The 482,036-nt window shown below is 48.2% G+C and overlaps 9 protein-coding genes and 1 pseudogene across 25 annotated transcripts; 2 read left to right on the top strand and 8 right to left on the bottom strand.

Annotated features, from left to right (window-relative positions):
• Positions 1-20,946: 20,946 nt before the first annotated feature.
• LOC149371889 (uncharacterized) lies at positions 20,947-23,221 on the bottom strand. The gene is made up of 3 exons (XM_089585418.1): positions 22,854-23,221; positions 22,570-22,732; positions 20,947-21,494 (listed from the first exon to the last, which is right to left on the bottom strand). Exons 1-3 carry the CDS (start codon positions 23,053-23,055, stop codon positions 21,089-21,091), a joined length of 771 nt encoding a protein of 256 aa, XP_089441544.1. The 5' UTR covers positions 23,056-23,221; the 3' UTR covers positions 20,947-21,088.
• Positions 23,222-23,964: 743 nt separating this feature from the next.
• LOC149371888 (uncharacterized) lies at positions 23,965-33,897 on the bottom strand (annotated as a pseudogene). The gene is made up of 5 exons (XR_016286938.1): positions 33,764-33,897; positions 31,733-32,025; positions 30,892-31,077; positions 27,416-28,163; positions 23,965-24,460 (listed from the first exon to the last, which is right to left on the bottom strand). The product of XR_016286938.1 is annotated as an uncharacterized LOC149371888 (transcript).
• Positions 33,898-37,136: 3,239 nt separating this feature from the next.
• On the top strand, positions 37,137-55,171 carry LOC149371887 (uncharacterized). The gene is made up of 3 exons (XM_089566205.1): positions 37,137-37,184; positions 51,459-51,563; positions 54,438-55,171. Exons 2-3 carry the CDS (start codon positions 51,497-51,499, stop codon positions 54,791-54,793), a joined length of 423 nt encoding a protein of 140 aa, XP_089422331.1. The 5' UTR covers positions 37,137-37,184; positions 51,459-51,496; the 3' UTR covers positions 54,794-55,171.
• Positions 55,172-70,101: 14,930 nt separating this feature from the next.
• On the bottom strand, positions 70,102-82,722 carry LOC149371886 (clathrin light chain-like). The gene is made up of 6 exons (XM_089566204.1): positions 82,425-82,722; positions 81,896-81,930; positions 80,005-80,131; positions 78,791-78,902; positions 72,815-73,045; positions 70,102-70,852 (listed from the first exon to the last, which is right to left on the bottom strand). The coding sequence occupies exons 1-5, from the start codon at positions 82,597-82,599 to the stop codon at positions 72,859-72,861; spliced, it is 636 nt and encodes a 211-aa protein (XP_089422330.1). The 5' UTR covers positions 82,600-82,722; the 3' UTR covers positions 70,102-70,852; positions 72,815-72,858.
• A 15,284-nt stretch (positions 82,723-98,006) lies between these two features.
• Glut4EF (Glucose transporter 4 enhancer factor) lies at positions 98,007-231,722 on the top strand. Its single transcript, XM_089566202.1, has 7 exons — positions 98,007-98,885; positions 125,561-125,685; positions 218,823-219,031; positions 220,549-220,640; positions 221,126-221,351; positions 223,808-223,918; positions 224,840-231,722. The coding sequence occupies exons 1-7, from the start codon at positions 98,368-98,370 to the stop codon at positions 225,023-225,025; spliced, it is 1,467 nt and encodes a 488-aa protein (XP_089422328.1). The 5' UTR covers positions 98,007-98,367; the 3' UTR covers positions 225,026-231,722.
• LOC149371885 (uncharacterized) lies at positions 120,315-184,882 on the bottom strand. Its single transcript, XM_089566203.1, has 3 exons — positions 184,710-184,882; positions 184,559-184,629; positions 120,315-120,554 (listed from the first exon to the last, which is right to left on the bottom strand). Exons 1-3 carry the CDS (start codon positions 184,808-184,810, stop codon positions 120,370-120,372), a joined length of 357 nt encoding a protein of 118 aa, XP_089422329.1. The 5' UTR covers positions 184,811-184,882; the 3' UTR covers positions 120,315-120,369.
• Positions 231,723-232,898: 1,176 nt separating the features above from the next.
• On the bottom strand, positions 232,899-398,883 carry LOC149371883 (protein lap4-like). 13 transcript variants are annotated; one of them, XM_089566189.1, is made up of 43 exons: positions 398,469-398,883; positions 398,235-398,352; positions 333,829-333,907; positions 333,653-333,742; positions 331,913-332,033; positions 330,778-330,852; positions 328,483-328,656; positions 327,209-327,498; positions 325,149-325,215; positions 324,703-324,808; positions 319,723-319,850; positions 319,085-319,198; positions 317,104-317,197; positions 316,069-316,244; positions 314,456-314,602; positions 313,656-313,797; positions 313,002-313,126; positions 312,844-312,921; positions 308,962-309,084; positions 307,666-307,932; positions 307,214-307,306; positions 301,251-301,670; positions 299,655-299,897; positions 296,526-296,798; positions 296,146-296,256; positions 295,912-295,974; positions 294,781-294,897; positions 289,080-289,100; positions 282,016-282,132; positions 281,371-281,433; positions 278,627-278,839; positions 277,598-277,654; positions 271,291-271,395; positions 267,996-268,211; positions 258,789-259,130; positions 255,734-255,911; positions 254,729-254,852; positions 251,964-252,170; positions 251,429-251,601; positions 248,754-248,818; positions 245,863-246,051; positions 244,491-244,563; positions 232,899-237,234 (listed from the first exon to the last, which is right to left on the bottom strand). In XM_089566189.1, exons 1-43 carry the CDS (start codon positions 398,628-398,630, stop codon positions 237,116-237,118), a joined length of 6,258 nt encoding a protein of 2,085 aa, XP_089422315.1. In that variant the 5' UTR covers positions 398,631-398,883; the 3' UTR covers positions 232,899-237,115. The 13 variants fall into 13 exon arrangements, with proteins under 13 accessions (XP_089422315.1, XP_089422318.1, XP_089422317.1 ...); XM_089566192.1 differs by lacking the exons at positions 398,235-398,352; positions 398,469-398,883 and adding exons at positions 239,493-239,558; positions 334,950-335,079; XM_089566191.1 differs by lacking the exon at positions 289,080-289,100 and having other exon boundaries at positions 398,469-398,882.
• Positions 398,884-400,779: 1,896 nt separating this feature from the next.
• Positions 400,780-461,259, bottom strand: LOC149371881 (pumilio homolog 2-like). 4 transcript variants are annotated; one of them, XM_089566182.1, is made up of 18 exons: positions 461,135-461,259; positions 460,627-460,837; positions 452,704-452,778; positions 449,305-449,437; positions 447,588-447,787; positions 444,288-444,412; positions 441,542-441,782; positions 439,006-439,297; positions 426,498-426,743; positions 426,236-426,376; positions 423,699-423,980; positions 421,768-422,055; positions 419,807-419,936; positions 418,725-418,856; positions 414,835-415,093; positions 413,276-413,413; positions 411,989-412,320; positions 400,780-409,220 (listed from the first exon to the last, which is right to left on the bottom strand). In XM_089566182.1, the coding sequence occupies exons 2-18, from the start codon at positions 460,798-460,800 to the stop codon at positions 408,965-408,967; spliced, it is 3,444 nt and encodes a 1,147-aa protein (XP_089422308.1). In that variant the 5' UTR covers positions 460,801-460,837; positions 461,135-461,259; the 3' UTR covers positions 400,780-408,964. The 4 variants fall into 4 exon arrangements, with proteins under 4 accessions (XP_089422308.1, XP_089422309.1, XP_089422310.1 ...); XM_089566183.1 differs by having other exon boundaries at positions 460,627-460,734; positions 461,135-461,219; XM_089566184.1 differs by lacking the exon at positions 461,135-461,259 and adding an exon at positions 456,199-456,256 and having other exon boundaries at positions 449,305-449,525; positions 460,627-460,739.
• LOC149371882 (uncharacterized) lies at positions 426,782-431,619 on the bottom strand. The gene has a single exon (XM_089566186.1). The coding sequence runs from the start codon at positions 429,260-429,262 to the stop codon at positions 427,400-427,402; it is 1,863 nt and encodes a 620-aa protein (XP_089422312.1). The 5' UTR covers positions 429,263-431,619; the 3' UTR covers positions 426,782-427,399.
• Positions 461,260-465,960: 4,701 nt separating the features above from the next.
• gbb (TGF-beta family member glass bottom boat) lies at positions 465,961-479,162 on the bottom strand. The gene is made up of 6 exons (XM_089566181.1): positions 478,714-479,162; positions 477,723-477,915; positions 477,478-477,629; positions 477,096-477,302; positions 476,166-476,242; positions 465,961-472,377 (listed from the first exon to the last, which is right to left on the bottom strand). The coding sequence occupies exons 1-6, from the start codon at positions 479,096-479,098 to the stop codon at positions 472,123-472,125; spliced, it is 1,269 nt and encodes a 422-aa protein (XP_089422307.1). The 5' UTR covers positions 479,099-479,162; the 3' UTR covers positions 465,961-472,122.
• Positions 479,163-482,036: the final 2,874 nt, after the last annotated feature.

The raw sequence follows: 482,036 nt of genomic DNA, 5'->3' as shown, positions 1-482,036 counted from the left end.
AGGTTAGGTTAGGTTAGGATAGGTTAGGTTAGGTTAGGTTAGGTTAGGTTAGGTTAGTATAGGTTAGGTTAGGTTAGGTTAGGTTAGGTTAGGTTAGGATAGGATAGGTTAGGTTAGGTTAGGTTAGGTTAGGTTAGGTTAGGATAGGATAGGTTAGGTTAGGTTAGGTTAGGTTAGGTTAGGTTAGGTTAGGTTAGGATAGGTTAGGTTAGGTTAGGTTAGGTTAGGATAGGTTAGGATAGGTTAGGATAGGATAGGTTAGGTTAGGTTAGGTTAGGTTAGGTTAGGTTAGGATAGGATAGGTTAGGTTAGGTTAGGTTAGGTTAGGTTAGTTTAGGTTAGGTTAGGTTAGGTTAGGTTAGGTTAGGTTAGGTTAGGTTAGGTTAGGTTAGGATAGGTTAGGTTAGGTTAGGTTAGGTTAGGATAGGTTAGGATAGGTTAGGATAGGTTAGGTTAGGTTAGGTTAGGATAGGTTAGGTTAGGTTAGGTTAGGTTAGTTTAGGTTAGGTTAGGTTAGGTTAGGTTAGTTTAGGTTAGGTTAGGTTAGGTTAGGTTAGGTTAGGTTAGGATAGGTTAGGTTAGGTTAGGTTAGGTTAGGTTAGGTTAGGTTAGGTTAGGATAGGTTAGGTTAGGTTAGGTTAGGTTAGGATAGGTTAGGATAGGTTAGGTTAGGTTAGGTTAGGTTAGGATAGGTTAGGTTAGTTTAGGTTAGGTTAGGTTAGGATAGGTTAGGTTAGGTTACGTTAGGTTAGGTTAGGTTAGGTTAGGATAGGTTAGGTTAGGTTAGGTTAGGTTAGGTTAGGATAGGTTAGGTTAGGTTAGGTTAGGTTAGGTTAGGTTAGGATAGGTTAGGTTAGGTTAGGTTAGGTTAGGTTAGGTTAGGTTAGGTTAGGTTAGGTTAGGATAGGTTAGGTTAGGTCAGGTTAGGTTAGGTTAGGTTAGGTTAGGTTAGGTTAGGTTAGGTCAGGTTAGGTTAGGTTAGGTCAGGTCAGGTCAGGTTAGGTTAGGTCAGGTTAGGTTAGGTTAGGTTAGGTTAGGTTAGGTCAGGTCAGGTCAGGTCAGGTTAGGTTAGGTTAGGTCAGGTTAGGTTAGGTTAGGTCAGGTTAGGTTAGGTTAGGTTAGGTTAGGTTAGGTTAGGACAGGTTAGGTTAGGTTACGTTAGGTTAGGTTAGGTTAGGTTAGGTTAGGTTAGGATAGGTTAGGATAGGTTAGGTTAGGTTAGGTTAGGATAGGTTAGGATAGGTTAGGATAGGTTAGGTTAGGTTAGGTTAGGTTAGGATAGGTTAGGTTAGGTTAGGTTAGGTTAGGTTAGGATAGGTTAGGATAGGTTAGGTTAGGTTAGGTTAGGTCAGGTCAGGTCAGGTTAGGTTAGGTCAGGTCAGGTTAGGTTAGGTTAGGTTAGGTTAGGTCAGGTTAGGTTAGGTTAGGTCAGGTCAGGTCAGGTTAGGTCAGGTCAGGTTAGGTTAGGTTAGGTCAGGTCAGGTCAGGTTAGGTCAGGTCAGGTCAGGTCAGGTTAGGTTAGGTTAGGTCAGGTTAGGTCAGGTTAGGTCAGGTTAGGTTAGGTTAGGTTAGGTTAGGTTAGGTTAGGTTAGGTTAGGATAGGTTAGGTTAGGTTAGGTTAGGTTAGGTTAGGTTAGGATAGGTTAGGTTAGGATAGGATAGGTTAGGTTAGGTTAGGTTAGGTTAGGTTAGGTTAGGTTAGGTTAGTTTAGGTTAGGTTAGGTTAGGTTAGGTTAGGTTAGGTTAGGTTAGGATAGGTTAGGTTAGGTTAGGTTAGGTTAGGATAGGTTAGGTTAGGTTAGGTTAGGTTAGGTTAGGTTAGGTTAGGTTAGGTTAGGTTAGGTTAGGATAGGTTAGGTTAGGTTAGGTTAGGTTAGGATAGGTTAGGTTAGGTTAGGTTAGGTTAGGTTAGGTTAGGATAGGTTAGGTTAGGTTAGGTTAGGTTAGGTTAGGATAGGTTAGGTTAGGTTAGGTTAGGCTAGGTTAGGTTAGGTTAGGTTAGGTTAGGTTAGGTTAGGTTAGGATAGGTTAGGTTAGGTTAGGTTAGGTTAGGTTAGGATAGGTTAGGATAGGTTAGGATAGGATAGGTTAGGTTAGGTTAGGTTAGGTTAGGTTAGGTTAGGTTAGTTTAGGTTAGTTTAGGTTAGGTTAGTTTAGGTTAGGTTAGGTTAGGTTAGGTTAGGTTAGGTTAGGTTAGGTTAGGTTAGGTTAGGTTAGGATAGGTTAGGTTAGGTTAGGTTAGGTTAGGTTAGGTTAGGATAGGTTAGGATAGGATAGGTTAGGATAGGATAGGTTAGGATAGGTTAGGTTAGGTTAGGTTAGGTTAGGTTAGTTTAGGTTAGGTTAGTTTAGGTTAGGTTAGGTTAGGTTAGGTTAGGTAAGGTTAGGTTAGGTTAGGTTAGGTTAGGATAGGTTAGGTTAGGTTAGGTTAGGTTAGGTTAGGTTAGGTTAGGATAGGTTAGGTTAGGTTAGGTTAGGTTAGGTTAGGTTAGGTTAGGATAGGTTAGGTTTGGTTAGGTTAGGTTAGGATAGGTTAGGATAGGTTAGGATAGGTTAGGATAGGTTAGGTTAGGTTAGGTTAGGTTAGGATAGGATAGGATAGGTTAGGTTAGGTTAGGTTAGGTTAGTTTAGGTTAGGTTAGGTTAGTTTAGGTTAGGTTAGGTTAGGTTAGGTTAGGTTAGTTTAATTTAGGTTAGGTTAGTTTAGGTTAGGTTAGGTTAGGTTAGGTTAGGTTAGTTTAGGTTAGGTTAGGTTAGGTTAGGTTAGGTTAGGTTAGGTTAGGTTAGGTTAGGTTTGGTTAGGTTAGGTTAGGATAGGTTAGGTTAGGTTAGGTTAGGTTAGGTTAGGTTAGGATAGGTTAGGTTAGGTTAGGTTAGGTTTGGTTAGGTTAGGTTAGGTTAGGTTAGGTTAGGATAGGTTAGGTTAGGTTAGGTTAGGTTAGGTTAGGATAGGTTAGGTTAGGTTAGGTTAGGTTAGGTTAGGTTAGGTTAGGTTAGGATAGGATAGGTTAGGTTAGGTTAGGTTAGGTTAGGTTAGGTTAGGTTAGGTTAGGTTAGGTTAGGTTAGGATAGGTTAGGTTAGGTTAGGTTAGGTTAGGATAGGTTAGGATAGGTTAGGATAGGATAGGTTAGGTTAGGTTAGGTTAGGTTAGGTTAGGTTAGGTTAGGTTAGGTTAGGTTAGGATAGGTTAGGTTAGGTTAGGTTAGGTTAGGTTAGGCTAGGTTAGGTTAGGTTAGGTTAGGTTAGGTTAGGTTAGGTTAGGTTAGGTTAGGTTAGTTTAGGTTAGTTTAGGTTAGGTTAGGTTAGGTTAGGTTAGGTTAGGTTAGGTTAGGTTAGGATAGGTTAGGTTAGGTTAGGTTATATGTTAACCGACACAAGACTAACTTGAGCTCCCTAGAAATTACAAAAAAAAATTAAATTGTGAACTATGTGACTTAACATCCCTCAGTGACACGCGAGCTATTAGGAACACCATAGTGGTGGACACAAGATTAACTTTCACCAGCTGGGGTTCTTTAGGGTGCACGTGCAATGCACAGCAATTGAGGATTTCTGAATTTGTCCTTGACTGAAGTCCTACTGACCTAGCCACATGCCGCGGTAAGGCCACTGACCCAGTGGTTCAAATTGAAGGAGTCGATAGAACAGCAGCAGGAAAAACAATTTTGCGAAAAAAACTCGAGAAAGAAAAAAACTTGCAAAGACAAAGCTAAGAAAATGTGGTACATAGCTTTTCCTTGTTAATATCCGACAGGAATCTGCTCGAGCATTTCGATAAACAGAACCCAAAACTATCTGCACCCAGTTTACACATTCTTCATCAGTGCATATATCCTATGTGCAACCAAGATATGCCATGCACCATTTCCAACTGCAGTTCTCACTCTACCAGACAAGAAATAATGATCTAATTCTAGATGAAGAAGGATAGGGTTTTCACATAGTTCACCTGAACAGGCTTGCAAAAGCGTGTGTTTAGCCTGATTGGCTCATGGTTTTGTTTTGCTGGGTCGGCGGCAAGTCTGGCAAGGAAATTAGACTAGCTTAAGCTCTGATCGAGGCTAAAGTGATCTGATCTATTCGTGCCTGGAAGCTGATGAAGATGACAATATGCAGTGCATAGTGCAAGAGTGTGTTGCAGTTTATCATGAGGCATGATCGGCTGGGCCGATAGCATAGTGTTCTAGAGCACTGGCCATCGAAGCTGATCTGTTTGTTTGAAAAACAAAACTTGGAGATGGAGACTTTTATTCCAGGCCGTACTGCTGGAGAGCTTACTTACAGAAACATGCGCAGAGTGCACTTCGCTTTATGTGTCAGTAACCAATGGAAGACAGACAAACGGTCTGGCTACAGAGCACTTCAGGTCTTTCGTATTTGAAGCTGTCACAGACTTTTCATAACCACCCAAAAAAAAAACGATTTTGAAGGGCGGGCACAGGGAACTTTCTCTGCTTTCAATAGTTTGAAGCATCACAATGGCATCGAGCGCAGTGCGCCATCGAAGCCCGCACTCCATGAAATTGCTATGCACGCCAAATCTGAGATCCTGCATGATAATTCTTTCACCCCTGTGGAACAGTGGAGAGCTGAGTTAGTCGAGACAGCCTGATGATGACTGTGGCCTTGTCCTTTGAATCAGATGGGCACAGCTGGTGTGGTGCCCAGCCAGAGTACACAAACACATGCACATAGCAAACACAACTAGTCACTCCCTACACAGAATGCATGCACATGCATGAACACACACACACACACACACATACAACTGGAACAGCGATGACAGCAGCACATCGTAAGCTTGGTGGCCATTTCAGTGACTGCTGCCACATGACACCTCCAGCCAGTGTTTATAGAGGTGCTCCTAGTATCGTCGGTACACAGCACCCACCATCCAGCAAGGGGCTTCTCGATGGTCTCCACTGGGGCTCGGACATTACGTTTGCTGCTGTGATCGCGATCCAGTTCCTATAGCTGGGTGGGAAATGGAGACCCAAACGCCTGTAGAATTTGTCATCCGTGGTGGACTAGAAAGGCCTTGGCAGCAGAGAGCCAAGTGCTCCAAAGTTTTGTCTGCTTGCCCACACATTCAGCATAGCGCCTGATCAAATCGGCGTCATGGAAGGTAAGGGCAGCCTGTCGGTAGCCTTGTGAAGGCCGTAACGGATTTTCAGCGAACATCTCCACTCCCAGACATGGGAACTATAAACTCTGGGCGAAGGTCTTATTTTCCAAGGTTAATTCTTAATCCGCCGTGTTGATTCCAGCCAAACAGAAAACCACAGTCTTCTTGGAACTGAGCCGCGGGTTCAGACGAGTAACCACATTCTCGCAGTTGTTTAGCAGAAATCGCAAATCCTTGGGGGGTATTCCACAGGCAGTACTAGAGTGTCCGCGGCGGTCGTCATCCATGCCAGCTGAACCAATCTGCGACCTAAGCAGCTCTGGCTCGATGCTCGCCATATAGAATATACGAGTGGCGACGACAGACACCCTTGGCGCAGATCTTTCTTCACTGCGATGGGGCCGATCGAGGACCCGAAGCGCCCGAAGTGCGCGACGACCGTGTTTTCCTCACAGAGACGTAGAATGTCGGCCAGCAGATGCTCCGGAGGCCCCAAGTCCGAGTCCGACAGGGAGGTAAAAACATGGGTAAATAGACGGCATGGGGTACGCTGTCGTACGCTTGCTCGGCATGACGAAATTCATTCTACTGTTCATATGAGCTGCGCGTACTCCGCCTCCAGCCATGGCCACCGCCTCGCCTCAACGCGCAACGCGCATTCTGTACAGCGCAATGATAACCATGCCACCCCGAAGGAAACAGACGAGGCGTTAATGAGTATTCAGCACGATAGCAGTAACGAAGCTTATCAATCGTGTGCAAAGGCGGCCAAGTACCATTTCTTGCTTCGTCTCGCTTGCTTGTAGCAGCTTCATGGTATCTGCATAGGCGAGCCTCACCACTCATCACACACTGTCTACAAAATTCTTGTCCGCAGGCACAGGCCTCTGGCAACATAAACGGCAGTATATTTCTTTTTTTTTTTCGCGCAGTTATCAGAGAAGCCTGACCAGCCGATCACACAGCTGCTAATCAAACCTAAACAGCAGACCCAACTTTGTCTTGTTAACGCGTATTCTTTCCCTGTTAGCGCTAGCGCTGCAACCTCAATGCCTCATGCCTCAAAGCGCATGTTCCATGCCTCAACGCCTCAACTCATGCGCTTTAAAAATATTTCAACTAAATTGAAAAACAAACCTAACAGTTGTATTATTATAAATGAGTATCTAAGCTGTGATTGAATATTCTAAAAGTTTATATCGATTTTATGCGCCCCTTTGTTTAATTATGTTGTCACTTGGTTATGACGTACTTCCGTGCGTGTCACAAACGATATAGCCCCCCCTACCTCGCTATGTTTCGTAAAATTCGTAATATTCGTAATATTCGTAAATTCGTAATGTTTCGTAATATTCGTAAAAGCGCGTCTTTCCGAACACCCGAAAGTGCAGCAGCGGAAGTTCCGGTTACGTCACTCTAAACACTCTAAAACGCACTACGCGCTTATGTTTCTTCGAGTATGTAGTGTAGTGTATAAACTAAAACGCTTCGCTATTAAAATATTTTTCTTCATGAACGCTTACTCCGAGCAATGCACTATATAAATCGCCTGCGTGCGTAGCGCCATCTCTACGCCAGCCGCCGGCACTCCTTGGCTGGGCGCGCTTGTCGAAACCCGGCGGCGCGCACGTCCGGAGTACCCGAAGGCTCGAGATTTCTTCGGCCGAGTATCGCGGCCACAAAACCGGCGTCAACGGTGAGCACAGCTACAGTTTTCTTATAGAGGTGGTACAGAATGTAAGTGAGATCTTAATTTTTTCTTTTGCTTCTCTCTGGCAGGTTGCTGTGCCGTGAAAGCGATGTCACCTTGCTGACTCGAACAAGGTGGCGAGCTGACACAACACTAAGTTTGTTTGTTTGTTTGTTTGTTTGTTTATGGGGTTTAACGTCCCAAAGCGACTAAGGCTATGAGAGACGCCGTAAGTGCAAGTTGAGGCCAAGAAGATGAACAAAAGCACCAAAAAAGAATGACACTTTCGTTTGCTTAGCCTCATTCTCTTTATGCTGTCAAGAGCTGAGGCACCGAGCACGAGCACAATTGCCCAGTTTAAAGCGCTGATGCCCTAGCTGCACACAGCAGTGAAGTGAAGGCACTGTTCTGGGAGTACTACACTCAGTTTTCCACCTCATGAAGCCTGCGTACACAGATGATAGCAGACTGTCTATTGAAAAGCATACTACACGCTCGTGGCGACTCCCTAACAGTCTTGTAAACCCACCAAATAATACCGGATACTACATCTGCAATGTATGGGAACGAAACTCTGCAGCACCATTGTCGGTGTACTGAAAAAACTGCAAGAAGAACTTCCCTAATATTCAGCGCGCAGTTCAAAAGCGAACTGCTTTGACCCCGGTGCCCTCTCATCGACAGGCAGCTCTGACAAGAGCTGTTTATTCACGTACACACACACGCACACACACACAGTATGTGTTTTTTTAATTAAAAATGTCTTAACAGACACATACACTCTAAATGTATGCAGAGCCTGACTGGCATATATTGAAATTATGGGGTGAAACATGCCAGTGTAGAGCAGGCAATGAGGCATGGTGCAGCGCAGCACCTTGGATTCGTGTTAGGCATGTGTGTTTTTGGATTTATGGAGCATTAGAAACTAAGGCTATCCATGTGCCAAGCACAGGGTTGAAAAGTGGTTGCTGCGGTCAGAGACCATTAGCTTTTAATGTGCTGCAGTTTGTTTATGATATTTCCTTCTTTTAGGAACTTTACTCACTGTAAATCTGCTGTGGTAATCTTTGCTAATAGTAAATTAAGATTCAAACAGATATTTTTGTGTAGAAATTGTAAAATGCTTTTTTTTTACTTCTTTGGGCTTTCTGCATAAAAAAATATGTCTTACCGTAACCAATTTTGCATTTAATTCACAAACAGGTTTTCCTTGTTTTATTAGCATGAAGTTATGTGGGTTGTGGTTCGTTTAACATCCCAAAGCGACTCACACTATGAGGGACGCCGTAGTGGAGGTCTCGGGAATAATTTCAACCACCTGGGGTTCTTTAACGTGCACTGACATAGCACAGTACACGGGCCTCTAGAATTTAGCCTCCATCGAAATGCGACCGCTGCGACCAGTATGGGAACTGCGTCTTTCGGGTCAGCAGCCAAGCACCATAGCCACTGAGCCACCACGGTGGCCTGAAGTTATGTGTAAGGCGCATACGTCTGATGTGAGGTGGCACAAGTTCAATAAAGCATTCTTTGGTTTCGACGTGACTTTGATTTGCCCGAGGTTCTGCTTTACCAGGTGTACCTTATTGTTGATTGCATTATCTGAAGTGGTCCGCTATTTCTTTTGTAGCTTACTATCCACCAGCTTAAAGCAATCTATGCGGAATATTTACTTTTTCTAGTTTCTCGTCATATGCTCATGCAGCACTCCCTTCAGCTCTTTTGCTACTGCATATGCTGACTTGGCTCGGGACCCAGCATAATTTTATTGTTTTCCATGTGTTGTGGCTGTTGCTGTATGGTGCTTGGTATCTTCTAATAATAATTTTACTGAATTTTTTGGAGTGGAGTGCTTTCAGCAAGCTTAGAGAGTCAATGCAGTTTATGCTGCTCTCAATGTTCTTACCTGGAGTTGTTCGGTGTGCTTTAAAATTATGTGCAGACTGGGATTTTCATACTTAGTCTGCAAGAGAAATCCGTACCACTATCATAGCCATACCATATTGCTGCCATATTCTGCCCATCACACTTTTGTGCCTGCCGCAATGTTCTATATCTTGTCAATCCCAGTCCCTGATGTAGCACCCTAAAATGGAGTCAAGTCTGTTGTTGTTAAAGTGTAGGAAAATATGTATGCCTGCAGCAGCAATTGCTATATGTGCTATCTTAAGCTATGGCTGGGCTGTGACCAGCGGAAATAAAAGGGATAGGGAATATTTGCCGAAACACAGAGAACAGAGATATCAAAAAAGGATGGGGGCAAAAATGTATGCAAATATGTACGTGAGACCAGGAATCAAACCTATATCCTGGTTCGTGCAACAGAATGGTTTTGCCACTGCTTTACCACACAGGCCCATTCACGTTTAAGGTTTCATTCAATTAGTTAAACGAAGCGGACATGGCAAGGAGACCAATGACAGAGAAGGTGAACACAGAAGAGCAAAAGTAGCTAGGAGAGCATTTGATGTCCATATAGCAATGACTGTATAAAGAAGCTACTTGCACCACTATGAAGTAGTGTGTCATTGCATACTAATGCTGAGCACAAAGCGTGAAACAGTGAAGCACTCTTCATGATGCTGCGTTGATGCATAAAAATCATCGTAATTAGTATTGGTGAGGAATTTCTTCCAAATACCTATACTGCAATTATTCTTATACTTTTAACTGCTTTATGAAAATAATTAAGCGACCTCAATAATTTACTTACAAGTTGCATTGACAAACACTTGAAATCAGAATTATTTTATTTAACATCATGACGATGTTGGGTGTGCCGACAAAAAGCCAATGGAAAAGCTTGATGAGGCCGACACGCCCTACAGAGGCATTGCAGTCGTACATAACATGGCACTTTTGGAAAACAAAAGAAACAGAAATAACAAATCTGGTATTAGGTGTTAATAATTTTGGACTCCTTACTTAAATGCCATGGGAGAGTGCAGCTCAACATTTGACAACCATAATTTGTTGGTATCCTTGGTACATACCATTTTAATGTCACTCACGTAGGGTATTTTTGTTCTCCACATTGCAAGGCTGACAGCTTTAGCGTTGGACAATTAGTTTTATCAACACGGGCTTTATACTGCCGTAGAAGTAAAGTTTCATACAGCTGTGGCAAACGTATAAGTCTAAGTTCATTGAAAATCGGTTCGGAGTGTTCTAGCCGAGGAGCATTCATTACATTTCGAAAAGCTTTCTTTTGAAGGAGATACAAGCGGTTAATATTCGTAAAAGACGTGGCACCCCATACCAAAAAGCAATAATTTACAACAGAAGAAAACAACGCACTGTACAACATTTTCTTAATCTTCGGCATGAAAGATTTCAGTCGACACAAAATACCGACAACATTTGAAAGCTTGTTCACCACCACGTCAACGTGATCATTCCAGTTCAAGTTTTCATTAAAAATAGCACCAAAGCTTTTTACCGCAGGGACTGTTTCTATAAAGTGACTAACCGATCCTTAAATAGAGTGGTGGCATATTTGTCAACTTATTACAAGGCCTGAAAAGCACAGCTTTCGTTTTGGCAGTGTTTATATTTAATAAATTATTTTCAGACAACTCTAGGAGCAACTGCAAACATTTTGTGCCTTGTTTTTCGAGATATGGCAACTGTGCAGCTCTAAAGAATAAAGTGGTGTCGTCAGCATAAATGACAAAAATTGGAAGTCTACTAATACAGACAGTGTCGTTAACATAGAGAATAAACAGCAATGGCCCCAAGATACTACCTTGCAGTACACCTGAAACGATGTGCCTAGTATCAGATAAGTCATTGTTTATTTTTACTTGTTGCAATCGAGAACTCAAGTAAGACTGAATTATGCCAAGAAACTGCCCGCGGAAACCCCAGTGCTTGAGCTTAGCTAGCATTATTTTGTGGTTGATGCGGCCGTGGCCTCGTGGCAGAGCACCCGCCTCGGCTTTGGGAGGTGGTAGGTTCAACCCCTGCTGCCGGCTGGGTACCCACCAGTTTTCTCAAAATGGGTGCAAGTCATGCCCCGGCCTGGTGCTCGGCTTCCTCGGGTTGCATTGCTTGGGAAAGGAGCCTGCGCCTTCAGGTCCCGTCACTGTGGGCTTGAAGACAGGTACAAAGCAAACTTTGTCAAAGGCAGAGAACTTCGTCACATTCATGAGAAAAGGGCCACAAGTGGGGCTTCTGCCACACGAGGCGGATTTAGAGTTGCTTGACGGGGGAACATATCTCTGATCCGTCAAGGCAGCTGTGGCCTAGACCCTTTTTCCACGCATCTCACCCCACGTGCGCTGAGCACGAGGCCAGGGGAAATCTTGTACCCATCAAAGAAACAAGTGGGTACCCGGCGGCACTGGGGATCGAACCCCGCAACTCCCGAATGTGACGCGGATGCTTTACCACAAGGCCACCGCTTCGGTGAAATGGGTGCATTCAGGATTTAACACACGTCATCGTTGCGTTCATGGGCAACCTGCAGTGCCCAGGCAGCACTGCAATCCAGCTGTTTCACATGGCCGCTCTTCGCACGTGCATCTCGCCTCCTTGAGCTGCTTCACAGGTTGGAAACAAACCTTCAGCGGTGCTAGTGCAGTTCATGTTAAAGACAGGCGCAGGCAACAGATAGTGGTTCTTGCCACTTTGCAGGCATAGTTGGCACCTTGTGGAATCAGACCGCACCTGTGTCACCAACGTGCATTTGTTTTCAACAAATTTTTATGGGTGGCAGACGAGTTTTCACGCCCTCCCTGTAAGGTGACACATCTCATGAAAAAGGAAGATTGTTTAAATGTGCATCTAAAGCCTGCTGCTGTCAGCTGCTTTGGCAGCAACCACATTATGAATGATTAGATATGTATGTTTGGCTGAAAACATCCCTTGCCTAGATGCTCTCATCTTAGCGCAGTCAGCTGGCATACATTACGTGTGGGTTCAACAGAGCACACATGCCTATAAAAGCGAGCAGGTGGAATGGAAAAGCACCACAGGTGCAGCTACAAAATGCTTGCCCCTCTCGCTAGGCTGTGTTGCGGCACTGCAATCAACGCAGTAGGCTTCATCACAGGTTGCCTGTTAGGAATTGAAATATAATGCAACTACTTAGCTTCAAAGTGAACTCTGAACACACCCCTCAGCAGACCTTACACTACCTGCAACTCACATCTGGACATGTCAGTCCTCCTGTTATTGCATTTGTCATGAGCTGTTCGTGCTGTTATAAGCCAAAATTTTATTTTGAGCTCGCAATGCGGAAATATTGCAGTTTTGTGTGTTTCCTATAACTTGTGCTGAAAGATGGGATAGCCACAGCTTTTTGGATGACAGCCTGCATGAGTACCCCATATGCCCTTTAACAAGGAAAGTTTTTGCTATCTGTAGTGTTCATAGTTTAGTCACGAAATAATAATACTGTTCATGAAGAATGTGCACTTCACGAGAATCAAGTGTGTGTTTAGTTAACACACTCGATTCTCGTGAAGTGCGCATTCTTGAGGTTGGTACACTAACATTTATTTGGTCGAATGCATAGTGTGCCAGTGTTAGGAAAAACTACAGTGGGAAGGCACATATGCAACACAGACAGGTAACTCATTTCAACTTGTTTACTGAGTGGCAAAGATGTCAAAGCATACACGCTTATAAATTGGCGATAAACAACCAGAAGAGGTTTGTATTGCATACTGCGTGCCCACAGCACAGCAAAAATCCGACCCAGCCAAACAGCACGTTCTTCAGCACAAGGTGACCAAAGCATTTTGCGGTTCTCCAATTTGAAGTCGGTACCAATATCTCACCACAATGCACGTGCTAGGCACTTGAGCATGTCCTGACAATGTAACAACACTAAAATTTAATCCACCTCGACAATGGTCCACTAAACCTTATTTGGCGTCACAGCTTCCACTACGTGCCACCACATCACGACGGTAGTGTTGTGCGGTGGATATCTAATGAGGGATACAGAGAAGAGTAGGTCGTGATGAGAAGTCACCAAATACCAGAAGTAGAGCACACAACAGGTTTGCTACTGGAGGGTAAAAAATAAAGCAATGACAGACCAGCAGCGGCGGACTGTATCGCTGAAATCGCAATGCCTCCAGAAATACACAAAATCTATGCGATGAAGCGCCTGTAGAACGAAAGCATTTGCGGGGGCTGACTTCACACATTAAGAAGAAACGCCTCGTCATATTACAAAGGGAACTGCTAGAAATCGCTGCTGAAAGACTGCGAAGATGCAGCCAAGCAATGTGCCATTGAGCAATATGCATAAAAATTTTTAAGAAATGCATCTTCCACCCTGGAGGCAGCCATCTTCCGCCAACAGGCCAACCAACAAAGCAAGGTCTGCCCAATTTGGCGGAGTAATAACACAAGCAGTTTTGGAACAATTTTTTCAAAAATGCACGCAAAGTAGTGCATCTTATAAAATAAGCATAAAATAAAATAGTTCGCAAAATTGTAGAACAAATAGGTTACGATTAGTGCCAGTTTTCCATCGATCACGAAATTGGCGCGGCAGCAACATCGTGATTGCCATCAAGTCAGACGCCGAGCATACAGCTGACGTGCTTGGGCAACGATTGGGTCGCCGGCTATGTATTTTTTTAGGGTTGGCACCGCTAGGATCGTCCCGCAGCAGACACGGACAGAGCCCCCCCAAGGCCTCAACCGATCATCTCATGGTATCACTGAGGCGGTTGCTGCTCCAGACGCTAGGCGGGACGTATCGTTCAAAGGTGCAGCGACAACAGAAACATCACAAAGGGAGAGGAGGAAAAGACGACGGAGGAGGAAGGGAGTGAGCATTGCTTTTCTAAACCTGCAGGGAGGCAGAACCCAGCGCAAGTGGGAAGAGCTGTTCCAGGCAATACAAGCGGAAGGGTTAGAGTTGTGTGCCGTGGTGGAGACCCATCTGCGTGACGAGGAGGAACCGCCAAGTCATCCCAAACTGTGCTGGGAGGGCTGTAACAGGAGGGCAGGAGAGAGGAAAGGGGGAGGAGTCGGGGTCCTTCTACACCCAGCCCGAGGGTGGACGAGGGCAAAGCTTGAGTGCCAGGAACACATGTGGATCACAGGGATGCTGTGTGGAAAGAGGACAGCAGTGGGCATAGTGTATATGTGGACTGGAAGTTCGAGCAAGGAGAAGAACGAAGACCTATGGCAATGTCTGAGACATGACATTGGTAGTTTTCAACGAGACCACCAGGTACTGATAATGGGAGATTTTAACGGCCACCTGGAGGAATTGGACGGTGCGACGGATGCAAACGGTCGAGAGCTACTCAGCGCTGCCGAAGAATTTGACTTGGTTATAGGAAACCTGCAGTCAAAGTGTGAGGGCCAGACCACCTGGGCTGCAAGGGACCAGAGGTCCTCAATAGACTTCATACTGATGTCGCCGGGCCTGTACGGATGCCTGACGCGAATGGCTATCGACGAGGATGGGGCGTTTAGCTGTGGAAGCGACCATAACAGAATACAGCTGGAGTTTGGTGGGAACGCCCGGACGCTAAGGCCTGTGGAGGAGAGACGGTTTTTCCTGTCTGACCGAGACGCCGAACAGCTGGCGGACGAGTTGGAAACTACACCAGCAGAAGACTATGAAGGATTGGTGGAACGGGTGCAGACAGTGCTTCGTAACAAGCGGCGTAGGGGTGATAAACGTGGCAGGCACACTCCCAAGCGTTGGTGGGACGGTGAGGCTCAAAGGGCAATCAGGGAAAGGAAGGAGGCGTGCCGGAAGCATCGACAGGCACTGAGAACAAAACAGCCTGAGCAAGCAATCCTGCACCTATGGAAGGAATATAGAGAGAAGAAGGGGAAAGCAGCTAGGCTAATACAGCAGAAGATCCGTACATCGGACAGGAAGTTTTTGGATGAAATAAAGAGAAGCGGGCGGAACGCGCCTCGTACATTCTGGCGGCATGTGAGAAAGTTGTACGGCCGTACAACTCCGAAGCAGCAGTTACGCGACCCCCAATCTCTTCAACTGCTCTCACCTGAGGACAGCATGGAGCTGGTGGCAACGCAGGTAACAGCAAAGTTCAGTAGCAGCAGTGGATTACCGGAAGAGGGGCCGGATCCGGAAATTGGACCGGGGCCGGACGTACGAGAATGGTTGGGACAAGTCGGGGATCAGGAGCTGAAGAACGTTATCGGGCGACTTTCAACTGATTCTGCACCTGGCACCGATGACGTCCCAGCGTCGCTTCTCAAGAAGTTAGGCCCGGTTCAGCGACAGGCACTGAAAGAAGCCCTGAGTACCTGCCTGGAGTCCGGAGAAATACCTGCGGGCTGGAAACTGGGAAGAATGTTGTTCCTGTACAAGGGCTCCGGCGACCGCAGTAGCTATGCGGCCTATAGACCGATCACGGTGAATCCTGTTTTATACAGGCTGTTCGCTCAAGTCCTGCGCAGACGGATTCAAGCATGGGCGGAGCGAGAAAAGGTGCTGGGCGAGTTGCAGCAGGGCTTTCGCCAGGGACGGCGGTTGGAGGACAACCTGTTCATCCTGACCCAGTGCATAGAGCTCGCGGCAGGTCAGGGTAGAGAGTTGTGGGCGGCCTTCTTGGATGTGGAAAAGGCCTATGACTGCGTGGACCACGGGATCCTTTGGAATGGGCTACGTCTCAAAGGACTGCCCGAAGAGGTAGTCTCCCGGCTGCGCGCACTCTACACAGACACTAAAGTTGTTGTGGAGTGGCAGGGCCTCCGGTCTCGTCCGATTGAGGTACAGCGGGGCCTTCGTCAAGGATGCCCACTCTCCCCTCTGCTGTTCATGCTGCTGCTGAGCGACCTGGAAGGTGAACTGGAGCGGTGTGGTGCAGGTTTCGACCTAACCTACATGAGCGATGGGCGGGTGGTGCGACAGGTCCTGCCAGGCCTGTTGTACGCTGACGACATCGTGCTGGTGGCGGGCTCGGAACCAGGCCTCCAGAAGCTGCTGGATATCTGCACCGCACATGCAGGGCAGCTGGGTCTCCAATTCAGTGCACGGAAGAGCGCAGTGCTGTGCTGGTCCCGTGCCCCGACGGGCGTGGAGCCGAAGCTGTTGCTACAGGGACGTGAGCTACCGTGGGCGCATTCCTACAGATACCTTGGAATAGAGCTCACGACACAGCGGGCATACCTGGAGCTGTATGAGAGTGGCCTTCGCGCGAAGGCGCTTCGGAACCAGTGTGTCCTGAGAGCCAAGGCGCTATGGTCATTCAACAGACTGGAAATACTGCGCACCATTTGGAAGGCGGTGATGGTGCCGGGACTGACTTATGCGAACGCGGTGCTATATGTCTCATCGGGGACCCGTGAATTTCTGGAGCGACGACAGAGAGAGGTGGGACGGCGGGCTCTGGGTGCCCACCGTACGTCCCCAAACGAGGCCGTGCAGGGAGACGTGGGGTGGTCCACCTTCGAGGCACGGGAGGCGACGGCGAAGCTCAATTTCGAGATGCGCTCGTGGACGCTTGGGGAAGAACGCTGGGCCCATAAAGTACAGCGGTGTCTGCTGTACTCTGGTATGTGCACGCGCTGGAAGAGGAGGGTACGAGCGTTGGGGAGCAAATACGGTGTGCCACTACCTACGATCACCGACACCGAGGGCACCTGCTGGAGAAAAGGGAAGGTGCGGCAACGTGTAGTGGCGACGGAGACAGCGCTGTGGCAAACCAATGCAGAAGCCAAGCCAGCTCTCGGAATGTATTCTGCGCACAAACGGGAGATTGCGCAGGAGCGCTTCTACGACAACTCCCTTGGCAGTGCCCTACTCTTCGAGGCTCGGGCGGGAGTGCTGCGCACTAAGAAGTGGCAAGCCCGGATTGCCGGCCAGGACAATGCAGTCTTCTTGTGCACGATGTGTGGACAGGAAGAGGAGACGATCGAGCATGTGGTGCTGTCATGTCGATCGCTCCACCCCTGCCAACCGAGTGGATGTACCCTTCCGCAGGCGCTAGGTTTTGACACAGGGCAACCGGCAGAGGGCGGTGCGGGCGACAGTGAAATGAACAACCAGGAAGCCATTACCAAGGCCAGGGCGGTCGAAACAACAAAGCGCCGCCTTGAAAATTGGAGTGGACTGAAGCGTTAGGTGGTGGTGATAACACGGCGGGACAGTCTTCGCCGTAGCGTCACAAAGTTGGCTAGGACGTTCGTGTAATGTCCGCCCGTTACAAAGGGATAAGCCCCAAGTCCAATCCAAAATCCAATCCAATGTATTCAATCCAATCCGATCCGATCGTATAATCGTATTGGCGCTCTGCAGCCTCTGCTGTGTCGGTTTAAGTTCGCTGCAAAATTAATTTATTTCCGTCTTTATTGTTTCAAAGTTACACTATGTAAGTTAATGAAACACTTACGCTTACCACGGTTTGACCCTCGGCGACTGCGATCAGCGAGTCGAGCTACGTAGGCTCGATGTGCCCCACACAGCGGACTGCATCCTCCATGCAGCGAAGAGCCCCGCCACAAGAGATGCCCGGAACGAAGCGTAGTTTTTCGCTTCGAACGACATGTGAGCGTCATCGCCGGGATGCCACGACAGCTTCCTCAAACCACAGTTCATGTCCAACTCAAGTGTACGCGTCTGGCGACAAGGCTGCGGTGATAACCAACCAGCGAAAAGGTAACCTGTCAGAAAACCCAACACAGCCGTGTGAAAATCTAAAGCATTAAATTTCCTGCAAACTGGGCAGCGCCCCTTATGGTGTTAAACACTTAAAATATACGGTGCCTCTTCAACAATGGGTGCCGACTAAGTGCGACAGTCAGAACTTGCACGCCACAAATACGATGTTGAAGCACTAGCTGTGGCAGTCGTTTAGTCGCGGATAGGATGGAGACGAAGAAGTGGAAGCACTGGCCTTAAATGAGCTAATTTAAAGGTTGGATGTTGGGAGCTTCGTTCACAGTGGGGCGTACCAGTACCTTCGACTCTGGGCACAAGCGTACGGAAGGGCGCTGTTGCTTGCTACTGTGGATGTGCTTGATGGCTTGATTAATCCGTGATCCAGATATAGCTCGCGCTGCAGGTTGTTTTTGTTGTTTCCCGCTCGTATATATATTGTGTCGTATAGTTTCAGTATAACACGATTCTGCCATGGGCACACTATCACGGATCTCCCCGAGAACGCTCGGGCCGAAAGAATGGACTAAGCGACAGGTGTACCTACACAGACGCACGTTTAATACACTCTACGCGACACAAACCCTAGCACACAAAAGTAACTAACAAAGCTAACACAAAACATAAAGACTACCACTACACATGACCCTGGAACAGCCAGTCTACTAGTGTTTGGCGTATGTGCTCACGGTTCGGTGCATGGGTCCAGTAAGTGGCATCTAGATAGCTGGCGTCGAGGCAGCGTTCTAAAGGCGCGTTTATAGTCCGACGTGTTCAGCGCGCGGGCGAGCGTCGCTCGCAGTCAGTCGCGCTACGCCGGTTTCGCTGCGCCGGCCGGAGCGCCACCCCCTTTATACTTCGATGCGTCCAGACGCCGCGCGCCGCTTCGGAGCATGCGCAGAACGACCGCCGACTCGCGCGCCGATCGTCGACTGGCGGGTAGTTTGAATTCCGTTCGCGCCTTTTTCTGCGTCGCCTCATCCGTTTCGCTCCATTCACGCCATTGCGGCTACTATATGAAATATGGCTAGGGTGTCATCCGCGCGACAGAAACTTGCTCTCGTGTTACTAGTCCACCGCTTGCGGCGAAAGCGCAGGAGCTCAATGTATGTGCGAAAGATTTTCGCACAGCGGAAAACCACAGGCGAGTACCACCAGCTTGTGCAAGAACTACGGCAAACAGACCCAGAATACCATCTCAAGTACTTCAGGTAAGCACACTTCACACGTAATGACTCTTTAACTCGTGTGTAGCTTTTTAGCGCTTTTTTTTTAACTCACTGTGACTGCTCGGCTCGTTTTATTACTATCCACAAATATTTAGCTGCACAGTAACTTGTCACGATGTTCGGGGGTGTTTTAAACACACTTAGTGCATCCTTGAAAATCATGTAAAACGACTTTCTTTGCTGGATGACCAAGGCCTCATTTGATAAACTTTTGAGCCTTCTCCGCGACCGCATCGTCCATTCACCGAACCGCAAGAATCCAATCAGCCCAGGAGAAAGGCTGGCAGTCACTTTACGGTAAATATCCCCCACTTTAGCCACCCTTAATTACACATTCGCTGACATCCGCTTGTCATACGGGATGGAGCCTTGACTCAAAGCTGAAACTGGCCGTATAGCCGCCTGATGAGCTTAGAAACTGTTCTTTCTTTCGTTCTTGTTCTTATTCAGTGTAGTAGCAGGAAAAACAATTCTATATCGTTTTCCCACTTTGTGCGCTGGTTTTCAAACGTCCATTCACTGTGCGAGCATGGAATTCTCTCGCCAAATATATTTTTTGTCCCCATTTCCCAGTTGTGTTCTATTGATTAATTGCCTTCCGTTATTCACATTGATTTCAACACGTCAGACATGACTCGACCCTTGAACATACCTTTATATAGCTATGTTAATCATCCCCCTCCCCTCGCGACTCTGATTGTAATTAACAATCCTCTTCAACCTAGTTGCGCCTCATAACATGATAATTAAATACAGAAAAAAAGCTTCTTTTAACAAACGATGGCGCTGCAATACAATTAATTTGCTACTTCTACTCTTCACAGGTTTCTGGCCACAGGCGGCTCTATGATGGACGTCGCTGTAAGCTCTCGTATGCATGTATCGAGAGTCTCTGGCATTCTGAAAGAGACCCTGCCTGCCATCTGGGACTGCCTTTCCTCACTTGTGCTCAGACAGGCGACTTCCGACGAATGGGAGTTCATCAGACAGGAGTTCGCCACGACGTGGAACTTTCAAAATTGTGTAGGGTGCATAGATGGGAAGCACTTCGCAATTACTTGCCCTACTGACAGTGGTTCAGAGTTTTACAATTATAAGGGTTTCTACTCATTGCTGGTGTTGGCAGTGGCAGATGCAAATTATCGCTTTCTGCTAGTGGATATTGATGCTCATGGCGGACTTTCTGATGGCTCTTTCTTTCGAGAAAGCCCAATCAGAAAGAGCTTCGAGAACAATACCCTTAGCTTGCCTTCAGGTCATAATGGGTGGCCACTGTGCATTGTGGGCGATGCAGCATTTCCCCTGCGGCCCTATTTAATGCGCCCTTACCCCGGAAGACAGCTAAACGACAAAAACGAGTATTTAACTACAGGCTGTCAAGGGCGCTCCGTTGCGTGGAGAACGCTTTCGTAATATTGGTTTCCCGTTGGCGCTGCTTCCTCGGGACAGTGAGTGGCGACGTTGAGTTGCTCACAGCCATGGTAGGTGCGGCGGTTTGCCTGCACAACTTGCTCCTGACTGACAAGGCATATTGCCCACATGATTACGGCAACCGCGTCACTGGCGACAATGTCCAGGAAGGCGGGTGGAGGCAGACCGTAGCAAATGTAAATCCTCAGAGTACTGCCAGCGGCACCCGCTCAGCTTCAGATGCTATGCAAATCCGGGATGCCATAGCAGAGTACTTCATGTCCCCAGGTTGTTGTTTACCATGGCAACTGAAAGTTGTATGGCGGTGTTGATGGCTAGCGTGAAGCTGTTGACTCCATTTTTCGGGCAAAACAAGAACATCCGACGCCAGCTAAAATGTATAAAACTTTATTTTGATATCTGGTGACCACTTCGTAAAGGACTTTCGAGTGGATTGTAATTGAACATATCCCGCGGATGTAAAAAAATACACGAAACATTTTGTACTTCTGCTTTTGTGCAAGCACACCACGCTAAGTTTGTTTTGTTTCCATGTTTGTTGTTTTCATGTGAAATATTTTGTTTGAGCACACAAAGGTGGTGTACAACTATTGCTCAATATGCTTCATGTATAAATTAGCAATAAATTAGCAATGGTGCAAGTTATAATCATGAAATCGCTTGTAAATGTTGAAAAATCACTTGTGAAAGTTGAAAGACGAATTACCATGACAATGCACGCAGCTTGAATTGTGAAACAATGAAGTGGTGAAAGAGGTAGGAGACTATTAACCACATTGAAGCTTACAATTCTAAATGAAACCATTCAACAGTCTAACAACAGATATATCACAGCTTTGTAGTATACTGAAACAATAGGAACACGAACAGAATGATGTTAGGATACTGCACTGCATGGCAGGCAATGCAAAAAAATGAAATGGCAATGCCCTATAAGTTATCAAAAGAAACATAGTGCAGATGATATATTTGCTGTCACCTACACCTCAAAAAGTATATCTTAAAATGCAGCCTCAGACTCGTCATATTCAGCTATTAGCTCCGTTATTCTAACCTTCAAGTGAGAGGCGATTCTCTTTGGCATCCTGTCAAGGCTCGTGCCAACTGATTGCGCGAAAGTCTCATTTTCGGTGTTCTTGACAAGCTGGGAAAGGAGCTGCTGCTCGAAGTGATAGCAACTGGACGCTTTTTTGGACCGTTTCGAGGGTGGCTCCCTCACTGTGGAGTCTTCCTGCCTGGCAGGCTGACCAGGATTAGCTGCTGCGGGCTCCAGCTCTTCATCAACATTGGCGGTGGGTGATGGTGCTGCCGAATCATCACCTTGCATACTGTTGAAAATTTCTTCTGCTGTTGAGGGGATGTCATCACCTCTTGGCAGGGCCCTTAAGCCCACGCTGCAGGTAGTCCTGAAACAAACAGGGTGTACTCTAGTAAGTTCAGTCTTGTCGTTTCACTTTTTTTTTTACTTTACTGCTAACAGAGCACCTGTGCCTTGTCGAGTGTAAGAGCGTTACGCACACGGATGAAGAAAAAGAAAAGGACACGAGCTCTGACTTACACTGATGTTTGAAATTCAGTTGAAATTCAAGGCCCATGCATTTATCATGCCTTCTTATTCATGTCTGTGAGTAGTGCCATTCCAGTAAGCAAAATGCTGAACCAAGTGCTCTAATTATCCACATTAGTGCTAATGTCACAGAGCGAAAATGCTGATGTTGCCGGGAAGTTTCGGTGAGCAAATCTTCTACCTTCCAAAAGCAGGAGCTACATCTCCGACCTATATTCTAGGCAGGGGGCTGCCCACTAACCGTTCCCAACCCTCAGCCTACCCTCAGCACAAACAGTAAAGCCATAAAAAATGACAAAAAACCAACGCACATACTAGCCCAAAACAAAATACACGCGAGTTCTAAGAATGCAGCTCACCCGAACCCATGAGATCACAAACGCTAAAACACATAACACAAATGCACAATCGGAAGCATAAAGACCTACAGAAATTTTTGCTACAGATGTCTGACCACCCGCCAACTTTTTATTGCATGTTTGATATTGCTGTACATTTTGAAGCTGGTAAAAAGTTAATGTCATTTTAATATTTTCATAACCACACAAAAGCCGTGAAACATTTAAAAAAACACGAACAATTTTGTACAGGCTCCTCCAGGGTCTTCTTCTAAAGCCATGCTAACGTGATAAAGCGCGGCAGTTCATAGGCAGTTACATGGGAAAAAAACTAATACTAAATCCTCTCTCACAGAAGGGAAACGTCACGGTAAAATAGCATAAATTAGCGAAGGAGGCTCAGTATGAACAAGGTGTGCCCCCGTACAGAAGGTAAAACGAAGGAGGCTCAGTGAACAACCTGTGCGTGAACGTAGCACCCAATTCATGCCGTGCATTGAACACTTTTCGCGCTCATGACTCCACGTACCTCGATCCGCGAAAACAAATATTCCAAAACAAAGCAAAAGAACTCACTTTCTTGGATGACCACAGTTCTTGTAGAAAGACATTGCTTCGGCAAACTGCCATGACTGCCTCGCAACGTAGGCGCTGCCGCTCCTCGTAGCGAGCTCGATCGCTTTTAGCTCCCGGGTGGAGCGGTCCCGGAGCTTCTTCCATAACTTGTGCCATTCTTCGACTACATTGAAAACGAGGGACAAAAAAAAATCGGCCACACATTACGATACATGCGGCGAGTGGAATGCTTCGGCTGAGAAGGGTACAAGTGAAGCCGAGCACAGCAGTCGGGAACAACTCACCCGTGGAGAGACCGGTGCTTCGCCTTATTTGTTCCCAAGCGTTCTCTTTTCGCTGGTTGTCTCTGAAATCGAGTCGTTTTGTGTCGTATACACAGGGGTGTTGTTTTATGGCTTCAATAAAGCGTTCCACAACGATATCCGGCTCGGTTTCGATGTTTGGGCAGCTCGCTCCACTCACGCCGCTCGCGCTGGCATCCGCCATTTTTCTCCGCGCGATGCATTGTGGGTCGGCGCGGTCGGCGGCGCCGGCGCGCAATTGGAGCAGGAGCCAAATCTGCGCCGGGCCCGTCGGGGCACGCTGGCGGCCGCCGGTTGCGTCGGCCGCTGCAGTGCGTCGAACTATAGACGGAGCTGTTTTCACCAACGCAACGCAGCGTGCGCGCGCGCGCTCGCTTGCGTTACGTCGGACTATATTCGCGCCTTAAGTGCTCAGGCTGGCGTCGCTGGTGGCGGCGTTGGCGTCGTCGTACGAGCTCCTGGTCCAAGTGCTCGTGGAGGCGTTGCTGGCGATGTTGGCATGGAGGGCACCACCAGGATGGGTGGCAACAGTGCTGGAGGCACCCCTGGCCGTAGCAAGTGGTTCCATCAGCCGTTGACCCCAGGAACAGCTTAGGAATGGCAGGTAGTCTACGGTGCGATGCCATAGAAGTCGAGATCACTGGAGCAGTAGACGGTGTTGCTCTCTTCCAGCTAAGGTGTTCCTGACCCGCTGGAGCCTCCACTTCTCTGTTCTTCCCTCCCGTGCCACGTTATCCCTCGCGCTTTTATAGCCTCGTCGTTGGTACACGTCATCCTTGCCTTCGTCGTCATCGTCTTCTCTTCTCCACCAATACCCGCCGCGGTGTCTCAGTGGTTATGGCGCTCGGCTGCTGACCCGAAAGACGCGGTTTCGATCACGGCTGCGGTGGTTGAATCTCGATGGAGGCAAAATTCTAGAGGCCCGTGTGCTGTGCGATGTCAGTGCACGTTAAAGAACCCCAGGTGGTCGAAATTTCCGCAGCCCTTCACTACGGCGTAGCTTGAGTCACTTTGGGACGTTAAACCCCAATAAATCAAATCAAATCTTCTCCACCAATCAACTCTTCCCACCTCACTGAATACTTCTTCTTCATTTTCTTTATTCTGGGATTAATACACGTCATGCTTATCGTCATCCCATTCTTCTTTTCCAGATTTTAGTTCATACTTCTATTTCCAATTTCCTAATATATGTGACACACGCACAGGCACACTCAGACTGACGTAGCAGTCGACAGTCACTTTGCAGCTGGGACATTGTCTGCCACACTGCGACACAGCGAATAACTGCGCTTGGCCTTCTTTGGTGGCCTGCCTGGTGGGACATATTTCGAGCCTTTGTGCAGGCCAGGTCGTCTCCTTGTGATGCTTGTTGGCTGCACACTTATCTTGCCTCGGCACCTTGAAACCCTGCAGACTGCCGCTGACATGTTTATTAGTGCTGTGACAAAGCTCTGCTTGTTTGGAAGGCTTTCCAGTTTTTTCGCAAGTCTGGCTGTGTGCTTCATGCATGTCTGGTTGTTGTTAACTTCAGCCTTTAGGTGCCGAAAGGCGTCTATGAGGGCTTCAAAAGGGTCTTCCTCCAGTTCCTGAAACACGCACAAAATAAACTAACAGTTTTTTGCTTAAAGGCTGCTGTTTGCCTACCTATGGGCTGATTGTTATAATCTGTTGCATGCAAAGAGGAAGCTGAGCTGTGTGATTCTGATACTTGTCAAAGATACTGGCATGACACGGTTCGTTAAGCTTTCTCCCATCGAAAAATGAGCGAAGTTTTGTGATGCATATGTGGTAGAAGTAACATATTATTCATAAACCTTCTTTATGGTGCCAGTAGCAACATAATCATGGTTGCTAAGAGGCAACGTGCCATTCGGCGTGTGTAGGCTGTTGCTGCTGTGGGCAACAGAGAGGCATGTGAGAGGAGGATGATGAGCCATGCAGATGGTGCAAGCACATCGTCTGATCATGGGGTGGCTTCACAAACAGTGGCATCTGGGCCTCTCCACTAAATTTAAATTTACTTCCTCCATGGTCTAAAATATGCATGAACTGTTGTTAGGTCCGCTTGCTTTGGGGGGAAAATTTCATAGTTACGAATTTCTGCAGAATTCTTGTTAGTAACCACAATTTAGTTTTTTGTTATTGCAGACACCAATCGGAGCGAGAGAATGATAAAAACGTGTTTTTTTTTATTTTCCATGAAAGCCAGCCTATTGTTACACAGTTTTGGTGATGCTGTGACATGCTAGACCTCTGCATATACATAAGCAAGTGAACGTGTCGAGCTTGGCGGCTGTAGTGGCAACGTGTTCACAGTCCTGTATAGAAAAAGTCATGATACTGTCATCTTTCGAAAGAAGCATTAATGGTAGTGACAAAAAGTTTCTAGTTTCGAACAATGCTCAGCATCCATTCTTGGGTTTTTATCTTCTGTGGTACCAGGCTTTACATTAAAGGGTCAGTCTACTGAATTTTATCGACCATATTTTCTTTGTGGCAACCGATAGCTCTTTACTCAAATTACCGTTTAGCCAGCTGTGGTGCCAAGGAGTGCGGTAGAACATTTTAAAATAGAATTTATTAATGTGGGAACACATCTGTATGAGATGGTAGTCTCATCTGGCAACCATCTGGATTTCCGCCGCGCGGCGACAAACATGGCGGCGCCCGTCGAAGCCGGACCTCTCGCTTCGGACTGAATTCTCGTTGTTGCTGCCTTTTTCTGTCCGTTCACTGGTCATAAATGGGGCGCCTGTCTTTCGCTTCGTCTCATCTTGCCTATAAGAAAACATATAAGAGATAAATTTGCTTTATTTTAATAATTAGAGTGACGATTCTGCCGCTCCTAGGCTCAAGTGGAGAGTCGGTTTGTTTACAGCAATGGTTCCCGTCCTGACGACCAGATGGCGCGACTATAGGTTGAGTTTATTTTTGCGTCTCTGCTAGCATATGCTGAACTAAAAGTGGGAATGTTCCTGCGTTTTGCGTACATGTAGCTATAAATATTCATGTGATTTACAGAAAAAGCGAGCGGTACGCCTTCTATAGTTTACTAGAACAAAACGTGCGTTTCTCTCACATTGGGGCATACAAATGGTACGTAGTATATTCACTTATGCTTCTACAAAAAAAGACTACCACTTTCTTGAACAAAATGAGCGTTTGGGGTCGCCACCATGCTTTTTTACGCGATTTTAACGCCGAAATAAAATATAAATTCCTGCCTAAACCGGGCGCAGACCCCTCGTCATTGATGTTATAGGGTGCCAACCACCAGAACATGCCATTATTTATACACTCATCTCGGTGAGTAGACTGACCCTTTAATGAGTGAGGGAAGTCCGAGGCCAGACTAATGCATGGCTGTGCCTGGCTGGCATGCATGGCCACAACAGCATGTGTAAGATTGTGCACCATGGCAGACGTAGAGAGATAAATCAGTCACTGGGAGACATTTTGTCAAACAAGCACCATTCTTCAAGTGGAGGGAATACCAAGTATTACCTGATAGTGAACTACAACCAGCACATGCTATTTTACTGAAGGTACATTTGAAGTACAAGGGTTTTTTTAGAAATAAACATGTATTTATTTTGTGTGTTATGTTTCCTGCAAAATGTTGCACATTTTTCTTTATGATTTCACAGAATTTTAAATTCTCCACCACAAAAAATGTACCGTATTTTCCGGTATATAAGATGCGGCTTTTTTTTTCAAAAATCTTGCTGGTGCGTCCTATACAAGGGTGCGTCTTATATGCGAATTTTTCGTTTTTTTCTTCCGAGTTCAGAGATTACTCGGGTTCATGCTCAAGCTTTTTTCACTGAAAAAATATCACTACCAGTAACGCGGTTGTAACACGGTTAATGCTTCAATACCGGAACCGCCTTGCGCAACTTTTTTTAGGTGAATTTTATCATGAAACGGCAGGGATGACGTCTTCGGGAGCACAAACATGCGGCTGTTTCGGAGGCCCCAAGCAAAAGTAATGAGAAATGCCAAAATATGGCGACAGTCGCACTTCTCGCCATTGTCAAGACAAGCCAAGACAAGATGTACTCACGGGGAGCTCATTCGTTTTTTTCTTTCTTTTCTGCTAAAACATGGGCGGGTATGGCGTGAGTGTTGCCTTTTTCAATCACTTAGCGTTGCTTAAGAATTTCTCACAGGTACGGTGCATATCGCGATGGTCACGCAAGCGGGTTTATTAAGCCTCACAGCCTAACTGGGTAAACTGTGAGGCTTAATAAACCCGCTTGCGTGACCATCGCGATATGCGATATGCGATATGCCTTAGTCGCTTTGGGACGTTAAACCCCATAAACCAAACCAAACCTAACTGGGTAAACTGGGGTGCACCTTATACACTGGTGCGTCTTATATACAAACTTTTTCAATGACAGCTTGCATATATGGCGGGTGCGTCTTATACACCAGAAAATACGCTAGTCACTTGTCATCAGTGACTATGGTTTATAATGACCCCGGCTAACATAGAGTTGCCGTAATTTGTCTTGCAAATGTATAGCGCCATAGCAAACCTGGTTCAGTGGTTGAGCACTGGAGGTTTCCCTACTTTCTGGAGGGCTGTACTGGGTAGTTGCAGCTGTTGAGGTGGAGGGAGTGTTCCAAGAACATCGGTGGGAGCCTCGCCGCACACAGCATTTTGCAGCGCTTGTGTCTCCTCATGGAGGCCTTCGAAGAAATCAATGCCGGGGCAGTTGTCTCCGAGCGCAAGCTTTCCAAGGTTGTAGCGACCTTCTCTAGTCAGCAGAGGTACATTTGGGAAGATCCCACCAAACACTTTGTGCACGAGTGTTTACAAAATGCACCCTGCTGTCCAGAGCTGCAGGTGCACAGGCCGATGTCAGAGTACACCGTGTAAAACTTGCTCTCTGGACGACATAATGCCCATCTCCGTCACACCTGATGTTGTTTTCGGTACCTTCTGGCAGTTTCTTCAGAAGCCTCTCATATTGCAGCATGTGCATGGTCAAGTATTCTGTGCAAGAAATACTTTTCCCACACAACTGAGAGGAACTCAGCTAGGGCCACAACATTAAATGCTTTAGTTCTATGCAGGATTATGTCTTTCAGGACCCTAATCGAGGCCTCTGAATAGTTGTTGGTGTTGTGGCCTCGTGTCTTTGCCGACAGTCGGAAGAGCAGCACCCATTCTTTTTCCTTCTCCAGTAGCGCTTCCGTGTGGGTGATGAAGCCCTCGTGCTTTTGGGAGCGAAGGCTTTGTTTGGTGGCCTCCAATGCCTCTCTGCTATCAGCGTGCATGATCTGCAGGGTTGCAAGAAGGAAAAAAAAGGAATAGCGCCAATCAGAAGCACTTAAACACTAGCGTAGTACATAAAAAACTTCATATTTCAGTTATGAACCAAGTTATAAGAAGTGCATTCCAAACATTTACATGCAGTCTAAGAGCTTAGCTTTATTATTAGTCACTGTCAAAAATTTTCATCACTGGTGCTGCCATTTCAAGAGTGGTTGCTGTATTGCAGTCCAGCAGTAGGAGGAAACACTAATATAGCTTCAACGGGATAGTAAAAACTTCACTCAATTATGAACAAGAACAAAATTGCTACAATTATTCAAACGTACGTTGAGTTTGTCAATTTGGGCTACAGATCCCAGGAAGAATGAGCAGGTGCGTTAATTTTGGGCACACATTAGGAAAAGTTTCATGAAGGCCTTGGCAATGATTGAGCAAGTATTCATGCAGGATTGCAAGACCTCTACAAAACGCTGTTACCAAAATTCAACTTCTTGAATTGGTTACAAGCACGGCAGCAGATTTTAACTCTTGTTATGGGTCATTTTATTGCCATATTTGTGATCCAGATTCTGACCACTCTTCAGAACTGGGAGGGAGTGCATTGACACCTGCATGGAGCTACATAGGGTTGTCATAAATGTACAAACTTTTTGTTCCAGGTCACTGCTGGGGCTACCTGGTGTTACACTTATGACCCTGAGAGAAAGCAGCCATCTTCCCTGGGCAGAGTCCATACTTGCCGTGAATGGTGAGACAGGTGTAAAGTCAAGTGCATGTTCAGGCATCGATGGGATTGTGTAAAAAAAAGCTGACACCAGGAGGACTAAGAATCAGTTCCACCTGCTACTGTGCCATTTTGCAGCACCTGGAGACATAACCCTAACAGGCCTACTGAATCATTTCAAGGCTCCCTTTTCCAGATTTGCTGGTTTTTATGGATAATTTGATGCCAGCCATCTGTTCAAGTTTTCCATTAATTCACAAATCATGAATACAATCTAGCCCACTTATAACGACTGCAGTTATAACTAACAGTTATTACAAATGAGGTAGAGCTACCGTCAAAAAATCTATTAGGGCTATGACATTGCATCTTAGATAAAACGAACAACCTTGGCTATATAACTCTGTTATAACTAACAAGGAGGCGGTGTAAGCTCACTCCCACAGCCTCCCCGCTACTGTGATCTCCCAAAGAAAATGTAGCTGTCTCTCCCTCCCCTTCCTCCCCCCAATTAAATAAATAAAAAAAAGTGGATTTGAAACTTAAACTACCGGCCAGGTGTGCTCCAACAGGCTGCAGGGTCAGTCAGTGCTTGCGTGCACGCCTGTTGGGTAAAGCGTTTAAAGTGGAAACAGAAGCATGGTAAGCTCTAGACAGGGGCAGTGTTGGAAGCAAACTGCTGCACATGGCCGGTGCCTAGTCAATGACAGCGATTTGAGTAGCCGCCATTATTTTTTGGTAAGGTGCTATTTCCCATCTAGTTTATAGGCCTATTCGACTGTATTCTGGTGGAAAGATTGCTTCAAGACCCTAGTAGTCACGGCAAGCTGTAACTTTATTTAGAGCTTTATGCGTTACTTGAGAGCTTTACAGAAGGGTCATGTATACTGTACATTATGAGTGCTCATGCGCTGCAGTAGCTTTGTCGCTGCACCCTGACAACGTTATTGAGGATTGAAGACGAGGGCTTTCACCAGTTGCCGTGAGCGCCTCATTCACTAACAGTATTACCACGTCATTGAAACAGCTCGTCTGCTGCTTAGGGCTTGGCCACGAGCACATAACCATTCTGGAGAGCTTAGAAAGCGGTTTGATAGGGTCTGCTTCGAAGAAACAGGCATGCACAGCAGACCTTTTAAAGAAATAACTTTCACTTTTCTCTGGCTGTATTTTTGAGCTGTAATGGGGCAAGTCCACTGACTACAAACTTTGGATTTAACGAACCCAATCCACATGACCGTCAAGTTCATTATAAGTGGGCTCGACTGTATACCGCTGTCTACGATCATGAGGTTATGTAGTGCAGCTCCTTATCTGAACAGTATTATTGTCTCTCGCCACAGTTGCAAATGGTCTTTGTTATGCTTGCTTGTCGCTGATACTTATGCTGCCGCTACTGTGCTGCATAAGTAGCCCCACAATTTTTTTATTGCATCTTTCATATGCTGAATTGAGAGGCAAAAGCTCTGCTGTGTTTGGCTGTACTTTTTGCAATTACTTAGTGTGTGTATGATGCCTACAAACTGAAACACAAGTGGTCAATGCACTGGCTGTGTCGTCATGCACTGGACATGCTATAGCACCCATTCTTCAACCAAATACCATAGGCCTGCACAGCATGCATGCACTATGCGACTTGTGAGACATCGTCCTGTGACTTAGTATCAGTGGCACAGTACCTGGCCTTGCCACCGCTGTGGCTCACCGGTTACAGTGCTTGGCTGCTGACCCAACCATCAGATGTGGGTTCGATCCCGGCCGCGGTGGCCGAATTTAGATGGAGGCGAAATTCCAGAGGCCTGTGTACTGTGCAATGTTAGTGCATGTTAAAGAACCCCAGGTGGCCGAAATTTTCAGAGCCTTTCACTGTGGCGTCCCTTATAGTCTGAGTCACTTTGGGACATTAAACCCCCATAAAACCATAAAACTTTTTCTTCTGAATCATTCACTCACTGCTGTTTCTGTATGCATTCAAATTTTAGATCACTGATTATGAATAAATTCCATACCTTTTGAAAAATGGCCATCAATGACTTCCTTTCACTTGGGCTGACACCATGCGTGGCAAGCGTCAGCCACCGCCACTCAGCCTGTGCCACATGAAAGTGGCATAGGAGCTGCCTGGCTTCTGGCCAGTTGTCAAGAATTGCTGCTTTCTCAGCAGCACTGTTGTCAGTCATGAAAGTCTCTGGTGCCTGCAGACAAGAAACAGCCACGTACTGACAGCTGTGCAACAGCTAAGTCATTCCCATGACAGATATTTGCGGGTGCCGGATAAGTTGATAACCAGATAACCTTGCTACATTACCCTATGTTGCTATGATGATATTTTTCACTTCGGTTTTGATGGCATTACTGAAAGGGTCCTAACTCTGTGCATGCATAATCTATATCCAGCTTGATATTTAAATGTAGCGGTGACATTTACACAGTGTAGTTCACGTGTCAGACACTTCAGCTCTACAGCTTGTTCATTTGTGGCTCAAATTTTAAATGAAATGGACTGCTGCTGACCTGACAGGTTGGGCAAGCAGGAGTTTAGGCAGCATTGGTATGGGCTTGCATTAACTCAGATATTTTGTTTATCAAACAAGATGAAAAGTCCAAGATTTTGAGGTTTGCAGAGTCACACCTCCTCTTGCAGCAAACTGTTGAAGCTTAAAAGTTGTAGGCGTGGCTTGTAGCCAATGCTGATATTGTTAAGAAGTGCCTCTTGGAGCTTGCAGAAAGTACAGGCTGGAGCAGACCCATATTCTGAACCAATGTTGCCTAACTCATGTAATCTGTGATTACCTGGCATTCTTTCAAACAACATGCAGTAAGTATGATTTGCAATTTTCCTGTGCCCACCTCGTAGCCTCCAAAGCTAAAGGGGTAGTTGTGCTTCAGGAGCTCGAAGCCAGCTGAGTAGCCCTCAGTAGTCTGGCTGCTGTGCACAATGACTGCGATGGGTACAGCACCAGCTGGTGTCGCTGTCAGCATAACTGTCACGCTGCTTCTTGTTGAGTCACATGACGCCGTGGAATCAACGAAGATGACTTCAGAGGATTATTCAAGCAGCTGGGCACGCCTCATGATTGGAGTTACCAGGAGAACTGCCCAGCTTCCTGCCCCTCCCTCTGAGTGCACCTTCACATCAACTCCTGCATAAAAAGCGGGTTTTGATGGTTTAGTATGGCATAACATGAAAGCATAGTTTGTGTTGCAAAACAAATTATCACCTTTATGAGACACTGAGAGCAAATTGAAGTTTTCCTGCATCAATGGATTACTGTTATGTGGACGAAGAGCATATTTTCAATGAAAACAAAATATTTTTGTGTGGTAGGAAGGACAATAAAATGAGAGATGGGTATTGTCAGGTGAGATTTTTTGTTCTATAGAACAGAGGGTTAGGTGCCTGAATAATCTAACTTTTTTTGTACCGCTACTAGCTGTCCACTTTCATCTCACCAGGAAAATAAGACAGCTAAATGTGCAAAGTAAAACTAAAAGAACTCTCAACACATTGTCATCAGCACCATTGCAAGTTTTTATCAAAGTGCGCCAAAAATACTCCACTGTTAACTCCTAATTTTTTTTTTTTTTACCAAAAACATGCTTGTACTGTATGTTCTCTAAGTTTGGTGGCCATGCAATATTCCTTTCCAGCGCAAATATTTTTTAAAGTTACCATTTCCGTGGCCTCTGTTCAGGTGATGGCTGTATCACCTATAATCAGGACTGCATTTTTGGCATCAAAAACATTCCTCATGCATTAAAACTTTCTGGCCACTTCACTGACAAAATTTTCATGCTGTATTAGGTCATCCTAGCATTTTATGAAAGGACTCGTTTTCAGTTGGGCCTTCAGCCATGCAAGCCAGATATGCTTGTTCACATATTTATGCTCACTGCCTGCTAGGTGGATGTGCTACATTGTAGATTTCTAATAATTGGCTGAAAAAGTTTAGGGCATATTGCTTTTGTAGTGCACAGAACAAATATTTGTCACTAACTTGTTGTGTTAAAGAAAGCTATCTCCTGACATTACAGGCCTGAATAAATTTTTGGCATTAAATAAATTGCTAAAGGTGCACTATGGTAGGCAACATTTTTGGCATCTTTGTGTAAACAAGGTGAGAGCTGGAAAATTTTTCTCTTCTTTATTAATAGGTGCTTTTAATTCCCAGCTGGGGTATTGCTATGCAGTATCTATGTGTCGCAATCGAGAAAGCGATCATGCTTACTACATTGTTGCTGTTAATTGTCCACCCTGGTCAGTACATTCAGTAGGCTAATGAGACACATATTTGAACTTGCTTCACTTCTTCCAGGGCAGTAATAATGCATTTAGCTTTAAGTATGTGTCTGCTTACAACAACACGACCTGGCAAAAGTGACGACATTCTCTCCTGGTCTCATATGGTCTAATGTGTCCATAATTATTGATTCTCAATTCAGCTCTGCACTTGTGCTGATTGCGCCAGTTTGTGTTGAAGTGGCACAGAATAAGAGACTGCTGGAGGACATCACAACTCAGCCTGCTTTTAGTGATGAGAGACAAGAGGTCCTGCTGTATTGCTAGTTTAGCAGCATTGTGCATGGATGCTCCCGTGCTGTGGTGTGGTCACTGAGCAAAGCAACTAGACTGGAAACTGTTACAAAATCGGTTTAGCCTTCATACTGACATGGCTGCTTGTTAGCCACAGGATGATATACAGAAAGGAACCCTTGTGGAGGGTCAGAAATAAACTTCCCGAAGCAGCAGCATTTTATTCCCACTGGCAAGTGGCATCCAAGGAAAAAAAAAAGGGGGGTTTCCTTTAACATGTTGTACAAAGGTTTGTATCACTCACACTGAGATATCTATTATCAGGACCTCCTCCTGTTTTCGCTTACCTTGTTCAGCATACTCAGGAACCTTCTCCTGCAGCCTCCCCAGTGGTTCAGAAACTGTGCCGTAATGCTCCTGTCGCCAGCTCTTGTACATATGGTAAACAGCCCTTTTGGTTGGGTTAAGTGCACCACTGGCAAGTTTCAGCAGGCTTCCAGTGTCACCTTCAACACACAGAGATGCTTCGTGAAGGCATATCACATCAGCCGGGGTAAGTCCATCGGCGAAGTACTGATGGAAAAGTTGTTTTGTGCCTTCACTGCATCGCAGAAGGCGAAGAGCAGCTGCACTTGCTGTTGCATGATTGTGCAGAGTGTGCAACTTGATCACTGCACACAGCGGGGGGTCTCTTTGCAGATATGCGTCATTCTTCTGCGTGTTATAGTTGACTTTTTTTATCTTTATGTCGATCATTGTCTTGCAGTTTGTTGTTCACTTGGAGGATTTTTTGTTCTTGTTGAGGTGATGGAGGTGGCACCTCCAAACTTTGTGACACACCATTCTGCAAAGGACACATGTTCATTCTATAACACACCACTTTCTTCAATTTTCTAATCTGCACATTGATATACAGTGGACTAAACTAACGTTAGGTGTGCATATTTCGCTAGCATTGTTAAAAACTGCATCGTTTAAGCTATTTTTGTATGTATCCTGCCACACCGCTCTGACAATGCATGTGACTTTCTCCAAACTTAAATTATAGCTCACAAAAACCAGTCAAAAGAATATAACTACAAATCATTAATCATGTTTGAAGTCTAGCCTGCAACAAATTTATGCTAATGGCCACGTTATAATTAACCTGTTTCTGAACAGCACTTTCGTTCCAGATAAGGTAGCTTTCCTGCATCGCATGTCAACCGTGATTTCGTGTCGCGAGAACTTACTTTGAACAAAAAGTACCTTGAAGTTATGGAATGCACCTCTTGAGATGCTATTCGACCAAGATGGGGAAATATTGTGGGAAAGGTAGCTTGTGGTTGTGAACTGCTATTTAGACCATATTTCGTCACTTCAAGCTTGCTTTCCTGTAAAGCTGCAGCTCACCTACAAATGTGCAGTGTGTATACAAACTACCTTGCGGTTCGATGCCCCCCACCACGGGAGGGAGGGGGGGGGGGGGGCAAGGCAGCACATTTAGATTCTAGCTAACTGTTCAGGTTTGGATTGGACAGTTAACGTTGACTAAAATAATTTGCAGAGAGCAATAATTACATTGCCTGGCAGTTTGTTATAGGATTTTCATGAACTACTATAGAGATTTTTTTTAATGCGTTGCCAAACTGCAGAAAGCTTGGTCTCCTTGAGACCGCAGTACTTGTAAATAAATAAATAGACCTACTTTTGACATTTTCCCTCCTTTTGGGCGCTGCAGATGATGCATGATGTGTTCGCAACAGCACTGTAACATTTCACCCACTCCGAGGCCCTTTCTCCGCTGGGAACGTCGCTTCGCAAAACGGCAGTGCCCGTTGTCGAAGCAGAAACATCCCGGAGGCATTGCCAACCGAAGCTAAGGTCTTCATCGGGAGGAGCATGCATTCATTCATTCATTTTGAGCAGCAGGACAGATATTCATTTTTCCGGCCAACCTCTCTGCCTTTCCCGTCAATAAATCCTCCTCCTCCTCTGCCTAAAAAAAAAAAATTCGTTTTGTGCATATGTATAGGAACACAGTGGTTGGCTTATTGCAACGCTAAACACAGCGGTTACTTGTGCTAAATTTCTAGTATGGTTGGAAATTATTTGTCAGGTGGGCTATACCTGAGCGATTATGTGATTACGTTGACACAGAAAAATAATGTTATGGGCGATGCATGAGCCCTGCCTGCACGAGTGCATCGAAAACATGCTACAAGGTACGTACTGCTTTCAGAAATGTTTACAGCGCTCCCGAGTGCACATGAACGTGAAAATATGAAACTTCATTTTCATTGGCATGTATTTTTAAAACAGCGGTACCCGGCAGTCAGCTTTGGCAGGAGGTACCGGGCGGGAGTGCGACGCATTTAAACACAACTTGCAGGGATATTTTTCTCATTTCACACCCTACCTAACAAGGCGCTCGTTCGTTAGCAGTTGGCGAGTGCTTTGGAGAAAAGTTTACAGAGTATGTAACGTCATTTAGAAGCTATCTTTTTTTAAAAACGTCACGATGAATGTGGCGAATGCGGGCATGCTCCCAACAGGCGCCTCCGCCTGCAGGGTGTTGCACAAACTTCTCAAAGACCGACGTGCTGCCAATGCTGCCGCGTATGCCAGATTTACTCGCTAATGTGATCATTCAAATTAGACAACCTACACAGCTGTACACGAAAAGTTCACAAATGGCGCGGTCGAAAGCGAAACGCGTACCGCAGCAGACGAAAGAGTAGACCACGCTGTTCCGTAGGCAACTCTAGAACGCCCCCTATGATGTTTGCAAATACTGCCTGCTGTTCCCATCTTTATTCTGAAAATGCCCTAGGAATAGTAAAAGTACCTTTTTTGTCAACAGAAAGTCCAACCTTGTGAATCACACCACAACGCGCGCGAGTTCCTTGCTGCTTTTCTTTTATTTTTCAACGCAGTAAAGGCGGCGCGACAAACGCAGCCGATGTAGGAAGTCGATTGCTGGGAGCAAGTTTTATGCAGCAAAAACATTTTCTGAACAGAAGATTTTTGGTTTACATATAATTTCAATACGTTTTAATAAACATATAGGATGTAACTTTTGTTTTCTTACTATTTATGTTTGAAGTGACGTAACCGGAACTTCCGCTGCTGCACTTTCGGGCGAACGGAAAAACGCGCGTGGCAGGAACCCTTGCCTTTACTCAAACGCAGTGATAAAAAACGTTCGTAGACGCCATAGAGTACAAGTCTCAAAATCAGCTGTTCACGCGGGTAACGCGGGGAGGAGTCAGCGCAGAAATAGCATCAACTCCTAAACTCCCGAATGCTCCCAAACGTGGTGAACATTATGAAGACGGGTAGGAATCTTGAAAAAAAATAAAACCGGAGTTGCTCATTAACAGAAGTCTGCATTCCGTGACGCGAGAACGAAACAAAATAGGGTGGCCCGAACACGGTGAGCCCGAAGGGCATTCAAGTCGAAGGCGTAGAAGCAGGTTTTTTTGTTTGTTTGTTTGTTTGTTTTTCCACATTTGCGAGGCCAACTCATAGTCGGAATCGAAATCTGTAGCTGAAACAGAGGTTCCTTTGCACTTTTAATGCAGGCGGAATGCAACAGTCAGACCGTTTTTCCAGTGCAACCGCAAGAACATTGGTTGTGGTGGAGCAAAGCCACTGCGCACCGCCGAGAGCGTAAGCAGGCCGAAACCAGCCATAAAAACTGTTCAAGCCGATGCAATCCGATGTCCAAGTCAAGTGGTCAAGTGGGCTCGGCTGGCGCGTCCGCTTGGCGATCACAACTAGCGCGTCGTGAGTTTACGTCCCATGTTACCCACGTATCGTCACCATTTTGTAGTAACGTGACTTTAGCGCAGCATGCAAAACGCTGAACGTGTTAAATGTTGTTGCATTATAATTATGATCAGGGGAGTTGCCGGCGCGAGCTACGTTTGCCAGTTATACCGTTATACTACTTGCGAAAATGTCACTTTGAGTACCGTAGGTCTGCAACAAACTATGCTTTGGCCAACCGTTTAGGAAGAATCGCTGGTCTATTAGCTGTCGAAGGAAAATTTTCCCACCACTTTATTTTCCCACCGTTATTGCAGCGCATGGAAGCGCTCCAATAGGGCAGTTTGAACGCAGTTAAATATGTTCAACTGAAAGCTAGTGCAGGTTTCATTTAAGTGTCTACGAAACAGGTCGAAGACACAACCAATGCAACGCGGGTTTTCATGGATTTGATATATCTTCATTCATCATGCTACAGTTTCAGCTACATTTGCGTACGTCACTGCTTTGTCGCAACTCTGTCAATTTTTTACTCTTAGCAATATCCGATAGTTGGGCATTTCGTGGCTTTTTTGTCGCTTGTCCGGCGGCAAAGGGCGGAGTTATTGCTGAGAGATTTGGGTTCGAAGTTGAAAAGGTTTTCCCCGCACCTGTGATTCAAACTTTGGACTCTGGTGACGTGATCACCGAAAACTGGCCAGCCTTGCAATAGATCCCGTTCCCGATCCCGACAACAAAGGTCTCGCGAACAACTCCGGCCTGCACTTCAGTGGTCTCAGCCTCACAAAGCGTGCGATACTTTTGAGGGCTGTGGCAGCGCCGACGGGTCGGAAGTGTCGGCAGCAAGCGAAGCTACCATTGCGGCAGCTGTCATTACACAGTTACAGCGTAGCTGGACAGCCGTACGGAAAATGCGGTAATGCGTTGCCGCTGCTACCGTTGCCAGGCTTGCCTAGCCATATTTGCCGTGCGATAGTAGTTACCGTAGTTTCCATGTTTACCGTACGGTACCGCTTACAGTGTGAACGGAGCAGCATATAGGGATAGTTTGCAGAGCTTACAGGGTATTCCGAGGCGCACTAAAGAATGAGTTGAGCATCCTCCGCACTTTCGTCCTGAAGACTACTTGCTCAACTCATCCTTTAGTGACTCTTTGCGCTTACAGTGATACTCCAAGCGACCACTGATTTACCTCGGACGGCCGACGGAGGTCCGTTTCGGATGTTCCGGATATCAGCTGAACATCCGTAAACAGCCGGTGGACGTCAGTCGGCCGTCCGATAGGAGTCCAAAGGTATAATTCGTCTCGCCGACAGTCGTCCAGCTGAGGACGTCCGTTGCCGGATCTTTCTCGGATATTCGCATATATAGTTCATGCATGCTTTTTTCACTTCCGCGGGACAATACAATAGAAAAAAAATTACTGTATAGCAGGCATATTTTATTGTGGTTCATGTACCTCAGCACAGGACTGGGTTATGGTGGTAAAATTTCTTAAATCTGGCTTTAGATATGACAAGCTTGGGATGTACATCCATAATCTTCCCAGCCACAGGATTTCTGAAAAGACAAGCTAAGAAACATCAGTATTGTGAAACCCGTGGCAAAATGCGGTAGCCCAAGTAAAAACATCGGAACCAATTAGCAGGAGTGTTCCCGGAGCACTAGTTACATATCAAGTCATCAAGCAAGCATTCCACATCATAATTTATAGATTTTAAATTAATCTAGAAAGAATAAGGATATTAGCAGTCAATTAAAATTAAAACGTGTAGTATATACCTTTCATGTCGTGTAATTTTCTTTTAATTTTTTACCAGATAACACCGAAGGAGGCTGAATGGCACCTCATGTACTTAATTTCGACTTTCAAATCCAGCGTGACTGGGGTACTAATGCATGTTATGTATTCAACACGTCTCTGAGCACAGCCAGTAACAACGTTTCTTCATGTCGCCACGGAAAAACCGAAATTGCACTGGAAGGAGTGAAACAGCGCTCAGTTTTTCAATTCACATAAACCATCACATGAGAAGTAGCAGGTGAGTGAGCTATCCAACAAATTGTGAAACTGATTATGGTGACAAGATTTTGAGCAAAAAGTGCACCTAAATCAAATTATCTAAAGCAATGGTAGAAAGTGAACTGACACACAGAATATCACACGTTTTGTGCGGCAAGAATGTGATGTTCGCGGCTAACAAACGGGGCAAAAAAATCTTCCCATAAGTGATGCGACATAAGAGTACGCTTAGGCGGATTCTTTTTCTTCCATTCATTTGCAAAGGTCCATTTCAAAAGTAAATGCTTTTTTCAGCTTCCAAAAAAGGGAAGCATCAACCAAGACCAGTTTCCAGTGCAGTTCGTGCTGCAAGTATAACGTACAGACGAAGGACTTTAACAAACACCACGTTAAGCGTTAGGTAGTGACAGCTCTCATTTTTCTACAAGATATATGCCAATGTATCGGTACTTTAATCTGGCGGTTTTATATTTACAACCGTCAATTCACGATCAAAACGGACGGACATGCACAGCACAGTATGCGTCTGTGCGCAGAAAGCCGCAAAGCTTCCGTTGCGAACTAGTGCAAACCACGCGTGCTCCCGATATTGTTCCTTCCGCGCATTAGTCATCTTTATTGGAACAAGGAAATTCACATGCGAATATACTATGTCCTGTAACCTCTTAGGGGAGCGAGAATTAGCTCCGCTAATTGAGGGCTCCCGCAGCTGTGAAAACAGCACACTTGTGGAAACATATCTAGTGGAATACAAAGACGCAGGAAAACAAGGACGAGAACATGCAATATGCAAGACGAGCGCGTTGCTGGAGCACCTGTGGAAGCCATCGCCTCGTGCTTTCAACCCCCACTCTCCTGCGAACAAATGGTATGTGATCCTGCTCATTGTCCTAAAAGTAATCTCCAAGCGGTGTACTAAACTCATCTTTGTAGGCAATCGCACTGTAAGCCGCCTTTCATCCAAAATCGGCTCAGTACGGCATTCCAGCGTCCGAGAAAAGGTTCAGGCGCTTCGCAATCTTTCGAATCTGAAGTGAAACAGCACACTCGTCCGCAGGCCAAAGCCACTTAATAAAGAAGCTTTTAACCTTATATTAATTTGGCTCAATGGCGGCTCTTGCACTGCAGGTAGGATTATGAAATCGCACCAATTTACAAATGTCTTCGCATCAAACCCTGTAGCTCATGCAAATAATTTCTTGGAAGCAGATATCCAGTTTGAATTCCAGTTTGAATTTCGAGCCAGCTAGTCCATAAAATTCACAAAATTTATTTCCGGAGTAAGCCTTTCTCGGTTATATAAAAAAAAAAGCTGCAGAGTAATATACACGAAACACGCGAATATTCTGTGAAAACCAAAAGTAGTCCATACTCTTGTCTTGAGTTAAGACGTGTTGGCGGCGGGCTATAGTTGGTTATGAAGCATAATGAAGTGAACAGCGCAATCTGAGACACACTCACACAAAGTGCGACGAAGAATGAGAATACTACTCGATTCATTTCATGTCGATTCATTTCATGATGCATGTCCTGGAAAAATACTCAGCCGTACATCCCTCGGACGTACTCCTCGTCTCTCATGCGAATATGCAAAAGCGGACACTGATCGTACGTCCGGCGTACGTCCAATCTCGGCACTGGATGTTTGGATCTAGCTCGGACGTCCGACGGATATCTGTGGTTGCTTATGCCTTTCACTTTTCGTAGCGTCGTAACATTGAACCAAATTATGTGGTCAGCCGCGGCTCGTCTGACGGCACTGGTACACCAGCCCACCGACAGTGCTGCTGCCCTGCTGTGAATCGGCACGGCTGTTGCGTGCGACGCAGTGGCGGTCCTAAGGGAGGCGAACTGCCCGTTTTTGGGCTCTCATAGGGCGAGATTTAATTTTTGACGTAGAACTGGAAAGCTTTTTTGTCTGTGATGCGCTAGGTAGCTCCCCTACTTTGTACGTTCATCGTGTTAACCACTGTCTTATTTCACACAATTCTTCCTTTAACAGGTTGGGGTTATACGATTACAGTTAGTTGGTAGTTATTGTCGAGGTATAGTGGTGCTACCATGCCCCCACAGTTGCTTTTGCGCTTCATGACTGCCGCTATCATTCAAGTTGTAATATTGCGAGATGAATTATATATGAACATTGCCCACGTAACAGTTAACATTCAAAGCATGAGTTAGGGTATAACATCTATATCGTTCCCAATTTATTTTTTACAACAAAGCGCACAGAAATTGTTGTACAAATAAAGTGTAAATAAAAATCGTTGTTTCTATTTTTGTTTTCTTTTTTGGTATACGGAAGTCCATCCGACCAACCTCTGGGACCGCCACTGCTGCGACGTCATATTGTCCGACCTTTTTCTTTGAAGCAGCCTCCATCTTTGTTGCTATTACCCGCAGAAAGTAGCGCGTGCCCGTTCCGGCGTGGACTCCACAAACGGCACCCATAGACGCCCATGTATGTGCTGGTTGACGATACGAATTCGATTTGTGGTTAATTCAAGTTGCGACTAGCAGTTTTGTGGAAGCTACTACGCTGATTCTAACATAATCAGACGCACACTTGTGCGACAGTTAAGGGGCACATATTCTTTGCGCAAGGAATTGCCTCCCAAGACAGTGCATCATTTTTTGACGACCACTCCAATGTGTGCCTCCTGAAACTGAGGGCTTGCGGGGATGTCTGCCCGATACCGCAGTCACTTATGCGCAGGTGGTTGCTGTGCACGTTCTAAGCGTCACGGCTATCTGTAAACGTAGTCATTGCGCTACAGCCGGCGCTAGGGTGCCCTAGCCGGTGCAAACTAGGCACAAACTTCGCCTGCCCCCGCCGAGGCGCTTCCACAAATGTATGTTTCCCCAAACGTCGTGTTTCCTTTTGAAGAATTTGTTGGCGAGTGTATGTTTGTTATTTCCACCATCTTCCTTTCTTCCCCCTTTTCATTCTCGCCCTAACCTCCTGTCATGACAACACCACCCATTTCAAATTTGGACGAACGCAATTCCCGCCGCCGCACCGCTCCCTCTCGAAGGAACAGCAGGTGGCGTGAGGAAGACTTCAGACCGACTCCTTCCCAAACCCAGATGTGTACTCGCACATATTTACTCGAAATTCTAGAGGCCCGTGTACTGTGCGATGTCAGTGCACGTTAAAGAACCCCAGGTGGTCGAAATTTCCGGAGCCCTCCACTACGGCGTCTCTCATATAGCCTTAGTCGCTTTGGGACATTAAACCCCATAAACCATAAACCTTAAATCTCTAGCCAGAACTGCAGCTTCTGTGCCCAAAAGGCAACTTTAGATCGCATAATCTGGGTCTGTAAAGCCCATCCTCTACCCTCAGATCTCATTACTGCTCCCTTACCTGACTCGGCGCTATCAGTAAAAGCCAGCGACGACCGATCGAGACACTCAAGTCAAGCCGTCGAATGGGCCTATGCAGTCCGAGACCTGCATGATCTGGTCATCAGCTACTGACCACCACTCTACTATTTCGTCCAATAAAGTTTTTACTCACTCACTCGCTCTCTCTTCGTTATCGCCCTGTTTTTGTGCTCTTGGCTTTGCTGTAGTTCTGCGGTTACTAGCACGACGGCGGGAAAACCGCGAGCCGGGCAGTTGGTTTGGAGATATCGGCACGTGCGGACGTGTGTGAGGTCAGCCAGGGAAGTGGTCGGCAAGTGAGCCTAGGCGGGTGCCTGACGTGTAGAGCGCGGCGACGGCGCCCCCGGAGACGCATGGCCCAAGTTCGCCTGTATCCGCAACACCCCATCAGCCCCGCGCGCATCCGCAGCCCGACGCTCCCTGCGACCGGACCTTTCCACCCCGCAGCTAAGCCACCGTTTCTCCCCATTCGCTTTATTAACTCTTTTCTTTGTCCTGTGGCTGTTTCTCGTCCTATTCTTTTGTACATTATTGCTTTAATCTTGTAACTTTGTTGTATAGTCTCGCCCTGGTGTTTTCCTCTTCATGTTAATAGTTTGCGTCCTCATTTTGTGCTTGTTGTTCGTGTCGCGCCTGTGTTTTGCCGCTATTTATCGCTCTTCCCCCTCCAAACTGTCGGAGAGTGCATTGGTGGGCAGGTTGGCCCGATTATAACTTCGGCGCCAACCAACCATCGAGCAGCCCACGATATCATGACAACAACGCAGTGCTGGCCAACAAGTGAATCCTTTATTTAGAAAGAATTAACTGTTTTTTATGGGCTGCAGGTGAAAACAAGCATTAGGAACGAACACTGTCCGAAATTTAAAAAAAAGATGACAATAAAAAGGATTAAACAGATATACCAGCGGTGTACATGCAAATGTTATGCTGATATCTGTTTAAATCTTGTTACTGTCATCTATTCTCTATTGGACGGTTAAAATTAAAGGGGAAAACTTCTTTTATGACAATTTCAAAGGAAGCGCTTTACTGTTCCAGGTTGTGTCTGGGTGTTTGAGGATGAGGTGCTACTGGCAAAAAATCTGGCACCACGGATGACATTTGCTGTTGCTGCATGCAAGACCGAGAAACGATAAAGATTATTTTCATCTAATGAAAGACCCTCCAGCCCTCAGTTCACGAGGTCACTTCCAAGATGCACTGGGGTTTAGGAGCAGCCAGAGCAGGCTCAACTTTCAGAAAGTAGAAGCATGTTAGAGGCGATTAGAGTATTGGAGGAGAAAGGCAAGAAGAGAGTAGTTTAGATATGAAAAGAGAAAAATTGGCATTTGATCCGAAGAAATTTATCGCGCTAGGAATTAATGGTTAAGTGACAAATATCACCACCCCGATATAAAGTGGTTGCAGCTGATTATCCGTTTCCACTCCTGGCTTCCACATGACGCATCCGTGTCTCTCCATACACTGCAATTGCTGCAATGTTGGTTGCCACGTGGAATTTCTGCCCCCTCTCTGTGTACATGCCGTGCTTTCTCCAACGCCCTCTCCACATTTCACGTCTTGCAGCTGCCACCACTCTCTCTCTCTCCACACTCACTGCGCTTGCGCCGACAACACGTTCTCCGCCTGTCGCCTCTCGCACCTGTGCTACGATTGAGACCTGTTGCTGTAAACACTTGCCTTTCTGCATGAAACTGCATGGGTGCGTTTGGGCTCAGGCGTGACACTGACAGTAGCATGAGGGTGGTTGTGCCTTATACGGCCTCATTAGAGTGTCAAGATGTGCCATTAGTAAAACAAGGTAAGAAATCATTAATGTTCATTGTAACTTGACCTTTTGACTTTTTTTTTTCAGCCTTTCTTTGCTGCTTTCTGGACTTGCAGAGCAGCACCAGTCAGTGGTCGATGTTCAGCCACCATCTTGCCATGCAACAGGAGGACGTTCAAGCAGTTTTAAAGGCCACGCACTTGTTTATTCACAGATAGTCACAGTCAAACATCTGAATAGGAAATACACACCACATGTTGAGGCATGTTCCCATTAGGCAAATCAATAGTTGGAAGGTATACACTATAAGCGGTGTCTACAGAATAGCAGTAATTTAATAGCGTTATGTGAAAGCATAGACACTCCGTTAGTTACAGTGTACAATTTTTAGGGGTGTGTGAATATTCAGAAATTTCGAATACCGAATCAATATTCAAATTCAAATTCTTTATTTCTGCCTTGTAAAGATAGACAGCGGAGGCGCAGAAAAAGCTGTGAGAGACAGCTTGACTAAGCCGCAGCCCCCTTTCGCTTGGCAGCAGCTTGAGAGCAAGGCTTTTAATACAGAACACAGTTGCAAAGCGTGATAACAAGTATACAATAATGAGCAGGTACAAGAGAAAACGAAAGAACATTATACAATATTGACACAATATTCACATTGGGTAAACACAGGTAATGGCAGCAAAGAAAATAAAAAGAAAAGAAAGAAAAAAGGCACAAAACAAAAATCCTACATGCTAGCATACAAAGCACGCAAAGACCTGTTTGACGAACTGAAAAGGTCAAAATTATTATGTACATACGCGTTTAGCAGGGAAGAAAGAGTGAACTGCAGGCGTTCTCTACCCGAGTTTAACCGAGTTTAATATCCTTCTATTATTCGAATGAATCAATTATTTTATGTTCAAATTATTCGCAACAAATCAAATAATATGTCCAAGTTTTCGAATACTTTCCGAATAATTAGCGCAAAGTTTGAATAAGGCCTTCGATATTTTTCTTCCACGACTATTTGAAAAACAGTGACTATGCACGCCGCGTAGCATGCTGCTGCGATCGGTATGCGCGGGATGTAGCGGGACGTAGGTCTAAGCTCCGCGGTGCGGCGCATTCCCTTGGCGGTGTTCATAAACCTCATACATGGCATAAGAGATTGGACGATGAGGCAAGGCCCAGACAAGTTCAGCAAACCCGGCCTTTGTGCCTGACCACGGAAGCCGATACGTAGCTCTCGTCCGTCTCATGCACTGAGATGTGATGGTAGTTTGTTATCTTCCGCGATCAACAGTAAAATGTACTTTTCCTATGCGCATAACATGACAGTGATAAAGTTAATGCTCTGACTTTGTGTTGCGACCCGCCCAGAATGGAGATAAGTGTTGCGTTTTTTAGTAGGTACAGTTATAAATGCGATAGCAGTGCTTCGCTGTTTCTCACGATTGCTCATTGAAGATTTGTACAAGTAGCGAATATCTGTAAAAATATTCGATTCGTATTCTATTCGGTTTTTAGCTAAACTAGTCGTATTCGATTCGGTTTGGAAAAAGTACTATTCGCACATGTGCACCCCTATCAATTTTGCATTAAGTTTGAATACCTGCGTTGGTCAGTAGTGAATCGAGATTAAACATTTACAGGAAGGCCAGGACCACAAGAGCCACATTCTTAGCAGTGTGTATCAGCAATAGCCTTTGTAAATACCGTGCTGTTCACCTGACGCGTGCTTTCTGGTTTTACCTTTGATTGCTCATTTCGGAGGAGGCTCCAAATTTTGGCGCTTTCGTGTTCTGTATGTGACTGCCTATTAAAGGACTAGTTGAGCATAACACTCATTCTGTCTTGTGAGATTTATGCAGTTGGTGCTAAACTGTCGTCGCCAAATGCTGCCAGCATGGGCGTCCGGAAGGGGGGTTCCCATCCCTTACGGCGCGGTTCAGGTGTTCGCCGAGATATGTGAGACAGATACTGCGCCATTTTCCTTTCCTCAAAAACCAATTTACCTCTTGGCATGCATGTAGCCTTATCTATTTCAGCATTTGGTATTTTAGTTAATCTGCTATCTTATGTAGCAAGAACTTATACATACTACAAGGTCTGTTAAGTGCTCTTTCTGGAAAATGAATATCATGACTTCAGCCCTTTTATTTTAATCACCTCTTGAAGATTTATAAATTTATTTCTTGATCAAGAACTTCACTGTGATTGATTCCTTTATTGTTGCAGTTGTTTCAAGAACCTGGAAATCAGTGTGTGCATATTGTGCCCAGTGCTTTTATGCGAAGCATATTACTAGAGCTACACTACAGCCCGTCGAGCGCGGCGGTGGAGCTACCATTGACCTTTAGCGTGACCACGTGACACCACGTGACAACATGACGTCACAGCAGAGGAGAGATGGGCTGCCGGCTCGCGCGGTCGGCCGCGGTGGTGGAGGCTCCACATCACAGGCGCGGCGGCTGACCACGTGACAACATGACGTCACAGCAGAGGAGAGATGGGCTGCCGGCTCGCGCGGTCGGCCGCGGCGGTGGAGGATCCACATCAGAGGCGCTGCAGCTGACCACGTGACGCTACAGCAGCGGTATAAAGCTGAGCTTGCCTCGCTCTCCGGGCACTTACGAGGCGGCCAGGTGTTGGGATGCCGCCTAGAAGCAGGGCTGATTTGAACGAGAAGCGAAAGCTTCAGCGTGCCACAGAGACCGATGAAGAGCGGGATGAACGTCAACCAAGGAAAGCCATGTATTACCAAGCCTAGCCATCAATATGCTTCGCATCTGACTAGGCTTAACCTTAGCTAAGCCTCAGCCATTTTTTTTATACACATTTAGAGGCATTACTTTTTTCAGAAAAATGCCTTTAATGCAGGAGCTTGCATTTCCTGCACTCTAACGCATCTTATGATGTTTTTCTTAATATTATAAATGCTCTAATCGAAACTGGATTCACCTGCTTCGCTTGGCCATGCACGTTGGCTTAGCTGACAGCATGGAGATGGACCACTGATTAAACCGGCATACTTTTGTGGAGATGAACAGCAATATTCAGGATATTAACACTTCACATGAGTGCGCATGGAGTCTTGTGTTTTCTCTATTCCTTCATTTTGTGAACGGTTATAGGCTGTTAGGAAGGGCCAAATGTTCTAGTTATGCCCCGTAGTGCAAGTTATACAGTGTATAGCCATAGCAGAGATTCACTTCAGTGGCTCTTTAGGCGCTTTTTACCTGCCGCGGTGGCTCAGCGGTTAAGACGCTCGGCTACTGAGCCGGAGTTCCCGGATTCGAACCCGGCCGCGTTTCGATGGAGGCGAAACGCAAAAAGGTGCCCGTGAGCTGTGCGATGTCAGTGCACGTTAAAGATCCCCAGGTCGCCGAAATTATTTCGGAGCCCTCCACTACAGCACCTCTTTCTCTCTTCCTTTTCACTCCCACCTTTCTCCCTGCCCTCGTGGCGCGGTTCGGGTGTCCACTGAGATGTGAGACAATTACTGTGCCATTTCCTCTCCTAAAAAAAAAAACAATTTTCAAAAAACCAATTTTACCCTCTAGGTACATCCTTTGACGGCAAAAAAAAAGTGCTGTGCCACTTTAATCACACACTACCTTTGTCAACTGTTATGTGCACCATATTGTCAAGACTAAATGAAGTGCAAGAACTTATGTCATGAAATGAAATGAAGTTTCATTGGAGCAGCAAGGGCAATTGGATAAGGCCTGGAAGCGGTACCAGTGTCGGTACTACCATTACAGAACAAATCACCGCGCCTATCTGGCAAAGAACAAACATATGCACAATACCAAGAAGCCCTTCCAGTGCACCGTGTGTAGCAAAAACTTCACCCATAAGAATAGCCAGCGGGCGGACATGAGAGCACACAGCTTACAGAAACCGTTGTGCTGCATCAATGCCCGAACCGCTTTGCCGATTGGAGCTCTGTGGCATGTGACGACACACGTCCACTCAGTGGTTATTGCGCTCGGCTGCTGAACCGAAAGTCGCGGGCTCGATACCGGCCGCGGTGGTCAAATTTCAATGGAGGCGAAATTCTAGAGACCCGTGTACTGTGCGATGTCGGTGCACGTTAAAGAACCCCACGAAATTTCCGGAGCCCTCCACGGCGTCCCTCACAGCCGGAGTTGCTTTGGGACGTTAAACCCCCATAAACCCACATCGAGGAAGATAATGGAGTCCCTCCATGAACAGCGACTTCTGTTATAAGTTTTGTTTGTATGTTTAGCTCGTGCTTCTTTGTATCTGACCACTGTTTCTTTTTAATTACTCATCCCTAAACTTAAAAAGGGTAGTTCTCATTTGGCTGCCCATGTGCCTTAGTGCAAGCATTTATGAGTTGAATGTATTTGAATGACGTTGTGAAGCAAGTGCTGCAATGCCTGCACGCCAGTGTTTTTTTTTTTAGCGATGGTGAGTGACATAGGCGTTACTGACCTCGCAGCAGCAGCTTTCACATTGCAAGCAAATTTAATCCCATGAATGAAGAATTGAATTTTTATGTTTCTGACCTGGTCATCCTTAATATGTTGGATATGTTACGTGTGTAGTGAAAGCGCTTGTACAAATTTGACGAAGTTAACAAAGTTTGTCATGGACTTGGTTAGTTTCTGAAAGTAACCAGAAATGCTACATTTAGCATGTTGAAGTATCCAACTTTTGTGTTTAGTTTTTCTTGTATTGGTGTTATATATTTATGTCCTTTTCTGCATATTCATCCCTTGCTCACGTCCTGTGTGCTTCTCTTAATACTGCAGGATATCAAGGTACCTATTCGTGACCTATGCTCAAGAGTGGCTACAAAGTGTGGGAATAGCTCCTAGCAGCATCCAATTTATGACCCTCCACAGAATGAAGAGAGTAGCAAAGAAGCGTGGTGTGCCTGGGATTTGAGGATCATAAAAAATGGACAGACAATCTTATGATGTGATGTGACAAATCTGCGTTTGCAATAATTGTTGTGCATTTCGCTTTTGAATTATCTGCCTTCCCATTGCATGTTTGAATTTGATTTTGCCGTCACTTGCCGCAGTATGCATTACTTCTTGAGTCGTATCGTGAGTGTAGTTTTATGTTTGGGGTGTTATAATGTGGTACTATTAAGCGAGTCCTGTATATCTAAAACATAAGTGTTAGCTATATTTCAAGTGTTTTGAGTATTTTGTAAATTTTTTTGCATTGCTGGAGGATTTTTGTTTTTGTATATATCAGCCCAAGTGTGTTTAGGCGCACAAAGATGTTGCCTCTTGGTATGTGGCAGTGAAAAGTAATGAGGTTTGGATTTATCTCGTTTTTCACTCAAGGGTCTGATATTAGTCTCCTTTATTGTGAAATAGCAAAATCTAGTTCGTTGTTGAGAATTTTATGGCAAACTGTGTTTTGCTTTATTTAGCCTTAGGTGTTACAAGCCTGCTGTACATTACCTTTGTTCTTCTCTTTAAATGTTACTGCCGAAGTTTTACAATTCGATTACCTTAAATGAATGGAATGCATGAAACTTGCAGGTAAAACATGCGCAGCCCTTTTTGGGCTGCCATTTAAAATGGTGACGTAATCGCTGAATCAAATCGCGACTGCCTTCAAGCTTCTCTGCAGCGAACAGCGCCAAGTGGGGGGCGCGTGATGACGTCATCTACGATACCGGTACGTTTCCAACGCATAAAGTCTTGCTTTGAAGGAAGAAAATCAACGCCATCGAAGACAAAGTCGGCCGAGCGTTCTTTGGCAGGATCCAAAGAGGCACGGCGGGTGTGGTTGACGGCAGCAGAAATAAGAAATATTACTGTCCGTGACGTCATACCGAGCTTCTCCGCATCCTCCGGTACTGTAAGGAGGACTGAAATTTAATTGTCGATTACGTCACCATACTAAATGCTAGCGCCTACACCATAGATAGTACTTTGAGTTCCTTGAACACCGCGAATTATGAAAAAGTGGTGCAGTTGCTGTGCAAGGGCTTGCAACCTTGTTTCTTTTTCCGGGGCTTATTTGCCATGCTTGAATTGTTTATTCTTGTCTATGTACAAATTTATGAGGTTGGCTGAGGTTGTCAGCCATTAGTGAAGGCCATAGCTGCATGAAAAACTGGGTATTAAATATGCTTTAAGGTGCATTTTATCTAGTAACGTGGGCTGTCCTTTTGAATCTTATGATTGAAATCACAACTCCAACATGTGAAGTTTTTCTTATGTCACATACAAAAATAGCATGCTGCGTACTTCAGTTAATTTTTTTACCCATTTGGCTTGATAACATAATCTGAATCGCTCAGCGGACCTAATCCATTGTTTCATTAAAATATTAATACGTGGAAATAGTGTCCAGCCAATCCAAACCACTTAAATTGTCCTACGGAAAGGGATCACATTGCCAATTGCACATTCATTGTGTCCACCAGTAGAAGAGGACACATCATGCATCGTTCCTTGCTTTCACAACTTTGATATGAGGTGCCCATATTGTGTGCAGTGCTTTTTGTGTGAATTTAGATCAATGATCTTTTCAGGAACAGTAGCTTTAATGGGGGGGGGGGGGGGTTGTATTTCTTGTTCTTAAATACAGCTTGTAATGCCCTTTCTAATGTTATAGACACCCTGGCAGAGCTTCAGGCAGTGTTCATTAATATTAGAGACAACTGCTTGGCTTGACTTGGTCATGCACGCTGTCTTAGCTGACAGCATAGAATGCTAATTAAACCCAGATAACCTTGTATAGGCATACCCGGAAATGTAAAACATGTCTCATAGAAATGCTAAAAGGCTCACTTGTGTCAAGGGGTTCAATGTCATTCCTCACAGCCTACTATGCAGAATACTGGTACTGCAGAGATTCATTACTGTAGGCACTGTAGGCACAACCCATTATCTGCAAACAGATGCCGTACCCAATAGCCAGACATCCTGATCTTCTGTACTGCCATGTTGTTCTGGCTAATTGATCCACCAACACAGAGTACTGTGCAGTTGAATTCTTCTACTGCACAGTACAGTAGGGTACCCAAGTGAAGCAGCAGAAATAAAATTCGCTTCATGATTTGGACTCGTAGAAACAGCGTTTTTCTTGACAGTTGTATTGCGGTGTTTGTATTTTTCTGATGCAGGCTCACCTGCCATTAGCACTGTCAGGGACCCAGCCATCATGCCACCGATGGCAAGGCCATTGGAGCCACAGGGGCAACGAGACAAGGGCCGGAAGCTGTACCAGTGTCAGTATTGTCCTTACATAACAGAACACTGCACCCATCTCACAAAGCACGAACGTATACACACAGGCGAGAAACCCTTTTGCTGCACCATGTGTTCCAAAAGCTTCGCCCAGAAGGCTAACATGCAGGCGCACGTGAGGACACACACTGGGGAGAAACCATACTGCTGTACCATGTGCCCGAGACGCTTCACTAATCGAAGCTCTTTGCTGCCACACGTGAAAACACACTACCGTCATGCTCACAGGGGCTCACCATGAACGCCCTCTTGTGCTAGGAGCATTATGTACATGTTTAGCTCGCATCTCTTTGTCCATGATCACTGTTGTTTGTTTTCTATAAATAATGAAACAAATTTGGTTATATTTGGTTTCCATTCATTTCTCACTGCGCGCTGTGTTCACAAGCGAAGACGTGTTGTTTATATTGCCTATCCACAAACATAGGATGGGGTGGTTTTCATTCAGCTGCCATGTGATTTATACCTGTTACCATTCTGCGAACAGGAGCACTTTTAACTGCGCTCAAAGTTCTCTGTCGCAAGTTGTGTTTCAATGGGTGAACAGGAGCAGGAGCTCTGTGATCCAATGGTTGAACAGGAGCAGTTTGGCGACGCTGAGAGCAGTCGAGGGCAGCTGGAGCTGCTCCCGCGCAAGAAGCGGAGTGGGGAGGGAATCACGTGAAGCAAACACGTAATATCCTTTAATTTTGGTTGTGTTTTCTTCGTTTCGGCACCAATGCGGCAGCAAAGCGTCGTCAAATAGCGGATATACTTGCTGAAATGGAGGACCACAGCAATGATAGTTGCTTTCGCTCGAGTTCGAGCAGCTCTAGCAGTGACACCGAGGTGTACGCTGAAATGTTTTTCAACTGTTCTCACCGCCGCAGAAAAGACACAAGGTTGAGGCATACGTCAAGGAAGCTGTCTGCCTCCTCGGATAAAGGGGTGAGGAGTTCATATTCGAAGACTTTCGAGTATCAATCACAGTTTGCTTAAACTGATTTCTGCGCAAATTTGCGCGGTTTCGAGCGTCTGTGGCAGGGATGCTGTCAAGGCACGTCACGCGATACACCTTCGCCTTCGCACTGCTCTCGGAGTGCATGGGACGTTCCAGTGCGGGAGCAAGAAGTCGCACTCTCGCTGCGCTATGCTCTGCTCACCAGTGCTCTTGCTTCTGCTCCTGTTCTGCCAATGGAATTCGGCGTAAACATATATGACTGAGATGGATTTAAACGGCACTGTAATGCAAATGCAATGTCTGCATGATAATGTGTTTCTTGGGATGAGTGATCTAGGTGTTAGCGAGACAAAAAAAATTTAGCTAATTTTGAGGAAACAGCAGATTTCTTTTTGCAGGTAACTTAAATTCCATGAATGGACATATCGTTTGTTTCCAATACCTTTGTCGATGCTGGGAGTTATCTGTGGATTTTCTTAGTTTGTTTGGTTGGTAGAACGTTATTTGAGCCACTTCAGTGGATCAGGTGAGGGTGGGGGAGGGGGAGGGGGATAAGCAGGAATGCGACGGGCCCTCGGGCCGCTCTATGACCGGGCACTGCCGGGCCGCGGCGACCTTCAAGGCCCAGCCGAAGATGCAAAGCTGTAGCTCCGGTTGTAAGCTGCGTAGAGCAGCCTCCCATCCGGAATAATTTCGACCACCTGGGGATCTTTAACGAGCACTGACATCGCACAGCACACGGGCGCCTCTTGCGTTTCGCCTCCATCGAAACGCGGCCGCCACGCCCGGTTTCGAACCCGGGAACTCCGGCTCAGTACCCGAGCACCCTAACAACTGTCGCGTGTAAAAAAAAAATATGAAATAAGGGGGTGCCGTCAGAAAAAATGGCTGGCGGGATCCCTGAGGGCGCAGGCACCCTGAGAAGCGCAGTTGGGGAAGAGTACTATTGGTTACGGTACTTCAGGTCTTTTAACATATATACTACTCAAAAAACATGCCCTTTTACTTTTCGTCTCCGTTGAAACCAGGCCAGTGTGTCCATAAATTAAACCTGTGAAATCGTGTTCATTGTAGTAACACGTTCACAGGAACACGTCATTGCTATGGCTGCAAGGACATTGTAATATTTAACATCGCAGGCCGCAAAAAAAAAAAAAAAATACTGGTGAAACATCTAGAGGTTACGAAAGGCTGTCTATTACGCTTGTATGCAGCCCTTTTCATTTGCTTTGAGAACTTCAGAGTTACTCACAGACGAGATCACTTCGAAAAGCAAAGTGGGCGAACCCACCCCATCCTCTATTTTTTTTTTATGTTTACCAAACCAGTTTCTTCAGCTGTTATTGCAATTTGGGCGCCTCTGCCTGCCGCTTCTTTACTTGTTGTAGGATTCTAATTGCACACAGTGAACAGTTTACCTCCTGCCCCAGGCCGGGCCTCAAGCCAAGCTTTGTGGTCCGTGCTCAGTAGAGTGGTAAATTAGCGGGCTGTGGCTTCGGAATGGGGCCAGTGCAGTACTTGGCGAAGATGCCTTCTGAGCGACAAATGGAAGATAGTTTACAGTCGCCGTTAGCTCGACGCCTTGTAAATGCTTTGGTGCAAACAGGCATAAAAAGGCTTGGAAAGTAGTCTTCTCTAGTCTCCATGTGCACGCCTGCAGTTAAACGTCCAGAAGACGTCAGGAACATGGAAACTTGCGCACGTCTTCAGAAGCTCTAGATGTTGAAGCATCTATATGTTCAAAAATGTCTGCTAAACATTTCGTGTTGAGTCGAACTGATGTGCCAGCACAGCAGATGAAATCAGGGTGTGCCCATATGAAGCACGAGAAATGAAATTCGCTGCATGAACTGTGTTCCCACAAGCGTTGTTTTTGTCTATAACAGTCGCACTGCAATGCATTTCCGTAACGCAGGCATGCCTGCCATGAGTGTTGTCGGGGATCCAGCCACCATCCCGCCAGTGGTGGCTCGACAGGGGCAGGGCAGGAAGCGGTACCAGTGCCGGTACTGCCCTTACACCACTGTGTGCTTTGCCCATGTGACGAAGCATGAGCGTACGCACACGGGTGAGAAACCGTTCCGCTGCACCGTGTGTTCCAAAAGCTTCAGCGAGAAGAGTAACCAGAGGGCGCACATGAGGACACACACTGGAGAGAAGCCATACGGGTGCTGCATGTGCCCGAGGCGCTTCACTAATCGGAGCTCTCTGCTGGCACATATGAAGACACACTACCGCCAGGCTCAAGGGGTCTCATCGTCACTTGTTTAGGTCGAATGTACTTGTGATTTGACCTCACACCCTGTCCGTAGAATGGAAGGTGGCATGGTTTTCATTCGGCCACCAGTGCTGCTTGCGTGTGCACATGTTCGACGATCTAGGACTGTGAATCTGACATTGTACAACAAGTGCAATGCCTGCATGTCGTTGTTGCATGTATTTTCTTGTTATTCCTGGATGTGGTGTCAGTAACCTTTTATGCGTTGATATGTGATCTAAAAAAAGTTTCGTAAAGTTGTGCGACGAAGTAGTTCATATTCCAAACATTTCGTATGCCGTTGACGATTGTTTGTTAATGGAAAGCAATTGAAAAGTGAAAAAAGAAATGTCGATTGGGAACATGAAATAAAGTGCCATTTTTTAATCTCCCTTGCTGGCTTTTTACTTTTTGCTCACGTTTTATACATTCCGCTTTCTTCTCGCGAATGCAAGAATCGAAGGTAACTATCATTTTCAACAATGGAATAACTGCAAACTAAGAAACGCATTTTTAAGCTATCCTTGCCATTTGAGAGGCATCAAGCCAGAAGGCTGCCGATTAATATCTACCATCTGGGTAAGCTAACCCTTTCAGGTGCATATTTCTTTAATAAACTTCTATGCTTATCGTGCACTCATTTTACTTTTTGAAGATACACAAGACTAGAAACTCAGAAACAAAAAATTGGCATTAGTGCTGGAAGCAAAATCTGTCTGCAATAAAATAGACGTGCTGCCACGCTCAGTGTTTTGAGAAATTTTAATTGCTGCGAATTCGCTTGTTGGCGTAAAAAGGAAAAAAAAATGGTAGGGTTTTAACGAAGTTAAACCGAGCCGACGTGCGAAAGCACGTGTTCACTCTTCGCCTCTTCTTTCTGGCATTTGCATGTGCACGCAACCGCGTTTCTCGCTTTTCATCTTCACACCCTCTCTCCATTCGGCGGCAGCTGGCGCGAAGCCCTCCTCCCATTGGCTACCGCTGGCGCGACGCTTCTCCGACATTACCCGAGCTTCCACCCATTGGCTGTAGTACAGTCTACGGTCCTCCGAACTAACCCGAGCTTACCCGAGTTACTCCGAGGATGGCTGGCCTTCCCCCGCTGCTCTCTAAAATTCCTGATGAGCACCATGCCCTTTACGCCGACGACATCACGATATGGATGACGACAGGCTCCGGCCACATCCAAGATAGCCTTCAAGAAGCCGTAGAGGTGACGCAGAACTACGCGACTGAGAGCGGGCTTACGTGCGCACCTGAGAAGTCGGAACTTAGCCTTCTGCTGGGCTAGTTGGTTTTGGTTCATATTTGAACAGGTTTTAGGCGCAAAAAACAGACAGACACATAGGTCCTGTTACCTACCTTATGTGTCTGTCTGCTTTTTGCGCCTAAAACCTATTCAAAGTCGGAACTGCTCGTTATCCGCGCTCACCCAATGACCCAAAGTCGACCCCGATAGCGACCTCCACCTCGAAGGCACTCCCAACCCCAGAGTGGACAGACTGCGGGTGACAGACGCGGGCAGCGGAAAAAGCGCAGTCGTCCGACAACCCTGGGCGATGGGGCGACCAGCAGCCCTGGGGAGGAAGACGAAGAACCAGACGCAAGATGGACGCTGAGCCGTACGCACCCATGTAATCACTCTTAGTTTAACCTTGTTAATAAACCGTTGTTCGAAAAAGTAAAAAGGCATCCTGCCGTTAATTTGCGCCCCAACACGAGAAAAAACTGATAATACGGCAGAAGAGTTGGTGGAAGCCCAACGGACCGGCCAGCTCACGTGTCTTGGAGAGAGTGGGCCGTACCGGAGCCGACCACTCCGTTGCAGCAGAGGTACCACGCCATCCTGCCCAAACTCGCAGCAGTGTCACGCCAGCCCCAAGAGCATGCACCCCGAGCTCCACGCCGGCCGTAGGACAGCCAGTCAAGGCATTTCCGCGCCAATACGGTTCTGACCAAAACAATTATTTCGCCGTCCAGCACAGGCGCTATGGGACTAGCGGTTACAAACGCCACTGGCCCAATTCAGATTACGGGCTTCATTCACGGCATGAACTCGAGCACGACGGCTGAGGAGACCGCCATAGCGGTAGCACTGGCTTCCATACACCACATGGACACAAATGACGAACACCACGCCAAACCGACATACGCAATAACTACAGACTCACAGACTGCGTGCTGCGCCTTCGCGAAGAGTACGCTATCTTTGCAGGCTATATGCGAGCGCTCTCACCAGTCAATCGCGATATATTCCCCACCGTTCGCACCGTTTGGACCGGGCATGCCTCCTTTCCGAGTAGCAGCCTTCAGTTCGCTGTCGACGAAAGCGGAGGAGGAAGCAGACACAGAGGGCGCCCGCGCGGCTTTGCGCACTTACACCCGCATTGCCTTATACAAAGAATAATACCGCCACCACACACAACACTGATCAAGGCCGAAGCTGTGGCATGGCGTCAACTGCAGACTCACACGTGTAACCAGTATCACAATCTCGTTCTTCCCCATCGTACCCAGACAAATGCCTGAGCTGCCAACACCAACCTACACTCTACCATTCCGTTTGGACCTTCACAACACGCCCGGAGCCATCCCATATCGCACTGTCCAGCACGAAGCCGACCGACCAGCGCCGGCGCATCGAGCATGCCGAGAAGATAGCATTGGCCAACGGTGTCATGGACTGAGAGCCCTTCTTCCTGAAACCGCTCCGACCAGCACGAACCCGCAAGACCAGCGACTGATGGCCTGGCCTGGTCTGTAAGAACGCGGCGGCACATGGAGCCGTGGTCTGAAGGCTCCACTCAGGAAAACAAGCACACTATATTTTATTAAAGTTTTTTCTCCTCGTCCTCCTGCTCCTCCTCACACAAGATTCTTGGTTGGGTTTGGCCGTGTTAAGTAGTGCTTTCGCACTGAGTCACCCTGTTTGCTATACTAACCCCCGAACGCAGACATCTAACTTGTATCGCGATTGGACTCGACTACGGTAGAAGCACGAAGTCGACTCCAGAACACACAAGTTTGGTTTCGTGTTTCGGGGTTTAACGTCCCAAAGCGACTCAGGCTATGAGAGACGCCGTATTGAAGGGCTCCGGAAATTTCGACCACCTGGGGTTCTTTAACGTGCACTGCCATCGCATAGTACGTACACGGGCCGCTAGAATTTCGCCTCCATCGAAAACCGACTTCCGCGGCCGGGATCGAACCCGCGTCTTTTGGGACAGCAGCCGAGCACCATAACCACTGAGCCACCGCGGCGATCGACACCTCTGCACCGCACGAGTTGTAATTGACAGTGCCCTGAATTTCATAGCATTCGTCGCCCTCGCCACTCGTGCTTATGGCATCATTCTCGGCTGTGATTTCTTGTCCCTGCATCGTGCCCCGATTGACTGCGCCCGTCGTCAGGTCGAACTCTCTCTGTCCTGTGTCGAGCCGTCCGATGCCCTGCTTGACGAGACTGGTCCTCGTCCTGCACCCAAACTCCGCGTCTTTCAAGACGCCAGAGTCCCACTCATCAGCGCTGTTCTCGTTCAAAGAACTGCGAAGCTTCATAGGCTTCTACTCCTACTTTCGTCGTTTTGTCCGTAATTTCGTGTCATAGCCGACATTGCAAAGCTCGTGAATGGCCCCACTAACATCACCTCTTGGACACCGGCCCGCGTCGACGCATTTATGACACTTCACCATGTTCTGACCTCGCCGCCCATACTTCGTCACTAAAATCCATATAGTTAATATTGCTAAAATCCAACTGTCCCAACGGAACTGCACACCGATGCCAGCGGCGCCGGCTTCGATGCGGACCTCGCCCAGCGCAAACCTGGCTTTTCCGAATATGTTGTCGTCTACGCCAGCCGTGCTCTTACCAGAGCGGAGTCCAATTACTTTATTATCGAAAAGGAGTGTTTAGCAATCGTGTAGGCCATAACAAAGTTTCGCCCTTAATTGTATGGCCACTCCTTTGACGTCGTTGCAGATCACCACGCCCTCTGCTGGCCAGCTTCTCTCAACAGGATGGACACTCAGGCATTCCCAGATTCCTAATATCCCGATGAGTGTTTTTTCCTGGATTAGTGATCATGCAACTCTACCTAAAAGAAATCACCAGCGCATCAATCCGGAACTGTACGGTATAGTCGAGGCCGAAGAGGCAGCCGTGGCTCTATCGGCAGCGGAGGGCTACCGATCCAACAGGTCCTTAACCATACTCACCGACTCAAAAGCTGCATGCCGGAACTACCTAAACGGCAGAATCAGCCACAGCGCGCCCCGCATCCTCTGCTCAAGTGGCAAAACCGAAAAATGGCTGAGGCTTAGCTAAGGTTAAGCCTAGTCAGATGCGAAGCATATTGATGGCTAGGCTTGGTAATACATGGCTTTCCTTTTGTAGAACGTTGTCGCCGAGCCGCATATTGAGCACGCCGCTTAGCCAGACGTTCATCCCGCTCTTCATCGGTCTCTGTGGCACGCTGAAGCTTTCGCTTCTCGTTCAAATCAGCCCTGCTTCTAGGCGGCATCCCAACACCTGGCCGCCTCGTATAAGTGCCCGGAGAGTTGTTGTTGTTGTGACTGAGAGAAGGATGAAGAGGAAATTGCACGGGCCTGCTACTGGTTCGAGCCAAGCCACCACCGCTGCCACGTGCAGATAGAGGAGAGTTACAAGATCAGAGGAAAGACAGAAAAGGGAAAGAAAAGACGCGCGTCGCAGCAACAACTGCGTCCGCCGGAGCGGACGCTGCTCAAAAAGAAGCGGCCGAAGCCGCGCTCGCCGAAGCGAGAACAGATACTCCCTGCCCGGAGTTGTTGTTGTTGTTGTTGTTGTTGTTGTTGTTGTTGTTGTTGTTGTTGTTGTTGTTGTTGTTGTTGTTGTTGTTGTTGTTGTTGTTGTTGTTGTTGTTGTTGTGACTGAGAGAAGGATGAAAAGGAAATTGCACGGGCCTGCTACTGGCTCGAGCCAAGCCACCACCGCTGCCACGTGCAGACAGAGGAGAGTTAAGAGAGCAGAGGAAAGAGAAAAGGGAAAGAAAAGACGCGCGTCGCAGCAACAACTGCGTCCGCCGGTGCGGACGCTGCTGAAAAAATTAGATAAGCGGCAGAAGCCGCGCTCGCCGAAGCGAGGACAGATCCTGCCCGGAGAGCGAGGCAAGCTCAGCTTTATACCGCTGCTGTAGCGTCACGTGGTCAGCTGCAGCGCCTCTGATGTGGAGCCTCCACCGCCACGGCCGACCGCGCGAGCCGGTAGCCCATCTCTCTTCTGCTGTGACGTCATGTTGTCACGTGGTGTCACGCTAAAGGTCAATGGTAGCTCCACCGCCGCGCTCGACGGGCTGTAGTGTAGCTCTAGTAATATGCTTCGCATAAAACAACCAGGCCAAACACACGATAGTTGGGGTGCCGGGACATACCGACATTACGGGAAATCAGGAGGCGGATAGGATAGCTCGAGGGTACGCAACAAACCGATCGAGCATCCAACAATTCCGACTCCGCTGAGGAACGAACTATGGAAAGAAAGCCAGAAATTATTATGTACCTCAGATATTCAATGAACTAAGTGAGATACTGTACGATTTAAAAACACGAGCTGTAATGCTGAGAGAAGTATGGAAATGGTGTTCAACTTTGTCTTGTAATGTGTGATTTTTTTTTGTTGTTGTCAAGTGGGAAACTTGACGGGTTTGTTTTTTTTTTCTTTTTTTTCCCTTTTTATATTTTCTCGTTTTTATATTTTGTTCGCATAGAATTGTATTACATGTATTTACCTTGTATTATTATTTTTTCCCGTTATGTGAATATTATGAATGTATATTGCTTTATGTCGTAGTTTAAGGATGCAACACTGGCTGCCTGGTCTTCAAACAAGCACTATGTGCTTAGATTGACCAGTACTTCTTTTTGTACACTTTGCTATGAAATAAAGACTTCACTTCAAAAAAAAAAGATGCTAAACTACTACAGAGGGATCAGACGAAAATACCCGCCCCCACACAAACAACTAAATAGAGAAGACGCCGTAGCATGGCGACAGCTACAAGCGGGAACATTCCCGTGCCTAAACATGATAAGTAAAATCTACCCCACGCAGTACGAGAGCGAGTGCCCGCGGTGTGGAGACAAACCAACCCTATACCATACCACATGGGCTTGCCAGAAAATAGACGAGCTGGCCATAATAGAAAACACGAGTGCGGAACAGTGGGAAAGGATGCTATCCAGCGACATCCTGAAAGTCCAACAAGGACTAGTAAGGCGTGCACGCAGGGCAACTACCCTCAGCGGAGCCCCGGACTAGGGGAACTGACCCTGAAGAGAAGATGGAAGACTCCATTTGAAGCCGCAAAAACCACTGTAAAATAGAGCAAATAAACGTTTTCCACCACCACCACCAGGCACTCCCCTTGGGTTTCAAGAGTGCAATATCAATGTAGTGTACCGCTGTGGCCGCGAGATCTTTGACGCCGACGCGCTCTCTCGGCCGCCATGCCCTCGTCACTGCTCGAATGGGCCTTCCGAGCAGTGACGGGATCCTTGGCTTTCTTCCCTACTCGGCATTCTCCGCGTCCCTTCTACGGTTCAGCATCCTCAAGTATTCCGCCGCCTATAGCTTACTATTTCTACAACAATGACGGCAGGAAATGGACACTTATCATACCATGCTACCCAAGGGCGTCCGCAGAATTTTTTGCAGGGGGGGGCCCCGTTGGTGCCCGGGGGGGGGGGGGGGGGGGTATGTTCGTAGCAAAAAGGCGCTATTTGCGGAGTAAATTTATTTATTTATATATAAATAAAAATTAAACAAAATGCACACATGAAAGAAAAATTACAAACAGCAAATTAAAGCGCGGCTAGGAGAGGTACATTGGAGTTTATCAACGAAGAAACAACTAAAATTAATAAAAAAATGCAAAAAGATGCTATATCACTTCGTGGAGAAGAGTGCTTAGTCTTCCTGCATACAGGTTCTCGACTCATCTGGATTGATGACCAGCACACAGCACAATATGTTCGCAAACACGCAACTACAGTCACTCAGTCAGTCTTCCTTGAACAGCAACTGTAGGCGCCTCGGATTTTTCTGGGCGAATTGCGTAATTACACGTGTGATAAATTCACTTCTGTGCTTCATTACACGCTCTCGGTGCACACTCATCATACACATTGATTGGAAAAACTGTTGAACGCGTACGTTGAAAACAAAAGATGACTATATGTACAGCGAAAACTTATTTACAAGATAAATGCACGCTCGCAGCTTCATACACCTCGCTCCATCTTGCTTGCGCATCCGCACAGTCGAGCAACCCCACACACACTGCTCGCTGCTCGTCATTTTCTCGTCCGCTGTCTTGGTTGTTCTCAGCTTCGCTGACAACCGGCCACTAAAAACACCCAAGCACAAACACAGAGGCGCGCACACGTGCGAGGGCTTACTTGCCGCAGTATCCCCGAATGCGCACTTTGGGGGTGAAAGGAATGCCGCGCAACTTCCGAGGGGAAGGGACACTCGCCACTCCGGTCGGAAATTTTGTTTTTGTTTTTTTATGGGGTTCAGAGCCCCAAAACGACTCAGGCTATGAGGGATGGAGTAGTACAGAGTTCCGGGTAATGTCGACCACCTGGGTCTCTTTACCATGCACTGACACGCACAGTACATGGGCGCTGTTGTGATTTGAGGCCCAGCCAGAGGTGACAGGCGAGCCAGGCAGGCGCCATCGGGCTGCGTTGACCAAAGGCGCTGGTTTTCGCAGAAGACGCAAAGAACGCTGGTGTGGGGGCGCCTTGGGAGACTGCGTCGCCGTGAACAAAAGCAGCTAATCCCCTTTGCCGGAGATTCTGAAAGCGGCGCTTCTACCGAACTGCGCTACCCGTGGATCGGAGGAGACAGCGAGCGGCGGCGGCGCCAACTCATCGCCCGCTTGCTCCTGAGCAGCCGGACAAAGCGGGGGTGGACACGGCTGATTTGTCCTTCCCTCCTTAAGAATTCATCGGTGACCGGCGTAACGATAGGCGAAAACAAGATGCCCCGTGCACTGTCTGCCTCCGTGTCGCTATCTCTCTAGAGATCAAAGAAACAGACACCCATCTCAAGGCGGCTCGAAACACATGCTCGCCGGTGCCGCTGTATGTCTGGAACAGGTCGCCCTTCAGTAGAGCTAACGATGGCGTGGTTTGAAAACGGCGGAACGACGCACGCCCGGACGCGGCATTTCGCAGATGTGACCATACGGGGCTGCTTTTACCCTTTTGACTGAGCGCACCACCGCCCCTGGCGTGCGGCCATCACTCACGGTTCGAGTGAGTGATTTTCCAGGGGGGTGCAACCGCCCCCCCTTGCCCCCCCCCCCCCCCTCCGGACGCCCATGATGCTACCTTCGTGCCTGTCATCACGCTGACCTGCAAAGCGCTCATACGCTGGCGTCGAAAACGTACGATCACGTTCGTTGGATATCCTACCAGCAAAAGTGCAAAATGTCGTCCGTCGCTGTATACCTTCTCTCGAGCACCGCGTGTCAACAACGGAGGGCACCACCTTGCCGCTCGGCCGGCCCGCGAGAGAGAGGGAAGCTCTTTATTACCGACACCCAGACCAGTACGACAACACGACCTTTACTTACCGACACCCAGACCAGCACGACAATGACAAGCGTGCTCCGATGTTCCCCGCTGACTCTCTCGTTTTGCTTTCGGTTCCTTCCAACAGCAAATTTTCCACCGAATACTACGGCCCTTATCGAGTCGTTCACCGTACGTCTCCTGTCAACTACCTCACAGAGCTATATAGTCACGCCTTCCACGGACCACCGCCACCGTGATCGCTTGGATGCCCACGTTAAGTCCCCAGGATGGCAACTCTTTCCCGACGGGGAAGGTGAGGACTATAGTTCACTATAGTGAGGACCAACGTTTTTAGATGACCACTCGGCGCTGCCGCGCTTCTTCGCCGTCGCTGGTCGCCAGGGTCCAGGTCTTGCGCTGATTCTGTTGCCTCCCGTTGGCTGTACGCCTGCAGCTCGCTGTGCGCGGTAAACGCACACATGCACACGCACACAACATCGTATCTTTATTTGCACACACAATACGGTGACACGAAAACAGCGCAAACTACACAAAGGACGCGGAAAGGGGACACAGACCGCTGTGTCAGCACCCCATCCATAGCCCTTCTGGATAAGGAATTTCGTTTCCTTGCGACAGCTCGGCATTCATGATTCCCTGATCGTTTCCTGCTGCGATTGTCTGTTTCATGTCTTATCCTTCTTGTTGTTTTTGATGATGCCTTGTGTATATTTACCGATGTGTCAGAGCAATAAAATTTTAATTGTTAGTCAGCGCCTGTGTCTCGTCTCCCCTTTCTGCGTCCTTTGTGTAGTTTGCGCTGTTTTCGTGTGATGGAAAACCAACTAGCTCGTGATGTGTTCTTCATAATACGCTAAGCGAGCCCGCCGAGACCCTGTTTCAATCGCGCGATGTGCAGTGCCACGCTGGACAGGTTGCTCACATCTCGGTGGGCAGGCTGTGAAGACGTCACAAGGTCACGTGGTGCTCAATTATTATTAGCGTTTTTTTACAAATAAAATAACAATAGAAATAAAAGATGCAGCTAGCCGCGGCATCTGCCATCGAATCCTGAAGCACCTGACCTGTGGCTAGGATGAATAAGAGGACAGGGAAAGGGGAAAAATTGGAGGGGACGCTTAAGCTCAGCCTGAAAGGTATGGCGCGTTCGGGTTAATTCCCATATATGCAAAAGGTTAAGCGATGCAAAACTGCCCTCCGATGGCAGGTGCTGCCACCGTTGGGCCTTGTGTGACCCAGGTTGCTCTTCCCGAGCGACCAATCATTAAATTAACTGCCACGGCGGGCAGTTCTATCCGTTTCGGGTGGCGGCGGTGTAAATATGCAGGCGGGATTAGCCTTACAGAGGCCTGTCGGCAACTGCCCCGCCGCAAGGACACGTGACCTAGGTGATACACCCGCCACCTAGGTTGCTCTCTGGGGACCATCTGCCAGGGCCATTGCTCGCGATTTTGAAGCGAAAAGCTTCACTAGTCAACACCACGCTTCGCGTGAGCCGGAGCCCAGATTTGCTACTTCTGCGCACGCGCGAAACCGAGTGACATCACGCACGGCTCAGGTGGCCGCAGCCGTCGCCGCCGACTCGTCACTACTTAACTGCGTCGAGGCTGGGAATCGAACCAGGGCCTTCGGCATTTGGAGCGGAGACGCTACCACTCCGCCACGAAGGCGCAAGGTTTGAGCATGAATAAAGGCGCATCTAGTGAATGCATGGGTTTCATAAATTAAAAGGAATGAGAAAGTAAAAATAAGGAAAAAATAAAAAACAATAACAGTAAGCAAAGGAAGATTAAAGAACGATAATAATAAGAAAATAAATATAAAAATAAAATGAAAAATAAAAAGTAAGGACAGAAACGAACATAAAAATTAAATGAAAAATAAAATATGAAAAATAAAATAATAAAAACAATAAAAATAGGAAAAGAAACAAAATAATAAAATGAAGAAAAAAACAATATGAAGATAAAAACAGTGCACCAGCAAACGCTTTTGCCTTGCAGCACTTTAGAGAGCCAAAGTGCACCCTGAATTTCAACCACGCCGATTACTGTCTCCTCCTCCGCGACCGCACAGGCAGTGTGTGGACGCCCGAACGCCTCCACAGTTATCGTGGTGCTCCCAGTGCATTGTGCGCGAACTGCGACAGCCATGACGTCAAAACAAGCATAACTGCAGCTTTTCGCTTGTATATCCAGCCTTAACCAGAGCTAAGCCACTGCCTAATTTTTTTCTCACAACACCGACGCCGGAATTTCTGGTGAATGGGATCTTAACGCTATCGTGTAAAAAATGCAGGAGTGATAGGAAGAGATAGAGCTCTAGACAAATCAGCAACTTTCGTGACAGCTGCATAATGCGAACTCACATGATGTGAAGTATAATGCTGTCGGATTAATGGCTCCCACCTTCAGTACATTTACAGCAGTAATATAAGACCTTTATTCGGCCATAATTTACAGGCCGAGCATGTCGACCGCCTGGGCGACCGACCAACCGACTCTGTTCCTCTTCCAATTCAGTGCCAAGCCAGTCGAGCCGGGTGGTGATGGATAGGGAAGGGGGCGGGGGGGATAAGAACCCGACTGCTGTGCAGCCGGGCAATATAAGACGCAATGGGCTAGGTCCGCATAGGCAGAGGGACAGTTAGAAAAGGAAGGGTCCGATCGATAGCGATAGAGAGGCGGGAGGGGGCGATGACTGCATTCTCTTGATTGAGCCGAAAAGAAGCGAGCCTGGTGAGTGATGAATGTGGGGGAGGGTAAAGGCTTGGTTTTGTTTGTCGGGGTGTAACGCCCCAAAGCGTCTCAGGCTATGAGGAACGCCGTAGTGAAGGGCTCCGGAAATTTCGACCACCTGGGGTTCTTTAATGTGCACTGACATCGCACAGTACACGGGCCATTAGAATTACGCCTCCATCGAAATTCGACCATCGCGGCCGAGATCGAACCCGTGTCGTTCGTGTCAGCAGCCGAGCGCCATAACCACTGAGCCACTGCGGCGGCTAAAGGCATTTGTCAAGGCAGAGCTTGAGACACAGCTATGGAGCAGTGCAAGGAGTCTTCCACCGTCTTCCGAGGGCTTGGGGACAGGGGACCAACAGTGCCCAATTTAGAGCGTCGCGGGCGAGCTGATGGGCCAGCTCATTGCGATCAATCCCTGAATGCCCAGGGACCCAGCGGAGGAAAACGGTGGAAGGCTGTAGCGCCAAGACCGCTAGTTCGACCTCCCGCTGAAGTGACGGGTGCAGGGTATGGTTTTGTATGTGGCGGATTGATATAGCACTCCTCAGTTTTCCACAGATATTAATTCTTCAGCTAGCGCTCCTCTCCAGTTCGAAGTTAATGGCGAGCGGCACTGCTGCTGCTGAGCCTCTCCTCGGGCGGCGCGTTCTATAGCGCCGTACCGTACTACATTCCTCTGCTCTAGCCATACTCTCCCTCCTCGCAGGGTAACCACCCTCCGGGTCCTTCCCGAGGCAACTGCCCTCCAGTTGGGCATTCTTGCGCTCTCGCCATACCATCTTTCTTCCACGGTAACAATCGGGAGGGGTGGTTGCCACACTCTCCTCCCTTTACGGTAACAACCCTCTGTATGGTTGCCATACTCTCCAACCACGCTCCACTTCTGCATTCTTACACTCTCCATACCCCCTCCTCCCCAGGCAACCACTTTCCAGTTAAGCTTTCCTTTGCTCTCTGTACAGCCTCTCGGCCATGGTAATCAGAGGTCACCTAGTTATATTGCTTACATGACAAGAACAACACAAGAGCTTTTCCAGCCACTACTTTCCAGAGATACTTCCTCACCCGCACCCCATTCTTTTTCCCGAACCTAGGACAAGATTCCACCTTTCCAAAGATAAACCTTCAATTATTCACTCATAGTACACAAACCTTTTGTTCTATTCTGGCTTTCCTAAAGTTCCAGCACTAAGATGTTACAGATTTCTACTCTTCATATCAAGGATATGCAGCAGGGCCACCATGGCGAATTTTCTTGACTCACAACAGCTGCAAATACCTCCCCCAAATATCCACCTTACTTTGTTTCCACTTTTATATTTGAATAAATCTGCCTCACGCAATGCAAATGGGTCAGTACTTCATCTGATCCTCTTTACTGTTGGTCTTTGTTGTACCCAACACAGTACAGAACACCTGTGGAAATGGAATGGGACAGTGCTCTCCCGAGCTGTTCACGATCACAACTAAAAACAACTCCTCAGCTTTGTTATGCACTGGTGAATAAAATGCAGCCTTGGGAGGCAGGATTTAATGCCAAATGAGAAAAATTGGAGGAGACATCTAAGCTCCGCCTTAATAGTATGCGGAACTGGTCATTCTCAACTTTACATTTATAGATCTCTGGGAGTCCCCATGCCACTCCTGGCACAGTGGTGCAGCGGTTAAGCGATGCGCCACTGCCCCGTTATGGCAGGTGCTGCCACCTGTGGGGCTTGTGCAACCAACCAATCATTAATTTAACTGTCACCTGCCATGGTAGTCCGTTTGCTCACAACCTCATGGACAGATTGTGATGATGCCACAAGTTCACGTGACCTGGGTGGCCCACCTAAGTTGCTTCTCCAGGAATTTTTCACTGACAATGCCGACGACGCTGGATTTCCTGCAGAATGCTATCAAATTAAATGACATTGCTGCAATTTTGTGTTATGTTGTGTTGTGCTGGGTTTAGTGCTGCATAAACATCTAAGGCTATCAAGTGCCAAGCTCAAGAAACAGAAATGTTACCTGCGGAATTTTATAGAAATGAAAAAACAATGGTGGTGTAGAGGGCCTAAGATACTACCTTGTAATGACAAAAGAAAAATTTTAGAAACGGCTAATAGTGCAAGCTTTTAGGAACATTCGGTAATTTCAGCGACCATCCTTGGCTGGGCAAGGATCTCAAAGCTCCCAATTAGAAAGAGGCTGAGGTGTATCACAAAATCAAGTGGAGCACTGGGTCAGAATTTTGTTGCTCAAAAAAACCTGCTTCTCTTAAAAAGCTAACAACATAAGGCATGTCAAACACTGCATTATCACCTAAGAGCAGCGTCTGGGTGAAAAAAGATGCATTCATTATAGAATTGAGTTAAGTACCTTTTCCTTAAGTTTTTTAGTTTCGCGCATGAGAACAAAATGTAATTTACTGTAAGTTCGTCTCACATTTGTGACAAACAAGTTTGTCTTGTTTTGTCAGAAGGAGTTGTAAGGCAAGTGTCTCAAATGCAGAGACAACATAAAATTACTTCTACAAAATGTTCCTGGTGCCTACAGCTCTTCCACTCACCCAGGACAGGCTCTACAAATTGCAGCTTGTTTAATTTGTTATCCCAAGCTGTGCCATTTAGCCTTCAAATTACGGTGCATTAATTTCATGCAGCCTCTATGGGGATTGTTGACTCTTGATTTCACGACTGCGAGCTTAGTCAACACAAAGGTCGGCTCTCATTTCCATCTATGCCAACACTGCTCAGCATCCAGCAGAATTTTATCATACATCCCTGTGTTGACTTTTTCTATGTTGTGTATTATGCTTCCTACTAAGGGTTTGGCTGCATTGCTCGAATGTAGTGACATCAGCAGGCTAAGCGAATCCTTGTAGATTATGCTGTTTTCAACACTCATTTATTATTCTGCCTACCACTACAGAGACTGCATAACATTCGGCAGTAAAAATGGATGTAGTTTGGCAGTCTTACTATATTTTCCCAGTTTTCTTGCACTGCCGTGCTTCCGACATAATTTGCTGTTTAAAATTCTGTATAGTTCACACATTCTTCTTGTAGTGCTAGATATTCCTGCAATATGTGTTCGTGCAGGTTGCTGCAAGCACACATCCTGGAGCAAACAGCATTATGGCTGTGATTTGCTATTGGCATAACGCTTAGCTTTGAACAATTTGTGGTGCTCAAGTGCTTAAGTGATACAAAGGCAATGAGCGGCATTTCACACTGCAGCTGCTATGAGTATCGCTAAACAAAGTCTTAATTTGGTTGCACTTTTCATAGCAGCACAAAAGACTAAAGCAGCTGGTTTCATGATTAAGGCCTCGTGGCTTCCCACGATTGAACAAAAAAATTATGGTTTTTAACATTTTTCGTGGAATTGTGTGTTAGCAGCTACACACACTATTTTCAATGATATTGTGTTTGCAAACATCAGCATGGATAACAGAATGATGGGAATGAGATCAATTGACTCGTCTAAATTGTTTTGAAACTTGGGACCTGGTAACAAAGTTCTGCGAGTGCCTTCACATGCTTGCTTCCCCATCTGCTCAAGAAAGCTAGGGTGTCAAGCACTGCAGGAACACACCCACCCACAATTCAATACCAGCATCGAAAGCGATATTACCGTATTTGCACAAATATAAGAGTTCTTTTGTCTTTCATTATTCATGTGCTTCAGAAAGCACCATACAATATATTTGGAACCAAACTAGATACAGAGAGATTTTTTTTTTTTGCTGTTCTTAAAGATACCCACAGCGAGCTCAACCACTAGCCTGGTAACTACGAGGAAAAGCCAACTTCTCAACAACCTTGGGCCATTGAGGTGAAGGGCGCGGCTTCTGCGCAAAATGTTGCATGTGTTAACGCGTGGGAGGCTTCCCAAGGAACACTGCAGATTCTTTGTTCTCGCTTCAAGGAATTTAAAATTTTTGAGAGCAGAAAATTAGAGGCATTAATCACGATCATAACCACCCTCTAATAAAGTCATCTCGTAACATGTTTCGCAATATGAAATGTTCTCGTTTATTTAAGAACTGAGTCATAAATAGTACAATCACTCGCAATCACTGCTCACAGCTGCTGCCGCACTAACACCAAATGCACAGTGCAAAGCAAGGACGCACTAAGTGTCTGAAAGACTTACACAGCACAGGGCCCCAGCTGGCTTAATTAACAAGGTGTAAACAAATATACCGTTCCCTCTTGAGGTGATCAGCACAAATAGGTTACAAAACGATGCAACCCTGTGTAACAAAAGGCTGGTTTAAGCAGCCTGTTCCCCCCTTTTTTTTTACAGCAATCAACAGGAGTGACATTTCCAAGATTGCAGTGAAGTTCTCTTGACACACTAATAAAAAATTGCCGATAGGATACGCATAGCATTTACACATAGCAATGCTTCCAGTACTGCGATGACTCTGCTCTGCTGTGGTACACGACTAATAGTTTAGGCATGTCATTGTCAGGGCTATAGTGCAGTCTTTCCTTAGCAATAATGCACAAAAAACTAAAATTCTACTCATAACAAAGTGCACATCATTCATGGTTGAAAAGAAAATCTGCTTGTCAAGGGAAATGGCAAAACACAAAAGTTACAATCTGGTTTCCAGTCTGTTGAATAAAAAAAAGCAAGACAACCATGGGCAAAGAGCATCTCTACAAGAGTCTCCATATGTGGCTATTGCAGGCAGTATCCGAAGTTTTCCCACTGGTCCACCGTGGAGTAGCAGGTTTTCATACAGTTTCACCTCTGAAAAGCAAAAGGCACAAAGAGCGTTCTCTTCAGCTGGTGTGAAAAATTTGAGAACTGCTTGTTGCAACACCTGTAGGCAGTAATATAAACTGTACACAAGTGACAGATTCTGGGATGGTTCATAACTGCAGTAGCACCCGGCAACAAAATTAGCTAAAATATTGCAGTAACAAAAACAAATGCACAGATTTAAGTCAGATTTAAGACAGACAGGCAAGTTAGAAGTGCTGAAATGCATTTTTTGTTTTAGCTTCTCATTTTAATGATGACTAACGGTGAGTTTTTATTTGCCTCTCCTAGAAGGTGCATCAACCTGCTAGCTTCTGCAAAGTGGCCACAGGAAACAACAAGGTCTCAAAGTTTAGTTTTTGATAACTGGTACAATGAGGAAATTCTAATAATTAAAATTGTGCACAAGAAGCACGAACAATAAAAACGATCCCCCAGAAGTTTTTAAGCTGTGTGCACATCCAGTATGATGTACAAGTGAACATGGAATTAGATCACGCAATAACCAACCAAACCTTACGCATATCTTCCTTTGAGTCTCAATTCAATACAATGGCCCGAAGTGTCACAAACTAGTCACTGTATAAAAGCATCTTTGGCCGAGGAAGCACTTTACAGGTCCCTCCAATATGAAAGGGAGCAAAGTCTTAGCTGTCGATTACGGTGACAGTGATTATGTGAGACAATCACATTTTTTCGTGTTTTCTAACTAGTTTTCCTCTTCGAATACAATATCCAAAAGTCATTTTCAACGTCAGTACAAAAATAACCAAAAAAATCCATCTTTTTTGTGCGAAATGCTTGTTCTCTATCATATTAGCTTACCGCTGAACACAGCACTGATAAACGGATTACTTCTTAATAAATTTTGACATATGATACTGACAATGAATACAAGAAGGAGCCTTAAAGGGCAACTCCTGAGGTTTTTTAAAATATTGAGTTGACAATCACATCGCCTTCTTCAGAGTACCCTCTCTCCAGTACAAAATCCATATTTCAAAAGACCCAGTAAAAGTATTTTAAAACAGCAGAAACCAGAAGACAGGAACAGAAATTGGGTTTCAAAGTCACGGATACTGTCCCAAAACTTATTGTATGCGCTTTGATTGGCTGAACTGGAGATTGTAAGCAACAGCACGGGTCACTAATTGCCTGAAGTGACTAAACACAAGTGCAAAACTGTGTTTCAGCAAACTCAAGAGCAAATACCGACCAGCGTGCCAAAATGTGACGTCACACATGCACAGTTGACCATATAAAATCGAATTTCCCCACTTGAGGCCACGAAACCAAAACAAGATGGGTGTCACCCGGCTTGGCACAAATGACCAGAAAACTGCAGAGAAAACTTACCCTTACAGTTTCAGAAAAATCCATTGGGGTAACAAAAAACAGTGGAGTTGCCCTTTAATATTAGTCCTATTTGAGATATCAAAATGACAATGGTTGCTGTTTGAACCATGTTTCTAATTTAAAAACAAAATTAAGGTCTTACAACTTATAGGGACAATTCCACACAATTTTTGTTTTCGCTAAAAACTGCTGGACTCTTGCGGGTACATTGATGTTTGTTAGGCATGTGAAAATTTCGATAATTTTGAATATTCGGTTGAAAAGTAAAGCATTCAATATTCGGTTCAGTCCGAATGTTTGATATTCGAAATCTCGAAGTAGTAATCGTCTTGAGCGAATAACATTTCTGGAACTCTTGCTGCAGGTGGTTTCAATTCTGTCCGTCTCTATTGAGCACCATTTTTAGTAAAAGCACCATTTTTTGTCATCGGAATGTGGTAATCTATAGACAAAGGTCAACTTCAATTTGCCCTCTGTGCTCTTCCCAAACTCAATTTGTTAGAGGGTTTGCATAAGAGCCATTCAGAAAAAAAGTTCTTGCATACATGCCACAGGTTCCCTCATGACATGTAGCAATGGTAAGTACCCACCCACCTTTACAGCTGATGAGGGGGCAGGCTGATGAGGAGCACCACCGCTCAGGGTGACTTGTTGGTTTGCGGTGGGGACTGCTTCAGTTGTAGAATGATGGAGCGCATGCGTGACACATCCTTGCTGTTGCGTGCAGCCTTGGGGTTGAAATCGCACAGCTTCGCAATGGCCTCCCACTCCTGGCCCTTGGGCGCCGGCGAGTCCCTTTCACACACCCACTCTTTCTCGGCATTCCTGCAAGTCCACAGTATTACAAGCCATGAAGCCCAGAGGGCACAGACAAAGACAGGGAAATGCCCATGCTCAGTAAGAGTTCTTCCTCTTGGCCCATGAAGCATGAACAAGAAACAGACAGCAGCGATAACACCTTGAAGCCAACTGCAGACCAGGTGCCAACTTCAATGCCCCCTGAGGATTGGTTCCAATGGTTGCCTATCCTGCAACACACTTCCCCACTTCCGCAGTCTTGGAGGCAACCAGCAGGCAAAAGAGTTGTTATAGCAAGTGCATCTAAGTAGCACGTGCAACGTGTAGCACCCTTGGCACTCTAATGGTGCTCGGTATAATAACTGAACACCAGAACCACTTTCGCCGCTTTACCCAATGATGCCCGCTGCTGGGGACAAATGCATGTGAGGATAGAAGTTGGAATATAAGCAGTTATGCCCTGCCCTGCTGTCTGATAGCTATCTCTATGATCAGCGAGTAGAGTGCCTGCCCTAGCCTGGCAGCAATCCTTTGTTCAATATGACATTCCTGCAAATGCAAAGATTTAAGAAAGTTGTATGGCTATGCTCAAATGAAAATTTATAGCACACATTCCATTTTTACTTGTCTATATTATACCCACAGCGCCCATTTCTGCATTACAAAAGCACTAAATTGTTAAGCATTCTACCCGTTTTACAAGTATGTTTCTGTAGCTATAAACTGATGAAATCCAGAATTACATTACATTAAGTACGACTAAAAAAAGGAAACAAGGCTTTAAAAACCTCAGAACTACCATTGGTCAAATTCTCAAGCATTTATATCTCTTTGTTAGAACAGCTGCCCTTGAAAAGCATGCAGAACCCAATGCATTTGTGCTGCGCTAGTCGCTAAAGAAAAAAAAAATCACCGAGATTCACCATCAAGATTTTTTGTGATGAAAAGGACAGTTATTACCATTTCATGAAAAAAGCTTTCCAAACAAGCTACTACAGTAATCAATACCACTTACTGGTGGTTTGTGCCCAAGAGGCACTCGGGAATCAGGACACCATGCACCGGAGGAATGTCTAAACATGCTTGGACCACACGTGCCCTATCTGTACTTAACAAGCCAACAGCGCAAGACAGCACGCTAACTGTACGACAAATCCCATCGCAAGACTAATTTGAAGATTGAAATACTTCGTGCTGATGTGTCTAGTGAAAAAACGACAGTCGCCAAACGGGCAAGAAGACTGCAAGGAGATAATGCATACAATGAACCAGCTGATTACTAAGATGTGGCTACCTCTAACCTATCATTTTCAATGAAATATGACTCATTCAGTTAGCTCCAATAGGCTTAATAAACAAAGGTTTACAGACAAGCCTGAAGAAAATTTGTGAAGGCCATCCTGTAGCTGCAACTATGCTGACCTTAGTTTTTGAATGCTCCTAGAGGGAAAAATAAAAGGAGGCCAGGCCGCTCGCCAGCTTGTGACGTTCAATGAGTAAATTCCTGTTAATCATAAATATAGCTATGCTGGCATGTCAGTAGCAGCAATGCGCACCTACAGGAACCTGCATATTGTTTCAAGACAACACGTCTTCTGGCCCCAGTGATTTTCCACTGAATATGCCAACAGTGCTGCAGTCATACAAGGGCCTCCTCCTTCGCTGAGCTATTACCTACACCCTGTACAAAGAAAGACCCATAATGTATCACATGCAAAATTATTTAACCCCCAAAATTGATCAAGACCACCTAACATTGAACAGAACACTTTTATGAGAGTCTCAGTTCCCTACAAGTCACTTAAAATTTCATGCTAAACAAAAGAAGTTTGGCCCAGGAAGCCTGATAACAAACTGCACCAACAGGGGAATCCTGAAAGAGTACATTAGAATAACAACTACAATGCTAAGATAATTCTGTGTGACTATTTGAACTGCCTACAACTTCTATACACTACAAATGAAACTTGCAAAATGCCAAGGGCAATAAGAACTTTCCACACTGCTCGCACTATCAGGAAATATAGAACATTCCATTTATAAGCTTAGTGCTTACCTCCCCACAAAATCACCCAGCCAATGTGAGGTTAACCAACCACCATGCCATTGGCAATTTGTACAAGAATAAAAGTTTTGAATTTCAAATATCAGCTATTAAGCATTAACCAGTCACTTGCAACTACAAGGAAGGCCAAAGCACTTGGACACTGCAACCCTGACCTGGATTTAGGAGTGAAAACAAAAGCAATAATTCAAATGCAAATATTCATCTACAGTATGTTAACATCAATGTTACTAATGTTAATATTACGGAAACTAGGTTAGACTGTCTCAGGCTTCCTGAAGGAAATGGTGCAGACAAAAAGCCACAGCAGACAACACACAGTGCAAAGTGCTTTGAGAGAGAGAGAGCCACATAACAGTACTAAGAGTAAAACAGCAAGACATCTCCAGCCAAAACCTTTTTTTAAAAAAGTGCTTGCACACTTACTTGGACACTTCTCTGAACAGCAGGAAAAAAAGAAAAACAGAAAAAAGCACATGAACATGTTTAACAATGAGCACTGCATATCAAAACAGCACCAATGAGAGGTGAGAGGAACAAGAACACCACCAAGACAGACCAAACACGCACTATACACCACTAGAGAGCAGCTACAGCAGCCAGCAACACGGAACACACTAGCAAAGCCTGAGTACCACAGTCCATAGAGGAACTACGACAGCAAATGAAGTGTAAGCCAATTGACCCAGCCATGAGAAAAAATTTTGAAAACTGATCACATTCACTAGAAATAAATAAGTGCCTAAGTCGGAGAAACATATTAGTCCTGATACACACCAAAAATCTAGATGACAAACTGTTTAAAAAAACACAAATGCATTTTATTGCAAATAACTGCACGTTTCCTTTTACCAAGGTCGTCATTTAAATTTTAAGGCATAAACAGAGCAATGGCACCATGTTTGCACCTGACCAACTGCGAAGGGTAAAAGTAACACGTCAAATGACCGTGCTTACAATAGCATAGCTGCCAGCCCGCCAATGTCAAAATTCGAGAAATCATGAGAGAGGGGGGGGGGGGGGGGGGAATGTGAACTGCATGTTTCCAGGGGTTCAACTTGTCGAATTCAAGAGTGACCTTGCCAAACAAGACTTTTCTCACTTCACAAATTTCTCTCAGTAAGTTACCTGAAAAAATTCTTACAAGAGGTGGCTGCAGAATCAACTAATGCCTCTGTGACCTCCAGTGCGTTTTTTTTTTCCAAGCCTCAGGTCATGCAAGGTAAAAACGGCAGCGAGCGTCTAGGGGTAACTGGCAAACAGCCCGAAAACAAGCCACAAAAGCTCATAGAAATGCACTTAACCAAGAGACAATTTAACACTGCGGCTCCCACACCATGGTGTCAGCACCAGAAACATGCTGCTTTTTTCGAAAAACCAAACTTTCAGACTTCCCTGCTCTAAAAAAAATTAGTCGCAAATATGCATTAGCCGCTCGAGAAAGCTGGTGGCTTGTCATTAAAGCACAAATAAGTCTAAATTTTCAAAGTCCAAAAATCTGTCAGCGGGTGTAGCAGCTGCAGTCACATTTGCTTCGGCCAGATAACAAATATGGTTCACCTATAGTCCATAGAGCAAGCTTAATTTTTTTTTTCTTCAGAAAAAATTACCCCGAACAATGTCGATGACAATTTCGGGAAAAAAATAAGCATACCGTATTTTCCGGTGTATAAGACGCGGCTTTTTTTCGAAAATCTTGTTGGCGCGTCCTATACAAGAGTGCGTCTTATATGCAAATTTTTCATCTTTTTTTTGCGAGTTCATCGATTACTCCGGTTCTTGCTCAAGCTTTCTTCACCTAAAAAAAATCAATACCAATAACGCGGTTGTAACACGGTTAATACTTCAATACCGGGACCGCCATGCGCGACATTCTAGGTGATCTTTATCATGAAACGGCGGGGATGACGACTTCCGGGATCACAAACGCGCGGCTGTTTCGGAGTCCCCAAGCAAAAGTAATGAGAAGCGCCAAAAGATGGTGACAATCGCGCTTCTCGCCATTGTCAAGACCAGCCGGCGTTCTTTTTTAGTCACCCTTTGCAACTTTTTTTGCTCCGTGTACGTAGTGCATGTTTCAGCCGAGTTGCTTCCAGAAATGGGTAAACCTTTTGATAGCGCATCTGAAGAAGAAGACTTCGAAGGTTTCAAGTAGAAATAAAATGTTATGGACATATGGGGAGCTGTATCGTTTTTTCTTTCTTTTTTTGCTAAAACGTGGACGGGTATGGCGTGAGTGTTGCCTTTTTCGATCACTTAGCATTGCTTAAGAATTGCTCACAGGTACGGTGCATTTCGCGATAGTCGCGCAAGCGTGTTTAATTAAGCCTCACTAGCCTAACTGGGTAAATTGGGGTGCGTCTTATACACGGGTGCGTCTTATATATGAACTTTTTCAGTGACAGCTTGCATATATGGCAGGTGCGTCTTATACAAGGGTGCGTCTTATACACCGGAAAATACGGTATTCATACAACAGGGAAGTGTTGGTTGAAATTTAGGAATCTCCCGAGCAATTTAGGAGAGTTGGAAATCAGAGGCTTACAACAGAGTGCAATGAAACACTAAAGAAAACAATAAATACAGTAAGGCCCCGCTGCGGTGGCTGAGTGGTTATGGCACTCGGCTGCTAGCCTGAAAGACGCGGGTTCGATCCCGGTTGCGGCGGCCGAATTTTGATTTAGCCGAAATTCTAGAGGCCCGTGTACTGTGCAATGTCAGCGCACGTTAAAGAACCCCAGGTGGTCGAAATTTCCAGAGGCCTTCACTACGATGTCCCTCATAGCCCGAGTCGCTTTGGGACGTTAAAGCCCAATAAACCAAACATACAGTAAGCTATGGTGCCCACTACGGCACAGCAAAAGCTCACTAAATGTACAGTCGGGGACAAAAGTCTCCGGACCACGCGTTCCTCAAACGAAGCTTATAGCTCTACTATCAGACAGCGGCTGGAGACCGCACTAGTGGAAATGGAAGAAAAAAAAATTTAACTTTTACCTCCACAAGTGTGGTCTACAGCCGCCGACTAATAGCAGGGCTATCGGCTTTGTTAGAGGAACACGTGGTCCGGAGACTTTTGTCCCTGACTGTACTCCCCTGATGCAACCTTAACAGTAGGGGTGCATGCGATGCCTCAACACAATTTTATAAACACCTCTTCCAATTTTAATGGAAGCCAGATGAGGCCTTTCAGAAAAACAAGCTTTCGCCCATAAACCTTTTACACTTTCTCCCAACTGCTAACCTTCATGCCTGCTCCAAACATGCAATGCGAGTGAGAAAAGTTCATAACTTGTGCCACATCACTGCAAATCAGCAAATTTTTCCATTCTTTTACTCCTGTGCAAAGCGAAACTTCATACAGGAACTCTAACAAATAGAAATGCCAACCATGCCAGCAAATGCTGCTCCCCGTAAGTGGTTCCAGGCCACGATGAGTAAACTAACAGAGGCACCCCCAAAAGGGTGACACAGCGAGTGTACAGTGAGTGATGTGACTGGCACTGAAATCAGAGCAGAAGTAGTCTGTCATGAATAGGTTTCACTAAGCTGAGGCATGTCCTTCAATTCAAAGACAGGTTTGATAAAAGAGGAAAAGCTGTATAAACAGGTGTTCAATATTTTGCCCCCAGTCAGATGAAACAAACTGGGCAAACTCAAGCACATGCAAATTTCAGAAAAATAAGATCAGATTATTGAGATATTACCTGTTGGCCAGCTTGGATTTTTCAATCTGCTCGTGGTACCGGGCATACCACTCCTCAAGCTCTTTCTTTGCCGTTGCCCGAAGCTCAGCTTTCTTCTCCTCTTCTTCAGCATCTGAAGCAATCAGACCAGTCATCACCCTTTCATAAGTAACACAGAAAAAGTGTAAGGGTTTTAACAAAGTTAAACCGAGAAGAAGTGTGAAAGCACGAGTTTAGCCTGGTTGGCTCATGGTCTTGCTTTTCTGGGTTGTCGGCACGTTTGGCGACGATAGTAGACTCTGGTTAAGCTATGATCAAGGTTAAGCTGATCGGATCTGTTAGCGCCACAGAAGGAAGTTGATGAAGACGATTATGTGCAATGCACAGCGCGAGAGTGTGTTGCAGTTTAACATTAGGATGATAGACTGTGGCGATAGCATAATGCTCTCGCGCAGTGGCCAGCGAAGCAGATCTGTTTGTGCCACCGCTGGTTCACAACCCAGTCGCGGCAACATTTATTTTATTTCTGCACGTATCTGAGAGGCTTCAGAGAGACATTGACTTTTTCGGGATTGCTAGTGAAGTAGTGCTCTCGCACTAAAACACTGCAAACATAATTTTAAAATATTTGGGGGACACTTAAGTTGTGCCTTCAAGGGTAAGACATGACAGAGTTAATGGGTCCCGTCACCGACTCTACTTGGATCTAATTATCATATTACTCAATCACGCGCTCTACAAATGTTACCAGATCACACGACCTGGCAATGTCAAGCGACACAAGCATACGGTCGTTTGTGTACACTCACCCCTCACAGATATGCATTCAGCTACTATCTTAATTGCTTTTCCCTTTAATTTAGTGAACCCCTAATTCCCTTACTTTAGCGCCTCTCTAATCACACACACATACTGATTTGAATACAATCATATGCTACCACATTACAAAAAAAAACTACACAACATATAAAACTCCCCTTAAGCAAACCCTACAAACACGTGTACGTGACGAAGGAGTAGCATGTCCGCCGGACTACCTGCCAGTCAGTCCTCTGTCTCTGTGTGAGCATGTGGTGTGTCTGCATGCGTGACTGCGTGAGTGTACATGCTCAAGCCTCAAGGAACACTTTTTAAGTTCCGATTCCTCTACAGCCCAAACCGTCAGAAAAAGACAACTAAACACTAGCTAGCTAGAAATTTTGCCCAAGAAACACTGAAAGCAAAGCACAGCCAACCTTTCTGTTCGAGCCTTTTGGCCTGCTCTTCACGCCATTTCTTGATCTTCTCCGGCTCCTCACGAACAGGAGTTGGTCGTGGTGACGTATCCGGGACAACAGTTGGTGGCTGGGAGGGCCCATTCATCTGCAACAAATTCAACCAGAATCTGACACTGCAAAAACATGAGACTAATTTAACAGAGCTGGCGCACAAAATGGTGTTGGTGTTCTGCTGTGCACTCAGATAGGTGAGCAGAACCATAACACCACAGGATTTCCTTTCAGTATTGCCCATCAATGGAACGTCTGCCATTATATGCTTGTCTTGCTCTGAAATAATTCTGCAGGTTGAGAATAGCATCAACGGCTACTTGACAAGAAAAATGGGTGCAGCCTGACATGAGCAGTGGAAAAAGGTCGCCTAATACCTCAAAGATTTAATAGCCAAGGCGAATGGTGCCATCAAAGCATGAGACTATTATTTGCACCCAATGGAGTTAATTGAAAAATGCTGCAGTTCCTTGAATGCAGTTAAGATTTATTCAGGCATTACCAGAATTTCTTTCCTCACAATGAGAGTTTTCTTCAATCCATGAGAGCTGCACAATACAGAATTTGTATGGCCACTGAGCAGTGCTTTACTGCTCAATCTATGTTCTATGTAAATCTACGTTCTATGTCCATGTTCACTAACACCCCACTTCTTGTTTCCTTTCTAAACCTCAATGCACAAGTGCACTACAGGGAATACTTGCAGTCACTCGGCCACTTTGAATTCACATCAAACAAATGATTTACAAGATGATAATGATGATGATGTGGCCATATCCTATAAAAGTGTACACCTGATAAGGCAGTGTCTAGCCAAAATGTAACCAAAGAATAAAAGGAAGGGAATAAATCGAAAAGTGATCCCGTGCATCGTGTGTCTCATTAGTAGCTGCACCCTAGGGCCTCCCACTCAGCTAGGTGACACTTGCAGGCTGCTACCGCCTTTGCTCTCACTAGCCTAAAACCATCTTGTCTAAAACCATCTGGTCTAAAACCATCTGGTCTAAAACCATCTGGTCTAAAACCATCTGGTCTAAACCCATCTGGTCTAAACCCATCTGGTCTAAAACCATCTGGTCTAAAACCATCTGGTCTAAACCCATCTGGCCTAAACCCATCTGGCCTAAACCCATCTGGCCTAAACCCATCTGGCCTAAACCCATCTGGCCTAAAACCATCTGGCCTAAAACCATCTGGCCTAAAACCACCATCTGTCAGACAACTTCCAGTGCACTATTTGAGGCAAATGTAATGCTGTTTTTGCTGCACAAATAAATGAAAGTGAATTTAGTGTAAAACCAGCTTGTGTACAGATTGACTACTGCATCTTGGTGGACCATCTGCTGCAACACAATGGCAACTGAAATAAGAGTATACTAAGCTGCACGCAAAGACCACAGGCTTCAATAAAAGAATTCTTTGAAGCATTCTACACTTGGCTGAAGCTACGCTAGACAATCTCAGAATCACCACAAAAATTAGTATTCCATCATGCACTTGCCCAGAAATGCTATATTTATCCCTAATGTCCTGACTTGTAAGGACTAGTTTAGTTTGGAGCAACAGCAGGCACGGCAAATGTAGAACTATGAAGGTGTAGAATTTCCTCTACTAATTAGTGACTCATCAGTGACAGATGCTGAACCTCAGTAATAAAATGTGAAGCCTAAGTTCCTTCTATTACACACCTCACTGCCTTCCAGAACTTGTCTAATTCGTCACCAGGAACTTGCCTCACAAGGGCTGCGCCTGCTGCACAGGAGCTCGTACGCTAACGTCCAAAGCTTTTTTTTTTTACCACGTTATTTCAGCGGCGCTTCTAGTAACTCATCATAAGAGGCTAAAAGGTAAAACTCACCTGCACTTCCGCAGCGACATCGTCCAAGGGGCCGTCTGCGGCAGAAGTGTAATGCACAGAAGGTATATTACTTCAAAAGAAGCGAGAACGGGTATAATCGTCGGTCAATAATTTCTGACCGAAGGAGCTACACAGTCCAATGCACGTGATCTTACACGCCGTCTAGTAGGGCCAAAGACGCGTACCAAGCTAGAGACGTGTAGTACTCGCGGTACTAGGATCTTATCAGCACAACTATTTGTCGACGCTATTGAACCGTTACAGCTTAGTCCCACGAACTGCCCAATTTCGCGGAAAACCCCAACGAAACAAGAACCGCCAGCAAACTGGCGAAATGAACTGCCCCCTACGAGGCCACAAGTAACGCCCCAATCGCTACGCAAGCGATGACACAGCTTTTGAGCGATTCCGACTTTACGGAAAAGTCCAAAGTAAAGCACGAAACACGTCCGCCGGCTTTCTACTATTCGGCAGCATGAAATATGCTCGAAACAAAAAAGCTAGAACAATAATGCCGGAAAAAGCGCACCGAGGGTGGGCTGCTGCTGTGGTGGCTGGGGCTGCTGCACGGGAACACCGTCGAAGTTGTCATCCTCCAAGCCGGCCAGGACATTCTGCTCCCGGGCGAGGAATTCGGCCGCCGGATCCTCTTCCGTCACTGGCGGATTGTCGAAGTTCGCTTCAAACTGATCGAAATCGGCCATGGCTAGAGTTCTGGGCGGAATCTGCGGAGCAGTTCAATCGCACTGCAGTAAGCTCGTAGCGCGATAAAAAACCCACAACTGTTACGTTTTGACGAGAACAAGATGTCGGTCAGCAGCAGCGCCACAGCGGCAACCGGCTACTAGGGGCGCCACAATACGGACGTACTTACGTAGACGTACGGATATCTTTCCGGATAAACAAAAGCTGTGATTTGAGAGCCCAAATCTTTGGCGTTTCAATTACGAAATTACATAATTAGTGTTTCAATGTTCAATATAATATATTGCACAGTGAATTATAATGTCCAGGTTTTGTTCGTTCAAGTGCAGGATGTCGACCTACAACAGTCAGCCGCACGTGTAATGTGCCGAAAAACAGCCTAGTTTGTTTTGCACACTAACGGTAATACTTTGCGTCTTTATAATCTATTACCTAGTAGCTGCAGAAAGAGGCTCGTAACACGATGCAACGATATTCGCTCCATGGCACCCTATGCACAGAGAACTGGCCATTCCATGTGTGACGAATGCCTTTCGTAAGCGACGTAAGCCAGAACAGTTCAATTTAACAAGCACAGAGTGCAAACCGGAAAACAAAATAAAAGATAATCTGACGGTTAGAATTCACAGTGACAAAAAACGGCTGCACTTCACGTCGGAACCGCGTATGTGCGGGAGCGTAGCGGTGAACGGCGGGCCATGGGCAGGCCGAAGTCCGCCTGCCCGAGAAACAGATTGTTGCGCAGCGCGCTGGAGCGCTCGTTAAACACGTTCGTCCGCCGTGAGCGCTCTGGAAGCCACTGCCTCCTTTTCTGAAGCGAAAAGCTTCACTAGGCTCGTGAACACCGCGCGTCGCGTGAGCCACACCTCGGCGCCGCCGCGGCGCGCGCTGTGTCGTCACTTCTCCTCGCCACCGTTTTACCCACGGTGTGTTTTACCCCTCGCCGCTGCCGCGCGGTCGCCGCCGCCGCCGCCGTCGCAAGAGAAGGTTATTTCGCAAGGCGTTGCGAAAACGCGTGAGCGGCGGCGGCGGCCATAAAAGAGGCCGCGCGCTACTTCGCGCGCCAGCTGCTTGCTACTGCTCTGATCACCGGGCCATCTTTATGGCTATACAGAAAGAGCAAGACATTGTGTCCATTGAAAAAGAAAAAATAGAGATTTTAATAGCCTTGTATAACGATTGTACAAGCTTTGTATACCTAAGACAACACGTTTTGGAAAAGCTAGAAGGCTATACCCAAATTGTAACCCTATGTATGAAACCTTAAGCTAAACCACGAGCATCGCCACGATGCTTTTCGCTTCGAGATACCCAGGCTTAACAGTTTAGCTAAGCCTCAGCCCAACTTTTTTAGTGGCTCTTTTTCTCCGCCTCTTCTCGAGTTCTCCGCTTATAGCATGCGCTGAAATAAACGCTCCGTATGTGTGTATAACGACGAAAGGAATTCCTTTCCATTCTCTTTATGAACCACAGTTGAACAGTGACAAGGTCGCAGCCGCACGCCGCTGGGAAAAATTCTGAATTCTAGCGACATTCAAAGCGGGCATGTGCAATTTGTATTTCTAGCAAGAACATGAAAATGCCTCTTCACGTCGGTATTGGAGTACTGTACACGTATATATATCGCACAGCGACGTTAGTTCAAATGCGCATAGTGCCCCCGACGAACCCTTTGATAAAAAGTGTACCTGAAGTTTTCTACAGCGCACCCAAAAACTCAAGAGTGTAATCAACAGAAGTATTGAGACGCGGAGCCTTCAGACAGCCTCGGTACGCAATCCGCCAAAGCTGCAAGACAGGCGCTGTGCTTCTGCGCTACATGGGAGCACGGACGTTCACTAAAAAACACCGCGATCCAAGCTGGTTGGCAGTCTGGTAACTGTGGGGGGCCTATTTCCCATGAGTCAGTGCGCAAAAGGGCCCTCGGCAGACAAGCGTTTGCGGGACGGCAGGCTGGAAACGCTGATTGGTCAAAAAAATGTGACGTCATACGCGTGACGTCATAGGTCACGTGATATTTAATGACGTCATGTCCGGTTGGGGACAGGCATGTTTTCCCTAGATTTTCCCCCGCCACCGCTCGTCAGCGGACGGGGCTGCTCGCGAGGAGCCGAGAGGCGAGGAGGCAGCGTGCACTGCAGCGTTGCCTCCTCGGCGTGTCCCCGTCATGTCTTTCGACCCGCCGCGGTGGCTCAGTGGCTATGGCGCTCGGCCGCTGATCCGAAAGACGCGGGTTCGATCCCGGTCGGGGTGGTCGAATTTCGATGGAGGCTAAATTCTAGAGGCCCGTGTACTGTGCGATGTCAGTGCACGTTAAAGAACCCCAGGTGGTCGAAATTTCCGAACCCCTTTCACTACGGCGTCCCTCATAGCCTGACTCGTTTTGCGACGTTAAAACCCCAATAAACCATAAACCCATGTTCTTCAGTGCGCGCGCGAGATTAAAAAGCGCACCTGTCGCGCTGCGCTGTCACACTGCATGCCTGCTTCCGTGCATTTCTTGCGGACTCCTTTCAGTCATACTTAGCTATACTTTGACCAAAAGGCTTCTTAAACAGTTATTTCAAGTTTTATTGCTATGTATAAAGAATATGTTTGTAGCAGGTGCGTGAGCCCGAACAAAAGAAAACTGTTTTTATTCCCCTTCAGTATTCCTGCTTATCGAGACTTAAGTATTTATATGTTGCAGTACATCTTTTTTCAGGCATCACAACTGATGTTTCGATGTGTTTGGTAATTGACTTCATTGTAGCTTCATACTTGCACCATTTAAACTCTGCACATAGCTCTTTTTTCACAAAAGGAAATGTGATTAGGTTTCTGAATAGTTTGGGATCACAGTTTGGGATCACAGTTGTGGATCACAGATCACAGTTTGGGATTATACACAAGACACAACGCATAAAGGTATAGATTTATCACTCTAAATATGCAAGTTGTTCATTGATGATGGCTTGATCGAAACAAGAGCGGCGCTCTTTCATTACGAATCCTGCGGCGCTGAAATTTTTCTCGCTGCTTGAATTGGTGGCCGCAACGGCTAATACTTCCATAGCAAGAGAAACGCTTGAAGTATGAAGGGGAATGACAGACGTGGTGTCGTAAGCCATGGATGGCGTGCCACAACAGGAAGACTTTTTGACTTGTTAGAGGATAAGCGAGCAAATAAGCGACAGGGCGGCGCTATACTGCGAATGCCGATGTGGCCGCGACGTCCCTGCTTGTACTATTCACGGGAAGGCACGGTGCTGTGTTCACTTTGCTGACAAGCGATTACGGCGAAACGCAGCACTGCGCCAGAATAGTACAAGCTGAGCCGTAGTGGAGGCGCCAGTGACATTCTTCTAATGCCTTTCATGTGGTGCCCCCCCCCCCCCTCCTTCGCTCTCGCCCGCGACTATTGTCCGTCTCCCCGGCCGGAACCTGCCGGGTAGGCGGACAAGAGAGAAGGCTGCCGGCTCTGCGGTGCGCTGCGAGTGGCGAGTGGAAGAATTTAACCTTTTCCCGATGTGCTGCTGCAGCGCTACTCCGTGACCCCGCGACCTCGCGTGCGCCGTACGCAGCCCTGCCTCCGCTTCCCAGAACCATCCTTTCTTCTTACAAGGCGCCCAAAACTGGTTGCTTTGCCCCAACGTTGGTACTTGCTAGAACGAAAAATGCGTTTCTAGCCCCAGCTAGCTTTTTTTTTTTTAGCGTTTGTACTATCCTCCCGTCCTTGTACATGCCCTCCTGGATGGTCTAGACACAAATCACTTCCTGCTGTGCATGCAAGACGCCCAGCGCACCACAGCCATATTCGCTCTTCCACATATATGATACATGCTTTGCCCAACTTAGAGCCTTGGGCGTTTGGTTGTGAGTAACACCGTATGGCGCGTAATGCATTCCCATCAGGCAGAATTAAAATATGAGAAAATTCATCGCAAGATATATTTCCTTGTATTCTCCAAGTAAATTACTTCTATACTAACTCCTCCCTTCTGAAGTGACCAAAAGATAAAACAACTCAGCGTGTAAAAAAGGTGAATGCAAAAATACACTACTTTTGTGCAAAATTCACAGGAAGTGCACTTAAATTGCCACAAGTGCATGGCCAATTAAGGAAAAAAAAACAAGGGCAAAGGACGGAGACGCACAACAGGAACACAGGACGACGCTGTGTTATGTGTTCCTGTATTCTGTGTTCCGAGTTCTGTGTCCCCGTCTTTTGCGCTGGTTTTCTTTCTACAATCGTGAACCAATTAACTCGCCCAGCTCTCCACTCTACTGGACCAATAAGGCATCAAGCTTCACAGTGCATTAGTGTTATATCTTACGCTACATATTTTCGAATTGTTTTTGCTCGGCATACACGTCTTTCATTTGCTTAGGAAGAAAGCAGCGCAGTCAAGAAAGTTACTCCCTCCTGCCAGCGAAAATTAAAAAAATGCGGGTTTTTCAGCGCCAGTATAAAATCTTTGCATGCTGACGGCATGTTGAAATTTTCGTTAATGCACCGTAATAATTATCTCATGAAGCCCCAGCTCTTGTGGCCCAGGACGAAGAGTACGATGATTTATGGCAATATTTGAGGTGCATTTATGAGCCAAGTTCTTATTGCTCTAACGTTCTCCTAAGCAAATAAAACTGAAAATTGTGATAATTTTGATAATGCTTTATGGAGCTAACACTACCAGGACGTGGTAAATAAACAAAAAATAAATTCTTTGATAAAGGCCTGTACGCTGCACTTGTGCTGCTCATTTATTTCATGCTGTCCATTTTCTCAGTGCAGTGTCTTCTTTGATATGCATATTTCTGGCTCATTACATACTTTGCTTCGGTTCACAATTCTTCTTTTAGCTATATTTCATCCACTTTCCTGCCATAATCTCTATTCAAACGTAATTTGTGTAATTTTGCTTTGTCCGGGCTCCTGCAATGTTCTAGTATATATGAATGATGTGAAGACCTGTTTCAAGCTGTTGCACTATAATTCAGTCTAACCTCCTCGATCACGATCACCTAAGCCTTTCCTTATCTGTTGCCATACTTTTTTATGGAAACACTTAAAAACAAAGCACCATGATCTATTTCAGTATTGTTTTATTTGCCGATCTAATTTTTTCGAAGATAACATGGGATACCAACTCCCCTTTAATGTCCCCGTTCTCGTCTCGAAGTCGCGAATTTTTAGATGTGCGCTCAGTATTCTTGTTAGTGCATTTGTGCTCACAAGGGACTATAACAGCCAACGCGGCTAATACGCTAGATTTAATCCTGACAAATCGATCTGACATAGTCTCACCTATTAGATACCTGCCAGGCATCAGCGACCACTTGCTAATGCACTATGACATTAATCTAGCCACTCCGAACACTAACAAAAAGAAAAAAAATAATAATACGAGACTACAATGGAGCAAATTTTCAGGCGATAAATAATGAACTATTTTTTTTTTATCGATGCTTTCCCATAGCTTTGGTGTCCGCAGCATTCAAACCAACTGGAGCATGTTCACAGCTATAATCACCCAACTCACAGAACAATACACTCCTGAACGCACTGCTACCACCCACTCAATAGCTCCCTAGTGTAATAATCACATTAAACGTTTATCTAACAAAAAGAAAGCCTCTACCGCATCGCAAAGTTCTCGCCAACTAGTGAGCGATCGGACTTCGTATTCAGCGGCTTCCAACATGTATGTTCAGGCGCTCAAAAGCGCTAAAAGCACTTCCACTCACATGTAACCACCAATGTCAAAAATTCTGGCGGGTCATTAATCCTTCCACCGACGATAGTTTTGCGTTATCTGACCCGTTAGGCGACCTCATCCCTTCCGACGTTCGCGTCACGATTCTTAACCGCGTAATCACTGACAACTTTACACCCATATCTGATGTATACATATGCCTACAACTCACCACTTCAACTATGTTTTCATGCCACCTATAACTGTTGCTCCTACTGGTGTGAATAAGCTTATTGATGGACTCAGTGTTCATTCCGCTCCGGGTTATGACTGCGTTACTTAAAAAGCACTGCAGCTTATTCGCCCATTATACTAACCAAACTTTTCCAGCATTGACCAGTCAACGCTGCTACTGAGTGGAAGATCGGAAAGGTGGTTACAGTCTACAAATCCGGCAGCAAAGCATCCCCTATTAATTATCGTCCCATATCCCTTACCAATACTTGACCCAAAATGTTCAAACATATAATATTCACCAACCTTGTTAACTTCCTTTCATTGAACAACTTTTTATGTCAGCGCAACATTGTTTTCGAAAACTTTACTCTTGCGAAACACAGTTAATATAGTTTACACATGCATTGCACTGTATTCTAGACCTATCATCACTAACTGGCTGTATATTTCTGAATTTTTCAAAGGCTTTCGACGATGTATGTCACAACCTTTTGGCTCACAAACTAAAACATCTTAATATTGACTGTAACTTATTGAAATGGATTGAATGTCTACTTAATCGCTCACAATTAGTTATTGCTTACGGTTATAACACCTGTTTTACAGAGGTGTCTTCCGGAGTTCCACAAGGTTCAGTTCTTGGACCCTAGCTACTGTTCCTGATCTAACATTAATGATCCCCGCTCTCTTATGGATTCTCATATTCACCTATTCGCTGATGTTTGCGTCATTTTTAGAGAAATAACCAACACTAACAACCTTACATTACTTCAGTCAGTGGCGGTCACAGAGAGTGGTTTTAGGGGGAGCGGACAGACTGCTGTATATAAAAAAAAGAAAAAATAGAAACAACGATTTTTCATTTTATTTGCACAAAATTTTTTTTGCGCTTTGTTATTGAAAAATAAATGGCGAAAGGTATAGACGTTATACCATTACTCAATCTTTGAATGTTAACGTTTACGCGAGCAATATTCATTTCGATACCAGGGGAAACGAGTCGACGTCTGAGATAATTGCCACGACATGTCCACTAAGGTCAAAGCACCTGCCCGGACATTTCACCAGTGGGGTTAGCGGCCTTCATTTATCAGTTCTGGGAAGTGGCTTAATTTGTTCTGCCCTCAGTCCCCAAGGCGGCTGGTCGGCGCTCCTTGTCAAGCCAGAAAGGGATGGTCCCCTCGCTTGCGTCGCTGTGTCCCTGGTGGGATAAAGACATGAATGGGTGGCTCCCCCCCCCCCCCCCCCCCTCCCGCCGACGAGGTTGTTGGCCACCGCAACCGCAGGTAAATGGCACCGCCGTCGCCGCCGCGCCGGCGGCATGGCAAGACAACGGTGGCGGGAACTTGATTACTTTTGTATTTTGTAAATAGTGTACAAAGCTCTCCCCTGTCCTTTCTTGCTGTCGCTCCCCTCTATACTTCTCCTTACTATCCTCTCCCTTTCCCTGTCGTTTCCGCCGGCTGCAGCTCGGGTGCTTAAGATATTAGATAGCAATTGCCGCAGCCGGCAACACTCTTTTGCTTCCTTTTTTTTTTAAAAAATAAACCACTACCGCCAAGGCAGGAACACGATACCTATCAACGTGTAGAACGTGGAATTGTGTGAAATAAGACAGCCGCTAACAAGGTGAACGTACAAAGCAGGGGACTACTTGACGAGACCGCCACTGACTTCAGTGCGAAGAATGGTGAATGCAGCTATATATGAACAAATGCAAAGTCATGCGTGTATCTAGAAAAACTTCCGTCCCACCTCACTACTACATCGATAACATTTCGTTGGAATCAGCCTCATCATATAAGTGCATCGGCGTCCACATTACTTATTATCTTAACTGGTCTCTTCATACCGAGAACATAATTGAAAATGCTAATCGCATGCTTTGCTACTTACGTCGCAACTTCTTTAACGTTCCTTCCAATTTGAAACTACTGCTTTATCAAACACTAATACGATAAAAACTCGAGCATGCAACACGTGTATGGCACCCTGCTCATGACTTCATTAATGATCTTGAGCTGGTGCAAAATAACTCTGTGCGTTTAATCCTTGTTAACTACAACCGCACAGCTATGAAGTCTAATATCTGCCTCCCATAACTGACATCGCGTAGAAAAGTGTTTCGTATCACCCTGTTCCACAAGCTGTACCATCATCCCGCTCTTCGTGATCACCTCATCCCCCGTACAATTTCTGTATCCCGCCGCATTGATCATGATCACAAAGTTGGAAGTATGTCATGCAACAGAAAATGCTGCTCGCAGTCATTCCTGCCGCGAACCTCATGCGACTGGAACCACCTTACCGCAGAAGTTGCCGGCACTGAAAATTACGAGCAGTTCCGCGTAGCACTAGCTAACATTGTATATTCAGGCGCTGTTTAATGTTCATGTAATCAACTGTATTTTTCTCTCAGTTTTAGTATATTTACCATTCCCCCTGTGTGATGCCACTAGCCCGTTGTGCTCTAAGCGGTGCGGGCCGGGCTCTATTATTTTACTTTCCTTTTAGACAAGCCCACCCTAACATCTGTGTAATGCCACTGGCCTTGAGGGGTAAATAAATAAATAAACAGAGTAATATGCAAGCCTCTCACACAACATTCACTAATATTTCTTTCTTTCTGTAATAACAATTTGTAGACAGCCTAAAGGCTCATATTTCACTGACGTGAAGGTTCATTTTTCAGTCACAGTTCCATACTGTAGAGCGCAGGATAGCGCTTGTGCTGCATAGTTATTCTTCTGTGTGTGTCATTGTAGGCGCTATTGTTTGTTTTCTCAAGTACTATGCACCGTGTATCCCAAACTGAAGTTCTTCTAAATCTTCTTTGATATTAGCAGTTGCAAATTCAAGCCTTCTGCAGGATTTGAAGGAGGCCCAAGGAGACGAGGACTAATTTTATGCATATGCAAATGTAAACAGCTAATCTATCTGTACTATTGTAACTTGCATTCTTTTTTGCTTTATGTGCTGTTCTTATATTTCGTGCCATAATGCTGAATGTCGTGATTTTTGTATGTATTATAGTGTAAATTGATACTGTATGTCTGCTGTCAAAGTGTTTTCTTTTTCTTTACTGTAATGCGCGATTGTAATGTTTATCTCTTATATTGTTTGGTGTACTTTCCATGTTCTTTTAAAGTACCAACTTGTTTTTCCTACGTTCAAAACTGTCATCTAATGGTCCCCTGGGCCTTGTCAAGCTGCGTGCACAGCTTTTAGCCCAGGGTGACCAGCGAGATTTTTCTGGTAAATAAAGTGCATTGACTGATTTATTAATTCATTGATATGCAACTTACAAATGATTGGAAATGAGGGGAACATGTGCACAGGGCGGAAAGCGCGTGGTCTGCCAGGAAACACTGAGGTGGCCCCGAGAAGGGCCTTTAGTAAGGACGACATCCGTTTTGTGCCTCTTCACTAAGCAGCGACGACACGGCGTGCGCAGTCCTCGTTTTGCACGAGCTGTCGAAGCAATCCTTGGTAAAAAAAAACACGAGGGAACAAAGTCGTGCTGTGTATGCAGATGCGATCGCCTCGTGGTTCCATTCACGGCGAACAACCATCCGGCAAGCCTGGCTCTTTCGACGGATTCAGGAAACGACTGAAAAGAACAAAAGTAAGGAGCGAAGAAAGGTGCACTGCTTACAGGTTAGAACACAAAAACAAAGCTAGGCGCTGCACTCGGTTAACCCATTCAACGAGGCGTGGCGTGAGCTTTAAATCCGATTTCGACAAGGCGTGAGAAGTCGCTAAAGAAGCAAAGGCACACTGCACTGAATGAATGATATAGATAGACTAAGCGCAAGTCATAACTTCTCTAAAGCCACACTGCACTCGTTTAACCCTGCAACGAGGCCTAGCGCGGGTTCTGATGTCTGGCGCCGATTTCGACAAAGAGAGGGAACACGGCCGCGAGATTGATGCCCGCAATCTTCCAGGAAGCAATGAAGCGGCCCTGAAAAGGGCCGTTTGGAGCAGCTCTTCAACGTCAACCTACAGCGGCGTGGCGGCGAGCAGTAGGCCCAGCGTCCGCGGCGAACAATGACATCGGCATCCGAGAAGCATATCCAGGGAACGACGCTGCAAAAAAAAAAAAAAAAGTTTCGTTACAAGCACCGCAATTTGGTGAGTCCTCAATGCACGAGAAAACTTGCGACAATGTAGTTCAGTCCTTACCTCAGGGTTGAGAATGCGCACCCCCGACAAGCGCGTCAGCGTAGCTGTCAAACGGCGGTCCTCAAAGCGCGCCTGATGCGGATCCTTGTAGTGCCGCGGCAAAAACTTTAAATACGAGCACGACACTAGCCACGTGCTCCTGGGGAAACGGCGAAAGCCGCAAGCAAAAACTGCACAGAAATTTCAGCTGGCTGTCGCCGCCGAGCGCACCACGCACGAACGCCATAGCTGCACACGCCTCGAAACGAGCGCGCCGAGGATCACGAAACGAATGCGGCATGCACGCGCGGCGCGGCGGGTGCACCTAGCGATTCCCCAGGCGCTCTAGGGAGAGGTCGAGAAAGGCGCGCTGACGCCACGTCCGGTTGAGAACGAGGGCGAAGTCAAAAAACGTCACGGAGAAGCGCATCCCATCGACCAATCAGCGTTTCCAGCCTGCCGTCCCGCAAACGCTTCTCTCGGCAGCGGCGTCAGAGGAGGATGGCTTGCAGAGGCTGAGCGCGTGACGTCATGCTCCCTCCTAGTTTTTTTTCCCTCCATGGTTAAGCCCCAGAACCAACCATATATCAAAGTTCTTGCTTGCAGGCATGCCTATCGTGGACGCCGCTGGAACTAACGGCGCTGCAGTAGCGCTTTTCTACACATCTCGCGCGTCGTCCGCTACGCACTCATAAAGAGGGGCGGCGCCTTGCCCATACCTGAGGTAAATTATTTTTTTCCGGCGTGAGCAAACAAGAATACGGCATAAATGGTGTTGGTACATGGCGAAAAGCTGTTCCGCTTGGAAGGCACAAGGGTACAACCACTGGGGTTTGGGCGAGCAATATCTGAACGAGGCACTGCACGAGGCGCGCTGCCGTTCTCTTCGTCGCTCGAACCTGTCTTCGCAAACGCAAGCAACGCGCACAGATTAGCTGCTTCGAAAAAAAAAAAAGCAGCAGTGTTTGTGAACACCTTCCGACTTCGTCGGCTGTTCATCAATATTTTGTATTTAGTCCTGCACAGATATTTATAGGCCATCTGTTTCTAGCAGAAGGTTTTCAAGGTCAGTGACAGAAGCTACAGTTTTGAACAGCTGCTTGTGCAGCTTGGTGTAGCCGTTCACGAAGCAGCTACCATCTTCTTCCACAACAACAGCCCTGGGAATCACTAAACGGCTTCCCGCTAGCTTTTTGCAGTAGAAAACTGCACACACGCTCCCAGTTATTTCGTCCTGTATAGATTTATGTTGCCACTCCGTAGATAGTAGAGTCGCAGTCGCCAGGTCACCAATCATGAGTGCAGTTACCTTCGCGTTTATCTGACTTCTAATCTTTCTTGGGCGGAACATATTCAATACATAACTGCCAAAGCATCGCGCACGCTTGGCTACATGAAAAGAAATCTTCTGTTTCTACCCGCAAGCTAGCATACTTAACATTTGTCCGTCCCCAACTAGAATATGCATCAGCTATCTGGTCACCACATCAGGCTTACTTAATTCATTCCCTCGAAGCAATTCAGAACCGTGCAGCGCGTTTTATTTCTCACGACTACAACCGTCATTGCAGCGTAACAAGCATCAAGTTATCTTTATCGCTAACAAGTTTACAGACACGTAGGGATATCGCACTTCTTTGCTTACTACAGAAACTGATATACAGTCGTCACGCGTCCACACTGCCATGACACGCCCAATGCACACTTCACGTCGCCTACATAATAATCTTAGCTTCCAACGCCTATTCGGCCGAGCACTCGCGTTTAATTCTTCTGCTTTGCCACGTGCTATCAAGTGTTGGAATGGCCTTCCGGATTGCACTGCTACCATACGTGACCCATTAATGTTCTAAAACGAATTGACCACCTTCATGCATCCATGATATTGTACATAAATTGTGTTCGTATGTGTAGTCAAATCCATGCAGTGCCGCTATTTGTTTGCTGTTTTTTTCCTCTGTGTCAATATATTACGATTTTCTTCAAGTACGGTGTAATAATCGTTTGCAGTCCAATGTATTTAATATTGTTTACTTTTGTTCTTTCCACTTTGTGCCATCTTTTGTCTGCTAAATATTGTAACCCCTCCCCTCACACAATGTTCCAAGTGTGGAACCTGTGAGGTATTTGTATAAATAAATAAATAAATAAATAAATAAATAAATAAATAAATAAATAAATAAATAAATAAATAAATAAATAAAAGACAACATAGTACTGGTTTCCGCCGAGCGGGGAAGAGGCATCAGCTCATTCGGGCTGACTGTCTCTACGCAAGCCTCGCCTGACTGTCGCAAGGATCTTCACACTTATCAGTCTGCATGACAGCACACGTTTTGGGGGACTTTAGCCTGCATTTCATAATTTTTAGCTTTTAGAATCGATCTGGAATGCTAAAGAGTCGAGGGCCGGCACCGGGCACTAGCGCCCAGTTCCCGCGGGGAATTCGGACCTATTGCCCGTTCACATCGTGTTTGTACTCCGTGATAATATCTTCATGCTCAAAATGACGCTCACATTAGACATGTGAGAGAGCCGTCTGTCCTTGTGATGCAACATCTGCTCACATCTCTTAAATTCGCTTTCATCGCGAGGCGGTTTAAAAAAATGATCGGTGGCATCGTTTCTGTAGCCACTTGTGCAGCCGGGCGCAAATAAGGATGGCATGTGTACCCCTCGCTTGAAGTCACCAAGTGCACATATTTCACCACAAACACGTTTTCACAACAGCGCCATCACACGAAAAACCAGATTGAAAATCTGACTAGCCTGTCGTAACTGCAGCGAGCGAAACTCCCGGGACCATAGAGTTTCTTACTACTACCTAGAGGGAAAGCTGGCGGCGCTGCACTTCAGCCAACATGGACGCTCAAAGCATCATGGGGCGGTGAGCTACTTGTTGCGGCACAGTCGTAGTTTTTCGGGAACACAGAGTGGCAGTACTAAGGCGTTTCATTCCGAAAACGTAGTGAACGTAGTTGGTGTGTGCGCAGACGACTTTCGCGCGAACGCAGTGTGCAAAAGCCATAGTAGTGAAGACGCGACGACACACGACGCCAATAAAAGGTTTTACTCTTCCGAAATGCCATTAAAAAACCTCTTAAAGTATCTAAACAACAACATTTTTTTTGAAAACATATTTACTTTTAAAAGTGCGCTTGTTAATTACGAAATATTAGTTCTTATAGTGTTCATTACTTGGCCAATAGGAGAGCGAGTCGTCTCTTATTTTGGGCAAATTTTGCACTTAAATGCTTTTCTGCTCGTTTGTTGCAATCATTAGACAAGATTTTCAATGTCAGGACGTTTGTAGCTATCAAAGAGCTTTATTTCTTGATTATTTTTTGGCCAAAAGTTGCAGTTCCGCAACAAGTAGCTCACCGCCCCATGATGCTTTGAGCGCCCATGGTGGCTGAGGTGGTCACGTGGGGTCTCCATGCAAACTCCCATAGACGGCTAGCCAGCTTTCCCTCTAGGTAATAGTAAGAAACTCTATGCCCGGGACAGCAGACGATGTAGAAAAGCTCGACTGCAGCGCCACTAGTTCCCGCGACCGCCACTTTAGCCACCTCTAGAGAGAAGCTGCGAAACTGAAACTGCCTAAGAACGTTGTATATATACATGGAGAGAGAGAGAGAAAGGCCACGTCAAAGAACATGCTAAAAGAGTATATATGGTATATTTTAGATATTTTAGACACTATTGAAGGAAGCCGAGGAGAGGCGGCGCCTAGGCAGCGCCCTCGTTCAAGGAAAACAGAAAGCTCGCATGAAAATTGTATTTTGCAATCGCCCGAAGGTGCCGCCACATGTGCCACGTTACTCACAAAGCTGACAGGGCATTTGATCAATTTTGGTTTTTGTAATGGAACGGCAAATAGCTCCTACGACGTACATGGACTTTCTTCCTCAGTCAAATACTCAGCCTGTATTATGCATAATCTCAGCCAATGTAAATATTTTTTCTTTATTCTTAGCGCACTGATCGGTTGGTTGGTTAGGAGGCGCATGTGCTGTCTTAATGGCCAATTAATGCTCACAACGTCCATCAATATTTTAAAACAAGTAAATATCGTACGATATAACGTGATACGCGATCTGTACAAGCTATCACAACACGTCATGAATACGAGAAATATTTCAGTTTGCTGCATTCAATGATGCCGGTGCGCGCAGAGAAAATCGATCCCGCGCCAAACGCTACAAACGTATGGACGATTTCGCTGAGCCGACTTTCGACAAAGTCAATTATGCAGAAATGTTTAATGTCCCCCACGTGTCAAACATCAGGCATAGGTGACATATAACTCATGGATGCACTGTGTGCTCGGCAAGTATGCATTTTATATTTATTTTTTTCTTAGCATTAAATTTGTTATTGCATTTAATCCAGCACAGTGCTTCAGTTGAACTCAGAACTACGAGATCAGATGCTGTCTGCACGATTTGTTTGATCCCCAGTCCGCTCTTTGTATCCAGGGCACTGTGAAGGTAAACAGTTCGGCCTTTATATGCGTTGAAAGCGAAATGCGCAACATAAGCGAAGCAAACGATAAAAACGTATCATTCTTTCTTTCGCGGCTCGTTGTTTGCAAAGCACGCGGCCAGCTGCACCGGTACAGCGACCTTGGACGTGTTCCCGTCCCACATCGCCTTCGCACAGAGAATCTCCATGCCGGCTGGCTTTGACAGTGGGGTTGGAGCAAGTTCGCGCTACAGCGGAGCGAACGACCGCGCGATGGCGAAGCCCGCGGTTCGCGGAAATTTCCTTCCGCGCTTGTTTTGACGAATCAGCTGTAAGCTATCAGTGTTTCCCGCTAGTATCGATTTTCCACCGAAGCCATTCAGCGGGGCTTGGCAACACTGACCATTCTGCGTGAGTAGTGGGGGTGAGCAGCCACTGACTGGAACAGCCGAGCACCGCAGCAAAACTTCGCCCGTAGTACAATATTCATGCAAAGACAGTTGATAAGATTCGTCACATCGAGTTCCCAACGACATCCGGGAAGGCTCAGCTACACTGTTTCACAGCATTATCGCGAATATCACAGTGCGGCGGCGACGCCGCAACCTAAGGTTTTTCGGGGGTTGCCGGCGGCCAGCAGCACCGTTGTAAACATGTTTACATTTTGGCCAGCTGGGCGGGGCCACGCGCACCGCTAGAAGCGGCTGTCGCCGACGAAGTCAGCATTGTTATGTTTCTAGTGACACCGGAATGGCGTACTGAAGGCATAATAATTAAAACTCAGATGTTTTTCGTTGCCCATCGGGCTTTTTTCTCGGACTAGCGGCCGGCACCGCATCGCGCGTAGCCCAACATCCGGGACCTTGGTGAGAACGCCATGGCCGCCTGACAACGGCGTCGGCCAATGAGGAAATAGGTCAGAGGCTGAGCGTCCAATGGGAGCGCCGCCAAAATCACATGGCTTTGTTGTCGAGCGCGGCAGCGGCAGGCGAGCCGGCCCGTAGTGTGGGGAAGGACAAGATCGGCCAGCTGTGCGCAAGATAGCGAACGGTCGTTCCCTCCACGCACCGGTGCGGACTTCTCGGTGTTTGTCGCCGTGTTTTCCTTCGGGCTAGCATGTCAGTGCGCCGGCTCCGGCGCGAGCAGGCGGTGAAATCGTGAGTGTGCGCGTGAAACGGAGGATAGTGAGAGAGCAAGCAGCAGCTACGCGCGTGCGGAGAGAGCGACATGTCGACAGGCAAGCGGCTGGCCAAGCGCTCGATCCTGGGCACGCGAGTGTGCGCCCCGACGCCAGACGGCCTCCACACGCCGGGCGTGATCCAGGCGACCAAGACGGACGCGGACGAAGAGAACATCTACACTGTCACGTTCGCCGACAAGACGACGGGCGAGTACCGTGGCGAAGAGCTCATCGGACCGGGCTTCCAGACCATAGCGGGACTCACTCTTAAGAGCGGCCAGCGGGTGTACGTAACGTTCAACGGCCGCGAGGTGTCCGGAGTCGTACTGGAGCACGACGAGGCTCGCGATGACGTGCTGATCAGCGTCCAGCCATCGCAACATAACCACCACATCACGCAGACTGTGCAGCTGCATAAGCGTTTGGAGGAGGTGCGACTCCTGGAGAGCCGCAAGTCGGCTCGTCTACAGGACTTGGACACCGACTACTCGCGACTCGCCGAAGGTCAGGGCGAGCTGCGACGGCGAGCCGCCTCCCTCAGCATCGACGTGCCACCCTCCATAAAGTGAGTCTTTGCTGCTATAGTTGCACAGTCGTGCCGCCGCGTTGATAAACCAGAATTGATTTTTTTTTTATTCTTGCTATTTACGTTAGCCGGCCGGCCGCGACATGGCCGCTCGCTGTGAGGCCTCAGCTGATCGTGGGTACAGCTGGTTTTCGGATCGGACCGGGTTGTCAGCCTTCGCTGCGTCTCGAAGGAGAATTTTACTGTTTTTTTTTTATTCCCTCTCCGACCTGCCCCGACAAGATTCGCCAAGTCGAAACGAGCCCGGCCGAAGCGGGCAGGCGCGCGCGCGGTCTCCGCCGCGCGATCAGCTGTGTGCCCGCCACCTCCGCAACGAAAGCCGGCCGGCGAGCGAGCCCTCACTTGCTGCGTACACACAAACATGGAGGCGCGCCTCGCCCCTCGCGAACCGGCGCACGCGCACCGACGTCAACCTGACGTCACGGCCTGTTTTGCTCCTTCCTTCCCGGGAAAGCCTCGCAGCAGCAGCGAGCGTCGGCATACCCCCCTTGTGCGTGTGTGTCGCAACTCCGCAGAACACCGCCCTCGCCCCTCTGCCCCTTCTTGCCGTGCTGCTTCGATCCACGGAACGCTGCCTGCCGCAGCGAGGCCTGTTTGTGCGTGTTTGACTTGCTCGGGGTCCGAGCACAGCACGCTGCTGCCTCTCTCCGACGCCCTTCCCTGCGTCCCACAGGCGTTTCGGGACACTGCGGCAGGTTGTGCGTGTTTGTTTCTCCTCTTGCCGTTCCCTCTGTGCCGGGCGAAGCCGGCTTTGCGGGCGCGGCGGCGATGGGGGTTTTCTCGCTTTTTGTTTCTCGCGCGTTCCCTTCCTCGCCGTTTCTCTTCTTCCTCCTCCTCGCGCGCGCGGCCTCATGATCTCTTCCGGGGTCGAAGCGAAGCGGCGCTAGGGGAACCACTACGTTCCTCGGCCGCCTCCTGCTCGCGAAAATCGCTCAGGGACGCTCTCGTTTCTGGTGGCACTGCTATGTGCCTGCCGCCGCCTCTTCTGTATGCGTGTCGTCGTCGCAGACTCGCAGTAGTTTCGAGAGGATGCTGGAGAGCGGAGGGAAGGTACAGTAGAGAGAGAAAAAAAAGGGCAAGGGAATGGTGGCGCACTGGCCCTGTGCGGAGGCCATTTTCTTTCGCGGTCGTTCGTTGGCCGGCGAGTTGGATGCGCTGATTGGGTTTCTAAAGCCAGGGCACTCAGTGGCTTACGCAATGCTGCCTGTCGCGACCTGACATTGCGGCCGTCACTCCGAGTCGAATGAGCTTTGTTGCGAATACTATCTCCCGGCCACTCTGCAGTTACGTCGGCTCGGCTCATTTTCTAACTTCCACGAAACAGTCGCGAAAGCAGCGGCAAGGCGCAACCGCAGCTGAAGTACCTGCTAATAAACGGCTGTTGCATACTAGAGTTCTTGCTGCTGATTGTCGTGCTCATGCCGGCTCATTGTTTCCATGAATTTTTTTACTTCTTTTTACTTTCCTTTTGACGCATTCTTATCTGCAGCCTTTATCAGCGCCGTCTTGAACGTTTCTCCTCCGAATTAGAAATCAGCTGGCGAGGACGACAATAGGCGGTGGTATATTTGGCACGTTCAGTGGCCTTCTCGCCGAGACGGAGTAGACGAGAACAAATGCGTACTACGCCTTGCTCAACGGCGCGCATTGCGCCATTATAACCTGTCTCGAGAACGAAGAGAGATGTGTTCACTTGCCAGCTGGCATGCTCGGCTCACTTGGCTGCACTGGCACTTATTTTTCGTTGCTTTATTTTTTGTGCGCGTAACAATCGTTGTCCATTCGCACTGTCCGGCCAACGCGGATGACTACCTTTGGCTGAAAACCTTTTGGCACCTTTGTCCTTTGGAACGTATGGCGCACTATGATGTCCCTCCCCCTTCAGTTTCATGAAGAGATAATAGCCAGTGACACAACATTCTCCATACTCTGCAGGCTTTTGTTCTTTCGTCAAAAACTTGTCGAATATGACAAATCTAATACCAGTGGCTGTTCGCTGCTCGAACGCCGCGAAATAAATCGAGTGAGCCAAACGAGCAGCAAACAAACCTGAAGGGCTGGACAGTTACACATGCTTCCTTTCCGGGAGGGTGGTCCGATCATGAGATAAGCCATTGCCATCAATTATAAGCTGACCTCAGGATGCTGTCTCTTCTCTGGCTTCTTTTTATTACATGTGTCCGCTCATTTAATGTAGCTGCTTCTGGTTTTCGTTGTATCTCAGTTCTGAGCCTAAGGCGTTTCCAGGACATCAGGCTACGCTGAATTCGTTTTTTTTTTTCTCGTCAACTGCTGTCTGCTGCTCTGCTGTTGTGTGTTTCGTCTGCTCAGTTTGGCTATCTGAAAAATGTGGGTTAGCACCACCGCTTGTGGCACACAACCTCCCGGGTGTGCCGTCCGAAAATGACGAGCAAATGATGCTTTCAGTCGAAGTTCACTTTGCGCGAACGCTCATGGCACAAATTGCAGAGTGAAACGCTGTTTGGCTGACGCTGCCCTCTTCTAATTAGGAGGCAGCTATAGTTTCGAAGTCGTATGCAGTGGGAATCGAGTTTCAAACTTTGCAGTCAGTGCTGCAGAAATTTTTGCACGTTGATGCAAATAAACTTGCGTGCAAAGGCGACAACTATACAGTCTTTTTTGCAAAGGCGGGATTGAAAACAATGGACGCGTTGCACATATATTCCGTTCTTTTCTTTTCTTTGCTGTTTTTTTTTTTTGTAAAGAGCCAGTGGAACACCCCACTCTGCCGTTCTTTTCTTGTAGCACGTTCCCTTTGTTCGTTGTGAGAAAAGGCGCCGCTCAAATGGAGCATTCGAATGGCCGTTTTGCGGCGAAAAATATGAGAAGCTCGCTAGACAAATAAACTTGGCCTGGCGCGCTGGTCAGCCACGTTCGCACTCTTGTTGCTCTGAAGATGATAACGGGCCGTTGCCGAACTTTGTTCCAGCCGTATACATATAGACTCTCGCGTTCGGCTGCGGCACCGTAGAAAAGGTAGAATGAACTGTGAAGTTTTATTGAATGAATGAATGAATGAATGAATGAATGAATGAATGAATGAATGAATGAATGAATGAATGAATTTATTGGGGGGATGAGTGTCTTGAGAAAGTGCATGGTCGACACTCCTTGGCCCAGGAGTCCGTTGGCCTTCGGTTCAGCCCTGGCCCGCTCCACCAGACGAAGCTTTGCCTGCCGCACCGTTGAAGGAACGGCTAATACAGAGGAAAACGAAATGAGAGACCACGCTGTGTGTGTGTGTGTGTGTGTGTGTGTGTGTGTGTGTGTGTGTGTGTGTGTGTGTGTGTGTGTGTGTGTGTGTGTGTGTGTGTGTGTGTGTGTGTGTGTGTGTGTGTGTGTGTGTGTGTAGACGAAGATATTGAATTTGTTAGCGATCACATCCGACCTCGGCACAGTCCTCTAAAACCACGGCCATGGTTCTCGCTCCATCTATGACATTTTCACAGAGCACCGCACGTCGCACGCGCCAGATGATGCATTCAAATTGCGGCGCAGGTGCGATGGCCGGCAAACCTGCGCCATCGGCATCAACAGAGAGAACAGACGGCAGAGGAGAGGCTTGAAAACGATCTCACTGAGCGCAAGGATAAGCGAACGAAAGTAGAAACGAAATTGCGCTGGTCAGGAAGCACAGTGCAAAGAATGCACCTGAGCAGTCCACGAGCGACGTGAGCGAAACTGGGCAAGCGCCGGCCGGCGAAAAGGGGAAGGTCGCTGGACCACCTCCTCCGCGGCCTCTCGCTTTCCCTGCAGGCAGCGGCCACGGTGTTTGTTCACTCCTCCAAAGTGGGTCGTCGCCGTTGTCGTTTCTCGAGCGCGACAAAGCGCTGCCGCCGGTGCCCGCTGGCCTTGTTTTGCACCTTCGTGCTCCGGCACCACACAGTGTATGGATCTCCGCAGAGCGAACCCAGAAATTATAAATTTTGCCCCGAATCGGTAAACTCAATTGCCCAAATCAGGAAAAGAAAACGTCTCCCTGCCTTGGCACCTGTGCGGCTGAGTTTCGCGACAACTTTGACGGGCCAGCTGGTTTTAGTCAGACAAGCACTATACAACTACACAAATACTAGAGAGAGAGAGAGAAACAGATGAATGTAAAGGCAGGGAGGTTAAAAAATGGATTTTTTTTTTTTAGGAAAGGAAAGGCGTAGTAACTGTCTCAGTTCTTTGTGAATACCTCTATCCCGCCGTAAGGGAACGGAGGAAGGTGGGAATGAGAGACAGAAAGAGGTGCCGTAGTGGAGGCCTCCGGAATAATTTCGACCAGCACACGGGCGCCTTTTGCGTTCCGCCTCCATCGAAACGCGGCCGCCGCGGTCGGGTTCAAACACGGGTATACGCGACGCCCAGTATGCTACCCTACACGGGGCAAAGAAACAAAGGAAGAGAAGGAAACGGAAGATAGGAACAGGAACACCTGTTATCCAGGGTGCTTTTCCCGCTGATTTTTTTCTTTTAAACAGCGAGACTGAAAATCAGCGGGACAAGCACCACGGATATATGAAGTCTCTCATAACACGCTTGCCTGAGAAAGGCGAGCAGCTTTGCCCGACAAGCGTCGCCGCTACACACGTTGGGTGAAATGAGAATAGGCAGGCGGGGGGGAATGGAGCGGAGCGGTTTTCCACCGGTTGTTGTCGCAGCCTGTTTGACCAGAGCACGCATGCAAGACGTGGAAGGGAGGCCGTCCGAGCCGCGCTGCGTGCCGCAACGCGCGGGGAAGCGAGCCAGCGCTGCCGACACGCAACGCTGGTCATCTCGGGCAGCTCTCCGCTGCCTCGCGCGCGCATTAGCGCTGCGGGCGGGTGGCGGTACCACGCCTCTCCGACGCGCCCTTGCGCATGCATGCAGGGGGCCCGAGCGGCCGCATTACACACTTCGCGCGCGCTCGCCTGCAGGCTTCGAAAGAGGAGGTGCGCGAGGGAGGGGGAGAGGAGGGTGGTGAGGGCCATACCCTTTCGTGAGGGGTGCCCTTGGAAGATCATCACCGTCATCATCACCATCATCATTCCATCCACGTCCACTGCAGGACGAATAAACACCACTGACCTCCAATTGACCCGGTCCCTCGCCAGCTGCGGCCTTGCAAACTCTACCGCCCCATGTTATGTGTACTTCTCTTGAAAGCCGTTCCGTTAGCCCTAGGAACTATTGGTTGCCTTCTCTTCGCGTCACATGTTCTGCCCCTGCACGTTTCTTATTTCAGCTGGGACGTCATTAAACCTTGTTCCCGGGCTCGCTCTTGTTCTTTCCCTGTATCTCAACGTTACACCAACCGTAGGGGATAGTTTTGAAGAATGAAGATGATGGAGTAGGGGTGAGGTCGATGACATGAATTGAATCCGGTTGAATGGGAAGAGGCTCTACTACCTGTTCATGCTCGTGAATTGCTTAAACGCGGAACTGGCGCCGCGTTTTAATTCCTGAAGTAGAGACTATATTTTCCCGCAGTTGCCGTGGTGGCGCTTCTGCCCTTTTTTTTTCTTTCTCTCAATCCTCCTGTGGGGAGGGCAGCTCGCCTCTTTTAGTCCCTAGCTAGGCGGCGCGAATGTTGCGTTGTGGCCTGGCTATTACAGCGAGCGACCTCAACGACGCTTGCTGTGACCGCCGGCGACGAGTGGTGAAGTGCTCCCTCCAGGGGGTGTCGTGAGCTCAGCGGGTGTAAAGTATATACGTGTGGTGGTCCGTTCGTCGCAGTCCATTGCGAAGCCGGTATGGTGAGTGAGAAAGAGAGAGAGGAGGATATGGTAGAAAGGGTGTTCGGCCCTCCAACGCTCCGTCTTTCTCGCCGTTAGCGCCTCTTAGCACGTCCATGCTCTGCTGCGCTTGGTCGCGGTGCTTGGACGCGCGTTAGAGATTGGTACCGGGTGAGGAGAAAAAAAAAAATAGACGAGAATTGTTTCGCGGGAAAAAAGAAAAGGACAGAACATGTAGCGAACAGGGCCGGAATGCACCGCTTCTTTTTTCTTTTTTAACGGTTTTACGGCACCCCCAACTGGGAGCGATGGAGGAAAAGCTCACCTGCGTCCGCGCTAATGCTATCTCTTGTGCTAATTTCTTTCTTTCTTTCTTTCTTTCTTTCTTTCTTTCTTTCTTTCTTTCTTTCTTTCTTTCTTTCTTTCTTTCTTTCTTTCTTTCTTTCTTTCTTTCTTTCTTTCTTTCTTTCTTTCTTTCCTTCCACACTACCTTTGGGAGTGTTGAGGAGCTTTTAGTATGGTTGTAAGGGCGTGATTTGTACAAGTAGTTTACCCGGGCCGTGCGACAGGAATAATTTTGTGGAAACTCCCGTCGTGGCATGGGCACCAAAGAGCGGAAGCAATGAGAGAAAAAGAATACAAATACAAAGAACTGTGTCGGACAACACGTATATGCAAGCACACGAGCAAAGCTCGGAGGAGGCAGTGTGCATGGGTGAGGGGGAAGGATGGTGAGCGTGTGGACACCCCGGAAAGGAGAGCTGGAGCGAAAATTGGCGCGGTAATTATAACAAGAGCTGCGGATGAACAATTAGGGCCTCGGCCAAGGAGCTGCTCGCGTGCAGCAGCCCAGTATATGTATACGCGCACAGTATATTATTACGTACGGCGACTTCCGGACCGAGGAAGCCGTTACAAAGTGTATATATACGTACAGCGCTCGTCTACAGTGGGGAGACCACCGAGGTAAACCCTCGGAGGAGCTCGAGATTGCCGGCAGGAAAGGGACTGTGTATATAAATGGTGGCCCTAATAGAGGCGATAAAACCGCGAAATTGGTCCGAGTTTATGAATGGCGCGCCCTTATTAACTCATAACGCCATAAGCGCGTACTATTACACGTTCCCCGTGGAAGACATCCCGGAGCCGTTCGCAGGTGACTTCCGTTTCTTGGGAAAAAATTTTCGTAATTAATCACAGAAAAGTGGGCGAAAAAAAAAGAAAAAGAGAACGAAAGGGCGGTACATAAATGTCATAGTTAAAATGGCAAAAGCGTATGCTCACTGTTTTTTTTTTCTTCTTTTTTTTTTGCTGGATCTGGATCGTGCATCGAAAAAGAGAAAATTTGTTCGAGCGCATGTGGATCGGGGCGTACATATGAGGCCTGTCCACTCGTTCATGCCGCCTTATGACTCGCCGTGGCCTTTACTATGTATTCATGGCGTCCTGGCACGAGGTCGTGAGTTCGATTGGCAGCGTCGGCAGAATCGATGGGAGAGATGCAAATAACCGCCCATGCGGTGAGATCGGGGCATGTCGACGAATTCAAGGAGGTCTAAATCAATGCAGAGGAGCTTCCCACTAAACGGCGACCTATGTAACCCAAGAACTGCTGGGGAAAAAAACAAAACAAAAACTTCAACCTTTTGTTTACGATGGTACGCGCCAGGCAGGTGCTGTTTCCTGAATGTTCAGTGACCGCGGCATGCAAAGCAGCCCTTCTCGCTAATTGTGTTCGTTTGGAGGGAGACATCTGATTGCTTGCAGACGCACGCGTAGACCCGTACGGTTTCGGTGATCCCACCATCAGCCCGCACGGATGTTCCCGTGCGGAGTATGAATCCGTCACGGAATATGGAGCTTTGGCGAGGCTTTCCTTGCGTGCTGGCGGGGAGCCTATTTTGCTTATCGCAGAACCAGGGCGTGAGGTGGACGCACTGACTAAGTATAGATACCAAGTATCACATCTCGCCGCTCGCAAAAAGCGTCCGTAAAGCGCGGGCGTGGCCTGCTTGAGAGACACGTGCAAGCGCGCAGGGTGTGTGCGGGAGTCATCGCTTCGCCGGTTATTCACCGGTCCAAACACACAAAGCACGTACTACGCTCACGCAGCTCCGTAATGTGTTGCCTCTTAGCCCGCCGCCAGTGAGGCAGTCTTGCGATGACGTGTTTGAGGACAGAATTTAGAGAACGTGAGGGATTCGCCGCGCAAGAACACTGCTATGATGTGAATATGATACGAAACAAATGATGTGATATTATGCGTGGAGTTTAACATCCTGAAACTGCACCTTGGTTGTGGCTTTAGATGTGTAAAGACAATTCGTTATCAGGTTTAATTTCCCGGAATTCGGAGGGTAAAAATCGGCCGATATACTGTGGGGACGCCTTCGTCCCCTGCGTTCGCTTTCCCTCAACGCACCCCACTGTTGTTAGCTGCCCGCCCCGAAAAGCACTCCTCTCGGTTCGGTTACTGTAACTAACAAGGGAGGGCGCTCGCGTCGCAGCGACACCAGCGCCACGGATGGCGTTTTGTTGCGCGCTCGCGGGGAGCGACGGGGTCTCTTCTCCCTCGGCACCGGGAAGCAAGCGGACGTTTCGCTCGCGGCTTCGCTCTTCGTCGACGGGCGCCTCTTGGCCGGAACTTACTCCCGCCAAGCCCGTCCCGCTCGACCTCGAAGTTTATCCCTTTGCCCTACCGTGGGCGGACGTTCGCTCGTAGCCGTGCTGGTGAGTCGGACATCCTAGATTCCTCAGTGTATTTTGTTGCTAGCTGGCGTTATTGTTGCTATAGCAATAAATGCCTTGTTTGTGTCAGCCAGTGTGTCGTTCCTTTGTTCCCGCAGAGCACGGCCCGCCGTGGTCGGCGTGCGCTCAGTAGCGTACGCGACCACGGGGTGGGGTCAGCGCGGTTTTGAACTGGCTCAGCCGCGCTTAAACGGGGAATACGTGTTTATTTCCCCCATTTCAACCCCACATCTGGCGCCCAACGTGGGGCCTGCTCTTGGAACATTGGACGACAGTCCGTTCGGTTCGAGGAACGCTCTTTGTCCGGACTTGACAAGTGCTAGGCCTAGAGTGAATTTTGATCGCTAGGACCTGCGGCATGCTTTCTTGAGTGCGAGGTGTATTGCGCTGCAGCATGTTTGAACTTTTCGACATGCTCAGCATGTTTTTTTTGTGAAGTTTTCTTCCTGGAGTTTCTTCAAGAACCACTTGGTCCGCATCGAGGGAGCGCGAGGCCTAGCGCCCGCGGAGTTGCCGAGCCCGAAGCGAGTGAGTACGGAAGCCGCGTGGGTGGTCCGAGTTTTCTGTATATATTTTCTCGCTGTCTCTTTTTCGACTCTGGGAGTCGCGGCTCTGGGAGCCGGGTGGCCTGGGGCCACGGGTGCAGTTACGAGCTCGCTGGTATTGCAGCTCGGCACCGGGCGTTCCGACACCGTCCGATACGGTGGGCGCCGATCACTCAGCAGCTGCTTCGTGCAGTGAGCGGGGAGGACCACCCCACAACGCTGATGTCTCCTCGCGGCTGCGCGCACGAAACCCGTTCCGGGTCCTCCTTTTGTTGGGGGTCGTCGACCTTCACAGTGGTAGTGAGGCCTAAGGCTATTCATAGCTGCCTGCGCCATGTCAAAAGTGACACGACCACCGGACCGTGGTGTTGAGAGGGGGCGCACTTTGCTGGCCGCCTGTTTTTTTTTTAACCTCGCATGAACCGAGCATTCTCGTTCAACTCAAGAAAGGGCTTTGTTCACTCGAACTTTGCGTTGCACAGCCGCCCGACACATTTTGCTAGCGAGTTGAGCATTGAGCCACCAGGCCCTTGTGTACACCGTTTCCCCTCCCGTGACCTACGTTAAAGGCATGCGGAGTGTGTTTCGTAAATTTTACAGATCTGGAGCCACTGCGGCTTGCTGTCCTGTGCACATCGTCTCGCCGCCGCCTGCTGCGACGGAGCGGCCTGTATCCTGTTCGCCGCATCCATCCGGGGCAGCCGTGGCGAGACCAGACAGCAGCCACCTCCGGCTGCTGCTGCCCTGGCGACTACTGCGGAATCTTGGCCTGCAGTGGTCAACCGGCCCTCCTCTTCGCGGGCCTGCGGGCACATAGCCCGCGGGCCATGCGAGTCGTCCCAGCGGAGACCTTCACGCCGCCTTCGGAATACCGCGGAAGACTGCGTGCACCCTGTCGGCGTGACCTCCGCTGCACGACCTGCCTCAAGTGCATGAAGACCAGGAGACTCCTCCATAGCATGTAACTTGCAGGCGCGTGGGTCTATTTAAGGTTGGGGGGATGTGGGGACGCTTTCGTCCCCTGCGTTCGCTTTCCCTCAACGCGCTAGTTCCCTGTGGTTAGCTCCTCCGCAAAGCACTCCTCTCGGTTCGGTGACTTTCCACTAACAGGGGAGGGCGCTCGCGTCGCAGCGACACCAGCGCCACGGATGGCGTTTTGCTGCGCGCTCGCGGGGAGCTACGGGGCCTCTTCTCCCTCGGCAACGGGAAGCGAACGGACGTTTCGCTCGCAGCTTCGCTCTTCGTCGACGGGCGCCTCTTGGCCGGAACTTACTCCCGCCGAGCCCGACCCGCTCGACCTCGGAGTTTATCCCTTTGCCCTACCGTGGGCGGACGTTCGCTCGTAGCCGTGCTGGTGAGTCGGACATCCTAGATTCCTCAGTGTATTTTGTTGCTAGCTGGCGTTATTGTTGCTATAGCAATAAATGCCTTGTTTGTGTCAGCCAGTGTGTCGTTCCTTTGTTCCCGCAGAGCAAGGCCCGCCGTGGTCGGCGTGCGCTCAGTAGCGTACGCGACCACGGGGTGGGGTCCGCACGGTTTTGAACTGAGTCAGCCGCGCTTAAGCGGGGAGAACGGATTTATCTCCCCCGATTTCAACCCCACAATACTTACAGAATATATGCTTATTAAGCAAAAAGTTCCGTAATTCGCATTTTTTTTTTTTTGGGGGGGGGGACATTTTTTTTTTTTTGCAGCGCAAGACGATTTACAATAAGCGCGGTGCATAAAATATCCTGTATCTTTTGCGCATTATTTCGAAAACAACATAAAATGGCAGGTTGAATTGAAAAACTCTTTACCAAATGAGATTTTTCTCGTCTCGTACATAACAGCTAATTCGTTGTGTATATTACCAATCCCCTAGCACCTCTGTGACCTTTGCACGCTGGGAATGCGTTCATTCAACACCGCATCGGCCATTTTAAAGGCGAAAAAAACTTTGGATCAGGGCAGCACTTGATATGCTGATGCCAATAAGTCGTCTGCTCAGTACCCGTGTTTTGGCTTCCCACTCTTAAACCTTGTCGAACGTATCCAAAAAAAAAAGGCCGTGTCGTCTGTGACAAGCGTTAAAAGAGATGCAGGATCAACCAAAAACGCACCTCTGGAATGCGCGCAACAAATTCGCTAAGTTCTGCGCAATGTCTTCACCTTTGTGCACGAATAAACGTATGTTCGTGCGAAGGCGAACTTTCGGGTAGAAATCTGGGTGAACCCGGTTTCTCGAGGAATCGGGGGTACAAGAATGAGTGAAATCGGGTTTTACCCGAAAACAAAGGGCTCCGGCCTCAAGGTATACGCTGTAGTGGAGGGCTTTGGATTCGTTTCCACCTACCCGATGTTTTTTAACGTGCACGGACATATCTCGGAGCGTTTTTGCATTTCGCCTCCTTTGAAATGCATCCGGGATTCGATCCATCAACCTTGGGCTGAACGCCAAAGCATTTGGAAGAGCGAACCTCATGTATTCCGCCCCGTACGGACCGGCTGCCTCGCGTACCATGGAGGACGTCGAAAGCCGGGCCCTCTCCTCCTTTAATCCCAAGCCAAAGTTATTCCTCCGTTATGTAGACGACTGCTTTTGTGTGGTGAAAACCTCAGAGATAGAAAACCTCCAGAGTCATCTAAATTCAGTTGAACCGGCCATACAATTTACTGTTGAACATGAACAGCAGGGCAGCCTGCCTTTTCTGGATGTCCTACTTACAAGGCACGACAAAGGCCTGCAGTCCTCGGTGCACAGGAAGCCAACCCACACAGGACGGTACCTACATTTCGATTCGAACCATCCCATCCCGCACAAAGCATCTGTCGTGACGTCATTACTGAAGAGAGCCGACTCCATATGTTCCTCAAGTGAAGATAAAAGGAAGGAGAAGAACCGAGTCATTTCTGACCTCCAAAAGAACGGCTACCCAAGCTCATTCATCCGGCGCATTATCAGGAAGCAAGAAAGGCAAAACAAAATCCGGTCTATTATTTCCTCAGACGCATGCCAGAAGCGGAAACGTGTTTGCATCCCCTACGTGAGAGGCGTGAGCGAGACGCTCGGTCGCATTCTCGGAAAAGAAGGGGTGCTGACAACGCACAAACCGACCAGCACTATCGGTCGCCTTCTCCCCCGCCCAAAAAACCGGCAGCCCAGAGAAAAGGCCCAGGGCGTCGTGTACAAAATTCCGTGTTCCGTCTGCCCGGCGTCGTACATAGGGGAAACGAAGAACTTCGCGGAAAGGATGAACCAACACAAAGCGGACGTCCGTCACATGAATCGTCAACGCAGCGCCGTGGCCGAACACTGTGAAGGGTGTGACCACCCAATTGACTTCGACAGCACCATTGTATTGGAAACGGAAGCTAACCCACGCAGGAGGCTTCTACTCGAGTCGTGGCACATACAGCAAACACGAGAGAATGTTAATCGTTCCCTGGGGACTCTCCCCTCATCCTACGTCCATGGGCTGCGGCCATTGACCCGCAGGTCCTCCACACAGGGGCTTAAAAAGCCAAGCTGCGCTCGCCCGTAGTCACACCGTGAAGAAGGGGCCGAGCCGGTCCCGAAACGTCGTGTTTTTCCTGTATTTTACTTGGTTGGCGTCACTTACCTTCTCCTAACAGAGGGAGGGAAGTTGGGGAAGTCGGGGAAGAGCCCGGGTCGTCGTTGTGTCGGAAGCCGCGAAACTCCGCGGCTAGTGACCTGCAGATGCTGCGCGGTGTACACCGATACGAACCGCTCACGTGTCAGCGCACTCAGCCCTTTTGCGCGTTTCAAGCGCAGGCAGCTGACCCGAGCCGCGGCGTCAACGCTCCCGCGGCCGAGCATTGCACTCCCCGAGGCACGCTCGCCCCTGCATTGCACGGATGCTGTCAGTGCTTCCGGTGCTTTTTGAGCCGGCGTGCACGGCACAGGCAACTTTCGTCTCTCTCCGCGTGTTTCTCGCTGTAAAGGCGGGTTCACGCTGGCGAGTCGCAAACGTCGCGCGACCGATTTCGGGCTGTTTAGTTACGGTTTCTGAAGCGCTAGGAAAACGGGGAGGGTAAAGCTGTCGCGCGCCCTCCGCGACTCGCCAGTGTGAATTCGCCTTAATTCCGATGCCGTGTTCGGGTTATAACGACGCGCGTTACCTGTAATGTATTTAGTGGCTGCAGTCGCATACAGTGGTAGTAAAGTTTCACAAGTTCTTTATCTTCCTTCCTTGCACCAGAGGTGCCCCGCCGGAGACGGTTTGTTTAACTGGAAGACTGAAGCTTTTCTTCGCACCAGGGATGCCCCGTCAGAGACGGTCTTGCGATGAGTTACGATGCAGGGATAAAGCGAATACTTGAAGTTTATGTACAGATATTTACATCACATAAACAATTAGGCACTGGAGAAACATTAAACAGCAAAAAGAGAAAACAACAAAAAGGCGGAACTGGCTAACACTAGGGGAGGCCCCTACTCGGCATAGCCGAAGATGCATAGCACCTGACCTTGGCTCAGAACCCTTTTTCCGGCTCCGGGGCCCGGTTTTAAAGCCCGTGAGGCCCGGCCCACATTTGGTAGCTTCCAATCATGCTACACTCTTTCTACGATTGGCTCATCGAGAGCATGGCCAGCCCTCTAGCCTCCGTAGGGCAAAACACCCTCTCCATTGCAAAATAAAAATAAAAACAAACGCACTCGTGCGAGCACGTGCCGTCCGTTTCCCCAATGACCCCCCGACCTTGGCGTCGTCTCGGAATTAGGGATTATCGGGCTTAAGCGGGCAGTTACCGCTGGAACTGCCACTGCGAGCTTGGACCTGCGTTCCAAGGCGACAACCCAAGGCTGTTTAGTTGGCGCCTCACCGACTCCCGGTCAGTGGCGTCACCCAACCCAGGTCTTTGCCGCTCCCGGCTAGCCGCGCTGTCGCCGGCTATTCCTCATCTCTTTTGCCTCCGTCGTCAACGGCGCCCTGACGCCGTTCCGTCCGGCAGTGCTTAATCCTCTCAGGAATCCTGCAGACTTTTCGAACGAGACGTTCGTCGCGAGTCTGCGCCTCGGCTGGTGTCCGTTAAGACGAGGGGATTAAGACAAGGGGGGGGTGTCGTCGTGTGGCGGCGCTTCAGTCCCAAGCTGCCACCGCTCTCCTGCCCAGCCGACGCGAATCAGCCCCAAAGGGCGATGGACGCCCGAGCGGCCCGGCGCCTGCGCGCGCGCGCGCTTCGTTCCAAGAAATGTCATTCTTCCCTTCGAGCGCACCCCACCGTCCCGTCCCGTCGAGGGGGGGGGGGGGGGGGGGGTCAGGGAGGAATGAAGGCGGCCATCTTTCTCACTTCACCTGTGCCCCAAATCGCGTTAGGCTGGGGACAGAGCACGGGCGCCACGAATGCAAAGCACTGTATGCAGTTGCATGGTTTATGGGTGTTTAACGTCCCAAAGCGACTCAGGCTATGAGGGACGCCGTAGGGAAGGGCTCCGGAAATTTCGACCACCTGGGGTTCTTTAACGTGCTCTGACATCGCACAGTACACGGGCCTCCAGAATTTCGCCTGCATCGTAATTCAACCGCCGTAGCCGAGATCGAACCCGCATCTTTCGGGTCAGCAGCCGAGCGCCGTAACCACTGAGCCACCGCGACAGCGGACGCAGTTACATGTGGCGCTGCTACGACGAGTGTCTGTGGCTGCGTTAGACTGCAGCGCATGCGACAGCTTATTTATTACTGAGCACAGCCTATGTGGCAGCAGCAGCAACCGCGCCGGAAGGCGTCTGCGTGTCTATCGCTGCTTTTTTGAAAGGCAAGGGGAAAACACGGAAGGATGGGAAAGGCTCGCGGCTTGAGCGACCTCGAAAAGGTCGGCGCCCGACCTCGGAGTTAACGGCCCGGGTCACTGACGGTCGCATCTGATCTGTGAATTACAAGCTCAGCCTTTATTATTCTTTCTCGGCAAACAAATTTAAACGAACAAAACGAAATTTAACTCGAAAAGTCAGTGCTACGTTCGATTCCAAAGGTCGGGCGATAACCCCAACTTGGGAGCAGTGAATGTGTCACTCACGCGTATACCTATACAACGTCGGAATCTGACTCGAACGCGCACTACATCAGCACCTTGTTCGGTCGCGTAGGGGGATCAACCTCATTATTTTGCCCTGCAAAGGGTCATTATACCCTCCGCTGTCATATTTATTACTGTCGGTATCCTTGCCGTTTGATAGCGATAAGCAAAAAAAAAGAAATGATGCAGAAATCCGCGCTCCATTTCTCGATAGGGACACAGACATTCGGTGCATCGGAAATTCTAGTTTTTTTTTTTTTTTCTTTGGAACGAATGGAACCGAGATGTGCCGAGATGTTCGGCTCATAGAGGGCTCGACAGAAGAGAAAACCTTTGAGTTAGCGAAAGCTTTCACTTTGTCCGGTGAGGGACATTTGCTATGACTTTTCGGCGAGTTTGTGGATTCTGCTTTCGGCCACGGCATGGGAGCGAAAATTCGAGAACACTCATGCCTCGCGAGACTTCGGAATGCGTTAATGAACTTCAACCTGGGCGGTCGACGTTAATCCCAAGCTTTCCACTGCATCGTGCATCGTGGCTTAAGACCCGCTAGTTATTAAAATTATTATTACGCTTCTGAGCACACAGCGAAGGTACAAACAATAAGCGAGGAAAAGAGGCAGACCACATGTGGATGCAGTACTGCTTTCCCTGGCATAAACAAATATGTAGTGTTCACTGCGAAGTAATAGAGAATTATATAAAGAATACGTTGCCGAAAAAAACATACAGTTTGCAAGCATGCTTAAGGTAGAGGGTTCCATCTGGGAGGCTTTACAGGAAACGAAGCACACGTATACATCGACAGACTACAGCTGTCGGCAATCGTTCTAACCGAGGTGAATTGGAAGCTGCAGCGATGAATCTTGTTTAGGAAACAGCCGAGGACATTGAACTGGACCGCGACGCGTCACTGCTCTCCGTCAACAGCGCTCCATTATGGCCAGCTATTTGGAATGATTTTGCATGTGGCTTGCATCCTGTTGTTGTGCGTCATCTGCACCTCCGATAATGCCGCGCTTGTATGGCTCGGTTCGGTTACTGTACGAGGTTCAACATCCCGGAGCAGCGCGCGGGCTGTGAGGGGGCTTCGGATTAATTTCGAATGCCTGGGGTTCTTTCGCGTGCGCTGACGTGTTTACATTTCGCCTCTATCGAAATGCAACCGCGGGATCCGATCCTGCAAACTTGGGCTGAGCAGCCCAGGAATTTCTTTTCACCGCTGTAGTTGCTGCGTTTGTTGTAGTAGGAAAGCCAGCCCTGACGTCACAGGTAACCACCTGTGGCAACGTGCAAACTCAGGGATTACAAAAATAACCGGGACAAGGGTCGTTTCGCATGAAGCAACGTCCCCCTTGCGTCCGGCTTCGCACTAGTCGATGCCATGCTGTTTGCCTTGTGAACCGAGCCGGTATAGTGTAAATATTCTTTCCCTTTTCATTCTGTTGCTCTCGTGTCGTTCCCTGCGCAGATCCCGTCGTTATACAACTGGGGCATGGCGTTGGTTGAGACAATAACAATGGGCAAAAAAAAAAAAAAGGAACATCTTTGGGGTATAGGACCGTTATATTAAACCGCCTTCCTGGACTTCTTTTTGCAACACCTTGTAGAAGGAACAGTAGTAGTACCTTGTGGCGCGCTTCCGTTTCCCGCACGCACTTTCAAACCGGACGTCGTCGCCACGACTTTATTTCGATGACGAACAGTAGCAGCGCTTCCCACACGAAGAAGCTGTGCTGGCCAGCGGACCTATGTTTTCAACACCGCAACGCAAGTATAGTTGCCTGCACGGGTGTGGGAAATCATGAATGCATGCCATTCTTGACCGGCTGCTGCTCTCCTGCGCAGCACCAGAGGTCTTGGCGCGTGCGTTTGCATACGTGCTACGTGCGCGGACGCGCACAAGCGGTGCATTCTTGTCCGAGAGTCGTCGTGCATGGCAAGACTGATCACCGCGCGAATTGGGAAAGATGGAGTGCTGCTGCCCGGAAGAAGAAATTGAGCACCGCCGCATAACCCTCGCAGCCCGCGGCGGCATGCGCATGAATGCCACGGAGCGCGGTTCATCGTCGCGCTCCGGCGTCGGGTATACACGGTTGCATGGGCCCGGCCCCTTTTCCGACACGCCTCCGATTTCGACCGTCATTGCATTGAATAGAGTTAATCGAAATGTATTGAAATCTCGAGGCTTGAAATTAAGATGGGGACGGCACAGGGAGCCAGGGAAAGGAAGATTACGGGGGGAAATGATACGAGACAGGATGAGGGCAGAGTAGGGAACAAAATGCGAATTATTGATGTTCTAGCTGAAATCAGGAAGAAATAGCCGAGGACAGGGCATGTAATGCGAAGGCAAGACACCGAAGGTCGCTTATTAGGGTAACGGAGTGGATTTCCAAGCGAAGGCAAACTCGTAGTAAGGGGCGGCAAGGAGAGTTAGGTAGGCGGATAAGATTAGGAAGTTTGGCGTTGGGAGGGGGGGGGGGGGGATAACATGGCCGCAGCTGGCACAAGACAATAATTGGCGAACGGTCATAATCCAGTGCGTACGCCACCACGTTTCGCTTCTCCGGTTGTCTACAGAACGCCCTTCTTTCTCGCTGGTTCCACCGAGCGGTTTGGACATCGTCCCTAATGCGTCTCCTCCGCGGCGCGCGTCGAACATACGCGGAAATGACCGGAGGCACAAAGGCCCCCCTTCAGCAGCTCCCTCTCGAGAGGAGAGAGCGTAAACAGAGGAACGGAGAAAGTAGCGCGCCAGCTTGAAAGCGAGGAGGGGACGAAGGAAGAAAAAAAGAAAGGAAACGAAGAAAATGACCCAGGAATTTCTTTTCACCGCTGTCGTCGCTTAGGAAGGGGCAAAAAGTCTGGGGAAGCGGGCCGAAGTGAAGAAAGGAAATCAGCTGTTGTGCAACGGGACCTGCTTTTCTCGGACCACTAGGAGATTATGCATCGCTCTGCGACGCCGTGCATTTCCTTTGTGTGCAAAATAAAAAAAATAAAACGATTTGAAAGTGGTGGAAGGTTGTTCCCCACCCCCACCTACTTCCCGACCCTCAGCCGCATTGCTTTTTTTTTTCTTTTTCACCGTCGCGTGGGAGCCCTCCTTTTCAAGCTCTACCGGCATACTTAGGGAGAACCGGTGCTATTGTGAGCCCTTGGGCCGCTTCATCGCCCGGCGGGGCGATGTTTGAGGCCCGAGTGCTCGCGGCCTGGAGCTCGAGCCAGTTTTACAGTTTTACGAGTGACCCGAGCCTCCAGTGGAAGAAGGAAAAGAAGAAAAAAAGTAAGCGTGCCGAAAGAGAGGGAGAGTGGCGGGCAGAGCGGAGGAACACACACACAAGGAGCGGTTACGCGTCTTGCGACATCGCCGGCTCTTTTGGAAAGGTCCCAAACGGCGACGACGCCGACGCGAGTTCTCCGGGCATGACTCACGCTCGCCATAGAGGCAGCGCCTCCCCCTCTGCCTGCCCGGAGAATAATACTTTTCACGTACCTTTATGTCGATCCCCACCAGGTTACTTTAAATACTTTGTTGGCCAATTTCTTATCTAGCCTTTGGAGCATGTTCTGTTGGCGGTGGTTCCCTCCCTCTCGGAATTTACATTCCCCTCATTCTTCCTATTATTCCGCCTCCTCCACCGTAGGAAAAATAAATGTCATCCCGACTTCCTTTGATCCCCTGTGTTAGGCGTGTGTGAGGTTTTCTCTTTTTGGCGGTCGTCGTGGTTCGCCCTTGGAGATTCCTCCGGGGCCCAGCGGTGCGGGCTGCGTGCCCCTATATCGAACGGGCCGTCGCCGAATTCCTTTCCCAGCGCCCCCCACGCCCATATCCTTTCGATATCGGCAATAGTGCTTCCCATCGCTTCCTCTACTTGCGTTTTGTTGTCATCGTTATCCCTTTCTCTCTCTCTTATTTCTTTCTTCTCTAGACGGGGAGAATTAGCGAGAAAAGCGCAGCCAGCGTGGGTGCCCACATGTGGCTGCGGCCGCTTGCTTGCTTTCTCCTTCTTTTTTCTTTTCTCTCTCTCTCATTCCGCTCACTCCCAAAGAACTTTGCACGCTTGTTTCTTCGCGCATCTCGTCGCTGCTTTCGCTCTCCGCTTCCTCTTTCGTCGTTCGCTTCGTCTGCCCTATATCTATATATCTTTCTTTTTAGTCCCGCATCACGTTCTGTAGTCGGCCCGTTCGTCTCTCGTCATTCTTCCTGGCTTTTTATGCTTCGAAAAATTTATTTCGCAACGTTTTTGTTTTTTTTTGAAGTTTTCCCTCGTCTTTAATCGCAATCTTCTTCAAGCATCCGTCTTAGCAGCGTCTCCTCTTTGACCGTTCTCTGAGGCGCTCCGCGCCCTCGCCTCCAGCTGAAGTGGTTGATGAGTCTTCTGCCTCTTCCTCATTCCCCTGTTACCCTCTCCCCGCCGCTATTTTCGCCCTCGCTTGTTTTCATCGTCGTCGCCGCTGCTGGCACCCCTTCGTCCGAGCGAGCTACCCTCTCGCTGCTACAATGGGGAAACCTTGAGCGCGGCGGCGGTTGCCGGAACGACGCAGGGCGGAGTGCGAAGTGCAGCGCTTTCGCGGCCGGCGCTTGTAGCGTTGTCGTCGCGTGCAGTCCTATGTACAGCGCCGGTCATTGGGGTTGATACGCGTGGGCACGTGGTGGTCAATTACGCGCATCTATGCGCTGCGGAAAGGAGGAGGCGTCATTGGCGCCGCAATGGTTTTTTTGTTGTTGTTCCATACAGATCCCGCGTAAACATGCTTTCTTCTCTCACCCAAAACTCCTCCAGATTGGCCATGGACTCATCCCTTTCCGACCGTAAAGGTTAATTTCTTCCTGTTGGTGTTCCGCCGCTAATGTGGGATGCCGTAACGTGAACACGTCTCACTCATTGCTGCGTGGGTGCATAGGTACAGCCTTTGTCAAAAGTTTGGAGCCCAGGGGGTTTGCTTCTGAGCCACACTGCGTGTTTCGTAATGCATCTCCAGCGCTCCAAATTTCCTGAGGGTAAAAATATTTCTGGTCCTGTCTTCTCCAATGGGTAGGACTGCCACGAATGCTTCAGGAGTCCCACTACAAGGCTAAGAAGTAAACCCCCTGGGCTATAAACTTTTGACAAAGACTGTACCTTAGTTCGAGCAACCGCCGCCAGAGGTGAGGTGTCCGAACCGTTACTGAGCCATGTGGATGGGTGTTTGTTTCAGGACGCATGCAGAGACTGCGTCCTCATTAACTAGGAACGCGCGCGTACGTGGCGACGTTTCGCTGCGTGCTGCGTATACCTGGTCATATATATTTATCGTGCTCTCTCCGTCCGCTGGAAGCTTCTTGCAGTGTAGCGTAGATTTATCTCTACTTGTCCAGCCGTGAGCAGTGGTTTTTTAAGTATGATCCAAACCGATGCAAGCTGCTTCCTGAGAACATTTTTTTTTTAGAACACGATATTTATTCAGAACGGATATCTATACTTCTCTTCATGGGTGCAGGCGTTTCAAAAAGATACGGCCAGCCAACGACATGTCTGCACGGTGGTTCTACTACTCCATTATTAATTATTTCTCATCGAACTCTACTGCGCATCAGTTAAAATGAGTGCCATTAGGCTAAAATGTCGGCGTGTGTCTCTTCAGTGCCCTCTGACGAGAGGCGATGGGGAAAATGTGCAGCGGTGGAGGCGGGAGCAGCGAGTGCGGAGAAAGGGAAAGCGATGCCGAAAGCGAGCGTGTATCATCGGTTGATCCAGCGCGGAGCGCCAAGCAGGGCGACATGTATATAAAGTTTAAAAAAAAAAAAGTCTTGTGCTGGTTGGTAATAGTGTTGGTACATAATGCAGCAAATTTAAAAGCATAAAAACTACACGTGACCTTGTGATGTCTCTCAACCTGCCCACGGGATTGTGAGAAAACTGTCCAATATGGCAGGTGGCAGTTAAATTAATGATTGGTCGAGAGAGGTCACGTGACCTTGTGACGTCATCCCAACCTGGCCACCATGGCAGTGGCAACCTGCTCACTGGGTTGCAAGGTACCCGACCCCCGTGGCACGTGCGTGGAAGCGAAATTAATTCAAATAAATTCAATTTTATTGCAGCTATAGCTGCCCGCCGTGGCGCTGCGAATTTACTGGGAGCTCGTAAGGAGCAACCTGAGTCTTGTAAGTCCCACCGGTGACTGTGTTCGAAACAGCCACCTGCCAGGGCAGTGGCGCATCGCTTAACCGCTGCATCACTGCGCCAGTGGTGCAGCCAGTGGAACCGGTTCCAACCGGAGTTTTGGAGGGAACATCGCAAGGAGAACGCCGTAGCAGGCATCCTAAATGCCATCGCATTTTCCTCTGTAACGGTGTAACGGTTAAGAAGGCACTCGAGGGTGTTTATTATCGTTATTATTGTTCGAACTGACTGGGAAGGTCGACCTGGATGTACGCCGGTATTACAGACTCGTTTCGGGTGTTCCGTTGTTCCGGTTCGTGACTCTTCCGAGAGCCATGTGGTTCTGTGCGCTGGCCGTTTTGCAGAGCTCGCCGAGAGTCCTCCCTGCTCCGCGGAAGCTGCCGGTAAACCACTTGGCCGCGGCCCAATAAAGCAGGCGGTCGGCTGCCGGAGAACCAGTCGAGCCTGCGTAAGCACAACCCGATCACGACACAAGCCGGCTTCGAGAGCGAGATCATGTTGCCCAACACGGCGGACGCGCACGGAAACAGAAGAGTACAAAGAAAAGAGCAGGTTCACTTTCACTCCCGACGCTCTCTCAAGGAGGCCCCAATATCAGCCGCCGCACAATAACAACGCCGCCTATCGCAGCGTGGAGTATAGAACAGAGAAAGAGAAAAAACCGGCAGAGATAGGCGGCGGAGATCCGCTTGGCGGGTCCTGTTTGCGGTCTGCTGCGATGGGGAGTCTCGGAAGAGAGGCAGCGCCGATAACCGGGCGTCCTTATCTCTTCGCCGCCGCAAACGCGCTGATGCGGTCAGTGGCTACGGTAAGCAGGAAGGTCCCGCGCGGACAGATAGCGCCTCCTTACCACATCACACCGACGCGTATTTCATCTACGGATATCCTACATGCGGGTGTTCCACTGATGATCGCTATCATCATCATCATCATCACCCGGATAGAGGCGCTATGCTGCTCTCCAAATATTCCTGTCTCGTGCCAGCCTCGGTCGTCTATACTTGTATAGCAAAATTTCATAATCACCTGCTGCGTTTGTGGTCCCTTGGAATCCAAGGAAATCCATTTGAAGATAAGTTTGCAAGCAGTAACTGCATAGCGTTAAGATCAGTGGGCCGGCTTTCAATTGGCATCGATAACGAGGCGCCGCCAGGTAACGATCAGTAAGGTGTACAGTCTTTGTCAAAAGTAACCAGGATCCATGGTTTGCTTCTCATTCGTATAACAGAGCCCTCAGGGCTTCCCTAAAGATCAAAAAGTTTTTTTGAAGGTGAGAACTTCTTACCTTACAGAGATTTAGAGCTTGAGGGCTGGCATAAAAACTTTAATATACAACTAAGAAGAAAAACGTGCAGCCTGGTTACTTTTGACAAAGACTGTACGTATACACTGCATTCGCCACTGCACGTTTCAAGATAGAAAGCGGTCGATATAATGCTGTACCTTTACCAACGGCCGAATTCAGGACGCAACCTGAACGGATAACCTAATGCTCTCAGGTGGCAACTGTGTTATTTTCGCCAAGAGCAAAGCAGCAAAACTTTGGTGGTCAAAAAATTAGATTATAAATGAATGACGGGCAGCGGCGCCACTCTTGCAATCCCGAATTATAGGTTCCTTTTATGACGTATAAATGCGCTGCCGGCCACGACATGGCCGAGGCTGCTGTTCTGTCGGCTTCGCTTGGGCTTTCTCTAGAGCGCCACAGCAACAGGGCGAAGGAGCGAGGTGTTACCACTTCATGATCAGGAAGAAGAAACCTTTATCGCGGGATTACTTAATGGTTGCCGCAATGTCATGTCTGATGTTCTGCCTCTCAAATTTGACAGGCAGTCAGAAGTACTGCGACTCCTACTCTGGCGCCTGTGATTATTCGCCGAGGGCGATAAAGGATAATACATCGCTAAAATGGCTCAACTCAGCCTCATTGCGCAGAAAAATCAATAGGGGCAGTGGAATTTGTGATTTCATCTGCGATTTCTATAGCTTCTGAAAGCTAATCCATGCTTTAGGTCGTTTAACTCCACACTATGTGCCCTTCGCCGAGATCTGTTCACGCACCTGTCCAGAGTGCCGCGTTCAGCGGTTCGCATTTCACCGAGTACAGCCGTCGCAAGTGGGAGCGAAGTAGACACCGACGCCGCCGAGAAAACAAAGGTTCGGCTCTGCTCTCCGCGTTGCTCAATAACCGCGCGGAGCGACGAAGCCGAGCAGAGGAGGACACACTGCAGTACGTGAGAATGTCTCCTGATGCGGGCAGTTCCCGCAGGCCATTCGCTGAGGCTACCAGGAAGCTGAGGATCGGCTGTGTTTTTGAAATGGGACGGCTGTGCGGAGCATTCATTATTTTCCGATAAAGATTGCTCATCCGTTTCCGCGGGGCCGAGGTACAGCAGTGTATACCCAGCAACTGTACACAGACGCAGACGACGGCGTGGGCTCAACATCACCGCGAACAGCGGTCATCGCTCAGCCTGGTTGGGACTGTTGAGTTTGAAGCGATGCGGTGTGCGGCGCAGGCTCGGAGAGATAGCAAACGACACTCGCTCTGCTTTCAAGGATGTCATCTTTCAGGCCCGTCGTCCATTGTTGCCGTTGCGTTCGTCTACTGTAATGATGAGTGCGCTCTTCACATGTACGTATACTCAATTCGGTGTTGTGTATAGGAATCGGGAGGATTCAGATAAACAGCGATCCCTGTCTTCTCCGTTGTGAAACCGGAAGCGGAGACCAGAGATAGCGCTACGCGTTAAAAGGGACAGACTGCGTGCAGAGGTGCATTTAATTAAAAGGCTGACCGGTATGTGTATCTCCCAAGATCGTTCCGATTGATTTCTTTGAAATTAATTTTTCCTCCCTCCCATTACAAGTTATCGGCTCCAACGTGTATCTCCAGGCCTGCGAATTCATTTTTGCTTCCCTGGGGTGACACCAAAATTGGTTGACTGGCTCATAGGTACGATAGTTATCGCGCTTCTGCTAATGATATGATCGGTATCTTTCCCACAGTGGCGCCGCCTATCTCAGTAGCACCAGCTATTTAAAAAAAAACGCAGCAGAAGAGGAAAATTTCTCTCTCCTTCGCTTTTGTGTTCCTTCTTTTTATGTAAGCAAATTTCGGTGCTGCTAGTGGAAGAAAATCCGCCGCTTCCTTGATGGCGTGGCAAGTGTTTGTCGGTTCCCCGCGGCGAGCTGTTGCTTCCCTGCGCGCACACGCACACGACATGGGGGGGGAGCGCGCTCTCGGTGACCGCGGGAAGAGAGCGCCTGCGCATAATTAACGAGGGGCCCAGTCGGGGAGGCGCGCCCTCGTTTCATCGCGTGTCGCGGCGGAGTCTGGCCAACGATGAGTAATCGTGCCACGCTCAGCACTCACGCTCTTCTGCCTGTATGTGTGGTACAACCTAGTACAACCGAACGCGCTTCGGCGAAGGAAAAAGAAACGAAGAACGGCATCTCCTGCTTTCGTGGATTATGCACGAGTCACAGACGCATGCACAAACTCGCATTGATCGCTTCGGCGGTATCCACGCGATCGCTGCCTGCGGGCGCCGCCGGTCGACCGATGTTGCACAGGATGGGATTGTGGTCTTGGTGTGTGTGTGTGTGTGTGTGTGTGTGTGTGTGTGTGTGTGTGTGTGTGTGTGTGTGTGTGTGTGTGTGTGTGTGTGTGTGTGTGTGTGTGTGTGTGTGTGAGAGAGAGAGAGAGAGAGAGAGAGAGAGAGAGAGAGAGAGAGGGGGGGGATGCCTTAAAGGTAACACTCTGGCAGAGTGAATATACAGAAATTCTCTGAACTTCCAGTCGGCTAATTTTTTTCACGCGAGAAGTCCAAATTTGCAGTTCTCGCCACGGCAGTCTACCGAGTGCGCTCCCAACTCGTCCAAATCATTCGAGCCGGCCCGACCGTACCGCACTGCAACAATCCATCAGCTCTGACAGCATAAAGAAGTTTGATTTCGGCTTTTCGCGAACAGAGATGTTACAACGCGCACTGCACAAAAGACAGATGAAATCCGTCTGTCTCATTTGTGTGCTTCACTTGTGGTCGTCTTTTGGGCCGCTCTACGAGTACATCTCTGCTGGTTGTATATTGAAGGACCCTTATTAGCAGTCTGTACGGCCTTTGCCAGTAGGGTGGTTTCGTGTGCAAATCCTATAACGTTGACATATTCGCCTCACCGGCGGCTGGTCGCAGGTGGCTTTCTCGCCACGTGCTAACCTTCACGAGGTACAGGTTTCGTAACTGTATACCGAGATAGAACGGATCTGGCGAACGTTACGACAACAGTTAGGAAAGCTCTCGGCTTCCCGGACACGCGGGCGCGGTTTGTGCCCCTGCTTAGGCCGATTCACACGGCGGACCGTTCGCCCGCGGCCCGCGCACTACGTATTCATGCGTCAGCACATTGAGAGGCGCGCTGCCGGCCGCGGCCTATCACGGCCGGCAGCGCGCCTCTCAAAGTGCTGACGCATGAATACGTAGTGCGCGGGCCGCGGGCAAACGGTCCGTCGTGTGAATAGGCCTAACCGTCTCGACAGTTCGCGATTTCGCTCCGGAGCGTGTTTGTGAAAAGCAAGTACCTGGCGTCGAACTTTCGCGACGCTATAAGGAACGGAAGGGTAGAGCGTTTTGTTGTCTGGCGCGCTGGCTGTGCATAAATTCCTCTCGGGAGGCTATCCAAATTTCTGGCTGCGGTAGCGGCTTGGGCTTGTGAAACGGAGTATAAATAATAAGGGATACATGGCCCTGGGTGCCGATTGCCATTTTCTCGCCATTTGAAGAGGCCTCGCGATAATTCCCGCGTTCCTTCGCATGACCACTCGTTTCTGAGGAGTGCCTAACCAACATGAATGGGTAAAAGGGTGCAGTCAGCGGTTACTTCCGAAGTATATGTGGGAAGCATACATTTTGTTTTATGTTTCCAAGTGGTTTCCCTGACACGGTCCCTTTAATGCATTTTCAGGTTCGACGAAACTATTGTAAAGTTAAATTTATGTCCTGAGTGGGAACTGTGTTCTCGCCTGTGCATGTGCCTCCGTTGTCAGCATCTGGAATGCTCGTAAAGCAAAGTGGGGACACAACATAAAGCATTAAAGAGATATCTTAGATTGAGGACAGCGTGGAGTGCAGTGTCTTGGAAGAAAAATGGAAGGCAGTGTGGAGTGGAGAACAAACGAACGGAAACCCAGAGGAGGAAATGAATACGTGATGTCGGTGATGATGATGGCGTACACACATGTAAAAGCCTGCTGTATATGGAAACTGAACTTTCGGGACTCTGGTTGTATTTTTCCTGCCGTGCCTTTGGTTGATAGCGGATGTAACCCAACTCATGCGATCACCCTCGCTCTTCTGAGCGGTCTAGACGTCTGTGCATACCATACTTATGTGGTGCCTGTTGTTGTTCTGTTGCCTGACCGTATGTTTCTATCCTCCTCTTGTACGCAGCGGTCGCAAGCGGCGTCCCAGCGCCAGCGAGGACGCGGACACCATGGACGACTGCATGGCCGCCATGGTGCTCATGCGCCTCTCGTGCAGCCCAAAGTCGCCCAGGGTGCCCTCGGACGCACCCGGTGAGTACCGTCTCTTCTCTCTCATTGCCCCGCGTCGCAGCGAAGAAGCGCTCTTCCCCCCTGCACGCAGCTACATGACCCGAAGACGGTCACCACCTTGGACAAGCAGTGAGGAGAGAGATTGAGAGAGGTATAGCGTCCGCAGAAAAGTTTGAATCGGGACGCCTTGACCTTACTTTTTCACGGGATGTCAAACTTAGCGGAGGTGCCGTCTGCCACTCGTCTGCTACAGACTTTGCCGCTCAGTGGTTGTATCGCGCAACCCTTTCTGCCGTCCTTTTCGTCATCTCCTTTATTTCTTTCTTTTTTTTTTTTCAGCCGTTATTTTTCGTCTGCTTCCAACCTCGCGTGCGCGACCCGTCCCTTGTGCTGCACAAGCTCTTGTTCGTTCGTTCGCCTGTGAGGCGCAGCAGCAAGTTTATCTGCTGGGGTGAGGGGGAGAGAAGGGTGGTGGGGACATGGTGAACGGGGCCTTAAAGGCCACGCGGTGTGCGCGATTAGCATGCGCGGCGCGTTCACGGACGGAGATTGGCGCAAACAAGCTCGCGGGACTGAACGCTTTGCGCGAATGAAACATAAGCACCAGAGAGAGAGAGAGAATACGTTGCCAGAAGAAAACCAGGCCTTTTTATTTTATTTTTTTTTGCCAGCGCGCAGGCAGTGCAGACTTGGACGAGAACGGGACGAAGGAGCACGCGCAGTGTCAAGCGCTTTAACGGCACAGCGGGTCGTGCAACGATCTGTGCACCGATCACTCGCGTGTGCGGAACGCGCATCGACAGTCGCGACCCCGTACCACTACACGCCGTCTCAGCACGTGGTATAAACAGTTTTCTGCAGGCCTCTAAGGCTCTGAAACGGGCACACTTCGTCTTTGCATCAGCAGCGACGATGCGCACCGAAGATGAACTTTCTCGTTATAAGCGGGTTCGCTGCATTTATTGCTTTGCTCTCTAGCGGTGTAATAATTGAGGCACGCTGTTAACCCCTTGCACGAACTGAAGCTCATTAGTCGTCTCCATCGGAAGCCGCGAGCCGACGTCAAGAAGACCGAATGAACGAGGTGTAGTGATGAACGCATTTTCAGCACCTGCCCAACAGCGCTGCATGCAACTGTCAGTGCGGAGTGGGAGATGTGTGCAGCCGTGATTCAGTGCGTGCGTCTTAGACGCGCGTACATGTATAGGCGTGGGTCCTTGCCGCGACCTGTACTCGCAAGTTTTTCGGACGTCGGCCCCTCTATCTGTAGCTTCGGGGAGGAGCGCATAGATAAGCGGATTACACGGTGGGCTGCGATCGGGGTTGTGCAGAGACAAATGGAGTGCGCCAGGCTCTCCGAACGACATACACATTTATACGCACTTCTTGCTCTTGGAGCCGGCTCGCCAGCGAGTCCTTAATTATGCACTGGCAGGGAAAGAAGGAAGTGCTTCCAACGCGGTTGTCTCTCTGTACCGTATTTACTCGCGTAACATTCGCGTTATGCACGTGCCCTCGGCCAATATGAGAAAAGTTTACTGGCAGTGTAAATTTTACACATGTAATAACAGCATTTCTTAAATTATAGTACCAGCTTATCATTTTTCTTTTTTACAAGGAGAGAGTTTGTGATATGTCAGTAAATATGGTATCTATTGGCAGCCCAGATAACCGCCCGCCTCTCAGTGGCTGGAATAGCGGCAACGTGCGTTTTATCATCTCGCCTTTTTTTTTTTTTCCTGCGCGATTTGTATGAACTAAAAGAAATTCATGAGATTCACTTCACTCTCTCGGGATCGCAGGTATATTAGCGCCGGCCCGGACGGGATTCCTGTGCATCGCGAACTCCCCCCCGGATTCGAAAGTCAACACGGAAAGGTAGACAAAAGTAAGAACACCGAAAAAGATAGTTAGAAAGCAATGAGCGCCAGCGCGATCCTGCGAGTGCCGAAGGCGCTGTTTAAATTAGGGCCTCTGGGAGCAATCATTCAACGCGGTTGTTCCGCTTCATTTTTTTTTTTTACTTATTCCGCTCTCTCTGCTTCAGTCCTCGCCTTTGCCGTGAGGAATAACAAAAAAAAAAAGGGCGACTTGGAGATGCAGAGAGCACCATCAGATCTTTGAATGCGTACCTGACGGCGACTATGCACAGCTGCTGCATTGAAGCGGCGCGCGCACGCGCGTAAGGAAGAAGGGAAATCAAACGAAAACGAATCACTCGCGTCGGCAGTAATCGTCTCGGTATCTGGCTATCTGACGTGACCCCGATAGCTTGACTCGTTTCGACGACGACGTCGCGTTGTGCCTTCTCCTTTCGCGTCGCGGACGAGACACAACTGTCGACCTCTCCGCTGAGGCGGCCTCGGGCGCACACGCGCGCTTTGCTATCACCCTGGCCGCAGATATACGCCGATCCTCCGTTGCGAGCGTGCAGTGGATTTATTGTACGCTCTGTATATACTCGAAAGTGCCACCTTGTAATATATAATACAGCCTGTTCGCGCGTCCTTACTTACGGCTTGGCACATTTGCACGCTTCTGTGCTCAGCCACCGCGCGCAGTACGTGATACGCACCGCGGAGTGCCCCGCCTTGTTTCTCCATCCCCACTATATTTTTTTCTTTCTCCAAGCAGTCGCGAGGGTCTTTTGGCGACGAGCCACCGTTTCCGACCCTCTTAAAGATTGAAGGAGTCTGTTTGTCTTTTGCCGGGTCGTTATTATGTGATTCGAGACGGAAAGCAAGCAACGCGACGCGCACGGAATGCGATGTTTGAGATGTAATGCGAGCAAGGCAATCCTCATAGCTGCGCGGTGTTGCAAGGACGAGGGTTAGCTTTGACTGTTTATCGCGGCTGCGTTTTTTTTTTTTCGCACATAATCGGCATTGTGCATCGATTTGCTAGCATAACATGGCAGAGTGGGCGAGAATTGACACTGCATCTTGAAAAAAGAGAGGGGGAGATAGGTCGGGAAAAGCCAGGTTTCAACTGTCAGGGAAACGATAAGAAAACTGCTCGAATATCTGCGGAGCAAGATCAGGGCACAATGCTTTTCCACTCCTGCGGCGACTGCGCCGCCAAACTAGATTTGTTGCGCCATCCTGACAGCAATGATTAAATTGCGCCAAAGTTTGCCGAAATGAATGTTTTGGGCAATGGTAATGCCAGGCATTGAAGAGGGGCCTGAGAGGGAATTCGCCTGGCGCGGCTTTTCGCATTCGTGAAGTCTAACGGACCGCTAAATATTCACATTTAAACGGCCCGTTGGTTCCTGCGAAAAGAAAGTAAAACGGCAAAAGCAAGTGGGAAACTTTCTCACAACCGTTCGCCCAAATTTCTGTTAGACATGTATTGTATACTGCGGCCCTACCCCTAGCCTTCCTTATACTATCGCTCCCCCTATTCTTTCCTTCTCCCTGTCCTCTCATATATCCGCTAGCCGCAGCTCAGGTTTTGATGGCAGATGCCGCGACTAGCAACATCTTTTCATTCCATTGTTATTTATTTTATAAATAAATGAATAGCCACTAACAACTACAAGTTAACGTGACACGTCCGTGCTTGTCCTTTGATGTACCGTCTTTGTCAAAACTAACCAGGCTGCATGGTTTGCTTCTAGCTTGTATGTGGAGCCCTTATGGCTTTCCTAAAGATCAAAAGGTGTTAGAAGCTGAGAAGACCCCTAGTCCTTACCTTTAACTACCATTTCAGCTTCAGGGAAGCTGTAAGGGCTCCACTGTGCGAGCTAGATGCAAATCATGCAGCCTGGTTACTTTTGACAAAGACTGTATGTATTACGCAGTGAAGGTAACCATCGTCGAAGCAAGCAGGTAACGATCACCCTTAATTTAGCTCGCCGCCGTCCGCGTAACGCCTCGTGGAACATCGAATTGTTCAATGAAGAATGTGCTAGCAGAAGCAGTGTGCTTGGTTTTAGCTCTGGATTAAGTCAAATTTGTGTGCTTTGCCGTTTTGTGCACATTTTCGGGCCTCGGCACGAATGATCCGGCAACTCTTGCAGAGTAAATTTTGGGACCGCCGAAAGTATATACGAGTTGCTTTGCAATGAGCAGCGGCGCTGATCTTCGCAGTGTTCACCGGTAGATTTGGAGGCATCGCGTCCTTAGAGACCACAACCAAAGTCGGCGAATTATCTGGTCAGCAACGCACTAGCCGCGTGAATTATCCGGTAGCACTGCAAATTTTAGTTTATGGTTTATGGGGATTTAACGTCCTAAAAGGACTTAGGCTATGAGGGATGCCGCCGTGTAGGGCTCCGGAAATTTTTGGATGTCAAAAATGTTCGAATGAAATGGGATTTTCTATAGACTGGGATTCCGATTTTGAAATTTTGAGGTTTTTTTATTGTATGTGGGGCCATCTGTAAACGGGGAACGTAGTAGCCGAAGGCATTAAAAGCGAAGCGGCAGGCGGGGAGTGGAATCGCAGTGCATTAGAAAGTCGTGCGCCGTTGTCTGCCGCTTCCTTTTTTCTTCATCGCCTGCAAACAGAACGCACTTCTGTACAATTTTCAAGTCCTTGTGGCCCTCTTGATCTGCGTGCTCAAGCTCACGCAATGTCTCTTTTTTCCGCCGGAACAGCTGCCGACAGAAAGGAGCGAAGCGCGTGCGCTCTTACAGGGGACTATAAAGCGGACGACAAGAACAATAGTCCTGGAGACAGCCCGCACAACAGCATCTCGTACAGAGCCGCTACGGTGCCTCATTGGTTGTGGTGCTCAGCTGCCGACATGGGTTCGATCCCGACCGCGGCGGTTGCTTTTCAGTGGAGGCGAATACTAAAGGCCTGTGTACTCGAAATTATTTGGAGCCCTCCACTACGGCGTCCCTCATAGCCTGAGTCGGTTTGGCACGTTGAACCCCACAAACCAAACCTCGTTTCGGGATTTCTCTCTCTCATATTGTGAACTGCAAATTGGGTGACCCTCAACATCGTGCCCCGGCCGTGACAAGGAATAGGGCTGATTGTTTTGCGCAAGGCGTGAACGAAAGCTTGCTGGTGTTAAAGGATGTCATCAAAGCACCTCGCCTTTTCTTCCCACAGCAAATCAGGGAATCGAACCCCGCTCTACGCGACGCTCCCGGTGCAACAGTTCGGCCACTGCCCCACAGCGAGTCGTCGTCCCACTGCCACGGGGGCGCATTGCGAGGCGCTCACCGTGGTGTCAGTCTGGGCGTGTGCGCAGCTACACAATGCATCCGACCGCTGCGGCGTCGATGGCCGTCCGGCCACCCCGTGATTTTATTTAAATTCCGTTTCCCCTCGCTGTTCGCGCCGGCGGCGGTCGACGCTGCTGCCGCGCTCGACCCCCCCCCCCCCCCCCTTTCCCCTTGCGCTTCTCCGACCGGCGGGCAGGCCTGGACGTGATGCCGCCGGTTGCTGCCCGGGCGGGAGGCACCGCGACGGGGACTGCTGACTGACGGCGTAAAACCGTTTCGGGGGACGCGCGGGCAGAGAGAAGGCACCACGCCAGCAACCGAGCTATATTCCTTCCTTGAGCCTCGTACGTGCAGCTGCGATCGGAACTGCACACAAGTACTCACACATAATCAAGCAGAAAAAAGTAGATGACTAAAAGAGGGAAGACGTTGAGAGGGGACAGCGAACGGTCCGGACCGCGAGCTGGCTGGCAGAGAGGGGCCTCTTGTTTATGGCCCGCGCTGGAAAAGACCCGGCGCCCGTGACCCCTGGCGGCGAGGAGTGCTCCCCCTCCGGGATCTTGTTATTACTGCGTCCTTCTCTCTCCTTCGGCTTTCGTTGCGTGGAAAAGGAAGACCGGAGCCCCGCAACAGAGTCTCCTGGTGGGGATCGCAGCCTCCAGCGCGTTGTGTGCGCGTGCTACAGCAGCCCCACCTACCTCCGCGGCTTTTCTCTCCTCCCTCCCTCCTCGGGGTCAAAGGCACCACCGAGCGCGTGTTACGTTCGCGGCTGCGACTAATGGCGACAAGCTGCGCCGTGCACTCCTGCCTGACGTGTATAATGCAATACATATCCGCAGCCGCGAAGCTCTCCGGTTGAAACTGCCTCTTCACGTGCCCACACGCCGATTGTGGAGCAGCCGCGGCGGCTGGATAAAGGGCCGTTTCTCGGAAAAGAGACGAGGAGGGTCTGTAGTCGCCCGAGAGGGCTGCGCGGATTGGTGGAAGTGCGGGGGAGTGCTCGTTTTTCCGAGAAATCCGCGCTTCCGCTTCGGATAGCGCCGATAGCGGCCAGGAAAGGGCGCGCGGTCTTGGTGGGAAGTTATATTCTTGCTTTCGAATACATCATCACTCCAGTAGCGGCCGTCACACTTACTGCAGTGTGACGTCGGTAAACGTTGGGAGAATTTAAGCGGTGATTCTTAGCTGACTCGCGTGCAGCGTGTATATGTACTTGATATCTGTGATCATAACAGAGTGTGTTTATCCCAGTGCAGGACCGTTAGAACGAAACCAAATTTAGCGAAAAAACAAAACAAAACACGAACAATGATGCAATGAGTACATGTAATTGCTCGGTGCGCGAGGAAGCTTAATGGGACATATATTCAGTGAAGTACAGTCGGGGTCAAAAGTCTCTAACCCCCCCCCCCCCTCTCGTTTAGCGCTCGCATGCAGCGGCGCACGGTTCCAAACTTGGAGGGGGAGGTCAGAAACTTCTGACCCCGACTGTACCTTACGCACAAACGCACTATGTCAAAGGACGGTTACAATTCATCGCTTGGGTTGGCTACTTTTCTCTTTTCCCGATGGGGAACTTGTCTTGCTCTTGTTATTGGTAATAAATCTCAAAGTAAACAGCTTTTTTTGTCTTCAAAGTACTTATTGTTGCTAGCTGCGAGGCTAAATCGTCGTAACCACTACCGCAATAACCTTTAAGTGTGTGAGTTTTCCACCTGCTTCGTTGAATGAACCTCAACTGGTCCCAGCCTGCTCAGAGTCCACCCGTTGAGTCCGTGTTCATACCGACGTCCTCCGCCCGCCGTCGTGTTTATTTGGGGACGTTGTAGTGCGAGCATACACACACACGCAGCGCAGAAGGGGACACGCCACACGCTGTAATCGCAGAGAGTAAGTCGGAAGCCGTCGTCGCCCTGAAGTTCAGGCAAACAGCGCTGACGCGACGCTCGAGGACACCTGACGTCGCGCCCTGCGGACCCGATAAGCGGCCGCCCTTGCCCAGGGCAGTGCTCGGCCGTCCTATCGCCCTTAATCTCGCCGGGGTATCGCCGGCCTGCTCGGACTTGCTCTGGCCGCGGGGATTGTTTACTCACTCTCGGCGCGCAGTGCGGAGACCAAAAAAAGCAGCGTCGTTGCTCGGGGCTGCGCGATGAAGAAAAAGAAAAGGGGGGGGGGGGGGGGGGGGGGGGGGAGAGAGACTGACCCTGGAGACTGTACAAAAAAGCCTCAGGCACCATACACGGCAAAGAAAAAGGGAAACTCTGAATAGAGAGGGTGTTCATTAGGAGCACATTCCGGCGCTTATTGGCTTTTCGTTTTCCTTTTATTACTTTCTTTTTCCATAAGGCGCACCCAGTTATAACCTCCAGCCATATCAATTTATGTACAGGAAAAGCTCGGAATCGCAGAGCTGAACTCGATGTGGGTAGGTCCGGGTAAAAAAGTGATCGCAGATCACTTGACGGACCCCCGACCCCCCTTTGCATGACATGCAGCAGCAAACATCGGAAGATCGGTCCAACGCTATAGACAAAACTTTTTACACAGACACAGTTATACATACAAATTATTTTATACATCATAAAGAAAATACACTTAACGTTCGCGCAAGCTGCTTTTCAAAATATCGACATTCATGGACTGTACTTGGTTTAATAAGTGTGGCATATTGAAACTTAACATCTAATTCCCGTAGTTGGTGCGGCAAAAAGGAATAAACCATTTGTCTATATTGCGCAGGGTATAAGCCGGTACAGCCGGTAACTCAGAACGCCGCGCAAAGTGCGTGCCTGAGGAATTCCTTTGGGAATTCCTATCGAGATAGGCAGCAGCTGAAGTGGCAATAGCTAAAGCGCCGCTCTGTGGCCGGACACCGAGAGCACACCTCGGAAACTGAGCCGTCCACTGCGGAGTATCTGTCTTTATAACTTCCTCTCCTCCCACACGGCGCGGTTGAGGTTCCCACAAAGAGTGGTACAGTTACTGCGCCTTTTCTTTCCTAAAACTCAGAACGATTTATTTAATCATGAGAAACGACGCAGAAAGCGGCCCATTACATGATATGAAACTGACATGCGGCACGGAGTCCCCGTGGACGTTTCCTTTCTTCTTGAAATGGAGGTCTCCTTGGTTTCTGCGAACCGGAGCTTACCCGGGTTACTCCAAGGCTTCATACAAGATGGTTGGGACCGTGTTAAGTAGTGCTGCGAACACTAAAATCGACAGAACTGTAATGCGAGACACAGCGACAGCTGTTAAAGTATTCATATTTTACGATACGCTGAGACAGAATGTGAGAGCGACTCCATATCCGCATAGTTCTAGAGTGCAGTTCTTAGTTTTGCACACATGCTGGTCTTTCGACTAAATCTCCTCTCCTGTCTCCGTGATTCTGGCGCACGGCCCGTTTTGCAGCAGCTCCCACAGATGGACCGTTCTACATTCCTGCGCTCTCGCCATATATCCTCTTTACTCTTTCCACGGCAACCACACACACACTCCTTCCACGGTAACCCCCCCCCCCCCCCCCCCCCCCCCCCCCCCCCCCCCCCCCCCCACACACACACACACACAAAGAGAGAGAGGAGAGGACGAATATGTGTACGGAACGGAAGATGTACCGTGTTCCCAGTGGGGAAAATCTGAGCAGCGGCAATACAAGGACGACGAACGAGGCAGCAAATGGAAACAAGCGCAGAATTAAAAAGAAAAGTGCGGTATGCTCTGTGAGCGCGTGCAAACGTAATCTCCGGCCGTTGTTGGGCTTGTAGAACAAAACTTGGCGCGTTTCCGCGATGAGTTCACGCATTGGCCTTCGCAGAGCGGCGCGCTTATGACACATATGCTTCCTGACGCATTTGAGCGCTTGGAGCACACAATAGCAAAAAAATAGATGAATAGATGTGCAGTTAGTTATATATAGTGCTAGCGAGGGCCTGTTGTTGGGTGAGCGCCACGTTCGAGCTGAAACAGATGGGAAAAAAGCCGAAGGTACTTGGTGGCGTACCGACTCGAATGCACGCCACGGATCATTTTACACTGCAGGTGACATAGAGTCGGGACTTACGATTGTGCGCGTGCTGTCTTGGTCAGGAAAGCCTCACTCTCACTCGTCCAAGTAGTGGTGGTGGTGAAAACGTTTATTGCAATGATGTGAATGGGGGGGGGGGGGGGGGGGGGGGCGAAGCCCCTTACATGGCACTAGGATGCCCCCTCAGTGTGAGGAGGCACCCTTACAATGCGAAGGATAGCCCCTGGAGCGCAATCCTTCTGCGAGCGCTGGAGATGATCCTGCGCTGGTCTTGAGACAGGTGGTGGTGGTGAAAACGTTTATTGCTGTTGGAGTTGAGGGTTCAGGACAGGAGTGCCGCTGAGCGAAGAGGTTCGTAGATGGCGAAAGGAGAATAGGTTTATTTACATTTTTACATTGGTGGTTAGAAGTGAGACTGAAGTGAAGTTGAAGTGAGGCTCCTCTGCCGCAATCGTTGTCGACTTTTTTATACGGTTCTCGTTCCCTAAATTCCCTAGGTTGAGGACGCCCACGCCGGGGTGGGAGGGGCCTAGAGCACGAACTTGTGCGCACAAACACACCACTGCACTCATGGTCACGCCCCCTTCACATGTGGAGTCTGAGGGAAAGAAGGTTGTCATCGAGGTAGCGTCGACTGCGGTAGGTGATGGCCTCTGGCCAGCCGAAGGTTTCTGCGGGTCACCGACATCTGTTGATCATCAAATGACACCCGCCGCTCGAGGCCGGAACGCGAGGTCACGAAAAGGCCGAAAGTGGTTCCCCGTGCTTGGAGATGTTCGCGAGGGTCGGAGATGATGGCCGCCAGCTTGTCGCCGTGCTTGACACGCCAAAGAGCTACAGGAAACAAGGCCCTTTGTTCCCTGGCACGGTCACGGCAAATGGGGAAGATTACGTTCGTCTCCCCGAGGCGACGGCGTTCTACACGTGCAGACCTTTCGGAAAGGGGGTCCGTTTTGGTCCTGCACTCCAACCGGGCAAACTCCGTAATTGAAGTCAGCTGGCACCTGGGTCCTCTCCGTGCGTGCGGTCCATGGCGGCAGGCCCGAGAGTAATCCCACTCAAGTTGCTCGCAGCCATACACAGTAGAAACAGGTGCGCTGGCTGGTTCCAAACGAGACCCGCTGACGTCGATCTTAATAGCTCAATGATGTAAGTAGTGGGGTTTTGACAAGTACCTCGATCGACGATACACTGTGGCTCCAGTTTTGTACCGAACAAGGCAGGGATGCGTTTCGTCCGACCTGCTGCAAAAGTATTTTCATGAGCACATGTGGGCTAAGCACCATTCCCCCTCTTGTTTGCAGGGTAGTAGAACAAAGTAGTCTTCGGCTTTTTTTACTTCCCCGAAGATTAACCGATTGAAGTGATAGTGATGAATTCTTCCCAGGCACATCGATCTTCCAAGGTTATATTGGAGGAAATAATTAGGGCTTGAGAGGCCGGTTCACTCAGACATTTATGTTTTCCGGGTGGTGCCGCATTCGGTAGCAGTCTCCTCCCAAAAACAAAAAAAAAGAAAACTAGGCGCACCTGTACTTAGCATTGATTGTCTGGAACAAAAATTGAAAATTGGTTTTTGAGGGAAGGAAATGGTTTTTGGGGAAAGAAATTGCCTCACATATCTCGGTGGACACTTGAACCGCGCCGTAAGGGGAGGGATAAAGGAGGGAGCGAAAGAAGAAAGGAAGGAAGAGATGCCGTAGTGGAGGTCTCCGGAATAATTTCGACTACGTGGGGATCTTTAACGTGCACTGATATCGCACAGCACACGGGTGCCTTTTGTTCTAGAATAAAGGGTAATCACAGAGAACGGACCGAGCAGGAAGGGAAAGCTGCTGTTAGGCGGGTTGTTCTTGGGTGGGGGAGGGCGTATGTCGAGCAGTAAACGCTTCCCTGATATTTCCCTAAATTGATTGGCCGCTTTGAGCAAACGAAGTTAAATACCCCAACTGACCGGACACTGTTTCCTCCGCCCCACTGCGTTAAAGTCTGCGTCATTCGTGGACGCAATCTGTACGCGCAGTCAAACTTCCGACCACGCCAGTGGAAGAAAAGCGAAACAAAGAACGCGAGATGAGGATCCTGCTGATTGCGACACGAAAGGGAATGGTTGGAGGGGGGTGTCGTCACTACTGTCTCCGAGCACGGGAGGAAGAACTCCATCCTCGTCGTCGTGATGCAGGCAGCGTGGCGTGCCCGTCTGCCCACCGACGGAGAAGCAGCTGCCACTCGCATTGGACGAGCACAACTCCATCCTACCCGAGTAGCGTCCGCGAGGCGGCGACGGGTCGATGGGCGATGGAGAAGGGGGGAGGGGTGCGGAGAGGAGGTATAAAGGGAGGAGGAAAAGGAAGGCTCTCGGGATATGCACCCCTGGCCGGTGATGGAAGAGACGGGTGTGGGGCGGTGGTGGATCTGTCGCGCCCGCATGTTTATGACGGCGGAAGAAAGGATCGGTGCACTGCGGTTCGCAGAGGCTGACGACGAGATCAGAGCAGAAGAAAAACACCTCCCTCGTTCCATCCTCGTCGTTTCTTTCCGCCGCTCCGTTCTTTGTTTCGTTTCCGCTCGACGCGGTTGGCTTTTCCGTTCCGGTGTGCGTGTAGGGTGCTGAGAAAACGCTTTTATCTGGCAGTTGTTTCGCCAAAGTTTGTCACTAGATGACGTCATGAAGAGCTGAAAGGGAAGACCCGCCTCCTAGTTTGAGGCGATGTTGGAGCCTGACTCTCCGACAGGAATTAAGAACACTGTCGTCCAGTTGTCTTGTTTCTGGCATTTCCTTGCTGGGTGTGGTACGGTGGTAGTTGCAGTAAGACCAACTTTCGCCAAGTACCCACTGCTGTTACGTTCTAAACTCGTTCCGTCAAAAGCCGTGACGAACATCGATGATTTGTTTTCGATGGCTTCGAATCGCACGACGGCGACTAAGCAGCCGTTTGCTACATGCACGTGCTGCCCTGAGCACATGACCCAAAGTGTGATGTCCATGCAGGTAGTACCTGTTGTGACTAGCCAACCGACGAAACCTGTCTTGTCGCATAGAGACAAGGCAGCCAGGACAAAAAACGAAGAAAAAAATCACAGGGTCACTAGCTAATTTCATTATGCGTTGGCAGCTGTTGATGCCTTTACCGGAAGTAACGTTACGTCTGGTCTGGTGACGTCACTTCCATCCAGCCAATCAGCGAATTTAGCTTCCCACTGCACATTTTCTTCCCGACGAGGCTTTCTTTGCTCTCGCATTAAAAACACCGCCGGCGTTCCAGAAGCGCGGTTACTAACGTCGCGTGACCGAGCCGTCACGCTTCATTTTCTTTTACATCTTCAATTGCGCGAAATATTCAGCCACGTTGTGTTAGCCTGTTTTCCGCAAGGCGAAGCAAGCTCGGAGTGCTGCGCAAGTTCCAGTTTAGATGACGCCGTAATCGCAGTGTCAGTGCACGTTCTCCACACAGAAGCGGCGGCAGGGCACACTGACGCCGGCTTGCGTCCTCGGCAGGTCGCTCCCACCTACGTCACGGGATGTACGAACGAAGGAAGAGTGGGGTTAGAGAAGGACTGTGACCGGGAGGTGAAAGCAAGCGAACTCGCCGAGCACTCGTCGTCGGCGTGTACGCACAATGTGCGCAGTTTCTTCCCGCCTCCTCGGCTGTCATGCGGGGCGGTTATCGGCCTTCGCCGCAGCGCCTTACCGCGGAGCGGGGATCAGCGGTCGCTGTATCGGTCGTTGGCTGCTGCTGCTGCGCCGGTGCCTTCTTCCGTTCGGGTAAACAAAGGCGAACGAGGGCGAGAGTGCGGACAGGCGCGGCTCTGGGAAGGCATTGTATGCGTTACGCGTTCAACACCGCCAAGAGGCGCACTGTTACGTAATCCGCCAAATAGTGCACAGCCCGAGGACGACAAAGCACTAGAATGAACTGAAAATGCGTTTGTAACAGAAACGGCACCGTTTGTCACTCATTGCCGAGACGTTCCAGCAGCGTCTACGGATCGTCCTTCTTGAATGTATACGACTGAATCTCTATGCACTGACACCGAGAGATTTCGTTCGCTGACACCACTCGCGTGCGCGCTGATCAGTTCCCTCATAACGTCGGCGAACGCCGTGACGTTGTTCGCAGGTCTGCCTCAGTCGGAGCGTTCCATCTTCCGACGTACGCAGACAACGACGAGGAAAACAACACGACAGATTGCATCTCATCATTGCAGGCGACCACGATGCCTTTCGCAACAAGCGAAGACGTGAAACGTGGCGCGGTCGTGATAGGAACACAGGTTTGGACGAAAGCGCTTGAAAAAGAGGACGCGGCGGCGGCGCGGCTGTGTTCATTGTCATGTCACACAGCGCGTGTTTTCTCCTTCGCGATAGATTGCCGAGGTAAGTCTGACGATCGTGCAGTGTTTTCGCGCGATGGACGACGCTCTTCCACAACACATCGGCGCGGAATATGTTATGTACGCGAACGTGCGTATGTGCCTCAAAAAGTCAATTAGCCCTCTTCCAACGTTCAGCTTTTGCGTTTCTAGTGCGTCATTTTCAGATTTGCCTTTCTAGTTGAAACCTTCTCACATGCGGGAGTACTGTTAAGCAGTGTACTGGAGCATCGGTAAGTGGAACGCAGGTGCAATGTAGCATTGTATGCATTGTTGCGATGTACAGGTGTACCGCCGAGTGGCATACACAGGTGCACTGTGTGCGTCACACGCGCTGAAATGAAACGCCTTTCGCTAGAACAGGACGCGTACCTCTCAAAGTTGCAACGAACTTGTAAATTCTGGCGACGAGACAAGATCCACAGCGCACGATCGCAGCAGGGGCATTTCGTTGTTCTCGCTGAAGCCGAAAAGAACTGGGGACCTTTTTCGACAAGTCGCGCGCCCTTTGGGTCAGCGCGGAGGCGGGTTGCTGCGCCTCGACGAGCACGACCGAGGCGCAACGCTCATCCCCTGCCGATAAAACGAGAACGTTTAGAAAAAACAAAACAAAAGAAGACCGGGGCACTATTATTGATATCCAAGAGCGAGACGCACAGCGCGCGCGACATGCAAGTCGTCGTGCACCTATCGGTGCGAATCGCCGATTGTGAACACCGACCGTCTCGGCGAACGAAGCCGGTGGTCTTTGAGGCGAGCGTTGCTGCACTCGATTCGCGTACCCCTCTTCGCTTCGATTTTGTATTCTTATTTTATTTTCCACCCCTTTTTCCAGGTCAAACGCCAAGCGGTGGTACAGCGAGCATGTGTGGCTCCCTTCCTTCATTTCGGCGCACTTTAGCGGGTGATCCGTACCACACTTGCTGCATGGGCCTCTCTCTCTTTGGGCGCGTGTGTATGCAGGCGCAAGTAAAGGCCTCGTGTCGTGCGTGCAATATCGTGGCCCGTGTGTGATCTCGTTAAACGACGCGATCGGCTGCCTACGTCGCCTCCTGAAACGATCCTCTGTGTGCGTGTCAATCGAGCTCCGCCGGGCTCCATCCCTGAAGGATGATGGGCGAGTGTGTGTGCGCACCCAACGCGGATCCGCGAGGATCGAGCGGCCATCGTGCCGGTTACCCCGCCGCGGCGTGCTTCTCGACGCCCGTCTTTTATTCCTCCTGGTACTTTGCGGGAACCACTCGAACAAATCGCAGGAGAAAGCGCGGCGTTTTCGCCGCGCTTTTTTTTTTTTTTCGTACGGAGTGCATGTGTCGGTGGATACTGATCGGGCTAACAAAGGCCAACACGCAGGTGCAAGTGGCATGCGCGTATACTGTGGTCCGTTTCTCCATTGCGGCCCTTGCATGTAACGCTGAACGACCGTATTGTGGGTGCTTATGTGACATTACTAAATAAGTGCAGAGCTGTACTCTGGAAGCAAGGAGGCGGACAAGGAATAAATGAGGGAAAAAGGAGGCAAGAATACTTACAAAAAAAAAAAAAACAAAGAAAGGCACAAGGCAGCGTACATAGCAGGTGTGGGCAGGTTCTTCGTCTTTTTTTTTTTTTTAATTCAAGTAATATATTAAACGAGCTCTGCTACACGTTCTGAGGAGAGTACAAAAACTTGTTCAATACCTGCATTTTGTTGTCATGGTGCTAAATAATGCACTTCTACGCGCCGCAGAGGGCCGCGCGCGAAAGTCGGTGAGCCTTTCTCCGGCGACTTTTTCACACGCAGTCTCCTCCGTTTCACGCTCCTGCGTATCTCTGTTTAGAGATGGCTATTGGTTACATTTTTTCAGACGTCACACGACTGCTGTGCCCGCGGCCAGTCAGCCGTGTCGCTCCCGCGTGTCAAAAATATTTAAAAAAAATAATGGACAGTGCAACCCGTTGAACATGGAACTCTTCCATCCGTTCATCCAAGCCTAGTGGTGGGGCCTAGAGTCACTGGTGAGGCCGACGGAAGAGCGCCGACCTTTGAGCGTGCAAAAAATGACGAGAGGAGAAGGAAAGCCGCGAAGACACTGAAATTCACATTTTGACTACAGATGACACAGCTGCTACGAAAGGCATTAAAAAAAATTAATGCTGAAGGATATCCGTGAAGCGGCGTCCTTTAACCTCCAAGGCCCTTCGATATAGTGTGCCCTATCAGTGGCCTTGCAATTTATAGGTCCCTTTACACTACCGGTATAAGAGCATTGACGGAAGTGGCATGCTTGGAGTCTCATCTCTTATCGGGGGCTGTGATATGCGCCGCTTAGTGCATGCCTTATCGGTGCTCAGTGTGCCGCGGGCATGGATGAGCGGCGCAATATGTGACGCACCGTTGAAAGGCTTTTGTCTCCCCGTCTGCCCTTTTGAAGAAGTGGCAGTGTCGCTTGTAATATCGTATGTGCACGCGTATATGCACTCGCTTTGCTGTTTATCGCAACAATTTCATCCACTACCTCAGCGATCGACCTTGTGTGCACAAAGGTAATTTCTGACTGCATGCCGTTGTTATCTCTGCAATATAATCGAAAACAAGTGAGAGGAAATAAAGTACACCCTGACATCACAGACCGGATTGGCATCTCTAGGAGAACTATTGGGGCGGACTGAAGATAATTACATATCCAGCAAACTTTCTTCTTTGTGCCTGAGTCCTCTTTGCCAACGAGCCTGCTTTGAGCAAAAATGTTTTCATTTTTTTTCCCCATTTCTTTCTTTCTTGGCTTTGAGTGAGCGGCTGCCCGTCCCAAACCGCCCAAACCTAAAGAACCAGGTGTGTGTACACCTGTTTCAAACCGGTAGAAAGAATACGCCACTCGGTCTGTCGCATAGGCAGCTTATTGAGCTCCAACGCTGGTTCGGAGCTTGTGACGGTCACGTGACACTTTGCTGGCACCCCCTCCACCACTCTGTTCCTTTCCTCCCATTCCGTCCGCATCCTGAATCGTATCGCGGGAGGGCGGGCGCGTGTACTTCGGAACACCTCGTCGCTGTGTGCACACCGCCACCGGAAGAGGAGCCAAACAAAGCGCTTCCCGTTACACAACGCGCGGAGCGCAGAAAAAGAAAGCCCAGCGATCGGATCGTCAAATCTGGCCCGCATCCGCCCCCCCCCCCCCCCCCCCTTTTTTTTTATTAGCTGCGTCCTTTGACTCGTTTCTGCGCGCAGTGGTGGAGCTTCGCTCTCACAGTTGGGGGGGGGGGGGGGGCAACTACTATGTGGACCGACCACCGGGGTGAAAAGTACACCAAGGCACGCAAGCAGCAAATACACACTCACCAACGCCACATTCACGCTCTTGTTAGTGGGACACGAGAGACATGTAGTTGGGTGCTCCCTACCATAACCATAATTTCCCTCTCTCTGCCGGCACATAGAACGAACTTCCCAGACAAGGTAACAGGTAAAATACAAAGGTTTAATTACATGAAGAAAGTAAGACAAGAAGGTAAAGTAGGGAGACAAGGTTACAAGATTGATGAAAAAGCCCCTGTTCCCATGCCGAACAGCGGCTTAAATAGGGTGTCCTGTCCCCAGGTCCCTAGTTGGGGAAATTGGTTAATCAAAAATGTGTCCAATCACTGTGAACTGGGTCACGTGTCCATTCGTAGTGGTCCGCCCACAAGGACGTCCCCCAGTTCACCCTCGCCACTTCTTCGAAGATGCTGTCCGGCCGATCCCTCGCGGCAACGATGACAAGCCGTTGAGTTCGAGCCATTCGTCAGCCGAAACACGAGTCCAACGCCTGCACTTCACAGCGAGCCGCGGGGACGGAGGGCCGGCGTCGCACTTGCGCCGAAAGGTTCCAGGAAGACCGGAAGCCGTTACCGAAGCGCGAGCACGCCAGCACCCGCGCTGGCCACAAACAACACAGACAGCCGCCGACACACCATGAAGTTGCGTTTCGTTTTGGTTTGACACCGCTAATGGGAGTTGAGTCGAAGACCGTTCCCGTGCAGCGGATGTCCCCCCATAAACCACCAGGGGGTCCCCTTGTTGACGCCGCTCCCTGCTTTCGGGGTGCCGGGGCCGCCACGCCGACGCCTCTCCGAAGTCCTGTCTATTGACAGTTTCCAGATGTCCGGAGATTCTTTGTAGACCGGCGTTACGCGTCTTTAACACATACGGCACCAAGGGGCCGTCCCGATGCTCGGCGCTTTAGCGGAAGGAGTCGAGCGTAACACCTCCGCACCAACTGTGTTGCATGGTTTTCCTAGCGTGCAACACAACACACCAGAATAGCTCGACAAGCCCGAGCCCCGGCGGCCGGGAGTTCCCGATGGCCTCCCGCGCCGCGTGCAAAGTCAAAGCCTTCTCCCACTTATCTCCCCATACCGCAAAAGAAAAGAGAGAGAGACAGAGAGAGAGAAAGAAAAAAAAACTACTTGACCCCTCCCCCGCACACACAGAGATCCCGCTGGAGATTAGCCGGCACCCACAAGCCTTGACATGGCGTCGGCGTTGGCATTTTGGACCCCCTTTTTGTGCTCTATTGTGAGGTTGTACTTTTGCAGAGCCAACGACCGTCGAGTGAGCTTAGCACCATGTGGACTGCAAAGGGTGAGGTAGTGAAGGGGGTTATGGTCGGTGATGCTCGCACCTTAGTGCCGAACACCCACTCCTCGAGTTTATCTAGTGCCCAAATGATGGCATAAGCCTCCCTTTCAACGGTGGCCCAACGGGCCTGGGCCGGACTCAGTTTCCTGCTCAGGAAGGACACGGGGCACTCCCTACCCTCCTCGTCGAGTTGCGCTAGACACGCGCCGACGGCGAAGTCGGACGCGTCTGTGGCGAGAACATATTCTCGCGTGGGATCTGGCGCGCGTAGCGCTGTCGCGGACTTTAGCCTAGCCTTGACCTCGTCGAATGCCCTTTGGGCCTAGCTTTGCAAGGAGCTCCTGAGTCAACTTAGCTGTGAAATTTGTGCCCTGATCGCAGCAGATCGTCTCTGGGACACCTAGTCGCGCAAATATCTGAAGCAACCCGTCGCAAGTAGCCCTCGCAGTCAAGGCCTTCAAACATATTACTTCTGGCCACCTTGAATGGACGTCCACTACACATAAAGCATAACGGTGTCCTCTAGCGGAAGCCGGCTCGAGCGGGCCTACACAGTCCCTGTTTACCACCTGGAATGCGACGCCCGGTCTAGCTAAAGGTGAGATCGGCACGCGGTCCTGTGTTCGCATAGGGGCTCTCATCTGACAATCATGGCACGTGCGGCAGTGCTGCTTCACATCGCGGGCTACCCCTGGCCAGTAGAATGACGCCTTAATGCGCTGTAGAGTTTTCCGCTCGCCAAGGTGTCCAGCCCATGCGGAATCATGGGCCATTTCTAGGACTTCCTTGCGGCGCTCTGATGGCAGAACGAGCTGGCAGCACTCGTGCCCGGCGACGTGCTCTCGGTGATAAAGCAGCTCGTCGCGCACGAGCATGCCGTGCGTGCCCTCCTTCGCCTGTGCCCATGCTTCTCTCAGCGTTTCGTCCATCCGTTGCGCCTCGCGGAACGTCTGCCGTGTCGTTTGCGCTGCCTCTTGCGAGGTGATCTCGACGGTCACCTCGCATGCGCGCACTACTTCCTGGCTCTCGTTCTCGCACGATTCCTGCCCTGGGTCTAAGTTCTCATCTTCGCCTTCAAGCTCGCAGATAGGTGGTACTGCCACTCTGTCCTCCAAGAGCTGCTCGTAATCATTAGGGGTTATCAGCGCGTCTATGCCCTTTGCCAACTTGTCGGTGATTGCGCACAGTATGCCCTTCTCCGAGGGGTAAAATGAGATACCTGGAGCGCCCTCCGTAGTCGACATCGGCACGTATGCTAGCTCGGCAACTACTTGCTCCCCAAACGCGCCTGTCAGTTTGATAGTCGACCCTGCGCTGTCGTACCTTGGGCATAGTGATTTGCGAATGACGGTCAAGTCCGCCCCAGAGTCTATTCGCGCGTCGAAAGTTTGACCTGCGCTCTTTAGCGTAACCGTGCTGGCCCCGCCGACTTCTGTTACTCGCACTGGCGCGTCCCCCGCCTCAAGTGGCGCGGCTACCCGAGCAACGACCTCTCTGTTCTCACTACGATTTTTCTTTGTCGCCTCCCTCGCTGATAATGCGCCCTGCGGGCATTCCTTTGCTACGTGCCCGTAGCTGTAGCAATTAAAACATTGTTTCCTGCGCCGCGAATGGGGGCTAGCGTTTTCTGAAGGCCGCGCTGTCGGTGTCCCTTCAGCTTTCTGTTTTTCGTTCGCACTTGATGTCCTTCCCGCTGTTACTCTGCACCTGACACTCTCCTCGAATGCCTGTGCTATCGTAGCAACATCTTCGGGTTTAAGGAATCCTCGCTTTTGGCTTTGATTTAGCACAATGTGTGCTCTTGCGTCTGCGCTGAGACAATCCTTCAGACGGTCTGAGACTACTAGCTGTTTAATTTTCTCCAACGAGTTTGCTTCACTGCTTTCGACATAGTACTCCCAATAATTCTCTAATCTGACCGCGAATTGCTCCCACGACTCTTCCGGTCTCCTGCTGGATGATTGGAAAAGGCGTTTGTACTCCGCAGCTGATAATCTGAGTCCCTGCAAAATTTTGCTTTTTAGAATGGCGTACTCTCGCCTTTCATCTGAAGACAGACGTGCAAGGAGTCCCCGCGCCCTCTCGCTGAGTCGCGGCAACACAAGTCCGGCCCACCACTCCGTTGGTACATCGTAGGATTCCAAGGTTGCCTCGATGTCTTCAAACCAACCCGGCACTAGTGCTTCTTGAGTAGGCATTGTCGCGAGTACCCCCTTCAACAGGCTAGCAAATTTTAGTTTCCGGTCCTCCTCCGACCGCGTATCCGCACCTGAGCAGCTGCTCCCCTCGACGGACGCGACTCCACTTTGCGATTGCAAACGTACTGTTTCTAGGACCCTTTCAGCAATTTTCAATTGTAACTCCAGCAGCCTTTCTTGCTGCTCCGACGCCGTCTGTGGCGAGGCGTTACTACGGCCTTCTACCATTTCGCTTGTTAGTGCCGGCACCTCTCCCCCTTCCCCATCTACACCCGGGTTCTCCATTACTGTTTCTTTAGCGATGTCACTCCTCAAAACCCAAGGCTTTGACATTACACGCAAACACAAGAAACCAAACGGGTACTCGCCTAGCTACCGAAGCGTCGCTGTCGGTGCCCCGGCTGGGTCAGATGAGCCTGGAGGTCTGGTGGGTCTCCTTGGTAGCTCGGTCGCTCCCTCCGCCACTCTCGTCGTCGTTGTCGCTTGTCCCCGGTGAAGTTCTTCCGCTCAGCCTAAGCAGATCCTGTCGACTGCGCCAGTTGGGTGCTCCCTACCATAACCATAATTTCCCTCTCTCTGCCGGCACATAGAACGAACTTCCCAGACAAGGTAACAGGTAAAATACAAAGGTTTAATTACATGAAGAAAGTAAGACAAGAAGGTAAAGTAGGGAGACAAGGTTACAAGATTGATGAAAAAGCCCCTGTTCCCATGCCGAACAGCGGCTTAAATAGGGTGTCCTGTCCCCAGGTCCCTAGTTGGGGAAATTGGTTAATCAAAAATGTGTCCAATCACTGTGAACTGGGTCACGTGTCCATTCGTAGTGGTCCGCCCACAAGGACGTCCCCCAGTTCACCCTCGCCACTTCTTCGAAGATGCTGTCCGGCCGATCCCTCGCGGCAACGATGACAAGCCGTTGAGTTCGAGCCATTCGTCAGCCGAAACACGAGTCCAACGCCTGCACTTCACAGCGAGCCGCGGGGACGGAGGGCCGGCGTCGCACTTGCGCCGAAAGGTTCCAGGAAGACCGGAAGCCGTTACCGAAGCGCGAGCACGCCAGCACCCGCGCTGGCCACAAACAACACAGACAGCCGCCGACACACCATGAAGTTGCGTTTCGTTTTGGTTTGACACCGCTAATGGGAGTTGAGTCGAAGACCGTTCCCGTGCAGCGGATGTCCCCCCATAAACCACCAGGGGGTCCCCTTGTTGACGCCGCTCCCTGCTTTCGGGGTGCCGGGGCCGCCACGCCGACGCCTCTCCGAAGTCCTGTCTATTGACAGTTTCCAGATGTCCGGAGATTCTTTGTAGACCGGCGTTACGCGTCTTTAACACATACGGCACCAAGGGGCCGTCCCGATGCTCGGCGCTTTAGCGGAAGGAGTCGAGCGTAACACATGTGTTAAAGCATTGCAGGTTTCAATCCCACACGACCGCGCCTGCCTTGCTTGTTCACCTGCTATACGGTGCGCTCGCAGGCTGAGAGCGCAGGGAGCTGCGAATCGGCACATGCGCGTCGACTCCGCCCTTGCCAAAGCCGCGTATACCGGGTCGAGCCGAGTCGCAAGGACGGGCGAGCGGAGAATGCAGCAGAGACAAATGCGTCGGCATTTTGTAATCCTCCGCTCGTGTGTCTCCCGAGCACCCCGCGGTTAACAAACAACACTGGCGAGGAGCGCGGCCGGTGTTGGCCGCGCAAACGGCCAACAGCCCTCCTCCTCCTCTGTCGACACATGCAGCGCACGCGTGAGCAGAACTCGTTCACTGCGTGCTGCATGCGCTCACCTTTTTCGCTTCTTTTTCTTTCGTTCGCTCCCCTTTGCTGCAACCCTGCCTCTTTCCTTTTGTTTTGTCCGCGCCGTCGCGGCACTTATATGCATCTTGGCAACAGCGCACACGGCAGCCGGCTGGCTGGCTGGCCGCGCGGCGAGACGAGCCAGCCGCGGTTTTCGAGCATACGCGCGCTCATGTCACAGCTGTTTTCTGCGGCGGCGCCGTTATTATTATGTGCCGCTACCTACGCCGTCGTCGTGTCGGCTCAAGTGCTGTCGTCACGCCGAGCCACCGTGGAGAATTAAACCCACTATTAAAAAGAGAGCAAAAGCGGAGGGGGAAAAAATGAGCGATGTCGGGAAAAGGAGAGGAAGGGAGATAGAAAAGAATAGATAGCGCAGCGAGCCGAGAGGAGAGAGAGAGGGGTGTGGCAACAACCTTTTCTTTACTTGGCTCCAGTTTATTCTTTTTTAGATTGTTTTTTGGGCCTTGACAGGTGCTAGCAGCAGCTGAGGCGGCTAGCTGCAGCAGACAGCGGGGCGCTGCATGTGCCGCTTATAGCTGCGGGCGCGAATGTGTAGTACGTGTGCACAGCTCCATTATGTGCCTGCTCAGCTGCTTCTGTCGTCTGCGTACTCCTGGTAGACCTCTGGCATTTCGTTTCGCGCGCGGTTCTGTACAGCGCGTGACGTTTGCACTTCTAGCGAACGCTATGTTCGGAGCGGGCGGCCTTTGTCGAATGGCTTGACCCTGTAACGCCTGGCTTGTCGCGTACGATGCAGGCTCTAAAAACGGAAATGTTTTGCGCAAGTTATATCAATCCCTCACATTACTGCAGAAGAGGCATTTCCCAACGTATGAGAGCAAGATCACCAAGCCAGCCACCAGAGATGAGGAAGCCGGCCTGCTGAAAGATGCTAATTCACTACAAAGCCTAAACCTACAGTGAAAAGCGCCACTGGCAGGGAATGGAGTAGTTTTGCATTCTGGTATTCGTTTATTGTGTGCACCTGAGTCTTTGAGCGCGGCTTTATCAGATTATCAGTAAACAGTTGACTTGGCTCGTGTACCATGCATCTACCTTTTTGTGATCTGCGCTGTGTTGCGCTGTAAAGCAATCCGCCTGATCATGCGCCAATTAGCGCCAAAGCAAAATCTTCTTGATCGGATTCATAGATCAATGCAGTTCTCCCATTTCTTTTGTGCTGTAATTATGCTTTTCTTGATAAACGCAGCAGCTTTTTTTTTTTTTTTACGCTTCCATCCGCAATGCAGGAACCACTTCGGACCAAATGAATGCTGGAAGGTCGTGATCTTTAATCCGATGTTTTCGTCACATATATATTTTCCCAGTTGGGAGATGGATATATTGATGTCAGCGAGTACTCATGCAGCAGCGCTGGTGCAGTCGTTTCTTTTTTTACTTGTCCACGCTTTATGAGCGAAATCTTCCCGGAGATATTAGTGCAAACTCTGAAAATTTTTGCATCATTTCAGCTGCGACGAGCTTTGTGCTATGGGAAGAGTTACTGTACTGTTCTCGCCCCATACGAACGCTCAGCACATCGCTCTTTTGGATACCGTGGGCGGCGCTCTGAGCGCTGCCTTATATAATCCTTCCGCGCAGTGGACGGTACGGAGCTGTGATGTAACCTACATTGACTCCATAAGAGCGGATGGGTTCCCTGCAGTCAAAGTGCACGCTGGAAATATGAAAAAAAAAAGGAAGACACTCGGCTAATATGCTCTTCCAGAATAACGTAAGTGATTAGGTATTTATTGATAGCTAACATGCTAATTGTAACAACTATAGCATATTTAGTTTTCGGAACAACGGCAGCGACAACAAAAAAGAGCTCCAGACTGCAGTGAATGGGGAAGACGCCTTACGGTGCATGATTATATATCGAACAGGTTGGGGAATGACATATTCCGCTTGGTGTCTGTCAACTTCCATCAGTGGTTATACGGGTGTTGTTGTCTTTCGCTGATATCGAAGTTCGGACTCCGAGCACCGTTTTTGGGGAGCGAACCCGTGACCTAGACAGCGGTCTTTGCGGCATTCCATCGCTCGAATGGATCCGCGTGTGCCAACCGGCTGCGTCAACATTGGCGTCCTTCTTGGAGCTATGTGCTGTCCGATATAAATACAGACATGGCGCACTCTGACCACAGAGCTTTGTAGAAGAAAGGAACAGAGACACACTGTTCTTGTTTAGTAAAAAAAAAAAAATAATAATAAAAGATGAGGGGAGGAGTTAGTAACACGAAGCAAAGGAGCAAGCGAGGCTGTGTTTATAGTCGGACGAACGGCCTCCGATAAATTAAAAGGCCAGAAAAGAAAAGCCAGCCAAGGCGGAGAGATGTTTGGGTAGCGCGACGTTGTCCGCCGCGTCTTTCGTTGACAGTTGGTGCCAACCAGAGCGCGCTGTGTCACGGAGTGAGAAGCCACGCATGAGAGCCCTACGGGGGAGAGGACGAAGTCCGCGTTCGACGCGGATTGCATACTCCCGGAGTGCCGTGCGTGTGCGCGACGACAGGCTGGGCGTGTACGTTGTTAAGAGTGGACAACGTGGTCCTGAGAGCCGGGTGTGTCTCATCGCAAAGCAAGGGATATGACGAGGCCTGGCGCCGGCGGCAGAAGCATAGACGACGACGGCCGGGGCTGTTGCACTCCAAATCACCGAACCTCCGACCCGATCGAAGGACGCTGTCTCCCACGGACCTGGGATAAATTACTGTCAGACGAGTGTCGTCGTTAGGCAAAGATGCGGCGACAGCTTGCGACAGCAGCGGCAACGATGAAAGCAGAGATGCACAGCAGCACGGCGGAAACACCGGTATACGTTGGCCGAGTCGACCTTCGGGTCACCGGACTGGATGATGCTACGCAAGGTCACGCTGAGCGAGGCTGCTAATTGAAAGACGCTGTGTCGAATGGGTCTCGTGCTTCGGCCACACGGCGGGGGAGTTCGAGAAGGTTCAACCACCTGCGAGGAGGCTGCGGGATTCTGCTTTCCCACGGAGGCAACGTACAGAAAACTTGCGGCAGTGGTCAAGGTGACGCATCTGTGTTTGATGACTGTCTTCCCCTTCTCATCCCCCAAGCTGTGAGAGAGCGAGAGCTTCAGCACCGCCCCGTGCCGTGGGTGGTACCGCCAGCGTCATCAATGGCCCATCCGATTGGACAACGTTATTCGACCTAAGTTCCCTAGTCAGGGATTTGGGGAACGCGAACCGTATTTAACGGGATGTTGTGTGATCGGAGGATTCGCCTAGCATTGCATTCGATTCTCATCTGTAAATATGTAGAATAAACCCTTCTGTACAGTTTCCTCGATAACGCAGTCCGACATCGTCATTCGGAGCCGGTACCTGCGAGGCTAAACGAGTTAGTCATCTCCAGGACCCCTCCGTCTTCAACTCTGGTTCCAGCGGTGGGATAGAAGCCCCATCTTTAACACTGGTTCCAGCAGGTGGTCATGTGTGGCCCGTTCCTAACACTGGTTCCAGCGGTGGGATAGAGGCCCCACTCCCAACACTGGTTGGCAGCAGCTGGGATGGACCGTGCGACATCGTACTTTCTCCACGGGTGAGCGTTTTGGCTTTTGCTAAGGGATTCACCAGGCTGTAAGATTCAGAGAATAATCTTGACTGGGAATCAGGGCTTTGTCGTTTGAGAGGGGTTATTCTCAAGGCATTGTGGAGTTAGCAGAGCCAGAGCGGAGAAGGCGTTGTCATGGAACTGATGGAATTGTATAAGTCGGACTTGCTGTTGATATGCGAGGAACTGTCGGTTGAGGTGCCTAGCAAACTAACCAAAATTGAATTGGGCGAATTCATTCTTAAACAAGTCAAGCATAACGATCAGTTGCTGGTAGATACGTGGAATTTGGTACAAGGGGAAAAAGCCCGCAAAGTAAAATCCGACCAGGAGGCTAGAGAGAAAGCCGACCAGGAGGCTAAAGAGAAAGCCGATCGGGAGAAACAAAAAGCACGTAAGGAGGAAGCTGATCGGGAGTGGGAAAAAGAGAAAGAAAGGAAAAAATGGGAAGCTGAAAACGCTGAAAGGGATCTAAAGCTTAGACAGCTTGAAAACGAACTGCGAAGAAAAGGCGGTATTGTGAGAGCCGGAACTCCTGAAAGAGCAAGCGATGCTTATGAAATAGGTCCGCAGACAAGACCCGCAAAGTCTGTGACCGTAGCCGAGTTGGTAAATCGCGACACCACGAGGGAAGTGGCAGAGAACGTGTGCAACCGGTACGGTAGTCCAAGGAAAGCCGCAGAATCCGAGACCGTGTCCAGTGTAGTTGGACGTAATGCTAAGAGAGAGCATTCCGAGATAGCGTCTCAACGACACGAGTGCGAGGATTCTCCTCCAAGTGAGGTAGGAGTGGCAACGGACAACTTTGTCGGGACAGTTGCGAGCGCGACACTTTCAGTAGAGTCGATACAGGCGTCAAACCGGCAGAACCGCGAAAAGGGAGATTTTCCTAGCGAGAAAGGTTTCGAAGTTGAAACAGCGGAAACCCCTTTTGAGAGTAACAACCGCGGTAAGAGCGAGTTGGGATGTCACAGTGGCTTCAGTGACAAAGGCTCCGGAGAGGCTACCTTGGTAATACTGGCACAAGAAGAGTGCGAGGCTGCCGAGGAAAAGGATAGCCATAAGAGCCAGGCGGGCTCAGTTGTAGCTGAGCACTGCAGTTCAGGGAATGGCGCGCAGAGCGACAGCCAGGCGGGCTCAGTTGTAGCTGAGCACTGCAGAGTAGAGAATGGCGCGCAGAGCGACAGCCAGGCGGGCTCAGTTGTAGCTGAGCACTGCAATATAGACAAAGACGCACAGAGCGACAGCCAGGCGGGCTCAGTTGTAGCTGAGCGCAGCAATGCAGAGAATGGCGCGCAGAGCGACAGGCAAGCTGGAGAGGACAACCCCCAAAGGAATGAGCTAGGGATCTCAGGGGTAGTTTCAGGTCCGTCTGTCAGCTGCGTGGAACTGGCACTCTGCTGCAAAGCCGGAAAGGCCAGTTTGGAATCTGAGGAAAATTTCCAAAGTGCGACGGGAAAACTAGAGATAGCTAGTTATGATCAGGAGATGCACGCGGTAGAGTCTAGGCGCAGAAAAAGAAAAAGGGCAAGAACCAAGAGAAAACGAATCAAATTCAAAGCCCTAAATTCGGTTGCGCGCACAGGTGCGAAAGAAAGAAATGCGGTGGAAGGAAAGGCGAAGCCTTCCCGCGTTGCGCCTCATAGACTTGCAACTGCAGTTAATGATCTGGCGACATGTGCAGCTCGTTCGAGGGTTGACTGCAGCAACGGAAAAGGAAGTGCGCGTTTTCCAAGCAAAACAGGCGCGAAGTGCATCAAGGGGCATCGGCCTGCAGGAAAACCTAGACCGCGTCGTCCTGACAAAGGGCCCGTAAGAGAAAGGGCAAGGCGGCCCGACAAAACAGGAGGCGCCAGGTTGCACGGTACTCAGCGCATGCAAACGCAGGCGTCGAACAACCGAGACGACGCAGGCAGGCGGGTTCGGCGGGCGCACTTGAGGGGGATTCGTCCTTCACTTTTGGCACCCCATTCTAGGAATCGCGCAGGACGAAAGGGTGGCCGAGCTTCGTGCTTGTGGCGAGAACAGGGAGCAGTTTCTCGCGCTGGTCACTGCTTGTCGTCCAGAGTCGGTCATCGACATTGCATGCACTGCCAAGGCTTTCCGAGCACGTCGAGGGGGCGCGGATGCGAAAGCGGAAGTCAGGGACGTTTTTTTTCTGCAGCCTTTTGTCACGAGTTGACCGCAGTACAATCAGTCAAAGCGCGACCCCGGCGGGCGCGTCTGAAAGACTAATCCTTTCAACTCGGCGGCGGGGAGTCAGTTTTCCCCCCCCGCGTGGCGATTTGAAGTAGCTGTTTTTTTTATTCCTCTTTTTTTTTCTGTGTGTGTTTATGGAATCAGGCAGGGAAAGGCTACTTTTGAGTTAAAACAAGTTGATCGGAAGTTACTGTTTTTTTTTCATTACCTTAGAAAGGATAGGGCGTCACTAAGTTAGAAATCACAGGTGTCGATTTCACATGCTACCAAGAGATAAGGGCACTCACAGGAGCGCAGCTCGAGTAGAACTACGCTTAACGTCGCGTAGACGGAGCGTAGATCCCTTGATTGACTGACACCTTACGAAAGGGAGCCTCACTGATGTACACTGAAATGACCGAAGAGAAAACTCTTGAAGGAGCCGAAAGGATGCGCGCGTGTCCCGACCTTTGCTTCGGACCGCTGCCTATGGTAAAGAGCTTAAGTTCAGTGTGACGCCAGTGATAGAGGACTGGGTGCTATTTTAAGTCAAGTTGGCGACGGCCACGAAGAGCACCATGTTCTGTACGTCAGCCGCAGACTGACATGTAGAGAAGCGTTAAGCGCTTTAGACAAAGAGCGCGCGTTTGGTTTAGGCGGCACAGATGTTGTCGGGTTACCAAAGTCACTTGAACGGCGCAAGGTTCATATTTGAGACTGATCATCGTCTGAAATATGCTTATGACAGTTTTGTCCCCCCAAAAATGGTCGCTTGCTTAGACGGAGTCCTGCTCTCCAAAAACAGAATTTCTCGATGCGTTTCAGGAAGGGAAAACCGCACGGAAATGCTGATGGATTCAGCCGATTGTTGTAGACAGGACTTAGTAGGACAACCTACTGTGTGTTCTTTTTTTTTTTTGGTCCAAGCAGTCCGTCTTTGGCGATTTCATAGGGGAGATTTCGCGCTTTCTCGGCACCAAAATTACGCCAAAATTCAGTCATGTTTTAGTAAACATTTGTTGTCAATGTGGGAAGCCTGGTGGGTCTTGGGCAAATTCCGAGCGCTTGCTTGTGGGTCAGTGCCCTGTCTCGTGGAACAGTCCACTGATGCCATTCTTTGTTGAATGTTCGAGCTTGGGTGCCATTTCTGGAAACCAGCCCTTCCACCCGACTCCGGCCTCATCTCTTCCTGCCCAGCGGTCGTGAACGCTGGCCATTCGAGATTTTTCGGGCCGCGGACGAGCTGTTAAGAGTGGACAACGTGGTCCTGAGAGCCGGGTGTGTCTCATCGCAAAGCAAGGGATATGACGAGGCCTGGCGCCGGCGGCAGAAGCATAGACGACGACGGCCGGGGCTGTTGCACTCCAAATCACCGAACCTCCGACCCGATCGAAGGACGCTGTCTCCCACGGACCTGGGATAAATTACTGTCAGACGAGTGTCGTCGTTAGGCAAAGATGCGGCGACAGCTTGCGACAGCAGCGGCAACGATGAAAGCAGAGATGCACAGCAGCACGGCGGAAACACCGGTATACGTTGGCCGAGTCGACCTTCGGGTCACCGGACTGGATGATGCTACGCAAGGTCACGCTGAGCGAGGCTGCTAATTGAAAGACGCTGTGTCGAATGGGTCTCGTGCTTCGGCCACACGGCGGGGGAGTTCGAGAAGGTTCAACCACCTGCGAGGAGGCTGCGGGATTCTGCTTTCCCACGGAGGCAACGTACAGAAAACTTGCGGCAGTGGTCAAGGTGACGCATCTGTGTTTGATGACTGTCTTCCCCTTCTCATCCCCCAAGCTGTGAGAGAGCGAGAGCTTCAGCACCGCCCCGTGCCGTGGGTGGTACCGCCAGCGTCATCAATGGCCCATCCGATTGGACAACGTTATTCGACCTAAGTTCCCTAGTCAGGGATTTGGGGAACGCGAACCGTATTTAACGGGATGTTGTGTGATCGGAGGATTCGCCTAGCATTGCATTCGATTCTCATCTGTAAATATGTAGAATAAACCCTTCTGTACAGTTTCCTCGATATCGCAGTCCGACATCGTCATTCGGAGCCGGTACCTGCGAGGCTAAACGAGTTAGTCATCCCCAGGACCCCTCCGTCTTCAACTCTGGTTCCAGCGGTGGGATAGAAGCCCCATCTCTAACACTGGTTCCAGCGGTGGGCTGTAGGCCCCGTTCCCAACAACGTGTACACTATAGAGTCACTGCAAGGTACACTACGCTTAAATATAAAAGCACACGGATCACCGTGCTCGCTCGTTCGTGTGCCCGTCGTCTCGGTAGCTTCGACGCGAGTGCATTGTCTCCTCCCTGTCTTTCTCGCGGTGCACATATCCGCCCCCTCCTGAGGTGCATTCTCCGTCCTCTTTCTTTTTTCCCTCCTATATCGCATTATGTGCCGGGGCGGCGGCAAAACAATGACGCACGGAGCGGCTGCTGCAGCAGTCATGCGATGGCGACGACGAAACCAAAGAACTCTGGTCGTTTCACGGTGAAGGACGAACGAGGACGAAGACGGGGGAAACGAGGGGGAAAATGTAGAAAAAAAAAAAAAGAGTGCGGAGCAAGGAACGCGTCCTACGCGACCTGACTGCTTCTGCTGTGAAAGCGGAGATTTTAATTCTCGACCAGCCTTTGTCGTCCGCTGTACACGCTCGCCGCATTACACCGGGATCATCTGTATTTCGCGCGCTTCTCCGCCGTCGTTGTCGGGTGCGGTGGACTTTAACGGTAACGCGAGGTTGCTGTGCGCGAGTTAGGACATTGTACCCTGTCGTCATTGGATAACCGATAGTCTCTTAGCGCAACGGAATGGACTCCAAGCGGAGGCAAACGAGGCGACAGCGGGTCAGGTGTACGGATGAGGCTAAGAATTTTGCGGGGACGAGGTGGCCGCGGCTAGCACAGGACACGGACAATTGGAAATCAGTGGCAGAGGCCTTTTTCCTGCAGTGGGCGTGGTGAGGATGTGATGATGATGACTACGACGACCTTGTTGTAATGACAAGTTATGTGGAATGCATGGGCGACTCTGCCAATATATGCTTTACTTTTAGTGTTCATCTCACAGTCAAGAACGATACATCGCAGTCGAGATATTGCGTATGCTTGTTGACCGCAAGTTACAACTCCTTCTCAAAATAAATGCCGCAGAACACTTACCAGATGATCATAGCAGTATTTGTTTAACCCTTGAAGGCGATGCGTTTAGCTTATTCGTTTCTGCCACCGCTGTAATGAAACAAAGCCTTCGCCTGCACCAGTATCGTACACCGTCTTACTGGTCGAGAGAGGTTCGAACCGGCGGCCTTGAAGCGACACGAGCTCTTGCCGTTCAAAGAAGCAACAGCTATAGCAGACAGTCTGCGCGGGGCACAACATCCCGTCTCGCGTAATTGGCTGCGCGCTGTAGCACAATCACAGCTGCGGAATGGATGCTGCTTCCTTTTTCCTCGCGCTAGCTGCTGTACGGGCGGTCGCCTGCCTGGTTCAGTCACCGTAGTTTCGACACCTCGTAACTGCAGTCACGGTGGTTTGCACAACGAGGCAAGTGTGTTATATATGAGGGCTGGGAAACCGAATCAGTCGTGCGTGTTCCACGAATTGCGAGAACCGATCCCGTCTATACGCACTAAATATGTTTCTTTCCCCCTGGTGGCGACCTTGTAAAGTGGCAACGGCTTGCCAGTACGTTTGCCGCCGCGTCCTCACCGGCTAGGCATCCCGCGGCGTTTTTAATAGTTAGCGGCGTCCTTTTCTTGTTGGTTTGGCTGGTCTCGAGCCAACAGCGGGCGTAGAGGCCAGACAGGATTCCTGTAGCTTTTTTGTTTTGTCTTGAAATTCTCTCAGCATTTCTTTCTGCCCTCACTCTATCTCGTAGTCCGAGGCTGCTTTTCACAACGCGTTACGCAACTGTAACTAGCAAGGTCGCGATGTTGACGAAAGCTGCTTACAGCTGCGGCTGCTAGTCGACACGTTATTTATTCATTTATTTTTATTTTCCTGCTGTAGTAAACACACACCATGCAGCCCCAGCGATGGGAGCGCGGTTGTGTCTATGCGCTGTTACGGCTCGAGGTAGCGTGGCCGGGAGGAGGAACGTCTGACTTCAGATGGTTGGGGAATACGAAAACAAGCAGGTTTAATGGCAAGAAACTAAGACACTTATTTACAAAAATTTACAAAGAGAAGAGCAAGGAAACAAAAGTTAAGAGTTCATAGCGTCGAGCGTCTGGATGAACCTATTACCGAAGGTCCAGAGCGTCTGTGCTCACTTTGGTCGCAGTTTATATAGCCCAAGGCTCCGCCCTTTCACCAGGCGACAATCCATCGCGACACAAAAGATCGGCACTAGCACAGCCATCGAAGACCTGTTGAGCCCTTTCACTAGGCGGCAATTCATCGTGGCACAAAAGATCGCCACCACACGTCACTGCCAGCCAAGCCACCTGTTGAGAGCCCGCACGTGGGAACTGGCGAGGAAGATGCTAAGTCCGCATTCCTATAGCATTGTGTCAGCCGCTCGCGTCCATCGAACAAAGGTGTGGCCTGTTGACGTCACAGCCGCAGCTGCGCAGGCTTCCTCTGATTCGTTCCGGGTATTTTGTTTAAGACGAGGGACACCCTTTTTTTCCCCCTGTCGTCGGTTGCTTCTCGAAGGGGAGGTCGTTTTCGCCGAGCCGAGTGTGGGAAGAGCCTCATCGGCCACTTCCCAGAAAGTCACCCTTTTCTGTGAGGTCATCGTGGGGTCAAGTTGAAGTCAAACGACCCGTCAAAATTGCCGCTACGTTGAATCTCCCTCCGTTTCATCTCGGGTCTCAAGATGGGTCGTAACAGCGCCGATCTCAGGCGAGCCACGCGGATTATGCTCGCGACTGCCGTGAGCGACGCCTTGTCGCACGAATGATGTGGCACACGTTCGAATGAAGTAATAACTGGGCGCTCTTGAAGGCTGAGCGTCAGTTTGATTTTTAATGGGCACATAATGCCAACAATCTGCGTTGTTGTTGAGAGGCAGCGAGCATATCTTTTTTTTTTTTTTTATCTGGGCATGCATCTCTGCGTCTGCTCGCCGTCTCTGTTAGAACTTGTGCTGTAAAGGTCACGCGCGTCGTTATGCGTCACCCGCCTCCGTGTCCGACTTATTAAACGGCGCGCGAATGAGACGTAGAACCGTGTCTCAAAAAGCGGGTCTACGGATCTCGCTTGCGTCGCGTGCGATCGGTGTACTACAACCTTCGCATTGAAGACTGCCACGGAAAAACGGTGGCAGTCGGGGCAGGCGGGTAGGGGTGGAGCCCTTCCTCTTCTACCATGTGTTCCGCTACTCTGACGGACGATGGAGCTTGAATGGAGCGCTTATCAGGTATCCTGAATCGGTGGCGAGTCTTTTATATTCCGCATCTGTCTCAAGGACTAAAGAAAGAGTCGTCCGCGCGATTAGAGGAATAAATTAAAGGAGAGCTGCGTGTGCTGCATGACCGACATATACACGGCGACAGCTTGGCTTGTAGGCAGCCTTTCCCGCCTTCCTCCTGCTTTAACTCGTTTCCAAACCTCCACGTATAATCCCTTAAATTTTCTTGTTACAAAGGTTATCCGGTGGCTGGGGCGATACTCGAGACGTGCTGGCTGGGGAAGCAATCGCACCGTGATTGTGATCGGGAAAATACGGTACACTGCTAGTCAGAACCGTGCGCCGTGTATGCAACAAAAGGCGCGTTGCAGACGGTACGGAAGACGTCAAGGGAAGAATACGGACGCTTATTTGCTAATCGCCTATCTTATCAAAATTGAAGGTAGTAAGGAGAGAGAGAGGGGTCAAACTCTTTAAAAACCGCGCAATTGAATATAGTCCATTATGTTCGGAGAAATCCCCCATGGGGAAAATAAGTTGGTAATAACTACCTTGTTGCAATTTACTACACCTTGGGGATGCCAGTGAAAACATTGGACTAACACTGTTCACTGTTCCAGCTTCGAACAGTTATCAGTTCTCGATTTCAGTCCGCAGAGCATTAGCGGAACTATGCCACAAAAGCGGACCTTTGTACTAAGCGTGGACGAGGAGCCTTGGAAAAAAACAAGACAGAAAAAGCACACGACACTGCCGCGTCGCGTATTGCAGCGTACTGGGCACGTAAGCCGAATCACCCTTACAAGACTGTCTGATAAGCTTCTCATTTAAAATCAATGACATTAGACATCACACTCATTACGAATTACTGATTACTCCTGAGTTTGTGATGCATCAGTTGATGGTGAAAATTGGCTGCCGATATATTTATAGTCCTCGCCGAATTCGTTTGTCGCACATTTATAACAAACCGAGAGTTCGAATTAAGCAAGCTCGGATTCACGACAGTCCACGATGTACCGCAATTTCCGGCATACAGTTTGTACCCGACCCGGTGTGTATAGTCCGCCGGGCACAATTCTGGCTGAAAATTTTCTTTTACCAGGTTGTCCGCTCCCTGAATCCCTGTACAAAGTCTGTACCCAGCACGGACAATCGCGTGAAGCATTTCATACCACAATGGTCGATATTAAAAAAAAAAAAATACATGTGTTTGGTTTGGTTTATTGGGGTTTAACGTCCCAAAGCGACTGAGGCTGAGGGACGCCGTAGTGAAGGGCTCCGGAAATTTCGACCACCTGGGGTTCTTTAACGTGCACTGCCATCGCACAGTACATGGGCCTCTAGAATTTCGTCTCCATCGAAATTCAGCCGCCGCGGCCGGGATCGAACCCGCGTCTTTCGGGACAGCAGCCGAGCGCCGAAAAAAATACATGTGTATATATATGAAGACCGCAAATTCCGGAATTTAAAATTTTAAAAACATGTAGCCCGCCGACTGTATGCCGGAATTTTCCGAGTATCTTTACCGCATGGACTTCGACGCATACCAACTGAAGGGTTCCGAGCATCACGATCTCAAAATGTGTATATACTCCCCCTGCCCGAGGCCGTAGCAGCTTGCTTCCTCTCAATGCCATCTCTGTCCCCACTCGAGTGACACCGACAAACTTTCGAATCCACCGTATTCTTGCCAATATGGTGCATCGAGGCAGGGCCTTCAAATAAGAACTGCACAGCGCACATAATGGTGTCGGTAATGATGACACTGATTACAGGGCTGCCCTCAGCTGCCATAGGCTCGACGTTTAAATTAGCGGCCCCACCTGTATAGCGAAACGCGCCTGCTGGCAAACTGCCTCGACTGAAGACTCGCTGAACGGGCGCGTCGGCCGGCGTCACCACCCCCGTTTTTACTTCATTCTTTTTCTTACGTTGTGCACCCGGAATTATTTTGGCGCCGTTCTACTTTTGCTCAGTGTGTAGTTGCTGTGCCTTTGCGGCGGCCGAGGAGCATGGGTCTCCCTTAGTGCAATAAAGGCTTTATGGCCGTACTAGTTGAGTTAGGTGGGGCGACATGCAGTGAGTGCATATGCACCGAGAGCGAAGACGACAGCGGCGGGAGGGGAAGTAGGCGGCCTTGTTCGAGGCGTGAGTGCGTGCAGCTGCGCGATGCAATTCGCGACAGCGCAGCGCCTGCCTGCAGGCCCCAGTGCCCTCTCTCAGCAGCTGTTCTCTGCACCCCGGCCGTGCGTGTACCTCTCTCTTTCCGTTGATCACGAAACGCGCGTGTGCTTCAGTAACTGCTTCCTCGCGCCTACGCTGTGAAGCCGGGAAGCGTTCGTGCCTGTGTGTGGGCGTCTGGTGGGTGCAGTATTCACTGTCAAGGTGCGAGCTGTCGAGCGGCGCCGCGATATATATAGTAGATCACCGTGGTGTCATGCGGTGACGAAGATATTTACTTCTCAACAGTCCAATATGGCGCAGATGGAAAAGACGGATCAAAGCGCATTCGTTGTGTGCTCTTGTGTGTGTGTGTGTGGGTGTGGGGGGGGGGGGGGGGGGGGGAGAGAGAAATAGACATCTGTTGCCATAAAATTAATCTCGCCCCGCCGCGGTGGCTCAGTGGTTACGGCGCTCGGCTACTGACCCGAAAGACGCGGGTTCGATCCCGGTCGTGGCGGCCGAATTTCGATGGAGGCGAAATTATAGAGGCCCGTGTGCTGCGCGATGTCAATGCACGTTAAAGAACCCCGGGTGGTCGAAATTTCCGGAGCCCTCCTCTACGGCGTCCCCATAGCCCGAGTCGCTTTGGGACATAAAACCCCAATAAAAGAAAAGTAAAAGATAAAAATTAATCTACAAACATACACGCCTGTGTGTGTGTAGGTTCACTTTTCGGCGACATTTGGACGGTCTACGAGTATTGTTCTCGTTGTTGACAACGGGGACGCATTATCCAATCATACGGGAACCGATGCGAAGAGGCGTAGTAAGCCGCGTAGTTAAGAAAGGTTCTCTGCTGGCAGAACGGTGGTCGTAAATATATTACTCTCTAGTAACCTAATGTAATTGTACGGTGCAAGTTCCATTACCGGTGCGTTTACTTATTCCGGCGTTTGTTTATTTCATGGAAAAAAAGAGAAAGGCGAAGAAAACAGACGTCATTGTACTTACTAGTGCGTTGTACTACTAACGCACGCACAAGATATGTTATCTTGTACACTCACAGGCCAGGCTGCGCATGTGAGCGGCACGAAGTACAGTTGCGAACAATAATGCCTGTCATTGCGAGCTTCTTTTTTTCTTTTTAAATATCTTTTAAGCTTTTGACGCCCTCCTAACGGGATTGCATGCGCTGGGAAACTTCGTCGCTGAGCGGCAACAGAAGTAGCAATTGATTGAACGAGACGGCTGCGCGCAGGCTTGCTTTGGCTTGGAGGGAACAGAAAAGAAAACAAATAAAAATGTTGGTGGTTGGGGGGGGGGGAGGGTTGCAAGAGCAGAATCTTCTAATCAGCGGCGCGAAAAGGAGGAAAGAGGGAGAGGGGTAAACCGCTCACGCCGAAGAAAAAAAGAGGGGAGAGTACGCGTGGAAGAAAACGCCGCTCCCATTAACCTGATTGCAAACGCAGCCGGTGCAAATGAGAGGCGGCGGCTGTAAAGCGTTTGTGTACGTGTATAGCATATAGAGCTGCACACAGCGTAAATACTGCGTGTACAGAAGCGGGGCTGTTCGAACACCGTGCGCCCCATATATCGAAGAGGTGTATGCCACTCGATCGCTGCAACCTGGTTTGTGTCGCCGGGCGGCTAGGTTGCGAAGCAGAAAAACGACCAGTGGAGGATCAAGAAGCGTTGCGCTGTGTGTGTTATCTTTATTTAAGCGTCCGTTACGGAGGTGCTGATATTATTATTTATAGCCGCGGCTACTCCTTTAGCTGTCGTTATGTGGTCGAGTCAGAACACGGAGAAATAAAACATAAAATACGGCACTGTCATGCCCGTTCTTTCTAATTTGGCTCGTGTCACAGATACTCGAATTGTAACGAGGTATATGGCTATAGATTCTCGTTTTCACTTTAATGAACTTGAGGTGGAGGTTTTTATTTTTTAAGAGGTGTGCTGCCGAAAACTTTCTTCTCTGTGTGTGTGCTGCTGCAAACTGCTCTTGTTTGTGTGCGTGTGTTAAGATCTTCAAATTGAAAAGCGTCACAAGATGACGATAAGAGTCATAAGCATAACAAGCAGATTATGCATAAAACTTAGTCCGGAGTCAGCTAGAAAAAAAAAATTCCGGTTGACATGCCGGCGCACGTCAAAGCTCCGATTCGCTCCGTCGCCCTCAGACACTTCGGCGCGGAGCAGCTATGCGTATCAGTCAAAAACAAAGGCTTAAAAATTTCGTGTCGCTCAGATTTCTGATTTTTTAATTATTCGGTATATTTCTCTTTAAATAGTGCAAGGAAAAGCATAAGTGTTTTTTTTAATCTGCCGGGACGCTTGCTTTTACGCGCAAATTCCAAATTCTTCCCAAGCCATGCATATGTCTTAGCGTTCTGTCCTGGGGTACCCTGTCCTACAAGAGCTGTTTTTGAGCGAAAGCTCTACTTCACGACCAAAGCTGCAAAAGCATATTCATCGCTGAAGCCTTGACCTTGACTTTGAACAAATAAAAAAATATTGCCGCGACTGAATTCCAATCCCGCGGCGGCGCGAGAAGATACGCTTCGCCGGCCAGCGCAGTGAGAGCACTGTGCTATTGCCGCAGCCGATCACGCCTCGTGTTAAACTGAAACGCACTCTCGCGTTGATGATGATGATGTCCTCAGGCTGAATGGCGCGAATAGATCAGGTCAGCTTAACCTCGATCAGAGCTTCCTGTGTCTAATATCGTCGCCAGACGTGCCGACAACCCAGAAAAGCAAAACTATGAGCCAACCAGGCTGAACACATGCTTTCGTACATCTAATCGTTAAAGTACATTAAAAACTACCATTTTTTCCCCATTTCTGTATCAATTCTCTTCTACTAGTCCGACCAGACAAGTTGCTATTATGTTGAGAAAAATGGCGCTGCAATGGCACTTGCTCGTGGGCACCTTCCGGCAGATTGGGCACAGCTCCGCGCATTTGCAGTGATCCTTGGGTACGTGTTGAAATGTATTAGGACAGGCACTCCATTACAGCGCCCCTGGGGCACCCGACCGGGCTACCGTGCTTATATATACAAGCGAGACGGCAGCATGTTCCGGGGGCGACAAAGTTTGTAATTGCGCAGATGCTATCGCTGCGTGTAATGAAGCCCGGCCGGGTAGCTATCTCGCGCATTGCCACGCAGTGCAAAGCGCGCGCCTCTTTGGTACGCGTCCACCCTTGGCCCTCGATTTGCGTGCTCTTATACGTGCACCTGACATTGCCGTGGCACACCGACGCTGTTTTTGTGCAATGCCGGCTGTTATCGTAAGCCGGAAATATGCGAGAAAGCCGAACCTTTACTGTCAGTGGCACATATATACAGCTCAGGTTTGTGTTTTGGCATCGGAGCTCACATATAAGGGCAGCGCTCGAAACAAAGCTGTCCATAACCAGGGAACCCCGAATTATTGTCCAGCTGCGAAGATTGGAGAATGCATAGTTTCGCTTGCCCCCCCCCCCCCCCCCCCCTTCCCCCCTTCGGTTTCAGTGCAGCGTGTGCGGAAACTTTAGCAACCACCTCTGTTCATTTCGCACTCTTGAATACTTTTGTTACAAAAGCGCGGTCAATGTGACCCATATTCGAAGCATGAAGACATTCCTCGCTCGTCGCAACCTCGATGTTTGTGTCTATTTGTTATTCGGTCGTTCGACCCCTCATCATAAACTCTGCGCTGGAAGAATATGCAGAGCTCCGGAATAATTTGGTATCCGCTTACAAGCTGAACAAAGGCACGATCGATGACTCGGATTGCCGCATGTAAAACGTTAGTCATCGCGTAAACAGCTCCAGAAATGCGAAACCGCGATGTTCGTTGCCTACAAGACTTTATCATACGCCTTCTTGTGGCTTAATTTGCAATTCTCGCTCATGCAACCCTCTACTGTAAGCCGCTGCTGAAACTCTTGTAGCGAACCGGGATTTCCCCTCCGCAAAAGGGGAAAGCTGCGCGCTGCTTCTTTCATTCGCAGCTGCGGCAACCGCATTTTTGGGAAGACGTAATGAGGCCAATGCGTAATGGCCAGAAAATGACGCGCGCAGTGATAAATTATCGGCGAGGAATCAAGCGCTGCATGCAAGAACACCGCAGGGGGCTCGACACATAGCACACGCGCACACATACCGAAAGCCAATCACATTTATTACACGCGGCGTATGTCACGGACTTCTGCGATGCTTTGCCTGCGTGGGACGTATTATACACGCAGCGCATATTTCATGTTCCTTTCATTCCTTCTTCCTTTCTTTCTATGCGTTTTGTCTTTTGGTGTTGCTTGCCGCTTTCATCGGAATTTCCTTTCGTTCGTGCCGCCTTCGACGTGATCGCGCCGCAGAGCACGGAAACTCTCGGGAGGCGGTAAAGTGTGTACACGCATACCGTCAGCGCTGCAACGCTTTTGAGGACACTTCCGTCAGTTCGACGCTGCTTCATCTGGCCCGCCATTCGTGCCTCGCGCATATATCTTATACACCTCGCGCGCCTGAAAGAGATCCCATCGCGTATCACCCGCACGAGGCCACAGGCTGAAGCAACGCTGCGGTGAAGATGAAGACGCTAAGCAAACAGCGCGAGTCCTCCAACCTTCTTCTCTCACCTCCACTGTCCTGTCTTCCTCTCTTTCTCCTTATGTCGTGTTTCCTCTGCGCGTACAAAATGTGTTCTGATGGCTTCGTTCTCTATGACGCTAAGGGACCCGGCCGAAGAATTCACTGGTGCAGCGAAAACCGATAAAATACGAATATGCGGTCTCCTCTCGATAAGTCCGAGTCGAAATGCGAGGCCGGAAGTTTGCTGTAGTTATGCTGAGTTGGCATTAAGGCTCTTTCTCTCTTTCTTCTTTCACTCCTACCTTCCTCCCTTCCCTTACGGCGCGGTTCAGGTGTCCGCCGATATATGCGAGACAGATACTGCGCCATTTCCTTTCCTCAAAAACCAATTTACCAATTTTATTTATCCTTTTTAATACAGTTTAGACGGAGATGGAATAAGAATGCCAATTCGAAAAAACGGAAGTTCGAATTAAACGAGTTCCAATTCACGACAGTCGTCTGCCATTGCAAAGAGAGGCAAAATAAAACAATGTGATCGAGTCCTAAGGGCACAAAAAAAAAAGAAAAGAATGCGCAAGATTATTCTTCCTCTCCTTCCATAAAGAAGAAACAGTGCCAGTGCTACTTTTTTTTTATCGTTATTCTTAATGTTTTGTCTCTGTCCCACTGCGCACACCTGTGGAACGTCTCCGTCGTTTAATCGGCGTGCCCCGTTGACCCGTCTCCCTGTGCGCCGCCGAACGACTCGCACGTCGTCATCTGTCTCGGCTTGTTTGCACGACCGCCGAAGCGGCGGTGCGGGATTACGTGCGGCTCTGTCTCTCTCTCCCTCTCTCCACACACAGAATGGGGGGACGCCGCGCTGTAAACGCTGGGCGATACCTGTTCTCTTCTGTGTGAACACTGGCGACCCAGTTATTCGCCCGTGGAAAAGCCCCCCAAAGAGGGGATCAGACTCGCTTCGGGCCAGTATCGACGGCAGTCTTTCTCTCTGTGTTTGTATATACGGCGGTTGTTCACCTTGTTTTACCTCCCCCCCTCCCCTCGCGTGTGGATAATGTCACGTATCGCCTTCCATGAGGCCGCACATGCGTGTGGGGGGCTACATTGGATTTATCTCTCCACCGCTTGAGAGAGAATACAGTGATGCTGTATGTCGACGATTCGAGACGATGCTGCAGCTCACATATAGTAAATGAATGCATATGCTTCAGGAGCCGCGGTGCGGATACAGCTGCCGAACGCAGAGATACTGGCCGCTTGTATGCATTCGCGATGTGATGTAGCGCGGAAGCGTACAGACTTGGTCAAAACTTTTCAGGCCATACGATTTGCATTCGAGCCATACAATGGAACCTGATGGCAACACTCGCTGTAAGGTGATATGAACGCTCTTTCTCGTCTTCACGGGTGCCGTCATGGCTCCACTATGCGGCTTGGAAGCAAGCCGTCTGGCCTGCAAACTTTTGACCAAGGCTGTATACATACACGGCACCACCGAACTAGATACGTTGTAATACTGTTGTTATTAGCACCATCCCGCTGTGTCCCCCTCGGCGCTGAAAAGTTCCTGGCGGTCGTGAACAGCGGCATTTATAACTGTGGCAGTGTACTTGAATTCGGGTAGGTTATTTTATCAGAAAGGTTGCACTTTGGCCTGCGTCTGGGGAAAGGGTCAGTTAGGCCAGCGGGGCATGCCAATGGGTCACACCGACGCGTCGCAGACACCGAAACTACGCGTGGGCAAGAAATTAGCCCGAGCCCCGCGACCCACAGCCCTCCCTCGCACGGGTTTCCAAGAGACGCCTACATGGCGGGTGCATAAACCTCGCATAGCGGCAGTGGCTTCCTGGGGGTCTAGAGTGACGTAAAAAACTTTCTGGTCAAACCGAAGGGACAACCAAGTGCCGACACGATTGGGGCCTGGCGAATCATATAGCCGTAGCACGCTTTTTCCGCATCTTAGTGGCTGAGATCTGACGACGGTGTCAACTCATACAGGTGCTCCGCAACAGTGAGACGAAGAAGTTGTGGAGTCGGCCGCCTCTGTAGTAGCACTGTTCTTTTTTTCTTTTTTTCCATTCTCGCTTGCAGTTTTCACTGGAACCGATAACAACTTCTCATCTCTCACATCGCTTAATAGACCGCGGTTCGTTTGTGCTTTCCTTGGCCCATTTCGCTTAACTCGTGTGGAAGTGAGCTTCAAGTCTTTTTGCGTTTTATATGTTCTGCAGCTGTTTAGCGATTCTCTTTTACTCCTCTATCGGCGCCCGCGTGACGCATAGTAGGTACTACTGCTAAAGACCTCCTAGCTTGGGCTTTCTTTGTGTGTGTGTGCGTGCCTGTTTAGACGAGTAACGAAATGAGCATGCAGCAGCAGAGCTTGAAAAAGGCGGGAACCGGTCGTGGAACTAAATCAGGACCGCGCCAGCCGAGCCGTACATGCTAATCGCGGGCCGTTAATCATCGTGCTGGTTCGCTGTAAAACCGAGGGCTGGAGAACAGACTCGTTTGCTTAAATGCGTTTGCTCAGGGCCTGTAAGCCGTCGACGATAAAGTCACAGCGACAGCAGCGAGCTGCGCGCGCTGTCTCTTCCAAACTGATAGCCTATCAAGGCGACCCTGTACAGTTCGCGCAGCGAACGAACCTAACCACGGCTGCAGCTGACGCGAACGGCCTGTCTGCATTTGCATGCGAAGCTTTAATTCGATGCGCCACTCAAGGATATCGGGAAGCGAATTTCCTTGCGTGGACTGACAACAGCGCGGATAAAAAACGAAGAAGCAAGAGAAGAGTAACTCGAAGACGAGAAAGTCGCGTGAAAGACGATAGCAACTTTAATTCGGCACTTGCAGAAGCCATGTTTCCGGCGTTCAGTTCCAAACTAAAGAACTTTGGCCGTAAAAAGTAAATCTGCACTTGTACGCTAAGCTCTTCGACGCGTGATTGGTATGGAGATGATTTAGTAGCCTTTTCCTATTTTCGAAACCGCTTCAGGAATGCAGGAACGCTTTTTTTTCTATAGCATTGCTCAGCTTGCTTCTTCTCTTCCCGTCTGTTTTCAGAGTTTCGTAAACCAAATAATAACAATAATCTAAGTATGCATAAAAGTATTCGGTGCAGAAGTTCTCGCTGTTTCAGCGATGTTTGGCGTAGCATTCGGCGCGGACCGCTGGCACTTTTTTTTCTCATATTTAGACTGTTTGCGGCTATCAGCGGTGGTCATTTTAAATGCGGTTATCCAAGGCCGCCGTTTTCCATTCACTAAATATTTATGACCATCCCATTCGGAGGGAATGAAAACGGCCAGAAGAATCACACGATGCGCCGCTTCACGATCGCGGCGTGTGTATAATATTGGCGGCCCACGCTGTATACGTGCTGCCTTATAATAAGCTGGCCGCGCTAGAATTTGCCGTGTGGTAACTTCCTTTCCTACTTCCTGCTTTGTATGTATACATCGGGCCAGATGCGAGCGTGCACATATTGCGACGCCGGCCGAGGCTTTCCGTATGCGGACCCAGAGCACTTCTACGAGAAATCTATCACGAGCTCGCGAATTGAAAGTTTCGCTCAAGATCGCCAGAAAAAAAAAAAAAAAAAAAGAGGGGATGAGGAAAAGAATGAAAATGAAGGATAGCGAGAGTCTTGTATAATTATACGGGAGGAAATGCGTCCACCGCTGACGTGCGTGCATGCGTACACTATGTACGTATAAGGGGGGGGGGGGGGGGGGGGCACGTCGGCTCGTGCGAGTGTGTACAGGGGACTCAACACATGTGCGAAGGACAGTGCGCCCAGCGAAGGACGCTGCTGTCCTTCCGCCCGTATGTACTATGCGCTAGCGTAGTTCGAAAAAAAAAGAGAGTAAAAGACAGCCGAGGCCTCACCGCACCAAGCGGTGTTATAGCGGTGCAGGCAGATACGCGAGAAATATCGGTGCGAAGGAAAGAAAAGGAAGAAAAAAAAAGAGCACACCTTCCATTGCCGTTGTAGATAGAGCACGACAATGCACGCACGCCATTGCGGCCATTCCGGTGTAGCCGGGTGGTATTTTGTGCAGAGTCGCAAGGCTAGGAACTAGGGGTGTGCGAATATCAAATTTTTCGAATACGAATTGAATACGAATACTTGATTCCGAATATCGAATCGAATATCGAAAAATCAAGGACAGACGCATTTAACCACTACCAAACATTTATTTGAGCACCCAAGAGCATCACAGTTCAACTATCGATGATTAAATGGACATAAAAGGTGTGTGTGGCTGCACAAAAAGTATCAAAGTCTCGAACGTTATTCTCAGAAGAGTGGAAATATCAAATATCAGAGAGGATGGCTAGTACACAGCATTGATTAAGGCTAGCTTGCCATCAGCACAAAAGCACGTTGCTGGGATGAACATAAAAGGTTGTCGTGAAGAAAAACCAGCTGCTCCACATGGTCAAGCAGAAGTAGTTCCCTTCTAGCTGAAACGACTCCTCCAGCCACAGAAAATGCCCTCTCACTTGGCACTGAACTGGCACGTATTGCGAGGTACTTCGTGCACAGCTCTGACTATAGCAGCTTCGCAGGTATAGCCGCAAAAAAGCTCACCAGCGCAGTCAGCTACGGTATGGCCTTTGGAGGAATGAAAAAATTTCGTTCCTCGAAAGAAAAAATGGAAGGAAAATTTTTTATTCATCCATGCGCATTGCTCTGGGCGCCGCCATGCTGTTATGTCTCTGTCTATAAGGCTTCCTGACCGAAATGAACGCCGGTGCTCACAATAAATATTCGGCTAGATACGAATATTCGCCTCGGGTCGAATATTCGAAAGAACACGAATACTAGGATTTCGAATCGAATACGAATACTAAAAATATAATATCCGAAATATATTCGAAAATTTCGAATATTCGCACACCCCTACTAGGAACATTTAGGCACTTTGGCAGCAGCACGGCAGTGCTATGCAGTGCGGCTGTCATGACCTGCGCTGCTTCTTGCCACGCGTTTGGCTTAGTTTTCTTACCATATCATCATGCACTGCAGTCATCATCATCGTCTCCAAATTCCCGCCATCGTGGCAGCAATCATCATCACGAGTCAGGTTACGTCCACTGCCAGACGAAGGCCTCTCCCACCGAACTCGACTTAGCCCTGTACTGTGTCACCCTATCGCTTCCCTCTTATTCAAGCCACCTTATCCTTGCTCGGATAAGGTGGCTTGAATAAGACGGAAGCGTAGATTGTCAGGTCCATTGCGTCCAGCAGCAGACGCCATCTAGGTCGGCGACTAGTTCTTTCTTGGGCGCTACGCGCAGTAGGGCATAGACGCGTCAATCCTCGATACTTCAGGGGAGTGGTGCACGGACGTCGTTGTGAAAAACGCTTTCCTAAATATGTTTCACCAGTCTTATGTAATCGTCCAGTAAGTAAGTTATTTCTTAAAAGCAGTGTCTCCGAGTTGGAATGCTTTAATCTGGAGAAAAAACTAGGCGTGTCCACTGGCATGTACGTGCGTGCTAAGATTTAATATTACAAATTAACGTATAATGTACACTTGCGAGAGATGGGAGAAACATATTACCACGACGCACAGCTTTGAGTCTTTCCACGGTTCTAGATGGACGCGGGCGCCCGGTTTTCCGTCATAATTAGAGCTTGCGGATAATGCTTACCCACACGCGCCGAACAGGGATTGGCACTTAGCTCAGTGTTTTCGGTCCCTGTCGGGAGTCCCGACAGAGCTTTGTTGGATATATACGCCGCCATATACAAACGTCGCTCGAGTCTGCCTCGCATGCTTCGGCCGCTATCAGCCTTTTTATCCCGCAGAGAGCGCAGTGATCGACGACCCTCTGCGTGCCAGCACCCAAATGGTGATAAGAATAAAAGAACAGGACGCAACAACACGATCGTCAGGTGAGGGACAGTGCAGCGAAACAAATGGGGTCATTCGCTCGCCAGACAAACAGCTGCGACGACCTTGGGGTGCGGCGGCACGAAAGACAGAAGATTAATCAAAGAAGAAAGAAGAGTCGCCCAGTTTCTGGCAGCCACGCCACGGGTCGCGGCTCCCCCACGGGACGCCACTGTGCAAACAGCGGCGCACAATGCGGCGCGGTGCTGTCGTCGTCCCGCCGAGCGACCTTGCCTTCATTGTCGCTTTTGGCCGCCGCTGCTGCGGCATGCGTGCCAGCGTATACACAACGGGAGTCCCGAGGCGCGAATGTCGTTGCCACCCGGAGCCTTAAATCAAGTCTACGAAGGCACGCACCGCTTTGAAAAGAGACAAAAAAGAATAAGTGACAATGCAATATTGCTTCGGCATCACGTGCACATTTTACTCCGAAAATGTCACTTCGAGGTCATTTGGCGTGATTTCTAATGTACAGGCGCGATCAATATAAAAGGGAACACGATGTTCCCTCTTACATTCCTCAAAACCCAAGTATATTTTTACTTCTGAATCGAACTTTAAAAAAGCGGTGAAAGGATCATGCGTCCAGAAGAACGCTATGTCAGGAAAAAAAAAAAAAACTACAGAGGGTCATGCTCAGTTATGCCTGGGGAGTATTCACTGACGAATAATGGTGTCCCCTCCCGCTCCCTCCTGTATTGCTTCGATGTGTGTGACCATGTATTGCGTCAACTCCGTTGTCTTTGTAAGCAACGCTCTCAACAATTCACCCCGACAAAGACGTCTTCACAACGATGTGAATGCATCCCACGTAGCGACCTTCATTTACTTTGCAGGCCTATGTGTACAGCAGTCAGGTGTCGTCGTTTCTTGTCCGATTCGCCTTCGTGGCCTTGTCGGTTGTTATCCGTTTTCGTTTCTTTCTTACATTCTCGAATTAGAGAATAGCGTGTATACTATTGTGCCTGCGAATGTTTTCCGGTTCGCTTCCAGAAGGACGATGTCAGTTTATTCGTTATTCCGTGCAGCCGCTTTTCAAGAGCATGTTCGTTCGTTGTGAGCTTCCTTCCTGAAGCAACACGGCGGCAATGACAACTCAAGCAAGGAGAGTAAACGCGTTCGGCCTCATCCTTTCCCGGCAACTCCGCTGTGTGAGACGGACTGCCGCGTCCAGGAGCCGCCTGTTCCTTCCAGGAACCGCGTCCCAGACACGCCGCGACATATCCGTCGCAAAACGTCGCCGAAGCCCGGCGTCGCGCCGGCGGCGGGCGAGGAGGGCATCGCGCGCTGTTCGGAGGAGCCGGCGGCGCGAGCGCTACCAGACCGCACTGTGTGACACATGCTGTGCAATCAGCGTCTGTGCTGTACTACGTGCCTCGGAGCACGTGCTGGTGAGACGAGGGAAGAAGGCGAGCCGCCGAAGAAGCGGGTCGCTCTCCTCGAAGCCGCCGGCCGGCGTCTCGCGGGTACGACGACCCACATCGTCCCTCCTCCCGGCAGCGGCAACACCGACGGGGAAATGCGCGCTCGCTCGGGTTCTTCTTTTTCTTTGTCGCCGTCTTCGCTCTCGGCTGACTCTTCCCGACCCAGATTCCGCACTGCTCGCCTCGCTGGACCCCGCCGTGTGTCTCGCGATGCTGCGCAGCGGCCCCTTCTGTCGAAACAGCTAGCTATACGGTAGTTTTCCGCGCGCGCTGTCTGGAAGCACGTCATTATCGGAGCATTTCACTCTTTTTGAGGCATTGTATCGTTGTGGGTGACTTCGGCCGGGTTTAAGCCACACTTCCGCTCATTGTCTCGTAATGTCTTGCTCAGGAAAACAAAAAGTCCTTTATCGGCCATCAAATATAGTTATCTGATGTGAGAAATCTTTCTCTGGCGAGTATCCAGTTCAAAATTTGCCGCAAGCGAAGGTTGTGGAGAACGTGCAGTCGCAGATCCACGGTCTTTCCTCACTATCCTTTTTTGCACAAGGGTGAATGTGCTGATTCAGGTGGACAAGAATGGGAGAGAACGGGCGACGAAGCGGTCGCGAAAGGGGCTCACGGCGCCATTCTGGCGTCAGAGTCCTCTTGTGTTTGTACTTTTCCTTCCTTCTTTCCCTTTGCGCAGAATTGTCATATTTTTCAAAGGGGGGTGTGGGGTAAGCCATTCTCAGTACAGCTGCGCCTTCCACGTAAACAGCAGAAGATGGCGTGTGCTGGTAGCAGCATCCTGCTGCACTTTTCGAAGGCTGCGCATTTCCGTTTCCTATACCTTCTGGAACGAGCGAAAGAAAAGAAATAATGGAAAGGAAAGGAAGGCTCGTGTGTCCATATTCGATTCCGTATTGTGCTCGAATCCCTGTCGAATGCGTTGCCCGATTTCCTACACCAGCCGCTGCTACAACATGACTGTCGCGCACAATGCCATGCTGCGCAGAACGTTCTGGTCTCATCAGTGCCTGCTTTTAGATAGTTCTGATTTACGCGCCTTACTAGGCGGAAAGAGAGAAAACCTTTAGGCTGTTCTCACTTGTGCAGGAGGATATGGGAGCCATAACGTTCCTATTGTCCAGTGATGAATGCCGGACTTTTCCGTTACAGTGCCGGCGCCGTTTTTTCGAGAGAAAGCCTCGACATGCTGCAGCTGCGCCTTTAGGATCGAAAACCGCGAGGAGCGAGGAAGCCATTGTTTCCTTAAACGGTAGCCACGGAAGGCATGCATTCCGGCGTCCCTCCGTCCGACAGGTGTAGCCCGCTCCCGATGTGTTCGATAGGCCCCGTCACCTTGTCAGTACAGGAACTGCATACGAGACAGCGTGGCTGTATCGCCTCCGAGCTCGGGCCTTGTCGCATTTCGCAGCGTGGTCAACCAAAGGGTGGCGATAGCACTACTGTATTCCCTCCTGCACCGTCGTTCCACTTCCTGGAGATACGCGGCTGCTGCGCAGTGCAGCACCGCAGGATGAGACGCCGAGGAAGGGAGGCAAAGGAAGCAGGCCTTACGGAAGTGGGCTTTCCGTACCGGCAAGCGCACCCGTTTCTGTTTTTTTTTTCTCTTTTTTACGTAGGCAGACACGTCACGACTTGCGCCAATCTCGATGCAAAATTGCCCGGCGAACACACGTGTACGCCGCGCTGATCTGCCGCTATAGAGCGACCGGATTTTCACGAAGCGCCAGAGGCGGTTTCTCGCTCGAGGTGGCCGGCTTTCGAGCAGGGGTGGCTTCTGGGTTGCTTGGAAGAAGGAGGGTTGATAGAGAGGTTGGAGGAGGCGAAATGATGGCTGCATGCATACGCCGAGTTTCTTGGTTTCTCGTGCCCGTTAACGAAATCCGTTTGCAGTCCGCGCACCAACCGCCCTGACGTCTCTCGAAGCCTGCGCAATCCCCGGTGCACGCGCAAGAAAAATCCGTTTTTTTTTTATCTTTCTCTGCGATCTCAGTCCAACCGGCTTGCACGTCTACTAAGCGAAACTGCTGACTATCTCCAGTGCGTGTGTAAAGTACACCGATCGTCCTTCAACTGGGCCTTACTGATGGCCTCAAAGTTTTTTTTTTCCCCTCCTTCGCAGAGCTCAGGCTGATCATTCAGGGAAGACAGTTACCGACGCAAGCGATGCGAGTACACAAGAACTGTGGGCGGGAAAACGCTGTAGTAAAGCGGTCACAAGGCGTCGTACACATGAATATGACAGAAGTCGACTCCGGTCCACATTTTGAGGGAAAGTGCGAAAACGTCGAGCAAGAGAGTAAAGAACGAGTCACGCCTTTCCTTCTCAAAACCTGCTCTTTGTCTCGGAAAATCGACTCAATATGCATTCTGTCGCATTCATGTAAACGTGGCTACACAGTATAGGGTTGACATTTACAAATGCAGGAAAAAATTTTAAGAAACGCAAGCACGAAGGTACGTGTATAGAGTGTCTGCGCTAAACTTGAGCCGAAAGACGGCTTGGTTTCCACGGTACGTGTTGCACATGCCCGCTCGGCTTTTTTCGTTTCACCTCTGCAGCTGAGACAGCTCCTACTTTTTCCGGGGCAGCAGATAAGCAACCTTTTGTTAACCACTTGCAGCATGCGATGCACATCGGGCCGCTGGGTCAGAAATGCATACACGGCTTTCATTCCTTCAAACGCGCTCGAAATTCCAGTTGATTCATAACAGCCTTTGGTTTTGTTTCCTCATGCTTGCTTCACAGCCGCTTGAGAGACTGCAAGGAACATATATATCTCATATAGCTGGCAAACAATCATTTGAGGCGATCGGTACTTCCTACAACAGTCGAACTAAGAGCGCCGACTTCTCCCCCTCTCGAAGAGGCATCGTTGGTCAGCATCCATCTATGTGAAGCAAGTGTTCTTATTTCGTAAGGGCAGCCACGTGGCTTTCTCAAACTGGACCGTTTACACACAAGGAATCAGTTCATACTATTCTTATCCATTGGCACTATCCGCCGCGCCGACTGAAACATAAAACCGTCAGGAGGCGCTCGAACCGCTGACGGATTGCGAAAAGAATGGATTGAAACAGCTGAAATCGACTCGTAATGTTGTAACGGGCCCCGGGGAAGTTTGGGAGGGGGATGCGGGGGAGAGGAGGCACTCACCCTTCGCCGCTGCAGCCTCGCGATGCAGGAAAGCCACCCCACCGCTTCCGCAAATACGTTTCCTTCACCGCTTTCCTCGTGCTTTCGCCCGAGATGCGCTAACCTTACGCAAATACGCGCAAAGCGGCAACCGATTAGGCGAAAGCACATGGGCAGCGCTGGTTGCTCGGCCAGAGAAAACGAGGCAGGAGAATCAGAAAAGACGGAGGCTCGTTTGCTCGGTAACGGTCGGCGCGTAACGAGCCGTTTCCGGATTTGCGCGTACGGGGCAGTGGCACTTGAGCGCGAATGCACGGTGCCGGCTCTCGCGGGCTGCGATGCCAGCAGGCGCGTCACAGCGCGTGCCACGCGCGAACGCCCGCGCGATGGAAGAACGGGTGGCCGAGCGAGGAAACGAAAGATTTAAAGAAAAAAAAAAAAAAACTAAAAGGACGCCGCGCACTGCTTGCCGTCCCTGTGTGCGTGCTGCCCGCGGAAGCCGAAGCAGGGGTGGTAGGAGAAAGAAAGAAAGAAAGAAAGAAAGAAAGAAAGAAAGAAAGAAAGAAAGAAAGAAAGAAAGAAAGAAAGAAAGAAAGAAAGAAAGAAAGAAAGAAAGAAAGTTAAACAGAGGAGCCACCGAGGAAACGGGAACACGAAGCGAAGGGGACCTGGTTGTTTGCCGATTCCTGTCCGTTCCGCCGGCGCGCCGAGCGTTATTCTTTGTTTCTTTTTTGTTTTTTCCTATTCTATCCCTTTTTCTTTCTCTCTGTAAAATTCAGCACGCGTGGGTCGACGCGTGGACCGGCTGGAAAATATCAACAGCGAAATTACTGGAGACTCACTCGTGCAGACTTTCGAGAGCCCAATACACAACACTGCGTTCGTATTTAACGTGTCCGTCCCCGTGAATTTATATCTCCGTTTCTCAGTCTTCTTCGTCTGCTTCTTGCCGTTTCTTCTTTTCACCTTCTGCTACATCAACGTGCAATGGCCACCGAACGCCGCGAGTAAAATCTCCCAGTACTTGCGAATCCAGGGGAGGGAAGGGACGCTTCGCATTAGAGGGCGCTCCGTTCGCGGTCGGCTTCTCGCTCTGCTGTCAATGAAGGAGGCTGGACAGAAAAGGGAAGGGAGAAATCGAACGGCTCTAAGGTGAACGCTGGGAGCGATAGAATAAAGGGAATAGAGGACTGGCGCAGTGCGCTTCCTCGAAGCGGCGGAGGGGCGCACTTTTAGATGAGGAAGTCCTGCGCACTTGTGGAGGGTGCGCACACAGAGCTGTCTTCGAGAACGAGTGGTCGCACGGCGGACGGACGTGGCGAGCGCGGCTGCTTATGCGAAGAGCTAATTACGCTGCCCGCCGACTGGCGTCGCTCGGCAGCAGTTCGCTCGAACGCCTCGTGCACGTGCAGAAAATAAAGACTGCGAGGCGCCTCTGCGCGGACGGGCCGAACAAAAATAAGGAAATGGGCGCCGGCATCCTATTTCCGGCGCCGCTCTTTTGTGCCGCTGCTGCTACTGCTGCGCGCACCGAAGGAAGCGTTGCCCGCGCTGTGCATCGAGGAGGAAAGCTGAAGAGATTGCGCGCTCTCTGCGCTCGGCGAAAGGATGTCCGCAGTCAATTAAACCCCGAGCGACTCCTTCTCCGCTGCGCGATGCGGTGCCCGGCCCACGGCTTCCTCTTTCTCTGTTTTTCCCAGGAGCCAGTCGGGATGACGAAATTCGAAGCTGAAGGGAGTTCCACCTAATCGCACCCTCTTTGGATGTCACTGAAGAAACGCCGTAATTCCCAGCTCGGAGAATTTCAGCATAGCTGCGCTTTCGGATTAGCCGGTATTCGAGCCTCCTTGGCTGAGTGGAAGTGTCGCATGGATAGATTTTATCGAGCCAGTGAGCGCGCAGTGGCCCGCTGGTTCCTTCGTGCCTAAGTATGTATTATAACCGCGTCGATCGTATAAATCGGTTGTGATGAAGTCATAATGGCCGCCATGTTTGAGACTAGGAGCTCTGCGAAAAGCTGCGTGTTTATCACATCCGCTTACCACAGCCTGTTTCTGCTTGAACTGTGGAAGCTATGCGTGGGCCTCTATCGCATGACGTCACGTGGAGCATTGTATTCAAGCGGGTCTCGATGTGCAGCAAGTGCATTAGTCCATTACCAAGTATAGTAGCATGTGCATCAGCACATTAGGAGGCGCATTTCATGCATTAGTATCAACTAATGGCATATGGAAACGCGCATCTCAGAAAGACTGCTGATGTCCACTCCTTGGACAGACTTGCGTGCCTTCGCGTGTGTAGAGGCGCCTCGCGGTCGAAAACAAGGCTTTCCTGATCGTTGCTCTTGAATTTGCGCATGCAGCCACAGAAGTAAGGACTAAAAAGGTCAACCCTCTACTAATCCTCCTGCCCACATTGAACTCTGCCTATGCACCCCGCCGCGCTGTCGGAGCGCGTTTAACGCTCCGGGACACGGATGGCGCCTCCAGTATGTGCGCGCCGTTTACAGCCGCTCAAATAGGAACAAAAGCAAAGAAAGCGCACAAAAGGAGGTTGAAGAGCAGAGTTCGGCAACCTCTCCGTACAAGGGGATTCCCCCTGCGCGGTCTGCGACTCGCCGGGACCAAAACAGGACTGGTCCTGCTCCCCTCTTCTGTACATTTGCTTTTTCATTTTTTTTATTTCAATCCATTGCTTTTAGCAGCATCGCACCCTTCTTCCGCTACGAAAAAGACGCCCCGAAAGAAACTGCGAAGACAGAGACAAAATGAGAGAGAGAGGGGGGAGACACACAGCGAAATGCTAAAGCGCGGCCGGGATAGATGACTCACGAGGTGAGCAGGGCTTTTTGTTTCTCTTCGTTCTTGCGTATTTTATTGTTCGTTTTGGGCGAAAGATCAGGCGCGCTGTTGGCGGGCGCGTCCACAATCGGCGCTTCCCTCGTTGTAACTCGCTGAGAGAACCAGTTTCCCAGAGAAATGCCCTCGGTGTGTGTGGATCGCCCTGAGAAAGAGATTGAGGGGGGGGGGTTGCGAAAGGGTCGGATACAGGCCACGGAGATGAGGTGTTCGCAACTCCGTCTCCGGTGGCAGCTCGGGGAGAAGGGTCGCCAAGCGTGGAGAGGGTGGACTGTTTATGAGCCTTCTTGTGTTGTTTTCCGGCCCCCTGTTTTGGTGCCCGTGTTATGGCGTTGCGTTCGCTTCCTGTTTCAACACGGATGGGGGGGCCTTGGTGCGCGCGGGTGCACGGCGACAGGATGTTCCCGTTTCTTTTGCGTCTTTGTGCGCTTGTTTGTTAATGGTCCCCTTCGCCTCTTCCCCTCATCATCCCTCGCCCTTACAGCTCTCATTCAGCGATCGTTGCGACGTCTTCCGTCGCTCACTGCTTGCCACACTGGCTTCTTCGCTTTCGGGGAAATCCCCACACTTAGATAAGGGTCGAACGAAGGAATGACGAAACGGTTTGTCAGTCGACTGAAACTCGCCCTGACTGGCGCTAAACGTTCTGGTCAGTTATCTTTATACAACGACGGCCCTATCCCGGCGATGGTCCTGGTTTCGAGCTCTGGACGGGGACCTATCTCGCTTCAGCGAAGAAATTTACAGGATGCCGCGTATCTTTCGCAGCCGTTCGGCTACGCGCTGCACATCAGCGATAATTCTCTTTCGTTCGGCTGCACTTAACGCTACTGGCGCATTTCCGTCTTCCGTGCACGACAATGCGTGATACGCTGGACACTTGTGTTGCGCAATGCGGCGCCTCCTTCCGGTGTTGCGGAGCCCCCTCTCCTAATTACGGAGGAACGGTCGCCTCCAGCAAGGTTGTCAGACTAGTTCCTCCTCTGTCACCCTGGATCCGCGCACAGAAGAGGCAGCGCCACCTTGCTGCTCGCATTCAGTAGACTGACCGCTGGAACACACTTGGGCCACGAGATACGGGTGAAAGGGAGAGGGAAACGGAGAGGGCAAAAGAAAAGGAAAACAATGCTTCCCGGGAGCAGCCAGGAAGTCCGATAATTATGGGGAGGGAATGACGGCCGCGCTTTTCCGGTGGCCGAGCCCTCCTCCTTTTCACTCTCCTGTGCGGGCACTCGCTCAGACCTATATAGCTACCTAGCTGCTTTACGCATATAGATGCACGCGGCAAACATCCATAGCAGCGCTCTTAGAAAGCAAGGAAAGAGAATAATGGATAGCTGGCACCTTTAATGCGCGTTCTGTGCCGTTTGGCTTGCCGCGTGCTGCTTGCAACCGCCGCACGCCCTGCTTATGTGTGCGCGATATGTGTGTTTTTTCTTGGGCTGGGCTGCCTTCGTACGTGTGTGAGAGTCCAGTTGGTGCGCCTAGCTTCTTTTGTGTGTCCCGTAGTTCTTGGCGCAACTCGCGCGCGCGTCCTCGCACGCTCGGTTTTGGCCTCGATGCAGCCCAACCGCGGCACGCGCGCAGTAATGTAGGCGCTCGCTTGCGCGTCCCAAGCGGGCTCCTCGGTGGGAGCCGAATTAGGAATAGAATGTGGAGAGACGCCGCGTGGCGTTCGGGTGGCCGCACGCTCGAGAAGCCTTGGGAATCTCCCGCGGCTATATCGGTCAGAAGAACGCATCGCTAATGTAAACAGCGAAGTCGAGAGCGGAAAACAGTTTACGAGACTATCCGCTTGGTGCCGAATGCACTAAGTCCCCTGTCGTGCCCTCATTGGCCCTCCCATCCTTTTTTTTTTCGTCTCTTTGTTGCTCCGAATTGCTGTTGCCGTTCAGCGTGCAAAAATATTGCGCGTCAGCCGTGAAGGAGGTCATTTGAAGACAATCTTTATTACAGGTACAGTATTTACTCCTGCACCGCTTTCGACACCCCGGGTTACACGAACCAGTGCGGGTTCTACCGCGGACATGAACGAGGTCGTACAGGGTCATCCACTCTAAGTTAGAACCCGCTAGCGCATGCCCGCACTCTTCAGAGGGCCACCGCGTGTGACACAGTCGCTCATCGCAGCAAAGTGGCGCTGGAGAAGGTGTACCTGGACGTGGTGCTTCGCGTCATATGCCACTTCGCTTCGATGCGCAGCCGTTTCGGACGCGGTGACCCTCCAAAGAGCACGGCCATGCGCTAGCGCATTTTAACTAAGAGTGGACGACCCTGTACATGCACGATAACGCCCAGCCAGGCTGTAGTGGCTGGTTGTTAGCTGTTGATGGTGGTAAGCGGATAATGTAAACGTTACTTGTTTCCATGGTGTTATTCGTTCTCTTTTATATATCTCTTCCCTGTTTTTGTTCACCTCGTACCAGTTTGATAGGAGTCCTGTGTCTCGGACGAGGACCTCGTATATTCCTTGGCACCTTGTGTCTGTATGCATATGTACTACATAATTATCGATACGTCCGTTAGTGGCTTCACCTTTATGCCATGTTTCGGCCTACCTGTTCCCTTGAGAAGAAATGCAGGATTCGGCGTGTCGCTGTTTCTTGTGTCCTCTGCTTTATTCTCTACTATTACTGTTACTTGCTGAGCGAAAAATAGAGCAAAATCCTGCCTGCCAAAGTCGCACAGGTTCCCCTAGCGGTCGTGCGGCTCTTCGCTTTTTCACTTCTGCTCGCTGACAATTCTTATGGCAACCCGTAAAACGCCCTGCTCTGCTCTCCAGGATGCTGTTGTAATTATCCACTTCTTATTCTTTCTTTCTGAGATCGCCTGGCGGCTTTTGAGAAGACGTCGAGACAAACGGTAGCCGGCGGTAAGTTGAAAGAGCCGGGGTCGTCGACCCCTTCGTGGCCGAAGGCTCATCTGCGGAGCAAGCGAAAGCCGCCGCTGCGTTATGTGTAGCCCGTGCGGCAATAATAAACACCGCCGGCTCAGATCATGGCCTGTTCATGGAAACTGCAGAAAGAAAATATTTGTCCCGTTACACAAACACTTTGCTTCGTTGTTATTGTTGTCATTACTGCACATGTATACGGAGTCTGTAAGGAGATCCTGTAGGTGTCGTGACGGGCACTTGGGTGGTCTCACGCGCAGTTTGGAACGACTGGGTACCGCAGCGAGTACGAAGCGTTCTTATCCGAGGTCAGCTAGTCCTAGCCAATGGTATCCGGAACGATTCTCAGACAGATGTCGTTTATGTCACGACAGGGCAGATACCTTACACATTGTATGGACCTGTCATAAAACATACTCCATACACAAACAAATTAGGACCGAGGATCTTTGGGAGACTAATGCATAGCTCTGACTTTAAGACCCAGCTGAAAGTCGTCCGACTGGCAGAAAACGCCGCCCGGATTCAAGGACTCCAGGCCGTTGTCTAGGCGGATGGGCTGAAGCCAGTTCTGTATCTGTAGGAAAGTAAAGTTACCTGCTTCTACTACTGCTCAGAGAAAAAGCCCTTCCTCACGTATACGCCTAGGCTCGCCGCCAGCTTCTTTGTTGGCTGAGTAATGTATAGCGTGGGGTTGACTTCTCAGGTGAGGAAAAGTTAGAAACAACGTTCGCTGAGAGATAAGGTAAGAGGAAATTTTCTGGCACGTGGCACAGGACGGAGCTAATTGGGGATCGGTTGGGGAGAACTAGTAGACCTTTAGTGAACTGACTGATGATGATGATGATGACTGTCATGGTGGAGAGCTTGCGTCTAGCTTACTCCGCCAAGCGTTCCTAACCACGTCACACGGCGGCGCTGTAGTATGCATACAGGAACACTAGCAGCGCCGGTTGGAGCCACAGCACCCGGCTCGCACCACGCTCGGATGCGCGCGCACCGTGAGGTGGTGCGCCACAAATTGGCCGAGGTGTGGACGGGTGAAAGCACGACGCATGCTAATGGCAGCAGGCGGAGGTGGTGGTGATGGTGACGGATGGACGGCGCCAAGAGAAAGCGAAGGGAACGACGAAAACGCGCGGAGGCGCTGGCGCGCGCAAAATTTCAGCGAGGAGGGGGAGGAAATGCAGCGCGCGCTTTTTGTTGGCTGTTCGCGCGGCACAGTGCAAGACCGACGGAGGCGCACAGCTTCCCGCCCACGGTGCGTGCGACCGCGGCGGCAATTATGCGCGTGCGGTTACGCAATTTGGTCCTTTGCTAACGCGCGTCCCTGCGATGTGGCCGCGTGTGTCTAGCTACGCAGAGAGAAAGAGTGAAAAAAAAAACAAAAAAAAACGGCCCGGCCGAAGAGAGAACGGGAAAACTGTATAGCGTCTTTGGCTCGTATATACACGTATGCAGCTTGAGCAAAAAAGGGAAAAAGAAACGTTTTTCTCTATTTGTAATTCCTGCCGCGGTTATATTCCTCTCACCAGTGCGAAACGCAGTTTGTGTACGCATACGAGCGGAGAAAAAAAAATCGGAGCGACAGCGTCATATGCATGCCCGGCTGCGCCCGCATAATGATGATAATCACTGCCGAGAGACAGGCAGAGAGATTGCCTTTTCCACGAAGATTTTCGGTCCCCCCTTCGCCTGCGGGAATAATAGTCGCCCCGCTGCCTCCTTTCCCTGGTTTATGATTTCTTTTCTCCTTGTTGCTGGCTACACTGCACGCTCGTTTCGCGGTCGGCCTCGCGTACGAACGCGACGAGAAGGCGCGCGGTAACGATTACGGGGCTTGTGTGTTACTAACGAGGTTAGAGAGCTGATTTCGGGGAAGCGGGCGATTGGAGGTTGCTCCGGCTAGCGGAAACTTTTATTCGCCGGTCGCGCGCTGCCCGGTGTTTCTCCGGAATGCGTATACGTAGCGCGCGGAGGCTCGACTTCACACCAGTCCACTCCAGCGGTTGTGCGTATCAGCCCGATTTCTTCGTAACGGTGCCTCATCTCTGGCTGTTCTAAATGGGCGTTTCGGAGAACGCCTGTAGCTGTTATATACTCGACTAACTTATATACGGCGCCCGAGGCAGTGCGCTGAGCAGCGAAGCGGCACTATATGCACGGGTGCCGAAAGAAAGACGTCCGACGTTGCAGTCGAGTCGGAGGCAGTTCGTAGAAACTGGAGCTTTGCACCGTGGTTGCATTATTCTTTATAGCGAGGCCAGATACAACGGTAAAGGCTGACAGAATGTGTCGTGTTGGGTTAAAGTCTACATATAATCAATGCAATGACAGCGTCTCTAAAAGGCGATTGTGCAACCTTCCGTCCTTTCTTGCCGGTAAGCAAGAAAAATGGCCTTAAAAAAGGAGAACTGACGTTACTCGTGCGATTAGTCTCTGTAAATGAAATGCGTCGACAGCCTGTGTAGGCACGCTGTAAGGAACAGAGGACTGCGCCGTGCAGTGGAACGCGCGGTTTACGAGGAAGCCTGATCATAGCGCCTCGCTGTTCGCGAAATGTCGCTTCGTCCGTTGTACCTCGAACATCGCGGCGAATAAATAAGCGGAAGACAGACACACCGGCCAGCACAGATGCGACGGGGTGTGCGCTGTTTGTACGCGGCCGAAATGGCATCTCTTCTTCTCGGCAGCTGCGTGGGACGAGGAAAGAGGTCATGTTCGCGGCGCACGTGTCAGTTTATCCCGTTCCCTTTTCGTTTAATACACTCACCTGCGGCGGACGTTGGGGGTTACGGACGCCGATTCATTTCGCGGTGACGCTCTCAGCAGGTGGCAGTGTTTTGTGGCCCGTCGGCACGTGGCCTTAGGCATCACGTGCGCCGCTGGCCTGACGCCGAAACGTGGCGCGCTGTTCGCGAGTAAACACCCTCGGCAAGCGACGCCACCAACTGTTGTTGTTGTGGTTAGGAAGCGTGGTGTTCCCGCTTGCGCAGCGACTTATTGCGCAGCCACTGATCGCACGCCTCTCATTTGGCATATTTGTGTGACGAGTGACACATTTAATTAGAACGAACATAAGTGTCCAGTTGGAGAAACGCCGTGCAAGTTTTAAGACGTATTGTGAGGCGTTTATTGAGCTGTTTTTTTTTTTCGCTCGCGCCGCGAGAGATGTGCACGGCTATGCGGGTAAGGCCAGCACACCTGAAGGCCGTTCATCTTCTAGAACGTCACCCTATATATATGTTACAAACTGATAAATGGTTAAAGGATTTTTGCGTGCTTAAGCAACGTTGTGAGGTTCGCCGGAGTCCATTAATTGTTTCTGAGGGAAGGGAATGGCGAAGTAGCTTTTTTACTTCACGGAGGACATCTCAACCGCGCTCTGATGGCAGGGAGAAAGGTGGGGGTGAAAGAAGAAGGAGAGAAAGAGATGCCATAGTGGGGAGATCCGTAATAATATCGGGCACCTGGGAATCTCTAACGTGCCCTGACATCGTACAGCACACGGGCGCCTTTTGCGTTTCGCGTCCATCGAAACGCGGCCGCCGCGGTCGGGTTAGTTCATGGGAGTATACTGCAGGGGCGGATTTCAGAGGGGGGTGCTTCCCCCATCTCAACCAAGAAATATTCCAGGAAATACACGTTTCCTTCAACCGCCCCCTCCTAAATCCGCCCCTGGTCTCGTGGTTAAGTTCAATCACTTTGGGTTCATGGTCACCTCGTGGGATCTCCTGTATTGTGCCTCCATCGAAATGCAGCCGCCGCGGCCGGAACCGAATCAGCGAAATCGTGCTGCCATGGCACCACGGCGGCGGGCATTGGCTACACTGTGCTTCTGATACTATAATACATAATGCGTGCACGAGAAGGTCAGTGATTGGGCTATTCTTTGACATATTTTATTCTTGCGTTTTCCGCGTGTGCAGCAAGATCACATGGTGCCGAAGGCGAGTCACGCAACCGCGGCTTGTTCCTGCGTGGCGCGGCGACGGCGGACCATTTGTTCAGAGCCACGTGAGCATCACGTGCGTGCCGAGCCGCTCTCCTGCGGAGCTCGTGACCGGTTGCGTGTACGAGCAGTTCCTCGTGTGCACAGCCGAGAGGCGCACCGGACGCTTATGGCCGATGCTACATACGCATTTACTGAATTGAGGGAAAAGAAACAAAAGCGCATGCAGGCATAAGCGGGTCATTCAGCGCGGACTTCCAGGCCTGTTGCGCGTTTTCCGACTGCTGGCGAAATGCAAACGCTGAAACTTTCAGTATGTGGCCTTGGGACAGAGTGCCTAAGAACGCCGCGCTTGGATTTGTGTATCGTTAACGCTGTTAACGTACATTTCAGCTATGCGCGTGCTCGCGATGGGTTTTGGGTACCGTGCGACTAGGTTCCGCTCTGTTGCTCAGAAATGTGTTACACACACTCAGTGAAAAGACCTGGAGGTGCGCGAAATTAGTGTGATACCGCATAGAGAAACAAGAAAGTGGGCATCACAGTGTAGCGGGGGTGTGGCGGCTCCTTCGCCGACCCCTTTTCAAACTTGTGGCGAGTCGGCCAGCGTAGCGTTGCGGCCCTGGGCGGGCAGTCGGTCGTGTCGCTTCCTTCCACTCGGGCTGGCAACAGGTAGCTGGCAACAGCGCACCGGCGTCACGACCAACACAGAGCCGGGCTAGCGGCTCTCGCAAAAGCTGCATGCAGGAGCGGCGTCGCAGTCGCCGGGTCTTCCGTCAAGGCCCCCGCGTCACGGCGCTTGTGCGCTGCGCGCACATGGCGCATGGCGTCACAATTGCGTGACGTCACGCCCGGCGCAGTCGTCGTCATCGGGCATCCCCCGTCTGCGCGACCGACACAAAGGCGGCCCGCTGCCTCGCACAGGCACGGCGACATGCACTTGGGAAGGCCTTCGGCGCGGTGTGCAACCATGCGCCGAGATACGTCCTCTCCCCCGCACTCCCCTCCACCGCCACACGTACGACCTGCGTCTGCTGGCTTCCCGATGGCATGATGCGCGCTGTGGCCTCCATTTGTCAATACAGATGAGCGCCGTCTCTGCTGCGTATTATTCGTTCGCGCATGTGCGCAGGGGGCGGAAATGACGAGGAAAGAAAAAAAAATAAGAAACGAGGGCGAGGAGAAACGACTGCTGATTTGATTCGTTTCGGCACGTGAGTACAGCAGGGAAGAGATGAACCACTCGCTAAAGTAAGCGCTGTCGAAAAGGGAGAGAGAAAAATGAACGAGTAAAGGAATCTTCGCTGGTCATGAAACAGAAGCGATAAGGTTTAAATCTATACGAATAGAACGAGAACTGATTGAAGTAGGAGGGCCAGGTTTTCTTCGAATAGCATCTGCGGTCGTCTTCGATCGTTAGCTCTACGTTTGATAAAAAAAAAAAATAGATGCATAGGAAAAAAAATACGCAAGAAGCTTACGTAAGGCGAGGTGTGAAGGCCAAGTTGCTTCGCGCTTTAACGGATTCCACCTGCGCCTTTCAGCCTTCGTCCTCGGTCGGAAGCTTCGGCGCTCGCAACTCCAACACCCTGCGGGCTGCCAAGGCTGGAAGAGTCAAGAAGGTCTCACTGATCAGAAGCGTGTCGCTTCACGCGAAGACGGAGCACATCGGAAGGATCATTGGTGAAGCCACGCGCGAGCCTGTTTTCTTTTCTTTTTTCGTTCGTTTCGCTCTTAAAATTGTGGCAATACCGTTCGAAACGAGACCCAGCGAGTACATTCACTAAAGCTTTCGTTTCTTCATGGTCATTCGGTGTTGTGTTACTGAAATGCGCTTCAGCGCCGTGCTTTCACGGAGCGGAAAACTTACCTAGCGTACACAGAGCAGCCCCCCCCCCCCCCCCCTCCCTCTGACGCAGTTGGCGCAGAGTTCGTTTGAATATACCACTCTAACGAACACGTCCGTCCTCTGGGCCGCCTTTATGGTGCGTTTGCCCAAAACTCATTCGTAATCCTGGGTCCGTGTTGGCGACGGACTAGGAGAAGTAGCAAACATTATCGCTTATGCAGAATCGAGCTCAGTCAACGCTTGCTATCGTACACGGGCCGTTTGGCACAGAATGAATGAATTTGAGAGTTTATTGGTACCACGGGCGATAAAAAGTGCAAAAGGTGCCAGAACTGAGGCGTTATATGTTGGACGCCAGTGCGGCTAAAAACGAATATGCTGAATATTTTAGCGCGTTAAAATCGCTGTCATGAAACTGCTAACGGGACGAGACATCAAAAGTGTACCCCCGGAGCCGCTCTGTACTTCTGAGAGAGAAGGACATGGCGTTCAATTTACTTTACGCCATATCGATCAGCGAGAAGGCGTTATAACTGCTTGCATTTTTTTCTGTCTGTCGTCTTAAACGGTGGGCTGCGGTACTAATTCTACTTCAAGATTCCGTTACGCGTGGCCTTTATAGGACACGAAAGGCTGTTCGCCGTATGAAAGACGAGGTGAAGCAGTGTCAGCTTTTACCTTCCTGTTTCTATCCCCTCTCCTCTTTCATTTCTAACCCTTTCTTTTCATTCATTAAAAGTGCTTCATAGAATTACTTTACCGTCTGGCAAAATTCAACTTGCGATTTAATAAATTCTTTCCAAGTTCTTAAATTTCATTATTGGAGGACCTTTTGAGAATGAGGACGTCGCCACTCTTTCCTGGCCAACCTCGCACCTATATATGCCATTTCCCATTTCACGGAAGCAAAACTCTGTTGAGTGCCGCCCTCTATGCTGTTGATGGACATGTGGTCACTGCATTGATTGCTCTTAGTGCACGTCTCCCCAACGTGGGCGGCGTAGCTGTACAGCGTCCAGTCAACTACGCCCAGAGCTCGCGCGCGCCAGTCGGCCCGGATCTCGGCCCCAGACTACTCCGGGGTCGCCCACGCGCCCAGCTGCAGTTCCCAAAAAACAAGGTGGGGAGGGGGAGCAGGAAGGGGAGGAGGGAGAGTGGAACACCTGTGCCCGCGGCTCTCTCCGTGACTGCCCGCATCGTGCGCTTGATGCGTCGTTGGTGCCGACGTCGCCGATTGCGCGGGGGTGGCGTCACTCTGTCGGTGCTGCGAGAACACGTTGCCGTTAAGGGCATGCAGCAGGAATTCTAGGAAGGCGAAAAAAAGCAGCCGTCGCCGAACCCGTTGATCGACTCCTGTTGCTGCTGCTCCGTTATTCAGATCGCGCTGTGTGTGTGTGGGTGGAATTCGGAACTTTCCGACCCCTTCTAGTGCGCACACAGTGCTGACCAGCTTTGCTCCATCCTCGCTGGGAAGTTCTGGAAAAAAGTTCCGCTTGGCGTGAGCACAATAGAGCACGAAACAGCAGTTTCTCTTTGCAGCTTCTTGAGGAGTCCTGACCGTCATGATTGCGACATAGGGTCAAGCAAACGAGCGTAAATTAAAGAAAAAAAAAAGAAATGAGAAAGGGAGTCTATTCACTCGGCGAAATAACAGCCTGTGACACACATATGCGCGTCTTTCCGGTGCTTATAATCCTGTAATCCGCCGCGATGGCGCAGTGGTTAGAGCGCTGGCTACTGCGCTGTGGGACCCGGGTTCAATGAAGGCCGTGGCGGCCGCGTTTCGACGGAGGCGAAAAACGGAAAAGACGCCCTTGTGCTGCGCGATGTGAGTGCACGACCCCAGGTGGTCGAAATTCCCAGAGTCCTCCACTATGGCATCCCCCAAATAGCCCATGTGTCGCTTTGGGACTTTAAACCCCGTATACCATATGACTTGTCATACCATGTACCATACCAAACGAAGTTCGTGCTACACGGGCGGATTATATGGGTCGCTCTTCGAAGGGGCGGCCACATTTGAACCATGTATTTTATTCGACTTTTTCCGACGGAAAAATTTGGCTCAGCATTGTTTTATGTAAAGTTCCTCTCTTTTCTTTTCGCAACGTAGGGGTCGTCACCCCCCCCGTAAATCCGCCCATGTCGTGCTATATAATCTTATCAGGCGGCTCGTTCATCTCGTTTGTTTTACACCAAAACGCTATACCAGCTATTTGAGTTTCTTCGAACCGGCTGCTGCGTGCATGAGCGAGTTACACATCTTAATTGCCGACCTAGTCGTATGCTACAAGCCGTGCGCGAGTCCTCGAACTTTTCCTTCAGCTGCGAGTTTTCGCCTCCTCTGCTTTTGCTCCGCCTAATGAACTCGTCGCGGGTGACGGCTGCGAGGTGGCGATCAACCTCGCCAGGGGTCATTTGCGTCGCGGCCTCATCAACGTCCCGCGCCGTACTAATGTCAAGGCCAGGCGCCACTGATTGCCCCCCCCCCCCCTGCATGCGCAGCGCAATCGCGCTCTGGGCGCCCTGTCCCAGCACCGTCGCAAGCTCTGCTCCCTCGCACACCGCGGAGTGAGTCACGAAAGCCGCACCGGTCACGCAATGAGCCACGCTCGAGGGTGCGACCCACAAAGCTGTGCTGGCAAGTTTTATCGCACCCTGTGCCGGGTTCGAGCTGAGCGAGAGAAGACAAAACGTGCAGCCCCGGGGCGATCAATTCTATTGTTGCGAGTCGCGCGGCTGGTAATAACGACGTGGTGATGGCGGGTGCTGGATGCGGGGAGCGAGAGCTGAGGCGGATTTCGAGGAAGAGAAAAAGGCGCCCTCGCGAGAAGGCCAGCCCGGTCTTCGAGCTGTTCTTTACAGGTGTGCCTAGCTGTTGCTGAAGTCAGTGCGGAAAGTAGCGGTGGAGGGGGTTGCAAGGGTGCTAGCCAGGCAACGAGGGCTGCTGCTACCGCTCTGTGCGACGGCGCAAGGCAAGGCAGCAGCGGCGGAATTCCAGGGTCGGGAGCTTGCACGAAGGTCGTCGTCGAATGGCAGCGCCGAAGCCGTCGCTCGTGTGCTGCCTCTGCGGCAAGGGCGTCACCTTGCCGGACGGCTTATTAACTCGAACCCCCTCCCCCCTTGTTCTTCGCCCGCCTAACCTTTATCCCCCCTTCGGCGTCGCTCAGCGGCGGTTCAGTCGGCCAACCTTGCCGTCTCGTGGAAACCGCCGGCAGGCTCGAATCGGGGTCGAACCAGCTTCAGCGCGCGCGGCCGTTTTTTCTTCTTTGCGCCTCGGGTTGTCTTCTTGTCGGCAGGCAACCCTTTCCGGCCGACCCCCCCCCCCCCCCCCCCCCCCCCCGCGCCTATTTCTTTTTATGAGGTAACTGTTCTTGTTTTGCGCGGGGCTATTCCGGACGCCGCTCCCGGGCAGACGCAGGAAGCCGTGAGCGCGGTCGTTGTCTCTGCCGCGATCTATCTGTGCGCGCGCCCAGTTACGAAGTTCGAACGACCGCGAAGCGTTTTGGCGCCGCCTCTCGTAATCTGTCAGAGTAGAAGGCGAGCTCGGGAGTCCTTGCGGCGCGGCCGTTATAATACGGAGTCGATAGGCTGATGAACGGAGGCAGTTTCTTTGGCAACGGAGCGAGGCGGCACGTCGTGAAGAATTTGAGATGTAGGCCGTCCAACGCACGCTTGTAGTGCGTGCTGCCAGTCAAGTGCTGTCAGTGTCGTGAAGTACGCTTGGAGACGCGAATGACGCTCCTTCGATGCACGCAAACATTGTGCGCATATGAACTGACAACGCGGCGGCCATGTCGCCGCTGATGCAGCCCGAGGTGTAGCTCCTTTCACCTGCGCGTTTGTCCAGTATGACGGGCGCAGCGTCTTCACCGATCAACTGCATACCGACCATGTGTGTGACGTCTGTGAAGTGATAGAAAAGACAGCCGGAAATCAGGAAGTGCAGCCCCCTGTCCGAATTAGGACCTGGATATCAGAATTACAATCATGTGCACTAAAACGTCACGCAGAGCGCCGTGTGTAAGTTGCTGGCCACTCTGCGGCTTTTGGGAGACCGCGGATTAACCAAACGAATAAGCGCAGGCTTTCCTTCGGCAGCCATTGTTTTCCGTTCTTCTCCGCGCCTCTTTCTTTCTTTCTTTCTTTCTTTCTTTCTTTCTTTCTTTCTTTCTTTCTTTCTTTCTTTCTTTCTTTCTTTCTTTTTACTCAGTAGGACATACAAGGCAGCTTCTGAAGCGATCTTCGCGCCATTGTTTCGCGAAAGCGATACCGATTACCGCTCACCGCAGCCGGCGACGCCGCAGGTACATCGGCAGCAGGTGACGAAAAAAAAAAAGGGAGGGAGGGGGGAGGGGAAGGAGTGCACGAATCGAGAGAGTGAACGGAACACGAGGAAAGGCTCCGCAGCGGATAGATCGTATACCCATGCAGCGGTATATAGGTAAGGAAAGAAATTATAAAAAAAAAGGAAAACACGAAGAGGTATAGAGAAAGCGGCGCTACAGCTCCGCATAGCGCGTTATGGCAAATCCGAAGCGCCTCGACCGCCATCGACGCGGCGGAACGATTATACGGACGACCCCGATCGCGGAGAGAAACGGATCAGCTGCGAAGCGGGCAGGCGATAGTGATCTTGCATCCGAGGAAAGGCGCGCGCTACCAGCAGCGGCGACGCCGGGAGGAAGGCAGCTCCGGCACAACGAGCGTAGTACATAACCGGCTCGACGCACAAGGACGATGGCCCGGGGCCTGTCAGCAGCCGCGCGCGGCGAGAGAGCGGGGCTCCGGCTGCCGGACAGCCGCGGGCGACGCTGCGAATCGGCAACGGAAGCCCGCGCGCGTATGTGTGCATATCCGGCTCGACGCGATTCCGCACGCACCGGCTTTGTGTGTCGCAACAGTCGGCACGGCGGTGAATGAGATTAGGCGGCAGTTAATGGGTTTATATAGACAGGGTGTTTCACCCGAGACTTTACACACTTTTTAAAAATCGGCTTTCTGAGTTAGAAGAAAGCTTTTTTTCGCCATAGCATTGTCAGCGGTGACTATCGGGGACAAAAGTGGTATACTCCATGTGGTGGGAGCCGGAGCAACGGAAAACTAGAGTTCCTTTGGTAGCATATACAGTAACTCTACGGAAAACTGCGTCGCAACGCCATCTACAGGCGGCATCTGGGATCGAGACAGCCAATGCGTGACCTTTATTGTCAGCGGGCATGTCGCTTGGCTCGTTTTCATGTTTCGTGCTTTAGCTCGCCAAAATGCCGCAGTTTTCCGTTTCTCCGGCTCCCGCCGCGTGGAGTATGCCACCTTTGTCCCCGATAGTTCGTCAGAATACTGCTAAGAAGTGCGTACTAGCAGGCTGGTTAACTAATATTGAATAGTTAACTTTTTAACTATTACTGTTAGACTCCTTAATTATTGAGAAGCATGTAGGCCGTTGTGAGCAGTATCCATGTCAGTTTCTAGAATTTAGAAAACGCTGTTACCCTCAGCGCTGTGGCCAAACAAATTTCGGCTCTTTCGACAAGTTACGTGCACTAGACAGGTTACTTTGCCTGCAAGTTTCTTGAAAGCGCATGTAGTTTGGCGCGATGCAGCCAGAAATTGTTGAGCTACAGCGCCGAGGGCAACCGCGTTTTCGAAATTCTGAACACTGATATGGATATTACTTACGATGGGCTACACGCTTCTCAATAATTAAGGAGCCTAACAGTAATAGCTAAAAAGTGAACTACTCAATATTTGTTAACTAGCCTGCTAGTTAGCACTTCTTAGCTGTAATATGATGTTGTACATCGCTAGCAATGCGATGCCGAAAAAAGCGCACTTCTAACTCAAAAAGCCTATTTTTAAAAATTGTCTGAAGTCTTATAGGTGAAACACCCTGTATACACGCCAAGGCAACACTAGCCGCAGAGACATGAATGCGACAGAAGTCGACTGCAGTCCACTTTTTGAGGGAATATGCCAAAGCATCGAGGAAGAGAGTAGTGGACGAGTCACGCCATTCCTTCTCAAAACCTGCTGTTTACCTCGAAAGAGGGACTGGAGTCGACTTCTGTCGCATTCATGTAAACCCGGCTACTGTGTGGTCATGAGTCAAGACGTAGCGGATGGCTGCGCTGACATAGCATTGCACCCGGGCATCTTTCCATCTCGCTTCAACAAAAATGCCGCTTTCGTGTCCGGGATTGAGCCTGCCCACTGGCAGATTTGTTTATTCACGAGACTGCTGTTGTTCATGTTCACTAAAAGTTTTTCACGTTTTCTTGCTATCCTGAAATGATTTCCTTCTCCCATAACCTTCGTTCCCGTCAAACCAAGCGCAGTTAAACACAGAGGTGTCCCAGCGTCTTCACGTTCCCTAGGGAACGTTCCCTAGGGAACGTGAAGACGAGGGGACAGCTGGACAGCTCTCGTTATACCATTGGCCACTGACGAGTTCGTCAAGCCTGGTGGTGCGTTGGCTTTCGAACTTCCTTCCTGCAGCAAGTTGAAGTTGGCCTGTGTCGACAGATTACCGTGCACTGACGACAAAGACGCTACATTCCGTGAAAATGGAGCTTTCATAATCTAGAAAAGTTGTGTCGGCACAGAACCTTTTGCGGATCCCAGAGGCTATAGGCTACACCACCATTCACTTCTAATAAGCGGGGATCACGGAGTCCCTTCACGAGTTTGGATTGAGAGGGTAGAAAAATTCTAACTGCCATTTTCTCACAAATAAATGCGTCTTTTGCTTCCGGACAAACGTAAGCATACCCAGAAAGAGCCGTAAAATCGATTTTACCAAGAAAAACGACTAACTGAAGCTCTCCTTGACGTTGTTATTCGGCTGTGTGCTTCTGAACAGAACAGCTCCGTGTACACGAGTCCAGCACTGCTTACTCAACATGTCGTACCTCGACTCAGTATGTGCCGACCCAATCGACTCCACATGCAACAGTTTGCGGGAAAATCGAAAACAGCGACACTCAAGTTCTCTGCATTGCTAAGGAGGAGTGGCGATATGCGCCAGAGGCGACGAGAATAAGCGGTACGCAGCGAAGAAATGGTCAAACACGAAGCAGGTAGATCTATCTCGACACTTGGATAAGCAGGCGTATTCTTTTCCGGGTAAGGTGAGAAGCACCAGAAACTGTTTCCCGCCGAGGAGATTACACATTCCGCATGCCTAATCGACTGAGACGGAAAGTGCCGGCGATCTTTCCTCTTTTGCTTGCTGGTGTTTTGCTTTCTATCCGACAACGGCGACAACGGTGAACGAGCAAGCTGCATAGCATAAGCGGAGAAAATGACTGACGTCGCGGGCGGAGCACTAATTCGCACCTTCGCTGGCGCGCACTGAGACTGCGCCCAGGAAGCCGGCCGGTGGCATGGGGCGTCGCCGCAGCCGGGGTGACGTAGTCGTCATGCGTTCTACGCCGCTTTTCCCGCATAGCAGCCGGCGAAGATCTGCCCAGACTTCTTGTCGCCTTCGCTCGCTGGAGGGGATGGAGGGGGATGTGGAGGGACAAGCGAGGTTGCACCGCGCGCTCGTGCCTTCCGCAAGCGCCGGTCCGGCTCTTGCAACACGCCGTCGTCACGGCTTCGCCAAGGACGGACGCAGCTGCTGTCGTCTCCCCCTTTCCCCCCCCTCTCTCCCCGCATTCGGTCCGTACATATGCGGCCCCAGTCTCGCCGCATCTCTCACCCGTCGACCCTCGCCCGTCTCTTGGCGATATGCGCGAAGAGCTCGTTTTAATAAGCGCCCGACGAGCCTCGCTCGAAAAACAGCCCCCACGAGAGAGGGGGATCATCCTTTGCAGCAGCGACGACGGCTGCAGCCCACCGCCGGGTGAGGTCTTCTCTCTTACGTGTGTTTTCCTTCCGCGTACATTTCCACCGCGGATCGTAGTATCTGCGCTGCTGTCTCTCTCTCCACACTGGCGATAAAAGCGCGAGGGAGAACCTTCGAAGCTAACGCAGTTACGATTGCCGTAAGCAAGAGCTTCGATGATGATGAAGAGGGAAGCAGTTCACGTTGAACACTGACGAGTGAGGAACTGCTTCGGAATTGAGTGCGCGACGAGGGAGAGCGGTAGTAATGGGGGCAAAGCGGGTACTGTGCCCTGGCCCATGCAACGCAGGAGGGAAAGAGAGAGAGAGAAAAAAAAGAAGAATATTCCCCTTTCTCTTCTAATCGAATTCCTCGTTCCAGTGACGGGCATCGGGTGAGGCAGGGGCTGCGGAGCAGTTATCGGCACGTGGCTGGCCCCAAGATCCCATCTCTGTCGAAATAAGCACTCACTTTCGACAACACCGAGACGCGCATGTCGCAAGGGAGGGAGTACGCGCACAGCGCGTTACTACGTGACGGCGAAAAAGAAAACCGCGTTCCAGTCGCGCTCGCTTCTTTCCCGCTTCGCAGCCCCCGTAACCTTCGCACCCGGTCGCCGCAGGTATACGTCGGCGTTGTAGTAGACGACACGCACCGCGGATGGAATAAATAGCTGGCGCTCAGCATCGGGAGATGTTCAGTTCCGCGTACGCTCCTTCCTCCCTGCTGCTGCTGCTGTATGGATGTACGCGCCCTCGCAGATTGGAGCGACACACACTGCCATCACGGCCGTACACTGTTGCTACCGTCGCTTCATACGCGCGCAAGCGCACCTGCGAGCTCGGGCTGGAGAGCCGAAGACCGAGCCTATATTACGCCACTGCGAGCCTTGCCCGCGCAGGTTGCAACACTTTTCCTCCTTCCTCGCATAGCTTTCGTAGCACGCGCAAGCTCGCTTCCTCGCGTGTCGACGTTGCTATGCGGAGCAGCCCTCACGACCGGCAAAGTGTGATCGAGCAGGCCCGCGCCGCTACAGTGCTTGTAGTCGGCGGCGGTTTGGCCCTTATCGAGAGTCACCGCCAGAGCGAGGCGACGACTATGCCAACCGCGCCTCAAATCGAGGGGTCTTGGTTTTCGAACTTGCATCTGGCTATATGCTCAGTCGATTCTGAGAATCGATCGCAGTCAGCCGTCGAGTCGCAGCTTCGCTTCGAAGCGAGTTCTCGCGTCTTATCGATTTACTCCGTTCTCTGAATCTCCAGGAAACGTTTCTAGCTCATTCGCGATTTATTTACCCGGCGACCTTGGGGTCAGTTCCGAAAAAATCATGTACTCGCACTACGTCGTAACTCGCACCTGGCAGGCACACAGGGGCAAAAGTGTTCGCATCTCTTCCAATTAGCAGCCGAATCATGCGCGCCCGTTAGCCGCCGCTTCCTCCTCTCTTGATAACAGCGCGCTGTTTCCGGCAGACGTGTGTACGCTGCCAAGTCCTTCCGCCCCCCCAACCGCGAGTGAAAGTGATGCTGCGAAGAGGAGGATCGAGTGGTTGTTTGGAAGCATGCCGTATACGGGGGAGAGGGTCAGAGGAAAACGTGGAAGGAAGACCACGCGAAGTCGCTGACAAACAACACCGCTACGCGTTCGATGTATACGCGTAGTGTACAAGACGTGCGTGCGTCTGTGCGCGCGCTGTAGGAGGAAGCGAACGCGAAGCCACGACCGACTGGTTCTTCGCGTCACGATTATATTTTCCGCAGCGGCGGCAGTTGTTGCGACAACGCGCTCCGCTGCTGCACCTGCTCGCGCTGTGCGCTTCGAAAACGGGCTGCTGCGGCAGCAGCCGGTCGCTTTTGTCTCTCTTCCGCGGCTGCCGGCGGCGTGAGTGAGAGAACGAGCGCGCATGTTACCGCACACTGCGCAGCGGCTGTAGTTTACACGTCCCCGGAGCCGGTTGTGCCGGCTGTACCAACGAAGGAGGTGGAATCCTATAGCGATAAGATGCCACCATATCTGCAGCCGCTAAAAGCTTCAGGGCGGGCGTGGCTTATTAACCCGGCGCCTAGCTATAGCTGCTTACTGGTCGTCGGCTGTCACCGTCATGCGCATCGATTCGTTGGTGCCATAGCTGTGCGCCTTTCATAGTGCTCACAAAAACCAAATGCCACATGTCCGTAGCGCGGAAAGGACGCCGAAATGCGCTGGAATGTCTTTCACCACTCATTGTTTGCGCGGGAGACACTTGGACTGTTAGGGCTACACTGTAGCCCCCTCATAGCCGGTATGTAAAACCCACACATGCCATGTACAGACTGTGCTTTGTGCCGGTGCGCTGCACTGTTTAGTTTGCTATAGAAAAGCCTGCTATGTACCCTTTACCCTATGTAAGCTCTATGTAAGCCCTATAATTACCCCATGTAAGCCGAGTACACCTCAATGCTGCATGCCGTATGCTAATGGCGAAACAGCAGTTTTTTTTTTTTTTTTTAAGAATATCTGCCGATAGTTTGTTGGTTGGTTTATGGGGTTTAACGTCCCAAAGCGACTGAGGCTATGAGAGACGCCGTAGTGCAGGGCTTCGGAAATTTCGACCACCTGGGGTTCTTTAACGTGCACTGATATCGCACAGTACACGGGCCTCTAGAATTTCGCCTCCATCGAAATTCGACCGCCGAGGCCGGGATCGAATCCGCGTATTTCAGGTCAGCAGCCGAGCGCAATAACTACTGAGCCACCGCGGCGGCGCCTCTAGTTATAGGAATATATGAACGCGACAACATTATGCGCGCTTGCGAAGCAGTAACGTACGAATTTAGCACATTATCCTCGTTTTACTGATGACCCGTGGGGCCATTATTACGTAGAAAAGTCAACTTAACGAATTGTGAAAGGGGTCTAAGGTAAGCGTCGCACAGAGCACCTACTACCGAGCATCAACTTCGCGAACAAAGATAGAGCGGCCGGCCCAGTCGCACATTCAGTGTGCGGAATAGATTGACCGGCCAAGCAAGCCTCGCAGCCGGCGTGAGCATAACGCATGCCTCCCGGCAACAACAGCCTGCTTCCAAGCGGGGATGGAGGAAGGTGACGCGAGAGCCGCTGCTTGGCGGGGCACGAATGGGTGAACCGGGAATCGATAAAACCAGGAAAAAAGAAAGGATCTGGGCCGTTTTCGTCGCGCACTCCTAGTGGCGGACACGCGATGCCGACGGGCTGGTACGGGACGAGGCGACCGGCGAAACAAAGGGCTCGCCTATACTGACGTCTGTACCCTTCCTCCCTCCCGCGTCGCACAAAGGGTGCGGTGCGAGGGTCGTGTGCTGCACTGCAACGCTGTAATGACGGTGGAGGAGGAGGGTCGGTAATTGGCGGGGAGAGAAGGACAGGGCTCAAGAAAGAGAAGGGAAAGTGCAAAGGAGTGCCCCCGGCTGGCAGCGGCGCAACTAATAGCTCGCTGGCGAAATCTGTGCTTCCTGCGCGCAGGGTTGCGCAGCGCCCGCCGATCGGCGTTGGTGGCCAAGGTCGTCTTTGCACGGGCGGTCGCGCTGCCTTCTGGCTGCCGCCCACTCGTTGATTCGTCTCTGAAGTGCAAGCCTCAGTGTCGTCATTCGCTATAACGCGGGGACTCCTTCTTAGCGTTGAGCCCAGATTTGGAGTGCAAAGTGCCTGTCAGTTCCCTACCTCGTGCCTGTGAGGCGGTGGCGCTTACTCTAAATAGGGGGCGCAGTTGGTTGGAAAGTGAACCATAGTTATCTGGTAAATCTGGTGATAGCAAATGAAGCCAGCTCAGGCTAGAAAACGCCTTGCTCCCATTTCGCAGGCACTGTGCGTTTTTTATATGTAGCATTTATCTGGGCTGTGTAGCACAAGCGTTGTAATGTTAACTGCGCGTGTATCATTTCCGCTTGCGGCCGCGGCAGTTGTCTTCATTTGTTTTTTGCTCCTTGTCAATTTGAAGCGAAGATTTAGCTCATTTACAAGGTGTTGTGGAGGTCGGCGCGCACAAAGACACCGTTTCTGGTTCTTCTTCTGCCATATTATTGGATTTATGTGAACTGCATCGTCACTACTATACGGGTCATAAAAACACCAAAGCTCAGTGTTATATGCTTAGAAGTTGACACGAAGGTAACGTAAGGCTCAGAAAAGGCGACAATAGGGAATCACAACTGTATTTTAGAAGTACAGGGTAAATACGTTTAATAACAGTGTATACCACCAAAGTACCCCCCGCCGCGATGGCTCAGTGGTTATGGTGCTCGGCTGCTGACCCAAAAGACGCGGGTTCGATCCCGGCCGCGGCGGCTGAATTTCTTTGGAGGGGAAATTCTAGAGGCCCGTGTACTGTGCGATGTCAGTGCACGTTAAAGAACCCCTGGTGGTCGAAATTTCCGGAGCCCTTCACTACGGCGTCTCTCATAGCCTGAGTCGCTTTGGGACATTAAACCCCATAAACCAAACCAAACCAAACCAACGTGTCATGCTTGGGATATTGTATCCTTGACCTCACCTCGCGTTGACCAAGCACGTTGGCCACGATACCGCAGCGGTGGCCTGTGGTCTGAGCATCCGCCTCGCATGTGGGAGGTGCGGGCTTCGATCCCCACTGTCGCCAGCTACCAACCGGTGTTACAATGGTACAAGCTTTTGCTTTGCCTGGTGCTCGGCTGATCTGGAGTGAAATAATTGGAAATAGTTCTTTGACCCCACCTTGTGCAATGAAACTACCTTGTGCCCTGGCGCTCTTTGATAGCTGCGTCCTTACGCCATTAAAATTCACTGTCACCATCATCGTATTAGCCTCGGCGCTTATTGGTTAAGCTGCTCGTGCGCCATTACAACCAGATCAGTGTTATCATTAAAAGGGCATCGAATAATGTCGCGTCCGTCATTTTTCCGCTCTGCTGTCTCTCGTAGTAAATTCACGATGCCATGCTGAAAGCAGCGTCTGAGCAATTAGCCCTGCTCGATGCCCCGATCGAGTAGCGCTCATCGAAGTCACGACCCATCATGAACATCACTATGCTGGGCCCTCCGCGTGTGCTCACTACACACGCTGTCGATTTAGTACAAGCCCCTTCTTTTTCTCAGCAGAAGCATAAGTGAATAAGACCACGAAACGTGTCTCCCGCCCGCCCGCGCACGCAAAGACAACGACGACGATGCGATGTTCAGGCGACCGCAAGGCGTATACATTCGCGATAAGCCTCGACGACCGTCGCGCGGTGGGTCGATCGACCGCGCGCGAGACACGCGAGCGAATTCGCTGCGCATCGATGACCTTCGAGGAATGGGAAAAAGTATAACCAGCATAGAAGAGAGACAGCGGAGATTGTGTAGCGCGACTGTATGCGACGGTGCTGGGGCAGTCGATTCGACGATCTCACGCACGGGGTGTCGTTCGAATACTGGATGGCGGCTGCAGCAATAAGATTTGCCCACGCGCTTGCCGTTATCGACCCCGCGGCGCACCGTTGTGGGCGGCCGCTCGGTGTCGGGCCGTGACCCAGTAGCCGGCGTGCCGTTGTAGCATGCAGTGCGGGCGGTTTCGATTCACCACTGGAACGGTGCAGCATTCGGGGAGCTACAGTGTACCGTCTTTGCCGAAAGTAACGAGGCAGCAGTACGGTTTGCGTCTCGGTCGCATTGTGGAGCACTTAAACCACTCCCCATGCTCTAAATCTCTGTAACGTAAGGGGAAAAGCCTTGACCTTAACTTTGAAGGCCTCTTTAGGGCATGCACTGCATACGAGTGAGCGGCAAACCATGTTGCCTGGTTACTTTTGGTGAAGACTGCGCGAATCGCGCTGCCCCCAACCATGTAGGCGTGCAGCACAGGTCGACGACTTCGCGAAATACCAGACTTGGCTGCAGTGTGATTACTGTGATTCGATGTTCTCAGCAATTGCTGTACGCAGCTGTGAGGTGATTAGTGAATGAGTCAGTGAGCGCCATGACTACCGCGTTGTAGAGCTGCGCGAAGTGGGATCAAGGACCCGATTTCTTCAAGCCGAGCACCAGGCCGTTGTAAAAGCGGAGGGCACCCAGCGGCTCCGGGGATCGAACCACGCATCTCTCGCATACGAGACGGGTGCTCAAGGCGGTTGCAAATTTTCCTAAACAGGAATGGGCAAGAGCGTTTCGGGCACCCACTTGGACGCGCAGTTGCTTTTGAGCTGTAACGACCCGCCGTTCACACGGGTATGCTTGCACTGAAACTAAACTGCGAGAGAGAGAGAAAAAAGAAGAGTCTAAGTTCCAATTTCTGCGCTTCCTGAAGCGAAGAATTATAGAAAGCGCGCACTTGCAACGTGTACGGTTGCTCTTAGCGCTCGCGGCATAGTGATGAAATTTAAATCCGTATCGAGGAAAGCCAATTTTGCCTCGCCTCCACAGCGGTGCACGGTTTTATAGCGCGCGACTCAGCAGCGGGCGGCGGCAGGTGTGCAAGCGAACTGTTCTGCGATCGATTTCGGCAGCGCGACCTTGCCAGTGCGGCGAGACACACGCGGGGTCAGCGAAACGCGGGCAACGAAGAAGAGTTCAGGGAACTTCGATTGCGTCGAAGGGGGCCGCGGTGACCTTGGCGAGAGCCGCCGCAGCTCTGGAAGCTGTTTCTACGCAAAAGTCGCCTGCTGTGTAGGTTGCAGATAAAAGGACAAAGGCGGATGGATGAAGAAGAAGGTGTACTTTTATTGAACAATGGAGGCGTTATGAGTGATATCTAAAGCACGGTATGGTATGGCATAGATACGTGAGCCTTAACGCTCCGAAGCTGCCCATGGGTTGTGAGCGTTGGACTCGTTAGTGGAGGACTACGGACTAATTTCGACTAGCTGGAAAGGTGCACTGCATGGTACACAGTGTGTTTCAGTTGGATTAACTGGCCTGCTGACCTTGTGGCTGTACACGGAAAGCCACGATGGTCCCAAGGCAGGGAGAAATTTGCTGTTGCCGATTCAGGCGATAAACTCCTTGGGTGCTGGGCGATTCCTGAGACCATGTGGAATAAAAGCTTTAATACACTCCGGCTTGAGCCTTCGCGATCAAGACTGCCGTTTTTACCTCTCAAATGTACGCCCAGTTACAGACAGATTGTAGATAAGGTCACCAGCGTCAAGATCTTAGCGCAGAGAAGAGCAGTCAAAAATGCGGGTGAAAATGAACGAGTAAGTCCATTATAGACTTGAGACGCACGTGAGCGTGTTACATATGCGGCACCTTTCAGCTCCCTTTAAAGCGAAATCACCTGTTCAAGGACGGGATTTTTCTCCCGTCATTCAAACAGGGGGCAGTGGTTTCGCAGAAGTCTTGCCTGGCTCGCTCCGCAGTACCGTTTCGCTGAGGAAACTAACTGCATTCGTTTTAAAATATAAGCGAGTGAGCGAATCATTTGTGCAAATTGAACTCTCCGGCACAAAACCTTTACTATTATGAAAGAGAAAGCAACGCCTGTGGAACTACAGCGCGTTATTCGCTCACCATGCAGTGCAACAGCTTGAATGATCATCGAGCTTCCCCTCAACGAGTTTCTCCCGTATACGCCGGCTCGACCGCTTCGGCGGTGCTCTTGACGACCACGAGGTCGCGATATCGATACCCGGAGAAAATGAGAGCGCCCCTTTAGTCAGCTTTGAGAGTGCACCAAAGAACTGCGCAGGTGTTCGACGCTAACGCGGAGCCCTCTTCTACGGAGCTATTGTTTATCCACGGCGTAAAGGTCCACTGAGAAAGAAGGCGCTTCGAGCTTCGCCGCGTGGCAGGCGCCCACAGTGGTGGCGAGAACAGAATCGATATCAGCCTTGAAGGGCAACTGCAGGGGTTTTAGAATTCGACGAGCCTAAATGGGTCGAATGTGTGAAATCTGCAGGTAAAGCATGCGAAGTCCGTTTGAGCTAGCCTGTGAAATGGTGACGTAATCGCCGATTAAAATCGCTGCGTCCTTCAGCTTCTCCGCAGCGCAAAGCGCCATTTGGAGGGGCTCGTGATGACGTCATCTAAGGCACCGGTACATTTCCGATGCATAAACGCTTGCTTTGAAGGAAGAAAACCAACGCAACCGTCCGTGACGTCGTACCGAGCTTCTCCGCACTCCTGCAGTGCTGTGAGGAGAAGCCTGATATTGAATCGTCGATTATGTCATTATTTTAAAGGCTAACGCAAAAGAAAACTAGGCAAATGCTTTACCTACAGCTTATACAGATTTTAATCCTTGAATATCGCGGAAGTTTCGAGAAGTTGTGCAGTTTTCCTTTAACGCAAGGCTAAGCCCTTACGGAAGCCTGTGCAGCCTTGTGAAAATCGCGTCCTTCCGCGCGCCCCAATATTTACTGAGTTAATATTGGTTTAAGCCAACTACCCCTGTAGTCGTACCGTGTCCAACATTCTTAGGCAAAAAATTTGAGTATTGCAAAACTGTAAGGTAGTGGTATAGAAATACTGCAGGTAATGGTCCATTCTTCCGATATTTAGCAAAATCTTTTTTTTTTTGTAGTGTTTGCATAATATTGGAAAACTGTAAGGTACTGGTATAGAAATATTGAACGTAATGGTCCATTCTTGCGATATGTAGCACAATCGAGCAGTTAAGACTGCCATGGAAAACCAGTGGGGTATACGCTTTTGACGATAGCAAAAACGTTGCTAGCAAAGAAATCCAAGCCTGCCGACGGGAAATCTAGGTATATTGATTGTTATAGTGAAATCTTACGGTATGTGAAAAAATTTTCCTCATAAACTCTTTCCCTTTAAAATATTGCTTTTGTACAGAATTGTTGGGTGTGGGGCGTCGAATTTTATTTGGTATTCCTTTACTTCTAGAGGGATGGTGGGGTATCTTAACATAGTGTTTGTCCTGCGCCGCGCGATTTCGCACAGTCTCAGCCCTCCCACCTAACGTTGAGCGCGAAAGGGAAACAAAAAAAAAAAAAACTTCGCTTAGTGCAGGTGGCCCCGAAGAAGAGCGAGAAGAAAGCGCAGCTGCAGCGCTAGCGTTGAGGAGGAAGAGAGACGGGACACGCGTCACCGCGACGTCGACGGCGCAGCGAAAAATACGCGGCGAACCCCGGCGTTCTAGCGGCGCCGTTTCTCGCCCTGGACTAGCCTAAAGTCCCTTTATGAGCTTTTCTAAAAAAAGCTGATCTAGGGACTTTAGACTAGCCTGGACTCTGGTTTCGCGCCGACGCGATAGATCACACCGCGCGCCCTCTCTCGTCGAGAGCGTGCTACACGTAGTATACTGATGCGCGCCAGTGTGCAATCGCGTGCGCTGTAGGACGTTGACTGGAGCCCCCCTCCACCTTTACTGAAGAGCGAAGCCTATAGGCAATCAATCAATCGCCGCACCACGGTTGTTGGCCCGAGGGGCCAGATCAGGGCGACGTGTGTTCGCGTGCGTCCGGCTTCGCATCGTTCCGGCGCACATCACGATCGCACTTTGTGCGGAAAGTGGACAGAAGGAAGAGCGACGCTTTTCAGCTTATAGGGCTCGCAAACGCCGCCGAGCATTTTGCGTTCATGCGACGGATAGCATCGGCGCAGAGCTATGGACCCCTTTCATGACTGTTAGGCCGGCTTCTCCTCAATGCTGTAAAAGCAGATTTGTTTAAAACAGACTGTTTAGCTGCGTGTTTTGCGAAGCAGAATATGTCAACCGGGCACGCATCCAGGATTTTTGTTCGCGAGGGACCCAAGGTAATTTCTCATATGCCGGGGCGTGCCCTTGGATACGTGCCCGATGGATGTCAACGCTGTTCCCGTGACACGCTGACGACACTTGGCAGCAGTAACATAAAAGTTCAGCACTCTGTCCTCCTTTTACTGATGGCTAGTGACGCCGTTATCAGGTCAACGTGGGAAAGCCCACTTAACGAATTTTTGAAATGGGTTCAGTCTGTAGTGGCAGTGCTGCTTCTCGGTCTTCACGTCGTACGCGTGTGAATGGGAAATGTGGGACTGCCGCACCTGCTCTTGAGCCGAACAAAAGAAAAAAAAAGCTGAAAACAGTACAATTTTTTTTACTAGCAGCCACGACGAAACACTGCGCAAGGGGACCAACGCAGACTAGAAGGCACACATTTCCACGCAAAAATGCGTGCGAGCGTTCGCGCGTGTGTGCATGCGTGTGAGCGCCTTCTTACGCTGTCAACCTTTCGTCTTCGTCGTTCAAAGCCCATTCGCCCAACTAAGTATCTTGCAGCCGTTTATTGGGCGAATATTAGAACGGCTGGGAGCGAAAGCTTCGGCTCGTATTACGCGCTGGCGGTATCGAATGTGTGGCGGCTGAAAGCGGCGGTTTCAAATTCAGCAGCTGTTGTGGCGCTGCATTTGCGCGAGCCTTATCTTGAGCCGTCACCCTACACTGACACGTCCGGGAGGCTGGGACGAGACGAAAGCCACCTGGCCTCGTGCCATACCGCGAAACACTGGCACAACAGCTGCCCTCCGACCTTTCATGCTGCGACGTTGCTGTGTACCTGCGCGAGCCACAGCGGATTATAGAATGCCGCATTCCCGCAGTTCTCGAACACACAAGAAATCGTAGTCGTACTGGCTAACTCGAAATCACTTGCACGCGCGAAGGGAAAGGCTCTCTCAGAGAACCTCTCCGGATGTCGCAATGCATCTTCGGCCCTACCCATAAGTCCGTGAATAAGTTCGCAGTACTGGCGCTGCCGACCTGACACCGAGCCGGCGATGCGACACCTGGAAATCTCCGGTTTTGCGAAACCGCTTGACCGGAGAAAGCTGCGTTGCACGCGCAGCGAGGCACGCATCGACGCGTTTCCTTTTGTTTGGAAGGGGACGGAGAGATGCGGAGGAAGACGAAATGTGTCAGAGCGGCGACTGGTAAAACAGGAAGCGTGGGGCGGGGGTGAGTGAAGCTCGCCGCGCGGCAAGCAGCCCGCGGAGCCTGCCGCTGTGTGGTTGCGAAACGCAACGGCAGCACCCCCCCCCCCCCCCCCCCCCCCCATCCGATGGCCTTGCTTGCCTCGCTTGCCGTATCGGCCGCACTGCAAGCCGTGAGGCCAGCGGCGAGTGGCTCCCCGATAGGCCTCCCGACTTGGCTCGCGGTCAGGGCCGAACACCGCCGCGTACAACAGCCGCAGCGAAGTAAAGCTACTCACCCTCCTCTCACGCCTCCCTCCTCTGGCGTGATTAGTAAAAGGCGAACAAGGACGCCGTGTGTGTACGTTTGCGTGCGCGTAGTTCGCGCGCTGAATGCTAAGTCCAGGACGAAACTTCGTCGCCCCAAAGACCTGAAAGCAAGTCGGACACTCTGCAAGTCATTGTCTGTACAACAAGAACGTTGTTCATGGTGCGAAAACGCGGCTCAAAACTACAGCCAGGCGACCTCTGGCTCGAAGAACGAGGCCAGCACAACACACGCGGACATATTTGTTTCTTTTTAGTTTTTATTCGAATATCGGTCTCTGCGCGAATTTATTTTGCTAAACTATTCCAGAGCAATACGTCAAAGCTTTGTGTTCTGAGCGGGTAATCTTGTGGAATACGAAACTGGATCGATCTTTTGGCCGTGAGACAAGAAATAAGTGATACGTGGAGTAAAGAGTTAGAGCAGGAAAACAACAAACACTGGCGCTATGGCGCGCGCGCTCGCGAGGAGTGTTAGCTTTTCAGAGAAAGGAAGCCTCGTTGCCTGATTGCCAGACACCGTCGATGCTCCTTGAAAGAAACGAGCGCGCAAGGGGAAAACGAGGTGTCGGGAAGGAAGCAAAAAGGAGAGGGCGTCTGAGGAAGAAAACGCGCACTTCCATCGAACGAGGCGGCGTCGTCACGCTCGACGTAGAACGTCGCGAGCGCGGCGCGATACGCAAACAACACCGTTGCGTGCGGCTCTGCTTTTCCTCTTCTTCCCGCTCCGCCGGCACGGGTGCGGCAGCCGCCGCCGCGGTGCCGGCAGCCCTGTTTTATGCAGCAGGTTTTATGCTTTCGACTCGATCCTCTCCCCCTGTTGTCGTTGGCCATGGGGACGCCCGCATTTTCGCCCGCGGAAGCCAAGATGAGAGCGGTGCAGGAGTAAACGCAGCAGCACCGTTTGCCGTTCGCCAGCTTCGCCGGTCCGGCGGCAGCAGCAAAAGCGACGCTAGCGACGCTCTGCGGGCGCCGGCTGCGAAAGCGTCGCCGGCCGGCGAGCGAGCCAGGCTCGTTGCCAGCAAGCCGAATGTAGGTCGGGGCCATCGGCGCCAGCGTCAACCCTTCGCTTGCCAGACCGGGCGGCGTTCCCGAACGCCGGCGCTAAAGAGGGCGAGGGGGAGACGTCGTGCAAGGGGGTTAGAGAACGAGATGATGGCGCAGCGGCATCCCGAACGAGGGCGAGAGACCGGCCGGCGAAAAAGCGCGTGCCTGCGTGTGCCTGCCAGCCAGCACGCCGCTGATGATGATTGGGGGGGGGCTCCGCCTCGTCAACAACAGCCGAGGCTGCTGCGTGCGGTTGTTAAATGGTCGGCACGGACGCGTGGCGCAATCGCCGCGCAACCCACGGCCGCTGCCGCCACCTTCGCTCAGTAAAGCACGCCGGGTGGAAAAGTCCTTGGCCGGCGAGCCTGCGAGGCCTTTTCGCCGCAGTGAAATCATGTCGCGCAGCGTAGCTGCTGCCGCCGGCTTTTTGAAAGCGTGAACAGCACCGCGGCATTGTGCGCGCCTGCTGTGACGCGATGTTGTCCTTGCAGCGACGGCCTCTGTCCGGCTTTGAGAGAGAGCCGCTTGCGCAATACCGTCCTGTTCTGCACGCATGGCAGCCGCCCGAGAGACGAACCACGCTGCCACCGTGCGCGCGGGCGTGCTATGTTACCAGTGGATGTATCTTCGCTTTCTGGCGAAATTGGAGAGGAAAATAAAATAGAAGTGGACGAAGGTACTGGTAATCCTTCGGATGAAGCCGACCCATTGTTCATTCGTACGGATTTCGATCATCTATCGTAATTCAGACCTGTCACCAGGACATGGAGCTCGGTCACGGAGGTTTCAATAAACTTTTGTTCACTGCCGCATTCCATTCTTTTTCTTCTCGTCACGGGCAGATATATGAGGTGAGGAAAGCGTGAAATAACCGAGGACATGTGTCAGCAGCCGGCGCGCCCTCAGGGCCCTCCCCTTCACCTCCGTTCCATCCTCACTCGAAGAAAGGTGATTAGAAACTTCCTTATTCTCTAAAACGGAGGTATTCCGAGGAAGCGAAGCATGTCAGATATCTTCGGTTGGTGTCTGTAATGTATCAGAGGCTAACAAAAGTGTATTCTCTATTTGCTTGCGAAACAAAAAAAAAGTTATTTCACGAAATTTCACTTGAGCATCGACCTGGCGCAACACTAATGAAGCCCGCCATCGGAGTTGGACTCTAAATGCTGAAGGAACAAGAATAAATACAAAGGCGGGAGGGGGATAGGTGTCTTGCGATGGTGACGTGCAGCACGTCCTCCGATCGGTCAAGGGGAAGGGGGGGTGGGGGGATCAGTCAACGGTCAACGCCATTGGCTGGAGGGTCTCCTTTGGGGGAAATTTCCGCTTCGTTCTTGTGTTGTATCAGAGTACAGTTTATATTTAAGAATAAAAGCTGAACAAATAATGGTAAATTCAGTCAAAAACTTTCAATTGCCCCCACGCTGCCAGCAACTACTACGGGGGAGAGCGGTCCGGGTCTTGCGTAGCGCGCTCGAATAATAATATTTGGCCGCGTTCTACGCGAACAGCAAGCGTACGGTGCCAAGAACGTGGTGGTATGTTCTAAACGGTCCATGTTGACGCCGCCCGCTACGGAGATATATGTAGGATATACAAAAAGAGGAGAAAAAAAAACCAGCAGGCACGGAGAAAACAGAGAAAGGAGCGGGCACGGCTTCTGCGTGTCATCGAGCAGCTTTTCTCACAACCGGAAGGAAACGGGACCCCGAGAAAAACAACCCGCCGCGGCTTTTTTTTTTTTTTTTCCTTCTGTCCTTTCTGTGCGCTGGTTGCTCTGCCCACTTTCCGGCTTCGGCTATCCTCGCTGCCTGCCTGCCGGAGTTCGCGGGGGGCAGGCAGAGCTGCCTCGGCGCTGTTTCGTGAAGAAGATGCGCCGAACTCAGAGGAGCCAATCGCGTCCTGTGAATGGGAGGTGATTGCCTTGTAGTGAACGTGACCTGGGGTTTGAAGATTAAAAGCCACCGTTTTAAGGGGCACTCGAAAGCAGTGATTTCCCTACGCAACCCCCCCCCCCCCCCCCCTCAACCTGTAGGGGGGGGGGTGTTGTTCACACACTTGCTTTTCTAAATGCACCCCCTTAATTTATAACCTTTTTTTTCTTTACAAACTACAGGAATTAGACATTTTTTTACATGTGTTGGAGTCATAAACGATGCTAGTCGTACGAGGCACATCAACGAAGAAAAAGATCGCTCTGTCCCTCCATCCCTAGTTTTAATTCCTGGGGAAACCCCAGCTCGAAAGACAACCCCACCCAATTATTGTTCTCAGCTAAGTCGATTCTACGGCAGCAAAAGATGTTTTCCGGCAGCAAAAGAAACATATGTTGCTGAGAAAATCGCATTTTAAAGTTTTCCCGCAATTCCCATTCGACTCGCGTCGTCCACAACGAAAAGGACTCCGTGATCACCGTATTGAAGTGAATGGCAGTGTCGCGTAGCCTCTGCATGGGATCTGGATAAAAAAAGCACAAACTATGTCGACGCACGTAGTTTAGTTACGAAATCGGCTGGTGATATGGCGATGTCTGTATTTCATTTTTAGCTTATGAAAGCTCCGTCTACATTGCAAGTAGTGTCTTTGTCGTTAGAATGCGGCAGTCTGTTGATACAGGCCAATTTGAATTTGTCCGCAGTGTCTTTTTAATATACAGCCTTTATCAAAAGTTTGGAGCCCAGTCAGTTTGCTTCTGAACCACGCTTTGCGGCTCGTTATGCATTGCCTCCGTTTGAAATCTGCTGAAGGCGAGAGGTAGCTATGCTCGCACCGTTCCGATATTTAAGAGTTCCACAGATGCTACAGGAGCTTCACCACGCGGCTTAGAAGCAAAACCTTTGGGCTCCATAATTTTAACAAAGGCTGCAGAGTAGGGTAGCAAACCGATTCTTCTTCCGGTTGATGATGATGATGTCCTCGGGCTGAATAACCTCCCTGCCTTTCCTCTTCTACCTCCTCCTCCTCCTCCTGCAGAGCTTGCCTTGAAGCCAGTGGGTGCTGCGGCATTTGTATTCCGCGCCCCGCTGTAATGAATTTACGGCACACGAAAAGAAAACAAAAAGAAAAAAAGGACTTTATTTCCACCCATATTTGTGATCGTTCCCAGTGCAGAAAAAAGAAAGAAAGAAAATAGAACGAAATAAAAGAAGACTATCGGTTCATCTTTACTTTTTCGAGATGTTGAATGAACTATATCGAAACACGCCTACTCGGGGAAATCTCGCCGAAGCGCCTTAAATACATGTATGTTGTTTTCATTTTCTTCAGTATTTTTCTCGTGCCTATCTCTCACGTCCCTCTGCTCACACACGCACGCACAGACGCATCCGCGGGCGGCACGCCTCTATCCCTCGCTCGCACACTTGACCCGGCATTGTTTCCCGGACCCTCCCTTCCGCCCTCAGTGGCGTGGGCGCGTCGGTGCTGTCGACCAAGGTCGGCGCGCGCTCGAGCGCTTCTTCGTCGCTCCCTGTACGCGATGCTGGCGCTGAAGCTACCACCACAGCCGGGACAAACACGCGCGGAGAGACGCAGATAGATAGGCGCAACCCACGCGCGGCCACGAAGCTGCCGCTGCTGCTCCCATTCGCCCGACGACTGCGTCCTCTGTAGGCGAAAGCCTCGAAGCTTGCGCGCAGTGGGCTTCTTCTGCACTTCGCCAACTTCGGCGGCCATAAACAACAACAGCGCCGCCGCCTCTCTGCCTCGGAGGAGGCGTTCTTACGCCACCTGTGTGGATAACGAGCCAGCAATGCGCCGGCCGGCCGGCGAATGCATTCCCCCGCAGCGTACGCGAAGGTCGTGCAGAGCCTCTCCCAATCCCTCCTGTTTCTCGTGGATGCCGGAGCACCATCGATCATGCTCGCCCGTCCTTTGCCCTCTTTTCGCTTAGCCTAAACCTAAACGGTAGGGGTGTGCGAATATTCGAAGTTTTCGAATATAATTCGAATATGATATCTTTAGTATTCGTATTCTATTCGAAACGCAAATATTCGTGTTGATCCGAATATTCGACCCGACGCGAATATTCGTATCTAGCTGAATATCCTATTGCGAGCACCGGCGTTCATTTCGGTGCGCAGATCCTATCGACAGAGACATAACAACATCGCGGCGCCCAGAGCAAGGCGTAACGTTGGGCCATGCAGTAGCTAACTGCGCTGGTGAGCTTTTTTGTGGCTCTACCTGCGAAGCTGATATAGTCAGAGCTGTGCACGAAATACCCCGCAATACGTGCTAGTTCAGTGCCAAGTGGGCGGTCATTTTCTGTGGCTGGAGAAGTCGTTTCAGCTAGAAGGGAACTACTTCTGCCTGACCATGCCGAGCAGCCGGTTTTCCTTCACGACCACATTTTATGTTCATCCCAGCAACGCGCTTTTGTGCTTATGGCAAGCTAGCCTTAATCAATGCTGTGTACTAGCCATCTTCTCTGATATTTCCACTCTTCTAAGAATAATGTTCAAGACTTTAATACTTTTTGTGCAGCCAGACACACCTTTTGTGTTCATTTCATCACTGATAGTTGAACTGTTATGTTCTTGGGTGCCCAAATAACGTTTTGTAGTGGTTCAATGCATCTGTCCTTGATTATTCGATATTCGATTCGATATTCGGAACCAAGTATTCGTATTCGATTCGTATTCGAAAAATTTGGTATTCGCACACCCCTACTAAACGGTGCACAGTGGCTTTTTGGTTTGTCTTTCTCTCTCTCACACACACATTCGCAGCAGGGCAAGCAGTGAAACAGAATAGGTCACGTGAGCAGCCTGCGGCGTAAGATGCGGCACCGTGCAGGCGACGCGCAGCCAGTGTCGCGTGACAGAGGCGCTCCTGCCTATGCTGCTGCACTGAGCACAGATGTGTCGCGGAAACGCGTCACGCTGGATCGACTCTCATGCATGCTCGACCGGTCGTGGAAGTCAACACCTGCGGAGCGTCAACACGGACCAGCGCTGATCGAGATGTGGCGAAGGGCCGGAAAGAAGGGCCTGCGTATTCCGTGTACTTTGCAAGCGGTCGAAGAATCGTGTCACCAGTCAGCTTCAGCTTCGGCATATTTCTGCGGCTGAATCGAGAACTCTGAAGACCAGGCTGACCTGCAGGCGTCAGTGTCTTGGTGCGCCGGTATTGGCGGAGCTCGAGGAAAAGTCGTGGCACGAGTATAGTTCGCGCATGCGGAATGTGGCGCAGTAGGCTTCTCCAGATAGCACTGCTGCGCGGAAGCTTGATTCCTACGAGAATTTCCTTCACAAAAATGTTTGCGCTGAAATTACGAGGTCATGGCATCGCGTGGCGCGTGTGCCGTGCGATCGCCGCCTTCCGAATGATAAAAAGACGCGAAGGTTGACTGATGCTTTGGCAGTTTGCGAGAAAGCTAGCACGGCTGTAGGACTTTTGTTCCAGAAAATGGGCAGTGGAGTGATTCTATTTCTTTAGATACTTATTCGTAGGATGCTCTTAAATGGAAGGGCCCTGCACTATCTCAGTGGACACGGCGGCAGGGCCACGCGAGGAGATGTAGGTATATGCCATGGTTAAGGGGTTCAATGGGGGAAAGAAACGAGGGAAAGAATTTAGATGTACGCCCGGATCTAGGACGTGGGTGCAACCACGGGTGGACCCGACCCACGCCTCCTGGGGCGTGTGGTGCCGCTGCTACACATCAATTAAATTCCTGCAGAACGCAGGCGCTCTTGTGGGGCCCCTTCCGTAGTGGAAAATGATCGAAACCTGAAGCTGCGAAGACAGGTCGCAGGGGTCGTGGGGCACGGACTCCGGAAAGTCTTTTTTTTTTTTTTAGTGGGAAGGGAAGGGAGGGATTTCGAGTTTTTTATTTATTCAAGAATTAATTCACTGTTTTGCATTGAAATATTTCATTTTTATTTTAAAATATTTCTTATTCTTTATTGTTCAAAGGCGTGTATTTGGTTAACGCTTTTAAAACTTATATTGAGATGGGAGCTTTATAAAGGTGTACGGACGAGCAGTGATCGACTGCATTAAAAAAAAGTTTGCGCATAGTCTGTTTCATTTATGCCAATCGTGCTGATGAACAAGAAAGAGTCAGTCAATCAGCAATTTCATTTGGAACGTGATTGGTTTAGGTTACTCAAACGAAAACCTGACCGACTAAATGAAGCCAGCTAACTCAGTCACGTTGTGTTTTACATTATTATCGTCCTAGAATTGGTTTCTCAGAAATCTGATCTGAGTGCATGCAGCAAGAGACGGGGGGAACTCGATCTTTTTGGGTGTCCCTGTTCCGGAGCCCCTGAAAAGGGGTAATTGAGCCTGTCTCGCTTCTGCGCGGGCCTTCCACACCGTGATTATATGAAGCCGTTCGAGGCCGCAGACCGAACCGCCCCACGAGCCCTCGTTTCTCGACGCTGCATCGTTCGCGCGAGGAGCGCCACCGGTGCTGTTCGCGACGCGTGGTTTGTCGCAGCGAAAGGCGTTTCTTTCCCAGGGAGCACCACCACCTCGCACCGCGCGGCGTCGTGGTGGCACGCGCGTCCGGCGCCCGGGGCGCTGTATATCGACCGGGGCGCGCAGCTGTTGGGCAGCCGCTTCCGTGGCCAGAACGAGAAAGCGAACGACCTTGCGGCTGCCCTCTCAATGGGCGAATAGAACCCTGCCCTGACCGCCGCGTCGGCCTCTTCGTCTTCGGACGCCCGGCAACAACAAGGACCCCCCACCCCACCCCCCGGCCCCGGTCATCCCCGCTATCTGCCTCTCCCGCTCCGTGCAGCAGAACTTCCCACATTTGCGGAGCAGGATACGGACAGAGACGGTTGCATGATTGCACCCTGTCATACGTTTTATAGCAACGCGAATCGGGTCAGATTCTCTCCGGAGAAGAGGATTGGACTCCTGGAACAGGCACGAGAGGGACTCCGGAAGTCAGTTTTAATGGGGTGGGCGTAGCTACGGGAATTTACGAAGTAGGAGGGCAGGGGGGGGGGGGGGGGGTGTAATATATTGAGCCGTGCTAAGCTTAGCGCATTATTCAGAGAGAGCTGTTAAATTGCGCGCTGCGCTGCCCAGGTGGGTCGTTGAAGGCTCAGGTACGGTACGGCCAAGGAGGTTATATATATATAAAAACTTCTTAAAAGTCTTTCTGTGTAACCTCCTTGGGTACGGCCAAGGCCGCCTCATCTCGCTGACGCTTAAGCCGCTCGCGTTCTGTGCAACCGGCGATGCTCGGTCTGGACCCGGCGTCAAATGGCTCCGCATTCGGCGCACACGGCATGCGATCTTGTTTGCGGCAACAATGGTCTTCACGACGCTGAACCCGGTGGCGGGCGAGATTTGCTTCCTCCTCGACTCTGATGCCACGTGCGCTTGTCCGAAAATTCTAGATGGCGCTGGATTGTCTTAGGTTGCCGCACATTGGCGGTTTCCGCGCTCTCGTTGTTGCCGTTCTATTTTTTGTTGTCCTGTGGCAACCACCTGTATTGTCAACCCACTCTGAAGCTCCGTTCGGCTCGGGGAGCGCAATTCGGCGTCGGAGTTGTCACGAGCATGGCTCTGGCAGGTGGTCCCCGGAGGGCAACCTAGGGGGCAGGTGGGCCACCTAGGTCACGTGAGCTTCCAGCGTTATCGCAACCTGCCCACCGGATAGTGATCAAACTGTCCACCACGGCAGGTGGCAGTTAAATTGATAATTGGTCTCCCGGGAAGAGCAACGTGGGCCACACGAGGCCCACCACTGGAAGCACCTGCCATCGCAGGGCAGTGGCGCACGCCAGGCGGGGTACGGTATGAGGACTCCCGGGGATCTATGAATGTAAAATAGAGAATGACCTTCAGCATATATGGGAATTAACCCATTACGTTATCGCGTCATGTACCCTGACGGCGGAGCTTGTAAGTGTCCCCTCCAATTTTTTTTTTTTGCGATTCTTGATCCAACCCTTTCTTGATCCCCCACCTTCTCCGCAGAGCAGAATTTCTGGCTGCTGTTGCTGTGAAGTCTCGTGTAGCTGTTGTGAAGCTCAGGCTGAACTTTGAATACGTTTTGTTCCTCAACGAGTAACAGTGACCTGAGAGGTGCGGCCTGATGATCGAGGCAGCAGCAAAAAGGAGCATAGGAAGAGCAGCGGGCTACGCAGTGTTGTTTGAAAACACCAGGTAACAGCATATAGGTAGTCCCACTGGCAGTTCGCATCATTGAATGACCTTTGAAGGAAACCGCGGCAGCTCTTCAAGGCTTCAGTTAGGCAGAAATCGTACCGTGCATGCTGTGTTTGGCGTTCAAACAACATGCTGTTTTCTAGCTTTGTGTTAAGCGAGCTCTCGACTGTGCTTTCATTGAAGCACTGGCTGAAGTGACGCTTGGTGGTGGCTACAGCGTTTTGCGCCTTGACCGGCAAAAATGTGTACGGATCCGGTTGTGGCTGATCACGTTAAGCGGGCCCTTTGTTTTTACGTCTCGCGCGCGAACGGCACGTCGCCTTCGGACTCGCACATACGGTGCGGAATTATCGCTTAATTCTGACGTCATCAATGACGCCATTTGATGTGATGCTGCTCCAGATGTGTAATTTTGATAGGAGTTTTATGCGAAGCATACTAGCCGCACAACCGAGCTCTTCCTTGCTGCGCCGCGCGCGGCCGCGTAGCATACCACTTGACCTACATCGGCGCACCACGTGATATATGACGTCACAACAGCTGTGAAAGCTGGGGCTCAACTCGTGCGCTCGCTTGCGGACGCGCAGCCTCCACCGGCGGCCTAACTCCCGCTCCTTCCGCTAGGGGCGCTGACGTCACAACAGCTGTGAAAGCTGGGGCTCAACTCGTGCGCTCGCTTGCGGACGCGCAGCCTCCGCCGGCGGTATGCTTCGCATCCTAGGCTTAACCATAAGCTAAGCCAGGCCATTTTTTTCTCCCCGCTTTTAGCCGTATACTTATTTGCCAACAAAAACAGAAGAGTATAGAGACGAGCTGCCTTTCTTAGTTTCCTTTCTTCATTTGTCGATCCCTGCAATCAGTGGTTATGGTGCTCGGCTCCTGACCCAAAAGACGCGGATTCGATCCCGGCCGCGGCGGTCGAATTTCGTTGGAGGCGAAATTCCAGAGCCCCGTGTACTGTGCGATGTCAAAGTGTTAAAGTGGTCGGAATTTCCGGAGCCCTTCACTATGTGTTCCTCATAGCCTGAGTCGCTTTGGGATAAACCATAAATCAATCTTTACTATTGTAAGACGCCCCTTGTATTGTATTGTACCTCCCTCCCCCTATCCTTTCTGCCTGTCCCCTCACCTCTTTCATTTCATTTCTCCAGACTGTATGCGATCCATTTTTGTCCGCTGCCCCAGCTTAGGTGGTTCCCGCAGCGATGGCAGAGGCCGGGGTTAGCAAAAATCTTTTCCCTCCTTAGCAAGAAAAAAAAAAAAGCGCCGCGCGGACGGCTCTCGCCGGCGCGCGTCGTAAAACGGGGAAAAAGGGAGGAACTACTGGAGAGCGACTGGCCTTGTGTGTGTGGTTGCCCCATCTCCCACGCTCGCCGACGCCGCGCGCGGGGGGATTGCCGTCGATTGTTCTATAGTCGGATACAACCTATCCTTTCTGCCTGTCCCCTCACCTCTTTCATTTAATTTCTCCAGACTGTATGCGATCCATTTTTGTCCGCTGCCCCAGCTTAGGTGCTTCCCGCAGCGATGGCAGAGGCCGGGGTTAGCAAAAATCTTTTCCCTCCTTAGCAAGAAAAAAAAAACAGCGCAGAGCGGACGGCTCTCGCCGGCGCGCGTCGTAAAACGGGGAAAAAGGAAGGAACAACTGGAGAGCGACTAGACTTGTGTGTGTGGCTGCCCCATCTCCCACCGCTCGCCGACGCCGCGCGGCGCGCGGGGGGATTGCCGTCGATTGTTCTATAGTCGGATACAACTTAAAAAGGCAGCGGCTTTTCCCTGTCAAAGGACAGGGTACCTTCCTTTGGTACCTTCATTTTCCGCGTCAAAGGACGGGGAAAAGCCAATGGCAGTGACCCTGCTAGGGTGACAATACAAAGAGCGGTGGCACAATGGAGAGAGGGGTCTATCCCCGACTATGGATGGGGGGGGGGGGGGGACTATCCCCTTTCATCTGCCACTCCCTGCATTGTCACGCTAGCAGGACAATGAGAATCGGCCGACGCCATTGGCTGGAGATGCCCTCCACCTCTTCACTCGCGCGACGGCGCCACGGCAGAAAGTTCCAGATGCCCCTCGAAGCCACTCCCGGCCTGTGACCAATGAGGACGCGCGCCCAGCGCGAGAAGGAGACTGCACAGCTGACACTATGTGTGTGTGCACGCCTGCCTTGGTGCGAAGAACAGACAGACGTGGAGCGAGCCTATATAAGAAGGGCGTTGACCGCCCGAGCCGCCGTTTAATCTTCAGTGAACAAATTGTGTTTTGTTTGTTTGCCTCTCTCTCTTTTGGTAGTGCAGTTTAAGTGCAATAATTCTTTTGTATTGTAATCTCTGTAAAGTGTAACTTTACTGTTAGTGGAGTGTTTCTTGAAGAAGGAATATGTCTGAAAAATAAAAAGCTGCCTGTAATTGTACATTCATGTCTTGCTCACATTCTTTGCCTCAATCTATCGAAAAGCTGCAACAGCTGATGAGCTGCGCTCAAATTTCGCATTAGGAAATAACGTAATCGTCGGCAATTTTTTTTTATTATTTCTAAATAAACCACTACTACCCGTACTACTAAGCGTCTCGACACGCGTACGCGGGCCTGGCATCATAGTAGAAAGGCACTCAGAGTTGCGAGCAGCCAAGCTATTCCGACGCCATTTCAAAGGAGCGCTCGAAAATATCCTACAACGAACAGGAGTCAGCATCTACACTGCTCAAAGGCCCTCCGAAAGGAGTCATGGATTTGCGAGGGTTACATATGTCTGTGCTGGGGGGATATATCAGGCCGTGCGGTCGTTTTTTTCTTTTTCTTGGGGAAGGGGGTGGGGAGAGGGGAGGCTGCTGGAAGCGTTTCGTACATATTTTAACTTGCTTCACATCGGGAAAACTTGTAGCTGACTGCGGCGTTGTCGCGCTGTTTACTGCCTACGCAGGAACGCCATCATGGACAAGCTCGAGTTCGGGAGCTTCGAGCTGGGACAGCGGCCGATCGCCCCCGCGGACCGGGACGCCGTCCCCACCAGGAGGGCTGGCCGCTGCAGATGCGCGGACCTTCTGGCGCATGTCGCCCACTCAGGACGAGGGCGTCGACTTCTCCGAGAGCCTCGGCTTCTCCGCCGAGCCCGGTTGCCCCAAGAGGAAGGTTCGTATCGTGCGCACTGTTATCATTGCGAGCAGCAGCAGCAGGGGCGAAATTAAGGGTGGGTGGCCCCTCTCCAAGCGAGAAATTTTATACAGTAAAACCATGCTGAAACCCATTTCTTCGGTGAAAAAAAAAGTCCAAGCAACACATGGTTACAATGGGACCGCCTCCTCCAAGAGTGACCCACAAATCCGCCTGTGAGCTGCAGAGTCCTTTGATTATAAATTATGGTTATATAGAACTCGTGTATCAAAATCTGGCACTCTGGCCCAAAATTTGAAGGTTAATTAGCAGACTGTCACGCCACTTGTGGCATTCAGACAAACTGCTATAAACTCCGCGAACGGAGCAGTGTTTCGAAACGAAGTTTCGCAATTGATCAAAAAGCTCTGGTTTTAATGAGGACACAACCAAAGAGTCGTTCGTAACACACTGACAAAGAAGTGTAGCATGGAACGAGGTGAAGGAAAGATGAATAAAATGTCAGTTATTGTGCTCCGACAATCATTACTTCCTCTGTGCTGTGTTTCTGCACTAGGCCTTTTTCTTATAAAATACATGTATGGAAGGCTGCTGGCTTGCTTGTAGTGTGTATTCTGCTCGGAGCTGATCAAGCATGAGCAGCTAGGCCTAGCTAGGCTTAAGTTGGCATGCAAAAGTGTGTGCCTCTCTACAGCGTGTTCCACAATTAAACATGCACTGTAGAATAGTTCTCTTAGTAAAACTGCATGGTGAATTGTTCGAGCTCAAATTTCTCACAGAAATGGCATTTGGTTGGCAGAATTATTTTATGGAAAATTTTTTGGGGTACTTGCCTGAATCGAACAAATTCGTCACCGCAGACGATGTGAATATCTGACTTTTTTTTATTGATTCAGGCAAGTACCCTAAACAAATGTAGCACAAAATAATTCTGCTGGCCAAATGCCATTTCTGTGCGGAACTTGAGCGAAAACAATTCACCGGTTTAGCTAAACGAAGAATTTTACGGTGCGCGCTTAATTGCGGAACTGTTTGCATGTGCAAGGTCATGTTGAGAACTTTAGTGTATCTGGAGCTTGTTAAGACAAGCAGCATCAATTAAATGAAAGGTGGTGTAGATATGACCGCAGCAACTTCACTTTGCTAGTATGTGTTTCAAAAAATAATGCAGCATTGTAAAATCAATTATATCACTCCATTATCCTGATCAAATGATTTTCGTAATTCAGACTTAGTTGTATAGGTAGAGGAACATCAGTATTCTAGGCCAGTTAACCTCTCCATATTTCATGCCCCTGGCCTGGTTTTATTGCTATGAAAAGTGTGCTAACAAAACTGGAAATGACAAATGCTGGACACTAGCTGGCTATGAATAAAGCTTTGAATTACATGTATATCATGCAAAGTGATTTAATAAAAACACTCCGCAGCTCACCACTGCCTGAGAGGCACTAGAAAATTTAAGTAAAGTTAAAAAAAATATTAAGGCACTCCCTGCATATTCCTCTGACAAGATTTATGTTCCTTTTCTCTAGCGGGTGCTCTACAAGTGCATGTGGAAAGAGTGCGGTGAAAGGTTCTCCACTTGCAAGGATGTCGAAAGGCACGTCCGGGTGAAACACCTTGGGTGAGTTTTTGTCTGATGGACTTTAAAACCTCTGCAGAACAGTAAAAGAGCCTATATACAACAGCCTTATGAAATTTTCTTGCATTTATTGTAACCGAATGGTTGACAGACATGTATTATTGTCACACGCACATAATCATTGCAAAGAATGCCAGTAGCTTTACCAGGAGGATAAGAGAAATACAAACTTAATGATACCAAAACCTTGACTGCTCAGGATCAATGATGAGGTAGTGTTATCTGCTTTGACACGGAAATCAGTTTTGCAGTACATCTTGAGCAAATGTTGTTTGCATGGGACCCAGTAAGTAAATAACTTATGCGAAATGTCATTTATAAAAAATTGCGTGTGCAATATGGCAAGTCAAGCTGCTGGTTTAACTTTGGTTAGAGTACATTAACCTTCATATCGTGTACATTTTTTTGCTAGGAGTGGCTGAGACTTTTATGGGCCTTCTTGCTTACGTCATTCATCTTGTTCATAGGCGTGGTGATGAGAGCGAAGACTCTGCATCAAGTGACCACGAGGAAGAGTTCTACTACACGGAAAGTGAGGAGGAAGGTGACCTTGAGAGTGACTCGGGGAGTACCCTTCTTGGAGAGCACGGTGAATGTGCGCACAGCATCTACACCTCATCCGCGCCAACCCTCAGCCACCTAGACATGGCCAGGCCACCGCATGAAGACCCTCAGTACCAGATGCTTGCACGGGTATGTGCATGCTCTGTATTCTCCTGGCTCCTGCCAGCTCCAAAGCAAGCCATACTCTTTGCAGGCTACAGCAGACAAGCACTTCTCTCAGCCTGCCCTTTGCCTAGTTTTTCTTTTTGCTCAATTATGATTAAGGGCTCATTCACACTTGCGAGTCGCAAAGGGCGTGCGACTCGCAGTCGCTTGCGACCAAGCAGCAGCTCGACAACACCGTTGTTCACACTTGCAAGCGCGACCAGCGGGTCGCCTTCTCGTTAGATTCTCGTTTGAAGCGAAAACTCTCGGGAATGACGTTGTTCGCGCGCTTTCGAGAGTTTCGCCCGTTTTGGCCGCGCCTCCTGTACTCGCGCTCGATAGTCTAAACTGCTATTCGCAATGTAATACAACTACCCGAGCGAAGATTAGGTTGTCGTGACGGTTTTGATGTGCACCGAGGTCGTACAAGCATCACGATGACAGAGGCGCGCTTCTCTATAGGGCCGGCCTACCAGCCTGCAGTACGCCGGCCGCCGCGGCGTCACAAAAATGCGCAAATATTGCTTGTTCGCGTTCATACCAAGCCCTTGGGTACAGGAATGTAAAAAATGAATCATTTTTGAAGATCGCTGGCCAGTACCGAGTTGCTGGTAGAAGGGATAACAGCGACAAAAGCAAATTTCTTCCCAGAGCCGCTTTGCTGCTGCTGCTCCATGCGGCTCGACTGTTGTCTGCTAGCTCCGCTGCTGAAGGCGTCGCGGAAGTCGAGCATGTCTTGATATTATTATGATACAAGGTCCACAATAAAGTGGTAACGAAAGCAGCATTTAATTACTAGCGCTGGCCAGGATCCGAAGCGCCCTCAGTTGCGACATCGATATGAAACCGGCTAGGCTTAGCGACGACTACGGCAGCCCGCTGGGAGCAGCGCAGGTCGTCGCCCGGCGCGCCCGCGAGCGGTGTCGTTGCCGGAAGCTTGGCTCGCTCGCTGATTGGTTCAGAGGTTTGCGACTCGCAGTCGCGAGGCTGAAAAATCGAGCACCGAGCGACTGGCCCGCGACTGTCGCTTTTCGACCAGGGCGACCGTTTGCGACTGTCGCTTTTCGACCAAAACAGTCGCGCGACCTCTGCGACTCGCAAGTGTGAACGGGCCTTAACTGTACCTATGCTACATGCTGTCCACGTTGGCTTATGATGTTGCACATGGAGGAAGGAAAACTAAGGAGAGGCCCTTCGTATTCCCAATGCATTGGCAAGAATGTGGCGGAAGTGACGTCAAAATTTAGGCTTAAAAAGTCGGGCCACTAGCAATGTTGTCGTTGTTGCTAAGAAAACTCGGGCCACTAGCAACGGCATACGGCGTCGTTAGCGTCGTCGTTGCTAGGGGCCCGAGTGTTTCTCGGTGGCGGTGGACGGGCTTTCGGCACGGTGTGTTCGGCCTTGCGTGTTAAAGTCTACATGCCTGGCGTCGTGGCATTACGCACGCATCTAAGATTGCTTTTAAATGCAGCAAATAAACGCTCATTTGATATTTTGTTCATCAAACTTGGTGTCGTTACGCGGAGCGATCGATGCATTGAAATGAATCTCGCGAAAAGGTGGCACTCCGGAACCGCACTTCGACACGCGAAGAAGCGTTGATTGTTTTGATCAGCGAACTTTCGCACCTCACCAAACAGCACAGAAACATGAAGCCGCTCTCGGCGATGCTGAGCTGCGTTTCGAAGGCCAAACGCGTAGCCCGAGGAGGATGGTGAGCTGAGCAATGTCGTCTTTCTTCGCCTGGCGCCGGAAAAGGTTCACCGCACCTGTGCGCCGGTCTGTGTCTAGGTGCGTGTTTGCGGGGAGGGAGGTGTAGGAGTGTAGCGGCGAGTGGCGTGGTTTTTTTGATAGCTTTCTTTTACGAAGTGCTTGCAAGCTGTGCGCGATCCCCGCTCCGTAGCTCGGTGGAGAAAGAAGATAGTGAGGAGAGCGGAGCCAACTTCCGGTTGCGGCGCGGCTTCACAAAAAGTGACGTCAGGGCCTCTCCTTAGTTTTTTCCTTCCTCCATGATGTTGTATAAGTGAACAGTGGCAGAAGCAAGACAGAGAACAAATTATCGACGTGAACAACAATAACGAGAAGCTGCATGTTCATTCTGTTTATGTCACTCTATATATATGTCACTCTATTTAGACATGCCCCCACATATCTGGCTATGATCAGAGGAATTTCTGCAGCTTGTCCTCTGTTATCCGTGAAGAAACCTGAAAGTCCGTGAGGCTGGCAGCCTGCCTGCTGCACTAATCATTACTTTAAGTAGGCACAAGCTGTGTTTTTCTGTGACATTGGTAGCTACAGTGGCTGTCACAGCGCGAAAGCTCACCCTTCGTGATAACTGCATACCTGCAAAAGGACAAAGAAATTGCTTTGAATAAATTAGTAAATTTTGTTGCTGGGATGTTGCTGTTGTGTAGAACTCTATGCTATTTTGTTCTCAGAGTGCTGTTCCTGCATCACCACCCAGCCTGACACAAGCATCCCCCATCAACATTCCCACTGTGCAGCGGTCTTATTCATGGCAGGCACATGCCAGTGCACCGACAGCTATGGTGGGTCTGATGGCTATTCTATTTTCTTCTATAAAGCTGTTTTGCAGCCAGCAATGTTGTTGGTTAACCTCCTTGAGGAGAACTGGCACAGAATGGGTTGAGAGGTATCTATGTTGATTGGAGCTCTTTAGCTCTTCAATGTTGCTCTTGGCACACATTTAGCCATGTAAAGCAATTAGAGACTTACTGACCAGTCCCAACCAACACAAGAGAAAAAGTTTTATTCAGGACCATTCACAAAACTTGTGTCAAAACTCGCTGTTTGCAGCCCCTGTTGGGGCCAGCAGAACTGTGTGCTCTTTGTTGGTAATTTCATAATGCAGTGGCCACCTCAAAAGAGCAATTCCACCAAGCAAGCAAAAAAAAGAAAGACAAGAAAGTATAAAAAAAGCGGTCCATCTGAATGCATGCATGAGACAAGCACGTGCACTAGGAGCTGGGCTATGCCACAATAAAGCAGTATAATTTTGCCCTTCTCGGAAGATCATTATAGTCGGATGCAAGTCAGGAATTAAGTGGAGAATACTGCTCAGAGGAGGCCCTCTAGCCAGTGGCGTCGACTGGTTGATGGGATGTCGTGGTTAATCCACTTAAACCATGATTAATCCCATTGCACCTGAAAACCCCTGCTATGTCACTTCACGACAGTCAGTCGGCGCCATTGGCTGGAGGGCCTTCTTTTAGAAAGCACTTGCTGCTTTGTTTTAGAGCTGTATACGATGGCAATAATTTATTACATACTTACGGACCTATAGATAGCATATTTCCCAATGTGTGTTACCTGGTGTTACTGCCATCATTTGGTTACAGATTTTGAGTTCAACCACAGACAGCTGCATAGCTTCAAAATTTTCTCAACTACACTAGCAGTTAAGTTACTTGCTGGCCCTTCCCATGAACATGCATTCTTACCTTGCACAGGTGTCACCACAGAAGTTCATGCGCCTGAGCCCCAAGACCCTGTCAGCTTCGCCAAAAAGCTCACCACTGCATCGGCGGGTGCGCTCAGAGAGCCGCAAGTGTCGCAAGATCCACGGCATGGAGAACAAGGACATGTGGTGCACGCAGTGCAAGTGGAAAAAGGCCTGCAGCCGATACGTTGACTGAGTGCCCTCCTTTCTTTCCCTTTTGTTTCTACCACTACTCACAAATTGTGTGTAACTGTTGTCATAATCATGGTGCATCCAACTCAGTTCATTTCATACAGTTTATGTGTCGCATCGCACCTTGTGGATACACTGCAGGCTGCCTATTGGCAAGCTTTGCTCTAAAAATAATGCCCAGAAGACAATGCCTCATGTTGCTTCGGGCAATGCAATGTGCAGGCTGCTGTTTTAAGAGATTCTACAGACTTGCTTGAAAGAAAGTTGCTAAAGCAAATGTGCTAAACATTGATAAGTTATAATTGTCACGACCTTGAAATTGTTATGCCTGTAGTGTTATTTTTAAAGAAATCACTATTCTGTTGCTTTTCGAGGACCTGAGATTGCTTAACATGTGGTGGAAGCAAGCTTAATAACAGCAGTGAAAGCTTGTACTTGAGTGATTCGACATAAAAAAGGGCGAAACTTGTCAAGTTATGCTCGGTGAGCGAAACTCGGTATTTACAAAAAAGATGGGTGCTGTTTGGTTAACTCTGCAGCGCTATTATTGGCTTATGACTTGCAAGGAAAACTTGCAATGAGTACATAGCCTGCATTTCTGTAAATAGTGTTTTACTTCTTTACATGTTGACTATGTGGCCATGATCATGTACACATACTCCTGTTTGTTATTGTCCCCCACTATTTCATCACTATTTCAGCATTGCCACTGGGTGAACGCTTTGCAGCTAACATCTAAAGCCTGCTATAAGAGAGTTTCAGGGTCGGTTACCTTGATGGCAGAAATGTGTCAGTTGATGGCCACAGTTCATCCGATGTTGCCACTGGTTCTTTAACGTTGAAAAGAAAAGTTTCAGATAAGCTGCCTATTTAACTCTTCAGACGCAGCTTCAGCAGAGAATTGAGCATGTCCCTCTAATGTGAAGCGAGATGAAAAGCAGCCAGTCACTGGTGACTGAACTCTTGTAGCTACAGGCGTGCTGCAGTTCATAATGCCTGTTTCCAGGTGTCGGGCAGCATAAAAGTGAATGGGTGCAGAACTGCTCTGTTGACAGCTTTTGTTGACGAGGAAGCACATAAGAGTGTGGGTTTGCAGGAATGCAGCTTGGAGCTCATGCACATTTTCTTGCTTGCAATTTGTCTCACCTGTGCCTTGCATTATGAAACGGTCTCAAGCTGGGGATGATTGAGTATATGCTTATGCAAAGCACGGGCACTTGTGAAGCAAAGTGGGTGGAAAAAGAGTGGCAGAATCTACACTGACCACTCAGTTGCAGCAGAAGATTCTACATTATTGGAAATTTGACATCTTTGCATACTGCTATTGATGTTTAAGCTGAGAAGCCGGTCTGTTTTGTTGCCAGATTCAAAAACAGATTGTGCATCGAGTTCATGACCCAAGCCAATTAGTAGCAAATGTAGTTGAGAAATTTCATTTTTTTGGCATATCTTGCTAGCTTGCAATGTGTGAAAGAGCCCTGTGCACTATACCCAAGCATGCGTTCAAGTGAAAGTGCACTGAGGCATCCCGGTAGCAATTAACCAACATCATCTTGTGCCACAAGAAACAACTTTTTACTGTTTTTCATTTTTCATGCCACTCAGAATCCTCATCACACAGCAGAATCCAAAAAAAGCATGCCAGCTGCCTCACGACGCAAATAAAAATCTAAGGTGAAATGCAGTAAACTCAAATAGGAGGCAGCACCAAGCAAGCGTGCCAATAGCGTCTGATCGGAGGTACTGCGAAAGCCTTGAGCCCATTTGCTGTCTTGAGGAGCTGGCAAGACTCTATGAGCTGGCTTGAACAGGGCTCATGCGGCTTGATCTTACTAAAGGGCAGCAGTGGCATCGGTAAGACCCTTTTGGGACAGTACATGGCACACCTGTGCAAGTTCCATGACCACTGCCCCTAATAAAATTTACATGTGCAACGAACGAAACAGGTGTGGTTGTGAAGTGCATTCTCACTGCAAGCCCTGTTCTGGCCAGCCCTAGCTGCTGCCGTGTGCCGTAGAGCTGTAGCAACATGGCAGGGTCACTGGGACTGAAGTGTGCCTTGCCTGGATGCCAAACAGCCAACAGCAAACGTAACCCCAGATATAATCGCTGTGGGTTGACAAAAAAAAAATACACTTGGAATCTCGGGTGCACGCCACTCCACTCAGCAGAGCAGAGTGTACAATGCCCCGTCATACAGTTCATTCGAGTGACATCTGCTATGCCACTTAACATGTTGCCTCATTATATCAAAAATTTTTTATGAAATGTGCATATCTATCTATCCTCGAAAACGGTTGTAACTGGTGTAATAATTGTTCGTGCATGCATACTGCAATATTTATTCTCGTACTGAATGCATTATGCACAAATTTTGCCCAGAAAATTTGAGGGGTGCATTCATTACATGAGGGGTAATCAGTGTAAGCAAAAAAATTTTGACAACAAAAATACTGGGTGCATTCATAATGTGAGTGAATGCAGTATGCAGTCAAAGCAGCTAATGTCATGTCTTGAAGGGTGCAGCTAAGTGCGTGTGGTCATTGTCTTCTTTGGTGACAATTACTGTTCGTAGGCCACAGCAAGGCAGAAGTCAATATGCAAGAATTACTCATTTTCCTTAGGCTAGCAACTATTTCAGCAGCAATACCTTGCAGTGGCTTTGGAGCATATGCTGATACCTTTCCAATTAGTGCTCTATGGTGGTGCACACTTCATGCATGAGCAAGAGCCAAAACAGGTTTTTTTTTCCCTATTAATCCCAATAGTAAGTTCATAAGACCGCCATTATGTCAGCGTCTGATGCAATGAAGTAGAATTTTGATGAGAAAGTTTTCTTCTCCTCTTGAATGTGCCCTTCACGACATGTAATCCAAGCATGTAATCCAAGTATGGCAGATGTCATCCTGACATGGCAGGTGTCATTCCAGTGCACTATGACCTCATGCCGAATGGTCTCACAGAATGGTGTCCTTGTGTGTGTGTGTGTCTGTCCTGTGCCTCAGTGTGTACACACAAGGAAGAACAGCTATTGAAATGGATGAAACTAACCGGTGCCAGATTAGTCAGGTTGGTCCTTTAGTATAGATGGGCAGTCGAATGGATCCAATCAATCATTTGCTGTGTAGGTGCAGAATCATGCAGCAGTGTCTGATGCACGCAGCAAGACTAGACGAGCTGACAGTTAGCCACGGATGTACAGTGTTTTCTGAACAACCTCCGGCGCGCCAAGTGTAGGACTGTTGACTCATGTTAGGTGCACAATTTATTATGAAAAGATGGTAAAATGCGGGCAATAAATGTTTTGCCACATGAAATTACCACCGCAAAATCTAATCAGAAAATTAAGGTCTAGTACGCATAATGGGGTATCTGCTTCTTACATGTCTTTCCATTTGGCATAACTCATGAGTTCCACATGAAAAATTTACTGTATACAGCAAGTCACATCAGCAATACAATGGTGTGTCCTCCAAGCATTTTGAAGCACTCAATCTTATGCATCATTGCATCGAGTGCATGAGAAGTCAGTGTAGAAGCCCTGATCCCCTGTGACGGCTGGTAGTTTTCTTCAGTCAGTGATTGCCATGAGTCACAGAGACTTGCTCCTAAGAGCTGCTCACAGCGTAACCGTTGGATGCATGCAATACACGGTCTTTGCAATATCTCGTGGCCTCTGTCACGTTAAATGTTTGGAGATCGCACAGAGGTTTTCATTTCTTTTGTTAAAGTGGACCAGTAACTCATGAATCCAGCCTACTTGGTTCTTGGTTTCAATGACACGTTGCGTAGGAATTTGTTCTTGTTAGTCTTGTCACTTTACAGGTAACTGTTAGTAGTGAACTGTAGTGTGGTCTGTTCAGACAGCCAGCCGTGGTGTGTCAGACAAACGTTGCATGACAGCAGATGCGAATTATGTTGGTTGCCACGATAAGAGACAAGTCATAAGTGGCTTCAACACTCAAGAGGAGCAAAAGACATGGTGCCTTGAAAAGGTTAAAGATGAAAAAAGATTTGTTAAGGAAATGGCACTGCGTTACACTTGTGTACATAGCTGCAATATTGATGTTGTTGAGGTGCATATTTTATGACAAAGTGTATACATGAATGTTTTTGTCTTAACAGCTGGCAGTACAGATGTTTCCTTTTATATACACATATATGTTTGCTGGATGTCCAAAAAGCAAAATGAAAAAAAGCATCTTTTGTATCTCTGCATAAGATATATCTGTATACAAAGGAATGTTCATAATGTACATAGCACTGTTCTGTGTAGTGTTCACACTACTGTGAAGAAAAAAAAAAGGTTGCTTGTAAATTATGTAAAAAGGATCAAAAGATAAATTATTAATGGATAAAATGGAACCCAACCAAAAGTACACGAGAAACCAGTGGTACTTTGAGTAAAATCCAGTCAGAGAATTATGTACTTATAAACTGTACATACTATGTGTACTCAAGCCAATGTCCTGCCTTGTACATATACTTTCAGAGAATATATATGCAGGTGCATAGAGGAATGTGGTTGGCACAGCAATTCAGATCTCCAGGAGTCAAATAATGTAGAGAGGGTTAATGTACTGATGCGTGCCACATATGCAATTTTTTCAGAGTTTTGAGTGCTCAAAGTGATGGGTACACTTGCCAGGCAGCAATTTTAAGTTTCCTGGACTCCCAGTCACTTTTTATTTGTGCCTAATGTCCACATTCCTTCTCGAGATGACACTGTAATAATGTAGAGCATGCAAGCAGTCAGCAAGTATGTGCTTGACAATAGCAGCATTGACAGTAGCAGCATTCATGTTAACATTCACTTACCAAGTGATCTAAAGTACTATCATATTTCGTTGTGCTGCTTCCTCAGTCACAATAGAAAACGTCAGCATGTCGTTCACAGTATAGCTAGCAGGTGAAGCCATCAAGCTACATCCACATCAAAACCATAATTTCCATCCAAGAACAACCAGATTCTTGCTACCTGTTAACATTTAACAATTTGGTTGCCACACCCAGCACTTTTCAAACTGTGCAGCAAGCAGGCGTCAATAACTTTTGTAGTCGTTGCATAATTTAACGGGCTTGTAATTACAGTGCCTGGATGGGAAGGCTTATACCAGGTAGTGATGTAGTCTTTCATAAAAGTTAAACTTCACGACTCTTTTGCATGTTCGCTTGCAACTTTAAAGCATTTCCCTCCTCTCTGCTCAAGCCTTTTCCATAAAAAAAAGTAAATTTCATTGTGTCACACCGCTCACATCCACACTACCTATGACAGGATCACTAAGAAAATGTTTTCCGTTAGGGCTTGTTCTGGTATAGACGACTGAAAATCTGACAGAGCGGAAGTGAGAAAACAAGATGCATGGTTATGGTTCAAAATCGTACGGGAGCTTGTGTTGTGGTTCTCCCCACAGTCCTCAGAGCTAAAGCTCGCCATTCTTGTTCATATTCATGTCTGCCATGACAGTGCTGACCTTTACAAGTGAACAAAAGCATGACAAGGAAAGCTACCATTCCGGCGAAAAAAGTTCATGATTCCATATGAATCCTTCATGTCTGGGTGTAAGACTTTTCATCCAGCACTTCGAAGAAATAGCATATAAAAAAAAAAAGAAGGCACCACAGACCTACTGTGCGATAAGATTACTATCATAGAATACAGCCTTTATCATGCCCATGGGCTCTAAAAAAGCTTCAAGATTAGTACTGAATTCACAAGACAGACACACAACGAATTGTTCAATGGTAACAGGTGGTTGCATGCAATTTCTGCTCTGTTCCTTTCTAATTCACAGAACAATGAGCTTGGAAGAAACTTTGCATGAACATGCATACAGGCACACAAAAAAAAGTTAGGTAAACCTGAAGATTATCAGCAACATGCATGCTATTGCAGTGTCAGCTCTGAAGGAACATCTGTGCAGGCAGGAAGTGTATTAGAGCAGTTTGGGCTGCTTATAGCTGCCATAAAGGTGGATTCACACGAAGGATGCAGTCATGAACCAATCCGTGATGTCATGTCAAGTCAGGGAAGTGCCCCTGCTGAAAGCATTCGGATGAAACGGCGAAGAAAGTGCCCTCCTTTTAATGTAATGCACGTCATCTGGTTCATCCTGAAGATCTGTGATTTGGTCCATTGAGTGAATCCACCTTAAGCTTTAAGCAACCCGGCATTGAAGAAAGAGGAAAAGTCTGTGGAATTCCTTTGGCTGGTACATGGCCGCAACATTGGTCAAGCGTTGTCGTGCGAGGTAGGAGCCTGAGCTCAATGAACAGATTGGACAGCCCTGATGCAACACCCATGTTTGTGTTCTTTCAGTGTGCCACCTTGATGACCCCGCCCCACCTACATGTCTGAGTTGATAAATGCTAGCATTGTGTTGTCACTGTGCACTTCAGCCGCAGGTTAGACTTAGCCTGCTTGCTTTGTCTCATGCTATACCAAGACAGTGCTTGTGTAGCTGCAATACCTGGTCTAGTACTAAGATGCCCCTTTGAATATCTGTATGTGCACTGTGTGTCATACTCTCTGCATGTCATTGAATCCATGTTTATGTGCAAGAAAAACTGTACATACAACAAACACTATCACTTGTTTCCCTCTTCTTCTCTTTTGATTGTATAAGATATAAAAAGATGTGTTTCAACCTAAACTTTTGCTCTCAAAGTTTAAATAAATGTCTTCTTAAGTATACTGACAACTGCAATGTGGCCTTTTTCAATCTTGATGGGTTAGATCATTTCTGTAACTGGTGACCAGCTATAAACAGCACTATAAACAGCACAGCCTCTCCATCTGTTCCCACATGGCTAAGGTAGTTTTTTCTCGAGGTAAGGGGGTGGGGTGGGGGGGCTTCTCAACCTCTTTTGTCCACAACTCATGCGCTTAAATTAATCCTTGCCATGCTTCATGCTGTTTGCTCTTTGTAGCATCACAGAAGCGGTACGTTGTCACTAGCTGGTTTTTCTCTGCACCAGAATTCGATAAGGCAAGACTAGCCATATGTTGAGTGCACTGCATGCACTGAACCCTTGGTGTTAAATGAGACTACACTGCACATACCTCAATGCCTACAACGCCAACAGACAAAGCTGCACGCCCCTCCCAGGCAAAAAGAAGGCTTCACTAGGGGTGGTTTAGAGGCAATTTAGACTTGCAAAAAGAAGGAAATGAAGATTAATAAAGACATTTCAAATTTACAATGCAGGCATACAGCACAAGCTGCTTGCACATGCTGATACCAGAAGAAAACAATTTTATGATGAATTAAGGCTTTTTAATAAGGATTATTCAGTGTCTTTGCAGTGGGTACATCATTAGCATTGAAATCTTGAGGAAAACAGTGCAGGAACAGGGACAAGAGAAAAGAAGACGACGGGACCTGTTCCTGCGCTGTTTTCCTCAAGATGTACCAACTCGCTCAACTCGCTGTTTTACGAAGTAGCATTGAAATATGTGCGAAACAAAGCCGATACACTGCATGCCCAGTACCATCATCACATTTAAACCATTAGCAGTACTTAGGCAGTGGAAAGGGCACAAAGTGGAGTTTTGCCGACAATATTCCATGATAAGGAAAAGCTAGGAGGGCTGTCTGCAAATTTAACATGGCTTAGCTCTTGAATTCAGTTCACTGTGTACAATGCAGCATCTACTGTATTTATTATCATCATCCATTAAACTGCCATTAGCAATGATGATCGCATACAAAACAGCATGTATTCAGACTGGTAGCAGGTGAAAGGTTGCTAGGAAAAGATGGTTCCTAATTAGTAACTTGGTCAAGCAAGTCTTGTTAAGGAAACTTGCTAAACAAGCTCAACTACCGGCATCCTTGATGCTAAGGAAGGTACACATGAATGACAAACATGCAAGGTTCTTTTGTACAATGCCTTTAATAAAACTGGTATGATACAGTACAGCTACCTTTATCTCTATACCCTCTTCTATGTACAGAGAATAAAAAAAAAATACTTCCATATGAAGTGTTAGACACAAGCCTAAGAATGAAATCCGGTTGGCTGATACAAAGAGTGCCAGGTTCCTGCACCACTACCACCGCATTACTTGATGCACAGTGTTGTCTTCGAGGCACACAAGGCCAGTCTTTCTCCGTTTCCACGACCACCACCACATGATGCATGACAAAGCCAAAACACCATGTGGATTTTTTGCCACATGTGAATGCTGCAGTTTGGTGTTTGTCTTGGCACATAACAGAAGACATCATTCAGGAATCTCAGTGCAGAAACAAGTTTCCAAAAGTGCTTACATCTCTGCCAGAGATGCCATGCCCTAGCAAAACACACCTCTAAGTAGACGATGACCAAACCTCGCCAGGAAGACTCTTTTTTTGTGCTGCCCACACCATTCAAAAACAGGCTAACAATAAAATGTAGTCTACAACAAGCACCAAAGATAGGGTCATGTGGTGGCAGTTGGGAAATATAGGGGCGACTGGTACATGGGTAAAAGAGAGCAATATCACTGTGGTTTGACAAGCTCAAAATGTCTGACAACATGAAAGTTAAAGCAGGAGCAGCAGATAAATTACTTTAAAGCAGGGCCTGAAGTCTGGCAACAGGTCAAACTGAACTTATGTGTTGACACATTTTTTTTCCCTCTTCAGGAGTGAAATGGCTTTTGAAAGGAATGTTTCAAGAGCACTGTCTGAATTAACGTAGTGCCCAGACATGATCAACACCAGATAAAAGTGCGCTGCAGTTGCTAAAAAATGCATCTGTCCATGTTCTTAAACACAGATGCTCAATCAAAAACAGCACAAAAGGTAAAGAGTTAACAGTAAGAATGTTTTGACAGCCCCAAACATGAGAGCTTCTAGACCTTCTAGAAGACCGCCAATCACAACAGGAAACAAACGTTTGCCATTGGCAAGTTCTGTTAGAGACAAGGGGCTGCTGTTTTTCACTGCCTGCAGTGTAGTAGTAGTACAAGGTCACGTGAAGTCCAGCACGTGGCTATCTCCAATTTCATAACAAGTAGGTAAAACACTTCCTTCTGCTCTTTGAACATCTATCCATGCTCATTATCTCAAGCCTTGTGGGAGGAATGAGAGAGAGAGAGAGAGAGAGAGAGAGAGAGAGAGAGAGAGAGAGAGAGAGAAAAAGGAAACAGTGTTGTGGTTCCCAACCACTTAAAATGAAAACATGGAATAAAACATTGCATCTTGGAATAAAACTGCACACAATGCGAACTACAGAGCATATGTGGTCATTAATAATAATAAAAGAAACCTTTGCTTGGCATACAAATCTTATCTGAGGCACTCTTTGCTGCTTGTAGGTGCCAAGAAAGCCTATGCTACAGCTCAGCAGATAAATTAGAGGAGGCCAAGAAAAGCAAGTCATGACCACAGAGAAATTCAATGATGAATAAATAGTCACACTGTGAAGATTAAAATAAAGATGTTACGCACTTTGCAATAGCATGCCCTTTGCCAAGTGAAGGAAACAACAGTTGCTTTTAAGCTGAGTGAATATGGGGCAACAAGTGCGGCACAAGCTGGTGCAGTCAGGCCAATGGGTTCCGGGCACAGCTTGCACGACCCATGAAAGAAAGCATAACTGCATTGTGTGCAACAGTCACAAAGCTTTCGGTCAACTCAACCATAGTGCAAAATAGAAATCGTTGCCCAGCACTGATATTTCATTGAAAAGCAGCAACAACAATACGGTGGCATTACTGCACAACACACAAAACAATGCAGTAACAATGGTAAAGATGCAGCCAGAACAACATAACTGCTTGCACCTGTCTGCACAACAAAATGCTTAAAATTTGGCTCGGGTGTGCTTCACTGCACCCCCTGCATAGGCTCATGGTGTGCTGCAGTGCAGTCCTCAATTCTTCTGGTGGAACACCCCACACCATAGCTCTTGACAGCTGCCAAGGACTGACTGGTGCTGCCACACTGCAGAGAGCTTCCACAGCCCCACACCAGCGGTACCACCTCATGAAGTCGTGCAGCTGTGGGTGCAGATGCGGTGCCTTGAAGATGTTGCTCAATGAAGACAAGGTTCTTGACAGGAGGAGCTGATTTTAGCAAAATTTTTTAGGAAAAGTCCTGGCCCATCCTGTCCACACAGACAAACAGCACAACCTTCCAAATTCAAGCAAATGACCAGTGCATATCTGTGTTTTCAAATTCAGCTAGTCAATACGCATGACTAGTGTGTTGAATTCGCCTGCTGTAATAAGGCCCAACAATTGCACACTGGTAAATGTTCAGCTGTTTACAAAACTCTTCTACAAAATGGAAAAGAATGACAGATTGAAAACTTTGCCAGCTTCAAAAACAATGCCACCCCTGATAAGTTTCGCTATGGCAGACGAGGTCTGTATCTCGATGCTCGACTGAACAGTGCATGTGCTGCACTGTGCTCTGCACTGTCCTGCCTGAGCTGCACCAGCACAACCCAAAATTTTAGCGCCAAAGGAATAAACAACGTGGGAATAAAATAAAGCTAATACAACGTATGATTTGAACAAGAAGGCACAACCTCATGTCGCCAATACAAGGAACCTTAGAAGTACGATATTTCAGACCTGGTGCCTGCTCTTGCTGCTAGTTCCAGAAGTTGGATGAGGCTTGCCTTCCCTGCACTGCAGTTCCAAATTCTGTTAGTAGTACTATCCAAGAAGTCATCTTTGAAACAGCAAAAATGATGACAGATTCAGTAGCGCCAGCTAAACCTAAGCTAACCAAGACATTTAATGCCAATGTAAAAAGAGAGCCAGTTAAAATTGCAGTTCACAAGGTTCGGGAGCAGTCACAAGTAAACCAAGAAAATGAAAACCAGTGTAGAAAACAATCTATGAAATTAGTAAGATAGTGGATGGGGTTGCCACAGGCAATCGTCCCGAGGCATCCAATTTGATAGAGATCACACTGGCAGTGTGCCTCCATCCCGAGGTCAATGTCCTCACTCTCCTCTGTCTGCCAACAACACTTTGCCTCAGACCTCTGCAAAGTGTAGGACAGGACAGGTTCGTTCTGAAGGGTAGCTCCCGTCTACAACGCCACGATACGGCGCTACGGGGAGAGCATGGCGCACTGCTGGCAAGCAGAGAAAGTAAAAATAAAAGACAAACATGCACAAAAAAGAAAAATTTTTTTGGGAAAATGCAGTGAAGATTTAAAAAACGAAGGCAACAAACTTGCTTTATCAAGAATAGTTGGCAATGGGCACTAGCCTGAAAACAAATCGAAGCTGCTGGTAGAGCTGAATTTACCTGACACACCTGCCATCTCTGGAAGAGGGTTGCATCGAGTTGCCACATTTTCCCATAACAAGTACACATTAGTAAAAGTTGCATGTTATAAAATCCACAGCACAAATTTCAACAAAAGCGTCACACATGAAATGAGATGGCTTAACTCCTGCTCCCAAAGTAACCTCAATTTACTGTTTTATAATATTTCATGGTAATTTACACCTGCTCCAATCATGAAAAATGACTGCAGTGTGAAGCTTGGTGCAGCTTTCCAAGTCTAAAGAGCAACCAATCCTAGCTCGTTGAGTTAACACATGATATGATGCAAATAATCAGCAGCACTTATTACACTGTGAATATCAATAGGCATGTGAAAAGCGCTGCAAATAATGAACAGTGGGGCACCACTTCAATCATCTCAGCAAAAAGTGATAATGGCTGAATAAAATTGACAGGCTCTCGGAAACAAAAAAATGCTCAAGGGGGAAAAAACTAGCCACAATGAAGCAGCGGAACAAAGTCAGTAAAAGGCTGAGTCAGGTTCGTGAGCATGGCCTACTTGTCTCAGGTCTACCGCAATGCATGTGCATGCAAGTGAGACAGCCTTGGGCAGGGCTGCCTCGTCACAGTAATGCGCATCACTCGTGCGCTCAATGAAAGCGTCACAGCGCAGAAAAGAAATGTGTGAGGACGGAACTGATGCAAACATGTCTTGTTTCAGTGGTGAGAAAGATGAGAGATGGGGTTTGGATGGGTGAAGGGGGAAGGTAAGCAGCAAACTGTCTTGGGTGATCCAACACTCCCTCTCTGACTGGCAGCAGCAGCAACAGCAGATGCCTTTTTGGTGCACTGGCAGTTTCATCTGCGCTTAGACCGCCTCCGCTTCTTCTTCTTGGCTAGTGCTGGGCCCGACCCTTGGTCGGAGGTAGGTGAAGGAAGGTCTCCTTCATCGCCTCCGGCCTCCTCCTCGCAGTTCCCTGTGAACCACACACGGACATCAACCAGTGGCCACAAGACAACCAGCTAATAACAGTCACCTGCAATACAAACAGGGCAAGGACCCAAGATTTTCACAGCTAGAAAGCTAGCACTACCAAAACTCCCAAAGGCTGGCCTATGTGAAATGGGGAGCCTTGATTCCCACAACAATAAAATTTTTAGAGCATTACAAGAACAGTGAATGAGAAAACAATGATGAGTGCTGTTAAGGCTGTTTACAAGCACCACTGGTGGTGCCTGTGCAGGAGCTCAATTCGTGCATGATTAGCATATGCCAGAGATTAAGAAGGCTGTGTGATCAAAGAACATTGCGAAACACTCCATCAAATTGTTACTCCGAGCAAAAATAGATTCTATGGCTCTCTCTGGTCAAGTTGACGTTCGTCCGGCAGCAAAAGGCCAATTTTTTCTGTGGAGAAAACTGGGTTTAAAAATTTTCCTGCTGCTTAATTCAAGCCAGTAATTTCAAGACTGAAAAAAAAAAAAAAAAAAACTCCAACATCACTATTTAGGGTTGAACAGTGGTGTAGCCTATACTCAGGAGTCTGCACAAAAAACTGTCTTGACGCACCGCAGTTTGCTTGCGAGAATGGCCTGTGGCTACGACACCCGTATTTCATCTTTCACATTTTCCCTTGTAAAAGCTCCCTTTTCCATTAAAGTAGCATGCTTGACATTGGAACATGGCAATCTATCAATAAAGGTCAATTTCAATTTGTCCTCGGCGTCCCTTTAAGACATGCCACCTTAACAGTTGTTTCAGTACCTTGTGCCCTCCTCACCAGCTTAAGGTGTAGATAAAGCGCTTTTAATGTGATAAAAAAACAAAATAAAAAAACTCCAGTAAAGCCAAAACATAAATGATTATATGCTCATAAACAATGGCACAAATTAGCCATATTTTCTCACAAAAATATACAAAGCTGCTTTATAGCACACTGAAGCTCTCTTGCTTCCCCTACCCTAGTCTGCAAGCAGAGGCTCATCAGAATATATCCAAATTAAATTCTCTGCAATAAAATTGAAGCTGATGCACTCAATAGCATATTCAGTTATCGAAATTAGCTACCTTAGTTACACTGAAGATTGCCCATTATGCAGGGTCCACTTTTGACCCATTTCAAAGACAATAATGTTGGTATGCACAAGAAGCTACCAACTGAGTGGCACCAACAGATTCTATTATCAAATGATAAATGTGAACTATGGTCACGTCTCATTAATATGGATACCTTGGATTCCAAGAAAAACTGTCCATAAAGCGAGTCATTTTGTAATCATGAATCGCAAAGAGCAAAAATTCTGAGAGAAAAAAAAAAATTGTGAGAAAACAATGAGCTATCAACAGTGTCCACTTCTGTGCATTGTGATGGTCAGTGAAGCTGAAATTAGACACAGTTTTGGGAGTTCCAAGTGCATATTATTCAGGTCGCCACTATGCAAGAAATAATATGCAGCTTTATGAGTCTTCTTATCTATGTATGGTATGCTTAATGGCGTCTCAGAGCCAGATGACGAAGCTCCTCCTATGACTGTCCACATCTCAGGACCCCAGGGGCATTGATTTGGCAATCTTTTGCTTTAAAGCACAAAACCAGAAAAGGAAAGAGCCATCAGTTGGCCATTTTCACTTCTCCACTGCGTTCCCCTGGTGTTCTGCGCTCAAAACACCGAAAATTATTTTGTTTAAATCATCATCCACATTGACACAAAAAAAACTGAATGGGTCCCAATAGGCTCCGTGCATTTTCCCCCTGTCCACTGTCCGGACAGTGAGTTTCCATATTAATGAGGAACAAAATCCATTAAAGAAGTTTCGTCCCCAGAAAAATTGCTCTATGAGTCATCCATATTAACGGGGGTTGTATTAACGAGGAACGACTCTACATGCAAATCATGATATCTAACAAATCTGAGGTAATATGGAGCCCGCACACAATTTAATTTCAGCTTACACTCAAAGTTCATAGGATGCCACGGGTCCAGACACACAATAGTAAGAAGTGCTACTGAACATAGAAGTGTAAACCCTCCTCCCTTGCTTCATCAGTTGGCCAAAGCAGAAATGCAGACTGATAGTAAAAGTCGGTGCCATGACAAGGCATCGAAAGGGCTCCTTTCTCCAGTGTACTCTGTTTCACACAAGATGCAGCCCACGTTACTAAAAATCCCTTAGTCAAGTTGTTGAAGAAAAGCCAAGGATCTACTTGAAACAGCCACAGCCCAGCAAACTCACCTTGTCAGCAGTAAGGGTGCGTGTCAGAGATGCTCCGGACACCCTGGGTGCTAGTCGGCCACCGTGCTGGACAGAGTCAAAACCCCACCACCAATAGCAAAGAAGTCCCAATCCAAGTTGAGAGCAAGGGAACAGGCGGCATGCAACCAGGCAAGTTAATCACAAAGCAACCCCCAACTAGTGGCATGCCATTCAATGACAACCTAGCACATTCCCGACAAAGGAATGCCATGTGAACATCTCATGGTGCAATCCCTTGGTTTCTCAAGAAAAGTAAGCAGCCAATTGCATTTGGCTGTCAACAGGAGGAGTAACCATTAAAATGATTGCAATGAGTAGCTCTTGTCATTTGGTAATCTGTGAGTAAATTCAGCCATGTCGCATCTCTTCAACAGACTCCTGCTAGAGCTCCTGCAAATATGCCGCTCTGTGGCCCGACCACCTAACGTGCCAAGCTTTCCACTTTGCATGTACTAGTAAAACATGCATATTTTGGATTTTATTAAACTAAGTTCAGTGTCACCAGCTTCAGTCAAACTACAATTGGCTAAATTAAAACCTGAGGTGCAAGTTGGTTGTGATGCCACAAAAGTACACATGTGACAAAAAGCATAATTGCATAGCTGTCATGTAACAAGATTGGAGACAAGCAAACCTGGCAGCAATCTAACAACTCACCAAGACAGGCCATAATTGTTCATGGGCACATCTCTGCTCATGCCAGAAATGCTACTATGAAAATACCATTAAACCTGGATGTAACAAACCTCTATATAGCGAATTCCTCAATGTAACAAAGTTTTTTTCATTCCCCAATGCCACCCCATTGAAGTGCGTGTATTTGAAACCTCCATGTAACGAGCGTGTAGCGGCAGTTGACCTGATATAATGAACGCTCTAAGCCGACTAATTTGTTAGCTTGTGCTTAGTTGCAAAATTTGACAGGAAAGTTTTACCACGATAAGGCATGAACTGACATGAGAGGAATGTCAAAGATCGCAACGAGCGAACGCAGTCGAGACCACAAACTGTGCTCCAGTGCAGTCGGCGCATCTCCGTTGCTTCTGCTCTTGGAGTGTCATACCATGTGGCACTACAACATTTCACGCACAAAAGCAGCAAAAAACAACAGGGCATAGCAATAACGAAATGGCACGCGCAGTGTGCGCCCATCATCGTCGCGCGGTTTCTCGCAAGATTCCAGTGCTAACAGCTCTCGCTCATCAGGAGCGGGTACAGCGGAGAACGCCAGTGACCCTAGGCGAAGAGTCCGTTTCCTGGGGCAACAGCAGCGGGCAGACCAAGAGAGGGAACGCTCAGGAAGAGGCATGTCCCTCTGCGGCCAGTCTACAGCAGCGGCACGATCGCACGCGTTCCCCTCTAGCTTGGTTGCGGTGCCTCTATGTCCCTTTCCTCTCCGACTCCCACCACCACACTCGTTGCGTGAGCCGCGGCAGCCGTGCTATCAGTGCGATCGCGGAACTTTTCTCCGTGTTTATGACTTCGAGCAATAGTGTTTTCTGCAAACATTTTCAAGGTGATTTCATCTACATTTAATTCTTACTACAGTTTCCGTTCTGCACTGTCCTTTCAGATCTTCTCGCGGGAACTGCATGCAACGAAAACCAGGATGTAATGAAAAATACCATACTTTTTTCAACTTCGTTATATTCAGGTTTAACAGTGCAAGGATTCAGACAGAGAACCTCAAGCTCTCTTCATCAGAGAACACTTCTCAGGCTTCCTACTCATGCATCTATCTGCTACGTTTCATGAAATACTTGTTAACGCTGCTTATTTCTCACTACATAGCGTTAAAACCAAGAAAATGTGGGAGCGCCTTGCACTCTTGGGCGATTTGACACACTACAAAAAGCTGCTGTTGCTTTCAATTATGCAGCAGTGCATGCGCTTACCTGTATTACAAATATACCTCCGAATATATCTTACAGGCAACTCTGACTACAACTGCCAATCTCAATTTCCAGCCATAGCAAGAACCCGGGAATGACGGCATGAGCCGGTCGAACTTTTGTTAAGATGATGAGCAACAAACACCGAGACCGGAATTGTTGCCGAAATTCAAAAGCTGGGATGGTGGGGATTAACACTGCACCAACAATCTGCGCACTGTTTCCCAATACTTTTCTATTCTCGAGATTAAAAGTTCAGAGGGTGCAGGCCAGACAGACAGTTCAGACGATGCAAGGCAAAATGTAGGGGAAGTGCTGAACACCTTCACCAAAAATGACACCTGTGATGCATTTCAGAAAGAGCAGACATGACAGTCACAAGAGCCAATAAGCACAAGTCGCAGTCTGTACGATGGCAGTAGGAGGAAAGAAGCTTGTTGGGCAGGTTTATTGTTCACAAGCACTATAAGAGTGCAGTACGCCCTCTCTTGTCCCATCACAGTTCTGCGCTGCTTTAGCAGTTATGGCAGCTGTGGCCACCAACTCCAATATAACTGTAATAGTACTACAAAATCAAGTCCCCTAGGCTTCTGAAATTCAAAGAAATTATTGCTAATGTAAGCATTTTTCACTGAATTGTGTCTCAGCAGCCACACTCTCTTTTTTGATGTTATTGTTGGTATGGACATCAAAAGGAACTTATCTGCATGAATATGACGCATGCGGGAGAACTTAACGCATGAATATAATGCATGCTCAGGAGAATATTAAAATAAGGTTTGGTCTGGTTTATAGGGTTTAACGTCCCAAAGCAACTCAGGCTATGAGAGACGCCGTAGTGAAGGGCTCCGGAAATTTCGACCACCTGGGGTTCTTTAATGTGCACTGACATCGCACAGTAAACGGGCCTCTAGAATTTCTCTTCCAAAGAAATTCTAGTATTATTATGATTATATAATGCAACTTCAAATTTTCAGGTCAAACGTAGCTGAGACCCCCTCCCTCCAAAAAACAAAAACAAAAAATATAGAAGCAGCGAATGTGCTGATGTTGTTCAGGAGCAAGGGCGTCCGCAGAACTTTTTCCAGGGGGGGGGGCACCCGATGTCCGGGGATGGGGGAGGCGGTACGTTTGTAGTTGTTTTCTACCAGGGCATAAACAATATCCGTAATTCCAGGGGGGAGCTGCCACCCCCCTTGCCCCCCCTTCCGGACGCCCATGTTTAGGAGGCAATGCTTCATAGCCGTGTGCCACTATACTGAGCAGAGCCAAGCCTGTGGTACTTCAATGCACACAGCCTCAACAGAAATGGTGGCACTGCCTTGCCACTGCTACTTGGTGTTTTGAGCTGCCCAGTCCTGTAACTGTTCCTTTGCTTTTCCCTACTTCGCTCAACTTTTTCGGTGCCTTCTCTTTCTCAATGATCTCCATCGCAAACCTTCTGTATCCATAGCCACCCTCTCATCTGCACTTGCAAGACTTTTAACACGAGGTCATTAAAAACCTGGCTTCTCCTAACAACTCTCAAGCCCCGTGGCGAAGGTCACTTTAGCTATCTTGAAAAGCTCAGGAAAAAAAAAAAAAGAATTCACGTTATATTCTCATCACTTTATTCTGAATATAATGCGAGTGCATTCTGAAGAATTATTTTAGATCTCCTGCAGAATTTTGCGGATTATTTCCTCTCAATTTGCGGAATTTAAAATTTTTTGTAGCAGAAAGTTAGGAGCCTTAACTATAATACAGTTGACGACCAATTTTTCGGACACTCTAGGGATCGCGAAAATGGCAGAAAAATCAAATTTCACCAAAAAAATCACGAACTTATTACAAATATGCCGGAGGAAGCGACCAGTTGTATTACACACATTCTAAAGCTCCTTGCGACTATATTTCGCCGCATGACATGCGCACAGACGACAGGTGGTGACCGCTTTCACGAGCTTGGCCTAGCTGTACTGCCCTCGGCATGTCGCCGATGAACGCACAGGTTGGGACAGTCTAAACGGGAAAGCGAACACACGCCGCTGCGGGAACTGTGCTGCGCCTGCAGTACGATGGGCCCGGAATGAGAACGCGAAGATGGCGAAATAATAAGAACCGAGAAACGACCGAAGCAAGTGCTCCGTCAGCTTTCGCCATTAGGCCTAGCGACTAGAGCCAAAATCGGCGTCGTATCCGGCGATACGCACTCTGCGGTGGCTTGTGTAAAATGAGGCGTCTTGCCCGTCATCGAAACGCCAGTTGTTTACGGTTTCACAATAGAAGAGTCCGGTTGCGGTGCATTTCGCCGCGGGTACGCTGACCTTGCTCTGAAATGCACCACTGTTTCCTCCCGTGCTCGTCGTCACCGTGAGGCCGTACGCCTCCCATGCGCTTCGCTGGTACCTCTTTCCGTATTCGGGATGAAAGACTCGGCACAGATGAGTTCCGCGAACTGAGACTATGGTTCAAGTTCGTGCGGCGCAAGACATTCAAGAACAATACGAATTCAAAACCACGCAGGCGCAATGTGCCGACTCTCGCAGAATTTCAGCATCACAATTCAAAAAGACCCCTTTAAGCTTGAATTTCGTTTTGTTTGATCAAGTTTTCAATCTCTCCTGCAGTTTGAATTAATGAGGTTCCACTGTACACGTTATATGGCGGCTTGGGTATTGGCGGCTAGCGCGAACGAGGTCCAAAAAAATCGAGCAGGCAGTTGCGGTGCGTCCGAAATTTGAGGCGCTCTTATACATTGGCTTTATGGGCCATGTCGCGGTGCCGCGAAAAAGTCCAAATAATCAAGCATGTCCGAAAAATCAGGCGTCCGAATTTCCGGTCGTCGACAGTAGTTGAGAGCTGGCTGATCCAAGCCAAGGAATGTGCACAAGATGGCTCCCAGCAGTTTAACGACATATGTTACAGTGCGTTTTTTTTTGTGGTATAAATGAGGGAAATAAGCAGCATGCAACGTGCAGGGGGGGCCTTACAGCAGCATAAACAGCATGCACACCAACTGAAGTAACAAAAAAAGAGGCCAGGCAACTAAAGTCATGAAAGGTGTGTCATTACTACTATAGTGCTCATACTGAAAGGCACTTACCATTATCGTTGGTGCCATCTTCATGCCTTCCATGTAGTTCCAGAGAGAGGATCTTCTCAGTTGTTGTCTCAATCTGAAAATGCACAAGACTTGGTCAAGAAATGTGTGCAAAATCTACTGCTACAAGCCTAGGACAACACAATAGGAGTTACTTAAAGTGCGAAAATGAGCATTATACAAAGCTAAGAGGGAACTTGGTACATCTGCCCAAGCAAGCAACAGTAACAGCCACAGTGAAACTGTTAATCAACAATGCATTCCAAAAGATTAGTTGAAGGAAAGCACATGTTCCAGCAGAGGCAAGGAGGTCTTAGGATGTCAGGTAACACATGTTAACAACAAGTTACAGAGTTTGGGGAAGAGAACACTGAAGTTAGTGATGTTATGCTTTCAACTATGAGACAAAGTGTTCTTGATATACATGGGAGGCAATGCCTGAAGCATCTGGCGTTTCAGTGCATAGATATAAATGAAACTGTCATTACTGCTTTCCTTTCAAGAGGCAGTTACACAAGCAACAACGCTGGTGAAATAGAAACAACCTTGTCAACTGGTTGTGCTATTGCGACTATGAGCATGCTATCATTGAAACAACCTTCAAATGAAGGCCTAACCTATGCTTTGGTGCAATTATCGAGTGTATGGATGCACATCACAGATGCACAGAATGAGGACACACATTTGCTTTTGGCCACGAGTGCCAAACATCAACAGAATCAAGATGCACACAAAAGACAAAAGGACAGAAGGAGGAAGAAAACTCAAAGAAAACTGTTGAACAGTGTTCCAAATGCCAGGAATGTCCATGCTCCTTTTGCGCACATGCAAGCCAACTACATGAATGTGTGCTTCCCTATGTGTCTAATGTGCTTTCAAATTTAAGAAATACTATGTGCCTGGATACTATGTGCCCACCTACATCATTCCAGACGCAGCTCAGCAATATGAAAATATGAGCAGGCACAGCTCATTCAATTTCGCAGTGCAGCACTGCAGCCACAGAAAAAAAAAAAAAAAATGCTCTCTCCACACCAAGAACGGCGCCAATATGGGAGAGCTGGAAATCAAGCCTGCCCCAAAACCTGGCACGTGCAATGAAGAAGAAGCGGTAAAAAAAAAAGTAAAGGAAAGTCTGCAAAAAGAGCCAAGTTGGGCGAGAATTGCACCTGAGAACAGCGGCATTCTCTCGCTCCCACCGCTACAGCGACTGAGGTGCCACCAACAACCAGAGGCCGTGAACAACAAAGCAGCTAAGTGCCACTACACTGTGGGATGCAGAGACTTGGAAGGCGTGTGTGGGCATGGAAGAAGAGCCCAGCGTGCCCAGTGGCAAGGTCCGAGGGACCCGTTTCCTGCTCCTCCTCAGGGTTACCTCTTTCTCGACCACTTTCTCAACAAACTCGAGTGTGCGCAGGCGGGCCTCCCCCGTCTGGGGGTCGATGACTCGCTCAATGCGGCGGGACACCGTCTCGTCCACGACGTGCTCCCGCTCCACCGTGCATGTCTGCCCATCGCGCAGTGTCAGCACCAGCCGAGGCAGCTCTTCGTCGCCGAGCAGCGCCTTTGCAGCAGGGCAAGTCAGACAAACCCCTCTCCAACCGAGGCCCCTTTTACCCTGGACGGCATGGTTACTACGAGGCACAAGCTCCCAAGATTTATGAACTAATGATTAAACATCTGAAAGCTTATCCCTTTTTCTTCCAAGCATGGCTGACACATGACAGAACCTTACTAATCTTTCTTGTGCTTCAGCAACAATGGTCTCAAAAGCAGCGATGATAATACGAATGGCAGCTACACATGCAAATCATGTCGGCAAATGGTAAACGGCCTCAGACTGGAACTACCAAGTTAACATAATAAAACTTTAAAAGGAGAAATTAACGAAGCGATCCCTCTTCTGTCCACTACTGAGAAGTGACAGGGCTGTGGTGTATTTGCTGGTGATGAAATCTGTGTTGGCCACCAGCTTCTCAGTCTTTTTGTGATGTTGGTAAGTAGTATGAAATTAGCAAAAGTTGAGACAGAAGCAGAATTTGCATCTTATATGAAATCTGCCATGCATGCACATTTTGCTGCTCTACCATTTCTTTAATGACAATAGACCAGGCCAAGAACAGAATTAAATTCTGAGCTACTCATCTCAAAATACCAATACTGCAATGTCTGAGTGCATGATCATGTGGTTTTTGTGCATATTTCTAGGTTTTCTTTTCAGAGCAAATAATTCTAGTCCAAAATACCGCAACATCACTGTTGAATAAGACTTTTTACAGTCAGACCTCATTCATTCGACCCCCATTAATCCAGAAATAAGGATAATTTGGACTGCCGGCGCAGTCCCATTAAACGTTCATGTATCTCTATGGCGTCAGATGATTACTAATTCGGATGCAGCTTGGCTTACACCAGTTAATTCGGACGAGCTCAAGGAGAACGACTGTGTCAAGGCATGACCAGCACAGCAAGCAATTGTCCAAATATTTCTCTTCAAGCCTGAAATGCATGGTGCACTCCTGCCTGTGCACCTTCTGACATGTACGCTCAACATTTGCTATGACGACGACTGGAAGGCCAAAATGTAGGCCAAGTGGCATGGCTGTGTAGTTTCATTTTCCAAGCTTTGAGCCCAGCTAACGGTAGCGTTGTTGGCTATCAGCTGCGCATCAGCTGCATGCCATTTCGGATGCAGATCGGCGCGTCTTGCCGTCCCGGCATCAAAACTCATCTCTCTCGCTTCCGTCCACATTGTTCATCTGGTGTGAAGACTGCGCGACCATCACACACAATGCTGCCACACACGAGGAGGCAACAACACTACCATGTCTCACTGTGACGGAGGCTGTGAAGGCCCTTACAAGTATGGAGCTGTTCTTCTTTGCCCTTGCCGACAGTGTGCATAGACAGGGTAAAACATTTGACAGGACTCTGAAAAATGCTGTAGCCCATTAATGAAAGAGACACTTTACTTGTTTGCCCACTTTTTCACAAATAAATCTACTATGATGAGAACTGTTCTTGAAAGTTTATGGATGTCATTTTAAAATCTGACCTTTGGACAATTTGGAAACTTTTTCCGGTCCCTTGAAGTCTGATTTAACACGTTTTATTGTACAGTATAGGATGACCAATGACATTCCAATTGGAAGTTTTACACTGAGTTCAAAACCTGAAGTGCACTCCTGTAGTGCACCAGTAGTTTTTAAACCTTTGATAAATATAGATTGCACAACCTACTATTTCCATGAGATTCTCCTTCACAAAGAAAGGCAAGCTGAAAGCACAATGCAACATATGCAGCCTCTCATCATTCACCACATTTAGTACACAAGAAGCACACATGGGGTTACTTTTATCTCGGTAAAGAAATTAGGAAGACCGCAGGAAATATTATTTACCAGAGGCCTTTATATGCGCACTTAACACAAGCAATACAAGTGACATGAAAACACAAACCACAGGGAAAGGCAGGAAACGTGCAATGGCAAACACAGACTGCTGTTACAGTCACCACAATACATGCAAATTATCAGCACATAACACAGCACACTGGACAAGGCAGCAGACACAAGGAAAAAATAGACACAAATGACAGGGCTCCAGATAAAATGTAGTAATCAAACGAATTCACACAAGCTGTTCTTAGAGTACATATTTTAGCAATAAAGTTAGGGTAACACAGTAGAACCCACCTAAAGTTGCAAGGACCAGCAAAAACTTTTATCATATAGGTTGCTAGTGATGGCATGACTCTGACAATGCTGTCTGGTAATTTGACTACTTACTAAGAATATAGTGTTGGCTCAGAAAACAAACACTGAAAGGTTTTCATCCTACCCTTATGTGTATGTGTAGGCTTATATTTGGAGCCAACTTTTTTTTGGTCAGCGAGGGGTGCAAGTTGCGAGGTCGGATTATATGCGGCGATATACTGTATGCACTGTGCGTTATGACCTTTGTAGAGTTTTTTAGCACGTGCTCATGATATCTTTGTGTAATTTGTGCACCCCCTTTTTGAAGCCTTAATTTTAGGGGGAAAAAAAGTGTGCGCAAATGAGGGGAGTAAATACGGTACTCATTTTATTTATACTGTGAAACAAGTGGAAAAATTTTTGGCAGATGGCTCAATACCAAACTTGTGTTTGTGACGGGGTGGGGGGCACATGAGAACCAGGTGCTAACACAAACATGAAAAAAAAAAAAACTATATTCTTTCTACTTATACCTGTATGTGAACACGAAAAATTGTAACCCCAAGCTCACCTTGTGCCCTAAGCTCTGCTCCCTGTCAGAGTACACTTCTGGATGCTCCAGGTTGTTGCTGTTTTCTGCAAGTGCACAGGGGAATGATTGATATCCACTCAGAGAAGAAGAGACCCCTCCAAAGAGGGTCTCGTCGAACAATACACCCGCATTTATAAAATAAACTCACAGAACACAAAGGAGACGTATTAGCGAAACATAAAAACACACTGGATGGCTTGTTTGATAGTTAAAAAATATTCCGCATGCAAAAACATGAGACGTAGGTGCATCGTTTTTTGTTTGCCAGCCCTGGAAGCAAGTGAGGCATGCGTCCCTCCGCTGCTAAAGGGTTAGGGTACATAGACTGCCAACTTAAAAATAATAACTGATTCAGGCCGTATGGAGCCAACAACCACGCTAGCTATAAAATGCCAAGGCCATGCATTTTTTGCACGGGTGACGACACAGACTACATCAAACTAGATCTGCTACCATCTGACAATGAGTCATCACTCTTCAGAGCTAACTTCACAATATCCATAACTGCCGACTACATGCTCATTATTGCAAGGACAGCAGAGAGCTTTTTACAAAGCACAAAGAGACAGCATGCAATGCACACAGACTGTGCACGACCACATCCTTTTCCTCTCGTTGCAGCATTGACGAATTAGGAGTGACAGCTAGGAGGATATTTTGAGAGTGGCTCTTGATGCTGGGTGCTTCTCGCCAGAACAAAGGATATGGCCTGCATCACCACGGAGGCTCTGGGGCAGAATGCAGAGCTCTTTCAGGATTTAATGAATTTTTTGAAAGTCAAAGCAACACTGCGGGGACATGGGGAAAGTTCTGGATTAATTTTGACCACCTATGCTTCTTTACTGCGTACAAAAATCTCAACACAGAGGCATTCTTGTATCTTATTTCCAAAGTGCGGCAGCTGCAGCCGGCATTGACCTTGAGCTCTCATGTCAAGCAGCAGCAAGGTCTCATAGCCACTGAGTTAGTGCAGGCACAGCTGATACAAAAGCTTCACAGTACGTCTACATTTTCCCATTTCCTGCTTTAAAATTCCATGAAAGATATAAAAATTTCATACCGTATAAACGCGTGTATGGGCCACACCCAGTTTTTTCGAAGGAATTGTTTAAGAAAAAAATTAATCCGTGTAAGGCCTCACCTGAGCTTTCCATGACCCGGGCAGGAATAGAATTCTAAATGCATGCGCCGTGGCCTCTGCGATTAGCTCCGGCTGCGAGCAACGGTGCGCTTGATCGTGGAGCGCTCCATCGCGGAGGCCACGTGCACGCACAGGAGCTTCCAAGTGCCGTCCATAGATGGCGCCCGAGGCCGTGATCATCAATATCAACAACTTTTTTTTTCACCGCGACCTCCCGCTATCCACATCGGCATCAGTATCGCCAGCTCCAGCCTTTTGTGGCGTGTTAGCGCGTTCACCGTAATAGTTGTTGTGGCATTCAGATGCTGCCGCCGAGCGTCGCAGTCTTAGCACGATGGGCAAGCACTTTAACAGCTACACGGCTGGGAGTTAGCTCTCGAACACGGTAAACGTGCGGTGGGCAGGAAATTCGACGTGGCCGAGGAGTGCGTCCGATGATGATGCAACCAAAAGGATGCATTGAGAAACACAAGCTGCAAAAAGCGCGCTTTCCGAGGCAAGCCATGTGAGTTTCCCGAACTGGAAGAAGAGCTTCTGTGCTATGTGATGGAAGTGCGGAACAACGGCTACGCGTTGACAGCGGACATGCTGCGCGGCTTTCTTTTGGGATGAGCATGCACCAGAACACAGCACCAGCTCATGAGTCGAAATACTCCGTGAGTGACGATTGAACGTAGAATAAATGTCGCTCATTCCCTGGTTGGTGTGTTTTTACTAAAAAAAATTTTTTTTTTCACACATCGCGTGTATGGGCCGCACCCAGAAAACTGGCCCTCGAATCTAGAAAAAAAGAGCGGCCCTTACACGCGTTTATACGGTATTTACTGCACACGTTTTTTCTTTCTCATTTATTCAGAACTACCCTGACTCAGCACATAACCTCTGAACAAAGAATCTTTATACAGAAGGCCGGGCCAATGATGACGATGATTTTGCTTTTTTGAAGAGCCTGAAGCAAAAGAATCCTCTTGGTACATTCCAGACTGGTTGCGCTTCACAATTAGCAGCCACCTGAAAGCGACCTTCGGCAGTGAGGTACACAACTGAGCATGGGCCTAGTTCACTCTGCTGAAGACAAGCCTGCACCCAGTTTTTCTATGATGGAACATCAGCAGCATTTTGACATCAGCATTTTTGACAACTTAATGTTCTTAAAGGCACTGCCATTGTTAACCTCATGCAAGCTGCCAACTACACACCATTTTAGTCTATTCACCCAGCTTGATTATGTAGCAGAAGGTTACTCCAACTTCTAGACAAGGCTAGTAGTAGCAGACATAAGGAATTGACTGCATTACAAGTTGCTACAACAGGGCTAATATTTAATATTTTAAATCCATGTTTCCAGACAAGACACAAAGACAAAATTTTAGGATTAGATGTGACAAACAGTCCATGATCAAAAATTGAGTGTCATGGCCACTTCAACCTTTTTTTTTTCTTCCTCCATATCTCTAAGGAAGCCTAAGAGAACCAACGGTGAGACAACAGACTTGATTGACAAAGTCCTCACCATCATCGTAGACGTCCCTCCTCTGTTCCCTAGACACCTGCTGTTCCATCGCTTCATCAATGTTGATGTTGACAGCCTTGAAGATGGGTGACACAGGCCTGGCTTCTACACCCTCTGTCATGTGAGCCAGCATGGCCTGGGCTTGCACAGCATCTTCTTCGAGAGACTTCATCCTGGATGAGCGCAAGACATTATACAAGACATCTTTAATCAATAGAAGCAGGAAAGGTCATCGTTAACCTCTGACTTATGATCTATTTGAGTAGTGCTGTGCCTTCTCGATCACTCCACGTTCAAAAACAAGAACCTGAAAAGTAATGACGTCCTTTGCAAAACAGACAGGCACCAGGGCCCAAATATAAACTCAATCTGGGACAGGGCGACTGCACAAGATGCAATGGAGTCCATTCTCAGTGGCAATAAATTTTTTGGGTTGTTTTAATCTAACTTCCTGGTATCCAATAGCTCCGAAGAAGTGCTCCGAAGAAGACAAACGCAGTCTTGCTCTATGCCTGCAGATGGTGTTTCACGATACCTAGCCTGTCGCCACGCTGCTCTCTTTTCGGCCTCCAGCGCCCTCTGCTCGGCATCTGTGAGGCTGCCAGGGTGTGCCTTGTGCTCTTCGTCAAGCTGCTGCTGACGCTCTTGCAAGCGCCGCTCTGCCTTCAGAGTGCGCACTGCAGGAACGGGGGGAACCTGCCGCATGGGCCCTGTCTCCATCGACAGGGGACTGTCCACCTCACTGCAGGGCAGAGAGACAAGGAAGTCAGTCGGACAACAGTCAGTGCTAACTTGCAACAGCCTGCATAGCTAAAGAAGCTGCAAAAATTAACAGAAGCAAAAGAAGATGCAAGCAAAAAGAGAAGTTTACAGGACAACGGTGGCACAGTCTAGTCAACTCCTTGTTGAACTGTACTCTAAAATCCAGGTAATTATTAGATGGTATTACTTTGGTGCACGGTCCTGGCAAATGTATGCCTTGTTCAATGCCATGAAGTGCTTGTTAACCCAGAAGCATTTAGCCACACACTAGTTATTTCAAACAATCCCTAAAAGGCTTACTGCAGCAAACTGTTAGAGGCAATGGTCACAACAGCTGACTGAATGCTGTGGAGGCATAAACAGAGCGCACGAAATGCCATGATGATGAAAGTGAACCAGCGAGTGCCAGTAATGGTGCTAGTACACAAATGGAATGAAACGGCAAAGCATGTATCATCATGGCCATCAGGTGGGAAAGGACAAGATGGGTCATGCTGTTGTTAGTGCCATGTCATTACCTCCCCCCATACGGTTCGAGCAGCTGCTCTTTTTGTTCATTTCACTTTTCCATCTTTCACTAGGCTTAAGAGCATTATTGTAGTCTGCTGTGGCGGTGACCTGAATCCCAAGAAATGACCAAAGCGCCAACCAAGAAAATTATCAGGATATGAAGGTTGTGGGGACGCCTTCGTCCCCTACGTTCACTTTCCCGCATTGCACCCCACTGTTGTTAGCTGCCCCCGAAAAGCACTCCTCTCGGTTCGGTTACTTTTAACTAACAGGGGAGGGCGCTCGCGTCGCAGCGACACCAGCACCACAGATGACGTTTTGCTGCGCGCGCGCGGGGGATAGCTGGCTCTCTTCTCCCTGGGACCGGGAAGCTCGCGGACGTTTCGCTGGCGGCTCCGCTCTTTGTCGACGGGCGCCTCTCGGTCGGAACTTACTCCCGCCAAGCCCGTCCCGTCCGACATCGGAGTTTTCCCCCTGCCCTACCGTGGGCGAACGTTCGCTCGTAACCGTGCTGGTGAGTCGGACTTCCTCGATTCCTCAGTGTATTTTGTTGCTAGCTGGCGTTATTGTTGTTATAGCAATAAATGCCTTGTTTGTGTCAGCCAGTGTGTCGTTCCTTTGTTCCCGCAGAGCAAGGCCCGCCATGGTCGGTGTGCGCTCGGTAGCGTACGCGACCACGGGGTGGGGTCCGCGCGGCTTTGAACTCTGTCAGCCGCGCTTAACCAGGGGAGAACGTGTTTATCTCCCCCATTTCAACCCCACAAGGTCAAGGTACTAAACATACCGAAGAGACGGATCCCCCAGTAAAAAAGTATGGCACTTAGAAGAGTATGCTAAGCAACCACAAGAAAAATTAAAACTTTTCAAGGAACTTGACAGGATGTTCACATGAAAAAGAAAAAGGCTGAGGACAGTAGCATGTTGAAAACAGGAGGCGCTGCTGCGATGAACTGCAGATAATATGCAATCACTCAGCATTTTAAAGCAGTCCCCGTTTAACTGCAAGAAAGTTGAAAAATATGCACCACAGATATGAACACTGCTCCTTGCAGCGCACTGGAAGGCCATTTCACCCATTTTAAAGAGGAGTATAAACTAATTTTTCAAAATATGCAGGGAAGAAAGGTACAGCACTATGTTAACATATATGCCTGGAAGAAATTGACCCCCCCCCCTTTTCTTCCTTCTTTTCCCCACTAGGCCCCCGTCTTGGTGAGCTATGCAGAAGACGCCGCCGCTACGCCCAGCATTATTACTGGCTGCGCCATCAGCGAAAAACCCCAGTAGTCCTTGTGAAAGCTCGTGACATCCGGCACATTTTCTTCCATGTTTTCACTCAACATGACACCGCCTGCGATGTGAAGCTACGGTGCAAAATTGAACTTGCATTCCATTGAATATGCGCTGGAGAATGGGAACAGCGCAGCAGGGAGTAAGTCTGATGTGAGAAAAAAATTATCCGGGACTATCCACCTCTTTTTGATTGGGCAACGAAGCGAATCCCAAAATCAACACCCACTCAGAACTTCACGGTAGTGTTCCCTTTCCCCACTTTGGCCGAGCAAAGACATGTAAGTGAACAATGATGCTGTTTGTGAATGTTGTGCATTTCCGGTGTGCCCTCCATACCACGTGATCACAAGAGTTAATCCCCGGTGTGCTGCAGGCCTATTTCGCTTCTCTGTTTTCATTACACGGGGCAACGACGTGCCCAGCCAGCAAGATGCTCGCCTGCATATACTACATACTAAGGACTGACTGAAGGATTCGAGAAAAAAAGATGTTTTCCGCTAAAGCTACCTAACATAGAGGCCAGAGAGCACGCGGCATCTGAGAATTTTGACACAGATTACTCGTAATTTATCGTAATGTAGCAGCATGTAACAAACAGGCTTTGCCTTTTGGCGCAGTCTGGCGCAACTGGCGCAGCAATCACACCACTGATCAAAGGTAAAGAAGCACTTCTCGGTCAAATGCGACATGCATAAAAGTGCTTATTGCTCCTAGTTATTGAGAAAGTTTTCTCACGTCTCAGCTGCATGGTGAGCAGCAGCAGGAGGCATCTCAACATCTTCATCGCATTCTGTCTTCTCATCATCCTCTTCCTCCTCGCCACTGTCATCCTGGTGCAACCACCGTCCATCACGCTTGCCTGCATGGTCACGCACAGGTGGTAAAGCTGGACTGTCGGTGAAGCATAAACATACACCTTCCTCATCATATGCAGAGCCCTAGATGAACTCTGCCAGTAAGAAGGCACAAGAAGGCCATACATGCCCCCAGTTGGCTTGCAGCTACCAGCATGCTGGTGCCATCTAGGGGTCACGAAGATCTCTGTGCCCCAGAATTAGCAGCTTTCTTTTTTAAAGGCACTAGTTTTTTACTATGAGGCAATTAGTGCATTAAGGCATGTGCAAAGTCTTTAAAAGGTGCCTACTGGTATTATCTGGCTATAGTTCTCTGAACAAAGCATAGCACAGGAAGCTTGTATGCATTTCATGCCGCATTCATAAGTATCCCCCCCCCCTCCCCATCCTAACACCCTCCCCACTTCACACCCTCCTCCTCCTCACTGGGTCTTCCTTCTTGGAGTAAAGGCACCGTTTAAATCCTGCCAATAATGAACACTTTGCACAGGGGAAGCCCTCTAGTCGAAACGTTGGAAGCCACCCTGAAGCTTTCCCTTCCTTTGTTTACTTTGTGTACATATTGCACGTTGGATATGGTTATGCTGTCTAATAAAGTTGTATACATTTCTCTGCACATTATGTTGTTTTGTACAGTGATAAGGCGGTCTAGTTTTGTTTATTTCAGTTGCAAACACCATAGACTATTTTGGAAAAAAATAAGGGCAACAACATTTGCTTGTTCATCATTTTCTGAAATATTTTTTTTTTCTGTACTGAACAGATATCTGATATTAGATTTGATATTCGAAGCCATTTTTTCTTTATATTCGTATTTAATTTGTATTAAAAAATTTCAATATTTGCACACCCCTAGTGACAACAGGAGAAAAAGGACAGCACTCACTCTCCTGTTCCTCTCGCATCTTCTGCAGCTCGCTTTCAGACAGGAAGCTAAAGCGCTTTGCCTCTGGGGCACCAGGGAGGAGAGGGCCCTGCTGGTGCTGCTGCTGCATGCTCTCAAAGTGGTGCTTCTTCTCAATGAAGGTCAGGGACTCCGGCTCAGCCACAAAGCCCCCCTGCAGCTGCGTCCAAGGATAAACACACAGAGAGAGACGGGCAAAGTGGGAAAGTGCTGGTGCAGTAGTCACAGACAAGCTTTCCCCAACAACTACAGCCTCATCAACAAGGCGCCACCTTGATAAGCACACATACCGCTATTCCCAGCATAATACTACCATGTTTACACACAACCGATGCACTTGTGTAATGAATGCACCGCAATTTTGGGGTTCAAAAGGAAAATTCCAGTTAACACACCTCACCCAATTTGCTTACTGACAACAATAAGACGAATCAAATGCCACAATGCCTTGGTTGTTTGTAGATACGACATGGCAGAATGCCACCACTCTTATCTGCCCAAAAGAGTAATATGTCTTGCCAGTAGCCGAGTATCTCATGACCGGCTGTGGTGCCTAGCCCCACAGCTGCTCAGAGCACGTAGATAACCAACCCTTTGGTTAAACACATCCTCCAGCAAACAACATGGTAGCCTTGATTTTTAATATGCAGCAATATCACTGACCAGTGCCGCATTCCATGCACCAGTGCCATACTGCCCAATTGTCCTTTGCATTGATAATGCATTCATTATTGTTATTATAGCCCAACGGTACTGATGCATTGCCGTCAATGCATGGCACATACCACAACACAAAAACAAATGATGGCCATGAAACTATTTTGCTTTCTTGCTTTCAGTTTCACTGAAATTACTTTGTATGCTTTCTTATTCCCTGCACATCAACTAACTGCTCCCCAAGTAGGTTGCTTATTCTTTTAAAGTGCGTTCTTCACATATCTGAAAACTGCAGCTGAAAATTAGTCCATGTGAAACAGCCATAGGTGAACAGAGCACCTCAATCAAGATTACTCCAAAGTGCTTGAGGATAACATGTGCAGCCCAGGGTGGCGATGAACAAAACTAAGATTTTTGGCTGAGACCACCTCAAGAAAGACATTTCTCGACAAGCAGGAAAACTAATGCAAACAACAGTGATAGGATTTGTGACGAAAGAAAAGCAAAAATATCCAGCAGAAGAAGAGCAAAACACTCATATTTTTGGCAATGAAAACTGCAATGAAAGAAAACCAAGGACCCGCATCGACAAAAATGAATGCTCAGTATGCCATAAATCTCAGATTGCAAAAATTTGCAATGTTGCTGCTGTCACTTGAGAAATTTTGCAGAGAGAAAAAAAGAAAAAAAAAATACCACTCTGAAGAGGGCATTGTTTTGCACTTTCAAATAGCAGAACCCCTCCATAGTAAAGTTGCCTGGACCAGCGAAAATCTTTACTACATCAGTGTCTCTACTATTTCAGTTGGTGATGGCATGGCTCTCAGGATGCTGTCCGGTCATATGGCTACTTACTTACTAAACACATAGTGTTTAGAAATATCATCCCTCCTGCTCTAATCATAACATCATGTGCTAATGAATTTTATCAGTTATCACATTTTATGTTACCCCGTTTTCTATTCCGAAGCCTCGGGGAAGTAGTTTACTTGCACAAATATAACACGGCTACGAACATAAAGCCTTGTGTAGGGTTTAGGGACGTATGAGCACCTAAGGCTATCGTGCGGCAAGCTCATGAACATAACGAGAGGGGGCAGTTTGAGGCCATATGAAAATGAAAGCTTTGCATGAACATGGTGTTGTCTTCCACGGTCTCAGTGTTATTTAATAGTTAAGAAACAAACACGTGTGACACAATCAAGTGAGGTGGAACCTTCTCATGCAGTGCCGCCACGCCTCTGCTTCTTGCAGCCACTGCTTTGTGCTCCGCGCTGTGCAGTGCTGCAACCGTTTGTCCCTTTCTTTCCCCTTCGCACTTCCCACTACTATTCACTGCCTTCCGTCTCTCACCAGCTCGTGCCACCTTCTTTCCATGTTCACACCCAGACTTTTTTTTCCAGTGCACGCCGCACGCTTTGCATCCAGGACCCAAGACCTTCAAAAAGTTTGCTTCTCCGCACAGCTCACGAGCCTGCTGGCTAAGCCATTTCAAAAAGCGCCATTTTATCCTCTTTACCTATCTGCCACTGAATGTTCTCTTTACAATCATGCCATTACGTGTCTGCAGCTCTGAGATTTCTTAGACAGCACGTGTGCTGTGATATCAGTCCACAGGTATGTCCTCACGGATGAACGCTCTTTACTAGAACCATCACTTCATCAAAAGTGTCTTTACGAGAAATGAAAAAAAAATCATCACCTACGGAAGGCCAAATGGGACTGCAGGTTCAATTTACTATACCCAGGTTTTTACTATATGAGAGTTTACTAGAGCAGGGTTCAACTGTAACCTACCTTACAAGCAGTAGCACCACCCGTAAACACTACAGGTTACAGGCAAAACCTTGTAATTAAATATGACCATGCAGACTGATTACTGAGAAGAGAAAGAGAACAAAGTTTTTGAGTTCTTTCGATACATAAGTTGTCATCAGGATGTACCAGTACGTCTAGGCTGCGCTACATTGAAAGCTACAGGGAGGAAAAAAAAATTAAGAAAAAGAAGAAAATGCGTACACACTTCCCAAAAAGAAAAACCTACAGGATGTTGTTTTTTTCTACATGCATCTACGTTTTAAATATGAACAGCATTTTTTGGGGAGTGATTTCGACATGACTGGCAAAGCAAGAACCAAAGTGCATGCTTGTGTACAACCATGTGGCCCATGAGCGTGGACGGCATGGGCAATCTACCCTCTCTAGACTGCAATGGATACACAATTGATCTGGTGATTTCTAGGGCCAATAAGAATGAGGCTTCACAGAGCTACACTGGCGTGCCCTATAAATGCCAGTCACATTCATTCAAAAGGCAGTGGAAGAGGAGCCCACAGAAGAAGAAGAAGAAGAAGAAGGCCAAAGAAGAGGGGCCGCCTACCTTTCTGGGCTTGGGAGGGGGAACAGGCTTAGGACCCAGGCAAAGTTTGGAAGGTTTGCTGGGCCTAGAGGGCTCCGGCGGGAGAGAAGAGGAGTGCGAAGAGTGTGTCATCCCATTCTCCACGGGGCTGCCTCCACCACCAATGCGATCGTCCCGAGGGGGGTGAGAGGGAGGAGCGACAGGAGGAGGGGGAAGGAAGACATCGTCACCCGACTGAGGCGACTTGGGAGGTGAGTGGTGACGGCTCTGGTGTCGGAGGGTTGAGGGTGCGGAGGAAGTGGTGGACAGGGGGGGAGGAGGAGGAGGTGGCGGTGACACCGTTGGCCGGTCGCCCCTGACGAGCTGCCCTCGCAATCACCACCACAGGAGGGATGAGTCAGGAAGCAAAAAAAAAAAAAAACAAAGAAAAAAAAAGAGGAGAGGGTGACGGGGTAAAACCGGGATGGGAAAGAACAAAAACGAAAGAGATGCTTTTCGTGTGCAGTCCGTTACTTACAGGGTACCCCCAAAACAGAAAAACCTTGAAAGTGCGAGCAAGAAAGGAAAAACGGTGAGAACTAAACAACTGCCATTTAAAAAAAAGAAAGCAAACAAGCCAAGTAGTTAATGTGGTGCGAAGGAGATGCAATGTGCATGCAGGTAAGAGGAGAAGCGTTGCACTCAAACAGCACCATAGCCAACAGCATGCATCCAAGTGCAAACAATGCATGAGGGTGTTAGATGCAATAAGCAAAACATTTCTGAATAATCACATATGTGTTTTTGTACTGCCACTAGCACACTGCCTTAGAAATGGCAGTTTTCTCTCCATTGCCCTTGCTGCCTTCACTATGTGCAGAGATGTATGAACCAAGACATTTACTATTTTGCATTACAGTATGCATAAATCAAGAAAAAATATCTAAAATTGAAATAATTTCATTATGATGCTCAAACTGTGGGTTCACAGACAGAAAAACACAAAATGCCTCTTCACTACAGCAAAAGTTCCCATAAAACAAAGGATATTATTTATAACTTCTCATAACATTATACAAGATGTGCCAAAAATTTTTTTTTTAATTTGCAATCATTTCAGCAGCTTTCACATAAGCTTTTGCAATCTGAATCAAGGTACCCATTCTGTAAAGGGTTCATTACGTAATACCAGAGCTTTAAGTTAGATCAACTTTCTCTCGAAGGATAGTCTGTATCTTTCCTGCCTGCTAGAAAGGAAACTCTCAGTCACACAGCTGAGTTATGCTAAATGAGGATTAGAAATATGAAAATATGAAAGTTTAAAGAATGACAGTTAAGAGAAAAGTGGCCACCAACTATGCAAAATCAGTTTCCGTCCTAAAAGCCCTAAAATATCAGCCACTGCACTTCCCAACAAATGAGCAGTCCATTCAGACAACTGAAATGGTTTTAATTGTAGAATATCCATCTAAGAATGGCACACAACAAAACTACACAATTAACTGCCCGTTCACAACATCACAAATTCAACAACACTACCACACTACCTCACGAAAATGGATGGACATGCAATAATTCCTTGTTGAGAGTTCTCGGAGGGAGTTAGGCACAATGCTGAACTCTCACACAGTACAACATGAACAATGAATAGCCAGGCATGAAGATAGGAGGAGAAAAACAGCACCGCAGCAGTGGCAGATGCAAGAAAAAAAAAAACAGAGGCAAATAACACTCAGACACCACACTGGAGGGACGAGGCTGCGAGAAGCGCACCACAAAGCGCAAACACGAGCCCTGCACTTGCTTTTGTGCTTTGCGAGTGAGGACATAAGGACGAACCCTCTTTACCCATCAACTGTGCCATATGAATCCTCTCTAGGCAAATACAAGCGCGAAAAAAATCAGGGACACTATCCTGTATGGAACACAACCACCAGCAGAGATGAAGAAAGAAAATGGCGGCAACTGCAGGGACACATAGCGAAAACAAGATAGTCTAGAATCAGCAATTTAAATGTCCCTCCAGAAAACCCTCACAAATCATTTCACTAATCGGAGAGTTTTTCTGTGAAAGTGGCGCGATCATTCAGGTACACCATTCAGTACGTAACTTCAATAACCCTATGCAGAGAACACTTCCAGGTTCAGCAATTCAGTAACATACACATAGAATAAGCCAACAAGCTAGTATGCCATTTACAGTCTAGAAACACTAAGAAATAAGTATTGCAGTCTGCGAAAGAATACTGCGCTCGGTATCACCGCTCGACAGACCTCCATAGATATTTGTTTCAAATATACACCTCTGTTTACATGCAACGGTACTGCTTAACGTAACTTTTTCGTTGCTGTTTTCACCTTACAGGCTACCAGAGAAAGCTGCCCTCAGTACTGGTACAAGGACTGCCATTGCATATTATCAAGTGCCTTTTCAGCTCGGACCAACAACCAAAGGAATGAACACGCATAAAGGACAACCAGCAAACAGACAGAATTGAGAGAGAAAGAGAGATAAGTGATATTTTACAACCGTGTTTCTAAGTAGCTACACCCTCATTTCGTAAAGTCTCCACTTCGCATAAAGGCACTGAGGTTGCTGTGGCACCAGACGCAGCCGAGTTGGACACAGATGATGCAGAACCACGCACACTACGTACACACACAGGTAGACACACACACACACGCACACACAACATACGAGCCTTCTTTCCTGACACACGGAGTAGGAGAGGAAGGAAATGGATGCCCAGCAAGCTTATGTGCAGCCCAAGTGTGCATTATGTCCGTCTTTTCCTCATCTCTCATCATAGCCGTTCCTTGGCTAAGAATCCAGTGTTACGAGCACAGCACAGGTAGAAGATACAGCACAAGAGAGAAGAACAAGCACTTCAGAGTGGCAGAAAAGCAAACAAATGGTGCAATCACTGGACGAAACAAAAGTTAAAACCGAAGTACAGAAGCAGAAAGTGTGGGTGATGATGGTTTTGGGAAGGAAAGGGTAGAATAAGGACCAGACAGACAAGAGAGGTTTGCTCAATGCTGTGTTCTCATCAACGACAAAAGATGGAAAAGTAGGTTGTAATGCACTGCACCCTATGAAATAGCAGCATATATGTTTTCAATGCTTTATCTAAAAGAAGGTGACTAAGATAAAGGCAGAATGTCCCTCAGTTTTCTAGTCATGTTAAAAACAATACACGCTGCGTTCAAACACTGCAAAACCTGATGAATTGCCATTTTGCTACAAAAAGAAAAAGCTCCTTCATTGTTTCATCGGTTTGCGGTAAAATCCGGGTCGGACATTTTCGCACAGCAATCAAGATTTTAGAATTAATCAGCCTGGTGCACGCCGCTGCTTCGAATTATGCGGTCCAATTATCCGGGATCTCGAATTAGCAGAGTTCGAAGTATCGTGGTTTTACTCTATCTATATTTTACAAAACAGTTAACAGTCATAGGTTCAGTTACGGCTAACAGCTTTCATGTTAGAGTTGAGAGAAAAACAAGCGGAGCAACACAATGAGCAAAGCAAAATTTTGCGTAACTCTGCACCTTTGCATACAGCCATAGCCAAAGTTCTGACAGAAAAAAACGAAAACAAAAAAAAGCAGTGCAATGTAATAATAAAACAATACTGATACTAAAACAACTCAGCACCTTTTCATACAGCCAAAAAACAAAAGCAAGCTAAACCAGGTCAAGACAGTAGAAAGGCCCCGAGCCACCCCTCGAGCATGGTGGGTAAACACACCTGACAGGTGGAGCCTCTCACTGTGATCATCTGGGCAAAGTTACACGGTCTACGTGGCCTGCAGTGCTCACAAATAGAGTGCAACTCTCCTTCTTATATTTTACAATGACGTTTCTATGTGCTTTACATCGCCATAGAGGGATCACTTCTCAGCAAAAGCTGAACATTACACAATTAAATTCTCTGTTCTGTTTCTTGTTCAGGAAAAATTAATTTGGCCCAACATCACTGAAAAGCCGCCAATCTATTTCAAGATGTTTCACATATTCAACACAGCAGTGTTTCAGGGCCCCTTCAAATATCCTCTGCCATGACTGGTGCTATCATTAGCTTGGAGACAATTAGTGATAGCACTGAAAAAGGCATTGTGCACAACTACAACTTTTACGAGAACTGCAAAAAGCAACGCGAAAAACAACTTCCTCTGCACACAAGAGGCACCCAGAGCAAGAATTCGATTCAACTGTTGTAGATGTATACACTGCATGGTACTTTGCGAATTAATGTGCTGTCACATGCTTTAGAGAAAAAGCACATTAGGCCTATACTGTCTGTCATGTCCTGCACTATTTGAGAATGTAAAGAAAGGATGCACATTGAATAAAAAAATATTAAGAGATACTAAATCTCATACTATTGCATGGCTAACAACCATCAATCCAGTCAATGTCTTAAAAAATTTTAGAACACAGGATATCAAGAAAATTCGACACAAAACAGATGCCCACACAAAAAATTCTGGACACCAAGATGTTCTTAATTACTCAGAACTAGAGATGCTTCCAGGCACCACTAACAATGATTCCTACAGCATCTGAACTATAGATAACACTCGTATAGTGACCGAAAAAAAAAAAAAAAAAGGAAACTGTGTGAAGAGGCAGTGTAGAGTAGAAAATATATATAAAAAATTTACAGTTGCTACTTACAGCTGAGCACCATGCAACTAGTCTAGCCTTTGATAAGCTCATGCAGGCAAAGCGCAAAACAAGGAAAGCCCAACAGGTGACTAAGCCTAGAGAAATGCACAAAAAACAGCCGCTAATCATATGCTGACATGCAAATGAGCCAATATTAGTTGGCATACCTCACATGCTCAAGGCATCAGAACTACTTCCTTTGCATGAAAATAAGGCGACCATAACTACTCTTGCAGTCTATGAATACTAAATAAAATTGCTGCACAGAAGCATGTACACAAGAGCTCTTTCTACTGACACCTGACAAAATGTTCAAGCTAGCACACAACTAAGTAAGACAACTTGCTGACTGAGCAATGAGAGCAACTTCCTGACAAAATTAAAAAGCCAATGCTGCAATCAGAACAGAATGAGCCTACAGGAAGTGACCCTGAAGGAAACCTCAGAACTGATAGCTCAACACTGCAATTCATCAAAGCTCCAACAATGGTCCTGTCAGACACACTGTGCAGGAGTCCTGTGATTTCCTCTTAACAGGTCATATGGAAATATGAGCACCCCGACTTACAATGCGCATTGTTCGCTAAACTGAACAATGACAGCCCTCTTTGGTTTATCTGCACATTTAGACCATGTGCATTTCGGTCAACTAAAAAAATTCTTGAGCTTTATGGCACATCATCACACAAGCTTACTTTTCATGCCCATCTAGACATTAACTGAAATGTAGAGCACAAAAAAATATTGCTGACCTCCAAAACCACAGTCGTGAAGGTCGCTTGAAAATGAGATGTTTTTTAAAGCAATATGGCCAGCAAAAAAACTTTTTTTCACTTTGATAGGCTCAAAACAAACTTTCTGCTCTAAAAAAGTGTGGCAGGATTTAAAACAACGCACCAAGTGGCCAAACATTCAACAGTTCTATGATACATCAAAGCCCAGACATTTAGCACTTCTCTGATGAAGCTAGTACATGCACATCTTTTTCATGCTACATGAGTATTTGTTGTCAGTGTGGTGCTTATGGCTTTGCTGTTAGGCATCAACTTAGTTGAAGAAGGTCAATGCTAATAAAAAGTAAACAGATGAAAAATAAACAAAGAAACAACAAATCACTGTATGTCAAATCACAGCGCTCAGTACGACACAAATTACAAACACTTGTGATCGAACAATTGTTGTTTGCTGAATTTAGCTTAAAAAAATCAACTTGGCTCAACAATATGCATTCCAGTACGCACTCTCTACTTTGTAAGCAAGTTTCAGATAACATCTGGGTGTAGGAACATCCACAAAATGGGATGCAGACAAGGGAGACAAACACGGTGCCTATCAACGCTGATTGTTTAATTTTGCATGAGGCTCCTGCATGCTCCCACACGAGAAAAAGTTCCATAAAAAGAGTATGCACTTCAGAAAACCCACTGACACAAATTCATCTTTTTTATACTATAGGTAGAGGTTGAAGTTTTTGGTTTCTATTTTTTTAAATCGACAGACTTCATTTTTGGTTTTATTTTAGAACACAGTTTTAATTTTTGTTGTAAATATTATTTTCTATGGGCAAATTACTTTTTCTTTTCAATGATGGACCTCTTTGTCAGCATGATTCGTGAGTGATTCTCACCAATGGTAATACTTAGAACTGTGCTCGTAGAATGAAGTGCTAGTGGCAATAAAAAAAAATTAACAAAAGTAAAATAAAGAGTTATTAAATAAAAACGCAATTGCGAGTTTCGTGTTAGCATTCCGACGTTGCCCTGGGTTGAGAGAGAGGGTAGGGCATCACGTGGTCTGTGCATTACTGCCAGTGATCAAACTGCCAGTTGCAGCACCAGAACATGACACCTTTTCATGATGCTAGTACAAGTTATCACGTTGGTGCCCTTACTTCCAATAGCAGCTAAGCAACTGCCCTCAGTGGGTGATATCAGCTAACAAACAGCACTTCGCTAGCAGACAGCGAGGACGGTGAGCCCCCCAGTCTGCAGAAACGTGTAAGGTAGCGAAGAAATGCCTCAAAATGCAAAACTGCATTAATACAACAGTACCAACGTCTTACCACGGTCTGTCTTCTGTACATGTTAATTTTCTACTTTGACTACCACAGCCCTGTCTTTGGTACTTTGTTAATTTTTGACTTAGCAACTCCTACTCAACAGCAAGCCAGCTACAGCCTGCATGTCAAGGATACTAGCCTTTTTTTGGTTAAAAACAAATTTCGAAAACTGACTTTAGTGTACTTTTATCACATTTATTTTTTTTTGTTGAAACCTAAAAGTCCAACCCCTAGGCAAACCTCGACAAAAGGGACATGGATATTACGAATTAATGGCTATATCGAACTATTCCTAAATATTTTTATCAGACACATGCAATTCTTATTCCATATATCGAACGTGGTTTGCCATAGAATGGATATATCGAATTGCCGATATCGTTCCTACTGTTTTCTAATTGCTATTGTAAAAATCACGAAAAAAGTTGATTTTTGAAAAGTACACTTTTTGGCATCTCCAACACTGTTTCTATGTTGTACTGAAATATTACACCCAAAAATAAACTTTAAGCGCTCCAAATAAATATATTTGTCGGCATCTACACATAGACAGTGCATGCTAGCTTAGAACTTTCAGGCTTGTTTTCTCGGAAGTTTGTTTGGAGCTTAATACCTTGTTCGTGGAAAGCATAGCACAGCAATAGGTGCATGGATTTTTACCCCGTTTGTTTTGTTGTGATCACTGGAATGTGGTCTGCATCAAGACAGTCTCAGATTTACCATTTAGGCTCACATGTTTTTATTACAAGATAATTAGAGCATGATACATTCTAAACATAAAAGAAGGTGCATATTGTGTCCTTTATAAAAAAGAGCAGAGAGATTTAAAAAAAAATTAAGAGAGTCTTGATTTACACCACACTTCTTAGTAAATATTAAAAGGATTTACAGACCTGTAGCTTGTTTTTTTGTCATGCTAGGCTTTCCACAAGCAAGCAACATGGGGACAACATATAAACAATGATAAAAGGTAAACTACTAAAGCTGTCAGTGTGAAATTTTATATCTGTTTGTTTGATGCTGTTTTAAGCCAGTCTGCAAAATTTCATCACTCTAAGTCGAAAAACAGAAAAGTTGCCTTCGATCCCCTCATCCCCCCTTAACCCTTTGAAGGTTTTTGCCGTTTTAAGCCAGTCTGCAAAATTTCATCACTCTAAGTCGAAAAACAGAAAAGTTGCCTTCGATCCCCTCATCCCCCCTTAACCCTTTGAAGGTTTTTGCCGTATATGTACGGCGGCGGTTTTCTGTCCCGCAAATCGATCTTCCGTTTGAAATTTTGCGCCAAAAGAACAATGCGTGCTCACTGGGGGGTGCTGCCACCTCTTAGGACTTACAAGAAGTGTTTGAATTTTGTGCTGCCTTCTTACGGAGATAAGCAGAACTCATGTCTAGCTTTAGCGCGGCGGCACCAAGGAGGATTGGCGGCACAGACTGCGGCAACACCCCTTTTGTAGTTTTGGTTTCGCCGCGTGATCGCAACGGAGTCGCGCGAAATTTGAGTTTTCTTTTTGTCAGCACTATCTTGCAGGGGCTGCCGAAGTTGATTTCTATCTTTATTGGCGCTGCTCTTAGCTTGCATATCACCGTTGCTCGCGAGGTATTCTCGCCCTCTGTGGCAACGCGCCTACACGGTTTAGATTCCGCCGCGGGATCGCAACAGAGTCGCGCGAAACGTGTTTTCTCTTTGTGGGCACTGTTTTGCAGAGGCGGCGAAAGTTGATTTCTATCTTTATTGGTGCTGCTCTTAGCTTGCTTATCACCGTTGCTATTCTATTATATTGAACATTTTCCAGTTGTGAGTGATGATGTCACCAAAGTACTGTTCCTAATTTTTTTTTTTACTATTTATTCTCGATTATATACATTTTGCAGATTCAAGATCCGCAATAAAGTAATTTGACCACTTGGGAAAGTTTTCTTCAAAATAATTCGACCCTCAAAGGGCATACACCAATGTTTCACCACCATTACACATTCCTGCCATCTGTGTAGAATTTCTATTGGCAATACAGCCACACATGTAAGCGAATGCACCATGTGTGGGAAGCCCATGACACAAGCAAGCTGCCTTCAGGCAGCTTCGGTGAGTATGCTCCAGGCATTGGGCATCTACTTGCGCTTACGAGGAGAAAGGCGCAATGGGTGCCAGCAGCCCGTGAACAGAGAAAGCATGAGCGGCACACAAACAAGGTCAGTCAAAGCGCCGTGCTGCCTTTGTGCCCAATCAATGCCTTAGAATTCCACTGCTGGGGGAGGAACATGGTGCTGCCGTCGCGCAGCTATACTCCCTACACTACATAGCACAGAAGGTACAATAAAACTGTGGTCGCTAGTTGACAGTCACACTGCTCGTCCCTTTCTTTGCATTCCATCTCGCATACTGTTCCTTCACCAAGATGCCACCACAGAACTTGATTTGCTAACTGCTTTGGAGTTCAACACCCTTGCTTTCCTTGAAGTCAGAAATGTGCACTACAGAGTGTGCCAAATCAAAGTGGTCTCCTCTCTTAGGATCTTACCGTGGCTGCCGCTGAAGCCGGTGGGTGGCTGACTGACTTCTTGGTCATGATGACAGTTGTAGTCTTCTGCTCACCGACAGGCACGGCGGTTGGAGGAGCTACTGATGTCGCAGCTGCAGCCAGGGCAGGACTCACAAGCTGCTCGGCAGCCCGAACCACTTCCATGACGCGCTGCTCCACCGATTTGCTGTCCGCAGGCACTGCAACTGCCTTTCCCTGCCACCCAAAATGCCCCAGAGAGATTGTAAGATTTAGATTAATCTCTCTCAGGTGTTCCACTCCATGAGCAGACAGACGTAGGGGAACCTTTCCTACTCAGACGCAGCTACGGTTTCAATACCCCACAAAGAGCTTTTTGGTTGTGGCTGTATGAATCACAACGAAAAAGAAAAAGACAGCATTCAAAATGAAGCAAGGCCCGTGCCTGATTCATACCTGGTGTGACACTAGCATATGTGCCTCGACGTATCTGGTGCCCAACGGTGTTGCAAACCAACTACACGTCCCACTAAAATCCCTTTCTCTGCTCATTTGCTCGTTTGCTCATTTGCTCGCTGTGAGTTACTGCATTGCGATCAATGGAAAGATCCAGTCCATACGCCCATGAGGAAAGAAAAGCTATTTCTGGCTGGGCAACAATGTCCTGGAATTTTTCGTGCCTTTTTTTATCATGCAAATTTTTACCATTAGATATTTAACTAATATTTTCTGAATGCATGACTGCACCCTGAAATATGCCCACAAGGTCCTTCTACTATTACTTCCTTAGCAATGCACAGTGAGAGAAGCTTGTGTACCATCAGTGAATGTGTCTTCACTACCGCCTTCCACATGATGTGACCTGGCCATTCGCTCACACTAGCACAAAAGGGACTTTCACACCTGTATATTCCTTCTGCATGGTCCAATCTTGCTTGTTCTAAGCATGCTGGGAGCAACCAATTACCCACAGCATAAAATATTGCATGAAGGGTCAAGTGAATACTCTCATAGCTTGGAAATGAAGGCAATTCAATTGACTTTCCCCTAACCTTCTCTCCAACCTTGAGTGGTTCCCACACTGGATAGGGAGTGCACCCACCCTGGCAGGTGGCATTTAATGGTTGATCCTGAGAGTTCATCCAATGAAAGCTGCACTGCTGCGGCCTATTCCAGCAGTGCTGAAGCCCACATCTCTCTCTCATTACACCACCTATGTTTTTGTCCCCAACCCATGTTTTTGTCCCCAACCCATGTTTTTGTCCACTGTTACCACTGAGGTGTCCACGGTTCCCAGAGGGCAGTTATGCGCCTTTCCTTTGCTTTCAAAGCTCCGGCTCCATTGGTTTGCTCCATTGGTTTGCTCAAATGGTTTCATAACTTAAAGCGCAACTAAGGTGTCCACTGTCCCAGGGGGCCAGTTATGCTCCTTTCCTTTGCTTTCGAAGCTCAAGGTCATTTGAAGGTGAAAACTAGGCACACAGGGATCCAAGCACGAGGTCTGGTAGTGAAGTGTGAAGCTCTCTCTTCAAAAATATTTTATCTTTTTATTTTAACTTGCACACTGGCGGCATTGGGTCATCAAAAAGACAAGCCTACCCATGTGCTTGCCATTTTTTTTTTTCACTGTCAATTCTCGTCACCAGAAACTACATAGCAGCCTCCCTTAAAGATGAACTTAATTCAGCCTCATGAATATGATTAGCTTTTCAGGAGTTATGCTGAACAGAAGTATTCAACACATCCAGTTTTGCAAGACCACATACGTACTATTAGTGACCCAGGACTGAAACCAAAATAAACAAGAGTTTGCACGGATACATTTACCAGCCACTGCGAAAAACAAGAAAAGAAAATGTACGTCTTGAAAATTAATACGGTACATGCGATCATGCAAAAGAAGTATGCATAATTTTTGCTGCTGGTTGCTAATAAAATAACCCCATGCTTCTAAAAGCTTCTACAGTGAAAAGAAAATAGAATGTGCAGAATGTGAAGGAAAAGACAGAACGTTACTACTTTTCCTGCTGGGTGCACAGGAAGGTAATCTGAATGCAGAAGCCCACTAAGCTATGCTTCGAGCTTTCTTTAATGCCGTTGCTGTTTGTATAGCACTCTCTTATTTATTATAAATGCAAGAGAGTGAAACAACTTTGTGCACGAAAACCTCATTAATTCGACGCGATTAACGTGGAAATCCAGATGATTCAAGCAGTTAGCATGAATCTGGCCTACCCTCCTATCAGTTCAAGTCATCGAAGACTCGTCAATTCGGATGCAGTTCAGCTCAAACCATATGAATTCATCAACGGACGCAGCCAGTGATCATCCAAATAGCCCTCCTCAAGCCTGAACTGGATGGTGCAGTGCTGGTCATGAACCTCTCGCGTTAGCGCAACAGCAGTTGCAACGACAGCCGAGGTGCCCCATTGCAAAAAAAAAAAAAAAAAAAAATTCAGCTGCATGGTTTGGGTTTTTATTTTCTGAGCTTCGTGCCAGCCTGTGGTGATGGCGGCTATCGGCCGCACATCAGCCAGTCAACCAGCCAGCCGAGCACAGCTGTGCCTTTTCTGAGGCTGACTAGTGCACCGCTTCTCTATCTTTTTAGATGGTGTCTCATCGTTATAGCGCAAAAGAGCTTACCTCGCTTCCGTCTGTGTAGTTTTCCTATTCAACTGCAGCAAAAATGGGCATTAGTCACACACTACTAGCAGTTATGTGCAGTGGAGACTCATATGCAACAATGCTACTTGTGAGGTGGCTCCACTGCTACTCCATCACACCGTTAAGGAAGCCACGAGGCCTTTGCCACTTAAGAGCGATTATGCCTCGACATCCACGCAGGCTGCACGCAGCAACACATTTGAAGGAACTACGAAAATTCGCCGTAGCTGCGCAGTTTCCACCTCAGAAGCAGAAGACTATGGCCCAGGTTTTTACCAAATAAATTTTATTTGATGCGAATGTCTTTTGGCAGTTTCTTGAAGGCCATTCGGTAATCTGAACATTTTTTTTTCCAGTTTCTAGAAGTCCGAATTAATATGCTTTTACTGCATTTTGGAATGCTGGTTGATGTACCATTGCAAAAGTTAATGCTAACAAACGATTAACCAGCTTTCTTTTCTTTTTTTTTATAACACTAATTAGAAACTAATACGGCTCACACTTCTTGAGCTCAGCACAGAAGTCACCCGAAAGGGAGCACATACAGGTTTTTAAAAGTGTCCCCAACAGTGTGTGTGTTATTGCGCATGTCACGAAGCACAATACTGCGCCTCTCATGCACCATTGTGTGTGATGACAAGCGGGTACCTACGTCGGTGGGCAGGGTGGCCAGTGCTTTGCCCGAGTGCTGTGAGGAGACAGAGGTGAAGCTGTGCAAGCTGTGAGAGTCTGCGTCTCTCTCCTTCTTCATCTTCTCCTAGATTTTGCAGGGAAGGTGAGGGCGTGGGGTGAGTGTGCACAGTTTTGAGAGACTGCCACGATTACACATGCTGTGTGCACCTCTGTGCAAAGTAAGTAGCCACAACTCTAGCTTGACTACAGAAGGCTGGTGTGGATGCACTACTGTGCTGGAACAGTGGTGATCAGTTTTGGCATGAACACCCAGAAGGCAGCAGTCATGTTTCAACCGTTCTATCGACGAAAGATGGCTAACGTGCATCAATTGAGGGGCCTATGAAATTCAGCCTAGCTAGTAGTTCAAAGTGGGCCATAATCAGCAATGCCGCAACAATAAGGTCTTCAAGCTCAACGATCACCACTGTCTGTGGAACACTGTATCCAGCAGGCGCCAACACTACAAAGTGCTATTATGCGAAACTTACTTAAAGGGACAATAAAGATCATTTTAAGCACTGAGCGTTTTCTAAGAATATTTGAATTTAAGTTTCTCTGGGCCATTTCCAGTGCATTTTGCACAAGTTTTGGTGCGCTTTTTTGCCCTGGAAAAGTATTTTCACGCAAACAGTTTGCATTTCCTGCACTCCTAGAACAGTCAAACAAACCTGCACTTCATATCGAGAATTAAAACCAAAGCTGCTATACCAACGTGACTCCATGAATCATTTTTTATCAACAAAAAAACTCCCTGGAGAGTGAGGTAGGCATAAAAATAGCATGTTGATATATATAAAAAAAAAGAAACTGAAAAACAACCATACTGGTGTCAAGTGCAACAAGTTTCTCAGAGTGCCAAATAAGGCCATAATGCCTGGTTTGGGAGAGCTATGTTTCTGCGTCCTTTAAGTAAATAAAGGCTCCATAACTCAAGTTAAAGGCCTGATTGTGGCTTAAGGTGTTTATACTCTATTCACTTTAGAGTCCCTTTAAGCAGCTGCTTGAGATTTAATCAGGCTTAATAAGAATTTAATTAGAATCATGCACACAAAAACACGCAAATAAAAAAAGAGGTGCACAAGCAGTGATGGATATGTACACCAGCTCTCCAGCACCTAACTGCAAGCTCAGGCTGCCCAACAAAGTAAAGCAGAACAAATTACTGAAGGTAATGGAAATATATGTGAAAATAACAGCAGAGAAAGAGTTCTGGTAAACTGACTACATGTATCTACCAGCACCAGGATCACAACTGAATGAATTCACAGAATTTCATGACCTTGTAAGGCAGGGGTTCTCAAACTTTTTTGCCTCAAGGAACCCCGACAATTCTTAAAAGGAACCTCCCCACTTAACGATTCATGTCTGTGTTCACACAGGCAAAGTGTAACAATCCGTCAGCATTGCTATGAATAGACCCTTTTTGCTTTTTACAGTTTGATTCACTTTTGTAAACATTTCTTTTCTTGTTTTCAGTGATCAGTTTTTTATTAAATGCCCATCTCTCACTCAGTCTCATGAGAATGCAGAAAACTACAGTAACAAGACAAACATTCTGCCGCATTCATACTCTAGAATGGCTGGGCTGCACATAGAATCCCATGGTGACTTGCCTGGCATTCACTGGCTATCTGCCGCTTCCCACTTCAGCGGCAGCATGGCGTAGGTCTTATATTTCTTATATTTCAGCAGATACTAGCCTTTCAGTGCAAATGAGCTTGCCAGCAACAAAACTTCGTCCAGCACCACTGATGTCATTGAATCCCCGGAGCAAAGCCCCATGCAAGCTTCGGCAGATACACACATACTTTATTCTTTTTTGTTTGGCTTGGCTCGGCTAGTCCGACAGTATGGCCCACACCTTCAGTCACCATCAATGTTTTGTCAGCGTTGACAAGGAACAGAAGTGCAAATGCAGGCTGATAATGATGAGAGTGAGCTTGACAGCAAAACGATGTCAGGTGCAATGCCCCCGCTGCTGACAATTGGTCCTACTCTGCTCGCGTGTTTTTAGTGTTTTAAAGTTGACGAATAGTAAAAAACAGCATGATTAAGAGTGTTTAACACGAATACTTGAGTGTTAGCTGTGGTGTGCGATGCTCGAATGCATGCACTTAAACACATGACTGCAGCATGCCCCCTTAAGCCTGTTTCACATGCGAGCGAAAACACTAGCGACTCCTGGCGCTGCAGCGCAAAACCTGTCTTTAATCATCGTGGTGATGAACAGTGAGGTTTCAAAATTTTCCCGGCGACGTGCCGCTCAATCGCTCATTCACTTGCATGTGGACCAGCCTTTACACATCATCCCACTGGCATGAAGCTGAGTCTTGGCACACTGTTAGGTACCGTATTTACTCGCATATAACCCGCACCAAAAATTGAAAAAATGTGTTTAAAAAGTAGGGGTGCGGGTAATACGCGAATATTCCGGAGAAGGGGGGCTCGGCGGGTCGGCTTCACGGCAACGCGCGGCCTGCCGTGCAGAGTCCGCATCCCCATCGACATCAACGTGTGTTGCAGTGCATATTAATATTGCACCAACCTTTTGACCACCGAAGGCCAGTATGGACTGAAAGAAGACCACGTGGAAGCTGAGACCATGGAGCATATCGTTTTGCGGTGCAGAACACTTCGTCCGGACATTGCCGAAGACGCGGCGATAGATATAGAGGGTGCCCTGGGATTTGCAGGGGAGGACGGACGTGTGGATGAGAGAAGGGTAGTGGTGACAAAGAGTAGGTTGGAAGATTGGTGCAAAAGGGGCTAGGGACGAGTGAGTCTATAAAAGAGGGACAAATTACAGTTCACAATACGAACAAAATTACGGGGGAAAAAAAAGGGGGGAATCCTAGGCTAGGGGGCGCAAGCCACCACCGTTACAAAGGGCTAAGCCACTATGATCCATCCATCCAGCCAACAAGAGGCCAACGCAGGTCACAGCCAGATCCACATCCATAGTCTGTTTAGTCCCACGCCAGCCACGCGTTTCGCATGCTTTGCATACGCTTTGTTCAGACGTTGATGGGCCTTGAGTAAGGTGCCGTTTCTTGTACGCCCAGTTTGCACAGTTCGCCAGCCTTGTCTAGGCATCATGAGTGTGTCTCGGCGGCAATCATTCACGGCGAAGGAGAAACTCAGGATCGTCGCCGCTGCTGAACAAATCGGCAACAGAGCTGCTGCGAGAAAGAACGATGTCGACGAATCTTGCATTCGCGACTGGCGGAAGAAAAAAGACTCTCTCGAAGCTGCGAACAAGGACAGGCGAGCGTTTCGCGGCCCGAAGACTGGCGCGTACCCTCACCTCGAGACGCAGCTTGCAAAATTCATCGAGGAGCAGAGGAGTCGTGGCCACGCTGTGTCTACAGAGATGGCGCAGATGCAAGCCCTGAAGCTGGCCCGGGAAATGCACATTCCACGCGAGTTTCATGCGAGCCGCGGATGGCTGCAGCGCTTTATGGCCAGGCATGGATTTTCGATGCGGCGGCGAACTACCATGTGCCAGCGGCTTCCCGACGCTTACGAGGAGAAGCTGCTCAACTTTCAACGTTACGTCATCGGACTGAGGAAAGAGCGCAACTACTTGCTATCTCAGCTGGGAAATGCTGACCAAACGCCAGTATATTTCGAGATGCCTATGGACACGACCCTGGAAAAAAAGGGCGCAAAATCTGTTAGTGTGCTGACTGGCAGCAACACCAAGCTGCGCTGCACAGTGATGTTGTGTGCTTTGGCCGACGGCACCAAACTGCGCCCGTATGTAATATTCAAGCGCAAGACTCTACCGAGTACACCACTTCCCCCAGGAATTGTTGTGCGAGTGGAAGATAACTCGTGGATGAACAGTGACCTCGTCATTGACTGGATTCAAGCAATCTGGGAAAAAAGACCAGGTGCCTTGTTGGCACGCCGTTCGATGCTGGTGCTGGATTCGTTCCGAGGCCACTGCACTGACGCGGTGAAAGCTCGCCTCGCTGACAACGGCACAGACCTTGTCGTAATACCTGGCGGCATGACTTCCATGCTCCAACCACTCGACGTGTGCATCAATAAGCCTTTCAAGGCTCACGTGAAGCGGCTATATGCCCAGTGGATGGCCGATGGCCTTTACGCCCTTACGCCGACGGGACGCGTGCGAAGGCCAGATATTGCACTGCTGTGCCAGTGGATCGTAGATGCATGGGGGATGATCCCGGCCGACATGGTACGCAAGAGTTTCAAGAAGTGTGCCATAAGCAACAGCCTAGATGGTACCGAAGATGATTACGTCTTTGAGAGCGGCGATGAAGCCTCAGACGGCAGCAGTGAGAGTGGCGACGATTGACAATTGAACGACAGCACTGACAACGTTGCGGCAGTCGTTTTCAAATATATTTGTTTTGAAAACTAAAATGGTGACTGTTTGCTCAGTTGTAACTTCCTAGTCCTCATTTTTTCAGGTAAGTGTGCGGGTTATACGCGAGGATATTTTTTTTTATTTCATGGGGTTCAAAGTTAGGGGTGCGGGTTATATGCAAGGGCGGGTTATACGCGAGTAAATACGGTATGCTATACAAGCTGCACTCTCGTCAAAACATAAGCATCTTGATGTGCTGCCAAGGCCTGTGCTGCAGATGACACCAACAGCATGAAACTGAGGGATGGGCCAAGAAGAGCTAATGCTCCAAAATGAATCTTAACAAACCAGGTGTGTGTATCAGAAAGGGGGGACCGGACAGTGTGGTTGTTTGTGGAACCCCAGTTTGAGAACCCCTGTTCTAGGGGTTTAGGGCAGTGACCCCACATAAAAAAAAAAACAGATGGGCAGTCCAATAAGGAATGAAAAGTTACTCTACATGTTCGAACATATCACTCAATCTTATGTATTAAAGATAGATTCCAATATTTTTTAACGGCAAAGGTGTATGCATATATACCTATTGGCAAGTTTTATAAATGTTTGTAGCGTTCTAAGCATGTGCAGTCTTTGTCAAAAGTAACCAGGCTCCATGGTTTGCTTCTCATTCGGATAACAGAGCCCGCACGTCTTCCCTAAAGATCAAAAAGTTCTTTGAAGGTGAGGGCAGGGGTTCTTCTTACCAAAGAGAGGTTCACAGCTTGAGGGCTGGCATAATAGCTTTATATACGACTGAGAAGAAAAAAATGTGCAACCTGGTCACTTTTGACAAAGAAGGTACAATCAGTGTCAGATAAGAGTGTGCTTGAGCAACTCAACATTATGCTACGAATAAGCTTGTAAATATGAGTGCATGCAGACAGAATAAGAGGTTAGATAGGCAACAACCTATCTATAAAAGGCAATGTTGAGCTGCTCCTTGTCTATGCATTTACAGAATACAACTCTGCGAAGAACATGTCAGTTGCCAGCAGATGAACAATGTTTAAATGCACATGCACGCTAAGCCAGCTACCAGTAAAATGTTAAGATTGCATGCATTAACCTTATTTTTCAATGGTAAAACGGCCAACATAAAGCATACCTTTAAGCGAGCGAATAAATAAATGCCTAGAATTGTCTCTTTGACACTACCCAATTGCAGCATCACTTTCAGAGACACCTACAAATGCTTCTTCATACTTAGCCAGTAGCCAGGCAGAGGTTAAATTTGACATAGAGGGGTCAGATGGTCAGTTTTGCTTAATGTGTATGACTATACTACCTGAAGCATCATCAAATCAATATCACTCAATTTTACAACTCATATGTGCCACCTCTACTGCTCAAGTGCCAAAATGACAGCTGGAACAAGAGAACCAAGACAATGACTTCTGTGGAAGGCACTTTACCTTCCAAGCAACAGGTCGTGACACTGATGAGTTGCCAATATGTATGTTCCCTTCTGCTTAGGCATCACTACAGATTGCAACATCTTCTAGCTGATTTTTTTCAGTTAGTTATATTGATTTTAATGGCGCAAAAGCAACTGAGGCTATGATGCGTCAAGATTTTTTTCAGAAGAGGTAAATACCACAACAATATGATCTAATAGACTGATCATCAATCTCACCTGTGTGTCAAATATGATCTTGCTGGTTTAACTAAGCGATGCCCTTATATGTGCCAATAAAAGTAATCCAAAAGTAAAAAAAAAAAAAAAATTCAGTCAAGGTGTTCCTAACAAAGAAATACATCTTTCCAGACAAAATTATAAACAGGACAACTAAAACTAAAAACTTGATTTCAATATGAGAGGAGATTAACACTTGTAAAATTCTGGAAGCATGCCATGAAATAAGAGAGAGAAAAAGGAAAAAAAGTATGCAGGTGTGCATGCTAAACTCACTATGATATCGCGGTCCTCTTTTTCCCACTGGGCTGTCTCTCTGAGTGCACTCTGCTCCTGGTAGCAGTTATGAAGCAGCAACAAAAGGAGGCAAAAACCAACAGAGCCCGTGTTAGAGATATGGAGCTAAGGTAGGGTGCACAGCTTTATGCAACTACAAAGCGCAACAGTGGGCCGCTGCCTTCACCAATAGCACTGAATCTCATGACAAAGAAGAAAAAAAAATACAGCATGCTGCAGACTAGCGCACTTTGCAAAAAAAAAAAAAAAACGATAGGAAAAGAAACACATGCACAATCATTTGCCTCAGGCAACAACACAAGCTAGGCAAAAAAGGACGTGCTGCAAGCTTCTCACACAGGAGCTTGCTGATTTACTACACTACATGAGTGGCAATTCAACCAAGCAGGTTAGGTTTTCAATTAACACATTGCCTTATGCAACGTTCATATTTCTGGACAGTATTTACTACCTTTCCTGCTGCATTACAGCTAAGCTAATTATTTTGGCTGGGCTACCAGTGCGACCACTTCAAAAGTAGGATGGCATGTTATCAAGACCATAGTTTCCTGTTAGCTGGGCTGCACTGTTCAGGCTATCACAGGAGCTGTGAACAGTTTGAACTTACACAGCTCAGGTTTAAGAAATAAAAACTTTCGTCTAGTTGCTTCACTTCAAAATGAGTAAGTGAACAGTCCTAGTATTGCAATTGCACATCAGCACTGAAAGCAGGACTATATTAGGTTCAAAAGACCCCCCCACCCCCCCACCCCCTCCAAAAAAAAAAGACACTTAAAACGTCAGACAAGCTGCGTAAACGATACAGCACTGATCCTCCAAAATGATGCAGCATTACAAAGAAATCATTCCATGCCTCCTGACAACCAAAGTAGGGTTGCAGAACATGTTTGCATGCATTATCTGCATCTATGCCTCAGTCAAAAGCTTCCCACAAAAGCACCACTCTCAACTCAATTTCTCACTCCTAGAAGAGTCAAGAAAAGCTCCCGGGACCCCCACGGTGCTCACCTCCCTCAGTGCAACTGTCACCTCATCCTCATGGTCAATGGATGACACAGACGCAGCCGTCTTCAGCGAGCTTTCCTGCGGAGACTCCCCCTCACCCAATGCGGCGGCTGCATTGTAGCCGTCGCAAACCACGAGCCGAATAGTGTCGCCCGCTGTCCTTAGAATGTTAACAGCTTCCTGGTGGGTGGCTCCCAGCAGAGACAGGCCGTTCACCTGGACAGTTCACAGCCCGCATTCACTGTCCCATTCTTATGTACCTCTAGTAACGCTGCTGTGAATGATGCTCGCCAGGGGTGTCCACAAGGTACCATCAGCAACAAACGAAATTCGAACAAGACAAGTGAAATGAGAACAACGAGACGAGAAGATATTAGATTCAGCAGACTGAGTATACCACTAGAGCATTAGATTTTCACTTCAATGGCGCGAGGACCGCATCATGGAAATGTTAATGCACCCGACCTGTATTTCCTCCCCAGCAGCTAACATTTTTGTATACTTGTACTTGCTCTAGAAGCCTCCTGTTCATGTTTCATTTGTTGCTGATAGTACATCTCCCCCTAGAAAATGAAACTTACGAAAGAAGTACCAGCTGCTAAAAAAAAATAAATACCCCCTGTCACCAGCATGAACTGCACATGCACCCTAGGACTGTTTTTAACCAGTGGAGCTCGGGAGAGGGCAGAGCAGGAGAGGCGAGCATGCGCACAGTGACCAAGGCATATTATCTTTTCAACTAGCAATTTTCCCTTTAACCGGCAATTAGAACTAGACGAACTGTTTCTATTTCCATTGTAGCCGTTAGCTGTAGGCCTGCTTAGGTGTGATCCTGTCTACAAGCGAGTCCATACATGTGAAGGGGACCAGTCTGACCTAGTATTTCAACCACAACAAAAAGCTTTTCGCAGATCTGAATGTCAGTGCATAATCAGACATAAATTTCCATTTGGCTGGATGCAGCTGGCGAGCAGTGAAAAAAAGTATTTTTCCAATTTTAGCACAGCACTGCCGAAAACTACAGCTTGAGATAACACATACATTACCTACGCCATAACTAGCACATGCTAAAGTACTGCCAGATTATTCTCTTTCCCACAGTGGTGCTACCTTTCAAGTTATGCTACTGCACTTAAGTGCTAATCGTTGCATAAGCCTTAAAGGACTATAGACACCAAATTTTTGTTTTTGTGTTTTCTTCCACACGATGCACGGGACATTGGTACACTTGGAGCACTCCGTGGTATACCGCTCCTTCGTAAGACTGCTGAATAATTTACAATTGAATTTCTTCTTGACGCTGTTACGGTTTTGGTTTCATCAAGTGAACGATATGTAGTTGAACTTTAGGGCATGTGACGCACAAAAAAAAATGAAAAAAGGTAATCAACAGTTGATGCATCATTTGTTGTAACTCTAGCTCTTGAAGCAGGCTCATTTAAAGTGCTGTAGTGAGTAAAACTACGTATCAGCATTTATATTGTAGTTTTTTCGTGCCTCACGTGACCTAAAGTTCAACTGCATGTCACAGCCATTGTTCGGCTGATGAAATTGAAACCGAAACAGCATGAGAGAAGAAATTCAATTATAGATTATTTAGAGGCCACAGGCGAATATCATGTGGTGATTCATATATCTGAATGTCTAATGCATTATTTTAAAGAACCCCAGATGGTTGAAATTTCCAGAGTCCTTCACTACAGCGTCCCCATAGCCTGAGTCGCTTTGGGACGTTAAACCCCATAAACCATAATACATTATTTTGAAGAAGATAACAAACAATAATGTTAGGTGTCTAGTGTCCTTTCAGACTAACATTTCAAAGCCCTGCTCCTATTCGCTGTTGAGTGGATAAACGGCTTCGCAAGTATGCTTTCAGCAACGGATTTGCACATGCGCAACAATGACTGCACATGTATGCCGTGCGGCACATTTAGCGCCACAAATAAATAAACAATAAGAACGACTGCAGAACCAAACAGGAGGATTTTCACAATGGTCATTTGTTTATGCGTTCTGATGGTAGGCAATGGCTGTGGTGGCTCAGCGGTTATGGCGCTCGGCTGCTGATCCGAAAGACGCGGGTTCAATCTCGGATGCGGCAGTCGAATTTCGTTGGAGGCGAAATTCTAGAGGCCCGTGCACTGTGCAATGTCAGTGCACGTTAAAGAACCGCAGGTGGTCAAAATTATCCGTAACCATCCACTACGGCGTCCCTCATAGCCTGAGTCGCTTTGGGACATCAAAAACCCCCATAAACCTAAACCTAACCCTAAACAATTTTAGATTTACTCACAGGGCAAAGCAATATAGAAAATATAGTCTGTTAGCATTGGTGCATGTTATTACCATGCTGAGCTGGGACCAGATGTGCTCATGCAGACCAAACAAATCTGAAAAAATGTGTGCTGTTTGCAGATTGGCCCCAACTGTGCACAGCAAGAACGGCATGTAGAAGCAGAAATCTGGCAGGCTGCAATGCCTGACCTGGATCGGCATGCATTAACAGTCACATGACCAGCTACTAAGCAGTAAACGACAAAACAAGTTTTAGTCTCCAGAAATGCTATACTAGCGACCAGAACGAACAGGGTTGAAGATTCTTGCATAGGTCGTGGAAAGGTTGGGTGCAGCCCTTACAAGGGTCTTTCTTTAATACTTTCTTTGGGAAAACAGGGTGCGACCTGCACACATGTGCATACAGTATCTTTGGAATATTTCGGAAGTGGCCTCCTTCCTGCACTTACCTCAACAATTCGCATCCCTGGCTTAAGCCTGCCATCTCTCAGCGCGGCTCCATTCGTGTTAATCTGCAAAAAGACGCCAAAAATGTTTACTGCGCCGGATGTTGAGCACTTACTAAGGTGCATAGCTGTGCCTTCTCTGTTGGCTTGCGAGCACTCAGTGCACAGCGGGCATTATAGCAGGAAAAAAAATCAATTCACGGCAGCTTTCTTCAGCTTTGTAGCATATTATACAATGCTGACAAATAACATCAAAGCGTAAATTACTGCTCTTGAATACACAAGCCTCTAACTGACTGGAAGCAGCGAAACCCGTATACAGTTCAACCTGGATATAAAAAAGATATGAAGAATCCCGGATTTTTCGTTTCAAGCACTTTTCGCGTAAAGGCTCTAAAGGACAATGCAGAATGGAGAAAAAGAAAAATGTAGATGAAATTGCCAGCTAACGTTAACAGTAATTTGCCGTTACTCGAAGTCACAAACATGGAGATGCATTTCGTGAGTGTGCTGAGAACAGGACTGTGGCAGCGTCATCACCACAGTCTTGTTTCTCGTTTTTGAGGCATTTGGCGCAAGTTACACCACGTCACCTGTCTGCAAAAGCATGAAAGAAAACTAAAAGTAAAAAGAAACTGTAATAACCACCTTAGAGATGAAGATGCTCTCATCTGATGGATCGGCGGGGTTCCCTGAATGGCCCTGAACACCCCCTTTGATGTTCATTCCCAGCTTTTCACCTGGCTCTCGCTGGATCACCAGTTCCTGCACAGAGCAAGCAAGCTGTTTAGCTCATGGAGATCGAAAACAGGAAAGGGTTCATGCAACAGGCATCATGCAACGCACACACGCACAGCCAAAATACAAAAAAACTAGAGGTGCACTAAGCTACACGCAAAGGAGTGGACAGAATTCTTTGATGCAACACAGCTCCTTCCACGTGTTTCACTCAAATACAGCATGCACACATAAAACAAAAATCGGCACGCAAAAACCCACACAGAGATTCAGTGCACTGCAGCACTGACGTGTGTGAACAACAAGGGGCTTCGTTTTTGACATTACAGGGAGCAAGAAACTGAGCATGGTAAATTATATTGTTAAGCCAAGTCCAAAAGGATGCAGAATATTTTATCATGCAAGTGTCAGCACCCTTGGTTTAACAACAAAAAGTTAGTGCAGGTACAATAGTATCTCAAGTTTAGGAATCAAGAGTTGCTTGACCCAGGTAGGACCGCACTTTAACCCTTTGACTGTTTTTGCCGTACGGGTACTGCGCTGAGCACTCTTTTGAAATTTCGCGCCTTTCCGAAAAGATGCGTGCTCTGGGATGTGCTGCCATCTTCTGAGAACTACAAGAACTGCCAAGATACAGCTTACGTTACCATCTTCCGGCAAAAAAAGCAAACTGCGTGTGGCTATCGGTGTTGGCCGTGGATTGCAACGGCGCGACCACACGCCGTGGGCGCGGCTTCGTGGTTTCGGTTTCTCTTTTCGCGATCGCAACAGAAGCACGAAATTTGACTTTTGTGTTTGCTGGGACTTTAGTTCTTTCTCGGAGGTGCTGCTGCCACCTTCAGCAACTTATAAAAAAATGTTACAAAATTGCTTATGCTACAATCTTATGGAAGAAAAAATTCTTATTGTGACCTCAGCTCGCCCGCGCACTTTCGGATGCTCTGTGAGATCGCACCGGAAACGCCAAAGCTGATTTCTATCTTTGCCGAAACCCTTCCGGAGGCCCGCAGACCTGATGTTTATCTTTGTTGAGACTCTCTCGGTTTATCAACCCTCACGGAGTGTCATTGCTCTCTAGTTTAGTTAGAGCTTGTGGCGGTTTGGGTGCCCAGTAGCACTGCGTTATGGCTGCACAGGCTGCATTCCCTTTGGAATGCAGCCTGCCATTTTGCCATTTTTTGTTTGCCACTTTGCCATTTTTGTTTGTTTTTCCAGGATCCTATGTAGTATTGAAAATTTTCATCGTTTTTATTGATGCTGTAATTGTAATCATCTCTCTATACATTTTTCGCCTATTTATTCTAACTTTGTGAGTTTTATTTGTTTGAAATCGCCAATAAAAAAATTTGACACTGAGGGCGAATTTTTTTCGAGAGTATTCGACAGTCAAAGCCCATCAAATGTATTTTGCTGGAGATATCATACCTTTGCACTTGGTGCCTCTTTTTATCTCTAGTGTGCTGAAAGGTACAGTGGTAAGCCAAATGTAGCATGGATAAGTGCCCCTTGTGGTCAGCTAACCACCTGCCCCCACAAATTTTATCTTCCTTTCTGATAGTGCACTAATAGCGCAACCTTTCTTTCAAGCATAGGCACTGACCAATGATGCAATTTAGCTTCAACTAACACAACTAAGGCCGCCATGGAACAGAAGAAGGCTGGAAAACACGAGGGCTGGCAAACACCCATTTTTAAAGAGTCTTGTTTCAGAATAACAGCACCTTTCTGAATCATGGTTTTCAGCATTTTACAATCATACTGTCAAACCTCGATATAGCGGACATGGATATTGGAATTATTGGCTTTATCGAACTCTTCGTAAATATTTTTGACAAATGCATGTAATTTCCACTTTACATGTCAAACACGGCTGACCATCAAATGGGTATACTGAATTCCCCAGCACCAAAAGATGCCCGTTCAGATGGCAAGCAGCAGGCTTTGCCACACTACACAAGTGACTGGTGATGATGCGGCAAGTGCTCATGCTAAGGTTCGAGCTTTTATCTCGCACTCGCCAACAGTGGTGCGTAGGGTTGTAGTCCAGCAGTCAGCACGCATTCACGCCTCTGGCATCCGTCGACAACACCCTGGAAGCAGCAGCGCAGGCAGTGAAAATGGCTATAACTTATGCGCTTTCCACATGACATGGTTGTGATGCGGGGAAGCCACCGTAGCTGGCACTTAATGGTGCATTGAAGAGGGATCTGAACTTTTACTTTTGCCGCTGGAACACAATCTACACGTTCCGAGCGTTCTTGGCAACTTCGAATTATTGCCCTGTGCGGCTGATTTCCCTATTTTAAATCGGATTAACATCGGGCTCCCGCCATTTTTTTTCAATTCCCCGCAAATGGCGGGAGCAGCCGACCAACCTTACGCCCAGCCCCGTGGCGGCTTGCCGCTCTGCCATCGGCGGAGTGATACGTAGTGATCGGCAAAAGCAAAGAGTCCACGTACACTTTTATTTTCGTGGGCCTAATTTGCAGCTATGTAGTCCCTGACTAGACCTATTTACCGTATATACTCGCGTAATGAACCCACTCGCATAATGAACACCCCCCCCCCCCCCCTCCTATCGCATAATGAACACCCCCCCCCCCCTCCTACTTTTCGCGTCGAAAAATGAATTTTTTTTCTCTCATGTAAAAGCAGAGTGCCGATCTTCAGGGCCATATTGGAGCGTACTCGCGTTATTTCGGTGCGATTGGCCGGCACTGCTGATGATAACAAAGTCGACAGATCGCGATGTGATGCAGCCAGCTTCTTTTAATGCGAGATACGCCGGCGGGGTAGTTCAGTATTCTGGAGCCCTTCACTACGGCTCTTCTTCCTTTTGCTCACAGTGCAGCTCGGGTGACCTCCTAGTGAGAGTGGCAATTGCCGCATCTTTCCTTTACCATAACCGCATGATTATTATTGTCTAATGCGAGAGAAACGCCGGAGACACGAGCGCAGGTGACGCGGAAACGAAACTTGGCAACCGCACGCTTCTGCCGAGGATGATGATGATCTTTAAGGATCTGGTTGCTTAGCGCCATCTGTCAAACGCAAAACAAAACCTTGCTCATAGCGTCGTTTGTGCGCAGCGGCAGTAAAACAAAGTAAAGACAATGCATTTGGACGTCAGCCACCCGCCATATTGCTGGAGCTGAGCGAGCTGCGAACAGACATCACCGTAATTCCGGGTGGCCTAACCTCAGTGCTGCAGCCACTTGACGTCTCTGTCAACAAACCATTTAAGGACAACGTGCGGCGGCTGTACGCTGAGTGGATGGCAGCGGGCAACCACGACCTGACACCGACTGGCAAGATACGAAGGACAACCATCGACATGCTTTGCCGATGGATTTTGGAAGTGTGGAATTTAATTACCCCCGAGGTGATCATCCGCAGCTTCAAGAAAACTGGAATCTCAAACTGCTTGGACGGCACGGAAGACGACGCATTGAGGGACAATGACGACGATGACGACGAAGTTGCGAGCGACGCGAGTGAAAGCCTAGACTCTGAGAGCGAGGCCGAGAGATAATGCGAGACCGAGCCAAGCAGTGTGTGAAATAAATTTTTCACGTCGCATCCGTGGTTTTTCTATAGAGATAAGGTTGTGATTGCATTTTTTATCAATGTTGTGATATGAAATTTAATCGCGTGAAAAATTTAGAAAAAAAATCTTTCCCACATAATGAACCCCCCCCCCCCCCAACTTGAAGTCAATTTTTAGGGAAAAAAAAGTGGGTTCATTACGCGAGTATATATGGTATTCATGAAAACCTAAAAGAAACAAAATAAAAGCGAAAGCAAAGTCGCCATGGGACTGCCTTAAAGGCACTACATGCGTTGAAAAAAAGGCGGGTGCCGGACGTTAACTCAACTTAATCAGGGAAATCGGCTGCACAGGGCAATAAATCGAAGTTTCTAAGGATGCTGGGAACGTGTAGATCAAGTTCCCGCGGCAAAATATGAGTTCAGATTCCACTAAAGTGCACCTTTAACCTCTGATTGCGGTGTTGTGTGGAGAAGACAACTTAACATGCACTCTCTCTCATGACCTCCTGAATAGCCATGAGTGCCTTCGAAACGCCACTAAAATCTGGGAAAAAATCTCAGTTTTTCCAGTAAGGATCGCCTGAATTGCTGTCCCTTCACTGACTGAATTGCACTGCCACTGCATGCATTCCTGACAAAATTTTGTTACGAATTTCGGCTATATAGAACTATTACAATTTTTAAGGCGGAAGCCTTTAATGCCTCATCGTTGTAAGCAGCAGTTGTCGACAGAAATGTCATGCTTTTCAGCTGGTCGAAATGGTCGTGACGTCACAGTGCGCGAATTTCAAACGCGGCCAATTGTACATTCGCTAGTAACCATGCAACCAATTAAAGGGATCGTATAGTGATGCTCCAAGTAAGAGGAAATGAGTTTAGTTAATTGCTTAATCACGTAATTAGCCTAATTAACCTGTCTAATCAGGCCAGATAAATAAATAAACCCGAGTCGGAAATTGGTCGAGTTCGGGAATCGAACCCCGGTCTCCGGAGTGCGAGACGAGCGTGCTAACCACTCCGCCATGCCTGCTCGATGGTTTGGAATGAACAAAGGCGCGTCTAGTGAATACTGTCTCTTCGTTCACTCCTAACTTCCTCCCTTCCCGTTACTGCGGGGTTCAGGTGTCCACCGAGGTATGAGACATACATTTCCTTTCCTCAAAAACCAATTCACCGACAAGCAAGGCATAAAACCGAACGGGCGATGGCGTTCTGGGAACTCCCTGGCAGCGTTGCAAGACGCTGTCGCGTTTCACTCTTAGAGGCGAAGCTTAACATCGTGACAACACATCAGTGGCGCAAGCAGTAACATCGCGCTTAAGGCTTTCGTCTCACCGCACTTTAGGTCAACAAAGTGCCCTCCAGAATTTACCAGTTCGCTATAACGAGGTTTTGCTCTATATCCTATCATTTGTGTTGACAGGTTGCACCACCACAAAATGAAAACAGCATTCCTCCTTGCAAGGGAGACACAAAACTCAAAAACATTAGTTGTATCTTCAATCAGAAGACAGACCCCTCTTTTTATCTGTGAAAGATTTTCTTTTGAAAAACACAACGACCATCCCCAATTATTTCTAAACATGGTTAGACAGATGCATGGTGAACACCCCTATGAAGTTTGGTCCTACGTAGGCCAGGAACAACCAGAACACAGGGCAGTTTGAGATGACAAACATCCAATGATAAAATATGCTTGCGACTGCACTCCATACACAACAGAAACTGCATTAATATTTGAGTTGCTTCATTCATTCAGGCGCTCACAAACACAGGCTAGAAAGGACCACAGAATGAAGGCTATGAATGAGCAGAAAACAAATTAAGGCTAACAGTAAAAGGAAACAAAAAAAAAAAGGATTAAGTGAGATAAACAAGGAAACCACGGCTGGTGAACAAAAGGAAGCATAAGGACTTGTAAAACAGATCATATGGAGATAGAGAGACAACTAATGATGCTCTGAAGCTTTGTTAGAATAATGCAAGACCTGCTTTCAGATGTGTTAAGACAAAACTTGCTAACATATTCACCGATCTAAGCCCAGCCTTTAATTTCAGAACGTTGCTTTGCCATTCAGTGTGGATAAAAATTTGACTACATTTTGCCAGAGTTTCAAGTGAGGACATAACGTACAGCTACATAAACCAACATTTACAGCAGCAGCAGAGCTCAGCCACACAGAGAAAGCCTGAACCAGCTTCCTCATGCCACCATTCACAATCTAAGCACTGCGGTGAACATGACACGTGGCAAGAAGGCATGCAGTGGCTCACCAAAGATTCCATTCACAACCCTCACACGAAGGTGACTGCTAGATGTGCGAACCAGGTCTGCTGAGCCACGTCCTATGTGTGTCGTTCATACATTAATGACTATCATATTATGGCAACTGCAAAACATGACTACAAAGCACACTGTCAATTGCCTTGACTGCAGTCAATGATAATGAGAGAAATGCAAATCTCTGATACAAGGCTTAAACGTACAGTGACCTCACAAAGCAGGTACAAAGCTCATGCTTCCTTTTGCATCACAAGAAAACACAAAGTAACTGAACACACCGTGCTACATGGTTGATCTCACCCATACTGTTACCACATGAAAGCTTGCAGGCTGGTTGATATATTATTTACCTCACAGGCTGCAGATAATGAAGCATCACAGTTGGCCTGCATCGATAAGATTACCACGTTTTAACGATACAGATGCTACTTCAACTGAAAACGGAGCTTTTGTAAGCTAATAGGCCAAGTACTGAAATACAGGTGTTGCCATCAGTGGCTGATTTCGCAAGTAAGCTGCGATGCGTCGACAGTTTTTTTTTTTTTTTTTGGCACGGATCCCAGAGGCTAGGTTACGCCACTATTCACTTCCAAACAGTGACTGCAGACCTGTTGTTTATGTAGATGTCAAGAGCTTAAATTGAGTGACTGCCTTTTGCTGCTGGACAACCATCATTGCCAGAAAGAGTGACAGATGCAATCTCATGCTTTTCGAAAATTCGATACTTTGAGCAAGTTCATGTGACTTGTCAGAAAAAGGCCGAAAATTCCACTGTATTTAAAATCTATTGTCATGCTTAAGGGCTTCTGTATGCATGATTTACAACATCTGAATACTAAATGCTATGCATAATTAAAGTATGTAACACACACCCATGCAGCCTTAAAAGAAACCACATATTTCTTATGGTCTGGCTGGCAGTGCAAAGATGTGAGCAGGGTAGCCCTACTGAAGGAGAAAGAAAGCTTTTGAAGCAGTCCTTATGTAAACTGTGGTGCTCAGTTTGAAAACAATGCCGAATGGCATGATGCAAACAGAACATAACGTAGTGCATTTACTTCACTTTGGAAGGTGGAACCAAGTTGTAGTAAGACACCGTGCTTTGGGAAAAGAGATGCATTCATTCACTCTGAGTACTTACAGTTACAGCTAGCGGTTCAGCCTTTTAGAGTACCAGCAGTGAAAAAGAAAAAGAAGTTCAATATAAGAAGACCATTCGGTGTTTGAGGGACAGTAAACTCATCAGCAAATGAAGCAAACCTAAGTGCAATTATACAGTACGACCAGATGAGCTCAACACTTACGATTCCCTAATTATGCTCAATGCCGTTCACCTAACTTACCAGCATTTGCTACTACAGTCGATCCCGGATATGTTGAACTCAAAGAGGACTGTGAAACTGTTTGCTACATCAATCATCTGATATATATAAAATGGTAATAGATAACCTTATCTGTAACCAAGAAACAATACATTGCACCGACGCCAGTGACTGGCTTCTTGTAGCCCGAAATGAGTGAAACACACCAAGCTAGGGCCACCGTTAGGCTTCGGTCAGTTAGAATGGCTTCACCGCATGACAAGCTGTGCACCAAATGGTTCCTTTCCCACATGACAGACGTGTTGCATGGAAAGTGAGCACAAGACTGAAGGTTGCCCTCAAGCCCTCCCTATGGTCACCATGTCATGCGATTTACAGCACTAGCACTGCTATTAGGTGCCCAGTTCCGCGCAGCTGACCAGTTTGAAACGTGCATGAAACTTGATTGCAGGAGCATCCGTAGGAGAAGTGCTACTTGCAAAGCTGCGGTGCACCATTCAATTGATCGAATTTTATAGTAAGTGGGAGTTTGATAAACAAGAACAATAGTTCTATTATTTGCATGAAATTTTCTAAGGTGTTCCGACTATTTGATATAAATAATAATTCAATATATCCTGAACCGACTGTATTTGCAAAAAGTGAAGCGAAAAATTTCATTCAGAGGAACAAGAGCAAAGCAAATTTTCCCACGCATGCAACCTGTTACATAAATGAGTTTTTCCTAAAATACACAAGTATCCTTCCTGTAAAGATACAAAAAAAAAAAAATCCTAACAGGCTGCGCCACCGTATAAAACTGCACCGCAACAAGCAGAAAACAAATCATAAATGTACACCAAATAGACTTGGAATTCAAAAAGTAGGGCGAACTCAACAGCACTGCCTTCTCAAGTGCATTTTCATAAAATGCGACAGCAACACCATATATCACACACTACAACGCTATTCCCAGCCAACACTATGGCTCTGTTGCACTGCAGAGAAATTTATGCAAAACTGACCGAAGCACTAAGAAGTATGACGTCGACTAATCAAAACTTCCTTCAATTCAGACCAATGTTTATGTGTATAAGCACAAACTACCTGGCAAGCACAAATGCAAGGTTTACAAGATCGAGAGCACAAATATTTTTTTTCTTCCCCGAGAAATGCTCATATTACTTTCAGCACTAGCATCAGTCCCATACAAAGCAGCCTTCCCTCATTTTGTGCTTTTTTTCCACAGTAACATGCCCACACTACACAATACACAATTTATAGCTGCTAAGCTAATCACCATGCAATTTGGAGGTAAGAATTCAACTCGTTAAAAAAACCTACCAGGTGTATCCTGTTAAAATATCTTTTATTTTTCAGTTCATGCCTCAGGACATATGGCAAAACTCAAAAAAAAAAAAAAGCAAAACAACTTGCTTACAGGTCATTACTACAATAAAAATTACACACAGCTAGTAACAATTGCGTTGGTATAACAAGAGCCTTGATGCAAACATTTAGAAAATACAGTGTGCACAACTGCCAGCGTTGCAAATTAGAGTCCTGAAGCTGTAGAAAATGCAAGGTTTCATCAGTGTCAACCTTGCAACACATATCAGACAACACAGGGGGTGTCTGTACAACTTAAACTCCACTCTCTGAAGCGGGCAAATGAAGGCTTTGGTGAACAGCACTCTTTCTCAGTGGTAACGCAGCAAAAGAAGAGAATTGTCAGCATACAATTATTCTGTGTGGAGCACAAACTGAGCTCGCATACAGCATTAGCTACTTTGAGAAGCGTCCCGTTTCACCAGAGTACGACACTGTGGGTGTGGTAAAGTAAAACCATTCTGGCTACCTATGCATCAAGTATAACCATATTTGGTATACAAACATGCACACAACCATGCTGGTATCAAAAACAAAAGTTGTCTAAAGAATTCTCGCAAATTCAGATCTTTTAGTGCAATAAATGACAGATTATGTATAAGGGTTTTGATAGACTCCTTTTTATATTTAACAGATGCCCTGTGTAGATAGAATGGCAGCTGCTGCAGAAAAAAACTAAAACCCACAAATGACTATTGCTGATCTATAGAACTTCTCAAGGTATTTCCCACATAACTTAATCAACGACTTCTTCGTGGTTGTCTCAGTCTTAATTTACTGTTGGCATCTACATGCTCCTGAGCTAAGATTTTTGGCATTACTGCAAGCTCAGCAGATTTACAAGGTCCCATGAGTAAAATAAAAAATTCAAATGCATAAAAAAAAATATTCTTTTCCACTAGCCATTTGTCCCCGTAAAAAAGCAATACTGAGCTGCCTAGCAGCAGTGCCCGGTCACAAGCTTGGGTGAAGCACCGTGATGTGCAGCTGCTGCTGGCATTCAAGGTTAAAAGGCAAGGCAGTATAGTCAAGCTGGCTGCACAAAGCAATGTTGCGTCATGAAAATCGTCTTATTAAAAGTGTCTGCTCAAAAATAACGATAACAAAATAAACAACACAAATAAATAAAGCTGTGAGGCACATAGGTATCTTGAAGGCCTGCACAAGGCAATTCGCAAAAGAAAGTTGCTTTGTGAGCAGCAAATAAACAAAGCAAACTTCGTGGCTTAGGTATAAAAACATGACACAATCAGGTGAGAAAGCAAGTGATGAGTCAGTGCAATCCTGAATACGACTCTTCTCTGCCAGTGAAATGAGCACAGTGAGTAAAATATGCAATGCTCAAGACAGAACACTTCCAGAAATAACACCTGACCTACGTTGCATCAGCCACCAACCTCGATTAAAGCTGACAACCTTTTGCTCAACAGTACTAAAACGTTATTTGCTTCCTTAGACACAGAATCAAGAAAAGAAAAATAACGACAACACATTATGAGTACAAAAAAAAATGAATGCCTAAGGAATCTCTGTCAGCACAATGGATGAAGTCAGTGTGAAGTCAATGTGAGGCTCTCAGTTACGACACACAATTCCAGCTCAAGTAAATGTGTTCTTTTATGAAGCTTCCTGATGCCTTGGTCGTGCAGACCTGTCTCGATGCATGCAACATTCTTACACAAACTCCAAATACAGAGAAATTTCCTTCAATCAGACACAGTGGTGCCCTTCCCGCATGTAGACGAAACATAGCTGCTGCTATGTACAGTCTTCTCAACAACAACAAGTGCCACAACAAAGGAGACGATGCATCACAGCAGTGCAACAGAAAAACACATGCCATAATTACTTGACTCCAATGTGCATCTGTACTTTAAATGATATATTAAACAATGTTTGCAAATGGCTCTCTTAGTGGCCTGATCAGAGCGATGTGAGGTGATTGACGATTGTGCAAATGCTGAAGACTGCCCAGTCCTTGTTACTCCCTCCCATGGCCATGCGTCTGCCTTACCTAATAAAGGACTTTCAACTCAACTCACTTCAACCAAGCCTGTGTTGGTACCCCTGCTGCACTGTTCCCATTAACAGGCCTGGCACTTGATTTTATGAAGTCACTCTGAGCAGAAAGGCAGCAATGTCAATGAAGGCTCACTCATCATAGAATGCGCTTGCTACAAGAACATGGGGTTGTCAAGATATCATGCTAATAAAATTGCACAGCAGATGTTAAACATAGCTGTCATTACCTGCACACCTTGCCATGGAGATTGGTGGCAACATTACTGCTCCATGTGCTTTTGGTGTGCAAGAAAGCCATATCCTTTGCTTACTGAGCAGTATTTCACAAGCAAATAATCCCTCAATCCACGCCTGGTTTATTGGGGAACAAGCTAGATGCCGAGGATGGCAAGATTTTGCCACATTCAACACCAAAAAGACTCAGAAAAGCATTTAAATCCAGAGTAACTGCACGAGTAATACAGTCAAACCAAACTATATCGAACCCATTTACATCGAATTACCTCGTATATCGATCAATTTATGAATGCCATAATGTTACAGTATGGATATATTGAACAAAAACAGCAGCTGTGCTCGATATATCGAACTTCAAGCAGCGCAAAACCGCCCCAGAAGTTGGCTTTCCCATGTGGCGGCCAGGTGAGCTTTCGTGCTCAACAGACCAGACTCCAAAGGCGGCTCAGGTTGGCAGCAACGTTGTAAAAAGCATCACGGCATTACCGGCAGTGCTGTCACCGGTGAAAGCCGCGCGGTGGACGCCGGCAGCGTGCACAAGTGGACCGAAGAAAACTAGAGCGACATTACGACAAGGTACCGTCCCCGTGATATATTTAACGCCAATGAGACTGCTTTGTTCTGGCAAATGCTTCCAAACAAAATGCCGAGACGACGACCTAGTAAGCCAAGGCTTACTCGTAAAGGCTTACTCGTAGATTGCTCTGCTTACCACTGAAATGTCATCGTCAGCAACATCGAGCTTCATTTCCTTCTGTGGAACACAACATTGGTGCTGCAGCCTTTAGACCAATGTGTAATTCGTGCACTGAAGGCAGACTACAGAAAACACGTTGCGCAACGGCTATTGCTAAACCTTCGCACTGGCTGAGAGTTGAAAAGTGACCTCATGGCACAATAATAATGTTGAATGGCATGAAAAAAGAAAATTCTGAATTGCTTCCCTCTTTGTGGACTCGGCATTTCCGGTGAGGCTGGTGCGAGCTGATCTGAAAATTGCAATGAACCCCTCGATAGCGAGGAACCGCTCGAGGAAATTGATTTGAAAAACCAGCTGTCTGAGTTCCAGAGTGCCACTTGTGATGGGACTGCAGCAACAGACTTCGACTCCACCGACAACCATGTTGAGACGACCGGAGAGCTCGCTGACGAAGACATTGTTACTGATCTGGCTAGGGATCTCACTGGCGACACTAACTGCGAGGGCCCGAGTTCCGATCCACCATCGTGTTCCAATGCACTTCATGCGCTCAGCGTTGTTCACAACCCCTGTGCGTCCGTAAAGGCTGTGGGCTCAGCTGTCCTCAGTCACTTGACAACGTTGAAAAGTGCATGCTTAATAATGCTTTCAAAGTGAAAAAGCAGAAGATTGGTGGCTACTTCTTGCACCAATACTCCCGCAGTACCTGTATTTAGCAAATGAACACTTTTTAACGGGGTGTGGTTTGTGCATTGTCACATTTTTCAAACACTCTATACTGAATTAGACAATATATCTAACTAATTCCTGTTTTTTTGCGAGTTCGATACATGCGGGTTTGACTGTATGCCACTAGGCCGTCTATCAACACGTATGGCTGCTTCACACAAAGATTTTGCGCTTTTCTTGCACTTTATCCTTTCCCTGTTTGGAAAAATATAACAGCCCACGTTAAAGAGCCTGGACACACATCTGAGCCGAGTAACTATGGCAAGCTTCACAACTCTCAGCCTTCAAAGGAAAGAAACTAAGGCACAGTTGATATGGGAGCGAAAGTGGCGATGAGGTTCAGGCGATCACCTTGCTCATCTGACACAACCACCACAGCAGCGCCACCGCAAACGGAGGAACAGCGGCACACCAGTCATCGATCGCCACCCTCAAATCACCACTGAGTCGTCGGCAAGGCCTACCTGCCAGCCCGACGGGAGAGGGTCGTGGCGAACACTGAGCACCACTTCATAGGACGGGTCCAGCAAGGCCATCACTGCTTCCTGATGCGTGCACTTTGTCACGTCCATGCCGTTCACCTGTGCAAGCAAGACGGCATGTCACCGACAGAGTAGTCCTCACATAACCCTATCAACCCTGCAGTTATAGCACTAAACGTTAATATTACACTGGGATCTGGCATAGAGGTGCTCGTTACTACATACACGACGGAAGCCAACAGTCATCGAAACCAAGGAGCATGGATCCTCTAATTTGTGGTTTTTGTCAATTTAATATTAATAATAAAAGCAGAAGAAAAGACAACCACATGCAGACGGTGGTATCCAAACTCATGACCTCCGTATTTCACATCTGGTGCTCTACCAACTGAACTAACTGCGGCAACGGCTATCCAGTCTTCTGTTGACTGTTGGCTCCCGTCACGTATGTCTTTAAGGAATGGTAACACATAGGCTCTCGGAGTAATTTTTTACAAAGCAATGAGAGCGCTGTAATAGCGGCGCATCCGGGCGCACGGAGCGCGCTGTCACGTGGTATTTTTAAAACTTCGCGAGCCTTCGTTTTTCCCGAATAAAAACGGCCACGCTAAGTCTATCTCGATGGAAGTGCCTGCGTTGGACAATATTTGTGGAGCTCCACAACATTCTTATTGACGCCTGAACGTTTCAAGCTATATTTAAAAAGTTAAATTATTCATCTCGACTAATTATTCAAATAGGAGGAGCAAAAAAATGGCACTGTAACTTTAGATAAACCCTAACAACATCCACGCGATTTCAGTTCTGAAGAACGCTCAGTATAGTTTTTCTATAAATCTTGGTCCAAGTTAGCTGGGACACCCTGTATATATATATATATATATATATATATATATATATATATATATATATATATATATATATATATATATATATATATATATATATATATATATATATAAATGTCTTCGGGTAGCACCTCCCATATCAACGAATTCATATATTTGGGTTTTAACATTGATATGTAATCACTGTAGCCTACAACAATCCCTATGACGAAAGTGACCAGTTGCAAGCAGCAACTCAAACCAACGTATTCACTACTCAACTCACCTTCAGTAAACGGTCACCTACTCGGAGCCGAGCGCACTTTGAGGCTGCCCCGTCTGGTACAATCTGTAGCACAAGCAAAGAAGCAACAAAATGCACACATGACAAGTTTTTCAAGACAAAAATGAGCAGCTGGAAATGTTTCCGGCAGTGCAACTAAAGAATATTTTGGCTTACATGAGAGGTGTGAAGGGATACGCCATAAGCATGCCTGAGGGCAGCAAGAACGCTCCTCACCTTAGAAACGAAGATACCCGGCTCATCAGCACCAAATGGATGGCAAGGGTGGTCCGTGCCACCAATTATGCTCAAGCCCAAGGGGCCACCAGCTTTCACAAGTGTGACATCCTGCAGAAAGAAAGCGATGGCCACGGGAGCATGAGATCAGTGCAATGCAAACTCAGAAAAAAAATGCACTACAATTAAAGCTGGACGCAATCAGACTCCATGTAGGCAATTCCTTGATGTTACGAAGTTTCTCAATTTCCCAAGTCTACTGCATATCGCAGAGGAAATTTCTTACTGTTAAAAAAATAAATCAGATCAGCAATAAAAGGACATGAACCTATACAAATAGGAACTGATGATGAGCACTGCACCAGAACAAGGGGCCTCACCTCTTCAGAGCCAGGTGTTAGCGAGAGGATGTTGTTGGTGACCCTTGTGGTGGTCGTCTCAGTGAGGGTCGTTCGTGTGATCACCTCGGTGGTACGTCCCAAGGTCTTTGGTGCCGGGGGAAACTCAGCGGCCAGAGGCGCGTAGGGATCTGGTTGCTGAATTGTCACGGTCACCAGGGGTCCCTTCAACCGCTGGGACGACGGTGAAGAAGATGGGTTCGAAGTGGCCGCTTGCACACCGCCTGCCGCCGGTGGGAAGCCATTTCCAATGGCCTGGAAAGATACACCACATTGGTCACGGTGGTGGGTACACACACGTCTAGCAACTCCAAATGCCAGTGCACCACCTCAGCAACTCATGTGCCTGAAAGCGATGAAAGCAATGAGCTGGCGACCCACTCCTCAAGCCAGCCTGCGGCATTAGGAGTTATCCACCTGCCTTACTGCCTTAGCCACTGGAGTTACCTCCTATAAACCTCGACCGAAAATGTCTCGGATTAGAATTCAAAGGAAGTCACACATGACCAGCCTACTGTGCATAGGTCATCTGTAGCCATACTGCTTGTCAGAAGCGCAAAATAATTGAGATCCTCGACAGTAGATGACCATGTTGAAGGCACTAAGCAGCAGAGCCTAAGCAGTAAGCACTAAGCAGTAGCTACATGTGTGATCGTGTGAAGGGAACTGCAGCAATCAATGCTCCGCCTTTTGGGAGACAAAAGATATGCCAATGAGCTTCATAATGCTATAATGTTCCTTACGGAGGAGCTGTGGTAGTAATGCATATGGGCATATGATATACAGTAGAATCTCGATGATACGATCACAAACCAGAATTATTTTGGGATGATAAAAATCTGTGAAACTCAATGGCCATAGTGCACTGTGTACTATGTGCTGTATTTTAGATGTTCCAAAAACTCTCCTGTGTCACTACGGATGACAAAAATGCGCAAGCCGTGACCGCATCCTCCAGCAAGCACTACAGCGCACTACAGAGCGTTTCCTTACCAGTGTATACATAATTTCCAGTGCAAGTGCTTCCGCCATTCTCAGGCAAACCGAAGTGTAAAAAAAAAAAAACCTAAATCAGGAGATTTACTTTGAAACCTGTACTGCAGCCTCAACGGTGGCCTGCTTCCTGCAGTGCGGCAACGGCACAGCCAGTATCGATGTTGGCAGGCAACCGCAGCGGCCAAGTCGCGTCGCTAAACTAATCTCGAAAAGCTCTTGCCCTATGGAACAGTTAAGCTGAAAGAGAAAGTCTAAAAACTTAACAGAAAGCTGACGGGCCAGCGCCCTCACCAACCACGCTGCAATAGCTCTTCCGCTCCATCCTACTATGGGATTACTCATTTTAAAAGCACATGGCACTGAGTATCAGATTTAGGCGTGCCCCTGGGTAGCACAGGTTCCTTATATACATCAAAGTGATTGACAGAGCATGCTGTAGTGGCAATGACGAAATGCAACACAGTGCAACACAAACAAAAAATTTGATGGGACAATTACCACTGTGTGAAGCGAGATTCAGTGACAGCTGTTAAGACAATTGTATTTCACAATATGTTGAGGTGGAGAATACGAACCCTTTAGACGGTTCCCACTGAAGCCACCCTCTGGTTACGCATTCATACGCACTCGCTATATCCTCCTCCTTCAACAGCAACCACCTTCCGGTTACGCCTTCCTACGCTCTCATCATACCCTCCTCCTTCCACGGTAATCCTCCTCTTCTTTCCAGGATAACTACAATCCTGGTGGATCCTACCAGGATCCTACCAACTACCCACCGGTTGTGCCTTCTTCCGCTCTCGCCATACCCTCCACCTTCCAAGTTAACCATCCTCAGGATGGGAAATCCTCCGCTCTAATGATACCTTCCTCCTTCCACGGCAACAACCTTCCGGATGGTTCTGGTGGTAACCAACCACCTGTTACGCATTCTTTTGTTTACGTCATACCGTCCCCCTTCCATGATAACCACCCTCCGAGTGGTTCTCATGGCAATGCACTCACCGGTTATACTGATGACTGCGACATCATACTACTACTACTACTACTACTACTACTACTACTACCACCTTAACAGCCGGAATACAGGTCAGACCAGAATATAGGTCGACCCCCCCACTAACTAATACTAAAAATTTAAAAAAAAATCTTTTTCAATGGCAAAAGTATCGTGACACACCCTTACCTTGAAACAAATGCGACTCAACCGGTTGCACAATGGTGACAGTATTGATTTTCATTTAGATGCTCCTCGTATGTACACCCGGCCAATTTTTTAACACCATCGCGCGACCATCGACCCGCGTGCTGGTCAGCACCTTATTAACGGCGCTGAGCAGCGAAACAAACGAGATATGCACATGTGTACACATGCGCTTACTCTCGCTTCTTTCGCCACTCTGTGCCGTGATAAAGTGCTGACAAACATGCGAGGCGATGGCCGCGCGATAGTGTTAAAAAATTGACCGGGTGCACAGTACAGAGAAGGGCACGAAGTGCGCAAGCACTACTCCCGAGTCATCAGAGCCGTTTGAACTCGAGTCGGATGACGATTGCTTCTCATTGCACACGTCCCATAGAGCATCATCCTCTGTGCCGTCTAGTGTGCTGCTTATGCTGCATTTTCTAAAAGACTTGCACACCATCTCTGCGGGGAAAGATTTCCACGCCGACGACACCCAGCCAAAAACCAAAATAGCTTTGTGACAACTGAAACGTGAAAAGGCGGTGCCACAACGTTCCCACACCGCGCTGCTGCTGATGGCGATGGAGGCTGTTGACTTCAGCCGCCCATTGTTGCAAGACTTCCGTAGTTTTTCCGCCAATGACCGGTATATAAGACGAGGGTAGATTTTTTGCCATGGTTTTTTGAGAAAAAGTTCTACCTATAGTATTCTGGTCTTGACGGTACTACTGCTACTACTACAATGCGAAACCCAGGAACGGGTACCTTACAACTGTCACATTAAAACAGCTCACATACAGAAGCTGACAAACAAACACTATGTCACCTTGTCTGTATGAGTCTTTTTTCTGTATTGCGCTGAATTTCTTTGTCATGGATCATCAAATAGCCGACACCCTTTACCCTAGTAGTGGTAAGCTGGGACTCACATGGGTGCCGTGAGGCATGACACGAGCAGGGCGAAATGATGACAGTGATGTGCCAAGGTCTCCACTGTTGGCATAGATGGGCTCCGAGGGGTGTGCTGCAGGCAGTGGAGGATCTCGCTGGGCACTGGGGAATGAGTACGGCTGGTGCGGGAGTCCAGGGTGTGACGTCGGCTGCCCACTGCCTGCCAAGGTGGTCGTGTCATTGCGCAACCCCGGGAGCTTGGTGTAGATTGAATACGTGGTCTGCACAGGGTGGAACAAATGCTTCACTGGAGAGATGCTCGCCTATGTGGTGTTCCGATTTCTTGCCGTCACAAACAGGAGACAAAACAACAAGCGCCCTAAATGCATACCTGCCTCTTCCTCTGACCTGAAAGGCACCCTCGTCCAAAAGGTGGTGTTACAGTGAAACTCCGCAACAACAAAATTTCCACAGAGAATGGAGTATTTCTGATTCCTCATCAACGAACCACACAAGACAATGCAATTATCCCCCCCACTCTGAACAATTTTCAGAGTGAGGTCCCACTTAAACGAATTTGTTTCAAGTACACAGCTGATATTTTTTTTTTCTCCACATCCACATTTTGCATCCACATATGCCCATACCTTGTTAGGTTTCATCAAAAACAGCCTCGAAATCAGTTTGCACTTTCAGTAACACAGCTCACACTCTCTGTGGAACCGGAATAATGTGCAGACATGTGCACATGAAGATGTGATGCACTGCGATGGTTTTGCCGACAGCTCGGACTCTGCGCTTGCGAACCATGGCCATTGGTGAAAGACAGCTTTCAGCCTTTTAGCTCGCTTCGTTGAAGAAGGCATAACGGAAATTAGTTCTGCATTCATTTCAGTAAGAAGTTATCGTGTTAAACATTGCTAAAATGTTAAACATTTTATGCATGGTAAGCAGTGGCTAATTCCAGAGCACTTTCTCTGAAGCTTCTTTGTGGAGCACGTTAGGCCTAGCGACACAGAGCAAAAGATGCGAAACGATCCGCTGTTGGCCGCCGTGCTGGCGGGCGGCCCGGCATTTCAAGCCTGATGTAGGCTAGGATGCAATCTAGTTTCGCATTCAAGGTACAGGCAAGCACACTGATAACGTTTTATTCTTTTTTTTCCTTTCTGGTCAACCTGGACACTGACCTAGTACAGGCATTGCTCAGTAAATGGCGGTGTGATAATGGTTATAGGCGCAGTTTTAACTGAACAACACTCCACCAGTATGTTTGGATTGCAAAACATCTTCAAAAAATCAGAGCAACCGCATTTCTGGTAGTCGTCTCAAGCATCAATTTCGAGGTGCACATGACCCCAATCTTAAGCGCAGTGACACAGTGAAGCACCTAGTCCACCCTGATATGCCTTTCAGCAGCATGGTCTTAGTATAGAGTCTAACAGGATGAAAGCTGGGGTGCTTCTGTAACACATGTGGAAAAAAAAATATGCATTTTGACAGCAAATGTAGCGGGTGCACTTAGTGAGACAGACAGAATTGAGACAGTTACTACGCTTTTCCTTTCACCTCAACTAATCTTCGTTTTCACGCATGCAAGTGCGCACACGCACAAACAAGGAGCAGTTACTACTTACTTTTGTGTTTGCAGGTTGCTTGTCTCCTGCAACTGTCTCATCGGCACCACCGGCGGCACCCACATTGCCAATGGGTCCCGGCCTCTTGTATCCGCCCAGATACGAGGGCCGGTTGGCCATGTATGACGAAGAGGAGTACAGGCTCCCACCATACGGTCTGCTTGTGGTCGTCGCGGATGTCCCCAGAGTCGTGGCAGTGGGCAGTGACGGCTGCGGTCGGTTGGGGTCCCTGAGCACCAGCTCTTCTCTTTGCACAACGAGCCGCACAAAACGCTCTAGCCCCGTGAGCATGGCCACAGCCTGGTCATGCCGCACCCCGTCCATGTCAATGCCGTTGATGGACAGAACGCGGTCACCAACACGCAGCTTGCCATCACGAGCTGCAGCTCCTCCTTCTGCTATGCGCGAGATGAAGATGCCCTGCAAGTGGGTAGAACTCAGCTGCAGGCAGGGTCACAATGCATGCCATGTGTGACAGTTGTGATGCGCACACACCTTCCAACAAAGTTTCTTTTTGTCTTCACTTGTCTCATGATAACGCGGCAAAAGGGAACTAAAAGTAACTGATGGTATGCCAGATTTCTTGCCATGCTGATTTTACTTTCTAATAATTTTTTACTTACCAATTTTCTTTCCATTTGGCTGAACACACAAAACGATGCAGTAAAATGGCAAAGTACTGAGCAGACAAAAGTAGGAAACTGAGGGACTCGTTATGATATACTTATGGAGAAAGCCAACAGTCAACAAAACTAAGGAAAGCATAGGGGAATGTGTTCTTTTTTTTATATAATTTGCAATGTTTATCAATGGGAAATTGATTAGTGTAATTACTTTACAATGATGATGACTCTATGGCTGAAAGATAACCGACTAGAAAGAAGAGAAAAAGAATTGATGACTGATAAAACTGACAAATGGCATGCGGCATTGTTGTATGTCAGCAGGCTCTTTTGCACAAACTGCAAATACAGTAACACCGGATTAATACATACCCGCTTACCAAGTAGTTACAGTTAAAACTTAGTTGTGAGAATTCTCTGGCTTAGCCAACGAAATGCCTATTGGTTAAAACGTACTTTCTGCCACAGTTCGGCTGACGCTGTGCCGTGATGCAAAATGCAAAACCCATTACAATAAAACCTCATTAATACGTACCCGCTTACCAAGTAGTTGCGGTTAAAATGTAGTTGTGTGAATTCCCCGGCGTAGCCACCATTGAAACCAATGTATTGGCTGACCGCTTAAAACGTAGTAGCCCATGAACTGCCTACCGCTTAATGCGTACTTGCCGTCGCGGTTTGGCTGGCGCCATGCTATTACGCAAAACGTTTTCCGCCTTTCCAAAGAGCATTGTCAACGTGCAAACCGCTGGCGATTCAACACTGCGGCCATTTCGGCCATGTCCCGACGAGCGCGGCGATGTCCATGTCAATGGGGAGCCCGAGAAGCGTCGGCCGCTTCTGCGTTCTTGCGCGCGAATGCATCGTCGCCAGCCCTATTGCAGTAACCATCACCGTCACCCCCCCACTCTACCCATGTCATGTGATCTCGCTACACCTCGAGGAAACCTCGCTGCGCGCGTGACGTGTTGTGGATGTGTTGCAGTTAGGCGAAGCGCGTCTTTGTTCCGTGTGCACGCGAACGGTGGGCACCATGCCGAAGCCTACGCGACCGAAGTATCGCGTGCTAACAGTTAAGGAGAAGTTGGACATTATTCGTTCAATTGAAAACGGAACTACGAAAAGTGCACAAGCGCGTGCGTGGGACTTGCCGTTAACAACGGTCTGCGGCATTTGGAATGCTCGGGAGAAGTTGAAAAGCAGGGCCCTATCGAATATGAAGAGGTGCCGCTTGAGGGGATCAGCTTTTCCGGAAGTGGAAGAAGCTTTAGTGCTGTGGTTGAAAAAAGCAAGGTCAGAAAACCTGCCTGTCACCGGACCTCTCCTCGCTGAAAAAGCGGAAGTGTTTGCGGCCCAGCTCAACTGCAAAGACTTTTCGTGCAGTAACGGTTGGTTGGCTCGTTTTAAAGCACGCTACAGCATAAGTTCGAGGGTGGTCTGCGGAGAGGCAGCACACGCGGACAAAGAGGGTGCCGAAGAATGGCAGAATGGGTTACTTCAACAAGAGCTGACCAGCTACGCCGCAGAAGACGTTTTCAACTTGGACGAGTCGGCGCTTTTTTACCGACTTCTGCCCAACAGGACGCTGGCGTTCAAGGGGGAACACTGCACCGGTGGCAAGCTTTCAAAAGAAAGAGTATCAGTTGCTTTTGCGGTCAACATGACCGGGAGCCAGAAGCTGCCACTCCTCGTCATTGGAAGATACACCAATCCAAGGTGCTTCAAAGGCGGTCGATTGCCCTCGGGCGTTATTTACAGGAGCAACCAGAAAGCCTGGATGACTGCCAAGCTTTTTGAAGAGTACATCCGGCTTTTGGATCGGCGTTTCATGGCAGAAAAAAGAAAAATCCTGCTCGTGCTTGACAACGCGTCCTGCCATTCGGAGTTAACAAACTTGGGCGCAATCAAGCTTTTCTTCTTGCCACCCAACACCACGGCACTTGCGCAGCCTCTCGACCAAGGCATCATTCGTTCGGCCAAACACCACTACAGGAAGAACCTCCTACGCAGAATGCTCCTGGCGATGGAAAGCGGGAAGACGTACTTAATTGATCTGCTAGGTGCGGTGCACCTCCTAGCGTTCTCGTGGCAGCAGGTTGATCCTGTAACAATACAGAACTGCTTCACGCGCGCAAAATTCATAGTAAGCGCAAGCGATTCCGAAGTCTGCGATCCCGCCGATGACTGCGACACCCTACTAACGGAGTTGTTGGAACGACAGGGTGGTGCGGAGGCTGTGAACTTCGAAATGTTCTGTGAGGTCGACAGCGACGTTGCAACCACTCCAGGCTGGTCGGACAGCGAGATTGTCGCCGCAGTTGCACCACCCCAAGGTGGTGAGGAAGACGCTGAGAATGAGGACAGCGGCAACGAATTGCCAACCGAAGATTTTAGCCCCACTGTAGCGGAAGCTTCGCAAGCATTGGCGGTAATGAGGGCGTTCGCTGAGAAGAGGGGCCTCATGGAAAAGCTTGCCCCCAGTCTCTCCAATTTTGAGACTGCTGTTGTCGCCGCACGGCCGCCACGGCGGCAACTGAAGATGACCGATTTCTGGTCGGCGGCACAAGAATAAAGTGCACGTACGTACGTGTATTTGTTGGATATTTACTGTGCCTGATTTTCTTCTCTTCTGGGGCGTGAATAATGGCAAAATTTTTATTAGTTGGTTAAGGTGTACTACCGGATAGTGCGTACTATTCCCGCGTTCCCGCCAACTACGTATTAACGGGGTTTTACTGTATCAACATGTGGACTGCCGGCGATAAAACACTACGCCCATTTCAGCTATGTTCCGATGAGTGCGTCGATGTATGTGTCAACAGGGAGCCCAGGAAGAGTCGCCCACTTCTGTGTTTGTGCAGAAACACACTGCCGAGTACTACAGTATAATCTCGTTACTACGAACCTCACATTAACGAATTTTTCATATTTACGAACTTTTTCAAAATCCCCGCCAAAATATCTATATTTTTAATGTAAAAATATTTCACTACTACGAATTTCAAAATACCGAACATTTCAGAATAACGAGCATAATTTATTTGCCCACCTATTATAAATGCACCTCATTATTACGAACTTACCCCGGAGAAGTGAGCCGACTCCCCGAGAGGCACACGCATGGGCACACGCTAACTCTGCTAATCGCCAAGGGCAGGCATCTGATGCAATCCAGTCCAATCCGAAGCCGCCTCGCAACCGGAAGTTGGCTCGTCTCTCCTCCTCCGTTTTTTTTCCCCACGGTGTGCCACGGCCGGTCTCGACGCGTGCGCTCTCTCCTCTCTCCTTAAGAGAGAGCGAGAGAGCGCGCGCGTCGAGACCGGCCGTGGGTGTGCATGTGACTAGACTACCTCCGCGCTTTTCTTTTTTTGTGTGCGGCCGCCGCGAACGCGAGGCCTAGTCGTTTCTCGCCGCTGCGTGTTGACTGTGCTGACGATGAATTCTGCGGGCGCCAGCGTCAAGATGAAGCGACGGCAGTTCACGCTTAATGAAACACATCGTTTCGGAAGCGCCTAGTGCAGCGCTGTTAAACCTTCGGCTCGGACTCCTGACAGCCATAAATGTCCGCCAGGCTGCCGAAATGGTAACTGGGGTGTGGTGGAACGTAAAGGCCTCGACCATCAACAACTGCTGGAGGAAAGCTGGCCTGGTGAAATCGCCGCTTCACACAGAAGACTGCGATGACGCTGATAGCACGGATGACGACGGCGCAAAAGAGGTGCGGACTGAAGTCACTGCGAAACTCTCTGTAGACTCTTCTGTAACTTTTGCCGACTACGCCGAGTCGGAAAATGCTGCCCCCGACTGTAGAAGACATCGTGAGCAGCGTTTGCGAGTATGGAGAGCGCGGCGAAGAAAATGAACTGGACGACGATGCCGACTCGCCGCCTGCAGACCAAGCGGCCGAACCTGTGTCTAGTGCGGAGGTTCTTGCATCCATAGGCAAACTTTGCACATTCATCGGACGTTGTAGCGATGTGCCTGATTCTGTGCTCCAAAAAGTTGACGTTGAAGAGTTCGTCCTGGGGCGCCTGTGTCGCACCCGCCAGAATCACGGATTTCTTCAAATAAACGAGCGCTGAACCTCTCGTTTGCGTTCCTGTTTGAAAATTACATAGCTTGTCATGTGCCCTTCCTGAAGGTACAGTATTTTCATTGTCCAGTAATACTACTACCTTTTTTCGCGAGTCTTTCGTTATTACGATATTTCAAAATAACGAACGATTATTCGCGACCCCGCGAAGTTCGTTGTATCGAGATTTCACTGTAATACTGTTGCCAGCCCCATCAGAGCAACCATCACTGTCACCCCACCCAGCCCGTGTGACCTCGCACTGCGCATGTAATTGCGGTGCGGTGCTGCAGCCTTGTGTTCGGCGGTGCAAAGCACAACGAAGTTGGGCCTCACGAACAAGCCTGCTCCCGGTCTCGCTGATTTCGAGACTGCTGTTGTCACTGCACGACCGCCAAGGCGGCAATGGAAAATGACAGAGTTCTGGTCGGCAGGACGTGACTAAAATGCACTCACATGCATCCATGGGAAATTTATTGTGCCTCAATTTTTCTGCAGTCTCAGAGGGTGAAGAATGGCAAATTTGTAGTAGTTAAGGTGTATTACCGTACAGTGCATACATTTCCTGCATCCCCGCCAACTGTGCATTAACGGGGTTTTACTGTACTAACGCAAGGCGATTCCTCGATTAAAGCCAATATTGTAATCACATCGCATGGCCAAAATGAGAAAAATGACGGACAATTCAGCATGGTTAGGCCAAATGTGAATTAGGTGAGCTAACACATCGGTTTTCACTTCCGTTTCAGTTTCAGTTTGAGTCTCCGTTTTCAAGGTTCTCTACATTACTTTCATAGATCGCTGGGAGTCCACACAACACTCCTGGAGCAGTGGAGCAGCGGGTAAGTGATACGCCACTGCCCTGCGATAGCAGGTGCTGCCATGGATGGGCTTGAGAGACCCAGATTGGTCTTCCCGAGCAACCTCTGACAACAAATCATTACCTGAACTGCCAGTTGCCATGCTGGGCAGTTTGCTCACTATCCGACATAACAAGGTTGTGATGACAGCACAAGGTCCTCTGACTTAGGTGGCCCACCTAGGTTGTTTCAAGGTCAAGCAGGCTTCAGACAAAGTTTGCCAAAATCGCTTGCGGACTCAAGTGCTAACGCATTTTGCATAGTTGGCCATAAAGCCTGCTGGCACGTTGCCCACTGTGGCAGGTGGGCCACCTACCAGAGGCTCTAGACAGACAACGGAAAAAGTGGTGAGTGTGGGCTTAAGTGCTAACACACTAAAAAAAAGTAACAAAGGCAGAGAACACTCACCTGGCTGCCGTCCTTGTATGGTGTGCCTCCTTTGCCCCCAGCTATGCTAAACCCTAAGCCGTTGTGGTCCCTTATCAGTGTCGTATAGATGATCTGGAGAAAAGCACACAGTATGCACAACACTGAAATGATTTTGAAAAAATACTTGCGACTGCAGAGAGAGATGCAACACTGCAGGGTTCAAATGTACGGACATGAAATTACCATAATAAGACAACTCTCAGCATCAAAGAACAGAAAGATCTTCACGGCCAAGTAAGAAGCACAAAAAAACAGTCATAATAAGACACATCAGACTAGACCTGTCCCAATCATCTAGGGCCAAATTTCTTAACTGCTCCATATGTCAAAGCAAGCAGCAAAGGGCATTCATTCATAGTCGATAACAAGCAAGTCATGCTTTTAACAGCTCTTTCATCAGCATGCGACAATGTCATCCACACAATGAATACCTCTCGCTTGGTCTCGAAGTCTGGCTCGGGTGTGCGTGGCTCAGGTGTGGTGGGGAGCGACCGTTGGTCACCATCTCCAGGGTGCAGTGGGGCCAGCAGGCTCTGGGCTCCTCCAGTGGCGGGTGGTCGTGCCCTCTGCTGGGGCACTGATGATGCAGCAACTGACAGGGGAAGAGGCTCTTCCTCCTCCGGGGGACGCAGGGGCTCGGAACGAGTCTGCTGCAGCGGTGCCTTGGGTGGTGCAGCAGCCACAGTCACTGGCTCCCTCTGATAGGCACAAGTGAGAGGCACAACCTGTGGTCAGTTCTTCTCTCTCTGTACTATTGGTGCCACAAACTAGAGCAGGAGCTGTGCAATTATTTTTTATTTTTCAGAAGTTCGCCAATACACCCATTTTTGCACTTTTCTACGAGTCTTTAATACCCCTGTCAAACTAGCAAATTTAGCCTGTTACACTAGCAAATTTAATGTCATTCGAATCGAATGACATTAGCACCTAATGTCATTAAGCGACTGCTACACGGGAACATGTAATGTCATTAGGTTCGAATGACATTCGCCATCGAATGAGTTAGGGGAACTCATTCGCATTCGATCTCGAACCGAATGCGTACTCTGGACACCAGATACACAGCAGGAACAAGCGACGCGAAAAAATAATGTGCACACTGCTAAGCTTAGAAAGTGCATTTATTTAGTTTTGATAAAAAAAGTTAGTTTGTGTGAATCTCTTCACACTAGAGGCTGTTGTGGATAGCTGTTACTCTCGGTCTCAGCAGCCTACCGCAGCGGCCGAGCGTGAAGCAGCGTCTTTCCCGCGACCGTTGGTCATTTTGGGATGCGTGATTCTTGGCGGTTGGCACGCAACGTTCGTTAAGCTCGAAGGTACTTAAAGACGTAACTGAGCAGTTTACCTTTTGGAAGCCATTTCCAAGACACGCGTGTGCGCGCGCCGCCATGTCAGCCATTTTGTTTGTTTACATTTATCGGATTTGTGGTTGACTTTGTAGTACTTGGCTTGGCTTTGGTGGCTAAAGTGGTGCAGAATGGCCGCAAATAATATTTTAAGCTTATAATACGGCACACAAATGTTCTCACCCGCTTTTGAAACATTGCACAACAATTTCAAACATCTTTTATGCGTACTGATGTCGTTCAGTTGGACTATTTTTTTTCGTGTAGCACCGTAAGAGACCGAATGACATTCGATGCATTGAATGCCATTAGGTTCGAATGACAATAAATTTGTTAGTGTGACAGGGGTATAAGACATCAGTCACAATGCCGTCTTCTTACCGCCAAAGACGAAGTGGGCCGCTGAGCTTCTCGTGCAATGAGCAAGGAAATCCTGTTGCCAGCTGCCTTGAGTGTATTCACTGCCTCATAATGGTCTATGTCCACTACAGACATATTATTGACCTGCAGAAGAAAAAATATCACTGACAGTCAAAGATGTCACCCTACGCACATATAGACGAAAAAAAAGAACAATCTCATAGTGTTATTGATAAGCAAAGGCCCACACCAAACCATTGGATAACGTGCAAACTTTATGATGTGTCCGATGTGTACTGTGATGCATGCAGGTCGCACAGGGGGCAAGGGTGTAAGGCACTACCAGGTCACCACGTTTCTCAATGCTTCCATCAGGACTGCGATAGCTCCTCACAAAGAGGAGGAGGAGAATGAGACCCACTCCAGTAATTCTTTTTTTTTTTTTTTTGTGAAACGAGCTTATCCTCCTTTAATACCCCGGAAGGTCTTACATAGTAAGATAATGGGCTGGCTTGTGAAAGAGCTTTTATTTTCTTTTGTTTTTTTTTTGTCTTGGATTTACCTAGACCGAGCATTCTCATAAATTTTTCAAAGACCACTTTCTACCGACTGCTGCTGCTTAAGTCGATACTGCACTGAGGAAAATATGTGCTTTGGTCATCAACAGCCAGACAATGACTACATATTAGCAGCATATTTTGCAATGTCAAAATGAGCACTCGCCTCAAACACATTGGGACAGCAGCACATCCAATACAAATAAAGACAGGTCAATATTCACCATCAAATTAGAAAGTAAACACATATACCTACTTGCCATATCTACACGACTGTAGGTCGACCTATCTTTTAAAATTTGAAAATCCGAGGTTTGAGGGTCGACTTGAAATCTAAACCAAAGGATGGCACCATAAATAAAGGCGATGCGAATGAGACATCAGGGGTGCAAATACAGTCGAACCTCGATGTAACGAACCTCAATGTAACGAAATTCGCGATGTAACGCATTTTTTTCATTTCCCAATCACTTCCCCATTGAAAACCATGTATTTTTTTTCGCGATTTAATGAAGTAATTTTGCTCCGCACTTTCGATGTAACGAAGTCCTTGCGCATCGCATGCATGTGCCAGGAGCTACCTTGACAATCGAATGAGAGCTAAAAGTTTAGCCGAGACGAAACGCAGTTTGTATTTGCCCTTTTACGCGCCAATTTTGCCGGCAGTGTGGGAATCTGCGAGAACGTACCGCCGCGCCATCTGTCGTGCGCATACAAAGCCCGCGGCATGGAAGTTTCAAGACGCGCCATGACGCCACTGGCGAGCTGTAGACTCTGAACGTGAAAGCGCAAACCGGAATTTTCTTGCAGCGTCCGTTCGTTTTTTTTTTGCGTGCGATGTCCTCGTAGAGAACAACAAAAAAAAGTCTTCAGTGTTGACAAACTCGTGGAGCTAGTGTGGTCGTACCTTTAAAACGGGTGAGCGGCGAAAAAAAAAAAAAAACGTGCCCTGGCAGAGGAGGCGAGTGGCGAAGGGGGTAGAGGGGAGGCATGGCGTGGGAGGCGCGCGCGGTGCATTCTGGGTGGGCGGCTTCGGCGCGCTCTCGGCGCGGCCCGCGCGAAATGCAGCCGGCTGCATTCCGCGCCGGGCGCCGTCAGACATGGAGGAAAAAAAACTGAGGAGGGAGCGTCCGGCGATAACCTTGAAGCCTCGTCTTAACAAGTAAAGATATAGCAAAAAAAAAAAGAGAGTGTGTCCCCCCGTGATCGCACCACGTGATAGCGTGCGGTAAAGTCTAGCCCCGCTGCGCGCGCGCATGCGCCGATTAGCGCGGCAGACTAACTGTAGATCAACTTCCTTGCTGTAGACGCCCGCGCCGCTGGTCGCGCATACGCGCGCACTAAAACATACCGGAATCAAAACATAAAGGACCGGCTCGGAGAGCGAAAAACTGAGGGATAAAACGACTTCAAAACACTCGGCTTGCGAACGCTGGCCGCGTGACGTCATGCTCCCTCCTTAGTTTTTTTTCCTCCATGCCGTCAGAGCGCGCCGGTAGCCGCCGAACACGCTGGCGATCGGGCGCCACTGTTTCGCGGACGTGACGTCGCCGTGCCGCGCGCGCACGCGCGCTCGCGCTACGTCGGAGTAGAACCGCGCCGCGAGCACAATCCCACCGCGCCGGCGTGAGCGATGCGAACATTTTTCTTTATTTTTCTCTGATGCGTCCCCGGCTGCAAATGTTCAATGCTGATGATGATGATACCAGTAGCGACATCTTGTGGCGGCTTTCAGTACTAGGCGCTGCGCTCGTTCTTTTGCTATGCGCACAGGGAGAAAAATGATGCCGTCGCGGTGTTTGCTATCACTCATTATGCTCCTGATGTAGAAAAAAACATCCGATGCCCTTGTTAGCGATACTATTACTCGATTTTCTTGCGTATTTCCTCAATAAGTGATTTACAAGTTCCCATCAACAAGCAGTGTTCCTGAACCAGTTATACTTTATTTTGACAGCTGAAACATGGGAACCTCGACGTAACGAAATTCGCGATGTAACGAAATTTTCGGCTGCAAGTAGGACTTCATTATATCGAGGTTCAACTGTACGTGGTTGCATTTTCGCTGCAGGGGTCCATCGCAACCCTCTTGGTGCTGGCCTTGAGCAGCTGCTCGTTAACGTGCAGAACCGGCACCCCTTAACCGTGCACGGTGGCCAATGGCAGCTACCCGAGAACGTTATCGCGTTCAGCTCCTAAAGCCAAAGCTTAAGCGTTCTCCAAGCATTTTTAAAAATTTCAACTGCACACTTGGTGCTCGAGGGAGTGTCGATATATGGTGGAAGGGCCGCTGTTCTAATCGCGGTGACACTGCCACTCAGAACGACAGCAGTGCCAGGTTGTCGGTAGCTGACGGAATAACTGACGCCACTCACGCGTTGTTTCTTTGACGCATTTGACAACTGCCTGCCATGTTTTACCAGTTTTTAATGTAGTGCTTCTTCAATCGTCATATGTGTTCCAAGTCCGGTAAGCGTCCGGTGCTCATTCATGGCTACATTCAAGATGCCTGTTATTCTTCATGCCGAAAGAACAAACTGCGTGCCGGGCCGCAAGTCCATCTCAGTACGGATGATACAGGTGTGGCAGCTGCAGCGAGGCAAAATTTCCAGTTGTTCCACGCGATTTTGTGCTGCGGCTGTTTGCGAAGTGCGAGAATCTGCTGAACGACGACGTGTAACGATGTGCTGTGGACTGCAGCAGTGATCACGACGACAGCGCTAATGAGGACAATGGCTCAAGTGTGGATGGGTAGTTCGGTGACTGAAGCATTTTAGTCTTGGAATGTGCTCATGGGCACACTTGCGCGCAGCAGCCGATAGCAGCTGAGGATAAGCGGCAGCGGCCTCAAGGATCTTATTTTTCTTACATGCAATATGGGGGGGTGTCGACTTACATTTCAGTCCACTTACAATCGTGTAACGATGGTAGGCAAAGCACAAAATGTTCTCTACGCTCGTGCAGCCCTCTAAAGTCATATTATCAAAGCTTCTCCTTTCAAAAGCCAACACATATGAATTCCAAAATTGTAAATTGTGGGTTTTAACATCCCAAAGCGACACGTGGACTATGAAGGATGCTGAAGAGCAGGGCTACAAATTAATTTAGACCACTGGAGGTTTTTTTTAATGTACGCTGGCATTACACAGCACATGGGCATTTTTGTATTTCGCCTCCATCAAAATATGGCCGCCATGGCTGGGATCAAACCCGCGACCTTGGGACCAGCAGTCAAATGACAAAGCCACTGCAACGAGTCATATGAATTCAGGTATTTTTTTTTTGTTTTCCAAATTCTACAAAGCTCCAGAGCCCTGATGTGCACCGCATTCAATTCTAGACTCACAGAGAGAATCTTGTCACCGACTCTTAGGCCCGCCCGTTCAGCTGGTCCTCCCTCGGTGATCTTAGAGATAAATATACCCTGAAAAGCAGGACCACATTTTCAAGTGTCATGTGTGGAACAGAAGTGGACAGGGACAAGCAGTGAGTTGTGGCACTGACCTCATCTTCCCCTTTGAACGGTGTTGAGTTCTTCCCACCAGCCACACTCAGCCCAAGGCCGGAAGCATTCCTCTCCACGTAGATTCGCATGTGCTCCTCCACTACAGCAGCAGGCGCAGCACCACCTGCAAGAACATACACACTGGATATTACGATAGGCTATAAACTACCATTCCACAAGCATATTATTCAATGCAGTCATAACCCTGCATACTACAAGCAAAATAATGCAGCAGAAGCTAATGCCCATTAAGAGTGTGGACATTATGCTTCTAAAGATGCTGACGGGGACAAACGATGGGTGTTGATGCCTACTTGCTCCTTTGTTTGTGATATGACACAGATGCATCAGCAGCTGTTTCACGTGCACTACGCTTGTTAAGAAGCTAGACACCGAAACTTGAATCACATCCAGCACCTGTTGTTCACACAGGTTAAAGCAGTAACATGCACGCGTGCGTTTCACTTGATCCACACCACTGGCATAAATTCAATTCTGACAGTACAGATTCTAATTCACACACTTATGCAGTAATCCAGCATACCCGCACCCTATGAGTTATCAGTGGTCATTCAAGAGTGCCCCCTATGTGCCATATGCTTATTCGCTAGCAGTAACAAGAATGGCTGGGAAGCTTTCCACAAAGCCCTCACCGTCCCCAAATGATGTGTTTGCTGCATCTAGTTCAGATTCAGAGTCCATCCTCTGGCGCTCCTGCGGAGGTGAGGGTGGCGGAGGTGGCAGGGGTTCCTCCTCTTCTGGCCGACGGAGAGCCTGCATCAATATGGATGCAACCTGGAAGGAAGAGGTCCAGTAAGGTCCATAAACGCACAACGATCAATCGCAAACCAAGCAGTGGGAGGCAAAGCAGATAAAGGGCAATAAAATGGCACCCTCGCGTGCGGCCCGGCAGAATAGCAGCAAGCCTAACAGCAAACGGTTTGGTAATTTCGAATTTGGGCATGCACGCAACTGTTCGTCCTGGATAGCAAACCGTAAGCATGCACTAGCGAGTGGGGTGAATGGAGCAGAATTCGTGCCCTCGCCACTCGCACCTTTCGCAACTGCATACGGTGCCTTGGCAGCGCCCGTCTTCCTAAGCCTGCCTTGTGCGCACCCAAACATGCTGGTGGTCTAGCGTAGCAGAGTATGTGAAATATGTGAGTAAAAAGAAGTTTTGTTTTTTTTAAATCCATGTAAAAAGTTGGGGGTGTGCAAATTACACGAGGGAAGCCAGTAATTGACCTCCACAAAAAACAACATGCGTTTTTGGAATCTGCACCAAAAATTGCGCAAGCATGCAAAGTTTTTATTAATTTCGGTTGGAAAACAAGGAAAATGGTTTTAAGACCAGCGCCCCCCTCGAAAACTAGAGTCGACTGCATCATGCTTGCCAGCTTTCTACTCAGTGGCCACTGAGGGCCAATATATAGCACTCGTGCACGGAATTCACCTTCTCCTGATCTTCACGAGTGCTGCCCATATGAATCCTTTTGTTCTTCAGATGGTGAGGAGTATCACGGCGATGCAGGCGGTTCTTCTGCTGTTCCGTTGGTTCCTCAGGCCCCTCATGCGTGAACGCCACATGCCGGTCACTTTCCTGGGCAAAGAAGAATAAAAAAACAAAATCATTTGCATCTTCACTCAAATGTGGCGATGCACAAGGTAGGCTACAGAAACCTAACACACAGTTCACCAGCAATGAAAAAACAGAGGACATTTTAGAAGTGTGTCACCAACAAATAACCAGCGACTTTGTCTTGCTGTGACATTTACTACAGATGAAGCAAAGGCAGTGTTTGATTGTACGAGAAGATAGAATTACAAAGGTAAACAGTCACTGAAATCAGGTGTGAATTTATGATTTCTATGTTGTAATCAGGCTGGAAGAAAGCAGAAGAGAAGACAGCATGCTACAGACCCAAATCTTATTTCCGCATTGAATTCGAGAAGCATGGCTTGTTGGGCAAGTAAGTTGGTGCATACAGTTAAACCTGGATACAATGAAGCTGAAAAAAAGTCTGGAACTTTTCGCTGCATCCAGGCGTTCATTACATGCAGTTTTTGCAAGAACACTCAAAAGGACAACTGCACTAGCATGGACGTGGCAGGGGCCTCGACCACCTCCGCCGCAGCTTGAGCAACGATGATGAGTGGGGTGGGGAGAGTAGGGGAGGTGGGGGCACTGTGGCCGAGCTAGAGGAAAGAGCACATGGTCACGCCACTGCCGGTAGACCAGCCGCTGAGGCACCTGTTTCTTCCCTCATGTTCCTTCTCTGTCCACCCGCCGCTGCTGCTCCATGCAACGGGCTCTTCGACTTGCGTCCCCGCTCCCAACATGCGAGAGCTATTGGCGCCAGTATCCTGCGAGCAACCCTGCTGCGGCAGTTGTCTTGCGTTGCTCATGCCATGTCTTTTTTGCTATGTCCTATTATTTTTCACTGCTTTTGAGCATGCACTGTTGTATTGTCATGTGGTATGACATTCCAAAAGCGAAGGCAGCGGAGATGCGCCGACAGTGATGGAGCATGCCACCTTCTGTCAACGGCAGTTGCTCCCTGCGACGTGGACTTTTCTCTAATGTCAGTTCCTGCTTCATCGTCGCCAAACTTTTCCACCAAATTTCATGACTCAGCAGAAGCCAACAGATAGTCGGCATAGTGAGTTCGTTATATCAATGTTAACCGCTGCAACACCTTTGCTACATGGAGGTCTCAAATACACGCGCTTCAAATGGAAGCGTTGGAGAACTCAGAAACCTCGCAGTATAGAGAAATTAGCTATATGGAGGTTCGCTACAGCTAGGTTTAACTGTAGTTCATAGGGTAAAAAAAAAAGCAAAAAGAATGCATGCACGACCCCCAGCATCATCCATGAATGAAATTCATTTCCATTCATCAATAAGCCTCTTATGTCCTATGTGTTTTGGAACTCTCGAGTAAGAATCCCACTTCCTAACAGTATTTTAGATCTGGTTCACCAGTTCTAATGGCTTTCCTGACAGCCCGAAAAGCCTGCCAATCTGTGTAAACTGGCAAGTTCATTGTTCTATCCCATACAACTCACTCGCTTGTCGTCCTCGTCACCCGAAGACTCTGGGCTGCCGCCCACCTGGGCCACCGTGGCTACTCCGTTCTGTGCAACCCTTGCAGCATGATGAGATTCCTCCTCGGCTACTGACACTGGCCGCCCATCGGGTTCCTGGTCGCTGCCACTGCCAGGTCGGCCACCTGGATCTCCATCTGCTCCCAGGGGTGACACACAGGGGTGCCAGCCAAGGTCACGGCCGTTAGGACACCATTAGATGCGGATCGGTTTCATCATGAATGGCTTGTCACACTCAAGAGACAGAATGAACATGCAGGACCCAAATATAAAGATGTGCTAGTCTACCATTTTACAAAAGAGAGAAAGTAAGCAAAGAATATTCCCAGTGGGTACAGAAGCACCACCAAGCGTTACACAAAAAGACTTGTCTGTGGCATATCTGGTGTCATTCCTACACTTCTGCTAGTGCACTATGCAGATACAATCTTCTGCTGCTCATTTATCTAGCTGAACAAGCTTCTACAATGCAGGCTACCAGGTGGGCATGAGGACTGTAAGTCTTTCTTTGAAGACCTTTCCAAGTTTTGCTGCGCAGTTTATATATATTTCATTAACCTTGGTTGCCAAAACCTGCTGAATGTTGCTTTTAAGCTTTAAATGCTAAAAAAAGAAAAGAGGAAAGAAAAGAAGCAAACAACAAGCAACAAAGCTGTCATTCAAGAATTTCATTCATGCAAGGAATGGATCCACTACCACTGCAAGAGCAAACAGACAGTAACGCACACACAGGAGAGAGACTGCTCAACAGCTGCTGCAAGCCACAATGGCCACAGTGGTGAAACTGCCAAAAACGAATTTTGTGACACTCAAGATCCTGTAACATGTGTAAATGGCCAAGTAGTAATTCACTTTCATTTTCTGCAGCACCAAAATGCAGCTGCTGCTCTACCACAGCCAGCGGTGCAAAAGCAAAGGTAGCCCACACTACAGCAAAAACATTCCAAACAACAAAGCACAGCACAGAAAAGCACATGGCAGGAGCAAGCAAATCACCTCGTGACTGGCAGGGCGCCGTCTCAACTGATGATGTGGACTGCATGGACCCAGTGCTGGCTCGATGTGGCCGGTACACACCCACCTCGCCATCCTGGGGACAAAGCAAAACAAGATGGGAGCTTAGCTCTAAGGTTGTGCGAATATTTGAACATTTCAAATAATGAAGTGAATGACGCAGTATTCAATTAAGGATTCGAAGTGGATAGCAATACATGGAAAACTCAAATATTTTAGAAGTATTTTGAAGTTTAAGAATGTGACAAAATATGCTGGTAATTAGGAAAAAAAAACTACCAGGAAATACAATTGGTTGCCGAATATTCGTATTCTATGAGTATAATCTCAGTAAATCGGCTTCAGCCAGAAAACATGTTTCGACTCCAAATTTCCAAGTTGCTGGAAGAAGCAGTCGATTTCCTGAGCTCTAACACCTCTTCACAATCACTGATGATGCAAGGTGGCAGCATCCAGAAACATCCTGCAACGTCTGCACTCCTTGACAAGTCACCGATGAGTGCACGTGATGCGGCAATGCCCAGATGCGAAAGCAAATGTGCCGCTGCATGAGCTGTGCTGCATTTCCAGTAAGGAAGGCCCAGAATGGAAGATGAAGACAAAGATAATTCAGAGCTACCAACATGCCCACGGCAAGAGCTGCATCAGCGTTGGCTTTGAACCCAATGATGCATCATTCTCTTCAATGAACCAAACTACATGAGAGGTGAAATGCCACTTATTAAAGACTCCACGATAAGAGTGTCAGAACTGCGAAGCGCTTTGCCACTACTTTCACTTTCAATGTTCACTTGCGCTCAAAGGCCATGGAAAAGATGGCATCTCCTAAAAGTTTGCGAGTCTGGTGACAAAGCTCGCTATAAGTAACTTCAGCGAGATCAAAAAAAATCTCCTGTTATATTCACACCTTGGTTCCGACTATAACACAAAATGCGGACTGAAACCAATGAACCGAGGAAAATACGATATTTTGACATATGCTACTGAACTTTATTGAATTTACTTTTTTTCTTTCAAATATTATAACAGCTGCAAACTGTTCGCTCCGCTTCGAAGTTATTCCAACAAAATAACTTTTCGCTTCGAGCTGGGAATTCGAAACACTAGCAATTTTGCACATTATATACAAAATGCACTTTGGCCAGGAAATTTTCTGAACTCGTATCATCGTGAAATTTGTATTTGTATCAGCCAGGTAGGTTCATGTAACAGAGATTCTACTGTATGATACTTTAGTGAGAGTAAGCTCCACACACATCTATAACATCAAATATGAAATGCCAGTTAGCAAGAATGCATAAATGGAGTCCCACTGAGGTCCACAAAAAATCCCCTGGAAGACAGTCAAGTGGTTATGGTTTATGGGGTTTAACGTCCTAAAGCGACTGAGGCTATGAGAGACGCCGTAGTGAAGGGCTCCGGAAATTTCGACCACCTGGGGTTCTTTAACGTGCACTGACATCGCACAGTACACGGGCCTCTAGAATTTCTCCTCCAAAGAAATTCCAGCCGCCGCGGCCGGGATCGAACCCGCGTCTTTCGGGTCAGCAGCCGAGCACCATAGCCACTGAGCCACCGAGGTGGCGGAAGACAGTCAAGTGTTCAGGAAAGTAAAAACAGCGCTAAATTCTACACAAAACACACAGAAAGATGGACAGGACGGGCGCTGTCCGTCTTTCTGTATGTTTTGTGTAGAATTTAGCGCTGTTTTTACTTTCCTGAACCCAATGTCGCACCAACTAGCCCAGCAAAAGGTACAGTCAAGCCATACTTCAACTTGATGCCACGACAGTCACACACTAACGTTCCACTTCCATTCCTTCACAAGTTCACAGCAAACACCACCGCTCCTCTAAAAAAAACAAATCACGGAAAAACAGTGCATTTAAAGAAAAAATGCACCAGCGCACGGAGCTTTCTATCTCCCCTGAAGTTGAACCTGATGACTGAAGGCTCCTCTCACCTCGTCTGAGTGTGACATCACATGACCGTCGATGTTTTTGGTCTTCTGCACAAACTTCTGGTGCCGCGCCTTCAGCTCCCTTGGGTGAGGAGTATCATGACGAACAAATTGAGTCTGAAAGAACAGAAGAAATATGAAGAGTGCATGGCATGGCACAGTTCAAAGGATACTGTAAAAACGACTATAAACGAACTTCAGTTTAGTCACGAGTTAGCAATGCAAGTCTAACGACCTTCATGGTTTCCCCTAGATTTCAGATAACGTTAACTGTTACAGCTGCATAGTCTTTTCGCAGATCAGCACTGCTGCAAGATGGGCAAACAGTTTTAACACACTGAATGTGTACAGTCGATCCTGGATATATAATGCACAAGAAGGAGGTTGAAAAATAGTTTGATATATCAATAACTCAATATATCAAACATGGCAAAAGATTAGCTTAGCTATAACCCAGAAGGATGAATATGGTGCACCCATGCCAGCAGTGTACTTCCTGCAGCAATGTGCAATAATTTGATATGTCCGGCTTTGACCATACTACGTTAGGAGAGATGACAGTGTGGGCACACAGGTTACTGCAGCAATGCCTCTGAGAGTGAGTGAAGAGGAGGAAAGAACGACAGCTAGTGAGCACTTGCCTCCAGGTCCCTGTCTGGCTTCTCCTCCACAGCTTCCTCAACGAACTTCACGGCCGACGACCGATTCTCGGCCTTTTGGTCCCAGCTGAGCCGGCTGTCCTGTTCTGTGCTGTCTCGGAGCAGGTTTTCTGCGGGAAGAAAAAAAGCCACACAGTCATGCCAGTGTTCCCACTTAAAAAAAAAAAAAATAATGGACGACACTTAAAGTACCCTCAGGAGCCCAATCGATAGCATCAGCAATCCCTCCTGCGCAGGTACTCCTCCTTCGTGCTGGTTATGCCTACATGCCCATATACTAGGTGTTTCAGGGAAGCCCGCCACTAATTTTTAAGAATAGGCATTTTCAGATACAGTAGAATCTCGATAAACGGAAATCGGTTAAACGGAACTACCGCTTAAACGGAACAAACGCCTCGCGATTGGTTGGTTTTGTATTAAGCCAATGTAAAAAAAATCTCGTTAATCGGAACTCAAATTTTGCGACCACCGCGTTAACGGAACCGAAAAACTCGAAACCGCAACTAGTTGGACAAGCGCAGTGCCATTGCGGTACGCATCAATGCTCCCCTCCTCCTCCTCCCCGCGTCACCTCTCCGGTTTCCGTCTCCGGCGGTTTCCGGTTTGCTCGTACACTGCCCTCCGCATCGCTCGCTCGCGTTCACGGCGATTGTGTTCAGTTAGGCCTAAGCCCTAGAGCTTTTGTTCGGTCCGATGGCAGCGCAAAAACGACCGCACAATGCACTTGCGTTGGAAAGGAAGATGGAGATCATCAACGACTCCGAGAGTGGTCACTTCACGAAAACGGCGCTAGCGACGAAGTACGCCGTCCCCAAAAGCAGCCTAACAAGAATTCTTCAGGACAAGGACAAGCTGCGGGAGGCGTTCGAGACGTCACGCTTTGGTCCTCAAAGAAAACGACTGCAAGCGGCTGACCACGAAGTCTTGGAGAAATGCCTGGTGCTTTGGCTGCGCAGAGCCCGCAGTGAAAACATCCCAATCAGCGGGCCACTAATTCGTGCAAAAGCGGAAGAATTTGTTCTTCACCTCGGCATCGAGGGTTTCTCGTGCAGCGAGGGGTGGCTGACCCGGTTTAAAGAGCGCAATGGACTGGTGTTTCGTGCTGTTTCAGGGGAAGCTGCCGCTGCTGACGCGACGGCATGCGGAGACTGGCGAGAAAGACGGCTGCCCGAGATTCTGGAGGAATACGATCCAGAGAACATCTACAATGTAGATGAGACTGCACTCTTTTACAAGTTGCTCCCCTCAAAATCGCTATCATTTAGAGGAGAGAAATGCACCGGAGGGAAACTGAGCAAGGACAGGCTGACCGTCCTTATCGGTGCCAACATGACGGGCAGCGATAAGTTGAAGCCGCTAGTGATCGGCAAATCGAAGCATCCTCGTTGCTTCAAAAACGTCGCAACCTTGCCCGTTTCATACCAGGCCAATGGCAAGGTGTGGATGACGCAAGCCATTTTTAGTGAGTGGATTTATCGCGAGGATGCGCGCTTCTCTCGCAACAAGCGGAAAGTTTTGTTCCTGGTGGATAACTGCCCTGGACACGGAACTGTGCCAGGTTTGAAGTCCATACAGCTGGAATTCCTGCCAGCGAACACCACAGCACTGCTGCAGCCTATGGATCAGGGTGTGATTCAAGCGCTCAAGTCGCGCTTCCGCAAAAATCTTCTTAGGAGGATGCTCTTATGCATGGACCAGGGGAAAGAGTACAAGGTAGATGTACTGCGTGCCGTTTACCTCCTGGATGATGCTTGGCGGCAGGTTAGTGCAACCACCATTGCCAGCTGCTTCAGGCATGCGGGGTTTGCCGCAACCACAGAAAAACCCAGCACACAGAGTGAGCCTGATGATGTTCACGACGCAGCCGAGGAAGATTTGCTACTAGAGAATTGTGCTGCGATGGGCATTCAACTTGATGAATATGTCCAGATCGACAGCGATGTGGCAACGTGCCCAGAATATACCGTGCACAGCATTATAGCTGATGTCTGCCCCCCTGATGAAAGTGAAGACGAGGAGGAAGAGCTTGAAAACGAGACCGCTGACTCTGATCCTGTGGTGACACCTGCGCAGGCGGAATCGGCAGTCCAAATGCTGAAGAGTTTCTTCCAACGAGAAGAAGGTTCGGAAGTGTTTCTGCACAGCCTGTCAAGTATGGGTGATGCCATTAACAAAAAACGGCTGCGAGAGCTCAAACAAGCAAATATAAAATCCTTTTTCACTAGCCAATAAGTGGTAATTCCCACTCTTTTGACATTTTTTTTTTTAAATTTCAGTACTAGTACTACTGGAAAAAAAATTCACTGCTTATTTTTCTCTAATAAAGTTTGTTCTCATAGTGTACCGTTCTCCTTATTACCTAGATTTCGCAAATTGAGATCCGCTGAGACTGCCAACGCGGCTGGCGCTGAGAGCGCCAGCCGCGTAGGGATCAAGCAGAAGCGGATTGCGCAATGCTGAACCTATTCTCTCTCTAAACGAAACTCCTGATAAACGGAACATATTTTCCCGGTCCCTTGAGGTTCCGTTTAACGAGAGTCCACTGTAAAGAGAAGTTTTTTGCAGCATAGCAATGCCAGTGTTGGCGGATGTCAGAAAACAGGAGAATCGTGTTAATTAGTAAAGGGAGTAACTAAATTCTAACAGTTAACTTTTCAACTACTGCCGATATGCACCTGATGGCAATTAGAGGTTTGTAGCCAGCCACCAGTAGTAGCCATATCAGTTTTTAGAATTTCAAAAACGTGAGTGCCCTTCCCGCTGTGGCTCAAGAAATGCGGACCATTTCTTGCATCATTCGAATACTGTGTGACCATGGGAAGCGTAAAGTATGTTGCATGTACCATGTATCATGCATGTACCATGCATGGTACATGCATGTCACATGGTTGCATGTCACATGGTTGCATGTCACATGGTTGCATGTACCATGTGACATGCTCTGCCTCATCTGCGCGACAGCAGCGAAGTGGCGAGGAGCCGGGAGCACCGCAGCGTGAGTGGGACAGGGAATGTCACATGGCAGATGCAACATGGAGTGGGGGTGGGGCAGATAGCATGGCCCGCCACAAGGCCACCGCCAACGGGCACGAGGTCGCAGCGGTGGCAGCGGCGGAAAGCGTCGTCGTGTTGGTGGTGTGCTTAGGGGCACTTACGAGAGGATGACGATGACAGCAAAAGCAAAACTCAAGAAAAGTGCGTCTCCCCGTCACCCATGAGGTGGTTAGCACAGCTCCCATGCTCCTGACATAAGCTAGACACATGCAACGCCGTTAACGCTGGTGAAGAAAAGGCTTTTCCCGTCAGTTATCCGAAGTGCATTTCTGGCGAATTCTTAGCACGCTAGGAGACAAATTTCGACATAGCGAAATCTTCGTATTACAAAACAAACTGCCGATTTTAATTACTTTTTTAAACCAAGGTTTAACTGTCCTAACGCATATCAAACCCTATTATGAGACATAATGCACTGTGTTGTGTCTCCCTGGTTTTTTCATAAAAGAGAGAAACAGACTGTTCAAAACGATGCTATTGTAGCTCTCCAAGAAGTACAAATTCAAGTTTTAGCTGATAAATCGGATGATTCAAACTCAAATACTTACATCTCATAGCTGAAAAAAAGTTCAACGAAAAGAAAGGAAGCAAATCTTAGCTCGCATTACTTCATATCAAACAAGCCGTGCGAGCATCTACCAAGCAACAATTTGCTCATGAAGCATGCGCTCAAACCTTGAGAAAGAAACCGTGAGTGCTTTATAATTGATTTTTGAATTATGCAATTTTTGTCTGGAAAAGATTTTCCACACCATTAAAGAAAAAAACATTCAGCGTGCATGTATTTCGGCATGCAGCAAGGGGAACTTGCTTACTGTATTTAAACGATTTTAAGTCAACCCATTTTTAAAATTTTGTAAATCGGAAGTGGGGGGTCGACTTACAATTGAAACCAAAGCATGACACCAACTTTTAACAAAGATGAGACACGAGATATCACGGACACTACGGCATAGTTGCAATTTTATGTTTGCTCCACGATTCTATCCAATAGTATGTGGCTATTCTGTGTGCTTGTTCAAAAGAACTTTCAATTCCTTTTTTTTTTGCTTTTAGGTGCTCATAGGAGTGCCGATAGTTGATGGAAGATCCGCTGTTCCAATCGCAGCAGCACTGCCACTTGGAACGGCAGTGCTTCTGGGGAGTGCTGGCAGCTGATGGAAGAGCTGACGCCACTCCCGCATAGTTTTTCACTGGCTCTGTTTGACATATCTGACTTCATGCCGGCCACGTTTTACCAGTTTTTACTGTATTGCTTAGTCAATTGTCATTAGTGCTCCGGATCCAGTAAGTGTTCGGAGCTCATTCATGGCTACATTCAAGAAGGCTGCCATTCTTTGCGGTGAAGAAATGAACTGCACGCTGGGTCGCAAGTTCGACGTTTCAGGATGGATGATGCAGGTAAGGCAGCTGACACGAGGCAAAATTTTTAGCGTTCCACGCACGCGCTGCTGTGAAGCAGTTGTTTGCGAAGTGCGGGATTTCGTGGGGCGATGACTTGCTGTGGTTGCTAACGAAGTGCTGCAGGACCACAGCGGCGATGATGATAGCAGCACTAGTGAGGACAATGGCGCAAGTGTGGACGACCAGACCAGTGACAAATACATTTTCCTTGTAGAATACGCCAACGAGAACGCCCCCCTTTTTTTTCTTGACATGCAATAGGGGGGTCAACTTACAATCGTGTAAATACCGTACGTCAGGTATATGCTACTGGGAAAAGTCCCAGTGCATCAACACTAATGCAGGCAGGGTGTAGGTATGCAGGTTGGGAGATGGGATGCACTTCAAAGCTACAACTGTTACTCGAATTACTGGGGTTATGCCATATCTGAAGACAGGCATTACAACCAGTTTGAGATGGAAGGCAGACAGGAAGAAGAGAGCCCACAAGCACGCAATGCTCACCCATGCTCTCTGTGTGGTCATCCTGCTGTGGCAATAGGAAGCATGTGAGCACCTTGTCCCCGGTTGCTTCATCCAAGTCTGTCTGGAACTTGAGCATGGGTTGGGACTGGTGAAGAAAATAAATAGCAAATTTCAGGGCCTTTACAAAAAACCAAAACATCCCCTCTCACCACTGAACAAAGAAGACACAAGAAGACAAACACTTTAAAAGAGGCAAGCTGGACCTTCAAGACTAGAAGTTAACTTAACCCTTTATAAGGCGCAACCTGTGCGTATGTCTCCGACATCGCAGGGCACATGGGCCTCCAGCATTTTGCCTCCATCGAAATGTGAAGGCTGAGGCCGGGATTGAATACGAGTCGTTCAGGTTAGAAGCCAAGCACCATAACCACTAAGCCACTGAGGTGGCTTTTTATTTAAGCAAAAAAAATTTGTGTCACTCCTACCTGGTTTTTGGCCAGCCATAATGCCTTCAGGTTCAAAGCAGTCACCGTCAAAGGCAGATTCTGAAGCCTAATGTAAAGAAAGAAAAGAAGGAGGGGATAATAAGTTCCGCACTTAAAAAAGTTAGCTTGCCACTACATTAAACGCAATAAAATAAAACCCAACATACGGTTTTAGCTCTTTTACATCACCGAAGAAAACTACAATGGTCCATCATATGCAGTCGAGTCCAGATATATCGAACTCGAATAGAATCGCGAAAGAGTTCAATATATAAAAACTGGCTATAGTTAAGCGTATCTGTAACCTAGAAGCAACAATACATTGCGTCCAAGCTAGTCACGTGCTTCTTGCAGCGCCATGCCACTAACTGGCATGCTGGTAGTGCACCGCTCGCAAGGTGCTGTGAGTTCTAACTTGCTTCATAGTGAAGCCACTGCATACAGTGCCTTGGAACCAGCCACTGCCTATCACGAGATGTCTAATCATTAGGGATGTGCGAATATTCGAAATTTTCGAATATAATTCGAATATTAAATTTTTGCTATTCGTATTCGATTCGAAATCTAAGTATTCGTGTTGTTTCGATTATTCGATCCCATGCGAATATTCGTACTTAGCCGAATATTTTATTGCGAGCACCGGCGTACATTTCGGTGGGCAAGTCCAATCGACATAGACATAACAACACGGCGACGTCCAGAGCCATGCGCTCCATGGCCATGCGTAATGTTGGGCCATGCCGTAGCTGACTGTGCTTGTGAGCTTCTTTGTGGCTGTACCTGCGAAGCTGGTATAGTCAAAGCTGTGCACGAAGTACCTCGCAATACCTGCCACTTAGTGCCAAGTTCGAGGGAATTACCTGTATCTGGAGAAGTCGTTTCAGCTAGAAGGGAATGCTCCTGCCTGACCATGTGGAGCAGGTGGTTTTCCTTCACAACAACCTTTAATGTTCATTCCAGCAACGCGCTTTTGCACTGATGGCATGCTAGATTCAATTAGTGCTGTGTGCTAGCCATTTTCTGTGAAAATTCCACTCTTCTAAGAATAATGTTCTGAACATCGATACTTTCTGTGCAGCCACACACACCTTTTGTGTTCATTTACTTATTGATAGTTGAGCTGTGATGTTCTTGGATGCTCAAATAAATGTTTTGCAGTGGTTAAATGCGTCTTTCCTTGATTATTCGATATTCGATTCGATATTCGGAACTAAGTATTCGTATTCGATTCGTATTTGAAAAATTTGATATTCGCACACCCCTACTAATCATGTTACCAGTACGCTCTAAACATTATTGTAGCTCATTAAAATTAAGGTAAAGTTGATTTCCTCAACACCTTTGGCAGCGAAGCCCACCAGGTGATGAAAGGGCAGCTGTGAGGCTTCAGTTAGACTGGCTTCACTGCATAGCAGCAATGTGAGGTGAAAAGCAAGTACAAGCAACCTCAAGCCAGCCCTATGTTCACCTCGTCATACGGTTTCACAGCACAAGAGCTGCCAGCAGGTGCCCAAGGCCGTGCAGCCGACCTGTCTACATGCGCGGAAAGTGAGCGCTGCTAGCAGGAGGGCGTCAGCATGCAGTTCGATGCATCGAACATCCAGCAAAATTGCAGTTCAATATACAGTGAGACTTTCCTATACTTTTGCCCAGGATTTTAAAGGGGATAATCTGTGTACTCAATATAGCCAATAATTTGAAATAGCCAGGTTCCATATATCTGGGCTTGACTATACAGTCATTAGATATGGTCAACCATAAAAAATTTTTCTTTAAATAACCAACACCTTCACCTGCAGACGGACTAAATAACTGTGACTGACTGTGGTCTTCCACAATTTTTTCTCTTGTACTGTGACAATGCCAACATTTCTTTTAATAAAAAAAAAGTACATCATACATTTTTCATTACCACGCTTGAATACCAGCCTTCACACGGGCATTTTGACTGGTGTCCACAGAAAAAAAAAAAGATACAGAAACACCAAGGCAAGTCTAATCAGACACTCCTCAGATGTCTCCACAGCTGTGTGCATGCCACCATACAGAGACTACCCCACCTGTTCCCAGACACGTCCAACACGTGCAGACGTCGCAGCGTGCCAGTCTCGGGGGGCAGCCGCTGAAGGCAGTTCTCCCGCAGGGAGAGCACTCCCAGCCGCACCAGCTGACCAATCTCAGCTGGAAGCTCCGACAACTGGTTACAATCGGCATTCAGGTTGTTCAGGTTAACCAGGCGCCCTATCGATGTGGGCAGCTCCGTCAGCAGGTTGTCGGTCAGGATCAGCTCTTGCAGGCTCACACAATCCCCAATGGACTCTGGCAGACTTCCCAGCCTGTTCTGGTCAACCTGGCAAAGGCCGCCGGCAGAAAGAAGGAAGAATTGTAGCATACATTTGGTGCACAGTGCACAGATACATGAGATTTAGGAAGACACCGAAGATGATAAGTTCAAGGCCTCGCATGTAGAAATTTGTATTCTCTGCACACCAACAAGTTGTAACATCATACACAGTTCTAACAAAAAACATTTATGGGTGGTATTCCTGGCATTTAGAATGGTATTCATGATAATAGAGCCGATGGACTTAGGTCAGCCTGAACACGGGGGCTTAGCTAAGAACAAATGCCACAGAATAAGCCAGCACATTCAAACAAACATGCCTGGAAATGGCATGAAAGATATGTATTAATAGAGTAGTCAATCTATACACTATTGCTGCTGCCAGAGGTTTTGATCTACCATAGAATTTCATGAAAGGAGCACAGGCACCCACGTTTTCTTCTTTCAAATGATGCATTAGATGTTTGTATACTTGTATCACCCCTGACAGTAACCTACAACCGCTAAACAATTTATAACTGAATTTCTTCTTGATGCTGCTTCGGTTTCGACAGAGTCCTTCAATGCTTTCTGATCATGAAACTTCTCTGTAATGCTATGGGGGAACTTCATATGCTTCTCACGGCTGCCACACAGAGGAGCCACCATCTGTAGAAGTGCATAGTCCGAGGAACTCAGCGCTTTAGCGACCAGGTTGTAATTACACTACAAGGCAGGTTGTAATGACGCTACAAGGTCACATGACCCAGATGGCCCACCTAGGTTGCTTCTCTGGAGATTTTTCATTCACAACGCTACTACTGACACCAGATTTTACGCAGAATGGGACCCTCGACGCTATCGCGCTAAAAACAAATATTTAACACAAGAAAAGCTCAGCTTGTGTTGCACGCACGCACAAACAACACAGCGTCACATTCCCCTTTTGCTGCACTACTCTAAAATGACGAATAGATAAGACAAAAATGGCTCTCCCATCAAGGTGTGTACCTTAAAGATGGTGAGTTTCCTTAGGCGGCCAATGTCCTCAGGCAGAGCTTCCAGGTAGTTCTGGGAGAGATGCAGGTCTGTCAGGGACTCCAGCTCACACAGCTCATCTGGCAGGTGGCTCAGCTTGTTCTCAGACACGTCCAGACACATGAGCCGCCTCAGCTGCCCGATTTCCTGCAGGAGACAAGTGCCGAGGCTATGAGTTCGACAGCAGCGCTCGACCTTACTGAAGATTAACAATGTGACACTCTGGAAAATGGTTGGCTGGGTTTATGGGGTGTAACGTCCCGAAGCGACTCAGGCTATGAGAGATGCCGCAGTGAAGGCCTCCGGAAATTTCGACCACCTGAGGCTCTTTAACGTCACTGACATCACACAATACACGAGCCTCTAAGGTTCCACCCCCATCGAAAGAGAATGGTAAATTCCGCATAAATAGGCATTAACCTTGGAAATTTTGAGTTTCATCTTTGATATGTTAACGAACAAATAATGACCAAGTTAAAATCACACAAAGCCTCGAATGCACCATTGTGCTGGGAATGACAAATTATACAGTCACTATGACCAGTTTCAGTTTTTATTGTGAAGAGCACCATAACTTGGGGATGTCACAAGGTGTCTGGGCAAACGTAGCCACCGACCACAGAGGTTCCCAAACCTCTGATGCTTGTCCTCCCCCTATGAACTAGCCTCGCAGACAAGACACCAGAACCAGACCAATATCTAAGATTACACTGCCTGCTATATCTCACCAGTCACAGATGTCAATCAATCACATTTTGTCATGCTAATGGCCATGCTGCCGGAGTGGAAAACTCTCAATATGGTCACCTACACAACCGTTTTAACTGAACAGAGTTGGGGACTATGTGTTAAGTAAACAGTAATGGGTACAAACAAGTAAAACCATAAAAGCTCAACCTCAAAGTGATGTTGGTCCTTTCACGGCACCGGAAAAGCCCAGTTAGTTTTCAGCCAATAGCCTTATTTTAAGTTTTGACAATCCTACCTTGTCAAAAATACTCCAGTGCTGTTTACAGGGCTTCTGATGAACCGAGAGCGTTGAAAAGATTTTGGCAAGTGCATATTCCTGTGCAACTAAGGAATATGGAGGAAGCAGTGGGAAGTGAGCTTTGAAATGGCAGGAAGACTGCTTCATCTCGAGACTGTGGGGACCTGCCCCGTGTTCCCCTGTGGTTGGCTTCCCTACGATGCACCCCCACAAGCTTAGTTAACTAACAAGGAAGGGCGCCTGCCCTCCTTGTTGGAGGAGCTCCACAGATGGCGAAATTGTTGAGCGCGCGCAGGGGAGACAGCCCTCTTGGCTCCTAAACTTGGACACGCGCTGACGTTTGGCGCGAGGATCCGCTCTTCGCCGGTGGGCGAAGTCTTGTGGGGAGGAACGTTCTCCCGCACCTCGCCCCATCCAGCCGCAGAGTACCCTTTCTCCTAGCGTGGGCGAACATTCACTCATAACCTTGCTGGTGAGTCGAAACTCCTTGATTCCTTCGCATATTTCGTGGCGAGCTGGCGTTATTGTTGTAGTAATAAATGCCCGTTTGTGTGAGCCAGAGTGTCGTTCCTTTGTTCCCTCAGAGTGAGGCCCGCCACGGTCGGCATGCGCTTGGTAGGATAGGTGATCACGTGGTGGGGTTCGGGCGGTTTTGAACTGTGTCAGCCACGCTTAACCGGGGAGAACGTATTTATCTCCCCTTATTAAAACCCCCCCTACGACTTAGTCCCAACTCTCTCAGGACGCTGCCGAAGACAGTTTTTAGTGATGTGGCGTTTCATTCTTAAAGCAATTATGACAGTGACTGTGCGGAATAAAGCAATTCTAATGACAACAACGATTTAGTACCACTGAACAAATGAACAATGAAGTAGAAGGCTTGAGTTCAATAAAGGTTGTTGGCATTGGAGACCGCATGTTTGGAGCTGTATGAGTGTGTCACCGCTGAAGCGTGAGACTATATTAGCCCATCAAGAATTTCTGCCATAGTTATCTGAATAACACACAAGTAGGGGTAAACGGAAGGCTGAAAAATCTTCTGATCAATCTCTTCTTAGACATGAAATAATTACACTATTTATTTTCGAGCGACGAACACTACAAATTTAAGAAGAAAAAAATTCCCCTATGTGTTCCTTGGTTTCGATAACTGTTGGCTTCCTTTAAGTGCATGTCATATTGATCCCCTCATTTGCCTATCTTTGTCTGCTCAATGGCCTCTTTGGAAATTTGTGCCTACATAGCATTTTAAGCACAATAAGGAGTCCAGTGGGGCTCACCTTAGGCAGAGTAGAAAGCTCATTAGAGTCAAGCCACAGCTCCTGGAGGCTGGATAGTTGTCCCACAACAACGGGCTGCAGGAGAACAGACACAAAGTGTTGCCTGAATGCTTTTCGAATGCTTCTTGAAAAACTTCCGCAACAGTTCACAATCACTAGTTTTTCAAGTAAGTTCAAGTAATAGAAGCATATCACTTTGGCAACAGAAACAAGGCAGCAACTTAAGCAATTATTCATTATGTATAAAAGTGCGACAACCGAAATTAAGCACTCATTAGGAGGTAGAGGCCTGCTGATACTGCAGTTTACAAAAGCCATTATTATTTCTGAACAAAACCATAAAATCAACACCACCACAGAAATTACCTGCACAAATTCAGTTACAGCACCACAAAGCCAACACTTTTCTTGCTTTGAGTTTATGATCGATTAGGCCTCACCCTGACATCTGTTAGTTGTCCTGGTTAGCTTAATTGGTAGAGTGACTGCCTCGTATAAGTTGTGGTCCTGGGTTCTATCACCAGACTGGGACAAGTTTTTCCTAACTAAGAAGTTTCTGTGACAGTTATACCAGGTGTTTCTGGAAAGACTAAGTAATTCTCAAATGGCTTTTTCAGCCTAGTATTACCAGTGTTGGTGGGATACACTTACGAGCCCTGGCAGCATGCTTTTCGAAAGCGCATGTATTGTAGCACGATGTAGCTAAATTTTGTCGAGCCACAACACCAAGGATAATAGTGTTTCCAAAATTCTAATAACAGATATGGCAATTACTAATGGCCGGCTACAAATCTTTAATTGCAACCAGTTTCCTATCTGTGCTAGTTAAAAAGGCAATTATCAGAAATTAGTTAACCAGCTTAATGATTAAGACAATTCACCTCAAGACACCATGACAAGCAATCACACCTAGGGATTTCAAGAATGCACTATTCATTATGAAACACTGCACACAACAAAACTACACACACATGGAAGCATAAAAGGTGCTACACACAATACACAAATGAGACTTCTGTACCCCTCAATGTAATGCAGTGTTCATTAAAGAGAAAAACATGCATGTCTGACACAGGGAGACAAGCGACACAGAGCTGACAACATGCAAATATGAGAGGCAGGAATGGAGCCTCACCAGCTCTTCGAAGTCATTGCTGCCGAGATCTAACCGCTCAAGTTTGACCAGGAATGCAAACGAGAGCGGCAACCCTTTCAAGTAGTTTTCTCGCAGTTCCAAAGACACAAGATTCGATAAACTGCAAAAAGCCAGTTGTAAGTTATTCAGCAACAAAAACAGAACTTTAAAAACACAAAGAAAGTAACTACAGATGCCACAATTCTGCAGATTGAAAATACTGTCGAAGCTAGCACTTTCCAATGGCTACCTTAGTCGGCATTCTATAATGCCTGCTAAGTATGTGTACAACCAGAAGTACACGAACACGCTTTTACTACCATATGTGAATATGTGACTTGTAAAAATAACAGCGGGTTACTGAAAAAATTTTGCAAAGCTTGCACTTTGACCTCATTCAAGATTAATTATAATGTTATTGCTAGCCCACTGTGCCCTAAACACAGACTAAAATACCTCAATTCCCACAGCACTTCCAGTGAATTCAAACCTTTTGCACCTTAGTCCACAGGAGTAGCAAAAAAATTGGGCCTCCAGGATAGCTCATTTAAACAGAGCCACTCACAGAATGCAAATTAATCAAGATATGGTCACATTTAATGTTCATGAATAAAGAAAATTTTAAAAATGCGAAACAGAAAGCAACTCAAACAATATGTTGAAGACGATCAAATTCTATTCGTGATTTTGCAAAACTACAAATCGCAGCCGTGTTACTAAATCCAATACGACAGTCAACATTTTTATGAAATCCAACTACGCCCCCCAGGAAAGGAGAATATGCTCTATAAAGCATAAACTGGCAGTCACACAAAGTCGAAAAACATAGCGCGAAACACAAGACACAGGTAAGGTGAAGACAGGACACGAGCGCTGTGTCTTGTGTTTCGCGCTACGTTTTTCGAAGATGCAATTGCTCCGACTAGCCCAGTTTAGCTTACTTGTACACAAAGTCGAATTACATGTGAAGAGGGGCACAGCAGTTATAAATATTATTTGCCAAACTAATATTATTAATAGCTCTGAGGGCTTGAAATTAATCTTTTAAGGGCTCAGTATGTTCTCTGTGACCTGTTTAAACGATGGCTCATAATGTTGTCCTGAACTGCAATACATTTACTTTTGGACAATCGGTACCTTGAAAAATTGAAAAAAAAAAAAAAAATGAAAAGCTGCTTGGATTTTGAACTAATGCACAAGAACTATACAAAAGACATAAAACAAGGCATATGCTGTCAAACACAAATGTAACAAAAACCAAAGCATAGGGCTTTGAATACGTTTGTCGGAAGCTACCGAGTTAACAGCGAGAAAATATGTACTCTAGACGATAAAATATGGAACCACTTAATTGTAAAAACGACAGCAAAAAAAAATATTACAAAAAAAATTCAATCTTACTGCGTTTTCCGCAGTTACTACCAGTCTGCAAGTTACCAATGAACTGAATCAACTCAGCCATTCTGCTAACATGTAGGTGAACACTTCAAAAAGCAGATGAAGATGAAATGTATAATATCCTTTGTGAACATAAGCACACTTCTTTTTACAAGTTTTGCATAAAGGGCAAGTTCTCATTTTAGTCCTTAATACAAAAAGCAACAATGCTAAAGAAAACTTAGGCACTTCCAATTTTTTCCTCCTGTTCAAGCACCCAGTCGCTTGTGCCAAAAATATGAACTGGTTTAATTTAAGTAAGGTATCTACATATAAAAGAGTGGGTTTAGACAGTTTGCTCACCTGCCAAAGTCATGGGGCAGCTGTGTTAACGACACATCATTAAGGCCCAATACTGTTAAGCTTCGAAGCTGTACAAAACCAGCAGGGAGTCTAAGGAAGCAAAACAGAATCAATCAGAAATCAACTACTTCATTATTAAATGCACACTTCCATGATAATATTTGAAAGTAACTTGCTTGGAGAGAGGATTACTGCTGAAATCTGCACTCTGGAGGGACTTGAGGTACTTTATGTTCTCCGGTATTTCTTGAATATCTGTAAAATAGGAGGAATGCTTGCAATTAACACTATGTAGCGTACGACAAACTGAACAAAAAGGTTGCAATTTCGCTCAGTGTCAAATTCAACATGCTAAGCACTTCGACGATACATTAAAGTCTCTCCAAACATCTAAAATTTCTATGGAGGCGAAATTCTAGAGGCCTGTGTACTGTGCGATGTCAGTGCGCATTAAAGAACCCCAGGTGGTCGAATTTCCGGAGCCCTTCACTACGGTGTCCCTCATAGCCCGAATCGCTTTGGGACGTTAAACCCCCATAAACCATAATTTCAAAGGCGTTATAAAGAAATAAGATAATCCACCATCCATGAACATGCTAGAAATTTTGCGGAAGCCAATATATGCACTAAGAATTTAGGTGATGCTTATTGAGTATACATCAAAGAATGTGCCTTTCTGTAAGCATCAAGAAAGCAAATCCGTCCTATTCCAGCCACAGTAAACACTCGTTCAGGCAATACAGAGGCATCAACACGACCACATCTATTCACTATCGTTTTTCCTAAACCACAAACTGGGACCAAAGAGTGGTCACCAAATGTTATCAGTAAGACAATCCAGGCAAGCATGGTAACAAAAACATTAGGTCACGATGCCAGCACAGTGATCATGTACTTTGGTGGTGAAGCGCTTAGGAACACAGAATAAACAAATTCAGGCAAATAAAAAGGTGCACACACTGCTCATCAGATCCATTAAGCATGGTGCTTATTGACATCAATTCGGCACAAAGATGAAAGTGAGCAAAGCCAAAACAGGCATGTTTGAATTCCTGCAAATCAAAAGCACACAGAAAGGGATGCCGAAGTAATCCTCAACACTCTATACTAGAAGATAGCCCATTAATAAGGAAGCATCCCACAAGCCGCCTATGTGGTCTAAAAAAAGCCCGAACAATGCAAGAAATCTCACAGCCAGAGACTTGTGGATTCTGGCCTTTCGAAAACACTTAAGGGCGTTGCCCACAAGCACATGACCACACCCTAGCTAACTATGCAAAAAGTAAGACATACACACCCGGTTCAACAGATCGGCGAGCAGTGCGCACCTCACAAGTGCAGCGTCTGCGTCTACAATGCTCGCAACGCATTTCTGCGAGTGCTAAACAATCGAAATGCTGCCGAGCATCGAAACATGTGACCGAATAGAGAGAGAGAGAGACAGCAGCGAGAGGATAAAGGGAATCGGGGAGTGAAACTGCGCGACAATGCCACAAGCTTGACGGGTGCCAAAGGCAATACCAAAGAAAGAAAAGAGACAAGAGTAGAGGAGGAGAGAGAGACAGATCACACGCAAAGGTGGGCATGTGTGCAGCTGTGGCTGCTGCTGCCACAGCGTGCCCTTATAAGCCGCCATTCTTTTCTTTCTGCTGCTAGTGTGGTCTGATTTCAGCCTGCCTAGACTAGAGCATGGGCTGCAGGACCTTGTCCTATTAAATAGGGTCTGCCAGAAGTGGCAGGTGTCACGGCGCTTTCATTGTGTACACTACGCTGGATGGTTCAATAAGGAAAGTCAGCCATGCGTGCGGCATCAGTGCCTGACATGCTGCCATTAAAACGAGGATCAGCCTTCTGCCTTTTATTTTTTGCGGTTTCAGCATAGCTACAAACCACACCTAAAAGAAAAGGGAAAGAAATATGCGCCAGATGTACTGGTGGCCAAAGTAGTGCGTTGCCAAAAAGAAAAAGTTCAAGCATACCTGTCAAATGCCTGTAACTTTCCCTAGTTAGACAACTATGTGCAAATTACCCAAAGACGAGAAATGAAATCAAATCCATCTTTCAACTCGCAGAACATAGACTTCTATTTTCTATTACTGATTCTAAGCAAAAAGGACAACTTTGCAAATTGTACAAAGGCATGCTTGTATAAATGCATGTATAAATTAAATGCACTGTGAAAGCAATGCTGACAGCTAAACTATTTACTCCAGATAGAAACCCTTAAACAGCTACCTACGTTACACAAATCAACAAATGCCTGCAAAAAATTCCCCACTGTCTGCATTACCTTCGGAAAGAACGAGCGTTACAAATACAACCAACACAGCAAATCTGACTAGCAGAAAAAATTGAAAGTGCTGGTTCTTATGCACCCTTGGGGTGCAACATAACAGCCTATGATCGACACACCAGGATGTCAACAGCTTCAACTCTTTTTCGACGAGACAAAGGCCCAATTTTACAATCCAAAAGCAGCCCTGAAGTCCACTTCGATGCAAAGCTTATTATTTCATCTTTACCAAGCAAAGCACTCACATTTTAGCAAGTCAGCATATTGTAGTCAGTGTCAGCACGCATAGCAAAATAATTACATTGTCAATACATGGTGGTACGTACTGACCACACAGTTTCAAGAAGCCATTACCAGAATACGTGAGCCTTTACGATACACTGGATCCTCTGGTATGCATTCTGTATGGTGCTGCACATCCTGTCCATGTTTCCACAATGAGCTAGTCTAAGTTAATAACTAGCAAATCTGCATGTAAAGCTGAGGCATTTTTGTTCACTTCCTACATTTCAAAGACAGACAGCATGTACCCCTTTATCTTGTGCGCTCAATGTCTGCACACCTTATGTTAGCTCATAATGAAACAGACCAAGTACTAGTAATTTTAATTATTAAAAACCACTAAACCTTCTCAGTCCCCTTGGCACACATGAGTGTCCAGCCTACAGGGTTCACAGACGAGCCGTGCAGTGAGACACCTACAGCGACCCTGAAGCTCCCAAGCTCTGCATGCTGAGAATCCGCAACAGGGAGTTCGCACTGCAGGCGGGGTGCCATAAGTACCCTGCTACATGGCTCACCAGCAGACCCCATGGTACGGACACCTTTGACAAAGTCTGTGCTTGCATTAGTGCATAAAACAGGAGGCACAGAATAAGCCCTAAGTTCAGGAGTCTGCCATTCATGCAACAGGGAGACAAAAGCACTTGTTCCTTCTTTTCTGCGATAACCCCAGAAGCGGTGCTCATGAACGTGCCACATACGAATGCTAAATGTAACTCATCAACAGGAAACGTAATGAGCCTTTGAGATCCTCATTCTGCTCCAATCCACAAGTGTGTCTTGTATGACAACTCTTATCTGCGAAAAAGTGCTGTCTTGTTGACAATGCTGATTAACTTAGTTGCCATAGTAAGGCACACGCTCAAAAACTGCTGCTAGTGTTAGCACAGGAGCAAATCTAAATGGTAAATTACTGGCCAGCAGCAAATGGTGAATCATGCACCCTTCTGAAACCTGTTTGCACCGGACTGCTCAGTAGAGCACCATCATCACCAATCATTCAGGGGTTTCCATGTGTATCGAGTAAGCATAACTGAGACTTTTCCGAATTGCTCACCATAAACAGACAGAAAATAATAAATGCAATGCAAAAATGCAAGCGCTACTAATAAGAAGGCAGGTGTGCATGTGGATCCATTGCAACTATTTTTAAATACCTGCTTCCAAAAGATGCCTACAATAAAACAACTCGTCTATGCTCCTTGGTTTCTTCCCGCATCTACAATACACATATAAATACAATTCGTCCGCCACGGCCGGGTTCGATCTTGGCCGCAGCGGATGAATTTCGATGGAGGCAAAATTCTAGAGGCCCGGGTACTGTGTGATGTCAGTGCATGTTAAAGAACCCCAGGTGGCCGAAATTTCTGGAGCCCTTCACTACGGCGTCTCTCATAGCTTAAGTTGCTTTAGGACGTTAAACCCCATAAACCAAACCGAACATATAAAGAGTTCCAAATAAATATCACCCTAGCATTAAATCATTTGTGTTTGCTATAATTTTTTTGCATAAAAATTGAGCACCTAAAAATGCTAGTCTAACAATCAAAACAATATGCTTCTCCAGAGAAATTGAAAGGCTAGAAATCCCTGATTGCACAGCTCAGCTTAACCAAGCAATGGCAGTACAGATCTGCTCTCACACACTTTTTTTATGCACATGCATGCTCGTTTACCTGGATAAATGACTAACTAAACATTGCACAGGCATTGGCTCTCTCTCTCATCATGGTACGACTAGAGATGTGAAGGCCTGAAAAAAACACTGCAATTTTAGAAAAAAAACGTTTTTTTTTTCGTTTTTTTCAGACGAGGAAAAATGGAAAGAAACATCGAAAATTTCACATTGCAATTTCAAGGTTTTATGATTGCTTGCTTTTAGTTTAGGTTTTTGTTTCTGCTTTGAAAACCATTACAGCGTGCATCGTTGAATGATTCGAGAGCAGTCGTCATCGCTGGTGCCACGTAGTGCTTTTAAAACGTTCGAACTGCGAGTACGCGGGTTGAAGGCCGGGTCACATATAAGATCCAGGCTTGACTTAAAAACACTAATACTTGAGCTCACGGCAGAAGTAGAACAAAATGGCTGCAAATTCTACAGCGCTACACAAATGGCATAAATAACACAGGCTGCTGTGCACGTAAGCGGTTTTAGCCAAATACAAGCCTAGCTTCTCGATTTCCAACGTAGCAGAGTACAGGACAACCGCAGGAATTTGGTCCATGACAGGCGTCTTCAGCGAAGCACGTGGCCCCATCTACCTGGTGGCAAGGCCTTTGCACTAACCAGCCGCTAACTCCTCTGCCTTGCCGACTGCTGCAAATACCACCATTATACGCCAGCTGCAAACGAAACTGGTCACATTTCGGAAACCTCCATACAAGGATTCGCAGCAGGCTTTCAGGGGAACGTGTTCGAAAGCTTGTTTCTGTGCAGTCCAACATATCTGTGGACACAGCTTCAATCCATGCTGCTGCGCGTAGTGCCGCATCTAGCGACACTGACTCTGAGTCCGATATGGAGTGACTTATAGATCAGTTTTCATGTTCCCTTTCTCGGTGCAATAGAACAAAAAGTTCCTTCCACAAATATGATATTTATATCTCCATATTCGCCTCAAGTGCAAATCATTATTTATCTTCTCTGTGCAATAGAACAAGAAGTTCGTTTCACAATATGACATCTATAACTGCATATTCGACTGAACTTCGAAGCATTATTATTGATCGTTGTGCTGTTGCAACTAAATCTGTTTTTGTCATGTTTTGCAAAATTTACAATTTTTCATGAAAAAAACCCTGAAAAAAAAACGGTTTTTTTCATGCCATCCAAAATTTCTTGAAATTTTACATCTCTAGGTACAACCCATGGAGGGAAGAAGGGAAGGTTTAGAAGCAATGACCTGTTTTTTCGCTTCTGGCTTTCACCAAAGAGTGGGGCCTTTCGCACCGCCTGTAACCCACTCCTTCCTTTCTCCTCTCTTTAGGCCTAATAGCCACCCCCTCTAAATAAACACACTTGGTGTTAAGCATCCCCTGGAAACAAGCTCGATAGCTTCCGACGGCTTTTGTGCCCATTTCATCAGGCGCTCAGGCGTGCATGCAAATCCGTCAAGGAGGCAGGTCTCCCCGTGCTGGCCACTACCCTCCTGGACGCGCAACACACGCGAGAGGGGGCGGCAAGGAAAGGGCGACGGCAGGCCAGCCGCATCGCGAGTCACGCCCATGACGACGAACAAGGGGGAGGAAGACGGAGGGGGAAGATGGGGACCCGCGCCGCGTGCACGATTGTTTCCGGGTCACCCGTACGCGTCAGGTCCTGAGCACGCTGTTGCCGATAAGGAACTACGCGCGGACCGAGCGCCGCCGCAAGGTTAGCCTGACGGTCCGTTCCTCGCTGCTGCCGAATGCTACCGCTCGAGCGTGAAGTGACCGCCACCGGCGTAGAACAGACAGCACTCGACGAGTGGCTGCTACGGCGGCGATGTCTCTTGAGAGACGACGTCGACCTGCCCATCTCGAGCGCCAGCCACGTGAGAATGGGCATAGAGTTGAACCGCATTACTGAGAAGTCGAAGGGGCCCCAATATTTCTTCGTTACAGCCGTAAGAGGCGGCTAAAGTCTTCCGCATGCCAACGGGCTTGCCTACCCCTGATGTGTGCTCGCGTTGTTGTGGCCAAACCGGGCACTCCATCCACGGAATATCTGCCGCGTGTCCGCTATTGCCGGTGTCCATGTCGGCTTCGGCGCTTAGAACACGGGGCCAAAACTACGAAAGACGCCTTTTCCTGTCTACATTATTCCTCTAAGGGAGCCTATCACACCCGCACCGAGCGCCTCCGATGCGGACGAATGTGGGTGCGCCAACAAAATACGGCCGCCTCGTCATGGCACATCCGCTTATTCTGCTGCGTTCATTGACTTCAGCGCCTAGAAAACGGGTCTTGGAGGAATAACGGCCCGGAGGACAGGAAAACATCTACCCTGAGCTCCGTTTTCTTGACGCTGATGTCGATAGGGGCTGCGGTAAAAGCAGGTGAGCAGCAGCAACTATCTCGAGTACCCCCCCCCCCCCCCCCCCCCCCTTTTTATTGGCTGGGTTCCCCGCACGAGCAGCGCTGTGGCTTGTCACGCCAGCTCCATTACACAGCGCACCGCATGAGAGCAGCGCATTGTGGCGGCGAATAGATAGAAGTCAGACCGAAGACAATCAGTGCTTCGATCATGGCCGCCTTGTGGTGAACGAAAATCGTCTCGCCCTTTGGTTTTCCACCGCTGACTCATTTTCGCCTCGTGAAACCAGCGGGACCTTGATACAGTCAGGCACACCAAATGCACTGCCAAACGGTCGCACCCCGCCGTGAAAACAGAAACGCGAACGGAACCTGAGAAGCGCGGGTTGTGTGCAGCGAGGAGGATGGAAAAAACCGAGAAACTTCAATGACCTTGGACACTCCGTCGAGGCGCAGCGGGCCTTGCGCACCGCGTTTTGTCACTTCATTCAGCGTTCCGCGCACACGACTTTCGGCGAAGATGAGCGCGCCGGTACCTACATGTCACGACGGAGCCGTCGCATACTGCGGAGAAATGCTTCACGCGGGCCCCGCTTGAGGCAGGAATAGTTTTGCGTTTCTTTTACGGGGTGCGAGACAGAGCCGGCCATGCGCTGCATTGTTTCGAATCTATATACCTGGCGCGAAATCGCAAGTGAAGTTCACTAGTGGTTCGTTACAAAAATCAATTTGCCGAAAAAAACTGACTTCGTTAAAACGGTATATCAAATGCATGGTCTTCCACGGCAGCTTGCAAAGGGAGCAGGTATTCGCTATATCCCTTATTTCGTTATAAACCGTTTAGTTAGAGCGGGGTCTGGCTGTATAAAGAAATCCCAGGAAATACGAATTTGCTAATAACAGAGAGAACAAACTTTCACCACAAAACTACGAATTCTGTTATTTCTCCGCTAAACTTGAGAATGACTTTCAGATATTATACACCAAGACGAAACCAATTTACAGAAAAAAAGAAAAAATCAGTTTGTCACACATAATTATGGAGTAATCAATAAATGAACGCTCAAACTTTGTTCCTTTCCATATTGCTCACTACAGTACATTAAAAAGGCTCCTCCTCATTCGAACAAGCGTCCACCCAACCCCAGAGTTTTTTTTTTAAGCGATGTTGATTGCTTCAGAGCATAACACGGTATGTAATGATAGATGTAATTATGTAATGTATGATGGTAGATACCCCCAGAGTTTGAGTAATCGAGAGTCAAGTGTACCACACTAGCGAAGTGCAGTTCGCGCGCTGCGAAAGCGACAGCGGCATAACAGCGGGGTACCACAAGGGGGGGGAGTCATTGTTAGCAGCAGACCGGAAACGGAAAAAGAGCTGAGTAGGACGGGAAAGAGACAGGCGGGGAGGGAGGGAGGGGGGGGGGGGGGGGGGGTCGTGCGTTTATGCATACGATAGACGCTCTCCGCAAGTATCGCGGCAGGATCGTCGAGGCGCTTGCCGGAAGAGACCACGCCGGCAGAACCTGGCAGGGCCTATCGGCAAGGTGATGGATCGCACCGCCGCCTAGAGCACACCTGGCCCTCCCGACGAAAACGCCGCGTAAACGCGAAAACCAACCAACGCGCATCGAATCTATCTATCTACGCCTATTCAACAGCAACGCCTGGTGGGCTCGCATCGCATTTCGGGGCTGGCTCTGACGTTCGGCGACAGAGGAGCGATCTGACGGCGCATACGAGATTATTCGAGCGCAAGACAACACTGCCGAAACCACACGCACGCACACTGGCGTTCACAGCGCGAAAAGGGGGGGGGGGGGGGGGGGGGGGGGGGGGATGAAGGCAGCGTCACAGCAAAGCGGAGAACAAAAAAAAAGCAAAAAAAAAAGAACACGACAAGATGGGCCGCCTCGGCTGGACATCCTCGCGAGGTATAAATATGCAAACACCCACTCGGCAAGCAAGCACGCGTGCTAGCGCCACTACGAGGAAATGCATCCCCCCTCCGCCCAATCTCGACACCCGCAACTCATCTTTTCGAGTTGAAGAGCGTATGACTGGGTCCTCGGGAGTAGTGCGATAACCGCGACTGCTGCATCGACTTGCTAATGCACGCCGGGCGTCCCGAAACTTCAGCCCCGGCAACAGCACAGAGGGGGGGGGGGCTCCGAACCAGGACAGGCGCGCATATAAAGTCTGCGTCAAAAGTCCGACACGAATAAAGGCGGCGGCCTGTTTAGGACAGACTTGCGAGGTGATTGCTGCAGCCGCTCGAGCGGCATGCAGTCCATGGAGTCATCACATTGGGCATGGGTCAATCAAGCGCGACGCGCGGGTCAGGCGCCGGTGCCAAGTTAATGCCTCCCCCAAAACGGTGGGTTCAGCAGACATATGGCCGCAAAGACTGGCACGAGGAATGCTAATGCCTCAGAGGAGCGAATAAAAAAAAAAAAACGTAAGGGAGAGAGAGGGAAAGATGATGGCGATATTATTGAGCGTGGGTGTCCAGACATGGCCTGCCCCTTGGCCATAATAAATGTCCATCGCTGAAGTGGAGGTGCCTCTGCGGAGGGCAAAAGGTCAATACCCATGACACCCATTACATGGAGACTTTCCAGCACTACTGCCTCGACACACATTACTCAGCCTGGTGCCGCGGAAACCGCCCAAAACAGCTGGCGAATGCCTCGCCCATCGCTATAGATGGCCTCGCCCATCGTGGTCCTTGACATCTAATTAGAGCCCTTCGATTTCGGGTAAAACCCGATTTTACCCGATTCTTGAACCACCACCACGCACACATTTTAAAATAATCTCTGTGATGTTTAACGACTGTTTCGCAGTGTACAAGGCAGGTCTTAGCATGCACGCGAAGTTCTGCGTAGGAGATTGACAGTTTACGCGAAGAAATAATTGTAATAGATGAGAAAACATCCAATTTGGTGAACAGTAGTTTTCTGCGCAACCTGCCATTTCCGTGTGAAATAATGAGCAATAAATAGGACACTCTGTGTCCCGCACAAGAGCGAGTGCTTATAAGTTGCCTTTGCTACAGAAAAGGCGCCCGATAAGACCAGAATTATAGGAAACTTAAGAATAACCCGATTGGTACCCGAATTGGGACGAAAAAATATATTCACCCACCGAATTCCGAAAAAAAGAAAACTTCAGGGTCATTTAATGTTATGAAGCTATAGCGTAATGGGTTATGCCCCCTATATGCAAGAGGTCACTCTCTATACCCCTCCTGGCGCAGTGGTGCAGCGGTTAAGCGATACGCCACTGCCCTGCGATGACAGATGCTCCCAGCGGTAGGCATTGTGCGACCAATCATTAATTTAACCGCCTCCTGCCACGGTGGGCAGTTTGATCATTATCCGGTTGACAGCTTGGGACGAAGGCTCAAGGTCACGTGACCTAAGTGGCCCACCTGCCTCCTGGTTGCTCTCTAGGAACAACTACCTGCCAGAGCCACATGCCTGTGACTTTTCGCTCACAACGCCGACACCCGATTTTCTGGTCAACGGGTCATTTAATTAAAAACAAAACCCGAAAACGGAGGGCCCGACAATCACATTGAGTTGAGAGCGACGCCCTCTCATGCAAGGCTCTCGCTGCGAACACACGACCACACGTGAAGGCACGCGCCGGTGGACGCACACGGAGAGAAAGGAAGTAGGAAGGACAACACGTGTGAAGTACGCCATATCTCCGTCCATCTAATCTGCAGATTTAAACATGCAGCTGGCCGAGTGCGTCCACAGTTTATCCGCAAGGACAGTGTGGCAGCACGAGCCAGAGGCGCATCGAACAATGACGGCGAGCTATCGCATTCGATAAACAGCGCCAGTGTCCGAGAACACAGCTAGGACTCCCTGTGCTCGCTCAGCCGCGTCCTGTCCTTTTCACCGTTTTCAGAGCGTCGTTTTGTCTTCATCGCCGATTCGGCCGACATTCCACCTCGACCGTCACGCCACAAGAAACGCCGATCCACGCGTCACGCAGCGTGGCACCAGCGGCCTTTCTCTAGGCTGCCGATCAGAGTGAGCGCACAAGTCAAAGCTGGTAGAAGGCAAGCTCAGCCGCATTCTCCTGGCGGACTGCCACACAGAGACCGAATACATATAATCGAACCTCGATACAGTCGACCCTGCTGCAGTCTCATCTCGATAAATTCAATTCAAAGGCTAATCATATTCGAACTACGCACAGTTCGGACCAAGGAGCAACCGAAGAGACGATTCAGCTGATGATAACACGAAGCGCGTCACCGAGGTGCGCGTCACCGAGGTGCAGCTTCGCAGTGCGTGCATTCAGTCGATGGCAAAGCAGAGGGCCTTGTGTAACGCTTCCTTCCTTCCCAGCCGCCGCTGCGTTCCGTTTCGCAGCAATCCGGGCGCGCCGACACCATCACTCGGGCGTGGAGAGTGGTAAGATGGAGAGAACGTGCACATTGGAGCGTCGGCCAGAGAAGGGGAGCAGAAGGAGAGAGAGCTCCCCCTTATGTTGGCCAGATTCGATTGGCCACGTTTCGATGAGGGCGAGACGCGCGTGTGATGTGCGATGTCAAAGCAAGTTAAAGATCCCCAGGTTGTGGAAATTATTCCGCAACACTTTCTTCTTCCACTCCCATCTTCCTCCTTTCCCACATGGAGGGGATCAGGTGAGACAGTTACTGCGCCACTTTCTTTCCTTAAAACCAATTTTCAGATTCGATTGTACTATCGTTAAAGGCGCGTGAAATGGGGCTACAATAGACACAGCCCTTTGCTGCGCCCCGCATCTTGCAAAGGAAGTGCCTCGTCGATTAGGAGACCCAACAAGAAGGCTCCTCTGCATAACACGCCCAAGGGTGTGTTCGCAGCCACCATAGCGCGCGTGCCGTCTGGCCAGTTCACACCCTCGACAAGCAGCCTTTCTCGGGCGATAGATTTCCGAACACCTCCCAGCCGCTTCCTGGCCAGCGTTCGTTGCATCGATCCGACAGGGCTCAGCACTCTGGCCCGCGGTGTCTACACCAAAACAGAATAGAAGAGAAAGAAAAGCCACCACATGTGATGACAGTGCCGCTGTCACGCTTCTGTACAGCCTTCGAGTACCGTCCGAGGAGTGCTGTCTACGGTGCGTAATTCTAGCGCCGTGTCGAAAAATGTGTGTCCCTGCCACAGCATGGTAGAAAGCGACAAGTTGGCAACGTTCACAGCACCGGATGCCGCGACCTTACCGCAATGGCGCCACCAGCGAGCACGGCGCTCTATCAGTGCACTACCCCCTAGCCGTCGTTCGGCCTAGTGTGTTTCGCATCGAAGCTACAGCGCTTTGCAATTGGCCAGAGCTATAATAAATATTCTACTCGTGGCAACATAAATATGTGGCTGATTTCAGCGACGCCTTAGCATCGGAACTAGCGCGCAGACAGGCCAGTTGAGCCGCGCCGGCAGCAGCTGCTATGCGGCTGTGAGCGCGTACTTGCTTGAACAGAAGTTCTCACTGCTATCAGCAACTTGATACGTGCCAGCGATCCTCAAGGAGGATTCATTTTTTACATCCCTTTAACCCAGGCTTAAAAGAACAAAAAATATTAGCTCGCTTTCCGCCTAGAGGTGTTGGCTTGGCGCGAACGGCTTGCGAGAGGCGCAGCGGTGAACGGCAGTTGAGACACTATCGGCTTATTGTTTGCTCCCACAGAGATAATGTTTTACGACAAGGGCGCAACGCGCTCGCTTTCCTTCGGCCGCGTACAGTGGGGACCGTAACTGCAGTGCGAGAATTCCGGGAAGACGACAGGCTGGACGGACACGAAGTAATACGCGTGAAACGTTATTTGAGGCCGTCCATGACGGCACACTGCAGAATTAAAAACAGAAGGCAAAGAAGACAAACAGCAGTCTGAATTCGGGTCGTGGCCTTGGCACAGAGGGAGTTGTGCGAGAACGCCGGCGGTATTCGATGTTGGTGCCACTTTTGCAGCTGGCAGAAATTTATGGTTTATGGTTGGTTGACGGGGTTTAACGTCCCAAAGCGACTAAGGCTATGAGGGACGCCGTAGTGAAGGGCTCCGGAAATTTCGACCGCCTGGGGTTCTTTAACGTGCACTGACATCGCACAGCACACGGGCCTCTAGAATTTCGCCTCCATCGAAATTCAACCGCCGCGGCCGGGATCGAACCCGCGTCTTTCGGGTTAGTAGCCGAGCACCATAACCACTGAGCCACCGCGGCGGCTTCTGCACGAATTTGCCTTTCATCAACTCCGTACAGGGTTCAGTGTCAAGTGTCAGAGACAGAGAGAAGCTGTAAAAAAAAAAAAAAATGAATCTAGACGAGACCAGCGCTTGGCAAGACAGCGCTTGGTCGTTTGCCCCCTCATCCTTTTGCGGCGGTTTTTGCTGATTATTTACGCTTGGTTACACATATCGGCACAGAAAGGAGCTTTCCTGATATAGGCGTGCCCGCGCGGAACCTACAACGTCAAAGACACGACCAGGGCTGGGCAAGATACTTCAAAATAGTATCTTCGATACGATACTCGATACCTTTGAAAATTGTATCTCCGATACCGATACAAGATACAGAACCGAACTCGATTATCGATACAGATACTCGATACTGTATCGTCGATACTTCGATACATCACTAAAATATCAAGTATAATACAGGTTATATTACGACTAACGAAGTTTACATAGGGGCATATACACTGACATACTTAGATACGTATAATTTTATCTACGAATTGGAACGCCGCCTACAGATAGAAAGCGGATAGGAGATAATGGTGGCTGGTCAGCAGGGGCGTATAAGATATTGGAGCAGTACCTCAAAACTCGCAGCTGCGCCTTATCCAACAGACACCGTCGTATTATGCCCCGTGCGTCCTTGCTCAGTTAACTTTGAACTTTAATCCCGCGCCAGGCTTGTTTACGTGATAGTCAGCTTTGACTCAAGTGCAACTCGTACTTAACTGCCAGCAAGTTGTATCTGCATGAAAAGAATAGCGACCTCATCAGGCTAAAACAAAATTTCAAACAACGTAATTTGACGTAATTTTATCGTTTCTTTTTTCGCTTAGCCGAAATGTCCAGCGCCTAGTTTCATCCCGTAAGTGACAGTTAAAATCTGAAATATTAATGCGTTAAAAACAGTAAAGCTATGAAAATTTACGTACTTTAAGGTGAAGCTTTAAATTCGAAGTCGAGGAGTAGGCACCGCTGATTGTGGTTTTACAAAATGAGCAGATGGCCTTGACTTTGTCCTGATCAGATGACGTGACAGTGAAATATTTTCCATCCAAGATGGCACACCAAAGTTCGTCAGCCATAGCTGCTGCTTATCCGCGCGTAACGCGGCGAGGGCTACTGGCGTATACCGCAAACTAGGAAATGGGATGGCGGACAGTCGGACGGCGCAGAAACGCCGATACAGAAGTGGTAGCTTGGGAGTTGGCTAAAAAGCAGCGAAGGGGTTGCCGCCCGTCTTGTACTACCGCCTGAGCGAGGGCTTTTGCAGATTTTTTTTGTATCGAGTATCGTAAAATACACGATACACTAAAAATGTATTTTCGATACCGATACTCCGATACTCTAGTTTTCAGTACGCGATACCTAATACCGATACACAAAATGTATCGAAAGATAGTATCGAAGATACATGTATCTTCGATACTGCCCATGACTGGACACGACGAAGATACGTGGTCCGAAACAACCACACAACAGCCTGGGCAGATCACATCAGGAGGCAGATTTCTGCATGAGAAAGCACATGCCGCCCGCGATAAACTCTTCACGAAAAACTCTTCCCCATTTTGATGCACCAGCATGAGCAAAATGAAACGGAATGCCTGGTCAGCATTCAATCAAGGTTTCTACTTAAGTACAAGATACGCACTTTAGTATGACTCCATCCGCAAGAAGTGGCCACGAGGAAATACTACCGAGGACAGAAGTCTCCACAACTCGGAAACGGCGGTCCAGGCGCAGATGTGCGATGTCTGCCGACAACTGCGTGATTTCGCTGTCAGGTGTATTAAAGCACATCAAACTTACTTTTAGATGCGTGGCCTTGAGCGACTGGCTTATGATAACTGAGCTTTCGCTGCCGCTCTCGCGACCTGGAGAGTCCCCGACAGTATGTCACTGACCGCGGTCCTTCTCTGACGTCCCAGAAAACCATCAAACCAGGTCGCATTGACAACACAGATCGCGATGACAACACAGGATCGCCAGGCAACGGTGTCCTCTCGAACAGTGAGACCACAGTTTCCTGAGACACGACGCGAGCTTCAGCCGGTAAGGTCGTGACCCCGCATTGTCTGTGACCTTTGGCTGGTGGAGAAGGGAGTAGGCATGCGTAGCCAGCGACAGAAGCGCCTCCATTAGAAGAACGACCAAGCCAAGTGCACTCTGTGCTTTTTTTTTCTTTTTCCAGGAGGCGTCATGCGCACATTGCCTCCGAGTCAGTAGCAGTTCTGTCCGCTCTGGTCCTTGTCAGCGGCCGCACACCCTTCTATACTTCGCTGCTCATTTATCGAAACCTACGTATATATCTAATCCACATTACACAGCGCGTGACGACCTACCGGCCTAAACTACGTCCAATACTGCGCGTGACGTTTTCCAAACACGCGAGAAGCCCTCGCGACGAGTAGCGAGCAGCGAAGAAGGCGGACACCGCGTCCCCTCCGCCGTCGCGCACCGATTCGAAGCGGAGACTCGGCCACTCACTCTGCTGCAGGCTCGTGCGAGACGAGGACGAGCTGGACGCCGAGGAGCGGAAAAAGGCATCGCACAGGCGACGCCACAGCTCTTCCTGGCGGCGCCGGTCGCCGCGCCTGCGACGCCTGCCCGGACGACGCCGGCGACACCCCACGTCCGCGTCTTCGTCGTCGCCGTCCGCGTCGTCTTCGGCGCCGCCGCAGCCATCGCGCATGCCTGCCGGCGCTGCTCCTCTACGCGCACACGCAAGCGGCTACGCAGTGTGCGTACTACGAGGGCCTTTCGGTGTGGCAGGTGCCGCAGAGGGCCCCTCCGCGTCCTCCAAGGGACGGACGCGGGGCGGTTGCGAAATACGCCGCGCACGGCCAGCGCTTAGCGGAATACGCACACCCATGAACGCATACAAAACAACACAAGCACGCCCCTCGAAGCACGCGGGAGCCGAGGGTGCTGCTCGCCTCGGCGCGCGCTCACGCTCGGAGCGGTAGCCATGACCGCAAGACCAGCCTCCCCTCTCCCTTTCGCATGCCCGCGAACACAATAACCATTCCTAGCTTGACTGCGGCCTCCCAGAGGTGGGTACGCAAGCTGAGGCGAGGAAGAACATCTTCGCATGCGCCACAGGTCGGTCCCTCCCCGACGATAACCACTCCAACGCAGCTACTCTGACTGCAAACTGCACGGCTGCACGGAACAGCCTAGACCGCCCACCACTAGGACGTCTCCCGAAGGGAAGGGAAACCTGGCGGGCATTTGAATCGTCGCCTCCCGGTCCCAGCTGCTTCCTGATTTGTGTGCCAAGGCGCACTGCTCCCGCGCTGGCCACGAGAGGGGGCTCCAAGGTCAGGTCACTGGCCAAGCCCGTCGTGCAGGGGTTAGAAAACTCGTTGCTCACAAAGGGTTACCTCTTCCTAATCGCCGCAAAGCTGCCGCCGGATTCTTGATGACCAGCCGATGTCGTGCACGAAAATCGACGTTCATATCTATACCGGTTCTGAACTTGGGCGAAAGATGGTACAGCCCTCGACATTTTCACCAGTTCACCGGGAAATATCTCTCGGCTAGGATGTCCGCTCCGATTCCATTGAGGCACCCTGCTTTCGGCTTCCTTGCAGCGCCGCGACTGCATTTCGCGACTGCACTGTCGACTGTTGGGTGTCTGAGCGGAAATCAAGCAAGCTGGGCGCGCATCGAAGGGGGCACGATACTATCCCTGTTTCGTACGAGAAGGCTGTGTGCGTGGAAAATTGGCCTTCCCGTACACGTATCAACGCCTGGTCAATTGTTTGGGAAGCTTGCGGCCCATTGCGGCAGGGTGTCAAAGACTGCTCAATGACAGCGTACTCACCTATGCGCAAGAACGGGGCGCCCGTCATTACTTAGCTTTCAAACTCACGTCGCTGTACACACTTTCTTTAGTTAGTTTTGGGCGTAACACCAGTCAGGTGCCTGGGGCCGAATCGCACTCCCCCTCCCACTAGAAACGAACGAGGGGCTCAACTCAAGGCCGCCGACGTTGCACCTCGTCGCGGAGGAAAACGGGGCGCAAGAATGGAGCACGTTATCACAGCGAGGTGCGCACGACGAGCTTCCGCATTCGGCCTCTGCCACGAGGCGACAGGTGCAGGAGCAACCCTGCAACAACGCTACCTTGCGATGCTACGCCGTGCTAGGTGCTGTCATCTGTATGGAACGCGGGACATTTCCCCGCCCGTCGGAGCCGGGGCAGTTACACTCGGCGTGGCTCGGGATGGATGCGAAACGAGGCAGGCAGAATGCAGAGGACGACCCGCGATTCTTTCCCGTCGCTGCCACCGCGCAAAAAGTAACGCGAAGAAGCGGTTCGCGAAGGCCGCACGCCCGTGTGACCATCGTTCCAGACATCGCGACGCGGCGTTATGCGCAACATTCGCCGAGCTCACACAAGAGGCGCGGGTCCGCGGCGAGTAGTACATGGCCCAAGCAAAAGCAGCACGGCCCTCCTCCCCTCGGATCAGCAAATCCAATTTTCCGCCCGGTCGACAAATTAATGCGCGAGACGAGGGGAGGAAATGATAATGCCGCACGCCGGTGCACATTGGCGGCGCCCCGAGGAACCCCGCACTTGCGTTTTATTTTGTTTTCCCGCGGGAACGAACAGCGCGACGGCCGCGTCGTCGTAAACACCGAGCGCGCGCGTAAAAGCTTCCCCACCTCCGACGAGGCGGTTGTAATACAAGAAAGCCGGCTCCATCAAATCTGCGCGGCCGCCGCGAGTTTATATGGCCCGGAGAAGGTGCCGCGATTTATAGCGCCGCGCGCGCTATCGGAGTGTAGTGCACGCGCGAGCCTCGTGCGGAGTAACGCCGACGACAAGAGCCGCTGCGGAGGAGAGCGGGGCCGATGGGAAGATAAAAGGCCGGAGGATCCATACAACAGGTGCCGTGCCACCACCGGAAGAATAACGCGAAAAAACAAAGTATCCGTACAGAGGCGAACTAAAAGGGAAAACTGCAGCGCATCCGCGTGCTGCGTTCAACGAAATAAGCTGCTGCTGGTACACCTCCAAAGGCGTGATGTGTGCGCGACTCCGACTTCTACACGCAGCGTCGCGTAGCGTATACACTACCGGGGCAAAAGTGAGCATGAGCTGCAACTGAAACAGACAGCTCCGTTATGAGACAGCCTAGCGTGCAGCAAGCAACTTATCCCCGCAGAGAGCGTCCGGAAAACGTTAAATGCGATTCACTTTACCCGGAGGCGAAAAAACCTTATAAAATAATCGCAATTTCCTAGACATCCGTGTACTGTGCGATGTCAGTGCACGTTAAAGAACCCCAGGTGGTGGAAATTTCCGGAGCCCTCCACTACGGCGTCTCTCATAGCCTGAGTCGCTTTGGGACGTTAAACCCCATAAACCAACCAATCAACCAGCAATTTCCGCTAATTTGCCAAAATATTAGACATCAGAGACTTTTAGAGCAAATTAATACAGTAACGCTTATTTCCGCCAGTAAAGTCACCAAGCAATGCCTCGGCGATTAAAATTGTGCGAAATAAACGTAAACACAGTGACGCCATCTAGTTAAGGAAATGCTAGGTACAACTGCTCAAGCAAGATATAATTTCCATCACATAACATGTAATGGTCAATATAGTTTCGTAAACGTAATATAATGTGCCGTGTTAAATTACTGCAATACATAACTGTCGCAAAGGCGGAAACCTATTTCTGTCACGTTCCGAGCCGTTTCAGAAGTGTTGCAGCGCCGCTGGAGGCCCCACTAGGTTCAGGAACGCCGGTATCGAGAGTGTTATATAAAAAAAAAAAACACAACTGGCCTGAATTACAGCTTGCACTCTGTCGTCGAAGCAAAGTCAGTCATAGTGACAGGCAACAGCATTACAGGGAAACATGTCGACCAGCACCGCAACGACCGCTTGTCCGGCTCAAGCGAGCGGCTCTCGCTTGGAAAGGCGCCGCCATGTTTTCACGCACAAAGCGCTCCAAAGCCGCAACGCCTAATTATGAAACTACGTGCGTACGCTAACACTAGAAACTTTTAGAATAGAGCGGAACCTTATCGATTAGGAGGATAGGGGAAAAGCGGAGCACCATTCAAAGCGCATGTGCAAGACCCGAGGGGCGTTTACTATCCTGTGCCTGCGTTCTGGCGCCTCGATATTCCCCTGTCCCCCTAATCGATAGGGTCCCCCTATTCTATAAGTCCCTACTATTTCCCTGTTAGCGTTTTTCGCGCACGCACTCCAGATCCGCTGTTCCGTGAAGCACGCAATCGCGCAAAACCCGCTATACCAAAACTCGCATTATCTGGTGGCTCGAGAGACTACATTAGTGGCGGTGAATACGACACACATAACGGGCGTGTTGTTGACAGCTCATGCTGTTTCGTTACACTGTTAATGACTGCACCGTCTCCCCCCCCCCCCCCCCCCCCCCCACTACCCACTTCCCCTCGCGCGAGTGCAACAGGACCTGTACAGAGCAGAACCACATGACCACAGATAGATGGCATGGCCCTCTAAAGACCGTCAATTAGAGCGCAATACACAGAGGGCAAAAAAAGTTGGAGGCTTATCAAGGTTAAGCCCAGTGAATGCGAAGCAGCCTTCGTTTTGCATTCTTATTAACGTCCTTAGCGTTTGGAGGCATCTTGACCGCATACACGCCCGGCGAAAAGACGCTGGCGCGGTTGCGGGCACAGAGACTGACGCGACGGCGGGCGCGCGCCGCTTCATCCCTGGCGTGACGTCACATATCACGTGATGCAGCGATGGTGGCGCCGCCGCCGCGCCGCGCGCGACGGCGCGATATGAGGCCCCATCTGCAGCCGGTGTGACGTCATCACGTGACGTCACATCATGTGATCTCACTTCAAGGTCAATGGTGGCCACCGCCGGGCGTCGCGCGAAGGCCCGAAACCTACGTTAATATTGATATATTTGTCGATGTTAGAAGCGTGTCCCACCAGGCATCGGGTCCAGGATCACCGCCGCATTGCCGAAGGAGGAAGGAAACGTGGGCCGGAGACGGGGAGTAGGGGAAGTGAAGGAAAAAACTGTATTTACAAGGTTACATGATTAAATACATTATTTACAAGAGCGAGACTGAGAATGGCTCTCAGTGGAAGGGCAACGTCTTCGTCAACCGTAGTCGACTGGAGCTAGCAGGCTTCTCTCGGCCACACTCACGGCCGAGTTAAATATCGTCCGGTTTCCCCAGATCCCTGGCTGGGGAAAAATGGTCGACGAGCACTGTCCAATCGGATGGACCGAAGGGGACCTCCTTGTTACCGCCCACGGCTGGGCAGGTGCGAGCTTGTCCACTCTGTCGCAGCTGGGTCGAAGAGAGGGGAAGATTGCTGACTCATCCAGCCCCGCGGGGAAAGGAATCTCCTGAAGTCTTTCAGCAGGGGAATGAACTTGCCTCCCCGCCGATTGCCCAGAACGCGAGTCGGGGACACAGAATTCTTCAATTATCCGCCAGCGTGACGGCGCCGCCAGGTCGCCTCCGCATTCACGGTGGTTGCTCGGACAATAGCTCCTGGGCCTCGCCTGCCTTCGTCGCCGCTGCACTCCGTTCAAGGAATTTCGCTGGGGTTTTGGCTGACAATGGCCTTTGACATCCCTGCCACACTAATCCGCTGAGGCTCGGAGGGGCATTCCAAGCTTCTCACTTCCCATGGTCGTCGCGAGGTTGTCGACCTTGGCGATTGTTCACGGTAGCGGCTTGATCGGGCCCACGTGGTCCGAAGTGGACACAGGTGTGACGGGAACACACAAAGAGAACCGTCATTTTTCATTTCTTGACTTGGTCAGTGACCCAATTTTCCTTTGTGAATAAATAACACAAAGGGAGTTAAAGGGGGGGGGGGGGGGTAGAAACACAACAGCACGTCCGCCGCCCGAAGAGGTCTCGTAGTGGTTGCAGCCAACGCTGCTGCGCGCAGAGACCTGGAGTTGTGTCCGTTCGGCCTTTGGTCACAGCTGGGCCCAAAGGTTCTTCTTGCTTCGTTGACAGCTGTAACGAGCTCAACCAGCAAAGTCCAAAGCCCAACAAGCAGAAAGCGCCAAACTGACTTCAAGAACTGCCAAGCTGTTTTCGGTCAACAAAATCTCTTTAGAGAAAATGAGCTGTAGCGTGAAATTTACGTCCTCCTCCGAAAGTTGACATGTTTGACCAAACCAGAATACACAGAGCTTGTTTAGCCAAAAGGGAGGAAAATTTTCTAAAATTTTGGGGGGGTGCCGTAGCACGGTGTATGTCACAGAAAGCCACCGCCCGTGAGAGCACAAAGGGAAGGTGGAGCTGCTGAACACACATACAAAACAGACAAAAATGATTCCCTCTAAAGCAAAAAAAACAAAATACAAATTTGCATAGCGGAATAACGTCTGGGGAGTCAGGAAAGGGCATTACACGGGAAAGCTTCGGCAGAGGCCATCAGCGTTGCCATTATCTCGTACGTTTCTGCAACGCATGTGAACCGAGTCCCGCAATGCCAAGCTCCGAAATTTCGCTCTCACTTCGCATAGGAGAGTGTAAAGAACAAAAGACAAAAAACAAGCATTAAACTCAATATGAGATTATGCGTCATATCCGCCCCTTGCGCGGCCGTGGTCCGACAGCTGCTTTAGCAGATGAGACATTGCATAATGCTAGGAATTCTAGCTTGCATTTCTGTACAGAGAGTTAAATGAACAAAAAGAAACAAAAGACGGGATTATTCCTCGAATCCGTCTGCAAACGGCGTTGCGATCAGAGGAATTTACTGCTTCCTATTCTTCAGCCGCCCCCTGCGCGGCCGCGGTCCGATAGCTACTCTAGCAGGTGCAAAATTACACAAGGCTAGGAACTTCAGCTTGGGACCCTGCACTGTTCTTCGTCCAAGTCTCGCGGTTCTGAAGTTTAGCTTACGCTCAGAAAGCAGAATGCGAGAAGGGAGCGCACGAGTGCGAATGCCGTGCCAGCGAATCTGCCTCTCTCGGATTGGGTTCGCGCGTCGCGTCCCCTTAGCTTGTGTTCTCTTCAAGCGGCGCGTGCGAACTCTGGAGCGCTGAGGTGCCAAATTGGGGCGGGTAACCGGTTGTCCGGTTTTCTGTGCAGCAGTCAACATGAGGCGCACTTTCCCCTTAAGTAACTCTTCCCGTTTGGCCACCTCTTTACGCTGCCGCTCCGTGGAAACCCTCGCTGTTGGTTTGCGGGGCGCGTCACTAGCCATCGCGGAACCGTCGCAGGTTAAGTCGTCGGCGTTCGCCTCATTGTCAGTTTGTGATCCAGCCTGCTCTGGCTCACTACCGTTAGAGTTTATAAGGCTTACAGGGCCACGTTTGCCCTCTTCACCCGCGTGCTCTGCTGGCTCTGCGAATTCTGGAGCCTTCGAACTGGTGAGGACCTGCGCAGCGTTATCTCCAAAACTAAGGCCCTTTTCTTTCGGCAGCATATCCAAGCGGTTTGATAAAATCGAGGGATACTGCATAGGCAGGTTTTGGGAGACGGCTGCCTCGGTCAGACGCAGCTCGAGCGGGCTCTCGATCGCGACGCGGGCCGTAAGTTGGTCGTTTTGGATACCCTTCCTATCCTTATACTGGCGGTACAGCAGGCCAGAACGGAGCTGGAAAGGTATTTTCTCCCGTGACACACCTATGTCACTTTGGGGACTCAACTTGCTTAGAGATTGGTCTTTCTCTTGCTCAGCGGTGAACGTTTCTCTGTCCACACGAAGGAGTTCGAGAAAGCCATCCGAGTGGGGTAACACAAGATTGGAATTCAATTCCTCACCTAGCTCCAGGTCATCACTTGCGCCTGATTCGGAAGACTCACTATCGCCTGCACTACTATCGGTACTCTTTACCCCTGTGCTAGTAGTGAGTAAGTCCTGGGCTGGCTCGTCATTAGGTAGCGCGGAGCCGTCACGGGTAAAGTCGCCGGCGTTCGCCTCATCGACAGTTTGAAATAAAGCCTGCTCTAGCTCATCACCGTGAGAATTTACAGGGTTCGGGCTTACAGGTTGAGGTTTGCCCTGTTCAACCACGTGCTCTGCTGGCGCCGCGACCTCACGAGCCCTCGAAATGGTAAGGACCCGCGCAGCACTATCTCCAAAACAAAGGCCTTTTCCTTTGGGCAGCATATCCAAGCGATTTGAGAAAATCGAGGGATGCTGCTTAGGCAGGTTTTGGGAGACGGCTGCCTCGGTCAGACGCACCCCGAGCGGGCTCTCGATCGCGACGCGGGCAATAGGCAAAGACACACTGGTTTCATTGGAGCATAACTCAATTTCGAGTTTTCGGTCGCGAGCGGCTGGCGTTCCGTTATCGTTGAACTGATCATGGTTTCGAGGAAGCGCTGAGACGCATTCCTCGCTTACAATAGAACTTGCAGTTGTCACTTTCAGCGCGCGACTGCTTTCTGGAGGACTACCTTTTTGCGCTGCGCCTACGCCTATCTGGGTTGCAAGGACAATCTGTGCGGCATCGCGCTTTTCAGCTAACGCCGCGCTCTGGCTTGGAGCTCCACAGTCGCTGTAAGGTTTGCCCTCTTCAACTACGTGCTCTGCTGGCGCTGCGAATTCACGAGCCTTCGAAGTGGTAAGGACCTGCGCAGCGTTATCTCCAAAACAAAGGCCCTTTTCTTTGGGCAGCATATCCGAGCGATTTGAGGAAATCGAGTGATGCTGCTTAGGCAGGTTTTGGGAGATGGCTGCCTCGGTCAGACGCACCCCGAGCGGGCTCTCGTTTGCGACGCGGGCAATGGGCAAAGACACGCAGTTTTCATTCACGATTTTAATTTCACTTCGCGCCGAAACCTCCTGATTTATTGTCGAATTCCTCTCGGCGCGCTTCGCCAGTAAAGTTTGCAACTCCAAACGCATTAAAGCAAGTTGCCTTTCATCGGCTTCCTTGAGACGAAGGCGTTCTTTTTCTATCCTGTCAGCCTCCTCCTTAGCGGCTTCCTTGCGGTAAAGGCGCTCTTTTTCTATCCTGTCAGCCTCCTTTTTAGCGGCTTCCCTGCGGTAAAGGCGTTCTTTTTCAACCCTGACGGCCTTCTCCTTGCGTTCATTTTCAACCCTGTCGGCCTCCTCCTTAGCGTTCCTGATTCCCTCCTGAATGACCTCCCAGGTCTCCAAAATTTTGTCTCCCTCCTCCTTAGCACCACATTCCTTAATAGCCTCAATCAGCTGCGGCTTTCTGTGACTCTTCCTGGCCTCAATACCCAGCTTTTCACACAGCAACATCAACTCTGGCTTCTTTAGCTTGCTCAAATCCATGGCAACTTCCGAACGAGGACTTTCAATACAAGCTGCTACGTGAAATGCTTAAGCGAGCACGTGCAGAAAAACAATCTACAGGTAGTGATAAATTTCCAGAGTTATCAAGCCTGGCAGATTCTTAAGGAAAGTCAAGCGCTCACCACTGCCGAAGCCAGGACCAAGCGTGGAAGATCCCGCCGCTGCCAACCAGTTGATATATTTGTCGATGCTAGAAGCGTATCCCACCAGGCATCGGGTCCAGGAGCACCGCCGCAGTGCCGAAGGAGGAAGGAAACGTGGGCCGGAGACGGGGAGTAGGGGAAGTGAAGGAAAAACCTGTATTCACATAATTACATTATTTACATAGAGCGGGACTGAGAATGGCTCTCAGTGGAAGGGCAACGTCTTCGTCAACCGTAGTCGACTGGAGCTAGCAGGCTTCTCTCGGCCACACTCACGGCCGAGTTAAATATCGTCCGGTTTCCCCAGATCCCTGGCTGGGGAAAAATGGTCGACGAGCACTGTCCAATCGGATGGACCGAAGGGGACCTCCTTGTTACCGCCCACGGCTGGGCAGGTGCGAGCTTGTCCACTCTGTCGCAGCTGGGTCGAAGAGAGGGGAAGATTGCTGACTCATCCAGCCCCGCGGGGAAAGGAATCTCCTGAAGTCTTTCAGCAGGGGAATGAACTTGCCTCCCCGCCGATTGCCCAGAACGCGAGTCGGGGACACAGAATTCTTCAATTATCCGCCAGCGTGACGGCGCCGCCAGGTCGCCTCCGCATTCACGGTGGTTGCTCGGACAATAGCTCCTGGGCCTCGCCTGCCTTCGTCGCCGCTGCACTCCGTTCAAGGAATTTCGCTGGGGTTTTGGCTGACAATGGCCTTTGACATCCCTGCCACACTAATCCGCTGAGGCTCGGAGGGGCATTCCAAGCTTCTCACTTCCCATGGTCGTCGCGAGGTTGTCGACCTTGGCGATTGTTCACGGTAGCGGCTTGATCGGGCCCACGTGGACCGAAGTGGACACAGGTGTGACGGGAACACACAAAGAGAACCGTCATTTTTCATTTCTTGACTTGGTCAGTGACCCAATTTTCCTTTGTGAATAAATAACACAAAGGGAGTTAAAGGGGGGGGGGGGGGGGGGGGGGTAGAAACACAACAATATGCTTCGCATAAAAAGAAGAAAGAAAACGCGTCGATGCAGCCGTAAATACAAGTGCATAGCTGTCTCACTAAGGTTTAATCGGCATAATTATTTTTTTTTCTTCGCAAAAGGGCATCCATATGCCGTCCAGTGTGCTTGAGAGATTCTGTGCGGAGCTGGAACTTGTCCTGCCCGTCGCGAATTTCCGCTCCGAAATCTTCAGAAAAAAGTACAAACATGCCAGCGTGCCCAGGAGGTGGAAATTAATCTGCAGCCCTCCAACGCGGTGTTCCTTCGAACCCAATGTTTATCACTTCGTCGCGCGAGTTCGTCCCAACTACAGGATTAGCCTTTACTGTACAGCTGTGGACAAGATAATACGGAGCACGCATCAGCATTATGAACTGCCCTCACGATTTCCTTTGCGGAAACATAATGCAAATCTGTCGAGGTTGAATTAAACGTGGGCGCACCATCGGCATATGCTAGCATATGTATCAAATACCTTCTCATTTTCACTACGTGAGAGGACTATGACAGTATTGCTATGGCCACATACATGACGGCACTACGGAAGGCGCACTGCTGCTCTTAGCCAAGGATGCCAGGAAACGTTGGAGGGAAGGGAACAAAAAAAGAGGAAGGGGTGGAGGGCACGGTGAAATTTAGGAGCAGTCTACAAAGCAGTAGAAGGGGGGGGGGGGGGGGGGGGGAGCGGAGTACAGTAATGCGTAAATGCCCGCCCATATCACCACCACGGACCGGCGCGCCGCTACCCCTAGCAGCTCACAATTTCCTGCGAAAGTCATGAAGCCCCGTGCATACACTGCGGTCAACACGTGCCCCCTGCAGACAAATCGATTAGGGACCGCGGCGGCAGTTAAAAGAAAAAAAATGTAGTTCGAAAGCCTGCGGCGAATTATAGCAGTCCGCTACCAACCGTAAATGGGATTTTCCAAACGCGCCGACGCAGAAAGGCGGAGAGATCCCCCCCCCCCCCCCCCCCTTTTTTTTTTGTCGTAAGAGATCGGCAGCAGGTTGCACTATCTGGTGTTTTTTTTTCTTTTTTTTTTATTCGAAATTTTTTACGCAGTCGGCGGATGACACTAGACGCAACTGACCATCTGCGCGACCCCGCCGTGCCCACTGCGCATTTCTGCGCTCATTTCTGCGCTCATTTCTGCAGACGGTCCCCGCAGATGAGTTCTTTATCCGCACAGCTGTCGCGAAACTGCATATCAAAATAAACTGCTCGGGAATGAGAACGGTGTCTCCATGACAGCGTCGCTGTTGGATGCGGTGACCGCCTTCTGCGCCACACTGCGGCAGAGACTCAATGTTGCACCGTCGCAATTTAGTAAACGTCGCCAAATGAAGCACTTTGGGCTCCTTGGGACACGACATCACGGAATACTGTCCTGTCGGCCAGCTTAGGAATTCAGAAGCTCTGTGCCAATACAAACGGTCTGCCCAAGCACTCTTTGTGACACTGTCGAACGGCGACCTGGCATAAAATGTACTGGCGGTTCCGTGCAGCAATTATTTGCTCAACCGTAACGACGTTTCAAGCACATCCCACAGCGTTTCGCCTGAATGTCTAGAGCGGCGCGACGATCTGCCACCTCGCCCACGGGTTCCGATACGAGGGAATTTCGGAGCCGTATCAAAGCACAGCTCGGATTTACGACAGCCGCGCGGCGAGTGCACAGTCTAGACGCATCGGGGCATTGCATCGACGGTAGGTAAGCTGTTCGAACGGTCTGACTGCTCGCGAACGCCTTCATTAACGGCTGATTCGGGGAAGAAGCAATATTCCGGACAAAATTTCACCAACAAAAATTTTTCCCGCCTCTCGATTCAAGACCGAGAAGGAGTGGCGGTATAGCTCAGACTCTAGGATACGCGCCGAAAAATCGGTGTCGACACAGGCAGTTTGCCTGTGGCCGGCGATGGCGATAGCCGCGTTTCCGTTTCGTCTTTTCTGTTCCTGTCGAGATCCCAGTCGTTAGAATGCCGCCGTCTATCGACACAGGCCAACTTTAGTTTGGGCTCAGTGTCCGTTTAACAACACACGCCAAGACGGGATTCATTCCTCGGTGACAGTTCGCGGTCAGCGTTTGACCGCGTGCGTCAAGGCCTGCACGCAGCTAAATGCGAGGGCACTGACTGCTGTCCCAACCAAAATAGGGCAACCCAACCGCGGGCGGCCCAGTAAGCCAAAGTAACGTTACACGGTGACGCTCACCGCGTTAGGCTGCAGGTTGAGTGCGTGAGTTAACGTTGCTCACGCGTTTATCGCAACCCTGGCCATACAGCGCTCTCAATAGCTGAACAGTGCTTCCACCTTGCGGAAGCAGCCACGTCGGCAATTCAACGACAACGAGGCTGTTCGCTAGCAGGCGGGATACCGAATGTGGTACCTAGCGGGAATGAAGAGAGTTTAATAAGGATACGCTGCTATTTGCAGGCTCTGGTCACGTGGAGCTAATACAGTACACACATACACAGGCAAGTAGGAGACAATCCGGTAAACCAAAACTGAAAACAACACCGAACAACGAGGCGAGCAACGAAGCGAGCAAACAGGTGTGCGGCTGGGACAGCCCAGTGGGAAATAATCAGCGGAGGCGCATTCCTGCTCCTCTGCCGCCTCTGTTCCTCGAGAAGGAACACACTCTGAACAGCGACAACAATGTCCGCCCTCGTGTATACACACGCCGCATCTTCGCGCACCACACGTCCATTCGCGGCGCTCTCTCGGAAGAGGAGGAACAAGGGAGGACGAACGCGCACAAAGCGCCGTTCGAGGAGCCTTTACAACGCGAGCCGCTCGTAGGAACGACACCGCAGTGCAAAAAAAGACCCCCAGCGGACTGGCCCTAACTCGGCGCAACCAGACCAGGCGAAAGATAGCAGCGAACCGGGCCAGGGGCGGAAGAGGAGGGGAACAAAAAAAACAAAAAAAAAAAACAAGCATCAGCAGAGAGGACCACCATCGCTTCCTGTCCGGGCGCCGTGTCCAGCGCCGCCTCGCCCGAGCGGTCAACGCCACGGCACGAAATGCCATCGGAAGGTGGAGCTACAGTGCTCTAGAACCTGGAGCGGCCGAGGAGCCTGCGGCGCACCATCGAGTTAAGGGAAAAAAAAGTGAATAAATTAACACGCATGAACAACAGCAGCAGCAGCAGAACGCCGAGAGTGGTGGACACCGTGGTGGTGGACTGAAAAACAACAAAAAGAGGAGAAAAAAAAAAGGGGGAGGGGGGGGGGGGGCATAGCTCCAAAAACTCCCAGCCACGAGACAACCTCCTGTTGCCCAGGGGAGTTCCGAGCAGAACAGAGCGCTGGATAAAATGCAAGAAGAGCCTGGATGGTGTTGGAGGAAAGCATACGCACGGCCGCTAAAGGAGAGAGAGAGAGAGAGAGAGAGAGATTCTACGAGCAACGGGGTCTGCGATCATGAAAAGCAGAGCGCACTGCGCTGCCGCTCGAGACCCGGAGAGGCTGCACGCGCTCTCCTGCCGCTGGCTCAGACAAAGGTCACAGTTCAGCGCACGGCGCTCTCGCAAAAATGCGACGACGTCGCCTCGTGGTTAACGTCCCCATCGCAACGACCGCGTCTAGCATTCCTTTTTCGCCGCTCTTTTCGGCGGTCGGCCGCCGACGCAGACCGCCCTCCAAACTTCTCTGTCCCGCAACGACATAAAAGAAAGTGCGGTGTGGTGCGTGCGTGAGAAAGCACGCGGCAAACGTACACTAGCGCTACAAAGTTTCGGTATGCGAATCTCCACTAGCACAGACGTGCAGCGCTGAGAAAGCTACACAGAGCAGCTGACAGACAGTTGGGTCGCCTAGCTGGCCCACGATAAGCGATGAGTTCCTACGCAAAGAGTGCCTACGAGCGCAGTGGCCCTCACGCGAATGGTGCTGGGTTCGAAAACCTAAAACTAGCCGGTTCATCGCACAATGCAAAGCATCCCCCGGCCAGCTACTCGGTTTTCTCAGGGGGCCAAAAACACTTGACAAAAGGTGCTACCCAGTTCAAATAGTGCTGCTGAAACTTTTGAAATGTGTTTCACTACGCGCCCCAGTAACTGCCTCAGCGCGCCTGTTACAACCTCGACAACGCCGATGGCGCGCCATGTGGATACGGAGCGCACGCGCAAACCGCGCAAAAATCATTCCGAGAAAAGAAGCACCGAGGGGCGCGGACACGTACACCCATGTCACTGCAACCACAGCTCTCCGATCACCCCGCTTCGTAACCCGGCTACTCTCTGTGGCCACTCAGCAGACGGAGGCGTCACGAAAGGGGCTGGGCAGCCTGCAGCTACCGGTGGTGCCCTGCCATTTCTGCTTCTCCACTAGGTTCGTGTTTCTCAGCAGCGCTGGGAGGTTCGTCTGAACGGCGCAGGTTCCAGCCTTGTTCCATCCAGCCTTCGATGGGGCCCGAATTGTTGCCTAATCAAACATCTATAGCTTTTGATACACCGGTCCTAAGGCTGGTTTTGCAACTACTGGCATAATAAAAGAACTCGGGCTGCAGCCCCGCGTGTAACGAATACGTCTCGAATATTTGCAGCCTGCGCTGACGTGGAGTCCTCGGTGCGCTCCCGGCACTGGGAGAGCCGAAACGAACGCACACCTATGCAGTTTTTGTTTTGTTTTGTTTTTCTGTGCCAAAGCCCAGAACGAGAACGCTTTCACCATCAAACGGTCGGCGCGGAGCTCGTGCCGCGGAGCAAGCAAGCCTGACGATGAGGGAGGGCACTTCTGAGAACCGCGTCGTCCTCCGGTCTGGCACGGTAACCCTACAGCTCACCGGTTCCTCTGCCAAGTAAAAACGGCGTCACAACGACCTTTGTCCACTCCCGTTGGAACGCATTGAACACACGCGGACCGCGGTCAAAACCAGAGAGAAAATCGGCAAGGGACCAAAACGAGGTCCGCGACAGTCCGGTAAAAAGCACGGCCCGCGGCAAGGAAAACAGGAGGAGGAGGAGGTAGGAGACCGGCCGTGCCCGTCACGGTCAGCCGGAGCAGGACGGAAGCCAGCGACCGCACGCGACCGACCGACGGCAGCGCGCACGCACGCACACCTCGCCGCACCGCCACCACCGGCCGCGGGGGGACCTGGCCTCCCAGGCAGCAGCAGCACCGTTATGAGACGCGCAGGAGGCGCGCCGGCGGCCGTGATACGAAGCAGGAAACAAAGAGAAGCAGCGGGTCGCGACCGCTCCTCGTCCTCCCTGCCCGTCCGCCCAACAACCGGCCAGCACAGTGAACGGGCCTCCTCCCAACCTCGCTCCGGACACGCGCACGCTATGGGACGACGACGCCACGGGAGCCCACGGAGTTTCTTCCTCCACTCTCCAGGCAGTGCACTTCTCAATGCACCGCAGGAGATGAGAGGCAGTGCACGCAGCAGCGATGCATCACACGAAGAAAACCCGTTCGGCCAGACGACCTGCCCCCGAATCGCCGCCCTACATACGATGCGCGCTGTGTACTCGCAGAGCGAGGGCAGAACGAGACAGGGCTTGCGCACAAAGCACCACTAGTGGAAACGCGCATCGCCTGGCCGCGCACAGCCCAGAACGCTGTTCGAATGTCACACGGCCGCGGCTCGAGCGATGAATGATGCAGGGGCCGCGTATCTCGGGATTTCTTCCTTTAGCCGCGATACACTAGTCCCGGCACGATGACTGTCCACAAGGGCGCACGCTTTCCGCACACCGCGGGAAGCCCCAGATGCAGCTGCACCGCCTCTGAACTAGTTTAGTACAGAACGCGTTCTGCGCCGTCCCCTCTCTGCACGCCACTACTGCTCGCAAACCCAACTTGAGGCTGCACGGCGCATGTTGAAACGAAATGGTTTAGTCTGGTTTACGTGCACTGACATCGCACAGTACACGGCACGATGTACTGTATCGGAACCGAAACTACAATCGGGGTCGTTCCTATGGATCCGACCGGGCAAGTTGCCGATTGCGCACGCTGGAGACATTAGGGCATACGCGCGAGAACGTCCACCAAGAAGTTCAGCCACTTGTAGTGTTCTCAACGCAACTGGCAACTCCGCGGTGTGTCCGGTGGCTTAGGGCGCTCAGCACGATCCCGACCAGCAGGCGGCGGCCGCAAATGGGCGGGAAGCGTGCGTGCGCGCACTTGCGCCCAGATGTCGCGTTCACAAAGGCACTCCGGGCGGCCGACATAAATTCAGAACCATCAATGACGGAATGCGCCTCACAGCCCCCGGAGTTGCTTTTACGACCATTCGTCGGTTTGCCCTCGCATAAATATAATCATCACAGTGTCCTCGTCTGTCGTTGAAGAGAACTGTACCACGGCTGACGTGTACGGCGAAAATATTCAAAAATGGGCCGGTGAGCGGACAGCGCTGGACGCTGGCAGCGGCAAGGGGCGGCTGAGCGGCGTACGAGTACCCCCGCGTCTCCCCGTACAGACGGAGCCAGCCAACGAAAACACGTCAGACGGGCCCCTGGAACGGATGACGCAAAGCATATACCTGACCAGCTAGCACAACTGGCAAAGGCGGTATCGGTCGGGTATATTAATCGCGAATAATGGCCGCCAAAAATGCTTTCATGAACACAGACTGTATTTACAAGACAAAATAATGTCGCCACTAATACAACCGTATAAGACGTCGCTGAGGTAGCTGTTAAATAGAAGAGAACTGTTAGCTAAGCTTTGGGCGTGAAAGCATACACAAGACCAGACGTATGTACGGGATGGCATGGTAATTAAGGCAAGCCAGGCTTTCTAAACGCCAGGGATGTTTCGAGAAAGCACGGTATAAGTCCCCGTGACGAATAGTCGGTCCGTGAAAATGACAGACCTATTACCACTGTGGAGTTAGTGCCCAAGGGAGTAACGACTGAACTCTGCGGGACTGCGGTAATTTCACGGGGCACACATCGGAGCGGATAGATGTGGAGAGGAGGTGCGCGACGTTACCTATCCGCCAAAGTCCGCCCCTGCTCTTGGATTCGTAATGCACACGGGCAGCGGGGAGCCGCCGAGTGGGACGAGCAAAGCGGCCGTGCTGCGGAGGCAGAGGGCCGAAAACGAAGGGAGGGGCCGAAACAATACCCTCTCGCGGGGCTGTGCTGCTGTCAGGACAGGGGGGAAAAAAACGAACGGGGGGGGGGGGGGGGGACAGAATAGATGCGCGAATGGAAGAGAGATAGGAGAGAAAATAAACCTAGAGGGCACAGACAAACACAGAAAGACGGCAGCGGGCTTCACCCCAGGCATTCCATCGAAGGCGAAGTGCCGCCACATCTCCCTGAGAGACGGAAGGCCTGACGCGCGCGCAGTCGCTTGAAAGGGGGGGGGGGGGGGGGGGGGGGGATTCCTCACTCGTGTGGATACCGCTTAACCTTTTCGTCTTGCCTGGGTTCGTCCGGTACAGTTTCGTCCGCGCAGACGTGTCGCCTCTTTGCTAGGAGCACTGGCAATAGCGGCAAAAAACGTACGACCGATCTATATATATATATAGTGATCGCTTTCAGGAGAGAGTACGACCTACATTCGCAGTCCACACGCATCTCACGCTGCGGTACCTGTACTGGAACGCAGTGCCGATGCGGCGCGCTCGTCCATCACGCAGGCGACGCGGCATGTTCGACGTGGCGAGCTTTCACCCGACATCCGCTGCATCCCAGAGGCCGGCTGCATGGAGGGTGCCAGTGCCCGGGGTAGCTGACATACGCGCGTATACACGGAAGGCTGCAGCACACAAACGAGCCCCGCGCGTCCATGTCTACGGGATAGCATCGCATTTGTTTGCGCAGCTGCAATGGAACAGGCGCACTGCTGGAGCACCCGATCCAGAGTTTGCAATCTTAAAATGTTTCTCTACCCCCTTTCTCTCGTTCAGTGCCCTGTGCGCGGGTTGATTCCGTCGAGAGTGGAACGCTCCTCTTCTGATTACACAGCGGTTCGTTTGCGTCCAATAATTATAACATCCACACTCGGGCTCGTTTCCTCACAGCCTCCTGCAATTATATCGTCCTCATAGCCCGGGGTGAATTTATAGGGAGGGGGGGGGGGGGGTTCAATTCAAACATGTATTTCATCGTCTGTGTTTAGACGAGAAAAAAAAAGGGGGGGGGGGGAGCGGTGGGATTCAGCATGACTGTCTTATGATTTCTTCTCGCTTGCGGGAGGTCCCACAAATCCGTTCCTGCGCGCCCTTTTAGACGGGCGCATAAATGTACAGGGACCATAGAGTTAAGTATATTGCATCGCGAGTGCACTCCCTCCCACCGGATAATTGGCAATTAAGCCAGTTTTAAATTCGGCTAAAATCGGATCCGCTGTGAAGCGGCCAAGTAACGAAGCACATACACGCGGCGCCCACACCAGATCCCGCCTAGCGGGTACTATAGCAGTCGCTACAACTCAAGAATGGAGGGCATCCACTCCAGCCAATGGCTCCGACCGGTTCTCACGACGTCGCGCTTAATACCTGTGAGGAATCGCGGATGAATGGCAGGTGCCTCCGTGAAATGAGATTAACACTACGTCACTGGCTGCTTTCAGCGCGGTATCTGCCGCTGCATCTTCGAGTTTTATCCCACTGTAGTGGGATGTAGGGGCACTTTTATTTTTCTTTCTATTTAAAGCCCTTTCTAACATAAGTTTTCATTTCTTTTTACCTTGCCCAATCTAGCCAATGTAGCCGGAGGTCCACAGGTATTTCATGCCGAGTTGCGAGGGCCAAATTCTGGATCCACGGAATCCAAATTCTGGATCCACGGAATACCCGCTTGTTTTCATCTCCAGACGTGCAGTGCAGGAGATCCGTTCAGGTTCGCACTAAACTGCAAGCAATCGCGGCAAGAACCACTGTAGCATGGACGTGCACGCAGATGTCCGCAATACCGGCGCGAATATTTTTAACAAATCAACAGGGAGGGGATAAGAAAATTCAAAATTCAAACAACTACATGACGGCCTCTACTGCGCAATGCGACCGTAGCGGTGGCCTGACGGCTGGAGCATCGGCCCCGTATGCGGGAGGCGCGGGATTCGATTCTCACCGCTGCTCCAATAAGTTTTCCCACGGCCCTGGAGCTCGGATTCACTTGTGAAACGGGTCTTTGACCGCACCTCGTGTAGCCCAAAACCCGTCAGCAAAACCCGTCAGCGCCCTTCGGCCAAGCTGCCCATTGAAATCAAAATCATCATCAACATGCTGCACAAAGTGTTAGAGACATGTAACAGGCCAATTCTTTGTTACTCACAAAATGCTTGCTGGCAAACGGCTTCACTGTACTCTCGAAATTTTTCCGAGTCACGCAACACGCAATGGACAAAGTGTGGTGCTGTGAATTGCTTGTCTGACTGTCTCAACGCTAACGTCACGCCGTAACTATGCCGAAATGATGGGGATGATTTAACGTCCCAAAGCGACTCAGGCTAGGAGGGATGCTGTAGTGAAGGGCTCCGGAAATTCCGGCCACCTGGAGTTCTTTGATGTGCACTGACACCGCACTGTACGCGGGCCTCTAGAATTTCGCCTCCATCGAAATTCGTCCGCCGCGGCCGGGATCGAACTCGCGTCTTTCGGGTCAGCAGCCGAGTGCCATAACCAGTGAGCCACCGCGGCAGATGCTTTGTGAGAAATGCATGCCCGAACAGCGATGCAGCATGGTATATCTTTGCTGTTTTAATTTTGCTGCAGGTCCCAAAATATCGGCATTAAAAAAAAAAGTTTTCAGAATTCTTAAGGACGTTATTAACCGGATGTGTAGGAACACCAGACATATCCATAACGTCCAACAAAGGACGTGCACCGGCAGGAAGCATAGCTCGGACGATTGAATTTCGACTTTTAATGGGAACCGTACGTGACACGAACACGCAAGATGCCTTTCTCGCTGTTTTTGACTTGACTAAAAAGCGAGAATGCAATAACACCGTCTACATAAATCGAAATAAAAAAAAAATGCCGCCGACGATCCCCCTCATTGACAGACCATTTGCGAGTGCAAACCGCAGAGTCTCAATACATGGGAGTGACTCTGCACACAGACCTGCTGAGCGCAAAAACGCCACGTCGCAACGGTTGGTGAGATTATCTAATAACGCGCAGAGGAAGCGACCCCAGCACAAAACAGGAAGGAAGACGCACGACGCTCGTCCGCACCGTGTGCACCACTCCAGCAACGCCCAAATGACCAACATCGTGGCAAGGTCACCTCGTTGTCGTCTCCCTCCGACCGCCTCGAAGTAGCTCGGAGAAAGAGAGAGCAGCTCTCGTAAACGACACCGCCCCGGGGCGGATACGCTGGCCCCGCGTGTGAGAGCCAAGGTTACGAAGAAGAGCGTAAACCTTGAAAGCATTAGGGGGCCGGGCTCTCCCAAACGCCGACTCAAGTGCACCCAGCGGACATGCGCTATACGACTCGCAAACTGGCACCGCCAACAAGCGAATGCCGCTCGCTCGAGCCTTCTTTCGAAAGGGAGAAAAGGGGGGGGGGGGGGGGGGGGGGGGGGATAGCGACGCGCGTATACTACGACCAATGACGCCGGCAAACGGCGCAAGCGAGAAAAACCCGACATGTCCCCCACACGAGCCATTTGCGTACATCGCCGCTAATTCGTAGAAATGAAACAATGAGGCGGTCTATTCTCTCGATGTCCTGGCATGCTCGCGCGTCGCGGGCTCCGTGGTTCAAAACCACCCTGTTGACGCGGCATCGGTACGAGGCGCATGTATTTACAAGGCGAAAGCAAAAATGTTAAGAAGGGAGGAGGGGGCCCCAAACAAGGCGCGCTGACACGACTTGTCTAAGTGGAACTAAAGCTGGACGCACACACTCGAAAAATCCGCTAACGGCCTGACAACAAATAAACGCACCACAGCTGAAAGTACCGCCTGATGTCATCTAGTGCAATATTGCTCCTCGAATGTAGCTCGGATGCGTGAAATGTTCGGTTACACAGGGTGAGAGTAACTTCTCCGCAAACCAAGCAAGAGGAAGGGGGCAACCCCCACAGCGACGAGACGCAGCTTACATCAGTCGTCGACATACCACCGTGTCTACCCTCCCGGTGAGGGTCCTGACCGAGATACAGCGGTTCCCAGCGGGCAGCACAGCACACCGGCAGCTACTTCGGCCCGGCAACCAGCTCGCTACACCGCTCTCCCTTTCCCCTCGGGGCCCTTTAAAAAAAGAACGGGTGAGGGGGGGAGACCTACACAGGCTCCCCGCCGGCAGTGCAGGAGCGACGCTAGGCACAAGGTGCTGTCCGTGACAAGCAAGCTTCCTGCGTGAGCAGACAAACCGAGCAAAAATTGTACAAACACCGGTCGAGACAAACAGAAAAGAGCGAAGGTGAGGTGAGGAGGAGGAGGCGGACGCCCCTACCGCTGCGCACAACAGGCGTGCAGCGAGCGGGGCGGAATGCACGCGACCCCCCCCCCCCCGCCGGTATCGCATGGCGGACCTTGTCCCTCCCCCTCCTCCTGCCGCTATGGTGCAACGCCGCGCGGGTGGGTACGCAGCGAGCGGCGTGAGCCGTCGCACCTGGCGTTCGCAGAGCCCCCTCTTCGGCGGCTCAACCCCCCGCCGCCTGCTTCCTCATACCTGCGGCGACGGACCACCTGGCGACGGGGGAGGACCCCCACCTGCCCGACCCCAAAAGGCACGGCGCAGCACTTCCTCCCCTTCTCTCCGATCTTCCATCCCGCTCTCTGACGCTCTTCCCGTTTAGCGCATCACCACAACGTCGTCCCCTCCTCCTCACACACTCGCACCAGAGCCCACAAAAAAAGAAAAAGAGAGAGGTAGAAAACCAGTGCGAATCACTTTCACCGCGCCCCGCGGAACGCGAGGGCGATGCGGCGGCATAGAGAGCGGAACAATGCCGCCGCATCATCATCGCCGCGTGCGCCTATGCACACAGACGCTGGATGGGGTCCGTGGCCGCGGAGTGCGACGACTGTGCACGCCGTACACTACAAGCACATGCGCCCAGCACAACGGAACAAACGCCGTCGTCGCCCAGGCATCCCAGGCACGCAGCGGCGGTGTCCACGAGAGAGGGCAGCGCCGAGATAACGCTTCGCGGGACAGGAAAGTGCTTTCGTTGCGGCCGGAACGCGCAGCCCGCCGCACACAAGCGGCGCCGTAGGCAAACGACGCGAAGTTGCGGGTGCTTGCGGCCAACAACGCATTTCTAAGCGGGTATCGCTAACATCCCCTCTCCCCGTCCTTTACTCCAAAGCGGATGGACACACAAAAACAAAGCGGCCGACGATACGCCTGACTGGAAACGAGTGTGACAGACGCGCGACAGAGTGGCACGCGTTTTGCTTCAAGCCAAGCGCGGCGAAGAGCGAACAACGTAACTATGAAGCAGAGATGACACGTCAGGCCAGTGAAGAGCGCCGGCTGACCTGCGATAGCTAATTTCACGATTTTTTTCTTCATCGTTTTTTAACCGTCAAAACACTATCTTATGGTTGGGGGGGGGGGGGGGGGGGGGGGGGGTTAACGTTCCAAAGCGACTTAGGCTATGAGGGGCTCCGGAAATTTCGACGACCTGGAGTTCTTTAACGCGCACTGACATCGCACAGTACACGGGCCTCTAGAATTTCGCCTGCAAAACACTATTACAGTGACCTCAAGAACAATGCAGCAGTGCATTGTTCAAAGGAGTGCATTGCAGCAGTGCATTGCTCAAAGGAGGCCCTTCAGCCGAAGGCATCGGCCGCCAAGTTGATACAGCGCGTACCGCAAGCCACCGCTGCGCATGCGCAGATCGCCCTGGGGGCGACAGATGGCGCCACATTCCCATCAACAGAGGGGGGCCTGCCGCGTCGGAAACAAATCAGCGCATGCGCAATTTCGGGCGCGGTACGCATCAGTCGGTATCCACTGTCATGACGTCGCGGTCAACCGCCTTGCACCTGCTAGCACCAACACCATGAGTTGGTCGACCTCCTCAGGGGTACATCTGCCGCTTCGTTCACGAGTTGCATCCGATCAATTGCAAACAACCCCTGCCGCGTGGTCGTTTTCAGCATGTACCTGCGTACAGGAAGTACATTTGTGTGCTTGTACACATTCAGTGTGCGCGCACTGATTTGATTGGTCCAACCAAATGGGGCCGCAAAACGAAGCAGCACGCTAGTGCGCGCACTTGTCGAGGTCAGTGTGTATACAACGTCGGTTTCTTTTATTTTTCAGTTTTGTTGTTATGCAGCAGCGCACAGTCACAAAGCTCTTCCCGATGCTATCCGCACTTCGTAAGCATTCCATGTGGGAAAGAACGCGTCACGCCACCACATAGTTCATTACTCCCACTGCATGCGAGTCCACTGCGAAGTACAGAAAAAAAAACTTGGAGGACGTTTAAGCTTAAAGTTACAAAGTAACACCAAGAGAACCGTCATGTCTCAAGAACCTAACGTCATTTCCCTCTGTGATGCTACCGGAAATCCCGTTACTGACTCTTTATGTCCCGGGTGTGCCCAGCTCTGCATTTTCTTCTGTCTTCACCAATGAGCCGGCCGATAACCTTCCTGATATCCCATTTAATGTCCGGTTATGGAAATCATTTTATTTCAATTCCATGGCCCTGCTAAAATTACCGAGTCATAAGCCATTACTTCGTCCTCGTACTGGCATCAATGCAAAAGTGCTCAAGAATACTAAAACTATCAGCAGCGTCATTTTTCCACTGATCGTCCAGCAATCGCTTACAACAGGATCATTACCACGTGAATGGCGGATAGATAAACGTTTGGTTTAGTTCACAGGGTTCAGTCCCACAGAGACTCATGCAACGACACAACAGGTCGTCATAATGGGGGGCTACGGATAATTTCAACCACCTGGTGTTCTTTACGTGCACGCGCGGTTGCGAAAACCCATCTTTCAACATGGCATTAAACTCGCACGAGCACAGGAGCAGCGAATCAAATCAACAGAGCAGCTCACAAATCGCTGGTGGAGACTACCTAAGTTGAAGCGGCGGCAGCAGCAAGTGACGATGAGCTGTACCTTTTATTTATTTATTTATTTTTATTAACAGAAACCAGAGTTCTCCAATGCTTTCTGGTCATGTAACTTTTCCGCACCGCTATGGGAGAGCTTCATCTGCTGCTAGCGGCTCCCGCGTTACGGCGCCACCGTCTGCATAAATGCGTCTTCCGAGACGATCGGCGCTGTCGCGACCGAGCAGGAAGCCCCGCCGCTGTTAAGGCCCGTTCACACTTGCGAGTCGCAGAGGTCGCGCGACTGTTTTGGTCGAAAAGCGACAGTCGCAAACGGTCGCCCTGGTCGAAAAGCGACAGTCGCGGGCCAGTCGCTCGCTGCTCGATTTTTCAGCCTTGCGACTGCGAGTCGCAAACCGCTGAACCAATCAGCGAGCGAGCCAAGCTTCCGGCAACGACATCGCTCGCGGGCGCGCCGGGCGACGACCTGCGCTGCTCCCAGAGGGCTGCCCTAGTCGTCGCTAAGCCTAGCCGGTTTAGTATCGATGCCGCAGCTGAGGGCGCTTCGGATCCTGGCCAGCGCTAGTAATTAAGATGCAGCTTTCGTCACCGCTTTATTGTGGACCTCGTATCATAATAATATCAAGACATGCTCGACTTCCGCGACGCCTTCAGCAGCGGGGCTAGCAGACAACAGTCGAGCCGCATGAAGCAGCAAAGGGGCTATGGGAAGAAATTTGCTTGTGTCGCAGTTATCCCTTCTACCAGCAACCCGGTAGTGGCCAGCGATCTTCAAAAATGATTCATTTTTTACATTCCTGTACCCAAGGGCTCGGTATGAACGCGAACAAGCAATATTGACGCATTTTTCTGACGCCGGCGGCCGGCATACTTCAGGCTGGTAGGACGGCCCTGCAGAGAAGCGCGCCCCTGTCATCATGACGCTTGTACGACCGCGGTGCACATCAAAACCGTCACGACAACCTAATCTTCGCTTGGGTAGTTGTAGTACATTGCGAATAGCAGTTTAGACGACCGAGCGCGAGTACAGGAGGCGCGGTCAAAACAGACGAAACTCTCGAAAGCGCGCGGAGAACGTCATTCCCGAGAGTTCTCGCTTCAAACGAGAATCTAACGAGAAGGCGACCCGCTGGTCGCGCTTGCAAGTGTGAACAACGGTGCTGTCGAGCTGCTGCTTGGTCGCAAGCGACTGCGAGTCGCACGCCCTTTGCGACTCGCAAGTGTGAATGAGCCCTAAGTCTGACGGTGAAATGCAATGTTCACTGCGCCTTTTTGCGTTCAGGTAATGCAATCTGTGTGCGTGTGATCATGTCGAGCGCTTACTACGTGTAGGAATGCGGCTCCGGCAACAGAGGCGCGACCAATTATGTCGCGTTGGCTCCCTGCCCCGCTGACCCGGAGCTAAATAGGAAAACGAAGCGGGCAGCAGCGGCAAGAACCTCCGCATCGAAATATATGCGTGCTTCTGAAAAGCATTTCATATTCTCTTCAGAAAGGAAGCGGGCGGGGTGTGAAGTTCGGTGGGAGAAGTCCAGAAAGTCGAATTCCAACCGGCCGACCTTTTCAATTCAGCACTCACCGCCCACCGCGGCAGGTGGACAAAAAGAGGGTTGCGAATAAAAAACGAAAAAAAAACGCTCCTGTTTAGCGCGCGAGCCGGACCAATGCGGCAGCGAGGCTTTTGCAACCGCGTTGTTGCAAAATGTACGTACCTCTGCGTCATGCGCCGGGACTAAAAACAAACATACGCCCCGGCGGCGATTCGCCGTGCTTCCGCTGCTTTTTGAAACCGAAAGACATTTCGAAGGGGCCGGGCCTCCGATAGTCCACTTCCTCGTTGTATACCTATCAAAGCATGGATGCGGGAATCCAGAGATCAAATAACTGGACGGAGAAGAGCGCACCTTCACTATTCCAAGCGATAAGCCACATCAGACAACACACCTTGGAACTGTCCGGAGAAACCGCCTCCTCCGGACCTAGGTTACCTCCTTAAGGCCGGAATACATGGAGCGTTTTTACCGCGGCGAGTCGTCGATTTTCGCCCGACGGCGCAGTTTTGACGCCCGGCGTCGAGAAAAACGCCCGCCGCCGCCGATCAGGACCGGCTAGATTTTGACGCGCGGCGTCCGGTGAGACCGGAAGCGGCGGCTGAAGCGAGCCAATAGCAGCGCAGAAAGCCCGCTCTTCCGGTCCTCTGCCAGCCGCCGCCAACATGGCCGCCATGTCCGCCGAGCTGCGCAGTGTTTTGGCACGGAAATGTTATTGTCGTAAAAATAAACGCTGCATCAGACTTGAAATGTCGCCTTTTCTGGAGTACACGCCGAATCTTGGATCGGAATGCCTGCGCTCCCTCCCTGAAGCGAATGTGTCGAACAAAACCGCAGCCGATGGTGTCCGCGGCAGAGCGGGCGTCCAAAGGTACGCGACGGCATGCATTCGAGCACGCAAATCTTTATAGATACTTAAGCGCGCGTGCTAAAATTTGTACAATGGTGTCGAAGTGACTTTCCTGATTTTAACAGAATGGTCAGCGTCGCTGTTCTCACAGACCTTCTTGCACAGTGGTGTTTGCCACTTGTTGATCCCATTTGCTTTCGAGTCGAGGGATATGCGGCGGCGCGCCGCCGCTTCAACGCTCCATGTATCTCCAGCCTGGCGTCGCGCCGCCGCGACGTTTTCTGCCGCGCGAATATCGTCGAAAAAAACGTCGCATGTATCCCGACCTTTACTTCGGAGCGGTGGAAAGCCGTGCTTCCCACCGGGCATCCAGGCAGTCGCATCTCCCAGTTTCGACCAACAACTCGCCATCGCCCAATCCTTGCGAATTAATAAAGTTTTTCGTCCTCCTCCGCGCCCAGTATCGGCGCTATGGGGTCGCGAGGTCGCCACTTTCACAAACTACAGGGGGCGCCACTGAAAACCCAATATGTCTGCCCATGAGATGATCCGGCAGGCGAGCTAGCCTCGTGCGAGAGTGCTGTCTTGGGCGAAGAAGCTCTCAATGCTGGTCATCTTCTGTACAGGCATCACAAGCGCCACGGAAACAACACGCCGCAGATGTGGCTGGTCCGGTATGCCCAATATTCGACTGCTGATGGCGCGTTGCGGGAGGTGCGACGCGTACCGAAGCAGCTCTAATCGCGCCAAATAAAGGCGGCTGGGAAACGCTGGACACATGCGCGGGGAGCAAACATTTCTACTCTTGTACGACTAACTGGTACTCGCGGACTCCGGCATTTCACGATGTCGCAGTGTGCATTCAACATAGTGCAAATATGCTGAGCCCGCATACAGTCTGACCAAGAAAGCAAGAACTCAAAGTAGCAACGACGGTCTGCAGAGCACATTTCAGCACCGCTCATTTCTTTCGATCGCCACCAATAGGCAACGATTTTGTACAAACGTAAACACCTCTCGGTTGTGGAGCGGAGATGTTCACGGCGGTGCCGGAGTCGGATCCCTACGGGCGCTTTTCGTTCTTTCATCTCAAGTCTACAGCCTCATCACGTTCCGTTTTGGTTTTTAGGTTGTTCACACGTGCAGATTAGACGCGCGCATGCTCAGCGAGGAGTTTTTTTCCGATTTCGATACCTATGAACACACAAGACGCTCTCATTTTCTCCATTATGCAACGGACAACGCCGTGAACATCGCCCAAAGACGACTTCAATGCGCGGTTAACTTTGTCACCGTCATAGTAGCCGCTGGCGCGTTGCACAGTTCAGCGCACGCGCCGCGAGCGTTGTTCGAAGGCAGCCTCTTGCCATGTAAAAGTTCTGAGGGGCATGGAAACACTGTGACGATCTCACAGCCAGCGGACTGTAGTTAGGCCGCGCGGTTCGGGCGGACGGCTAATGGAAACAAAACACAAGATCCCGCGAGAACAGGATACCGGGAGAAAGAGCAACATCACGCAGGTGACAGCGTACGACAACGTAAGAGACCTAGGCGCGACGCTGCTGACCCGAGGTGCACCTACAGAGGCAGGTGTTGCCCTCACATTTTTTCCCTTCACTTCGAAGTTGTCAACCCTCACCGCAAAGCGCGTGACACTGCGGGAAATTAAGGGCGGACAGATATTAATGAAACTCCGGAGAGAGAGAGAGCCCGATGGCACGCGCGCGAAATCATTTCTCCTCGAAAACTGGGAAAACGTTGAGAATAAAAAAAAAAAACGAAAGAGAGCGAACTAGCGCTCTCGGAAACAAACGAATAAAAAAGGGATGAGCAGCAGCTGCACCGCCCACTGCTTCCCGCAATACCGCGCTCGTCCGCATTGCTATACAGGCTGGGAGGTGGCGGCTAAGTTTAGTCTGGAGCTGGCCGCCCATGCTTGCTTGCTTGCTTGCTGCTGCTGCCGCCGGTGCAAGCGAGAGCGCGCACTTGTACGGTTACGCCGACCCCGCCGTCCTCCACTGCATGCAAGAGAGAGGCCCAACTGTGTGTGCACGCGGGAGGGGGCGTGTGTTTGTTATGCGGCGGAAGCCACCGTTTTTCCCCCGCTCCCGCATTGGAACGCCCGGCTGTTCTTGCTTCTCTCATTCTCCAATTGGACCGCAGACAGTGCCATGGGAATAAAACAAAACCGGGCGAAACGCACCACACGAGCAACAATAACATATCAATACTCGCCGGCGGCGAACGCAGCAGCGCCGGCGACCGTGGCCCCGCGAGAGTTGTACCACTGCAGCGTGACCAGCTTTAATACTGCGCCGGGGGGCGATCGTATCGGACCGTTGCCCGGCTAATCGGCGCACGGCCCCTCCGCCCCCTTCGAACAAGCGCTCGTGGCTTAACGCGATTACAGAGGAATAAAGCGCGCACGAATCGACCCAGGTGGGATACGCCAGCTCGCGCGGCTCCGTTTTTTTGTTTTTCTTCTTCGTTTCCCACCGCGATCCCTTCTTCCAAGGCCCCTTCTCCTACAGAGCCGAGGCCATGACTGGGCGCCGCAGCGATATGCAAGCAAGCAAGCGCCGCGAATGCTCGCAGCCGGCCACCTCCGCTAAGCTCTCGCTTTCTGAGCCGGCAGAGCGGAACGGACAAAAAAAAAAAGGGGGGGGGGGGGGGGGTTGCTGAGGAGAGTGTTTGCATAAGAGGCGGAAGGAGGAGTAGTATAAGAGAGAAAGAAAAAAAGAACAAAAAAAAACATTTTCGCACTCTTCCCCCTTTGTGCTTTGTGTCGTGCGCGTGTGTTTGTATACTGCGATCTTCCAGACCTTCACGCGCGTGCGACCTGTATGTATATATGTTTATATTTACCATGTAAATATGTAAATAGATTTATTGACAGTGTACCCCTTCCCCTGTCCTTTCTACTATCCTCTCACCCCTTTTCTTTCACTCCTACACACTGCCTGCTATCCTTTATTTCGCTGCCCCAGCTCAGGTGGCTTCCAGCTGCGATAGCAGATGCCGGGGCAGCGAACATTCTTTTACCTTCCATATTAAATGTACCAATAAATAACCACTACTACTACTACTACTCTTCCCCCAGCCCGGCCCCATCTATAACCTTCCTCGTTGACCAGCGCGCGAAAGGATGGAGTTTTCGGATAATACATGTTACGAAGACGGCGACGTAATAAGACCGAAGTAAGTACTGCCACAAGTAAAATAAAATCGAACGCCGTTATTAACGCGCCTCGAAACGTCGCTTACAAGGGCAGCGCACACGCACGCCATGCACACTTCTAAACGCTGGGCCAGATGGATCGCCCGAAGCCGAACACATTCCTCATCCTTCCAGCAGTGAAATTTTCCGCAGAGTGGAACGCGGAACTCTACGAGCTCGGTTTGTGGTTGCACCGATTATGACGGTGGTGGTGGTAGTGGGTTTTAACAGCGCTAGGGCAGCTCTGGTCAAAGAGCGGCGTGGCATAAGGTATCTTCGTCGACTCAAGATGAGGTCAGAGACCCAATTCTGTGAATACAATCGCAGCAGTAAGGGAATGGGTTAAAATTAAACATGCTCTCGGCCTGGACAGGTCCACGGTTGCATCGACACTGCAGGATTTTGAGAAATGACTCAATTGCATTGCAGAGCAAACCACCCTATGATAGCACATTGCAAAAAAAAAAACAAAAACAACGCATAAACCATGGTAATGCGGTTTCGTAATGTGCATGAATATGGTCCTGTCGCAACCACATGACTATCTGAACAGATAAGTGACCCAAGAAACCTATAGCTGATCATCATGAAAGGTGGAAACAAGTGTTTAATTAAGTTACAGCCAACAAATTTAGGCATGCGGCAAATGCAAGGATGACTAAGGAAATCTCTGAAGCAAGCATCCTACATTGGCGACAAATACAATGTTCTCATAGGCCCACCATCGCCATCACCTAGCAATCAAATAATCAAAGTGACTGAATGCAGTCGCAGGTAAATGAAAGTAGCAGATGCACATGTGCACTGATGACATGCTTCTGAAGGCTTAGAAAATGATTCGAACAAACTGTTGCAGATTACACACCTAGCGTTGCTTAAAAACTGCTCGACACCGACAAAGCCGAGTTGTCGAGCAGCTGGGCGACAATAGTTTTGTGAAAGCAACAACAAATATTGGATTAGACACCGATTCAACGAGTACAGTTTCGCAGTTAAGCGTTAGATAAGAGCAAAGCTTCAATCACGACCCTACTTGACCAGACTTTTGTCGGGCTGATGTAAACTCTCAGGCTGTCAAAACTTAGGGGTATTTTACACTGGGCGTTTACATGAGCCCGACAAAAGTCGGGTCGAGCAGGCTGTCGGGCTCGTGGGCATACGGTTCAGGGCGGTTATAGAGAACCTGCGCTGCCCAGGTGGCACTGTAGTTATTCCACTAGGTGCCTAAAAACTGCGGCCGTCAGTCGCTTGGGCCGCTACAAACGCGAGAGCACATTCTGAACGATTAGAAGCCCGCGCTTGATTGATAGCACTATTTGCCTCGCTTCTGTAGACATAACCCAGATAGCTGACAGGCACCACGTGTGGCTTCGACAGAGCGCAGAAGCTCATGCCAATAAGCTCAGGAAGGTGGCGTGGAATAGCACCACGAGCGCCCTCAAAACTGCTTGCTCCTCTCGCTATGCTGTGTGCTACGGCGCTGCAATCGACACGGCAAACTTCAGCGTGGGTTCCCAATAACATGCAGGAGGAGGACGTTGAGATGAATTTTACAGAGCAGTCTAATTGGATAAAGAAGGATGTAATTATTTACGCCTTGCTGTGTTAGCGTTTTAACTGCTCCGCATGCATTCCACTTGTCCACGGCGGCCCCTTCCCTTCCCTACAGGATGGTTTTCAGCGCACAGCGAAGCAAGGTCGAGACCGAGACTCTACAGCACGCGTGCTTCACGGCGAAAAATAGTGTCACCCTGGATCGTCCAGTCGACCCTACCCCCCTTCCCCCAGGCTTTGCTTCCCCCCGTCCCGCCACGGTCTCGCTCTGAACGGTGGGAACGGAGAAAGCACGCGCCGATCATTTCCCCCCGCCGACAGCGCGCGTCAATCCGGTCTGGGCCAGCCCCGCACTTTTGCGGTGACGCCCTGGAAGGCACCGAAAGAGCAGGTAATATTCAAGCGCTCCGCGGCGACGATTAGCAAGTCAAGTTCGCCTGCCTCCGCGCATTGAGCAAACGCGCACGTGCCAGCCGACTGCACGCAGCTAAAGCCCCACCTCGATGGACACTTCCGAGGCGTACGGGGGGAGCGCCTACGCGCACGGGCGTACGCTGGAGCCTGTCTGCGCATGCGCGAGGCGCGACGCGCGAGCAGGCGCGAGCGGGGCGCAGATATCTGTGCATGTCAGATATCGGCGCCTGCGTACGGGCGCTAGCGCACGCGTCAGAAGCGGGGTCCGGTTGACAACAATCGGAGGACCGTGGGGCTCTCGAGGACTCTTTTCTTCATAGCTTCGTGTTCCCCGAACTTTTCTTCGCGGTTTAATTCGTCCTTTCAGCGCCCCCCAACCATCTTTTGTTCACGGCTTGACATTCTTTCACTCGGCTCGGGAGGGGGAGCGAGCCAGCACCAGGAGCATGTAGGCGAATGCCACTTTTCGACGCCCGTCGCGGCGCGTGCTGGGCGCGCAGGCGCTTCGCGTGTATGCCTGGGAAGTGTCCATCGAGGTGGGGCTTAAAGGGTCCCTGAAACGGTGTCCATGTAGGCAAGGAGAAGTCGAAGTATTGATAGACATTGAACGATCCATCATCCTACCGCAAAAATTTTTGATCTACCTTGTGCGGAACCAGAGATAATGGCTATTAAAAATGACCACCAGCCTTTTCCCTCTCAACTCGTACACCGGAGCAAACCATAAAAAAATAAAGATTACAGGCCGGGACCATGCTCCGCCCACAAATACGTCATCGACGAGATCGGTTTGTTTACTTCCGGTTGACGCGCTCTTTCGCTCGATCGCTCGCTCGCTCGCTTTCCCGCTGTCTGCTATGTTCACCTGTGTCTCGCAACCCTCGCTGCGGCTTCTCTCGTACAACGATCGTCAGAAATTATGCATTTTTGACATGCATCTATCCAAGGGCTTGCTATGGACGAGAACAAACAATACTAGCGCGTTTTTCAGTCGCCGGTGGCCGGCATCAAGGCTGGCAGGCCGGTCCGGCGTGGCTCGGCCCCGAGCGCCCTGAGCAGCGCGCTGTACGGCATCATGACGCTGCCGCTCTCCGCACTCGTATTGGCTCCCGCTTCCCGTCGTTGCGTTTTCCGCGCGCGGCTTGTCGTAGACATCCAGCAGGTTGGACGCAGGCGACGAGCTGCGATCGGTTGTTACGACGTCGTTCACAACGGCGCGCCGCAGCGAATCGCACACACTTTTCGCACATGTGTCCCCGCCTTAAGGCTGAAATCCCATTTCGGCACTCATCCGCAAAAGTCGTTCCTTCAGCTCAGGCAACTTCCGAAGCGCCGTCAGCTGCGGTTTCAATGCGAAACCAGATAGGCCTAGCGACGACTAGGGCAGCCTGGGACCAGCGCGCAGTTCGTCGCGCGGCGTTGCCGCAGGCGGTGTCGTTGCCGAAAGATCCACTTTTGCACTGACATATTTTCGTTGCTCGAATCTAGGAAGCATCCTCGCTGGTTTCATGGCTGTTTTGCATTTTCTTGTGCGAACGTGATGTACGCCGAGCATGCCGGCCGGCCGGCCAGCCTGGATCCCGTCTGCCGGCGACATAAAAACGAGCTAAAGTGTGTTCTTGACGTAAATAATAAACCCTGGGATAAGAAATGTGAAAAATGTGTCATTTTTGAGGATCGCTGACCAATACTGAGCTGCTGGTAAAGATAACGACTGTGATACGAGCAAATTTCTTGCCACAACCGTCTCGCAGCTGCCGCTGGCCCGACGTGGGCTCCGACTCGCCTGGCGCCCGCTCGCTTCGCTGCAGAAGGAGTCGCGGAAAGTGACCATACTATTATTTTATTGTGAGATGATGCTGTTGACTGAAAAGCGATGTGTAGAGTAAGCCTTGTATTATAGCTCAGGCGACTTCCGAAGCGCCGGCCGCTGCAGCTTCGATGCCGAAGAGGCAATAGGCCTAGCGACGACCACGGCAGCCAGGCAGCAGCAGAGCTCGTCGCCCTGAGCGCCCGCGAGCGGTGCCGTTGCCGAAAGCTCGCAACATAAGCAGGCGTGCTTTGTCGCTGCTCGAGAAGTATTTCTGATAACAAGGCGATCTTGCCTTGTGATATTTGTACACCATCCCAAGCAGCGCTCAGGCATTGCTGCACGGCGGCGAAGTGCGACACCGGTTGTGAGCGGAGCTTGGGTAGGGCGGCGCAGCGATGCTCACCGCCCCGTGTCTCCCTGCTTGTAGTGGGGCGGCAGTTCGCAAGCGACGATCGGTGCAGCGCGTCGGCCAAGCTTTTAAGGACACGCCGTTCAGAAATCGAGCGCTGAATCCTGACGACGACGACGGCTCGCTCACTTCCATCTTTCGGCAGACAGTACCGAAGGGCAACATCTTGCCGAACCCTGGCTTTGCAACCAACGACACAGCACGGCCGGTCCATTTTGATTGCGCATGCGACGGAGGTCGCGACAGAAATCAGTAGTGCGGTGACTCCAAATCGCACCTCGATTCTCGATTCGGTTCGACGTCGGCGCCGGCGGAGTGACACAAGCGGCACGAGCAGACGAAAACATTGTAAACCGGAAGTGCAGTACTAATTTCTGACACCGAACACACAATAACTGCGTAAACATGCATATAAACGACAACTCTGCTTGCTGAAATGCGAAATGTTTCCGAAAAGAGTGTGAAGTATCTAGAGCTTCTAGTTTGTTAAATGCGTGATTTCACGTTGGCACCGCGAACCAATCATAGCCCAGCACTTGTGACGTAAAGAGTACAAACTGACGTAATGAGTACGGATTCGGGCGGAAGTTCACCGCCGCTGGTCGCCGCGAGGCTCGGGAGAGGTAGTTTTTGAAAATGTATTGTAAATTATCTACTCGCCTTTGATGTATTGTACGTGGCATGAACGTTCAGTGGCCTACGCTCTACATAATGCAAGTATTTGTTTGCCAACCTCAGACACCCCTTTCAGGGACCCTTTAACGCCTCGTGCAAAGCGATGGGAGAGCGCCCACACTCCGACAGAGCCGCCTGGTCAGCTGCGAAATCGGCCGCCAGACAAGCTCGTTCGTAGAAAAGTTCGTAGCGTGCCGGCTTTGAGAAACACGCGGGGCATACGCAGCGAGCTTTGCAAGCGGAGCGACGAAGTGACGTCACTGTCATAAATCTGTGGTCTGTCCACAGGGCTGTGGTAAGCACTTACGGTAGCATTTTGGCGATGGATGGATGAATGGATAGGAGCGCCCCCTTTGAAACGGGGTGGTGCAATTGCCACCACGCTCAGCTTTTTTTCTTTATTTTTGTTCAACTGTGCTGTTAATTTTCGCGAAATCGACGCCACACAGCGGCGGCGCCGGGAACTAGTCCAAGAAAGATCGGCGCGCGCAAAACCATCGTTTCGCAGGAACCACATCGTTTGCGCCGTTGCCCGAGCGTTTCGCCAGCACATTCAGATGTGGCTTTCGCAGTTTTTACACAAAAATATACCTTGGGAGCCCTGTTATATATGCTTGCTCTCTAAGGTCACAGAAGAGCACCCAAGTGTCATAGCCTGAATTATCAGTTGTCAACAATAGAGAGAGCAAGGGAACAGGAAGTCACAGTGCTGCAGTGGAACGCTTGCAGGACCGTGACAGCGCAGCTCTTTAACAGGCACAAAGCCTATAATTAAATAAAGAAAATTATCTGCGGAGACAGCCTATGTAAATGCGGGTCGCTGTTCATTAACACAGCTGAACGCACATGACTAACGGGCACATTTCCAGCGCGAAGAGTGGATTGCCTCAGTAACAACAGGTCTTGCTAAGACGTCGGTGTGCGGCGATGTGGTGCGTCGTTGTGCAAGAAAAAAAAAGTGGGAGGTGGAGGGGTATGCGGTGATACGATGGCTTGATTCTAATTCTCGTATTTCATTGTAACTATTTCTGGACTTCGTTACTGCCCCATGCCCTCACTGTATGAGCTTATGTTCATACTTTATGCAGCACATGGTTAAAAAAATTTATATCCCCCCAACCCCACCCACTCCCCCAAAGAGGGCAAAAGGGCACAGCTCTACCAGTTGGAACTCAAGTGGCAGTGACTGCCAAACTTTTCTAGCCGCTTTTCAGCGCAAATAAACTAAGTGGACAATCGCTAGGTCTCTCTTACCTGGAGTGCTAGATGCAAAGAATTACGCTTTTAAGTTTGTCATTTTTCACGGTCTATGTCACTGCTCTTAAATTCGCTCCAAAGCGCACGTCGATCACCTATCGCTTCGCTTTCATGTGAACAGAGATTATCTCTCGTTTATTCCATTACACTTTTGAGAAACGAAAGACTGGCTCACACGAGGTTGCCACCGTCGACAAACAAGCGCGAATACAGGTAAACCTAGGCTGCCATAGACGGGGTTCTCCGTAACACCCCATACTGTATTTCTTAAGGCCTCTCTTCCAGGTCGTAAAATAGCCAATACTGAAGAGTTTTGGCACTGCGGTACGGCTAGTTTGGCCACTACGGTAAGCGTAGCCGTAGATATCATTGCTGCGTTTTGCCTAGCCGCATTCGCCGTAGTTCGCGTGTTTACCGCACGACGGCGCTAAAACTCTACCAACAAGTAACGGGTGCATGTAGTCAGTACCGCTAATAAGCCTTCGAACGGCTGCACCAACAGCACGCATTGAAAAACGCGCGTTCCTTTGTTTAGCCTCAATTCGGAGCAAAAAACTTTGGCTCGACGGCGGCACACGCGCTGCCAGTCGTCCGTCTATGAGCCAGCATCCGTCGCCAGACCCCCATCAAAAACCGGAGCGCGACGATTCCGCGCACGCTACGCACGAAAGGCGTCCGTGACCCACCGTCGCCGGAATTTCAGCGGCAAAATTTCCGCTCCCACACAGCCGCCAGCGGCGGAAATGCTCCACGAGTGATTGAGTCATCGCCGCTGCGGTAATACCGGTGACAGCAGGGGGAAGGGCCCACACGCACGTTAACAAGCGCGGCCGATGTTACCGTCTCGGTTAGGCGATGTACGAAAAGGTCACTCGCGCTGCTACTACCTGATGCCGAAGCCATTAAAAGGGCGTGAAAGGCTTCGTTAATGAGCGGGCGATGCGGATAGGGGGGGCCTTCTCGATCGACGGGCGCGTTAGGAGTCGGCTCGTGTAGGCCTACGCCCCCGCGGCACAGGCGACGATGTCGAAAACCATTAAACTTTCAACGCAAGCCCGTGTCGTGTCGGCAAAGGAAAGGGGGAGGAGGTGCAGCGATCAATCGCTGCGGTGAGCAAACAAGGAGCGCGACCTCTCGCGCACTCGATCATTAGCGACGGCATTGCCAGCCTTTCATCTTTAATGCGGCGCGAGGGCCCGCGACCCATTTAACGCGCCTCGGAAGCGCGTCCACACGACGCTGTGGCTTAACGGAACGCGGGAAAGGGAGTGGCTCACAGCCTTATTTAACGAAGGCGACGGCAAGCACTAATGGCACAGAATGGGTACAGAGTTTAACCAAGCATGCAAATGATTTCATTCGACGAGAAAATTTCGAAGAGAAACTGCACGCTGTAGCGGGGGAGGGGGACTCCAGACTAATCTCGTTAGACGCGCGCGCCAATACCTCCAGCACATGGCGGCCGTCTTCGCCTCCGTCGAAATGCGACCGGTTACGAACCCGCGACCTCGGTATCGATAGCAGAACTGAGCCACGGCTAAGGGTGGTGCTAAAACTGTGTGAAAAAAAAAAAAATACACTTCCGTTTCGTCCGACAAAGCGAAACTACACAGTGCTACGTTCAAAATACGGCTTCGTACTGGTAAGTTGTTAGCCGGTCAGCCGACACGCTCTGTTTTTGTTTTTCACTATAGAGCGGAGTCTGCATTTTCAAATTCTAATCTGCACAGCACGCGTACGCCACTTGTATCGAGCGACATGCGATCCATTGAGGGAAAGTGCAAAAACGTCCAGGAAGAGAGTAGAGGACGAATCACGCCTTTCCTACTCAAAACCTGCTCTTTCCCTCAAAAAAGTTGACTGGAGTCGACTTCTGTGGCATTCATATAACCGAGGCTTTAGTGGAAGAACACACAATGCGGAGAAAACGGCACCAAAGGCGAGGAGGAATGGCGAAGGGGGGGGGGGGGCAAGGCCAAGTGCTCTACCGCTGATGACGCAAAGCGGAGAGGGGAAAGACGTACCCCACGCACACTGCGAGAAGGGGGCAGACAAAATAAAACTACAAAGAACGTAGGAGGCAAGCCAGGGAAAACAACAATTACGTGGAAGGTTCAACGACTACACACACGCACGTCTACCGGCGACGCCCAACTTAGTTACGCTGCACAATTAACTCCTACGAGAAAACAAACGGAGGGCGTTCATCGGAGGGGGCGGGAAGGCTGTTTCGCGCTTTCCGTTCGCACAACCTGCGTTTGGACGCCTCGTACCAGCCATACAGACGAACTTTTAAACAAACCCACGACCGATTTTCAACGGCATAATTTTTTTGACGTCACGGAAAGCTTGGCGACTTTAATGCGCCCGACAAAGCAACCCTTGCGCTACAGAAACGCCGTTAAAACATTTTCCAGTCATCCCGATGTTGGAAACAACGACAAGCGAGCGCCTCGTGTGAGACCTCAGAAACAGGAGACAAACGTGAAAGTCTCGGCACACTTCTTTAGCACTGTTGCGTTACGTCCACAGTAATATGCACACGCCTGTACGCTCCTTTTTGCTTTTGCGCCCATGCAAAAGCATCCACACGCCGCCATTGTATTACGGGAGCTGCCGTTGGTCCAGAGCGTCTTCTCCTCCTTGGGGCAATTTTTAAAAATCCCGCGATCCTCCAGACCCCAGGTCACGTGACGTACTCGGTAACGCACGAACAGACGGCTTTTTCCAGGCGCGTCGCACGCAGACTACCGGCCGCAAAACGCATGAAGAAAAAAAAAAACGAAAGAAAGGGGATCCGGGCAGCGGGCGCTCTGGGTTCGCAAAAATAAACCCTCGAACAACAAGCAGAGCGCAGAAATAGCGATGCCAAGCGGCGAAATGAACGCTGCAGGAAGAAAAAAATACATATAAAGAAAGGAAATGTGCAATTTCTATCATGCCGCGCCCAGCAGCCAAGCACCTTGCGCCCTTCCATTCTTTTTCGGCGGTATAGCACGAAGGAAAGAAGATCAAACAACAAGTGATCGATGGACCACCGTCGCAAGAAGAGCGAAAGCGGAGAAATTACGGGCGGCCCGATAGAACACGTCTGGCATATTTTCCGTTTTTTTTTTTTTTTTTGCGCTTACATACACGCAACAACACACGGTGCGAGCCACAAGTGCACGTAGCGACGGCAGACGGCACTACTTCGCGCAGCGCCGAAGCGACGCTCACGAACGGTAGAAACAAAACACGCAAACGTAACGCACCCACACAGCGATACAGGAAAAAAGCCTTCGCAATCTAGCAAATATTATAAAAACCGAGCTTACCGCAAAACCCCGTCTACGATATGCGGTCTCATAAGATTGCCGAGAACATAGTTTCACAACTACGTAATATCAACCGCCATGGCGGCTCTTGCCCCACACGCGCGACCGTGACGCGGAGGGAAGAAATGCACTTTGGAGTGAAAGCCGCTGTGGCCCCGCGACCGACGGAACAACCCACGAACGCGGCGATGGGGATGAGCGGATTTTTCTTATTTCTTCTTTCATCCCTGAAGGGTTTCTTGATCAAAATAAATTTTCTCCTCAAAATAAAGTTGAACGTCCCGTCAACAGCTAACAGAGTGGGTGGGATTACACAGGAACACCATTTACAAGAGGCGGTGTTGTAACCTACTCGGAGCGCGCGCGAGTTCGGTAGGGGATTAGCTAATACTTTCTCAAACGAGGCGGTGTTGGTAATAACAGTCCCCGTCAGGCCAACGGCCCAGTGCGCACCGAGAAAGCTGTCACTCGCAGAACGACGAGTGGAGAAGGAAAGAAAGAGAGAGAGAAAAAAAAACAAAAAACGGCGCTTCGCTTAACACTGTTCTCAACACGCTCGGCCAGTAAAAGAAAAATACTATAACAAGAGATGTGCAGAGAAAGTGCGACAGTGTCACCCGTGCGCGCACGCTGATCTGACAGAAGAATAAAAATTCGGCAACTAGCAGAGGAGCTCGTCTAATGCGACTCATGAATTAGTCATAATGCAGCCATAATTTAAAACCAATATGAAAAGGGAGGGAAAAGGTTCTCGTTGGCGTCATGCAGTCAACTCCTAAGTGTGCTGGGCAAGGCACGCGAAATGCTTGCATTCCGGAACAATTTTTTTTTTTTTTCTGGGGACAGAGGTTTGGTAATGCACAACTGATTTTGCATCCTCATTATACTGAAATTAGCAGCAGCCAAAGGCGACTTCTCGCACTGGATTTCAGGCAAACCAGAAGCTGCCTGAAAGGCAGTTTATGATGAAACATGCAACTGCAGCTCAAAGTAAGTAACCATGGATTTTGAAAAATATCGAAATGTAGAGCATCCAGCTTAAGGTACTATTCTACTGTTCCGAAATTTTTTTTATAGCGGATAAAAACAAAATAAGCTGCCTGTCTTATGAAGGACATTGTTTTATATTAATCAAAACGTCAAAACAGAACAAATAGAAATTTTTTTTTTAATTATTTGACAGAGATAAAGAGGTAGGGATGGAAAATGTACTTAATATACACCTGACGCCAGCAGTCATGACTTTTAGTTCCTCACAAGTCAAATTGCTTTTGTTTACACATAAAGACTAGAGCTGTGTAATGAAAAACGATAAATGTGATACCATCGGTTGCCATTCAGTAGTAGTTAAATAACCAAAAAGAAAGGGTTTTGTACAGGCATATTGAGAAAAAATGCAGCAGTAATAAAACAAACTGCACAATTTTATTTTTTGTGGTTCATTGCACAGATAGATGTATAAGAAATAAGTGTACTAAGATTCAATGAAAAATTTCATACAGGGATAAAGCTAGGATTGCTCGCATAAGGAGGAATCGCAAAAAAGTGTTTCGAGAAAAACGAAAGATTTGGTATAGCTACAAATGCCAGAAACCAATGTCCCGAAGGTTTAAAAGCTATCACATCTGTACCTCGGCCCTTCCTTGCTTTTCCTTGATTTTGATCGTGTGGCGGCTTACTTTTTTGTGTGTGTGTGTGTGTGTGTGTGTGCATGTGTTTTTTGCAGCAGCAGTACTTCAAAAGAGATTTCCAGATACACTGCTGGTCGCCTGTCAGAAAAGCTTTCTGTGTTAGGGACCAGGTTTGATCCTAATGTGCTTCAAAACATCTTGTATACCTCTGTTATCATTTTTGAAATGACAAATATCATCATACAAACCAAACTTCAGTGTTGGTATCCTGATATAACTATTCAGTGTAATCCAAATGACTTGCGTTGCTCTTGTGAGTGCTTTAATTACAAATACAAACAAAAATACGCATAGATGGTAGCAAACAGTAATTATAAAATTAAACTGAAAAACGAACAATAAAAACTAATGATGCAAAAATTAGGTGTTTATGTGGCTAGAAAAGATTTAATTTCAGCTTCAGAAAACATGCTGGGGGTTACAACTTTCAGAATCAGAATTTTCTTCATTAATCAATCATTTGATCAATATAAATTGATATGCAGGAGGAGGTCCCATAGTCGATGACTGAAAAGGGACCTCCTTTGGCTGTATTTATGTAACGGTGTTAATTAGAAGCATCGTTTTCGTTGCAGTTCATTCAAGAATGAATCGGCATTTTTGTGAAACAAAATTTGGAAAACTGACTTTTATAAAAATATTGAATTTTAAAGTGGCCTCATACCTTGACAGATTTCACTGCAATATGCTGCGCACGTTGTGAGATTGTAATGACTGTTCACAAGGCGCCGAGTTTCTTGGCAGATTAGCTGCGAAAGATTATTATATACTTAAGTGTAACTAACTCCAATTCAGTTAAACAATCTCTGGTACCCCCTCTGTCTTGGCAGAGCACTTGCCAAATTTGCAGAATTCCACACAGTAGCGAAAGTTTTCTTTCGAAACGGCCTGCTGCCGCACTGCTCCCAATGCAGCCAAACGGGAAAGTGGGACCCAACATGCCGCCGTCGAGAGCAGTGCCCTCATCCTGAAAGCGGTGCTAGACATCGAGGCACCCTACATAAGGCATACATGGGATTAACCGCGACATCATGATAACCAGTCGACGCCATTGGCTGGAGGCCCTCTATTGAAGTGAATTCACCACTTCAAGCTCCATCATTACCACTCTAACAAGAGGAAATTCCATGCCACACCAGTGTTTGCCACAGAGTTCAGACTCTACGACTGGTTGCAACTTGTTTTCAGTCCCCCCCCCCCCCCCCCACAAAAAAAAGAAACTAATTACAGTAATAAGGTAATTGGATTAATGAGAATGTCACACCTTATGGGTCGCAAAGGAAGAGAGACGATCTCTCACTTTACATACATCATTCTACACCTACCCCAGATGTCATCTGCGCACAAGAGCCTTCAAAAGCATGCGAGCTTCTAGACTATCAGGCTATACCCTCCCATTCTACTTCCCCGTGGGTTACCACATATATCCAGAGAAATATCGTGTATATAGCTCACAATCTCTCGGACCTCTACTCCGACTGCACTCTTATTGAGCTTCTCCCACATCATACAGGACAAGTCACATATTTTATTTTAAATATCTATTCTCATCCTAGAGATAACCACATTGCTGTATTCGAAGCAATTGACAGGGCCATCCAAATAGCAGGCTCCATTCCTATTGTGGTAATGGGTGATTTAAATGCACCACACGTAGACTGGGGATATAATAGAAACACTCGCAAGGGCACCAGCCTCTCTCGATACATTCAGCAAAACAAGTGCACCATAGTCACTGACTGCACGCCAGCCACACGCATTGGCAACAGTGTGAGCAGAAATACCAGCCCAGACCTTACTTTCACTAAGAACGTCCGTCATGTTAACTGTACTCGCGCGGGTTGCTTTCCTCGGCAGTGATCACTACATTTTATCACTTACGCTACTGTGTGCCAGTTTATGGCCACAGTTCCACCTGAAAACCTATAGTAGACTGGGACAAGTTCCACGAAATTAGAGACCAAAACCCAGGAAAAGAAACTGAGGACGACATAGACTGGGCTTCTAAGCTTCAATGGGACGTAGCTCTTAGCAAAAAAATTTGCCCTGGAAGAACACATTGGTGACCCAGTAGAGCCCAGTAGACAGCAGGCTACTCCACCTCTGGGAGGCCAATCAGAATTTGAAGAAACGATGGCTCGGACAAGAGTATAATCTCAAATTAAAATGGAAAATGGCACAACCACTTCAGCTCATCACTGAATACGCAGCTGAGCTTTCGTCACAGCAATGGAATCACTTATGCAACTGACTAGATGGCACTCTACACATGAACTCGTGGTCCCTCCTCCGCCATATGTTAAACCCGTGTTCCTCTCGGTCGGAAAATAATATACACATCACCAATCTCCTGCATGAGGTGGAGAACCAAGGGCAAGACCTTGAACTGCTCTTAAAGCCGCACACTTCCCCAACCTAAACCAGGAGCCATTACTGACCTATAAATGAACCCCCCATTCAGTCTTGGACGCTCCCATAACAGAGGCGGAGGTATGGGCTGCCTCGGGGCGGCTTCACACCACCTCCGCCCCAGGTTTCAGATTTGCACTGTGCCCACCGACACGCCTCTCTGCCCACAAGCTTCAGATAAGGGTGTTGCGACTAAGAAAATTAGCAATTTTTAAATACAGGGGTGGTTGAGTTAAGAGCGCCCTTTTTCAGCACAACACTGTCAGCGATAGAGTTCATCAAAATACAGCTAAGACGCGCTAACTAGTAGGCTGGTTAACTAACATTGAATCAACTTTTTTTATCTATTAGTGCTAGGCTTCTTATTTACTGAGAGGCATGCAGCCCACCGCAAGCAATATCCACATCAGTTTTTATATTTTTGAAAACGCGATTACCCTTCCTGCCGCGGCTCAATAAATTTGTGCCATTTTGGAGAGCGAACAGCGACATCCACCGAATCACGTCACTCCGTGGCGAACGTGCCACATTACAATCTCTACCCCAACTGTGCTGAAACACCAAAGCAGCAAGGAGCGGTGACGTGATTTGATGGACGTCGCTGTTCGCTTTCCGCAGGCGTGCTAACTGGTCTTGCAGCTGATCCGAGAGAAGCCAGGCATTCCTCAAAGGAGGGAGTAGGCAGGGGAGGTTAAGAGAAACGGACATGGGGCATTCCAGAAGGTAATGCACCAAATTGGCGCATGTTTCACGGTAGTTACAACATGCAGGAGACGCATGTATTAGGAAGAAAGCCTGTGCAGGTGTGAGAAGGACATTGAGTTGAATTTGACGAATGAGCCTAGTGGACGAAGTGGATAGCGAAGGGTGTTAAGTGGGAATTCTTGCCGGTTCTCACGTAGGTTGTCATGTCATAATATGAAGACATATCTCTCCTGTACTGGCTGGCCTACATTCTTGATGGAGCAAATAAGCAGGGCAATGAAGGGGCCTGGTTTATTTATCGCAGGTTAGCCGGTTTAACAGCTCATTGCCTGCTATCCCAGTAATCGCTGCAATCCATTGCAGCAGATGGTATGTGCCCATCTTCATCCTGAGAGCAATGAGCCCAGAGAAAGCTGGAGGAGCAATCCTGCTGAACCCAGACGTTATCGAAAAGTTGACCCACTCAACCATAGTGTGGTGTTTTACTTCATCTCTGGAGCTTTTGTGGCCAGGAAATATTGAACAGGAGAAGGCATTTTTGGTCTTAACGGATAGGAGGTCCTACAAGAGAAAGGCAAAAAGGGACTGATGCTTCTGTGCTAGAAGATCGTTCACGCAATGTATCGCGTCACAGAATCAGTCCGCATTTCTTTTCCCGAATGGATATATTAGTGTGCAGGCGAAACCTATGTTCCTTACATCTCCATCAAGAATTTCAGCCTTCCGCGCCACAGCACCTGACATTCCTTTGCTGCCACAGCCTGTTTTCACTCCGTACGAAACGTGAATGAACGCAGCATTATACTATCCACAATGTTTTCAAGCTGTCAAATCTTTCCATTAGGAAATCAAATGTGACTACCTGTGTGACCAAAGCAAAATACACGTTCAAACAAGTGAGCATGGAAAGAGACCTGGCATAATACATCAATTCAAATTTCTCTACAGTTATGAAAACGACCACAAAGCTCAAAAAGGCTGCCATCTTCATAGACGAATCACTGCAGGCAGTTGAAGAAGCACAAGCTTCAGTTCCGAGACTGAAGGGAAAGGGCGCTACTGCTTCTATGAAGATGGAACCACGGATGGAAAAAAACACAGACCTGGACACCGTTTTCTAAAACAAGAGATGTACTACATAGACACAATTAAACCAAATCACCTGCAGGCCTGAGGCCCCATAAACTCCCATGTTTTATGTGTGTACCACAAACCACAAGTGAAGTTTAAAGAAAACTTTTCAAAGTACAAAGCTATGCTTACTGAAAAACAGAAGGAGCTTCATTATAACTTTAGAATGTCATTTAAAGAGCTTTTCAAGGACTGCAAACGCTGCATGGCTTGACTAACCGGCTGTACACTGTTCTTTTGAACTAACAGGTTTAAAAAGTCGACCTCAGCCATTTTTTTTTTCAACAATGCCATTTCAGTTTAATGGCAGAAAGCATTCAAGATGTGTAGTTTTTGTTTGCTGTTAATAAAAGAAGAGTATTACTCAAGGTACCCATTTTCTGGTTTATAAGTGTCTATTGTCATACGTTTTAAGGCCTAAATGCATGCCTGTTTTGAAGTTCTCTAGTGCCTACATTTCCGGACCGTAATAATAACACACTGTGGCAGTGAAAACAGCCCAGAGGTAGCCAACGGAACCTTGGTGAGCTGGCTTGGAAAAGTAGCACGCTGGAGATCCTCTATGATAAAGAGACTCAAAGCTTTATCAAAACTATTCACAAGAAGTATGCACAGGTATCGACAGGAGCGATAATACTCAGCCAGCCTAGCCAAGCAACTCACTTTGAAGCCAGGGACACCATGTCCCAACCATTAAGCCTGGAGCACCTTGGGCCAGCCCTCAGCAAAGAAATCCCCACACCTGACCAAACTAAACGCGTGACAGCTAAAAACAAGCCAGCCTCACAAGCTGCGTGGAGCTCAAATAGCTTTGCCATCCTCTCAGGAAAACAAAAAAAAAACTACAAAACAGAACGCTACCTCTGAAAAACCAACCCCGAGATAGTCGGCACATTAGCTTTTGAGGAGCAAACGCGCACATGGCATGTGAGTGTGCAGACTAACCGGGAGCACCCAGACACTGAGGCAAGCCCTTGGCCACTGTTCATCCACATGTCATCCTTACAATGGCACAAAAGTCAGCAACTGCTACCTACTGCTCCTCAAGTGCTCACAGAAGAAGTTGCTAATATAAGCAGGAAAAAGTAGTTCGACAATTCTGGCAACGACAAAGATGCAGTTCTCATAACATAATGGGAAAACATTTATACATATTTTGATGCCACTCTGAGTCGTTTCTGCACAACCTGTGAACTTCCCGAGCCCTCTCTACCTTCACGGATATTATCAAGTGGCACTGTGCTCACAGCTCTCCTGTCTTCACATCCAATCACTTCGCCATCAGGGTGAGCTCATGGTTTGGTTTATGGTGTTTAACATCCCAAAGCAACGCAGGCTGTGAGGGACACTGTAGTGGAGGACTTCAGATAATTTCAACCACCTCAGGTTCTCCAACGTGCACTGACATTGCACAGTACACAGGCCTCTAGCATTTCACCTTCATCGAAATGAGACTGCTGCGGCTGGGATAAAACCAGTGTTTTTCGCACCACCTTACCACTTCTGCAAGGTCACTGATATGGACCATTTCCAACATTCACAAAGCTTTCTAATTCATGAGAGTGAATAGGCTCAATACCTGAAGTTGTAAGAGGCCTATGATATGTGGCACCAGAAGGGAGACCAAAAGAGAGTTGAGAATGCTAACAATGAAAAACTAACACTAACTTGTTGTTTCGTTGCGAATGTTATCATTCAATCACATTTACAGCTCGTCACAGAAATGATGACACTATGGACAGCTGATTGAAGGCAGGGTTGTTTGCAGCAGCCTGGCCAGGGCTGGCAACCTTATGTATCCCCATTTCATAACTATGGTCTAAGAGGGAATAAATATATAATGTGCAGAATGTCAGTAAAAGGGACGTGCTGTATGCCATTCTGGTGAAGCTGCATAACAATGGCTCCCTATACTTAGCCTACACACCTTCCATTTTCATAAAACTAATAAATTAGGCAAATTTTTGCCATAAATGCAAGCAGTGTTCAAGCTTCCATTAGCTCTCGTCTCAAGTTCCCAGTGCAAGCTTGCTACACCATGCCTTGCAACTACAGCTGCAAAATGATTTGTTCTCATTTGCATCCTTACACATCTCAACTGCTGGCATTTACTGCTGCAATTTTATGAGCAGATCAAAGCGGTTGGAAAGCACATATACAAGCAACTGTCTAGTTCTCTTTAAAGCAAGTTCCACAGCTGTCCACGCCATTCTGCCTGATGTCTTTAAGTGCTGTAATCAAAAGTTCTGAGCGTGTTGTTTGAACAAGTCATTGAAGAGGGACCAATTTTCTTGTGTGCGTTATAAAATCTTCTGTGCTATACTGTGCAGCATTAGTTTCACAGAGAACTCATGGTGCAATCAATGTTACAACAGATAACCTTGGAATCATTGCTGTTACCCAAGCGCAAATACACCACTCAGCTGAGTGGAGTGCACAACATGTGCAAGCTGGATGCAAGTATAAAGGATGCATGCATGCTTTTAAAAAAGCATGCGTGCTCTTTAATGGGCTGCCTGCCAGCTGCACCATGAAACCAGGATGCATGTTTTAGCATTGCTTTCAAAGGTTTTATGGGTTATAAGAAAACCGCACTACAACCACTTCAGGCCCAACTTATTATCCAGAGAGAAAATAAGTTAAAAGCTTTAGATTTTTTCAAGGAGTATGCCATGGTTGCACACAAAAATTCCCATTCTCCAAGATGCTCAACTGAGGACTTTCTGCCTAGACTTGTGCTGATCTATGTATTCTAATGTCTTATGCATCACTACAGCGAAGAAAGCAAGCAACCAAAATTAGGTGTCAACAATCCTTTAAATGAAGCCAAGATGCAGCACCAACTGTGCAAAGGAAATCATCAACATCATCAGCCTGACTACGCCCACTGCAGGGCAAAGGCCTCTCCCATGTCTTTCCAAATAACCCTGTCCTTTGCCAGCTGTGGCCACCGTATGTGTTAGCCTAATGCACCACACCTCAATAAATGCCGGGGAAAAAAACAAAGGCAACTGATGCAAAATGGCCCGAATAAAAAATAACCGCACAAGCTATGAATATTAAACGGGATTCCACGAGACCCTCCACAGTGGGTCCTCTGTGAAGCTCCAATTTTGTATGACATAAAGCACAGCTTGGAAAGCAGGTGCATATCTGTCACATGGAAACAGTGAATTACTGAGGTAATAATGTGTTGCCTGAACTAGGAGAGTTGCAATATCCTTTAACACAGAAGTTAGGCTATCCTCAAAGGAAATTTTTTTTCTGGGTAAGCCCTAATTCAACAAAAAAGCAGCTGCCTGTACAGTATGAAACATTATTTGAAAACACTACGCACTTATGCTCTGGCAGTCTAGCCGAGTTTAATTTTATTCATGTCACTGGACACCTACAAAACTCAAAGCAAAAAACTCAATTTTACAAAAGCTCTCGGCATTAAAAAATGCTAACCGATCGCCTTACTCTCAGTACAGGTTATTGTTCCCAGAAACCACAAATAGGGTGTGAATCTGTGAATCGCTTAGAACTTTACGGGCTCAGCAACCCCTTCGAGCATCTAAACTGGAAGAGAAAATAACCTTCACGTTAACAAGCACGGAGAAACTCAACGAAACGCTCCCTATGAAAGCAATATTCTGCGTGGAGAAATCCCGGCATGAGCGTAACGATACAAGTGTAATCCAGAAATCCAGGAGGCATGACTGAGTTCTTGCGTAACCGCGAGATATAAAGGTATACCACGCACAAGTTGCGCGTACGAGTACGCAGCCTCGCCCCCACCGCCCGGTGACTACTGCCTCTGAGCAAACGATTACCCTGGCGTCGAATGGAAAAAGCGTTCAACACGGGATAAACCTAGTTCGAACAGCGAGGCGATACCATACGACTCTACAAGACAAATGGGATCGGTGAACGTCATGCTACTTTCTCAGGGCGGGGCCGAAAGCAGGTCGGCACAGCCGGCTTTGATTTCGTTTCAAAGCGAACAGCGGCTTCTGCCAACCTCAAAGGGTCCTACTGCAGCACAAACAACGGCGTTCAAAGCCCTGCCAGGTCTGCAACTCAGTAGCGTACGTGTTCCGCCGCACTTCCGTTGGAAACCTCTCAAAGCAGCGAGCATGGAATTCCTGCGATTCCGTCTGTCACGGCGCAGCTTTACAAGCAGCTCGGCTGACACCACGTGACTACGTTTTCGGCTTTCCTCGGCCTCCGTCTGCTCTTGGCAGTGCTGGGAAGTTGCAGCACATCGAAAACTCGCAGCCGCTCAGCGCCGCTCACTTCTCCTGAGAAGCTCCTCCGCCGTTTATTTACGCACAGAATAACGCATCGCTTTTTCATGGCAGATATATTCACACTACGCTCTAGCAATGATGTCTGCTTACCGTTCTTGCTCACATCCAAATCGACCAGACTCATCAAGTTGGCAATGTCCGAAGGGAGCTGGGAGATTTCATTGTCGTTGACACTTAACCTCCGCAACTTCGTGAGTCGAAAAAGACCCTGCAAAAGCAAGCGTTTGCTTTTAAAATAGCGACGTAAGCCTAGTCGGCCGGTTAGGCTTAGCGAGCGTTAGCTGTCGTACAACTCCTCAAGCAAGCAAGATGCGCGATACTTACTCTCGGCAGGTCGCGAATGTGATTGGCATCTAGAAGCAGTTCTTCTAACGTCCTCGCGTACCTCAGCACATCGTCCGGTATACTGAATAAATTGCTGTGTCTCTTGTCGATGTATTCAACTTGTCGGTTGCACCCACGGAACAGTGGAATACAGCGGAACATTGCTCCTCAGGAGACGGCACACCCCGGCATGGCACACGCGCGCACACAAGCACGCGATGCACACAGGCAAGCACACACACCCGTTCCCACACGGAGATCACGAGCCCGACACAGGCTACAGCACCGGTGTGCACATCACATTCTACGGGACCGAACAAAACACAACAGATACAGCCCGACGAACCACGACCATGACGTCAACAGCCGACGATCCCCGGCTTCGCCTTCCCAGACCCGTCACGGCCAGCTGAACAGCGCAAACGCGAGGAAACGGGTGTTACTAGCGGTGTCCACAGGAGGTCCAGTGGCGCTGCATGACAATGCTTCTCTTGTTCGTCGTTAGTAGCGGTGCTTACAACACTAATTCAAGAAGCATTTAGGATGGATATGTCTAGAACTAAAATCGAAAGCGAAACAAGCGACAGTGCTCATACAGCGCTTTATGTATTTATAGGTCCAAGTTGCAAAAAATTTTACTGCTAAAACTACTAAACTGTTTGGACACAAGCACCAACTACAATGTAGCTTGTGACGGTCTACGTTTTTTGATAAATCATTTAACAATGGAACTTGCCTGGATTGCCCACAATTCAGTCAGCTGAAGCAAAATTTTATTCGAGGGAAGCGGAGCACTCCCCGGTGAGCACCTATCTTTCTCTATGACCCGTCCATGTGTATCTTCCCGTTTGTCCTCGTCGAATACGCGCTGTTCGTCACAAATATCGTATACCAAACCCCCAACACTCTCAAGCATTTGTTCCAACCTTCCTCCATGGTTCCAACGATTCGAGAGGGGGCGCCATCTAGGTACTGTGAGACCCACCTTTGCTCCGAGCAAAGTCGTTGGTTGCCTCGTAGTTCGCCAGGTAGCACAGCCTCTCAAATCAGCTGCGCTCCATGGCTGCGCCGCTCGCAGGTCGTTCGCCTTGAGCACGCCGTGGTGCCCCAGTGGTTATGGTGCTCGACTGTTGACTAGGAAGGCTCGGGTTCGAACCCGGCCGCGGCGCTCAAATTTCCAAGGAGGTGAAATATACCCGTGTACTCGCATCTGGAGAACCCGAGGTGGTCGAAATTATCCGTGGCCCTCCACTAAGGAATCCCTCATAAACCCGTAAACCATTTTCCCTAACATAGCTCGCTGCGTTGTCGTGTTGAACCCTTTTCGTTACACTCCACGTTTCTGCCCCATAGGCGAGTACTGGTAAGATACAGCTTACTTTTCAGCATTACCCGAAAAAGCAGTTGTCAAACAGCGCATGAGAGAGAACCATGCACTGTAACAGACTGCGCCGCAGACGATACGCACTGGCGGACGCTGGCACCGATGGATAACAACTCGACTGCATGGAAAAGGCTGAACCCTATAATCGGGCGGCTCACGCCACCGAGCCACGACTCGCAAAATTTCACTCGTTATTAGCCACCTGTCGGATAACCTTCGCTTCGTTATTTCTACCCGTCCAATCTATTTTCACCACTGCCCTTGAACCCCCAACGCTTTGAATAAATCTGCCATGTTGCTTATAACTGTGGCGAAGCTCGAGAGCCTTAAGAAAAGTATTGTGTTCAGCAGTTTCCTCCTCTTCACACGCATAGCATAATGTGGTACTTGGTACCTCAGGAAGGTGGTTGTGCGTGCTAGTTGGTGTTCCATGAAGAATTGCAGCGCAACACAGCAAAAAGCGAGAACAGAGAAGCTGTCAACTTGTCTCTGTTCTCGCTTTTTGCCATGTTGCGCTGCACTCCTCAGTACTTCGTTCACAAGTCTTAGTTCGAAATACTCTCATCCTTGACTTGAAAAACAAAAAAACTTCCCCTAGACTCATATTTTCTTCGGCAATTTCCTGCTAAATGTTAAGTATGTTCCCAGAGCCGATTTCATGTGCACCGGTTTTCCACAGACGCCTGCCAGTTCCGTACTAATGCTGAGGAAGTGGTTGTCCGCATGCAAATGATATGTTCTCTATCATGCAGCTTACATCATAGATTGTCCCCCCGCCACCCACTGCTGTCCAAATATGCACTACATGTTAATATTCTTGCAGTTCGGGGAGTCACAATAAATTGGTCCTACATTGGCATAAACTAAACCGAAGAAAAAAAACGTGTTTTGCTCATATATGAACAAAGGACGATGTCAGAGATGATCTTCTTTTACTCCAAAGGCATTTATTTTTCTACAGTATCCAAACACAAACGTGTACAAGATCAGTATGGTACAACGACGTACACAATATGCTAACATCAGACGCGAAATGGATTATACAACACAAGCCCCAGATGACGAGAAAGAAGACTGCAATGTGAAGAACCACCGGACCACTACGGCCACCGCTGTTCCAGCGCGGTTTGTTGTGACTGTCCCAGCAGCAAAATGACAAGGCACAGTGTTTCCCTCAGTGCAGCACACCCTCACCTGCTGAGCAGCAGATAAATGTTGTGCACCACCTTCTTGACGCCAGCAAAAAAAGTTAATGCACCTACTAATAAATTTGCCTGCGATTAAGATACAACAATGCCAGCATAATGATACGATTCCGAAATCGGTGCCACCCGATTTTTGAATTTCCTGCCTTTTGCCATTGGCTGAAGCAGCGCCAAACCCTATACTGGCTCAAGCCAAGGGCAAGGCACTGCTTGAGCCAACTACAAAAGGCACGAAATTGAAAAATGAAATTGGGAAGGGTACATCATATAACACCAACCCACATTTCCCTAGTCTTAGATGAACATGGAAAAGCACTACAAAGTTCATGGTGATCTGCCAGCAAGTTTGCTGAAGCAATGTAACACGGATCTTAGCAAGTCAGCAGCTGGTACGAGCAAGTGAGCGCAAATGCCATGACAGGCAACAGGGACAGCTAATCTTCATTTCAGTAAGAGCTTGTTACGAAGCCAATACGGAGTGGCAACCTCTAAAGCTGCCACCTAATCATTCACACAAGACTCCATTTTATTAACTTGATACATCTAGCTACACTAATGCATAATTAGAAAACTGAACTGAAAGCTCAACAAATAGCACTTTGAAGCAAACTAGCAATTTCACGGTTGCTGCACTATTGGCTGGCACAGAGCAGGCACACAAAAAAACCAATCCAAAGGTGTTCTCAAAAAGTCCTGTTGAACACAACACTAGCTCAACAACCTAACCCAGAATCAACGACAGAAATGCCACCATCACGATGTGCACATAGCTGCATGCTCAGGAGGGGAGGTGCCACACTAGAGATACACATGGTTCGCAAAGATTTGTTCAAAACAATCGGAGGCCTACAACTTTATCTCTCTCCTGGACACTGTGTACCAAATAATGATCAGGATACACTGGGAGCTAAAGCTAAAGACAATGAAAAAAAAAAAAAAAGTGGTGGAAATATGGCCAGAAAGGTTAGAAAAAAAAAAATCGCTTTGTTCAAGAACAGAGGTGTCCCGAAAATATATAAGTTAAATCACATGTGCGATTAAAAAAACCGAGAACAACAAACAGTCTGCCATCCGCAAATGGATCACTCACTGCCAGGAAGAAAGGCAACAAGAGGGATGTACATCATTTCACTTGGACTAGCTAGGCACTAATAAGTGGTCAAGAGAAGAAAAAACTGCCCAACATTCAACAAGGGCACACATTTGTTCCAAGATTTAAAAGTAGCAAAACATCAATTTAAGTGCAGAATGTTTACTATTCAAGCTAATAAATATCTTTAAAAGGTGGGTGCAGCAGTTTTTTAACTGAAAAGAATTAAGTTCTCAACCAATGTAGCTTCCAAGCGATAAAAAAAAAAGATATGGCCATGCCTCCACAACGCACGCACACATTTTAGGTCACATAATGGCAGGTTAAATCCACACCCAGCAAGTTGCCCATTTGAGGTAGGCATTCTGTTTGCTCTCAGTAATGTCCTCCAAAATGAAAAGTAACATGTCATTAGTTGTTAAAAAACCGCTTTCCTTAATGTTACAGTGTATGAGACTGACAATTGACGCGTCTGGGCCTGTGAATGGTAAACCGTTTCCTATGGACAGGTGATTTAATGACCATTTACAATGGATATATCCAGGATCCAATTTGAAGAAACGATGTATCAAAATTGCAAGTTCATGCAGCGCTGCCATTGACATTCTATCTTACAGACTTGAAATTTACTCCCATCCTATGTTTACAAAAAACTGCCTTACAAAGAAAAAAAAAAATCAGCCAAGGCATCATGAAAATGCATTAAAACTGTACACTAACAAAACAGGGGCGAGTAAACCTAGAATTTCAAACCAATAGGATGCAAGCTGGCTAGATGACCCACAGTAGATGTAGTATTGTGCTGCAATGCACTCTACTCAAGCAAAACCAACTTTAAAGCACTTAAGGCTACAATGATCCTTGACAGGATAGCACACAGCCTTCAAAACAACCCTACAAGCGAATCCCAGATTTGAAACAAACTGCAGGTGTCAGCAAATAATACACCTCTTGGGGCCTTCTAACAAGCTTGTACCAAGAAGCCAATACAAAACAATGACGTGGCTTGACTTTTCTTCTTTTTATTGCCCCAAGAATTCTGCGTTTTCCTTGGTTAACCTTTTCTTTTATATACACACTAACAGAAAAATGTTCCACACCCAAGTTCTTAAATGCCTATCTATCTACAGTTTGCTCCCAGGGTTTTTAAAGAAACAAAAAGAAACTTAAAAAAAAAAGGTTAAGGAGCACACACACAAGAAAAAAAAAATTTGAAACTGGCAACTGAACAGAGGCACGTTGGGCCAGAAAACCAAGGGTTCCTTGAGATGCCTGTGACGACGAGCGCCCAAGCAAGCTCTGTACATACATTTACAAAGAGTTACCTCATCATTCATAAATAGTTTTTCTTATGATACAACAGGTTAAGCTCGTCGACATCTCATCTTTCCCTGGGTCACGTGCAAACTTTACAGGCCACAAGAGAGACTGAAGGACGACTGCCAATTCAAGAGAATGCTTTCCCCCCCCAAGATGAATGCAAAAGATGCAAAAGAAATGGTCTGAACAGCCCTGGAGGGGCAGACACTGTGAAGCGGTATACACAGGATCCTAAGAAACGACAGGTCAGCTGCAAGTGGTCCGAGCCAAGGCACACAAATGGCGGCATGCATGGGGCGGAAGCCAAGTCTGAACAGAGGCAAGTTTTATGCCACACAGAGCACCAGGTGGAAGAGTAATTGTGCCAGAAGATTGAGAACACACGTCTTGTGCAACAGACTTTGCACTAAAGCAGGCTGTGCAGCTTTTCATGTTAACCATGTGGGTGTTGGTTTACATTTTAAAAGCACTGCAATGGCAAAACGAAAAGGCTAATGATGCCATCAAATTCATCTTTTCACAAAACAAGGCTAATCTACCAGTCTTACGATGTGCTGGCTATCATTACCTCAGCTTCACAGCCAGATTTCATGTCTGCAAAATGATAAACTGGTTGCCACAATAGGCTGTGACAATGAAGTGGAATAAGACATCATTTACAGTTCAACGTGCTGGTACACGCATGACTGACACCAATAGAAGACTCTCTCAAACAAACAAAAAATATGTACTGCAAGGCATCTTCCTAGCATTCTTTTCTCCTTTTGCTGTGCCATATCGATGCCAATCATACTGAGAAGTCTACTCAGACTCTGTGCCCAGCAGCCGTTGTTTAGCTGTTTTCATAGCTTCTTTCTGAATGAAGACCACACCACCCATCATGATTTTTGTCGCTTCTCTGCCCTGCCAGGAGTCTGTGAGCACTAATGCGCAACTCCCTATCCCCCCAAGACCATGCCAACCAAATATTCAGCCTGTCTAGTGCCACGTGTGAACCAATCAAATTCAAAGCAGGCCTGCTTCCAACCGCGACAGTTTCTTCACAGCTGACAGTAGTGCCCCACACATGCAACCCCATGTGTGCCGGCTACGCGACACCACACAGCTGCCTGCGCAACTGTGGTTCTGTTTCAACTGCTCCCCTGTGGTGGGGACGCAATGATCACTGTTGGCGAGTCCTACTGTATTTTGCACTGCAAAAAGTGTTGGTGATAAAAATTATACAATTTACATTTGTACAATTTGCTAAAAGAATGGTATAGAGAAAGAAATACTGGGGACACATCTGTCTGCTGCAGTGGTGGTTGTTGCTGCTGAAATGTATGTATATATTTATATATATATAAATGTATATATATATGTTACACAGTGTTGAATGTGGCTTACATACACAAACAGTCTAGAAGTGGGAGTAGTGAGTGTCTACAGTTAAAACTATTTTTCTTTTGTTGTTGAAACTGTCTCCCCACATTTTACAACAGTGAGAGAGGCACAAGAACAAAGATAGAAATACTGACACACACACACACACCACACACACAAAAGAAAAAAGACAGCCTTCAAAGGTGCCAAATTTAGCTTTCCCTAGCCTCTAAAGAAAAAAAATAAAAACACATAATTAAGGGCAACACACTGTATTCTGTAATTACAATAACAATACATCAAGCCTAACTCCCGCTTTCACCAGTACAACAGGCACGTAAGAAAAGGGGGAAGGTGGAAGCAGTGTGCCTGCTGTCAGCTTTACACATTACCTACAAAGTAGAGGCGAGGGCACGTTATGCATTGTGCATATTTATACAAATATATGTATAAGACAGAAGCAAATGTGTGAGGGCAGAAGTAGGGGGAGTGAGGGCATGAATGGGGCAAGACACCTGAGTGGCTGAAAACCTACAAAGGTATTCTGCAAACAGGGTATAAGGTATGCACACATCCAAGGGCATTGCTACATGCATAATACACACACACAAATATATATATATATGTATATGGCCACGCAAAGAGAAGGTGGGGAGGGGGATTTCACATGCACGTCACAAGTCAACCACACACCAAAACTGCCTGCGTGGCACACCACATGAGGCCAAAAAAGCTGACACCAAAAAAACAAAGAATGCGGCTGTTTGTGCAAGTGTGCGACCATCGGTAACACCCACGGTAGCAACCCAGTCTTATATGAGAGAGAAAAATATGCAACACTATTTTAAGAGGACAAATGGCATGGAGTAACACATAAATTAGCATAGAAAAAAATAAAACCAGTAAGTCTATCCATACACATGCCCATCAAATCTGAAAACAGCTCAACATTTTCTCAAACCGAATGGTCACAATCTGCTTTGCCCACAAATGTGAATCAGCCATGGCAATTTTCTTCTTTTCAAAGGTAAATGTGCCCCATGCGCCGAATAGATTGCTTACTACAACAAGCTCACCCGTCGGCAAGAACTGGCACAATGCCGAAGTTCACTTCTAGTACCCTAGTTCACTTAGTACCCAAACAACTCGATTTTGCTCGACTAAGAAGCAAACCAGCAACTCTTTGCTTAGCCCGTGACTAATCTTCTCTTTGAAACCTTACGTTTAGAAGTAGCAAAAACACTTCCGTGACCTAAGAAATGCACAATAACTTCAAAAATTTCTGTAAATTGAGTGCAAAGGAAACGGGGGAAAGAACTAGCACACATTACAAAAAACCGTACACTGCTTAAACTGGAAGGTGTTTCAGCGCTAATTGCCAAGCATGGTTCTAAACTCATTCTGCATGTGCAATATACACACACATCCAAATCTGCTAGTATGCTGCTTGCAAAGAGCTACTTAGTCAGGCAGAAGGTAACTAGGTCATTTGAACTACAAACTTTATGAAATGTCCTGAACATATGAGAGGTACAAAAGATAACTGACCACAATGAGTAGCAGCCAGGCAAAGCCTAGGCAGTTTTGAAGAGTGCATGAACCAATAAAGATATTACACGAGGCCAGTGAGGTGGCCGAAGTGCACCTAGTCTTCTGTTTTACATAACGTCCGGCCACAATGTTAATGAGCACACAAGTGATGCTAAGCAAGCGGGATGAAAAATTTACAGCCACCGAGTACACAACCCATTGACCAGACAGAAAAAAAAAAAATATTGCTAGTAAAGCAGGTGTAATAGTTAAAAAAAAAAAAAAGACAGAGAGAGGATTTAAATGATGCATTCTCTGAAGGCATACATGGACGGGAACATTATTCAGTGCTGGATATGCAAAAATCTATGACTAATTACTTTGGCCTATCACCTACAACAGAAAGAAAAAAAGAATAATACAAATGTGCACAAATCCGCATGCAATTTCAAGCAGTGTGTATACCAAACTGAGTTCATACAAGCCTATCTGACTTGAGATGGAGTAGTGACTGCAAGGTATAATTAACTGTGGTGCTTCTACTACCATTTGGCTATGCACATTCTAAAAACAAAAGGACAGAGATATACATATGTTCAGATATATGACACTCTTTACATATATATGCAGAAGGAAATAAATAAGCTTCTCACACTTGAGATCGCAACTAAAGTGGAAAAAAAAAAAAAAAAACTGTCTTCTAAACAAAGAGCTGATCCACCCTAGAGCTTTAATAATTTGCTGGTGAATTAATAATAATAAAAAAAATCCAAACCTTTGCACCCCATGAATAAGCACTCCCGTGTGCTTATTGACGCTATACTTACACATCCACATATCTACAACCCAAACAATGGCGATAAAAACAGTCAGAGGGTTAGTGAAAGAGAGCAAAAGAGCAGCAATGAAGAAAAATTCAGGCAGACAGACAGGTTGGCAAGTATAGTAACATTGTTAATCTTCCTCTTAATTTACAAGCAATATACATAATGGACAAGTTTTGTAGGCAAATGCCTCGTCACAATTCCTTTTTACAGTGTCCTAAAAACAGTCGCCTAGTGGGAGGGAGAATGAGTGTCACAATTGTGTTTCTTCCTCTAAAAACCTTGCCAGCATGATGTGAAGGCTCTAATGCAATAATGTTGTGCAATTACCACATGCTTGTTAAAAAAAAAAAAGAGAAAGAGAAAGAAAGCTGGCGCTGTGCTTTACAGTGTGTGCAATGATGTGCGCCTTGTCTGTCCCAACTTCCCACAATGACAATTTACAGGCGCAGAAATGCTGCGAAGAAGACTCGTCGCCCAACGCTCTTCCAACAGAATGATGCGGTCCGCAGGCTACAATGTGTCTCTCACAGCTCCAAATTTCCACAGGCTGTACAAAACACACAATGCACAGGCTGTACAAAAAAACACACATGCACACACGCAGCAAGGAGCTGCCTTATCAACAAAGCCAGCACACCCTCTTGAGACACAAAGAGAAAGGGGAAAGAAATAATGGCAGAAGCCTTAAAAGGAGCACGGCTTTGTCACAACATTACTCAGCAATGAGAAAGGGTAAAAGGGCAGAAGCAAGAGGAGAGAAAAAAAAAGGAGTGCAGAAAGAGTGATGAGAGGGTGGGATGATGGAGCTGCGGAGTCTGTACAAACTATTCGAGAGATGCTGTACAAAAAAGGAACAAGAAGCGAAAGAAGTGAAGCTGCACGTGAGAGACTGGTCAACAAACTAGACCTTCCCTTGCACAGCAAATACAGTCCTGAGGAAACAGAACAAACTGCCCGGGGCAAGTGGGAACTGCTGAGCGTGCCTCAAAGCATAGCAGAGAGTGCACAACAAGCACCTGAACACTGGACAGCAAAAGAGAGCAGCAGGCATGCACCAGATTGCCACTTGCCTTACTTTTAAGAGGACTGGGTTCTCAGTTCATCAACCAAGGCTATGAACGAGCCAGACAAAGGAAATTGCACAAATGCTTCCAACAGCTCCCCTTGCTGAAGAAATAGGAAGAGAACAAAAGCTAACTGCACGTTCATGAAGAAGGATCAAGAAGGGGAAGGTAAGATGCTGCAAGAGAGCAAACGAATGCACAGGCAGAAAAAAGCGTGTACACATGCACACACATAATGTGCAGCACCTGCCAGTTTATCCCCCTGCTCAGCGCGTGCCGAGGAAAGAAGAACCTAGCACATGAAAGCTGCAGTCATTCCTTGTCAGGTGCTCACGAGTTGGTGTCAAATGGAATATGAGCACAATGCTGGAAGCAGAGCAAAATGAATACCCCTGAGGGCAAAGGAGAGAAATATGAGATGAAGCTAAAGAGAATGCCTTCTGGCCAGACAGCTTTCGCAGCGCAACTTGTTGGCCCCATGAACAAAGAAGTGAGGCATCCCAACAACAAGTGCACCTCATTGAAGAGGTGCAGCAAAACAAGGAGCAGTAGACAGAGCTGCGTACGAGTGGGTGCATGAGTGGAAGCCATGACACCCTTGCCCACTGCTTCTCCAGGGTGCATGGATGTTCAAGAGGGTTCGCGTGTGACGCGGCGCTGTTGTCGCTGTGGTGGTGGCAGCGCAGAGGAGGCGAGAGGGGTCGAGGCACCAGCTCAAAGGGCCCCGTTGGAGGGCCCGCCCTGTCCTCCCCCAGAGGAGGAGAGGATCTGATCGCCGCTCTTGAGCAGGTGCTTCTCCAGCTTGGCTAAGATGTGCTTGCCGTAGGTGTACTTTCGCAGTGAGGGCACATGCGGACGGATCTTGTGGAGCAGCAGCTTGCGCTGAGGCGGCTCGGCCACCTCTATCATCTTCTGCACCACGTAGTTGGCGTACTGGTCCTTCATCATGGTGTATAAGGCACTGTGCGGCCTGCATAACACAACGGGGCAAGCTCTTCAACACCTGCCAGCACACACTGCTCAGTAAGTGGCAACACATAAAAGTGATGCTCATTGCCAAGTTACTAGACAACAAGCAGCTGCGAGCAAAACCAGAATTTCACATTCAAATCAAAAAATCTAATTTTGACTTTCAATTGCCACTTTGGAACTGGCAACTCAAACTGCGAATACAGTGAAAGCTCGTAAATTCGAACCTCGATAATTTGAATTTTCGGATACTTAAACTACACCACTCGTTACGGCCAAGCTACGCGCCGCCACGTCTGGGAGGCTTGGCACACAGCACGCAGCCAAAAAAAAAAGAAGCACCTCTGCATAGTTAGAGGCTGCACACGTCCTAAACGGGGACAGAAGATGGAACCAGATAAAACCGTGGAAGAGTGGTTAAAGCCTAAATGGCGCTATCACCGGCGCGGTGGCCGGCGGCACCGGAGGGTAGGGATGGCAGCCGCGGTGGCGGCTGCCTACTCCCTTTTCCGCGCAACCTCCGAAACTCAAAATACTCGTTAGTTCCAGCCCTGTTAATTCGGAAATACGAATAAGTATTGTCGGCGCGGTCCCAGCCAACGCCATGAGAGGCAATGACTTTGGACGGGCGCTACAAATTACATGCGAAAAACTTTTTTTTTTTCTTGGCAAGTGTCGTCCATCCTTCCGCCCATCAGTCGCCAACAAAAGCACGCGGTCAACCACGATCATGACGCCGGCTTGTAGCATCGTTCACTGCAAAAGGCGTTTGCTGCTGTCGTGCGTTCCAATGATTGAGTGGCAGTATAGACAGCATCCGCCCCAATCGCCCATGGCACGATAAGGCGAACGAACGTACTGAAAACGAGGCTTGCACAACAAGCGCTGGCACTCTACCATGTTCGCTTCCTCCCTTGCTAGAGCTAACCTCAAAAGGTAAACACACCGTGATGCTATCGCTACGCAGCATCTTGGCGTACTGTCAAGAAATGCATTGTGGTGACGGTGGGAAATGAAGGGAAGTGTTCACGACTGTCACTTTTTTTTTTTTTTTGATTCTTAGGCAAAAATCAGGGAGGGGGGTTCATTATGCGAGTGGGTTCGTTAGGCGAGTAAATACAGTACATATACATAATGCAAATGGTTCTTGCCAGTTTTTTCGAGGCCATTCATAATTCGAACATCTTATAATTCAAACTTTTTTCCAGGTTCCGTGAAGTCCGAATTAACGAGCTTTTACTGCAGGTATCTGTACCATCGCCACAGGAAAATATTAGCTGAATTGCAAATATCCCAGGTTGTGGCTGTGCTGAAATCACCATTTTTACAATAACGGATAGACTTGCACAGTGAGCACATCAGTTATTTTGGTTGTCAAAACTGAAGTTTTTGCTAACATACCGCAAAAACCAGCGCATGATACAAGGAGTAATTTGGGTATAGCAAAAAAAAAAAAAGTTTGCCTGTAAGAAAAGCTGGCAGAGGATGGCAGAAGAGGTCTGTCTCGGCCGTTGGCAACAGAACTGCAGGCTCTCCCTGCCTCATCCAGTCCATGTAGCAATGCTTGACCAGGTGAGGAGGCTTTTGCAGCCACAATTACTTTCTTTAACTGATTTGCTACCACGCCACAGGTAACTGGTCATATATGCCTCATGTTTTGAACCTGCCGCCAAAAATACAAGTCTGCGATCCTGGACAAGCTGTACCATTTGGTTTGCTTTTATAACACTCTCTTTGGTTTTTTTTTTTTCATGCTAAAAAGCAATGTGAAAAATGAAACTTAGGGGGGAAAAAAAAGAAGAAGAAGAAGCCCTCAAAGGCGAAAGGCTACACAGAGTACTTCAGTCTGTTCTGATCGCATCTTTTTTTTAACAGCATCAGTGGCGAGTTGGACAATGAATGATACAGAACGATAGGGTTTCAGTCCCGATATAGAGAATTCGATCTCAGATGCCTGTGGCGTGCTCACACGTTTCGTTTTGATGTTCACATTGCATTTTATGTAATGCGCTTGATTTGTAAATAATGAGAGTGGCTATATTTAGTGCTTTAGGGTGTTCGCAATATAGTACAAGGTACTTTACCAGATGTGGCAGCAAAATTTCGATTATGATGATGTCAAGGAATTGGCCACGGCTCCTTTCCACCCATAAAACTCATTCCCTACCCAACCGGAAGGGGGGTGGGGACATGGAGAAAAGAAGGAATTGCCAGCTCTGCTATAAAAACATGAACAGAACACAGAATAAGGGTAATGTGCGAAATATTCCAGATCTATCTCCACTTCACATTCTCATGTGATTGCCTATTAAAACAGCAGTCACATTCCCTAGCCTGAAAGGCCATGGAAAGTGCGGTGTATTATGTACACAGCTGCTTACCCCCGTTTACACCCACTTGCCAAGTAGAAGGCGCAAGAATTCACAAACCAAACAAGACCAAGATGGCAGTGGCACAGGAACAGAGCTCGCATGAAAATGGGGTGCTTTCGGTGCTTGCTCGCGGCTTGTCATACATTTCATCTGAAGTAGTTTCGCGATGAATTAGGCCCTGATACTTACAGAAAACATAGTTTATAACACATACTGCTGAAATAAGTACTTTCCCAAAAAATCGGCTTTTTCGTGGATTTCTCGCCCACGACTAGCGACGCTGATGACAGCATTGGCTTTTCTGTGACACAAGACAGGGCCTTCATGTCACATTAAAATGATGGTCTTAAGAGAAGCAAGGGGTGTTCCACAAATCGGCCACTGCAGTCGCACTCACCCATCAACGTAGGCGCACACCTCCTCAATGAGCAGGGCACGCTCCGAGCGTGACGCGTGCGTGACGCACTTCTCCACCACGTTGCTGGCAAACTTGTGCTGGGAGAGGGGCAGCACCCGGCCGCGGACGGCGGCCACAATGCGGCCCTTGTCGTCGGGGCGGCCGTGCTCGAGCACGTGCTGCACCACGTAGTTGCCGTACTGGTCCTGCACCAGCTGCTCTGTGTGCTGGTGCAGCTCCTCCAGCACAGGGCCCGTCTGCTCCCCCGTGCAGTGCTCCAAGATGCGCTGGATCACCCGGCACCCATACGGGTGCGTCGACAGGGCAAACACCTGCACAACATGCCACCACAGTCCACCACCTGTGGTCTCCACCGAGCTTCACACCACTGAAACTGATTTTTACGAGACAAAGGTACACTATGACGTCCTTAATTCAAACTGCACGTGGCAACCAAAACAGGCCGAATTAATGAAACCGAACAGAAAATGCAGTGTATTCAAAGTGCGAAGCGGTCCGGTCGCAATATCCGCATTTTATTGGTATAAAAATTCGTGATGCAGAATTCAGTGAAACCGCCTATGAGCATAGTTGCAAGGCTACTCCATTTCATACGTAAGTATGGAAGTACTCCATTTCATACATCAGGTGCAACACTATGAAAGGTATGGAAGTAGTCCGCATGAAAAAATGAAGGGAAGCATGTTCAAAGCACAAGAATGACAGCGTGCTGTCACCAATAAGAACGCTTTCAATCAAGCTCATGACAAAACGTATCGTGTATGAGCCTGCAGGTAAACCACTGATTTTTTTGCTGAACACAAGGAACACACTATTTTTTGGTTGCAAATGTAGGCAGCGCAAACAAGAGCACTAGCTTTGACAGTGTTGCACCTGATGTATGTATGAAACGAAGTATAGCAGCGTGCCACTGTCCTGCTACTACGGCTTTCCAACCAAAACGGTCATACAACCTCCATGGCTTGAAAACCGATACCTGAAAGTCGCGGAGGTAGCGGGAGAGTCTACAAGCAAAAGGCACAGGATGGTCACATCCTGCATGATTTTCCATCTTTGCCAGACTATGCTAACAAGTCTTCTTACCTATCTGCATGTAAACTCAGCCTTTCCTCACATAAGGTTACCAACGGGGCACTGCTCTTTTTCTCCTGCACAACCTTCATTATTGCCACATGAATATGACGGTAATGCCACATGATTCAGGTGCATGACAAAGTTGCATGAAAGGAAGCACCCCATTTCTTCCATGATGAAACCATTCCTCACCTGTCCCTGAAAGGCATTGATCACAAACTGCAGTGCCGAAGGATCCACGCACTCAATGCACTTCTGCACCACGTGGTTGCCATTCTGGTCTTTGACGCACTTCAACACATGGCCATCCAGCTCTTTCACAACCTCCTTCTGCACAGAACAAACCAGAGACCAACATGAAAAAAACGCTTCCTCTGTCGGCAGCTTTGCCCAGGATTAATACGCTCAGGCTAATGCTTTCGCCAGTGCCAATTAGTGTTTGCAAAACGAGTACTACGTGCTGGTGTTTTTCTCATTGAGTTGAGCACTGTGCCCGGCATTCACTTCACTATGCACTGCTGAAGGGTGGTCAAGGCATGCTTGAAGCCCAGTGCCTTTAGACCGAGGGTGGCCAGAGGGCCAAGGGTAAGACCCGTCGTTTCCTGTGGCTCCCAAAGGGGGGTCTAAAAACTCTGCCTACTACATGGTGCATTGCATCCTATGCACCTCTTAGATGTGCATAATGGCAGGCACGAAATGAGTGGTCAGCCCTTGCCGCTAGGACAAATTGCATGGCCCCATAGTTTCAATTTCCGAGCTTCACTGCCAGCCCGCAGAGACGGCAGCTATCGGCTGCAAGCAGCTTTCGGACGGTCATCAGTCATACTAGGCAGGTCATCGATTGTGGGTTTGGTACTTTTGTGGCCTGTTCTATGCCTGCATGAGTCTAATTCGTCGGCGGTATTAATTTGGCACTGCATGCACAAGGGGTCGCCGCCACGGCGGCAATTCCTACGCATGGCGGCGGCGATGCTTCCGCTTGCCACTTCGCTCTAAGCGGGTCAAGCTCTTCGTGCGCTTCGAGTAATGCGGCTTAAAATGCATGTGCTTGGGTCGGGACCGGAAGAAATTTCGAACAAAGCGATATTTCGAGTAAAGCGATTTCGTTATAGCGAGGGATTACTGTATTCGCACACACCTACAACATGATGAAACACGGAACCTTGTTCATAAAAGACTTCTCATATATGAGATGAACTGCTCCCCGGAACATGTCTGTTATACAGGGATTCAACTGTACTTTTATGCATTTTTGAGAATTCCTGCACAGGAGAACACATTCATTTGACAACTTCTTGAAAAGTACGTACTTCTCAGTGTGCAAACTTATGCAAACGTATGCGGGCCACGACCTCATGAATTTGAATGTGACTGAATTCAGAAATCCATTTTTTTTTTTTTTTTAGATTTTTCAGCTCGCAAGAGTCAAGTTCTCCCTTGATTCAGATGATATGAAAAACAAATGCTGTACAAGCGGGCTTGACGGTGATAGCAGCGAGCCACAAGGACACTTCAACATGTACAATTAAACACCCCTGGAAACAAGCAGCGCATGTGATAGCCTTACATGGAGAGCCAGGGTCTAGGTATCTCGACGTCCACCTATCAGACTGACCAATATCTGAATACGACCAGACAGCAAAACGAGCACGGTGATATGCTTGGAATGCAGCAGCTCGTGACCTCATCCATGAAAGTGCATGACTTGTGTGATTTTTAAAATAAAAGTAGAACGAGAGAGGCAAGCCCACCTGCTGCTCAGTCGAGATGGACTCGAGAGCCTTCTGGATGACGCGGCAGCCGTACATCTGCAGGGCCAGGGGTAGCACATGCCCCTTGACCTTCAGCGCCAGCGCCTGCTTCTGCTCGGGTGTGCCAAACTCAAAGAACTTCTGGATCACATAGTTGCCAAACACGTCCGTCATCAGGTTGTACGCAGCTCCCAGTATCTCGGAGAACACCAGCTGCTTCTCAGCTAGCGTCGCTCTTTCAAGCTTCTGCTGGATAAACCTGCGAAAACGACAGCGAAGAAGCTTGTAGTGCTGGCACCGTCAGATAGCTTCCCAGTACACCTAGAGCTGTGATCCAGGGGCACCATTCTTGCTTCAAATGTACAGGAAGACATGCACAGTAAATGCTGCTTTCTTCAAACACATTAGCGCCCAGCGTACTTTTAAAAGTACACTTAATTTTTTTATAATTTCACCACCAAAGACTGCAATTTTCTTTTCAAGTAGGGCATGCTTTTGTCTACAGGGGATTGGCCAACCACCCTTAACTAATTTGGCGCACTTCCTCTGCTCAGTATGTTAGCTTTCCGTGGTGAAACATCAGGATGTTTGTTTCCCACGAAGTACACCGGTAGTTGCTTGCTTACAATTTTCTCACGGCCGCATTCATGTACATATTACGCTAATTTCAAGTGTAGAGCAGCACGAAAGACGAAAGTAAACAACGGATGCTTTGAATGTCCCGCACCTTTGGCATTTTTTGCTCTGTGATGATTTATATACTGCTGTACTTTCTATAGTACACTGGGTCTTCCTGTGTGCAGAACAGCGCCTATTTATTCCAGTTCATAGATCTTATAGTTACTTCCAATTTTTCGGAAAAAATCACTTTGTCTGCTCAGCAAGGCCTCGGAGGCTGCTGTACTTGCAGCTAGCGGTCTTGAGTTTGATGATGGTATGATTTTAATTGGTTGTAATAAAGTTTGGTTATAAGAACTGAAGGTTCTGCCGAGCAGACAGTTACTGTTATGCCATTCACACCGTCTACGCAAAGTACTTGAGTTCAGAAACGAAACTTTTGGAAGCGCGTGTTGTCCTGTCGTCACCTGAGGTGATTTAAACCCTTAGTGACCATTTCATCTTTTTTTTTAATTTTTTTACCTCTCAAGACATTCTTGTAACGCTCCACTGGGAGGAATTTAGGGCTAGAGGAACCGTTCACCAAAACAGGTTTAGGAAGTGTCCACTCGGGCCAAAGAAAGTGATGAAATAGAAGCAGCCATGAAACATCGATTTTTGCTTCAGTAGTATAGCGTTACAAGATTGTCTTGAGAGGTAAACCAATTACAAAAAAAAGATGAAATGGTCACTAAGCGTTGAAATCACCTCAGGTGACGACAGGACAACACGCGCTTCCAAAAGTTTCATTTATGAACTCAAGTAGTTTCCGCAGATGGTGTGAATGGCATAAGAGTAACTGTCTGCTCTGCAGAACCTTCAGTTCTTATAACCAAACTTTATTACAACCAATTAAAATCATACCATCATCATACTCAAGACCGCTAGCGGCAAGTACAGCAGCCTCCGAGGCCTTGCTGAGCAGACAAAGTGATTTTTTCCGAAAAATTGGAAGGAACCATAAGATCTATGAACTGGAATAAATAGGCGCCGTTCTGCACGCAGGAAGACCCAGTGTACTATAGAAAGTACAGCAGTATATAAATCATCACAGAGCAAAAAACGCCAAAGGTGCGGGACATTCAAAGTATTAGTTGTTTACTTTTGTCTTTCGTGCTGCTCTATACTTGAAACTAGCGTAATATGTACATAAATGCGGCCATGAGAAAATTATAAGCAAGCAACTACCGGTGCAGTTCGTGGGAAACAAACATCCTGAAGTTTCACCGCGGAAAGCTGACATACTGAGCAGAGGAAGTGCGCCAAATTAGTTAAGGGTGGTTGGCCAATCCCCTGTGGACAAAAGCATGCCCTACTTGAAAAGAAAATTCCAGTCTTTGGTGGTGAAACTATAAAAAAATTAACTGTACTTTTAAAAGTACGCTGGGCGCTAATGGGTTAAGCGGAAGACCCTCCCGAAAGGAAGGCTCCCCCCTGGTATGCACGTGCGCGTCCAAGAAAAGGGGTGGATGACCGCGGACCTTATGGTGGACTGGGTGAAGACTGTGTGGGGGCGGCGACCGGGAGCGCTTCTTTTTCCGTCGCTCCTCGTGGTAGATAGCTTTCGGGGCCATCTTCAAGAGTCGGTTCGGGCGAAATTGAGGGAACTGCGCACAGACCTGGCTGTCATACCCGGCGGCCTCACACCAATGCTACAGCCTCTTGATGTATCTTTGAACAAGCCATTTAAAGATAACGTCCGGAGACCGTCCTTGGAGCTGCTGTGCAGCTGGGTATCAGAGGCATGGGCGATGATTGATGTAGACATGGTGGCCAGAAGTTTCAAAAAAACAGGAATTTCGAACGCCTTGGATGCGACTGAGGACCACCAGGTGTGGGACGACGAAGAAGCATCGGAAGATGAAGAAACCGATGCCGCAGAAGCCAACGATTCCAGTGTCGACACGGACTCTGATCAAGAGTAGAATTGCCTGATAGACGTACGCAACGCGAGTAGTGACGGGAGGTTGCGCGCGGCAAATAAAGTGCTTTAGCAGCTTGATCTTACGTTCACCTTGTACTTTCATAACGAAGGTAAGTTCCGCTTGAAAGTAAGTTTTCGTTATATTTACAATAGCGGACCTGACAATCCCGATCTCGCACCCATTCATCTTTTCATTTAACACTCCGAAACACTTGCTTGAAAATTTTCCCCGCATAATTATCGCACCCCCAAACTTCGCGTTGATTTTCAGGGAAAAAAAGTGCGAGGATTACGCGAGTAAATACGGTACTCATGTAACTTAAGACCTAGTGGGAACAGCTCCATGAAACTTGGTAGTTCTTTAAATGCGTGTGCTACAAGCTTACCCAGATATCTCAATAAATAAAAAAGTTGATGCTCAAGGGTAGCCTATATTGCAACCTCGAAATTGCATTTTTAAGCTGCAGGTGACAGGGAAAATGCGACTGAGGCAAACATGCCTCGCGGCCAACCGTGGAACTGCATACGATTTCAGCATTTCATTGATAACTGACAAGTGTCGCCTCCGCTACCGGTTTAGCAGCTTGGTGAACTAACTGCGAGACATTTCCCAGGGCAACGGGGGACAAACCTATGGAGAGAACACAAGAAAAGACACACCCCCTTTAAGCTCCCAATCCCCCTCCTCACCAGATAGTGGTAGCTGCGAACGCCTTATCAATGCTACTGCACACCCAGAGCAGGGACACTCTTCGTCACTGGCTGTGTTTCATGTGCTATTGCGCCACTACACAGGGTTTATTTTGTTATAACTAAGTGCCTGGTTTGTGTAAGAAAGTCTCCTTTGCAAAATAGCGCTAGGGAGAAGGCTAAAATGTTCAGAATTGATGACCAATAAGACTAATTTTAGGTACTTCGTTTATCGTAACAAAATTCAACGAAAACTGCTCTGCTTTTCAGACTTCCGTTACCAAGGGCTAACTGTACTCTTCTGCAGCAAAACGACAGAAGAAAACTTCGCAGCATATGTGGAGCCAAGGTGCATTGGAAGTCATGTGAACTGCTCTCAAGAACACTTGTGAAAGTCTATTACTGGGCGGACACATCGATAGAAGCACATTTGTAAAAAATGAAGACATGGAAACCTGCTTATAAGAGACCTTTCACGTAAGAGACAAAAACTGCTCTCTGGTACGTATCTACTGTAAAGGGATCCAACTGCATTTGCCCTACTACACTCTGCCACAGAAATGCTGGTGCAAGAAGGCACCACAAGGCACAGCAAGCTCTGCTTTCGTAAGAGCCATACCTGGAGCCATGCTGATCTTGGGAGAACTCAACTATGTGGTTGGCCAGATCCCTGAGCTGGAGGTTGGGGTAGCGGTTATTTCGGAAGTCCTCTAAGAGTCGGCTGCGACCAGGGGGCTTCTCCAGGCTCGAGCTGGTGAGGGGGAAGAAGAAAAAAACACACACAAAACAATGCAGTTGTACAGATAGCATAGCCCGGCCATGTCAGCACTGTGTAGGCACTCTTAGCATCTCCAAGAACCGTGTGGGGTAAAATCGTTATGGTCCAAGCCAGCTAGGCAACGAATGAGAATGAATTCTTCTGTTCAAAGTGTTTAAAAAAAAAAAAACGAAGGCATAATGATGCCTTCAAAATCTTGAAAATAAGTACACTTTTAGGGGGGATACACTGGTCTCAAAACCATTTTCTTTGCTTTCCAATCTATAAGCATGCACAGTTTTATTAACTATGCATGCTTGTGCAGCTTTTTGCTAGTTGAGAATTCTCCATTATTAGAAAATTTCCAAATATTCGGCAGCGATCGAATACTGCACTGACTTTTATAAATCTGACTATGGCAAAACCACATAATCTGGGCAAGTTATCCTAACACATAGAGAAACAGTACAAAGACCTTTTTGTTTCTTTCATCACTGTTTAATTAATGCATGGTCTGAACAAATTGGAACGCTACTAGTATTGGGCCTCTCCAGTCTTCAGGCAAAATCAGTAGTGCAGCAGCTGCACTGGGCATGAAACAATGTCCTGCTACAGGTGGAATTCGAAAACCTTGACAAAATAAACTTGCTTGTGAATTTTCCGTGGTGCAAGACAAGTAAAGGGCACGTATTACCAGTTAAGGACTAACTGCAATCACAGCGTCATCGTGAGATGATCCTTGCATGCCACAACTTCAACTCTGAGGAGGTCGCACTGCAAAGGCACTTGTCTCGGGCACTACCCTTGAGATCATGAAATTCGTTCAACGGAAATTGCCTTGTTGGAAGACAGAAACCAGTCGCTACTCGATCGGCGAGTTCTAGTGCTACTAAATATGCCAAAACCTTAAAAAGGTGTGAGGTAGCACAAAGTGAAGCACTCACTTCCTCTGGAGTGTGCGGCCGGGCACCATAGCATTAGAAGAACCCAGGACACTGCTAAGGGGCCCGTTCCGCACCAGGTACTTGGCCTCAGCCCCAGGAGCAGCCGACATCATCCGGCTCCCAAATGTGCCTGCACCATGCGTCACAAGATGATGGCACAAGTGAAGAAGCCCTGCTTCAATGCCCGCCAACCACTATTACAAATGCTGCAATCAACCACCACTGGGGGCAGGTCAAACAGGCACAATGAACGACACACATCAAAGTTAAACATGTGCAATGTCAAGAAAGGACACAATGCACTAAAGATAATGACTCTGCCAGATGCAGCTGCTGTTTGACACTCCATTTGGGGAAAGGGTTGGGAAAGCGGGGGTACTGCACAAACCCTGAACAAGAACTTAATTCTAAGGCAATTCCCATCAGTGTGCTTTGTTTTCAAGGCTTAGACCCGTCAAACAATTTTATACACTGCCAGTGTTGCTTCTAGAATGAAGCACATTAAGTTGAGCTCCAAGAGCATAAAAAGATCTGTTGTAAAGAAAGATGAATTAAGGCGAGGCGTGGGGATCGGAGGTGAAATCTTCATTTTTAGGCATCGAGCAGTAAAATTTGGATGCTGTTTTGAGAACTACACTAAATGATTAAATACAAAATTTCACTGACATATCTTCAGTATTCTCGACATATTAAATTATGTGCTTGATTGCTACACCAAACGTGCAAAAAGCCTGACATGACAACAAAACATAGTGGAGAACTGCAGCCCCTCTTAAATTTTAACCAAAGAAATGGCTCAGCCAATCCAAAACATTTGTGAAATGTGCCACAGCCCTCTGCCAAATTTCACTGAAGGGGTGGATGCGTCTACATTGGAGAGAAAAGCCGCTATGTTAATGACTACACAAGGGAGCATGCGCCATCAATAAAAAATTAAGGAGCGCACCTGCCCGCTCACTGCATTGAATGCAGAGGTTGCAAGCTACGACTTATGATTCTCAAACAGGAGCACATATCAGGATTCTCAAGTAGGAGCACAAGCAGGAGCACAAATGCACGAGAGCTGTTGCAGGCATACACGAAGAGAATTGGCGATGCTTGCGTCAGTGAAACGCAGGTATATCTTTGTATAATTTCGAAAGAAAATTTTTGTACTGCTTCTCGTGAAATGCGCACAAGGCTCGCCTTGCAATCCCTTTCTTCATGGCACTTTCTATAATTGCCTGCACAAGCTATTACCTTAAAGGTGCACTGAAGAGGAATCTGAACTCGTCTTTTTGCCGCGGAAACTCAATCTACACGTTCCAAGCATTCTTAGAAACTGCGGCTTATTGTCATGTGTGGCCGATTTCCCTAATTAAATCGAATTAACGTCCAGCTCCCGCCTTTTTTTTCGAATTCTGCCTCGTACGGTGGACGGAGTCGACCGACGCGGGGAGTGCCTTTCACCCAGTCCCGTGGCGGCTTGCCGCTCTGCCATCGGCGGAGTAATACGTAGTAGTCCGTAGAAGCAAATAGACCGCGCATATTTTTATTTCTGCGGGCTTATTTTGCGGTTATGTTATCTGCAAATGAAATTATTTATTCACAGAAACCTAACAAACAAAATGAAGCGAAAGCAAAGCCTCCACGGAGCTGGCTGAAAGGCACTCCACGCGTTGGTCGACTCCGCCCACTGTACGAGGCAGAATTCGAAAAAAAAAAGGCGGGAGCCGGACGTTAATTCATTTAATTAGGGAAATCGGCCACACATGGCAATAAGTCGCAGTTTCTAAGAATGCTAGGAACGTGTAGATTGAGTTCCCGCGGCAAAAAGACGAGTTCAGATTCCTCTTCAGTGTACCTTTAAATAAAACCAGTTTAGAGTTTGCACTCATACTGTCAAGCTCATCTCCTTGTTGTGTTTTCCATTTTGTTTTTAATATAAATTAGGCACGGGGCAAGAATCAAGCAGTCCTCACCTAAACTGAGGTTGGAGGAGGACCCGTTGAGGGAGGGTGGAGGGGGTGTCAGGCTCTGGGGCAGCATGCCCACGGGCCCTGGGGACGCAGCCACTGTGCCCAGTGCCCCGTAGAACTGGCTCCCCTTAGCGCCCAGGGGTCCACCCGCTGCAGCTGACGCAGCTGCAGAGTAGGCCGACTCGAGGGCCGCAAAGGGCCCACTGCCCCGACCACCGCTCAGCATGGTTGCCCCACCATCACGCCGCTCCAGCGAGTCTCTCCTCGGGGACTCCGTGCTTCCACCCAGGCCTGTGCACATCCAGAAGAGGTTTGTTGGTAGCTCATGAGGAGGAGAAAAAACAAGTGCAGTACACAAGGACGAGAGCAGAGCAGTGGAGAGTGCACACATGGATTTTAAGAGTGAAACATCTGCAAAAATATCGATTTTTAAGTTGAGGTTGTTTTCCACCGACAAGTGATGGGAGCAAAGGACTCGAAGAAGATTTTATGAGAAACTGTCCAATAAACACGCCACCACAGCGCAGGAAGTCTAGAGGATGCACAAAATGCGCTTGTTTTCTACGTCTAAGGCAGTGAACCAGCTGGAAGAAGCAAGATGAAAAACTGCCCCCCCCCCCCCCCTCTACTCCACCAGTAATATGCTCTTCTCTGCTTAAGGGGAGACGCGGGTCTTGAAATGATAAAAATATGAAAATTTCAATTTTACAAAAATGGCACAATCAGGCTCAATAAACTCTGAAGTTCCTGCCTAATAAGTTCAAAGATCTAAATTTGACCCCAAACAACTTAAGTATCCTGCCTATGAAAAACGGAAATGGCAATTTCGAAGCAGCAGGACCTCTAGTCCGCCACTTCCCATGACCACGACCCCTGATGGTCACCATCTTGGTTTTGCTTGAAAGCTGCGCCCCCTTCCCCGCTACCTGGCATTACTCGCTACTGTCAGATATTTTTAGAATGTCCGCATTGCACTGCTTTTGAGGCCTCTACAACGGCTTTCAAATAGCTGGCGCACGCACTTCAAATGCTATTTTCACTGCTTCGTGTTTTTTGCCAACATGACTAACCTTGCGAAAGTTTTGTGTTATGTTTTTATGGTGCAATTTCAATTAATCTTATACAGTTGAATTCAGAAAGCACTAAACTGAGGAGCTATGATGTTTTTGTTCGGCTGGGTCAAACATTTAAAGCCCCACTATACTTCATAATTAGGATGCTTGGACAAAATTAAACATTTTTATGTGATGTACTTCGACAATAATATAATTAGCATAGCTCCATACGGCAGGTCTTAGGCTACAATACTATTTCAATCGAAAACAAAAAAAAAGTATGGAAAAAGGGTCTTATCGACCCGAAAAAAATTCATTAGGCCTTAGTTATTTTCCTGTAAAATGGTAACTAACTAGATAAACTGAAACTAATTAATTTTTGAAAACAGAAAGAAGAAACACATACACACACCTAATTTCAATGCAATATATAATATTAAAAATGTTAATATAAAAACCCGTGTCTTCTTAAATAAGTAGCTAACATTGCTTGCAAGAAAAACATGGCAAGCACTGAAATTCGACATATTTCAAGCCAGTTTTTCTCGGCTAAGTAAATTTTTTTTTTTTTTTGCAGTTCACCAAATTTCTGGACAGTTCAATTATTCGGACTATTTTTCAGGTCCCGTTGTGTCATAAAAATCGATCGGCCACTCTACATCCCACACAAAAAAAGCATGCTCCCAGATTCCATTATCGTGATTTCCGTAACAAAAAGACAGGTCCAAAACTCTCTCTTTATACGGTTGACATTGACAGGTCCAACCATCCGTTCAAATAAACTGGCATTTCGAACTGAGTCTGACATAATGAGAATGCAGATGCGCCCAAAGGCCATGAAACCAACTTGAATGAGTGCCCTGAGGAGTGCCTCCTCACCTATGCCGACGGGACCAGCTGGCGAAGTTCCGATGGGGCCCAGGGAGGAAGATCCGCCGTAGCCTACACCCAGTCCAGAAGCAAATCCCCCCGAAAAGGCCGACGCACCGGCTGCACCCGGGTTGTAGCCCCCTGAGCCAGCAGCCCCAAACGGATGGCTCGATCCGCCCGTGGCTGCTGAGAAAAGGCCCGACCCCTGGGGGCCCTGGGGCGGGCCGCTGCCAGCAGTGGCCCCTGCACTGCCAGAGCCCAGCAGGCGGAGGCTGCCACCGTTCAGGGACCCTGCGCCACATCAACAAGGTTCCTCCACTTCAGAATCGGGGCATCTCTTCTGATTGCAGTTTTCAACGGTTGGCACATCAGGCACCTTCTGTGCGTCACTGTGCCGCAGAATCATGCCGCATTGCCAAATGTGCCCCCAATTTTGCCATTGCTGGAGATTACTGGAAAATGACCGGCAGTATAAAAAAGAGGGTAAACAGCATGCAATTTATACTTTTCGCAGCCGCACACGGTGAGCGGCCACGCAGATCTCCCCAAGCCAGTCTTACATGCTGGTGGTCTGGAGCAGCAGGGAGCGCAAATATGTGAGTAATAGGCTTTACACACACGCACACACGCACACACACACACAGATAGTAAACTAGGGGTGCACAAAATTAGGCGAGTAAATATGGTACACCAAAAGATCGTTAGTTCATACTTCAAGAGTTCAAGAGAACGGAAAAAAACAAGTCCAATTACTCGAAAGTGCGAATTATAAGTGGTCCCAGAAAAACTAACAAGAACTGCTTGCATCGCGGTGAGTTTATTTTGTGGTCAAATTGGAAAATGGTTGCTTTGAGAACAGTGCAAAATGATTAATTTTAGGGTGGAGCTCCATTGTTACTGCGTCGCACACCTCAATTGCGGCAGCGGTGCGTGTGAAGAGACTTCAAAGCACAAACTGCAAATGACATGCGACGAGCGCGCAGTTTCAGCACACTGGAAGGATAGAAGAAACACGTGAACAAAAATGCTCACAAGAAAAAAATGGAAACAGAAAAGGCTAGCAGATGTGCCAATCAGCACCCAAAACAGCGTGCAGCTGTACTGAGTTGGCTCGCTGATGCCGATGGCATGAAGCTCAGAAAAGCGAAAAGGAAGCCCCAACAATCTACCGTATTTACTCGCATAATAGGCGCACTTTTTTTCCTGAAAATCCGGCTCAAAGTTCGGGGTGCGCCTATTACGCGGGGTAAAATTTCCGGAAATTTTTCGACTCGCAAAATTGAACACACCGCATAAACGCACTCGTGTACGGGCCGCACCCCGTTTTCGCGAAGAAAATGTTAAAAAAAAAAAGATTCGTGTAAGGGCCGCACCGAAACTTTCCACGACACACGCGGGAATAGCCTTTGGAATGCACGCGCCGAGGCCTCCGCGATCGGCTCCGGCTGCGCGCAACTGGCGCTTGATCGCGGAGGCCACACACGTGCACAGGAGCTTCCAGACGCCGCCCACGGAGAGCGCCCAAGGCCAAGCTCATCATCATCATCATCGTTTTCCTCCGCCACGAGCTTTCGCTATCTCTATCGCCATCAGCATCTCCAGCTCGTTTTTTTTTTATTGTTGTTGCTGTTGCTGTCAAGTGCCGGGATTTGCGGTAGCGCGATAGTTATCGTGGTTTATGGCTTTGCCGCGGAGTGTTGCTGTTTTAGCTCGACGGGCAAGCACCTTAACAGCTACACGGCTGGGTGTTTGCTCTCGAACACGGCAAGCGTGCGGCAGGTCGGAAAATACGACGTGGCCGAGAAGTGCGGCAGTTGCGACTGCGGCGTCCCTAAATTTTCATACGCGACTCCAAGCGCCGAGGTTTTCGTGGGCCTAAGTCGGGAACGTTTCCGGCTGGAGATGAAGCTTTCCAAACAGACGTTTAAAGTGAGCATCACTGAAAACTGAGTGCGGCTGTTCTACGCGATGTCGTTGTACGTGCTGTGGGTCCGCAGCAGCTGCGACGGCAGCAGCACTAGTAGGGACTAGTAGTCAGTTCAGCAAAAACTTTGTTAAAATAAAGATTGGGAAGCGGGGGGTGGCGAGGCGTCGCCTTGCAATCGTGTAAATACAGTATTGATCACAGTGCCAAGTTCGGGGTGCGCCTATTATGCGCGGAAATAAAAAAATCTGATTTTTCGCGCCCTAACTAGGGGTGCGCCTATTATGCGAGTGCGCCTATTACGCGAGTAAATACGGTACATATGGCAGACCATGTTCGAGCGCTTTATACGCCAAATGCTATGGTGGCATGAGGCGCTCAAACTGCTCGATATTTACTTTGGCAGACCTCAGGAATGGTAGCAGCAACAATCATACTGTACCAGCTGTATATCTGCCTCAGCACGTTCACAGATACGGATTATATGCAAGATCGCCAAGACAAAAAGAACCTCTCCCAATTAGGCTAATGTTTAGCACAGACTTAACAACAATCCCAAGCTGGCAGGCTCTGACTGGCACCCAGTGGTTATCTTCAGGGGTGAATTCATCTACCCACTCACCAGGTTGGCTGGGAGCGCTGGTTCCAGGGCCCCCTGGATTTACCAGCACTGGAGGCATCAGGCGGACTGCTCGTGTGTTGCCCATCATTATTGAGCCATTCTGGTCATAGTAGGGAGGCGCCAACATCTGATACTGGCCTCCTGCGAGTGAATATAGACAGATCATGAAGGTCACCCATGGTGTCTCTACCAGTGTCATGATCCAACACTACAGGTGAAACTATCCAAGCTTCAGGCAGAAAGGAGACAGCGACCCACTGACCTCCAGGTGGTGCTTGTGAAAGGGGCTCGCTGCCACCCTGTGGTGTCATGGGCCTGGCCCCACTGCCCCTGAGCATCTGCTGCTGCACCTGCTGCTGCATCTGCTGCTGCATCTGTTGCTGCACCTGTTGTGGCACCTGCTGCGGAGGCCCCCCCTGGCCCCCCTGGCCCTGGAGGAGCCCTGCAGCAGGCGTAGGGAACATGCCCCAGGGAGGCATCCCGTAGTACTGGGGCATCATAGCTGGGCCTGCACACACCAGAGAAGGTGATGACGTGTGGTTAAGGGGAGAGGCTCCTCGAAACAACTTTTTTTTTATTATTTGTACCAGAGACTTCAAAATTCAGCCAACTAGACAGTTTTTTATGCAGATTTCAAATATGCAATTAGTTTTTATGTAGCTGCTACAGTTCTGAAGTTATATTATACTTTAATGACAAATTATAACGATTTTATGGGCACTTTTTTATGCCCTAAACTTTCACAAAAGGTATTGTGCTATAGCTTATTTAGCTCTTTGTAGATCACAGAGTGCCGATATCTAGTCAAAAAACGTGTTCAGTTATTGGAAGTTAGACAAAAAAAATTGACACTTCAACCATTGCTTTCTTCAGTTCCCTGAAACATAGCTTCGTTATATTGTAATTACTGACGACCGATAATGAAATTTCAAGTAGATATCGGCATTCTACATACCTTCAAGAATATGTATGCCAAATTTCGTTAGTATACACCAATTCTAAGAGTACAAAAGGCTTCCCGGAAGACATGAAAATATAAAAAAATTTCAAAATGAGAAAAACAGGTTTGAAAGTTTCAAAACATTCTATTCTTCAAAATGCGATTGTTTTCCGATGAATCTTGGTCACACCCAAGAGCAGCTTTACAGAAAGCACACACAGTTCCTAGAAGGCTCCTGCGCTGTAGCTTGGCCCTTCCCGGCTCCTACGGTTGGTCTCCTCGGTGCGAGCCCTTTTCACTGCGCTCCGACGGTGCGCCCTTGCTTCTGCGGTTTGCTTCAAGTTCATCTTCTTTATGCGCATGTAATCAGAATGGTCGCTGCGTGCAACCAACTCTTCTGGGGGAAGTACCCCAATCTCTTGAAGGACTTCTTCAAAGCCGGCATGGCCTTTGTTGTACCACAGCACGGCAATAGCCGTGGCTGTCTCCACAGATGTCCGAGAAGCAAATTTTGTTTTTGGACACAGCAGCCATATTTTACTATTGAGCGACTCCGCTGCGTTTTGCGTCTTGCCATGAAGGCACCGAGCCAGGAGCTTCTCATCAGTAAGGCGCTTGTATATAGGCATAATTGCCAAGCCCTGAGCTTTTGTCAACAAAGGGGTATGGCGTGGTGTAGGCTCCCCCAGTGCTTCAGCACGCCTATGTTTGCACCAGGAATCTGGTTCAGCAGGGCAAAATTTGTGGCTGCTGGCCCCATCACTGGAGCAACTATGAAAATAGGAGGCCCATATAGCAGTGTGCATGCTGCGCACGCTGCATTTGTTATTTGTTATGGCTATTTGATAATATGTCTGCAGTTTCTGGATGGCTGTGACAGATAGCTTTTGACCTCGTGGCAGTGGCGTTGTCATTTTTCGCAGAGCAGTGCCTAGGCGTTTTGCCACGTGGTTAGTGCACTCTTCTTTTTCGATGACAGAATCACCGTACACCTCAGCCCCACAGACAGCAGTATAGGCCTTGCTATCACCGTCGCTCAAGAAAGTTGTGAACCGCAGTGGGGTCCCATATGACAAAGTCCTCTGCCATATGCGCACTGCTGCCTCAGGTTCCATAGCATGAGATGAACAATCAGTGTTCTTTTCGCATACAGGGCGATGAAAGGCTTGCCATACCTCATCATCATCACCCATGGGCTTGTGGATACTGCAAGCAAGACAGTAATTAGAAAGGACTTCAAAGTCCAAGCAAAGGCCTGTGTCCAGGGACACAGCTGTGCCCACTCCGTTGTGGCTTTTATGGCCCCTTTTTTGCCACGTGCCGTCAAACATGACCGGCACATCGCCGCCGCCAACGGCGTCCTTTGTCACCTTTCGTGCCTGTTCCAAGTTTTGGTGAACAGCTTCCATTGCAGCACCATGGAGCTTCTTGGAAATAGCATGGAATGTCTTGTGATGCAGTGGTTTTCGAAGGCCGATGATTGCGCAAAATCGCGAAAGCTGGTCATATCCAGCACCTATAGCACGCGCTGCCAAAACAGCCTTCACGTTTACGGCGAAGCCGTCGCGCGAGCTCCCGCTGTCGTAGCGAGTGTTCGCCCCGGGGTCACCGCACTCACCGGCCGAAATGATCCGCTTCGACGTGTGCGTGAATGAAAGCACAGACTCTGGGCAGTCGGGATTTTCGCAGCGTAGCTCTAAGTACGACGAAAGCCCTTTGCGCTTCTCAGCTGCTTCTCGGACGGCGAGTTTCCGTTCGCGACAAGTAGGGCATGCCGATCCTGCCACCAGTGCCGTCAATGCGCCGATCTCGCACAACACCGTGCTAGCAGCAGGGGCACCGACCGACCTTGAGTCACTTTTGAAGAATTCCATCTTTTTCTGAGATGCACTGACGAAATCCATAGCAGCGTCGATTTCACCACTGTCGCGGTGACCGTTGTCGGCGGTAGGCCTAACCGACGCCGGAGCGTCGCGGGCGTCATTCCCGGCTGTCGTTTTTTTAACAGTCTTACGCCGTTTCCCTCGGTACTTGTGCCGAGTTCGATACTTCCGGGCGTCGGAACTGCACTTTTTCGGGCTAGTCATCACGAAAACGCGGAAAGAACACGGGAAACTGTGCGGCTTTCGAGAACACGCAGCAGCGGTGGTTCGGCTTTACTGCACAAAAGGAGCACCGCCGTCCAATGGCGGCGCCGCGCTGCATGGCGCGCAATTCAAAACACGCGACAGTCTCGTCTTCTTTCTCGTTTTTCTTTTATTCTCCGTGAACATACGAGACTGACGGCCATTGAACCTTGGAGGAAAGGGCTGACGCTGCACGCCCCGATGATTGCAAATGGCGGGCGGTGAGGCTGGATTGCGTGAGAACGATGCAAACGGCGCGGACTTTCTAAACTTTCGGTGGATTATAGAGTCACCGCCGCTCACTCAGGCGCATTTTTTGGTAACTTCTCGTGCGAATTTCGGCTTGATATTTACAGAAATAAAAGCTTATACACCAAAGATGACAATGCAGCTTAAAACGAAAAAGTGATTTTTTTTTAGAAAACCGCGACTTTTCGACCCGCGTCTCCCCTTAACCCTCATCTTCAACCACACTTACCATTTCTAACTTACACAGATGAAATTCTCTCGTCTAGTGTATTTCTGCATCCTAAAAATAAGCACACAACTGTTGCTCCATTTATCACAGATTTCAAGATTTAATTATTTTGTGACTAACTACTGTGCCCAAGTTTTTTGCAATTTCTACATCAAAGATTGGCAAAACTAAGTGTTGTGCAGTAACCAAAGATTGCAGCCAGTCACTACAGGGGGGACATGATTCTTAAAGCTATGTATTTTTTTTTTTTTTGACCAAACGGTGAAATCTGCTATTTCTTAGTCAGTTTCTTTTACTGATTTCAACTATCCAATTTTTAATAGGCCAATTAGTTACAAAAATAAATAAAATTAATGATTCATAATTTGCAGGAACAATGGAAAAACAACTGCACTACAGAGATTTATATTAACAAATGGCTAGGTACTACAGTAGAATATCGGTGATACGAACTCGGCTGATACGAATTTCGGTGTGATATGAATTCATAAAATTCCCCGGCCGAATTGCATTGCGTTCAATGGGCAAAAAATCGGATGTTCCGAACACTTTTTCTCTTCGCGACGGGTGATATGAACTTCGGTATCACGACCGTCGAGGCCCGCACACACGCACAGCGAGAAAAGCGTGCGCAGCAGAGCAACACGGATTAAGCACACACGCGCAAAAGAAAAAAAAAAACAGCGTGGTGGGGGAACCGGCTCGGGAACCCGCGGCAGCAGAGAAGTTGGCAAAGGAGCGCTTCCCTTCTCCCTCAGTCTCACTCTCCCCCCTCTCCGCCACATTTTTTTTATTTCGTTGTTGCTCCCTGCAGACGAGCCAACCAGCCCGGCGGTGTTGTACGCACAGCCCTGTTGCGGTCCTCTCCACATTTCTCCGTCGCCCCTCAGGCCCCATTCTTGCACTTTCCGGAGTCTCTGCTGCAGCGGCCAGCATGCATTTCGTTTACTCGTTTGTTGGGGCAGACAACGTGTTGACAGTGTCGTTTTGTGATCGTCGATCTCGGCAACGCGAAAGGATACTGCAATGTCATGGAAGCGGAAGGCGCTGACCCTTAAGGACAAATTGGAAATTTTAAATAAGGTGGACAAAGAGCCCAAAAAAAAGGCGCACTGCCTGCCACTGTCAAAGTTCGTTGGTCAGCGCGACCAAATAATGCAAAATGTGCAGCGCTTCGCGATAAATTCCAAAGAAGCGAAAACTGCCCACCATGTGAAGTTGGAAGAGGTTCTCCTAACGTGGTTCAGAGAGGTCACGGCGGCCGGCGTCAACATTGACGGAAAAGTGCTTCGCTAGAAGGCAGCGGACATCGCACTCAAGCTGGGCATTGATAACTTTCAGGCCTCCGGTGGGTGGATTCACCGGTTCAAGGTACGGCATAACCTTTCGTACAAGACATTATGCGGCAAAGGAACGAAAGTCGACGCCTCCGCTGTGGAAGACTGGATGGCAACCACGCTGCCGTCTTACATAGCGGGATATGAGGCACGTGATGTTTTTAATGTAGACAAAGCAGGGATGTTCTACAATCTCCAGCCCGAAAAAAGTTAGTGTTTTAAAGGCGATGCCTGCCAGGGCGGACAAAAAAGCAAACAGTGTGTAACAGTTTTGTTTTGTTACAACGCAGACGAATCAGAAAAGATGCCGCTGGCCGTCATTGGCAAGTATCAAAAGCCTCGGTGCTTTAAGGCAGCCGGCCGATTGCCCTGCGTCTACAAGGCGAACAAAAAGGCGTGGATGACGTCTTCTCTGTTCATGGAATTTGTCACGTACCTTGACCGCAAAATGTCTTGCCGAAACAAAAAAATTGTTTTGTTGCTGGACCAGTGTACCGCCCACCCGAAACAAATGACGCTACAGAGTGTTAAAGGTGCACTGAAGAGGAATCTGAACTCGTCTTTTTGCCACGGGAACTCAATCTACACGTTACTAGCATTCTTAGAAACTGCGACTTATTGCCCTGTGTGGCAGATTTCCCTAATTAAATCGAATTAACACCCGGCTCCCGCCTTTTTTTTTTAATTCTGCCTCGTATGGTGGGCGGAGTCGACCAACGCGGGGAGTGCCTTTCAGCCAGCTCCGTGGAGGCTTGGCTTTCACTTCATTTTGTTTTTTAGGTTTCCGTGAATAAATAGTTTCATTTGCAGATAATATAACCGCAAAATAAGCCCGCAGAAATAAAAATATGTGCGGACTATTTGCTTCTACGGACTACTACGTATTACTCCGTCGATGGTAGAGCGGCAAGCCGCCACGGGACTGGGTGAAAGGCGCTCCCCGCGTTGGTCGACTCCGCCCACCGTACGAGGCAGAATTAAAAAAAAAAGGCGGGAGCCGGAAGTTAATTCGATTTAATTAGGAAAATCGGTCACACAGGGCAGTAAATTGAAGTTTCTAAGAAAGCTCGGAACATGTAGGTCGAGTTCCCGCGGCAAAAAGACGAGTTCAGATTCCTCTTCAGTGCACCTTTAAGGTGATGTTCCTGCCCCCGAACGCAACGAGTCATTTATAACCACTGGATGCTGGAATTATCAGAAATGTCAAGCAACATTTCAAGGGTTTGTTGGTGCGCCGCCTCCTCGCGAAGATTCAATGGAAGGACGCTAATCTCCAGATTAGTCTTCTGGATGCTATGCACTTTGTCGCAATGGCCTGGGATAGGGTCACTCCTGCGACTGTCGCCAATTGTTTCGCGAAGTGCGGGATTTTCAAATCCGCCGTGGCTACCGCCTCGCAAGTGCCAGACCCGATTCCGACCGACGTCTGGAACCAACTTGGAGTCGACTGTCCCGCCAACGATTTTGTCACCGCGGACAACGATCTCGCCACCTGTGGTCTCCGCACAGTTGAAGACATCGCGGAGGAAGCGTCATCACAGCCTGACATCCCAAGCAGTGACGAAGACGACCAAAGCAGTGATGACCCACCGCCGACGGCATCAGAAACGATGCACGTCCTCGATATTCTGCGGAGCTGGTATTCTGTCGATACAAGCCAACTTCAATTTCTCCTCAGAGTCCATTTAAGAAAACACTTTTGCATAGAATTCAACTCACAGTGATGTTATAAATTGATCCTGTGGCCAAAATACTAATTCACAAGATGGGAAACCTGGAGACTTAAGGAATATTTGCTATAGATTACGAAAATGTAATATTCAAACAAGATTTTTTTTTGGCGATTTTTCTTCTCAAAGAGCCATGTACCCCCTTAAATTTTAACAGCACCTGTGCAAAAGTTATAACCTTTTCTAATCCGCTAAAAAATTAGATGCAAAATTTTCCTAAGTTAAAGGGCTAAATTGACAATTTCTAAAAAAAAACTTGTGGCTTTTCATCTTGTTGCATAGAGGAAGTATATGCACAAAATTACTCAAATCGGACACCTCTGAGCCACCCTCTCCTTCGCACTTTAAACTCACGGAGAGAAAGAGAGAGAGAGGGCGTCTTGCACAAAGCAAATAAAACAGTCGCATTCCCAGTCTAATCTTATTCGCAGTGTAAAACCTCTCTCGGTTTTGAGAAAAGGAAAGGAACACCGATGCGTTGGTGGTGAGCTTGAGGTGCCCACTGATAAAGTGAACTAGCTATGCACTTTCGTTTTCTCAAAACCCAGCCTAATCTTATTCGCAGTGTAAAACCTCTTATGGATTTGAGGAAAGGAAAGATGCATAGCTAGTGCATTTCGTCGAAGCACGCCTAAAGCACACCAAGAACGACTACTAAAACACTGAGTTACCAAGCTTGTAGTCGGTGTTCCTGGTGCACTTGAGGTGACCACCGACTAAGTGAACTACCTATGCGCCTTTGCTTTTCTCAAAACAGAGAGGTGCACAGTGGACCAGGCTTTGGACTCCCATCGGCGAAATCTGTGATTGCGGCTATAAGTGCTACGCACTCAAACACGGTCAAGTCTCAAAGAAACCTGTCCCACTGTCGAACAAAAACACTGAGAAAGACGCATTCAAAGCTTAGCATCACATACATTTGTCCAGAAGGAACCCCAGGATTGCAGTTCTCGGGCTGTTTGCCCTCTGAACTAGTGCGTTTTTAACTACTTCTTCCCGTGCACAGCATACTTTCCGCTGCCTGACACAGAGAATGTTCTCCAAGTTGTAGGCCAAGAGCTGAGCAAAGCTATACCAAGCAAATGACTGAATGCCGACTCTCCACAGCATTCAGAGTCCTCTTTCTTTCATATTTTCCAAGAAGCTGTGGATGAGACCATGGCGGCATTGTTCGAGCGCTTTATACGCCAAATGCTATGGTGGCATTAGGCGCTCAAACTGCTCAATATTTACTTTGGCAGACCTCAGGAGTGGTAGCAGCAACAGTCATACTGCACCAGCTGGATATCTGCCTCAACGCATACACAGATATGGGTTTTATGCAAGTTTGCTAAGACAGAAGGAACCTCTCCCAGTTATTTACACTAATGCTTAATAACGCTTATGCACACACAATGCAGCTGTGACATGGTATGAAGGTGGCAGCTTCTGCAGCTCATCAGCCAACAGACATGCGATGAACGGCTGCCATTACTGCTCTTTGCATGTCTCCAACTTCGTGTTTTTTGCTGAGCCAAACCACAATACAGTATAGTAAAACCCTGCTAAACTCTGATATAGTAAAGTGAAACTACTGTCCCATTTCACCTTCCATAGGCAACTGTACATTTTTTTTTTTGTATAGTCAACACATAAGAAACAGTGATAGTAAAGAGCATCTGGAAGTAAGTAGCGGCGTACTTCCCGCTGAATGACGGCATCGCGGCACACACACAGTCTAGGACTGCGAGGCCAACATTCAGAGGCAAACGGTTTGAAACGGCGCTTTTCTAGGCTAGTGAGCTGTGAGGAAAGACCAACTTCCGAAGGACTCCGGGGGGCCGTGAGGCAAAGCGCATGCGTGGTGTGCGCACGGGGGAAAAAAAAAAAATAATGAAGTTGGCTATGAACGTAGAAAGAAGCAGTGCAGGCCAATAAGGAAGGAAAGCCGGAGGAGTGAGCAACAAGGAACACAAGAATAATGCAAACGTTCGCAGCACTGGGCAGCCCAAAGCACGAGGAAGAGGCGACAAGAAGTGGAGGTGCAGCAGCACTGGGTAGACGTTTTGCTATGTTTGATCATGTCGCGCGCGTTTCTTTACTGCCTCTCAAGGGGCGATGCTGGACGAAAAACGAAGATTTTCACTTTAAACATCCCATTTGTGATTTTGATTGTTTCAGTAACCTTGATTCTCTTTAACATACAAAAAAAAATCGCAGCCAGAAACGTCAGGAAATTATTAAACTCAGACTCATTTTCAAGCACGTGATATGTCAAATAACAGCGTCAAAAGCAATCAGGCTTATGCAAGCCGACAGGACTACGCTTTTAGAGTGAAAGCTTACTTCACAACCAAAGCTGCAAAAACAGCGCCACCGCTGAAACCTTGACCTTTACCTTGAACTAATAAATAAATAAAATGAACAATAAATAAAATAAACATTGCCATGACTGGGATTCGAACTCATAGCTGTGCGAACATATCAGCTTCCCTGGCCACCGCACAAGAGCACTATGCTATAGCCGCACCCAATCACGTCTCGTGCTAAACTGCAACACACTTGCCCTGTGCATTCCACATCTTCATCAGATCAGCGTAACCTTGATCAGAGCTTTAACCCGAGTCTAATATTGTTCCTAGATGTGCCGACAGCCCAGCAAAGTAAACCATGAGCCAATCAGGCTAAACACATGCTTTCGAACGTCTACTGGGTTTAACTATGTTAAAACCCTAGAATCTATCTTCCCAAAGCCGGCTTCGCTGCTTCTAATTTGTAAGAAGCAATAATAAAAAGCACATTTTCATCACCAGAACGGAGCGCTTCCATATCGAACCTTTAAATTACATAGTGCGATTTTGGCCACACCACCGGCTACTACCGTATAAACCGGAATATAAGTCGAGATTTTTTCTTAAAAATAGCAAGCTAAAGTCACCCCTCGTCTTATATAGCGGCCTTTAGCAGAACGTGAGTCGCAGTCTGGCAACATGCGGCGTAGCTGCTCGCGAACGGACAGCCGAAGCCGTATCGACATCAAACGTCTTCGCTTGCATTTCCTTTCTCCTTCGCTGGCCGTTAGTTTTCGCGTGCGGTGTTTTGTTAGCCCTCGCTTGAAATTCCATTTCAACAATGAATAGCGGCACGCGGAGGCAGTATACGGCGGCATTCAAGAAAAAAGTAATCGAGTTCGCTGAAGCGAACGGCAACATGGCCGCTCAGCGCATGTTCGGCGTCTCGGAAAAGAGCGTGCGCTATTGGCGAGGGCAAAAGGACAAGTTGCTCGCATGCAAGCCCAGCAAAATGTCCTTTCGTGGGCGTAGTGCAGTGCACCCACAACTGGAGGACACACTTGCGGACTTTGTGCGGCATCATCGTGCGCGCTCACTACCCGTGACGGCGCATCTGATTCAGTGCAAAGCCCTGGAGCTTGCGCGTGAAGCCGGACTAAGCCGAGAAGAATTTAGCGCACCGAAGGCATGGGTGCGCCGTTTCATGAAGCGCAAGGGATTTTCCCTCCGTAGGCGCACATCGATCTGCCAAAAGCTGCCGGAGGAGTACGCTGATAAGCTCGTCAGCTTCCAGCGGTTCGTGATCCGCCTCCGAGAGGAGCATAACTACATGCTGGGGCAAATTGGAAACGCTGACGAGACCCCTGTGTGGTTTGACATGCCTTCGTCTACCACCGTCAGCGAACGCGGCGCCAAAGAGGTGAAGCTGCTGTCGACAGGCAGTGAGCACTCGCGGTTCACTGTCATGCTCGCGTGTACAGCTGATGGCAGAAAGCTGCCACCTTTTGTAATTTTTAAAAGAAAAACAATACCGAAGGAAGCCTTCCCTTCAGGTGTCATCGTGCGAGTAAATGAGAAGGGCTACATGGACGAGGCTATGATGATTGAGTGGATCCGCGTGGTATGGAATCGCCGGCCCGGTGCACTGCTGCGCCCTCGGAGCATGCTGGTGTTGGACGCATTTCGTGGCCACCTTACGGAAGCCGTGAAGCGTGCCCTAAGCGAGGCTAGGACGGACCTCGTCGTCATTCCTGGTGGAATGACGTCCACCCTTCAGCCACTCGATGTCGTATTGAACAAGCCTTTTAAGGACAGAGTGCGGCATGAGTACAACGAGTGGATGTCCGGGGACAACCCTAAGACGCCAACGGGCCGCCTGCAAAGGCCTCCGCTTGCGACCGTCTGCAGCTGGGTGTTGTCGGCCTGGCGTTCTTTGCCAGACGCCATGGTCGAGAACTCATTCAAAAAGTGCTGCATAAGCAACATGCTTGACGGCACTGAGGACGACGCACTTTGGGAGGCGGCGAGCGACAAAGAATCGTCGTCTGACGACGCTGATGACAGCTCGGAGTGAGGTCGCCGCTCCGGTGCTCCACGGACGCAGCCGACGCCGCAAATAAATGCATTTCGGCAATATTTGCTTCTTTTCATTTTTTTCAATTATTTTCACTTCAAGGTAAGGGGGTCGACCTATATGCGGTTTATACGGTAGCACGCAAAGCAGCCATAGCTCATCTACTGTTTCTACAACACTGAGATCTTAGTATGCATTCCACACGCTACCGCAAACCTTTCTACTTTTCGTTTCGATGGATGCCGAAAAGAAACAAGACTTTTCAAAACGAAAGTTTCAGATGAAGCCCGAATTTAGGGCACGAATTCAAAGCAGCTAAGCCTAACTTGAGAGTAGGCAATGCTTTGGAGCCGGCCGGACGTTCTAGATTCATTGAAAGTATTGATGCACATCAACGCATCAGAAAAGCAGATAAAGATCTAAGCAGATAAGGATCATCGGAAATGAAGGTAGGAATGGTGACGAGTCGCTGAGCATTTCAATCACCTAGATCGGCAAAGTGAACATTCTTGGTCGCGGTGAGGCATGGGGACGGTGCGAACCCTGTACCCACGAGTTAGCCACGAAGCTGAAAAGAATCGTGCTGTTTCTGGAGCTCTGCTGCGAAAGTGATGCATGTCACACATCTGCTGTCTCATCGACATATACTCCAACGCCGTTAATTCAAAAAATCAAATAATTTGGCCTCCTTCCTCCCTCCTATCAAAAAAGCACATAAATCAATGCAAGAACACAATCGTTAATTCAGACAAAACGCAGCACACCAGTGCCGGGCTGGAAATTATTCTCCATACCTAAACCAAAAACATACAAGGGGCAGCGCTACTACATTTAAACCTCGGAAATTCGGACTGCCGCCGTAGTTCTCACAAACACCCATGCAAGTCTATTGTGTCGGAGCTCGTTTATTTGGATGCTGCAGGTCTTACATCAGTTAATCCGGACGGGCCATCAAGGGGTGCCGTATCGAGATATGACACGCTTGACAGGCGATTGTCCAGATATTCGTCCACAGGTCTGAATTGCATGTTACATTTTCTCCCATGCCCCTCCGATGTGCGTGAAAAGGCAGACGTGTTGACAGTTCGCAGGTTCCCCCTAAAGGCCAAGCGAGAGTCCAGCCACGGAGTTTTGTCTACAGGCTTTACCACCCGCCCGCAACGATGATGGCTATTGGCTGTGCATATCAGCGAGGCAGCCAAGAGCGCACCATTTGGCACAACGAGCGCCTTGTTGCTGACCTTTTCTTCATTAGTATTTCGAAGATATTTCCCAAGTTTCTTTTAAAAACCAACATTCAGTGTTTAGCAAGTAGCCAATCAACAAATGACACAGTGAATACACTGGTATAGTACAGATTTTTGTTTTAGCGACTTGACTATAAAGGGGTGCTATATTAGAAGCACGCTGTTATGTTCCTTGGTGCTGCTTTACCCGGCTACAATGTTTTTACCCGCCAGTGCTGCTCTAGCTCCTACAGAAACCTATGCAATACAAGCTCAAACAATACAAGCTAACTGTTACGTCGCAATTATCTGCCTGATACAGTGTGTGCTTCACTATGGTATCCCTCATAGCCTAAGTTGCTTTGGGACGTCAAACCCCAATAAACCAATAAACCGATACAGTGTGTGCTTCACATTTCTGACTTCATGCTGAAGAAACAAATTACTCCTCTGTTTTCAATAGGTCGCTGAGACACTGCATTCATAAACTAGGCAGGAGTCCAAAATTCACACTTTCAGAAAATGAGAAACGCAAACCAAAGCCCCTTTTCACAAGCCCTACTTCGCTAAGGGAAGTGGGGGGACCCACCTGTGACAATACCCAGAGGATGGGGTGGTGCTCCGTAGGGGTCCTGGTTGAGCAGGTAAGGCGTGGAGGGGGGCGCAAAGGGCGAAGGGGTGGGCGCCCCGGGAGGCGGCACCCCCAGTGCACCACCCTGCTGCTGCCCCTGGCCCAAGGAGTACTGGGCACCTGGTACCAATGCCATGGGGCCTCCGTGCTGCCCTCGCTGAGCATGCTGCTGCTGCTGTTGCTGCTGCTGCTGTTGGTGCTGCGTTTGATGCTGCTGTTGCTGTTGCTGCTGCTGGTGTTGTTGGTACAACTGCAACAGGGGGCGAGAAAGAAGAAAAGGGCAAAGGTCTTCATTTTGGTCACTCACAAGCACATTTCACTAGCGTATAATGTATACATTACACCTCATTAATGTATACAAAAAAAAAAGGTTAAGAAAACGTACCTCTTTGTGACAAAAAAATTACGGAGAGCACTTAAGACCATTTACATGCTTCGAATGTGAAAGCATTGCCATTTTATTTTTACGTTTCCCTTTCCTTTCCAATGACACACCAACCCATTTACAAACAGTCGTAAGGCAGCGCATATACAGTAGAACCCCGCTGTTACGTTCTTCACTGCTGAATTTTCCCAGCTGTTACGTCGTTTTCTTCAGGTCCCAGCATAGCTTCCATAGTATCCAATGTATTGGGAACCCCGCTGTTACGCTGTAGCCAAGGAAACGTTCCCACATGATACATTGCAACCGGGCACCCCAAACCAGCCCGGGCTCGCCCGGGCAATGCGCTCCAACCGCCATTTTGATTTTTGATGAGTCTTGGCCAGGCTTGGCTATGGAGCTGGCTGCTAGAAGCCACACGCGAGTTGGAGAGGCCACCACTAGATGGCTATCCGCCTCAGGAACGTCGCACTTGTAAACCATGTTGTAAACCCCTACGACCATTTCAGTGCTTAACGCTGTGCACTACGTTGCTTTAGCGTGGACTGCAGTGAGCGTGTCAACTGCGCAGCACTGCTGCGCGCGGTGTAGCTTTCACACGGAAGTGGAAACTGCCATGGAAAATGAAGAGTAGTAAGCAGCCTCTTGTGATCAAGAGCTAACTGAGGCTATGAATTGCTCTAGGTGCCATGGGAATCACATGCGGTGACTACGTCGCCGTGGATGCTGCCATCGTGACGTCGGAGTGCCAAAGCACCGCCGAGATCGTTGTGAACCCGGTTGTGAGTGAAGCTGCTGACTGCGATGACGATGACCACGGAGTTGGCAGGTCCGATTTTTGGAGAAGCCGTCGTGGCTCCGGACCTCCTCCGAAGGTATGTGCGTCGCACCGCACAGTGATGCTGACAGCAATGCGGCCTTCCAGGCTATAGAGAAACGCGCGGTTCTTTCCAGCGAGCGAAAGAAACTGCAATCCACCATTCTCGATTTTTTAAAGCCCTAAGGGCACTTTGCGGAAATAAATTTTTTCAAGTCAAAGCTGCACTGTTTTCATTAATTTTTGGTGCTTTCCTCACTGCTGCGTTTTCCCGGCTGTTACGATTTTGTTTCCTGGTGCAGTGAAAAACATATGAATGGGGTTCTACTGTACGAGGCTCACTGCTGTTCATTAATAAGCAAAAGGTTTTGTAGTACAGCTTGCGTGCTCACCTGAAGTCCTGGTTTCAATCCCTCTGCACCTTTGGAAGAAATTTTATTTCTCTGCCTGGTCATCCGGGTTTTCGGACGCCCCTTTTTATGGACATCGGTTCTTGTTGCTGATGAGCCATATAATGCTTTCACATTAAAACTGGACCAGCCCCCAAAAACAACTTTCGCTACTGCCATAGGCCATTGGTCATACATGACCGACATTCTACAACCTGCCGCCAAAAATTCAAGTCGGCGCTCGTTACCGCATGTTAGAAATGAGGGTGAGGGAGCTAGCTGGCTGCCTGCCCCACTTTCCACACTAAGTTTCTGGCTTGGCTTCCATGTGGTCACTCTCCTGGTCGCTTCTCGGCGGCGCACACTCATTCTGTGTGAAACACACTGCACGATCTAGTTTGCTTGTATAACACCATCTCTTTGGTTTAAGTTTTGTTTTTTCATTATCTAACGCGAGGGGGAGATGCGAAAAATTTAACTACACATCGTCCACTGGTCGGCGATCATGGCATCCGCTACACAGAGCACTTTAGTCGGTTCTGATGCCACCTTTTCTGTAACAGCAGCAGTGGTGAGTTAGGCAACGGTTCATGGTTTAGTTTATGGTGGTTTAACGTCCCAAGGCGGCTCAAGGGACGCCGCAGTGAAGGGCTCCGGAAATTTCGACCACCTGGGGCTCTTTACCGCGCACTGACATCACACAGCGCACGGGCATCTAGAATTTCGCCTCCGTTGAAATTTGACCGCTGCGGCCGGGACTGAACCTGCATCTTTCAGGTCAGCAGCCGAGCACCATAACCACTGGGCCACCGCAGCGGCAAAGCGCTGCCTCCTGAAAACCCCCAGATACCCTCCCGTTACTTTCTGGGAAAAGGAAGTGCATTGAAATGAATTGAACCGGCGCACCTGTGAGGCATAGTCGAGCATCCCAGGAGACTCCATGGAGGTGGGCAGCAGCCCATGTGGTGCATAATCAAAGGCGCCCAGGGGGTCCATGGGGTGGTGTTCAAAGTGTGCCTCCAGGGGCGGGCCTGCACCCCCGGGCCCCATCACCAGGGCCTCCAGGGGCGCCTTGGACAGCTTGTCTGCCTTGTCCTCACTGGGGGACGCCTGCCGACTGCCCCCTCCGCCCCTGTACACCACGGGGCTGGGCAGACAGAAACACACGTGCTAATGACCGACAGTGAACAGTTATGGCACTTTTCCTGATCACTCAAAAACCATACTCCCGAAAGATGTGCAAGTTCGGCTACAATTGATTCTATATTTTTTTTTTGCGCCACAACAATTGCAGCCAACTGTGCCATAAGGCTAACTCTAATTAGGAACCACTTTCCAAGTAAATCATTTGCATGAGATGGCAAGACAGGCTTTCTACCCGAAATATTTGGCAAGCTCCAACTTTGCTTCGAATCAGCATATAATTTTCATTTATGATTAAGCGCACACTTTATAAACATCTCCAATCCCGTGTGAGCCAATTTCTGCCGCAATATTTACAGTTCAGTGGCCAAGCTTTCTCCAAACACAGGCCTGCTTTCCTAAAATAGAGTAGGGTGACACATGGATATATTGAAATTGAGAAAAGCCCACAATTTTCTGCCACATTCAGGTTTTTGTTTCATACATCTTTCGCATGGACTCTAAAAGGACAATGCACAACAGAAACCAAAATTAAAAATATATTTAGGCGAGATCACCATGAGAATGTTCTTGCTCATAACGCTATTGCGGCAGAGCTGCTCAATACCTCCGCTGTGGCTCACGCAATGCTGGTGTGAGTGGGGTGGAAAGAGTAAGGAAGGCAAGAGTGTCGGACGGCCAGGCTAAAGCTAGGACAGTGCACGAAGTCGCACTACCGCCGCTAGACCGCCCAGGCACCTCCCTATTCCCACATGTTCCCACCCTCGGTCTGCCCATCAGGGGAGCCTACAGGTACCGTGGTCCGCTTTTGTGGATTCCGTGAGCACCCACACACTGGCATGTCCTCACTGTTGGGGCTCCTTGACGCAAGAAGTTTGAGAACCCCTGCCCTAGAAAACGGGACCTTTATTATGCCTTGTGTCACCAGTGCTCTCTACAATCCCCGTTCCTGATCTGCAACAGCTATCGGCACTGGAATCATGAGGACGACCGAATGGAGGCAATGGGCACGCACTGCTCGCCCCGTGTCTTTTTTTACTATGTCCTATTGTTCTTCGCTGCTTTTGTTATGGCGCCACATGGTATGAGGTTACAAAAGCAGTTTCTATTTTATCCTATGAAACTTTCACTTGATTCGGCCAAATTGCAACCAAATCGGCACCATCTAATGAACAGTCGGCACACGGAGCTCGATATATCAAGATCAACAACTGCAACACGTTCATGACATGGAGTTCACAAATACAGTCTAGCCTGGTTATACCGAAGCCACTTACAGCGAAATAGCGGTTATAACGAAGAAATTTCAAATATGCGTCCCCATTTTTGCATTTTCAATGTAATTTTGGTCTGGCTTTAACTAAGTTTGTGCATACAATTTTTTCCTCTTGCACACGTTGGATCGCAAAGAAATTTGTATAATCAGTCTCATCTTTATTAGTTTCATAACAAAAAAACTTGCACAGAAATGAAAATAACACATTACTTATTTTTTTTTCTCTCGAAAAAAAACTGCGATAATATTACCGTATTTACTCGAATGTAACGCGAGTTTTTTCCAAGATTTATTCCGCTTAAAGTCTACCCTCGCGTTATAGTCGAATACTGCACTTCGAATGGCCTAAAGCAGTGCCGCGGTGCAGCCATTTCGAAGCTATCAGCTCGGTTTCGGTTTCCGCAGTTTTGCTATCTCATGTTGGCAACATGGGTACCAGGGAAGCCAAATTAGGCCAAATCCCTATCCATCCAAAGCCAAAGCGTTCTTTGTGTTCGTTGCAATCTTGCGCTCAACGCGTGGTGTTCTTGTGGCGTCTTTCGCGGTGTTGATTCAGTCAATTCAGTGCACACGATGGCAACGCGTCGTGCTCAGTACTGCATATCCAATAACCTCGATGGCACAGAGGATGACATCGTCTGGGAGGTCGACAGCGAAAAGGAGGACTCTGTTTCCGAGAACTCCGAGTCCGAAAGCGAGGAAGATGAATAAACATGTTGGCCACAATGTTCATTAAAGGTACTTTGTTTTGCGTCTGTAAGCCTCGCGTTATATTCGTGGTTTTATTTTTTTCCCACTGGGCAGCATGTAGTCACCCCTCGCGTTACATTCGCGGTCGCGTTACATTCGAGTAAATACGGTACTTCACCTAGATTTGAACATTCTGCGGTTATAGTGAACCGCCCAGGAAAATATTTCAATGCCCAGTCATAATAATTACTAAGAAATATTGTGTGCAGAAGAAAAGTATTCATTACAGATTTCTTAGAGTATAAAAATTCAATCACATCAGCTATCAAAAAAACTCATTACATATACATTAGAGAAGCTCTATATATACATATACATTAGAGAAGCTCTATTTATACCAGCTGTGTAGATTTCAGCTCCCTAACTTCTTTATTACAAAAAAAGTTTTCTCGAAGAGCGTATCCGCTCAAAGCAGCAGTGCTGACCATGACATGCAAGAATAACCTGCCACAAATGTGCCACTAACTACTGTGCCCTACTTACTTGTAGACCTTGTCATCGTCAATGCCATTATGCATGATGCCGTTGGCTTGCATCACTGCAGTTCGTCCGTCTGCATCTTTTAGCTTGCCCTCTTTGCCCTTCTTGACTTTTTCAGGATCGCTTGTCTGCAGAAGCAAGGAGCAGAGGCATTAGTAAGTTTTAACACAGAGCACAGCTGGTGCAGCTGTACAAGAGTTCCAGAAGTTCATTAATGCAGATACCATATACATTCATGTAAGGGCCACGCCTTTTACTGGCGGACCTTACGGAATGCGGTGCTTACACAAAGCAGCATTTTACGTAAAATTTTTCAGACTACAATGAAGCCCCGAATATGCATCTCATTTTTATTTATTTATTTATTTACAAAATACTGCAGCCCGAGGGCCAAGCAGAGTGGGCAATATAACAGCCAAAGATCACACCAAACTTAAAAAAAAAAATAGAGAAAACAGACAAACACTACAAAACACCTGTATGACCAACATAAAGGCAGTCAGAAGTAAAAGGTTGCTGTATGAACAACATTGTCAAAAAGAAAAAACAGGAAGAAATAATATAAAACACCAGACGTAGGATTCCAAACAGAACTCAGATGAGAGGGAACTAGCATTCTTCAAAATCCTGAACATCACGCGCGGAAAAGACGAGAGCTGGCAAGCTGTTCCACCGAGCGATAGTGCGAACAAAAAAAAGAGTTTTTAACGAGGTTTGTACGGGCAAAGTATGGCGTAAGGCTGTGGTCATGAACGTTCCTAGTATGCCGGGTTAAGCGTGGGTGCAGGTAGTCCTTGGAAGAGAAATTAAACTGTTGGTGATAAAGTGAAAAAAGAAATTTTAACCTAGCGAGTGCTCTTCTTTTTTCCAAGGATGGAATATTATTTACAGACATGATGGCGGACAGTGAAGCATTCCTATGATAACTGTTCAAAATGAACCGGATTGCTTTTCTTTGTATCATCTCTAGTGAATGTATACCTTTTTTGAGAAATGGATCCCATGACACACTAGCATATTCAAGTTTAGGTCGAATATATGTGTTGTATGCCAATAGCTTCACGGACTGTGGGGAAGACTTTAATTTGTGGTGGAGAAAGCCAACTTTCCTTGCAGCAGCAGCACAAATTTTGTCGACGCGATTAGTCCAACTAAGGTGCTTATTTAATGTTACGCCAAGGTACTTGTAGTTGTCCACTTGCAGTAGGTTTTCGTGGTTCAGTGTGTATGTAAACTGGAAGGGATTCTTCATTTTCGTGACCCGTAGGAGAACAGTTTTATCTGTATTTACTTCCATTAACCATTCCGCGCACCAATCTGCAACTGCATTAAGGTTTATCTGTAAGCGTGCTTGATCCTGGTTACTATTAATAGACTTAAAGAGAATGCAGTCATCTGCGAATAACCTAAAACTTATAGCTGCAGTGTCAATGGCCGAAACGACATCATTGATGTAGATGAGAAAGAGAATCGGGCCAAGGACGCTACCCTGGGGCACTCCAGAGGACACCGGTAGAATGTGAGAGGAGCAGCCCTTTACCTGAACAAACTGCTGTCAGTTGGAAAGATAAGAACGAATCCAATTAACAAGGTTATCGGGAAGGCCAATGTTTCGAAGCTTAAATATCAGTTTACTATGACAAACGCGGTCGAACGCTTCACTAAAATCCATGAAAATTGCGTCAATCTGTTCGCCCTTATCTAGTGATGAAGCAAATTCATGAAGAGTGGTCACGAGCTGCGTGGTAGTTGATAAGCCTCTTCTGAAACCGTGTTGTGTGTGTCCTGACACACACTTTTATGACAAATGAGCAGTCCGAGCAAATCTTTCAAATTCACTGAAAGTAAATATGATAAGACACACACCTGACGACCAGGGCAAATGAACTGTGTAAAATAGAACAAGTAGCTAGATTAGTTTCCTGAAAAACGCCCTGTGACTCCAAGTTAAAGGGACACTGAGGAGAAATTGAAGTTGACTTCCATCGACAGAATACCAGCTCCTGATTACAAAAACACCATTCATACTGACAACAAAGCTCCTGTAACATAGAAAAGAGCAAGAACCAAAATACAGGTATCGCCGCCACAGGCCAAACTCGCAAGTACAAGCTTCATGGCGTCATAGCACAAAACAGTGTTGCTAGAACCAATAGTTCTAGCAACACTAGAACACGAGAAGCTACGAATCACTGAGGCGCAGCAAATGCATGCGCAAATCTCCTTGACGTCGCCAGATGGCGCCACGCACCCGATAGCTACGCGCGCTCCTGCAGCGCCGGGACCAATCAGCGCTTGCTCTCAGCGGTATGGGGGCTCCCGGTATTCCGCTAACGGTAACAAGGTACACGTACGGTATGCTAAAGGCGTCTATTTGCGAGAACTTCGTTGACAACTTCGAGAACGGGATCCATTGTAACGCTGGCAAAACGCCGGTGCAAATGTAAACGAAGCGACGGCCGCAATAGCCGATAGATGCCTTCAACGTGCGGCCGGCGGTAGCTTTCTTTTCGGCTGCTGCTGGGCCGCACTGCTGGCCGCCAGAAATCACGGAGTCTGCGTTACGTCATGTGAATGTCATGTTTCACGTCACTTAGTTCTGTGTCGTCATAGCAGAACCCGAAGTTTGAATCAGAGCGGCGCGAAAAACTATTTCAACTTCGAATCCAAATTTCTTAGAAATAAATGCATCTTTCGCTGCCGGCCAAGTGGCAACAAAGCCATGAAATGCCGAACTATCAGATTTTGCTATAAAAAAAATATTAATAGTGCTCTCCTCAGTGTCCCTTTAAGAGCCCTCTTAAAAGAAACCACTCTCGCCAAAAGCGAAGCTTTCATAAGCTAGAAAAGAGCAAAAATTGTAATACACGTGTTGCTGTCACCAGCCGATTTGAAAGTAAAATGTGTACATAGGCACAGACAATTTTACGCGGATCACAGAGGCTACACTACAATGCCATTCAATTAAAATGGTAGCAACCTGTCCTTTTCGGTAAGGACGTCGCAAGTTTGAATTTATGGCGGGAAGATCCTAAAATTCAATTTTCTCCTGACAAATGCATCTTTTCCTGCCGTACAAATGGCAACATTGCCAGACAGAGCCAAAGAATCAATTTTTACCAGGAACAATAAGTAAAAGGAGTTGTCCTGAGCGTGCCTTTAAACGAGATTATGCAATGATAACAAGGAAGGCGGCACTGCCAACTGTGCCCTTTCATCACTTACATCAGTGGCTAAAAACTGCTACTTGACCTCACAAGCACTTGACGAGCAAGATGACGCGTACAGAAGAGGAACACTCACCGGAGGCCCCACATGCATGCGGCTAACCATGCGTGAGTCCAGATCCTTGATGGTGGGTGAGCTCCCCAACACGTACTCGACCATTTTGACGCCCAGGCCCGAGGTTTCAGAGGAGCGTGGTGACAGCATGGAGGCCCCCTCACTGCCAGGGTAGGACCCACTGCGTCGCTGGACCATGATTGGCTGTGACACGGCGTGCTCTGCGAATGCATCAGAGGAGGATTACAGGCATGCCATCGCATCACGCAGCTGGCAATGTGCACTAGAGGTCCAGGCTGCCCAGACAGGTCGAACCTATATATATACTGTACCCTAATATTTCGAATCACTATATATATATACATATATAAAATGGACAGATTATCCTTTTGAAAATCCTACGTAAAAGCAGGAAAGTCGCGCAATATATTGAACTCCAATTTCACCTTGCTTCCAATAAGCATGCCAGCTTTGTGTGAAACATGAAGCAGTACTCAATGACACTCAAAAGGGTTCAAGGGGCCCTTTAACACCTTTCAAACGTAGTGCCGCGTATACAATAGACTCCAGTTAAAACGAACTCGGTCAAGATGAATTCTCCAATAAGACGAACAGTGCGAGATCATTGGTTGGTTTCCCATTGGACTCAATGTCCTCCGTATTGCTGCTACTGCCACACCATGATTTGAAGCAATTTTTGGAGCACCAAAAAAAACCTGCTTCAGAGCAGCTGTGCCATGTTTTTAGAAGTGCGCTGTCTATGAAGCAGCAAATATTAAAGCATAATTATATTGTGAAGGAATCAAATTATGGCTAACATCCTGGGCTGAACTCTTTGACCATTACCTGAAGCTGTTCTGCTTGCAGAAGCATTACTGCATTATTTACATGAGCGATTCTAAGTATTCATCCAGACAAAAATGTAACGAGCCACTGTATATACCATGATGCACTTTATTAGGCGAAGCATGTGGAGCGCATTAAGCCTAAAAGTGGCGGGAGTGTCCCATGCAGTGCACTGCGCACTCTCTCAGGACGAGCCAGACCAGTAGTGCAACAGCTTTCCGGTTGTCAGACAGAGAGCGAACGTCATCAAACATCATGCCGGCTGCAAGAGAGACCCTATTATGTGCTCTCAAGTTAGTGTGCAACTGGCCTCTGGAGTGTCGAGATATGTGATGGAGCCAAAGCCAGGCCCTTCGTGGAAAAAGAGCGGTGGAGAAGCGCGCTGCAGCTGTTGAGCTGAAGCGCCAATCTCGCCACAACGCTGGCTATTGCAACTGCTAAGCAGAGGCCCGAGTGGAGTGAGGACAGTGAATTAGAAGAACACCTAGCACTTGCAACAGAAGCTCAAGGCGGACTAAGAACTGCCACAGTGTGAAACGTGCCAAGCGTGAGGCGAAAAAGCACAGCGCAAGGCACAGTTTCAGACACCAATGAACATCTTACAGTGGGCAAACCATGCAGCAAATCACACAAAATAGCGAGATTTGAACAACAAATTAAATTATAATTGGTGTGCTTCATTTGCTACCGCATTTTGTGGTAGACCTGCTGCTCAGCGTCTCGCACAACATAAAACCTAGCTATAGAGGGTGAAACTTGCCTGAACTTTCTACTTCCTAAGCGTCAATACAGCTATTTCGCATCTTCGAGGAGCGACCACTTTCGTGATTACAACAAATCTTGAAAAACAGCGATGCAGCCCACACAGAGTGCCAAAGAGTGTGGAGCCTACCAGAGGTGCTGGCATGTCCCCCGGTGCTCCACGTGGGGTCCCTCCACTGGTCCCCCAGGAAGAGGCCCTTGCTGTCCTCGGGCTTGGGGCCCGTCTCCTCCAGGGACCACAGCTTCTTGGTTGAGGCGGGGATCTGCACGCCACACGAGGAGGAGGCTACAGTGTCACCAAGCGACACCTCCATTTCCCCACTCTCTCTCTCACAGTGCAGCTGCCGGTAGCTGCGTCACAGAGCAAGGCGCAAGCCACACACACCTGCCGTCAACTTCATCCCGGGCCCCAGCAACCAAGTATGCACAAGACCCTTCCCAGTATGCGTGACTCAAACCGATAGGCACCAGTAACCAGAACCGGCATCGCAAGCTATAAGTGCAACCACCCTTAGCTTCCATTTATACAACTCTGCCTTAAAAAAAAACTGATTCTGGACTTTCCCCACCATGTTTGATCCTTTAAGTTTCAATCGACGCGTATTGCTGCCTTCCCTGTCACAATGCATCATTTGGTTGCTAGTCAGCGCATGTGCCTGTGTTCTTCTCTTCCGTCCCGTCTGCTAGTGCTGCTCAGTTGTTTCCATCAATTACTCAGATCGCTTAATCAGATTCAGTCACCTCCACATCCTTGAGAGCCAAGCGAGTCTTGGACAGTTGAGCTTGCTGAAGCATCGTCAACAACAAGTCTGCCTGGAGTGCACACAAGGCCTGTACTAACCCTGAGCGATGTATAGTGCTTTTTTTTTTATATACAAATGATGGAGCACCAGGGTCACCGTATTACACAACTAAAACGAATGGCAAAGCACAAAAATAGCAACTCATAACAGTTGTGCCCATTTATAACGAGCGCTGGCGTAGTACGAATGAGGTCGAGGCAACAGTTGAAATGTACATTACAGCTTTGACAATGAAAACTAAACATGTCGACAGAATCTCAGATTGAACAAATTTCCCCAAGCGAAATGCTCCGTTGCAACGCAAATGCAGGCACCAAGAAGCCCGCATTGGGAACGCGCTACACCGCATCAAATAAATAAATAAAAATTTTCACACATTATTTAATAGCATTTACATAACTAGAGCTAGAATGAATAGCCTAGGTGCGTTTGTATTTTTCTGACTAAAAAAAAATTCATATGTGGCGCTATTATTGCATCAACAAAGATTAATTTTTTTTTTGGAAGCGCATAATTTTCGTTCCACTTGCGCAAAGCGTTGGTTGCTACTTTCACACTAAATTGCAACACTTTGAGGATAGTAGATTTTCAGAAAAAGGTACATTAGTAGAAAAAATGCAAGCTGCGTCTGCGTCTATCTTTAAGATTCCTTGCAAATTGTACAGCCATAGCTTTTGTTACAACTGGTGTACAGCCAACTTTTGAAACCCATTTTCAAAGTCTCACCCCAGCTTCCTCACTGCAAGGCTATCCATATTAGGTGCAAATCTCGCGGAACAAATACAGAGTGAAGCAACACTAGTGCATTGTCGTCAGAACTTCTTGCCCTTTCCTGTCCCCCCACCTTGAAACAGAGAAATATCTGTTCTATTTCACGACATATTTACTGAACCACGGGAAGTGACAATATCATTCTGAGTTTGAGCGCATCGGTCAGTATCACTAGATATCACGTGGGCTGCATGCAGCTATCCAAAATTTCATCATTCAGATGAAGATACGCGGAAATCGCGATATCTGTGACTGTGAATTATACCGCCAAACGATATTTGCATCACAGTTAACTGCAAACCTTCCATCGTATGACTCACGGCCAGTCGGAATAAGGTAGACGAAAGATAAATTCCAGACATGCAAGCCTGAGGACGTCAATTAGCCTCCACCCAGACGCGCAAGCTGCTTGCGCTTTGAAAGAGAGAAAAGGGGCAGTGGCTCGCAAACGCATGGCAAAATCTCACCGGCCGAAGATGGCTGCGCATATAGCATGAAAAGTACACCATGGAAGACCGCGTTACATCATTTTTACAAGTTCATTTGCTGCAAACTTCAAGAAATAAGGAACTAATGATGCAAGACAGCAGCGTTCGTTTTAAGTGGGCTTCAACAGAACTTTAACATTTTGAAACGGCAGCGACAACTCGGAAAGCTTTTGAATGAGAACAGATAGCCTCTTGTTTGTGCCAAGGTATATCACAGCTGGAGGTGCCCATGCCCAACAATTGCTCTTTATGAAGGCAAATTTCTTTTTTTACAGTGACCCATGCCCATTGAGAGCAAGGCTGAAGTCTCTGAAAATGGTTTGGTCTGGATTGATGGGTTTTATGGCAGAGTAGCGGCTGATGCTATTGCATGCCAAACACGGGGTTATAAATGCCTATTGTGCTGAAGAACCACAAGATTTTTAAAAAGTTACAACTACAGTTACAACTACAGGCCAACAACTACAAACTGCATGGTCTCCTAAAAGTAAGCTGGGATAACAGGGAAATGCGTTGGATGGATGTAAAACACCGTGAAATGCTATTTTCTTAGTTTCCAAAGTTCTGCATATAAAAAAAAAAAAACTAGTTCAGTGTAAGCTCATCCTGCCTGCTTTGACCTCAGGCTTGGTTCTGTTTAGAGAGTATGCTGCAGTTAATATTGCTCCCAATGCTTACAGCAATGCATTCAGCAGCAAGTACTAATGAGACTACAAATAACAAACAGGAGGTCAAATGTGAAAAACATGCTAAATAAAGTAATGATTCCATCCACAGTTAGAGGTAATATCTATTGTACAGCTCTGATACTTCAATACTTCACACGAATTAAAGTTAGAACATAATTACACTTCTGAGTAATACGATTTTTCAGTGCCGTAGCTGCGGTACTCGAACCGTAGGCGATCACATATGGAATATGCAGTGCTGAATGGAGGCGTTTCTGCATTTCGACTTGAGCAGTGTGCACAGCGTTCTGTCTCCAAGGAGCCTCGCCTCAAGCCAAAGACTGCTGCTGCTGCTGTTCCCTCTTTCTTCGCTTTGCTCCTCGCACTGTCTTCACTCCATAATTGCCAACCGTCCCATAGAGGTGCCATCTCTGGCAAGCGATGCGTACCTAACAGGTGACATCATCGGCGAGCAAAAGACGACGGCGAGCTGCTCTACTCTGCTCTTCACAAGGCCACCACAAGGCCACCGTTCCCTTTTTCTCCGCTTTCCTCCTTGCACTCTTTGCTATCACAGACTTTCGTCCTCCTCTGCATTAGCCCTCTTTTATCCTCTGATGCGCTTGTTCGCTCGATTATGCAGACACCAACGCCTAGGTATGTCGCACAACGCCCTTGTGCTGTCAATGCTGCAAGGCATAAAACGAAACGAATTTTGCCTTCAGGAAGGTGGTAGTGCCCAAAAGAGGTCTCAGGGGGAAGGCAACCCACAGGATAGAAAAAATATAGGAAAGCCCACCTCTAGTTGGTGACTAGTTTCTAGGGCCAAGGCCTGAAATTCAGTCTCCAGTTCTGGTGCTTCTGTGCCACGAGCCTGCAGAAAAGAAAAAAGGCAGATACAGCAGTCAGGACAGAACTGGTCAAGTCACGACAGGGCAAAAGACAAAAACATCAGGCTCACAGAAACCATCACCATGGCACTTTGGCATCACAGGGCTCCTTCTCACTCTCGGCACTGGGCACACGCATGTGCCATGCAAGCAGCACTCATTGCAGACAAAGAAGCTTTTAACAACCCAAGTAGTATCGCCACATGACTATTCAATGCACAAGTGTGGAGGCACAGTCCCTGCTGAAGCAGACAATTTTGTGGAGGCGGAGTGCAAAAACACCCACGTAGTGTGGGATTTCGGCGCATGTTATAAAATTTCAAACAGTTCTGATTAAACCAGGAGTCTTCTACTACAGCATGTCTCATAACCCCTGATGGTTGATGGTGCGGTGGCACATAAAAATCCACTGAAAACTCAACTGTCCAGTAAGCTTCACCACTGCCATGTCACCTGCAATGAGTCCTGTATACACATTACATACAGGAGCTTAACCGCCAAGAAGCGCTACAGTGCACCAAGCAGCAATCAAGGCATTGCAGGGCTGGGCATGAATTACTCACCCCTCACAAGCCTCGAATGGGCCCATCAATTTATCTGAGAAAACGCAACCACCATTTCCCTCTTCTCTATATGCTGAACCTGCTGGCTAAGATAGCAATCAGGCACAAACAATTAGTGCGAATATCAAAAACAGCACAGATGGCGCTGCTGCTAGAAAGCAACAGCCCATTCAGGTCATGCTGCCTGCAATCACAACAACCCCATGTCACAGCATGGAATTCTATGTCACCTGGTATGACAAGCATGCAGACATACATGACCAGGCGTGAAGCCCATATGCAGCCAGTTTAAAGGTAAAAAAAAAAAAGAAACATCATGTACGAGTTTTGTTGACAGCACATGCTGTGCACGCACGCACTGCTCAAATGGACTCGGTTCATTTTGCAGAGCTCAGGAATGGTGGCAGCGAAAAAGTGACGCTGTCTCCGCTGGCCTCTGCTGTCTGGAGTTCGAAATGGCTGCTTTCCTAGCTAAGCACTTCTACAATATTCATGCCTTGAATTTCTATATTAGAACTACAAGCCCCTACAGACTTTCTAAATCAGTTTTTGCAAGAAGATGAATAAACTTTTGCTCTGAAAACGTTTCTCAGTGAGAGCAGTGTAGGATACTCCGGACTTCTAATCCAGGGCTCCCACGGAGACAGAGGTAATCGTTGTTCTCCCACAGAGTGGCCAGAAATTGGTACAGCTAAATAAAGTTCGCTCTCTCCTTCTTCGTAAAAGCCCCGTCAAACTGCCCCTTACAAGTTTTTTAGCCAGTAATATATTTGCTTATCTCAAAAAAAAACCTGCAAACTACTCAAACACTGCAACATGTGCATTAAACACATGCACCTGAAATGTATTACTGCAAGGAGCCATGACCACTGCAAAGTGCTTACCCAAATATTAGGAGCGCTACTCTAAGCAGCCATTAAAAAAATGGCTTAGTCTGCATATGCAATGCTCACTCTCTTAACGGCTGAACCTGGTGAAGTATTATTTACTTACATATGATAGTTCATGCCTGTGCAGCCATTCCCTTATCTGAAACTCAATTCTTGTGAACAACCGAAAATGGCTCGTGGGATGGCTAGTACCCCCCTCAAACATCTTTTGCCTGTTCTTTGGTTTCCAATGAAATTCAAACCATGCTTTTGCGAACATAATGCCGTGAACGTGACTTGAATTTGCAATACTTTTTATTTTTGTGTATTCAACGCACAATGTATCACACAATTCCAGCCCTAGTACCCAATTATCCAATCAGAAAAAGAAAAGAAGCCTAAAATCTTGCTGCAAATATGCAAGCACATTTTATTGAAATTACAACAAAACTCTTTACTCTGCCAAATCTGGAAGTGTGCATTTCTCCAACGCATAGCTTTTGGGTGAGCTACCGCAAGTTAACTTAGGTGTGTCTCCATAATGAAAACTACAATCCAATACTGGAATAATGCATTAGAATATCTGGTGCCATGTGGTTCAAGTTCACATTTTGAACAGTACTTCAGCAAAATAAAAGAAAATAAGACCTTTACATTTCAGTACCTTACAAAACATCACAGTTCACTTTTCTTCGTTCAATACAGCCAATGCAAGCTAGAGTTGCACTAAGTGAAACCAACGCATTCAAAACCACTGAGAGTATTTTAAATTTCATAAACCAGACACTAGGCACTAAATCCACAACAAAACAGCATCATAGTTTTACATTCTGTGCGAAAGAACAGTACATGCGAACAAGGGACTGCATGCATATTTATGTCACAGTTACAATAAGAGTAGAGAGAGCAATCCTTTAGTGGCCAGAGCAATATCGTCAGTAAAGCATTAATACTTTTGGATTCTAAGTACTCCTAGTAATATGACAGCTTTTCATTTGGGAGAGGAAAAACCGAAGGGGTGGGGCATGAAGATGTGCCAATTCAAGCCCACTGACATATAAAATACATTTGCTGAAAACTTTACAGCCATCTTGTTAAATAAAATGATGAACAGGACATCTGCACAACAGTTAAGCAAGATGCGTTCAAAAGGAGTAAAAACACGAAATTTGAAATAGAACATAATTGGTTTGAATGATATGCTGTATTACACAGCCATACACTCAGGCTTTGTAACCACCACTTGCAGCAATCTGATGGGAGCATTAACAGCCAAGCTACAATATACTTTTCTGTTGCTTTTTGGTTTATGAGGGTTTAACGTCCCAAGGCGACTCAGGCTATCAGGGACACCGTAGTGAAGGGCTCCGGAAATTTGGACCACCTGGGGTTCTTTAACGTGCACTGACATTGCACAGTACACATGCCTCTAGCATTTTTCCTCCATCGAAAGCGACCGCCGTGGCCGGGATCGAACCCGTGTCTTTCAGGTCAGCAGCCGAGTGCCATAACCACTGAGCCACCGCGGCGGCATAAAGGACAAAATGAAATGACATGAAAAACAAACTTCGTGTAAAAGAGAGAAAGACATTTTGTGGGGCCGTAAACATAATTTCAGCACTTTAAATGATACTGTCTGCAAAAAAAGACCCGCAAACAGCGCCTGTTTTGATCAGTTTCTTTTAAAGTACATGAAATTAGAGGAAAGAGGACACAAATGACGTTCTCGATCACCTCCTTGTTACATGACAAAAGCATTGCGCCTGTTGAAACTTGTTTGACCTACTTCAGACATTACACTTTTCTTTTGTCCAAAAAAAGTTTAAAAGACCCCAGAGAAACTATTACCAAGACTGCAGAGAGATAGAGCAGACTGCCACAAAAAACATTTGAGGACACAAACTGCGACAAGAGACAGAAGAATCACACAAAGAACATTCGAGAGCACACACTATGGGAGCACGAAACAGACCTGTGCATCAGCTATGCAGAAGTTGATTCAGGAGACAACGCCTGCAGTCATTTTAAATCTGCAACAGAAACATTACAAGGGAAGCCCCTGTCTTCTCAAAAACCCTTAGTACCTTTCAATTTTGTTGCAGTTTCTGACATCTTTTCAAGCAGTGCTCATGCTTTTAAAAGGTAAACGACCACCACAAAATGTTTTGAATGCTACTACAGCTATGGCATGATGCTGCATACTGTCTACATAACTAGCTCCATGTGGTAATGAAACCTTCTCATAAGTGTACAACAGTAAATCAAGGCAACTAGTCTAGTGCTGCACATTAGTTGGCCTGAATGATTTCAATGCTTGCCCTCACAGAAGGCACCATGGGTTCTGTATTCACAAAACACTGACAACACATTTTTTTTTTATTTCATTAGTTCCCCCCCTTTTCCACTTCATTACAGCATGCTGGTCATGGCTGAAAGCCAGCCTTTAAAAAAAAACGCAGTATCAGGGAAAGACTGCCACTAAAGCAGACCCAACAGAAGGCCTGGCTGCAAAGGGAAACTTGGTGACAAAGTGCCGCTCTCCAGACTGTGATCAGCCCTGCCCTCAATGCAATGCAAAGGACCCCCCACCGGGCGGTTTTTCACTTCGGGAGGTTGGGCAAGTATGCAAAGTAAGGTAAGCCGGCTATTGAAAAACTAAAAGAAAAATAAAACCCCATTTCCCTCTTCTCAGCAAGATAACACCCTGTCCATGCAAGGCCCTGCAAAAATAAACACTGCCAGCTGCCTGTTTCCTGCTCTGAGTGCTTGGATGGCAATGCAGTTAAAGCATTGAGGTTCACAAGCCAGGAACCTTGCAATGTGCTTTTGAAATGCGATGAAATGGACAAATTCACTCCATGCCACACCCACGTCGTCCGGTTCTCAGTCTCATACACCTAAAAACCACAACTTTTGGTTTGCTACAGGTATGCTTGTTTTCAATACCAAAAAAGCCTAAGCATTGACAGAAACTATGTGTCAGCCTTTTGTTTTATGGTAAAGCCTAAGTGCGTGTATATTGGGTTTTATGGCCCAATATCATGATCTCACTGGTATGCTGACAAATTACTAGTTTTAAAGAGTTACCTTAAGACCTTTTCTTCTTTTATGAATTTAGCAACTTGCGATAAGTTTACTATTGCATTATCTCCAAAGAGTATGTTCGGGTGAAAAGGACAGTGTTTATCGTTAAATACTGTGAAATGCTTTTTTCTTACTTTCAAGAGTTTTTTTAATGAAAATTAGATCACTGTCACCACACACTTCACGTAGAGGCCTTCTTTGTTACACAAGTAGGAGGTTATATGTAAGGTACCCAACACGAAGCGGCATAAGATAACTTCATTACAGCATTCCTAGTGTTGACATGATTTCAATTCACCGAGACTTTACCAGTTCCAGTTTGTTGTTGATTTCATTAGCCCAATTTACAATTTTACTCTCTACCAGCTTCAAGAAATCTTTTTGCTGAATATTCACTTTTAGTTTACCTTGGCAAGCTTGAGCAGTACATGTCAGCTCTTTCACTATCAGTTATGCAAAAATCACTCGAGACCCAGCATAATTTCTCCCATCAGTGTGTCATGAATGTTGCTACATTGTAAGATATTTCTTATTAGCGGTTGTAGTGCATTTCTGCAGTGTAGCGTTTGCACCACACTTAGCGGGTCAAAGAGCCCAACTTCAAAAAAAAAAAAAAAACCTAACACGGCTATATAAATGGGTCTTAGTGTTCACAACTCACAACATCTGCTGGATGATTCAAGCAAAATTGGCAAACAGCAACAAAGACACATATTCAAAAAATGCAAGCATCATTTATGCCACCTTTCTGTTAGTCAATGTACACAAAGTTTTATGGTTGTTTACTTTCATCATGAAGTGTCCCACCAGAACAGAAATGCATTTCAATAATTAGCTTTGAAACCAAGAAGTAAAAAACTTGTTTCTTTTAGAAAAACGGCAGTATACAAATACTGTCACATTTACTACATTTAAACGGTGTGATGCATCTTAAACTCACAACACCACAATCAGTTCGAGCAGAAAAAATAAGCCATGGAATAACCACAAAATGAAGATAATTCACAACTAAAAAAAAAAAAAGAAACTACCACAATTACAAATAAATTACTTAAAGTAATATTTAGAGAAATGGACTACAACACATCCAACAAAATGTCTTGTTTGCACACAAGGCTGCATGAAAAAAGATAATTAAAATCAGTCTATTAATGGGCTATCCTAAGCACCTTTCGCAAATCAGGTAAACAATGCTGCAGGATTAGTTTTTATTTTATTCCTCGTAATGCAAAGCCCTCCAGGCGCATAGCCAACAACCTGAAGTATTCTTTTAGCCACCAATGATAATTTATTTCAATTTTAATTTGTTTTCAATGACCTACCACTACTGAATACAAAACAAGTTCGACAGACAGTGAAACATCACAAAGACACATTCAATCCTCCTTCGATGTTTTACTATACAGTTTCCCATCATTTCTTTTAAACCCAACAGTCAAACCCTTGCCAACTATCTCAAACAGGATGTCCTGTGGCAGATTAAAAATTATAGTCTAAACACATTTAGCAAACTATATGTGAGAGGTGATATAGGAAAACAACCCCAGATAAAGATCATATCTGCAAGATGCCTTCAAAGCAATTATTGAAAGCAAAACTGCCCACAAATGCCAGAACTCTCGTATCAGCAGATAAGTTGCAGTGTGCAAATTCTTTGCTTTTTCCACTGAACATCTGCATAAACCCACAACGGCCCTTTGTATAGGCGGCAAAGTGTGGATAAAAGCAAACAGTCCCGCTGACACCAAACACACATTTTCATGATCCGAATTTTTCTATCAGTAACAGGACCTAGCTTTTGTTCACATGAAATCAGCTATGAACACCGAAATAAAACAAAACTAAAAAGCCCTATATACCTTTGCACACTCAAGGTCATCTATCAGTTATTCCGCAACAGGGGGTTCTTAATTGTATGCAGGCTATAGGAGAAAAGAAAACTAGCGAAGCAACTCGATTGCGCAGCCACGGGGTAAGCTTTGAGACCAGCTAAAAACCTTAACGAAACGTTTCTTCAACTAATGATGGGGGGCTCTCTAATTCAATAAAGTTCCCAGTTCCTGTACACAACGCAATCGCTGTTCCGACAACACTCGCGCTGAATACCCGGCTTACAGACACTTCCCGCTAACAGGAGCAGACGGAAACAGCAAGCAAAAACTCCGTTTAACAACCAAGGCTATCTTTAGATGCATGACACATCGCATTTCATCACTGACCCCTCTCTTCCAGGTTGTGGATACTAGTGAGACAGTTTTAAAGTTTTCGCAGCAAGAGGCAACAAGAACCGCTTATGACGTTGGAAATAACAAACTGCAGTTTACCTGCGTAACTTGGTTTTGACCGTCATATTGCCGGAGCCGGCCCGCGAGTTTGCCAGAACATGCACATCGCGAATGACAAACGCATTTTTTATTTCTTCGGGTATAAGCTATGCCGTTCGATACGGGCTGAAGTAGCAGTACACCTCAAATCAAGTGACTGTGCGGCTGATTTGCCGAGACCGGGGAAGGTAGCCTACAGCCGAACTGCGATGCAATCGCGCGGGTGTATGCGTTAGGCTTACCGGTAGCAAACAAGTCTCATCGCCAAGGCACTGACAGCAGCTCAACGACACCATCACAACACGCCAGACTACATGAAGGTTGTCATCGCTAAATAAGGTTTAACGAGGCAGTTCTGACGCTGTTACAAAACAACCCGAAGTTCCTGCGCCGACTCCTCGACTTCTATTTTTGTTTTTTTTTCCGCTAGCAACGGCAAGTCCTGAAACACGACACCGGATGAGCGAGTGAGAAACAAGGTTCAATCACTGGGTTCTTGAAAATGTTCATTACACAAGGCAAAATAAAAAAAAATTAAAAGCCGCAAGTCCATTTTCATTTCGGCCGCGTTTCCTAAGAAGGTGACCGAACCGACGATCGCGACGCAAGGACGAGTGCTTTTTCTGTCTAAACTGGTGAAATGGCGACGAAGGTGAAGTGGTGTCAACATCAGCCGCAACAGGCATTCACGGGGGAAGCCGACTGCCCGGCTGCATGGGAACACGAGCCCGATCGCCGATTGCGAGCAGTGTATTAGTCACGGCCAACAATAAACAAAACACAGTGCATGCGTAGGCCTACCACGACGATCCGGAATTCAGTCGCAACAGAGAAAACGAAGCTAACAACAGAATGGTGCGCATCTGCGCGAGGAAGCACGCGGTTTTACGAAGCGCACGCAAGAAAGCTGAATGTCGTCCTCACGATCTTTCCCCAGGCGAAAGCAAATGCACTGCACCTGAAGATAAGTAGTCAGGAGGGACGGCACTTACTTCGAGTACGCTGTCGTCGCCTAATGCCCAGCGGGATTGCTTGTTGTAGTTTTGGAAATCCGGGTCACTTTGTGGGCGCTGGAAGAAGTATCCGACCATTGCATCGTCCTGCGATCGAGTAGCCCCATGCCTCACATTAGACACGGGGTTCATTTCTTGGCCGTTGGCGAGCATTGCTGCTGGTCCTGTTGCTCAAACCACTTCATTCACGCTGCAAACAAGGACCATTAAAAACCGTCGCTATTAAACCCGCACCACAAAACACAGAGAAACATAACAGCCTAGCTGCTACAAAAAGCGGTGCTCTAAAGTAAAAATTACGCACTGCAACTTCTTTCATAAGACAATGCAGTCATGGCGACTACAAAAACATGCAGGAGCTCTGCTGGAGGCGCCCATAGTTTTGTGAAGAAAACGTTGCACCGCATACGAACGGAAGCAGACGCTTCGTCGAAGAAGTCAAAACTTTATTTTTCGGGTAAGAGAGCTGTATCGTCAAATAATTTACCTGGATGGAGTGGATTTGAAGGACCGATTCTGGATGCCTCAAAACATGGCGGACGACATGTTAAAAACTGCAATGTAGCATGGGTAAACAGTGACGTCCTGTTACGTCACCATACGACCAAAAAAAATTAAAATTAAACTTTTTCTTGCCTTTAAAAGGTATTCTGCAGACAGGCACACGCGCAAGGCTCACACATTTCTTTAGAAATGTACGCCTTCGAAACTACCGGGTGCAAGAGGGCACTGTCGAGCCTTTCTTTGCTTTCATTGATGAGTTAATGCCCGGTACTTCCGGTAGTGCCCAAAAGGCGGGAATAGTTCGGAGTTTTTAAATTAAGGTTGGCTAAGCACCGGTTTAGCTTGCGTTTAAATTCTAGCGGAAGCCATCGCTTATGGTTTAGCTGTAGTATATGGTTCATTAGGCGGTTTAACTACAGTGGCCAAACGGACTGCCTCGCATCTCCCGTTCAAACTCGTTCGTCGCTTTTCCTCGGGATGACACAGCGCTGTGCATGCGTATGCGTACGAGGCGGATGCGCTAACCACTAGGCCACGAGGTTTTAATCGAGAGGCCACCGCTGCGTTGGCCAAGTGGTTAGAGCATCCGCCTCGTGCATGGGAGGAGAAGGAACAACTTTATTTTAACAAAAGAACGAAGGGTCCTGGGAGGTGCTAGGCTCGTATGTCGGAGGTGCAGCTTTACCCCGTGAGGGGGTGGGGGAGGGGAGGTGGAACTTGAGCACGACAACGTTAACGGCGCAAAACTAAGGAAAGAGCTAAGGACAGTTAAGGAGTTAAACACTCTGTAACCACTAGGCCACCGCACTGACCGCACAACACATCGGCGCCTTTTGCCCCCGCCATTCCCCGCCCCTTTCTTCACGGCGTGGTTGAAGAACATTATCTTACGAGAAGCGAGTCACTGCGCCTTTCGTTTCCTCAGGAGAAGTTTTTCAGTTGTGGTGGTGATAAAATCATAATGATGATCATAAAAGACATCCATGATGGGCGCGCAGTCCTCAGTACGCGATGCGGCGTGCCCGCTCGATCGGTCGCCCGGGTATGGCCCTTAGAAATAGTCCGGTTCGGACTCGGGTCCGGTTCGGACCTGAGCTATGGTTCCTAGAAATAGTATTTTCTATCATAGCTCGGGTACCATAGCTCGCATCTCAACGCTCAGCCCTCCATGGGGGAAGGGCTGAGCGTTGAGATGCGAGAGGTACTGGGGTCGTATTGGTAGGATATATACTTATTTTTACCGCGGTGGGTGCCCGGCAGGGAGATCTGTGGCGGGACCGGCTTCACTAAAGCTTTGCGCCGGGAGACCCCTCATAAACCGTAAGATATACAGCTCACAGTGTAAAGCAGTTGTGAATAGCACCAAGTAGTGATTATCAAGACCCAAGAGGTGCCAAACAATATCGCACTGCAGATCGAACCGATGAGGCCGACCTAAATTAAGCTAGCTTACCGAGGCGAATGCAGTCTGCTACTGCGCGCGGGCCTTCCGGTGCAATTTCTGGCAACAGTGGGTGCAGACTGATTGAGCAAAATGCAAAAACGGTGGTGGCCCAATTAAACTGCACACCTTAACATACACAATATGCATGAGCCTGATTAATGTCGACACTCTTCCATAGGGTCTCAAAAAATAAACATCATGTGACAGCACGAAACCGAAGATGGATGCGAACGGACGCTGTTTAAATCAAAATATTAATTACTAACTAGCCCAAGCAGCTATACCCTTGTAAATTTTCACTCAGGATGCACAGAGAATCAAATGGCATTAACAGACATGATTTATTACAAGTGCACTTTCGCACATTGCCAACATAAAGCAAAACGAAAGAGAAGAACACGAACTAGGGTATTCTGGCACAGTGCGCAGTGTAAACAGCATGGAAAAATTATGAGGCTCAGCTGCACTGCAGATCCATAGTCCAGCGAAAAGTTGCGTGTTCCAAATTCCATTTCAACAAGCTATGCAGCCATGACTGCCCTGATTCTCGTCAACGCCTGGCTACATAACAAATTTCAAGAGGATTGCACGTTTCAGTTTCCTGCAGCAAAAGCTTGCTTGTTTAGTATCAGCATCAATTTAGCACATGATAAGGAACTATATTGCAGGAAAATGGTGTATTAACACCGCATACCTCAAAGCACACTTTTTTCACAGACTCACTCTTTTTAAAAAGAACAAAAGAAATGAGTTGCCTTAGCAGAAATTGACGATATGCAATTTCTTCTTTAGAACTACGAGCAAAGTATGAATAAATGAAACAATTAGCAGAATATATGTCATGCACAAAATCCTAAACTATGCATTGAACGTTGCAAGCACAACCTTTCCAACACATTTAACTGTTCTCATTCATTGTTCAACTTAGAAATATGAACAAGCTAGGTCTTGTGAGTGAATTTTTTTCTCTACTTAGTGCAGCAGTCCAACCAAGAACTTTAGAAAGAAAGCTAAACGAAGCTGATGATGATGGAATTTTATGGCGCAAGGGCATCTGTGGCCAAAGAGTGCCATGGCACAAGGTATTTCCTTCAACTCAGGGTGGGGGTCAAAGACCCATTTCCCAAGCATTTCACCCTAAAGAAGCCGAGCAACAGACCAGGGGAAAGCTTGTACCCATTGTATCACTGATGGGTAACCCGGCGGCACTGGGGTCGAACCCCGCACCTTCCGCATGCGAGGCCGAAGCTAAACAAAGCTATTAAAATAACCAATTATCCAGACATACTAATAATTCGATACGAAAATGGCAGCTCCCTGATGAAATTCTGAACATTGTCAAATCACCAAGTGTTGTTAAACCTATTTTTCACGATAGTGTTCTTTTAAATGATCCCCAGGTAATAGCGAACACATTTAGCAACAATTTTTCTAGTTCTTCTATTTATCCTCCCTGTTCCTTATGTGCACCTTTTTTTGAATGCTCCCCTCATTCCCTTTTTTCTTACCCTCACTTGCCCAGAAGGAATTAAGTCCGTAAGCGAAAATTTAAGGATGAGTTATCCCGGCATTAATAACATCCATGGAAAGCATGTGATCATTACCTGATCATTGCTTGCACCTGTTATCAGCCACATCTGCATTCATTCTTTCAGATTGCAGTTTTCCCCAACAGCTAAAGACAGTGAAAATAATATCGGCCTTCAAAGATGATGACCCAACTCTTCCCAATTATCGACCGATTGCCATTCTTCCTTTTTTTGAAAAATTTTATAAAAATTAATTTAAATAAGGTTGTTACAGTACATTGAAAAACTTAACATATCGACAAATAGTCAGCGTGGCTTTAGGTGCAGACTATCTACCGATATTGCAATAGCATCTCTTTTTGATTACAATAGGCTAGCGATTGACAAAGGAATGTTCTCAGCAGCTGTATTCACAGATTTCAGCAAAGCATTTGATTCCATTAACCACTCCATCCTGTTTCAGAAATTTAAATCATACAGTATCACTGGACCTCCGCTAATGTTCCTGAAAAGCTTTCTTCATGACCGAGAACACATAGTCTGCATTGATAACCATGCATCTAACAATGCTGTCATTCACAAAGGTGTTCTACAGAGTTCTATCCTAGTCCCTGTATTGTTTCTACTCTATATTAACACCTTGCCATCCTGTTTTAAGCATTGCAATACCATACTATACACAGATTACTCTAGTGTCCTATCATCGCATCACAACATTAACCAGCTCAAACCTAACCTACAAAATGACCTTAATTCTCTTGAGTATTGGTGCCACATTAACTGCCTGGCAGTGAATATTACTAAGACTTACTTTCAGACTTTTCACCCCCTCAGAAACCCCTGCCTGTCACACCACCGCCATACTTCAGTTCTGCTGCCATCTTATCATAAGACAGAGTTTCATTTCTGGGTGTTGCTATTGAGCCTCATCTAAAATTCCATTATCATGTAGCGGAAAATTGCAAGAAAATTTCGTATGAATTACGCGCTCTAATCAAAGCCAGAAGTTATTTTCCTATCCATATATTATAACTCCTTTACTACGCATTCGTCCATAGCCACTTAAACTATGGCCATCTTGGGGTAACACTTATCATATTCATCTTTGACCCTTAATAAATCTCCAAAAGCAAGGCATACGCTTCATAACCTCTTTCTCTCGAACCTCACCCTCACGCATTTTGTTCATGGATTTAAAGGTTCTACCCATCTTTGCCCTTCATTTTTACAATATCAGTATCAATTTTTTAAGATCCTTCATCGTCAACTCTCGATAAGCATCTTTCCTCCCGACACGATCATAAACGACTACATCATACGGTTCGCACATGGTAATAATTTTCTACTACCTAAGGTCAGAACTAACTATAGAAAAAAATGCCCTAAATTTTCTATAACATCATTTTGTAATTCATTAAACTAATACACTTTCTTTGTATAAGTACAAATTAAAACTTTTCCTTCTAAATATGTGATTCTCATTACAGCAATATTATTCATCCCATGTGTCACTGCATCCTACACTGTGTAATTGTATTTTCTTCTGTATTCTTATTCTTTCATTTAAATCTGTCGATTGCGCACTTTATACTATGTACCTTGTTATTTATTGTTTGTGTTGCTTTGCAATATAATTTGTGTAGATTGATCTTCTTTTTAGCTTCTGTTTTCTGAATAGTTGAGTATTAAAATTTATTCTGACGAGAGGTCCCACCTGTGGTCTTGTAGCTTGGGAACTCTAGCTATATATTCTTGTAACTTGCTTTGGAATCTCAAATAAACTTTCGACTTTATCACCAGCCTAAAGCACTAACGTACAAAAACAGAACAGTGTGATTTTGTTCCGAATATATAGTCACTTTATTGACCAATACAGTAGATAAATGCATAAAATTCTCCATACTCCAACAAGAGCATTGCATTGCAAGGCATTTAAATGCAACTTGCATAACTTTAATGTGCATACTCATAGTTGGGTATCATACAAAAAATACTGCACAAGCAACGCCAAAAACTTGTGAACACAGCAATACCACACAGATAAAAAGAATAACTCAACAAATAAAATAAGGAAATTAAAGCTCAGTATTCTGGGATATAAGACAGATGATGTGACCCATAGGAAAGGCATGAGGCAAAAAGGCAGCCTGCAGCATCAGTGTAAAAGCCATTGCATTAAAAACTTGGCACTCATGGATCATGACTTAAGCTTCAAAAATGTGAACAAAAATGTTCAGAAATGCACAGAAACGTGTCATAAATTGCCCAATAGTGACAACATGCAGTTAGTAAAGCAGATATCCAGTTATTCAGCAGGCAGAGGTATAACACTCTAAACAACCAACACAGATGGAAAATCAAGCGATAAGGCACTGAAACATTGTGGGCTCTTGTAAACAAGTGTCTCTTTGTATGATCCGCAGTTACGGAAATGGTACACAAAACAAAAGTGACAGGAAAATGCAGAGTTTCTAACCATGATGGCAGATTGTTTTTGTTGATTCTTCAGGCTGTAGATAAGGTAAAGAAAGCTTTGGAGTTTAAGCTGTACACAGCGCCTTGTCTCGATTTGCTTACAAACTATAAAAACAAGCAAAGAGAATTTCCCGTCTGCTTTCCTCGGCTTCCTGGGTTCCTTACTTACTTGATAAGCACCCTGAATGTGCCCTGCATACCAGCTAAACTACTACAGTTAAAAAGTGATCAGTTGAGCTGATTTACTGAAATATAAAAAACATAATAAAGGATCAAACTGATCACAAAGGTCTAGAAAAAAAGGTTACACTGAATTGTTCTGTAGTTGGTCAAACAAAGTGAACATGAAAAGAAAAAAGTACAATATATGAGGAGTGGTACACCACAGAAATGCATTGCATTTCTTTTTGTGTTCTGATGCTGATGCCGTTCACTACAGAATTAGAGAATGGTACGCATTTATGCCAAAAGATAAATATGCATCACTGATAGCTCCTTTGCCATTAAGAAGAAAATAAAATGCACTGATTATGAAAGCAGTGACGGTGACAATAGATTAGTGAAAGAGCAACATGTATAGGCTGGGTCATTCATCAAAAAGCCTGTAGAAGACTAATGAACACCGATCCAAGCTGCAGACACAATGTTGGTGATACGATGCTGACCAAATTCAGCAAAACGGTTGTAAGTTCCAACAACTCAAATTAAATTGCGCATTACAACATGAAACATGTTAACACATAAGATTAAGTCCTTGAAACTTCCTCACTTAAATGACGCAACACACGCTCCCTTTTGAGTAATTTTACGAGCTACTTCTAAAGTGCATATTCATATTAAGGAAGAATGGTATAATCCTGAAGCTTTACATATAGTACTCCAACTTTTGCTTTGTAAGTAGATCTGCAATCAATACAGCTGGTACAAAGAAAAAAACAGGACTGCCGTTCCACGTTACATAGTAAATGCACATCATGTCTTGTATAAAATACACACACAAACATGACAAAACCATTCTGCTATGACTTGAAGACAGATGGCCTCTTCATCAGCAAACACAAAGGAAAACTGCCAATAAATTAAAATTAAATGTACAAACAGTGACCAAATAGAAATTTGCAAGAATGATCCCAATACAAAAGGCACAGCCATCATCAATGTCAATATCAACATCATTCCACAGTTTCACCAAAAAAAGAAAACAAAGTAGTCAATTTGAAAAAAAGGCAGAAGTGTCAGGCAATGTGATATCAAAAAGGAATTAAACATCTAGAACCAAAGAACAATGTTGCAGATAAAATTTGACTCAATTTGAAAAAATTAAGCTCAAATGATAGCTCATGTTAGAGTTACTAGAAGGTTTCACCAGAACTTGTCAGGCACAGACAATTTACTTCATTGGAGGAACTGATAAAGCTAACATCAAGTTCCGCCTACTAATGCCCCTGGGGATTCATTGTTGTGACCTGCTTTCCAAGAAAAAAGAAGACTGGCAGTGAGTTCTGTTGACTGAGTGCTTTTCTGTAATAACCTCCACGCATTTTAATTCCTTCAAATTGTTCCTTTCCTCCAACCCAAAGCTCACTAGATCCCCATATTTCATGTGACATGTTGATGTCTGTGCCATGGAATAGCTGAAGCCAAGATAAACACATGTGCATGAAAGAAGACAACCCTCAGCATGTGGTGGATAAATTTGTCATTACAGCTCTTGAAGGCAACCAATCAGCTATACCATACAGTAAACTGACACTAAGTACTCCTGCTTGGCACATGGACAGGCATAAAAGACATTCCGTAAGGTGCTGAGCAAGCATCTACCTGAAATCTGAAGTCAATCACGAAATACTGGGGGATAGGTGCTTCTTAGGTACAGACGTGTGAAACTCCGAAGTAGGCACATGACATGACGGAGTGGGTCCTTACCCGGGGGGGGGGCTCAGTATTGTGTAAACATATAAAATTTTCTCTCAAGTTTTTCTTTGGAAACTGCTTGAACTTAAGCTGCGGCGCATCATTTGAATGATCTGATTGCTGCGTTCACATGCCCCCTCCGTGATCAGCGTTTCAGTGTCTTTTCCATGCTTTTAAGCTTCTCCTAGACATGGGACATACTGTATTTTGCGGTGTATAAGACGCGGGTTTTTTTCAAAAGTCTTGCTTGCGCGTCCTATACAAGGGTGCGTCTTATATGCGAATTTCCCGTTTTTTTTTTTTGCGAGTTCAGAAATTACTCAGGTTCATGTTCAAGCTTTTTTCGCCGAAAAAATATTACTACCAATAACGCGGTTGTAACATGGTTAATACTTCATTACGGAGACCGCCGTGCGCAACTTTTTTAGGTGAACTTTATCATGAAACGGTGGGGTTGACCACTTCCGCGATCTTAAACACGCGGCCGTTTCGGAGGCCCCAAGCAAAGGTAATGTGAAATGCCAAAAGATGGCAACAGTCGCGCTTCTGGCCATTGTCAATACAAGCCAAGAGAAGCCGACGTTTTTTTTAGTCACCCTTTGCAAGTACGTAGTGCGTAGAGAATGCTTCAGTCGCGTTGCCTTTTCGATAGCGCATCCAAAGATGAAGACTTTGAAGGTTTTATGTAAAAACAAATTGTTATGGACATAAAGAGAGTTCTTTCGCTTTTTTTCTTTTGTGCTAAAACGTGGGCGGGTATGGCGTGAGTGTTGCCTTTTTCAATCACTTAGCGTTGCTTAAGAACTTCTCACACGTACGGTGCATTTTGCGATGGTCGCATAAGCATGTTTAATTAAGCCTCACTAGCCTAACTGGGTAAATTGGGGTGCATCTTATATACCAATTTTTTCAATGAAAGCCTGCATATATGGAGGATGCGTCTTATACAAGGGTGCGTCTTGTACACCGGAAAATACGGTAATTGCATAGGAGCTTGCTCGGTTTTTCAGAATCTAAAAAAAAAGGGGTGTGTGCTTATTCGTGCATGGGAGGAGGATGCTCGGTAATTTACAGCAAGATCAAAAACATGACCTGCACACTTGGAACAGTTCCACACTCAACACCTAACATGACTAAAGTATAGATGGAATGAATCCCATTCAAGCTGGCCCCTGAATTAACAGCAACAACTATCAACAACAACAACTAGCATCAAGAGCAAATGCTTGTCTCTCTCTTCTTGAAAGCATGTGCATGCTCCATCACAAAACAAAAATTTTGAATTTTCCTTTTCGCAAATGTTTTTCTAACATTGCCTCTTGCAGGAACATATAGCCTCAAGTGGCACAAACTGCAGAATCGTTAAAATAAAATCTGAAGGCACATCACCCACACACATAGAAAAGAACAGAACAATGTACATTAAGAGACCTTTCTGAATTTTCAGCTAGTAATACACATTCCATATGCAGTTGTACAATGTCTTGCAAACTGTTGTTGTAAGCTGTGGCCTTAATAATCTGAAAGCAAAAGCCCCACAATGGAGGCCCTCCAGTCAAGATGTCGACCAGTTGTCATGACATCACAGCCAACCAACTCACAACCTACTAGCTTGCTAGCTTGCATCTGCTAGTGGCCATGGCAGATGCAAAGCGGTTGACTGTGGTGTCATGACAACTGGTAGACGCCACTGCTTGGAAGGCCTTCTTTGAGAAGGGCATTTGTCACTTGGTTCCCGAGTTGTATCCAATTTTAGTTCAATTATTTGAACCCCTTCTAAAGATAAAGAAATTACTAAGTCCTTGCAGCACCAAAAAAATACCGCCACATGTGTCATAGTACCATACCTAAAAGCACATAGCTTTCACCTTCATATTCAAGAACAGTTGTACAATCAAAGAGGCGCTAAAGAGTACTTTAATTATGGCTGGACGTTGTAAAATATACTTAATAAGGCACTAGAAGGCTGCCTGGTTGCATGCCAGGGCTCTCAGTTTCACATAAAGTTCACAAAAACCCGCAGGTGATGTCATCGCTGTGCACATGAACTACTTGTAAGACAAAATATCTTGCCTGCTATTTTGATCATGTTGCTTGTGTTGGTTCAGCTAGTAGTCCACGCCACTGGCGAACAAGCATGAGCAAGTAAAGCCAAGATGGCTTTCGTCACAATAAATATTGCCCAAACCTTACCCATGAGTGATCTTACAGTGATTCCAGCAGTCCTGTTAACATGATGAAAATGCAGATGGCCTTGCTGAAGGCACGTCTATTCTGAAGAAGACGCGTATAAATATGCAAAAACTGTGGCAAACTTTATCTCCACACTCTGAACTCAAGTTTCTGCAAGCAAATGGGGACCGTATAAAATAATTTTTAGTGAGCTTTTAAATTATCCCAAGAACATTATATGCAGCATACAAAGTACCCCATCACTGATAAACAAGTGAGATATTACTTCAGCTGAGCAGGAAACAGCTATCACTGGGTTTGTGTGATAAACTGATATGAAGGCATGATTACAGCTTCATGTGTCATTTAATGGCCACACTTTGGATAAGTTCATTGCAATTAAGATACAAGAAGTAACAATACATCTGTTTACAAAGTCCACAGCACACATCTACTCATCTATATTTATGTCATAAGAAGACTCATTTAATTTGGCTGCCTTTCAATACTGACCATAACATTCAACTTGCACACTGCAATGTTACAGATGAGCAATATACCTGCATTAAAATCGTCAGTACATCTTATGCGCAAACAAGCGCTTGTTGATCACATTAAATTCATTGGGCCCTACTTTATTCCAGGAAATGCGGCACTGTACATTTAAAAAGTCTTCAACCTTTTCTTAAAATTTAAAAGGAACAAGAGAAGCCATGCTACAGAGAACCAATCAACAGTGCCAAGCTGTAACCGCTGTAAAAAAACTTTGCTGTAAAAAAACAGATGTATGATCAGAAGCACACCTCCTTTACATTTCAAAGATATACAGTAGCACGTCTGTGGTCTCACAACAAGTCACACCGTCACGCCTCGTGTGGGTGATGGCAAACAATATCATGCACTGAAGGCACAAGCCAAAACAACCAAGCAGCCAATCGCTATAATGTGCCGCTGTAACAAAGATCTGCAAAAGCATCAGACTACTGCAGAAAAGTTCGGTGACATCCTCGAAACTGAACAGACAGCTTCAGTAAATGAAGCCCAAGCTATTGCAAAGTAGTGCGCTCTTAGTGCCATGGTTTGAGAATGGCTGAGTTACAACTCATTTTCTCTTGTCTCCATATGTTTTTAAAATATAACTAAACAAATGCTTTTCCAGATGGAACAATGCTATTTATAGTATTGCAGTGTGGTTGACAAATGCACCATAGCATTCTAATGCCATTTTCAATGTTGAGTGTGGCCTCAGCATGTGCAATCAAGCACAACAAGACAATCGCATTCAGCACAATGCATAAGCAAATATGCAGCAATGTGCTCAAATGCCCTCCTCAGTAGTACGGTAGTGTGCCAAATGTGCACATGAAAGTGAGAGTACCACTCAGACTGACCGTCTTAGATTAAGGCACTTGCCCGCAGCATGCTAAGCTCAGCTGCCTAATGGCATCCACACGCCTTAACGACCATATTTTTGTACCGTTTCAGAATGACGTTTGAGTTGTCGTCAAAGTAGAGCACCATGATCGCAGAGAGGCGGGTGGGGGCGCAGCAAGGCTTGGGCGCCTGCACGGGATCCACAAGGTGCACCAGGGTCTGCACGATGGCGTGGTTCGTGGCGTTCATGTTGAGGGGGAACGAACACTCCCCGTCACAGTAGAAGGCAGTGTACCCATCTGGTGCTATGATCCAGTCCTATGAAATCAGACCACCCAGAAGGCATATGGGGGAGGGGGATTATCGAGGAAAGAAAAAAAGGAAAAAAGTTAAGGGGCATTCACATATTGCGACACGAACTCCAGCGTCAGCTATGCGTGTATACATGGTAGAGCATGGAGGAAGGTAAACTCAGGAGAGGCCCTCGCTATCCGAGCTGCACACCAAAAAGTGAACCGGAAGTCACGTGCTTTCGCAAGAACTACTGGGAGACTTTTTTGGGTTCTAAGCAGCCCTGTTTTATTAAGGGAGATGTGGGTCTTGAAATGCTAAACAAAAATGAGAAAATTTTTTATTTTTCGAAAATGGAATCCTACCTACAAAGTTTCAAGCTCTAACTGGACCTCCAAATACTAAAAAATCAATATATATGAGATCTCCGAAGCACCGAAATGGCGATTTCGGAGCAGTACGCAGAACTTCCCGCCTGTTGCTTTCCAAAGCCACATCCCCGATGGCTGCCATTAGGTCATGCTTGAAAGCTGGCACTCTTTTCCCTACGTCCTGGTATTACTCAATATTGTGAAATCCTGTATGAACATTCACATTCTGCCATTTTCTGAGGCGTCTACAACAATCTCCAAATTGCTGGCGAGCACATTTCAAATGCCATTCTCTCAACTTCGTGTTTTTTGCCAACATGACTAGCCTTACGGATTTATGATGCAAGTTCAATAAACCGGTGCCTTATAATGCAAGTTCAATAAACCATATACCGTTAAACTCAGAAACAGACCTATGGAGAAATGCTATTTTTTTTATGGCTTAGTTGAACATATAAAATTTTGTGAACAATAATATCACCTAATTATATTTCATAATTATGGTGCTTCGACATAACTGAACATTTTTACATGACCACGTACCTCAACAAGAATATAAATAGAATAGTTCTGCATAGCAGGTCTTTGGCGGCAGCTCCATTTCAATTGGAACCAAAAATATTTAAAAATATAAAAAATATTAAAAGTGTATTATCTACCTTTAAGTAGTTACCTAACTAGGCTTCAGCTGTTTTTCCGTAACGTAGCAACTAATTGAGATGTACTAAAACTAATTATATTTTTGAAAAGAGGGGGAAGAAATACACATACACACCTAATTTCATTATGATATTCTGCAACAATAAAAATTTTCTTTTTAAGACCCACATTTCCCCAAAATAGACCTGTCCGTTGAAGGCTCCCTGGGGGTTGACCCATTGCTCGCTGGCCTGTTGTGCGTACCCCACACTAGTATGGTGGAAGCAGCAGCGGAACCAGTTTGCAACTGCCTGGAGAAGGGGCGTTTCGACATCCTCCTCGCCCGATGGAAAGAATTATAGCGGGGGTGGCCAGACAGGCATATGCAAAGAGCCATAAAAAATTATCTTTTTAGTGGTGCCTCATGTTCTGCCTGCTTTTTGCAGACACTACACTGTACCTTTTCTTTATCTTTACCAAGTATGTATCAGGAGCCAACAAAGAACCATGAATTGAAGTAGAACTTTTTGCTGGGTTAGTTGGTCCATTCTGATATAAGTAAGGCAGCATGAATTTCATTATCCCCCTTTATCCCCCTGTTATGTCTTCTATGACTTTTATGACCCTTTACACCATGTGACGTTGACTGCATCTGATTACCTCTGCCACTTCCTTCCTAGATATTGTGCGCGATTCGTTCAATAGAAATCAGTTGTCAGTTCAGTGCTCTTTCCTGTCCCTTCTTCGTTTCACCTTTAGGCACCTTCATTCATGCTGCTTTACTTATGCAAGAACCACGAAAGGCACATACATGCTGATGACTCCATTTTGTCAAACACAACAGAGGTAAAGTGGTAGGACAATAAGGCACAATTAAAGTTTACCTATGTGTAACAAACCAGTGTACAACAAAAGAGGCAGGACACCGAAGACTGAATCGACTGCTGGATTATGCTTGAGTGCGAAACACACTATCAGTATAAAAATGACTACAACCAAAGAATTTCTCAAGCTGCCATTAGAATACTTGAGATGGCCTTTTCTTTCACCACACTGAAATTTTGACAATCCAAGTATGCATAGTTCAAACTTGTTAGTAATTTAATATACCACTCAGCTGCCTTCAAAACTGAGGAAAAGTATGATTAACAAAAACCATTCAAGATATGAAATCGCTAATTCAAAGAGCACTTTCTGTTAGCACGTACTTATCTATCATAGCAAATATGGATTTGACATGTTACATGCCACCGCAAAATTACTGTATAGGCAAAAAAGATAAAAGGAACGGCAAGAAATCAGAATGGCAAAAAATCTAGCTGATATGAAATGTCCAAGCCAGGTACTTGAGTGGCATTAACAAGACCACAAAACGCTGCTCCCGTTGTAAGGTCTAGGGGTCCCAGAACCAAACCAATGACAAAACAAACAAAGTAAATGATTTACTTTAACAGTTGCTACTGACAGCCGTAATAGATCAATGAAACAAATTACAAGTTTTGTTAGAAGTGTACAGACGTTGCATCAAACAGCATGAGGACATTACCACGGCTTCGTCCTGGGCATGGCCAGTCCTGAATGCTTCCATGTTCATATTTGTCAACGAAACTCATTTTACGAGGGATTTATCGCCTATATTACCGTATTTTCCGGTGTATAAGATGCACCCTTGTATAGGACGCATCAGCAAGATTTTTGAAAAAAAAGCCGCGTCTTATACACCGGAAAATGCAGTACTTTTCAGAATAGACACATGTATGTGTGACAGCAACACTGACGACTGCAATGGCAAATGCTACTTAAAAAGAAAGGGCACTTGTGTCTCAGTCAATAATCAGAAACCAGCCCCGACATCCTTTCTGTTTGGCAGTGTTTATAAATGAGCAACCCACTCTTCATGGTCCTTAACACTTGGCTCTTAAACCAATCCCTTTGTGCTGCCATGTGCAAACATTGCACAAAAAGTATGCTAAGTAGTACTGTAGTAGTACTGTAGTAGTAGATGGTTGTGGTGTTGCGATGATGACGATGATACTGGATCCAATAAGAAGGGCAGTCTCCCAGCAACTTGATTTGTGCCCATGACTGATCAATTGAGCGGCACATCCCTCGAGGAAGTCAAAGTTCTCACTACTGGGCTGAAGCCGCAGAAGCAGTGACTAGAAAAAGTGCAGTGATGCAGTCACACCGCCTACACTCGTGGGTACAGAAACTGTGGATCTCACTGCAACTGCAACTGCTTTTTGGAACTAAAAGCAGCACACTAGAAAACAAAATCATGCCCTAATAAAATCACTTGCTGGAAATATTAAAAATTGTATGCCTGCAAAAATATTTTCCTCACTGAAAAAAATATATCAGAATTTTTGGTTGCTACTTTTGAGTGCAACTGCAGTGACGTACAAATCACTTTGACCCCACAAGCAATCATTCTAGATAACGAGCCTCTGGGACTGTCAAAGTAAATTCTGTAGCCTCACTTGCAATGTCAGAGACTGCAAAGCAACAAATAGTTGCCAAATCAAGTGCTCTTTCAGGAGCAACATGCATATCATCTTCTGGACAGCTGGTCCATTAATGCTCCATATTGCAGCTGACCACCACATTCACTTCTGCTGCTCCAGCAAATTGGTGACCTCTTCCAGGGATCAGTCCCCTCAGGGATCAAGTCAGAATATTAACCCCGCAGAAGAGGCGTCCTGCACTAAACCTCCACCAGGGACAACAACGTATTTCAGTACGTCTTGAACAAAATGTAAGCACCACAGTCAAAAGAATTTTTGTATAATTGGGGCTCTGCCTTACCTGCCACCCAAGGTCTTTGAAGCTGACAAAAAGGTTTCGCTTTTGGCAGCTGTTCCTCCGTCCAAGTGGCCGAGTGTCTTGAAAACAGCAGTGAAAAAGAAAGAAAAAAGAAAGAAGACCTCATTAAATGTACTTGACAGGGAGGTGTGCAAACGATGTATGTATAACAACAGCTTGCGTGCTGACCCTGCAAGCGTTATTTCGTCTCGCACATGCTGACTGGCAGGGGCAATGGGAGCACAGCTGTAATTCAGCTGCCACTGAAGTCATCACTGCAATCTCAGTGCACATATCACAGCACCAAGTACCTGGCATGAGAGTTCTATAGTGTCTGTGCCATAGTCTCCATAACTGCAGAAAGCAGAGCACTGAACAGAAGGCATTCCACTACCTCACAGGAATAGTGTGCTGACATGAACACACAAAAGTAGCAATCAGGTCATAATGATGTCACCACATCTGCACAAAACTACGGCGGCAACAGAAACCAAAAGCTACAAGGTTGTATTTTTACTTACAAGCAACAACCAATCATTAAACTTCTTGTAATAAGAGATGCCTTCCAGCTTTCAGCGCACTGGGATCTTAGCTCGTACGTGTAGGTACTACACATGTATTGTGTTTGGTTTAGGATTGGTCTGGTTTATGGGGTTCAACTTCCCAAAGCGACTCAGGCTATGAGAGACGCCGCAGTGAAGGGCTCCGGAAATTTTGACCACCTGGGGTTCTTTAACGTGCACTGACATCACACAGTACACGGGCCTCTAGAATTTCTCCTCCAGAGAAATTCGACCGCCGCGGCCGGGATCGAACCCGCGTCTTTCGGGTCAGCAGCCGAGCACCATAACCACTGAGCCACCGTGGCGGCACATGTATTGTGTGTACATGCGTAAAAACTGCCCTGACGGCAACCTTGGGAAGCAGCCTCACCAAAGTATGGGTTCTTTTCGTGTCGGTCAGGATAGCTGACGTCAGTGCTGTGCCGCTTGCGAGTGGCCCGAGGAACACGATGGCGGCGACGGTTGGGGCCTCCATCACGCAAGAAGGCCACCATGAATGGCTGGAGGTCACTGCGGCCATCTGAACCCACTAGGCTCAGGTCGTGTGGGTGCAGCTCATGGGGACGCATGTCACGGCCTGCATATTGTTTCACAAACAGAGCCCACAAAGTAAGGCGCAGCTTTGAGAGCTCCAATTGCAAGATAAACAAAATAATGCACAAAGGCCGCACAAATAATGATTTGGCGCATAGAAAGTAATGTTGCATTGACGGGCAGTAAGCTGATCCGTCTGTAATGAGTGCTGCACTCACCTGACGCTCTACAATGAGCTTGCAAAAAGAGCCCCATGTTCTCATTTGGGAATGCTATCCAGGTCAAAAATGGTTCGGTGACGTTGAAAGTAAGCCAGCCATGAGTCTTTGCATCAATTGTGAGGTTGTCCACATGCTGAAGTACAACATCTCTGCAAACGAAAGCAACAGGTTTCTATGAGTGACTTGAGCCAGATTAGCAAAGTTCTAAGAAAATGGTAAATAAATGAAAGCTTGTTGCATACTCTATTTTCATGCCATGCCTCAACATGCTGATCTCAAGTGTACACGTGTGGTCTGCTGGCAAAGTGCACGCCGCGGCATTTCTGTAGATGTTGAATTCTGCCTTGAGAATGCTTTCCTGTGGGGATACTTCACTGACGTCAAACCAGAATCGCTTTTCATTGTCATGACGCAGGTGGGGTGAGTGATGATGGGCTGCAAAAAAGTAAAACAATCAGTTACAGACTTTTAAAAAACGGACTTGGAGATCAAGAGATGGATGCTCATACTTCACAACCATGAATGTTTCATGAATGAAGTCAACAGCATGTGCTTCTAAGAAAACAGTGATGGCGTTCGTTCAAAACAAATGAAAAATTTTTCTCGTGGGTAAAATCTACATTCCATAATAAAGAGGTGAATGTATTCCAGTAACGCAGCACACAGCTGTCAAATCACGTATAAAAGCTCAATTTAATGGCACAAACTATGCACAAATACAGTGTTCTTTGTTGTATAGGTACAATCTTGCCTTTTCAAAAAGAGCTGTGAATAACTTACGCCAGCGACTTTGTTTAAACATGTTCGGCGCAAGTAAGACTGACATGTCTTCAGCCATCTTCTGAGAAGCAGACCACTACTTGGGTCTCTGGTGTCACGCACACCAGAGCTTCTTGCACAGCCTTGAGCAATAAGAAATGGCACGGCCTTTCCTTCCGCTTTAAGCAAGCACGATGTCGTTGCACGTAGCAAGGAACCGCGTACGCGTATTCGTGGAAGCTAACTGCGGTTACGCGAACTTGTCACACACTAAACAAGTGTGAGTCACCGTTTGATGCAAGGAGTCTTCTCATTATCTTAAGCACCTCAACCTACACTGCTCGTAAGACCCAACAGAAAAAAGCTTTCTGTGCCGACTTCTGTACGTTTTGTCATTACATGGTACCAGCGAAAGATTCATAGCAGTCTTCTGACAGCAGCTCGCGCGCGCACGTCAAAAACGCGGGTACGCACCGTGGTTCAGAAAGCTCATGATTACATCCGAGTCATTGATCATCCGCAAACTCTGGTTGTTTGTGATGAACTCGTTGTGAGCTTTCGCGGCGTCCAGGTGTATGTCCCCGTTGTCTTCATCCTTGAAGGAGTTGTAGAGATCGAGCAGGTATCGCGGCGCGGAGAACCTTCGCTCGTGGATTTTTGGCTTCGGTCTGTGGTCAAAGCCCAGTAGGTTCAAGATTTCTTGCTGCATTTCACGCCTCTCAGACTTGGGCAATGTGCGGTATATGATGGTCTGGTCCACGCCATTGTCCGCATAATAAGCGGCAGAACAAAGCTGCACTGATAAGGCCAGTAATGATATGCAAAGCGGCATCGCGATTTTGAAACGCAACAGGCACATTTTTGTTTCGCTTTTCTGTCGCTTGTCAAACTACAGTGTTGCCGGATCCGCGGCACAATATCGCGCCTTACGTCGGAAACGACGATCGGTGTGTTTAAAGCATGTTTAAAATTCTTCAAGTATCTTGGGCCTTTACGCGCATTTAGGCTACATATGTATTATTTTAATATCTTAAGCCCCCCGGCCGGCGGAAATAAGGGGACAGGCAGAGGATGGCAAGGAGGATTACAGAGTAGAGAATGGTCATTTTGGCGGCGTATCTGAAGTTTTATTTTTTGACACTGTGGTCCATACTTACTACAAGACTGTGACGAACTCATTCAGTGGTAAAACTTGGGCGCATTTGTTTTTCAGTCCCGGACTGTCCGGGACTACTTGCGGACTCGAGTCCGGTATTTGTTTTTCTCGGGCAGCCCGAAAGCTCCGCCCACCTGCTTGCATCGCCATAGCAACGCGTTCGTTTTTAGCCTATGGCAGTCCGCGGGCTGCTTGGGGCTGCTGAGAAGGCAGCAGACGATAGCTGCGCGCCGCGCTGGCAGCCATATTAAGTTAGCCTCCGTGTGCATTTTGAGTGCTTTTCGTGTCCCTGGAGGTCGATATCATGCGTTAAACCTTCACATGAGCTCCGTAGCTCCTCTCTGAGCCATCGCAAGACTTTTTGTTCTTGCATCTTCGTTTATTTTCTTGAAATCCACCGCACACGGACGCGCGTTCGGAGCTGCGAGCGCGTATTGTTTGCTCGTGTCGTCAAGAGGTTCTTCTTCGCTTGTTTTGCCACATGCTGTCTGTACGCTTACCTGAAAGCATCGCAGGTGAACCACTCGTATACTGGAGCAGCTATAGAGCTTGTTGTCAACATTTTTGCGGAGGCTTTCGTCTATCCGCCTTTCCGCAACGAGTTGGGCTACTTTGTGCGAAATTCGCCGCAAGCAGTAGCGGCGAGCATACCTCCGAAGCTGAGTTCTGTAATGCACCTACGCTAAGCTGACAGTACAGTCTTTAAATCGACTCAGTATCATGATCGAGCGCACGGCGTTGCTTCGGCGTCGTAGTGGCCGTGGCTTGCATCGTCTGCTAGCAGATGACAGCGTCCTTGTACGGTAACCGAGGGGGAGCCCAACTCTGGCGCCGTGTTCGAAAGCAGCCTATGGCAAGTAGGTCATGTGACCATGACGCTTTTCCTGTCCGAGCGGAAGCCGAGACCTGCCAGCAAGTAGTCCGGGACTGGAAAAACAAATGCGGCCTTGTGTAACTGAAATTCTTGCAACGAGCATGAGAACGGCCAGAAGGCTCGCCAATCTCTCCAAGTAGAGCGAAATCAGTGCAATCCTTGTTAACATGTTTAAAATTCCTCGGTCCAGCCGTGTCAAATGATGTAATATAGGTTTGACGGTGTGGTGGTGGTGAAAACTTTATTTGCAACAAGGGAGTTTGGGACACACTAGGACACACAGGTCCGTGGGCCCCCGCACGGCCCCACTGCACTCAAACGTTCATGTCCCGGAGGCTCATGACGCTGGCAGCCCGGCGCGATGGCTTGCTTGGCCGCTATGCTTGGCCGGGTCCTCAGGACGCAGTAGGTTCTCCCAACCCTCCCAAGTGGTAAGGTGCTCCAGGCTCCGCGGGGGAGGATCCGCCGGGCAGAGGAAAAGGACATGGTCGAGAGTGGCTTTGGGGTGGTGGCAGAGGGTACAGGAGGGGTTTGTGTAGACTTGGCGATAGCGCGAGCATATATTAGGGGAGCGTAAAGTGCGTGTTTGGAGCCGCCTCCAAAGTGTCTGATGATAATTGTCGAGGGAGGGATGGGGTGGAGGGTAGAGCCGACGCTCGGCTTTACAGGCCTGCGTTATTTCACTGAGTGCATGCGCTCCCGCGAGAACCCCAGGTCGGAGGCCGCGCCCGTGCCCGGTTGAGAGAACCTCGGGCTGAAGCGGCTAGTCTTGTGTGCCAAGAATCTCCATACCTACAACAGCTCACTCATGAGCACGCACTTCCCGCTCTCGTTTTTGATCTGCTCCGTACGAGACGGATGCGGTGCGGACGTGCTTCATCTTTTTTGACGGGAAGAGCGGTGCCGCACCAGACATGTAGCCAGTATTTCTTAATGCCTTAGCACCCTACTCTCAGCTGCTTAGCCAGGTCTGGTTTATGGGGGTTTAACGTCCCCAAGGTACTCAGGCTGTGAGGGACGCCGTAGTGAAGGGCTCCGAAAACTTCTACCACCTAGGGTTCTTTAACGTGCACTGACATCGCACAGTACACGGGCCGCCCAAGGTGGCAGGTGGGCCACCGCTGCACCACTGCGCCAGGAGTGGTATGAGGACTGCCAGGGATCTGTGAAGTAGAGAATGACCAATTCCGCATATGTAAGCATGTAAGCGTCCCCTCTAATGAAACTGAAGCACCGAAACCAAAGTGAAAAACCAAGTGCTAGCGCGCCTAATTCGCATTGGGCCTAACTGCTTTAAATCGTCCATTTTTTTTTTTTTTTTTTTGGGGGGGGGGGGGAGGAAACGAGTCTTTACTGGCACAAGCGTGAACACGCAGCGTTTGCCGCCGTACAGGCGAGTAAATCTGCAGAGAGGATTGAAATAAAGTGCGTCTCGGATGTGCGTCTGTGAAATACAGCGTTTTTGTGTGTTTCGTTTTGTGGTGCTCGAATATAATGGATCTCTGCCAACTCGACCAAATTTCCACCCTTTTGCAAGCCATATCACACGCAGCCGTCAAGGAAACAACCGCCAAGAAAGTAAAGAACAAATGTTCTGTAAGCTCCTGAGCATGAAGGAGTAGTCCTTAAATTTATGTTGACAACCACCGCAATGTAAAATAACCATGAAGGGGTGTTTCTATCCTAAATGTGACCCTGTCTTCTTGTCTGTCGCCGAGTGTGCAAGTCTTTATGTACCGTCGCTACCATCTGCGATGGCTCTGCAGA

This window comes from Amblyomma mixtum, chromosome 1 (assembly GCF_055824585.1).
Source record: "Amblyomma mixtum isolate Tamu chromosome 1, ASM5582458v1, whole genome shotgun sequence".
Taxonomy (NCBI): domain Eukaryota; kingdom Metazoa; phylum Arthropoda; class Arachnida; order Ixodida; family Ixodidae; genus Amblyomma; species Amblyomma mixtum.
The sequence above is the reverse complement of the archived record's forward strand: the minus strand, read 5'-3'. Positions and strand labels throughout refer to the sequence as shown.

What these genes read in the sequence shown, in the direction of transcription:
- LOC149371889 (XM_089585418.1), bottom strand. Translation starts at nt 23,055, where the DNA reads ATGGCGGATGCCAGCGCGAGCGGCGTGAGTGGAGCGAGCTGCCCAAAC. An exon ending in AAGCACCGGTCTCTCCACGG is followed by an intron (nt 22,733 to 22,853) that starts GTGAGTTGTTCC and finishes TTTTCAATGTAG; the next exon opens with TCGAAGAATGGCACAAGTTA. An exon ending in AACTGTGGTCATCCAAGAAA is followed by an intron (nt 21,495 to 22,569) that starts GTGAGTTCTTTT and finishes TGTTTGTTTCAG; the next exon opens with GACTACCTGCAGCGTGGGCT.
- LOC149371887 (XM_089566205.1), top strand. Translation starts at nt 51,497, where the DNA reads ATGCCACCGATGGCAAGGCCATTGGAGCCACAGGGGCAACGAGACAAG. An exon ending in GGGCCGGAAGCTGTACCAGT is followed by an intron (nt 51,564 to 54,437) that starts GTCAGTATTGTC and finishes TCCGTAACGCAG; the next exon opens with GCATGCCTGCCATGAGTGTT.
- LOC149371886 (XM_089566204.1), bottom strand. Translation starts at nt 82,599, where the DNA reads ATGGCCGATTTCGATCAGTTTGAAGCGAACTTCGACAATCCGCCAGTG. An exon ending in CAAAAGGCTCGAACAGAAAG is followed by an intron (nt 78,903 to 80,004) that starts GTTGGCTGTGCT and finishes TGATTGCTTCAG; the next exon opens with ATGCTGAAGAAGAGGAGAAG. An exon ending in AAATCCAAGCTGGCCAACAG is followed by an intron (nt 73,046 to 78,790) that starts GTAATATCTCAA and finishes GTGGACTTGCAG; the next exon opens with GAATGCCGAGAAAGAGTGGG.
- Glut4EF (XM_089566202.1), top strand. Translation starts at nt 98,368, where the DNA reads ATGTCGACAGGCAAGCGGCTGGCCAAGCGCTCGATCCTGGGCACGCGA. An exon ending in CCGGTTGCCCCAAGAGGAAG is followed by an intron (nt 219,032 to 220,548) that starts GTTCGTATCGTG and finishes CCTTTTCTCTAG; the next exon opens with CGGGTGCTCTACAAGTGCAT. An exon ending in AGTACCAGATGCTTGCACGG is followed by an intron (nt 221,352 to 223,807) that starts GTATGTGCATGC and finishes TTTTGTTCTCAG; the next exon opens with AGTGCTGTTCCTGCATCACC.
- LOC149371885 (XM_089566203.1), bottom strand. Translation starts at nt 184,810, where the DNA reads ATGCCTAAGGCCACGTGCCGACGGGCCACAAAACACTGCCACCTGCTG. An exon ending in ACCCCCAACGTCCGCCGCAG is followed by an intron (nt 184,630 to 184,709) that starts GTGAGTGTATTA and finishes CGTCCCACGCAG; the next exon opens with CTGCCGAGAAGAAGAGATGC. An exon ending in CGTCGCATCTGTGCTGGCCG is followed by an intron (nt 120,555 to 184,558) that starts GTGTGTCTGTCT and finishes GTGCTTACGCAG; the next exon opens with GCTCGACTGGTTCTCCGGCA.
- LOC149371883 (XM_089566189.1), bottom strand. Translation starts at nt 398,630, where the DNA reads ATGTTCCGCTGTATTCCACTGTTCCGTGGGTGCAACCGACAAGTTGAA. An exon ending in TCGGTGACAAGATTCTCTCT is followed by an intron (nt 309,085 to 312,843) that starts GTGAGTCTAGAA and finishes TTTCTTCTGCAG; the next exon opens with GTCAATAATATGTCTGTAGT. An exon ending in AAGAGGACCGCGATATCATA is followed by an intron (nt 271,396 to 277,597) that starts GTGAGTTTAGCA and finishes TGCAAAATCTAG; the next exon opens with GAGAAGATGAAGAAGGAGAG.
- LOC149371882 (XM_089566186.1), bottom strand. Translation starts at nt 429,262, where the DNA reads ATGACTAGCCCGAAAAAGTGCAGTTCCGACGCCCGGAAGTATCGAACT.
- LOC149371881 (XM_089566182.1), bottom strand. Translation starts at nt 460,800, where the DNA reads ATGCTCGCCAACGGCCAAGAAATGAACCCCGTGTCTAATGTGAGGCAT. An exon ending in GCGACGACAGCGTACTCGAA is followed by an intron (nt 452,779 to 460,626) that starts GTAAGTGCCGTC and finishes TCTTTTCTGCAG; the next exon opens with GCTCGTGGCACAGAAGCACC. An exon ending in GGGACATGCCAGCACCTCTG is followed by an intron (nt 447,788 to 449,304) that starts GTAGGCTCCACA and finishes ATGCATTCGCAG; the next exon opens with AGCACGCCGTGTCACAGCCA.
- gbb (XM_089566181.1), bottom strand. Translation starts at nt 479,098, where the DNA reads ATGTGCCTGTTGCGTTTCAAAATCGCGATGCCGCTTTGCATATCATTA. An exon ending in CATGAGCTTTCTGAACCACG is followed by an intron (nt 477,916 to 478,713) that starts GTGCGTACCCGC and finishes ACTTTTTTGCAG; the next exon opens with CCCATCATCACTCACCCCAC. An exon ending in AGGCATGGCATGAAAATAGA is followed by an intron (nt 477,630 to 477,722) that starts GTATGCAACAAG and finishes TTTCGTTTGCAG; the next exon opens with AGATGTTGTACTTCAGCATG.